The following is a 569,299-nucleotide window of genomic DNA, read 5'->3' on the forward strand; positions in this document are numbered from 1 at the left end:
ATTCAAGAAGAAAACGCTTTGAACCATCAGAATGCACGAAAGTCTATCGCGTGCCCTCTGTCCTCTCCGCCTGGCCAAGAAGTCAGGCCTTGATGACTCTGGGCACTGACCTTGCCTTCTCCAGCTCCAGGCTGTTCCAACCCTCCCTAGTCCCTCCCTTCACAGGGAGCACCTCCGTGTCCTGGCCTTCCTTGAAAATCCTTGAGCCCTGAGCTAATGAGGGGGGTGGGGTTGCTTTTCCCTGCCCCCACCCTGCTGGCTCCCCGGGCTGCCTGTGCCTTGGCAAGCTGGTCATTTAGCCTCTTTGTTCCCAGAGTCCTGCTAGGGAGTAGTGTTCACTGACTTCCAGCTCTGCAATTTGGAGAACCTAGACTTAGAGACCCTAAAGCTAAAAAGGATGCAGGGGCAGACAGAAAAGGAGTCATCTGTCTACTTCTGGGGTCACAGAAAGCAAACCTCTCTCTCTTTTTTCCACACTCGGGAACTCATTCTGGGATGCTTCAAGCCCCTAACATCAATTCCACTCTGCCCCCACTTCCCCAGCCATAACCTGAACCCCGAGGTCCCTGAACACTTCACCCTATGAAACCCATTCTGCCAGGCCTCGGTGACAGTGGACAGAAAAGGGACACATCGACCCTTGAAGTAACCCAAGTTACTTCAAGTTAAGTGAAGTAACCCAAACTTCACTGTCATGTGCCACCCATTAGTTCACCCAGTCCTCCCAGGCCCCTACAAAGAATCCCACTGCTTGAAAGTGTCTGAGGAGCTCATGAACAATCCCCGGCCCGCCGGAGGACAGGCACTCCCCACCATGCCGGCCATGTGGACGCCTCAATGTCCACGTGCGATAGAACACGCTCCACCACGCCCAATCCATTCCACCCAGTGTGCTCCCCCCATCACCCAGGCAGAGCTGCGGGACCCCCACAAGGCTCAGCCTTGTAGCTAAATGTCTACTTCAGTTCTTACTCCTAGGGTCAGCATAAGGTCAGTGCGGCTGGGAAAGGAGACAAACCAACAGGTAGATGCCTGGGCCCAGCCTCTCCCACTACCATGGTCATTCCCAGGAGACCCCGCGGTGCTCACAGCCCACTTCCCTGCCCCTCTGCCCATTAGAGACATGAGGGTGTGGGTTCCTGCACAGTTTTGTTTATCTAACATCAGAATCTCCTCGGTTTCCACACCGCTTCCACTAAAGCTGATCCTTCCTAAGCCAGGTCTCCTTCCTGCTTTACTGCCTTTTGCACCCAGAAGTCAGCCCTTCAAAGACTGTGCCTACGGGACCCAGACCTCTGCTCCTCCCCTCGCCTTCCCCATTGAACTGGGCTGGAAGTGGCACAAGGGACAGAGGAAGGAATGTCTGAACTCCAGCACTGCCCTATGTCGTCTTCCAGGGCTGCTTTCCTCCATTATAAATCCAGGATTCCTGACATCTATCTCACTGAGATTAAAGATGCAAGCCGATGTCACATGCACAGAACTACTGAGCCGTGTGCCTTCCTTAGCTCACCGCCTTCTTCCAGGGCCATTCAACACCACCTTCCTCCAGGCCCACCCCAGCCTGCTGGAAACCTCTGGAGGGCATGAAATCACCATGAGGATCAACACCCTACAAATCTGTGCATCAGACTTCATCACGTTAATTTCTCTTTCAAAACTTTGTATCATGTGACTTTTTAAAAATGTCATTTTAAAATTACACATTCTATAATTTACACATGAATACATGCTGGGAAAATAGTTTTAAAAAATCAAATGAAGCAGGAGTACATAAAGTGTGCAGAGGCAAAGGAAAGTCCCCCCCCTTCCTTCCCTCTTGCTAACAGTTTGGACCATATGCTTCCAGACCTGTTTCTATGTTAAATATATTACACACACACACACACACACACACACACACACACACGCAGAGCTGTTACGGTGTCACAAACAGAGCTGCAGTGGATAATATCCTTGAATATCTTTCTCTGTAGGATGGACTCCTAAAAGTTGAATTGCTTGGTCAAAAGGTATGTCCCGCCCTATGCCAGCTCCAGAAGGGATGAAAAGATAGAAAGAGGGCGCATGGGTGGCTCAGTTGGTTAAGGGTCTGCCTTCGGCTCAGGTCATGATCTTGGGGTCCTGGGATCGAGTCCTGCATTGGGCTCCCTGCTCAGCAGGGAGTCTGCTTCTCCCTCTTCCCCTCCCCCTCCCCTGCTCATGCTCAGTCTTGCATGCTCTCGCTCTCAAATAAATAAAATTCAAAAAAGAAAAGGAAAGAAAAACAGAATGAAAGAGCCGAGCCAGGGACAAAGATTGAGAAGAGGAACTCCCTGGATACCCCCTGTGCTTCTGAATAAGGGGGGCACCCAGCCAGCCCCAGATGCAAGGCCTCTCCTGGACATCTTCTCCGGACTCACAGGCCTCCTTATCTTTCTCTCTCCTGGTACTCCCACACCTTCAGTAAGGTATATTTTATTATTCCAGCCTTTCTCAGATAAGGGAGAAACTGAGTGACCACTCTTAGGCCAGAAGGGTAAGGAGCGCCCCCTAGAGGCTAGAATAGCGGGGGAATAAATCCCTAGGACACTGTTCTCTACCACCAGAATGCAGGTGTGCACCTGCATTTCTCTCCTCTATTTGGCTCCAGACCTTGGTACTTGTAGTTCACCTAGAGTCGGGGATTAATAACCCAATGTTGACTCCCTTCCTCAAAATGACCTGGAATCTCAGACTTCTTCATTTCCAACAAAGTGCTCTGTCCCCAGTACCCATATGCCCCCACCCTTTCCCCCCAGGCACAGGGGTCAGATCCTTTCCCGCCAATTGGATAAAGTCCAGAGTTCTTAGCACTGCCAAATTTGATTGTAAATATCAGAAACCCAACTCCACGTAGCTTAGCAAAAGTAGATAATTATTGGTTAATTTCCTCAAAAGACAGGAAGGGCAAGGGGAGCTCAGCATCAGAAACACAGATAAAACAGACCCAGACGCCCCTAGGACTGTCTCTTGATCCTGACACCTTGACCTTCCCGACCAGGTTTGCCGGGACGCTGAAGCCATGGCTTGGGAGCCCTGGCTTCCGTTTTCACGACCCCATGACTACCCCGTTGGTTTCCACCGCACCATGAAAGTTTCTTGTGCCAAGTTCCTAATATGGAGTGTCCCAGGGGTCGGTCCCTGCTCCCGGGGCTGGCTTCAGGGGCATGACATCTGTGGGTCACAGGGCCCCAAGCTTAGAAAGGCCCCCACTCTTGGTTTAATGCTAAGCTATCACCATCATAATACCTGTTGAACAAAGAGCTCCACATTTTCATTTTGCACTGGGCCCCACAAATTCTGTAGCTGGTCCTCTCTACCGCTTCTAAAAAGTGCACTTTTGGGCTGCCTGGGTGGCTCAGTCTGTTAGGCGTCCAGCTCTTGGTTTCCATCAGGCTGTGATCTCAGGGACTTGGGTTGGAGCCCCATGCACCCCGCTCAGCAGGGAGTCTGCTTCTCCCCCTCTCCCTCTGCCCCTCCCCCTGCACTGTCTCTCTCTCAAATAAATAAATCTCTTTTTTAAAACAGTGCACTTTTCCGGTGTGTGTAGGGGAGAGAAGCATGGGGGAGTGTGTGGAAGAATCTGGTGCCCCAGGAGAAATTCACCGGCTCTGCTCCTGCAGCTCACGTTGTCACGTTGGAGTGACCGTCCTCGCCTGCCACTGCTCTGGACCCAGGGCACACCGCCTTCCCCACCGCTCCCTTGGCTCAGGCCTGGGCCCTGTGGGTGGGACAGTCCTCAGAGACCATCTCCTCAGGAAGAGGGCATGCAGAGGGTCAGCTGACAGCAGAGGTCACTCAGCCGGATGGTGCACAGCTAGGATCCCCAAGGTCCTCCAGCCCCGGGTCTTTCCCTGGGTGGGGGGGGGGCAGGGGGTGCTCAGCCCAACCCATCCAGCCTCCCCACTGCCGCCCTGTGGGTCTCAGCCAAATTCTACCTAAAAAGCATTTGGCTTCTGGGGCTGAGATGGCTGTTGGTCACCCCTCCCTGAGGAGAGGAGTAGGGGAGGAGCAGGGCCACAGGCTCTCCTGGCCTAGTATCAAGACGTCCCTGAGATGGGACCTGTGACAGCGGTGACAACTGCCACCTGACTGTGTTAGGCTCTTGCTACGCACCTCATGTGAGCACCTCGTGAGCTCACTTGCTCCTCATAGCAACCCCGTAAAGTGGTTCCTGTTACCCCGCCGGCTCCTCCACGCTGCCCCATTTTTAAGATAAAGACACCACGGTTTTTTAGAACCAGGGCTGATGCAGGTCTTTAATAAAACCCAATACCTGTCCTTTATAAAGAGTCTTTTAAAAATGGAAAGATGCTTCTTTAATATAATAAAGTGCATGTATTTCCAGCCAAGAGCTTTCAGGATACTTAATAGTGAAGCACTAAAGAACTTCCCAGGGCTGGGACTTAGTGGGTCTGCTTCTAAAGAGTGTCCTAAGACCAAGAAGTCCTTGCCTTGAGCATAACTAATGGAATCGAAGGGCAGCAAGCATGGCTGCTGTTACCCAATGCCGACTAGATGTTCTCGAAGTGCAATGAGACATGACTTACAAATTAGAGAACAGACACTGGGCCTGGAGCTAACATTTATCATTAATAGCAGGTAATACAGCTTCTGTCCAAGATACTTAGAAATCAATTCAAAAGATACTAAGATAAAAGGTTTCTCCAAAGTAGCCAGATTCAAAGTAAAGCAGCAGTGCCCTAGACTATCAACGACCACTTCGACGACACAATGACAAAAATCGCACTAAGCGACAGGTACTGGGGTGGCCCTTATATGGAACCAAATCTCCCAGACCTCACCTGGATCACCACGGTAGTCAGAACCACATTTTGCTGGCTTTTCCCGCTCTACCAATGCAGGCCTTCGGCCTCCTACAAAGGTTCATCCAGTGACCTCTGGGAGTGTCTGCAGGCGGTCTGAGGTGAGGTCGTGAGGTCACCCCATCATTATCCCTGTCTCTGGGGCCCTGGCAGACCTCTGGTGCTGGGAAGCTGAGACCCAGAGTCCTCAGGGTGCTGAAGGGCTTTGGGCTCCAGGCAAGTGGGGGAAGGCACACTTCCAGGTTGACCACCATGTCTCAGTTCACCCAAGACCCTCCCAGTTTTAACACTGAAAGTCCTGCATCCTGGGAAACCCCCAGTCCCAGGCAAACCAGGCTGGTTGGTAACCCTGCATGTCCTTCACACATACACACACACACACACACACACACACACACACACACACACGATGTGTCACATTGTTTCCTAGGCCCTGAAGCCACACTGTCTGTGCCCTGCATCTCCCAGAGTTTATATCTGGGCCAGGAGCCCTTCCAACTTCAGTCCACAGACTTTCTCTTGGGTATTCAGACACATGCCCACCCTGGGCAGAAGGGACAGACACCAGAGCCCTGTGGCTTCCCCTCTTCTCCTCCCTCACACAGCACACGTGCTCCTTTCCTCTCCTTCCACCATTCTGCCACAGTTTAGGCTAAACCCGAGCTCACACTACATGGAGATATCCCCATCTAAATCTCCCCAAAGCCCTGCGAGGCTGGCATTATCATTGTTGCGTTATTGGAAAGGAAATGGAGGCTCAGAGAGGTTAAGTAACTTGTCCCAGGTCACACAGATAGCAGACGGCACAACCAGATTTCAAACTCTGCCCTGTCTGACACCAAAGGCCAACTTGTCCCTCCTGGACAAGAGTTTCCACGAAAATAAAGTCAGCTAATAACAAGTTACATACGGGAAACTGAGGAGCCAAACATCACTGACGCTTGAGAAGCAGAAAGTGAAATATGATATTCCCCAGAGCAACTGGGGGCTGCTCCATTCCCAGGATAAATGTGAGGCTAAATGCAAAGCGGCACACTGGTTACCGAAAGTATTTGGGGCTTTTTACATGTCAGCCGCAATGATCATGAATCAGTCTTCTTAAAGCTTTTAATCCGAAGTAACCCTCCTTGTCCCTGCCTCCTCTCCTGATTCATCAAGCTGCTTCTGCTGGCCTGAATCACCCTCCAGAGTTATGGGTCTAACCACCCCCACCCCACCCTCTTACCCCCCGCCCAAAGGGAAAATTGTCATTCTCTTCTCTAGAGAACTGCGTCCCATGTGTCCCCAAGCCTGCTTGCAGGGGAGAGAAGACGTTGGAGGGGGAAGATTCTGGCCTAAAAAGCTGTGCAGCTGGAAAAAGTCAAGGTAACAGGCGGGGCCTCATCATAGCCAGGGTTCCAGATTCATCCCTTCATGTGCAGACTCTACGGAGCATCCGTTCTGGGTAGGCACTGGGTTGGATACTGAGGATACAATGATGACAAAAGAGCCCCCGCCCCCACAGAGCTCATAATCTGGGGCGGGAGGCAAGCATCATTCAATTCCACAGGAGTATAATTACTAGCTCATAAGTGCTGTGACGTACAAGGAGCTCTGAGTGTATATCACGGTAGGAAATGACTTAATCTTGGACAGAGGACAGTAAGCACAAGGAAGTTTTCCCTGAGCTGAAACATGAGTGGAGAGCTGTTTTTCTTGCCTGGCACCCATTCACTCTCCTTATAACTGTACCGATTTTCCTCTGGGAAACCGGTCACCCCTGGTATCAGCTCAAATTATTTGGGTAGAACATTTAGCAGGTGCCACTTCCCTGACCACAGAAATTGATTTAGAGGTAGGCACATGAGCTAATCCAGAGTTAATGAGTATTGGTGTTATTGGTTGAGCCCTTGATCAAGCCATACCTGAAGTCAGGATTCTGCTGGGACTTTTCAGTTTTAATAGCCAATGACTTCTGCTTTTTGCTTAAGTCTCTTTGGGTCCGGTTTTTGGTCTCTTGCAACCAAGTGTCCTATCTGGACTAGGAGGGTGAGTCAGAAGTAATTCGATAAAAAATATAGGAAGGAACATTACAGGAAGAGGTAAGAGAAAGTACGGAGTACAAAGGCCCTGAAGTGAGAGGAAGAAGCAGGGTATGGTCAGGAACCAAGTCCCTTCTAGGCTTCTGGCCGCTAGGCTAGAGCGCTTTCATAATAATTTTCTTTGAAGCCTTCATACCAGTGCTCTGGGATGCATGTGTTATCACTCCTATTTTACAAACAAGTGAACTCAAGCCCACACAGGGAAGGTGACTTGCCTACTGTCACAGAAAAAGGCCATAAACCCAGGCCTCTCTGACTCTGAAATCCATGCTGTCGATCCACATGTGATGTTGGGACCTTGTTCCGTTCCCTCTGTCCCTCTCCAACCACTAGCAGCTGGTTTCTGGCTGGGTTCAGCCAGTGGGGGTGCTGAGGCGATCAGAAGGCAGGAGGAAGGGCAAAGCCGCTCTGGCCCCATGAGCAGCAGTGGCCACAGCTGGGCTGGTGGCAGCAGTGGTGGGGGTGGGGGCAGCAGCTCTAGCAGCTCAGCAATGAGTTGTGCGGGCTCCTGGGGCAGCTTCCTGGTCCCCGGGAAACACCCTTGTCAGGCTTGTGCTCCTCCAGGCCTTCCAACACCTTTGTAACAAATTCCCTCCTTTAAAACTGCTCTGCCTGAAATATCTCCAGCAGTTTCCACTTGCCCAGCTGGCCACTGATGGACAGGAGTCACCGACAGGACGGGCTGGCTGGACCTGCCACTGTCCTCCCCGAGGGTATGGCTGTCCGCTGCTGCCAGGGTGGTCCGCTGGGTCAAGGAAGAGCAGAGAAGGCAGCGGTGGGATCTGACCTTGGCTTCTGTCCGCCTTGAGAGCTCTGCACCCCTGCGCCGCAGCAGCTCCTCCTTAGAGTTCTGCCGGCGTGCAGGCCGACTCACTGCAAGGGCCCAGGTAAGCTCTCGAGAATTCCGTCCCAGACCCGCCATGGACGTAAGGTGTGGTAGAGGGAAAAGGCTGCCCAGGCAAGCAGAGGTCCGAAGCAACAGGTGGGATGAAATAGCGAGTCGGAGGGCCCGAACCACATTCGCCCCCTGACTGCCATCAATTTCTGTGGGGCTTGACCTGTGGGAACCTCTCTTCGCCGCAGCTCCACTTACAAAAGAAGCCGAGCCGTGGTGGACGTGGCTGGATCCCTACGCGCCGCCCTTCGGCCCTCACCTCTTCCCTCTCCCCTTACCTCTTCCCTCTCCCCTTCACAGGCGGCACCTGACCCTTCCCTGTCCGAGGGGGTGCACGGCTGCTTTCAGCCAATCCCGGGAACTCCCTTCCGACCCAGGTGTTTGGTTTCGTCCGGACACCTGCCACAACTGAGTCAATCAGCTACAGGGGTGGGTCGGGGGTCGGGGGCCAGTGTGGAGAGAGGGCTTCTGGGAAAGCTTCCCTCAGTTGGAAATAGACCCACGGAGAGGCGTCTCGCTGTCCTCCGCCTCTGGAGTGGCTGGGCGCGCCGAGCAGAAACGGCCACCTGGCCCGCATGCGGGCAAGCTGCCAGCACCTGGGGACAGCAGGTGGAAAGATGGAGAGAGCCTGTGTCCTTGCTGTCCCGAGTGTCCTCCCACAGCTGGACCCGCCCCGCAGCTGAACTCCTTGTTAGCCGGTGTAATGCACTTCTGTTGTTCAAGCTATTTATAGCTGGGCCTTCGGCGAACCGCCTTCCACCTCCCGCGCTCCGCCCCCAGATGAATTTCCCTGTCCTTCGTAGATCTAACATCTTGGGATTCAGTGTCCTCTCTTTTCAAAGAAGGAGACCACGGCTTGTCAGGAGGGGAGTTGTCCAGGGTCACACTGTGGGCGTGGGGCAGTCAGGACCCCCGAGTCTGCTGTGTTCTCTCCCCCTCCACCCCTTCGCCAAGCCATTGATTGGTACAGAGATGCAGATCAGCGCCAGACAGTCCTTGCTCCTAAGAAATGATTCCCTTTCCCGCTCGCCTACAGCGTCTCTGAGTTGTAGGGGAGTCGGGGATTGGAAGAAGATGAGCCTAGAGAATTGTCCACCCCGTAGCCGCCGGCTCTACAATCTCCCCGCGTGCCTGGGGACCCAGCAGAATACAGAGTGCGGCTGGGGGCAGGACGCTCTTCCCCAGCACATAATCAGCGGGCCTGGCAGTGAGGCTGTGCCAGCTTCTGCGGGCCACCCTTCTCCATGCCGCCAGCTGCAGCTGACCCAGAAGATCAGAAGGGGTGAGATCAAACAGGCCCCTCTTCCTTCTGAAGAGTGAAAGCTTGCCAGAGCCCACATGAAGGGGACAAGGAGCACAGGGAATCCTGATTGCTGACCTACCTTCGGTAGGAGACTGGACTTGTGTAAATTCAGTGTTGTCCTGGCCCACGGGGGTGACTTCAGAGAGTGTCCTGCTTGCTGGCCATGTGAGGGCCGGAGCCTAAGGACCTCTGCTGGAGTTAACCCAATGCCAAACTTGAGCAGGGGATCGCGGGAGAAAAGCAAGGAGAAGATTCTGTCCCTCCACAGAGACTCAGGCCCAAAGCTCACTGGAGGAGCAGGCAGCACCCGTCGAACCATTACCGCGAAGCATTTTTCTTTGCGTTTTTAATTAACCGTGACTCTTCAGGTGTATAAAAACCAGGCTTTCTCTCGCCTCACAGGGCTTGTTCTTGAACCTGGAGGACCCGTCGGATTTGTGAGGTCCGGAGCGAGAGTCACTGAGGGTACCTCCAGCCCGGGAGCCTGCCTTTCTCTCTCCCCCAAACCATACTGATGGTCTAGGCTTCCTCTCTGGTATCAGACAAGGGCTTTGGGTGCAAGTCACGGAGTCCAACTCTGGCTGCCCTAAGCAAAAAAAGAACTTCGGCAAAGAGATAGCGGACGCTTTGGGCTACAAGTAGTATACTACTGATAGGACTTCTTACCTCACCTCACAAGAAGTCAGGCTACAGGTGGTTCGAGGATTGGTTTAGCAGCCCGCTGAGATCCTTGTGGTACCAGCTTCCAAGGTGGCCCCAATGATCCCCACCTTCTGAAATTCACATCCTTGGTAGTCCCTCCAACATTAAATAGGGTCGGCCTAGGTAACCACTAGGATACTGCAGAAATGACAGCGGGGGACTCCAAGGCTAGGTCATGTAAGTCATTGTGGCTTTCACCTTGTCCTCACTCTCGATCACTCACTCTGGACGAAGTCAGCTGCCATGTGGGGAAGGTACTCAAAGAGCTCTAGGGAGAGGTCCGTGTAGAGAGCACTGAGGCCTCTTGCCAAAGCCTTGTGAATGAGCCATATTGGGCCTGGATCCGCCAGCCCCCAGCAGACCTTCAAAGGGGTGCGACCCTGACCCACAGCTTAACTGTAACCTCGAGAGAGGACCTGGCCGAACACCAGCTTAGCCACCCCAAAATCGATGTTGGACTGAGTCTTTGCTCCCTGCCTCACCATATCCATGAAGTAAGCTTCATGATTTCCCCAAACTGCACAAGGGGAAACTGAGGCACAGACAGGACATGGTCAAGATGAGACACGACAAAGCCCTCTCTTCAAGAATTAGGCTGGGAAAGCCCGCCCAGCTCTGCTAACCTGCATGTGCCTCCAAAACTCCCTGTTCTTCGCCACCTGCCTTGGGTGCCTGGGCCCCCATCAGTCCTCCAGTACTGGGTTCTGCTGGGAGCTTCCAGATCACCCGAGAGTGGGCCAGAAGGGGATCCTGACTCCCAGGCTCACTAAATCTGCATCTGCACATAACCCTGCTGGTTGGCTCATCCCTGGCCTGGCAGCCCACCCCCGAGTCTCATCCTCAGACCCAGGCAGTTCCAGGGCCATGCAGGTGCACCCGAAGGCTGTATTCCAGGAACAGGGATGCTTTGTTCGGAACAAAGTCCCTGGGGCATGACGCAACAGCCTGGGGCGTAGGTTCCCTTCCCAAGGTGGCCCCAGAGAAGTCCCCGTAGCAGCAAGTCCCATGCATGGCTGTTGCCAGCAACACCATCTGGGGCCAGGTTTCTCCTGGGGAGATTAGGCTTATGCAACTTTTTCTAGGATTTAATGTCCTTTCTCTTTGTGGTCTCTATGTTCCTTATTATTTCTGTGTCTGAACGGATTTTGCGCGGTTCACATGTGGGTGGACAAGAAGTGGCTAAATGACTGGGAGGAGGAGGAGGGGCGGAGCAGGACACAGGGCGGGCGGCCACCATTCCTTTAAGAACCCTTGGCTTTCAAATTGCTTTCTAGGAAGGGAATCATTTTATCAAGGGAAACAAGAGCAGGAACCACTGAAGCCTTCTGTGAGGGGGGAGGCAGAAACTCCCCCAGACTCCCGGGTGGTGGGGGGCAGGCCCGGAGGCACCTCAATGTTCAAGACATTGAACACTTTCAGGCCGAACCCCTCCTCGCCACCCGTGTGACTGGCAGCACCCCGGCAGGTGTCCAGCACCCCAGCGTCCAGCAAGCTCTCGTCCTACTTCTATGCCGTCCAGATTGGGTGTAGCTACCAGGGGCAGAAAAGCCCACATAACAGAAGTTTAAACAACACAGACGTTTATTTTTCTCTCGAGTAAACCAAGCTCAGAGGGAATAATCAGTGATTCAGACTCAGGACAATTTGAGTCACCCAGAGTCGAGGTGTCAACACTGTCCCCCCAGGCCTGTCCTGTGTGATCCTCAGCCCATGGCCGCACCCCGTGGGTCCAGGCTGGCTGCCCTCACACTCACACGCTGGCCAGGAGGAGGGAGGAAGGGAGGACGAATGTGGGGTGACCAGCTCTCCTGGCTGACCCAGGACTGAGGGACTTGCCAGGACGTGGGACTTTCAGGGCTAAAATCAGGAGTGTCTCAGGCAAACCAGGAGAAGTTGGTCACCCTAGAAGAAGGGCATGGACCCTCCCTTAAGGACACTTTTCAGAAGTCGTGCAACATGTCTCTTTCATCTCATTGGCCAAGATTTAGTCACGTGGCCATGTCTAGCTGCAAGGGAGGCCAGGAAATGTTGAGTTTATTCTGGGAGCTACATGTTTAGTCAACCGCTCATTACAACAAGAGGAGGAAGCAGTTACTGGGGTGAGCAGGCAGTCTCTGCTGGTTTCCCATCTCATCCGAACTGCTCCTGCCCCCGGGGCATTTCCTGCTCCTCCTGCAGCTTGCACACACAGGCTTTGCACTCAGCTGTGACCTTTCTTTTTCTGCTTGGCTGCTGTTGAAATTTCCCTCCAGCCATGCAACTTCCAGCTCTCCTGGGTATCTGCACCCCGGCCTGTCCCAAGTCCGGAACGGGAGACTTCCATGGATTGCTTCCAGGCAAAGAGCTTCCTTACCCACCCAACCGAACTGCCATCCGGGCGGGGCGCCAGGCTTCCTCACCGAGGAGCTTCAAAGGCAAGGAAGTCTCAAGGCTTGTGGGCAACGCAAAGAGGGTGACAACAACCTTCCTTATCCTCCCCACCACTCCCCTCCTCTCTCCTTCCCTCCCCTTTCCTTCCTCCCCCATCAGACAGCAGGTACTGAAGATACCATGATAAACAGAATGGATACAATTTTTGTGTCCAAGAGCTTACAGTCTAGCCTCGGGGCCAGTTAAGCAATCCCATACAACAGATATGGCAAGGACCAAGTTAGGAAATCAGGGTGCTATGCGAAGCCTGGAAGAGATTCCCAGTCCAGACTTGGGGATGCAGAGGGCTTCCTAGAGCTGGGTCCTGAGGGACGAGTAGGAGTTGGGTCCCGAGGGAGGCGAAGAGTGAACCAGGCGAGAGAAGGGCGTGTTCGAGCATCTGGAGCAGCGTGCAGAAGAGCCACAGGCAGGAGAGAAGGTGACTCCTTCAAGGGCCTGGAAGCATCTCAGTGGGGCTGGAGCTGCGACAGGGAATGTGATGTTCTGGGAAGTGCTAGAGATGAAATGAGGAGTGTCACGGGTCACGACCCTCATGAGCTGGGATGAGGAGCTGGCACTTTGCCTGAAAGCACCACGGGGTCATCTGCTTCTTAGCCACCCAGGTGCCCTTACCCAGCCCGGCTGGTATCCAGGGCGGTGTCGGGTGGGTCTCACCATCAACGGGCCTGGCAGGCAGCGGCTGAGAGAGATGAGGGGCCCCTGGGAAGGGTCCTGCCTGGTCACACCAGAGCTGAAGATGAGTCAGCCTGCTCACTGCTGCATGGTGGGTTGATGGGCCACTGTGTGAAAGGGTGCCCCAGCCCATGCCACATGCCCACCACTGGGTACACACCGCCTCCCCTGCTTGCAGAACTAGGTTCCTGCTTCCCCGCCTCCCTCTGATGGCCCATTCCGGCAGGACCTCAGGATGGAGGATAGGGGAGGCCTCGGCCAGGGGAACACAACTGGTGGGCACCCACTCCTGGACGGAGGGCACACGTAACCCCGGACTCTGGGTCACACGGAGCGTGCCGTGCTGGGAGCTGCCTGCTCGCTGGCGGGCATGGGAGGGAGCCGTGTGGTTAGGGGCTGCCTGAGGGATTGCAAAGCTGTAGTGGTTTGGCATATTTCTTTATTTTCTCTAATTCAATTGAAATCTGACTCCAGGCCACTATCCCACTGAGCTAGCAAGAAATTCAATCTCAGGAATATCACTGAGCTTCCCTCCCCCCAACCTCAGTATTTCGTCAAGGTCCCAGAGTCTTAGTACCAGAGCCTGGGGCTGGCCCCTCCGGTCACACCAGTGACTGCAGGACTATCCAGCCCTCGTGCCCCTCAGGCTCTAGGGCTCGGTGGATTTGGAGCAGCCCTTGGGGTGTAGGGATTGTGGGGGAGAGGTGCGAGCCTTGTGTCTCAGGTCCACCCTGCCGAGTGTACCCGGCAGCCACTGCCTTCCAAGGCCTTGTCAGCTCCTGGACACTGTCTAGAATGAGGCATGGAACCTGTCCCCACCCTCCCCTCTCGAATTACATACTGCCCCTTTCCCTTCTGCAGTGAAAACCTCTCCCTCTCCCTCCTTGCTCTTCTCAAAGGCCCACCCTTTCTTCCTTCTCCCAGAATATGCCACAGAGTCTCCATAAAGAGTCAAGTTTATTGCAAAAGGCAAAAAGAGCCACTGACTTCCAGAAGCTTCAATGCTCAGACCACTAAAATACTCAAGGCAAGGAAACATCAAAGGACTAGCTCCCTGCCTGAAGGAGCCAGAGGGGGGAAAAACAAAGCAAATGAGCACCATTGAATACCTCAATCATCTTGCCCCCCTGCTTGATGAAGAATACAGCCCCTGATGTGACGGGCACTGCTGTTGCCCATCTCCCTCACTTCCTGGCGCCCTCACCTGCTGACCATACCTGGCTTGAGCTCCCCTCACCAACAGCTCCCTGGGGATGATAAGCTGATGCTGTATCAGTCAGCTCTCATTATGTTGTGCTGCTACAAGAGACAGACTCAGAATCTTAGTGACTTACAACCACTGACATTCATCTCCCACTCACAGTGTAAGTCACCTTGGGGGTTGCTCCGTGCGCGCTGTGTGTCTTCCTCATTCTGGGTCCAGGCTGAAAGCAAAGCCCCTCTCTGACTCCTGCCGTTCTTGAGGGAGGCAGGCTGGTTCAGCGGTTCGGAGCATGGCCTCGCACTCACATAGGCCCAGGAGGAAATCCCGGCATCGTCAGAGTCAATGCTTGCAATGCCTCTGTGAGTTAAGAGGGGATAGTATTTTCATTTTACAAATGACAAATGAGAAGCTCAGAGAGGTTGATTATCTTGCCCCAGGTCACACAGGGACGTAAAGAAATGGAGCCGGAACTCGAGCGTGGCTCTGTCTGGCTCCAGAGCCCATACCCCCCCTTGCTCCGCCGTTCTCTCCCTACCGAGGAGACTCGGGGTCTGCCAGTTACGTGTGGTGGACTGAGCACAGGCATTCAGCACCGTTTTCTCTCAAAACCCCACTAAAAAGAGACTGGAGAAATAAAAGATGTATCAACCGAGAAGGACAAAGAGAAAGAGCAGCAACGATAGAGAGAAGAGATGTTAACAAAGGTTTGGAAGATGAGGAGCAGAAGGAGGGGGGCAGCCAACGCCAAGATAGTGCAACACCGAGGAACCGAAAACACCGGCTACTGCCAAAGATGGAGCGGAGGTGGGACTTGAGACAGGAGGCCTGGTGGAAAGCCCTGAGAGCCCCGGGCCCCTCCACCACCACTCCCCAGAGCCAGGTGGCTGCCCCTCCCCCACCCCAGGAACGTGCACTTTTATTCTGAGATTGAATCAGGGAAACAGGCAAGTGGAGGGGAAGAGGCACCGAATTTTTATATTTTTTTTGCATTTATTCTATGCAGAATTTACTCCTGGGCCATAAGTTTTCGTTTCTTCAGTTTCTCCTGGGATATCTTTTTCTTCTGCGTCACCTCCTTTATTGGTTTAGGAACAATCTGGTCTTCCTCAGTAAGGATGGCTCCACGTGGCAGGGAGAGCTCACGTGTGGGTTAATCAGACCCTGAGCCCTACGCCGCGTCTTGGAGGCTTTCTTCTCCTGGATGTGCTCCACGGCCAGGGAATCTACATCTAAACCTTTATGTTCAGCAAGACTCTCTGCATTTTTAAGTGTGTGCTGTAAAAATTCCGCACTTTTTTGGGGCCACCGACCCTGTGTGCAGCCCCGCTGTTTGGCCTGGGCGCGCCTCCCAGCTCCATCCTCAGAGGGACAGAATGGCACACGCTGCTTCTGCAAAGTGACATCCTTCAGATACTTGGTGGCTTTTCGGATCTGCGTACCCTTGATGGCCTGGGCAGTTTCACGTGTGTTCTTAAAAAGAACACAAAGATTTGAATAGCAAACCATTTTCAGAGGTCACCTCAGGGCGCTGAGGGGAAGAGCGAGGCACTGTATTTTAACAGAAGGATTAAGTGGGAGGTTTATACACTGAATGTCGAGAACTGCCTCTTCCTGCTTTGTGCTATTCTATTCGGAGGATTCTCCCCACCCTGTGTATACCCCTCAGGCAGGAAACTGGATGTTCCTCTCTAGAGAAACATAATACCTCCCCTGCCCCCCCCCCAAACCAGATCTCTCATTACTGCTATTTGGGTGTTCCCAAATGTATGATCCCGGCTCATTCACCCCACAGTCAGACCCACCCCAGCCTCATCCCTCGAAGCCCCCAGTGCTCAAGGAACTTTTCAGAACCTCTTTGTTATGAATGAAAGAAAAACAAAGGATCACCGGATATCTGAGGAAAGCACCCAATATGGAAGACAGAAGTAAAAACAAACAAAACATAGCAGGAAGGAGTGGAGAGTCCAGAGACAAGGCAGATGGGCAGAGAAAAAAGCCTGAGAACCTTTGATGTCCTTGCGGGCAGAGGTAACGAACGATATCACATCCCTGAAACAGAAAGATGTTAAAGACAAAGACAATCTAATCATAAAGAAAAAGCTTTTTAAATTTAAATTATGGTGGCAAGAAACAAGTTGATAGAACAATTGGAAGATAAGCTTAAGGGACAATTTCCAGAAAGCAAACAAAACCACAAAGAAGAAAGGTAAGAAAAGTAGAAGGTAAACCCAGAGGGTCCAACATTCGAATAATAGTTCCAGGAAGAGAGAAGAGGAAATGACCCAAGAAACGATCTAAAACTTCCCAGAGCTCCGTGACATGGAATTGCAAATTGAAAGTCCCACCTAATTCCCAGCACAATGAATGAAAAAAAAAAATCCATTATGGTATTAGAACACCAAGGTTGAAGAAATTATCTAAAAGCTTCCAGAAAGGAAAAAGCAGTCCATGAACGAGTGGTCAAGAATCAGAATGAATGGCATCAGATTTCTCAGCATCAACACTGAGAGCCAGAATGCAGATGGATAATCTTCAAAACTGTGAGAGAAAAGGATTGCCAAATGTAAATATTCCCTGATAAACTAGCAACCCAGGGTAATGATAGAAGAGAGACATTTTCAGATATGCAATGCTTTGGAAAATTTATCTCCGGTGTATGCTCTCTCCTCCAAAGGGAGTAAACCAAGAAAGAGAAAGACCGGGAATCCAAAAGTGTGGATCCACGTAGGAGAAAAGTGCAGGGAAGCCCCGGGGGGTGGGGGTGGAGTGGCTGTATAGTGGGCTGGAGTTGGAGAATTGGGGGTTGAGGGGGCTCCAGGAGGAATGTCTCCAGGAAAAACGTGAATCAGATATAGTGTCTGAGCCTTTGACACGACAGAAACTAGGTCTTGGGGTTGGGGATTTTGTAAAGAAAGAATAATATTCTTTAAAAATGTGGGGAGAATTAATGATAGTTACAAAGAAAACGAAGCCATAAAGAGAAGGCAAACATGGTATTACAGGAATTTGCGAATGCACGTCTTCTCCCCATTCTAACCTTTCTGGTGCTGAGGCGCACCCAGCATGTGACGGAGTGTCACCGCTCAGTCGGAGCATTCTTTCCCAGTGTTACGTAAATAACGGCGCATTCAAGCTTCCCTCTTAGTTTGGAAGAACTAGAGGAATTTCCAGAAGGACAAAAGACATGCAAGGAAGGAGTGTGATTATCGTGTGCCCTGTGGCTTGTGAGGGAGTGAGCAAGACAGACGGCAATGACGAGGTGGGCAAGCAGTCACAGAATAGGGCTCTTTCCCCAAACTGTGATATTGCCCCAGCTGGGAGGATGGAGGGAGAAGTAAGGCATGGGGTGGCATGGGAGAGCTAACACTTCCTCTTCCATGATGGGGAGTAAAAAGACAACAACTAAGAGCAATAATTTGGAAAAAAAATAGCAATATGAGTACATTATTGAGAAACATGTAGGGAAATAGAAGAAGCAACTGAGGGAGTTTGAAGGGGAGAATTCGGGATTGGGAGGGCGGGGCAGGGGATTCGTGCGATTGTCTTCTCTTACTGTTGTCATTGTTATAAACCTCGCGGTTCTGTTTGACTTTTAAAATCGTGTCTAGGTAGAACACTGATTGGAATGGAAGGAAAGAGAAGTGAGGGACTGAGGCACTGGATCGGGGGACCCCCGTGGATCCCAGCCTTGATCAGAAGGGCTGGAGGCGATGCCCCTCCCGGACGGCCGATGTGACGGGAAAGTGAGCAACACGGAAGGGGGTCCCATTATGGGGAGAGGACGTCCTCCTGCGGTGGCGTGTGGATCCAGCCAGGAAGATTTTGTTGGCAGGTCCCACCCTCCCTCGGAGGCACTGCCCTCCTCAAAAGAAGGAGGGTCCCAGCTGCAGCCACACCCACGTGGGGCTCCACTCTGCAGCCTTGGAGCCCAGGATCCGGGCTGGGCCGGGGTCCTCCACGGTCGCGCTGAGCCAGCGGACCCCGTCTCTCACCGCGCCTGGGGACCGGCCGAGAAGGAGCCGCCAACACATCCGCCCCACCTGGTGGAGGAAGGGAGATTGCAGCCCGAAGCTGTCAGGACTTTTGCCACAGCTTCCCTGTTGGGAAGAATCACTACTTTGCTACTTTATGAATACAAGACAGTCCTCAATTTTACCTTCCTCTTACTTCAAATGCTCCATGACCAGACACCTTCGATTCCTAGCCCAGAGCTGTCCCAGTTGTCCGTTGCTAAACCCAGGTGCATCAGACTGCCACCGTCTATTAGGCTGTAGGATTCAGGGTGCCGGGAATTTGGATGGGGTGCCGTAGGGCTGGCTTGTCTCTGTTCCATGATGTCTGAAGCCTCAGCTGGGAAGACTCATATGGCTGGGGGCTGGAACCAGCTGGAGGCTTCTTCGTGCATATCCAGCATTTTGGCTGGGATGACTTGAAGGCGGGGGACTGTTGACTCTGTGCCTCCATGCCCCCTTCCATGTGGCTTGTGCTTCCTCAGAATAGTGAGACCTCTTACGTGGTGGACCAGGGTGTCAAGAGTGAGTACCCCAGTGAACAAGGCCAAAGATGCCTAGCCTCTCATGAGCCCGTGAATGTCTGTGTCCTCCCAAAGCTTATGTGTTGAGATCTTAATCCCCAATGTGGTGGCATTCAGTAGTGGAGGCTTTGGGAGGTCATTAAGCTTAAGGATATTACTTATTTGTTTTGAGAGAGAGAGAGAGAGAGAGAGAATGAGTGGGGGGAGGAGCAGAGGGAGAGAGAGAATCCCAAGCAGACTCTGAGCTGAGCACAGAGCCCGACTCGGGGCTCAATCTCATGACACCGAGATCATGACCTGAGCCGAAATCAAGAGTCAGGTGCTCAACTGACTGAGCCACCCAGCCACATCTGGGAGGTGATTAGGTTTAGATGAGTTCGTGAAAGTGGGGCCCCCATGATGGTATGGAGGGGCCCCCATGTCTTATAAGAAGAGAGGCCAGAGCTTTCTGTCTCTGCCATGTGAGGACACAACCAGAAGGCAGCCATCCCCAAACCAGAAGAGGGCTCTCACCAGACACCAAATCTGCTTGCACTTGACCTTGGACTTCCAAGCTTCTTGACAGCTCCAGAACTGTGAGAAGTCAATTGTTTGTCATTTAAGCCACCCAGTCTGTGGTGTTTTGTGATGGCAGCCCGAGTTGACTGGGACACCCAGCCTCAGAAGGCCCATAGCGCCATTTCCACCAGACTCTATTGGTCTGAGTGGTCATGAGCTTGTCCGAGAAAGGAGACAAGGGACACGTGCTGGCCTCTGCATGGGAGCAGCGGTACAGAATTTGGAGCTATCTTTTAAAACTACCACAAACACCCAATACTATTTGTCAGAATCAGAGAGATTTACTTTAAAGTACTTCACACATGTATCTGTTCACTGGGTAGATGAATGAGGAAGCCAATGTATTATGATGGCTAAGAGTCTAAAATAAAGGGGCACCTGGGTGGCTCAGTTGTTTGGGGGTCTGACTCTTGATTTTGGCTCAGGTCCTGATCTCACGGTGTGAGATGGAGCCCCACATGGGGCTCTGCACTGGGCGTGGAGCCTGCTTAGGATTCTCTCCTCTCCTTCTGCCCCCATCCTCTCCCACTCACACATGCTCTCTCTCTAAAAAAACAAAAAGAAAAAGGAAAAAGAAAAGAAAAAGTAGTCTAAGATTAAAATCAAACAGAACCGAGTTCAAACCCTGGCTCAGCCACTGAACTGTGTATCTGGGAATAAGACACTTCACCTCTCTACATCTCAGTTTCCTCGCTGGCAAAATGAGAATAACAGTACCTACCTTAGAGGGTTTGGGTAAGGGATTTTGGTTTGTTTTTTCTTAAGGATGCATAGGACAGCAGATGAACTCGTGCCACAGTAGGCATTCAGAAAATGGTAGTCTCTTTTCCCTAAGTTATTTCGAAGCTAAATTTTCATTATTTCTATGATCTCAGACTTCCTAAGGTATGCTAACATGGCACTTCTTTACAGATATATGGAAAGAATAGCTGCCTGTCTTCAGGGGACAACACCCCCATTCTTTTGGGGAACTGCTCTTCCCTTCTGCTGCCAACCAACCAACGCGCCCAAATGAGAGCGGCCATCTTCTGCCTCCCAGCCGGTCACAATAATTGCTCAAGGATTTGACAAAAAAGCCGGACTGGAGTAATCGCATCCCGGCTTCCACCTTCATGACCGGTCTGGAGAAGGGCCCATGACCCCAGACGATCAGTTACACCCTTGGAGGCCTTGCCTCTCTATCGTCAGCGAGCTGTAAGGGATGCGAGCTGTCATGTGAATCCAGGATTTTCTAACAGCCATGACCCCAGCCTTATGCAGAAACCAGTTCAACAGAAGGAGGTCATCATGCAGGTCAGCACGCAGGAAGACACCATGGGAAGCAGGAGCAAGAGGTACACAGAGAGTCCTGGTGCCACGAGGTCCTGGGGCCTGGTGCCCACAGCTGTCCACCTGCCCCTTTCTGGCGACAGAGTCTGTCCCTTCCTGTGATTTGTTTTCTGTCATTTGCAACCCCAAGAATTCTGAGTCATCTACTGCTCTGATTTGTACATTGTTTTACTAGGAGGGTAAATTGTCCATAAACTCCAGTACTTTCACTGCTGCAAGGAAACAAGGTCATGACTCGGCCACACCTCGCAATCCATGCAAGTGTGCAGAGCTGCCTGCTGACCGGAGCTTCCTGAAAGCTCACGGCACCTTCGGTCCTTGAACATGACGCCCTGGGCAAGGAAACTCTTCGGAAGGCGGCCACCTCCTTTTCCATACCTGTCGTCAGGCTTTGTCACATCTAGGTTCTGTCCTAACACGATGACCCTGGGCCCACCCTGCAGCTCGGCCACTAGGCCCAGGGTTGCTGTCCCCCCACTCCAGGCTCAGACAAAGAGGATTTGAGGACGTTAGACACACGTGCCCTCAGGGCACTGCCCAAGGAAAGCTCCCTTGAAAGCCGTGGGCTCTGAGACAGTTCATTTCTTCTCTAATTGAGGCGTTGGCTTTGGGAAGAAAAAAATAGTTTGGTTAGAATATAAACAAACGATGTCTCTAAAAGTAGAAAAGAATCTTATTCAGAAGCTAAGTTTCAGGAGATAAAAGCAATCTTTAGTTTATAAAGTGAGTTTCCCATCCCGTCCCTAAATGACTTCTTTTTTCATGGAAAGAAAAACAGAAACGGTTTCCTTGGGGAAAATTGTGTCCTTGGTCAGTTGGAGGCAAACGACAGGCGCGGCCCCACTGGGGGGCCCCCACCTCCCCGAGCTCACTTCCGGGGCTTAGAGCAGACAGGCCGTGCCTGCCAGCTGTTTCCTGACACCCAGGGGAGTCTTCGACATTCCGTGTGCCTGTCCGGTGAGCAGCCGGGAGCTGGGGTCATTCCCTGTCTCACTTACAGATAAGAAACCGGTGCCATCTTGAAAAGATAGGAATGGTGTGCGGAGAGAAGGCAGAGAGAAGGCAACATAGACCTGTGGGAGGCTGTGAGGTCTGCTCCAGAGTCTTTATGAGATGACCTCTTACTTGTTCTTTTATGCTGTGAATATAATTTGCAATGTGTGGTGTGTGACGGGGGAGCTGGCTGGAGACTGGGGAGGAATGTCCTTCCTCCATCGTGCTCTTCTCCGAGAGGAGGGGACCAGGGGCCATCTGGCAGGGGCTGTGTCATGGGCTGGGCCACATGTACTAGTGGGCCAGGTCATTGTGCTCGAACACGCTTGCACGGCTGAGCAGCCTCTTTCCTGTTTCCTGCTTCTGTGGGCCTGAGGCGTGAGGTTCATATGACCCTACCCTGCCCCTTCTTTCCTTCTTTCTCGTGCTGGTGCTTTCCTGCCATGAAGCCGTGAGAGTCAAGAGAGGGGGACTTCAGTAGAACGGAGGCAGGAAGTGAGCAGGGGGAGCTCCCCTGCAAATCCCGCAGGAAGAGACGGACCTTGTTCACCTTACACGTGGCTACCACTTGGCTGCCCCAGCAGGAGGAAGCAAGGCTCTCCTCTTCCCCTCGCCACAGCCCAGTCAATGACGGACAGTCACAACTCAACGAGAAGCCTCTGGACGTCTAACTCCCAGTTGACAACAGCCTTTCCTCTACAAGAGGGCATACCTCTCCTTTCTTCTTGCTTGTCCTTGTTGCAATTCTCTGCTATTCTCAAATAAACCCATCTTTTGCTGGTAAAATAACTGGCAGTTTTATTTTTAAGGGGAGCAAAGCTAACTTGGAAAATTTTGCAGTTTGGTCACATGGCTCTCTCTCTCCACATTCCCTCTCACGTGTGTAAGGACTCTCTCTTCTTCTATATCTTGGTGGCAGGTGGGTGGGTGCCTTCCAGATTTGGACTTTGTCAGAGGGAGCAGTCTTATTTAGGGCTCCAGTGGCTCCAAATTGCCAGAGAATCAGGAATGCCAGGGATGATAGGCACCCGGTCAATGATATCTTGTTTCCCATTTGTTCATCAGGAACCCCTTGGGGAAGAGGCAAACTTGCTCTTTCTTACTGCCTGGGCTGTTCTTCTTGTCCGTTAGCAGGGCGTGTGTAATAAAAACACCGAATGATGCCATAAACGAGAGAAACAGTACTCCTGGGTCACGTGCAATCTGCACTGTCAAGGCAGCCCCGCTCTACAAACACACCAGAGGCCCAGGCTCCTCCTAACTTGTGGCTGCCCCATCCCTAAGGTGTGGAATTTGTCCCCATCTAAGTGGGTTCTTCTTCCCATCCGTATTCCAAATGGCTGGGAGCAAAATTGAAACATACTGGGGACACGCAGAATGCGCCCCTTCGTCTAAGACAGGGCTCAGCCAACTGCAGACTTTGGGCTGGCCGACTGTTTTTGTAAGCCTGGTTTGGTCAGAGCATAGCCACTCTCGTTTCTGAATTGCCAAATGGTGGCTTTCAAACTACAAGGACAGAGCTGAGTAGTTGCAAGAGAGATAGTATGGATCACAAAGCCTTAAATACGTACTCTCTGGCCCTTTAAGAAAACGTTGCTGACCCCTTCCCTAAGGGCATGATCCAGAGGCTACCTACTCCACTGCTCAGAAGTGCCAAGGACTAGACCCTGGTCCTGTGGCCACACCTAGCTGCAAGAAAAGCTGGCTGGCCATTTGCCCAGCTAGACCTTTAGTGATTACTAAAGGAAAAAGGGGAGAATAACTATGGGAGGACGACCAGCTCTCTTGCCTATGCTGGGTCATGTGTCCTTTGATTAGATCCTGGTGCCTGTTATTTTAAAATTCTGAGATGAACCAGATTCCTGCTACTCATTCATAATCATGCTGGTTTCTTTTGTTATCTCTGCCTTCCTCATTGGGATATTTCGGGCAGCAGAACCAGAGTTCCATTCAAGAGCTGACTTTGCTTCCAGAGTCTTCTCCCTGAGCGCCTTTATCTTCAAGTGTGGACTTAGTGTCCGGCCGTGCCAGCCTCCCCTTCACTTCCAGTCACAAAGTCTCTGCTGCCATGGCTCTTCCCACATCACTGGTCCATATCTTTGTCAGAACTTGGTCCAAAGCAGCAATTTCCGGGGCACCCGACTGGCTCAGTCAGCAGAGCATGTGACTCTCGATCTCAGGGTTATAAGTTTGAGCCCCATGTTGGGTGTAGAGATTACTTAAAAATAAAAATCTTTAAAAAAGAGAAAGCTGAAATGCTTTTTACCTCTGGGGATGGAAATCGTCCTCTGGGTAAGTTATGAACTTGTTGCACCCTTGATGGTAGGGAAGTAGGAGTCTTAGCAGATGTCCCAATAGGTAAGTTCCCACCCACCCCATTCCTATCCTATCTCTGGTCGCATTCGTGCTCTGGGACAGGACTTTCTCCTATTCTCTCCTCCCTCCATGACATTTCACCCTCAACATGCAAGCCCTCAGCTTGGAGTGTTTCTAAAGCAGGCATGTAGCTTCTTAACAGTCTTCGTATAGGTCTGCCTCTTTTAAATATCCTCCCGAGGCTATATCCAATCTCTGATCCCATCACATCATCTTGGTTACACCCATGAGATCATATTTATCACCCTGTGTTCTGGCTTCAATCTGGAACTTGCTCATGACTCATGCACTGTCTGCATATGACTGCAGGACAGCTAAGAATCAGGTCTGGGGCAAATTTTGAGACCATTATGTGCTATGTGAGAAACAAATGAAAGGACTATGGGTCCCAGCTCGAAAGGGAAGCCTGGATGCTCGCCATCTTCCAACCATTGAAGAGCTGCCATGTGGAAAAGGGATTAAAACATGTCTGTAAGGTTTCTGTAAGATCTGACTTTTTAAAGCCAATGAGCAAGTGGTCCTTTAGTAAATAAATCTAAAATTAAACAAACGAACAATAGATATATCCATGAGATGGGACTTGTTCTGAATGGCAAAACTGGGATCAAAGGGAAACACTTTCTGATGCAAAATCGAAAAGGACCTTGTAAGAAGTGGAGCTGTCCAATGTGAAATGGGTTACCTGGACAGGTAGTGAGAGTCTGGTTTTGATGGTATTCAAGCAGTAATAACCACTGGACTCCAAGCAGAATGAGTTTAACAAAGTGGCTGGCCCGGGTAGTATCATTTTGATGACAAAGCAAAAGGAACCTTCTCATATAGGCTCAGTTAGAGGGGATTTTTGTGAAGAATTCAGCTCTCATCAATGGTGAGGGAGAGCTGGGCAGCTAGGCTCCAGGAGGGATAGGAATGAGATCAGCTCAGAGCCAGCCCCACTGTGGTGACTCAGCTCCCACTCTGTTCCTAGAATTTTTTTTAGTTCAAATTCATTCTTGAGAATCTGAAGGGCCATTGGCCAGACAATGGGCTTGGCTTCCCCTGAGTCAGGTGTTCAGTCCCGGTTCAATCAGAGGTGGTCATGGGGGTGGAGTCTTATGATACGAACATAAAATCATGGTGACAGAGACCATCCCTGCAGGGTGTGTGAAAGTTCTCAGAAAAGTTGGCAGGACAGACACCCTCAAAGTGATCTTCAGGGTCCTGTCCAAACTCAGCACTCACTGATTCGGGGTCCAAGGTAATTCCAGGCAGATGATGTTCTTTATGGCTGTAAAAAGGGCGGGACTAATTCATCTTCAGCCGGAGCCATGAGCCAGAACTACAAGGAGGGGGTGGCAGAGGTGACAGCAGGGCCACGGGGAGAAGCAGTGGAAAAGGAAGAAACGCCCATGGTCACCTCGCGGCCTTGGGTGGGCTGCCTGCTGGGACATGCATTGTCTAGATCAGAGCCTCTCACAGGCTGAATTACAAGTCACCTTGCGCTCGTGTCAATGCCGTTTATAAAACAAACTTCTAACTTTTTTGAATAGTTTCAGATGTATACAGAGGCTGCACCAACAGCACGGAGCCCCCATACAGCCGGCCCCCAGCATCCCGTGTTGCTGACATTACTACAGCACGTTGTCACAACCAACAAGCTGAGGTTAATACGTATTTATCTAAACTCCGTACTTGGTTTGGGTTTCATTAGTTTTTCTCTAATGTCATTTTTCTGTTCCAGGATCCCATCCAAGACACCTGTATTCGTTTCCTGGGACAGTCACAACAAATCACCACATACCTGGTGACTTAAAACAGCGGCAACGTGTTCTCATGGTTCTGGAAGCCAGAAGTCCTAAATCTGTAGGACATGCTTACTGTGCAGCCTCCAAGGAAGAATCCTTGCTGCTGCTTCGAGCTTCTGGTGGTCCCAGCTGTTCCTCGGCTTGTCACCATGGTGGGGGCCATGTCTTCCAGGGATGACTCCAATCTCCGCCTACGTCCTCACATGGACTCCTTGGTGTATTCAAATTTCCCGCTCCTTTCATTTATAAAGACACTGGTCATTGGATTTAGGGCCCATCCTAAACTCAGGATAATCTCCTCTTGAGGTCTTTAACTTCATTACATCTGTAAGACCCTATTTCCACCTAAGGTCACAATCACAGGTACTGGGTGTTGGAACTTGGCCATATCTTTTGCGGGGGACACAAGTCACCCACTGTAATACCACGTTACACTGAGTCATCACGTCTCCATAGGCTGCTTGGGACTGTGACAGTTCACAGACTTTCCTTGCTTTTCACGAGCCTGACAGCTTTGAGGATTCCTGGTCAGGTGTTTTGTAGACTGTCTCTCAATTTGAGTTTGTCTGATGTTTTTCTGCTGGTTAGACCAGGGTTATGGGCTTTGGAGAGAAAGACCGCAGAGGTAAGTGTTGTTCTCAACGCAGCATATCAAGGGCATCTGTTATCACCTGGATTTGTGCTGATGATGTTAACCATGATCACCTGGCCAAGGAAGTGTTTGCCCGGTTTCTCTACAGCAAAGTCACTGTCTTATGCCCCCATTTCTATACCGTATTCTCCGGAAGAAGTCACTAAGCATGGCCCGCACTTAAGGGATAAGAGGCTCTGCTCCACCCCTTGAGGGGAGCATTTGCATAAATTATTTGGAATTCTTCTTTCGTACAATTTTTTTTAAAGATTTTATTTATTTATTTATTGGAGAGAGAGAGAGAGCACGAGCAGGGCGGGGGCAGGGAGAGAAGCGGGCTCTCCGCCGAGCAGGGAGCCCAACTCAGGGCTTGATCCCAGGACTCTGGGATCATGACCTGGGCTGAAGGGAAACACTTAACCGACTGAGCCCCCAGGTGCCGCGTCCGTGCGACTTTGCATGCATTCTCTCATATGAAAGACAGGTGTCCTGGATTCCAGAGTCCTGCTGCCTTTCCCCACATCTCCTTAGAGAAGTTGACATGCAGGACAAATCATCTGAGCAGACGATCCTCTGACAAATTTTCATGAACAGAAAATACTAGAGGACAATGCTCTTCAGAGTACGGCCCACATGTGTTTATAGGTCTGTAATCACATAACAGATACTGAAAGTGACATTCAGAAGCTCTATAGCCACTGGACAGAGGAACTGTGTGTTTGCTGAGCTGACAATAAAGAAAGGGGCTTGTATGTCACATGCCTTTATTCTTACGATTATTTTCCCAGTAGCTAATTTTTACTGCCTTTTATACGAGATGAGTCCAGGCCGGGTTGGGGAAACGATCTTCAGTCAGACTGTGGGCCGCACTGGTGCGCGCCTCATGCAGGCTCTGGTGCTCGGGGCTGCCCCCTCTCCTCACTCACACCCACCTGTGTTTGCTCCCCTCATGGGAGGCAGAGGCCGGGGCCTCACCCGGTGTTTCTTCTTGTAAGGGCACTAATCCCGTCATGGGAACACCACCCTCATGACCTCATGTGACCCTACTTACATTCCAGAGGCCCCATCTCCAAACACCATCGCCTTGGAGGTGAGGGCGTCAACATAAATTTGGGGGGGGGGATGCAGTTCAGTCTGGAACACCTACTATGTGCCAGGTTCTGAGCTAGACAGGGGAATAGCAGCGGGAGCTCCCACATGGGAGCAAGAGGCCGGGGCCTCACCCCACTGAGCTCATGGTGTGACCTCTCCCTCTGGAGCATACTGTTCCCTCCTGCCCCCCATCCCTAGGTTGGACAGCCCCTCTGTGCCCCCCCCCCCGGCAAGGAGAACATTCTCCCTGTCTGCTCTCAGCTCCGTGGACAATTTGGGAGAGGTCTGCTCTTGCCATGCTCTGGGCCTCAGGCCTTTCCATGACTGAAGCCCACTCGATTCCTTTTGCTGGTGGTCAGGCACATGCAAGGGGCAGCAGGAGAGGGATGGGAGCCTCACATCCACAAAGGGTTTTCAATATAGACTACTTTTCCTTTTTTTTTTTTCCCCTCCAATGTAGGCTTCTGACATCTCCAAATTAGGTCATTCATATCATCATGTTGGCTGAAACAAGTTCATCAGCGGACCACCCCACCAGGACTTAATTTAACATGATAAATATATCTTATATGTTGATTGCTATTATGCTAAATACAGAAGAGCATAGAATCTGTAGATTTCTAGAAACCTAATGTATAAAAACAGGCAATCACAGCGAAATTTTTGAGATTAATAAAAATGGTTTCTTAGATCCTTCAGTTGGGCTTTAGTTGAAAATAAATCCTGTCATTATCTTGGGGATAACCTATTATCACAGTGTGTTCTGTGTTAAAATATATGGCAACATAAATCATGATTTGTGTAACCCTATTCTGGCATTATTTTCACTTTCCAATATACTAAGAGCCTCGAAAAGTGCCATCGGCCAGGCCACCTGTGGACGCCTGAGAGCCCTGCTGAAGATCTTTTCCCCTCCCCTCCTCTCAAGGTCATCTTCCTGGGAGCCACGTCCTGTCTCTGGAGGGGCTTCCCTTCCCAGCCAACCCTCTTCTCGAAGGTAGATACCAGCTCTTTTGCTCATCAGAGTTTGGCTCATTGCTATTCCCCTGTCTAGCTCAGAACCTGGCACACAGGAGGTGTTCCAGACTGAATTGCATCCCCCCCAAATTTATGTTGACGCCCTCACCTCCAAGGCGATGGTGTTTGGAGATAGGGTCTCCGGGATGTAAGTAGGGTCACACGAGGTCATGAGGGTGGTGTTCCCATGATGGGATTGGTGCCCTTACAAGAAGAAACACCGGAGAGTTTGCTGTGTCTCTCTCTCTCTCTGTCTGCCATGCGAGGCCATCTGCAAGCTAGGAAGGGATACATCACTAGAAACTGTTAGTGCCGGAGCCCTGATCTTGGGCCTCCAGCCTCCAGAACTATGACAAAATTCATTGCTGTTGTTCAAGCCACCCGGTCTGTGGTATTTGGGGATGGCGGCCCGAGCTGACTAATAAAGCAGGTGCTCCATGGAGTTCCCTTGACTGAATCACCAAGCAAGGCATCATTCTGGAGCAGACAGATCACGGACACAGGCCTCATGCTTTGCAAGGACCCCTCTCTGCTTCAATACCCTTCACTTCTGGAGTCTTTTACATGAAACCCCAGCCCTTCCAGGCCAGGGACATAGAATCAATGGCAGTTTGGGTTCTTAGTGTCTATTTCTCGGCACAGGGGCAGCAGACAGTTCTCTCCCAACAAGGCACCTGAACCCCTTGGTGGGGGGCTTCTTCACCACCACGCTGACGGGGATTCTGAAGGCCCTCTGGATTCAGTGTGGGGGAGTGCTGTGATCGATTAGTAATGTCTGTCACAGCTGTGGACGGGGCAAGCGGAGGGGTCTGTGCCAGTCTGGACTTAGAGCTGCTGCCTGGAATGCAGTTAAGCATGGGCATCTGGCACGAGCACTGGTGCCTTCTCTGGGCAGGAGATGTTTGCGGTCCCACCCTCAAAGGGCTCCCAACCTCTGCAGGTGCCCAATGAGGAGTAAGGAGCACGGGGGTGCAGGGAAGGTCCGATGACTGAGGAGCCCTTACTTCTGTGCCTGCCCCTCAATCAGAGCAGTGCTGAGCTGAGAGCATGTATTTTCTCTGCCTTGGCTCAGGGCTGGCTGCAACGGGGAAGGTGAGTGACAGAGCAGTGGCCTGGTGACCACAGGGACAGATGCATTGCAGGTCACTCAGCCAAAGCTGTGGGGGAAGTGAGAAGTGAGGCAGGAACAGTGCAGGCAAAAGGGAGAGAGACAGGGCCCGCTGGGTGACAGGGATGCCAGGAACGAAGGCTCAGAGGCAGGTAAAACACATCGGAAGCCTGGGCCACTGGAGCAGCAGGCGTGGGCTGGGGAGAAACGGCGAGGGGAGGAGGTAAGGGCAAGTCACCCAACTGAGTTCCTTGAGCCAGCAGCCTAGCCGAGAGATGACACACTGCTTGTGAAGCTGGGCGGCCTGGGTTCAAATCTTGCCTCTTGCTCTTCCTACCTGTGTTGCTTTGGGCAAGTTACTTAACTTCTCTGGGCCTCTGATTCCTCAACCAGGGATAATAATAGTACCTAATTTCATAGGGTTGGTTGTCAAGGTTGAGTTAGAATGTACGAAGCACCCAGAACAGTGCCTGGCACACAGCACTATGTAAATTTAGTTGTGAGCGTTACAAGCATCTCAAGTAGTTGGAACATGAACCACCATTCCGTGAACTGTGTTCCATGGGGTCCTCAACGAGGAGATGCTCCCATCAAAAAGGTTCTTATGGCTGAAAACATTTGAAAAATGTCACCTATCATATCTGGATGAAGACTTGGCCAGTCCATAGTAAAACAAAAACAAACCCAAAAGCAAAACCTGTCTCACTTTATTTAGCCCAGTGTTTTCCAAGCCTGGTGGATCATGGAATCTTCTGAACACCTTGTGGGACAGTGTTCCACGGGACACCAGTTTGGGAAGTGCTATGACAAAGGCAGCAGGGGAGCCTCTGAACGTATTGGACGGGGTTCCCAGGAGAACCCATCGGGCCCGGGTGAGCCATGGCAAGATTCAAGTGCCAGAGGAGGAGGAGGGAGGCCGCTGCAAAGCCCAGGGTGAGGGATCCCCATAACTGAAGGCAAGGGTGCGTGTGAGAGACACAGTGGGAGACAGAGAAGACCAGAGTGCTGTTTGGATGTGGAGGGCGGAGGAAAGGCAGTGGAGGTGACCCCGAGATTCACATTTCAGGAGGGAGCAGGAAGGGGTCAAGGATTGGGGGTATCCCTTACTCTGCCTGCTCACTCCAACACTCCTTCCCAACCGTGTGACCAAGGTGAGTCTCAGCCTCATGGCTTCCCCCAGGAGGGGACTGGAGAGAGAAAGGTGGGGACAGCCCCATCATGGGGAAGAGCAGCCCCAGGAGGCCGAAGACCTGCTGTCCCTGCTACGCACAGATCGTGTGGTTGTAAAAACGACAGCAGACGTCCAGGGCCTCTCGGCTGACCTCTGGGCTGGTGCTGAAAAGAAGCCAAGGATGCGTTCTGGGCTCCAGGCCTGGCTCTGTGGGCCACAGAGGGCTGTGCAACCCTGGGAAGTTGCTCCGTGTCTCTGGTCCACCCTTCCTCCCCACATCAGCCATGACCATAACATTTCTACCCCTCGCTCCGGAGCCAGAGGCAGCCCTAAGGCACTCGGGCCTTCTGTGCCCCGTCACTGTCAGGGCCCCAGAGCCCCCCGGCCCGGGCCTCACCTCTGGAAGGCCTCACGGCAGCACTGGTACACCTCGAAGCTGCTGCTGCTGACCGTGGTGTTCAGGAGGGCCGTGCAGTCTGCCGCAGCCCGCGGGGGCACATAGAGGATCCCTGTGCAGAGAAGGCAGCTGGTGGGCAGGGTCTGCCCGCTCACTCCCCACCCTGCCGGGAACTCCCAGAGGGGCCAGAGCCCCGGTGTCCGGCCCTGGATGGGGCTCGAAACTCAGGACTCCGCCAGGTCGGCACTCACCTGCCACGCAGGCGTTCGCCAGCGACACACAGGTCCCCGTGCACAGCGCCCGGAGCACTATCCGGGAGAAGTCGCTCTTCCGCTGGGGGGCCATGGAGGCTGCAAGGAGACAAGGGTGCTGAGGTCCAGGAAGCCCTTCTGCCCATACTCCACACTTCTGGATACATCTACTGACTCTCCTTCCTCCTCTGGGCAGCCAGAGGGATAGAGGCTCTCTTCCTGACTGCTTACTGAGTTCGGGAGTCCTCCTTGGCCTGACTTGGGCCCCCAAGCAGTGCCCCACACCTGCCAGCATTGGAGGCAGATTTAGGAAAATAAGGTGAGTTTGCTGTCAGGCAGACCTGGGATTAAATACAGGCCCAGCCACCGACTAACTGAGTGACCGGGGCCATCACTTTCCTCCTCCATCAAATGGGATGGTTACACCACCAGGCAGGGGGACGGTGAGGAGTGGACAGGATGGCTGCTCAGAACTGCGCAGGGCCCGCCTCCCTAGGCCTCGCCGGGTCTGCCTGTCCACTGTGGGTATGGGAACCAACAGGCCAAATCCTCAGGGGACAGGCCAGCCCCGCGCCTTCCCTCCCTCCCCAGACTCCTGAGCCAGGTGCTAACCCCTGGGCTGCGCCCCGCAACAGAGAAGGACTGGAAGGGACCTCTGTGACCATCTTGCTCAGGCTCTGCCCTGGACATACGGGACGACTGAGGCCTAAGGATCCCCAAGAAGTTGTTTCAGAGCCTGGGCCCCAACTGCCCATGTTGCTGGGGAGGCCCCCCAGGACTCACTCAGGCCTCCCAGCATGATCCCAATGGAACTGAAGTTCGCAAATCCACAGAGGGCGAACGTCGTGAGGATTTCTGCTCTGACCTGAACATACAGAAGATGAGTGAGGGGGGGTTTCCCTTGCGTGGGGCGGGGCGGCCCCACATCACCCCGGCTCCCTGGCCCTAGTGTTGCATCCACTTCCAGTGTGTCTTTGACCTTTGAAGCCCTTGGTGCTTCCCCCAGCCCCCCTCACGCCCCCAGGCCTCAAACACCGGCCTCTAGTTTAGTTGGGGCCTCACCGCCTGAGAAATAGCCCCCTTCCCATCGCCTTGAGTCCCTTTATTGTAATTGCCAGCCTTTCCCGGGCTGATTCAGGCTTGCCATGCCCTCTGGCGTAGGCCCTACTAAGTAAGCTCTGTGCCCGAGGGGCACTTGGTGAATGGCCCTTCCCAACATGGTAGACTGGAGCTTGTTTTCCTGTGGGGGCTCTCAGGCTGTGAGAGGACAGAGCACTGCCTCCTGAAGTGAGGAGCTGAGAGCCCAGCCAGCTGGGCCCCATGCGTGTCCCCACCTATGACCAGATTGAGCAAGTCAATAGCCTCTTTCCGTTTTAGTGTCTCCATCTGCAATGTGGGAATAATAGCACCTGCCCGAAGGGCTGTGATAAGGGTCACACGCTGTGGGTATTTAAGCAAAGTAATTCTCCTTCCCCTCCCAATTAAACAGTTGTTTAATTTCCCAGAAAGAGGTGTAAAGAGCCCAATGGAACAATTTGGAATAAAAAAATTGGCTTAGATCATACCTCACACCATATTTAAAAAATCAATTCTAGAGCTTTGAAGTAGATAAATACTGATATTTTAAACAGCAAATAATAGAAAATATAGGAAAATAATAATTAGACTTACCAGGTAGCATTATTACTCTCATTTTGGAGAGGAGAAAACGGAGGCTCAGAGAAGTTAAGTAACTGAGGAAGTTCACACAGCCAGAAGGTGGCTGTGTCAGAATTGGAATTCAGTTCTGACTGCGAAACTCATGCTTTTAGATATTTTACCATATTGTCTCAGGAATTTAACACTTAACAGATTTCTGGAAGGGAGATAACTTTCTAAGTTAAGAAATAATAGAAGAAATCATAAAGGAAAAGATTTGGTATAAAATCTGTTAAAAGAAAAATCCCAAAATACAAGATGAAGGGGAAGAAGGACTAGGAAATATATATAAAATATAATAGAAGAAAGTTAATGTCCTTATAACATAAAGAGTTTACACAAATGGATGGAAAAATATTAAGGCTCCTGCCTCCTGCTTGCTCACCTACCATCACCCTCTATACAGCAGCTCGTGTCATCTTAAAATGTAAAATGTCAAATCTTCAGGAACTTTCTATCACTCCTCAGCCAGTCTCTTCTACAATTACCACCTGCTCTGTGTTTCTCTCCTTTAGTTCTCCAAACAAGTGCTTTTCAACCTCGGGGCCTTTGCACGTGTCTTTTCTTTGTCTGCAATGCTCTTCCCAGCTTCACCTGGCCCCTTCTCCTCCCTCCAACGCGTGGCCTAAATGCTATAGTTCAGGGGTCTTTTCTGACTATTCCAGCCAAGGAAGACCCCTGTTTCCTCTTCTTGTTTCCTTTGTAGAACTTCATTCAAATTGTGGTTTACTTTTTATTCCTTCGCTTCCTTGTGCTTCTCACCAAGCATAAGTTCCACGACACCAGGGACCGTGTCGGTCTACTTCCCCTTTCAATTTCTCGTGCCTAGCAGAGTGCCTGGCACCCTATGGGTCTCAAGCAATACTTGCTAAAGGAACGAAGTTCCTAAAAAAAGATCCTCAAGGAGTATCCCATCCATTATCTCTAGAGGAGAGACTGAGACAGGGGCTGAGGACGAAGACGGGGAATCTGTGCTTTTGATCTCACACAAATTGTTTTTAAACTGAAGGCTACATTCACTTACAACTTAAAACATAATTTGAAAGACAAGAAAAAAATATTTCCCCTTCAAAGTGCCTAGTAACCCAAGAGGTGCAAATTAAAACAATGAGCTATTATTTGCTTGTTAAAGTAAGCACAACTTTTTTTAAGAAGGCTGCTCACTGTTTGGTGTGTGGCCAGGTCAGCGCTACCAGCGTTTGCGAAAGTGACTGGGAGCGACCGCGCAAGGACTCATGCCATGTGATGCAGTCATCCCACAGCTGGGAAAGCTCCGGAGGAAATGATCCGAGAGGAGGGGAGAGTTCTGTGCTCAGAGCTCTTCATTTCTGCACGGTGTAAAATGGCCAAATGATGCAATTAACCCAGGGGGCCCACCAGCAAGGGACTGGTTAAGCATGTCAGGACGCATCCATCAAAAATGCCGTTTCTGTCCTGACAGTCGGTGCGGGGAGAGCCGGCTCGGCTGCAGGGTGGATGCTATCATGAGAACCATGTAACCTCTCCCTTAAACAAAGAATAGGAGAAAATGCACAAGACAACACTAGCTGTTCTCTTAGGATGGCGAGGTGACAGGTAATGGTTATATTCTCAGTGATGCTACAGAGAGCTTTATTTGTTTAGAAACATTCATTTTATAGAGCGTTTAGAGTTTTGTTTTTTTTTAAGAGAGAGAGAATGAGAGAGAGCTCATGCTCACGTGGGGGGTAGGAAGGGGCAGAGGAAGGGAGAGAGAATCCTAAGCAGATTTCCCGCTGAGCGCGGAGCCCAACATGGACCTTGATCCCACGACCCTGAGATTATCACCCAAGCAGAAATCAAGAGTCGGACGCTTAACCAACGGAGCCACCCAGGTGCCCCTAGAGTTTTCAGAAACAGGTTTTCACAGAAAAAGCCATCTCCTGAACTGAATCCAATATGCTGGCAGTGAACGTGGCGGGGCCTCCCTATCTCGCTCCTTCTGCTCACTGGACGCTCACATGTGTCCCTCTGGGCGCCCCGTGGCACAAATCACACCACTTTCCAGTAGGAGCAGTGAGGCGCCGTGGCTGTCCCGAAGCCACACAGGATGGTGGTCCGTCTACAGTGAGATCTCAGGTCTCCCCAGCGAGGCCCTTTCCTTGAGGCAGCGAAGCCCGAGGCCATCTTGTAGGATTGGGAGGCTGGGCGCCACCGCCATGTGTGCCCCGCCTGTGCAGGAGCCGGGACAGCAGCTGCCAGGGGACCCAGGAGCAGCGGCATCACACCCCTGCTGCAGGGAGGGGACCGGGACACTCACAGAGATCCACTGCTTCTTGCCGCCGACCCACTCCTCTGCTCCTGCGAGACGGCGCTGCTTGTACCGGGAGAGCTCCTGATAGGCCACGAACTCGTTCAGGAACAGCTTGATCCCCAGCAGCTCTGCCACCACCGGGCAGTCCTCCCAGGCCACCCCCATTAGGAAGGCCACAGGCCGCAGGGCGTAGGAGCAGATGAGCTGAGGCACAAGGCAAGGGCAGCTGCTGGGACCAGGACCAGGGCTGGTGTCCACCCACTGCCACCCACCCCCGGCCCCAGGCCGCCCCTCGCCGGCCAAGGGGGCAGCCCAACGGTACCTGGAAGCTGAGCTCCTGGGCACCCACCATGGCTCCCAGCCAGGAGAGGGCAGCGTTGACGAAGGCCAGCAGCGCCAGGAAGGCAATCAGGTTGGCTCCGATGTTCCCAACCAGCTGCACGGAGACAGCGGCCCCACTGCTGGCTGCTTCTAAGAGGTTCTGAGCGTCTCTGTTTTGGGGACCAAGAACCACCATGACTGGCCTGTCCCCACAAAGAGCGGGGCTCCTCTTCCTGTAGGCTCAGAGAGGAACCCTGGACAAAGTATTTCAGAGCTGAGGGTCCTTGTTTTCTTTCTGAGACCCAGGGGCAGAAAGGGGCTGGTCCGAGCACTAGGATAAGGCCCGGACTGCCAGTGCGGTGCCGTGTCCACATGGGGGAGCCACCAGCCACATGTGGCTTTGGAGCACTTGAAAGGAGGCTGGTCAGCACTGAGGTATGTTGTAAGCAAAAACAAGGACCAGATTTCAGAGGTTAAGTACAAAAAAAAAAGAACATGAAATAGCTAATTAATAATGTTTTATATTGATTACATGTTGAAATGACAATATTTTGGACATACTGTATTAAAAAAATATGTTATTAAAGTTACCTGTTTCTTTTGACTATTTAAAAACACAACTATTAGAAAAGTTAAAATTCTAGATGTGGCCCACGCTGCATTTCTAAAGGGCAGTGCTGCCTGAGACCCGCCCACCGTACCCCGAGCACGTTGGTCAAAGCGGTGCCTTTGCAACCTCTTTAACCAGGTCCATGTTACACGGCGGCTGTCGGGCTACGGTGAAGAGGTGTTTGCAGGTGAGTGACCTCGGGGATGGGGCTGCTTCAGTATGTGATGGACACCCTGGTGTGGGACCTCAAGGCACCGGGAACAGGTGGCCTGGGACTTTTCAGGGCCCTCCCCGGCACACACGCCACAGGCTACATCCCCGAACCAGGCTGCTCTCCCCTGCGGCCAGCCGGTTGTTTCCCGCTGGTCCGACCCTGGAAACTAAGATGCAGGACCGCAGTCCACGTGTTTTGTGAGCGAAGCCACAAGCTGGGCAGTGAATGAGCAGAGGGCCTGGGGTTGGGCAGAGAGAACCAGACGCTGCTGGCCCAGCCTCTGCTCCCCCAGCCTCTGCCCCCCCAGGCTCTGCTCCTGCCCTGCACCCTCCTGCTACCCCCCCACCGCCCTCCTCTCCCCTCCCCCATTTCCATCCCCTCCCCTGGGCCTCTGCTACCCACAGACTCCTCCTGCTCCCCCCAACCTCCCTCCCCACCTCCCTCCCCTCCCCTTCTGCTCCCCCAGACCCTCCTTGTGCTCCCCCCAACCTCCCTCCTCCCCCCACACCCCCCTTTCTCTTTGTCTCCCACGTGCCCCCAAGCCGCCCTCCCGCAGCGCTCACCCTCCGGTCAGTTTCACCCCTTCCGCGCTCTTAAACTTGGACTCCTCCACCTCCGGGTAGGCCAGCTTGGAGAGGGCCAAGGCGCAGGGGGCGGCCATCACGGAGGCGGCGATCAGGGAGGCGGCATCGATCTGTGGGAACAGGAGCGAGGCTCAGCGGGAGGAAACTTCGGGGCCAGGAGTGCAGCCCAGGGCAGCAGGGTCACGGGTGCTCTGCCCCACTGGGTGTCGTCGTCCTCAGTCCTGCTGCCATCGTTGGTGACGGTACTGAGACCTTTTCTGGGTAAAGGGTCACGGGCTGTATGCACAGAACGTCCTATTTCCCTCTAGTACTTCTGTAAGTGCGGCCGAGCCCCTACCAACAAGGAAACTGAGGCCCCCAAAGATGAAATGTGACCCGCCCAAAATGAAGACAGAGAAGGCATTAGAACCTTCAGGTCTTTCGGCTCCAAGTTCAGAGTTCTTCCTTCCCTTACGGGCGGTCTCCCTTCGGCCGCTCATCTGAGGGCCGGTCCACCATTGGCTGAAGTCCTTGTGATGGTTTCCGACAGAGCTCACAGGACAAGAGTTGGGAGGGATCCAAGACTTGACCTAATTTGACCTCATAATGTAGGAATGTCCTTCCTCTATAGGATTCCCACCTTGAATACTTTCTGCAACAGGGAGCTCACCATCTCAAGGCAGCCCGTCACGCCCACTGCTGTGGAAATGGCCACCAAAGCAGCTACCCTTTGGCCCTGGGTCTGTCTGCTGGAGCCACACTGTAGAATTCCCTCCCAGCAAGACAGCAGAGCAGCCTGAGCCCCCGGGGCTCGTCCTTCCTCAGTTATTACCCTCACTATGGCCTCAAACCCTTTGCTTCCCTGTTTTTTGGTTTGTTTTTTTTTTAAGATTTTATTTGTTTATTTGAGAGAGAGAGAGCATAAGTGGGGGTGGGGCATAGGGAGAAGGAGAAACAGACTCCCTGCTGAGGAGGGAGCCCACCCCGACGCGGGGCTCAGTCCCAGGACCCCAAGATCATGAGTTAACCCAAAGGCAGACGCTTAACCAGCTGAGCTACCCGGGCACCCCTGCTTCCCTATTTTTGGCCCCAGAGATGGATGGGATATTTTCCCAACACTATTATTTACCTTGTGGAAAAATTAGAACCAACCCAAACATCTAACAACAAGGGAATGGCTAAGCATTGTCAAGCTGGCATGGGGGGGCTCCATCTGAGGTCATGACCTGAGCCAACATCAAGAGTCAGACGCTTAACCGACTGAGCCACCCAGGCGCCCTTCCTTCTGTTCTTTTAAATCCCCTTCATATCTTTTCAGTGGGGAGTAGAAACCCCTTAACATGAGTATTGGCACCAACGCCCACCTTCTGCCCACCCTATCCTGGGCCCTGGGTGCGCAGAGCCTGCTCTTTGTGGGAAGAATCCAGCCTTGGGGCAGCTGTCCTCTCTGGATGTTCCAGGCTGGGCTTTGGGACATCACCAGCCTCCAAGGGGTGGCCCAGATCTCATGGGGAGTGTGCCAAACCTGGAATCTGGGGCTTTCCCCCCCATCGGCCAGGCCCCTCCCCTTCCTCCACTTTGGAGGTCACATCTGCTTTGCCACCTTGAGCAGGGTACCCATCCTGCACTTGTCACATTCCTGCATACTGTCTGAGTGGGCCAGGCATGGCCAAAGCCTCAAGTGCTCCCGCTGGCCATTTCAGCTTGGAAAGGGCTGAATTCCGCCCAGGCTGACCCAGTGGGGCACTGGGTCAATCCACACATGGCCTCCCCACTGCCAGCGACTCCAGGCTGTGACACCTCCAGCCCTGCCGGCACCCAGTCAGGAATGCCTTCTGCCCCAGCATCCCGGGGCTTATTTCTGCTCAAAATGTTCCTCTCTCTACCCAGAGGTGTCCTATGGGGACATAGGATGAGCCCTCCATCAAAAATAATTTTACTGGGAAGCCTGGGTGGCTCAGTCTGTTAAGCATCTGCCTTTGGTTCAGGTCATGATCCCGGGGTCCTGAGATCGAGCCTTGCTTGTGCTCTCTCTCTCAATCAAATAAATAAAAAAAAAAATCTTAAAAAAAAAAAACCACAAAACTTTACTGACAAAGGAAAAAAAAATCCATATAACTATAAAGATAAAATGGGCCAGTTTCAGAAGGATGGATTTCTGACCCTAATATGTCAGAGAAAGAACGACTACTTTTCAACACTGCTGTTTTCTATTATTGCATTTAACTCTTTTTTTTAAATAATTTTTTTTTTTAGATTTTATTTATTTATTCGACAGAGACAGCCAGCGAGAGAGGGAACACAAGCAGGGGGAGTGGGAGAGGAAGAAGCAGGCTCCTAGCGGAGGAGCCTGATGTGAGGCAAGATCCCATAACGCCGGGATCACGCCCTGAGCCAAAGGCAGACGCTTAACCGCTGTGCCACCCAGGCGCCCCTGCATTTAACTCTTAAACTGCTGTGAGGTGGGCAGTAATTCTGCCCATTTTATAGATGGGGAAACTAAGTGGTAGGCTCTCACTTGGCCCTGCTTAGAACGTCACAAACCCTATCCTGGGGCCCCCATTCCCGTACAGTTGATTAAGGACCATCAGTGGCTGATCCCCTCAACATGACCCTGCCCAGCCTGTGTTCACAGCTCCTCTCACAGGGGCCCCTGAGCCAAAGGGGTGGGGAGAGAGACCAGTTTCTGGCGTTAGTGGAGAGGGCTGGGGTCTGCTTTAGAGTTTGGGGGAATTATGGTGAAAAGGGAGATGTACAGGGACGCCTGGGTGGCTCACTCGGTTAAGCGTCTGCCTGCGGCTCAGGTCATGATCCTAGGGTCCTGGGATCAAGCCCGACTTCTGGCTCCTTGCTCTGCAGGGAGCCTGCTTCTCCCTCTGCCTGTAGCTCCCCCTACTTGTGCTCTCTCTCTCTCTGACAAATAAGTAAATAAAAACTCTTAAAAAAAAAAAAAAGAAAGTAATAAAAGGGAGATGTATGTGGAGATCACAATGAAAGAATTCAGTCAAGGGAGCTCTGGGACCTCAGAACAGGGGAGGAGGTCTAGACCAGTGTCGTCTAATACAAATATAATGAGAACCATGTCTGTGATTTTAAATTCTCTAAGAGCCAATTAAAAAAGTAAAGAGAAGCAGGTGAAATTATTTTTGGTAATGCGTTTTACTTAACCCAACATATTCAAAATATTATCTTTCCATTCATGTAATCAATATAAAACTTATTCATAAAATATATCCCTTTTTTTTCCTTACAAAGTCTCACAGAGCATCTCATTTCAGACCAGCCACATTTCACGGGCTCGATAGCCACGTGGGGCTGGTGGTCAGTGCATAGGACAGCACAGGTCTAGAAAGATCCAATAGGAGGAGCGCAGGGCAAAGGGAGCCAGTTGAGCAACAAAGAGAAAGGAGGAGTGCTCAAGAGGGATCTTTTTGGAATTCAGGTGCTGAGGGCAAGTCAAAGAAACAGTGAGGAGCTGCGGGGGGGTGGGGGGGAGTAGTTGGGGAGGGGAGAGGGTGAGCAGGCCCTGCCGTGGGAGGCGGCCCTGGGGCTGCTGCAGTGGCAGCCAAGAGCCAGGTGGGGGCAGAAGAGAGCTTCTCTGACACCTGATTAAAGGCCCAGCCAGAGCCGGTGGGAAGAAGGGAAGGAAGGTCTGGGGGGGGGGGGGGTGCTTTTCACCTGGGCCAGCTATGGGGACTGGGGCGTTGTACCAGAGCCTGTGCATGGAGATTTGGTGGCCTCTGCACCTTCTGTGGAGCTAAAGGGAAGTGGGCACCCAGGTCCCTTCAGTGGGAGGCCCCACTGCCTGCAGCTGGGCCTGGACTCTGGCCTGAGACAAGAAGGAAAGGAAGCTGAGTGGAGAGGCAGACTGGGGAATAGGGAGAGCTCTCCCAGTATTTTATTCTTAAGTAATGGCCGCAAGGCTCCCGTAGTGGGAAGAATACCATTCTTTTAACTGACTGTGGAACCCAGAGCAAGGTCAAGACATGTAAAGGCCCTAAGTCCCAACCGTGGCACCCCCACCACCAACATGCCACCGTGAAAAAGCCTCAGGAACAAAGTTGTGAATTTCCATTTTTGAACTATCAAATTCCTTCCAGAATCAGTTCGGGTGGTGGTCTCTCTCTAGGCCTTAGTGATGCAAGTGGGAACCAGGTGATCTCTAAAATTCTAGTCGGGAGAGTGCCAAACCCAGAAGACCAAAGCCCCGGAGCACAGGGGGCCTTTCGGGAAGGTCACACAGCACCTGCTCTGCCCGGGGAAGCCCCGTGGGCAGCTGAGCTCACCATTGCGGCCCGTGCGCCCTGAGGGAAGGAGGCGCTGAGGTTGGCTGGCCCCTTGCCCATTCCTGAGGACAGAGAGGAGGAAGACAGGTGGAATTTGGGACCAGAGGAGGGGACAGGGTGGGTTATCCTAGCACCACCCCCCCCCCCCCACACACACACGGCATCCCTCGGTTGACCCTGCGGACAGGGAGGGGCAGGCCTCACTCTCTGTCTGCACCAGGAGGCCCATCTCACTCTAGGGGCTGAGCGACAGCGCGTGACAGGGATGACATAGGTTGTCCCTCTTTCTTTCCTTTTTTTTTTTTTTTGTTATTACAAATAATGTTGGGATTTGGCATTTTTTGACCACTTATGAAATAGTTCCATATCATAATATTCCTAACTGGATCAAAGGGAAAGAATATTTTTTTAAAGATCTTATTTATTTGAAAGAGAGAGAGAGAGAGAGAGAGCGCGCGCGCACGCGCGCGCGCGCGCGCGCGCGCATGAGGGGGGGAGGGGCAAGGGAGAGGCATAGAGGGACAGGGAGAAGCAGGCTCCCCGCCAAGCAGGGAGCCAGATCTCAGGACCCTGTGCTCATGACCAGAGCCGAAGAAAGATGCTTAACTGACTGAGCCCCCCAGGTGCCCAGGAAAGAGTATTTAAACTGACAGATGTTCTCCCAAAAGGCGACAGCAAATGACACTCCTGTCAAGAGTGCCCCACAGCCTTGCCGTTTAAAGGCAGGTAAAGGGATACCTGGGTGCCTCAGTGGGTTAAGTGTCTGCTTTGAGCTCAGGTCCTGATCTCAAGAGCCGGGGATCAAGACCCGTGTCAGACTCCCTGCTCAGCGGGGCATCTGCTTCTCCCTCTCCCTCTGCCTGCTGCTCCCCCTGCTTGTGCTCTCTCTCTCTCCGGCAAATAAATAAAGTATTTTTTAAAAATAGAGGCATGTAAAATATTGTACATCTTCTAGAAGAAACAGAAGTTACTATTGTTTTAATTTCTTTGACTAGCAGTGAGCTGGAATATCTTTTTACGATCTATGAACTCTTTTCACCTGATCAATCATTCAAACTTTTTAAAAAATTGTGACTTTCGCCATACAGACGTTTTTCATTTTTATTAGTAGCTCTGTCAACCTTTTCCTTTATACTTCTGGATTTCATGTCATGCTCAGATTTTGCAAGAAAACGGCAAACTGCCGAAAAGCATGGGTAGAATTACATCATTTTTAGTAAAAAAAGAAAGAAAGAAAGAAAGAAAGAAAGAAAGAAAGAAAGAAAGAAAGAAAGGAAAGAAAGAAAGGGAAAGAAAAAGAAAGTGTATTCAGGTATATATACTTAAATGACTACACAGACAGATCTGGAATGATGAATTTTAAGTCAGTGGTTCTCAAATCGAGCACTAGAGTCATCTGGAAGGCTTGTTATAATACAGGATGCGGCCGCTCCCCAGTGTTTCTGATTCAGCGGGTTTGGGGTGGGGCGCAAGAATTTGCATTTCTAATAAGCTCCCTGTCAGAGAACGGCTGTTCTAATCTTCTAATCTAGTAAAAAGCAGTTCCCTTGAGAAGTGGGTTTGACGTTCTTTTTTTTACTTTCCTCCCTTCTGCAAACAGCAAGAATTTCTTTGATAGTTAAGAAAAACAGTAAGATCTTTAAAGATTTGCGTGCGAAAGCACAAACAAGCACAGAGTGTTTAAGGAAGGCAGAGTGCTGTTACTAGGCCCTTTGTAGGGGACACACGGGAAGATTCCAGTCTGCTTGCCACGCAGATTGGGATTGGTGTAAGGGCTCGAGTCACACCATTGGAATTTGACCTAGAAATGTATTGCGCTCAAAGCTGCACAAGCAGTAATTTAGGAGCAGAGGAAGGACTTGTGCCCAGCAAGGGTGCGGGGAGGAGGAGGGCAGGGGGAGTAGCGCAGATCTCCAGGGGCAGCCCAGGTGAGGGACTGTGTGCATGAGGCTTAGAGTCAGACAGATGTGGGCTCGAATCCTGGCTGGGGCATCTCACCTATTCTCGGAGCCTCAGCTTCCTCATCTGTAAAATGGGGATGTTGAGATACCTAGCACTGTGCCTGGCACATGAGCGGGGCTCAGCCGGGGGACCCCTGGGAACCCTTGCCCCCACTGGCCACAGTGAGAAGCTCGAGCGGTCCAGCCCACCGGGCCGGCCCTACTCAGGAGCCTCACAGCAGCCGGGGTTCCGGACACGGCCCGCAAGAAAAGACGCTCGGTTGCTCTGGCCACGGGCTGTGTGGGGCCCCCACAAAGGAGGGTGTCAGGTTCCTGAGGTTTTCAGCAAGCAGAGGGAGAGCTCCACATACCCCGAAGGAGATGTAGGCGCCCATCAGGCTGCCAGCAATGGTGGCATAGCCCCCGGTCATGACCGCGTGGATTTCAGAGAGTGTCATGTCTGCCAGGTAGGGCCGGATCAGCAGAGGAGCCTCGGTCTGCAAACAGGAAAGACATCAGACAGCCCGAGCTGGCCAGCCCAGTGCGGGCCCCAGGGTATCCCCTCTTCCCCCAGGGGTGGGCACGTCACAGTGGGTCCCGGGGATCCCAGGGGCAGAGACAGCAAGGTGGGGTTGGGACCACAGTCTGTCCTTGGCTGGGCCTCCCTGAACCGCGACATTGGCTCTAGGGAAGGACTCCCAGCCCTTCCTCCTCGCCTGATGAGGCTCCCCTGTGTCAAGTGCTCACTAGGTCCCAGCACCCCACTTTCATCACTCATGACCTTCTGAGAAAGAAGTGGTCATCCCCCGTTTCCAGGAGAGCGAACAGAGAATCAGAGAGGTTCAGAGAATTACCTCTGTTCATGCAAAGGGCCAGAAGCGGATGGAACTCCAGGCCTGAGCTTTTCACGAAGACATGGGGTTGCCAGAAAGAAAGGAGATGGGCATTGGGTGGTGTGTTTACTCCGGGGCGTCTGGGGAAGCCGGGAGCCATTCATTTATTCATTTAATGAACAGTTATTGAGCACCTCCTATATTCCAGACTGTTCTATAGAATAGGGACGGGGGTAAACAAGACAGAGCCCCTGACCCCACAGTTTTTATCCTGGGAGCCGTGGAGGAGGGTGGGTTATGGGAAGAAATGGATAACCAGCAAGGAACCAAGTAGATAAAGTGTGTCTTAGACGGTGCTAAAAGCTGTGGGGATACTGCGGGCGAACGCCTAGCGGTTGCGGGGTATTTAGATTGGAGTGACAGCAAAGGCTGTCCGGAGGAGGTGACGTTGGAGCTGAGACCACAGGCGCCCTCTGTTGGGTTCAGAAGCACAGCATTGCAGGCAGAGTGAACAGCAAGGGCCCTGGGGCAGATCTGAGCTTGGCAGTTTTGAGGACCCGTGAGCAGGCCAGTGTGCACGCAGCAGAGGGGGTGTGGGACGGGGCTGGAGCTGGAGGACAAGGGGCGGGGGCTAGCCAGGGTAGCGAGTGCCCTTGGCTGGGATGGAGGGGCATGATCTGGCTTGTGTTTTTAAACGGTCGTGCTAGCACGTGCGTGAAGGGCAGAGGGTGGCAGCGGAACGGAAGCAGGGAGAGTAGGAGGAGACTCAATGTCCAGTGGGGGAGACGAGGGTGGCTAGAGGTGAAGGAGAGGGGCAGTGGGACAGGGCTGGGCTGGGCTGTGGGGGCCAGCTGGCAGGACTTGCTGACGGGCCAGAGGCTGTCGGGAGCGAGGAAGCCGAGGAAGGAAGGAAGACTCCTTGAGTTTTGTCTGAACAACTTCAGTACCCTTTCCTGAGAAGGGGAAGACTTGGAAGCGTGCAGCTGTGTGAGAGGGAATTGGTTCGCCTGCTTGGACTTGGGGTGCTGAATTTGAGGTGCCTTTTAGGTACCCAAGTGGAAGGTCGAGGAGCAGCTGGGTGGGTCAGACTGGAGCTAGGGTCTGGGTGACACTTAAAGCGTTAAGCCTCAGGGCTGGTGTGACCCCCCCACCCCCCAGGGACAGAGTGTGGCCAGGGAAGAGGGCCAGGCCACCAACATCGGGGCTGAAATGATGCCGTTAATCCTCAGAGGCTTCCCATCCCCTCCTCTTGGGAGAAGTGAGGCAAAGACTCAGGGGTCAAGGTCAATGTGCCCACCAACTGGTCCAAAGTCAGTTCATTTGGGGAGCTCTTCACATCCCCCAAATCCCATTCACCTAAAATTTGTATTTAATCAGCAAAAACCATGGAGCACATTTGCCGCATTTCATTTAAAGAAATGCTTTTGTATTTCAGTATTTCTTTCTCTTTTGCTTCATTTTAAACATCTTAAGGGATTTGAGACAATTGATCTAAGAGCACATCTGTCTTCATTGGCTTAAAAAAACCCTTTGAAATCAACACACTGGTACTATGGCCAAAAAGATGCAAATATTCTCCAGTTTCCTAAACTCTCCAGCGAAATAGGGCATTCTGTGGCAAGTATGTCGTTTGGTGACCCCAATATTGGTCTGATGGGCTAGGTCCCTGGAACAGGCTCCGGAGTCTCACCCCCAGGAGGGCCAAGCCTTCTGAAAGGGGCTCAGGGCTGACAGGTGCCTTCAGAGTCACATTTACTTTGGAAAATATGTTTCAGAAAAGAGGAGGAAAAAAGAAGGCAAAATGATGTCATGTAAGGAACCCTGCCCAGGAAAGGGAACAGCTGGATTCTAAGTCCTGACTTATATTGTGGGGTCCTGGCAAGTTGTTCCCACCCTCAAGCTAGTTTCTACAGGAAGGGGGAAAGGTGGACGCCACCTGTAGGATCTGAGTCTCTAAGCTGGCGAAGACCTCCGCAGCCCAGAGCGGTGGGAGGTGCCAGACTGAGGCCGTCCCCCCGGCACAACCCAGGTGAAAGGTGAAGAGTACATCCCCGAATGGAGCAGCCCCGGGGCAGCGGCCTTTGGTGACCCTGGGAGAAGGTCCGAGTGTCTCTTCCCCTCCCCGGGGATGCTGCTGTCGAGCACGAGGGCAGGAGGCTGCGGTACCCACCTGGCTCACAAAGATGTTTCCAGCCACACTCAGCGTCTCCGTGGCCGTGGTGTCCATGGTGGCCCGCATCAGCCAGCTGATCTAGGAGGCAAAGCGTTCTTTGTGGGCGGGCATCAGCAAACCCCGAGTTGGAGAGCGTCAGGGGCGGGGTGGAAGTACCTGATAAGTCTTCCTTCCAACTTCCAGCCCAGCATAGGAAACCCTCACCTCCGTTTCTCCTTTCATACCTCCATTCACGGGGGCTCACCACTTCCGAAGGCCCCCACTCCACCTTAGGACAGCTCCAAAATGCATGCTGTCTCCATACAAAAGGGTTCCCAGGCCCAATATACTTGAGAACGGCTGTATACACACACACACACACACACACACACACACACACCTTGGAGGTTACCAAATACATATCAGCTTAGTAAAGGCTCTGAGAAGTCATGCACAAAAGCTTGTTCAAATGTGTCTAACCCCCCTTCACAAAAGTATTTGACCATGGGATCCCTTTACCTAGTCACATGTGTTAACCCTCCATGGAGCTGGAGTTTTGTGAAAAAAGCTTTGGAAACATTGTATTAGAAAGTTCTTCCTTTCAATCAAGATGAAGTCGGCTTCCCTGGAATTTCTCCCTACTGCAGCAAACTCCCTGGCTGCCCTTCCTCTAATCTTTCTTCTGTATGTATTTGGAGACAGCTCTCCTACCCTCACCTCCTCCACCCCAGCCTTCACTTTTCCAGGCTCAGCAGCCCTACTTCCTGCAACCATTCTGTGGAGGGCATGGTGTCGGCCGTCACACCTGCCCCGAGGCTTCAGCGGTCACGGCCCCTTGACCGAACACGTGCTCCAGATTTGGAGAGGCCCTCCTCCCTCCTGCCCCGCACTGGGCACTCTACCATAACACGGTGCATTTTTGCCTCTCTGGCAGCCGCCTGCTAGTCCTGGTTTATTCTGAGCTCAATCGGCTAAACCCTCAGACTCACCCTCACCGCCAGGTCCAACCGGCCCAGTGCCACCTCCTGCATCCCGGTTTGTGCGGCAGATTTTAGGAACGTAAGCACAGGATTTGACATTTGCACCAGCTAAGTCTGGCCAATGTGGCCCACTGCTCCGGTCCCTCAAGATCTTTTTGGTAGAAATGATGTCTCTCCCTGACATTTCTTCTCAAAGCAGCAAACTTCCCTCACGCAAAGACCGCATTGGGTTTGGTGCCATTTCCCCTTAGTATCATGACAGGAGACTCTGGGAAAGATGTTTGCCTAAGAGTAGACTTGGAGTGGGAGGGTGTGGACCCCGGGAGCAGGGTTCTGGGAGGGTGTGGACCCCGGGAGCAGGGTTCTGGGAAGGTCCAGCTCTCAGAGCTGGGGCGTGAGGGAGGGTTTGGGCTCTGGGTGCAAGGCCTTCTGGGAGAGCAGGAGCCCCGCGGGTAGGTGGCGCCGGGAGAGCCCAGGCCGCGGCTTGGGGAACTCACCTTCTGGATCACCCACTGCATGAGGCCCGCGTAGTACAGAACTGACATAACGCAGCTGAAGAAGACGACAATGGGCAGAACCTGCTGGGGGAAAGTGTGGGCCCCGGGGTGAGAGGCAGGGAGCCGGCAGGGAGCCCAAGGCCCAGCAGACCCCAGACAGCCCACTTGGCCCAAGACCTTGCCACGCGGAGACCTGGCAGGGTCGAGGAAGAAGCTCTCAATTTAGTGCCTGAGGTCACAAACGGGGCCTCTTTGGAGGCACATCTGCCCTCTCCGCCCACCCGCCCAGCCCTGTCTCCGTCCCCTGTCCCCTCCCGGCCGCAGAGGAGGCCTGTGCCAGGCAGAGAAGCAGGACTTGAGTCCCCCGCTTCTTAATCCCCCATCTGTAGAGTGGGGAGAATGTGGATTTCTCATGTCGCAGAGAGGAGTAAAGGAGCTGGCTCGGGGCCTGGCACCTTGCACAGCGTCCCTCCTCCTTCGTGAGCTCGGTCCTGGGCCCAGGCCTCTGGCCTTAACCTCCCTCCCGAGCTTTGGGCCCGAACGAGAGGCCTCTTGTCTCTCTGGTATTCCACCCTCACTCAGGACCAACGGGCTCAGAACTAGACTCACAGGGGACCAGCAGTGCTGTCACCCCGTTTCCTGTGACCAGGCTTGTCACCTCTCTGCATGCTCTGGGCCTCATCCATTCTTCCCTCAACACGTCCCTCATGTCCCTTCCCTCCTCGCCGGGGCCCTGATGCCACCCCAGCGCGTCTCCGCCGCAGTCTGACGGATAATAGCGAGGACCAACTACTTCAACATCTGTCAGCGCACAACCCGTTTCATAACCACGGTGACCAGGCAGCGGTGCTCGGAGGGTCTGGAAACCAGAATGAGGAGGCTCTGCACGGGCCGTCAGGGAATGAGCTCTAAGACAGCTTCTTAAATGGGAAAGGGAGAGGTGTCAACGGTGCGTCCACTGTGCTAGTCTACGCGCAAGGAAGGCTGGGGATGGCATTGTGTGGGCCGCTGTGTGGGCCACAGTACCGTTACAAGGATAGGCAAAGGAGGACAGTTGCCTTGTGAGGGAACCAGGGGACAGGAGTCGGTGTGAGAGGCAGACTTTCTTTCTACTATGTCCCTTTTGTACTGTGAGAACGTGTTATCTGTTCCAGTTTCATTTTTTTTAACTTTAATTTTTTTAAAGATTTTATTATTTATTTGAGAGAGAGAGCATAAGCAGGGGGAGTGGCAGAGGGAGAGGGAGAAGCAAGACTCCCCGCTGAGCAGGGAGACCAATGTGGGGCTCGATCCCAGGACCCTGGGATCATGACCTGAGCCGAAGGCAGATGCTTAACCGACTAAGCTATCCAGGCGCCCTCCAAACAATTTTAAAATAAGTTACCCAGGATTGGTAATAGCAAGCACATCCTTACATTAAAATGTTAGGTGAGGAAGCTAGATATTAAAAGCATAGAAAGGCTGGAAATCAGATATCCAGACAGCAAGCAGCTGCTCCGTGTGCTGGGACTATGGAAATTTGGGTTCTTGTTTCTGTATTTCCCATTTCTCATCTGCTCCTATAATTTTCTGCAGCAGGTGGACACCTCTCAAGGGAGGGGGCAGGAACACAGGGCAGGTCTGTGGAAGCTCATCAGCCGGCTTTTGGACGTGCTAAGTTTGAGATGCCTGTGAAACGGCCAAGAGGAGTGCTGAGCGGGCGGCTGGATAAAAGGGTCAGGGGCTCAGAGGGGAGGTCTGGGCCAGGCCTGGCTTGGACTTGTTTGCACAAGAGTATAGGTTGAGGCCATGGGACAGATGTAATTCCCTGGGGCAATCGTCCTGAGCGAGCAGAGCAGTGAGGAAGGACAGGCTGCCGGGGGCAGCATCACAGAAGGGGGAGAGGGAAGGAGGGGCACAGGGAGGGGACAGAGGAGAAATAGAGATGTTGGAGGACGGCCAGGCCAGGGGTGTGATGGAAACTGAGGACAGATTTTCGAGAAGGATGGTCGGTCAGCTGTGCCAGATACGTCAGAGCATTCCAGAAAGGTGAGGAGTGACACGGACCCTTGACAGCTAGCAATTCAGGGGTCCCTGGTGGAGACGGCAAGAACAGGCAGCTCTTTCGAGAAGCTTAGCTGTGCCAGAAGGAAGGCTCTCAGGAGAGGTGAGGGGTGAAGGGAGAGCTGTTTTTGTTTTTAATAAGAGGAGTCTTGGGTAATCACACTCCGGCTCTGGTTCAGAATGAACCGGGATTGCAGACCGGCCCCGAGGAAGACAGAGGCTCTCTCCCAGGCAGCTCCCCCAGAAACGAGAAACAGACCCTGGGAGGTGTTTCCCTGTCCCCTACCCAGATGGTTCCTGCGGTTTTCTCTGGACCGGCTCCATGCCACATCCCTGTCACCAGGCTCCCTGCAGCGGGGGATGTGGGCCGGCAGGGAACGCAGGCTGTGGGTGGAGAAGCCCTTCTCTTGCCCCGGGACTCGAGACTCGTGACTCGCTGGCTGCCTGGTGCCGGGCACGCCCCCCACGCTTGGGTGCTGACGTCATCTGCTCTCCCTCCCAGCGAGACCCAGAGACAATCACGTACTGTCTAGACGGCCTGTCCAATTTATCATGAGAGGGACAGCCCGGCGGCGACCTGGCAGGCTGCAGACACGGCCCATACTGGGGAGGAGAGAGCCCGGCCGGCAGGACCTGACTGCAGATTTGGGACTTTCTCCTGGCAGCGAGCGAGACACATTTTCTACCCGTGCGACGGGGGTTTTAGGTGGAAGGGAAGCTGTGTTTTGCATTAAATGGTGACTGTCTTGGGAGGGGAGATAAATGCAAGAGAAGAGAGGTGACCTCCAAATTTCTCATGTGGGACATTTCATACTAAATAAGGTCCCTGAGGCCCACATGATCTCCCAGGCTGGGGAACAACTTCTGGGCCTATCTAGTGTGTGAGGTGGCAGGAGACGGGATAGGCAGTAGAAGCCGGTGTCGCTGTAGTCAGGGAGAGGGAAGTACATGCAGCCCTACTGCGTGTCTATACGCAGCCTTCCCTATGCCAGTGTGTGGTGACTCCTCGATCCCCAGCCAACCGAGGTAGATGTAAACCCACTTCCCCAGTGGGCACGCTGAGCGTGTGAGATGTGGGTTACCTGCCCGAGGTCACACACCTGCAAAGAGACAGAGCCCTTCCTGGTCACTCTGCAGGCTGCCAAGGCCCCGCGGTGACCCTGAGGAGGTTTGCCCTGCTGCCAGTTCTTGGGCCTCATTTCTCTGTCTCTGGGGAAACATTCATCTCCTCCGAGAAAGAGAGCTTCTTGTAAGTCCTGACCACTGCCAGCTGGTCCTTCTAGTGCCAATGCTCACCCATCACTGAAGGGAGAGGGGACTTCTAGCTTGTCTAGGGCAGTGGTTCTCGAAGTACAGTCCCCGGACCAGTAGTATCACTCGAGAATTTGCTAGAAATGCTAATGTTGAGCCCCACACCCAGAGTTTCTGATTCAGTAGGTCTGGGGTGGGCCTGAGAATTGCGGCCTGAGCATTGCCAGATGCTGCTGGGGCTGCTGGTCTGGATGGCATGGTCTGAGAACCATTGCTCTAGAGTGTAGACCGTATGCTCCAAGCAAATGTCAACTTTTTACCAGGAAGCAGGCTCTGAAGGCAGGACTAAACCCACTGAGGACATGGCCCCGATGCTTCCTCTTCGTGGAGGAAGCTTTTGATGACTTCCTGATGATGAACCCCCCAAAGGCCTAAGCACTGCAGACAGGGCCCTGTCGCCAGCCCCACAAAACCCCACAAAAATCCCAAACCACAGAATCCGAAGTCAGTCAACAATACATTAAAAGGATCATATACCATCATCATTTGGGATTTATCCTAGGGAAGCAGGGATGGTTCAACATCTGTAAGTCAATCAACGTGATACATCACAGGAACAAAACAAAGGATAAAAATACATGATTCTCGCACAGATGCAGAAAAAGCATTTGACAAAATTCAACATCCATTCTTGATAAAAACTCTCAGCAACGTGGATGTAGAAGGAATGTACCTCAACATAAAAAAGGTCACATATGGCAAACCCATAGCTAACATCATACTCAGTGGTGAAAGGATGAGAGCTTTTCCTCTAAGATCAGGAACAAGATAAGGATGCCCACTCTCACCACTTGTATTCGACATAGAAGTCCTAGCCAGACCAATTAGTCAAGAAAAAAGAAATAAATATCCAAATTAGAAAGGAAGAAGTAAAACTGTCACTATTTGCAGATAACATGATACTGTATATATATATATATAAACAAACCCTAAAGACTCCACCAAACAATTATTAGAACTAATAAATGAATCAATAAGTTGCAGGATATAAAATGAACATACACAAATCGGTTGTGTTTCTATGCACTAAATCAGAAAGAGAAATCTCACTTACAATTGCATCAAAAAGAATAAAATATCTATGAATAAATTTAACCAAGGAGGTGAAAGACCTATACTCTGAAAATTATAAGACACCGGTGAAATGGAGCGCCTGGGTGGCTCAGTCAGTTAAGCATCTGCCTTTGGCTCAGGTCATGATCTCCGGGTCCTGGGATCAAGTCCCAAGTCAGGCTCCTTGTTCAGCAGGGAGTCTCCCTCTGCCTCTCCCCTGCCACTCGTGCTTACTCCCTCCATCTCTCTCTCAACTACATAAGTCTTAGAAAGAAAGAAAGAAAGAAAGAAAGAAAGAAAGAAAGAAAGAAAGAAAGAAAGAAAGAAAGAGAGAAAGAAAGGAGGAAAGAAGCTGGTGAAAGAAATTAAAGACAACACAAATAAGTGCAAAGATAGTCCACGCACATGGATTGGAAGAATATTGGTAAAATGTCTACTATCCAAAGTTATCTACAAATTCAATGCAACTCCATCAAAATACCAATGGCATTGTTCACAGAACCAGAACAAATAATCCTGTATTCCCTATGCAGAACCACAAAAGACCCTGAATAGCCAAAGCAGTCTTGAGAAAGAAGAACAAAGCTGGAGGTATCATGCTCCCTAAATTCAAACTATACTACAAGCCTATAGTAATCAGAACAGTACGGTACTGGCAGGAAAACAGACACATGGATCAATGGAATGGAATAGATAGCCTAGAAATAAACCCATGTTTATATGGTCAGTTAGCCTACAACAAGGAGGCAAATATATCCAATGGGAAAAAGACAGTCTCTTCAATAAATGGTGCTGGGATAGCTACATGCAGAAGAATGAAACTGGACCACTTTCTTACACCCTACGCAAAAACAAATTCAAATGGATGAAAGACTTGAATGTAAGAGCTGAAACCATAAACTCCTAGGAGAAAACATAGGCAGCGAGCTCTCCGACATGGTTCTTAGGGATGTTTTTTGGACCAGTCCCCCAGGAAAGGGCAACAAAAACTAAATTAAACAGATGTGATTACATCTAATTAAAAAGCTTCTGTGCAGCGAAGGAAACCAACAACAAAACAAAGAGGCAACCTACTGAATGGGAGAAGATATTTGCTAACCATATATCTGATAAGGTGTTAACATTAAAAATATATAAAGAACTTACATAATTAACTTAATGCCCCCCAAAAAAATTCGATTAAAAAACGGGCAGAGGACCGAATAGACATTTTCCCAAAGAAGACATCCAGATGGCCAACAGACACATGAAAATATGCTCGACATCACTCAGCATCAGGGAAACGCAAATCAAAACCACAATGAGACATCATCTCACACCGGTCAGATTGGCTATTATCAAAAAAACAAGAGGGGCGCCTGGGGGGCTCAGTTGGTTAAGTGTCCGACTCTTGATCTCAGTTCAGGTCAGATCTCAGGTCTGTGAGATGGAGCCATGAGTTGGGCTCCACACTGGACGTGGAGACTGCTTAAAATACATAAATAAAATTTTTAAAAACTTAAAAAAGTAAATAAGTCACAGGGACGCAATGTTCAGCATAGGGAATTCAGTTGATAATATTGTAATAACTTCGTACAGTGACAGGTGACTTACAACATGACTTACTATGGGGATCATTTCATAATGTCTAAAAATATCAAAGCACTGTGATACATACCTGAAATTAATAGGATATCATGTCAGTTATACTTCAATAAAAATAAAAGGAAAAAAAGGAAGAAACAAGAGAACACGCACCTGTGAAACCAACCACACACACGCAACGATGCAAAGCTGGACCATCCCTCGGTGGGGGGGTTGGCACAATGCCTACTCCACCACCACCCTTACAGGAAGGCAGAGGGCACTTACTCCACGGCCACATAAAGTGGACACGCCTCCTGATTTCCTGCTCCTACTGCTCCTTGCCTTGAATGACTCACCACTCTGCTCCCTCATGCCTTCATGTCAAAGTCTCCTTCAGAGACCTTTGTTGACGCCAGATACTCACAAGATCTCTCCCAGTCCAGTCGCCCCATCTCCGTCCTTCCAGCACCAGCCCAGTTTCCACCAACTTCCCACTCCCTCCCCTGAAAGTCGTGCTCACCGAGGTTACCAGGGACCCCTTATTACTAATCAACCACGGTGCGTTTTGGCCCTTTTCTTATTTGATTTTGTTCTTGGCCAAATGGGGCACCGTCAACCACTGGGGATGGCCAAGGCTGCATCAGGCAGACACCCCAAAACTCTTGGGAGATGCAAACACTTTCTTTCCGCTAGGTGTTCCTCAGGGAGAACATCTGAGCAGCACTGCTGAGCTCAGTACGTGGGTGCATGTTGCAGAGGCGGGAGCCACAGAAACGAACGAGTGAGCATGCGCGACCGGGGCAGCCAGACCCAGGAAGGATGCAGGAGCCCCGGGGGAAGCGCCCGTGTGGGTGGGAAATTACCAGAAGGGAGATGGAGCCAAGGTGGAATGACTAATCAAGATGATACAGCCAAGAGGCGGCTGCCACGTCCACGGTGCTGGACTCCAGGCCAGGGGAGGTGGAGGGACCCAGAAGCCCCAGGCAGAGGCTCAGCTTCCTGGAGAAATGAAGAGCTGGACCGCGGCCCAGCAGGAAGCAGCTTGGATTCTGAACATCTGAGTGAGCTCAGAGGAGACTTCCCCAGGCCGTCAGGAGCCAAGGGCTTGGACTGTGGCCACATGATCCATGGAAAGAAGGCAAAGAAAGCTCCCGAGTCTTCCATTCGACTCAGCACCAACAAAACCACTCCCACCTTGAGGGCCAGTCCCAAACTTAGCAAGTGCTTGTGCTTGTGTGTGTGTGTGTGCACGCACGCGTGTGAGTGTGCAGGGGTGGGTGGGTGAGTGAAATTTAATGATCAATGAATCTTATGAAGAAGGGAATTCCGTGGCCATGGAACGTTTAAGTCCTCCCTGATTTGGTCTGTCTCAGTGAAGGAGGCCACGGGCTAACCCACTAACCACAAGCGTGGCCAGAGGACAGGGCCTCCCAGGGGCCAAGAAACGGTTAGTGTTTGGGAAATGCTGAGTCTGGCTAATGATAAACCCACCTCCCTTGTTTTTTCTCTCTTGGCTGAACATTCAAACTCAAAGTCTTTAGCAACCATTTAATATGTTTTAAAGTTAACGTTGTCGATATTAAGGTTGCTTTTTGTATTTGGAAGGGAGACGTGATGTCACTGACTTCAACTTGTAGTATGAGAAGAAAACACCACTTGGCTGATAGTCCAATCACCCCGTTCTAGCCCTGGCTCTGCCCTAACCCACCGGGTGACCGTGCCCAGGTCACCGCTCCTCTCTGGGGTGTGGTTTAACTATCTGTAATATTAAGGGGGGACCGAAAGATCAATGAGCTAACATCCAGCCCAACAGTCCACGAAGCCACGGTTGTACAGGGTGATTTGGGGAGAGAGGCAAGTAGCAGGTGTGCACCTGTTCTTCGAGAAAGGGAGAAAAGATGGGAGGACACACAGCTAACGCTGGCAAGAGGATGGACACAGCAGTAAGCCAGGTGATCGTTTCAGTGCTAGACCGGGAGAGAAGCAGGGTAGGGGCATCAGTGGACAGCGGCTGCTTGGCCTGCCCTGGGCCCCTTCCCCTGCTGCTTTTAGTAACAAAGCTTTTATTTTCCATTGGGAAACCACCCTCTCCTCCACTCTTACCCAATGGACTCTAAGTTTGATCGATCTAAGCCATTTATCCTCCCTGGGTATAATTCGGAGACGGCATATACTCCAAGCCAGGCCAAGAAGGGTCCACTGCTGAGTTTCCTTCTAGAGCTAGTGGAAATCAGGCATGCTCTCTCTCTTTCTCTCCCTGCTAAGGAAGGTTGCTAAGTTGGTTGGATGTAAGCCTGGTATCTCTTTGCCTCCAGCTCAAGGGAGCCTACCCGAGACTAAGTCTAAAGCCAACACCAAGAACACAGAACCAGGACATAGGCCAGGTGGATCCCCGGTGATGGTCTGTACCTGGATCCAGTAGGATCCGAGGCCCCTGGATTTCTCATAGAAATTAATCTTGAGTTTTTGGTTCTGTTTTGTTTCGTTTTTTGGCTTAAGTCCATTTGAGTTGTGTTTCTCTCACTTACCACTAAGTCAGGAGCCAAGCACCCTGGTCAGGAAGTGCAGCCTAGACTCCCAAATGTGTCCCCATGTTATGACTGAGAGGGACCGTAGATCAAAGGGTCAGTACCATTGCTGTTCCTCCCAGGCAGGATGCTAGCTGTCACCTGGGCCCTGCTCCCGTACTAGACCACAAACGCTCCCTTGGAACACAAGGGCACCCTGAAAGTGTAGCTAATCACAGGTCCTATAGGGAGCTGCCTGCCTTGTTTCCTATCGTGGAGGGACAGTACCGCCGCTCCTGGGCAACGCTCCTTGCCGGGATGAGCTTCTCAGGGCGGCGTCCACTCAGTCAGAACACCTGACTCCCTGGCTTTGGGTGGGAGCACAAGACCCCAGTTGTTGCAACTGTAGTATTCCGTGCCCTGGACTTGGCGATTGGTCCAGGAATGGTCACATGACCCGAGGCAGAACAATCTGAAGACTGCCCCAGGATTTTCTACCTTGGGCTGGCAGAGAAGAGTTTCCCTCATTTGGGGGGACGTGCTGTGAGAATGAGCCCCTGATGGTGCTGGGGGCCAGGGGAAGATCTGGTATGCAAGCATGAAGCCGACGCCCTGGCGTAAGCACAAATGTGGGGCTGAGGGCCATGAACCTGACTGCCCCGGGTCCAGCCTGCTCCCGCTCTACCTCGCCTTCCCGTGCGTGAGGCAAGAGCAGCCCCCCCGTCCTCCTCCCTGTAAAGCTAGTTTTAAATGGGTTTCTGTCACTTGCAACCAAATAGTCCTCAAGAATACTCATTTCTTCCAAACAAGGGAAAAACAAACATCTAAGATCTGGGCCCTTTGTCACCACTGCCTACCAAGGGAAGTGCTTTGATATCAAGGCATAGAAGCTAATAAGCAAGAGCTTTGGACCTGGGTTCCAATGTTAATCCCAGCAGTCACTAGCTTTGTGACTTTGTGCAAGTAACAACCACTCTGAACCTCAGTATCCTCGTCTGTGAAAAAGAGGATAATGATAGCACACACACACACACACACACACACACACACACACACACACACACACCGTGGGTCGTTGGGAGGGCAAAGTGAGTGCCTGGCTCATGGTTCTGGCTCCACACCTAGGGGCTGCTATTATGATTTCCTTCTCCCTGTGTTTTTCTTCTCTGCTCCACCAAGGTCTTGGGTTTAGAGGGGGACAAAATGGTTTCTGGTGGCTGGGGAGCTGGCTGCAAAGACCATGTGTAGCTCCTGGCTCCAGAGGGTCGGGAAGCTCTGGGCTCTGCTGGGGAGGTTTGGAGAAAGAAGAGTTCAGCCCTGGTCTTGGGCCAAGGGGAAAGCTGCTCAGGACCGCACAGTCATGGGAACGGCGGCCCGGCCAGGGAGAGGAGCCCAACCCACAGCCGTGGCTCACAGAGCCAGACCTTCCCGGCAGGCACGGAGGACGTCCACGTGCACGCACAGGAGAACCACCATTTGCTCAGCAAAGAGCAGTGTCCAGGCACTGGGCAGGGCTTTGCAGGGCTCAGGGTCACTAAAGGGACACAAGGATGAGTAAGACCCAGGCTGTGCCCTCCAATAGCTAAATGCAAACACGTCTACGACACGTGGAGCTAAGTAACATGCTTCCTGCAGGGCCCCCTCAGCCTCTGTTCCCTGCGGTGACCTCTCTCCTGCACCGTGGCAGCCCGGTGGCCCCAGGTCACTGTGTGGGGATAAGGTAGCCTCCTCTAGTCCTCTACTCCAAGCATCCTGGCCACAACCCTTCCTACCCACTATTGACATGACAACCATCCCAAAGCTCCAAAAAAGTCCCTCCCTGCTCAAAAATCTTCAATAGCTCCCATTTCCTGGGGACAAAGCCCAGAGGCCTCTGCCTGGCCTTTAGGACCCTTCCAGGTACAGCCCCGCCACACGTCTGGGTTGTGCCCTGGCCCATGCTTTCCTACCAGTAGCCTCCGTGCCATCAGAGGGGCCTCCGCCCTGTACTTGACACACACCTGCACGTTCTCACCTCAGCGCTGACCGCATGAACTTCCCCTTCCTGCCTGTCTGCGCCTCCAGACCTTTCCTGTCCTGGCCATCCTGCAGCTCCGCGTCAAACACCACCTCCGGGGGCGTCATCCCCACTGGCCCCAGCTGAAGCAATCCCTTCCTAAATGGATCCCCGGCACTTTCCGTTGTGCCAACTGTGCTGGAACCTGCGTCCTGGGGAGGTCGAGCTGCAGAGTGTTGTTATGTTTGCGTTTTCAAGAGTGAGAGGATGCTGGCCGCTGTCTGTCTGTCTGGTGAACACAAGAAGTCAGCCAGCCTCCGCTGCCTCTCCCTGGAAACTTGGGAGGCCCCTACTTGGAAATGCAACTGTGAAGGGAGCAGGCCTCCCTTGCCCTGCAGGAATGGTGCTCGGGGACCTTTGGAGGGGGCTGACGGAGGCTGCCCCCTCCATCTCCCCTCTCTCGTCTCCCTCAGAACTGGTCTCCGGGAAACATGATGGACAAGCCTGTCCCGGGGCACGTAAGACTCCCAAGAGGACAGGATCCCGGTCCCCTCCCTCTTTCCTCCCAGCACTGATGTTATTAGAACGCCTTGGCTACAGTGGACATTTCACTGAGAGTTGCTGGCACACACGGACGCTGTGACGCCCAGACGACCTCCCCGCGCGTCAGTGGCAGGGGAGGCGGAGCTGGAGATGTCCAGACTCACCGCCTGGCTCCACATCAGCCCAGAAGTGCAGAGCTGAGCCCGTGCCCAACACCCCACGCGGGGTAGGAAGGCTCTAGAAACAATGGCCAGAGTCATAGAAAGCAGAAAGCTCTGAACCTACACGTGGGATCCCGCACAGCAGCCCCCGCCCCCGATGGCAGTGGTCTGGGGCGCACCCCTGTAGGCAGCACGGGATCCATCCATGGTGCCAAGGAACGGGGGCAGAAAGTCTCAGTCTCAGTCTCTCTCTCTCTACCTGGCATGGCAAGTGGAGCTTAAGCCTGGAGGGGGCTTCGGGGTGTTTCGACAGCTCGGGTGTGAGGCGGGCAGAGGGGAGCCATGCCAGAGGAAGCAGGCCCATGGGTGCTGGGGCAGCCAGTTGGAGAAAGAAAAAAGACAAGCACATTCCCAGGCAGACCAGGGGAGCGGCCGCAGCAGGAAACTCAGCACAGGCTGCCCCGTGTCGAGGCCGGCCCGGGGCTCCACCGCACACACCAAGGCCCTGGAGGCTTTCCATCACACATCGGTTTCCTCTGTAGTGTTTTGCACTGCAGCAGACACACAATAGTCTGCTGGCAGTGGGGGAAGGAGAGAGGGAGGGAGGGGCTGTGGGTCCAGGGGAGTCCAGAGTGGGGAGACCTAGCTTACAGCTGGATAATCAGGGCCGGCTTCCTGCAGAGGGGGCCCGGAACGGCCTTGAAGTAGAAGCAGCCCGAGAGTCATTTGGGACTCAGGTTTCCTGGAAAGAGTCCTTCCCAGGCCTCGGGTCCCTGCATCATAGTGGGAGCTGAGGCAAAAGCAGGGGCTGGCCCCATGCCCCTACCCTCCCTTCTCTTCCTCAGCTTCACGCAATTCCAGCATCTGGCAGTTCATTTTTAAGGAAAAGAATACAGACATATCTTACTGTGTAAATGTTACAAAATGCACGGAAAACATACCGGCGGGTGAACACACCGTGGGGGCCCCACTGGGCACCCCTGAAGCTTCCGCTTCCTGAGCATCTGGGACGCGGCTCCCCCCAAGAGCCTCCCCTCCACCTGGGCCTGGCCCACCCGGCTGGCCCAGACTCCCAGCTAGCTGGGGGCACCGGGCAGCGGCTGCGAAAGGCCTCATGGGCCTAGAGTTGAGCTGACCTGGAAGGCAAAGACACCCTTGACCATCGCCTCCCCAAACACGAAGCTGGAGCCCGCATCCGTGTAGCTCAGGAAGATCTGAAAGCAAAACACAAAACAAAGCAAATGCCTGGAGGGAGGCCGGGAAGCCAGGAGGGAGAAACGGGGCCTGGAGGCCGGGCTGGGGGAGCTGGAGGGACCTCACCGGCCTGTCCGGCAGCCCGGGCCGCCATCCGGCACTATACACTTGAAGGGAAAGGTCCTCCGAGATGGGACCTTGAGGACAGCCATAAAGAGGCAGAGCCGGGACACACGGGCTTCCTCGGCTCCGCCCGTGCTCTCCCTTCAGATGGCGCATGCAAACCTGAGACCGCAGGACCGGGGTGCGGAGAGGATTGGCCATGTACCCCCGATGATTTATACTTTAAAAAGGAACTCATGATGGCTGTACAACAATGTGAACGAGCTTCATGACACGTAAAGATGGCGAAAATGGTAAATTCCGTGGTGTGTGTATTTACTGCAATAAACAATGGAATGTAAAAATACGACCGCAATCAACTGAACGTTATTGGTAGCACACACATACCCTAAGTAAATCATTTGGGATTCTTTTTAGCACTTTTAACTATTGTAAGTTCGACATCACTCCTGACTGCCGAAGGCCACATGACTTGTGCCCCGGGTTCCCTAAGAAACTTCCTGTCCTGAGACTCCTGTCCACATCAGACAGGCTCTGAAAGGACGGCTCCGTCGGGGCAGGTGGTCCCAGGCCTGAGGGGTATAGCAGCCGCACTACCCAGCCCCCCTCTGCTCACGGGGTCTGGGACCCAGGGCCCACCCACCGTCCTGGTCCCAATTGCTCCCTATGGCCTCACCACCCACCTTCCCCCAACAGAGTGGCTTCTCCTCCATTTCCTGGCCACTCAAGACACCATGGGCCACTGGGCCCCATGTACGCACCTGGATCTGCTTGCCCATCCACTGGAATGTGATAAATCCCGGTTCCGTTCTGATGACGAAGAGTCCAAGCGCAAACTGTAGTCCGAGGCCCCAGGACACAGTCCTCCAGGACACCTGCCACCAGATAGAAAGGTCCTCGTGAGCTCAGCAACTTGGGGGGATCCGCAGGGGACAGCTTGGGGTGAGGCCAGAGAGCACGGTGCTACTGATGGGCTATGGGAGATCTGGTCTGTCTGCAGGATGGAGACCGGACTCAGCCAGAACTCTGGGCCTGTTGCCAATGGTCACCTCTATCCTGGAGTCAGAATAGGCCACATTCTTAGCAGCCACGGGCCTGGGGCAGTGTGCTGGGGTGGGGCACGGTCTAAGGACCCATGCAAGACCCGACAGCCTCCAACCTGCCATGGCACTCAGTCCTGGTCATCACCGGGTGGGCAGAGCCAGACTTGTGGCGTCTGCCCGGATCCTCCCCCATCCCTCCTCCACAGGCAGGGCTCCCAGCTGCCCTGACCCCACTCCCTCGATGCCCACATGCCCAGTGGAGGGTTGCCGCTGCCTCTCAGCATTTAATGACTCCTTAGCAGCGATCCCCAAACTCAGGTGTGCGTGAGAATCTCTGGGAGTCTTGGCTGGAGGCTGTGGGGGGACGTTGGCCACACTGTGAAACAGGGAGGGGTCCTGGCTTCAGGGGGTGGTTGACCACTAAGCACTCACTGAGCGGTGATGCTTTGAGCAGGCAAAGAGGAGGCTAACGAGCACGCAGATTCCTGCAAAGGACACCAGCTGCTCAGGTTGCCGGGAGGTGTCCAGAACCAACCATGAGACCAAGCCCAGGAAGGCAGAGAGAGCCAGAGCCCTGCAGGGGAGAGGCAGAAAGCCACCATTCTCAGCATCTCCCCACCCCCACACAATAGCACCCAGGGCCCCCAGGAAAGGGTGCTCGGGGCTGGTGGGAGGAGAGAGAGCCATGTGACCTCGCACAGACCACCCAGCCTCTCTGAGGCTTGTGCCCTCTTCGGGAAAATGAGAAAGACCCGCACGTCTCCAGGCTGCTGAGAGGGCTAAAGAGCAGAATGCGTGCACTGAGCCTTGCACGGCGCCGAGCGCACGGCTCCATCAAGGGGCAGGGGCTCCCTCAGCTGCACTGATGCTCAGCCCAGCCTCTGACCAGGCCAGGGTGAGGGGGGCCCGTGTGGCCCAGGACGCCGCAGTTGGCACCATGGGCTCTGCTCTCCAGAAGCAATAATGTCAGTCCGGGCAGGTGAACCAAGCGCCTGGGATCGAGGCCTGGAAGCAACCTTCAGAGCCGTGCTGCCCTCCCTGGGCTGGAGTTGGCTTGTCCAGGAGGGCTGGGCATCGCGTGTTCGAGGTCTGCCCCTGACCCGGTCATCAACTCACTCGGAACAACCGATAACAGCTGATGTTCACTGAGCACCTATCAAATATCAGGAACTACGCCAGATGCTGAGAGACGCATGGCCACCGCCCATTTTAGAGGTGAAGAAACTGAGGCACAGTGAGTTTAAATGACTTGCCCACAGCCACCCATTTGAATAGTAGCAGATGTGAGATTTTAACCCGGCACCCGGACAGCAAGTCTATCCTCTTAACTAGCTCCGTGCACGGCCACCAGCTGGTAAGAGGCGGACCCAGGGCCAGAGCTCACATAGGCCACGTCCAGAGCTCACTGCTTACCTCCGCCCGTGTTTCCAAGCCCCTAACACCCCCGGTCCACATGCACAGTTCCCGCCCTGTCTCTGTGCCGCTTGCCTCACTATTTCTTCCGATGTTAATTCACTTTATAAAAATTTAAGCACAGGGGCACCTGGCTGGCTCAGTCCGTAGAGCATGCAACTCTTAACCTCAGGGTCATGAGTTCAAGCCCCACATTAGGTGTGGAGACTACTTAAAATAAAATAAATAAGACAAAATAACAAGTGTATACTTTGGGCTGGGTTTTTGTTGTCATTTGTTTTTAATGGCTTTGTAGAGGTACGATTGGCGTATAATAAATCGAATACATTGAAGTGTACTCACTCTCTTTTAACTTGTTAGCTATAATCCCTGCCATGTTATTTTAGTGGTTGCTTTAGCATTTACAACATGCATCTTTAACTTATCACAGTCTACCTTTAAGTGATATGATACCACTTCCTGTCCGTATAAAAACCTTAGAGCAATATAATTTCATTTCTTCCCTCCCAACCCTTGCTCTTTACTTCTATATGTAATATAAATCCTCTAATACAGTTATTCTTGCTTTATAAGTTGATTACTTTTGAAAGGGATTTAAATAATAAAAATAGTTATTTTTTGTAGTTGTCATTTCAGTGCTCTCCACTCTTTTGTAGAGATCTAGATTGCCCTCTGTTACCTGTTTGAAGAATTTCCTTCAACATTTCTTGTAGCACAGGTCTACTTTTTATGTCTGAAAACTTCTTTCGGCTTTTGTATATCTAAAAAAGTCCTATTTCTTTTTTTTTTTTTTTAAGATTTTATTTATTTAGTTGACAGAGACAGCCAGCGAGAGAGGGAACACAAGCAGGGGGAGTGGGAGAGGAAGAAGCAGGCTCATAGCGGAGGAGCCTGATGTGGGGCTCGATCCCAGAACGCTGGGATCACGCCCTGAGCCGAAGGCAGACGCTTAACGACTGCACCACCCAGGCGCCCCTAAAAAAGTCCTATTTCTCCTTTTTGAAAGGATGGTTCTCTGATCAAGAACTCTAGATTGACACATTTCGTTTTTACTGTTCCATTGCTTTTTCATGTGTATTGTTTTTGAGAAGAAATCTGCCGTCATCCGTATCTTTGTTCCTCCGCACATGTTTTCTTCTCTGTTTTTAGAATTTTCTGTTTTATCACCAGTTTTAAGCAATTTGATTATGTTGTGCTTTGGTGTGGTTTTCGTCTTGTTTCTTGTGCTGGGGGTTCCTGGAATTTCTTTGGGTTTATAATCTTCATCAAATTTGGAATTTTTTGGACACAGTTTCTTCAAGTAACTTTTCTCTCCCCTCTTTCTCCTCTGGAGACTTCCGGTACGTGCACCCACTTAGAGCTGTGGCACGGTCAACTGATGTTCTGTTTGACTCGCTCAAGTTTTAAGACTTTTTGGAAAGAGCCTGAGCAGGGTTTATTCTATGGTTAATTTTCCCCTACTTATTGATCCAAGATCTTTAGTACTCTAAATGACGCCCTGTGGAATTATGAAGTTTCCACCCTGACTGTTGAGAATAAACACTATTTCCGGCCCTGTGTGACTTCCAGGCACTGTTCCCTCTAATACTTTCGGGTGGGTCTTTCCTAGGCCTTGGATGGTTTTCTCATATGCATTCACTGATCAGAACTCAGCTGCATCCTCAAAGAGGACTTTCTGTGGATTTCTGCAGTCTTCTCTCTGTGCCACTGTCTTCTCTCATACTCTGCATTGTGAACTCTCACCACCTTGGCTTCCCTGGCTTCCCAGCTCTGTATCCTCAACCCAGGAAATCTGCTGGCCCACCTCGGTTCCCTTTCCCTTCACTGTGGCCTGGAAACTCTCTCAATGCAGAAAGGGGGCGATCATAAGGCTCCTCTCCTTTATTTCCTTTTTCTCCAGGGTCACTGTCTTCTGCTGCCTGATGTCCAATATTTTAAGAGCTATGGTTTCATATATTTCTTCCAGTTCTTTAGTTGTTTCAAGTGGTCTCTGTTACTCCATCTTGACTGGAAGCCAACACCAAATACATATGCTTTTTAAATCAAGACAAAATTCACATACCATACAACTTGCCCATTTAAAGTATGGGGCGCCTGGGTGGCTGAGTCAGTTAAGCATCTGCCTTTGGCTCAGGTCATGATCCCAGGGTCCTGGGATCGAGCTCCAGTCAGGCTCCCTGCTCAGCGGGGAGTCTGCTTCTCCCTCACCCTCTGCCTGCCACTCCCCCTGCTTGTGCTTTGTCTCTCTCTCTAATAAATTTTAAAAACCTTTTCAAAAAAATAAAGTATACAGTGTAATCGTCCTCAGTATATTCAGAGTTGTGTGAACATCACTCAAATCAATTTTAGAATATTTTCATCAGCCCAAAGAATAACCTAGCACCTCTAGCCATTACCCCCAATCTTTCCATCCACTCCCCCAACCTTAGTCAATCACTAACCTACTGTCTGTGTCTATAGATTTGCCAATTTGGACATCTCATATAAATGGTTCTTCATGACCGGTTTCTTTCACTTAGCATAACGTTTTCAAGCTTCATCATTATTATAGCCTGTAGCTTTTCTTTTTGTGACCAATGATATTCCGTTATATGGATATACATACTGGACTTATTCACTTAGCAGTTGATGGACACGGGTTGTTTCCACCTTTTGGGTATTATAATGTTGCCATAAACATTTGTGTAAACGTTTTTGAACAGATGTTTTTGTTTCTCTTAGGTATATACCTAGGATTGGAAATGTTTTGTATGGTAATTCCATATAACTCCATGCATATTTTGAGGAACTGTTTTCTTTTTTTTTTTAATTTTATTTATTTATGAGAGAGAGAAAGTGGGGGGAGAGAGAGAGAAAGAGCACACATGAGCAGGGGGAGGGACAGGGGGAGAGGAAGAAGCAGACTCCCCACCGAGCAGGAAGCCTGACATGAGGCTCGATCCCAGGACCCTGGGATCATGACCCCAGCCGAAGGCAGCTGTTTTAACCAACTGAGCCACCCAGGCGCCCCTGGAACAAACTGTTTTCTAAAGCAGGTGTGCCATTTCACATCTCTACCAGCAGCGGGCGAGGGGTCCAAGTCCTCCACATCTGGGCCAACACTTGTTATCATCTGTCTTTTTTGTTATCACCCTAGTAAATGTGAGGTGGTATCTCATGTGGTTTTTTTTTTTTTTAAATATTTTATTTATTTATTCAACAGAGATAGAGACAGCCAGCGAGAGAGGGAACACAAGCAAGGGGAATGGGAGAAGAAGAAGCAGGCTCATAGCGGAGGAGCCTGATGTGGGGCTCGATCCCGTAACGCCAGGATCACGCCCTGAGCCGAAGGCAGACGCTTAACCGCTGTGCCACCCAGGTGCCCCATCATGTGGTTTTGATTTGCCTTTTTATGAGGGCTGATGAGATTAAGCATATTTTCATGTGATTACTGGCTATTTATATCTTTGGAGACATGTCTATTCAAATCCTTCTCTCATTCTTCAATTGGGTTGTCTTTTTATTGTTGAGTTGTAATTCTAGATACAAGTCCTTTATCAGATACATAATTTGCAAATATTTTCTCCCATTCTGTGGGTTGTCTTTTTACCTTCTTGATGGTATCCTTTGAATCAAAAAGTTTTTACCTTTCATAAAGTGTAATTAATCTGCATATATTTTTTAAAGGAAACCTTATATTGATACCTCACATGGAGAGCCAGTATCAATGATCTGTCACAAATAGATGATTGTAAAAATAAATCCTTTTACAAATCTATTAATTCTTTTATTACTATAAAAGCCACAGCCTTTTGTGTTTTTTTAGTTTTTTAGGCTGCTCCAGGGATTACAATGTGCATCTTTACATTATTGCAATGTATTTAGAGTTAATACTGTACTAGTTTAATAAAAGTCCAGTTGTAAAAAAAATCTATTTATAAATTTATTTTAATTCTTACAGATTATAAATTTTTAAAAATTTGCTCAAAGTTCATGTAATTTATTAATTTTAAATTTAAAATTATAAATTATCATTATGAATTATTTATTATACATTTATTTATACATAAGTTGAAAAATGTGCTCCTCCATAGGCCCGTCAAATCCCTTTGCTGTGGTGCCCCCAGCTTAGTCCCTGGCTATCCTTGAGCACCAGTTTCTTTATTAACAAAATGGAGTCCTCAAATAGATTGTGGGTCTTCAGATTTTTTTTAAGCTACAGAAATCTTTGTTTCCAGCTATTTATTTTTATTTTCATTTTTTGCAAACTTCAGTTTATAAAACCGATAAAATAGAGCTTCCTGGTTGAGATGGGGATTTGAGGAGGAAGGTCTGATGTCCCCCCCCCTCTAATCTCTCTCTCCCGCCCTATGTGGTACCTCCAAGGTTTCCAGACCTCTAAGGAACCCAGTTTGAAAACCAGGGGATCCCAAACTATTGTCCAGGAACACGGCTGGCTGAATGAGAATCCCCTGGGGGTTCACTAAATTCATGGATACCTGGACGCTAACGCAGCCTGCTGACTCTGACTCCAGGGGTGGTCTCTGCAGCTGTCTGTCTCTCACGCCCCAGGTGACCCGACAGGAGGCTCTGACACGGGCCCTCCCTGTTTGGATGGGCTGGAACCTTGAGCTTAGGAAACTGTTGAGTCCTGCTCTCAGATCACAGTCACCTATTGTCATTGGGGCCGAGGACCAGCCGGGAACCGGCAAACCACCACAGAGATGGCTGTGGCCACGGAAGCCACCCAGCCACACCTGCCCCGGGGTTCCCATGAGGCAAGCAGAGCAGAGGGTGCCCCATTGCCCGGGAACCCCCTGGTGGGGCAAGGATTGAGGCTCTCCTCACCCAGGCCTGGTGGTGACCCCGGAGCGGACTCAGAAGTCTCATCCAACGGCCCGCCCACCCCGCCTGGGGCTGTGAGCTCACTCACCTCTCAAACCAGAGGCCCAGGCGGTAATGCCCCAGAGGCTCGACGCACCTCAGCAGTCTGGGCCCCAGCAGCCTCTTCAGCAGGCTGTGGGCGAGGATGGTGAGGCCCACACAGGTGAGGACGAACAGTGCCAGGGCCCTCTGGAAATCCAGGAGGCTGGCCATCAGCAGGAAGGCCGCGAATGCTGGGAGTGGGTAAGAATGAAACAGAGAGGGGTCAATGACAATGACACGGGCCTGCCCCCTTGCCCCCCCAGCTGCACCTTGTCCCACCCAGGGCACGGAGGACCTCTGAGCCTCAGCTGCCTCATCTGGAATTGGGGACAATCATTCCTGCTGTGCTGCAGGGCTGGTCTGGAATAACCGAGGAAGGTGTGTGGAGGGGCTTTGCACACCGTGAACGCGCTGACCGGCTGTGAAGGATGAGGGTGTGAAAGGAGGGGGCCAGACGGAGTGAGGCTCCAAGCATCGGCGGAGGGCCTGCTCTGTTCCAGACCACACGAGGTTTCATGGCTGATGGAGACGGTCAGGTCAGTCACTCCGGGAAGGAGTTCACTCGCATGTGCCAGGATCCTACTCTGGAAATACGGACCATTTTCTTCCTAGAATTTCCTTCTCCCTGCTTGCTCCTCTCCTCTTCGAGCAGCTAAGCCAACCTGTGTTCTGCCTCAAGAAAGGAATAGGACAGTGGATAGCAAAGGGGGAATTGTCTCTCCTGCCTTATGAACTTCAGAAGCCAGGGCCGTTGAAGAATGGAAAGGACTTACAGCTCTTCCACTGGGTAAAAATGTGGGCTGCAAGGTTATGAGCAAGTGTAAGTCCTACCCTACCCGCTGTGCTGCCAGACCAGTTAGAGGACACCAGCTGGAAGACAGCCTACGTGAGGACACTGGTTAGAGGAAAAGCTAGTTGGAGGACAGACCAGCTGGAGGACAGACTAGTTAGAGGACCAGGTGGGTCCTGGGAAAAGGGCTCTGACCCTGGGAACCCAGGAGCCCTGCCCGACAGAGGCCGTGAGATTTCAGAGAGAGCAGCGCCCATGCAGCCTGGGCAGGCAGAGCCGTAGAAGGTTTCCGAAGTTCTGCACAGCAGAGCAGGCACCAAAGATCACCAAAGCTGATCTCTGTGAGCAGCTCAGAGGAGGAGAGGGGAAGGAGACCAGACCAGGCCCCCGACAGAGACGGGGCGTCGCCACGGCTGCCTGCAAGGGCAGAGGACCCAGCACCAGCCGTAGAAATGGGCAGGTCAGTACACAGCTGAGGGCTGGTAGGGATCCGCCCCCCGGGGACTCCTGGGGAAAGGGGTGAAGGCATATTCCACACTGACAGAAGTTAAGTTCCTCTCCCGCGGCTGGGATGACGAAATTGAAACCGAACAGGAGTCAAGCTCGAGGAAAGCGAGCTCCCTTCCTCTCACACTGAAGGTTGCGGCCGGGCCTCTGACCTGCACAGGTGTCACCGAGGGGCACGCAGGTGTGGTCCGCAGGGCGGGGCCAGGGACGCAGGTGCAGGGTCCCGGGGCTGGGGGAGGGGCGGCAGGGGGTGGTTACGGCTTGTAACCTCCCACAGCCGGCTCTGTGCGGATCCCCATTCAGAGCCGAGGCACCCGAGGCCAGTGGAGCCGGGTGACTCACTACGGCAGGGAATCGAGCTAAAAGTCCTACCAGGGTCTGTCTCAGGGCCAGTGACTCGGGGGACTGGCGGGCTGTGCGGGAGAGGACGCAGGGTGGACAAGTCCCCGGACGGGCATGGAGAGACGTGTGTTCCTGCTCCCGTGCTGAGCCCATGCGGTCCTCTGGGGTCCGGCCCACTTCAGCAGTGGGGGCCCCCGAGGGCCACGTGACCCAAAGACCTCCAGCGACCTGGCCAGAAATATGGGTCTTTTCTGAGACTGGGGACCCCAAGGCCCTCTGTGGGTCAGCGGCCAGGGCCATCTTTGCACCCACAGAGAAAGCCCACCTGAGGGGAGGACACCATGGCCACGGCTCAGGCACGCCACGAGCTTCATTTCTCTACCACACCTACTCCCAGAAAGTGCGGGAAGGGCCGCACCATAAAAGACACAATACAGTGCAGTTCTCAAACAGCCGGAGGAAAGCAAGGTCACACAGACATGGAGAAAATCGAGACTGGCCACTGTAAAGCATAATTTACTGACAGCCAAGACAAAGGCGAGATAGGATGAGATAGGGCGTTTTCATGATCTTCAATCATCTTTCTTTTTTTTAAAGATTTATTTATCAGGGCGGGGGAAGGGCAGAGAGAGAGGGAGAGAGAGAATCTCAAGCAGACTCCCTAGTGAGCACGGAGCCCCACGCGGGGCTCGATCTCACGACCTGGGATCATGGCCTGAGCCGAAATCAAGAGCTGGGTGCTCTGCTGACTGAGCCAGCCAGGTGCTGCTACTTCAGTCATTTCTTCAGGAGGAACCAATCTGAGTCTGAGTGAGGGTGGAAGCCAAGGGGACCGAGAAGGCCTGGGCTCAGATCCCGCCAGAGGAAGCCTTCCCTGTCTCAGACATCTCTAGGAGGAAGCTTTGAGGGGCCGTGAGCCAGCCCCTCTCAGCAGACAGCCCTGCTTTCACTTTCAACATGGAGACCCGGGCCACTGGCATCATGGCGCGGCGAGTCCTCTCCCTGTCCGGCCCCCTGAATTGGGGGTCTCTGCACCCACACCTTCTCCATCTCCTACCTGCAGGACGAGGTGACCTGCCCCTCCCCCTGGGCCCCTTGCCCTCCTTCCCTGGGCCTAGGGGCTGCCCTCCGCCTGCCATCTGTCTCCTCGTCCTTCCCCTTCTTTCTCTACCCCCAGCCCCCACCTCCGCTCACACACACGGTTCTAGAGTCTCCTGTCACCTACACACCCCTTGACACTGTTTACCCTCCTTGACAATATTAACCCTCCTTGTTAATATTCCTGCCTGTCCTCCTAAAAAATCCTTCCAAAGAGCTGTCTACACTTGCTGTCTACACTGCCTCACCTCCCATTCACTCCAATGCAGCCCCTCCCCCCGCCACACCTAGTGACCCGCTTGGCGCTAAATCCCCCAGCGGTGCTCTGCCCCTGTTCCGCTGCTCCCCTTCCCAGGGAGGAGCTCGTCTCCCGCTCCCTCTCCGCCCCCCCCCCCACACACACACACATGCCCTCGGCTCTGAGGCTTCCTCAGCCAACCAACGCCCTCTGTGGGGCTGGTCCCCAGACTGTGGTCACCCACTTTCCTATTCATTCTCCAGGCATCCCCGGGAAGCTCCCTCCCCTCCTCCATGGCCTGGCTGTAGGCTCTAGCACCCTGTCCCAAACAGCTGGCCGTCCCTCTCCCCGCCAAGGCCGCCTCCTCCCATGCTCCCTGGCCGTGGAGGCATCGTAATGCACTGAGCTGCCTGAGCAGAACCCTGAGGCACCCTGGATTCTGGGGTGTCCATCCTGCACACTCACTGGGCTCCCACGTTTGCTGGAGAAGTTTCCTGAGGGTCTCTCTGTCCCCATGCACTCTGCTGTCCTCACCATCTCCTCGTCATCCCTGCCTGCCTCTCCCAGGCTTCCACAGTGTGGATCAGCCCCCAAGCTTGCCTGTTAAATCCCTCAGGGGCTCTCTCTGGCTCTGGGGTAACACTCAAGCTCCTGAGCTGCCTGCCCGCACCGTGCCGGGTTTCATCTTCGCTCCTGGGGTCCTGCATGGAGCGCCTTCTCAGCCCTTATTGTCCTGCTGCTTCACCTGGCTGGCTCCTGTTCCACCTGGGAGGCCTGAATGTCACCTCCTCCTGGAAGTCCTCCCTGATCACTCCCATCCTTTCCTGGTGTTCCTAGATGGTTTGCTGCATCATGTGGAAATACTAGCTCCCGTCTCCCTTACTGATCAGAGACAACCTTGGGAATAAGACCTGATCTGGCTTCCTTCTGATGTCCCAGCTTCCAGCGCGGAACTGGCCCTGAGTCGCTTGTTGAATTGTTGGATAAGTGGATGCCCTGAGACATGGGAAGCTGGGGTGGAGGTGGCTGGGGGGCTGGGGAGGGAATGGCTGTCTCCCCGGTGGGGCTGGGCCCCGGGCTCACCCGTGCAGAGTAGGCCGGCGCAGACCCATCGAAACAGCCGTGTGTGCTCCTGGCAGAAGCGTCGGGCCCTCAGGGCTGGCCGCAGGTTCCTCCTGGGGAGAGGACCGGACAGTCCACGAGTGCCCCAGACTCCTGCTGTCAGCAACTCAGGTAAAAGCCATCGGGTACATCCCCAGTGAAGTGGGGACATGGGGCAAGCCAGGCGCCGGCCTTGACATCACAGGACTGGGGCAACCCCCATCCGGAGCAAACCGAGGCACGGCTCAGGCCCTCCACGCCTTGCCCTCAGATGCAGCTGCGCCGCCCTCCTGATCACGTGGCCCTCGGGCCTGGGAGGGCGGTAACCGCGATGACCACCTGCCAGAGTGCGCCCGCCGTCCCGTTTGCACCTGTGTCCGGAGCCAGGTGGAGAGGCTCCCTGCTCTGCCTTCTTCCCCGGGGACGCAGGCTCACCACCTGAGTCGGCAGGCCTCCCAGCAAGTGAACAGCCCGCCCCGTGTCCGCAGCCCCCACCAGCCCCCCCCTTCGTGGCCCAGTGCAAATGCGGGCTCTCGCCTGGTCATCCGGCCCCTGTCTATCCCGGGAGGAAGGGCGGGCACTGGGAGGGCCTCTGGGGCCCCACAGGCTGAGCATGGAGGAGGTGCTCACTTCAGCCACCAGCGGCTGTTTTAAGGACGCCTGTCCCCTCCCTGTCCCCACCTCCTGCCCCCTAAGGGAGGCCTTCTTCCCCAACTTCCCACCCGAGGCAGACAGATGGATTCCCTCCCCTCCACCGCCCTTCCTCTTCATGCTCTCCTCAGCTGTAGATCTGGCCAGCGGGGACACCAACAAGTTTGGGCATCGAGAGACCGAGTTCTAGGCTCGGACTTGCTGCCCGTGTGACCAGGGCCGGTCTCTTCCTCTCGGGGGCTTCAGCCTCCCCGTGGGAAGTGAGGGGACCGGCCCAGTCCAGGGGTTTTCAAACCAAGCCTCGAGGTTCCCTGAAGTGCCCCAGAGACTGAGTAGGGTAGAAGGCAGATGGGGAGGTTGAGGGGGGGTCAGGCTGGCTCGGGGCACCATCCAGCTGCAGTCAGAACAGCCCCACAGTATATACTGAGGTTCCTGCGGGGGGATCTCATTCTGGCTGCTTCGAGGCAGGTCGGGAGCCTCTGGCCTGCTCACCCCCAAGGCAGCAGCCACAGTGCTCACTTGTTGCCTAAAGCACATTCGTTCCTCGCTTTGACAAAGGTTCCAGGAGCCCCCTCTCTATCGTCAGGAGGCCAGGTTCCTGTCCCTGCTCCCCACGGTGACCTCCTCCCCAGGCCAAGCCACGTCCCTCCCGGAGACCACCTACCATCGTGAGAAGGGCTCCAGTCTGGACTCGGTCCAACTGTCCCTGGCCTCTGCAGGGCTTGAGACGTTGCCAGGGGTCCGGCCTTCCTCCTAAAGCCACCAGAGAGTGACCAGAGTGTGCCTCCTGCCCCAAGTGAGAGCGGAGAGAGACCCTGGCTGCCACCTGTGTGCCCATGGGCACTTCGGGAGTGGGCTGGGGTGGGGGCTGGGCTTTTGCACAGGAAGTCATTAGAGGACAACTTCATTAAATTCTGCAAAGCACACATTGAGTGCCTACTGTGTGCTGGACTCGGTGCTAGACACATCCTGCCTCAGGGAGCTCAGGGTCTGCCTGCAGAAGGGACCCTGGGGCCTTAGCGGTGGTTGGTTGGGGAAGCTGCAGGCGGGGCCACCTTGGGGTATGACCCCAGGACACCATTTGCCCTCCATTTGTCTATGGAGTTGTGTTTCGTGGGTAGGGAGGTTATTCTTGCAGATTACAGTGTGAAAAGCACACCCTGGGGTTGTGTGCTGACGGGGTGGGGGGAGGGGCTTCGTCAAGGGAGGTTGGGAAAAGGGTGTCATATTCGGCTCCAAAGTTCTGGGCGGTGGGCCTCTACTTGGCCATTCCAGAGCAAGGACAAGATGGCCAGCTCCTTAAAGGCTGAGGCCTCCTCAGAGATCCACCCCCACCCCACCTTCTTTCCTTGGTTTTTAGATCACAGCTCAAACGTCCCTTCAGGCCTTTCAGACTAGGGCAGGTGCTCCTGGCACTCATGAGCGAAACAAAGGGGCTGCTGTGGGTTGAGGAGGCCAATACAATACATTGATACATTTTGGGGGAGGTGGGGGGGGGCTAACTTTTCACACAAAGAGGTAGGAGGGTGAAGGAAGATGGTGAACAAAGGGCCCTCCCACCAGGGGGCCAAAATGGGGAGGGGGCCGGGGACAGACCAGGCTTTCCAAGAGCTCAGCCCCCATGTTCTCCAGACCATTGGCCACAGATGTGAGCGAGATAGACTGTCTTCGTTTTGGTGTGTTTTCCATGTGCGTGACCTTCCAGCTGAAAGACAAAGGCGGGGCCCAAAGCTGAAAGCAGAAGTCGATGCAGGACCCCGGGTGCAGGGCCCAGAGAAGGGAGGAGGCTGGGAGAGGGCTGGAAGCAGAGACCAGACACGGGGTGGGGGGGCAGCTTTGATCTTCCGGGAGATCCACCCTCCCTGTGCCTGGGGCCACAGAGGAAGGTGCCCCTTCCTGCACTCACTTCTGAACCCATGGGACACAAGTCCTTGCAAATCTGGGAGGCCAGCAGAAACAGCAAATTCTGCCCACCTCGCAGGGAAGGCAAAGAAGGAATTACGTAAAAGAGACTCTAGACTTCATCACTCCCACAGCAGGTTAAAGCCATTGCCACTAAGTGATATCTTCACTGTATTATACTGTCCCATCTCTGAAAGATGGAAAAATAATATCCCCAAAACTCTTCAGTCCCTGGATCCAACTAGACCTGAAACCAGTCCTACTGCTGGACTTTTCAATTCTGAGAGCCAGCTGCTGAAGTTCATGGGCTTAACTCATCTCGTAAGAGCCCGAGCTAAGACCCCATCTCTCCCCACTCCTGTTTCTTCCCCTCGAGATCACCCTACTCCATCCAAACACCGACCAGCCTGGTTAAGCTCACACGTTCAGAGGCACATACACACGGAGCACACGCGAGCTGGGAGCCGTGTGCAAGTACACATGCAGGCAGAGCCCAGGAATGCCTAGCTGCCTGTGACACACAGAGACACACAGCTGCACAGGGAGAGGCAGGACCCCCGTCCTACTCACATATTTGTGGTGAACAAGTCACTCTCGGGGATGGGCAGAAGCGCGTATTTCCACGGGGACAAAATGATTTTCACCTGTCTGCACTTTGGCCCGTCTTCTCTCTTCAGTGCGACTTCCGGGCGGAGTCCAGAGCCTGAGGAGGTGGGCCTTCCACCCAGCTCTGTCCAGCGCCCTCTCCAGAGCCCAGGGCCGCGGGGGGGGGGGGGGGGGGGGGCAGGGAACCCAGCCTCTCTCAGGGAAAAGGGAAACCAGAGCCAGCAGGTCCCACTCTGGGCCTGGCCCTCGGGCTCCTGCCTCCGAACTTCATCTGCCTGACTCCTCTGAGATGCCCTCCTCTCTACTCTCCCCTGCTCCCACATGGGCCCACGTCTTCCAGGAAGCCTGTCTTGACTATTCTCACTCTATGTTCGCCCCCCCCCCAGCCCATCCTCCCACCGTGCCCTCCTTCACTGGCCCTCGAGGTTACCCAGGCTCAAGGATCACGCACATTAGCTTTCCTCTTTTTTTAAAAAAAAGATTAAAATTTTTAATATGGCCAGATCTTCTTTATTATTATCTTAGTCACCATATAGTACATCCCTAGTTTTTGATGTAGTGTTCATGATTCATTGTTTGCATGTAGCACCCAGTGCTCCACGCAATACGTGCCCTCCTTAATACCCATCACCGGCCTCGCCCATCCCCCACCCCCTCCCCTCTGACGCCCTCAGTTTGTTTCCCCGGAGTCCAGAGTCTCTCACGGTTCGTCTCCCCTTCCGATTTCCCCCCCTTCCTTTTTCCCTTCCTTCTCCTAATGTCCTCCTGCTAATCCTTACGTCCCGCACAGCTTTCATCTGCATCTCACCACTCTCCCCTCCTCGCACATCGGTGATTACGGTGATTACGCAGCAACCTCTTTCCCCGCGCGCGCTCGAAAGGAAGGAAAGCAGGCTCGCTGTCACAAACAGCGTTCACATCTAAGCCTCCAGAAGATCAGGACAACGGAAGGAAATCACGCAGTTTGCCCTTTCTTTCTTTCCTTCTTTCTTTCTTACATATAAGTAATTTATTTCTTTTTTCTTTTTTTTTCAAATTTTTATTTAAATTCCGGTTAATTAACATACTGTGTAATCGTTTTTTCTTTTTTTTTTTTCTGGCCGACACCTAAGCAACGAAGTCAAGTGTGCGAAGTCAAGGGACAAACGCTTTCATGCTTCAGTCCTCCAACTAAACATTAAACTATCCTGACAGGGTGCACGACATCTCTTTAATAATTAATGACGCACACTCAGGACAAAACCCCATGTGATGCATGAACATTTCCCGTAACGCAGGCTGTGGGATTACATGCACACACTGGTTGTTCTAGATGTTTGGAGAGGATGATGGAGGGTGGGGGTGCCCCTTGTCTTTAAAAACCTTTTTCTGTCTCTCTCTCCGATTACCAACGCATTACACATGCTTCGTGAAACATGGTACACAGATACAGACATACAGAAGAGCAAGTTAAAAACCCCTCTACGCGGAGCCCCCTGGGGACGACTACCGAGTTTGTGGAACTGCTCTCCGGACTTTTCCTTTATGTTATTCCTTTTTTCAAAGGAGGTCAGACTACACTAGCTGCTTTGCAATCTGGGGCAGAGATCCGCACCCTGCCCCACTCACTCTTTTGGGGACGCCTGTGCTGCCTTGATTGGAACTCAGTGTCCAGGGTATCCCCTGGTTTATCCTAAAGGAGGCCCGTCTCCGTGGGCGGCTCCCCCATCCTAGCAGAGGGCTTTAGTCAAAACCAGTGAGGCCGCACCTGCTTCTCTGCTTCTGCCTGCTTCTAGCCTCCTCCGCCTCCCCTCCCTCCTGCCTCCTCCCTCCCCGCCTCTCCCCTCCCCGCCTCTCCCCTCCTTTCTTGGTTCCTCTCCGTGCCCTGAGGAAAGCCCGGGGGTACAGCACACCCAGCAGGGGCCAAACTTACTTCCAAACAGTTCCTATGTTACACCTTAAACCCTTGACATTTTTGTGTGCCCTGATCTAAAACACGGATTTCATAGGTGGTGTGTCATGGCTTGAACCCTGACCTGGAGTCTAAGGGTCTAGATTCAGCTCTGACTCCAAAAGTTAACTTGTTTCTTTCAAGTGAACAAGGGGGGTAATAGTACCCACCTTGTAAATAAATACTGACGGGGCTTCAAGGAGCTCACGCAGGTGAGGTGCGTAGCAGAGAGCCTGGCACGGTAAGGCTGGCAGGTGTCACCACTGTCACAGGGCCCATCTGGGGGATGCCTTGACGCTGCTGTCCTCCTTCAGGCTGGGAGAGCCTGGAGGAGTTTCTCCCCTGCCCCTCCCTTCAAGGAGTGACCCCAGATCCCCTCAAGTGATCCTGGACCCCAGAAGCCAAATGCTTTTTTTATTTTTATTTTTTAAAAGATTTTATTAATTTATTTGACACAGAGAGACAGGCAGCAAGAGAGGGAACACAGCAGGGGGAGTGGGAGAGGGAGAAACAGGCTCCCCACTGAGCAGGGAGGACTCAGTCCCAGGACCCTGAGATCAGGACCTGAGCCGAAGGTGGACGCTTAACGACTGAGCCACCCAGGCACCCAGGCACCCCCCCCAATGCTTTTTTAGGTGGAATTTGAGAGCCACAGGCTGGCAGTGGGGAGGCTGGACAGGTTGGGATGAGCACCCCCTGCCCCCACCCAGGGAAAGACCCGGAGCTGGAGGACCTCGAGGGTCCTGGCTGTGCACCATCCCACTCAGCCTCAGCTGTCACCTACCCCTCTGCCTGCCTGTTTCCAGAGGAGACGGTCTCTGAGGTCTGTCCCACCCATGGTGGGGGTGGTGAGAGGGAAGGCCAGGACCGAGCTGGGGATGGGGGCGCTGGGTCCAGGGCAGAGGCGAGGACCATATCTCTATATCCATGTCCCTACCTGCCTTCCCATGTCAGTACCCAGATCTGGACTTTCCCTTCCAATCAAAACAGAAGAGCACCTCGAAGGCTTTGTACTGAAGAGCTGCTCCCCCTCGCCCACCCCCGTCCCACTCGTCAGAGGCAGCCATGCACCTGTTTCGGTGTCCGTTCCCTGGGGCCACTTTCTGTCGGGGGAGTTCTTGGCCAGAGCGGAAGAGGACCCCTTCTCCTTGCCAGGCTCTGAGGGAAGAAAGAGAAAGTTTGTAGAGGCGGCGAGTGAGCCGTTCGGAACTGTCAGTGCAGATGTTATCAGGAGCGGTGTTCGACCGTCCCTTCGCTTTCTTCTCATGATTTTGCTCACACTGCTTCTCGGCTCTTGGCCGCTGAGGCCCTTCTGCCGCACGGTTTCCCGTGTCCAAGCCGTAGACAAGAGAGGCTCTCGCGTCAGATTCCGTAAATATGAGCGTGCCATCCTTCTCTCCTAAACCTGCTTCTGTCTCTTAATCCTCGGCCGGTTGACAGAAAGGGCATCCAGTGATCCCATACGATGTTTCCTTTCTTATTTGGGGCATTGAAAGATGGGCTTCCTATAGTCGTAGCAGAAATGTTCTAAACCTGAAAGCATATACAAATTCTGATGACATAGGGCAAAATACAAAAGCTGAAGAAATAGGCTAGTCGTAACTCATATAAATTTTATAAATTTTGGGAATGGACTCCCCCAAGACTTAGAGCACAGTGCTCTTCCTAGCAGCTGTTCAGCACATCCAGGTGTTCACAAGGGAAGGAAACGGCCCAATGCCCCGAAGACCGAAACCCTTCCCCCCACCATCCCGGCCCACCACCACCCTAGCTGGCTTGGCATGACTCTCCAAGGGCCTCCTGATATAGTCCTCCCCTCGCCCCTGGCTATTCACTGGAAACAGATGGGCACAAATGGCCACCACCCAACACAAAACGAAAGGATGACTCTGGGGCCCATCTCTCTCGGCAACAATACCGGCTGGTCAAGTAAGGACACCTGGTCCCACACCCAGCCAGGGGGAAGTTTCCCTAAACAGTTAAGGAATCACTTTCTCTAAATACTGAACTGGTTGCTACTTTGTGAAGTCTGTTTCCCTAGTTCTTGTCTGTTCTATCCCTCTTGCCCTTCCATCTCATATCAGCTTCTGACGTAATGAGAGACTGAGAGATTTCCTTTTCAGTTGGACCCCAGTTAAGATGTCCTACAAGCCAAGCTAGGTTGTAATTCATATCATCCTGTTGGGTTCAAGGGCGACGTCCCTGGCTTTGGTAGGTTTAATACCAAAGGCTGTATCCTCCCTCTGAGGTATACCATTTTCTACAAGCCCTTGACAGGGGTTGTGGGGGCTACTAATTAGGGTCTCGATTGCCTTGTTGGCCCAGAGCTGACTCTGAGTCACAGTTAGAGGCTGGTTAATTACACAGGCAAAAATAATCCCTTCACTGTTCCCTCCTCTCCCCCTGTCAGAGAAGTGGTCTGATGTGGCACCCCCTAAGCTTTAGAGCAAAGCCTGATATTTTTTTAAAGATTTTTCATTTATTTATTTGAGAGAGAGAGAGCAAAAGGAGGGCCGGTGTGTGGGGGGGGGACTAGCAGACTTCCCTCTGAGCGTGAAGCGTGACACAGACCTCCATCCCAGGACCCTGAGATCATGACCAAAGTCGGACGCTTAACCAGTTTGAGCCATCCAGGCCCAAGCCTGATATTTTTATAGAAGTTTCCACAAGGAGGCCTTTATGTCTCCTGGGAGCAGCCAATAAAATGAATCTACCACAGACCAGCAGCTTCCTCAGGAAAGGTACTGACAAGTAGGGCATCGCAATTACACACACTCGTTAGGAAGAACAAAAAGGAACACCTCTGAGTGTCCCATCTAGATGTTGAACTTTCCAGCCGTGTCTTGCCTCCCCTCCACCCAGGTGGCGTCCCGCCGATAACATCGCCGTAGAATGAAAGACACGGCTTCGTCCCTGACTCTCCTCTGACTAGTACCAACTGTTCTTCCTGTGCAGACCTGCCAGTTACACACCATGACTCATTGTGGAACATTTCCTTTCCATTTTGCTCTGCCTGTAGAAGCAAGTTTCACCGTTCCACAGGCTGCATCCAATTCCCTTCACTCCAAGGCCACGGGGGTCTGTGGAGAGCCTGACCCCATCCCAGGAGCTAAACATCAGCCAGCTTGTGGCTCAGGAGACGGTGCTGACTGTCTCCCACTGGATGAGTTGGCAAGATGGTTGCTGGGGGTAGGGGTAGAGATTTGTGTTAGCCACCCCACCTTGAGGGAAGGGAGAGACACCAAGGTCTCCCACCTTGGAGAAGAGCAGCATGTGAGTGGCCCTGGGATGGATTCTATAGTTGCAAGAGGTGATAACAACCATCGTACCAGCTGAGAGCTACGCGACCGAGAGCTTGGCATGTGCCAGGCTGTGCTACGAGCTCTAGCTTACCATAACCCAAGGAGGTATGTACTGGTCACCATCTCTCCCCACCTGTCCTCCAGGGAGGTGTGTGATGGGGGGACCAGCGCCATACAAGGAGCTCCCAAGGAGAAGTTGAAGAGCCCGAAGTAGAACCAGGAGCCACTGTGCTACGTGTTTGTATTTGGGAGCTCTGCGCTGGCACTCGGGTGCCCAGCCCATGTTTCCACCTTGCCAGCTGCTTGGCAGACGGGATGGATTCTGGGCCTACACGTAACCCCAATGGCCGTGAATTGTGTTCTCTGGTCAGACCCTGTGAAATCTGGGATACTGTGTCTCTGAGGAACTTCCTGAGTCAGACCCAGCTCCAGTTGTGCAGGGGCTGAGGTACTGGGCAACCACCCACGTGACCTGAGCAATTTCACTCCAACTGCTCCAAGAACATACGGTTTGCCCTGACAGAAAAAAAGAGCCCCAGTGAAATTTCTCTTCCAATGGCAGCGTCTACACAGCAGGACACCCGAGGGTCTTAGGTACATTCCTTAGCCTGAGATGGGGATTCTTGTTCAAGTGACATATGAGGGAGAGGGCTGCTCTTGGCAGAAGGGGAGGAGGGGATACAGAATACGACAGGGGGAGAAACAAGAGTGCGGTCTTGACTGGAGTCTGGCTTTAGCTGGATTCCACAGGGAAACTCTGGAACACAAACTTGCCCATATGTTAGTCACACCTGAGGCCAGGCCAGGCCAGTCAGTCACGGGCCAAGAACTGGGGAAGGGATTCGAAGGCGTTTTGCCTCCCAGGTGAGGTGGCTTCCATTTGACTCAGGGTAATTCTTCAGACAAGGGGCAGCTGTGAGCTAATTCCTCCTGGGAGATGCGTCCCCACGGTAAAGGGGGCCTGGGCAGGTCAGTAGAAGCTTGCACAGCAGGTGAGAAGCGATTGACTCTCTTGGCACCCCTCACTCCCAGGCTGCTGGAAGCAGGGTGCTGGCTGCCGTGGATTACCCCAGGCCTCGGGCCACGCCAAAACAGAGTCTTTCCTATGGGTCCTCTGCCTGCCTCAGGGGGGTCTCAGACAGGACCCTGGCTTTGTCTGCAGCCTTGTTCCAATGAGAATTCTCATGGGGGTTTGGTGGAACCAAAGAGATTTGGTGTGAAACCAGGGTGTTGAGTTTGGTTGGAAATGACAACAGCCAGTTGAATTCTCAGAGCCATATCCCATTCTGGACCTGGATGTACTATGCAAGTCATTAAAAAGCCAGAGGCCCAAGCAGTTGACAAGACCATTACATCAGGCCAGGAATCCATAGACTCATCTCCTGTCGTATCACTACCGTCTGGGTATGTATGGCAAGTACCAGGAGCGTCCCTTCGTCCACACGTGCACCATGTCCTCTGAGGCCAAGGGTACAGTAGCTGCTGTTCCTCATGACCTTTTGGAAATAATAGGAAAGAGCCATTTGTGAATCATATCGGTTCTGAGGCCAGAGGACAGAGCTTCATGGGTTCCAGGACCAGACCTCCTGCCCTGAGCCAGCTCCAGCCGTACAACCACAGCCTCCTGAAGACAGATATTCCTGAAGGCTGAGTTCCCTCAACCTCATCCTTGCCATTGTAATTCAAGAATGGAGCCCAAATTTGCCTGGTTGACTGGGATATGACCCAATTTCTGATAGGTGGTTCCTGAAGCAGAAGGAGTTAGGGTCCCTCAGTAGGCATTTCTGTTTCAAGTAAGAGCCACATAAATGCCCAGCAAAGGAAATTTAAAGGAAGCTCACCCCTGGACAGTCTCAGGGAGACCAGAACCAGGAAAAGCAGAGACCGGCCCCCCAACCCCCCCACCTACAGACAGACCGTTCTTGTTATTCACTTCTGACAGCAATCTCTAGAAATAAAATAGGTGAGTGACAGATAAATGGATGCATAGATGATCGATAGATAAAAATACCCAGGCACTACTTTTTATTGTCAACTTCAGGCGTTCTCTGCTGACTCTACTATGTACAACTATACACAAACCTGTTGTTTGACAGCTGTGTCACCATTTTAGGCCTATTCGTGACGCTGCACTTGGGGTCAGTTGCTCCTGCTTGGGTTGGCAGGACAGAGCAGAGACCCGGAGGAGCCTTGGCTTTGACAACACCCCAGAGCTGCCTTGCCAGCCCTATAGGTGGGCCATGTCCAGGTCTCCTAATGCCTACAGACTTCTTGAGGAAGAAATAACTCTGTCTTGCTTAAGACTACTGCCGTGGGAGGCCTTCTCTGTTATTTCCAGTAACAGCTGATCCTGATACACCACGGCCCTTGGGGTTCAGTGCAAATGTCCTTCCACCGTCTAGCCTCGCCTCCTCCTGAACCCCGTATTTCGATACCACAGTGCTCTTACTGACCGTGCGCTATCCACACAAGCTTTCATTCTGTCCCTCTGCTACAACCTGACACAGAACCTTCCGCTTTGTAGTGCATAACGCACGTATTCGCCATTATACATTTATTGGTGTGTGTGTTTAATGTGTGTCTCCCCCATTAGACTGTAAGCTCTCTGGGGGAGGAGTCTACGTCTGTTTTGTTCACTGTTACGTAGCCAGAACGTGTAATTGTCACATATGATGGGCAGTCTGTAAGTCCCAGTAAGAGGATTTAAACAGTGTTGAGGCAGCTTAGTTCGGGAAATTTCAGCGACAAGCTCCAGCTCTTCCGGCTAGGAAAGCTGGGTTTTGAACTGAAGTTTGTCTCCCTTGTTTGAAGCTTACCAAACAACTTTTCCTTTCAGACGAAGAAGGGAAGAATTTGCATTTCGGGTCCACTCAAGTGTCTAGTCTCCTGGATGTTTAACTATCTCATTAAAAGTTAGTGAGGTGGGTTTTTGGTGCACAAATCCCATTTTCTCATAAGTTTAATGAATGAGACAGTCTCCCTGAGTTTTATCAGCTCAGGGGTACTGGCAGCATTGAGTCATAAAACTGAGACCCAGACCCTGTCCCACACCACACTGTTGGTCCACCAATAACCAGAATCCACACTCAACCTAGCTCGGGGATGAGAGGCAGAATCAGATCAGGAAAAGAAGTTACACCTGGAAGAAACTGTATGAACTAGCTAATACACACTGTCAGAAACAATAGGCAAAATTTATAGAAACTTTTTAAAGGCTGTTTGACCAAGACAGGTGGAATGTAATTTTGTTTCAGGTGATGTTTATTGATATATTTGCTCACATTTAATGCAGAAGATGAAACAGCCACATGCAGTTTTTAATCGTCGTGGGGTGGGGGGTGGATAACGCAAACCTGGGCCAAATGTTGAGCCACATACTAAATTGTATTAAAGAGACCAAATATCCAAGAAAGCAGGAGCTCACAGATTTCAGGAGAAAAGAATGCTTTATTGGGTCCCTTGCATGCATCCAGCCCATCTGCCCTCTCCCTGCCCTCTGACAGGACCCAGAAGATGGTCCTGCCCCTTGCCACGAGGTGAGGCGCTGGCTTTCCTCTCTAGGCCTGGAATGCTGGTTGGAAGAGCTGCTATGAAAACAAGCAACCTGATCTCAGCAGCAGAGAAAGATGCAAGGAACAAAGTAGAGGAGTCGTCAAAATGGTCACGGGCATGGAAACCAGACCTCTAGCTGTGGCTGATCAACCATTGGGTCCCAGGCATGAAGACCAGACAGTCCCTAAGCTATTACCTAGTTATAACCATAACTAAAGACTTCTGGTGGGGCAAACAGGTCTATCTCAAGCTGCCAAGGTGGAGTCAAAATCTCCCACTAATTTCCAGACCTTCGATGGGGAAAAAGCCAAATATCTTTGAAGGGAAACCTTATTTTAACACTTAATACATATCGCGAACCTTCCTTGGCCTTCCCCAAAGGGATCTGTGTCCATTTATCTGGGAACTACAGAAGGAAAAGAGAAATACCCAAACTTGGGGAGAGCAGTGCTGTAGGATACTGGCTCCAAGCTAAGTCTAATTTCTGGGGACCATAGAAAATCACGCGGTCTGCCAACCAATGGGTTTGATTAATAGATTCAATTTGCACCACAGCAGACGCAGTAGCATCTCAAAGCCAACCTGGGATCATTTGGAGTGAATAGTCGAAATGGATATATTTTGAAAGAGGCATCCCTCCCACAATGGCGCTCTGATGCGTGGGGTAAGAAAGACCATAGCAAGAGAGGACAAGCGTGAGCTATTGGAATCCCCCTCCCTACCAAAATGGTAAATCAATGATAGAACTGAATCCCTAGGGGGATATAGAAATCAGTGTGACTATCAAAGACTTGAGAGTGAAGTCATAGTGATTCCTAGCACAGCTCAGCTTGGCCAGTGCAAAACCAGGAGGTCTTTGGATGCTGTAAGCTTTGAAAAGGGATGTCTCCACCTGCAGGTGCTCATGCAGAGACGGTCTTCTTGCTCAAGCAAATTCATCCAGCTCCTCACACTTGGTATGAATCCTCTGATCTAGTGAATTCATGTTTTTTCTTCTATTTTGATGAACAAAGAACTTCAGAAAGAGTTCCTCTTCAACTGGCCTGCAACAGCGCAGACTCTCTCAGCTGACCGGCTCTGTGCCACAGCCTGGCTCACAGGCACACGGCCCTTGCCACCACAGTGTTCCCTCACACTGATGGCATCACGCTGACAGAGCCTGGAGTCAGCAGTTTCCCTCGATGCCTTGATAAGACATATGTGAGTCAGAGGTGGGAGATAAATCATGGGAAAATGAAAAAAAAGAAAGAAAGAAAAGGTCTTGGTAAAGTTCCTGGGGTTGAGGGGTCTGATTAGGTCAGAATCTTTCCTCCATAATGCAGCACAAATGACCACATTTTGAAGCCCTTACCACGAAGACCCAGGCAAAAATGTCATCTTAGGGCATCTTGTTCCAGCTCATGTACCGACTGACCTAGAAGGCCACCCGCTTTGGGTTGGGCTGAGAGCGAGTCAAGATTCTCCAGCTGGGAGAACGGTTCTCCTACCAGGCCCCATGACTGACAGATCCAGTGGTGCTGGAGGTGGCTGGCTGGCTGTGGCACACTGGGGAACCATGTGGGGCCTGTGGCACAGAGGAGCGCTGAGGAAGCTTATGGCAAGTCCTAATAAGAAAAGTATGGCGGGGAAACCCAGGGCTCAGAACCAGGTGATTCTCTGGCCAACAAGTAACTATTATCCTTTAGAGAAATGGCGCTCTGGCTTGCCGCTGGGCTCTGAGGGAGCCTGAATGCTTGACTACAGCATAGCAGGAGCCACGCTGCCCCTCCTGAACCCGGTTCTCGGATCCACCCAGCCATAGTGAGCCATGGCCAGAAGCTCTCCATCTTCCAGGGTAGGGCTCTGAAGGCACAGGTAGGCCGTGTGTGTGAATTCCTCGCTCATTCTTCCATGCGGCCTCCCCTGCCCTGCCGCTGAGGCTCCCCTCAGTCTACACCTATCACTTCAAGAGGGCAGGAATCTGTCTCGACCACTAGGGAGGGGCCCTCATCTGGATCTGCTTTTCTTATCTGTCATGCCTCTCCCACCGCCAACACCCATGGAATCATCAAACGCTATACGCATCACTGCGGTAGCCGCACGTGGGGCAGCCAAGCCCAGAATGCACGCCACAGCACGAGTCGTGGGTTGATGCCTGTGGCATTCACTCATCTGGTCAGGGTCAGGATCCCCGCGGTCCAGGAGCAGCAGTCAGCTTGGTAATACGGTGAGACGGGTTGCTGAAAACTCAGTGAGGGCACTAGCTGAGAGGCTGGGTCCGACCCGCAGAGCGCAGCCCAAGTTCTGACCTGGCCGGCATCTCTTGGGGCTCATTCGCCCTCTCGGGCTGGGAAGCAGGTGGACAAGGGCGAGCCATGGCTCCATCTCACTGCCTTTCACACACCTGAGGCTTGGAACGAGGCTGGTGTAGAGGTTTTCGTCTCCAAGGAGACACATCCTCAAAATGCCAGAGTCATACGCGAATTGGAAGCCGAGGCACACCCGGCCTTTTCAGGCTCCTTACAGCTCTGAGCGACACACGGCAAGAGGTCATGGGAGTGGTAGGGTGACTAACCATATCAAGGGGAAATCTGATTGCTGCTGCTGCTGCTGCTGCTGCTGAGAAGGGGGTAGGAGTACAGATAGATGTGGGGGCGGCGGGGCGGTTCCAAGAGCGCTTCCCCTGCTGCCATGTCCCGTGGTAAAGAAACACCTGCCGCACGGGCAGGGCCACTGAGGAGCTGGACTTCAGGACGGAAGCTTGGGGTCACTCCAGCAGGCGAAAAATCCCTAGTCAGAAACACCAGTTCTCAGGACCTGTGCTGGAAATGGACGCTAGCCTTTACCCGTACTTCTGTTCTTGGTGGGTTCAAGAATTTTCGTTGACGATGGTTAATTTTAATCCCCAGGTTGCAGAATTTCAAAATGGGATTGTGATAGAAGAGGGAAGAGTGACACTGGACTTTGGAGAATGGTAGCCCCTGGACTTAGTCATTGGATGTGACCTTGAATGGTCTCCCCAAGCAGAGAGGAATTTGCTCCTGGTCGTATGTGGAAGAGTCGTAATACATCAGGTAGGAAGAACAGTGTGTGCTCGTGGGGGGGGGGGAATCTTTGCTGTTGCCACCAAGTGCTTTTCTACCCTCCCCGTCTCCACCATTCTGCTGGTAAGAATCCCGGTCCTTTGGAAAGCTGCCTCTGTCCCGCCTCCGCGGTGGCTTGAGCTCCAGGACAGGGGTTTGGATCCCGAGTGAAGGGAGTCCCAGTGGCTGGTTGGCGTCAGTCTGCCCACAGCAGCAGCTCCCAGAACACAGGCTCTGGGGCCCCGCTGGCTCCCACTGTCTCAAGCCCAATCGTTCGGCTATCCCTTTGGCTCTGGGAGCTGCCCCAACACCCTTCCTACGAACCTTTTCTCCTTGCTAAAGTGGGTCTGAGTCCATTTCTGTTGCTCAAAACCCAAGAAACCTAATGGAAAGTCTCTTTTGAGACCACCTCATACATCTTTGCCTCCAACAGCTGTCAACTCGGGGTCCGGCATACAGGAGGTACTCAGTATATGTCTGCTGAGTGGACGGATGAACGAATGGGTAATACCCCAACTCTCAGTTCACCAAGGCAATCTGGATCTGCAGCCTGGGAGTCGGGGGCACTCTGGGGCAAGAGGAAAAAGTGGGGAGAGTCACCTGAGCCCAAGAGGAGGTAGAGAAGTCAGAAATGTCAAAACAGAGGGGCATCCACGTCAGGCAAGGAAAGGCCCGGGTGGTGGCAAGGGGTTGTCGGGGACTAAGAAGCCTCTGCAGCGTGGGAAGCAGGAAAGGACCAGTGAGTAGCTGAGAGGCAGAGGCTGGCTGTCCCCGAGGCTGTGGAGACAGCCAGAGACACTGGACATTTCCCCAGAGCCTCCGGCTCTGCTCTTCCTTCCTGTGTTCCTTCCTTTGTGTTCTCTCCCAAACGAAGGAACGATTCCAAAGACCTAAGTTTTCAGCTGCCCTGTGCAGGGGCACAAGCCATCTGCCCTGCTGTACGAGCAGCGGAGACCGTGTAGCTGTGGCCACAGAGGCTGAGACCGAATGCCCATCCAGGAGCCAAAGCCTGGATTTGTGACTGCAGTGCACCCAGGGCTGTAGGGCGCCCTCAGAGAACCCGCCTGGGGCGAGGGGGCCCTGGTTCCACACACCTACAACCACACCAGATGAGGGCGAGCAGGGTACACAGTGGCTGCCTTTATTGCATTCCAAGGGGAGCAGGCTAGCACCAGGCCCATCCTGTCCCAGGCCTCCAGGAGGGGCTCTCAGGAAGGACTCGCGATGCTGGGCCGAGCACAGCAATTCCTTGGGAGCCCATGCATGAAGCCCCGGGGCTGCAGCCCGGGGATCGAGAGCTAATGGCTGGGGCAGTTGTCCGAATTCCAGGCACAGCGACGCCCCCAGCCCAGCACGAGGGTGGACTGCATCCTTCCTCGAGCTCCCCTGTGCGCTCCCTTTGGAGAACAGCCCTAGCCCTCCGTCCCCGGTCTAGAGGGCAGCGAACTTCCGTGTGACTGCACCTGCTTCCGGGATGGAGCGCAAGGTCCCTCAGAGTCAACACCTGCCCTCTGGCCTCGGCTGCTGACACAACCCTCATGCCACCTCTCCCTCCCGGGTAGAGGGCCTGGGAGAGGCAGGGGAGGGGTGGAAGGGTAGGGCTGGGGAAGTGCCTGGGCAAGGGGGCAAGCAGAGAGGCAGCGAAGGAAAGGGAGCAGGCTGCAAGGGACCTGAAAGCGGGGGACAGGAGATGGGGCTTAAGGGGGCACGGGAAGCAGGTGAACGAGCGCCTGAGTGCTGGGGGAAGGAAGGGCATGAACACACATCACCAAAGACCACTGCACAAGTATATGACAGGCTCTGGAAGGGCCCTGAGCCCCATCCGGGCTCAGTGACAGGTTAGTCGTGGGACACACAGAGGCACGAGGCCAAGTAGCTGGAAGGAGAAGGCTCCCTGAGAGTCACCAGGCCAGACACAGCACAGGAAGTCTGGAGCCCCGAGGACAAGGAGAGAGCAGGGCCAAGCAAAGGCAAAGGGTCACCGCTGGCCGGGGTGCCCCCAGAGTACAATATTCACAGCAGGGTCTGGTGGGGGGGGCTGGGGGTAGAGCTCATGCAGAGGACTCGGGGGGCCTCCAGCAGTGGCCAATGTAAACTTCAAGGAGGGACCAGGCCTCCAGGCACGTGGGAGTGGGGCCTGGGAGCCCCGGCTGAAGGTGGCCCCGGCAGAGGCCCCCGGGTGCCACCTCGCACAAGAGCCGTCTGATGAGAGTGGACTGAGGAGAGGCTGCTCAGGGAGGCCCCCGTGGCATCTCCTCAGCGCACCTGCTCTGGTCAGTTCCGTAGTTCTGGAAAGTCTCCATTGCCTCGAGCTGCTTCCTTGTTTGTCTGCTGCTGGGTGGAGGCCCCCAGCCTCCAGTGGGGGCTACCGCAGGCCCTGGGCCTTGGAGCCGCCCTCTCGGGTGGGAGGCTGTCCCAGGAACTGGGTGGCAAGTGCCTCTGAGGCCGGAGGGGTGGCTTTGGAGCTTGGAGTACTCTTCCGGGTGCCCTGGGGACTGGGGGGGCCTTTCTTCTGGGGCTGAGGACTCAGTTGGCCACCCTTCCTGCCAGTAGATGGACTCTTGGAGCCTTTGGCCTTGCCTTGAGGGTGGGCAGCCTCAGGGCCCTTGAGGGGTTTGAGCCCCAGCATCTCACAGAAGGGGTTGCACTGGTGGGAAGAGGCAAACTGGTCCAGCAGGGCAGGGAAGCAACTCTCCTTGAGGCCTTGGTATCTGCAGCCAAACAGTGAGAGCTGAGCGGGAGTCCCACCCAGAGAGCCCTCGGGGGCGCCTAAGGTGGGGTGGGTGTGGCCTGGGTGTCACGCCCCACCCTTTTGGGGGTGCTGGGGAGTGCAGCTGGGCTCTACCTCAGGTGGCAGCACCCCAAACCTCAATTCTAAGCCACGGCCTCATTCCAGGACTCCATCACGTCCACGCTCCCTGGCGTGAGAATGATCTGCCTCGTTAGTACAAATCAGAGCAGACTCCACACCCCACTTTGCTCCAGGGCCCTCACCCATCTGCATCACGATGAGCTTTAAATCAAGTGGGAAGGAAGAGGAGCCCAGGGACGCAGGTGATCCTATGTGGGGGGCGTCAATACTACTGCTCCAGACCTGGGGTTAGGGGCACGGTGGGTGGGGGTCAGCGGCCCCCAGGGACGTGGCTACACGGCCACCGGTGCAACTGGGACCCCATTGGCCACAGGCTCAGCACCTCAGGGATAGAGACCCAGAAGAACATGGACAATTTTTCATCCCAAGAAGATTCTCAGAGGGCCTTCTGGCCCAGGGAGCCACTCACCCTCGCAGTTTGGTAGCAATCTGCACATCGGTCATCTTCCAATCAACCCCTGGAAAGAGACAGTGTTGGAAGCCAAGGCAGCCTGGGCTGGTTCTGGGCCCCCACCTCTCCGAAATGGGTATAGTGCCAGACGGGACCGTGCCAGGGTCCAGGGCACATCGGCACTTCCAGCCGGGCTCACATGCAGTACGGACGTCTCAATATTTTTAGTAGTAATAATACTCCATTTTTGCAGGTGAAGAGAGGCTCGGAGGTTGGGGGCCGGAGCCAGGTCACATTCATTCATTCATTTGCTAATCGTCACTGACCATGTGCAGTGGCCACTGTGAGTCAAAGCACAAGTCCAGTTCTTACGTCTAGATCCCAACCCCTTCTGGCTGGGCAATCCTGCCCTACCAGATGACAGTAGGACACAGGCTGGGCTGGCCTCTGGCTTTGAACTGGCATCTGCTCCTTCCTCGTACCAGGATTAGCCTCTCTGGGCAAGGGAGAGCAGGTGGGAATGGGAACATAAACCAGGCTGGACCAGAGGGAAAGTAACAGTGGGTATGACCGGCTTCCCCCTACTCACACAGCAGCAAGCACACGGCCCCAGAAGCCAAGATGAAGGTGTTGGGAGAGAAGAGAGCCAGGCCAACCAGGCCCCGGAGAGTGTCCTCCCCACCCTGGCCACCCCGCCCTAGCATCCCAGCATCCATGCATGGAGTGGGAGCCTCTCCCCACTTTCACACTGTCCTGTCACATCCATCTGGGAGCCTGCCTTTCACTACCAGGACTCAGGGCCAGGAATGATGGACAAGAGTTGGGCACACGTGGGCTGATTTCAGGCCCAGCCCTTCCTGAGCTGCAGCAAGCTAGGAGCTGCCAGAATGACCTCTAGTCCTCAGCTCTCAGAGGGCGGTAATGCTGCCTCCGGCCACGCAGGGGGAGTGAGAGCATCACAGGTGTGCAGGGCTCTAGCTTGGTGTCTGAGGCACAGCGGTCATGGAGTACACGTTAGTCCCGTCATTTCTCTCTCGGGGTTGCCACCTTCCACTCTGCCCCGCAGTAACCAGAGCCCCTTACGTTTGCACAGAACTTCAGTTTGCAGAAGCGCTCACGGCCCCAGCCTCACTCAGTCCTCACAGCCAGTGTGGGAGGTAGGGAAGAGACTGCCACTCCGTGGGAGGGAAAGTGTGGCAAAGCTCAGAGACCTTGGGGAAATGGCCCTGCCTGAGCTCTGGCTTTCTCCTGGGTCCCCAGAGACCAGCTGGAAAGCCATGAGATGCAGACTAAAGCTGACTTTCTTTGAGTCCCAGGTCTTTCTACTGCATCATGTTATCCTCTCATTCTAGAAACTGGCCCACTTATGACACCTTCTTGAGGACAGTGAGCATTCCTGATTCACCTTTTTACCTTCCCAACAGTGGCTAAATGTTGGGTGGATGGAGTCAGCAAACAGAAGGAACGACAACGGCTCAAGGTGCTAGCAGCCCCCCCCCAATATACGGAGTTAAATATACTGTATTTGTTGTGTAGCTTGACCCCAATGAGAACCACATTTAAGCCAGTTTTCTATCTCTGGCCCTTGGCTTTCTCACTACTTCACATCGGGGACCAGATATGGCAATGTGTGATATTCCCAGCGTTCCTCTCCTCCTGCTGCAGAGCAAATCTTCTCCTTTCCTCTCCCCTGCCCAGTTCTGGCTAAAGAGTAGGCCTGGGAAGGACTATCAGAGAAAGAAGGAGGATTTGTGCTTGCTGGCCTTTGTTGGGGGGAAATCTGAGGAATGGGAGAGACAGAAATAAGAAGCCACAGAGACTAAGTTGGTTCACATAATAAAAAGCTAAGAAAAGTGGAGGACGAGAAGGAGGAGGATATAGAGGAAAAGAAGAAGAGGGAAGAGAGCAAAGAGAAGGAGGAAGAGGGGACGAAGGGAGAAAGAGGGGGAGGGGGAGACAGAGGGGGAGGAAGAGGAGGGAGAGGAGAGGAAGGAGGAGGAGGGGGAGGAGGGAGAGGAGGATAAAGAGAAGGAGGAGAGGAAGGAGGAGGGGAAGAAAGGAGAAGGAAGGGGAGGAAGAGGAAGGTGAGGGGAAAGGGGAAGAGGAAGGGAGGAGGGGAAGAGGAGGAGGGGGAGGAAGAAGGAGGGGGAGATGGCGAGGAAGGAGGAGGGAGAAGGGGCAGTAACGCCAGTGAGCTAGGATGGAAGGGAGAGTTTGGGAAGTATGAAGAGGGGGAAAGTCCAGAGCAGAGCTGCCGGGAAGGGAGGAAGGGAGCTTTTGAAAAGATTTTGGTTGTGGGTGTTTAATTAGCTCCCATGTTATGTTCTTTGAACTAAATTCTTTTTTAATTGTAACTGGAGTGGCAAGGAGCTCCCGTGGATGCCACAGCAGTTCTAGACGAGGCTGGTGAGGCCGGTGTGTATTACTGACACCTGCCGGGTCTCCCTGACCAGGTTGGGGGTGGGGAGCAAAGCAGAGGAAAAGCGAGAGCGAGGCCGCGGGGCGGACTGGTGACCAAGCTTCCCGCTCTGCCCCTCAGCGCTCAGGCACCCGCACCCCTCATACCTGCCAAATCAGTGACAAGGAAGCTGCCGTTCGTCCACAGGTAGAGCCAGTGCTGGAAGGTCTGGCATTTCTGCCTGATCTCGGAGCTGCCAGCCGCCTCCGGAGAGGCCGCGAAGCCCCACTCCCGCAGTAAGTAAGGCTGCAGGGGCTGGCCCAGGTCCTCCTCCAGGGTCGCGTAGGGGATGCTGTTGGCCGGCCGGTAGATGAGGTACAGTGGGAGGACCCTAAACACAGTTGCACGGCTGTGAGGGGGAAGCACGGCCCCAGAGCCCCGCCCTCCACCTCAGTCCTACATTCTTGGGTTGGAAAGGAAGGTCCTTCCAAGAACAGAGGGTTCTTGGAACCCTCAGCTCAGTGGGTTTAGTACTGAATGGTGCAGCGGCCCCCGGAGGACCCTGAGCTTGGGTGAGGGACCAAGACCAGTATGCGTCCAGCAGAAAGGAGCACCTCTCGAGAGGATGCAGCCGGACTGTGCTCCAAGCCCACCAGACCCCAGTGCTCAGGAGTCAGAGTCCAGCTCTCAACATGGAAACAACGACCACTTATAGCCGACTCCCCCTAAAACCTACACGGACCCTGTCTACCCACGGAGAAGAGTCCCGACCAGCTGGCCTAGAGGCGGAGCCCCCTGCGCCCATCACTCCAGAGAGTCCCAGCAGCCTGCCATCCGCAGACGCAGACGCGGAGCTAAGGGGTGGGGAACTGGGGTGAGTGGGAGGAGACCGAAGAGCTGGGCAGAGGCTTTTCTAAAGTGGGCAATTCATCTTGAGGTCTTTATTTCTAGATTTCGTGGGACCATTGAGCTGAGCACAGGGTTGGTGGCGGGCCATAACTCAGGATGCCCCTGATGGACCCTGAAATCGCTGTTCTGGGCAGAAGCTCTAGTCAGCAGGTCTGCACACTGCATGCCCCCCCCCCCATGTGTGCTTACTCAGGCACGTCCCCAAAGCCGGGGGCCGCCTGGGCTTCGGCCGCAAAGATCTTGCAGTACTCCCGACTCATGTTCTGGATCTTGCATCCCTGTGCAGTAAAGAGAACCAACGCTGGTCAGCAAGGGAGCTCCTGGGCTCCCCGTCATGTCCAGCTCTAAGTGGGAGGGCCATCTGCCAGGGAAGAATCCAGCCCTGGCAAAGGTTGGGTTCACTCCTTCCCTGCTCCCTACTCCCCTGAGTTTTCTCATTTGTAAAACAAGAGGCTGTGGGCTTGTTTTCAAAGTGGTTTCCAAATTGTGTTTCCTGGAGCCCAGGGGCAGTGCCCCAGAGGCCACACTGTGGGGAGCGAGGGAGACACCTCGACTGCCCACCCCACCCAGTCACTCTCCTTTTATCTCATGCAGAGGCTCCGTGCAAGGTACGTGTGAAGGCAACGAGAAAGGTTTCTGCTATGAAAATATGGTTTGGGAAAACTATGGCCCCAAAGACATAGCCAAGCTCTCCTCAAGACCTGTCCCAGGAGCCTTGTGAGGTTGGCACTGAGTGCCTCTGTCCACACTGGGCTTCCCAACAGACCCAAGCTGGGGAAGGGGAGGAGCTGACAGTGGAAGGAGGGATGGGGGATGGGACACGGTACCTGAATGGTGACGTCGTAGTTTCTGCCCAGGAGAGAGGTCTCGCTGCTAGGTCCAAACACGAGCAGGCTGGACACCTTGATGACGCACGTGCGGCCTGACTCAAAGATGGGCTCCAGCCCGTAGATGACCTTGGCCTGGGAGGCCTTCCGAAGGCCATACCCGTGTCCACCCCCTCGTAGCTCCTCGCTCACCAGGCGCCCAAAGAGCTTGTCCCCCCAGCAGCCAGAGTCAGCCAGACCCTTAGCAAACACCATGGGGGTCATCTCAATCTCCTCTCCAACTGCAAGGGAACACAGAAGATGTGGAAAACTAGAAGTTTCTGCCCCACCGAGGAGGGTCTGTCGGGCAGGGAGAGCCGGAACAATCTCCCACCCGCCACTCTGGCACACTCACTCCCGTCCACGACCGCTCTTTGGGGGTGCATACTCTGCGGGGCCCAAACCAGCCCGTGAGCTCCCGAGGGCGGATCTGTGTCTGACACACCCCACCGTTTAGCAGTGCTCGAGTGTGCCCGTCACACCGCAAGCACGCGGTCAGTGTCCGCGCAAGGCAGGGCTCTTCCGTGGACACGGCAATCCATCCTTGGATTTTGTTTGGGAATTCAGTGTTTTGATCAAATGAATACATGTCTCCATCTCAAGCAACGTGTTTGACTGAAGCAGTCTGCAGGACAATCCAGTAGCAGCGAGCTGCCCTCGTGCTCAGACTGGGATCCCTAAAAGCCATCTCCCTCTGAAAGGACCCAGAGCTCCCCTAAAGAAACGGCTGATTCCAGGTCTCGGTCAGGAAGTGGACTCGATGGACCTGGAACATCCTGTCTGACCAGAAAGCAAAGAAGCTACACAAACCCCCGGAGACTTGTCAGAAGGACGCCGGAGCCAACCTTCTAAAGGGGCTTCCCCGGGCCCAAATCAGACCATCTTACCAGCCAAAAAGAATGATTTCTAAAATGTGGTGAACATAGCAAATACATTTTAAAAATTACATTCATAATAGTAGCTGAAAAAAACTCACTCCTCCCTCCCCACAAAAAAAGAAAAAAAACACCGAAAACCCCAAACCTCATTGGTGACCTTTGAAGGGTTCTAGGGCACCAACTCAGGGCAACAAAATGACTGTTTTTTCTTTACAGAAGAAATTCAACTGATGAATGAAGAAATGACAGAATTAAAATACTCCGGTTGTAAACACTAATAAAGTCGTGGATTCAGGCGATAATTGGTAGCTGCTAAAACCCCCAGGGAGCAAGTATCAGATACAGATGTTAAACTTTTTCAAAGGATAGATGGGGCAGAAAACAACTGAATGAATGCAGGGACCAACCTTAACGTTACTAGAGTAGAACAGTCAGACATCACGTGCCTCAGACAGGACGCTAAAGGGCACACAGAGCACACCCGTGAGGTGTTCTTGCCCACCCCGCCGCCCCCAAAGAATTGCACCTGAATCTGACCAAGCCTCTTGATCGAATTACCAGTTTAGGGGAAGCACAAGAGGAGCATGTTAAATGGGGTTAAATCAATAAAATCTAGAGTGTAAGACATTCCACCTATCAAGCGACTTCAATGAATAAAAAGGGAAAACCATGAGCAAGAACAGTGAGGTATTAGAGAGACTTAAGACCGATCTGCCCAGAGCAGTGAGTGGTTCCTAATCCAGGTAAACCAACCCTCACGAGACAGCTGGGGAACTGCGACTGGACGTTCGCGCATGGTAAAGAGCAAGTTCTGTTTGATATCAATTACACTTGAGAACTGGTCAAGGGCACTAGTTGAATGACTGAGTGGTTAAGTGAATGAGTGAATGAGTGAATGAATGTATTAGTTGGCAATGGAGCTCTAAAATGTATCACCAGCTGCCTTCACCGTCCAATCCTCAGCGTGTTCCCTGCAGAAGCATCACGGACTCCTCCTCTAATGTCCGGGGAAATACTCTAAAACCGGGGGCTAGCACAATCACCAGAGAGCTCCTGAAGACGCAGTCTTTCTGGGTCCCCTTCCCCAGATGTTGTGATTAAGGATATCTACGGCAGGGCCCTAGAAACTGCATTTTTAGCGAGCTCGCTGTGTGGACTGGAGCCAGGAGCCCACAGAGCATGGTGAGAAACTCCGGGAAGGGAGCTGGCAGGGTAAGGTGGGCTCCAGCGGCCAGGCCTGCCCTTGCTCAAGGGCTTTAACATGGGCCGAGGGCACAAGACTGAATTAACTTCTTGTGGAAGGGCCTCTTGGCCACTTCTTCCCCCACAATTATCGGAAACGGCAGTCCTCCCCTTCCTCCATCCTTAGCCCTATCCTAAATGAGGCCAACGGTAGCTGCGTGTGGAGGTGAACACGGCACTGGGAATGGGTAAGTAGGTCCTCCCTGTGGATGGCAGGAGTAGGAATGGGGGCCCACCCGCTCCTCCCCTGGACGGGCATCATACCTTCGCCTTCTTCTCTCGAGATGAATCCCGACAACACTGTGCGGAGAAAAAGAAGAGGAAGCAGCTGCCCTCAGGCTGGCCTGCCTGGACAGAGCACCCTCCCTCAGAGCCAGGCTGGGGGGGAGACCGGGAGGGGGCACACTCACCCTCGGCACTGAGGCAGAAGTCGGTAGAGGCGGAGCCGTGCTCGTTGCGGATGGTGCACTGATACACGCCACAGTCCACGGGGGACGCCTGCACGATGGCCAAGGCCACCGGCCCCTCATCCCCTGCACTGCAGAGAAGGGAGACGCTCCCTGTGAGGGCCATCGCCATGCACGGCCCAGGGCCGGACCGCGGTCCCGCGGATCGTCATGCGCTGCCCTCAGAGGCTGCTGTGCGCCCCGGCCCTGAGAGCTCGGGCAGGGCCGAGAGGTACTGTGGTCAGGGGCCGGTCCTGGACCGCGCAGGTCTGGTTGGCCATCCTCATACTCCCTAGCTGTGTGACTCTGGCAAGGGACTGAATACCTCGGAGCCTCAACTTTCTCCTACTAAGGAAATACCAGACTCTCCCTCGTGGGGTTACTGTGAGCATTCCGTGATGGTGACAGACCACAGGGGAGGACCGCACATGATCGTTGCTGTAATTACGCAGCCAGGCAGGGGCTGTGGTATCCGGCTGGCTTACCTCCGGCCCACCTCGCCCACTGGGCGCTGATCCTTGGCCCACGTCAAGACTGAGTCGCTAAGAATGTTGAAAAACTGGCACCACACCTTCAGGCTGCCCGAGGCGTCAGGAAACTGCTCTACGCGAATCTTCCGGATCACCTGTGGGGCTGAGAGCAGAGGCCCAGTTCAGATGGGCAAGCCTCTTCCCTGCCGGCTTGCACCCTCCCTGGCCCCACCCCTGCTTCCCTGGGTGTCCTTGGTGGGACAGGACGAGAGAAAACAGGATTCAGGCCTCACACAAACACACGGCTTCCTGGCTCATAGCCGCGTCCCACCTGTACCTCTGAGGCGTTTGCTCTCCAAAGCACACAGCCTAGCTGGAAAGGCCCCACTCCTGTGCCCCCACCCCGGGCCTGGGACAGCCTCAGAGCCCAGGACACAGACGGCAGTGAGGAGAGGACAGATGGCAGCCGCACTTGCGGGGAGCAATACATGAATCACTGTGAAACTACAGTAAGGCTGCGTTCCATTATGTTACATTACATTAGACAGATACGTTATATTGTAGATACACATTATATCACATTATATGTTATGTTACAACCATACTCAAATAAAAAAATTCAAAAACTAAAAACAAAATCCATGAGAGATGAAACGCTTAAATGGGAAGAAGAAACAGCAACACAAATTACCAGGATCAGAAATTCCCGAGGTCATGTCAGAACCTTCAGGTATTAAATGGATCACAGAGGACGCTATGGCCAATACCACCCTCGATGTTTGTTTTTCAGATGAGAAGGGAGAATTCACTGGATGGTATTGGCTAGGAAAGCCCGCTCAAGAAGAAACAGATAACACGAATGGCCTTTCAGCTATTAAAGGAACCGAGTTCACTGAACACAGCAAAGAAAACAGCGAAACATAAAGCTTCTCTCCAAATAAAAAGCAAGGCTCTTGTGGCATGAGAGAGAGCGGTGGGGGGAGCTTCAGTTCGGGTTCTAGGCCCGAACGCAAGGAACCTGTGTCTGGATCCTGACCCTCCTGCTCTGTACTCGGGGGACAAGTCTGTGCAGAGGGGGTGGCAGGGACGAAGGCGCAGGACCTGGGACACTAGGGCAGCCAGGGCCACGCTCAGGACCTGATTTCTTCCACCCGCTTTACCCTCAGTGGTATACAGTCGGTACACGTGGCAATCCCGAGGGGCAGAGCAAGGACAACTGGCCCCCGTTTGACTGCACAGCCTGGGGGGGGGTCATTCCAGGAGGATGCTGTAGGAGGCGCACTGCGAACCCCTCGCTGGCGTGTGCCCCTGGTGGTGCGCAGCCCTCTCCGGTGAAGCCCGCCCCCGCCCACCCCACTGCTCACCTTTCAGCAGGTCTTTGGCTTTCTTGGATTTGGCCGAAGTGTCCTGCTTGCCTTCATCCGGGGCCTGCTCTGCGTCCACACTGCTGGCCTTGGGGCTGGAGCCCAGGTCTCCGGCTGCCGGCTCGTCCTCCGCCCGTGGCACCTCCAGCATGCCTGTCTTTCTACCCTGGGTCGGGGAGCGTTTCTCCCGCCCCGGCGTCCCCGGGGACCCAGGGGCAAGGCCTTTCCTGGCCCCCCGAGGGGAAACAGTGGGGCTCTCCCTTTCTTCAGCCTTGGCTGCCTCCCCATCTCCTCCTGCTCTGACCTTGGGGAGAAATCTCTTCCTCCGGGCCCCCAGAGCGAGCTCCTCGGGCGTAGCTGCGGGGAGCCCTGTCAGAGCCTCTCCGGGGGCCTCCTCCTCTTGGAAGGGTTCCTGGGCCCATCTGTCTGCTGCGAGTGGCCCCTGACCAGAGGCTGTCTGCCCACCCGCGTCCCCCAGGGACCCTCGCACGCTGCTCTCCTGGGAGGCCCCCGGGACCCCAGGCCCCTTGGGGGGAAGCTCGCCCTCGCCCTCACTGGATCCCTCTGAGGCCAGCCCAGGGCCCTCCTCCTCGCCCACCACGATGGCAGGGACAGTGAGGGTGCTGGGGCCAGGGCCCCGGGCTGTGGCCAGGGCCTGGCGGCCAGCCTGCACCTCGCGGTCCAGGAGGCCGGTGAGGCGGCGGGAGGTGCAGGGGCTCAGCGCCAGGCTCTGCGCGCTCTGCACAAGGCGGTCGTTCTCCACGCGCTCCAGGATGCGCCTTGACGTCCGGGGACTCAGGCCGGCCACTTCCACGTTGGGGACCAGAGTGGCGGAGGACACTGGAGCCCTGGGGGCGGCTCCGTCCTGGGCCTCTGCACCCCCGCCCCCTGTCTCTGTGCTGGAGAGCTTCAGCAGCAGAAGCAGGTAGTTCTTCAGGGAGTCTATGAGGCCAGGGTCACAGCTCTGGGCGCCTGGGGGCCTCCCCTCCACATCCAGCCCCTGGGCACAGGCCCCCTCGCTGTCGGCTGACGTGGCCGCTAGTGGGGGACTCTGGGTGGGGGTCCCGGGCCCCAGGTGCAGCGGGGGGGCCGACCTCAGCAAGGCCTGGTCCCCAGAGGGCAGGAAGGCGGCAGCACTCATGTGCTGAGAGGTCGGAGCGCTGGGCAGTGCCTCCTGCGAGCTCCTGGTCAGGCCGGGCCTGGGAGGAGAGGGTAGAGCAGGCGCCTCTGGGCTCCGGCCACCCAGATCCATGGACGGCACTTCCCACAGCTGCTCCTCCTTGGGGCATGGGATCAGGCCGTCCTCTGGCTTGTCCTTGACCAGACCCGACCATTCGGGCCCTCCCCGCTGCTCCGGACCACTCTGGGGAGGCCGCTGTACTGGGAGTGTGCGGCCGCCTGCGGGGGCACCCAGCAGAGCTGCCTCATAGCTCCTGGGGTCTGTGACTGCCGCCTCCTCAGATCTGAGCACGAAACCAGGCTCTTCTGGGACAGAGGGCCCTTCAGGGGTCTGCTCAAAACACTCAATAATCTGAGGAGACTGAGGACCCTCTGAAGGTGGGCATTTGGGGCCTCTGGACTGTGGGCTGAGGCTGGTCATGGAGCCCTTCTCTGACTGACCTTTTATGGCTGTGGGCGTGCTCCCCTCTGACCGTGTCCCTTTGTCTTCCTGGATCCTCCTGTCTTCCTGCATCCTCTTGCCTGTCTGTGTCCTTTCCACCTGCATTCCTGCCCTTCCCTGTGCCACCACATCCTCCTGGGGACGCCTGGCTGACACTGGCCTCTCACTTTCTTGGGGCACAATGTCCACCTGGGTCCTCCTATCTGCCTGTGTCCTCTGGGTTGTTTGTGTCCTGTCTCCCTGGGTCTTCCCATCCACCTGCATCTTCCCATCTGCCTCCGTATTCTTCCTGCCTCCAAGTTTCTGGTCAGCAGACGTCCTCTGATCTTCCTGGGTGTCTGTATCCATGGGCTCAATGACGCCCTGGCTTCTGGAGGAGCTGCGACCAGCAGACACCGCTTCAGCGCTGCTGCTCGCCAGCACGGTGGGAGCCGGATTTGCCTGGGATTCCGGGACCTGAGAACACACGGATAAAAGCGTGAACTTGGCTACACGAGCCTTAGGATCTCTTTCAACCTGGCATCCTAGGCTCCTCTGACCTCATCCAGAGGTGCCCTGACGGGAATCCTGCCACCTGGTTTTCCGGGCCTGCTAGGGGTTGGGAGGCAAAGGACATGCGACAAAGTCTCAAGCCCACCCATCCCAACCCCTGATCCCAGAGTCTAGACCAAGGAATACCCAGAATCCAGGTCTAGCTCGGACCCTTCCCACCTCACCCTGAAGAAACCCTTCCTTTCCTGGAAGATCCCTCACTCCTGCCATTTGAAGGAGAGTGTCCTCTCTCCAGGCTTCTGAGCAAATTGATCTATCCCTCTTTTTTGGCACTAACTGCCACCAGATAGAATTATGGGCAAAATGGGAGAGAGCCGAAGGGTTTCCTGAAAATGGCCTCCATGATAGCATCTGCCATTAGTGTTGAGCAAGTGGTAGTCATCTGATGCCATCCAAACAGAGACGGTTAAAGTAATTAGGAATGCCACCTGAGCCGGAAAAAATCAATGAAACATTATACTACTACCCTCTGAACACCCACTATTTGCAAAGCACTATGCTAGGCCCCTATTTATTATACATACACTACCTCACTTACTCCTTACGATAGGAAATAGGTGTGAGCGTGCTCTCCATTTTAGTGATAAGAACACTGGGGCGCTTGGCTGGCTCAGTCGGTAGAGCGTGCAACTCTTGATCTTGGGGTTGTGAGTTCAAGCCCCACATTTGGGTGTAGAGATTATATAAAAATAAAAATCTTTAAAAAAATTTTTTAAGTAAACCTTAGAGATAAGAACACACTGATGGTCAAAAGAGAAATGTGATTGGGGTGCCTGGGTGGCTCAGTTGTTAAGCGTCTGCCTTGGGCTCAGGTCATGATTTCAGGGTCCTGGGATCGAGCCCCGCATCAGGCTCCCTGCTTGGCGGGAAGCCTGCTTCTCCCTCTCCCACTCTCCCTGCTTGTGTTCCCTCTCTCGCTGTCTCTCTCTGTCAAATAAATAAAATCTTTAAAAAAAAAAAAAAGAGAGAGAGAGAGAAACGTGATTGTCCACCGTCAGCCAGTAAGGGGCAGAGGTTAGCTCAGAAGCCAGGTGTGTCTAACTTTGGATCCCAGGCTCCCCGCTGTTACCAGAGAATGCCACCCTGTCAAATATAATTAAAGGACTTCCGGTCTAAACATAGTGGCGCAAGACACAGGTTGCCTTTTTTCCTCCCAAATATAATCAAAACCAACAACATAAACAAGAAAAAAAAATAAACTTCATCATGAGTGAAACTGGAGGCATGTAAAACCTACAGTCTCAAAAAAAAAAAAAAAGGTAAAAGAAAAAAAAACTGAGCAGGGGCTGCCACAAGCAGATAGCTGAGCCACTGGGAGGCTGCTTGGGATCAAAAGCTGTGGGGAGAAGAGAGACCGTGAAACAGCTCGGCAGGTGAAGACTGAACAGTCCCACGGGTCTCTGAGTGTGGCCCCAAAACACAGTGACTGTAGATACAGGACTCATCCCAGTGTGAAGAACCCACAAAGTCCACATCCAACGAGAGCTGTGGGATCGTGGAGAGCTAGGTGGGAATCACACAGAAGACGCCCAAGGTTGACACCCACCAGACACAGGCGGAGGAGACCGGAACAGCCCAGCGGCAGCACATCTCGGAAAACACGAGCAAAAACATGCTACTGAAGAAAGTTCCTGAAAACCTCTAAGCTTAGGAAGATTGTTTTTGAACATACGAGGACTTAGGGAATATCGTTCCCATGAGCCCTGCTTGAGCAAACTACCAGAGAACATACTCCGGTCAACCAAAAGATGATTAGGGAAACCACAGCACAATTCATGCTGATTGTTAAATATATATTAATTATACAATGGTAGAGCAAAATGTCAGCGTTCCATGCCCTGAGCAGGCAGAAATGATACAACTCATACAACAGGGGAAGGAGGAAGAAGGTGACAAGTGGAGTTAAGTTCCTTGAGTCTATCACCTATACAAGCCAGGAACGAAAGATTTATTCAAAGCTAAAAAACCAGGTAATAGAAATACGGGATATCTAACTATACGGAAATAATCATCTAGAAATAAGATGTGGGGCGAATATGAGATGGAAAATGACAGGGGAAAAGGGTAGTGGAAACACTTGATCATAGCTCGTCATAAAAAATCAAGACCCTGAACAGAGGAAATACATAATGGTATCATATAAAATATAAAATATATATTACACATTACCACATACAAATATCTCTAGTTATCAGAAGAACCACACACAAAACCAAAGGAAACAGATCACATAAAGAAAGACTTTAAAATATATATAATTAAACATTTGAATTAAGTATAGAATTTAAAGTTACTGAATATGGAATTTTGGATGAATGATACCATTCATTCAAATATGGGAAAAATAAGAGTGTGGTGATGTGCAGAAGCCATCAAATAAAAGTCTGACTGGCTAAAGAATTTTAGTAAAAATGCTCCTCCAATTTCTCTGACAACCAGTAAGATATTAACAGACAAAAACCCCTTGGAGCCAACAAACAGCAATTAGTAATATATTAGAAACTTCTGTTAACTCCTGGCATTCTAGGATTAGGAAGCATTAACATGGGCATGAAATCTATAAATGTACCCCAAAAATGCTGACTTTGCACAAGACTCATGAGAACAGAGCTCTTTTGCTTTTTTTTTTAAGATTTTATTTTTAAGTCATCTCTATGCCCAAGATGGGGACCAAACTCACAACCCCAAGATCACGCTCTACTGACTGAGCCTCCAGGTGTCCCTAGAGCCTTTGATTAAAACTATCTTCTCTCCCCCGTCCCCAAGCCTGATCAATCCCTGAGTCCTATTGAACCTACTTCCTCGGTGTCTCAATATCCATTCCCTTCTCTGTCTCCACTGCCAACCGCCTAAACACGTTGCCAACAATTCTGTCTCGGCTGGGTACTTTAAAGCCTCCGGATCCACATTCACGACTCTAGTCTTTGCCTCTGTGCAACACTTACCCTCACTGCAGCCCAAGTGATCTGACCAAAATACAAATCTGACTGTGACACTCTCCTGCTTCAAAAACTCTCCAGGGCTTATCATCATTTACAGGATAAAGCCTAAAAGTCCGAGCCTAAAGGAGCAAAAAGTTTAAGAACACTGCTGGCCAGGATATGGGGAAACAGCCTGTCAGCACAGCCTTTGGATGGCCACTTGGCATCACTCAATAAAACTAAAAACACTTATGCTCTTTGACCCAACAGTTCCATTAGGAGGAATTTGTCCTATAGATATATTTCCATGTGTAAATGGACTTAATAGACAAGGATATTCACTGCAGCACAGTTTATAACAGCAAAAGACTAGAAATTACCTAAACTCCATCAACAGAACCGATCCAGTGAATCACGGTACATCCATATTCCAATTAAGTAAAATAAATATCCAAACAGGAAAACAAGGTGTGGATAGAAAGTACAATATGCAACCTTCGTGCGGCAAATATACAGACACACGCATGTTTTTAAATGCAGGGAAAACAGTTCTGGAAGTATGCCCAAGAAACAGTTTTGGCAACTGACTTCAGGAAGAGAAACTGGTTTTTGTGGGGGGATGCTGAGGAAGACAATACTCTCCATATACCTTTTCTACTTTTAAATTTTATACCATGTGCACATGACACATATCCAACAATTCTCAATTTAAAGTGAAAATAAACAGGGGCGCCTGGGTGGCTCAAGTTGGTTAAGCATCTGCTTTTGACTCAGGTCATGATCCCGGGGTCCTGCGACTGAGCCCTGCATTGGGCTCCTTGCTCAGCAAGGAGCCTGCTTCTCCCTCTGCCCCTCCCTCTGCTTGTGCTCTCTCTCTCTCTCTCTCTCTCTCTCTGGCAAATAAATAAATAAAATATTTAGAGTGAAAATGAATAAATCAAACCTCATGTGATCAAGGAAGCCCATCCTTCAGCAAGGGTCCCAGATCTCTCTTTCCAGGTTCACCTCTTGGGTCCCTCTGTCCAACACCACGAAGTTCCTGTAGTGACCACTGTGCTATTTTATTACCACTTGGTGTGTTTTCTCTCGGCTGGACAGTCTCAGCCTTCTCCTTGCTCACTTGAAAGACTCCTCCTCATCCTTGAAGACCTCACTCAAGTTTCTTCTCTTCTTGGAAGACTTCTAAGTCTTCTCCTCCACCCTCCTCGAAAACCTTAGTGGCTTCCTACCCTATGCACCCATAGCAAATGTACCTAATTGTATCGGGATACCCCATTCTGTGTGGTAGTTGTTTGTTTTATGCATGTGGCACCTGCTAACGTGTAAACTCTTCCCCTCCGAAGAGGTGGGCCCAGCACAGGCCCAGGGTTAGAGGTGGTGCTGGGTAACTGTATGGTGAATGATCAGTTGAGTACTTTCTGTACACTTCTGCAAAGGCTGACCTCTCTACACACTGTGGGGTGTGTGTGTGTGTACATCTGGAACTGTGTGGAGGTATGAGAAGGACTGCCATGTAGTTCTTTAAAATAACCATGCTGGGAGCAGGGGTGAACCCAGCTGGTTCTGTGTGAGCTTTTTCACTACAAAGAGCAGCAGTAGGTTTAATTTTCCATCCTGACTTACTGTCTTCCTCATAAATTCTCAGAGATTAAGGATGCAATCTGATTCACCTCTGTGGCCTGCACAGGCCCAAGCACATGGAGATTCCAGGAAGAAATTACTGACTGACAAGAACTACGGCTTCTCGCCCTCAAGGTGGGACATGGTCCTGGAGTGCTGGTTTGGGGAAGTGGGGGACAAAACCAGGAGATTAATGGGAATGGTGAGGGCAGTGCCTAGGTCCTGGAATCTCCTTCGTCTGAAACCCAGACCCAGGGCTGATCCTGAGGCTTTAACATCTTTAAATGTTTGGCAGAATTGACAGCAAAACTATCTGGCCCAAAAGATTTCCTTTTCGGATGATTTTTAGCTACAAATTTTATTTCTGTAACAATTATAGGATTATTCAAGTTAGCTCATCTCATTGTTTGCAAGAGTTTGGCAGTTTGTAGTTTTTAAAGAATTGGTCTATTTCATCTAAGTTGTTGAACTATGCGCACAGTTTTCCATAATGGTCCTTTATTACCCTTTTAGTACTTCTAGGGTCTCTAGTGATATCACCCTTTGTTCCTTTTTAAAAAATCTTTATTTTAAAAAATCTTTTTAAAAAAAGATTTATTTTAGATTGAAAGAGAGAAATAGAGAGAGAGCATGGGGGGGGGGCAGAGAGAGAGAATCTTCAAGCAGACTCCCCACTGAGTGTGGAGCCAGACACAGGGCTCAGTCCCACGACCCATGAGATCATGACCCCAGCCAAAACAAAGAGTCAGATGCCCAACTGACTGAGCCACCCAGGTGCCCCTAAAAATCTTTATTGAGGTATAATTGACAAAGACTGTATAATTTAAGGTTGTATAATCTATAAGGTTGTACAAAGAGTGTATAATTTAAACAACTTGATGTTTTGAGATACCTCCATACTGTGAAATGGTCACCATGATCAAGCCCTTCTTTATCCTTAATGCTGGTCATTTGTGCCTCATTTTTTTTCTTTGTGAGTTTTGCTAGAAGTTTATCAATACTACTGATTTTTTTTTCAAATAACCAGATTTAAGTTTAATTTGTTTTCGCCATAGTTGTTCTGTTTTCAATGTCATCGTTTTCTGCTGTTTTATTATTTCCTTCCTTCTCTTGTCTTGGGTTTATTTAGCTCCTCCTTTTCTAGGTTCTCAACATGGGAGCTTAGATTATTGACTTCAGACCTTTCTTCTTTTCTAATATAAATATTTTAATTCTGTAAGTTTTCCTCAAAATACTGATTTATCCAAACTTTTGATGTGTTGTATTTTCATTTTCATTCAGTTAAAAATATTTTCCTATTGCCCTTAAGACTTTCCTCTTTGACTTATGAGAGTGTGTCATAAATTTTTTGAAGCGTTTGGAGACTTTCCTATTATCTTTCTGACACTGATCTGTTGCTTAAGTCCATTTTGGTCAGAAAACACACTTTGTATGATTTCAATTATTTTATATTTGTTAAGATTTGTTTATGACCCAGGATATGATCCATGTTTCACACATGAACCTGTGTCCTAGGCCAAGAAAGAGACCCAAAAGAGGGGGAAAAAAGCAACAGGGATTCATCCTACCCTCTTGGGGGCCACAGCTTCTTTGAATGGAGGGAAAGATTCCCCTTCCTCAAAGGTTGATATCTGTGGCCTTCTTCTGCCATTACTGTCACTACCAGGAGATTCCTTTCCTATTCCTTAAGCCTGATGTAGAGTAGAGGGCTTCTCCTAAAGTAAAGCTGATGCTTACTGGTCTGATTGCATTAAGACCAGGCCAGAGAATACTAGATTTAAAAAACAAACAGGTCAACACTGATAGTTCTGGGGTACTTGGAAGTCTGGTCTTCTTCCCCAATCTGCCTACTATGCTCACCAAAGTCATCAAATAGCCGCACTGTGCATTTTCCCCAAGTTTTTAGCTGCATTCAATGGGAGATACAGCGTGAGTATGTTTGCCCCATCTCATCCAGAACTGGAAATGTTATAACCATAACAACTAGCTTCATTCTGGTTATTGTATTTTTCAGTTCTGGATTTCCAGTTGGTTGATTTTTAAGTCTATCCCACTTTTTATAGCTTCTAGTTCTCTGAAATTTTCAATTTTGTCTTTTTACCTTCTTAGAATATAGGAAATAGAGTTTTAGTTTTATAGTTCACGTCTGATAATTTCAAAAGTTGGAACCCCCTGTGGAGATATTTATATTGTCTGCTGTTTTTGTTACTTCTTTTTCACATTTTCCTCTCTTGGAGTGCTGCTAATCTTCACTCGGATGCCAAATATTATATTTGAAACATTTTTAAAAAATAATTTGAGGCTTAAAGTGATGCTATCATCCTCCAGATGATTTTTGCTTCTTCCAGGTGCTTGGAGCACCAGGTATCTTGAATCACCTTAACCTAACTTCAGGGATTGAGATATATCTTAGTCACCTGGGCAACTCAGAGATAAACCTCAATCCCCCGTATGGGTAATTTACTTCTGGCTCACTACCACTTCAGGGTCCCAACCAAAAGACCAGGGGGTTTACCAGGGCTACTACTCTTGAGACCATAGACTCCAATCTTTGTCTCCCTAGTCCCATGACGCGGTCTAAAACACTGTTGAGTCTCTCATTCTCCTCTTCTGGAGTAGTAAACAGCCACAGGATAAAAATCTGGGTTCACCATCCTGGATTTCCATCTCCTTCCATATCCTAGGCTGATAACTCTTCACTTTGTCCTTTACTAGTTGTCCTCAATAGGGATTTGGTCTAAACCATCTAACCTAGCACTATTCGAAGCTGATATTCAATACATGTTAGCTCTCTCTCCTTTCTGTCTCATTCCCAAGCCTGGATGATGTTACAGGTAAGGCTAAACAAACCAAAGCAGAGCACAAGACACAGAAGAGAAGAAAAAGTACTGAGAAGCTTTAAAAGCATCTGAGCATCAAGACTAGGACAGACAAGTTTGCATTTCTCGTCTAGCCCCCCACCTTACCTTTGCTTCGTGCTCCATGTCCTTCCCAGAATGTCTTCCTTCCTCTCTCCCACCTATCTAAGCTCTATCTCCCACCTGGGGATATTACGGGCATTCTTCTATATTAAAAACAACAACAACAATTTCTATTTGATAGTTTTCTACTATGGTATTTCCAGTAATGAATCCTGTACATGCTGCCAGCCAGTCTGGCCACTTCCCAGATGCCTTCCCTAGCAACTGTGGAGCACCCCACTCTCCTTCCCTGGAAACCTACTGCTATAACCATTCACTGCACCCTCTTCGTACTTATGGTTTGGTGTAAGTCTAATCCCCTAGATTCACTAGACAATTCCTTAAGGACCATGTCTCTCCTCAAGCCCCCCTCCCTTCAACAGCTCTCAGAAAATACTTGTATTCTTGTATTCTCTGACAACCAAAGATCCCATATTATGGGAGTGGGGTTTCCAAATCTTGGGATGACCATCCTCAAGACTCACAGGGTTTCCTGGACAATCCTCTCAGGTCCCCTCCTTCCTGGGGAGCTCTGTACTATCACTCAATAAACTTTGCTTTGCTGTCCACCAAAAAAAAAAAACAAAACCAAAAAAGGTGGGGGCATGTGCGTGGCTCAGCTGGTTAACTGTCTGCCTTCGGCTCAGGTCGTGATCCTGGGGTCCTGGGATCGAGTCCCACGTAGGGCTTCCTGCTCGGAGGGGAACTTACTTCTTTCTCTCCCTTTGCCGCTCCCCCTGCTTGTGTGCTCACTCGCTCTCTCTCACTCTCCCTCAAATAAATAAAGTCTTAAAAATTAAAAAAGAAAAGATTTGCAGGGTTTCCCAAGAAGAGACACTCTGAGGTCTCAAGGCTTTCAGCAGAGCTCTGCCACGTGTACACTGTCCTCTCCAAGGATCTGGGCAGATGGGGCAGTCCACCATGTCCCCACACTCCTGTATCTCAGCTCCAGAGATCTAATCCAGTCTCAGAGAAGCTCTCAGCCTAGGGCACTAAAAAGCAGCCTTTGAGGACACTGAAGGCCAGTTCCCATTCACTAAGTACCTTCAGGGAAGATTGCTTCTGCCCAAGGAAAGAGCTGCCTGTACAGCATTGCTGGGCTCAAGGCGGGGGGTGGGGGGAGGGTGTCTGGACATTCTTCACAACCCAAGAGGCCTCAGTCCCAACATCTGCTCCTCAACCATATCCAACATGGAAGCCTAACTGGAACTGCTGGAGATATCCCCTATTTCCAGGAAAGGAAATCAAGACAGAGTAGGGAAGGAGTGGGCTCCTATCGCAGAGGCAGAGATCCTTCCAGTACCTGACCCTCACAAGAGACGTGCTGGGCCCGTATGAAGAAAACAACAGAACTTAGGAAGAGATACGAAAGAAGGCTGGAATAATGGGAATGAATACCGTGCTGTCAGATGAGAAAGCTAAAGATATGGGTGTTTCCTAATTAATTCCTATACTTACTATAATCCTAATCGGAACACCAATGATACAGAGACAGAAAGCATATTAGTGGTTGCCTGGGTCTGGGGGTAGGAACAAGGATGAACTGCAAAAAAGGAACAGGGATCTTTTGAGGGTGATGGAAATGTTTGAAAACTAGATTTCGGTAATGCCTGCATAACTCTAAATTGTGTACATTAAATTGCACGCTTGAAATAAGTGCATGTTATGGTACATATATTGTACCTCAATAAAGCTGTTTCAAATACGTATCAAGTGCGTTTTACTAAATCATCATTCCAAATGCAAATCGGACTTCAGTTTTCCATGAAAAGATTTTACAGGCTTTTGATCTTGTTACAAATGGCTTACCACTTTCTTTTAATGTGATTTTTTTTAAAGCGGTAAATATACAGGTACTAGGTAAAACAAAAACAACAAGAAACCAAACCACAGCGGTGTCTGGAAGTTTGAAGAATTTCAAACAACGATTCTGAAGTTTCCCTAGAGGAATAAACAAGAAAGAATAGCTAAGAAAATTTTTAAAAGAAGTCTAAGAGAGTCGCTCTGCCAGAAATTAAAGCCACAATCTTTAAAACAAGATCATTGTGTTGTAAGGATCAATAAACAGATTAATGAACTATGATAGGTATATATAGGAACTAAAATAGGCTTTAGTGTATATAAAAATTAATATATAAAGAAAGAATCACAAACTAGTATCTGAGAGTTAAATATTCCACAAATGACATCGGGGGAGATTACCTATTTAATCAACCAAAAATTGAGCTGGAAACGAATGCTATTCTCTATACACAAATCAATTTCAGGTTAATTTAAAAGTCAAATGGGGAAATTCAAACAACAAAAATTATTTTTTAAATGTAGCTTAATACTTAACTAAGCTTTGAATAGGGGAGGAACAGATAAACTATGGAAGGAATGGTTAGAATATGTGTGGCGCCTTACACAACCACTAAACTTTCCAGATAATTTTTAGGAGCCGTGAGAAAATGCTCCTGGAATAATGAGAGGGGAAGAAAGCAGGATATAAGACTGGATCAGAAGAACGGCACACACTAAATTTTAAAACTAATAAAACTGCATGTACAGAAAGATTGGGAGATACCCCACGACTGCCTCGCGATGGTAGAATTGTAGCTGAGGTGTTACTTATCCCATTGAATTTTTAGGGATTCCCCCCATATTTTTCACCATGAGCATGGGTTTCTTTCATAAGCAGAAAAATAAAGATACCTTTTAAAGACTTGGTAGAATGAGACTATGAAAAAACAAATTCAGCCACTAAAAAGCCACCGTTTCAATGTATGCATAGATGTTAAATGCATTTTTCACATGTGTGATCTATTTCACAATTTTCTAAATATAGAAAAGTAAAAGCCACACGAGCGTCTTGCGGGGACAGTGGAGCCAGTGCAGGTGGCCTCTCCTGCGTCTGCCCCTCCTCTGAGAGGCAAGGAGGGCCCTGCCAGGAGGGTGCAGCCGTCTGGGTTGGCGTCTCCACCACTGTGGATGGGGAGGCCTCCTTCATCAGACTTGGCTGCTGGCCTGCTCACTTCCCGAATGAGCTCCCTAGGGGCCCCTGAGGGCCATGTCCACAGCCAGGCCCAGCCTGTGGGCTGTGTCGGGCACCCAGAGCCACCCCATCTGGGCTACTGGGAGCTCATCACAACTGCCAACATCTCCAGAGACCAAGCGTGACGGCTGAGTCACCAACAGCCTCGAGAGTCTGCTTTGAGGTTCACCCCACTCCCTCTGAACTCCTGTCCCCACAGACTAATTCAGCACCACCCTTGAAACTGGTCTCTCCCTCCTTCCCCGACGGAAATTCTCTCCATGGGAAGGGCAGCCCCCACCTGTCGTCTGTGAAGCACCCCTTCCCTTTGCCACCCACCCCCAAGAGGTCAGGAGGCAGGCAGCTTGTCCCTTCTGCCGTCTGCCCTCACTCTTGAAATACTTTTCCTTTCTGCCACTCATAGGAAATACTGCCTTTTCTCTGCCCACCATAAAAGTGTCTCCTGAACATTCCTGCGGAAGACCACCTGCCCTCGGGGCACCTGGGTGGCTCAGTTGGTTGAGGTCCAACTCTTTTTTTTTTTTTTAAAGATTTTATTTATTTATTTGACAGAGACAGAGACAGCCAGCGAGAGAGGGAACACAAGCAGGGGGAGTGGGAGAGGAAGAAGCAGGCTCATAGCAGAGGAGCCTGATGTGGGGCTCGATCCCATAACGCCGGGATCACGCCCTGAGCCGAAGGCAGACGCTTAACCGCTGTGCCACCCAGGCGCCCCGTGAGGTCCAACTCTTGATTTCTGATTTCAGCTCAGGTCAGGATCTCAGGGTCCTGGGATCCAGCCCCACTTCATTGAGCTTTGCATCATGGGGTTCCCTGCTCAGCGGGGAGTCTGCTTCTCCCTCTCCCTCTGCCTCTCCCCGCCCCCCGCTCCTGTGCACTGTCTCTCTCTCTCAAATAAATTTAAAGAAATAAAAATAAAATACTGTCTGCCCTCTGCCCCCTGAGACATGCAGCACCAACCAAAGGGGACAAACCATTTTCCTCTGTCACCCCTCTCAATTCCTTTCCTCCCTTCCCCGCTCCCCAAACTCCTCAATGCTGTCGCCCACCTCTTCTTTGAAACATAGATACCCGCATCCCTACCTCCACACAAAGCATCCCCTTCCCTCCGTTGGCCACCTGACCCCCAGGAAATGGTGGCCCTCCTGTTTCCAGGTAAAAGAGTTGGCCTCCACCCCCCGCCGTAGTAATCATCTAATTCCTCCCGCCATTTCGTTAGTTCTTAACACACACCAGGCCCTCCGGGGGCAGGGAGATTCTCCCAACAGCCTAGAAAGTAGGCAGAATTTTCATTCTGATTTTACGCCTTGCCCCAATCACCAGATGTTCAGCATAGTCAGATTTGCACATAGCTACAGCTAACTCCGAACCCTTAGATAAAAACCCAGATTAAACCAGAATTTCCTGGACAGTTGATATTTTTAAAAATCTTCTGCTAAGCATCGAGGTCGAGACCCACCACACACTACAGCTCACTCCTGCTCCTCAGTCTCCCCATGAAACACTGCTGCCTCAGTATACCCCAAGGAAACCCTCCGCTGGCTCTTCCCTCCCCAGAGAACATCGTCTCCCTCCACCTCCCTCTGGGGCATGGTCCCCTTGGCCGTGAGCTCCCAGGCTGTCAGAGGGTAGGGTCACAGTCAGGCTGTGCTGCCCTCATGCCTGGCATCTGAGATTGGCTGGGGCAAAGGCCAGGCCTGCGGTCCCCTGCTCCTGGCTGGCACTCCATCACCACCTCACCCCCTTCTATAAATAGCCCCCTGCTCACTGGCTGCCGAGCTGTTGGAGCAAGAGTTTCCATGAGGTCAGCTTCCCAGAGCAGCCTGCAGGCACCCAACACCCACACTTACCTCTCCTGAGGTCCTCTGGCCTGCTCGCCCCTGCAGGGGGCTGTCCCGGGTGCCGTGTCTCCGCCGGGCAGGGGGGGTGGGCACTTGGGCAGAGGCCTGAGGCGGGGCCTTCCCTGAGCTCTGGACCCCTGGTTCTGGAGCTTGGCTCAGGGAAGAATCGGGCTTGCTGTCGGAGGTGGGCTCCCCTTTGGGCTTCGGAGGGGCAAATCTCTTCCTGTTGAAAGGCCTAGTTGGCTGGGGGGCTGAGGACGTGGGCTGGCCAGGGGCAACGGGCCCCCTTTCACCCCCAGCCTCACTGGGTACCTTTCCTGAGGACATCTCTCCAGGTGCCCTGCCACTTGGGGTCTGGGACCCCTCGTCCCCCTTAGGCCTGCCCGCCCGGGTGCTTTCCAGATACATGTCCTTCAGGGAGAAATACACTTGCTGGTCTGGGCCGGGGCCGGGGCCTGGGGCCGGGGCCTTCTGGGCCTGCTCTTGAGTGCCCACAGCTGGAGCTGGCTTCCTGGCGCTCTCTGCTCCGGAGGACCCCGGGCCCCGTGCAGCCCTGCCTCTGGGCCGGGTCTGGACCTGCTCCATGTCTGTGGGCCCCTGTGTCCCAGGCCTGTCTGAACTAGGGGCACGGCTTTCCGAAGAATGTTGGCTTCGAGCTGCCTTCTCTAACTCTGGCTTCCGTAGACCTTGCTTAGGTTCCTCGTCTTTCTTTTTCTTCTTGGCCCCAAACTCCTTTTTGGGGGCTGGCTGAGGCCCCAGCTCCATGGCCTCACAGATGTACGTCAACAGGCCGTGCTCCCCATCCTCCCCGTTCTCAGGGGCAGCCTCGCCGTTGGTGGTCACCTCTCCAGGAGCAAAACTGTTGATGAGGCCCAAACCCGGGAGCTGGCCGGGCTCAGCCTCTTCCTCCTGCCACGCCGAGGGGTTCCCGTCCTTGGCCTCCCTCGCAGGGAGTGCAGGGACCGACGCCTCATCCCCGCTCAGCCGCCGTTTCCGCTGGAAGCGGTCCGGGCTGAGCTTGCGTAGGTCCGCGTCACCCACCACCTCCTTCCTAGGCTTCCAGCTCTGCTCAATCTCTCGCATCTTCGCCGCAGCCTTACGCTTCAGTTTGGCGAACCAGCGCTGGTGGATCTTGTACTCAGTCATAGTGCCGACCTCCAAGACCCCCGAGCAGGACACGATGCCCTTGGTGTTCTGGGCAGAGGCCTGGTAGATGGCCGCATCCTCCTCCTGACACCTAAATGCAGGAGCACAAGATGCGGACTCTCCTCTCCTGCGAGGGGGGAGGGGGGAGGGGGGAGTGGCCCCACCCCACCCGCGTGCTGCCCCGCCCCCCACGAGTCCCGCCCTGAGTGCCCCACCCCACCTCGACGCCACCACATCCAACACTCCCCATTACAGTGGGGGAAACTGAGGCTGGCGACAAGGAGGGAGCTGGCCCAGGTCATGCGTTCCAGGAGGGATTAGACTTGGGGCCCAGGAGAGCTCCCTTCAAAAGCAGGTGACCCACACAGCCCCTTGTGAAGTAAGGATGACACAGGAGCTTTTTTCAGTAGCTGACCTCATGGAAAATGTTTCTATGGGTTCGGGACCTCCTCTGGTTGCGCTTCACTCTCTGGGTGTCAGAAATCCTCCCACCCTGGCCTTAGGAGATCCCAGACCCTGGCAGGCAAACAGGCCACCAGCAGGTTCAACTCGAGAGCAGAGACCTGGCCTCCACCCCCAGGTCCCGCCGGGCCATCAGCGTCCAGCTGAGCCCATCTCTGACAGGGCCACAGGACGCTCAGGAGCGGAGAGAGCGGGGCGGCCACTTTCCCTCACCTGTAGAGATGTAGCGTGTGGCGGTTTCCCTGGTGAGTGATCTCATACTTCGGCAAACCACAGTAGCGGTCCAGCTCTATGTCATCCTTGTACCAGGTCACCTCTGGCTCTGGGTATCCTAAGAAGGAAGCGGGAGACTGGGTTGCAGGAAGACCAGTTCCAAAATAGTAGAAGGAAAGAACAGGATGCCACGGCTTCCCCAGACCACCTGCCCCACTCGCTGGAAGGAAAGGGCTATCATCTGGCTCTGCTTATTTTTAGAAGCGAGTCCATGTCAAGGCTGAAAACCGTTCCCCTTCAGCAGCTAGAAGGCAAATATGGAGGAGAAACTTCCTTGCAGGGAACCAAGAAGCTTCCAGAAAGCCTTGGCTGGGAGTAATAAGCCTCCTTCCTGCACACTCCTTCAGGACACTGAAGTGTCCTATCTACATTCTCAACTGTGGTAACAGCTCTATCCTCAGAGGTCTTCCCCCAATACCCCAATACCAAGAGCCCTCCTTCTTTTATCCCAGGTTGCTGAGATGCTGGCATTATTTGCTGACACAGCTAAAATATCCATCCACCCAAACATCTATCCATCTATCCAACCATCCATCCCTCCATCCCTCCATCCATCCATCCATCATCCCTCCATCTACAATTCCCTACCCACTCATTCACTGCTGTGGGATGGACTGAGGTGTCTCCCCAGCCCCTTCTCTCTGGGGACTTGCAGCCCTGCCCACAAGGAGAGCTTCCGACTGTTAAAGTCACATGTCCCTGCCTCCGTCCCCACATGGCTGATGGGTCCAGTAATGGACACCCAATCAGCTAATCGAGTCCAGTTATTTGACCTAGGTTTCAGGAATCAGGACCTAGAGACAATCTACCCTTGGGCCTGGAACTATAACTTCAAAGGGCTGCAGCCCTGTTCTCCACGTGGACTGGACTGCAGAGAGAAGCAAAAATGAAGTTGATATTCTGGGCAGAACAAGAGATAGGAGACGGACGCACAGTCCCAACATCCTTCCAAAGACTGGCTCCACTCCTTGCCTGGGCACAGAGGAACCCCTACTTGTCAGTCCCACAGGCCCACCAGCCTTACCAGTGAATTCTGCTTCATTCCTTAAGCCGACTCCAAATGATCAGCACTGTGGATCAGAATTCAGAGACCCCAGCTCACATTTCCTCCAACATACATATCAAGTATGTGCGGAGTGCCAGAGAGGATTCTGCAGCTATAGCAGCCTGACGGGCAGGGTCTCTGCTCTCAGGGAACCCACAGTAAAGTAGAAAAGGTAAGTCAGGGGACATCCGCTCCGCCTACCCCGCTGTCTACGGACCCACTGCCCACACGGCTCTCCGAAGCTGTCCTCACTGGACCCCATCTCCTCTTGCCTCACCAAGATGTCTCTCCGACAATCATTCCTGCTCTCTCCTGCATCAGCAAACCGTTCCCCTCTGTCATATCACCGCCATTGGCACACAAGCCTGCTGTAGGAGTGTCACAGGAAAGTTCTCTGCAGGTGCTGTCTGCGCTGTCTCCAACCCCTCCCCTCCCACCAGGCTTTTGTGTGCACGCAGCACCGAATGTGCCCGTGGAGGTCACTCACAACTCGCACGTCGCCAAATCTCCTGGCAATTCTTACGCCTCATCTTACTCAATCTGTCGGTGTTGACGCCCGCTTCCTGAGACCTTCTCCTCACTCCTTTGAGCACTCTTCCTGCGTCGCGGGCCACTCTTCCTAATGTCCTTCATTTGTCCCCCTCACCACAGGGGCCTGTGAGTGTGAGGTGCCCCAGGGCTCAGGCCCCGGAACTGCTTGCCACTCTCTATCCGTATAACCTCAGGACCTTATGCTGCCCTGTGGCCTTTAAAAATCTATATACTCATGACCCCCACATTTGTCTGTCCAGCCCAGACCTCCCCCCAGCTCCTGGTTCCGAGTTCTGACCGTGTGTCTGACACCTCCACTTGCAGATCTAACAGGTCTTGGACTTACCATGCCCTAGGCCAAGGTCCTCACGGCCCTCACCTCTCCAGGACGGTACCCACATAGCTCGGTACGTGACAACTTTATCCTTCTAAGTTGGTTCGGGCCCCAAATCTGGAGGTATTCTTTTATTCCTTTCTTTTTCTCATGTCCACTCCAGCAGACAATCCTATGGGCCCTCCCTTCAGAATACGTCCAGGACCTGATCACTTCTTGCCATTCCCCACCACCAACTAGTCCCCACCATCATCTCACGCCTCAATTTCTATAATAACCTCCCCGCTGACCTCACTACTCCCAATCTGGCTTCTGTGCAGCCCACTGTCCACACAGCAGCCAGAATGAGCCTTTTAAAGTCAAGTCAGGTCATGGCACTCCTCTGCTCCAAACACCGAGGAGCCCCTACTGAATGCAGGCCCTGCTGATGGGCCCTGCACCCCACTGCCTCATCTCCCACCACTCTTGGCCTTGCTCGCTGCCCCCTCCCCCAGCCACAGGGTCTGACTGGCTTGCTTCTAACGCACTGTGCGAGGGACACACCTTGATTCCCTCACTTTCTGTCCTCACGTTGCCTCCTCAGAGGGGCCTTCTCTCCCTCCCTGCATACAACAGAACCCTCCCGCCCGCGCCTCTGTCCCCTTCACCGTGTTTAGTGTATAGAACACACGGCCATCTGACATGTTATACACTGAGGAGTTTGTTACACGACATGCATCCTCTCCAACCCCCAGCGGAACATCGGTTCATGACTTATCTGTGTTATTCACTGCTGTGTCCCCAGTTCCTAGAATAGTGCCTGGTCTGGAACCAACACTCATTAAATATTTATAGATGAATACGCTAAGTGCTCAGGGTGCCGAGAAGGGAGCAACACTTCTGGCTAGGATACCAGGAAAGGCTTTATGGCGTGAGTGGCATTTGAACTGGCCAAGGGCGGGCAGAATTTCAGAAAAAGTAAAGTTCGGTGCCTGCACCCCCCCTTCACAGCACAAATTATGCTACTGTAGTGAACTGTGTCCTTGTCTGTCTCTCCTAGACCCACGTCCCACGTGGGCAGGAACCCTATCTTCTCTACTGCTATATCCCCAGCACCTAAGACAGTGCCTGGCACATAGTAGTTACTTAATGAAACCATGATGGATGAGTGAGTAAAGGAGTGAGTAGGGCGGTGAATGAACAAACAAGCAGGAGACAGATGGGGAGGGCACGCCTGACGTAGGAACCGTAACAGTAGAGCGTGGGGGTGGAAAGCAAAGGGCACGCTGGGGAACTGCGTACAGGAGCCGGGAGCAAGGGAAGCGAGGCTGCAGCTGAGTCAGCCAGAAACAAACTCTGGGCAGCCCTGACTGTAAAGCGAGCCCCATGTTTCCACTGTGAGCTAAAGCCCTGGGTTACATCACCGCGTGTGGCCAAGGCCAGCACAGGTGTCCTCACCATCCTGTGTGATGAGCTCATCTCTCCAAGGGCCCAGCTCAGAGCCTCCCGGCCCCATGACCTGCCCAGTAAGGCCTCAGTGTCCAGGGCATCGGAGTCCAGTCAAGCTGCGGCAAGGAAGGAGATGTTGAAGGGACCCCGCCACCCCAAGACTGAGGCCTCAACCCCCATGCCACTCTCTGATGCCTCTTGACAAAGTGGCGGGCAACCTGACCGCTCAGGGCTCTATGGCAACCGTGGGTTTTAGAAACACTTTTATTTGGACAGAAAACATCTCCTTGTGTCCTGGATAATATAAACTGTGTTCTAAGACACACAAAAGCAGGAAAGGTCCTTCCCTCGCAGCTGCACACACAGGCCTGCCCGTGCGTGTGTGCCCACAAGCAGGTGTGCACACTCGTTCAGCTCTGGCCAGGAGAGCCCACAGTGGTCCCGCAGCCTCTAGCTTTCCCCCCTTCCCCCTTCCCCCTTCCCCTTTCCCCCCAAGACCTCTGCTTCACAGCCAGCAGGCCTGAGTCTGGAACCCAGCTCGGAGACTTGCAGCCTTGTCCCAACCGTCCCCAGTTTGAGAAGCTCGGACGGAAGAGATCAATAATGATGAATATCAATGTAGAGTTTTTAAAGGGCTTTCAAATACACTTTTGTCTGGCCCTCCTCACGATCCTGTGAGGACAATTCTTAACACTTACTGAAGACTCACTATATGCCAGGTACTGAGCTGAATATTTTTCTTGTATTATGTAATCATCACAAAAATCCCACAAGGAATGTACTGTTATTAATCCCCAATTTAAAGAAGAGGAATTTGGGGCGCTTGGGTAGCTCAGTCGTTAAGTGTCTGCCTTCGGCTCAGGTCATGATCCCAGGGTCCTGGGACCGAGCCCCGTGTTGGGTTCCCTGCTCAGCTTGGAGCCTGCTTCTCCCTCTCCCTCTCCTGCTCCCCCTGCTTGTGCTCTCTCTATATATATCAAATAAATAAATAAAATCTTAAAAATAAAAAAAAAAGAAGAGGAATTCAAGGCCCATGAAATTAAGACTTCTGCCCCAAATCATCTAGCTAATGATATGCAGAAGACCCCAATTCAAATCCCTCTCTTCTATAAAACAGGCAGCCGGGGGTTTAATTTATGCTTCATACAAAAGGAAGATAAGGCTCTGGGAAGTGAAGTGAGTTAGCTAGAGTCACAAAGCACCTGGCTTCCTTTTTCCTTTTACCGATGCTTTTTCTGGTGAAGATTCTGGCACCAATAAGGAAGTTTCCATTCCCAACATTCATTATAGTAGACTTATTTCTCTAAGAAAGGTGTTTTTCAGGAACTTGGTTCTGTCTAAAGGCTCAGTCACTGTCCAGCGGCTTGCTGCTGCTTCCTCCTCCTGCCCCAACATCTATGTGCACATACACGCACACACCCCAACACGGAATCCACAAAGAGTTGAGGAGCGTGGGAATGCGGTCACCATGCTGGACAAAGATAGGCAAACTCAAGGAGGACAGTAGCATTCTGGCCAAAGGAGCCCCTGGGGGAGACAGCAGCCGGAAGGCTGAGTCAAGGCCTGCTATCCCCTGTTCACCCCGTCTAAGAGGCGAGAGCCTCAGGGTTGTGTATTCCTTTTCCAAAACCCCAAGGACTTCTCTCAGAGCTCAGCCAACAGGAGAACCGGCACAGACTCCTCTCCCTCATGTGGTCTAGGTTCTGACCCACCAGAAAGCATCACCTGCTCCTGGCAGGGCCCTGATGGGGCTGACTCATCACAGTCTAGCTTAAGGAATGTTACCAGCAGGGTGGGAGGAAGACAGACACATGTGGTCCTTTTATCTCCACAGACACAAGCTGGGATCACCACGCAAGTCTCACGTGGAGGCCAGTCTCAGCCATAGATCTATCTACCATCTACTTCTCCAGATAAGGAGACCCAGCTCCTGTTCCCTTTGTTCTCTGATTTTTCTGCATCCCCTACCCCTTTCTTCCCCATACAGTCTGCATTCTCTCCTTGCTAACTGGAAATGGCTTATTGACGGTATACTGTGGTGATTGCAGAGACCTCCTCCTTAATCTACTCCATGAAACTCAGGTGACCTGAGAGTTTTTGTGTGGGGGGGGTAAGAAGAGGGGAGGAGGAAGTTAGGTACAACAGGGACTGAAGTAGGGATGTTAGTGATACCTAGAGCCCTGGAAATCTTACAGCCCCACGTGGGAGTGCTGTAGACCCGAGCATGGCGGGTCCTCCTGAGCAGAAAGAAGCCCGTGGCCCTGGTTGGCCATCATGAGACATGGGTGTTATCTCAACTGAGGGATAAAGGTTTGCTCCTTTGGGTTGGGCTTAAAACAGGGAAAAGCTTCATAATGACATTGGAGGTATTGAATAAAATGCCCCAAGATTCAGTAAGTCAGACTCCTGTCTGGCTTTTCCAACACTGCTCTCAGAGTCCGTGGCTATGAAGGGTAGAAAGGAAGAGGGAGAGAAGGGAGACCTGTGCCTGATGCCTGTCCCCTCAGGCGGCCCACGGCCCCAGCAGCAGCTGCAGCTGAAAGAAATAGGCATTTGGCAAATCGGTACTGAGCGCCTTCTTTGTGCTCGCTCCAGAGAGGACCGTGTGCCAGGTTTGCGCTCTATCCTCGCAGATCTTACAGTCCTCCTGGAGGAACAGAGAGACCAGACGCAGCTATAGAGATTTCCGTGAAGTGCTGGAGATGATGTCCTAGAGGATAAGCATTTGGGCTGGGCTTTGAAAGATGAGAAGGAATTTTCCAGCAAAGGATAGCCTTCTAGGTAAAAAGACAGAATGAGCACATCACCTGTTACCACTCTCCACTATGATTACTCTAAAGAGATTTTTTTAAATTAAAAGATATAAAACCACAGGGAAGGGGAGAACAGATGAGGCAAGCAATAGGAGGAACAGTAGTTTGAAAGTCGGATGGACAGTGGAAACAGGCTCAGCAGACCCAGGACAGCTGAACCCTAAGGTGGCAGTGGGGGAACTGAGAGCTACCCTTTGAACACTGGAAAATCCTCCAAAGGCATAATTGCTAGCAAATACTCGGGGGAAAGGAAAAGGAGGAGAGGTTATGAGTTGAGTGAAAAACCGTCAGATCTCTGGATCCCCTCACCCCCTCCATACCACTAGGTAACTCTCTTTCCCACCACCACCCCCGCCCCCATGGCCAAAGGTGAGGATGATTATCTGGAAAGGTAAAAGTTTACCCCGAGGGTAAGCCAGAACAGCCGATGGCATAACTACTCTATGGGAAACAGAAAAATGTAGTAACCGTATGCATAAAATAAATGCTCTCTGATGAGAGCCCACACAGCCCTACCCTCTGCATAGCTCCCAGAAAATCTTCACCCTCCAGATAAGACCTGAGAAGAGTATTCACTAGGGACTCTAGCTAGCCCACGATGAAGGAATTAAAGAAACTTACTTTGTCAGTTCCAACAGTGCCTGCCAGATCACCGTACAAGGAAGCCCCAAGTTTTCAGGCCCTTCCTGCTTGCTCAGAACTGACAACCAGCTTTTTGGTCTCCACTTTTAACCATTATCTGACTGCCAAAGATAGTCAGATGGGTGTCTGAGGAAAGCCTAGACATAGAAGATTAAGGACCAAACAATTAAATAAATTTTAAAAAAGCAAATTGGAAGGAACTCAAGCTATGCAGGGAGAAGAAAACTTTTAGAAAACTATCATTATTAGTTTCAGAGAGCTAAGAGAAGATATTATATTTATGAAGAACAGCATGCCACAGGAAAAAAAAATTTTTTAAAGGAGCTCTTAGAAATTAAAAACCCAGTGGAAAAGTGGAAAGATAACACTGAGAAAATCTCCTAGAAAGCAGAGCAAAAACACAAATAGATAAAAGGGGAAGAAAAGAAAAGAAGATAAGAGAATGAGTCCAGGGGAGTGGTTATCCACATAACAAGAGTTCCAGAAAGAAGGAGCAGAGGAAACAGCAGGAACAAACCAACATCAAAATAATCTCAAATTTCCCAGACTTAGAGGCCATCAGTTACCAGACTGAAAGAGTCCAAGCACGCCCCAGGATGAAAAGACACCCATATCAAGATACATCATTATGAAATATCAGAACATTCTTACACGCTTCGGGGGAGGGGGGGAACCAAAACAGTCTCCTGCAAAGAATGAGGAGTCAAACCGTCTTTCTGCTCTGAACACTAACATTGGGAGCAAGAAGACAATGCAGCATTGTCTTCAAAATTCTCAAGGACAATTATTTTCAACTTAGAATTCTATTATTCTATACCCAGCCAAACTCTCCATCAAGAGTAAAATAAAAAACCACCACCACCACCAACAACAACAACAACAAAAACCACACACACACAAAACCCCCCAAAAACAAAAAACAACCAAGAAAAACCATTTTCAGACAGAAGTTGTCTAACATTTACTTCCCACATACTCTGCATAGGAAGCTATGAAAATAAGAATGTAAATCAAGAGAAAGAAAACCGTGGACTATAAAAACCAGGAAATCCATCACAGGAGAGAGGTAAAGGGAATGTGTAGGATGATGGTAAAGGGAGGTCCCAGGATGCCGACCATGCCTCAGATGCAGAAAGCAACTAAATCACGCTGGGGCTGAAAGGCTCGGAGGAGAGACAGGGGGAGAGCTTGTCATCACAATGTCCCCTGTGGTCATACCATCTCTGGCAGAATGTCTTTTTCACATGATGACACTACTGAAGGACGTAGTTCAATAAAGCCAGAGAATAAACCAAGAAAAAGGACCATATGAGATCCAAGAAACTGAATAAAACCCAGGGGAAAGGCAAAGAGAAAGCCCAGGATAACAGCTGTGTATCTGGCCTAAAAGGCTACCAGTTCAGAGAGAAGAACAGAGATCTCCAAGTGAGATGTCTCCAAGGAAAGCAGCTAACAGGAGGACTGATGGCAGTGACCTTGTAGGAAACTGTAGTAAGAGGCTATTGGATGGGATAAGAAAATTTAGCAATAGATAGCAAAAATAAATAAATAAATAAATAAATAAATAAATAAATAAATAAATATTAAATGAAATATGAAAAAATTAAAGAAAATACTGACGAGCAAAAACAGGAGAAAGAAATATAATCATAGTATACTACAATCGTCAGTTATGAATAATATTGCCTGGAAATAAGGTAAAGAGTAAATTTTGATTTAAGCAAAAATTGTGATATAACTATATTGAGAAGATAAGTGAGGAGAACAGAGAAAACGAAGCTAGAGAGAGCTCGTTCCCTATCCACTGTAACAGGAAGACCAGCGAGCATGAAAACCCGAAGGCTCAAAAGTTAGCAAGAGTCACGTTATTACTCAGCACTGTGGAAATGTATACATGAAATAGCTAAATGTATCCAATAACAGCTTAAAGATTGCTTCTGGGAAGACAGATTGGCGGGAAAGCTGAACTGCTGTACTTTGATACATGCCTGTTAGTATGCTTTGAAGACTTACATCACGTGCATGTATTACTTTGATCAAATAAAAAGTAATTTCCTTTAAAAAGATGGATTAAGGACGTTCTAAAAAGGGAAAATAGCTTACGTAAAAGCACAGATTTGTGAAAGAGCCAGTTCTTCCAGGAAACGGTTAGTGCCGCAGTCACAACGCAGGCATAAGCAAGCAGCCTCAGATGCTACAGAGAGCAGAAGTAGGGTCTCCTTCTCACCAGCTTTGTAGACTTTGGCAAGTCACCTAACCTATTTTGGGTTCCTTCTCCGTAAAATCTGACTAATAATAACCCTTACTTCACCAGGTTTGGTAAGAATCCAATGACAATGGAAACAGATGAATGTTGCAAAATGTGTTATGCCTCACAGAGGTAAGGTGTACGGGCAGATGTCTGCGTCCCCTGGAACAGACAGCGTTCTCAGCCTGGAGCTCAGAGGGTTCTGGGTAAGGGTGAGAACTGCCTGGGGGAACCCAGTCCCAGAGAAGCTGTTTAGATGGCTGGGCGGACAGGTCCCCCAGAATCAGGGCATGTCACAGCTGGAAAACCACCAATGCCCTTGGTTTACTGGGGGGGTGGGGAATGGGCTCTCGGAGGGAAGCCTGACCTGGGCCCCTTGGTCTGATGGCTGCACGGCTGGGAGGGGCAGTCCTGCAGGCCCACAAGCAGGTCAGGCTTGTGCGACAGGAGGTCTGGAGGAGAGGCCATGCTCAGGGCCGGCTTTCCAGTACTCCCACTACACCACCCTCCCCTCCCAAGGAGTATCACTCTCCTTCCTGTTGTGTCAAATCCCACCATGGAGCTCAGTGAAATGCAAATAATAGTCATCTTCATTTCTAACACTTACATGGTACTAACTATATGCCAGGCACTATTCCAAATGCTTGCATTCGGTCTCACAATAACCCTCTGAGGTTCATGCTATTATCATCCATCCCCACTTTACAGATGAGGCACTGTGAGGTCATGCAAGGTTATGCAACCTCTTCCATATCACATAACTGGAAAGGGGACGAATCAGCAATCCAGCCAAGCGGTCTGTCTCCTGGGTCTGCAGTCAGAATCACTATACATCACAGTCTCTCAGGCTTGGCACTCGCAAGCCTCGAACCGCTCAACTCTAAAATGGGGATATTTAAGGGAGATGGCCTCAAAAACCTTTTTCAATTTTCTTTCCTTGCAACTGAGATCCATTAGTTGTATATATTTGCCCGAGGGAAAAGAATCTTTACTGAAGACGGGTTTTGAAGAAGAGCAGGGTGTGTGTGTGGCTCCAGAATGGAGGAGAAGGGACCCCAGCCACACAGGGAGACTAAACTGGACGGAAAGCTAAGGAAACGAATGTGAACTTGCACCATTTTGCTCACACAGCCAACCCCTTCCATGCCTGTCCCCATGGCCCCCTGGGACCCTCCTTTGTGCAGTGATCCTGGTGTGGATCATACAGACGGCTTCGTTACCTGTGACGATGCAGGTGAACTTGACGTCACTGTCCTCAGACACAGCCCGGGACTTGAGTGTGGTCTCGAATAGCGGCTGGGTCTCCTCTGTGAGTTGAGCAATGATGGAGCAGAAGGTGCTCCTAGGAGAGGGCAAAGAACTTTTCAGAGTGGCCTTCCCCCACCCACCAAGATATCTGGTATTGCCCGGTTTGGACTGGTGTTGTCCAAAGCAACTTAAGTCTTACCATATCCATCCATCATCCTGTGGCCATGGCTCCAGTACCTGAGCAAGTCTTTCTTCAAGGGAGTCAGATCTCTTGGCCAGGTTGGGGGCAGGGATGGTACAGAGGGGCGGAATGGAATCCTGATCCAGACCCATTACAATAGGCAGGCTTCTGACCATGGGCCAGGCTCCTCAGCATGCCAAACCACCAGCCCTGGGGTCCCCTTCCCATCCTTATTGGAGGGCCTTGCTTTACCCTCTACCATTTATCTCCAGGAAAGCTCGTGCATGGGGGTGGCACACACACAGATAGGTCCAGCCTCAGAGATAGAGACCCTAGCACAGCAGAGCTTCCGTTCATGCCAAAGAGGGAAAAGCCAGTCAGTTCTCAAGGATACACAGTTCAGGGGCCACTCCTAATGTCTGGGCTCCGAAGAAAAGACCCCAAATTTATGAGCATAAGACCATGGTAGACAAAGAATAAGCCAGCCAATGCCAGGGGTCTAGATCCAAAGGAAGACTCTAATTCGCAGGGGTATCAGAAAAGAGAGTCTGCTCTTGGATCCCTGGATACCACATGCTCAAGTGAATACATGGCCACCAGGCCTAAGACCAACCAGCACGGCTGCCAAACCATACACAGATCCAGCCCTACAAAAGCCAGGACTCTGAGTTCATTGTGACAGTCTGCCGCCCAGAATTCAAGGGCATTTGCAGCCTCACTGAGTCCAGCACGGACTCGCCGACACTGCTTAGCATGTAGTCCTCTCCTTCCTGGGCACAGGAAGCAAACCACCATGCCAAACCTCTCGTGGGCCAGCAGAGACACAATGCGTCCCTAGGCGTGAAGCGTAACCACACAGCCAGGTTGTCTGGTGCACAAGCCGTGCCCAGCCCTTCCCCCCTCCCCACTCACACAGCCCACTGTGAGCAGCAGTGAGGACTGTGAGGAGAGAAGTGAACAGAAGCAGGAGGGTCTGCCTTTCTCTGTGCCTCGGAGGAGGGGCGGGCACCCAGGCAATGCGTGTCTGCTTGAGCCCTCTCCACCAGGGGTCCGGGGCGGATCTGTGGGAGCGCAGCAACAAGGGGCTACAACCCTATGCTTTGTGGCGAGAGCTTCCACATTCAGCTCATCGTTTCTGGGCATGTCATTCTGGACTTGAGTTTGAGGAGAAAGGTTCTATCCCAGGAAGAGCGTCTGGAATCAGGGAAGACTTCTGGACCAACAGGGCTCCAGCCGTGGTGTCTCCACAGGAATGCAGATGCCTGGGCCTTCGGGGAGTTGGCAGGAGCCCTCCCTGACAAAGACTGCCCAGAAAGGGGACCCTAAACTCTCACACACCTGAACGCTTGAACTGGGTCTGCAACCAGGCTTCTAGGCCACTCCCTGTGACACTGTCGTCTAGAACTCCTCTCTCATACACGGCTTGTCCTTTTCCTCTCACCGACTCAGGAATAGAGGGTTCTTCAACTCCCTGACGCTCAGGAAGAGAACATGAAAATGTTTCTTGCTGGTCTTGCACTAAGAGCAAATTTCTGACCTTGGGGCATACCAAGTCCCAGCCACCAGCTGCCAGAAGAAACTGCCGGGCCAAGAGGAATTGGACTTCCGTGATGTTGCATCTAATTCAAAACATCCCTCATTCGGTCCTCCCTCCATAACCTGAACCCTATCTTACTCCTGACCACGAGCCGGGAGCCAATATTCAGCTTAGGCTTGTAAGGATGAAGCTGCTTGGACGAGTCTGAGGAAATAAGCTACTGGAAATGGGCTGCCGCGAGAAGACGGGGAAATTCTTGTTCAAGGAAAATTCGCAGAGGCCGTGCTCATGCTAGATAATCCAGCCACAGCTAGTTACTGACTTTGAGCGGGAAAGAACACTCATCTTCTCCAACTTCCCACGCTAGGGTCCTAAGCTACATTACAGAAAATGCTTGCATGGGAAAATCATACATGACTGTTCGAAGGCATGACTAGCCGAAAGCCCTCTCGGAGGTGGGTCTGGGGTGCATTCGGGGAGACAGGGAGAGTCCTGCATACGCTATCTACTGCCTGTCACCCACTTTCTGTCCCCCTCCTCCAGACCACTCTGATGGACTGTGAATGAGCTGCTTCCAGGGTCTTGGAAAGCCAGAAGTCCACACATCTGGAAATGGTCTGGTCCCACCCTGACACCTCCAAGGCTTTCCAACTCTGTGACTTCATAAGGATATCACAGCCTCATCGTGTGTTTCTGAGGAACACCAGAATCGCTGGCTTTCGTGGTGTTCAAAGGAACTTAACTCTGCTCTCAGGTTTGGTTCTTTGCCTTGCTTTAAATAAACACCGGAGGTCCTTTCTCTTTTAGCACTTAGCACTCCACTTAGAATTGGTTGTGATGCCTTCTCTTCCACCCCTGCAGACCCTGAACCAACCCAGAACAAAGGTTCCTCAGTGCTCTCTTATATCAAAGGGAACGGATATGGTAGGTCCTAATCATGCCTGTAGACATTATTAGCTATGTGGGGGGCCAGTTGGCTACTCAGGAATCCTTCTCTGTGTAAAGAAACTATAGGCAACTCTCCCCAAATCTACCAGAGTCTGGATGAGGCCCAAGTGGTGGGAGAGAGCCAGGAAATGTTCCCACTTTGATTATAAAAGTCAGCTCAGCCAGCGGTAAAAAGCTGTCCCCAGCTTGGGAGGCAAGAGGACAGGCATTCCATGGGTGCACCCCGACCCACCGTGGGTCTGCTCAGGTCCTGCCCTGCCTCTGAAGCAGAGTCAGAGAACAGGAATGCAGGAATATGCTAACGAGGTGTTCCCTGCCCTCAAAGAGTGCACAGTCCTGCGGCCGGGAGTGGAGAGAGCTGAAGGAGAGGGGAATGAGAGAAAGAGGTGGTAAAAGAACTTAGGGGACTGAGGGGGAAGCCATTTAGGGCAGGCACCACAGTCAGAAGATCGACCATAAGGTGTCCAACCTAGACATGGGATTACAAACACCGTGGAGACTTCGGATTGGGAAGTGGGTCCCATGCCTGGTGGCTCCTGTCCGGGCCCCGTGGTGCCTCTCCCGGGGGCACAGAGACATGGCAGCAGGCACCTCAGGAAGCCTTGCCTGTTTCTGGGTCCCCGGAAGCCTTTCAGTGGTCCATGCAGAAATCAATTCTGGTCCCTGTGAGACCCGTGCTCACAAGAGTGCCCTCTCACACTCCCCGCCCGCCACCCTCCAGCCCTCCCCTCACCCCATGCAGCCCCGTTAGTGCACAAGCTGTCACCCCGAGACCCTTCAATGCCCAGACCCAAGAAAAAAAAGCAGTCAGAGAAATGTAATGTAATGTGCGTTTACCTTCCAGAGCTGGGGTGAGACAACCGGTTGCTTGATAAGCTAAGCGAAAACAGCAAATGGAATCATTAGGCCCAAAAAGCAAGGAAAGGAGGCGAAACCAACAACATTCTGCAGAGTATTAATTGGCCACCATCTGGGGCCCAAGGCCTTTCTATTAAAAGGGACCAGCTGTCTTAGTTGGCCTGCTCCGGTTAGCAAGTGGCCTCACCACCAGACACCAGTGCATCTGAAACTGAGAGCTCGTTAAGTGCGGCAGAGTCCAGGGGGATGGTTAGGCAGGAAGGAGGCCCCTTGGGGCTGCGCTTTGAGAAAAATGTGTCCCAGGCACTTGGGTCACTGGCCCCCAGAGAGGGGCTCATGGCTGCCTGGCACGGCCCCCACCCCACAGCACATCAGCCTGGGGGCAGCTCCTGCTTCAACCCTCAGCCTTTTGGGGGAGAAGAGCCCCCATTCCTAGAAATCCGCTACCACGCTGGGAAGGACACAGGTGGCTTGGAGAACACCCATTAATAGGTTAAAGTATGGTTAAAGGGGCCACACAAGGCAAACTGGCTGGAAGAGAGAAGAGGAGGAGAAAAACAAAGCAGTTAATTCAGCAGGAGCCAGGAGGCACCCAGCTCGGTCAGACCAGCACAAAGCCCACTACGCCTACAGGCCCCGATCACCCCTCCTGCCCGGGGCAGCTCAAAGTGGACACTAGCTGCGGGCTGCACTGGCCACTGGGGGCTGAGGACCCACACAGCGACACCACCCCACTTGCTTCTCCCTCCACCTTTCCTAACACGAACACCTCATGGGAGTCTAGGACCACTGTCCCACAGCCCTTTGGGAGACCTTGGGGCCACCCCCTCCATACTGACCCCCTTCAGCTGGCCCTACTGGGATAGCTCTCCCTCTGTGACCAGCAACTCAGCCTGCTCTGCGGCCCTCGTGTCTACTTCTCCAACCACAAGAAAGCCTGTCCCTTTATAACCAAAACCCCAAACTCCTCCTCTGCCCCAAAACACGGCTTCCAGTCCAGGGCTCCTGGGTCCATGGCCACCTCCAGCCTCCTCCCAAACTCCAAACTGTAAATCTACTTCGGACTCCTCCCTCTCCTCCAGCTCCCAAGTCCCGCCGGTCAACAATTCTTGGCCCTTCTTTCTCCCTTTCTCGCTACTCCTGCTGTTGTGCCCTGATCTAGACCCCCATGGCTCCATATCTGATGACCACCTCAGCCCCCTCCTCCTTCACCCCCCCCATATCACACCACTTCCCTGAAAAAGATGCGACAATCTCCCCGCTGAGTCTCAACTCCTTAATTGGGCACTTAAGGTCCTCCCCGATCAGCTCACACCCCCACTACAACCATGGTTCTCTACTTCCCAACACCCACATTCCACTGGAACCAGACGTGCTCCTAACTGCCATGGACATGTCCACTCCTGGCCTCTGAGCCCATACTTCCGTCCTCCTGCTCGGAAGGCCCTCCCTCCTTCCTTCTGCTCACCTAACCCCTGTCCGCCCCGCCTTCAGACCTAGCTCTTTTTGTAGCTTTCCTACTCCCAGCATAGTGCTCAGCAGACAGCGGGCATTCAACAGATGTTTTATGGAAGGGAGAGAGAGAGAGAGAAAGAAGGAAGAGAGAGGGTATGCAAGAGCATCTTTCAAACAGGAAGGGTGGCCCCCAGAGGGAGCCGCTGCTCCAGAGAAGATGGGAAGAGCAAGGAAGCAGTTGCCTTTGCTCAGAGCTTTAAAAATCCTCTGGAGGCCGGTGGGCAGAACCTCGCATGGTTCCCAGACACTGACCAACTCCATCCTTTCCTGACCATGAACTTCCTTTGCCTTTCTCCTCGTAATTGAGAGAGTTCTCCTCTGTTGGGTCTGGATTTCTTCCCTGGGAAGGAGAGGGAGAGAATCAGCTCTCTAATTCCAAGAGGAAAATGACAGGTGCCACCTGCAAGTAGATAAGACCCTGAGCCGGGATAGCGACCCCACCCTGGCTCTCTCTAGAGCTGCTTATGCCACTCTGTCCCCTGTCCTGCTTCCTCTAGGCCTCACCCTTCCCCCATTAGCGAGGTCAGGAGGAGTCCTGTGCCATGGAGGCACCTTGTCTTCAGTGGGTGGGAGCTCTGCCTATGCCCTGCTGACCGGGCCAAAGCTGGGCTTAGGATCTCACCCAGGCAGGAGCACCTCCCTTTACTGACGGTGAGGGGGTCAGAATCTGAGGGTATCAAACGTTGGTGCAGAAAGGCCTAAAAGAGTTCTTAATGCCACCTTCATTGTACAGAATGGGAATTCAGGGCCCAGGAAGGAAAGGTCTCTTGGTAAAGCAGGAAAGTGAGCCTGGAGGGAGCCAGGACTGGCTGTGGAAGCCAGGGTCTCCCATTTGCCCATTCTTCCCATTCTCCATATATTCTGGGACATAAAAGGCCCTTGGAAAGTCCGAACCTGATGACTCAGTTTCCCTGAAAGCCTGAGAGAGCCTACCTGACCCAAGCAGGTATCATAGGTTCTGCAGCTCCTCTGAGCCCACGTGGGCCAGGGTCTCCAAGAAATGAGAGGGCAGGGACTTCTGAAACTTCTGAGTGTCACTCCACCCAACTGTAGTTCCTTACCCTACTCTAGTCCCCATGCCCCACCTTCCTACAGGGACGAGGTCCCAGAGGGTGGATGTGCTAGGGGGCTGGACCTACAGTTTGCTGGGACTATCTGCACGCTGGACCTCTGACCCCAGTGGGCACTGGAAATATCCTCGAGCTGACTACAGTCTGGAAACCACCTCAGGGCCGTGCAGTTAGGCGAGGGGAGATAGGCACAGGGAGCCAGGTTCCAGACCTGGGCCAAGGCTTCTGGTGGCTCAGCCCCCAGCCCAGCTGTCCATCAGCTCCCAGAGGCAGCCCATCATCACTGGGCCCCTGAGAATGATGCCTCGTGAGCTCCATGCAGAGAGGTAGACCCAGAAAATGTTGGAGCCAAGACTGAGTGGGAAAGAACTTGCCTCTTTAACCAGTGGCCCCTTTAACCAGTCAGGACTCTGGGATAGTCAGGGTTCATCTGGGCTGGAGCCAAGGACAGCTGGCAAAGTCCTCAAGGGACCCTCTTTCTCCTTCATCTCTTGGGCCCTCGTCCCATCCCCACAGGCAGTCAGGCTGTTGTGAGGGACAGAAGACTGCATGGTTGCCTGCTCTAACACAAGAGTCAGGCCTTGCTAGGGAACTGGGAATCATTTCCCCCTCTTTGGCCAGAGGCTTTTCCAGATGTGAGATAAATCTCGCCCTCCTTGTCCCTGAGGACCTGTGGGGGTCTGCAGCCAGCCGGCAAGGGCAAAACAGAGCCCCCTCTCCCACTGCCCCAGCCTTGCCTCCTCCAAGCCCCTGATGAAATGAGTGTCCTTCTAAGAGTATTTGCACTTAGGTGCAAGGGGACTTGGACCGGCTGCTTCCCCCCCACCTGCAGTTCTCCAGCTGGGACACTGCTTTGTGCTCATCAGGCAGGCAATTAAAAATCATCTACCACACGACTGCTCAGCCAGCTAGCTGTCTGCTCGCCAGCTTGTTCTCTCCCAGTCCAGATCCAGTGCCTGCCCCATTCTGCCTGGTTTTCAAGCCACCCCTGCTTCCCTCCCTCCATCGCTGCTTCTCGTCTGTGTGTTCTGCTGGTATTGACAAAGGCCAGATGCAGGAGGCAAAGCCCAGGCGAGTCGCTGTGACAAGTGTGAGACAAGTGTGAGGCTCCTACAAGGCAGTCAGCTTCACCGCAGACGGGAACAAATGCCCAAGGTTCATTCCAGTTTTTCCATAGAGCCAAGGGTTCGGAGGAAGGGGCATTCTTTCCTGGCAGCCAGGGGCCATGTCCAGTCTGACTCAGTCACTAACACCAGCCCTCAGCCCTGCCCCAGACATGTGACACCATTTGACGAGTTTTATGCAGAAACCGGTTCCGGTTACATTTGAACTTTTCCAACTCCAAGGTCAACAGAACTCAGCCAATTCACGAGGAAGTGCCTGGGACTTTTCCTGAATGTCCTTGATGCCTGTTTTTGTGCTGTTTTAGGAACGGAGGACAAGAGGTCCCCAGACAGCATCTCAAATGAGTGGCTGTTTTCCACATAACCTACAACGAGCCAGGGCTCTGGGGCTGGGACGCAACCACTATCCCAACAGCCAACCATCACAGTTCCCTTTGGAAAACAGGCTCCAGAGCTGGAGGGAAACGGAGCTGCCCAGAGGGGGCAGGAAATGCCCGTCTCTGTGGCAGTGCACGTGTGCCTGGGTGTCTGGGTGCCTCCGAGCGCCTAGGCCTCTCTGTTGACTATCTGTGCGTCTTATATCTGTGGGTAGTCTAGCTCCTAAGACAAGCAACCACACCTCTAATTCTTGGCAGAGAAGTACAGGGCTCAGCAGTTGGACCCCTCCCTTGGCATCCCACTCCCCCAAACTGGGCAGGGCACTTGGCTCCCTCAGAACCGCAAACTCTGATTCCTCGGACAGGGCCAACCAGCACCTCATCCCACCCCTGCACTTCACCAGCCCCCACAAAGATCCTGGGGAAGACCACAGCCCTGGGCCTAGAGGGAGAACCTTATTTGCACAGAAATAAGAACCTTATTTCTTTCTGGTGAACCCCCCCACCTCCACCGCCCCCTGAGCTAAGTAGCCCCCACTCGGGGTGGTGCCCCCCCAACGCCCCCACTCCCACTATGCCCCTACCCCGCCAATGCTCTGCCCCTCCCTTCCAGCCGGGGAGGAATTTCAGCCACTCTGGCTTTCCTTATCGCTCTCTGTGGAATCCGAGGCCAGGGAGTAGCTGAGTATGGGGTGAGGGAGCCGATGGGACCCGGGGACGGGAGCGAGGTACGGGAGATAAGGAAGGCCTTCAGGCCCCTGTGGAATCACCCCCGGAGTGGGCCCTTCTCTCTCTCGAGCCTCGCGTTGCCAGAGGCCCGAGGCCCCGCAGGCCCTGAGCGGTCAGGAGGAGCCGCGACGGCCCGAGGGCCACTGCGCCCAGCCACGGCCCGGGCCTCGGGAGGAGGGCGCCAGGGTGCCCTCGAGGGCGTCGCCATGGCCTCCGCCCGCCGCCCGGCCGGCCCCGAGGCGCGCCACTCACCTGGTCTCGGGCCTCACGCTGAGCAGGTAGCTGCGGCTGGCCGGGCTGGGGATCCACACCGGCCCGTCGTCCTCGCCGTCGCCCCCCGCCCCGGACCGCCCGCCCGCGCCCCAGCCGCGCCCCGGGACCCTGCGCGACCCCATCCCGCCGCCGGCCCCGCGCGCTCGCCAGGCCCCTGCCCCGCCGGCCGCCGCTCCCGCCCGCGGCTGACGCGCGCCCCTATTTATAGCCCTGCGGCCCGGCCGTCGTCACCTGCTGCTGTCCCTCCCCCGGCCCCGGCCGGCGAGCGCGGCCTCCGAGGCGCCGGGGGGCGCCGGGCCTCGCCCGAGAGGCCGACTCTGCTGCGCTCGTCCATTCCCGGCCCGCGGCCCGCTGCGCCCGCAGCCGCCCCGGCGTGGGGCCCAGGGCCTCGGGAGGCCTCCCGCTGTGCCCCAAATTCCAGACCCCAGGACGCAGACTTCCTGCCAACCGTCCTTCCCCGCTCCCGGGGCCGTGTGGCAACTGTGGAAGCGGGGGGCCCCGCGGCCTTCGCGCCGCGGAAGGTGCAGAAGTACCCGGAGCTGGTGAAGCAGGCCAGGCGAAGGCCAGGGGGGCGTCAAGCCGCTTGGAGCCTGGGCTCCACTCGGTGGGCGCCCAGGCAGCCAGCGACGGCCCCCTTCTGCCTGGTGGCAGCCCCGCTGACCCGGCCTTGCCAGGGACTGTTGGTGCAGACCTAGGCAAGCCCGCACATCTCATGGAGCTCCTCTGGTTGTGTCTTGGGTTCCCTTCCATTACCTAGCACAGATGAAGGGCTCAAAAACACTTCCAGAATAATTGGATCTCCTACATTACCCAGCCTGGATTTCTCAGCACCTGAGGGGGGAAATGGCAGAGTCCTGATGCTCAGAAAACAACCATTCAACAATTTCTAAGAGTAAGATTGTAAGCGCTGCCTAAGCCTAGTTCTAAATATTGGGAATGACCAATATTTATCCATTGTTTTTTTCTCCTTTATCCTTGGAAACATCCAGAAAGTGCCTGCAGCCAGATGGCTATGACCATCATTAAGAAGTTAGAGCAAAGGAGTACCACCCGTCTGTCCCAGAAGTTGCACGCATGTGCATTCCCACTCCTGTTGGAAATGGCTCCTCCCCCACTCTCGCGGTGTGGTTGCAATGACAACTGCCTCATTCCTCCATGACCCCATCCCTGACCTCGGCTGGCTGGCAGCTGACTCAAGCCAGGCTCTTCGTGGTACCCATCTCCCTGACCACAGAGGTAAGCATCACAGCCAAGCTGTGCCAATGGGAGTTCTTCACCAAAATGTTTTCTTAACTGGAATTGGGGGAGAAAAGCAGCCTCTCTGTGCTGGAAAGCAGTGAGCTGTGAAGTCTCAGTTTTCAGCAGCCATGCTTCCTGCCTGGTGGAGGAAGCCAGTCTGCAGTGAGGAAGAAGGAAGCTCACAGAGGGAGAAGCAAAGCAAGGGGCTCAGAGTCCTGATGGCTTCCAGGTACATCACTGTAGGTGTTCCTGAAATCCACTTTTGTCCCTGACCTTGTAGGTTGGCAGTCCGACCAGCTCGTCGAATCTGTGGACCCCAAAATTTCCCCCATGCTGAAGCTGCTTCGAATTAGGCTTCTGTTGGTAGAATGTGAGTCTTGACTAAGGCAGTTTCTCCCAGTGAGCCCAGATCTGTCTCCTGACCACATGCCCCCATTTATCCTTGTTGTTGGCTCTCTGGAGGTGCATATATTGAAATCTCTTCAGTTATCTACAGGACAGTCCTCCAAACATTTGAAAGCATGCTTGACGTTTTGGTTCATTTGTTGAAGTCGTATGAACACCCATGGATCATGCTAGGGCAATGTGCTACAGGTAGGAGTCAAGGATCTGTGCTTTCAAGAAACTTTTGTCCAATAGGAGAAACAGGCATATAGACAAACTACAACGAAGAGGAAACGTCCAATTACAAAACTATGTATAGGGGAGCATGAAAGTATAGAGAAAAGAGTGGGTTGCCTGGGGTTTTGGTTAGAATGGTTTACGAGGCAGTGAACTTGAGAAGGATTTTGAAAATTGCATAGGTGCTCACCAAGTAGACTGTTGGCATGGGGGTGGGGGACAGGACAGACAGAATATTCCAGATGGAGGAAAGAGTGTGGGCAAAGATATGGAGATACAGAAGAGCCTGGTGGGCATGTTGTTCAAGTATAAAGATGGGGAAAGAGACATTTAAGGCCAGATCTGGAAGGTTTTGTCTGGTCCGCAAGGAAGCTAGACTTCCCTTTGAGGCCACCTCTCATATGACCATGGATATGGTACCACTAGTGACCCTAGTGACCCTGTAATTGATCAATTTCCTTTTGAAAAAGTGACCCACACAGAGGTCACCCCATTTAGCAGCCTACAACTGAATTAGCACCTCTCTGGGTTTGGGCCCCACTCACTAGCAACAGCGTTTTCACAGCCAAATTGTTTCATTGATCCTGAGCCTGTGAGTGTTCAGCATGAATTACTATTCACCTAAGTCTTTCCTACTCCTGCTTGTAAAGGCTTTTTTATCCTGAGTGCAAACTTGTACCTTTTTTTAGTTAAAGCTCATCTTAATTTCCCACTCCCTTTCTTTCTTGCCTAAACCTTCACGAGTCCTGCTCCTATCATCTAGTGTACGATCTATCCTTCCCGCTTCTTGTCATGTGCCAAGTTAAGAAGCAGACTTTCATGAGGACAGGGCAGAGCTGAGTGAGGAGTGCCAGGGCACTCGGGGAGGGAGAGGTCAAAAAGGCAATCTCTTTCCTCTCTAAGCTTACAGTCTAGCAGGAGAGAGAGGACATATTGAGAGGTGTCAAGTCCTAGGCTGGGAGTCCAGAGACTTGGGTTCTAATTCTCCTCTCCCACTGAGTGTGACCTTGGGCAAATGGCTCCCCACCCCTGAGTTTCAGCTTTCTCCTTTGCAAAGAGGAATGAGGCATTCCCTCTATGATCCTGTAGGTCATGGCTGTTCATTCAGCAAGTATTTATTAAGTAATTACTAACGACTCCATGCCAGGCATTATGCCAGGTGCTGAGGGTACAGAAATAAATGTGAGAGTCTGTACGCTGTAGAAACTCTCCAGCCTGAAAGAAAGATAGAACCTCGGATAGAGGTCCGCGCATGTTGCTGAAAGGGCATGGAGAGGCTCATGCTGTTCTGCATTTGGAAAAAAACATAATCCAAGGTTTGCTATTAGATACTCGTACTGATGAAGCATCGTAGGAGTTTGTTAGTGGTGCCAGGACCCCCTCTCCCGGATGTTTTGCACTTCCCAGGGCCCTGGAGTAACTAGGCACTTGTGGTAGGAAAGTCTTGGGCTGCTGTTCTTACCATACGTAGCTCAGCTGGGGAAGCTGGTCCCTGTCCCGGAATGGCTGGGGCTCCCGGGACACGCTGGCCCCACCACCTGAGCCCCTCTCTTCGAGGTCTAGAGGAGTGCGAACACACCTTGTATTCCAACTTAGTTCCGTCTTCCCCTTCTGCTTTCCTTTGAAGCCTACGTTACCCAAAGTTTACCTGCTGCCAGGACACCATTCCACGCGCCTCACCATCCTCCCCCTGAACTTAGTGAGCTCAGGCCACTGCAGTGAGCGCCACTGTGTACCCGGCTCTGGCCCCCTGCCATCTTCCCTGCCTTTCTAATAACTCAGCCAACACACTGGCAGCGGGTCCACTGACCTCACCCTCTCGAAGACCTTCACCCCCACTTCCCTTTAGCAACCTAATCAAATGCCCGTCACTTGAATCTCATCAGAGGAGTTTCTCCACCTCTAAAATGCCATTTTGTTATCCACCTACTAAGCCTGCCCTCCGCTTTAGGGCAACTCCAGACCCCTAACTTGCCCTCTCGAGTTTCTCCTTGGCTCCTTTATCCACCTCCCCTCCTCCCTGTATGGACACAGGCACAAGTGCGGGGAAGACAATGACTCCGATGACAACCATACTCTGCTCAGAGGTCTCGTCTCCCTTGGCCCCTGACTCCTACTACATTCGCCTTGCCAGGTCCTAACCTGGAATCTGGCTGTGGCTTCTTGCTCCAAGGCTGGCCAACTCTGGTTTCTAACCTGAGTCCGGTCTCGGGCAGCTGGGCAATCCTTTCCCAATCCCCCAAGCTGACCTTTTCCTTTCCCTATAGCAACAGCTCCAAACAAGATTCCAACCTGCCCTTTGCCCTCCTCACTTGCAGTGGTCAACTCTTCCTTCAAATACAGGGAAACGTGAGACCATCGGATAAGAACTTCAACTCTGAAGGAGGACAGACTAGCTAGCATCTCTGAGTCCTACTAACCTCTGCTTCAGGATGTACATCATTCTTTAGAAGGCCCTGGAACGCCTGCTCTCAGCTCTCCCTGTCCTCCCCCGCCCAGCCTCCTTCCTCACAACCTAGGAGGGTGATTGTTTGCTTTTCCCAGACATATTTACCCCTTCTTTCCCTTCCCTCACTACCTCTGCTGCTCAAAAGAGCTCAGAGGAAACCAGTCACATTATCAAGCAGTAATGAGTTACCAGAATTAGGTTATAAAGGGCAAACTTTGGCCTCCTGAACAAGACAGAAGCAGCCCAATGACCAGAGCCGAAGCAGAGGTCGGAGCCAGACCCACCCAGCAAGAGGGACCAGAGGCAGGTCCCTGAGTGGGGTCAGAGCTGGCTCCCTGGCCTGGAGCAGGGAGAGGTCTGAGTGGAAGAACATGTGGAAGGAAGGAAACGGGGTGGGGGGCTGCAGGAAGCAGACTTGGTCATCATGTGGTAACCCCCTCCTCCTCTCGTTGGGAATACTCCTCCTCCAGGCAGCCCACTTCATTTTCAGGAGGATTTTCCTTTTATTGAGTCTAATTCTTGTTGTGCCCTCTGAGGCCACACAGAGGAAGTCTAGAGTGGAGGTCTTTTGGATAGAATAGCCCTGGAAAGTCGTGAAAATACTGGTCAGGAGATACCTCTTTTCTTGACGAAAGTTCCCGCAGTAGGTCCTTGGGTGGAACGGCCCGGAGAGCCCTACCCCATGCTGGATGCTCCCCTGGGAACAAGTCCGCTTTGCCAGTGCCCACCGTAAGCTGCTGTGCCGCAAATGTCACATTGCACTTGTGAGCTCGTCCGGGCACAGTATGGCTATCACCAACGCCATTCTGGTCAATAGACTCAAGATCTTATTTTGCTTCTTGGCACCTGTGTTGACTCACACAGAGGTGGCCTATTCTACAAGCGATGGCATAGGAATTGAGGTTGGAGGTCAGTGAGACCTTCCTTACAAAGCAACATCACCTTCCACTCCAGTCTTCCAAGAAACCCAGGTCTGTGGCCCATCTCACACCAAGTCCTCAGTAGCAGGGTAAGTGAGTCAAACACATGTCCACCCCTCCCATTTCTTCTGTTTTTCCTTGTTTTGATTCCACTCATTTTAAAGGTCTCAGCCCTGAGCTCAATGAAGCCCTAGATTTCTGCCCCCCCACCCCCACCCCCATGAGGGCCTACTGCCTTCTGCTGCCAGCTGCCTTCCCTGCTAGTGAGTCTGCATTTCTCTGGAGTGCTCGCCTGACCTTCCTCCAAGGACCCCCACAGTTCCCGGCTCGCGCAGCTGAGCCCCTGACCCTGGAGGATGGAGACTCCAGGTCCTGCCACTCCGGGATGAGCTGGTCACTCTGGCGCTCCAGGGACTGGAGATGTGGCCACATCTTACTCCACATCTGGAGTAAGTGGACACCAGTGAAAGGATTACTGGCTACAAGGAGCCACTCCTGATTCTGGTTTGACTGGAAGGGGAACTGGGGGCTCAAGCATAGAGCTGCTCCAGCCAGGCGCCCTCTCCAGTGCGCCTACTGATTCCACATCAGACTGGAGGAGTCGGGAATTTCTACCACAGATGTAGGCCCTGTCCAGAGTAAAGCAATCATGAGATGAGAGGGTGACTCTGTGGTCAGGGGGCAGCAGCTGTCACTCAGACCCGGGACACAAGCTCCACATCCTCAGAGCTGGGAAAGGCCACTTCCAGCCCAGGCCTCTCCTGGTCTTCTTGCAGGGGGAACCTGTCCTTTTCCTCCTCTTCCAGTCTTTCTCTAAGGACCCTTCTGTATCGCAGCCAGCCCTCGGCAGCTACAGCTCAGTTTTTTGGGTTTTTTTCTTGTAAGTGTTACTACCTCTCAGCAACCGTGGCCACAACTGGCTGCAAGGACTGCTCACCCAAGGGGTGCCACGGACAGATGGTTTCCTGGATCATTTCCGAGCTTGCTGGCACCCACCACACTTCCCCCTAATGGACCACTTCTAGGGTGTAAGCCCATGGCCGCCACCAGCCTCGCCCACCCGAAAAGTCAAGGGCCATCTCCAGGCTCTAAACCCTCTACCTGTCCGAACTCTCCTGCCTGCCCTCCACAACTTTCTACCCTTTCCTTGCTGTCCCCTCCCCACTGCCCACCTTGTCTGGCACACCCTTTCCCTGTTTGGAAATCACATTCCAGAACCAGCCTAAGGTAGAAATGCGAAGCCCCCATCTCAGGCAAAGAGCTTCTTAGGAAGCAAAATCTACCCGCCTTCTCAGATACAAAAAATATTCAGCCCTGTCTATGCACAATATGTCCTAGGGAGAAATTCCAAGCAAACTGGTCTGAGGACCAGAAGACCCCAGAGAAAAATAGGAATTGTATACAGTGTGCCCTGGCTATCACTGAAAAAGGGAGGCGAGAAACAGTGGATTCTCCCAGTTTAATGAATGAACACCCCATCAGAACGGAGCTTAACCACTCTTTGAACATCAAAGGCACGATCAACTCTCCCCATCTTCACAGAAAGTAGAGGCCAAAGCTGTGGGACTAAGTTGTAGAAGCAAGATCTCGTAGATTTTCGACTGTCACTATGTATGTACAAAGACCACCATGCCCACCCATGAGGCAAGATGGCGCTCCTGGTCCTGTCACTTGAGCGCTCGCTAGGATGGGGGTTTCTCCCAGCTTAGAACTGACTTAAATGGCTTTATCATATCCTTCCGCCCCATTTTCCATACAATCAGTTACATATAAATCGACTTTCTTTTCTAGTATTTATTCACTAAAAACTCAACTTTAATTTGCAATAATAATTACTATTAAAAATGAAAGCATTTGAAAAGGCCAGTGCATGACACAATGAACTAGCTCAAGAATTCATCTGGACCCAGGTCCCTAATGAAAAGATGGATCTGAAGATGCTTTAAATTATCAAGTAAACAGATAGTTCAAACTTGGAAAGGCCTGGCAAAAGCCAAAAGAAATAGGTACTTATCAAAGAGCCAGAACTCCACCAGCAAAAGCCTACACCTGAGGCCGATTACAATATAAATCAATGCAAATGAAAGTGATGCTGCCTTGGGGGGCGTGGGCGAGGGGTCGGTTCTATCTCTATCTCTACGGCTAGACCAAAAGTCAATACATAAAACAAACGGGAGAAGAAATCCCATTAAGAGTTCTTGCTTTTAGGGAGGTCTCCTCTCTTTTGGCATAAACAGGAGGAACAAGGAGATAAAATCTAGCCGGGCTCAGGATCTCCAGAGATTTAAGCCAACACCCCCACCCTCCACTTGACAGATGGGAGTACGGAGGCCAAGAAAGATCAAACAACTAGTTACCAAGCTCGGACTGGAACCCAGGGCTTCTGTTTTCTAGTCACTGGCTTCCTTCATTCTATCACACTGCCAGGAAGTTTAGTCAAGAAAAATAGGAATAAGCCCCTGAGGAAATAATTCTGTGGAAGCAAGAAGCCGTATGCCCAGACTCTTCACGGCACTCATGAAGTGGGAAATTTAAACAGGAAATGAGTAAGTAAATGATGTTTATTTGAAAATGACTACAATGATTGAAAATGAGGATTTAGGGGCTTTGTAGAGACATGGAAAATGTCCAGATATAATGTTAAGTAGAAAAAAGCAGGGCACGGGGGCGCCTGGGTGGCTCAGTCGGTGAAGCGCCTGCCTTTGGCTCAGGTCATGATCCTGGGGTCCTGGGATCAAGTTCTGCATCAGGCTCCCAGCTCCTCCTTCTGCCTCTGCCTTTCTCTCTCTCTGTCTTTCATGAATAAATAAATAAAATCTTAAAAAAAAAAAAAGTACTGTACAAGATCAGAGGCAGGGTAGTGCTAGTCACGCCTGAATGAATCCCAGCTTTGCCCCTTAGGAGCTCTGTGGCCTTAGGGAAATTACTCAACCACTCTGAACCTCCAAAAGAATAGCAGTATCCGCCTCATAGGATTGTTTCACGCCGACATAAGAGAATGAATGTGAGAATCACACCTGTCATGGAGAAATGTTCAATTTCTGTTATTGTCATAATCATATCATAGTTAGCTGTGGACTGAACAAGAGTCCAGTTGGAAAGCAGTTGGAAAGGACTGGAAACTGATAGAAAAAAATAAAAACTACCGCAGAAGTAGGATGGGATTATAAATATGCACATTTTTTATTTTCTCTAATAACGTAATGTCATTTTCCAATGAGAGAAAGGCATTTTAAATGCCTTTAAATAAAAAAAAAAAATCCTATTCTTGGGATTCTATTCTCTCCTCCAGAGGGGCTCAAGGTTCCCAGCACCTCGTTTCCTAAGACTGCTGTGGCATCTGTTGGTGGAGAAGGTCAAGAACAGCCTGGATACCTTGGAAAAGACGGGGGTGGGGTGGAGGGGTGACGACCCAACACATTCTAGAATCTAGAACATTCTGCTTTGCTCAGAGCAGACCCTGAGAGAACTTTTTAGCTACCAGTTGAATCAGATTCTTCCATTCACGTGTGCATACGTGCATGCATTCACTCACTCATTCCAACACTCTTTGGACCACTACTGTATGCAAGGAACTGTGCTAGAAGTTTTTAAAGAATTAGACTGACCCACTGGATGAATTTGGAACAATCTCCATTACACAAGTGAAAAAAGCAAGCTTCAGAACACTGTGCATAGAATGCTACCATTTGTATTAAAAATAGATATATAAATATACATATTTATAAACTTGTAAATGCATAGAATTGCTCAGAAAGGGTACACAAGATCTAGGTTAACAGTGATTAATTCTGGAGGTGGGCTGGGGAGCTGAAGGCTGACCTCCAGTAGGAAGCTTACTTTGCACTGTATATTCTTTTGTTTGGACGTCTTACCGTAACGTCTATGTATTAATTAAAAAAAAAAAAAAAAACACAGCAACAAAAATCTTTTTAAACAAGTGAAAGAAAGTGCGCCCAGAGCTGAGTATACAGTGGTGACCAGGGCAGCCAGGGGGTTCCTTTGTCTCGGGGAAGGCAAAGTGTGTCGAACTTGCGAAGCCACACTGTGAAGTTTTCAAAACCAGACTGTTTACATAAGTTAAGGGAACAGTTCTTTCTACACCAATTATAGTCATTCAGCACATCATTTTACAGAGATAAAGCAGTTGGAAAATAAATACTAGTCATTTGTCAAGCCTGAGAGTGTATTAAGTTGTAGTTTTTACAAGGGTGGGAGCTTCTCTCTTTAACTTGATCAGCGGAGCATTCACTCCCGCCAACGGGTACACAGTACTTGCTACAAGCAAGCATTTGCTGATAACAAAAGATAGGAGAGCACGCCCATTAAAAACATCTTGAGAAAAGAGCAGAAGATATTGGACCCTGAGGGAACCATGTTTTCTGGGATGGCCCCCCAAAAATGATGGTCTTCCAAGGCAAGATCAACCCCAAGGTAAATGAAAGGTCATGGGAAGACCGCCTCTGCTTTAGAACGTCCCGCACAGATGTTTTGCATGGGGTCCTCCTCGGGGTGACGAGGCACAGCCGGACTCCAAGGAGAACCCGGCGCTCTGGGGGGCACCCCAGCCACTGGGGAGGTAGGAAAGCAGGTGTCTGGATGGCTGCAAAGTGCTGACCCGCTGGGAGCCGGCCAAAGTAGCCAGGCCACGAAGGCAGCACAGGGGTTGCTGTGGTGGACTTTAGAACCAGCCGGGTCTGACTTTGCCCCAGCACGTGCAGGCGGCCCGGCAGGTTCTCTGACCTCTCTGAGCCTCTGTGTTCTTCTCTGTGAGACGGAGGAGGGTTAACTGGGAGATCCCTGTGATTATGAAAATCACGGCCAAGTCTTTAGCAAGATGCGGGGCATGCAAGCAGGCCTGACGTGCTTCGAGCGTCACTGCTGCCGCAGTGTAGACGGGCTCCATAGACAGCCCGGTGGCACCCACGGCTGCCGGCAGGGGAGGTGCACTCCACCCCCCAAGCCCTAAAGGCAAGAATCCCTCACGTGTCGTGCACCTCACAAACTGAAAACAAGCTTCCACGCTCCCCGTCTCACAAAGCCCAGGAAGCGAGCTGGATGGGAATTACCAGGACTATGGGGGGGGGGGGGGCGTGAAGTGAGGGGGCTTGTTAAAAGCTGGTTAAGGGCAGAATCCAGGTTGTGCCCCAGGTCTCCTGGTGAGTGGCTCGGCATTCTCTCCACTCCGCGCCATTCCCAGGAAGGAGAGGCGGATCCGGGTCAGGCCAGGTGTCGAGCCTGCAAGTTCGCTACCCCCGCCCCCACTCCAGCTACCACCGCTTGTGAGCAGCAAGAGATCCAACAGTGCATTTCAAACCCTTCTCAGAGCTTCCCCAGTAATGTTCCTGTGAACAGACCATGGGGTGCAGGGTGGGCACCTGCAGTGGAATTAGGGAAGGGACGACAGCCAAGATGGGATGAGCTCAGGCCTTGCAGGCGGCCTCACTGCCTGCTTGGGAAAGAGGGACACTGTGGCCTTGCCAAGTGTAGCAATCCTTAAACAGCAGACTCTCTCTGACACTGAGGTAAGCACTAACCGTTCCCAGGGCCATGAGCATTTCCACTAAAAATCTGGCATTGGAGAGAAAAACAAAATGTACTTTTTTTTTCTGTTGTGAAAAGGTCAGACGTATTTATCTGACTTAAGGAGTTACAATTGACATTCAATGCCTTCCTTGAAGGAGCACCTCTAAGAACTTGGCCTGCACCCACTTGCCTTTGCTGCACTAGAGCCTGTAGGGCCCAGCTGCACCCCCCCCCCACCCCCATCCGGGCAGACCTGCCGCAGCAGCTTGGGTCAGAAGTCAGAGGACACCTCCACACGGCCTGCCCCTTGGGCTTGGTCAGGCCCGAACTCGGCCACCGGTGAAAAGGCAGCCCAGCCTCCCCTGCCTAAGCCCGATTCTGCCACAGCCGAGAGTTCCTGGGGCAGTGGCAACAGCAGGTCCTCTTGAACACTTCGAGATAATTCCTCCCCTCTATCCCTCCCCCCACCCTACCAGTAAAAGGGTCTCTTAGGAGGAAAATCCATTTGTAGGAAAGATGATGGGGGTGCCCAGAACATTTCAATAGGCCCTAAGGCCAATGCTGCTAGCCCCAGAAAGGCCTTGCAGGGGACCCTCGACCAGTATTAAGACCCTCCCCTCACACCCTTAGAAGTCTCTAGAGGACAAAGTACCGAGCTCCTGGTTTCCTAACCACAGCTCCAGAATCTAGAGCAGGCCTTCCTCAGACAGTAGGCACGCTGCTCTCCCTCAGAGATGGGACAGTGAGGGAAGTCTGGGAGAGACTGTGAAGTGGAGCAGGGTAGAGCCAGGCTCCCTTGAAGAGGAATACAAGAGCCTACCTGCATGGTAAGAAGATTTTTTATTTGCAATAGAGTCTGAGCAACATGAGTGTAGCCGAGAGGAGGAGGGGCTGGCCTGCCTGGGGCAGCAGCCTCTCTAATGGCACAGGAGCAAGAGTACAAATATTCCAATGTCTGTGTGCCCCCAACCCCACGTGTCAGGAAGGCAGAACAGCAGCAGAACAAGGACGCACAGCTCCTTCTGAAGGGGGTCTGCCTCTCACGGCCTGCCTGCCTTGCTGCGTTTCCTGCTCTCCCGGTTCCAAACAGAGGTGTGCTGCAGAACTTTCTCCCACCCACACAGACAGGAGGCGCCAGTGTGACAATTCATTCTCCAGGACTATTTTTGGAGGGAAAAGAATCAGAGAAGACAGGAAGGAAGGGCAAGGTGATCAAGGGCCCTCACCAAGCCAGCCTGGGCAGGGCTCTCCAAGAGGGGGTGCGCCAGCACCCTCATCCCCCTGCCCCGGCTCTGCTGGCCGGACAGAGGGCTCCGAGGAGAGCCCTGGCTGAAGGCAGCACGCGGGAACCTCCCAGAAGAGCACAGCGCTGAGGGGTTTCAAGCTGAGTTGACAGCGTTGGGGCTGGGCCACTTAAGCAGCCTGGGGTTGGAAGGACACAGACAAGAGCTGGGGTACCAAGAAGCAGCACAAAGCCATAAATAACAGAAGCAGATTCAGAGCTGTGAGGGTCCTGGGTGACCGCACATTTCCCGGGGCTGGGGGACACCCAGCACCCCGCAGCTCAGGGCAGACACCGCTCCAGGGCACAGCCGGCCACACTCACACTGGGGCAGAGCCTTTTCTCTCCCACTGTCCACACGGCAGACGGGGGAGGCCGCGGCACGGCCCCAACCGCATGCACTGCAGAGCCTCCAGTCACACCTGAGGGGACGGTGCGTGGCTGTCCTGGTCCCGAGAGGCCTGTGGTTGACTCTGAGCTTCCTGGGCACCGTCCTCCTCAGAAGCCGGACCTAGAGATCTCGCCTCTGGGTCGCCCAACAAAGGCTCTCCGGCACATTCTTCCAGTCCGTTCTCCCTGGTCTCCATGGACACCTCCTCCCCGGAGCCCTCCTCTGGCTCTGCCGCCTCCACAGCCGCCTCGGCCGCCTCCTCCTCCTCCTGGTCTCTCACCTTGTGGACGATGAAGAGGTGACGGCTGAGGGAGCCGGCCGAGGTGTAGCACAGGCCGCAGAGCAGACACTGAGCCGTAGAGCTGTCCGCCTGGTGCTGAGGTATGTGGCTCTGAAACTCGAGCCCCGAGTCCGTGGCAAAGCTACATTTCGCACACTGGAACAGGGACTTGTGCCTTTTGGTGGAAGAGACGGCTGAGCCATTGCTGGTGCCCGGAGCGTCCCCGGCTCCGCTGCCTGGTCTTTTCAGATGGCTCACCTGCAAGGGGAGACGCTGTGAGCAGAGTCTGGCCGAGCCCCACACCTGACCGGGGCCGCCCACGGATTCGCAGAACCACCCAGGCCAGGCTCGCCCCGGCCCAGAACCGCGGGTTAGATTTGGTTGCTTTCAGGGTTTTCGGTTTGCTTTTGTTTTGTCTAATGGAACGTACGCATGTGGTGCCACATTCCAAAGATATGGGAAGGGCAGAAGGAAGATGAAGTCCTTCCCACCCCCCTCCCCAGGTCTGCTCTCCAGAGAAGGCCATGCCACCTAGGTTCGCACGCACAAAGAGACAAGTGTTGTCTTCTACAAAACAAGAGCATTACATTCACACTTTTCTTCGCCCTGCTCTTTCTACTTAACGACAGGTGCTGGCCGTTGTCTCCGTGAGGGCACATACGAGGCTTCGTTCCCCTAACGCGGCACCGACGCATCAAGTGAACAGTCCCCTCTGGCCGACATTAGTTGTGTTCCCTCATTGTTTACTGCACAGAGCCCTGCAGTGCTGTGCACCGACCGCTTCAGGCCCGAGGCCAAAGATACAGGACAGATAAATCCTCGGGACAGAACTGCTAGATCAAAGGGCATGTGCATTTGGAGGGTGGGGGTGTGCATCTCAATCACAGATGTTGCCAAAATGTCAACAGACACCCCACCTGCTGTGTGAAAGGGCTTCTGCCGACCAACACCCTTTTCCGAGTAGCCAAGAACGAACGCCTTGGAACTCCCCGCTTGCACCCCTCCCCTCCCCCACCCAGGACTAGAGGGGCAGCAGCAGGATGGCATGCGTGGATCCACTCCAGTGTCCACACAGCAGGACACACACAGCGAAGGAAGGGATCACAGTGACAGGGAAGCCATGGGAACAAAAGGCTAATGGGCGGCCTCCCAGGTCTCTGCCCGTCCTTTACCTGTGTGCGGTCCCCAGGTGGGCTGTGCAGGCCTAGAGAACGAACACAGTGAGGGAAGCACCACCGCTGGTTGCTCTGTGGCCGCCGTTACAGACGGGCTCCCTGCAGCCCTCCCGCAGCCGCTCCAGGGCCTCACTGAGCGAGCCGCTCCAGGGGCAGGGGCCCCACACTCACCTGAGGGGAATGTCCACCCGGAGGTCTGACTTTGGACGTCTGGCTCAAATCAGGGTTTCTGATACCATGCATAAGGCTGATGTGGCTCTCCAGGAGGGAGGGCCGAGGGAAGCTCGGGCCGTCCTCTGTGCAGTACCTGCAGGAGTACAGCCCGAAGACGGGGTCTAAGACGACAGGCCCCAGGAAGCCCAGCGCGGCCGCACATGCCCGGCAGGGAGGGGAGGTGGATGCTGCTTCTGGCTCCGGGGGAGAGAGCCTGGAGCAGGCAGCGAGCTGGCTGGGTGCTCATCAGGCTGGCCGGTTAGTGCTGGGCACTCCCCAGAGAAACGGAGTTGGCAAGCCAGCCAAGGTGGCAGACAAGAGCAAGTCAGAATATCTGTCCTGGCCCTGAGCCATGATCTCACTCTCCACTCCCCGACATCACTGCCCAGAGGCCCAAGTGCTGGGCTAGTGGTCAGCAAGGAAGAGGCCAGCATACGTCTGAGCACAGACACCATGTCAAAGCCTCTTGGCCAGACAGGGCGCACGGTGCCATCACCATCCCTCCTCCTAAACCTCAGGGCCTGTCGCACTGACCGGCAGTACGGCTCAGGGCGAGGGAGGTAGGAAGAGGAGGCTCAGGAGCCACCAGGTGCTAGAAGCTGGTTCCCGACCGGCCCCGCCTTCTGACAGCCATGGCATCTTCCCACGAGAAACTCGCTTCTCTCTTGCTTCTGACCCCTGACCTCACAGGAGACAAAAGCCCCAGTGGTGCCAGCGACAGTCTTTTTTTGAATTTCAGGCCTCCTGGCTCCCAGCTCTGGGGACTCACCCACAGGTATAGACTTTCTTCACTGTGTCGTGGTTGTTGCGGATGTGTTTGCGCAGGCTGTTCGGGGTGTGGAAGGACTGCTCACACTGCCGACACGGGTACCGCTTCAACGTCTACGGGAGGCGACAGGACACAAAGCATCAGAACTATAAGACCGTCCCGGGTGGCTCTTTCTACTCGGGTGATGTAGGCAGAATGACCTCAAGATCGGTGGAACCCACCCTGCCCAAAGCACTGGGAACCCCAAGGGGTCAGCCACATAAGGGGCTCTGACCCCACAGGACAGAAGTCCAGAGACTCTGGCACTTCCCTGTGACCACGGGAGGACACTTACCCGACCGTGACTCTTTTTCATGTGGGACACATAGTTCTCCCGATCAGGAACCCACTCCTGGCACTCCTGGCAAGTCCAGCCAGTGTTCCTCAGCCGGGGCCTGGCCTCGGCCCTGCGATGGGCCTCAGGCCTGCCCCAGCGGCTAGAGGGCAGGGAGCTGCCCCGTGAAGCCACACTCGTGGCTGGGGGCTCAGTGGGAACTCGAGAGCCAGGGCGGCTTGAGGACGTGTCCGATGAAGACTGGAGGCTTGACAGCTCATCCACGTTTCGGGGAACACCGTGAGTGCTCTGGGGATGGGGAGAGCGATTACTGACTGGGCAAGGGGAAAGATGCACAGAGTCAGACCCCTGGCCTGAGGCGCGTGCCCTCCTCCCCAGCCTCCTTCCCCAGGGCACCCCACCTTGACATGCTGCATCAACTCCGGCTTCTGCAGGAACAAGAGTGGGCACTCGGGGCACTTGAAGACGCCCACCTGCGTCTTGCTGGCATTCTGGTAAAAATGCTGCTGAATGTGCCTCTTCTTGTTGAAGACCATTTCACAGGAGCACTTATAAATGAGCCTGACGAGACAAGGCCCAGGGAGTGAGGTGGCCAGGCCCTGAGCGCAGAACCCCCACCCCATCTCCGCTCTCTCTGAACCAGGGTCAGGTCTGGGAAAGCACTACTCTGAGCCGGCGTGGCGACTCCCCTGCCTCAGGATGCCTTCAGTGAACCCCAGGCACCTGCACCCCCCGCCCCAGCTCCCTGGTCCATCCCAACACCCTCCCCATAGCACCCAGGCCACTCCGCTCCACCCCACAGGCCTGCGGCCCTGGAGCTGCACTCACTGGGAGGGTCTGTGAGGCTGGGTGGGGTGCTGAGTGGCGCTGTGGTCCGCAGTGCTGCTGGCAGTCTTGAAGGCCATGGGGCAGAATGCACATTTGTGGAAAACCTGGCAGTGTCGCTCCTGGATGTGGCTTTTCAGCAAGGCCAAGGTCAGGTGGACGACCCCGCAGTGGATGCACCTGGAGGACAGGAGTGGTGGGGTGTGGGAGGTGTGTCAGACCCAGAAGTAGTGCTGGAAAAGGAGGGATGGAGGGCAGGAACAGAGCCATCTCGGGGGCCCTCTCTCCCCTTCCCTTGAGCTCTCCATCCTCCATCCTCCACACGCCCATCCTGAGAGCCTGTCTGCTGCCATCTGGCACAGTGCGGTCACCCAGGGCCCCCCAAGCCCAAGGCTATGCCTTGGAGAGAAGGGGGAAGAAACCCGCCCCCCCCCCCCACCAGCCAGAGAGAAGCTGGCGGGAATGGAGCAGGAGGGGACCAGTTCCAAGATGACATAAACAAAATCCTTTGAAGTGTGACACCACTGCAAGGGTCCAAGAGGAAATTTCAGGAGGAGGCCCGACAGCCCGTGCCTTCCCACAGGCTGGTACTGAGTGGGCAGGGACCGCCACTTCATACAAAGTGCGGTTGGGGAACACTGCGCTCGCCCGAGCCACAAGTACAGTAAAACACGCAGCCCTCAAAGCCCAAGTCCACGGGAACATGCGGTGACAGCGGGAATGTTCCACACTGTACTGGCCACGTGGCAAGCACTCAACAGCCAGACGTGGCCCGTACCGTCCTGGACCACGTAGCTCCTCAGTGTCGGAGCCTCTCCCTCGTGGCGCCGCGGATAACTTTTTACTTCTTTTTCTCCCAGGTGGTATTTCCGAGCTTTGTTTAGCAGATGTATCATTTGTATCATGTATGAACTCTCTTAAATCACTTTTTTCTGAAACCGAGGCATGTTGGACTCTTCTGTCAACTTCACGATCTCCCTCTATAAATCTGGCCTTCCCTTTCCTCGGTCGCATGAGCCCACGTGACCTCCACGCCATCCTCCATCCATTCCAGGACCTAGGCCCTCTCACGCACTCTTTCTTTCCTCCTGCCTACATGGCCCCCCGCCCCGTCTCCCCTCCCATGAGAAAACACCCTCCCTGAGCCCAGCCATTCCCCTCGAGGTAATTCTGAGCTCCCTTCTATTGCTGTATTGCCTGACCCCGTAACCCCGACATCCCAATAGGCATAAGAAGAGAGGCTGTGGCTTCACTGAAAGAAAGGACATGCCATCACTTAAAAATTCTTTGGCTCCCAAATACAGCCTTTCCACTCACTACATGAGCCCGTTTTCACAGTCCACGTACATCATCACAGCATCCTGCCTGGTCCCGTTTTTCCTCCTTCTCCTCCTTCTCTGTGTATTTGGGGGGTGGGGTGGGGGGCAGATGGAATCCTCTCTGCACATTTAATTAGCTATGACGAGCAGCCCGCAGAACCGGAAAGCTGTTTGCAATGACCTCTGATGTTCACTCGTTACCAAATTTGTACATGCTTTAAATTAGACTTTCTATGCAAGCTACTTATATTTTCTTTTCTCTCCCGCTAAACAAAATAGCGACCAACTTCTAGCTCACAGAAGTACTTCCATACCACAAGGTATTGTGAGGAGAAAATAAAATCCACGTATTTCCAAATTCATCCAAAGTGGCCAAGTACATCTGATATGTGTAAAGAACCTTAAGTGGCCTTACTTGTGCAGTTTGACCAAAACTCAGCGGGGTACTCCTCAAAAATGCAGCTAAAAATCCACTCTATGTACCGAAGAGACATTCTTCAAAGAAACCTCACGGAAGGAAGAACATAAAGGGGCAAAAGAACACACACACCGAGTCCGTGAAAGACCGAGTCAAGTATGGTTTACAAGTTGATGAAGAAGCACGCAGAGGAGAAATCTGACCCCGTGACACAACTCTTCACCAATGTTTTAAAGAGAAAATATATGATTATAGACTCGTATGCTGTGGAATGTGTAAAGTGTTAGAAAAGACAAAGAGTAGTGAAATACTTAATTGTCCTAATAATCACAAATAATAAAAAAATGACATATTAACAACAGTCTACACTTGCTCCTTTATGACATCATTGGCCACTCTCCAAATTTTCAACAAAGAGCAGAATAATTTAAACAATTCTAAAATTTATATATAATGTATATACACATTTTACATGAAATACATATACATAAAACATATATAAGATGTACTTTGACAAAGTCTTCAAAAAAAGCAAAAATAAAACGAGACTGTAAGCCTGCAGTAGAACTCCATGAGATGGAGCATAGGTACAATTTGAGAATTCACTAAAAAATATAATGCCCACAGAATGGGAGGAAATATTTGCACATCACCTATCTGACAAGGGACTTATATCCAGACTATATAAAGAACTCTTATAACTCAATAGTAAGACAATAAATAACCCAACTTAAAACTGGGCAAATAGACATTTCTCCAAAGAAGATACAGAAATACCCAACAGAAAAGATGCTCAACACCGTGAGCCGTTGGGAAAATGCAAATCAAAACCGGAACGAGACGCAGCTCCACACCCATAGGGACGGCCACCAGCAGAAGTCAGACAACAACCATGCCGGCAAGGATGGAGAGAAACCAAAAATCTCCTAGGTCTGCTGGTAGGAATGCAGAAATGCAGAAATACAACCACTTTTAAAACAGTCCGGCAGTTCCTCAAAAAGTTAAACAGAGTTACCAGTTGATCCAGCTCGTCTACTCCCAAGTGTCTACCCAAAAGAACGGAAAATACACGTCCACACAATTGACACCTGATGTTCATCAGGGGCATTATTCATAACGGCCAAAGGGTGGAACCCCAAGTGTCCGTCAACTGGTAAATGGGTGGACAAACTGCTGTCTACAGACAGTGGACTATCGTTCAGCCGTAAAAAAGGAGTGAAAGGCGACATATCACAGTACAGACGAATCCTGGCTAAGACTACAGATTCTATGATTCCATTTCTGTGAAATGTGCAAAAGCAGCAGATATACGAGGCAGAAACCAAATTCGTTACTGTATGGTGACTAACATAATGTAATAAAAAAACATTAAAATAAAAAAAATAAATTAAAAAAAAAGAAAGAAACCAAATTCGTGGTAGCTGACGGATGGGGGGAACGGAAGGGTTGTGAATACAGAGTGTCTTTTCGAATGATGAAAACATTCTATAATTGGTTGTGGTGACTGAACAACCCAGTAAATACACTAAAAACTGTTGAATTGTATACATTACGTGGGTGAACGTCTGCTGTGTGTCTAAATAAAGCTGATACAAAACCCACGTGAACAGCTGAAGATCTAAGTGCAGCCACTACTGTACTGGGGCGTAGGTCTTCTGAGTTCAACCCCCGCCACTGAAGATCCCGTGTCAAGATCTCCAGCAAGCCCTCGGCTGAATCACATCACACGTGCGACTGACATTCCTCACAGAAAGGCTTGACAGGGGCACCTGGGGGCTCAGTCAGCTACGTGTCTGACTTCAGCTCAGGTCATGATCTCAGGGTCCTGGGATCGAGCCCCGAATCTGGCTCCCCACTTAGGGGCAGTCTGCTTCTCTCCCTCTGCCCCTCCCCCTGCTCACTCACTCTCTCTCTCTCTCAAATAAATAAATCTTTAAAAAAAAAAAAAGGCTTGACAAACTGAATTGCTTTTGAGACACTATGTTTCTTTTTATTCTTGCAGATGAAAGTAAAATAAAATATTGAATTAAAAGAACCAAAAAATGCTATGAATCTACCTGTGTCATTGGAAATTCCTTGGATTCAAAATTCAAAGATAAAGATTTAAGTTCTGCTTGCATTTTTAGGGGATTGGACTCAATCTTGGAACAAGCAGCACACGCTTAAGTCACAGTTGGAAAGGTATTTTCAAATGTTGCACAATACTGTAGAAACATACGTTCAGGTGTTTGGTTTTAAAAATGTGGCCTGGGGGGGGGGGCCCAGATGGCTCAGTCGGAGGAGCATTCGACTCTTGATCTCGGGGTTGTGAGTTCAAGCCCCATGTTGGGGGCAGAGGTGACTGATATTAAAAAACAACAAACACAGTGGCCTGGGATGCTGCCAAGCACCGCTCCTCTGCAACATGGCGGCAAGGGCTTTGTGTAACCCACCTCTGGTTTGTTCCACTTCTCCCGCACTTTAGGGTCTCCATTTCCCGTCACACGCAGAAGCAGCCAGTCTACATTTGGAAATGCTTACACCGGGACAAGCCTGGGAGTCCCCACAGCCCCTCCCCACCCCTCCACCGTGTCTGCCAGCTACCATCAAGCTTTAATGCTTCTACTCCCTAAAGCTCTTCCAGGTCTACCTTCTCTCCATCCCCACAGCCCCCAGCCTCTCATGTGGACCACCACACCCGCCTCCCAACTAGTCTCTGGGCTCTCCCCTAACACACATCAGCTTCCCAGAGCGATCTTCCTGAAGCACTGGTCTAGCCAGACCACCCCCTGCTCCAGAACCATCTGAAGCCCCCCACTGTCCACTGGAGAAAGTCTAAGTGTCTGCCAAGGACTACAAGGTCTCGCCTGGTCCTGGCCCTACTCATGCCCTGGTCTCATGTCCCACCACGCCCCCATTCATCTTGCCCCCCACAAGATGTTCACCGTTCCTGTAACCTTTCGTGTGTACTGGCATCCCTGCGCATACCCTTGCCAGACATGCTGTCCCCCTTTCGCGTGCCAGAAAACCTACTAACTCCTCTGTGAGCTTCCCTGACCACTGCCTACTGTGGGCCTTACCGCTCTGCGTTACCATCACTTGTGCAGGTCTGCGACCTACCACACTGAGGCCCCTGACGGCAACTCTGTCTCAACCCCCTTGGTACCCTGAGTGTCTAGCACAGTGCTAACGACCACAATAAGTACTCGAAAAGAAAGTTATTCGATGAACTAAATATTTTTCTTAAATACCAAAGAGAAGGAAACCTTTCTAAATTTGGACAAAATTAATTTTCAGGTGTGCAAGTGATAACGTAAGAACATCAGAAGATGCAGAAAGTCCCGAAGATAGTACATCAGTAAAGGGGCCTCACCAAGAGGCTGTAAAAGCTAGAGATCAACATGTCTGGGAGGGCGTTTTCCTCCCCATTTTGATCTTTTTCCTGAAAATGACTTCTTGCCTACATTTATTTGACACGTGAAGGAGACTCAGTTTAAAACAGTTTTGGTTTTACTATGAGGCTGATCATTTTTCCATTTTCAGGTTGTGCTTGTTTCTCACAAATGGACAGAAGCTCATCAACGTAAACGTCCGAGAGCCCCTCACACCTTGCAGTTCTGGTTGTTGATGCAAATTGAGAACATGTGAAAGTACTGCAATTAGTAAATGTGTTATTGTAACGGTACTTTAATATGCTGAACACAGTAACTCCGTAAGCAAACTGACCTTATATACTTTTAAAAACCAAACTAATCTCCCCAAACCGTCCCTTCAAAGCTCCTTTTTCATGTTTAATTTTTTTTATCTCTTTATTCTTGCCCCCCTGCTTCTTCTTGTTCTCTAAAAATAAAAACACCTATCCAAATACCAGCTAACATTACTGACTTACGAGGGCTGGGGCCCAGGCTCATCCTGAAATGAGTTCCGGCCCAAGAAGAGGACCGGCCCCTGGGCCTCCCCAGGACAGCACGCCAGGCAGCACCCACCTGTAGCCCACCTTGCGGGCATAGTGCAAGCAATTTTCCTTCACGTGGGTCTGGAAGTAGGCAGAGCGACAGAGGGCCCCGCACTCCGGGCAGCAGTAGGGGGACTTGTGGGCGTGGATCCGCTGGTGGGCGCAAAAGCTACACTGGTTGGGCAGCAGCATCTGGCACACCTGGCAAGTCTAGGAACAAACACCAAGAAAACAGGTCATGCAGGTGCCACAGGTGCTTCCAGCTCTCGGCTCCACAACCACAGTGGTCTGGCTCTCCTAGAACAGGGGTCAGAACAGCCATCCCCCGCCCCCCCAAACCATGCTCTCTTCCAACCCTCCCAGGATCCCTGACACCCCCAGGCTGCGTTAAAAGTGTTGATACACCCAAGCAAGCTTTGCCTCTCACCTTATTCATCAGAGACAGAACCGACGCTATGTTTCCAAAGATCAGTCCTGCTTCTAGGACTGTGAGCATTCCTTCCCTCAGGCTTAGCAGACCAGCTTTTCCTTTCCAGAGGCCAAAGGCACTGCTTCAAGTCTCAGACCCCACTACCCTGTCAGACCCACCAGGGCCTCTGCCCTCACGTGGCAGAGACGGTTCCCGCTTGACACCTCTAGTCTGGTGGCTCAGGGACTTCCAGAGCAGAACTGACTGGCCCTCAGAAGACCCCAGGGCAGGCGGACAGCACAGTCTTCCCAGCGTCCGTGCCCTCAGCCCTGTCTGCCCACTCAGGGGTGTCCAGAGCCACAGCTGACCACACAAGCCCACGGAAAAGGGCCGAGTGAGCAAGAGCACCTTCACTCCCAGACTCAGGAGAGAACTGGGGCGGGGAGAAGTCCTGCAGCCCCACTGCTCTAGTGGGCACAGCGCAGACGGCCTGGGGGGAAGCAGCAGACTGCGTGGGCGCCTGCATCAGCAGAGGCCCTTCTGGGTCAAAAGGGGACCACTGTGCTCGCTCTGCACTGCGGGCCGCTGACCTGGGCCCAGAGGAGTTGCTCAGAGGGACGAGGTGTTAGGGAGGACAGGAAAAGCAAAGTCCAGAACATGGAGCCTCTACAGGACACAAAACCCAGTTTTTTCAACAGATTTCAAGGGAAAAACAGAGAGAAAAAGGAAACTTATACATTAAAAGAAGTTTAAGAGAAATTTTCACATTGCAATGTATAGCACTTATTTAGACCCTGATTCAAGCAAGCCAACTGCAAAGAGAAGTGAAACAATCAGAGATATTTGAACACTAACTTGATAATGATATTGGGACATCTGACAAATGGTATTAAGGTTTGATAATAATAAGAAATTATCATTATTACTAGTTTTGAAATGTGATATTATATCCATGTTTTTTTGAAAGGAAAACCTCATATTTTATAGATCACACTGAACTATTACAGATGCGGTGATGTCGGGATTTGTTTAGAAATAATCCATGAGTGGGGAAGGATGGGTGACAAAATACATAAAACGAGATGGGCCAGGAGTTGTAATTGTTAAGGGAAGGTTTGTTATATTCTTCTGTCCACTTTTACACATGTTTGAGACATTCTGTAATAAAAAGCCTTTTTTAAAAAAAATATTACTTTGGGTACACAACAGTAAATAAGAAAGGGGGGAGGATGACCCCCCCCCCATACACACAGGCACACCCATACATATTTGCAGAACAGGAGCCAGGCAGAGAGAAACCACAAGTGAACAGAAATGGTCACTTATGGGGCAGGAGCAAACAGAGTGAAAGCAACAGGGATTTCCAAGACTTCAGGGAGGACCCTGTCAATGTAGTTTTAAGCTTGGAATCACATAAACGTTTTACACAGGGGTTTTCGTTTTTGTTGTTTTTGCTTTTTAATTCCAACGCCTGTCACCGGGTCCTTTTTTTTTTTTTTAAGGTTTATTTATTTGAGAAGGAGGTGAAGGGGAAAGAAACGGGGAGGGGAAGAGAGAGAAGGAGAGGGAGAGAGGAAGCAGAAGCCACACTCAGCGTGCAGCCCGATGTGGGGTTCAATCCCATGACCCTGAGGATCTTGACCTGAGCCGAAAACCAAGAGTCAGAGGCTTAACAGACTGAGCCGCCCAGGCACACCCTGGGCCCCACAGTTTTAAAATCATATAAAATTAAGGGTGCTGGGTGGCACAGTCAGTTAAGTGCCCAACTCTTGGTTTCAGCTCAGGTCATGATCTCAGGGTTGTAAGATCAAGCCCCACATCGGGCTCAGAGCTCAGCACAGAGTCTGTTAAAGATTCTCTCTTTCCCTCTCCCTCTCTCCCTCCCCACCAGCACACACGCAGGCACGCACATGCATGCACACTCTTGCTCGCTCGTTCTCTTAAATAAATCTTTATATGTATATAAAAACTAGAAAAACAGCATTCCCTAAAAATTGAAAAACAGAAACTAGATAACTTAACAATGTATCAAGTTGGTGACATAACCATATAGAAAAAAGACTTGTTCTCAGTGACCTTAAAAATGCAGTATTTTGACTTACACATCCTTACTGTGATCTACTCCAAGAGCAGAACAAACTACAAATACACCCTTGATTTTATGTAGTTGTCCTAATGTTAAAAATAATATTGATATTGATATTTCAAAATTTGCATGTATATATGTACGTGTGGTAGGAAAATCTTAGGAACCAAGATTTTCAGTATAAAATCAGTACATAAAAACTCCATAATTTTACATTTGAATAACAGTATAAACTCATGATTTTTCTTCCCTTTTTTTTTTTAAAGTAGGCTCCATGCCTAATGTGGAGCTCAAACTCACAACCTCAAGATCAAGTGTCATGTGCTCCACCCCCAATTTCTCCTTCTTAAATACGTACACTTCTGGGGTGCCTGGGTGGCTCAGTTGGTTAAGTGTCTGCCTTTGGTTCAGGTCATGATCTCAGGGTCCTGGGATCGAGCCCTGTGTCGTCTCCCTGCTCAGCAAGGGAGTCTGCTTCTCCCTCTCCCCCCCCCCGGCTTGTGCTCTCTCTTGCTCACTCATTCTCTCTCTCAAATAAATAAAATCTTTAAAAAAAATACATATACTTCTTGGGGTGCCTTGGCTGGCTCAGTGAGAAAAGCATGCAACTCTTGATCTCAGGGTCACAAGTCTGAGCCCCACACTGAGTGTAGAGATTAAATAAATAAAACTTTTTCAATAAATAAATAAATACAATAAAAACATCTACTTCTCAGCTCTGGCCACTGCAAAGGCCTAGTAGCAGACACGCCCAGCAAGCATCTCTGGTACCCAGAATGCAACGTCTAAATGCCACTCCTCACTGCAAGAAACCTGGCTCTTGGGAGGATGGCCGATCCCAAGTTAAGCACAAGAAATGTACCCAGGATATCTTGTTGGGACTGAAAGTAAGGAAGCTTCTCAGGCTTCATGAGTTCATGTCCACAGGACGTAGGGGCCAGCCTGACGGGGCTCCACGACCAAAGATGAAACAGCCTGACCGTGGAAAAGCAACTGACCACAACACACCAAACACGTGAAAACCAATGAGTTCACTGTAAGGACAACAGAGGAGGCCACCTCACGCCCATTAGAGTGCCTATCATCGAAGGCAAGCAAACAAACAAACAGACAAAACAGAAAATGACAGGTGTTGGCAAGGATGTGGAGAAATTGGAACCCTCGTGCACTGTTGGCAGGAATGTGAAATGGTGCAGCCGCTGTGGAAAACAGCAAGGGGGGGGGGTTTCCTCAAAAGATTAAAAATAGATTTACCATATGATCTAGCCATTCCACTTCTGTGTACATGCCTGGAAGAATGGAAAGCAGATTCTCCAAAAGATATTCGTACACCATGTTCACAGCAGCACTATTCAAGCAATACCCAAGGGGTGGAAGCAACCCCAGTGTCCATCAATGGATGAGGGGATAAACAAAATGCGGTATAAACATGCAATGGAATACTATTCAGCCTTGAAAAGGAAGGAAATCCAGTCACATGCCACAATATAGGTGAGCCTGAGGACATTACGTCAAGGGCAATAAGCCAGTTCCAAAAAAACAAGCACTGTACGATTCCACTATGTGAGGTACATGGAATGAAATTCATAGACAGAAAGCAGAAGGCTGGTTGCCAGCGGCAGGAGGGAGGGGGGAATGGGGAGCTGTTTAATGGGTATAGAGTTTCAGTTTTGCAAGATGACAAGAGTTCTGAAAACTGATTGCACAACAGTGTGAATGTACTTAACGCTACCGAACTGTACACTTAAAAATGGTGAAAATGGTAAACTAATGCTATGTGAATTTTACCACAATTTTTTTTTTAAACAATAGAGGACAGACTCTTGATACACTACTTGAGACTATTAGGACATCAACTCACTACTGTAAAAACTGTTAACTAAGGGAAACAAATTAAGTATATATCCCCTTTTCCAACATAAACCATATTTCAAGGTAACCACATTGTCCTCATCAAAGAAGGAAAGATAGTTTGCACAGAATTCCAACTAATAACTGAGAAAGAAATAATAAAATTACAAAACACCCTTCTTCAACTCCTAATAAAATTACTGACTCAAGGAGCAATTATTAATGAGCACTAAAATAATTAGGTGAAAGATAGGGAACTTTACAATGAAGGAACCAGAACATCCCCACCCAAACTCACTGATCATGTTTAGTATCATTAAAACTGAGACAATCAAGGACTCTGTGCCTCCCTGAAGTCATGAAATATGAAGAACATGATACTCCCCTCTGCAAAACTGCCTATTTCTAGTCTTTATTGCGAATTTCTGATCGACAGATAAAATATATGGGGTATTGAAGAATGAATTAATTGTATAAGGAAGCATCAGTCAAACCTATAATCATCCTGAAAAATTCTCAGGACACATGAACCAGTTTCCTCAACCAATCAATGATATGAAAAACAAAGTGGGGGGGGTCTGGCAGGGTAGAGTGGGAAGTGGTATAGTTCTAGACTAAGAAATTTAAAAGACAAGAACAAATGCTAACATGTGGTCCCTGTTTGGATCCTGATTCAAAACAAGCCCAACTACCATATGCACCCCAATGTTCATAGCAGCTCTGTCCACAATAGCTAAATCGTGGAAGGAGCCGAGATGCCCTTCAACAGATGACTGGATTAAAAAGATGTGGTCCATATATACAATGGAATATTACTCAGCTATCAAAAAGAACGATTTCTCAACATTTGCTGCAACATGGACGGCACTGGAGGAGATAATGCTTAGTGAAATAAGTCAAGCAGAGAAAGACAATTATCATATGGTTTCTCTCATCTATGGAACATAAGAACTAGGAAGATCGGTAGGAGAAGAAAGGGATAAAGAAGGGGGAGTAATCAGACGGGGGAGAGAAGCATGAGAGACTATAGACTCTGAGAAACAAACTGAGGCCTTTGGAGCGGAGGGGGGTAGGGGAATGGGATAGGCTGGTGATGGGTAGTAAGGAGGACACGTATTGCATGGTGCACTGGGTGTTATACGCAACTAATGAATCATCGAACTTTACATCAAAAACCAGGGATGTACTGTATGGTGACTAACATAATAAAAAAATATTTAAAAAAACAAACAAGCCCAACTATAAAAAGATCATTTTGACATGAAAGGAAAACTTATATATGGACTTGTATTAGATAACATTAAGGAACTGTTCATTTTGTTGGTTGTGACAATGACATTATAGTTAAATAAAAGCTTAAGACCAAGAAGAAGCAGTCTGTCTATGCTGACATCCCAACAAGGTGGCTGGGAATGCAGGAAGCCCCCCCCCCGCCGCCCCTGCAGGGGGAGGCGTATCCAGTGCAGGGGAGAAGTCGGAAGGCCTGCGTGTGCTCCCCTACAGTCCCTACACCAACTAGAGTGAAGCCCAGACCCACTCCATCCATGTACCCCCTTCCCTGCATATGGCCTGAAGCCTGGGTACTGTCTCAGGAAACCACCAGCCAGCAAGGTTAGGTTTTGACCCCAGACCTCAAACCTTGCCCTTTCCCTGAGACTCTAAGACCACATTTACTGGCAGGAGATTTTGTGAGGGATCTGCGCTGGGCTGAGAGAAGCCTGACGGCCTTCGTGGGTCCCCTCTCCCTTTCTTGTCTGGGGCCCAGCTCCCACTAGAGGAGAAGATGCAGGATGGGAGGGGTGTCAGCCGGGGATCCTACAGCCCAACCTCTGAGGGCTCAGATTTTAGAAGACAGGTAAGGAACAGTGTGGACAAACACCAAGCATCAGACCTCTGCTGACAACGGTTCTGATCACATGACCTAGAAGAAGTGGTCAGCTATGCGGGGACAGCTATGTGGGCACAGCCATGCGGGGAACAGCAAGAAGACCGAAGCGCCAAAGCAAAGGGCCGGGGTCGCCACACTCCATCTGACTCCTCAGAAGCACAATGCAAACTGAGGAGAGAAGGTGAGATGGGAGGGGACAGAGAGCTTACAGCACCTCGCACAAGGGCCACAGGCCACCAAACTCCACCTCGTGTCTCCTCCCCAGCGCTCCCCAGGCTCCACAACTCTGCTCCTCAAGCACGCTCTGCTCTTTCCTGCACCTCTGTTCCCTAAACCTGGAACACCCTCCCCCCAACTCTTCTTGCAGGTCCAACTCAAATGTCCCGGCCACGCATCACCTGTCCTCTGCCCCGAGTCACCGTGAGCTAATCCGTCCACGGCACCCTGTGCAACCCTGTCTACAAGCCTTTTAGCCCCAGACTTCGTCTGCCTCACACTGCAGCAGGTGGGCGGTGAGCCCTGTCCCTGCTGAGCCATGCGAGCCCCTGGAGGATCAGTGCGACTCACTCCCACCAGCACCCCTGGGCCAGACAAGGGAGCCTCCCTCCACACCGTGCGTGCTCAGAACACCTGCGCAAAGCTCCTCGCCCACCAGACAGGTGCACAGGCCCCTGCTGAACCACAGTAAAACGAGCTGCTTTGCTTTCCTCCCAGGCCTCTGCAGCCCTGGCTTCGGGCAGTTCAGGGAGGGGCGGGCTTGGCTGGATTGTGAAGAGTCACCTGGAGGAGGAGAAGGAGGAAGAGAACCTTCTAGAGGCCTACATCCACAGGACCTGGTGAGTACAGACAGCCACCAACATAGACAGTGCCAAAGGGTGTTTGCAGCAGAGACTGTCCTCAAAAAAACAAAAACCAATCTCATCGGCGTAACCAAGAATTGGAACAAGCAGAGAAACGTGGCTGTCTTCCTAGAGTGCCGGGGACGCAGATGAAAGAGGCCCCATAAGCCTCTGCCACAGCCTGCATGCCCAGCTACTCTCCTTCCTCAGCCCCGCCTCGGCCCTACTGCAGTCTCCCCACAGGGAACAACTCCATAAACACCCGGTTCTGAGAGTACAGACTCAGGTGCCGGGTGGTGATGCACCTACCTCGGCCCCCCAAGTTCTCTGGGCACGTGCAAAGCCCGTGCTGACACCTCCCAGAGACCAGGGGGCCGTCCAGCAGAGCCCAGCCCAGGCAGGACCGTGGGCCCCGCCCACCCGCCCAGTAGCGGGAGCTGATCAGAATGTGCGGCGTGCCCACAGACACAGATGGTCAATCTTCCGAGTTTCCCCTGAGTTGGGGGCAGGACCCTTTCCCCAGTAAACACCAAGCACTATGCATTCCGGAGGGTCACTAACCATCAAGCCAGACGTCTTCTTCTAAGACTCCTAGTGCCCCTGCATCAGGGAGCTTTTCTCCATGCCCAATCATGGAGCTCGTGAAAACCAGGGGTCTGACAGCCATCGCAGGAAGGGTCTGCTTACCAGCCCCTCGGTTTCCTCCGTCGTCCTCTGGAAATGTGCAGCCATAGCCATGTAGTCGCGTATCTGCCTGTGACACTCGAGACACTTGATTCCGTGCCGGATGAGCCTCACGGGGTCCGGGTAGAGCGGCAGAGCTGGGAGGGTTGGGCTGGCAGTGCCCGAAGTGAGGCCGGGTTTGGGGGAGGCCGGGGGCGCCGGGGCTGCTGGTGCCGGGGAGTTGGCAGGGGCTGCCACAAACATCTGGTCCACGGAGATGGGCTTCACGAGCAGCTGCGAGCACTGCATGACCAGCCCCTTGCTCTTGTGGTCGCGGGCGTGCCGGAGCAGGCTGCACTTGTTGAAGAAGAGCAGCGTCTGGGAGCACAGAGTGCACAGCACCTCGATGTGGACGCTCCGCCGGCCGTAGTGCTGGCTCAGGCTCTTCTCTAAGGCAAACGCGTCCCCACACTCCAGGCAGCAGTAGCCACTGGCCGGCACGTGGATCCTGCTGTCCGCGGGTGGGCTGAGATTTGGTGCGTAGAGGGGCACGGGGTTGGAGCTGTGGAGGACCTTGTTGAAGACCTCCACAACCAGCGGGGCGGCCTTCTTCACCTGGTGGACCAGGGGCACCGACATCTGCGGGAGCTGAGGCTGGCTCCGCCGCTGCGCCGAGGACTTGGCCGTCACGGACGCGGCAACACTGTGGGGGACGAGGTTCAGGTTGGCCAGGTGCACGGCCTTGGGCAGGAGGTTGGCAGGGGCCAGGGCGGAGGCCTGCAGCGCCACGCTCTGCTGTGGCTTCTTGCCTGTCTGTGAGCCGGGGGCAGCCCCCTTTGGGACCCGGGACCCGGAGCTGCCACAGGGAGATGCAGATTCGCTGGCCTTGGGCATGCTCTCGTCCCCTTTCTTGTCACCCTGGGGGCTCCCGGAATTTGAGCCCACCTCAGGAGAGTGCGCCACTGCCGGCAAGGCAGTGATCTCGTCCTCTGGCGCCTCGCTCGGGGCCTCGGCAACGGCACTCCCTAGGGGTGATCCAACGGGGGACTTACTGGGATCGTCGGGGTCTGGCAGGATCCTCGTGACAGTCCGTTTGATTTCCCCCGATGACGTCTTAATGGTTTTGATTCTAACTTTGGGAATTGCTGGTGGGGAGCTGGCAGCCACTGAAGGGGAGCCTTTGCTGCTGCTGTCACTGCAGATGCTCCGAGGGCTGTCTGATGGCTTGATATTCTTTCTAGTGGCCTCCAGAGGGCTCCGGGGACTCTTTGGTGACTTAGGCATTTTGGGGCTACCTTTGGAGCCCTCTTTAGTGGGCCCTGAGGGATCCTTTGCGTGGCCGGCCTGATCCTCTTTGGTGACACTGGCCACTCTTTTGGCCTGCAGGGCCACCAAGGCTGCAACACAAGAGGAAAGCTTGGAGTGAGCTGGCTTCAGACGCTGCCTAGGGGGGACTGACGAGCAAGTACCAAGTTCCAGGGCAAGCCCCTTCGGCTCTCCAATACTGTTGCTGGGGTGGCTGTTGAATTCCAAAGCTTCCCCAAAGAATCGACTGGCATCCAGCTCCTTGTGAGGCTCCCCCACCTTCTGCCCACCTCGCTCCTGCTCCTGTTGACTCCCCAAGGGCAGAGGTTCCGGCTTGGGCTCCTTCTTACAGAAGTGATCAAACATATGGAGCTCTGGGACTGGAAACTTAGCCAGAGCCTCCAGGACTGGGCCCCCCACAGGCCCACACCCAGGAGGGGGTGGAAAATAACCGTCAGAGTGCTTGGGCTTCATTCCAAACCCATTATCTTTGATGGCATCCTCAGGTTCTGGGCTAGAGATTGGACTGAACTGGTTAAAGGTCGGTAACGGCTCTGACTTGGAAGGTTCTAGCTTGCCAGGGAAACTCCTGGCACTGTCTCCGTTCATGAAAGTGGAATCAAACTTCCCACAGTTGTGACCCAGGTTGTGAGGATCTGGAGGCAGGTCCGAGCCCCGGAATCCATTGTGTAGGAGGCTGGGAGCAATGTGGTCTTTCTCCGCGTCAAACGACTCCTGGCGGCTGGTGTTCTTGACAATGACACTCACGGCCGGCACATCTGAGGATGATCCTGAGTGAGACAAGGACACACTCTCATCCATGCACATGCCTGGAGGTTTGAGGGGACTCTCATTCTCCTCACTGGGTGTCTGGATGGCCTCCTTGGCATCAAGGCTAGTGGGGTCTGGGATGTCAAACGCAGCCAGAAGGTCATCAAAATCTGGAGTTTTCATGTCCCCCATGGCTGGATGCTGGCAAGGGCTACAATAGAAACAGAACAGAATCGGTGATTCCCCAGGATCCCCCTGGACTCCAGCCAGCATCATCTTCATCACACTAACACGCACACAGCCAGGACGCACATACAGGAACCCCCAGACTCTGGGAAGCCACACACCTGACTTTTACCCCAACAGGTTTCCAAAATGCTGGACATCGGGGGAGGGGTGGAAAGAGGTTTATATGCAGTGACAAGCCCGTCAGGCCAGCCCTAAACATCAATACCTGGAAATTCCTGGCTGACTGCACAGCCAAGAAAGAGAGAGCACTCATACCACACTCCCTCAATCCCTCAGAGACTATCGACACTCCCTAATCATGGGCACTAGCAAAAAACCAATCACTGAGACCTTAAAAAACAAAAAAACAAGCATGGCTTAGCACCTCTTTTCTTTGGAAAACTTCTGATTCATAGATGAGATGTAGCTATAACTTCTGCTAATTTAACTCCTAGTATTTAATCATTAATTTTGTAATTTTGGATTTTTGCTGAATGAATCCAATCAAATCCAAGATGATTTGCTATTACCAAGATTTATGCTAACTGTCTCATAAATAAACTCCAGCAATTTATATCATCTTGTAGGCCTTTTTTTTCTCTAGTCAGTGTCTGCTTGAATCCTTCATTTTCACCTAAAACTGTTATTGGCTGGCAAATGGATCATGAAATGTGAGGGGCAGAGGGACTCTCAAAGCCTCACGTGGTTATCAAATGGGCCAGGGAACAGTGTCAGGGAAGTCCCAAATTTTATTTTAACTTAATAGACAAAGAGAAGACAATCCAGCTGTTTCCGTCACGCTCTGGAGCAGAACCACAGCACTGATGTGACAGAGGAAAGCCAAGGCCTAGGAAAGAGGCCTCCCGTCAGGAAATCCCTGTAACGCTCAGCTAGCTGGCTCCAACCTGCTGGAAAGAGGAAGAAAAACCCCACCATCTCCCTTGTTCGGCCACAAATCCTCCATCTGTTTCAACACCTCAGAGCCTTGCTTGTGTATTTCTTGCCCCATGCTTATACTGAAAACCTGTCTGGATGCAGAACGACAAGACTCCTTCAGAAAGCACTACAGTGGCTGCACAGAACCAGACAGGTGGCAAATCCTGAGGTCCAGGAACCCTAAGGCCAATGTTCTTAGCCTAAGAACAAAAATCCCCAAAAACTATATACAAAAATATACAGCATTATTAAAACAACACAAAAGAGACAAACACACACACAGAATCTAAATGTCCAAGAACAGGGAATGATTAAATAATTGATAGACTATTATGCAGCCATTAAAAATCCTAATTATGACACTTGCACAGCAACATGGAAAATTACTTATAGTGCTAAGGCGCCTGGCTGGCTCTGTCAGTGGAGCGTGCAACTCTTGATCTCAGGGTTGTGGAGTTCTAGCCCCACGCTGGGGGTAGAGTTTACTTAAAAATAAAAAAATCTTTTTTTAATAATTTCTTTTAAGATTTTATTTACTTATTTGAGAGACAGAGAGAAAGCACGGCTCGGGGGAGTGGAAGGCAGAGGGAGAGGGAGAAGCAGACTCCCTGCTGAGCAGGGAGCTTGACATGGGGCTTGATCCCAGGACTCTGGGATCATGACCTGAGCCGAAGGCAGACGTTTAACCTACTGAGCCACCCATGTGTCCCCCAAAATTAAAAATCTTAAAAAAAAATCACTCATAGTGTTCAGCTTAAAAAAAAAAAAAAAAAACACGACTAATACCAAAACACTGTCAGACTAGAACATATGTAAAACTAACTATGCATTTGAGCCAAGATTAAAAGAAAGAGAAAACTAATTATGCAGGGGGGTGGGATTACTGGTGGGTTATTTTTTCAAAACTCTTTTTGTGCTGATAGATTGCTTTTATAATTTAAAAAGGGGTAAATAAAAGGGGAAAAAAACATTTAAAACCACAGGGGAGAGGCACCTGGGTGGCTCAGTCAGTTGAGCATCTGCCTCTTGATTTCGGCTCCGGTCATGATCTTGGGGTCCTGGGATCCAGCCCTGCATGAGGCTCTGCACTCAGCAGAAAGTGCTTGAGGATTCTCTCTCCCTCTCCCTCTGCCCCTCCCCCACTCACAGTTTTTTTTTTTTTCCTCTCTCTCTCTCTCAAATAAATAAATATTAAAAAAAAATTTTTTTAAAAAGAACCACAGGGGAGCAGATGGCATAGCAGAGGTATACCTGTTACCACCCCCTGGGATCAACAGGTTTGCAGGTTTGGTTTCTTGCCCCCCCAACCCCCAACAAAACACATCTGCCTGCTTCAGAGTTCTCACAGAAAATGAAAAATACCCACCTCTGGGAATATATCCAATTATGGTAGACAATAATAAAGTGAAATACCAATTATCTAAACTAAATATGATTGGCAAGATATCTCTTTGAAATGAGGTGTAAAGTTCCTTGACACAAATGACTGCCTCCTGGGAAGAGGAGCCCATAAGCAAGCAGAATATACTGGCTATCAGTGCGAGCACTAACATCCCCAAACCAAGTAAAACATTAGGCAGGTGGATCCTAACTGTACGGAAATGCCTCTGTGATATTTGCTGTGTAAGTTTATTTCTTTCCCTCTCCCCCCCCCTTTTTTTTTTACAGTCTAGGGGACAAAAAGATTGAGGGAGAAGGGCAGAGTGGATTGGTCTTTTTAAGGAGCTGAGAAAAGCTGGTGTGAAGTCACAGGAGCTTATAGCAGAGAGAGACGACATCAGAAGAAGTAAGGTTCTCCATACAGGGAAATCTCAGGGATTGGCTGAGAATGGTCAGAGAGAAGGCAAGGTATGTTTGGCTGGGAAAATCAGAGCAGGGAAATGGTCTGGCAGCTCAGCATCAGCAGCAGGAAAAACCTTTCTAACCTTTGGATCTTAAATACCAAAGCTGACATTTTAAAAAGCCAAAGATCAAGTCCTGTTTTCTATTTACTCACAGTAGGGAAAACCGAAAACAGCAGCAATCAATAGCAGTGAATAAGGGACTCATGGTGTACCTACTACCTATTTGTATTTCTTTAAACCTTGTCCTAAAGGAAGTGTCACATTGCTTATAAGTAGAGAAGAGAAATTAATCAAAATGTACCCTGTTATCAAAGCAAAGGAAGAAACTGTACAGAAAAAGACCACCAATAAAAAGTTCTAGTCATCAAAAATCTGCCAGCACTGGAGTATCTGTAACGTGACAGTAACTCCCATTCTTGTCTTTACTTACAGAGAAGGCCCTTACGAGGCAGTAAGTAAAAGATAAGCAGCCCACTAGGAAAATGAGCAAAAGTGGTGAGCACACAAGTAAAAAAAAGAAACACAAGTGGACAGTGAATACATAAAAAAAAAGCTGCTACCTCACAAGAAATTAGAGAAATACAGATTAAAATAATGAGAAGCCATTTGACCAATGTGGCTTACCAAATTGACCAAAGTTTTCAAAAAGTAATTCCTGGGGGCACTTGGGAGGCTCAGTCAGTTAAGCGCCTGCCTTTGGCTCAGGTCATGATCTCAGGGTCCTGGGATGATGCCCGGGTGTCGGGTTCCCTGCTCAGCGGGGAGTCTGTTTCTCCCTCTCCCTGCTGCTCCCTCTGCTTGTGTTCACGTGCTTGCTCGCTCTCTCTCTCTTTCTCTCTCTCTCTCGTGCCCTCTCTTAAATAAGTAAATAAAATTTTTAAAAAGTAATAATTCCTGGTATTGGCAGATATGGCAAAGTAAACATTCCATTTCTTTCTCTTTTTTTCTTTAAAGTAGGCTCCATGCCCAGCATGAAGCCCAAGGCAGGGCTCAAACTCACAACCGTGAGATCAAGACCTGAGCTGAGCTCAAGAGTCAGACACTTAACCACCTGAGCCCCCCAGGGACCCCTGCAATGTAAGCATTTTGAAGACAGTATAAACTGATAAACCCTGTCTTAAGGGCAATTTAGCAATGCATACATACGGCTCAATAATCCCACTTCCAGAAATTTATCCTAAGGAAATACAGGTGCATGTGACAAAGATAATCACTGCAGAGTTATTTATAACAAAATTACTTCATAACAAAAAATGAGACACAAAGTTCCAACGATAGAAAATTGGCTCAACACGAGAGACTATGGACTCTGGGAAACAAACTGAGGGTGTTAGAGGGAAGGGGTGGGGGATGGGCCAGGCCAGTGACAGGTATTAAGTATTGCATGGAGCACTGGGTGTTCTATGCAAATAATGAATCATGGAACACTACATCAAAAACTGATGTACTGTATGGTGACAAACATGCCATAATAATAAAAAAAAAGAAAATTTGTTCAATAAATTATAGTATATTAACACATTAAATACTAGACATCATTAGAGCACAGTAGTTTCAGCTATGAGAAATACTCCTGATACAAAGTAGGGGGAAAGGATACTGTAGTGTATAGACAGTACAATCTCTATTTAAAACAAAAGATTTTTATTATATACAGTGTTTATGAAAAGCGCTAGAGGAACACTAACATCTTAAAAGTATCTCAACAGATGATGAGATTATTTTCTTTCTTTTGTTTATCTGCTTTTTCAAATTATTTATTCCAACTATTTCAAGTTGTACTGCTTATGTAATTTTATTAAATTATATTTTTAATACACACAAAGAAGAAGAAATTAGGAAGGCCAAGACATTTGAGAAGCTTTTTACTGAGGACTCCAAACATCACTAATATAAAATCCTTAAAGCACATCTGGCATGACTCAGCAGGAGAGCACCGGCTAGAAAATCAGTGAACTAAGAACTTAACTGACATGAAAAGTGTAGTCCAAATGGAAAGCCTCAGCATGCCAGTGTCTGCAACCTGCTGCAGGCTGGGAAGCACAAATCTCATGCCGCACTGCCCAGTTTGCCAGGGACAGCATCTGGGACCAGAGCCTGGGTCTGGCCTCCACCTAGAAAGCCTGCTCACCCTGCGGAGCACTCAGCAGGGAGTACCCCCGAAGCATCCGAACAGAGGAGGTCCAGGCATGGTAAGCTCAGCAAGTGATCTAGAGGGGCCCAGCTGCCGGGCACGGCAGGCCCCCCCGTTCCTGTGGCCTGGGCTACCCTTGCTACCACGTATGCCGCCCCACGGGTGTGGAGAGCAGCACCAGGGCTGTCAGGAGGCACTGTGCCCTCTCCTGATGAGCTTCTCTGCAGGGAGATCTGGACACTGAAAATACACAGATAGACAGACAGACAGATCCCTATTGTTTATTACAGGATCTACTACTTGCCCAAGAAATGTTATCAAACACTTCCGTAAACATGTCAACAGATGAGGGAGAGGGAACACCTTAATTCTGGAAGGATCTCATCAGGCCTAATTAGTCTGTTACAAGTCTTTGAGGGGGTAGGAACAATAGGATTATGGCAGAACTAGTAGGCAGAATCTCCACAGACTCAAAATGTCAAAACGTCACCAAAAAACAATTTTAGAACAACTGAATTCCATACAACTTGGGTGAATGTATGTTGCATGCATGTGTGTGTGAGAGAGAGTGTGATTGTCACTTATGGGGAACCACAAACAGTGGAGTTTTAAACTCATGGACCAGTTCTGGACTCGAGCTTAATACTTTCATAAATTACCTGGAATGGTAGTTCCCCCTCCCATAGGTGGACCCAATTGTAGCTACATATGTGGTCCCAATGACCAGCCATTAAATACACCACTATTGGGACACCTGGATGGCTCAGTCAGCTGAGCGTCCCGTTCTTGATTTCAGCTAGGGTCATGACCTCAGGGTTGTGGGATCGAGCCCCACATCGAGCTCTGAGCTGCGGAAGGAGCCTGTTTGGGATTCTCTCTCTCTCTCTCCCTCTGATCCTCGCCCACCTTCTCAAAAAACAAAACAAAACAGAAATAAAACCCATCACTACTGGGGCGCCTGGGTGGCTCGGTGGGTTAATATATACATATATAATACATAATAAATGCACACATACATATGTATTACATACATACCTACCACTACCAAATGAGGGCCTGAGAAAAAATTAATTTAAAAAGGAGGTCTCATATCCAAAATGCTTTGGGAACCAATGATCTAGCAGAATATTAGGCTATAAGCTTCATGAGGGAAGAAGCTTGTCTGTCTCATTCGCCACTGCATTCTCCATTAGGTACTCAATAAATACACCGCCAAGCAATGAAGTGACACCTTCAAGATTGCAAATGGTCTTAAACTGTTGCAGAAATCAAAATGCAAAATTAAAAGACAATGAGTTCTCAGGAGGCTGCATGAAGGGGTGAAATTATGGTAAAGGAGAATCAGCGGAGGCCAATGTGAAGGAACATTTAGGGAAAAGCAATCCTAATGGCACTTTTAGAATAATGGGTTCTCAGCTATGCTGTTCAATAAAGAGGGCTGGCCATCAGCCAACATTGCATGTTTCATCACAAAAGGCCCAGAAAACACTGGGCATTATCAGAAAGAATACTGGAAACAAAATACAACTTGGGATCCGGCCCTTACTCAAAACCACCCAGTGTCCACAGCCGGATACGCTGTTCAGTTTTGGTTCCCTGCACCTTAAGAAAGACATAGCCACGTAGGAAGAGGTCCTAAGAGGTAAGACTGAAGTTATAAAGTAGATGGAAGAGCTTTCTAATAAGAGCTTAAAAATTAGAACTCTTTTATTCTGGAGAGATGAAGGTTTAGAGGAGAGGGAGAGGATGACTGACACGCACATTTATCATACCTCACACCTCAAAATACTAGAGAGGAAAGGGAAGCATCCTGAAGTTTGTAATAAAGATGTAGACAAATAACAAGATAACTTTACCCATTAGTCAGAAAATACAGTGAAGGGGCGCCTAGGTGGCTCAGTTGTTAAGCATCTGTCTTCGGCTCGGGTCATGATCTCAGGGTCCTGGGATGGCGTCCTGCATCAGGCTCCCTGCTCAGCGGGGAGTCCGCTTCTCCCTCTCACTCTGCCCCTCCCCCCCAGGTCATGCTCTCTCTCTCTCTCAAATAAATAAAATCTTGAAAAAAAAAAGAAAAAATACACTGAAGTTGTTACACGTAAAATATATAAATGTAGTAACAGCCACACTTATTTATATCCAGAAATTTAAAAAAAAAAAAAAAAGGCTCTGAGGAACTAAGAACAAGGAATTGTCACAAAACCTATGAGCTTCCTTTCCCTCAGCATCGAAGGCTTTGAATTTCAAATAACATTAAACATGGTCATCTGTTTCCCTTAACAATATTAAGTTCAGTAATGGTAGATTAATAGAAGTTCAGAAACAGGACATCAAGGGGACAGAGGCACTCCAAAAACATAAAGAAAAATCTAATCTCTATTCAGTATATTGTTTAATAAGACAAGGAAGCAAACAACATGTTACAGATTTATACAATGAGAGTTAAAGGCAGGAAGATTCAAGGAACAATGGACTGGGAAACCGAAAAAATCAGTTTCCTTGAATTTGCCATTGCTTATTGGATAAAGGCTAGCAGGATGGATGTGTGTGTATTTTATAACCTGTGGGTACTCTTTACCCTGCTCCCCCACATGACTGAATACGGCTTACGTGCTGAGATAATCTGTTCATTATAATCTATTCATTCAATAATACATGTTCAATTATCGTTGTAACAGTTAAGAGTTTACAAAGGGGTAAGTGGAAGTTACCCTCAGCTTTCTCTTTTAGAAGGAGCATTCCAGGGGAAAACAGAGCAAAGAATAAGCCAAGCTGTATGGTGCACAGACAAAGCAAGCAAGCGAACTCGCATGCTTACTTAGAAGCAGTTGAGAGTGTGAGAAAATGCCTGAGTGGGTGGCCAGATGGGGGAACTTCTGTCCCAGGAATGGAAGCTAGGCAAGGGGAAAGACAGAACAAGCGAGCAAGCGTGAGAGTAAGCTGCTGTGCCGTTACTTGCAGGAGCTTTAGCTGGACTCTGGCTGAACAATGATGACAGCAAGACATCGAGCCCATGGGTGGTAGAGAAGGGAGCTCCGTGAAACCAAATGACATGGGAAAACCAGAATGAAGCCCCAGGCCAGGACCAGTAGAGCAAGAAGAGTAAGGAACGGTAAAGCCCAAGAACAGTTTTCGCCCCAATGCTGTCCACAATTACCTACGAGAAGATCTTGGGCACACTTCATTTATCATGTACAATCAAACTAACATGAAGGATCTCTGAGTCCGTGAACAGGCCAGGCTACGATGGCCGGGCAAATTAACCTAAAACGATGGATTTCTACACAAAACTTCTGAAGTGGACAAGCAGACTCTTTCCCATAAACCTGGCCCTGCCCCCAAGTACACACCTGAGGCCTGCTTGTGGGTCTCAGGGGCCCCAGGGCACAGGTGTTGAGCTGGTCAGCAGCTGGGGCTTCATTTCCCGAAGCACCCGGTACTCTAATCGTCAGCAAAGGGCAGCCCAAAGAGATGCTCTACAGTACAAGAAAGCAGGTGCCCCAGTGGACAATGGACCCAGGCAAAACAGCAAAGCTTTTCGCTTGCCTTCTCCTCCATCTGGTCTTAGCCCCCTCCAGCACACACTCTGCCACAGAGATGTGCTCCTCAAGATACCTGCCCCTTCAGGAGATAGCTCCACGTCACCAGTCAGAGTGGAGAGCCTGTTCCCATCTGGTCTCTGCCCACCTCTCCAGCAACTTCCCAGGGTGCCTTTCATTCTCTGGTGGTTTTCACAGACTTCCTCTGTGTCAGGGCCTGGGCTGTTTCTCCTGACTACAGAATACCTGATACCCCACCCCACTGGCCCCCAACACAGATCTGCCCGAGAACTCCTCCTCCACCTTCTCCATAGGCCTTCTCTGAGTGCTGCGACACCAGTCCCCTGCCCTCCTCCTCCCCCCACTTCCACTATGGCAGCGATTCCCATGGTGGGATGGGATCCTGAGGCTTCTCATCAGCCTATAAGCCTCTCCAAAGTTGGGGTCGTGTCCTTTACCTCTATTTCGGAGACCTAATACATGTGGTTCCCAGGGGGCAGGTAAACTGTCACTACTCATAGGTCCCTCCCAATGGTCCCTTTCAGGACGGTTCTTCAATGCCTCCCCAAACCCCACCTAACACACCTGCCCCTATTTGTCCTGCCCAAGGTGCCCTTCACCCCCAGAGGCAGCTTCTCCTCTCCTCCTCCAGGCCCTTCCACCCCAACCAAAAATCCCACTTTCCAGGAAGAGAATTATATTGCAAACATTCTAACAGGACTCACAGGATGTTAGAGCTGAAGGGGACCTCAGAAATGATCTGGTCCAGTGGCTTCCAAACACACGTCTGCAGACTGCTCCTGGTCTGACTGCAAAAGAACAACATGGGGAGTGACTTTCAAACACAGAACCCCAGGCTCCTACTACGGAATCGAGAGTCCACCAGTCTGGGATGCATCACTGCACTTTTTTTTAAAGCCTCCCCATTGATTCCAGTGCACTGGCCCAGTCCAACCTCTTCATTTTACACATGGAGAACTTGGGCTCAGAAAGGAGAGGGTCAGGAGGACCTGGCTGGCTCAGCTGGTGGAGCATGTGATGCTTGATCTCAGTGTTGTGAGTTCGAGCCCACATTGGGTGTAGGGATTATTTAAAAATAAAACCTTAGGTGGGGTGCCTGGGTGGCACAGCGGTTAAGCGTCTGCCTTCGGCTCAGGGCGTGATCCCGGCGTTGTGGGATCGAGCCCCGCATCAGGCTCCTCTGCTATGAGCCTGCTTCTTCCTCTCCCACTCCCCCTGCTTGTGTTCCCTCTCTTGCTGGCTGATTCTCTCTCTGTCAAATAAATAAAATCTAAATAAATAAATAAATAAATAAGACCTTAGGAAAAAAAGATAGTGAAGGAAGGAAGAAAGAGAAGGAGGGAGAGAGAAAGGAAGACAGGTAGGCAGGTGGGTGGGTGGTTAGCTCAGCCATCAAACATTTACCAGATGCCAAGACATGCCTGGCACTGAGGACGTGAAGGGAAGGCCCAGCCCCTGCTCTCGAGTGCCCCACACACGACCCACTGCAAACACCCGGCAGCCACACATCTGGGTGCCACAGAAGGCTCCTCGAGGGCACTGGCTTCCTATAGGCAAGGAAGGGAAAGGGACTTTCTGTGACTGGGGACACGTTAGTGTACTCCTTTATGCTCACTTTTGATTCCCTTACTCCTCTCAGAACATAACTTTTACTTTTGCTGTAGTTATTTCAGTAAATATTCTCTCTTCTGCTATTTCATAAGCCCCACTATAGGTACTCCCTAAATTACTGAACTGGTATCCCATCAATTCTAGATTTGGGTTTCTACTTGCATAGGCACCTCAAACTTAGTATGTCCAGAGTCTCTAGATTTCCCCCCTATAGCAGGTGACCACTCTGTCCTTCCAGTCGCTTAGGCCAGACTCGGCATACTTGAGTGCTCTCTTGCCTTCATACCCTGATTCCAATCCAAAGCAAATCCTGTCAAGAGCTCCTTCAAAATATCTCCAGATGCAACGATTTCCCACTGCCTCCAACCATCATCATCTCTCCTGGGTCCCCACAAAAGCCTGTCACCCTTGTCTCTGCTGCTCATTCTCAACACAGCAGCCAGAGTGCTGCTCTTAAAACACCCATCAGATCACACCCTTCCTCTCCTCGAACACAGTTCCATCTCCCGCAGGGTGAACTCCAGCCTTCACGCAGGGCAGCCTCCATGGCCTCTGTCCCCCACACCTCTCTGTCACCCAGTTGCCTCCAGGTGGACACAGGCCTCCACGCTTCCCTCAAGCATGCCCCTGCTCAGAGCCTTTGAGTCTACTGTTCCCTCTGCTTGGAATGTCCTTCCTCTCAGATCTCCAGGGGCTCAATCATCACTGCCACCAGCTCTTTACTCAAATATCCCTTCGTCAGGAGCCTTCCAGACCAGTGTACATAACACGCCAATCCCCACCCTCATCATCAATCTCACTCCTTTGCTTGCTTTCTCTTCAAAGCCCTTGCCACCACCTGACATGTTATATAATTGCTCATTCTCCACTGTCTCTGTATAACCTCCAGTGTGTTTATTGAAAGGTAATCCACCATCAGAAAGGGGGAATGAGTTGACAGGCTCACCTGTCCAGAAATAAGATTGCTTAAGGATAGTCACAGATTCCTGAGCAGGTTTATTACTAGTTAAGCAGTTGGCAGGTTTGCAACATAATTTATGTTTCACTTTTTAAAACTTTTTGTAAGCAGAGAGACCCTGAGTGGTGATGGGGCCTTGCCAGTGGGAAGGGGTCTGCCCAAAGTAGCACTTGTCTGTGAGTCCTGGACTCCTGCAGGGCGAAGTTCTATACGGGACTGGTGGAAAGTGCCTACTGGCCAACGTCCCCACGTCAACCGCCTTGAGGGTGGGATCAGTGTGACACCAGCAAAGAGGGAGGGCTATCTCCGAGAACCACAGGGAAGAGCAATGCAAAGAGTAGTCTTCAGTCTTAAGAAAAGGGGCTATAGGGGCACCTGGGTGGCACAGCGGTTAAGCGTCTGCCTTCGGCTCAGGGCGTGATCCCGGCGTTACGGGATCGAGCCCCACATCAGACTCTTCCGCTATGAGCCTGCTTCTTCCTCTCCCACTCCCCCTGCTTGTGTTCCCTCTCTCGCTGGCTGTCTCTATCTCTGTCGAATAAATAAATAAAATCTTAAAAAAAAAAAAAAGAAAAAAAAAGAAAGAAAGAAAGAAAAGGGGCTATAACTCTGAATATACTAAAAACCACTGAAGTGTGTGCTTAAATAGGTGAATTGCATGCCATATGAATTTTATATCAATAAAGCTGTTATTTTTAAAGATAAAAAGAAGAGGGGATAAAAGGGGAGGGAGTTGGGATTAGGCAGCACTGGTCAGCTGACTGAGATGATACACAGGGAAACTAGGTATAGGCAACAAAGTTTAAACAGAGCTGAGAACTGAGACAAAAACTGATACTCTGTAACCAGCACCCCCTTTCCCTTTCCTTACTTGCAAACAGATCTTTGTACTCACTGGGCACTAGATTTTGTTAGAAAGCAACAGAACCCAGAGGCTAAGAAGAAAGAGGGACAGGACTCCTCTTTGTTCACACAGCATCCTCAAGGAGTCCCTCCCATGGAGTTTTGTAAAAGCATCATCTCCTGGTAGTAGGGACGCCCAAATTTAAGCAAGAAGCCGGTAGCCTCAGACTTGCTGGGAACCAAGCCTCTACTCCCTGAACAAAAGGGCCCCTGAAAAGAAAAAGTAGCCATTCCACAGGATTACTTTTTCCCTCATCTCTGGTACCCATGTGTTTGATGGCTCTGTGTGTGTCACCGGTCTCATCTACCACAGGCAAACTACAGGCCCAAAGATTCCAAAATAGAAAGGTTTTCGGGGGGGGGGGGGGGGTAGGGACATGCTGCTATTACTCTTGGGGTATCTCTGTGGTTCCCTTACATCTCTCTCTCTCTCTCTCTCTCACACACACACGCGCGCGCGCACGCGCGTTCTTCCTCATCCCTTCTTCCTCCCTCTTCTCTTTCCCCTCTCCACAGAGACTGGATGGGCTCTTTCACCTGGGCTCTCAGACCTAAAGGCAGTCAGCCTTCTTCAGGAGAGCAAGGCAACAGCCAAGGCAGCTTTTCACCAACCACAGGGTACAGCAACAGATCCCACACCTGGATGTGTCCACATGTGTGCCCAAGGGAATGACAGGAAACAAGGAATCTAAAGAAACACCCCTGGGGTGCCTGGGAGGCTCAGTAGGTTAAGCGTCGGCCTTCAGCTCAGGTCCTGATCCCAGGGTCCTGGGACTGAGTCCTACATAGGGTTCCCTGCTCAGCAGCCGCTTCTCTCTCTCCCTCTGCCTCTGTTGTTCCCCTGCTTGTGCTCGTGCTTGTGCTTGTCAAATAAATGAACAAAACCTTTAGAAAAAAAAAAAAAAAAGAACCACCCCTATGTGCCCTACTACCATCAGACAAAATGAAATATTAAAATTCCTTATCTTTTTAAGACACAAGGTGAAATATTTACAGATAAAATGATATCAGGGTGTCTGGGTGGCTCAGTCGGTTAAGTGTCCAACTCTTGGTTTCAGCTCTGGTCAGGATCCCAGGATCATGATATCGAGTCCAGTGTTGGGCTCCACGGTCAGCATGGAGTCTGCTTGAGATTCTCTCCCTCTCCCTCTGCCCCTCCCCTCACCTGCACTCACTCTCCCTTTCTCAAATAAAATCTTTAAAAATAAATAAATAATAAAAATGATGTGATGTCTGAGATTTGCCTCAAAATGACACAGAGCAGGAGGAAGAGATCAAGGAGGGTGTTCACAAATGAAGATTAGCCATGAATTAATAACTACTGGATGTGGGTAAGGAGCACACGGAGGCTTATCCCATTATTTTCTCTACATGTGTATACTTTAGCACTGTCAGGACCAGATCCGTGGTTGGTGGACTCTGTGAGTCCAACTAGATAATCACCAAGCTCACACCCATTAGGATAGCTATTAGAAAAATAAGTAACAGTAAAAAAACCCCAGAAAATAACAAGTGTTGGTGAAGATGTGGAGAAATCAGAATCCTGTGCACGGCTGGTGGGAACATAACAGGGTGCGGCCACTGTGGGAAACAGAGGGCAGTTCCTAATGAAAATTAACCCTACAACCACCACTAGCAGTGCCACCTCCGGGCACATACCCAAACGAACTGAAAGCAGGGTCTCAAAGAGTCCTTTTCATACACGTGTTCATAGTAGCATTATTCACAATACCCAAAAGGTGAAAGCAACCCAAGTGTCCATCAACAGATGAATGGATGAACAAAATGTGATATAAATAAACAATGGAATATTACTCGGCCTTAAAAAGGCACAAAGTTCCAATACGCGCTACGGCATGGATAAGCCTTGAGGACATTATGCTGAGTGAAATACGCCAGGTGTCAAAGGACAAACACTGTAGATTCCACCTAGGAATCCAGGCACCTGGAGCGGTCAAATGCATAGAGACAGAAAGCGTTAACAGTGGTTACCGGGGATTAAGGGGGAGAGAGGACAGGGAGTTAGTGTTTAATGGGTACAGAGTTTCAGTTTGGGGTGGTGAAAAGATTCTGGATGGTGGCGATGGCTGTACAACTGTGCATGTACTTAATGCCACTGAACAGTACACTTAAAAATGGTTAAAATGGTCAATTTGTTATGTATATTTTGCCACAATTAAAAAAAAGGCATCAAGGAACATAAAGACATCACTTGTGTCTCTCCAAGGCCAGCTCAGGTCAGCCTAGACATCATAGCTCAGAGAGGTTCTCAAAACAAGGGTGTGGTGCAGAGCTACGGAGAAAGGGATAACATCTACCTAGGCCACGGTCTAGTTTCCAAACACCACTGAAGGAAAGAAGAAAAATAAAATGTTTTTTAATAGACCTGAAGGTAAATGTCTAAGTAAGCTGAGGTAATAAGCACAATGATAAAAGTATATGTCAGACCCTGAGAAAAATCTCCAAACATAAATTCAAAGTCCCAGATTCAAGGCCCCAGAACGTCTCCCCCTCCCCGTCATGGTGTGGTGGTTCCAAGCACAGGCTCTACATGGGTTCAAATACCAGCTCTACTACTCGCTAGCCATTTGACCTTACGGAGGTTTCTTCACCTCTGTTTCCCCATATGTAAAATGGGACTGTTGTAGGGATTCAATGAGTTAGTATTTGTAAAGTCCTTACAACACTGACTTCAACATAGCAAACGCACATGTTAAGCATTAGGCCACCAAACTCGGTGGCCAGCGAGCTTTACCTCATAGCTCTCCAGCGTGCCCCAGCAGACTGCTGGATCCCTAATGTCAGGCTGGTGGGAAGCATGCACAGGGGACAGCTCGGGAGGCCTGCTGAAGCCAAGGAGGCAGAGGGGCAGGTAAGCTGGGGAAAGCCACAGGAGGGGAGATGCAGGAAAGGGACAAGCACTGAGCAGGGACAAGAATGGGAGAAGATACAGAAAAGCCGGCAGAACCCATTTTTTAAAACTAGGTGATCCTCACTGTAGCTGAGCACCAGCATCACCTCAGGAACTGTAGAAAACTACTCACTCTTGGTCACAGCGCCCCAAGATTCGGGTTTAATTGGCCAGCGTGGAGAAACTGGTTAATGGCCCATCAAGGTCTGTGTGCCCACAAATGACAGAATGAAAAGCTGCATTTCAAATTCTGCTCACGCTTAGTCTAATTCTGCATTTCCTCATTTGACTTCATTTTTGTCTTAACTTTGAGAGACCAGCATTTAGTTTGGATTCGAAATACAGATAGAGAATATGAATGGAAAAATTTTAAAGGGAAGGGAAGGAAACTCATTATCCCAATTCTACAGAAGAGAAACAGAAAAACTTTTTTCCCCTAACTTTTTCTTCTTACTGGACCATCACATTTCAAAACACAAAAGAAGCAGACACTATGCTGTCCCAATGAGGACAAAAATGAGAGACCCGGGTACCAGGCACGGGAGTGTTTTATATCTGATGTCCTAAGTGAGTTAGTTCTGAGGTGCTCCAGGACGTGCCTGGTTATTTATTCCAGGTTAACCTTAGTTTGTTCCTATAGCCACCGGATTCCTCAGGTTATTCAAACTGTCTCTTGTCCCCAATAACTCGGCTTGGCTGCAGAAAGGGGCTGGCAAACCTCAGTTCTGGGCTTCGATGACCCAAGCTGCCTGCCTCTCCCTGGCCACCCTACCATGCCTGGATTTATAGAAGCTTTACAGCTTATAAAACACGATTCCCGCTTCACAAGGAACTCACCCCAGTGAGGGGCAGAGCCAAGATGAATGCTCAGGCTCCCACCTGCCTCCAAGGACCAAGCTAGGAGTTCCATCAGGGACTCTGAACCGAGAGGTCCGATGGCACACATTTCAGTTTTCCAACACCCTCCTCTTCCCAGGGTGCTACTGGAGATGGCACACATCTTCCTTCAGTCTGCTATGGAGACATTCACTACAGCCCTTGCCATAATTATGATGCACTTAGGGCGTTCTAAGACCAACATCAGTAAACAGTGCCCTAGAACATTGTTCTGATTTAGAGGTTCTTCCAACATCAGAAAGATTAAGAACTGTCAGAGCCAAAGAGACTCTAGGAAACCATTAAATTTAAGCCACTGACTCCACAAGCAAGGAAACGGAGGCCCAGAGAAGTGAGGTAGTCAAATGAGATAAAGCACATAAACATTACTGTGAAAGATGCCTGTTATTCCAGGCAAGGTGACCGGCCCTGCCTTAGGCTTCCCAGAGGGGCTGAATGAAGTCCTTTACTCACAGTTACCCATTCAAACGTCCCCATCAAATACCAGGTACGAGGCTTATTTAATCCTTAGATGAGTGATTCTAGTCCTGGATGTACATTAGGAACAGTCCGGGAGCAATGCTAATGCCTAACCCCTCCGCAGGCCAATTAAATCAGAATCTTTAGGGGTGGGCCCAGGCATTTTTTTAAACCATCACAGGTGACATTTAATTTGGGGCTGAGAACCATGGTCTATAGACCAAAGTGTGGTCCAGGGACCACTGGCCTCAAAAATCACCCAAAAACTTGTTAACAATGCAGACTTCTGGGCCTTCCTGGAAAATGACTACTTAGCAGTGGGGTAAACCTGGGCATCCGAAGCTCTGACAGTTACCTGGTGGTTATGGAACAATGGCACTGGCACTGAATGAGTCCCAGAAATGCACCTGTGCTCCAGGTGGCCCCAGAGGCCTGGATGGCCCAAGCAGCTGGCCCAAAAGAAGCTCCCAGATGATTCAGGCTCCCATGCCCCCTCTGACCCAAGAGCCACTGCAGAAGCCCCTTGGCATGGCCAGCCGCCAAGGCAACCCTTCCAGGAAGGAGACGGAGCTACCAGGGGCTTCCCAACTCATTCGGGTCCCCACCAGGGCTTACAAGCCCCATGGGACCACTCAGGCCTCCTCTCCCATACTTCCCCTGTCTCACTCCGGCACTGGCCACACTGACCTCTTTGCTGTTCCCAAAACTCCTCAAGCTTTTTCTGGCTTCAAGGACTTTGGTGCTTTTCTCTCCACCCTGATGCCTCTTCCCTCAGATATCTGCATGGCCCCCTCTCTCCTGCAGATCTCTGCTTAAATGTCTTTTTATCAATGAGACTTCCCTGACTTCCATATTTAAAATAGAAAATCTGTCTCCCCACCAAACCTCCCTATCCTCCATCTCTGCTTTGTTTTTCTCCATCATACTTTATATTTTGGTTGTTATCTCTAAGCCTACACACACCAGAATATGAGTTCCATGAAGGTAAGATTTTTATTTGATTCCTGTTATTTGATTCCAGGAAACTTCCCAGTGCCTAAAATAGTGCCCGGCACACAGCAAGCACTCAAATACTTATTCTAGGAATGAATACATCAGAAACACCAATCTCAACACATAGCTTATACCAAAAGATCACAAGAAAGAAGCTGATTATACCCAAATCATTGCTCCACTGATCTCATCTTGGTAAAAGTCTTTTTAAAAACAGGCCAGAAGCCTAATGAAACAGAAACCATTTAGAAATAAGTATTTCCAGTCAATTAACCCAATCCAAATGGGTTTGTGAGTCAAAGACAATTTGTTCTGAGAAACAGATAAAACTATGGAGACAGAAAATGAAGTTGAGAGAAGGTGACTGAACAAATGGATTTCAGATACTGTCCTGGTATGTGCATAGGTTCAAAAGAAAACCCAAGAGCACTGACAGCTACTCTCAGACAGGAAACAGTTTTCAGCAGACCAGAAAGAAGAGAAAGGCTCCGATCCTGGGTTACAGTCTGTGAGCACAGGCCCAGTGCAGGATACGACCACATGCTTACCACCAGACCCACCAACCCAGTAAACCTAAGGAGGGCCCTTCCTTTCCCCCTTTCTCCTACTCACACCCCACCTGCCTCCAAAACTCATGGGAAGCCACAGACAATACTTGAGCTCTACAAAGTTGGGAATGCTAGAAGCCTCTGTCGAGGCAGCCACACGGAATCGGGGAGCATCCTGTCACGACCCGGTATCACCGATGTCATCCGTTCCACATCCTTACCCTTGTTGCCTCTCTCCTCCCCACCTCAGTCTCTCTGGGACCGTCATCCTGCGCGTCTCCTGGAGATCAGTCTTCCCCACACACCACTCCAATCAGGTCACTCACTTTTCTCAAAGCCCTAAGTGGTTTCCTATCACCTACCACAGCTCCTCCCACTCTCTGGCCAGGCTTTTGAGAACCTCTACCCTCTAGACCTAGACCAAGTCCACCGATTTTATATTTCCACAGGTGCTTCCTCACCTGCCTCAAAGGCCCAATCACTGCCTTCTTCAACTCGCCAGTAAGAGGTAAGATTGTAGCGACCGGGGGCGCCTGGGTGACACAGCGGTTAAGCGTCTGCCTTCGGCTCAGGGCGTGATACCGGCGCTGCGGGATCGAGCCCCACATCAGGCTCCTCCGCTATGAGCCTGCTTCTCCCTCTCCCACTGCCCCTGCTGTGTTCCTGTCTCTCTGGCTGTCTCTATCTCTGTTGAATAAATAAATAAAATCTTTAATTAAAAAAAAAAAAGACTGTAGCACCGAACACACTGGACCATGTCTCCAATCTCCATTCCTGCCAAGATCGTCCCTGCTCTCCACATCATCCACACCCGTTCTTTCCCCTCCAGCCTTTCCCGCTCCATTGCCACAATACACACACACTGCACTCACACATGCACGTGCGTTCATTCACTCAATGATGGTGAGTGAGCACCTACTATGTGCCAGGTCCCCACCCCCGCAGTGCTGACATTCCACAGGATGGAGAGACACAGTCACAAACAAGCAGATTCAGGACGAGTCACAGAGCTTTCCTCAACAGGAGCTCCTCAACCGAAATCAAAAATGGGAGTGACTATTTTTTTCAATTCTGATGCAAGTGAGAGCAAGCCATGTGAACATGGGGGAAAAGAGGTTTCAAGCAGAGGGAAGAGCAAGTGAAAAGTGCTCGGTGCACTCAAGGAACACAAACTGGAGTAGAGGCGGTCAGAGGAGATGGGGTAGGAAGCAGATAACAAAGGGGCACCTCAAGACTGACGTTTACTCTTTGACAGAAGGTTTCAGGAGGACTTGAGGAGAGGGCTGACACCCTCTGACTTACACTGTCCAAGAATCACTCCCCTCTGCCTATGCATTCCAGCCCTCTATCATGAAGTATAAAATTAAAAGGAAGTTTTCTTCTTGAATGTTCTAAAATTTTCCAAAGTAAGCATATATTAGCTTTTAAATGAAGGGGGGGAAAAAAGCAATCTTCCCAGCCCTTTAAGACTCAGCCCAAATTCCACCTCTGCCTCAAAGCCCGCTGGGCCAGTGCTAGGACCATGCCCGTGCTGCACCCTAGGCCCCAGCAGCCGGACCACCCGGGCGACCCCACAGTCAGCAGGACGTGCCTGCAACAACTAATGTGCATCAAAGTTTCTTCTGCTGCCCTCACGTCTCTCCTGCCCTGCAGGAGTGTGTCCCTTCGGATACTCTTGCCCCCAAGTGCCTGCCTGGGCCCCAGTCTTTCTCTCAGTTGACTTAATTAATTCCTGGTAATTAAAGCTACTATTTGGTGATGAACCGCTAAGAGTCTGACCTCTCCCAGGGGGGTGTAAATATTTTAAAAGGGGAGTCTAAGTGGAAACACAAAAGCCTTAGACTCAGAGAACCGGAGCTAGAATGGTGGAATGATAGGCACTGGGTTCCTATTTTGTGGGTCGCCGGCTACCTTCTCCTAATGGGTTCAGGGGCTTGGAGAAACAGTGGCGCAGGGAGACAAGTGAAGAAATGAAAGATGAGATTACATCATTGCCACAACCTCCTTCCTCCCAAAGGGCTATTCAATCCATTTTGGGTACCAGAGAATGTTCCCCAGAGGTAACCCCAGCCATCTCAGAGGGGTGATCCGTGTGGAAGTAACCACCACCTCAGCAAGAAAAGCCCCCTTAAGACATGTCTGGTCTGGAAGCAAATCGTTCTTTAATTGCTTTCAGTGGGGGGAACTCCTTGAGGGCAAAGTTCATCTCACATGATTCTTTTATGCTCCACAGAGCACCCAGCTCTGGGCTGGGCCCAGGCTAGGCCTTTCATGAGCAACTGTAGATTCCCGATCAATGATGGCCCAGTTGCAAAAAGGCTCCACGGGATTTTAAATACAAGTAAACATTCTAATTAAGAATAACAGTAGAGGGGCGCCTGGGTGGCACAGCAGTTAAGCATCTGCCTTCAGCTCAGGGCGTGATTCCAGCGTTATGGGATCGAGCCTCACATCAGGCTCCTCCGCTATGAGCCTGCTTCTTCCTCTCCCACTCTCCCTGCTTGTGTTCCCTCTCTCGCTGGCTGTCTCTCTCTCTGTCAAATAAATAAATAAAATCTTTAAAAAAAAGAGTAACGGTAGAATTAGTCACACATCTAATATTTTTAAGGGCCTGATGATTTATAGCCTTAGTGAAGTCTCAGCCAGTTCAGCTCGGGTCTGGAGAGTCTGTCCAACAAGGCAAGGCAGCGAGCAGCCCCTGCCCATACAGACCAGAGCCGCGGCAGAGCCAAGCCCCAGAAGACTCTGAACAGCTGCTTGCTGCCCACCCCTGGGCTCCCCGCTCTTCTGAAAATGCCAAACCTCTGCCTCAGATGTGTTTTCAGGCCCTAGAAGAGCCCTGAAAGGCCTGCAGTTACAATGGACACCTGTCTTCAAAACCTCTCTTTCTGGTCGCACTCTGCCCTTTCTTTGGCTGGCTAAGGAACAACTTCAACTTGAGAAGCTGACTCGGCAGATAGGAGTAGGGTGCTGTATACCGCAGCAGACCAGAGCCCACTCCGCTGGCTCCGGCTCGGCTCCAGCTCGCCAAGGGCAGTGTGGGTAAGCTGTTCCTTTGCCCCAAGACTGGATGAAAATGAGGAAGAAGTAGCCACCCCCCTCCCACCTCACACCCAGAATGAGCTGAACTCCCAGGAGGGAAATCCTAGGAATGCATGTGAGGCTTACACACAGGAACCCCTTTCTTTACAGTCTCATGACTCCCAGGTTGTAACACTAAGGCCTCCAGCATCCCCCATGTGGACGGGCAGATGAAGGCCCGGGGCCACGCCCAGAGGAGTGATTTCTTTAAAAGCACTCCTCAAGAAAACACCCACCAATGAAGCGAGAAGCCAAGTCACACCCTTATCGCCCCTCCCAGATGGCGCAGCCCCGGACCTCTGAATTCAGGGACTCGCCCCGTCAGAGGTCCTAGCCTAATTCACCTCGCATCTAACAAAGGCATCTTCCCCTGAGTAACTAAGGAGGGGTGGCCAGCTCCGACATCATGCCTCTTCCATAAGGCCATTTTTCTGGGCAGTTTGAGATTTTGCCTCAGGGCATTCAAATTTATCTCCAAAATGAAAATAGACTAACTGGTTATTTGTTTTTGTAAAGATGATACACAAACCTAGAGAAATTCAAGTGACAGGCAAACACGTAAACAAAAGTAAAAACCACCCAATCCCACCACTCAGAAGGAAGGAGATCTCACAGTAAACTCTGTTCTGCAGAAAGGAGGTGAGTCCATTCTGAATTAAACCTAGAGAGTAGTAGGTCATGATTCTCTGAATAAGCCTGGAGACCTCGTTTTGCAAAAGACCCTTAATGTCACCTCTGAACTAGCCAAAGCATTTTTCTAGGGGGCTCCAATAACTGTGGAACTTTCATCAAAGACACAACAAAGTTATACAGAACCCCTCATCCCCCTACACACACTCTGGTTGCAGGCCGGGAGTTAATTTGTTCAGTGGACACATTCTTTTTTTCACTCAACACTGTGGCAGTCTTTCCACAATCAATCACAAGGATAGATCTCATCAGCCTTTTCATCTCCTGGAGTATGTTAATGACAGAAAAGGGGCCACCATTAACTCTTGATCCAACACCTTCAGAATCTAAAATGGAGAAGGTAAAGGACTTACCCAAAGTCACACAGTGAACAGGACAGCCCAGAAGTGCTGAGAAGTTTGAGGAACAACTCTGTGGGTGACACCAACTTGAAAGGTGTTCATTAACTTTTCTTTGAGTCATAAAAAGGATCCATATGTCATTTCAACACACACATAACACACTTCCCACTTCAAATAAAAGTAAATGGTTGGCTGAAGTGGCACTCTGATCTCCTAAAACATTTCTCAAAATTAATTAGCTAATGGATATCACAATCCTACACTCCTAGAACACTGGACTGGATGCCCAGAAATGGAAACGAATGCAGCTTGTGAGTACATGCGAATTCTCTCCTATTCGGGATATTCCTATTTTTGTAGGAAAAGAAAAAGTTAAAACGAAGTTACATGTAAAGATAGAGCTAGAGATAAAGATCTAATACAAACACTAAATATTAAAATGTTGACAGTAGCTCTAGGTCAGAGGACTTATCGGTTACTTATATTTCCTTTGTATACCTATCTGTGCTCCCTACATTTTCTACATGAATATACTGCTGTAATTCTTTTTAGAGTTTTAAAGGAAAAATAATTAGTCCACGATCTAGGTTGGTCTATTTGGATTTTATTTTTCATTATAGAAAAACAGAGATTCAAAACTCTAGGAGATCCACCACTCTTCCCAGTTTTGCAGAAGCAGAAAGAAGTGTTAAGACAAAGCTCAAATGCCACGACGATTTCAATCCAGTAGGAAAGCTCACCGTGACCAGGCTGAGCAGAGGGCAGGAGTTACTACTTTCTTTTCTGTCTCCAATGTGTAGGGAAGATGAAAATTCTAAACCAATCTCTCCTTCCAGTGCAACCAAAAGCTCCCCGCCCCCTCCATGAGTTCACAGACCTCTGTTCCCTGAACAATTTCCAATACATCTGTCCACAACCACCCGTGAGCTACGAGACTACCCACACCACTTAGAATCTGGATACCAGTTCTGAGGAATCCCCTTTTCCAGTATTTTATTTCTAAAAAAAGGTACTCCTCCTCTTCCTTAAGATTCACAAACTTATGATCCAGCCCACACCATACAGAATCATGCATTTGATCAATTAATAATCGTGGTTGGCCACACTGTATAGAGCTTAAGTAAAGATTATGTTAACAAAAAAGATGAGTTTTCACGGGCCTGAGAAAAACAAACAGGAATTGAGGAGCAAGAGTTTGTTAATATGTCCTAGCCCTGGCCAGAAGGGGGGGGGGGGGATGGCCAGAGGACAGAACATCTGTCATTCTGCAGTTTCATTTCTCATGGCCAGTTAATACCGAGTTTATGCATCAGTCGATTCCAAGTTTGGTTAGTGAGTCAGTCTGCCTGGATCCAATAAGCTCCGAGTGCCCCACAAAACTGAATTTTAGGACTATGAGAACCAGATCCTGAAACATAGTGATCCCGCCAAAAGAAAGCCACCCCCAGGATGACATCTGTCTCCACTAACTCCAAAATCAACCATGGTATGTATCTGATACTCTGATGTATCCAATACTCATCTAATAATACTCTCTGTGGCTTGTAGAATAAAATCCAAACTGACCTGCCTTTTACAGCTCCAACTCCAGCTCAGTTTTCCAGCCTCCTGCCCATACCAACCAAGCCTCTCATGGCTCCATGCTTTCGTACATAGCTCTCTCTACCTAGACTGTCCTTTGCCCAGTCTTACTGGCCTGTAAAACTCCTATTCTTCCTCCAAAGCCCAGTTCAAAAGTCACTTCTGCCCTGAAGTCTTCCCTACTCCCCCCAGCCATTTAGTTCCTACTGCTCCCAAAAGCTCTCTAGCTACAGGTGCGTTAGAGAACTTGTCAAGTACATTGTAGCTCACCCGTTTACACAACTGACCTCCCGTGGACACCCTGCCGTTCTGAAGGGAAGGAACTCATTTTATATTCAAAAGTCCTAGCACAGCGTCAAGAATGAAATGGGTGATCAATGTTGAATGACTGATCACATGGAACACTGGCATTACGTTATTTAGAGAAAAAGGGAGGGCAAAAAGAGTCTCACAAAATCCAAGAATTAAATTATCTACATATTTAATCTCATCCCGTGTGACCATAACATAGCTAAAAGACAGCACGAAAGTTTTAAAAATTTAATGATAGCAACTAACATGTGAGGTAAGTGCTACAATGTCTACGTGGCTTGGTTAATCTGATATGCACAACAGCCCTGTGAGGTAGGTACTTTTATCTGCATTTACCAACCCTATGAGATAGGTACTTTGATCTTTATTTAAGCTGGGAAAAGCTTGAGGCCTTTCCAAATAGGAAACTGAGGCACATAAGAAATAAACTCAAAATCATTCTGTTAGCAAGTGGCAGAAGCAAGATGCAAACTCCAGTAGTCTCGTCCTAGAGCCAGTGGGCTCTGGGATCGTGGAGACCTGGGTCTGAGTCCAGATTATGTTACAAACGTGGTTTTGGATAAGCCATCTATCCCCTCTGGGCTTGTATCTGTAAAAGGGGCAGGACAACTTTCTCTTAAGTTGCAGAGAGGATGAAGTTAAATCTGATGTTTGCAGAAGTCTCTCAAATTGATTCTCCCACCTAGCAGGCACTCCATAAATGCTAATTCATCTTCCTTTCCCTTCCTAAAAGCTGCACAAAATAGACTTTGAGGAAAAGGATCTCTGGAAAAGAGGAAGACTGAGGAAAAGACTGCTCTGAGGCTTTTCGAAGCAGATCAAGTAGTTAGGCCACTCAACACAGAAAGCCTCGCCTTACCTGCTTATCTCAAAGTCCATTCCCCACACAGAGGCCGGAGACCTTTTAAAATGTAAATGTCATCATGTCAATTGCTTGAAGCCCCTCAAAGGTTCCTAATTTCACTGGGGATACAAACCAAAGTTGAGGGAGGGGTAGGAGAGGGAGGCATTCTGTCCCCAAGGTCCCCTGTGATCTAACTCACCTCTCTCTCTACAAACTTATCTCCCCTCTTCCTTTCCCCCTCCAGCCACACAGGCCTCTTTCACTTCCTCCAACTTGCCAAGCTCCGTGCTGCTCCACACATGGTTAACTCTTAACCCTCCTTCAGGTCTCAGCCCAGACGTCACTTCCTCAGGGAAGCCTTTCTGAAGCCCCCAGATCAAATCATGGCCCATCACTCTCAGCACTCTGCCCATCTTTCCAAGCTCGAACTCAGCACAGTTTGAAATGATTAGTTTACCACTTCCTTCAAAGTTTTTTTCAAAAGACACCTTCTTAGAAGGCCTTCCCAGGTCACTTGAATGTAAATTCAACCTCCGCCCAGTATCTCATATCCTCCTTCCCTATCTTCTTTTTCTCCCTAGCATTTAGCCCCTTTTAAGAGGCTACATTTTTCATTATATACTTTATTTTACTGTCTTCCGCCCGCCACACACACCAGATTGAAAGCTCAAGGGCAGTTATTTTTGCTTGCTTTCTTCACAGCATCTAAAACAATGCCTGGCACATATTTGTTGACAAATATTTGGTGTGGAACGAAATTTCCAGATTATTTATTATTGGGCTTTCCCACTATGCTATGAGCTCAAGCTAAAACACGTCTTTCTGGTTTACCACCATCCTCCCAACACCTAGTCCAGGGTCCAGGGCATAATAAGTGCTCAGTAAAAATTTACTGAGTGAATCAAAGCCATGACCATTGGAAAAATGGTCAAATTATGCGTGCTAGCACCATGCTTCCTCCTCTCTTTCAGTGTGCAAGGTACCTGTGAGTTTGAGGAAACAGACCCATGAAATCCCAGCAAGCACCCACCAGGCCAGGCATCTGTCTGTCCACATCCTGTATGCTCAGCCACACCGTACACACCAACAGATGCACCCTACAGGCCCTATATGAACAGAGACCTGAAGGCAGGGGGGCCAACCCTAGGCCTAATACCATCTTACCCCCAAGTCCCATTCTCCTACTGCCAGGCCTATTCTAGGCTAGTCCTGGGTGCCAGACATGCTTCCCTGGGGGGGCCTGTGGATTTATTCCAGTCCAGGACTTTTAATGCCCCCTCTGGCCTACTCAAAGAAACAGAAAGTTAAAAATCCCTGAACAGCTCCCACAATCCTGGGGTTCTCAGGAACAGGCATACCTAAGGTCGTATGGACCCCTCCCCCTCACACACGCTGATCCAAGGCCAGGAGGCCATCTGTCCAGCAGACGCTACCCTGTCCTCTCTCGGGTCACATTGAACCTTCCCCCCCCACACACACCCAGGTTGGCAGGAAGAGCCCCTGCAGAGAGATAATTTCCACCCTAATCAACAGGCCTGGTCACCCCCTGAAGACCCCCAACTCTGGAGCAGGAATACCTGTCTGCTCCCGAAGAAACCTACCCCAGGGTCAGAACTTGGGCGGAGGTGGGGAGAGGGACCGAGGGGCCCCCAAGAGGGTCGATCCCCGAAGTGTCCGCCCCGGGACGGCGCCAGCTCTCGGCGCGGCGGGGGACGGAAGGGCTGACAGGGCGCCCCGGCGGGGTGAAGTGGCACCGTTATCCGCGCCCGAGCAGGGGGCCGCGGGCTGTGGCCGAGGGCGGCCGCCTGTCCCGCGCGGGGAGGACGGCGGCGGCGGGTCGCGGCGGCAGCGGCAGGCGGCCCGTCGGCCGGGGGCGGGGTGGGGTGGCGGCCGGGGCCCGCCAGGCGGCGGTCGGGGGAAGTGGCTGCCGCCTCGCCTCGGGCGGCGCGCAGGGTCCGCCCGGCTGCAGGGCCGCGGCGCGGGCGCAGGCTCGGCCCCGGCTCGGCACGGCCGCGGCTCCGGCCCGCGGACTGGGGCGGCCTCGGCGGCGGCGGCGGCGGCCCCGGCCCGCAGGCTCCCCGCCCCGGCCCGGCCCGCGGGGGGGCGCTTACCTGGCGGCGGCGGCGGCGGCGGCTGCAGGCCCCGGGCTCGGCCGCGCGCGTCCCCAGCGCCGGCTGCGGGAGCCACAACATGGCGACGGCGGTGGCGGGCGGGGCTGCGGCTCCGGGGGCGGAGCGGGGGCGGGAGCCGGCCGGGCGGCGGGACCCGGCTGGGGCCGCGGGCGGGGGGGTGAGGGGGGGCGGGCGGAAGGCGACTCGGACCTGGGCGCCGGCCCAGGGCGGCGCGGCGGAGGGGCTACCCCGGCCTGGGCCCGGCCTCCGGCCTCCAGCTCCCGCCTCCGGCCTCCCGCCTCCCGCCCCGAGGCGGGCTGCGCGGCGCGGGCCCGACGGCGGCGGCGGCGGCGGCGGGGCGGGCGGGGCGGGCGGGGCGGGGGCGGCGCCGCGCAGGGCTGGACCCTCGACCCCGCGCGCCCCGGCCGGGCCCCCACCCCTGCCCCGCCCGCCCGCCGGGCCGGCCAAGTACCCCGGCGCCGCGGCTCCGGCCCGGCGGCCGCTCCCAAAGCCCTGGGCCCCTCGTCCTCCGCCGCGCCTCCCGGGCGGGGGCCTTGGGCAGGGACCGCCGTCTCCCGCTAGAGGGACCCGAGCTGCCCCCGCGGCCGTCTCGCCCCAGCGGACGGCGAGCGCCTCCGGAGCCGGGACGGCGTCCTCGTCACTAGATCTGGCACGTAGTGGGGCCTAGCAAGAGGCTGCCAGGTGGAAGGAAGCAGAGGTGGCGCGGGCCCGGCACTTAGTGGGTGCGCCCTCAGTGTGTGGTCATTGCCGGCCTGGGAGACTTGCTCGCAGGCTTGGAGGCGGGGGGCACTCTGACGTGTCGCCTCTGGGAGAACCGTGAGACCCGCGGTGAGCAAGTTGACGACCGGCACCCGGGGCCTCCCGGGGGTAGCCTGGGAGATCTCTTGAGTGGCGGGGGGAGCTCTGACTGCAAGGTGAGAACGCAGAGAGGCGGGCAGAAGGCCAGGAGGGTGACCCGCAGGACCTTCCAAGAGCCCAGCTCACCTGGAAGCAGGCGGCCTTAAGGTGCTAGGTCAGGGTGCGGGAGCGCAGAGGTGAGGCCCTGGTGTCTGACAGGGGGCACCCACCGCTGACCGTGGAGAAATTCCTTCTGAAGAACCAGGAAAGAGATGCCAATTTGCAAGAGGGGTGGAACTAGCTTTCAGCCAGGGCCCGCTGTGCGCCTGGCAGTGAGCTGAGTTGAGCACTGGGATAAGAAGTGTGTGAAGCAATTAAAGCAGAAAGGGTGATCTTTTCAGAAGTGTGGCAGTGAGCCGGAGAATAAGAGCAAAGGAGAGAGGCGATTTCTTTATCCCCGCCCCCCGCACCCCAATATGAGGTGAAGTTCTCAAATAAAGGAGCTAAGAGGAGAGAATAAGAGACGAGAGATGCGATAATTAATGGTGCAAGATCCCAGAAAAGGAAAATGAGATAGATACGGCTGGTGGAGGGGGAGGAAGAGATCAGAGAAGAGGGACACCTCTTCCTACAAGATTTAAAGGGTGCATAAAGATGGAAATATTTTGAGATGGGGAGGCATTGCTACTGAGTCCTTCATGTTTCCCTGGATCAGCTGCCTAGATGACCCCCAAAGTCATCCGTAAGCCTTCTGGGGTTACTGTCCTTTAAAACTTAAGTGCAGTTGGCTCAAACCCCTTTTCCTCTTGAAGTGGGAAAGCCAGCATACCCGCCAGAATTTCCAAAGATTCATAGGGAAACTTACATTTCTCCTAATTATCCTATTGGCCCCAATTTTCTATTATGCTATTTTAGGAAATTTGTTATCGTACCCTGGATTCCACCCCATTTATACTCCCCCAAAATATAGCACCATATGTGAAAACAAAGTACCCAATGTTATATGATTGTTAAATAAATTATAGTTTATTTGTAACCATTAAAAATCATGTTGAAGGGAAAGATTAATGACATGGGAAATATTTGTAATTGAAAAACACATCATAAGATGATATAATACTAGCTTGTAATATATAAATATACTATGCATATCACACATAGATATCATGCCTCGATAAATTGGATTTTTATTTTCTTCTGTGACTTCTTCATTTTCTTATTTTCACAGTACATTAATATTTCTCTTTAAATCAGGAAAAATGATATTTAAAAGTATCTTTAAGAAAGGTATTTTTTAAGAAATCTTTTTGGAGTCAAAAGAGATATTAGGAATTAAGAAAGGAGGGGGCGCCTGGATGGCTCAGTTGGTAGAGCATGGGACTCGCAATCTCAGGGTCTTGAGTTGAAGCCCCACGTTGGGTATGGAGCCTCCTTTAAACAAAAATTTTTTTTTCTTTAAGGAATCAAGAAGAAAGGAAATTGCAAATGGATCTTTGAAGGATGGAAGGGACTTAAGTCAGCAGAGATGAGCTGACTGGGGAGGCTGCCCTCCACAGGAGGAACACTGCAATCAAGGACACAAAATAAGAAATGGATGGGGTGTTCAAGGAACACCAGAAGTTGGTTTGGTTGAAGCATAGGATTCAAGGTGGAGAAAAGTAGGAGACAAAGTCCAGAAAAATAAGATGGGGCCATGGTCTCGAATGCCAAGCTAAACCTTTTGTAATTTGCGGTTGAGAAGAACCCCTGGAGCTTGAACTGTGCAGGTGATAAATTTTAAAGTAAATTTTCCCGTAACCTCTTACTTAATGAGGTTCTGGATCTCAGCCCTTCTAACTTAATGATATTTGGATATTTGATTGACTCAGCAGTGAGGTAGGGGCAACAGTTTTTGCATTCCAACTCTTTACAGAATGAGAACTGGCCCTTGCTTCTCTGCCTGTTAATTACTACAACCTTTATTCAAAAGGCACCAGAGTTTCAGAGAGAACAGATTAGCAAAGAATGAGGACGAGAGGAATAAGAAATGTGCACCTTAAACCAGTGCTTTTTTTTTTTTTTTTACAACTTTCTATGAGTTTGGCTTTTTTTAGATTCCACAAATGAGTGAGGTCATACGGTATTTGTCTTTCTCTGACTTATTTCACATAGCATAACACCCTCAAGATTCATCCATGTTGTCAAAAATGGCAGGATTTCCTTCTTTTTTTATTAGTGAATAATATTCTTGGCAAACATTTTTTTTTAAAGATTTTATTTATTTGACAGAGAGACAGCCAGCAAGAGAGGGAACACAAGCAGGGGGAGTGGGAGAGGAAGAAGCAGGCTCCCAGCCAAGGAGCCTGATGTGGGGCTCAATCCCAGACCGCTGGGATCACGCCCTGAGCCGAAGGCAGACGCTTAACAACTGAGCCACCCTACGCTTAACAACTGAGCCACCCAGGCACCCCCTTGGCAAACTTTTTTGATTGTGACCTTCTATACAAAATATATTGCTCATCTCAACCCAGAATATACACATGGATGTATATAAATTCACCTCTGAGCCGGAAGTTTCATGACATATTACTCATATGCACTGCTGGCTGATACTTTCAACTTGATTATTTTTATTTCTTTTCGAACAGTGGTCAGACCCTATTACATTGATTTTATGACCCACTATAGGGTTACAAAATGCCTCAAAGGACATTGAAAAGAGGCTAGAGTATCCCCTGCTATGTTTACAGTTCTCATTTAAATAGCCACATAGATTGTGACCTTCAGTTTGCTATGTTTACATGTCCCAGAAGTCAACAGGACAGTCAAGGCTCTCTCAGGATGTGGTGGGGGCGGGGATAGAAGGATTGGCACAAGCCCTGTTTGGGTTCCTCTTCCCTTCTTAGCAAATATTTCCTGATAGCAATATTTCTCAGAAGCCATAAATGTTCTCTTCTTTGTTTGGCCTGAGATGCAGATTGAACTTCAGACAACGCTGGGCTACCACCTGTAAACCAGAGACAACTTTCCATTTGAATGAACAGAATCACAGACTAAAATAAAAGGGGAATAATGTATCTTGATTGTGACAGTACATAGAAGCTGTTGTATCCACCACTGTTGGAATATGATAGGGAAAGTAAGTACCATCCCTTTCTTCTAAGTCCAGAACCAATGAGAAGATGAAAATACAACTCCATCACCAATAGAGCTGAACTCAAGTATGTGGCTTGACTGATGACTGTAGCCTTTTTAATATTCCCTGAATTAAAATGATCTCCCCCAAAACTCCAACCTCCCCCTTAAGGGGGCCTAACAACTTTCACTGTGTCTAATTAGAGAACATTGCACTCTCTCTGAGGGCAGGCAGATCCAAATTCACCAGTTAGGTAAGTCTGGGACGAATTCTCTCCCACCCGCCCTCTTATCAAAACAAAACAAAAAAGTTAGGGAATAAGGATCTATCTCTGCCCAAACAAATTGGGTCTGACCCAATAGTTAGGCAGCTGAACAGGAAAGTATATTAATGCAGTGAATTATAAAAAATGGCAAATCCATACCTTAACATCTCGTCACTTAAAACCTGTAAGGAACACCCATTTGCCAGTCTTCGGATGTGAGGCCAAAATTTTTCTTTGAGCAAGAGTGCCGATTAGAGTGTTCTTGAGATCTTTCTTACAGAAATCCTATCCACGGTATATTTTCTGTGCTTTCCAATTTGTTTCTTTAAAGTTGACTAAGGACTTAAAACTTCTTGCAAAGCAATGTAAGAGAAGCCTTCCTCTTTAAAAAAAAAAAAATCCTTTGTAATTGTCTCACCCTCATCTGGTTTGACAGTAATTTTCAAATGGTTGTTAGCTAATATTTCCAGAGCATTCAACTGACATTTCATAGAAACAACTGTTTCTTTTCATGCTTATGTTTCATCGGTTTGTGTAACTTAAATTAATTACACTCTGGCACACGGCTGTCACAGGGAGGGTTGGGACCAAACACAACAGACTCTTGTTAGGCATCTAACTCAATTGGTAGGAAGAAGTGTGTAGGAAATCCAGAGATGAAAGCATTCAGTAGTCATGGGTAGTAGTCAATATGTTTAACTGGAGGGACTAGAAAGTGTTGATTCCAGAGAGTCAACTGAAAGAGAGCCATTAATGCTCATAGACTAGTATGACCAACTCTGTGTATATCTTAACCTTCTTCTTCCATCATTTGTCCATTTTATAGTCCACTCAAAATCACTGTCCCTCCATTCCCATTTAGCTAAACATGGCTTTGAATGGCTTAGGATTGGTATGGCTATCAAAGAAATTCAAATGGTAACATCACACACTGCATTAGCAAAATATACATACCTTATTCACTTTCCAGTGCTAGTAAGATGATGTAATTGGTACATTCAGAGAAAGCTGTGGCCATGTGAACGGGCATCATCCCTTTAAGAAGCAACTGACCTTACTTCTGAAGAGCCTTAAAAGAAATGTGGCCCTTTTGACTCATCAATACCGCTCTTGGAAACTTTTCCTGGGGAAATAACCCTCCCCCAAAGAGAATGGCCACATGTACAATATTTACTATAGCCTTACTTGTGGTAGGGAAAATTGGAGTAACTTATGGTATGTAACATTGTGTAACTTACCACTGAGTAAGCAGAAAGGAGTAACTTGGAAAACATTTGATTACATATTATTCGGAGAAAGATACAGCTTGTTCCACTACACTAAAAACCTGAAACTGAATTGTATACTTTAAAAGGGTGAATTTTGTGAATCATAGCTCAACTTTTCAAAAAAGATACAATTCTGTATTTTTGCTTTTGTATCAGCCAAGATCAGCAGGAAACAGATGGCCTGCTCAAAATGTGTAACTGAAGAGAGTTAATGAAGGGACAGTGACAAAGAGGCAGGCAGGGTTGAGGGAAACCAACAAGGGATAGTGAAGCACCCCAGGGCTACATCTGCTGAGAAGCCATTATCAGCCACAGGCTAAGTGAGAACAAAAGCTTCAGGAAAGAGAGAGCCCATAGGAACTTACAGGAATACAGCACTACCTCTCTCTCTTGCCCTCAGGTCTCCTGTGGTACCCCCCCCCCCCCCGGTGGCTGAACCCGAGAGGAAGCCTAAGGACAAGTGAGCCCAGATGACAGTGTCCTTCAAGGCCAGCCTCTGGAAAAGGACGGAGGGTGGGTCCGGAAAGACAAAGGCAGAATATCTAGCAGGTATGTGATCATAGAACAATGCGAGAACTGTCTAAGCTGTGGCCAAGGATCTTCAGGGAATCCGAAAAACCAGGGTTTCCAGAGAGAAGAAGTGGAGGTAGCTGGAGAGCAGGTAGGGTAGGTGGAGGGAACGGGAAAGATCATTAACTCAGGCTGAGACAAGGGTGAGAGGCAGAAACAGGCACTTTTTATTTTTTGGTCAAATACTTAGCTGGAGACTGAGCTCTGGAAGAGATTAATAGGAGATACAGGAACTAAATTAGACTAGGGCATTGGAAATTCTTCCCCTATTGGCTATTACCCTATATTTCTCCTTCCTAGCTAAACTGCATGCGTTCAACAAATAATTGCTTAGTACCTATCATGTGCCAGGAACTGTTAGGCCCTGGGGATTGAGGAGGGAACAAAATTAACATCCTTGCTGTCCTGCAGTTTACATCCTGGTGGGGGGAGACAGACCATAGATAAGTAAATATGTCAAGGAATGATAAGCGTTCTAAAGAAAAAATGTGGGAGAGCAGGGAAATAAAATCCCGCCCATTCTATACCTTAAAAACCTCTTGATTTAGTCCACACAGCTCCCTCCTCCACACACACACACACACACACCCCAGACCTCCAGAGTAAATTAGGCCGTGTGTTTCTCTCACCTGGACAAATATCATATAATACCTTCCTCCCTCCAGCACCCTCCAGCCAGTCTGTGGGGAGGATCTCCCTGAGATGAATCACGTCAGTGCCCTGCTTAAAATCCTCCAAAGCTCGTCTGCAGTGTGGAATACTGTCTAACCTCCTTATCATAGACCTTTTCTTATCTTCTCTGTCCATCACGTGCCTCTACCTCCCCCACTCTCCTCTTCTGTCCACACTAATTGTCTGTAGTTTACTGGCCATGCCACACGGCATATATCCGTATGTTTGTTGATGCCGCTCTTTCCACTTGGAGGGCCCTCCCATGCCCTCCACCTTCGCCAGAATTTGCCAATCCCCTCTTTGTTCTTCTAAATCCCTCAGCTACCACCTCTTTGGTCAAGCTCCCCTGACCTTCCCAGGTGTGAAGGAGCATCTCCCAACTCCCCCTTTCGTGTCATCAGTGTATCTTATAGATACCTATGAATACATTTATCATACCATATAATCTTAGATCTTAAGATGTACAGAAGTGCGTTTGGGGCACCTGGGTGCTTAGTTGCTGGAGCGTCTGACTTCGGCTTGGGTCATAATCTTGGGGTCCTGGGATCGAGTCCCACATCCAACTCCGTGCTCAGTGGAGACTCGGCTTCTGTCTCTCCCTCTCCCTCCACCCCTCCCCCGTCATATAAATAAATAAAATCTTTAAATATAATCCATGGCTCAGAATCCTACGTTCATCGGTTCATGTGTGACCCTCTTTTGTTACTAATCATCCACCCTAAAAACTAGGATTGACAACTTCCACATATACCCCCCCCACCCAATGCTTAATCTTGTGTTTATCATTTTCTTGCTTCTAAAAATATTTTTATCTAGAAAATCTTCTTTTTATTATTTTTTTAAAGATTTTATGTATTCATTTGACAGAGAGAGACAGCTAGCGAGAGGGGGAACACAAGCAGGGGAAGTGGGAGGGGAAGAAGCAGGCTCCCAGCGGAGGAGCCTGACGTGGGGCTCGATCCCAGAATGTCAGGATCACGCCCTGAGCCAAAGGCAGACGCTTAACGACTGAGCCACCCAGGCGCCCCCTAGAAAATATTTTTTAAATCAATTTTTAAAGTCTCCCTAGCTTTGATTCCATGGATCTGTGGAATCTAGGGAAAAAAAAAAAAAAGAACAAACAAAAAGCAGAAACAGACCCGTAAATACAGAGAACTGATAGTTGCCAGGAGGGAGGGGGAGGAGGACAAAATGGGTGAAAGGGAGAGGGAGATACAGGCTTCCGTAATGGAATGAATAAGTCACGAGGATGAAAGGTACAGCATAGGGAAGAGTCAACAGTATGGTAGCAGCCTTATGTGGTGACAGATAGTAGCCACACTTGTGGTGAACCCCACAGAAGGAGTAGAGTTGTCGAATCTGTGCAGAGTTGTACACCTGAAACCGAACGTAACATTGTGTCAACTATACTTCAATTTAAAAAAATTACCCTAGGTTTATAAAAATTTAAAAAGTCTTGCTTTTTAAAAAAGTTGAGTTTGAATGTGCTTATATATCTTTACTAGCCATATATATATATATATATATATGTGTGTGTATATATATATATATATGATTTTATTTATTTATTTGTCAGAGAGAAGGACAGGCAGGCAGAGGGAGAAGCAGGCTCCCCACCAAGCAAGGAGCCCGATGTGGGGCTCAATCCCAGGACCCCGGGATCATGACCTGAGCTGAAGGCAAACACTCAACCCACTGAGCCACACAGGTGTCCCTACTACCTATAAATATTTCCTCTTGTGAAATAGCTGTTCATGTCTTTTGCCCATTTTCTATTAGCTTTTTATCCTTTTCTCATTAATTTTCAGGATTTCCTTACATGTTCTTTTAATATTCCCTTAGAGTTTTTTTTCCCTTGGAATTCAAGTACACAGAAAAAGTTTAATTTCTATAAATTTATGTACGTCTATGTATTTATACATACACATAAGTACATATTTGTGTATGTGAACCTACATACATAATCCCAACACATGTATTTCAGTTGCTTTCTTTATTCAAGAGTATCATCCCCTACGTAATATCCTGGGACTTCTTTTTCATCTTCCACGTTATAGTGCTAAGATTTATCTCGGGCTTGCTGTAAGTAGCTGAGTTTATTTACTGTGGCTGCTGTAGATTATTCTAGAGTGTGAATACACTAAATTACTTTGCCCCTTGCAGCAGAGGCTCTTGGTACCCTGTGTTCTTCCCCTTGACTCACCTCTGATTTTAGCCAAATACATCGTGGCCAGTTTCATGGGACCTCCCAAACACTGGCAATTCCTACTGTTCCTGTTAGGCCTTGGGTTTCTCTGATTTCTGCTTCAGGCCCTTCTCTGCCACAAGGGGAGTTAACCCTCAACTAATGGGGGACATGAGCCAAGGGATAAAAGCCCCAGGCTCCCATCCCTCAGATGGACAATTCTGGAAGGCATTCTGTATGCTTCTCAGAGGCGTCAGTCCACAGAATCACATGCCCCGAGTCTGCTTTTCTTCCTCCCCTGCCTCATCCTTCAGTCCTTCACTCCCGCTGCCTGAGATCACTTCCCAAATAAATAACCTGCAACCAAGTCCTTGACCCCGTCTCTGCTTTTGAGGAACTCAAACTCATACAGCCAACGTGCTGATAATGAGCATGCAAACTGTTGCAGGTTTTTGCTGTTGCAAGAGCGCTGCTAAGAAAATTCATGTAAAACCCACTGGTACACGAGTATAGGAATTTCTCTTGTGTATATATGTAGGAGTAGAAATGCTGGGTCAAAGGCTAAGTCAACTTTCAATGCTACAAGACAGTTCCGAACTGTTTACCAACGTGCTTTTTAACAGTTCGTAGTTTCAACGTCATATATGGGATCTTATTGTTCCACATCCTCTCCGATACTTGCTGTTGTCAGGTTTCTCAATTTTCACCACTCAAATGGATATCAAATGGAATCTCATTGTGGTCTCAATTTGTACTTCCTGATAATTTGTGAAATTGAACAGGGCTTCATATATTTATTGACCATAAATGTTTCATCTTCCGGGAAATGTCTATTCTTAGCTTTTGCCCATTTTTCTATTGGTTGAGTGTCCTTTCCTCATTAATTTCACTAATTCTTTATTTTTTAATTTTTATTTATGTATTTAAGTAATCTCTACCTCCAACATGGGGCTCAAACTCACAACCCCAAGATCAAGAGTCACATGCTTCATCAACTGAACCAGCCAGGCACCCCTAATTTTACTAATTCTTGGACAGTTATAGGGTTTTTTTCCCTTGGCACTCAGGTGCTCAGAATTGACTTAATCACAGTCTTTACCTGATAAAACCTTTTTTCTGGTTACAAAATTAAGGCACGCTTGTCGTAAAAGAAACATGTAAAGAATACAGACACATCTAACATAGAGAAAGTCTTCTTTATGTCAGTTCCACCCCACCTCTGAGCAGGAATGACTCTCACGAGTTTGTCATCCCCTATTTTTGGGATTTCGTTTTCACGTATGTCTCCCAAATCAGATCGTTTCTCAAAAGTAAGGACTGTGTTGTGGTCATCCTCGTATTCCCAGCCCCAGGCAAAGTCCTGGCTTAGATCAGGAATGTAACACATCACTGTTGAACTGACTCCTGAGAGGTGGGTCAGAAGAGAAGTTTTAAAGGTACAAGACTTCAGTTTGACTGGAACAGAAGACTCAGGAGAAAAATGGAGGATAGTACTGGTAAAATGTTCTGGGGCTTGATCACTTAAACCCTTAGCTGTTGGGCCAAAGTGTTTGATTTTTATCTTGGAGGCAGACTGCCAAGGAGGCACTCAAGGCCACTTCGGGTGCAGGCAGGTTATTTGTTCTTACGTTTTTATCAGCGACAGAATTAAAATAAAACATTGACAATCTAGTCATCTAATGGCAGTGTACGAGATGATAAGGGAGGAGGTTGGGGAAAAGAAAACCAAAGACAGAGAAATGAATGAATCAAGAAGTTACTAACTTTTGGGGGGGGACACAGACTCCTATGAAAAATTCATGAAAACTAGGCCCTCTTCCAGAAAAGCAGACATAAACCTCAGCCCCCGCACTTTAAGTTTTTTTTGGGGGGGGGGTTATTTATTTAAGTCATCTCTACACCCAACGTGGGGCTTGAACTCACAACCCCAAGATCGAGAGCCGCACGCTCCACCAACCGAGTCAGCCAGGCGCCCCAACCCCTGCCCTTTTTAAGAACCTTTGATCAGTGGGTTATTCTAAGAGCAAGAGATGAAGAACTTGAACCGTGATGGCAGAATGTGTTCATTCACTCAGACACGTTGATCCCTCTCCTACTAGATGCAAGGCACTGTGCCCAGTGCTGGACACACACACCACCCGGTTTAAAGCATGGAGTACAGTGTGACATGGTGGTCAGCAGCACAGACTCTGAGCCCAAGTGTCCTGTTGGTTTCAAACCCCTGCCAGGTGACCTTGGCTAATTTGCGAAATCCATCTGCACTCTGCAGGTGTTTCACAGAGACAGTACTATCATCACCCTCATCATTAAGGGAATCCTACATCCCAGTAAAGCACTTAGAATTCAAGGCATGGAGGGAGCCTTTGGCAGAGCCTTAAGGCAGAAACCAGAGTGGAGAGCAAAAGGAGGAAGCAGAGAACATGGGCTTGATTTCAAGAGCTTTGGCTAAAATGGAGGAGGGGAGAGAAGGCAGTAATTAGAGGGGGAAGTGAGGGCAAGGGAAAAAAAAAATTTTTTTTAAAGGTGGGTGAGATCCTAAATGCTGCGGGGAGGACATAGTGGAGTGGGTGAGGCTGAAGGCAAATCACTGATCAATGCTGTTTCCCCTAAAGGTGCCCAGAAGGCAGATGGGAGGGCTCTAGGGCAGAGGTGGAGGGTCTGGCTTTAGCTGGGAAGCCACTTCCGCTTGTGAGCTGGAGGGGAGGAGTCAACTGTGGTGTGGCTGCAGGTGCTGGCTCGGAAGTAACCACAGGCCATCGGGAAGGAATGTCGCCCGTGGGGGAGGGGTGGGGAGTAGGGGCTGGCAGGAGGTCTGAGAAGAGAGGGCTAGTGGCCGGCTGACGGAGCATTTTAAAGAGGGGATAGCCAGGGAGTAGAGGAGGTGAGGAGATTGCTGGGGATCCCTCAGGGCCCCCAGTTCATAAGGACAGGGATCCTTCTGGTTGGGGAACTTCTGATGGTCATCAGAGCTACGGGAGGAGAAAAGCATTAAAGAAGGGGCAGTGAGTGCTGAGTGAAGTCAGGAAGAATGGGGACCCACAGGGGACTGCTGGACTTGCCAACCAACTGGTCACCGCCGAAGTGGTGTCTGAGGATCCCTGTAATGTCAGAGCAGATGACAGATGGCTGGGAAGAAAAGAAGAAGAACGGGACAGCGGTAAACTACCCACAATCCAAGATCTGGCTGTGGAGTAAAGGGGAAAGTAAGACATTAACCAAAGAGAGAGTCAAGTGGGGCATATTTTTCTTTCTAAAAGTTAGGAGAGATGCCTATGTGAACACATATGTATATGTATAATTTTTTAAGGCAAAGGCAGCTGTTGTAGTTGCTGGCGGGAAAGGGAGGAGTGAGGCCCCAGGTCAGCAGGGTATGACGCAAGCATAAAATGGTAATAAATAGCTCCTCTTGGCCAGGTGTTTTCCAGAAGACTGTCATCCCCAATATACAGAGGAGAAAACTGAGGCTCAGAGAGGTTACTTGCCCCAAATCACACTGCTAGTATGTGACAGAGCCAGGATTTAAACCCAGGTCATAGCACTCCAAAGCGCCAGTACTTACGGACCCCTATCCCACAGACGGGCAGAAACGTTGACACTACTGAGGAGGAGGAATACTTCTCTTGGCACCCAGGAAAGGCAGAAAGATTTGGAAGACGTGTGTGCTCAAGATTTTGTGTTTATTTAGAGTTATTCTCCTTCCCACTCACATGTATAAGCATATGGACTTTTAAAGTTGGCATGATTGAGGAAGCCTAACTTGACACAGAAAAAAACTGAGCCAGAGGACTGAGCCAACCTTTCTGTAGTGAGAGAACTGATTGGACGTGGCTGAGAAAGTTGCCTCTGAAGACCCAAGACAGCTGTGTGGCCACCTGATTCACCCAACCCTCTACCCAAATGGTAGCTTCCTGGGAGAATCAATCTCCCCTTAATTCAAGAGAACAGAGGGCAAACAGTTTGCATGTGTTGACAAGTTGTTTATTACAATGATCAACTTGAGGCATTTTGTGATGTATTTTTCATCTATCAATATTTTCTTTCTTTTTAAGATTTTATTCATGTATTTGTCAGAGAGAGAGCGAGAGAGCACATGCAGGGGGAGCAGCAGAGGGAGGAGCAGACTCCCTGCTGAGTAGGGAGAGGAGGGGGGGGAGGAGGAAGAGGAGATGGGGGAGGAGGAGGGGGAGGAGGGGGAGGAGAAGAGGGAGGGGGAGGAGGAGGGGGAGGAGGAAGAGGAGATGGGGGAGGGGGAGGAAGAGGGGGAGGGGGAGACAGAGACGACGAAGTGGGGCTCTATCCCAGGACCCTGGGGATCATGACCCAAGCCGAAGGCAGACCCTTAACCGACTGAGCCCCCCAGGTGCCCCAACAATATTTTCTGATGGGTGATTTCAAAATAACTGCCTAAAGAACAGATCTCATTTCTTTTTGTCAAACTCCCACATTCAGGGAACACAGAGAAAAACCAAAACCAAACCATAGCCCAAAGGGAACTGTGTAGCTTTATGGTCAGGTCACAGGCCAGGGCCAGAGACAGAAACTGAGAGCTGTGGTAAGTAGCTGGGCAAACAGGACCCAAGGTCAGGACACAGGAAGCAGACCCTATTGCCACACCAAAATCCCAGTCCCAGAGGTCACACCAAAGGCAGTGGAGAAAATGCCAGGGTTCAAGGGCATCTAGCAGACCAGGAAAGGACTGAAAAAAGCAGCTCTGAGCAGAAAGGAGGTAGCCACCTGACCCTGCTTGCAGACTAACCTCTACATGCCCACAAAGGCCGTTTTAAGTCATCTAGCCTATTAAAAACAGTGAAAAGAAACCAGTGAAATCAAATTTAATATGCTTTATTTAACTGAATATATCAGAAGTACTAGTGGGGCGCCTGGCTGGCTCAGTCCGTGGAGCATGCGACTCTTGATCTCAGGGTCGTGAGTTCAAGCCCCATGTTGGGCACAGAGCCTACTTCATTAAAAAAAGAAGTACTATCATTTCACATTGTAATCAATATGACCAATAGTTTAAATTCCTTTTTTCATGCTAAGTCTTCAAGATCTAGAATGTGCACTTGCACTTGCAATATATTTTGATCCTAACTCACCTTCTCTCGAGTGGTCAGTGGCCTCTATGGCTAGTGGCCTTTGTGTCAGTCAACACAGGCTTAGAGAAAACCGTAGTTAACATTCTGGCATTAAAGCATTTTGTCTATATATTTTTTCTTTTGCTTTCTTTTAAAACATGTTGAATTGGGAGGGGGTGGACTTTGAAGGGAGTGGGAGAAAACTCTCAGATGCCGAGAGTTTCTATTGTGAAATTTTAAATGATTCGGGTATCCCTCTCCTAGTCAATTTCCTTCCTTTCATTGAGAGATGCTGCTGCTGCTGCTGCTGCTGCTTCTCTTTTTTAAGCCCCATGGTGCACAGATTCTCTTGGGAGATAAAAAGAGGGAATGTGACGCAGGCGGGTGCCTGCTACCAAGCATTCACTCCTTCTGTTCATTCATTCATTCATTCATTCATTCATGTTTGCTCTTAACAACCATTACTACACATCACCTACCGTTAGGGATTGTGCCTAAGGTTAGTCTTCCAAGCATAGTCCCTGGCTTGTGAAACCTACAATTTTGCAGAAAAGTCAGAGAAATAGTTACAATAAAACGTGGTAAGTGTTATGAAAGGGGAAGGCGGAGGAGCTGAGTGGCCACCTGGGAGAGTAATGGAATCCATCTCCGGAGATGAGGTAAGAGAAGGCTTTAGGGGTAGAGGAAGGAAGGAAGATTGAAGGAAGAAGAGCTAAGCAAAAGGGAGAAGGGAGAGCTGGAAAATGCTGGAGGCAGAAAGAACTGCTGTAAGGAAGGCCCAGAAGGCGTTTGTGGAACTGAAAGCGGTTCCCTGTGGCTGGGCCCCCCCGGGGTGAGAGGGAATGCTGGTATCAGGCATCATTCTCTGGGCAGCCCAGTCAGTGGTGCGAGCTGGGAGGCAGGATGTTGACAAATTGGGAATAGGCAGCCCAAGACAGGAAGAACTCCACCCTGAAAATATTCCTTCACCAGCTCACCAGTTACACGCTCAAACAGGTTAATGAGCTACTCTTTTTTCTTTTTTTACTCTTTTTAATTTTAATTCCAGTATAGTTCACATACAGTGTGATGTTAGCTTCTGGTGTATAACGTAGGGATTCAGCGCTTCCATACATCACCCAGTGCTCATCACGATACTGTGTGCTTGATCCCCATCCCCTATTTCTCCCATTCCTCCCACCCACCTCCCCTCCGGTAACCACTAGTTCTCTGTAGTAAAGGGTCTGTTTTTTGGTGAGCTGTTCTTTATAGAAGCAAGAATCTCTCCTATAAGGATTATTCTCTTTTCAGATTATGTCAGGCTCTGAAGCCTTCTTTTTGATTCAGAAAATTGAACGTGATTGAAGTTCCACATAATAAAGGTCATATAAAAGCACATATAAAATACAGGAGTGGGACTAAAGAAGGGGTGTTAACTCTGCCCAGGGGAGGTCTGCAGAGGCTTCCCACAGCAGATGACACTTCAACAGGGTCTGAAAGAAGGAGGATTGTCAGGCCTCCCAATGGAAGGACATGCTGATGATAATGATGATCATTATTTACTAAGTGTCAGGCACTATTCTCATGGGTTAGGATCTAAGCTCATTTTACCTCCGTAAGACGCCCTAGATCCCACAATCCCTGTTCATAGGTAAAGAAACTGAGGTGCAGAGAAGTAAATTAACTTTAAAGTAACTTGTTGGGACACCCGGGTGGCTCAATCGGTTAATTGTCTGCCTTCAGCTCAGGCCATGATCCCAGGGTCCTGGGATGGAGTCCTCCATTGGGCTCCTTGCTCAGCAGAGCGTCTGCTTCTCCCTCTGCCTGCCGCTCCCCCTGCTTGTGCTCTCTCTCCCTCTGACAAATAAAGAAAATCTTAAAAAATAAATAAAGTAACTTGTCTAGAATCACACAGTCTGGAAGGGGTAGAGCAGTTTGGCTCCAGAGCTCATTTCATTAACCCCTCTGTCATGTCTTGGGACTGCAAGTGTTTGCATGTGCCTGCATTGTAGGATGAGGGATTAGCAAGGAATGTCAGGTCAGACTGATGAAGGAGGGAGTGACCAAATCATGCAGACTTTCAGCACCAGCACCTTGAAGACAGGCTACATGGCAGCCTTTAGGTAAATGTTTTTTATTACTTGAGTGCATGTATAAATGATTGCTAATGATCATATTTCTGAATGTGGTTGCATTAGGAGAACATTATATTCAAATCCAGACTTACACAAACCACATTTCCAGTGGTGATTCACTGCCTCAACAGATTCCCAAAGGACCCTTTAAACCATCAAGTTGACGTAGGCAGGCCGGATCCGAGGACCCAGAGGGGGTCCCACAGGACCAGCCAAGAGGGTCTCTGGCTATGTGCAGGATAGAAATCAAACATAAGCCAGGAGGAAGTGAGAGCAGAGTTTACTGAATAGCATAAGTGATAGACTATAGCAGACGGAGTGTCTGGCAGAGTCAGGATGAGAGAGGGAGGCTCTTCCTTGCTTGGGTTCAGGAGATTATATTGGAAAGGGGTTCAGGGTACGTGTTCCTTCAGGAATCCAGGGTAGGGTTCGATCGAAGGCAAGTGTCAGGTGAACAATAGGTGTTATTTCATACAGCATGGAAGGTAGGGGGTGTTGATGCCAGCATCAGGTGAGGTTTGTTCGAGGCTAATGTCCTGGAACATGTTTGGGACCCAGTACTTTTTAGATGTGATCAGGTGTTTGGGGGCCTAGGACCAAACTCAGAAAATGATTAACTTTCTTGCTTCCCCCTTGGAGTGGGAACATAGGTTCTTTGGTTTATTTGGATGCAAGGTAAGATATAGAACATGAATAAATGGGGCCTCGCAGAAAAACAGCAGGGACAGAGCCTTTCTAAAAATTGAGTCCCTTCAGTGTCCCTATTATTAACTAGAAAATGCAAAAGTTCCAAAGACAATTCATCAGGGAGGGAGGAGGTATAAGCCCTAGTTAGAGAGAGGCTAAAGCTGTCCCCTGGCTTGGCCCTTCCCCCAAAGGACCTTCACAGTCACAACACCCTTTCTCCTCTCTAAGAATCTATAGAATAAACAGCAGGGTCCCTTTCTTCTTTTAGTCAAAGCAGAATGGCCAAACAGAAAATTGGTGTCTCCCTACCCCCACTGCATACACACACACACACACCAACTCAGAAGGCTGCCTCTGCAGCCTTTTAAGAGAGCTCCCCAAAAACCTCCCAGGAAGACTTGAGTGGCTCCAGTAACCTCTCTGCTCAGAAGGCACCTTTAATTTGGGGGAACGAGACTTCTTCCTGACACCCTATGTGACACAGAGCTGCTGCATCTTTTAAAAATCAGGCTCTCTGATGTCCATAGCCTTTGGGTTGGTAGGCGGAAAGTCTCACCTCTTTAGCCCCTGACCTGACCTAAGGGCAGCTGGGATGGATGTGTCCTCCCAGCAAACCCACATAGATCCTTTTGGGAGGTGGCACTAGGGAAGAACGAGGCTTTCAGGGTGGCCTGTGCGCTGGTGTGCCTTGATACTCCTGGACCACTTCCCTTCCTGGCAGGGTTATGCAGGAACCTTCTCCTTCCACCCACCACTTCTTTCATTGGAAAGGTCAAGGAGAAAATGGTAAGATCATGGTTATTTTGAATAGGTTTAAAAAAAAAATGGAGTCAACTTTGCTTCTGCTGGTAGATACGTTTGATTTGTACAAAAGCGATTAACCGGGGTTCAGCTATAAAGACTGAGCATTTGGGTATCAGTTTGAACCCACTTCTTGTTTTTAATAATTATTAACATCCATTGTCCACTTACCATTTGTCATGCAACAGCTCTATTAACAGGTACTATCTTGTTTAATATTCAAATGATGAAAATGATCTTCTATTCACACTTTATACCCAGAAAACTGAGGATAAAAAAGGAGTTAACTTATGGGGCGCCCGGGTGGCTCAGTCATTATGCGTCTGCCTTCGGCTCAGGGTGTGATCCCGGCGTTCTGGGATCGAGCCCCGCATCGGGCTCCTCTGCTGGGAGCCTGCTTCTTCCTCTCCCACTCCCCCTGCTTGTGTTCCCTCTTGCTGGCTGTCTCTCTCTCTCTCTCTCTCTCTGCCAAATAAATAAAAAATCTTAAAAAAAAAAAGTTAACTTAGGGGCGCCTGGGTGGCTCAGTCGGTTAAGTGTCTGACTCTTGATTTTGGCTCAGGTCATGATCTCGGGGTCATGAGATCAAGCCCCACATGGGGCTCCATGCTCAGCACAGAGTCTGCTTGAGATTCTCTCTCCTTCTGCTCTCCCCCCCTTGTTCTCTCTCTGTCTCAAATACATACATACATACATACATACATACATAAATCTTTTTAAAAATATGACAAACTTTTTTAAAAAGTTAACTTGGGGCAACTGGCTGGCTCAGTCAGAGAAGCATGATGCTCTTGAACTTGGGTTGTGAACTCAAGCCCCACATTGGGTATAGAGATTACTTAAATAAATTAAAATAAACTTAAAAAAAAAGAGTTAACTCATTGGTTCAAGATCATGCAGCTAGTGAGTAGTTGATCTGTAATTTAAAGCCAAGCGGGTCTGACTTAACCTCTATAAGAAGATGTTTCCTTCAGGCAGACCAGCAGGCTGTCTATGAAAGAAAATATCAGACATGCCATTGTGATGGATGGGGTCTAAAAGACTTCTATGTTGGGAAGATTGGCAGCCCAGTGAGCAGAGAAAATAGCATGTCAGAGTCCCACATTTGGAAAACTTAACGCCTTAGGCTTTATGTCTTTATCTAGTCTGGAATCACCTGTCCTAAATATCTGAATTATTTCATAGGACACACTGCTTCTACTTCAACATTGCAGGGAAACTTCATTCAGCCTTTCCAGATCCACCCCGTTTATACTGATCTCTCTAGGTCCTAGTCCTTCCTACCAGATTCTTTTCATCCCAATTATTTCTTGCTCAGTCTATTTGTTCCTCAAGACCGTAAGCTCCAGGGAAGGAAGTACGCCACACATAACCCCATTTCTAGTTTGTCCTGGACATTATGTTTCCTCTCTTACACTGCCACATGTGACCCAGAGTCCCTTAGAAGTCTCCTCTGATGGAGAGAAGAAAGTGTCCTTTAATGGTGCCTGGAAGATTCTGCCTCCTCTCTTGAGTTTCTGTGGAATGTATAGGCTGACAGTTATACCTTAACTTGTTGTTTCTTTTCATAAAAATAGCTTTTATCTTTATTTTTATTTTTTTAAGATTTTTTAAATTTATTTGAGAGAGAGAGAACAAGCAGGAGCAGAGGGAGAGGCAGAGGGAGAGGGAGAAGCAGACTCCCCACTGAGCAGGGGCTCGATCCCAGGACCCCAAGGTCCTGACCTGAGCCAAAGGCAAACGCTTAATTGACTGGCACCCCTGTCTTATTTTTTTCTGCTGCAAGTAATACTGAAAATACTTCAAGGACTAGGGCTATGTCTTCTGCTTTTTACTTTGATAAATCCTCCCTCAGCCTTGAGCACACATTGTGGGCCACCGTCCCCATTGATCTGAATGAAGATAATCTTAACCTTAAAGTTTGGTTTGGTCCACCTGTCTCTGGGTGGACTGAGCTTCCCAGGCCTTAACATCTCCATTCATTCACTTGACAATTTTTTTCAAGTGTTTATTTCTTGTAATATTCTGGGGGTAAAAGGATAAGTGAGAAGGCCCTCGCCCCAGGAAATTCAGTCTGGTGAGAGCAACAGGTCCATAATTAGATGGCGAGTATGCAGGAGAAGTGCAGTGGAGGCTTGCCAGAGGACATGATGCCTGAGCTGAATTTGAAAGGCAAGGAGGAATAAAAAGATGTGGGGGTGAGATGGAGAACTTTCCAGGCAGCGGAAGCCGCTTACACAAAAGCGAGAGCGTGCAGCATTCAGGGAACTACGTACTCTCAAACATGAGGAGAGTAAGACCAGCAGGAGAGGTAGGCAGGGGCCAGAACACAGCATTACTTTTGTAGCATGCTGAGGAATTCAGCCATATCCTGAAAGTCAGGAAGATCTACTGAAAGGCTTTATGTAAGGAAGTAGCATCATCACATTTATGGTTTGAATAAATCACTCTGGCTGTAGTGTGGAAAAGAGATTGGAGTGAGGCAAGAATTGGGAGCAAGACTACAGGCTGAAAGACTGGTTAGGAGTGCATTGCAACAATCAGGATAACTAGCGTGAACCAAGGTAGTGACAGTGGGGTTGGAGAAAGTAGATAATAAGAGGTACATTAAGAAAGTAGAATAACAAGATTGGTGACTAATTGGATTTGGCAAGTGAGTGAGAAGTAAGAGTCAAGGATGACAATTACTTTTGTAATTGGGTGGTGCCTTTTTTATTTTTTTGAGATTTAATTTATTTATAAGAGACAGAGTGAGCATGAGCAGGGAGGGGGGTGGAGAGGGAGAAGCAGACTCCCTCCCGAGCAGGGAGCCCAGTGCGGGGCTCAATCCCAGGACGCTGGGATCATGACCTGAGCCGAAGGCAGACGCTTACTGACTGAGCCACCCAGGTGCTCCGACGTGGTGCCTTTTATAGAGATTTGGAGCATAAGAGGAAGAACAGGTCTTCAGCGGGAGTAATAAGGCCGGGGAGATGTGACGTTTGGGACACACTGAGTTTGACGTGTCTGTTGGACATCCAAGTGGAGATGTCCAGAAGCAGTTGATATAAAAGTCAACATCCAGGAGGAGATCAGAGCTACAGATATTGGAGAGGTGAATGCATAGAGAAGGTAGTTGAAGTCATGAGAACAGAGAAAATCACCCAGAGGCATTGCAGAGTGAGAAGTGGTGCAGACTTCCTCCATTTAAGGAGTAAGCCAAAGAGTCCATGATGGAGACTGAGAACAACAAGCCAGAGAGGCAGGACACAAACTGAAAAGGGGACCCAATGGACCTAAAGGGATTTTAAGAGGCTATTTTATGGCTTTCCACCATGGGTTGGGGGCAGGTACCAGCTTTCAGCGAATTGAAGAAGGATATAGATGATGAATAGATATGTCCGTCTGTTGAAATTCATAGAGCTGTATACATACTATTTACACATTTTACTATATGTAAATTATCCATAAAACACTCAGCATAAAAATTTTGTAAGGTATATCTGAACATGATCATATGCCAGGAAAAGAGAAAGTTAATGGGAAGAAATTGAGGGAGTGAGAGAAAGGTTTTGAGTAGGTGGAAGAGGTTAGCTTTAGACAGGAGGAGGGATGCCTCTTTCACCAATGGAGGGAGAGAAGAGGAGGAAGGGATGTTTATGGGAGTAGGTAAGTTGGGTAGGGAGTAAGTTAAAAAGTTGAGTTTCTTGGTAATACTCTCTTTTCACCATGAAACTGGACTCCATATGTGATGATTTTTAAAATATACCTACAAATTCTCTGATACACCTTCCTTCAAAATGGAGAACTTAATTCCCCTTCCTTTGAGTCTATACTCATTTCTAATGAATAGAATGTGGAAGAAATGATGATATGTCACTTCAGAGATTAGGCTCAAAAAAACACTGCAACTTCTGTCTCGATGGGATAACCAACCATCCTGCTTTACCTGGGACTGAAGGATTTTCTGAAACGCAGAAATTTCAGTGCAAAAACGGGATGCATTGGCAGTCCTATTCTTGAGTTGGTTCTTTCTCTCTTGGACCATTTACTTGGATGGAAGCTAGCTGCCATGTCACAAGCTGCCCTAAAGAGAGGCCCACATGGCACGAAACTGAGGGAGACCTGGGAGTCAAGGGGCAGCTAGGAACTGAGGCTTCAGTCCAGTAGTCCAAGAATAATGGAGACCTACCAACAGCCACATGAGTGGGGCTTGGAAGCAGATCCTTCAGTTAAGCCTTCAGATGAGACTGTAGGCTGTCTGGACAGCTTGACTATAACTTCATGAAAAACTTTGAGCTCAAGCCACGCAGCTGTGATGGTCCCAGATTTCTGACCCATAGACATTGTGAGATAATGTTTGTTGTGTTAATTTGCTAAGTTTGGGGCAACTAATTCATCAGAGCAATGAAAATGAGGGCAAAGTGGTGAGATAGGTTGATTTGGACGACTTTCTCCAGCAGCCCCAGACAACTACAGACAATGTGCTCAACCACTTTCTATGCCATTGATATTATGCAATGTCCAACAGTATCGTTTGTTTTCCCCCAACAATATCTTTTGATAAAGGAATTTTGCCAAAAGCTTATTTACCTTTCTCACTGAGCATGTTTATCATTGATGTTATGACTGACTGCTAAAGCTTCTTGGCAAGAATATGACCTGTCACTGTTTTGGCTTTGAAAAGTGCAACTTTAAAGGATGTCGTTATAGTTTTGACCACTTCTCTTATCTTTAGGGGTAAATGTTATCAATGTTTTATTAGGAAGCAGTATCTCGTGGGCTTTTCTTCCTCTAGAAAAATTTGTTTCGATTATCAGATTGGCCACTGAGCTTTTCTTAAAAATGGCACTAAGGCTTAATTGGCTTTATGCCACTGTTTGGCCAAGTTTCATAACCTAATGTACTAGGGACCAGGGAAAAATAGATTACCAGTTTAATAAAACATATATCCTAGAGGCTCACTGTATTTCTTATTAGCCCTTTTCTTTTCAGCTGCTCATCATAATTCATCATGTTTGTGGATTGCCCGGCCCCAGCATAGAGTCACACTATATTGTTATTTGTACTGGATATCTGGTCAATGTTTCACTTACAACTTTTCTTCCCCCTGAGTTTAAAAGTATTCAGCATCCAGATTTAATTAACTTTCAACTAACTAATTTAATTACTGAGTTGAGTTACTGATCTATTTTTGTGAATTTAAAATAAAATGTAACACAATGAAATTTCACATTGAACACATAAACAGCACATATTGTGAAACAACCCATTAGTTTAGATTAACTACACCCTAATAATTAAACATTAGCTGAGACAAACTATGGAGCCAACACAACCCAAACCTTGAGAGCAAAGTGACTGGAGCGCCTGGGTGGCTTAGTCAGTTAAGCATCTGGTTTCAGCTTGGTTCATGATCCCGGGGTCCTGAGACTGAGTCCCCCGTTGGGCTTCCTGCTCAGCAGGGAGTCTGCTTCTCCTTTTTCTCCCTCTCTCCCTACCCCCCGCCCCCGCTAATGCTCTCTTTCTCTCTCTTTCTCTCTCTCACTCTCAAATAAGTAAATAAAATAAAATATTTTTTTAAAAAAGAACTTCATTTCTTTAAAGACAATAATATTCCATTGTGTTTATATCACATTTTATTCATTCATTCATTCATTCATTCATTCATTCATTCATGGACACTTGGGTTTCTTCCACCTTTTAGGTATTTAAGTAATGCTGCTACGAACATGGGTATGCAAATACCTCTTCAAGACCTGCTTTTTTTTTTTTTTAAGTATTTATTTAAGTAATCTCTACACCCAATGTGGGGCTCAAACTCATGACCCTGAGATCAAGAGTTGCATGCTCTTCCGACTGAGCCAGCCAGGCACCCCTAAGTCCCTGCTTTCAATTGTTTTAGGTATATGCCCATAAGGCGGATGGCTGGATTGCCTGTCTTGTCTTAATCGTTTATGATGAGAATGTACTCATGTATTATTTGTATAATTTAAAACATACAGAGAAATAAAAAAGAAGTAACTATCAGAAAGTGGGTTATGGGCACATAAGGTGTCAGATGTAGAGCAGTACCTGAATGTGGCCAGACGTAGGAACTGTGCGAATCCAACAAGTGACATCTCGGGCATGCTCAACTTTCCTCAGTGACAAAAGAGCACCTAGAGACCCAGCTAGCCCATTCCTTAAGCTATAGGCAAAGTTGGAAAATCAGACTGGATTTTCCAAATACATTTTCCAGTGTCCTGTCCCTATAGCTTGCTACGATTCCCTCCACTGGGTAGATCCTTTTCGCCTGCCAACTTGACCCACATAGCAAATCAATTTTACCCGTATATCAAATGTTCTTTCCCTTCTGAGGCCCCTTTGAACATCCCAACTACACTGACTCCTGCTACATCTGAAGCCCCCAGAACTTTGTGCCTCTCTTAGGGATCTTTTCTTTACAATATGAAGACTGACTGAGGCTCACACCCATTTAAATGGTTATAGAGCCTCATCTTTAGATTTGAATTCAACATTAACAAGCATAGGCGAAGCACTCTATTAGCCAGAATTCAGGTTAGCTCCATATTCAACATTTATTAACAAATACTTATTAAGTATTTGCTACGAGTTTGGCACTCTTACAAGAGCCAGGGATAGAGAGGTGGACAAGGTCCCTGCCCTCTTATGCGTATTTTCTTCCACAGGCCTTCCTAATTTGGAGAAATCAGGAATTCATTTTTCAATCTGGTAAGTATGGGTTGCCTATGGGCAGCAGTTGGAGATCACCATGTACAAAACCATAGACAAGTTTTAAATTAAACAAATATTTATTGGGTACCTAATATATGCCAGGTCGTGTATTGGCCCCTGGGAATTTAACAGTGAACAAGACATCAATGGTTTTTTTTTTCTTTTTTCTTTTTCATAACAGCTTTATTGTGATATAATTCATACACCAGGGGTGCCTGGGTGGCTCAGTTGGTTAAGTATCTGCCTTCGGCTCAAGTCAGGATCCCAGGGTCCTGGGATTGAGTCCCACATCGGGCTCTCCGCTCAGTGGGGAGTCTGCTTCTCCCTCTCAGTCTCCCTTTGCATTCTCCCTCTCTCTCTCAAATAAAATCTTTTTTTTTTTTTTTAAAGAAAGAAACCCCTGTAACCAGTAGCAGTCACTCCCCATTTTTCTCAACCTTCCCAGCCCTAGGCAACCACTTCATTCTATCTCTATCAAACAGACTTTTATATAAATGGAATCATACAGTATGTGACTTTTTTTTTTCACTAAGCCTAACGTTATCAAGGTCCAATTCGTGTTGCTGTATTTGTCTTTATTGACAATATTGCATTGTATAGCTCTACCACATTTTGCTTATCCATTCATCAGTTAATGCACATCTGGGTTATTTGAACATTTTGGTTTTTTAAGAGCAATGCTGCCATAAATATTCATGTACAAGTTTTTGTGTGGACATATGTTTTCAATTCTCTTTGATATATACCTAACAGTGGAACTGCTGGTTAATATAATAACTCTATATTTAACCTTTTGAGGAACTACCAGTCCATTTTCCAAAATGGCTGTCCCATTTCACATTCCCACCTGCAGCCTATGAGGCTTCCATCCTCCCCCAAATTTATTATCTATCTTTTTCATTACATCCATCCTCCAAAATATTTCACTTTTTATTTTGAGGTAATTTTCGATGTAAAGAATTGCAAAGACAGTGCAAAAAGTTCCGGTAGATCCTTCACCCTAATGTGAGATAACTAGTATTTTGAAAAACATAGAAATACTAGTAGTAAGAGACCAGCTTCGGTCCTTCCCGTCCTAGGTGCATATTATAACGCAGCCTGAGCAAGTGAAGAAGGCAAAGGCTGTTTGTTACAGAGTCGGCGGCAGCCAGAAGAGGGTCACATCCAGGTGCCCAAGGTAACAAAAGTAGGAGGCAGAGGTCAAGGAGAGGGCAGATCCTCCCAAGGTCACGTTCTTGTCAGCCAGGGACTTCCTGACACCCCGCACCCCTGGTGGTCGCATCACACCGTAGCATTCTTTGGTTGTTCTCTCTTCCACCAAAGCCTGTGAACTCCCGGGAGGCTCAGGCAGTGCTTCGAAAGGCTCTCCCATTCTCCACCGCTACCCGAAAGCACTTAACGCAACCACGTCTGCCGCCACTTCCCGTAACGCGGGAGAACAGCCCCAACAGCAAAGGCAAGGCCTGGCCACACGTCCAGGGCCACACCCAGACCCGACGCCCAACTGGAGCTGCCGGCCACTCAAGGGCCGCCGCGGCCCCCGGGACACCCAAGACCGGCTCCCGATTGGCCGGGAGTGCGCGAGAGCCCGCCTTCCGGAGGTTGCAGGGCGGCCTCCCGGAGAACCCGGGTCACCGCCTCCGCTAGGGGCCGGGGGCTAAGCGCGCAGACAGGGCTCCGGTAGGTTCTCAGCAGGCGAGGTCCGGCGTGGGAGCGCCCTCCTGCAGCGAGACGAGGCCGGGAGACAAGATTAGGAGAGTCGCGAGTCCCTTTGTCTGCTCTCCGCAGCGACGCGCGGGGCGGGGCAGGGAGGGGGGGAGAGGGAGAGCCGGTTCCCGCCCCGGAAGCGGAAGTGCGGGCGCCGCGGGGTCCTGTCCAGTGCGAGCCCGGCCGGTGCGCCAGCCGTTCCGCCTTCTGGTCACTTCGCGCCCTCTCCGCTGCTCGTGTGCCCCTCGCCGGCCGCGCCATGCTGTCTCTAGATTTTTTGGACGATGTGCGGCGAATGAACAAGCGGCAGGTGAGGTTGGCCGCCCACTGTCTCGCGGGGCTCCCCGTCTCCCTTTGACGCCGCCCCTGCGGAGCCCGGCAGACCTCTGGCACCATGTGCGAGGGGCTGAGTGGGTCTGACGCCTGGATCATTCCTTGCCTTTGTGGAGCGTGTGGCCGGAGGTCGCTTTGTCCGCCCCCTGTGTTTAGCCCCTAGCTGCGTCGGGGCCTGCCAGGGGCGGAGCGGGAGGCCGGCTTTTCACGTTCCATTCCCCCTAACGAGGCAGGAGAGCAAATGGAAACCGCAGGGTGCTTTCTAAGTGGGAGTTGGGGTTGCTTAGCATTTGAGATTTGGGAAGGCGGCAAACTCGTGTTTCCTGCAATCGCAGCGACTCCCGATCAATTCCGGCGACTAGGTTTAGCAGTTCAGCACTACACTGGCTTCTGGGATGCTCGGGAAGGCGGATGTAGGCCCCTCAAAAGCCGCTGTGCTGTTTTCAGCCCGTAGCAACCCTTCTAGTACCTCTGGGCCCCAGCGGGCTGCCGTGCCTTTTCCTGGAGCACCTCTGACTTCAGAGTTGGAACAGTAGTAATACTTGCCCTTGAGTCCGCTTAGCAGGAAGGTGGCAGCCCTCAGAATGCCCAATATTAGTAGTACAGGGATCTTGAAATTCAGATCTTCTGATTTTGCCCTTAAGCCTTCCTTACTCCATCTTGAACTTCTAGACCATATGCCAGGTGGTACTGGAACAGTGCTGTAATTATTCAGTCATTAGAAAAGGTTGCCTCTCTGCACGAAGTGTGTGTAGAGCCTAGTTTTGCTTGCCTTGGACCTTTTTATAGTATTTTACTGTTAAGAATTTAACATGTCACTATTGAAGATGTTTCTCTTGGACTTGTATTTTATGCTATTTATAATTACCGTTTAGGGAAGTGGATATGCACCCTTCCCTTAATCCCCCCTTCAGATTTCACCTAGCTCAGTGTCACCTCTTAGACAGGTTTCATAATTCCTTCAGTCATACGTGATCATTCTTATCAAATGGCACTAAACGTTTGTGTCTTTATGGTAACACTTCGATTCTCACTTGTGGTATGGTGTTTTCTTCATATCTGAATTTCTAGGTTCCACGGACATTTCTCTGAAAAAGTATGTACTTTGGGCCTTCTATTCATTGTAACTTACGCTAGGTACAATGAGAGAAATGCAAAGATAAATGAGACAAACTCTGCCTTCAAGGAGCATAAGTGTGTAGAAAATGACTAAGGCAGATAATAATTATTTTGAGCTCTTGCTATGTATGAAGTGTTTTATATACCAGTGAGGTAGGTAATATTACTCCCATAATACAGATGAAGATGTGCAACCTCCGGAACGTTGTTGGGGGGTGGCAGGGACTGGATAGCATGGCCGTGGGGTTGAGGGAAAGTTATGAAGGAGGTTGTACTTGTACATGATATCTGGGAAAAAGAATTGTCAGTGACTGTAGATACTGAGAGCTAATCAGATGGAAAGAGGGAAACTAGTTTGGTTCTACTCTTCTAAAACTGCTGTAATTTACATAACTTTTCCATTTATGCCTAAATAACATACCAAATGTCTGATTAAGTTGTTTGAGTTGTAATTCTTTTTCTTATCAGGTTCAAGGGGAATACTTGAGTACAATGAGCTTCATCCATTTAAAGTGTACAATTTGATAAGTTTCCACAGTTCTATGCACCCATCTCAGTCAAGATAACAGAACATTTCTATCACCCACAAGAGCCCTTGTGCTCATCTCTCCTCCAGCACCCGGCAACCACATACTTGCTTTTTGTCAGTATAGATGACCTTGCATTTTATATACATAGAATCACAGAGTTTGTATTCTTTGGAGTTTTGGGTTTTAATTGATTATTTTGTTTATTGTATGTAATGCAGTTTTTTTGGTTGGCCTCACAGTTTCCTGAAATAAAGTGTTTCACTACCTTTACTGAATCCTATACATCGTTGTCAGTTGCCAGATTAAAGCCCTTTCTCCTACCCTCAAACCTTCAGTAGCTCCTCCTTGCCTCGTAGGTAATCGCCCAAACCCTCAGATTGGCATTTGCCGTAAGTCCTAGTCATTTTACAGGCTGCTATTTCTCACTTGTTTCAGTTTACTTTTCCTTCCTATTTCATGTTACTGTCGTTATGAACATTGCTCTATTCAAACATCTCATACTCAACTGTCTTTAGAACTCCTCTTGTATTCTTTCTGAGTCTTTGTGGACTGCCCCAGGACATTAGGTGAGCTCTGCAGTCCTTTTAGCACTTACATACTATTTCATTTGTCTTCTCCGCTTTGGAGTGTAGCTCCTTTACTGGAGTATCAGGGCACTGTTTTCCTGAGGCTTTTCTTAATCCACGAAGCCCTGATTGATCAAGTTTGCCTATTTCCATGGTGCACATACACCCGAGATGGCTGATTACACACTACTAACATGACATCACTGAATGTGAAATTAGGAAGAGATGGGGTAGCATGCAACTATAATTTCCACCTAGAGAAAAAGTAGAAAAAATCACCTCAAGAACATAGATAATGAGAAAATGTAGTAAAATAGTCAGGGACTGATGGATTTAGATTATTTATTACCTTTGTTTTTATTTTTTACTTTTAAAGATTTTTTATTTATTTGACAGAGAGAGAGAGAGCCAGCGAGAGAGGGAACACAAGCAGGGGGAGTGGGAGAGGAAGAAGCAGGCTCCCAGGGGAGCAGGGAGCCGGATGTGGGGCTCTATCCCAGGGCCCTGAGCTGAAGGCAGACGCTTAACGACTGAGCCATCCAGGCACCCCTACCTTTGTTTTTAATGTCATTTAATCGTACTAATTTTTAATAACACTGTTTAACAATCAACTTGTAAAACTCCTGAAAATTTAGCAAATTGATTCCAAATTGACTGGTTATAGGTTAGTTTCTGTTTGTTTTTGTTTTTAAGATTTTATTTTTAAGTAATCTCTATACCCAGGGAGGGGGTCAAACTTAGAACCCCAAGATCAAGAGTCACATGCTCTACCGACTGAGCCAGCCAGGCACCCCAGGTTATAGATTAGTTTTTTGATGCCCATTGAAGTGGCCTTTGTGTCCAGAAAAGCCTGTTCATAGAGTTATCTTTCATTTTAAAATATAATGTTGTTTGTAAAAACTAAAATTTTAAAACTGAGTTCTTAAGCTTTTCAGAATCAGTTTACAAATCTTACCCTATTTAAAGGCCAGGAAATTAAAAAAAGAAAGTATAGGAAATTTTAACAATCAGTTTTAAGAGGCTTTGAATATTTGGGCTAATTTACAAACAAACATCTTAAAAATATTATAAATTCAAAAATTTCCTTTTTAAGAACATCCATTATTCAACAAGCCACTGAATACTTATATAATTCTTTATATGTCTGGGGCTACTTAAGTTCTCTGAAATGTTTCAACACTGTATAAATAGTAAACTTTCTGATCAAAATAATAACTTCACAACAATTGATTATGCATTTCAAACTGGAACTACAAACCTGACCTATTCCTTTGATAGGGGAAATTCTCTTAAAATTTTATAAATACTTAAAATACCAAATATGCACAGAGTTTTTAACATAAAAATATTAACACTATACATAATTTCCTTTAAGCATTTCTGTTCTTAGTTATAAATTTTCCTTGGGTTAAAAGATGTTTACCTGCTAAGAAAATGACTATGTCATGCCAGATAATTTTTAGGTTGCTTTCACGTGTAATTTTTGGGATTGTCTTCTCTGCTTGCTGAGAATTCTAAATGACCAGAGGATATTGGTCAGGATGTGGCTAGATTCATGTTTCAGCCCTGATGGGATTAATCCACCTTTCACAGAATTTGCTTATTAGCTCCTCCTTAGGCCGCTTATATTACTTGATTGAATTTTGTATTTCTTTGGATTTTAATTATCTGTATGTCTTCCTGCCTAAATCTAAAGACCTTAGGACTTAGCAGAATTCTTCATTTTTCTATCTTCTTATCCCTTAGGATCACTCAACTCCTAATGGCTATTGTAATGATATCTGATTGAATTCTAGATATCTTTGATAATTTTTTAAAAATAAATTGGCCCTCCAGTAAAGCACACAGAAACCTAGGAGACTTTTCTTAACCGTCAACCAAATATGAGTAAGTGTGCAGCAAATAGGTATATACAGCACAGAGGACAGATCTGTCCAGATTTTTGAAAACTAGTAGTCTTGTTTAGGATCTGGAAAGTGTTATTGACAGGGTGTCTGCATTCAGTAATTAATTGTCAAGTTTCAGTGTAGAAATACTACAGTCTCAAAAGACAAACAAGGAAAAATTACAAGTAGAATTATAAACTGCACTTAGCATCCATGAGCATATTCTCAGGCATCCAGAAATCATTCTTTATCCTATGTAACTTTGAGCAAAATCTAGAATACAGCACCATCGTAAGGATTGAGACATTTATTTGCAATGGTTCCTAGAGACTTCATATTTCTTAGTTTGGGGAGATCTTTTTCATAATATTCTTTCCAAGGACACAAAGACAAGCATGATAATTCATTCCCATGGCCAAAAGAGTTGTCTTTTCTGACTTCAGGGAACGAGGTGAGGTATAGTATCCAAACACAAGTCGTGCACAGAGACGGAAGGTTTACCTGAAAACATGGTTTATCGGTCAGAGTTTAGTCTGGGAGGCAGAACCACTATGACTATTATGGAATTAAGGATTTATTGAAGGAATTAGATATTACACAATTGTGGGAAAAGCTGGATAAGTCACAGTCTAAAACTGAGAGATGGAGAATCAGAGAAATGTCATTCACCAGCTCTTCTGGAGCACTGTTACGGGTGGACAAATGTCTGGTTGATGGAGTGGGGCCACACGGAAGGAGAGTAGATGAAGCCTGTGGACGGCTGTTGCCTCTACATTGAGGCTCCGTTAGCCAGAAGAGCCGGGCTTGGACAGGAGAAAGCAAGGACAAACCAGACTCAGCCAGGCCCTTCCCGTCTGTTGCTCACCACCTCCAACCACACTGACCTTCAGCGTAGTAGCAGCTGCTTCCCTTTCACCTTCCAGATCTTGGGCACATTTCCTTTTTTGGCCAACTTTAACCCAGAGCCCTACAGGGAGCTTAGTCAAGTTGGCAAAGAACAAAACTGCTGTAGTTTACCCTTTGTCAACTCAGCAACTATATACACCTCTTCTAATTGTATTTAATTTTTCAAATAAAGGTAAAGGCAAAATTATGCTTCTAATATGTAGCTATCCTTTGTTTCTGTAATTGGCCATGTGGTTGTAGCTGTAGTCTTTCTTCCATTAAGCATTCCATATTCCTTCTGCTCTCAGCAAGAGCTCAAGTAGGTCATAGTTTCTTGCCTGGTAGAGTGACCCAAACCTTCATTACTAAAGGGTTAATGTCAAGAGTAGTCCAGCCTATGGGGCGCCTGGGTGGCACAGCGGTTAAGCGTCTGCCTTCGGCTCAGGGCGTGATCCCGGCGTTATGGGATCGAGCCCCACATCAGACTCTTCCGCTATGAGCCTGCTTCTTCCTCTCCCACTCCCCCTGCTTGTGTTCCCTCTCTCGCTGGCTGTCTCTATCTCTGTTGAATAAATAAATAAAATCTTTAAAAAAAAAAAAAAAAAGGGTAGTCCAGCCTGAAATGGATTGTTGTAGTTTTCACCAACTTTTCTCACAGGACATGAGAGTACTAAGAGGCCTCAGAGGGTTCTGTAGTCCCGTTATACTCACTTCCCTCATTTAGAAACAACCTTATTTTTTTTCTGAAAGTCAGCATCAGTCACGCTTGCCAATAAATAACCTCCAGTCTTTGCATTTTGGTTCACTTGCATGAGGAGCCCAGAGTGGCCAGGTAGTAGTCTCAACTTCCAGTTTAACGGAACCATTGTGTTCCCTGATGGAAGGATATTTCTTTTGGAAATGAAAAGTTTTGGGCCATCATCATCCAAAGTTGTGAGAATAGAAAGCAGAATTTTCACTAGCAGATTTTTAAGGGTAATAGTGAGAGGGGTCACTCCCATTCTCACCCTTTAATTCCATTTTTAAAAAAGCTTTTATTTATTTGTCAGAGAGAGAGAACACAAGCAAGGGGAGTGGCAGGCAGAGGGAGAAGCAGGCTCCCCACTGAGCGAGGGGCTTAGCTAGTGTGGCATGCTGAGATCATGACCTGAGCTGAAGGCAGACACTTAACTGAGCCACCCAGGCATCCCAATCATCCTGTAACTCCAGATTAGTGAATTGTACCTATAGAAGAAATAATCCCATAGGTTTGTTGCTGATTTCAGGGCATATACCATATACTGGAAGGCGTTAGACTCTCCCAGCCCCACAGAGTGTTGCTGATGCCTAGCTGGTGCTATAACTATTCTCAAAAGGCCATCTGTATCACTCAGAAGATAGAAACCTTACCAGTAACTTAACAGGGAAAAGTTTAATATAAAAAACTGTTAACTAGTAAAACATGCTTAACTATTAAAAAGGGGTAAAAGAGCACTCATAAAAGGTTCAGAGATAGCATGGTGAGAAAACAGTTACTACCCTCTAGGATGAGGGAGTGGACAAGGAAAGAAATAAGAAAATACCTTTCTCCAGCCCCCCTCCCGAGCCTGAGATTCAGACCTCTTTGGAGAGGGTGTGGCTCCATAGGAACATTCGATCTGCTACGGCAGTGACATTTGCATGGCAGGGAGCTGGAGCTGGTCCATAGCAGTGGCCTGCTGGGAGGCCGAGAAACTTGCCAGAGATCGTGTGGGCAGGAGCCAGGCTATGATGGTCACTGAAGAGAGCACTATTGCACCTGCACACAGATCCACTCGCTGCTACCATGTGGAATAAAAACATGGGACAGACAGGAGAAGTCCCTCCATCACCTCGCAGTGGTCCACCCATGCTTTTATTAATAAAACTTAACATCAGGGCACCTGGGTGACTCAGATGGTTAGCATCTGCCTTCAGCTCAGGTCATGATCTCCAGGTCCTGGGATTGAGCCCCATGCTGGGCTCCCAGCTCAGTGGGAAGTCTGCTTCTCCCTCTCCCTCTGCTTCTCCCTTTGCTTGTGCTCTCTCTTTCTCTCTAAAATGAATAGTCTTTAAAAACAAACAAACAAAACTTAACATCATTGAGCCAGTTGGAAAAGAATTTGTTTAGGTAACACAAGGATGGATTGGAATTCAGAGACAATAACTTGATAACTAGCCTACTGTTCCACTTTTCTTTCAGGCCGGCCACTTCAAGGTGATGGGAGACATAGTAAGACCAGTGAATTCCATGACCCATGTGCCCACAGCTGTACTTTAATTATCCATAAAATGGGTTTCCTGGTCACAAGCAGTGTTGTGTGGAATACCATGATGAGGAAATAAAGCATTCCATAAGTTCACAGATGGGGTTTTGACAAATACCAAGGACAAAGAAGACAGATCCATATCCAGAATATATTCTAGTAAGGAAAATTGCTGCCCCTCCCATGATGAAAGTGAACCAGTATCAAGCATGGTGTCATTGTTGATTTTTTTTGCAGTTGGCGGACTAGGCACTCATCATTGGTTAGAACCAAATTGGTTTTGGTGAGTGAAAATCCATGTTGCTAACCTTCAACTTGGCTGCTACAGACAGCCACTTTGATCTTTGGACAAGACAGGAGTAGCTGGGCAGAGTGGAGGACTGACATCCAGAGAACAGGGAATTTTATCTAAGTATTAAGAGACTCCTCTGCTGAGGTCATTCTTTGGTGAACATTTATATGGGACACAGGTATCTTCACATTCTAAGTACCTATTTGGAGAGCTCATTCAACATACCTCTTCCCAACCTTGTTGTCTCTGGCTTTTCAGTTATGTCCCTTCCAAGCCCCTGGCCATCTAGCCAAACTGGTAGTCACTCTTGAAGCAGTATAAATCCACACCTGTGGCCATCTCTCATTCCAGGCAAAGTGAACAACTGTTACATCACTCAAAGTTATGCCCCTTGGAGGGATTTCCCTTAATTACAGTCCCTTGTGGTCAGCCCTGAATGGACATGTAATGCCACAGCCGTCTGTTTTCAGTTGGTGCTTGATGGTTCCTGTAGAACCATCTAAAAACCAGGCCCACAGTCTTCCTTAGTCAGCTCCCCATGCGGCGATGGGTATGAGCTGAGAGAGATGAAGCGGTATGACATGAGCAGGAGCGGTGAGTGTCTGAGTCTCTTGCTTGTACAGTTTGCTTATGTCTTCCGGACCTGCTCAAGCCCAGACTTATATAGACCACGCCCACGTGATGGCGGAGTGCTGTATGAGTGCCCAACTGCATGGCTGGGTGTATCTGGGAACATCTAGTTCAAGCTGCAGTGTTCAGGTCACATGGTAACTTGGTGACCCACGGTCAAGTGTTCGGTCTCTACTAGAACTTAGTAACAAGCCAGAGGCTGTTGCTCAAGAGAATAGTTCAGAGCATAGCATAGCTTTGCCCCTAATCCGAAGGTCTGTGCTGCCGTTCACCTATAGGGAATGGCCAGAGGCTCCCTGTCATAAATACTTCAGTCACCATGAGATCTTCTGGGTCATATGGCTCAAGTGTTAGAACGGCTTTCATGGCAGCGTGGACCTGTCGCGGAGCCCTACTCAAAACTGGCTCAAAATGGGTCTATTAGATAAGAGCTTGCAGTAGTTCACCCAAATGAGGTATATGTTGCCTCCCGAATCCAAAGAGGCCCACTGCGCTTTAAGTTTGTTCGTGGTAGCAGGAACCAGATGCAGCAACTTATCCCTTGTCTTAGAAGAGCTATCTTAGCAGGAACCGCTGGACCCCAAGAATTTTCATTGGGACGGGAATTTTTGTGGTATTTATTTCCCACACTCTGGCCACATACATATTTTACCAAGGAGTCTAGGTCACGAGGTTCAACTACCAAGTCCAGTCAGCATGATATCATCAATATAATAAACAAGTTTGGAATGGAGGGCCAATCAAGGGTCTCCTTTACCAGATTAGGATAGAAAGCTCTAGAGTTGATGTAGCCCTCAAGTAGGCCCTGTTACCAAAAGCATACCTAGTGGTCTTATTCCTCTTGCTGCAGGGGTCTTCAAAGGTAGGAAATTGTCACAAAAACATGGAATGAGCCTATTTTAAGTTGGCATTGTTAGAAGCTGATGATTGTCTTACCAAGACAGGGTACCTAACCTCTGATTCTCATCATTCAGACTTATTAAGAATATGTACTGGGGCCCGGGTGGCTCAATCAGTTGGACGTCCCAACTCTTGATTTCAGCTCAGGTCTTGATCTCAGGGTTGTGAATTTGGGCCCCATGTTGGGCTCCACGCTGGGCATAGAGCCTACTTAAAAAAAAAAAAAAAGGGCTCCTGGGTGGCTTAGTCATTAAGTGTCTGCCTTCGGCTCAGGTCATGATCCCAGAGTCCTGGGATCGAGCCCCTCATTGGGCTCCCTGCTCAGCGGGAAGTCTGCTTCTTCCTTTCCCACTCCCTCTGCTGGTGTTCCCTCTCTCGCTGTGTCTCTCTCTGTCAAATAAATAAAATCTTAAAAAAAAATGTACCTTGTAGTTCCGATTATTGCTACATGTAGTAGCATTGTTAAGGGACCGTGATAGACTGCATGATAAGCTAGATTATGTTTATGGTTATGAGCCTGGAATATCACTTAGAGCAGGAAATAAGGTTGGAGAGGACAGCAGGGGCCAAATCATGGAAGGCCTGTACACTGAGGAGTTCATACTTCATAAGTAGTGAGAAGGAATTTGGAGCAGACAGTACAATAATTTCATTTTCACCTTATAAAATTAATATATAGGCACATGAGTTATATGGATGCAAGTCTAGAGGTAGAACCGTCAGATTATTCTAATAGTCTTGGTGAGAGGAAACAAGACCTGATCAAGCAGGAGCCACAGGAGTAAAGCCCACGGACTGGATGTGAGAGATGTCGGGGAGGTGAAATCCAGAGGCCTTGGGCGGATGATGGTACCAGTCGCTACACTAGAGAGTGTAGAGGAGGAAGAGATTTGAGGAAAGGGATTGAGTTCAGCTTTGGATCTGCTGAATTTAAGGTGATTTTTAGTAAGTAACAATATATTTACCTAGGGGATATACGTGGTGTGATATGAAGATAGAGATTTGGGTGTCATCAGCGAATGTTGTAATCGAAGCCATGAAGAGAAAAGATTGCATGCAGAATGGGAAGAGAAGAGGACAAAGATTGGATCTTAGAACACGTGTATTTGGGGGACCGACGTAACAAACCAAGGGATGAGTGAGTTACAAGAAAGTTAATCCAGTGCCAAGTGCTTCAGAAAGAGAAGTAAGGTAGTTGAAGTAAGTTTGTGAGCTCACCCTTACCCCCCCTTGTAATGAATAGTTTAAATATTATATTTACGTTATTCAAAAATTTGAAAAGCGGAAGTGACTTTTTCCTGTAGCTTTGCAGCATTGCGTGCTTTCGAACTTCTAGGTTTCTCCTGTTCTAGTTGAAGAGCGGTACCTCAGGACAGTTCTACTTTGTATTTCCTTTATTCTGAGTTGGTTGAGCACATTTTCATATGATTTGGGAGTCATTTTTACTTCTTTTTCTATGAACTAGCAGTTCATAATCCTTTGCCTATTTTCCTTTTTGGGTGGTTATTTTCTTACTGATTTCTTAGAGCTGTTTATAGGAAGATTGGTCTTTTGTTTCTATATATGGTAAGTATTTTCTGAGTTTGTCATCTGTCTTTTGACTTATAGTGTAATTCGCCATGCATAGTTGTGGGGTTTTTTGGTTATTGTTTGGTTATTTTATTTTGTTTTGGTAATCACATTTTCCTCTATTCATAGCTTCTGGACTTCAGGTCAATTAAAAAGACCTCCTTTACTCTGAGGCCTTGCCCGCTCTGTTTGCTTCTATTTTGTGTGTGTGTGCTTTAAAAAAAGAAAAGGTTTATTGATACATAGTTTATAAAATTCACCTTTTTAAGTGTATAGTTCATGTTCTTCAGTAAATTTATCGAGTCGTGCAGCCATCACGACAGTCCAGTTTTAGAACATTTCCATCATCCCAGAAAGATCCTTTGTGCACTTCTGCAGTTGATGCCTGTTCCCATTCCCAGTCCTGGGCATCTGCGAATCTTTCTCTTAGGATTTGCCTTAACTGGATAGTTTGTATAAATAAAACCATTGCAGCTGACTACTTTCATTTAGCATAATTATTAAAACTTGTGGTGAAATACACATAAAATGTATTGTCTCAACCATTTTTTAAAGTGTAGGGTTCGGTAGTGTCGAGTACGTGAACATCGTTGTACAACCAATCTCCAAGACTCTCTTCATCTTGCAGAATTAAAGTTCTGTACCCATTAAAAACTCCCCATTCTCCCTTCACCCCAACCCTTTGGCAGCTACCTTTCTCCTTTCCATCTCTATGAATTTGACTTCTATTGATTTTTTCTCTGTTGTTTATATGTTTTCTACTTTGTGGATTTATGCTCTAAACTATATTTCCTTCCCTGATTGCTTTGTGTTTAGTTTGCTATTTTTTCTAGTTTCTTAAAGTGGAATCTTGGGTTATTGATTTAAGATCTTTTCTAACATATGTATTTAAAGCTATATATTTCCCTCCAAGCAGTGCTTTAGCTTCATTCCATAAATTTTGATATGTTGTGTTTTTGTTTATACTCAGTTCTCAAAATATTTTCTGATTTCCCTTGTGATCTCTTTTTTGACCCATGGATTATCTAGAAAAATGTTGTTTAATTTCTGAGTATCTGTGGACTTTCCAAATTTCTTTCCAGTGCTGATTTCTAATTTAATTCCATTGTGGTTGGAAAGCATAGTTTGTATGATTACAATCTTTTAAAATTTGAGGCTCTTTTTTATTTGCCAAGGGCCTGATCTCCAGAGAATGCATCACGTGTGTTTGAAAAGAATGTGTATTCTGCTGTGTTGGGTGGAGTGTTCTCTAGGTGTTTAGTTGGTTGATGGTATTCAAGTTTTCTGTATCCTTGCTGATTTTCTGTTTTTGTTGTTTTTTAAGATTTTATTTATTTGAGAGAGCATGAGAGAGAGGGAGCACACATACACAGTGGGGGAGAGGGGGCAAAAGGAACAAGGACATGGGGTTCTATCCCTGGGGCTCGATCCTGGGACTCCAGGATCATGACCTGAGCTGAAGGCAGATGCTTAACCAACTGAGCCACCCAGACACCCCTCTTATTTTTAGTATTCATTTTCAGTGAGTTACTTTGGGTTTCATTTGCTTTTTCTAGTGTTTTAAGGTAGAAGCTTAATTTAGGAAGTTTACAAATATTTGGAAATTAAACAATTTCTAAATAACCCATGGGTTAAAGGAGAATCACAAGAGAAGTTACAAAATATTTTGAACTGAGTATAAACCAAAATACAACATATAATGTGAGACTTTTCTTTTTTTCTTAATCTAGGCCTTTATTGCTATAAGATTCCTTCTGTGTAGCATTTCTAGGCGCATCCCACAGATTTTGATGTATTTTCATTTTATTCAAGTCAAAATACTTTCTAACGTTTTCTTTCTTTTCTTTCTTCCCTTCTTTCTTTCTTTCTTTCTTCCCTCCCTCCTTTCTTTCTTTCTTTCTTTCTTTCTTTCTTTCTTTCTTTCTTTCTTTCTTTCTTCTTTCTTTCTTTCTTTCAAGATTTTCTTTATTTACTCAAAAGAGACAGGGCTGGGAGAGGAGAAAGAGGCAGAGGGAGAAGCAGGCTCCCAGAAGAGCAGGGATCCCTGATGCAGGACTTGATCCCAGCACCCCGGGACCATGACCTGAGCCAAAGGCAGCTGCTTTAACCAACTGAGCCACCCAGGCCCCCCTCCCCCAAATTTTTTAAAAAGATTTTATTTGTTTGAGAGAGAATGAGCAAGAGAGCACAAGGAGGGGAATGGCAGAGGGAGAGGGAGAAGCAGCCTTCCCACTGAGCAGGGAGCCCGATTCTGGGCTGGATCCCAGGACCCTGAGATCGTGACCTGAGCCAAAGGCAGACGCTTAACCAACTGAGCCACCCAGGAGTCCCAAAAAATTTAACATTTTTAAAAATGAAACTTGTTTTACTATTTCTGATATTATGCCTGTTTAGGCTGTTCAGGATTTTTTCTTTTCTTATTTTCATTTAAGATCATCACTGGCTCTATCAGTGACTTTATTGGGCCATAATAACAGCACATATTCTGAATATGCTTCCATTTTTCCAACACCATCAGCTTTACTTCTAGCTGCTGTCAAGGTATCTGCCTCTAATACCTCAGCTTCTAATCACTTCCTCTTTTGTGAGTTAGGAAGCAGGGGAATTGTGGTTATGGATTGATGAGTCCCTTAGTTTGAGATCTTAAGAGAAGTTGAAAACTTAGGACAACTGCAGTTTTGTAGCTCTGAGACACATTTTTGCTTCCATGGTCACTTCTGTCTTTGCTTGATTGCTGGAAGTGTGACTTCTATGAAAATAACCTATGTGTTGAACCTCAAATATCTCTTGCAAGAATAGGAAATATAATGGTGGATTTGATAACTGTAGCAGATAACTGCACGGTACGTGACTTCCAGATTATGGCTGTTAAATTTGTCAGCTTTTATGTTGCTGAATTTTCGGTCCTACATTTTTTTTTTTAAACTCTTGTTACTTATTACTTACAGTGTATTTTAAATTGTCACAGAACTCGTAGGAGAGGATTCGGCTTCCTAAAACTGTAAAAGTAAAATATCACACACAAATCTACATACCATACCTACCAAAAGCTTTGATTTTTTTTTTTTAAGATTTTAGTTATTTGAGAGAGAGAGAGAGGGCATGAGCAGGGGGAGGGGCAGGGCGGAGGGAGAAGCAGGCTCCCCGCTGAGCAGGGAGCCTGATGCGGGGCTCGATGTGAGGACCCCAGGATCATGACCTGATCCAAAGGCAGACGCTCAACCAACTGAGAGATCATGATCTGAGCTGAAGAAATGCAGTTAACCAACTGAGCTGCCCGAGGGGCCCTGCTTTGATTGGTTTTAATAACATTTTTTTCTAGTTTCACCTTGAGCGTTGAAGAGCGTATTGTTCATCACTTCTTAGAAATGATAATAGGGCTATTCACTTCTGTGGTTGTCGTTCTACATATGTCACGGTGTCTTATTAATAGTTAGCATGATGTTGCCACATGATATGAGGTTAGGTAGCTGCCACCTTATTTCTGCTAATACCAGAAAAAGACAGCCCTTTTTCGTAAGTATTCAGATGTAGTGGTAAAGAAAGCAGGAGCTAGGGAGGCAGTGTGTTTGTCTTTTGAGTAAAGACTGTTGGTGGGAAAAAGGGGAGAAAAGAAAGGGAGAAGAATACGACATTTTTCAGACTTTTGCTCAGATAGAGTATTTGTTTCAGCAAATAGTGTGCTTCTGTCTAGGTTTTGGCTCACAGACTGACTTAGCACATTTTAAGGAACATACGGGTCATACACAGTGAGGGACTTTTAACCTCTTTCTCACTGATAAGAATGATGGTGATTTTAGTGATTAGATAAATTTCACAACAATGACTCTGTAGTGAAAGGTCGTATTACAAGTCTGAGGGAAAGGAGAAGGCTAATTATGGGTAGAACAGTGACCTCCTTGCAGGGACCTGGGGAGTTGTAATTTTTGTCTTTTCATTTTTCTTTTAAAGAATGGTTATTAGATATCTCACACCTGTTCTGCCAATGCTACATCGGTACCCTTCTGAAAATGGAAAGATTCTCATCAAGGAAACAGACCTGAACTGATTGACGTGTAGCTATTTTTAGATTTTACTTATTTCAGTGCGAATTTTTAAAGTTTTGCTGCAGAAATATTAACATGGTTGATTATGGGATATTGCCATAGACCCCGCTAGGGGTATTATGTAAATATGTGGTACATGCAAGGGTTACCTTTTCAAAATCTGGCCAGTTTTGAAATATGAAACTTATCTGACCCCCAGGTAAGGAATCATGGAGCTACATTTTATATTTGGTCATTTAGGTGGACTCTCACAGCCCTTCCCTCAGAGGTCAGGATTGGGGTGTGGATTCTGTTGTTCTCACCAGTACTGTAGGTGATTTTTCAGGAGCAAAAGCTTGGAAAGTAGGGCTTTAGCTGAATTCCTGACTGCTTATCCACTGGTTGACCAGAATTACTTCTTAGAAATTAGTTTTCCTACTTCTGACCTCTCCCACTCCACTTCCTCAGTTCTGTTTTCTGAGTAAGAGGACCATATTTTTGATCTTTTAAAAAGCTACCATCTTGAAGAGGTAGAATTTAGGAGACCTGAGTTCTAATAGTTACTGCTCTGGGGTGCCTGGGTGGCTCAGTCGTTAAGGGTCTGCCTTCGGCTCAGGGCGTGATCCCGGTGTTCTGGGATCAAGCCCCGCATCAGGCTCCTCCACTGGGAGCCTGCTTCTTCCTCTCCCACTCCCCCTGCTTGTGTTCCCTCTCTCGCTAGCTGTCTCTTGCTCTGTCAAATAAATAAATAAACTCTTTAAAAATAATAATAATAACAGTTACTGCTCTGCGTGCCAGTAGCTATGCCGCTATGAGCGTATCACTTAGCCTTTTGTGCCTCAGTTTCCTTGCCTGTAAATGGGAGGAAATGTCCCCAGATGGGAATGTCAAACTACGTATCAGATTATACCTGTATGCTCATATTACTCCGTTACTCAAAGAATAGGAAATATTTGTGTCTTTTAGAAAATGTTCATATTTTCGTCCTTTGAGGGCTACGTTAATTGCGTCAGTAGAGTATGTCGTACTTCATTGGAGCACCAGAAAAATAATGTTCTGGCCGTTAACATGGACTTAAGAAAATAAACCTAAACAACTTATTTTTAAATAGATGATGCTTGAACTTAGTAAAAACTTAAAAAACATGAAGCGTATATACTGGAAGTTATTTTCGTTTCACCTCAACAGCCGATTCGTCTTTCAGAGACAGCCACTGTCCCCAGTTTCTTGTGTATCCTTCCCGAGCTAAAATTCTTATCGTAATAGGTAGTTAATAGATGATCCAAATTTATAAAAATAGTAGTAACAGTTTTCAGAAGCATGAGGGTAAATAGCACAAGAAAGAGCTAAAAGACAAAATGATTGCTGGGCTGGCCTCCCATGACCAGGATAATTGCTGGTTTTTAAATTATATTTCGATAGAAATAAAAATTAATTGTAAAAGTAGAAAATAAAGGTAAATAAGATGACACAAAATTGGCTAGTATTGTAGCCCCAGATGTAACCACTCACATATTTATGTTCTTCCAGTTTTTTCTATACGTTTGTTTCAAGAAAAATCGAAAGACCTCCCTCCCTCCCCTGCCGGAAGGGGCGGTTACGTGAGGTGGTAGATGTGGTAACGAGCTCCGTGGGGGACCCTTTCACAGGGCATACGCATATCAGATCCTTTTTTTTTTTGAAGATCCACTTATTTATTTGAGACAGAGAGAGGGGGGCAGGGAGGGGCAAAGGGAGAGGAAGAGAGAGAATCCCAAGCAGGTGCTATGCCCGGCGCAGATCTTGGCATGGGGCTCAATCCCACGACCCTGAGATCATGACCTGAGCTGAAATCAAGAGTCAGACACTTAACGCACTGAGCCACCCAGGCTCCCCTCACGTTATACACTTTAAATATCTTACTCTTTGGGGGCACCTGGCTGGCTTAGTTGGTAGAACATGAAACTCTTGATCTCAGGGTTTTGAGTTCAAGCCCCATGTTGGGCATGGATCCTTCTTAAAAAAAAGTCTTGCATTTTTATTTGTCAATTATATCTCAAAGCTGAAAAAAATTGAAAGAACAGTACACAAACACCTGTAAGCTACCACATAGATTCAACAGTTGTTAACATTTTGCTGTATTTGCTCCATGTGTACTTATGTGTGCATATAATTTTTTTTTCTGAATCATTTGAAATGGGTTGCAGATATGACAGTTCATTCCTAACTACTGTTGGCTCACTACTACTAGCATGCAGTATCCTCCATAACCATAATACTGTTATCACACCTAAGAAAATTAACACTAATTTCCTACTATTATTTTATGTTTGAGTTTCCCCAACTGACCCCAAAACGTCTCCTTTTTTTTAAAGTAATTTCTATGGCATGTGTGGGACTCGAACTCGTGACCCTGAGATCAACAGTCACATGCTCTACCAACTAAGCCAGCCAGGCACCCCCCAAAATGTCTTTTATAGTTGGGATTTTTTTCTTATATGCATTTTGTTCTTTTGAACCAAGATCTAATCAAAGTTTATGCATTACATTTGGTTATGTCTCTGTAGTCCTTTTTGATCTAGAACAATGGCATTGAATTTTTGAAGACTAGAACAGTTGTCTTGCAGAATGTCCACATGCACGTACATTTTTTAAAATCACAAAAATGAGTCAATCATCCTCTTATCCAGCCTAGTCCAAACCAATTAGCCCACGTTGTTTCTCTCACTTGAAATGCCTTTCTCATATCATATCTGCTTATTGCAGTAGAATCTTACAATTTGTCAAGTAGTGGAAATTTAGTAAGACAGAAAAGGCTGGCCTTCAAGTCCTAATTATGTGACTGACAAGCTGTGTGACTTTGGCAAAGTCATTTTCTCTGTCTGAGACTAAGTTTCCTCCAATGTAAGAAGAGGAGTGGAGTTAAATGCCATTGAATAGCCCATTGTTGTCAAGGGATAAACGTTGTAGAAAACTAAGTCCTAGAGGAGTGTAGAAGCAGTGGTATGTACCACGGTTGTGCTTGAACTTAAGGTGAATTTTGGTGAAGCCTAAATGAAATAACATCTGTGAAAAGTTTTAAACGTAAGTTATTATGTAAGGGTCGTGTGTTGAGTGACCAAACAAGAGAAAGGTTACTGGGGGATAGGAGGCTGGGCTGGGATGCTGATGGTATAATTATTACAGTATTTTTAAGACTGTCTCAGAACTTCAGCTGCCCTAATAGTACTACCTGAAACATTTTTGGTTTTGTTTTTGTTTTGAAACTTTTAAATTGATATACTCTCAGTTGCTTTCTTGAGTGGGGATAATTATGGATCTCATTTCTTCTCTTTTGTTCTTACAGCTCTATTATCAAGTCCTAAATTTTGGAATGATTGTCTCCTCGGCACTGATGATCTGGAAGGGGCTAATGGTCATAACTGGAAGTGAAAGTCCAATTGTAGTGGTGCTCAGGTAACAATTTTTCTTTTCAAGGCGTAGGATTGCATGCCATTACTTGAGAGGAAAATTGAGAAATTGAGTAACGATTATATTATTCCTCTGGAAACTATGCTTTCCCAGAAGAGGGCCTGAAAGAAAATTAGTTACTATTTTTCAACTGTGAGAAATGCACAGCCTTGTTAGGCACTTAGAATTCAGACCCCAAAGGGCTCATGACTTTTCCGTAAAACGTTTACTATGTGAGTTTTATTTTGGGCACTTCTTTTTTTTTTTTTTTTTTAAAGATTTTATTTATTTATTCGACAGAGATAGAGACAGCCAGCGAGAGAGGGAACACAGCAGGGGATGGGAGAGGAAGAAGCAGGCTCATAGCGGAGGAGCCTGATGTGGGGCTCGATCCCATAACGCCGGGATCACGCCCTGAGCCGAAGGCAGACGCTTAACCGCTGTGCCACCCAGGCGCCCCTATTTTGGGCACTTCTTGTAAGAAAGTGTTTGAGTGTACTGTATTTTCCTGAAATAATTCTGTCTTCTTACATTCTTCCTTTTGATACAGCAGGGCTGCTGCATAGTTGTTAGTTTGTTGGATTAGGTATCATCTCCACGAATTAATTAAAAGAGTTTTTCTGCAGCATGTTCTCAGTGTCAGTACAGAAGCATCACTAATTATTTTCGTGTTTCCTGCTGACCTTTAAATACCACTTCCAGACAGACTTCAGGAATTTTGAAGATTTTAATGCTGCCTCTTAAAGTGACAGTACTGAATCTTTTCCCATTGTACTTCCTTCTCTACCCTTGAACTCATACTCTAGTGATTTAAAAACAAATTTAGTAACTAACTCCTTTTTGGAGAATTACCCTTGGTTTAATTGAATCATTATAATTCTGTCTTATTTGGGGCTTAATTATATAAGCTATTTCAAATCTTCTCTGGAGATAATGGTGTATAAATAGAAAATAAATCTTTAACATTATCTAGAGTATAGGTAATAGTACGTTACTCTTAACAATATCCGTTTGATTCCTTCATTGTCATATATGCACTTCAGCAATAAGTGGTTCCAACAGCAAGGCACCGGGTCTCCGGTGTCTTACCTTACTCCTGCTCTTACGCATACCTTTGTTCTATGTTTATTAATGAACACATCCAACTGTAAGTTTAGAGATCCGAAGGCATGTATATATTTTATTAGCTGGGAAAGCATGCACTACTCTGGGAGTACAGCGATGTGGCCCCAAGTTCCCAGACAGTTTTAAATTCAGTGGAGAGCTTCAGTTTCAGACGCTGACAGAAGGAGAAGCCACACTAATTGGCACTGTGGGAAAAAGATGTAGACAGAGAACCCAGGGAGGCTTCTTTTAGAGGTTCTTCTGGGATTATTTCAGATTGAGTTCCCTTCAGTGGAGATGCTTAAGGACACTCTAATGACTTGTAAACTGGGGATGTTGGAGTGAACAGGGGATTCGACTGAGGACCTCTTCACACAGTGGTCCTGAAAACAGTTCACTTCTGCTACGGCTGGAAAATTTATAATCTCAGTTGGGGCTTAAAAGTGGTGTTTGGACAAATTATTTTGCAGGTAGGTTTATTTATATACTAAGCTTTTCTGATTACTGATGTGGAATAAAGAAGGGAAATTAAAAGAGACCAGGTCCTTTTGGAAGAGAATGTGGTCAAGACTAGAAGGAGCGGTCATTAGAGAAAGGTAATGTACATGATTGGGTGGCCGAGTAAAACCAGGTGGCCCAGGTTTCATGTAACTTCGAGGAATATAATTATTACCTGAAACTAAATATGCCTCAGAGGATTCAGGTTAACTGAGAATCCACTTTTAGGACTTTTGTGAAGTCACTGGGGATAAAGACAAATAACTTCTTAGAAAAATATATTTTTTAAATTCCAATATTTGACCCATAGTGTTATATTCGCTTCAGATGCAGACAAATACTATATTATTTTTTTTTAACGGAGATTCAGCGAACATTCAAAACTTTTTTTTCCCCTTTATAGAGCTGAAGTCAGTTTAAAAATATTTAAGTGGTTTATATATAACTTATAAAATTTACAATTGATGTATTCTAAAAATTTAGTTTAGTCAGGCAATAGTAAAAAGTTTACTAATAACTTAATGTTTAAAAAGTGTCCCCCAGTTTATTTCTTTAACGGTCCTCTTACTGCACACTGTTTTGTTTTTAAGATTTATTTATTTGAGAGTGCGAGCGAGCATGCAGGGTGGGGGGAGGGGCAGAAGGAAAAGGAGAGAGAGACTCCCAAGCCGAAAGCTCCCCGCTGAGCTCAGAGCCCAGCACCAAGCTTGATCCCATGACCCTGAGATCATAACCTGGGCCCAAATCAAAAGTCAGAAGCCTAACTGACTAAGCCACCCAGGTGCCCCATTGCACACTATTTTTAATGCCATCTGTTTCTGAATTTTTAAATCTTTTTATTTCTCATCCAGCTTTCTTCCCTGAAATCTAGAGTTGTTTTCACCCCACAGTGGACATCTCCATCTGAATGTTGACGGGGCACTTGAAACTCCATGTAATAAAAGTAAAATTCATCTTCTTTTCTCACACACCTGTTCTTCCTCCTACTACTTCTTTTTTTTTTCCCCCTTAAAGATTTTATTATGTATTTGTCAGAGAGAGAGAGGGAGAATGAGCACAGAAGCAGGGGGAGCTGTAGGCAGAGGAAGAAGCAGGCTTCCTGCTGGGCAAGGAACCCGATGAAGGACTCGATCCTAGGACCCTGGGATCATGACCTGAGCTGGAGGCAGATGCTTAACCGACAGAGCCACTCAGGCACCCCTTCTTCCTCCTTTTTCTGTGACTGTCACTGCCATCTGCTCCATTGCCATTGTTAAAAATCCAGCAGTCATCTTTGATCACCCCTTTCTGTCCTGTCTGATTGGCCATCAAATTTGTTATTTTCCCTCTCTCTTCTTCTCTTATTTTATAGCTGTCTTCCCTGTTGTTGTTCTATTTCAGGCCCTCCTCATGTCCTGCCTGGGCTGTTGTAGTGACCTTTAAAAATATGCTTTTATGGGGCGCCTGGGTGGCACAGCGGTTGGGCGTCTGCCTTCGGCTCAGGGCGTGATCCCGGCATTATGGGATCGAGCCCCACATCAGGCTCCTCTGCTATGAGCCTGCTTCTTCCTCTCCCACTCCCCCTGCTTGTGTTCCCTCTCTCACTGGCTGTCTCTACCTCTGTCGAATAAATAAATAAAATCTTTAAAAAAATAAAAAATAAAAAAAATTAAAATATGCTTTTATAATCAGAAAAAGTTAATATATTTTCATTATATGGAATGTTGAAAACACAGAAAAAATCTAAATGGAATGAAGTCACCCATAGTTCTGGGATATAGTCACCATTAACATTTTAGTCTCTTTTTTCCTGTACATTACTTCTTACTTGCTTCTGTAAGTGCATCCTTTTCTTTGTGTGTCCCCTTATGATTCTCCTGTGTCCATATTTTTTTTTTTAAGATTTTTTTATTTATTTATTTGACAGAGATAGAGACAGCCAGCGAGAGAGGGAACACAAGCAGGGGGAGTGGGAGAGGAAGAAGCAGGCTCCTAGTGGAGGAGCCTGATGTGGGGCTCAATCGCAGAGCACTGGGATCACGCCCTGAGCCGAAGGCAGACGCTTAACGACTGTGCCACCCAGGCACCCCATGAAGTGATGTTTCTTAAATGTAAATGTGATTATGATACTCCTTGCTGAAAATTCTAGAGTGTCTTAGAGGCAGGTTAGCACTGGGAGAGTGGATTCTGTTGGGCTCCCTGTTCAAATCTCACCTTTAACATTTTTTTGATTTATAACTTTACAACTTTTTTTTTTTTTTTTTTTTTTATGTGGCAGAGAGACAGCCAGCGAGAGAGGGAACACTACAACTTTCTAAGCCTCAATCTCCTTGTTTATAAAATTGGGATGATAATATCTACATCATAGAGTTGTTCTGAAGACTGTTTAAAAAAAAAAACTTAGAATGGCACTTTGCACACAGTAAGTGCTCAGTAAAAATGAGCCATTAAACTGTAGCAGCTCAGCTTTTATCTGTTTTATTGATATAATTTTCAAGCAAAGTTTTATTTGAACAAAGGATGTCACTGATTTTAAAAATCAAAGTAAAAACTTGAAAACTACAGGTCGGTCTAGAATACTTTCTCTAATATTTTCACCAAGCACATGTCCTATCTTCTGCCTTAACATCTGAAAAAGGGAACTCATTGTCCCCTGAGGAATCTTAACAAAAGTTGTAAGAATAAACATGTACTGAAAATCCATGTCCCCAGTAGTTCACTATATGTTGCTGTATATTGGAGTCACCTGGGTTGTTGTTTGTTGTTGTTTTTTTTTTCCCCTATATATTGGAGTCACTTGGGTCTTTACAAAATACGATGTCTGCCTCCCATACCCAGACATTCTGATTTAAATGGCTGGAGTTACAACCTAGACATTGGGATTTTTTTCTTTTTTCTTTTTTTAAGTTCCCCAGGTGATTCTAATGTGCAGCAAAATTTGGGAACAACTACCATATTCCCTTATATTGAGGTACCAGAGTCTTATACGGACATGTTTGGACTTTGTCATTATTCCTATATTGGATTTTAACCCTTACCTGTCTACTTTTCTCTTACTAAGTCTATTATTGAAAACTGGAGCTTGAGTTTCAGAAAATAATACTGATGGGCTACCTCTTCGTAGCAAGAAAAAATTCATTAGGGGGCATCTGGGTGGCTCAGTCATTAAGCATCTGCCTTTGGTTCAGGCCACGATCCCAGCGTCCTGGGACCAAGCCCCGCATCGGGCTCCCTGCTTGGGGAGGAGCCTGCTTTTCCCTCTCTAACTCCCCCTGCTTGTGTTCCCTATCTCACTGTCTCTCGCTGTCAAATAAATAAATAAAATCTTCAAAAAAAAATAGAAAGAAAGAAAAGGTTCATTAATTAGTGCAAATATCATAGGACCTCTGAAGAACTTGGTATAGGGTAGAACAGGGGAGAGATGAGAAGACATTCTAGAAGTTTGTCCTCACTAATTACCATGGAATTGAAGGCTTTTCTCATTTCTGAAGTTCTTAAAAATCTCTGCTTTTGTTCTTGGTTTTCTTTCTTGTTTTTCTTTTTGACATAAGTTGATAACAGAAGCATTATCTGTGTAGCTGACTATTCTTTGACTTGATGAGCTGTTTTTCCTTCTTAGTGAATCAAAACCGTAAGGTCATCTTGGTCTATATCTTTATAAATGGCAGAAGGCGATCCAGTTCTCATTTGAATATTTGAATGTGTTTAGCATTTTCAGATGAGGTGAGAATAAGGGCAGTGATTATAAAGTTCATTCTTTTATATTCCATTTGTCACTTGAAATTTTAAAAGGTTAAGGAATTAGTTACATTGCCCTTTTCAAGATTTAAGCTCCTTTGAATAGTAATGCTTCAAACGCATCTAGTCAGTAAAGGCTAATAACTAAAGAAACTTTTGTGTAATTCATTAGTCTGTGGAAACCGTATTTTGAGAACAACACACATCAATGCTGATATATTTGTTAAAGTATTGAGTATACTCCAGGGGTGATACTTGCGACTGTTTTGTTGAATATCTGATTTAAAAGTAAATTTAATCTCACACTTTGTTTTCTTTTATATTCTTTTCTCTCTCCTAGTGGCAGCATGGAGCCAGCATTTCATAGAGGAGATCTTCTCTTTTTAACAAATCGAGTTGAAGATCCCATCCGAGTGGGAGAAATTGTTGTTTTTAGGATAGAAGGAAGAGAGATTCCTATAGTTCACCGAGTCTTGAAGATTCATGAAAAGTATGTGCAAACTATGTCTTCTCTGTTTAAAGAACTTTTCCTGTTTTAGTGTTTGCAGTATTTATTTTGATAACCTGAAGATTAAGAAGAGTGGGCAGTGCCTGCATCCTTCTTCCAATCCATTTTTATGAATGTCTGAAGGTTTCGTGAACATCTGGAAAGCTAAATAGTTAATTATTCATTTATTTCTCTGAAGCTTTTTCTGGAAGTTTTTCTTGGTTTCCTTTTACTTCCCAACCAGATCCATAGCCCTGTGTATCACCCCCCAAAAAAACATGACGTAAAGGTTGATCCCAAATAGAATCTTCTAATGTAATTGATGAGGTAGCCCTCCCTAATCTTTCCAAAAGAAAAAAAGATCTTTATGGCAATCTAGCAGTCATGTCCAATAAGAATAAATTTACCAACTTTTTCAAATTCCAAAGAAAAAAAAATTTTTTAAAGATTTTAGGTAATTTCTGCACCCAACGTGGTACTCAAATATACAACCCCAAGATCAAGAGTTGCACACTGCACTGACTGAGCCAGCCAGGCGCCCCTAAATTCCAAAGAAAATTTCCAAAATCTAAGTTACTCTTTTAAACATAGACTCTTGCGTTTTAGAGTTAGAAAGGACTTGTGTAAAACCTTTAGAGTCACCTAGAGGTGGAGTGGGACATAACAATGAGCAAAAAATTTCACCTCTCTGGGTCTGTTTCCTCATCTGTGATGTTAAGAGGTTTAGGAAGATGAATTACTGTGAGTTCTGAGCCTGTGCTTCCCTGTCCAGCTCCATATTCCTCACCCCTGCTTTCCAAATCTGTAGTAATTCTAGTTAAGGAAAACATTCAGGAGGGAGGGAAAGAAAGAAATGAAGGAAAAGGTAGGTGTCCTGGAGGACACACAGAGGGGAAGGAAATCAGTGAGACAGTGATTTGGGTTCTTGAGAATGAGGGAGCCCTAAATAAATATTATCTTATTCTTACCCTACTCTCTAATTTATTTTCTCCACTTAGAGAAGAGGGAACGGTCAACTGTTGCTCTTTCATCTTTTTTTTTTTTTAAGATTTTATTTATTTGTGAGAGAGAGTGAGCATGAGCAGGGGGGAGGGGCAGAGGGAGAGGGAGAAACAGACTCCCCATGGAGCAGGGAGCCCAACCTGGGACTCGACGGGGGACTCGATCCCGGGGCCCTGGGATCATGACCTGAGCCAAAGGCAGATGCTTAACCAACTGAGCCACCCAGGCGCCCTCAGCTGTTGCCTTTTGAAAATCCCTGTAAACACTCTAGTTTAAAAGAGTTCTTTCTTCATTGGTGAAATAAAGATGGGACTGCTCTTCCCCCCCCCCCCCCGCCAAACTTCAGTTATATATTTTGAAGGATTTTAATTTAATTTAATTTTATTTTTTTTAAGATTTTTATTTATTTATTTGACAGAGAGAGAGACAACCGAGAGAGGGAACACAGGCAGGGGGAGTGGGAGAGGAAGAAGCAGGCTCCCAGCAGAGGAGCCTGATGTGGAACTCGATCCCAGAATGCCGGAATCACGCCCTGAGCTGAAGGCAGACACTTAACGACTGAGCCACCCAGGCGCCCCTGAAGGATTATAATTTTAAAAAGGCATTCTACTATTGACTAGGAAGGAATAACTTAATTTTTTAGAAATTTAATTTGGAATTGTGTAGGTTTCTTCAGTACATGCAGTGTTTTCCGGATTCTCAAAGTGGATTTGTGGCATTTGTTCTTAGCCCTGCCTGTTGTGAGCAAAGCAGAGCCAACTTTGCCCTGAACTTATCAGAGCAAATCAAATGACACTCAGACCCTGTTTTGGGTAGAGCAGTTGTCCAGTTTTATATGCAATCCTTTGAAGTCGAGTGATTTTTTTATTATAAATAGTTGATCTTGTTTTAGGGCAAGTTCATTGACAGATACTATATCAATTAGACATTCTTTAAATTTTAAAAATAATTTTAACAGAATTCAGAATATAGTAAGGTGTATGGTAGTACTACTAGTGGGGTTTTTGGTGATTTCATTTTAGATTCTCGAGATGCCTTCAACTTGAAGGCCTATTTAGTTAACATATCCAGTTAGTATTCTGAAGATTCCGGTCTCCTTTTTTCTTTTGGGGGAGACTAAATTACCTGATTGTGATTATCATTTGATTTGGTAGAGTTAACAGCATTCTTAAATGTGAGACTGAATGAAAACCAGAATGGATGAAGTGTTCTGGAAATATGCCCTGAACGTTTTCAGGCTGATTTTTGCATTGTTATTCATTTCTTTCATCTGAACATTGTTTTAAGAAATAAAATCCTGAACTTTGAGAATAAGAAAGGTAGGAATCATTCAGCTGACCTCTCTCTTTGGTCTCATTCCTCCTATCCTTCTCCACCTTCTTAATGTACTGTGTCTTTGTAAATTTGTAAATATCATAAAAAGCTCTTTTTTTCATATGTTGACTCTCTGTCTTGTAACAGTCTTATTATACAGCATGTAATAAGATGCTATATAAAATTGGGAAATATAGCAAACAGAATCACATGCAACCTTAACACCCAGAGAGAATGTTAAATTTGGGGTAATTTTCTCTTTGTTTTATAAATATACACTTTCCCCCGCACAACACTGGGATCTACTCAATACAATTTTTGGTAACATGCTTATCTCATGAATGTGTGGTAGAATATACCTGGTATTACCACATATGCAAAGACTCCCTAAACTAAAAGATCAGCTTGCCAAGTACTGCTTAATATGTTGGTAATGGGCCCATGAATTTGAATCCGTTCTTTGTGCCCAGCGTGGTCATTACCTCGTCCTACCTGTTCTCCGGAGGACACACGGTGTGCGCTGAGCTGTCTGACCAGGCGGTGGGAAAGCGTGCGTAATCCAGGGCTTTGCTCTCGTGCACTGCTGAGCTCAGGCAAAATACTCTTGTAAGGGATTTTAAGAAATTTCCAGTATTTTTAATAGGAGGTAGTTTGGAGGAGTAAATAGTACATTGAGAAAAAGTAGTTGGTGGTGTTTTTTAAAAAGACTGACCCACGTCCTGCATTTATTGTAGTTACTGTGTTTTTAATTAACTAAAAAAGGGGGAGTTATTACTCCTGGCTCCTCCAGGAGGGCTGTGAGACACGCCTGCAGGCAAGGTCACACATGCTGTGGCAGATGGCAGAACATCTCTTCTTTGAGTCCTTCTCCCCTACCTACTCTCTTGTTTTCCATTTTCTTCCAACATAAATGAATCAGGAAAGAGCTAGCACATAGCAAGGTCTGTGTTTTCATTTAAGAGACAACATCATTTTGAAATATCATCAGTTGACTTAATTCTTTTGGCTAGTTCCTCCCGTTAGCCTGCTAGTCAAGTCCCTCTTAATGCTGATGCTTTTCCCACATATAAATTCGTACTTTATTTTACAGCTTCCTCTGACGCACACTTACTAAGTTCCGCCTGCTATAGAGGGTATTATCGTTGATGATGGCGGCTCCTGGCATGTGGTCAAGTATTCTGGAAGGAGAAAGATTGCGGTGGGGATGACTTAGTCCTCGGCTTTGCTCTTTCTGTGCAGAGAGAGATTGTATTGCACCCGTTTGGCTTTTTGGGTCTTACTTTTTCTTACCTAGAAGGTGATTAATTCTTCCCTCCTAACATCACAGCATTATGATGGTTGAATTGAACTGCAAGCACGTCGAGCTCCTTGGAGATAGATGATATTGAATATTTGGTCCCTGTGGTGACCAGGGGAAAGCCCTGTGTAAGTGCGTCATCGGTCAGTGTTGGGGGCCATGAGCGGTGAAGTGCTGGGCTGGTCTTGATGGCAGGTCGAACAGGGGCCGGTGCCGCCACTCCCGTTCCGCAGACGGAGACCTGTGCTTTTTCACACAGCTCTAGTGGTCTCTCCCGACACCACCCCAGAGCGGGGAACTCGGGTGTGTTTGTGTGGCTTGTTGGCAAATCAAGTCTTTGTGGAGAGCCCAGGTCTCGTCCCTTTCCTTTCCTGGGGAGCTTCTCCACTCCCCCATTTCGCTTTCCTCAAATTTGGTGTTTCAATTCTGCCTCCGTGGGCTTGCTGTTGTTTTCATGGTTGCGTACACTCTTCCTTCCTGTGCTCCTGTGGCCCCTCTTGGCACCTGTCCTCTTTCCCTCTCCAGAAGTTTTCAGACACTCTTTCCCTCACTGAGTTGTCAGCTAAGGATTGTTTTTTTCTGTATATATTTGCATTTTTTCTAACTGGAATCTCATTTTTAATGTGACTGTTTGCACTTAACTGTTTTTGCTGTTCGCAACACCTTCCAATTTAGTTTCATCTGCCACATTTTGTGTCTAGTGAGCCAGTGTCTGGCTTAGAATCTAAGTGGATGTTAGTCAGTAGGAGTCTGAGCTAATTTTCTTCTTTATATAGTACTTAACCCAAACTCACTTGAATTAGTTTTAAGATAGTCTTTATCAAACTGTAAAATGCTTTCGATTAAATTTTAAAATTACTAGAGACCTCCTGTTCTTTAGCAGAATTAAACTAATAATTTCTTGATAAGTAAAATGCTTTTCCTAAAAACCTTGGCATGTCAAAGCAATGTAGGTTTGTTGGAGGATAAAATTAGAAGCTAAAGAAAAAAATTAGAAGCTAAAGAAAGCCATAGATGGCCTCTGTTTATACCTTGGTTTGTCAGTTTAGATCTTTTTTACTATCTTATTTTTTCTTTCATTTTATTTTTTAAATACGGAGAATTTCTGGAGCGCCTGGCTGGCTTAGTCATTGGAGCCCACGACTCACAATCTCAGGGTCATGTCAAGCTCCGTGTTGCCCTACTTAAAAATAAAATATAAAATAAATATAAATATATATATATATTTAGAAATATGTTAGAATTTCTAACATGCACAACAGTACACAAAACTGCATACTCAACTCCCATGTGCTCTCAGCCAGTCCCAATAATTACAAATCTATGGCCAGTTCTGCCCCACTTACACTACCACCTCTTCCCACTCTCTTTCCTGTATTATTTGGATCAAATTCTAGATATCATGTCATGTCATATGTAAATATTTTAGTAAATAGCTATAAAGCATAAGCAATGAGCATTTAAAAAACATAACTACACTTAGCATGCTTACACCCCAAAAAAGAACAACCATACCTTTGTATTATTGTGTTTCTAATCTTTGTGCAAATTCCCAATTGTCATAAGCTTTTTTTTTTAACCGTTTGTTTGACTCTAGATTCACATAAGGTCATTGCTTGCAGTTGGTTGATAAGGCTTTCTAATCTCTTTCTTTAAGCTGTAAATTCTTTCTCCGACTTACCTTGTTCCTCACAACTTGTTGGTTGAAGAAACTAGGTTATTCTGTAGTTTCCCTAGTATTTGTTGTGGATTATATCCTGTGGGGTAGTTTAATGGGTTCCTTTGCTCTTTGTATTTACAGAAAACTGGTGGTTTGTGTTTGTCTAAATATAAAAATGAGATTATACTGTATATGCTATTCTGTAATCTTTTCTTCACTTAATAAATGTGTATCATCTTCCAAAGTCATTGACTATTCTTCTGTAACATTGTCCTCAATGTTTACATTATTTCAACTCATGAGTGTTAGACTTTCAGCTTGTTTCCAGTTTTTCCCCAGTATAAACACAGCTATGAACATCCTTTTAGCTAAATAGAGAATTATTTTGATATTAGGAATGATGATGAAACACTACAGTTCTGGTTAACAAAGCAGATTTTGTGCTTGCAAATGGCATGGAGGTGCTTGATAACTTGGCTTTCCCTCGCTCTTCTTTCCCCCTTTATTCTTTTAAGGCAAAATGGACATATCAAGTTTTTGACCAAAGGAGATAATAATGCTGTTGATGACCGAGGCCTCTATAAACAAGGACAACACTGGCTAGAGAAGAAAGATGTCGTGGGGAGAGCAAGGGGGTAAGTATAGAGGGGAGCATTTACTGAGCTTTCCCTGTCACGTGAAATGTGGCCCTCTGTCATATTGTCTGATCACACACAATTGAATATAATGTTTTGGTCCTGGTTCTACGAAATCACCTTGTGTCTGAAAAAGCATGCTTCTTAAAATGCATCTAAAACTTTGGGTATACTGCTCCAGAGGGGAGGAAATGGGGTGCAGCAAAAGAGTAGAATATTAGTGATGAGATGATGGATCGGAGAGATAATTTTAAAAACTCCTTTGTTTATTTAATTCATTCAAGAAATGTTATTGGGCACCTTCTTGTACTCTGAGTCTATACTGTGCTAGTCTGGGGGGTCCAGAGCAGTGTTGATCCTGCTTCTGGAAATGTCTTTCTTCAGCAGTTACTGAGTCAACAGCTTAAAGTATTCATCTAAGTTAATTTTATCATGTTTATTTCATACTGTTTTATTTCTAGTCTTACAATCACTGGGGTCAAATGAAATTTAAAAGTTATATTAAGCCTGTTTATTTCAGATTTTATCAGGAGAACAGATCAGTGGAGGACAGGAATTGTAAGTTACTGACATGAGGACGTAATAGAATTGTTACTACCTTCATGTTATTAATAGTATTAACAATAACTCACATTTATCAGGGCTTACTGTGTGCCAGAGACTCATTCTAAATGTTTTACAAGTATTACCTCATTTTAACCACAGAACAACCCTAATATTTCCATTCTACAGATGAGGAAACACAGACGAGTTAGGTTGTTTATCTAAGTCCACACTGATGATGCTAAGTGGCCGGCTGACTCCGGAGCCCACCCTCCTAACCGTCATGCCAGAATTACTGGCATTGCACTTCTGAAAGTGGAGAGCTGCTGGTTCTCACTATTCAGATGCAACATGGGGCTCTACCCCTGTCAGAACATCTGCTCCTTCTGTAGACACTGGATTCAGAGCGATTCTACTAGAGATCAGGCCACCACACTGAGGAGTTCTCTTCCCACGGAGAAGTCGGTGTGCGGTACTAAGTGAAAGCTGCTTCAGTTAGAGCGTGAGAGATGCTGCTTTGGGGCCAGACAGGTTGGATCAGAACAGGCACCGGTGTGTTTTGTCTCTTGCAGAGCTGTTTGTATGCATGCCTCCGGTTCAAGGGAACTTCATTTCCTATGTTGGAGCTAGACATGTTTTTTTTTTTAAAGATTTTTATTTATTTTTAAGTAATCGCTACACCCAACATGGGGCTCAAAACTTACTGAGGTCAAGAGATCTCCAAGATCATGCTGCACTGACTGAGCCAGCCGGGCGCCCCAGACATCCTTTTATACTACAAACTAGATCATCAGTGCTCCTGAGAAATAACACTCCCGTCTCCCACAGTTCCCAGGATGCTGCTAACGTGGTTATTCACACTCTCCAGTCTCATTGAGTCTTTCTGTTTTTCTTTTAACTGTAATGTTCAGATTTATGTAGAAATATAAGTAACAGTCATCAAAAAGTAAAGTCCCAGGGCGCCGGGCGGTGCAGTCGGTTAAGCGTCCAACTTGGTTTCAGCGTGGGTCGTGGGATGGAGTCCCGTGTTGGGCTCTGCGCTCAGTGGAGAGTAGGCTTGAGTTTCTCTCTCTCTCACTCAAATAAATAAATAAATCTTTAAAAAAAAAAGAAGAAGAAGAAAGTTATATCTCTCCTTCCCCTCCCCCTCCATAAGTGTTTTAACTTTTTGGTTTATGTTCTTTTAGTGTTTATGTAAAAGGTGCAGATAACATATGTGTGTAACATACATAAACACATTTTGTGTGTGAGGAGAGATAGTCACTCTGTTTATAACATTTTATTAACCCCAAAGTTGTCAGTCTTTTTACAAATCAAAAGATATATCTCCATATCATCGTTTTCATAGCTGTATGCTATTCCATGGAATGGCTAGACTGTATTTTTATTTAGCCAATCTCCTATTGGTAGATGCTTTGAGTGTTTCGTGTGTGTGTGTGTGTGAACAGTGTTAATAATGAGCATCTTACATACATCTCAGTGCCTCTGCCCAGTAATCATTTCTTCAGTAAATTCATAGAAGTGGAATTACTGGGTGAAACTTATGCATACTTTACGGCTTTTGTTAAATTCTGCCGTACTGTTTTATTTATGCTCTTACAGTGTAACAGAGTGTTCCTCTGTGTGGATCTTGAGTCTTAGGTATTTAATGCAGTTCTGTCTGCTCACTCTGGCTCCCTGTTTGGGTAGAAGATGCATCATCCAACAAAAGGGCTAAGGAGCCAGGCTTTCACTCAAGTAACTTGTCTTTCTGAAGGATTTTTTTTTTTTAACCTCAAACTATATTCAGTATCATTTCTAAAATCCCAACACTGGGGGGCACCTGGCTGGCTCAGTCTCAGCGTTGTGAGTTTGAGCCCCACATTGGATGTAGAGATTTCTTAAAAATAAAATAAAATCCCAACATTGAAAATACAGGTCTTTTGTAGCTTTTAGTAAAGAAAAAAAAGCAATAGCATGGTACTCTCTGGAGTAAGTAACTTCCCATGAAATACAAACGCCTGGGACATACGTAGCTGCATAGCAGGAGCACCGAACCTTAACTGTACAAGTTTAGTTTGCCTCGATTATACCGCCACTTACCTGGGCACATAGCACCTCCTTTTGTGGAGATTATAAAACACAGACCGATAGTTCACAGTCAGACTGTACCCAAACCCTGGGAATCGCTTTTCTGCAGACCAGTATGTGATGGTGGTGCAAGTGTCTTTACACAGTAAAAACATTTTTTTGCTAGATAGTTGCACACTAAAAAATTTTATGCTGGAACATAAGGCCCAAAACAAAAACAAGTTAAAACAGATTTATTGAGATATAATTCACATATATTAGGAGATAAAATTCACCATTTAAAAGTGTATAATTCAGTGGGTTTTATTATATCCACAGGGTTACCCAGCTGTCAGCACTAATTCCAGAACATGTCCACACCCCAAAAAGAAAACCCCGTACTCATTTGTAGTCACTCCCCATCCCCTTTTCCCCGCAGCCCTGGCAACCGCTCATCTACTTTCTGCTCTGTGGATTGCCCGTTCTGGACATTTCATATAGATGGAATCGCGCAATATGTGGTCTTAATTTACGTCGTAATTTACTTCTTTCACCTTGCACCATGCCTTCGAGGTTTGTTCATGAAACTCCTACTGAGCCAACTAAGTATTTAATAGGGGTGATTCTTTCTCAGTTGAGGTGGTTGAAAACACAGGAGGAGCAAGAGGAGAAGAGGGTGAGAGACAGGCCGGAGGCTGGGAACGGAGAACATTGACAATGAAGAGGGACGCAGAAGAGAAGGAAGAAGTAGAGTAATTGAGCTCTCTGTTGACTAAAACCAGTTTTAAGGATGAGGCTTTTAAAATGTACTTTTTACTTCAACTTGAAACCGATTATTCTGGGGTAGAAACAATGATCCCTTTTCAGTCAGCTGTCGAGGTCCGGGCTTCCCAGATAGAGGCCCCTTTGACGTCTGACAAATTATGTTCTCCAAATGTCAGCAGGTAGTCTTTCCATCTGAGGCTCCGTCCTCACCAGCACCTCCCAGGGGCACGTATTCTGCCCCACGCTACCTTCTAGATGTTAGCTTGGCACAGGCTGCTGTTGGGGCTGGCTTTGTGGGCAGCGTGTTTGACCTTCTTCTGCTTATTGTCAACTCTGCTGTAGCTGAGTATCTCCAGCAGTAGGAAGAAAAGTGCAGCTGATTTGAATCGAAGATGACTAATGGGAGAGGCGTTATGTCTCGATCAGCAACGCTTTGCTGTCTCTGTCTGTGGAGGAAAACAGATAATTAAATCTTTTCTTTGACTTCGGACTGCCTCTCATATTATTTGTTTTCATTACTCCTAAAGACCAAGTCGCTTCCATTTCTCTTGTGGTGGGGCAAGGAAAAACCAACCTTAGGGGACCATGTTGCCAGGGGTAACTCCTGAACAGCTGTGTGATCACTCGAGGATGGATACCGCGCGGAGGGAACAGCGCACGTCTTTCTGTGAGAACGGCTGCTGGTGGATCATCAGCCCAGAATCAGCAGCAGTAGAAATCACAGATACTTCTGTCGCTTTTAGCCTGCATATTACTGTGAGGCATCTGCCGTCACCTTCTTAAATGATTTACGTTCACTGAAAGCTACTGCTTGTATGAAGATCTTATAAGTGAGGCAAAAGAAATAACTTATCGTATTACAAAGAAAAAATACATATTTAAAAACACAGAAAACCCCTGTCTGCCCTCCTAGCGCTTAGCTCTGCCGTCCTGTAGGGACTGTTACTCTTCAGCTCTTAGAGGCTCCAGGGTCCTAGGAGGGGATAGTGTTTGCCACCACATGCCTCTTCCAGGCCTCTCTAGCTAGAACTGAGCTGCCGGTGCTGTGCTGCGCAGAAGCATTATTCCACAGATGCTCTGACTCGGTAACTGCGAGGGAGATACAGCAAGCTGCGTTTTTAACAGGCTATGCAGGTGATGCTGACGAAGGAGGCTTGGTTTTAGGAAACATCAGCTTGCAGAATGGAAGTTTGGGGATGGGGAGAGGTGGGGGGTGTGTGGTAATGCTGCCAGAAGGAAGAGGGACAGGACGGGGTGAGGACAGGAGACAGGAAGTAAGAGGAGTTCTTCAAAGGAAGGAAGTGCACCAAAGACAAAATTTCTGTTTTTCAAGCTTGCCTACGGCTTTGATGGTGGAGGCGTTATGTGGGAGGTGATTTCTGTTTGTGCACCTTTGGGATGATGGTGCACAGGTTGTGGATGCCCTGAATAGAAATATCTGGGCTATTTTAAAGTACACAAAGTTCAGTCTCCACCTCAGCCCAACCTCCCTTCTCCAGGACAAGCTCTAGGTCAGTATCACGGGGCCCATTCTAGAGTCCAGCTGTAAGAGAGGAGGAGAGAAAAGAAAGTTGTGTGTTTCCTCCCACAGTAATGGTACCCTGCTAACCTTTCCTTTCTCCCCTGAATTCTTACGAGGTTGAGGAGTGCTTTCTGTTGGGAGAAGTGAAGTCCGGAGTAAATAAGCTCTCCAAGGGAAAGGAAGAGAAGAGGCCTGGACATCCAGACATTCCATCAGGCAGTGTTTACTAGATGCCTACTGTGTACAGGGGTTACGTCCAGCCCTGAGGATACAGTAGGGAGCAAGATTGGCATCGTCTTTGCCCTTATGGAGCTCAGAGTCGAGTAGGAGAGACAGACACTATAGAGCTAGTTGTACGACCAATTATGTAATAAAAGGGGTAAAGACTCCAAAGGAAATATATCAGGTCTATGAGAGTATTTAACAGGTGGTTTTATCTGTATCTGGTTTAAGGGGATACACTTTAGGGGCAAGGAAGAAGAAAGAGCTAGTGAAAAAAACAAGGGATAGCAGCCAAGAGGTAGGTGGAGAAATAGATTTGTGGTGTGTTCGAGAAACCAAGGAGGGAAGGGATTTTGAGGGAAGTTTGTGGTCCTCAAAGTCAGATTCTGCAGAGATGAAAAGGAAGATGGGAGGTGAGACTGGTCTACTGCATACAGCGATTTAAACTGTTCTGGAAGAAATTTTGGGGTCAGGAGAGCCAGAGCCAGATTACAGGTGGTTAACAAATGAGTGGGTGATGAAATCTGGAGCGCTGTAATGGAGCTCTTACGCTCACGTTTTGGTTACTTAACGTGAAGTACCTTGTAGTGGTCTGGCTGTGTTTGCCTTGTCGCCCCAGCTAGATTGACCGCTCCCGGAAGGTCATGACAACAAACCCAGCCCCTAGCGCTGACTCCGCGTGTAGCGCGAGAGTCCCCATCTGGGAGCCTGAGACTTTAGGTCTGGTACTCGTTCTCCTGCACCGAAACCGCGTACCTCGGGCACGAGCATCTGTTTCCTCATCTGTAAAATGGTGGTACTCCTAACTTCCCTGTCACATGAGTCGTTGGAAGGTTCTAATAGGACGGTCTGTACAAATGGACTTTATGACCTGAAAATCAGTTTTCTGCGAAAGATACTGAGAATATTCGGTAAATGAGACTGGCTACCGAGGAAGTTCTGTGATGACCAGTTTTCTGTTTGCTCGTTTGTTTAGATTTGTTCCTTATATTGGGATTGTGACGATCCTCATGAATGACTACCCGAAATTTAAGGTAAGAGCCTATCCTACGTGTTTCATTACACATGCGCTCTTTTGCTTACTTTTGGGAACTATTACATGGGTTACAGACTTAACTGGTTAGTTTAGTCATTGGTCACGGTCACAAAGTCAGCCAGCGCAGGACTGAACTCTGAGGACTTGGACACTTTTAAGAGCTTCCCTGACTTGTGTTCTGCGTTTGTTTCCTAGTATGCAGTACTCTTCTTGCTGGGTCTGTTCGTGCTGGTGCATCGTGAGTAAGAAGTCCGCCCTGCTGTTCTGGAAGATGCCGTATTTTCGTTCTGAATGTTTGGAGTAGGTGTTGGTCTGTGATTGGTGGAGTGCCGCGCGCACTGTTGGCGCTTCTCCGGAGCAGCCGTTGCATTGGTTTCTGTTTCCACGCCGGGTGCGTGTGGGCGGGTGCTCGGGCACCATGGCGCGCACTCGAGGGGACTAGCAATCACAGGATTTCATATGTTATCATTGTCACACTTTCACATTTTTGTACATCAGTGAATTTTTTATATTAAAAGGTTGAGCCAAAGCCCCCAGTGTTTGTATTTTGAAGCCAAGCTTCACTTCTAAAGTGCCTACAGAGTTCTGTAAACGAAAATGCAGCTCTGCACGAGTTTGAAACCGTCATTCCTCCTTATTTATAAGATGGGAATGGCATATACTGAGGTGGTCGTAAGTCTTAACTTTTCAAATTTTAAATAAAAGACTTTGCATATGGAACCCCTTATCCCTGACTTGTGTTTGTCGGGAAAGCTTTGCCTCCCTCTGCTGGTTCTTCGTGCCTTCGGGGGGAATAGAGGTTCTGATGTGAGCAGTCCTTCAGCGAAGATTGTCCTCATCCTAACAACTGCCTTCTGTTTGTTTGTTTGTTTGTTTTTGTTTTTGTGGGGCGAAAGTGGCCGGTGGCGTTCATAGGAAATCTCTTAGCCATAAAATTGATTCTTCACTAGGGTGTGACTCAGATGTGTAGAAACGCAGTTAGTGTTGCTGAAAGGTTCAGAAAACCTCACTGTGCTGTAAAGGCTCCTCTCCTTTTCTGCACTTGAGACACTCTCAGCCCTTTCTACACCATGGCAGTGTGTTTCCGCATCTGGAGGAAGCAGGAGGAAGGTGCTGGAGGGCGAATGTGCTGCTTGCTATTTTAAAACTCTAATTTGCCTGAGCCTGTTCTCTTAAGTGCCTGGCTTCGCTTTTCTCCTGCAGACTTAGGGAAGACAAGGTTTAAAGTAGTGAATGCAAAGCCCAGTTGCGTCTTTCTTCCTCTCATATTGAGGCAGTTAGGGAAATGGCCAGTGTAGGGTAGGCCAGTGGGTTTTAAGGACAAAATACTCTTAGTTCTTTTTGTTCTTTTCTTGTATTAATGTGAAATCTGAAAGTAAGCAAATTTTCTGTATTGCACTAAATGAGCATTTTCTATTATTTGTTCACTGAAGTGGAAATCAGTCCGCACTTTAATGCTAATGGAATCAGCATTAAAAGATGGAGACAGTTTACAACTAAGAACAGTTAATCTTCTGGAAGCTCTCCCATATAGAGAATAGTGCCATCCGACATCCATTAACTAGGCTGTAGTCTTTACACTCTGGATGTGGGCTCTGAATGATCTCAACCGAGTAGGAAACTTGGCACAGCAGGGCTAGCAAGTGCTTCTTTGAACCTGCCTGTGAGGCTTGGATTGTACTTAACATTTTCTCAGAGCCGCCGAGTGTGGACTCGGAGAGCAGTCCCCCGTGCACAGAATGACAGAAAATTGCTATTCTCTCCCCGTTTTCCCTCCTGATCACCTGCAGAGGATGGGGTGAACCTCTTGGCCTACCCGCCCTCACTCCCGTTTTTGTAGCAACCTTTCTGGGACTGCTCTATGCTGCCCAGTGTTGGGATCCTGGGGTTCTCTGTGAGCCTAGCTTGCCTGAGTTGGACTTGTATCCTCAGCCATCCAGATTTCTCATCCGTATACACTTAAAACATGAAATATTTTCCTCATTTGCATATTTTCATACCCAGTTTTGATTTTCCTCCTTTGCTGGATGCTCTCATTGGAAGCAACAGCTAATTTTTTCTGAGAAGTAATCAGATCAGATGTATTTGAATTACCCTATTAGCCAAAAATAAAGATTATTTTGGGAGAGAGGTTTTATGTTGTCAGTTTTGTATTGTCTAGTGCGAAAGTCTAAGACTTAAGCTAGACAGTTTTTTATTAGTAAATGTAATGTGTTTTAAAAGCTCTCAGAGAACGTAAGACATGCCGGAGATGTTCAATTTGGTGTTGTAATGGAGGTATAAGCTCTCTGAGATTTGGCTGGGCCAGTGGGGAGTTGGGAGGGCTTGCCCACTGTGAGTGTCCGGGATCAAAGAAGATGAGGATTGATAAAACTCAAGTGAGAATTCATGGCATTGTCTCTGGGCTGTGACTCCTCCGCTGTCATCACTCCCAGCGGGTAAGTCTCTACGAGTTGCTTGCAAATGCGTGTCCTCACTTCTAGTCCCTGCCTCTGTGTTCCCTCTGAACACTTCTACTTTGTCGTCCTCTGTTTAAAATGAAGCTCAAGCAGTTGCTCCAGATTTCACCTTTTCTTTGAAGGAGGATTCACCTAGATTTTTTCATTTTCCCACCATATTTAGTCACTTTTACAAGCCCTACATTTACCCCTGTCGTTCCATTTCTCATGGCCATCACCTGACTCCAGAAACAAAGTCAGTGATTCCCTTTGCTGGGGTGACTGTACGTCTCTGTTTCCCTGCAGCAGGCCAGTCTGGGCCTATGAGATCAATTCCACTTGGTTGTTAGTTTTAGCTCCCTGTTTACTTTAAGAAGTGTCTCTTTTTGGACCATAAATGTTGTGTTGACCTTGTATTACCTACGTGGCAAGTTTGGACTTTGAATTCAGCCAGCATTAAGCACCCTTGTGGTAAACTGCTGTATCTTCACTTCCATTATCTTACACTCTCATTTCTGCTTGTCTGAGTCTCACTTTCTGCACAGAGTAACTGTCCTTCCTCCATCTGGAAGCCTTTGCAGCCTTACGCTATTTGTGTACGTTTGTGGCTATGGCCTCAAGTTTCCCCACCCAATGGCCAGCCCCTCCTGGGCAGGGGCCCTGTTTTATAGACACTGTGCTCTGCTGACCCAGCAGCATCTTGTAGCATGAACTGCATGTTCTGTATAATCATGCACTGGAACAGAGGCAGTGACTTAGGGTGGCATTTTTTTTTTTTTTTTAAAGATTGTATTTATTTGAGAGAGAGAAAAAGAGAGCATGAGTGGTGGGGAGGGGCAGAGGGAGAAGCAGACTCCCTCCCACCTTGAGCAGGGAGCCTGACACGGGGCTCGATCCCAGGACCTCATGACCTGAGCTGAAGTCAGACACATAACCGACTGAGCTACCCAGGCACCCCAGTCACTTAGGGTAGCGTTATTATTGAGCTGTTACTCTGGGGAGAGCATATGAAGCACTGAAGTGAACTTTCCTGTTATTTAGTAAGTACATGATCTTGGCCTTGCCAGATTTGAATCTGAAAACTTTCTCTCCCTGTGGTTCCATTTACACAGTGTGTTCCCTTTGTAGAATTTTTTGTGTTCCTGTTTTCTTCCTTTTTATGTGTGTCCTTGGACTCTTCCTGCCTTCTCTTTTGTCAATGGGAGAAGTATTGGTGTTTGTCCATTTCCTTGGGGAGTCCCAGGTTTCTCCAAGAACTTAGGCTTAAAATAAAGGCTCTGTGGGCTGCTGGGTGGCTCAGTTGGCTAAGCGTCTGATTCGTGATTTTGGCTCAGGTCGTGATCTCAGGGTGGTGGGATCAAGGAGCCCCGCATCAGGCTCAGTGGGAAGTCTGCTGGAGATTCTCTCTCCCCACCCCCCTCTGCCCCTCCCCCGACTCATTGTCTCTCACTTTGTCTCTCTCTCAAATAAATAAATAAATATTTTAAAAAATGAAAGCTCTGTGATCCTTAAGTGTATTTCTTTAGTGTGTTACCAAGTCCATCCAGCCCCTAAGAACAATGTGGGGGCTATCTCTATCTGAGGGCACCCTTACAACATTTATCACTCTGTTGAGCTTCTGGAATGATCCAGCTGATTCTGGCTGACCAAATACATTGTCTACCTTCCTCAAGATGCTCCTTCAGTCGGGACAGCCTATTGTTTTCAGGCGAGGTAGATCTTTGTTACTATTCTCCCTCACTAGAACTATAAGTAATACCAGATAGACTTTTAGAAATCAACCACAAATATGACCCTTTGCACACAAGTGTTGGTGAGTCTGGGTGTAGAAGGAATTCTGTGTAACGAAGAAATGTTACTTAAAGACTAGAGTATGCAGGAGTTACCAAAACAAATAGTGAGGACCTTGCCTTCTAAGTGTCATGTAGCATACTAGGCCCTCAGGACTTTTTCAGCCTGAGCTCTCCACAGAGCGCCCATTCTTGTCCCCTTGACATTGGCCTCGCTGTCCAGACGTCTAGTTTCTGCTCATGCTGGTCGCTCTGCCTGGAGCGCCTGCTCACTTCTGTACCTGCTGAAAGCTTTCTCATTCCGCAGACACTTACTGAGCATCTACTCGGTGCCAGATTTTGGACTGGCCCCTGCGGAACAAGGATGAGTAAGGCCCAGAACTGCTAGGAACTCAGTGCCTTAACCAGGGCAACATGCAAACAGTTTTTTTCCACACAGGGTGCTAGGTGGAGTGATAGGTGCACAGGGAGCTCGAGAGAGGAGTGGTTTTATTCCCAAAAAAGCTCTCGAGTGTGTAGTGCTTCCCACGCAGTGCTGTCAGGACTTTGCTCGTGACTCTTTAACGGCGCCCTCAGAGTGGTCTGTCTGCTGTGGGTCCCATAGCCCGACCAGCTCCTTGAGGGCGGTAAGACAAGGCCAACCTCTGGTTCATCCTTGTCTATCCTCTAGTCCCTATCACAGTGCTTTGCTCATTTTAGATTTATTAATAAATAGTTCCAGAAAGGATTTGGAGCAGTTCATAAAGATCCATCTAGTACTACGTGATAAGTTATAAAATAATTGAAGAATCTAGGGTTGAAATAAGTGTGGGAAGAAAAAGGGATGAAGTCAGAGGGGAGGTTAGTGCCCACAAGACACATCAAAAACTTCTGTCTGCCAGAGGAGATCCATAGTGTTGATTCTCAGCTCCTTAGGGGCTAATGTAAAGGGGAAACAATCACTTCTATGCATAGAATGGGCATAAATGGAATTAACAACAAGAACCTTTTGATGATACCCAAGGACGAAGAAATTTCTCTCCTGGGACCTCATTGTAAGGGCACTGTGTGATGTCCTGCAATAATCTCTCTATTAAGTAGCCTAGTGATTTCTGTAGAATTGTTTCAGAGAATGTTCCTTTAGTGTAGGTATAGTTTGGCAGAGGGCTACCTCACAAAAACCAGCTACCTATCTAATCAGTCAGGAACCTCCAAACACCTTTCCTGTAGAACAGTGGCCCTTTTTTTTTTTTTTTTTTTTTTTATTTATTCATCTGAGAGACGGAGCACAAGCAGTGGGGAGGGTCAGGGGAGAGGGAGAAGCAGACTCCCCGCTGAGCAGGGAGCCCGACACAGGGCTGTGTCCCAGGACCCTGAGATCATGACCCGAGCCGAAGGCAGATGCTTCACCGACTGAGCCACCCAGGCGCCCCCAGAACAGTGTTCCTTAGTCTTTCAAAACTCATTGCCTCCTTTAAGAAACCTGAAATCTCATACCTCTTCTCCATTCTCACAAACTCTCCCTCAGGTCTGTTGTCCCCAACTCCATCCTCAGCAGCCAAGATTGTTTTATCTTGCTTTTTCTCATTTGTATTATAAAAACAAGTTATTTCTTTCTCATATATAGTTATTACATTGAATATGACTTTCAAACTATAAATCCCTATTCTACCAATCTTGGGAGTTTCTGGAACAGTTCCTCCTCTTGGTTAGGAATCATTTCTCTAGAACCCTTACTTTAACTGGCCAGTTTATTTAGATTGGTAAGCTGGCTTCCAGCCTTACTTCAAGGAGTCTAGTTAAAAGAATTTGTACTCAGGCCTTATGCCAGGCAAGTAAGTAAATCACTAGCATGAGGCTTGATCAAAGCAGCCTGACAACTTACTTAAGCGGAAAAAGAGGGGCTGCTGTAGGATTTGTTTCTTGGAATTGGTCAAACGTTGAGGTAGATATACTGGCCTTTCAGTCTGTCAAACAACTCACAGTGTAATAGGCATTTTGTTGACTGTTGTGTCAACACCACAGCTTTAGCGACTGTCCAGGGAATCTTTTCTTTCCCTTGTAATGGGCTTCAGATTGAAAGCAGGCTTTGCGTTTCCTGGGACCCAGCTAATAATATTGAGTACTTAGAATGTGCCATGTGCTCCACTAAGTGCTTTTCAGTTTATGAGATTTTTATTTTCTCTCATTCAGTCTTCAAAATAAACTCCATTTTACAAAAGAGAAACCACAAGTTAAGAGATTTGCCCAGGATCTCCTGGCCCGTGAATGGCACGGCCACAACTCCCAGGTCTGTTGCTTTTCTCATGTCACAATGTTGGGCGTCATAACCCAGTCCTTGTACCTTTATAATATCTAATGAGACTCTTTGATTTGGCGTAAAGCCCACAACTGCAGGGCTCTTGGGAATTCTTCTGAGACTCTAGGTGGTTCTTCTGTGGACTTGCTCAGATTAGCAAATCCATTAGAAATACATTCTCAGGGGCGCCTGGGTGGCACAGCGGTTAAGCGTCTGCCTTCGGCTCAGGGCGTGATCCCGGCGTTATGGGATCGAGCCCCACATCAGGCTCCTCTGCTATGAGCTTGCTTCTTCCTCTCCCACTCCCCCTGCTTGTGTTCCCTCTCTCACTGGCTGTCTCTATCTCTGTCAAATAAATAAATAAAATCTTTAAAAAAAAAAAAAAAAGAAATACATTCTCAGGCAGATTTCCAAGCATTTAAACCTCTTTGGAGTTTCAAGAGTATTAATTCAAGTTACTGAATGTCCCCTGAAATACATGACTGTCCCACCCAAATAATTATGAATGCTGGGCCTGGGGCTCGTCCCTTTCCTGGTTTTTTATAAGTTCCCTTGAGCACCTGTGTCACTGAGCTGAGCAGCGGCTGCCTAGCTCCCTTAGCCCCTGCTGGGATTGTCATCACTTTCTTGTTAGATGTAGGTATTTTCTCTTTTTTTTTTTTTTTTGAAAATTGCCTTAAAAAATATTTTGTGTTTTGGCAGTTTCAGTTTCTGGTACATTTCCTGATTAATGGTGAATGTTCTGATTTTCTAGCTAATTCTTATGTGTTCCCTCTGACTTTGGGAAATTGTATCCTATATCCCTGACTCTCTTGAAGATTCTGCTGTTCTCCTGACTCTCCAGTCCTTTCCCATTCTGAAACGAAGGCGCAGGATCCGAGGTATCTCAGGATGTTTCTCTTCATCCTCCCGGCCCACACGGGTGGAGATCTGCGCTCAGAGGTTTGCGGGGGGAGTGATTTTGTCCGATCCTTTTCTGAGCAGCTCTGCCTTTGTTGTCATTCCTTTTCACCAGACTCATGTATGTCTAAATTTCTCCTTTTCGCTTCCTCTGTTGTCCTCTGCACCTTTCATGTCCGTGAAGTCCACTCTGGTTTTCTCCATTTGTGTAGTTTCTCTGCAGCTAACTTGCTTTGTACTTGAATCAATTATTCTATAAAATGGGCATAATACTAGTCGTTACTACATCAGAACAGTGTTGGTGATCAAAGGAGATGCATGTAAGTACTTTTGGAAAACAACAACAAAGATTCAGTTGTGAAAAGATGTTACTTAACAGTTGATTCCAATATGATGAAAATATAGTGAACAGTAATACACGTGTCCTTTATTTCAAGCAGTCTTTGACTAAAAACTGTGGTGCAGTTCAAATGTTTTGTTGCTGTTGGTTATAGCAAGAGTTGCTATGTCTCTTTCACCCCTTAGTCATTTCTAGAATTGTCTTGTGCCACTTGTGTAGGTTTCTTGTGGCTATCCTTGAAGGGCCCAGTGTGAGCACTGAAGAGCTTCCCTGTGGGCCTCCGCCGCACTCACCGCCAGTCTTCCCAGTGGGTTGGAGGCCCTTAGACTTCCCTTGCCATCACAGTACACTTGGGGAACGGGCAGTGGGCTGCTGAGGTCCTCGCTCTGGCCTCAGAGCCTGGCACATTCCCTGGGACATGGAGCTTGGAAGTGCTCTCTTGGGCCAGCCACCCTCTCTGCTGGGCCTACTGCTTCTCATTCCCGGGACGGTGTTTCATAGCAACTATGGAGCGGCTGCCCTGCTTCTTTTTCCAGGGTCCTCGGAGGCCCCTTGCTTGCTGTGCTAGCCTGACAGATGAAATGATGTCACTGGGAGCACCTCAGGTCAGTCTTGGAGCTGTGGTTGGAGCTGTGAACGCAGGCTGTGACAGGAGGCTTGGCTGGAGTATCAATGAACTGGTCAGAGCAGAACCCAGAGTCCCAGGGTCCCCTGCAGAAGTGAGGGCAAACTCTAAATTCAGTGCCTGCTCCCTTTCTCCCCTGAGAAATCTAAACCAACTTGACGTTTGCACTTGCGATGGTAAAACGGGAGTGGGTGTGGTTTAGGGAAATAGCATCTGCCCTGCATGAGTTTGGGGGCCTGATAAGAGTGGTTCAAACAGACCCGAAGTCTGATTTTAGTGTGACGTCTGGGTGAGTGACACAACCTCTGAGCCTGTTTCCAGTTATAAAATGAGAGATAAACCTACCAAATAAGGTTCCTTCAAGCATTGAAGTGAAGCAGCACTCAATACCAGCTCCCGTGTGTTCCCATTAATTTCTACGTCTGTGGGCCAGAGGAGAGGAAGGGGGTCACAAAGGGAGTGGTTATTATGGGAAGGTGATAAGAGCTATATTTGTACACCACGGCTTAGCAGTGACAAGAATGCAGAGAGGTGTAAATGCCAGGGTGGGGGATGAGAAGCAAGGAGACTGGGGAAAAAGTCAGGGCCAGAAATGGAGTGTCCCTGTCCTGTGCGTCATGCTCCTGGGAACTCAGCATGACATCCAGCCTCTGAACTATACTTCCCCTTTTAGATCGGTGATCCACAGAGCTAGCTGGCCTTGCTGAACTAGGTACGTGCAAGGGCAATACCAAGTACCATTATTGAGCCAGACTGGGGAGTAGGCTCTGTCATAGCCGCACTGTGCAGTGTTTCAGGGCAGAGCCCAGAATCCGGGCTTTGGTCTGCACCCCACTCCTCCATCATTCACTCCTTTGGCACTCTGTTTCTCCAGTGAAATGGTAAACTCCCTTGGCAGCAGGGAATGATCTTTTGTCTCCCCTCCTCCTGTGCCTAGCATGGTGCTCCTGAACATGGATGTTTAGTAAACATTTAAAGAAAAATAAATGTATTATTCTGGAGCACAGTGTTTTACTCATTAAGTGATGGCACTGACCCAAAAGTTCTTTCCAAGACAAGTATGGACTTGGGAGGGATGAGTGCTGGGTGTGAGAGGCCAGTCCTACAGGACTGCTCCTTCCTGCCACAAAGTAATTGTGCTAAAAAAAGAGTAAAGTCATTACAAATAGGGCAACATGGGTATTACTATTTTACAGTTGAAGAAAGTGAGGTTCAACAAGGTCACACAGTTTATATATGAATTCCTGGTCCGGTGCTCTTTCCACTTCCCTGACCCAGAGATCTGCCTCCTGCCCAAATGATAGGCCAGGCTCCCCCCAGTACAGCATCCATTCTTGGGGTGGGGGGTGCTCGCTGTCTTCACCATCATTCTGCATTGCCAGCCCAAGCACCTGCTGTGGTTTCTACACCACCTGGGGAGTGCTGGCGGTGAGAGGGCAGAGAGCAGGGTGAACACGGTCACATTCCCTAAGAGGGAGGGGCTGGCAAGCGTTTTATGGCTCGCCTCGTGCCTGGCGCTTTGCTGGGCACTATAGCGCCAGTGTCCTCGCCCCCACTTTTACTCTTATAAAGAGAGTTTCTGAGGCTAAGTAACCACTCGTGGGCTGAAAGCCAGTGGGAGCGGCGAGGCTTTGCCCCAAGTCAGGGTCCTCCCCTGGAGGGTGGTGCGCACGGACCGGAAGCGATGCCCAAGCCGGCGCAGGAGCGCAAGCCCTCCGCGATGAGGGTCCAGCGGGGCGGGGCGGGGCGTCCCGTGGGGGCGGGGCCGGGCGGTGGCGAGCGCGCCAGGGGCGGGCGCCTCAGGACAGGCTCCGCCCCCCAGGGGCGAGGGTTTAAAAGGATGGAAGGAGGCGGCTCCGGCTCCAGCGGCTGCGAAGCGCGCGGGGTTGGAGCACCGGCGAGGGTACAGCCATGACCCTGCGGGCGGGGGGCGGTCGGCTGCTCGGCGGACTCCTGCTCTTCGCTCTGCTCGCTGCCGGCGCCGCGCCGCTCAGCTGGGATCCCCCAGAGCCCCGCGGCCGGGCCATCAAGATCCGAGTGCACCCGCGGGGCAACCTCTGGGCCACCGGTAAGTCTTCGGGACGCGGGCAAGCGCCTCTCACCCTGCTCTGATCCCATTTTCCTTCTCAGGACATTCCTCAGCCACGGACACTCGTGTCCGCGCTGGTGAGGACCCTGGGACTCGCCTAATTTAACAGATGGGAAACTTGAGACCCAGGCAGTTCAGTGACTTGGCTAACATCACTCAGCCAGTTAAAGCAGAGCTGGGGCTGGATCCTAGTCTGCCTGCCAGCCGGTTCACCTTGCCTTAGGCAAGAGTCTACTGAATCTTCTAACCTATTTGCACCTCCACCTTCCAGACACCTCTTCATTCTCCACTTTCCTCCTTGCCCTTGCCTGTCCCTCCTGTAAGCAGGCAGCACAACTGGCAGAGTTTCTTCCTGGCCATGTGCCCTCTGCCTTCCTTCCAGCTGTGCCACCCTCTCCACCATCTCTACCTGTTCAGGAAAAGCCGAGGTACTGGCTTTGCCACACCCCAGGGGTATTTGTGTCTCCTTGGTGAGGAGGAGGAGGAGGAAGACTGACCGTGGATCTTCCTGTCATGAGAACTCAAAGTTGGGAGAGATGGGGAACTTTCCCACTGGGATAGGATCCTCGCTTCCCAAATTCTTTGTGCCTGGGCACCTCCTTTCTAGGTCACTTCATGGGCAAGAAGAGTCTGGAAACCCCCAGCCCATTCCTCCTGGGGACAGCTCCCCACATCTCCCTGAGGGACCAGAGACTGCAGCTGAGTCATGATCTGCCCAGGATCCTCCTGCTAAAGAAAGTTCTGGGCATGAGCCTTAGCGGCCCAGCACCTCCCCCCCAGGTGAGCCAAGCTCCTACCTCAGGCTCAGGAGAGGCCCAGCCAGGGCTGCCCCTAGTTCCAGCATTGGTAATCAGGTGTGATGCGCCCCTCCCCAGGTGTGATGGGCCCCAGAAAGCCAGGGATTCCAGGCTCTCCTTGTGATCCAGAGTCAAAGGGAGAAGACTTCAAAGAAAGGAAGCTGACCTTCCCAGCAAACCTCACAGAGCAAAAAGTAGGAAAGAAGTTTCCCCTCACCTAGTCCCTAGTCTGAAGTCACAGCCTAGAATTAATTAGCCAGCCTCTTGACGCAGGACCTCCCCCCTCCCCAGACTTGCCCCACCCCAGCTGTCCACCTTTGCTGTGCCTTGTTCATACTTGTGGCTACAGTTGGGGCCCTGAGGCCCAGAAAGGAGAAGAGTCAGCATCCAAGGGGGGTCCAGACCTTGTTCAACTTGACCAGTGCTCTTCCCAGTCGCTCATGTGCCTAAGTGACCCTCAGTGCAGGGTTTCTCAACCTCAGCACTCCTGACATTATGGGCTGGATAATTCTTTGTTGCAGGGGCTGCCCTGTGCGTTGGAGGAAGTTTAGTAGTATCCCTTGTCTCTACCCACTGGAGCATCCTCCCCCCGGCCTGTTTGTGACAACCACAAAAAAATGCCTCCAGACATTGCCAGAGCTCTTCTTGTGAGGGGAAAGGGGCGGGAGCCAAAATTATCCCTGGTTGTAAACCACGGACCTAGGACGTTCAAGACCCCAAAGCTAGAGCCAAGCCAGCTTTAGTCTCTAGCCTGGTAGAAGGGCAGCTCTTCCATTCCCTGCTCCTGGTGCTGTCCCCACCCCACTCCACCTTCCCTCGTTCTTTGTTATTGTGCCCAGAAGGCACAGTAGTGTGGTAGAATGTGGGTTTCCATGACAGCAACCTAGCTATTTAGTGTTGTGTGACCTTAAAGGCCTCATCTTCCTCATTTATATAATGGGGATGATAGCGGATAGTGCCCATCTTGTATTAAATGAGACCATTTGTGTCACGCGCTCAGCGTGATCCCTGGCACGTAGAAAGCACTTAGTACACAGGAGTTCTTACCAGTCTGTGAGCTCCCTGGGAGCACCTGTCACAGACTCACCTTCATATCCCCCACTGTGCCTAGCATATAGTGCATACATTTTGAAAGAAGGGAGGAGCATTCCCTAGAGTGGGTCCAACTCCAGCCCCAGTCAACTTCCCTGGCCTTCCTCATGCAGAGAACCACCACGCCCTGGGGACATCAGATGTAAGGGCCAGGAGCTTGGGCTGGCTGAGTCTGAAGGGAGATGATGTCACCTCTGGGGCTGTTGGTCTTGAAGGTCTAAGGCATGCAGACCAGCTAGCAAACCTCAGAGGAAGCAATACCTAGCACTGGGGGATGGGGCTTCAGAAGTGACGACTGGGGAAGACCTGGGAGCAGGGGAGTGAAAACATTGACGCTGGCCCAGGGCCAGGCACATCTGTGGACTTCACTTCCATGATCTCCTTGACTGTCATGACCACTGAGAAAACCACTGCCCGGACCCCTTCCAGGCCCTTCTTCAGGGAGAAAATTGCTAGGGGGGCCTGCCAAAGCTAAGAGGTGGGCCCTGCCTACCTCTGTGGATGCCCAGCACTTAGGAATGGCAGGACGCCCCTATCATGTGCCCCCGCTGCCCAGGTCAGTTCTGTGTGTTCCCCTTCAGCACAGGAGGCTGCTGGTGCAGATGCTGCAGAAGGGATGCCCCTAATGAGGAAGAGACGCCGACGTGACTTAGACTGCGCCCACCCAGGGAAGGTGCTGAGCGGGGCCCTGGCGGTGGTCCCATCTGGATGTGAAACCCGGGCTCAAATGTCTGTTACTCCGTTACTGTGATTTCTGGTTGTATCTCCAGGAATATTGCCCACATAGACACACATTATGTCCCTGCTGTATTTCTTGCTTCCGTGTTGAAGTTGTGAATAAAACCCTGCTCTTTATGTAGAATGTCTGGGCCTCTCCTTCCAGCCACATTTGAGGGCACGGGAGGGAAAGGGGGCTGGCGGGCGGCATGTTCAGTGAGATAGAGCTGGCTCCAAAGAGCCAAGAAAACTTAAGGACACCAGTCTACTCAGGACTCCTATTCAGTCGCTCATTCAGCAAGCAGGTACTCAGCGCCTGTTGTATATGCCAGGTCCTGTGCCAGGCACTGGGTTCTTACTCTCACCTCTGCCACCTACTGGCACAGCCAAGCCTCCAGTACCAGGTGGGGTTTTGCTTACCCCGTTCCATTTCATCCCCCTGCCAAGCTTTGAGGGGAGTGCCCAGGGCATACAAGAGAGTGAGCCGAGCTAGGATCCAGACCTCACTGCTTACTCTCTTCTCTGGCCTTGGGTAGGGGTGACAGATTCAGCAAATAAAAATACAGGACACTCAGTTAAATTCTCATTTCATATAAACAACGAATACTTTTTTCATATGAGATGTCCTAAGTATTGCATGGACATACTTACAGGAAAAAAATTATTCATTAGTTTATCCAAAATTCGAATGTAACCGAGCATCCTGTATTTTATCTGTCCTTGACCCTGTGATCTGCAAATATTCGGTAGTGAAACGGGCGGGTATTTGGTCTCTGAGGCCCCCCCGGAACTGACATCCTGGGAACCCCTGATTTTACGTCATTTTCCCCGGAGCTTTTACCCGGAGAATCCCGGACCCAGCCCGGCGAGGGTACCGCGCGTTGGTGACTTCTCGAGGCACTTCTCGGCCCCGCCCCCTGGCGTGGGACCACGCCCCCCAGCCGGAGCCGGCCGCGCCCACTCCTCGCGAGAGGGCTGCGCCTGCCGAGGAAAGTTCTCAGAGGCGGAAGTAGGGCGGCGGAAGTGGGGTTCCGGAAGCAGCGTTGCCATGGAGCCCGAGGAGGACTGGCTGGTGGAATCCTTGCGCTTGTAAATCCTGTGGGCCCTGGGTCCTGGGCCTGGAGCTGGCGGGGCGGGTGGACGGACGCGGGGTGGAGCGCGCAGGGAAGCCCGGTGCGGGCCCGGCACCGAGGACTCCGCCTGGAAGTGGGCTCCGGCATCTGGGAAGGGGCACCTACCTCCCCGTGTGCGCAGCTTGTGTGCGGTGCCAGGAAGAGGGGCGGTCGTGGAGGATAATAATCACTCAGGTGACCCGTTATTTTGCGCCAGCCTGAGTGAAACCCTGAGATTATCTCAGTGATTCCCCACATCAGCCTTGGGAAATGCGGGTGCTCTGGGAGTCCCATTTTACAGCTGAGGACCGAGGCTCAGGGATAGCTATGACCGACCTGCCCCAGTCATACGGGGCTGTAGTGTGCAACAAGAGCTGCTCCCAGGTCTGCTTTGCTCCAGAGCCTGGCCCCCGCCTACCGAACCATGCTGCCGTGCTGCCGTCTCAGAGTTTTAACAGCTGTAGAGAGCTGTGCACCGTGTGACATTGTGTCTTTATCATGCAGGTACCAAGATTTCCATGCATTCGATCTTTCAGGAGCCACTCGAGTCCTTGAATGGATTGGTGACAAAGGTGATCTGCCCTGCCTGGCCCTGAAGGAGATAGATTTTCAATCCTCAGGCTGGACCTCTTCATGCTAGCTCAGCCCGAAGGGACCCAACCCACGCTTCTGGGAGTCTGAGGCCCCCTCCTCTTGGTCTTGTAGCAATTTCCACCCTGTCAGCACTTAACATTCCTCTCAGTAAGATCTAGATCCCTTCCATTCCCCAACACAAGCCTGCATACCAATGGTGAAGGAATTTATCTTTGCTTTGGAGGTTTTGGTGAAATTTCTAGACCCAGCCTCTGTCCAGGATCTTTCTAGCAGTTTGTCACAGCTACTTCTGCTTCTTTTTCCAGGAGTCTTTGTTGCTGGCTATGAAAGCCTGAAAAAAAATGAGATTCTTCATCTGATATTACCTCTCAGACTTTCTGTAAAAGAAAACCAGGTAACTTGAAATATAAACGCTGAGTATTTGTGTCTACTTTTTATCCATTTATTAAACCTTTAGAGAGTGCCTGTGTCTACTAGGTATTGTCCCGGATACTAGACAGAGAGAGGGCCAAGCACTGGTCCTGCTCTGCGTGTCTCACGGGGAGGCAGGGATGCACAGAGATAAGTGCTACAAGATGTCTGAGGTTTACAGAGGGCTCCTAGAGGAAGTGGTCAATTTTACTTTATCAAAAATAGATTTTGGCTTAGGGAGCCATTAGGGCATAGAGGGTAGTTGAAGCCCTTAGAATGGTTAAGATCACCTAAGATGACAGTGTCGCGTATAAGGAATAGAAGCAGATGATGTCTAAAGACCAAACCTTAGGGAGTATATTTCAGGAGTGGTTAGAGGAAGATGGACCCACAACAAACGCTAAGAAGGAACAGTCTGTGAAGCAGGAGTCTCAGAAAAGGGCAGTGTCTCAGAAGCCAAGAAAAGAGAACATGTGAAGAAGAAAAGAGTGGGTAGCTACGTGATGTTGCTGTAAAATCACTCAGACTCGTCTGAAGACAGCCTGGCCTTTGTTGCCTTGGAGGGGATTTTCCTGCCTAGTGCTCTTGATCTCCCGGATCCCCACCACTCAGGCTTGAGCCAGGAGCTGACTCACCCAGACTGAGCCCTGAGAAGATACTTCATTTATCTCCTGCCTCACCTGGCCTTTCCTCTTTTTTCTTGTGGCTACCTTCTTTCCCTCTGGTTCCAGTTCCTCACATGGAAAGAGTGGAGTCTAGTGGCTCAGAGCGTGAACTTTGGTTAGACAGACTTGGGTTCAGATCCGCAGCATAATCCCTGTGTGACCTTGGAAAAGGTGCTTAAGTTCCCTGTGCCTTTGTTTTGTCACTCTAGAAGTCATTACAGTATATAGGTGACAGGGTGGTGTAAGAATTCAATGTGATAAAGTAGATAAAGCACTGAACACAGCGCCTGACACAGCGAACACTGGATAATTGGTGGTGGTTACATTTTTATTGCTAGAAGAACCCACCTGACTTCCAGTGGGAGGTGGGGGAGGAATGGGGGATGGGTTAGTTGACTGATAGGTTCCAGCTGTCTCCAATGAAGCTATGAAGCTTCTGTGACTCCTCTAAGAAAGCCTGGAGTGTAACACTTGTACTCTAGTGAAAGGACCCGGGGAAAGGTTCAGAGAAGGGTTTTGGATGTGCAGGAAGGAAGGGAAGGTGTCTGTGTAGGTAGCTGAGACCACTGTTTACAAGGGTTGCGCACTGAGGCCCAGCAGAGAGAAGCGTCTGTTGCAGCCAAGGGGCCTCCATGCTGGCGTCTGACCTAGAACTCGTCGGAAATGTTCCTTTGGAAAGCAGGCTCTCTGATGGGCCACCCCTTTGTATTTTAGGGCTTATGCCCAGAAAGAGATTTCAAGGTGTGCCATGGAGGGTTTTCAGACACGTCTGTCTTCGATCTGAAGCACGTGCCAGACACCAGGTATGGTCAGCTCTGTGACCCAGACCTTCCATTCTGGGTGGAGTAGCTGGAGCTGTCAGGGGTATCCTGCCTCTTTATCACCACCTCTGCCCCTACCCCCTCAACACGCAGGCACACACCCCCCCCCAGATTTGGAATAAAAAAACAAAAAAAAAAAAAACCCTCATTGTTTGGTAGTTTGATGGTCCCTCACAGACGACAGACCTTTGGGCTAGTGTAACCCCCAGATCGCTGGAGTTGTTCCAAGGAACATAGAGTAGAAGGATGCCCTTGGTTTCTCAAAGAACTGGCGGTGGGTAGTGGGGACCAGTAGCCCCGGTTGGCAGAGGCTGAGAGTGTCCGGGTGAGGGTTGTGTGTCCAGGCTTCACGCTGTGTCCTCTCTAGGATGCATCGTGCCCCGTGGAAGCCTGGGCTCAGTCCCATGAGCCTCCCTGAGCTCTGCGGGTCCCTCAGGTGGAGTGAGTCTGCTCCTCCTCCGTGAAATGAGCGTGACTGGTCTCGATGATCTCTCCCTGCAGGAAGCTTCCCAGTATGGGGAGTGGAGGGATCCCAAGCTGAGTGGGCTGGGAAGGGAAAAGGCCGGGGGGTATGTGGGTGAGCTCCCCGCTCTCTGGACTGATACTTCTGTCTGTTATGAATAGGTTGCTGGTCACCACTGGTCTTCCGAGTTCTTACCTGCATGTGTGGCAGGTCACAGAGGACAGTGGTGAGTGAATTTGACTTGGAGCGGGGTTGTGGGAAAGCCTGATACCCATACGCCCCTGCCCCCTCATCTAAGCCAGTTAAGGAGTAGTCACAGGGCCAGGTGGGAATTAGAACGCAGTATCTACTGTAACGTGGGCAGAGATGAGTTAGCAACCGCGGCCTGGCGTACAGCTCCCAGGTGGAGCTTCCTGCGCCTTCAGGAATTCCCTTCACCCACCCAGTTACAGGCGGAGCTCCTGCTGTACTCCGTGCCTCTCCCCCGGGTGGGGGCAGAGCTAGGGCAGAGCTAGGGCACCCAGGCGAGCTCACCTCGGGGAGGAGGCGGTGGCAAGGAGGTCACCTCGCTTTGCAGGCATGCTCGTCTCAGGGCTGGAAAATAATGAGGGAGCAAGAGGCTCAGCCTACCAGTCTCCCTCTTCATGAAGTCACTCTACTCCCTAAAGGGAACGGGAGAAGGACCAGGGGTTGTTAATCCTGTTCCCTTCAGGAGGGAAGGGACATTCGTTCGTGTGGAATAACCTTCCCTCCAGCAGTGGGTTTGCGGGTTCCCTTGCCAGGCAGGCACCAAGAGCGGGCAGCCCTGATCCAGCCCCTTCCATCCCTCCTTCAGTTAGGGCATTGTTGGCCAGAATGCAGGTGTGCCTCACAGGCACAGGCCACCGATCTGGGTACTGCCCCTCTGCTTGTGGGATCCTCCGCCCCTGGTCCCCGCACCGCCTCACTCGGATGCTTTCCAGAACCCGGCTGGCAGCTGCCGGCTTCTCCCCAGGCCTCACTGTCCAGAGAGACAGTTCTTGTGCTCGTTTGCTTTGCAAGATCACTGACTCAAAGGGCTTTCCTCTTGTTTCTTCTTCGTCAGTTGTCTAATGCTGCAGCGTCCAGTTTGTATCATTGACTTGTAGTTATGATTGTTGATTTTTTTATAATTTTATTGAAATTCACACATTTTAAGTGTACAGTTGAGTGATTTCTAGTACATTTAACAAGTTGTGCAGCCATCACTGTAAGCCAGTTTGAGAACATTTTCATAACCCCGGTAAGATCTATTGTGCCCTTTCCCGTTCCTCCCCATGCCCGCACCCTGCCCCACTAATCTCCTTTCTGTCTCTGTAATAGATTGCCTCTTGTGAACATTTCCTGTCATACAGTGTGTGGTCTCTTGTATGTGGCTTCTTTCACTCGGCATAACGCTTCGAGGTCTGCCCTGTCGTGCCATGAGAGGGCATCTGGTTCCCCAGGCACGGTCAGGGTGCATCACTAGTTCCTTCGTGTGGCTGAATAATATTCCACTGCGTGGACACGCTGCATTTGCCTTTCCTTTCACCAGGTGATGGGTCTGACTTCTGGCTCTTATCATGCACAAGTCTTAGTGGGGACATATGTTTTCATTTCCCTCGAATAGACACTTAGGAGTGAAATTGCTGGATCATATGGTAAATTTATGTTGGGTTTTTTTTTTTTTTAAGAAACTTCCAAACTCTTCCAGACTGGCTTCATTATTTACACTCCCACCAACAGTGTAGGAGAGTTTCTATTTTCCCACAGTCCTCGTCAGCATTTATTAAAGCATCCTAGTCAGCGTGCAATTGTTTCTCATTGTGCCTGTCATTTACATCTTCTTAATAACTAATGATATTGAGCATCTTTCCTGTGCTTATTAGCCATTCATAGATCTTCTGTGGTGAAATGCCTCCGCAGATCTTCGTGAGAGAGTTTGTTGTTTTTCCCACCCCTGCAGGCTGAGGCAGCGTGCCATCCCAGGCCCTTTGATGCTCTGCTTTCACTGTACATTTAGTAGGTACTTACTCAGAGTAATCGATAATCTGTACACGGTAACAGTAATCTTAACAAGCATATTGTACTCCAGGCACTGTACCAAGGACTTTCCATGCCTGATCTCATTAAATTCTCAGGAGTCTGAGAACAGACTGTCCCAGAGAGGCTAAGTTGTTGAAAGACACGAAGATAGTAGCACGACTTAGACGCGGGTCTGGTCCGACTTCAGGGTCCCCTCGGAACACGTCTGGTGGTAGCTGTAGTTAGATGATGAGAAGTGATCTCAGTGCAGGTGAAGGCTCTTTACTGAGCAGCAGCGTGGTCTGCGCCTCCATTTTGCTTAGAGCTCGTTCCTGGAGGCAGATGATAGGGAACATTTATGGGCTGGCTCAGTTGGCAGAGCATGGGACTCCTGATGCTGGCGTTGTGAGTCTGAGCCCCACGTTGGGTGTGGAGCCTACTTTAAAAGAAAAGGGAACATTTACGATTATTATCAGTACTGTGATTTGTAGCAGCGGCCACTATCTCACTCAGTCGCAAATACTCACCGTGCGCTTCTGAGGTGTCAGTGAGCAAGGTTCAGGGATTACGGCAGCCGGCGGAACACAGACGCTCCTTTTTTCTTGGTGCTTATATTTGATCACATATTTTGCCCGTTTTTTTGATTGACTTTTTCATCTTTAAGAGTCCTCTATACATTCTAGATTTGTCCTATATGTGTTTATTTTATCTTATTTAAATTCAACTAATTGACATACAGTATATTATTAGTTTCAGAGGTAGAGTTCAGGGATTCATCAATTGCGTATAATACACAGTGCTAATTACATATGTGCCCTCCTCAATGCCCATCCCCCAGGTGCCCCATCTCCCAACCCCCCTCCCCTCCAGCAACCCTCAGTTTGTTTCCTAGAATTAAAAGTCTCTTATGGTTTGTTTCCCTCTGGATTTCGTCTTGTTTTATTTTGCCTTCCCTTCCTCTATGATCTTCTGTTTTGTTTCTTAAATTCCACATATGAGTGAAATCATCTGATAATTATCTTTCTCTGATTGACTTATTTCACTTAGCATAATACCCTCTAGTTCCATCCATGTCATTAGAAATGGTAAGATTACATTTTTTTGGTGGCTGAGTAATATTCCATTTATATATATACCACATCTTCTTTATCCATTTATGTGTCGATGGACATCTGGGCTCTTCCCATAGTTTGGCTGTTGTCGCCATTGCTTCTATGAACATTGGGGTGCAGGTGTCCCTTCAGATCACTATGTCTGTATCCTTTGGGTAAATACCCAGTAGTGCAGTTGCTGGGTCATAGAGTAGCTCTATTTTTAATCCTATATGTGTTTTGCTAATATTTTTACAGTCTGTTACTGTCTTTTCATTTTCTTAATAGTGTTTTTTGAAGCATAAAAGTTCTACATTTTGGTGAGGTCCAGTTTGTCAGTGTTTTCTCATAAGAACTATACTCTTGGTGTCATATTTAAGAAATCTTTATCTAACCCACAGATTTTTCCCCTATGCTTTGTTTTCTTTTTTCCCCCAAAGTTTTATTGTTTTCGTGCCAGCATTTAAGCCTGTGATATCTTTAGAGTTACCCTTTGTGTGCAGTGTGAAGTCCCTTTTTTGCATGTAAATATCCAGTTGTCTCAGCACCATTTGTCAGAGAGCCTAACCTTTCTCCATTGATGTGCCTTGGTACCTTTGTTGAAAGATGGTTGCTAGGAGCAAGAAAATACAAAATGGAAATCTGCATCGCCCATTAAGTAGTTTGTACAGCAAACCACTTGTTCCGAGCTGTGCTCTAAATGGCTGCCACTAAGAGAAGCCTCCCGTGTAGAACACAGAGGTGAGAACCAAGCAGGCTGAGCACACGCACCGAAACTGGATCCGTCTTGAGGTCAGGCGTGTCTTTCCTCCATTCGGTGCAACAGCGATGTGGACCCTGCTGCCCGGTTTCCATTTGGAGACTTTGGCGTCGTGACCTTTTCCTGCTAGGCGTCCACAGATGGCTTGAGGTCCTGGAACATGTGTTTGAAGAAATACTATTAGTCCGTGAACTCTGTACCTGTTATTTTCACTTAAGGTGTAAGTGACATCCTCAGGGCGTTCTTTGCTGTTTTCTATCTTTATTTGTTCTTTGCAAAACTATAAAAAGCCAGAACTGCTTTTGGGGTTTTGAGATGCCTGCTGTGATTCATCATCTCCCATTTGCAAAACTGTAAGACAGATTGTAAAGGAATTCACGTGCTTCTGACAGTTTCAGAGATGTGAACATAATCCAGAGTGTTTATGTCTCACGTCCTCTCTGCCAGCCGTCAGCCCCCTTTCTTCCTTGACCTAAATGTATGAGGGAAGACTACTGGCTGGCCTTCACCTCATGATGTTTCAGGCCTTCATCAGCATCCCGGATTTCAGCCTCTTGTGCTTTCCTCCAGATGTCATTCAGGCTGTCAGCAGCATTGCTGTGCAGCAGAAGGAGGGCGGTCTCTGGCCCAGGGTGGCCATCTTCTCTTCTACGGCACCCAGAGTCCTCCACGGGGCGAGGCTCAGCAGTCTGAACATCGTGGATCTGGAAACACAGAAGACCACGTACACCTCAGGTACTGCAGCCGGTCAGCCCTTGCAGCCGTGCGACCGGCCAGGCTCCTGTGACTCCAGCAGCTTTTCTGTGTCACCCTCTGTGTTGCAGGGGTCAGCGACAGTGAGGAGCTGAGTAGCCTACAGGTCCTGGACGCAGACACTTTTGCCTTCTGCTGTGCCTCCGGCCGGCTGGGGCTCGTTGACATCCGCCAGAAGTGGGCGCCGTCAGAGAATCTCAGCCCCGGCCCTGGAGCTGCTGGCGGGAGGTGGTATGCTGACGTTGGGGGCCGGGGCCCTGGGCCCAGCATTGCCAGCCTTGGCTCCAATGGGCAGCTCTGCCTTCTCGATCCCCGGGACCTCGGCCATCCTGTGAGCTCCGTCCAGTGCTCAGTGTCTGCATTCAGCCCTGACCCAGAGCTGCTGCGAGTGACTTGGGCTCCAGGCCTGGACGGCTGCTTGGCCATTTCAGGTACTGCTGAGCAGCATTTTGGGTCTGTTACTTGATCTCTTTCCCAGGGGACTATACGGTGCTCAGGAAGGAGCCTGCAGCCCCATAATAAATCTGGCCCCAGAAGTGAAAGTCGCTCTCGGAGAAGCTCCAGATCAAATCCCTCCGGGTTCTTCCATGGCAGGCCCTTCCCCGTTCTAGCTACTAAATTTTGACCTTGGTAGCAGGCCTTTCCTACCTGAGCAGGAATGCGGTGCTGAGGTTGGTCGAGAGGCCTGCAGCCAGTGGGGCTCTAGGACGGTCACCGAGCAGTACCAGGAAGAGGTGAGAGGATCACAAAAATGCTTCTTGGTCTGCTTGCTTTTCGAATTCTAGCAGGCTGCTAGGTCAGCAGACTCCCGGGTCTGGCACGGCAGTTTCTAGCTGAAGGAGGGTATCTAATAATGAGGGCATCCAGAAGTCAATGGGAAGGACCCATGGAAGGGGAGAGGTTGAAAGAATAGTCGAGAGAATAAGAAAAGATCATTGAAAATGGCAGGATCCAAAAAGAGCGGGAGAAAAGAACCAAGCTTGGTGGAGGAACTGTCTCTTTGGTAGCAAGAAGACAACAGGACAGAGTGTGGGTGTAGCCAGGTCGTGGGGGGACATGCGGGTGCCCCTCTGTAAGGGCTTCTGTTAACCCCATCAAGCAGGGGGCAAGACCATCTGCTGAGAGGGATCCAGATGCGGAGGGATTAGAATTTGAGGCAAGTGGAAAAGGTTTGAAAGAGTCTCTTAAGCGTCAGTTTCCCAAGCAAAATAATAGTACCTATTTCATGCGTGTGTTTGGATTAAAAGAATGCCTGTCCAGGATTGGCCTTAGGCCTGGCGTGTAACAGATGAACAGCGGAAGTACACCGGCACCTGCTCAGTGGAGTCGTCAGCTGCCGACGTCGAGGGCAGAGCTTACGTGCCCTTCAGCTGGCTTTAAGCATCTTTTTTCTTTTTTAGGTAATTGCCACCCAATATGGGGCTCAGCTCTGTGACCCCAAGATCAAGAGTCAGATGCTGTACAGGCTGAGCCAGCCAGGCGCCCCGGGCCTTAAGCATCTTGTTATTATTTGATTTCTCATTCTATAGCCTGTTTTGGTACCAGAGAGCAAACTATAAAAATTACTTCAGGGACACCTGGCTGACTCAGTTGGAGTGTGGACTCTTGATCTCAGGGTCGTGAGTTCAAGCCCCTTGTTGGGCATAGAGATAAAAAACAAACAAACAATAAAAATTACTTTAGAGATTCAATGTCAATCCTCTCTTTTCTCGTTCTTCCTTAGGTTTTGATGGGACAGTCCAGGTCTACGATGCCACATCTTGGGATGGAGTGGGGAGCCAAGTAGACCCTCTCTTCACTCACAGAGGTCACATCTTCCTGGAGGGCAGTCAGATAGACACTGCTCCACTGGTCACTACCCACACTTGGCACCCCCACAAACCACGGACTTTGTTATCGGCAGCAAGTGACGCCTCACTGCACGTGTGGGACTGGGTGGACCTCCGCGCGGCCTCCTGACCCCAGCGTCTTTCTGCCCTGGCCTCAAAGAAGAGGAGGAGCTACTGTAGAGCCAAGGTACCGCCTTTGGTCCCTGTTACCAGCCAAGTGGCCTTGGGCAAGTCCGCCAGCTTCTCCTACCCCCGGGTTCTTTATTTGTAAGGTGAGAATAGTAAGAGCTAACCTCTCAGGGTTGTTGGGAAAGTGAGGTGATGTATTAAAAAACAGGATGCATAGCTCCTGTTAGATCCGAGAGCCCCATTTCCCCCACGTGTAGAGTGACAGTGCTTTATACCTGTCTGTATTCACAACATCAGTGAAAATCAAAAAAACCAACAAAAGAAAACACGTTTTGTGAACTTCTTTATAGAACTCAAAATGTGCAAGGGCCAATAAGCATGAAAAAAGAAGTCAACCCCAGTAGCAATGAAGGAAATAACATAAAACAAGGTTATTGCCCTTTTTTACCTATCAAGTTGCCAAATTGTAAAACATTGCTTGGACAGCTGATGAAGGTGACATGATGACCCAGTCCAGGAGGCACAAGGCAACAGCGTGGTTCCTGCTCCCGGTGGTGCGTGGGACTGGTGTGCAGTCGACCATAATTTGTACATCCAGTCCCCTGTTAAATGGCAGTTGATCTTTCGCTGTTACAAATAGTGTGAACAACGTTTGTACCCGGGAGCAAAAGCCTGTAGGATAAATTTCTAAAATTAAAATCGCTAAGGCAGAGGATACGTGCATTTTTAGGTTCTCTAAATACTGCCAGTGTGTCTTCCCCGGAGATGTGCCATTTGTGACGGCAGCAGTGATGGGTCTGTTTCTCTTCCCTCACCAGCCAAGGGTCCCTAGTGGCTTTTTGACCTTTGCCAGTCTGATAAGTGAAAAATCATTACTTGTCGTTTTTGTCTTTACTTCCTGGATTTGTGAAATCGAGACTCTTCATGTATTTAAACATTTGGGGCCAACTTTTCTAAAGATGAGACTAGCCGGGGTGGGGAGATAGGCATTCTCACCAGTACTCCTGCAGCAGAGCCTGGACCGCTCCCTTCTTGGGTGGTTCACACTGGGACACAGCCGGGGCCAGGGTGGTGCCTTCCCACACCTGCCCCTGCCCTCCCAGGGGAGGAGACCCAAGGGACAGTTCTTTTTGGTGGCCCATAGCAAATAGTAAAGTGTACCTGCATTCCTGTTACACAGACTTTCTCACTGTCACATTTGTTAAGGAATTTTCAGCAAGTTTGCTTTTGAAATTATTTGATTACTCGTCAGTTTGGGCTCTGAGTCTTAAAAAATAATTTTATTGAGCTATAATTCACACACCTTACATATAATTCACACACCACACAATTCACCCACTGAAAGTATATGATTTGGTGGTTTGGGTATATTAATTTTTTTAAAGATTGTGGTTAAAATATATGTAACACTTTGCCTGTCTTTTCATTTTTAAGTGTACAATTCCGTAGAATTAAATGCATTCACAGTGTTGCACAACCATCAGCACTTCTAATTCCAAAATGTTTTCATCACCCAGACAAGCTCTGTGACCATGATGGGCTCTGGTTTGCTGGCCGTCAGTGGGCATACTTGTATTCATCAGCTCGGGCCGCCCCAATAGAACACCACAGACTGGGGGCTCACACGACAGAACTCACTTTCTCACAGTCCTGGAGGCTGGAAATCCAAGATCCGGGTGCCAGCAAGTTTCCTTCTGAGGCCTCTTCTCCTGGCTTGTGGGAGCCATCATCTGTGTGCTCACGGGGCCTCTTTGTGTCCTTGCGGAGAGAGCTCTGGTCTCTGTTTCTCTTACAAGGACACCAGTCCTTTCGGTTTGGAGCCCCACCCTCATGACCTCATTTAACCTTATTTACCTCTTAAAGGCTGTGTCTCCAAATACTGTTACTTTGGGGGTTAGGGTTTCAACATAAGAATTTGGGGCAGGGCACAAGTCTATTCATAGCAGCTAGGAATTATTTTGAAGTGAGAAATTTTCAAATGAAATGATTTTCTTATTTAACAATGAAGTTGAGGGAGTGTTACATATTGGAGAAGTTTAATTTCAAATATTCAGTTTGAAGATGTGATTGTTTTTACCATTTTCTGAAGTCTTCCTTCTGTCCTCCTGTTAGTGACGTCACACTGACAGTTGAAATTGGCTGTGATGGAAATACTTACCCACAGAAATTGGCAAATACTACAGGATACCACTGGCTAAGCTATATTATTTCACCAAATAGAAGCAGAAATGAGTCATTTAGAAAATAGTAGAATTGATGCATGAATTCAAAAGCTGCTTTGCTGAAAAATAGTGATAAAATGCGTGTCAGTCAGTCAAGGTCCAGCCAGAAGGACTGAACCCACAGCCAGTATTTCAGCTGCAGGAATTCAGTTAGGAGGCATCTGAAAGGGGTGCAGGGCAAGGTGGGGCCCATGAGAGAAGAGCAACAGCGGGAAAGTTACCCAGAGGGACAGAGGGGTGGGGTGTGGGTGTGATTAGAGCTGAAGAGTGGGGCCTCCCAGTGGGAAGGGGAGCACAGCAGTCCTGCTGGCTGGGGCTGGGACTGTGGAGCAGTAGCTGGGACTGCAGAGGACATAGCTGAAGACAGCAGGAAGTACAGAGACCGGAGAAGTCCCCCAGCTCCTTTCCTTCCACCCTCCAGTACTGGCCTGCACCAAGGACCAGATGTGACGGGAGCTCGCCAGCCGGGGAGCCTGGGAGGTGCGGGGGGCGGGGGGTGTCTGCACCTGCAGTACAGCAGAGGGTTGGAACCGGCGTGGAACTGAGGACAAACAGATGACTGGCACCACATCTAAACCTCAACGAATTAAGCAAGAAAAAGGAAAAAAAAAAAAAAAGAACAACGAAGATTATAAGAAAACAATGTGTAAAATTATATGTTAATTTGAAAAGCTCAAGATAGTTAATTTTCTTAAAAACTGACATTGTAAACTACTTTTTAGTAGAAAATCCGAATTCTCCAATACTCAAGAAAGAAAAACTTGAAGGAGTAAGTAAACCAGAAAGGACGTTGGGGGTGGGGCAATTTTGTAGGTACACTGTCTTTCAAACTTTTAAAGAACAGCAAATTCCCATGGTAGAGACATTCTTTTCTTTTCTTTTCTTTTTTAAGATTTCATTTATTTGAGAGAGAAAGAGCACAAGCAGGGGGAGGGACGAAGAGAGAGGGAGAAGCAGGTTCCCCCACAGAGCACAGAGCCCGATGCAGGGCTCCATCCCAGGACCCTGAGATCATGACCTGAGCCAAAGTCAGAAGCTTAACTGATTAAGCCACTCAGGTGCCCCAATTAGAAACACTCATTTAAATTCTGGGGAACTAGCCAATTCCTATAATCATGATACCAAAACGTGGCCCAGAAACTGTGCTCATAGACACACACACACAGACACACTCGCTGCAGCTCAGTTATTAATACAAGACAGTGCCCCTCAGCACTGTCAGCCCCAACATGCCTTCTGTGAACCCCCCTTTACTATGCTGAAATAAAATTTCACAGGGAAAATTGATTACTTACAATTTCAAAACCAGTATAAATACAAAAGAACGTGTATTTACATACATAAATGTTCACACTTCTGCATGGGGTGTAATCCGATGCTTGCGCTGTTTGTAAAATCCTCGAGAACAGGACGGCTGCAACTACAGACCGATACAGGTGTGCTGTATTTGTGCCACACACCAAAGAGTCCGTGACGTGATTTTTCTGAACTGCTAAGGGGCACCTGGCTGCCTGGGTTGGTGGAGCTTGCGACTCTTGAATTTGGGGTCATGAGTTTGAGCCCCATGTTGAGGATAGAGTTTACTGAAATAAATTTAAAAAACACTTTGGAAAGTTCTGAACAAAAGAATTCACTCTTTTCCCTGGTTTTATATAGTAGTCGCATTTCTGGGAAATTCAGGTACACTAAAACTGTCCTTATGTCGTTGTAAAAAGGTAGGGTCTAGGCCCACATAACTATAAAAAGTTTCCGTCCATCAGTGGTTCTCAAAATTGCACGTGTCCGGAGCACCTAGAGGACTGGTTAGACCCGACTGCTGAGCTCCACCCCTGGGGTTTCCGATCCGTAGGAGTATTAGCCAGGCTCCAATGAGAGGAACAGGCCAGCAGGGGATCCTTCCCACACGCGCACACAGACTTGACCTTGTGCATCGGGGGAGCTGGCGAGCAGTCTCAGTCGGCTGCTGGAGCCGGGCCCGCAGCCCGGAAGGGACGGTGGGCGGAAGAGGGGAGAGCCGGGGCAGTTCTAGCTGTCTGCAGTCCTGATGCTTGGGTCTCCGGCAGGAGCAGCCGGCGCCCTTCACCGCGGAGCCGAACACACCTGTGGCCGAGCGGCGACGCGGTCACGGAAGGTAGAGCAGCTGCGCAGAGAAGCGCCGGTGCGAGCTACACCTGCCTCAGGGCCCAAGCGCTCAGAAAAAATGGCTGCCACCTCACTTCCTCCAAATCTCACCCGAAAGCGACTCTTGTGGCTCACTCTACCTGGAAACATACGGGGAGATGAACTCCGGGGATTGTGGTTCCACCTGGCCACGTCACCACATTGGAAAGCCGCCTCACGTTTGAGGTGCAGCTCGAGAATTTGCACTTCGAGTAAGTTGTGCGAGTGTGTGAGGCACCCCGAGAGTCCCTGCCCTCCACGCACGCCCAGCAGCATTGGTTGTGCAGCACTGTCTCAACAGTCGTATTGTGTCTGTGCGGCCCCTGCCCGCATATGCCAGCTGTGCTTCCGATTTGTAGGACAGCTACAAAGCCTCACCTCCGGTTTCCAGAATGCTCCTTTGGGAACCTGCACAGTCCCCGGCGAGGAACGCCTGGGGTTCTCTCAGCTGCTCTAGGAAGAAGCCCCAGAGAACCCCTAGGGGGACCCGAAGACCATCAGCAATTCACACTGACATCAGCACAGGATCCGCTCCAGTTTGGCTCCGGGCAAAGGCGATGGAGACTCAGCACGAAGGGGAGAGAACGTTCAGGAACTTGTTTTGGCATCTCAGAGATTCAAAACACAAGAGAAAGATTTGGAGAGATTGAAAAGGAAGCAGCGAGAAACACAGCAAATGGCAAAGTAGCAAAGGTGAGTAATGCATTTGGGGGCACCGTTGCGCACGTGTGTGCTCGGAAGGATGTGTTCCAGAACAGAATGTGCCGTGGTCAAGGAGGAGATGACCAGGCCGGAGGAGGACGCATGGCCAGGGGAGTAAGGGATGCTCTCAAAGGCCGTGTCTGTGGGGGCTCGGCCGCAGTCCCTTCGCAGGCCCTGCCTCCCGCCCCGTCCTTCTCTGGAAGGGTGAGGTAGCCAGCCCCACCTGGCCACAGCCGGGTGGCCCAAATCCATTCCCTGGGACGAGCCGATCTGCACTTCTCTCCTGAGAGTGCGAGCTGCATAACACAGAACTGTGGTCCGGCGGGGAGAGCGGAGTCCGTGCCAAGGTCAGCCCCACATGTGTGAGGCTGGGCTTCTGGGGGGCAGGAGCAAGAGTCTGGAAGGAGCCCTAGCACGGAGCACGTGTGGAGAGGGCAGCACGGGCGGTCAGCAAGGGCACGGTCAGTTTGCGTGAATGAAGGATGTGCAGGGATGTGTGATTGCCGTGACTGGTTTTGTCAGCGGGCCCCGTCCCTGGGCTTCGGGAGCGAAGCGGGTGTCCCGCAGCTGCGGGACGAGGAGGTGATGCTCGGGGTCCCGGTTCTCTCAGCCAGCACCCACCGAGCAGTGCTGTGTGCCGAGCGCCGTGCTGGCCGCTGGGATATGAGGTCAGAGGTGTACAGCCGCCCCCCTGGTGGGGGAACGGAAGGAACACGTGGAGAGGGAAGGGGCTCGTGCGATGTGGGAGCACAGGGGGCTGAGTAGCTAACCTGCCTGGTTAGAGACCAGGTGTGCTCCGCAAAGGCCATATTTGAGTTGCGTCCTTCCCTCAGGCGAGGGAGAGGGTGGGTGTTCCCGGCAGGGGGAACCGCCTGGGAGAAAACAGAACTGAGAGAAGGCGCAGCGCCAGCGCGGGGAGAAAGCAAGTTGGACACACGACTGAGAAAATGGGCTGCGCCGGTCCGTAAGGCCTGCGTGCTGTGCAGGAGAGCGGAGGGGGGCGTCCCTGCGGGCTTCAGAGTGAGAGCAGAGAAGGGGGGCGGCCACGGTGCGTGTGGGGACGAGGACATGCGGGCCTCCTCCAGGCAGGAAGAGCGCGGCCCTCTGTCTGTCTGTGCGCGTTCATTTCCTCGAGGAAGTATAACCAGTCAGTGAGGTGGTTCAGATTGCTCTGCCCGCAGCGCTACCCCCGGACTTGGGCAGAATGGGAGCCAGGCCGTAAGCCAGACGCAAAGGACAGATCTATGATGCCGCTTACGCGAAGGGACCCAAAACAGGCCGGTTGGCTGAGACAGGAAGTGGAACAGTGGTTGCGGGGGGCTGGGGGAGGGCACGCGGAGATCGTGTGGAACACGTACGCTTTCAGTTTGGGACGATGAAAAGGTTTTGGTGTTGGATGGTGGCGATAACTGCACAGAAATGCAAATGGACTTACTGCCGGTGAATTGTACACTTAAACATTACGGTAAAATGGCAAAATTTACGTTCCGTATGTTTTACCACACTTTTTAAAAAGTGGATGCCAGGGCCCAGTGCTGTAGGGGGCCCAGCCCCACCCAGCCCTCCTCTAGCCGTGCCCTTCTCCAGGGGTGAGAAGGCCACGGCTGTGTGCCCACAGAGCCTACATCCCTCCGCCAGGCCAACTTCCAGGCACCTGGGACCCAGAACGTCCTGTCCAAATGGCCAGAGCCTGCTTCCGGGGCCTGCACACCCTCCTCCATTCTGTCCTCTCGGGGGCAGGCTGTGCACCTGGCATGTGCACGCTGGGCCTCAGAGGTGGCCAGAGTGGCCGCTGGCGGGGAGCGTGGCTGGAGCCCGCGGGCACACACCAGGGCACCTGCACACTTGCGGAGCGGGTGGGGCAGGGGCCCCTCCTCCCGAGCCGCCACCTGCCACCCTGCACCTTGCACGAGTCCGCGGTATAGTCAGAACCCGGCTTCATCACTTCACGCCCTCCAGGATGGCTAGAACCAAAAAGACTAGGGGCGCCTGGCATGCAGCTCTTGATCTTGGCGCTGTGAGTTCGAGCCCCATGTTGGGGGTAGAGATTACCTAAAAAGAAAAAAAAAAAAAAAGACTACCCAGTTTGTGGGGAGGATGTGGAGAAATCTGAACTCTCGTACACCGAGGCTGGGAATGTAAAATGGCGCAGCCTCTTTGGAAAAGAAGGCTGGCACTTCCTCAAAAGGCCAAACCTCGAGTTACTGTGTGGCCCAGCAGTTGCACTCCTCAGTTATTTATCCAACAGAACTGAAAACACGTGTCCACACAAAACGTGTCAAAACACGTACACGAACAATTCACACTAAGCACTGGTGGAACAAGCCCGCTGTCCACCAGCTGACCAAGGGCTAACACGCTGCGGCGCGTCTGTGTCCTGGAACATTATTGGCCAGAGGGAGGATGGCGGCTCGGCCACCCGGCACAATGTGGAGGGGCCTGCAGACAGCATGCTGAGGGGAAGTCACAAAAGGCCACTCGCTGTAGGACTCCATTTCTGGAAATGTTTGGAACAGGCCAATCCAGAGAGACAGAAAGGAGAGGTGTGGTGGCCAGAGGATGGGATGAGGGGCATGGGGACTGGGGAGTGACTGCTGATGAGTTTGGGGTTTTCTGGGGTGAAGAAAATGGTCTAAAATTAGATAATGGTGACAGTTGCACAATCTTCTAAATATCCTAAAAACAAGAATTTTAAACTTTAAAAAAACGCCCACAACTCTGGCATTCCACATCATTCTGAAGGATACTGTGAAGGGGAGAGGCTAAGAATTTAAGTTCGCTAGCTTGACTTAGAACCCTTAGTGTGTAGACGAGTGCTACAGCGCGCTCCAGCCAGGGGCTCGCGGTGACGGGTTGAGAGTGGTGGTGAGGTGTTTGGGGAATCAGACCTTGGAACCAGGAGTGAGGGTTGCACCCCCTCCCTGTTTTGCAGATGAGCACGGGGGCGCAGAGAGGTGACGTGGCCTGGCCGGGGCGGCGGCCCCTCGGCCCATGGACGAGAGGGCCCAGCTGTCCAGAGCGGCAGTGGGAGGCGGGCTCCTGCTGCTGCCTGCAGGGTTCGTGCCCCTGGGCCTTCAGCTCGGGAGCATCTCACAGGCCTGCGAGAGACGCTGCCTTTGCCTCCTGGGCTGTGGAGGGGACTCGCGAGAGTCATTTTGAGCAGATACAATCATTCCCTTGTGGGCTGACTTTACAGGCCAACCCCCACAGCCACTGTGGTTCCCAGCAGTGCACGGCTGGGGGCCGATACAGGGCCATGAGGACCCCCCCACCATGTGCAGTCAGATCAGGGCCCAAGCAAGGCCCAGCTCTGCTCGGTGGCCCACACCTGCCGTGGCTGTGGTGGTTCCCAGACCCCCTGCAGCAAAGTGCTCAGTGCAGGGCCTGCCTCCGTGAATCTGCAGCAGGTGGAGCTGGCTTTGTTCCGGCCTCTGGACTGGAGGACTCAGAGCTGTGAGGATACCAGAAGCTGGAGTCCTGGAGAGAAGTAAAGGGGGAGGGTCAGTTCTCTGCAGGTAAAGCAGAGCTATCAAAGCCAGTGAGGGGGGCCCCATTCTGGGTTGAGTCGGGGGAGTGGGGGAAGGCCGAGGTCACCTGTACGGTGCCCCATGTGGCTCGTTCAGCCCTGGGGGACCTCAGCCTCACAAAGCCTCTGCCTTGGGGCTGCGTCTATGACCACTTGGTGAAAACGGCTCACTCTTTGACCCTTCCACTCATAGGATGCACTTGGAATTCATTTATTTAATGGGTGAACATACTTGCATCCGCTTCAGCTAGCGGGATTAGCTTCTAAAACCCACCTCCTGTTTTAGCTATCTGTAAATAAGAATATGGGCCAGTATTTTTGCTATGAGCTTTTTCAGTTAAAATTTTGCAATGCATATTTCGATTGACTGTCCTCTACTGCAACTGTTATAATAGAAGTGAATTTTGGGGCATGTGGGTGGCTCAGTCAGTTAAGCGTCCGCCTTTGGCTCATGTCATGATCCCAGGGTCCTGAGATCGAGTCCCGCATCGGGCTCCTTGGTCAGTGGGGAGCCTGCTCCCCCTCTGCCTGTCGCTCCCCGATTGTGCGCGCACACTCTCTCTCTGACAAATAAATCTTAAAAAAAAAAAAAGTGAATTTCATGCATTCCCACTTAGAACTTTCATTATTCTTTTCATCTTGAGGGATTTCCAAGCAAACAGCTTCCAAAAGCCGCCCTGCTGGCCTGAAACTTCGAAAGCCGTGATAGTGAGTCTGAGTTGAGCTAAAAATAAAAGCCCCCTGCTTTGCTCCTGCCGAGTACCGTGGCGGACAAAAAGGTACATCCCAACACTCTTGAGCAAGGTAACAGATGGCTAATTTCAAGTCAAACTCCAGACCTTGTACGGAGTACCTATTGCCCTTGGTTCCCGGGGAAGCCGCTCCATGTGAGTCAGCTCATGTTCACTCCCTGCTCGAGTCTTCCCTGGAGAACTAACTGTGGACACCACCGAGAGCCGTGGCCTCGCAGGTCCTATCGCTCAGGGAGTGTAAAATCCCGAGGAAAGATCTACAGTCTCCCGCTCAGCCTTTCCGTTACTTTGCTGAGGGGCAAATACATGTGAGATGAAATTGTATGGATATTCTGTTTCAATCTTCTTGTTCCATTCCAAAGGATAATGGCAAAAGTTTTCCAGAAGGGACTCTGGTTATTTCCAAAGTTTTTTTAAAAATACATAGCCACACTGGTTTTAGTATGTTGAATTTCCACCCAAGGAAGGCCTTTCTCATTCCGAAGAGTGAAATGATTTAAAATAATACATATCAGATTGATTTCGTGGCCTTACAAAAAAATCCTGAACCCAAATTTCTGGGATAGGTTTTTGAAAACTATGTCCAAAAACAGGCTCTCTGAAGTCTGCTCAGTGGCAGCAAACTGACATCTTTTGAAGGGAATCTGTCTTCAGAGAGCAGATACTGGGCAGAGCCAAGTCTCATGGATAAGAGAGGTGATTGATGGGGCTAGATAACAAGCTCGTTCTGTCAGTGTTGGTGAAGCCTTTCTTACGTGCAGGACACTCTGTGCTGGAAATACACTGATGGGGGGCTTCTAAGGTGGTGCAAAGACAATTCTTACTGGAAAACTCAGTGTCTTCCTTAATGGCAACAACATAAAAAGCCCACAGCCCATCAGAATGACTGCTTTTGACAGATAAGACTTTATTTAAATAAGTTCTTTGATGTTCATTTAAAAAACTCATTAATCATATTTTATAAATCTAATTATATGAAATTGTCATGTGTTGACAGTGCTTTGTTTTATAATTGGTGGGTTTCTAGAAATTTGTGGGGAAATATTTTCAAGTGAAATGCACAAAGGAAACTTTTTTTTTTTTAAGTGGGCTCCATGCTGGGCCCATTGTGGGGCTTGAACTCACAAGCGTGAGATTGAGACCTGAGCTGAGATCAAGAGTCAGACACTTAACCACCAGAGCCACCCAGGTGCCCCAAAGGAAACTATTTTAAGAGGGAGAAACTGTATTTCACTTATTTCCAAGCACCATTTGCTGTGTGTGTCAGAGTCCCCGCAGGAACTGTGCTCTGCTCTCACAGAGACACCCCAAATCTCCAGGAACCCGTGAACCTGCAACTGGGAGTCTTCTTGATCAATGCTGTGGTTCGTAGTTATTGCTCTGGACAGATTTGTAAATAGAAGAGGCTTTCCCACTACCTTATCCTGTCTGTGATCTCCTAGACCCGGTGTGATATTTTAGGACGCGGTGGGAGCTGTCAGGCTCTACGGCAGCCCTGTAAATTTGGAGTAATTCTATCCTGCAAAAAGTCTGTCAGTTGAATCATGAAATTGCTGGTTTTGGAGATCAAAATGGCAATCTCATATGATTCAGCTTAATATGCTGAGAGGAAGAGTAGGTTGTGGTTCAGAAAGCCAACTCCAGCATTGATCTTTTCTCCTTTTCCCTCCTCCAAATGACATGATTGAGCGCTTTTCTCTCAACTCCATGGACATCCTAAGAAAAGGAATGTGGAGAAATGTAGGCAGTTCCCGGGCCCAATCCTCCCATAGGGAGGACCACGGAAGACTTCTAAAACCGTATCTAGTTCATAAATCCCTGTGTAGCTGCCCCGCGCTGAGAAGACAGCTCAGCAGCTGCTGGCACTGTGGCTGAGCCAGCTGTCCACAGGGCCAGCAGCGGGGTGGGGCGAAGCTTCTGTCCCTGGAGGAGGGTCTCAGGGACGGGACTCTCCCCCTCAGCGTACCAAGCTGTGGAAATTAAGGTATAGGATCATAGTGGAGATGTACTGTGATGGTGAGCCAGTCAAATTCAGAACTGGTCTCTGAATTCTCTCCAAATGAGCTTCCATTTCAATAGCGTGGAGAAGAAAGCCCTGAGTAGTATTTCATAAGCCCAGTGACTTTTTAGAAAGAGAAATAAAATAACATCTGTTGGACTGGGGTCTAAATTCTTTCTCTCCATCTTGTGTGGGTGTCATGGTATAGAATCAAAGACCGTACCAACCGTTTTTGGAACATTCTGCAGTGTTCTTAGACTGCATACTTTAAAGACGTTCCTACCACATTTCGAGTCTACCACTTGGGTCCTCCGGTGCTCACTAAAATGTGAGCTATTGCTGAATCGCCGCCCACATTCAGCACACTCGTAGGGTTTCTCTCCGGTGTGGATTCTCTGGTGGATGATGAGACTGCAGCTCTGGTTGAAGCTTTTCCCACACTCCCCACATGTATAGGGTCTCTCTCCAGTGTGAATTCGCCAGTGGGTAATGAGGTTTGAGTGGTCGCTGAAACTTTTCCCGCACTCGAGACATTCGTAGGGTTTCTCTCCTGTGTGGATCCTCTGATGGCTGGTGAGCGTGGAACTCTTGCTGAATCTTTTCCCACACTCAGGGCACTGGTGGGGCTTTTTGCCAGTGTGTGTTCACCAGTGTGCACTGAAGTGCGAGCTATTGGTGAAACTTTTCCCACACTCGCTGCACTTACGGGGCTTCTCCCCTGTGTGGACTCACTGGTGCATAGTAAGGCTGGAGCTCTGGTCAAAGCTTTTCCAGCACTCTCCACATTATAGGGCTTCTCTCCAGTGTGGACTCTCTGGTGTGCTGTGAGGTTAGAAGGATCACTGAAGCCTTTCCCACATTCAGGGCCTTTGTAGGGCTTCTCCCCAGTGTGGATTTTCTGGTGGCAAACCAGATGTGAGCTTCAACCAAAGCTTTTCACACAATGGCCACAACTTAGAAGATTTCTTTTCTTTTCTTTTTCTCCAGTGTGGGCTGCTCGGTGGACAGCAAAGCGTGAGCCCTGGCTGTGCTATGTTTTCCACATGCACAGCAGAGATGGGCCTTTCCTCCTATGTAGGTTCCCTGAGGAATCCCCAGAAAGGTTTTCGTCTCTTCATACCCCCAGTGCACACCTGCAGGAAAGGGACAGAGTGAGCTAAGACGCTGCTGCTGGTTGTCATGAGGCCTGAGCAGAAGACCCCCTACCGCTGACCACAGCATCTTGGCGACTTCCTGAGAAGCGATGGGACGTGATCTGACAATATGCACGTTTATTTTTACGCTTAGAAACATTACTCTTCCATAATGGTTCTTCCTTTTCCTTGATGGCACACAGGAACAAAGGGCTGTCCCACTTGTGTGTAAACACAGGCTTCCCTTGCCCCTTCCAGATGCCCGCAGCATGCCCTGAACCCCACGTCACCTCTGAACTAACTGGTTGCAGTGAGGTTCTCTCCAAACCCTGCCGACGGCTAGGGCCCTCCCGCCTTGCTTGTGACCAGGGCTTACGAGTATGACTCCGCAACAGGGCTGGGATCCCAGAGCTTCTACACACTTCTTCAACACCCAGTTCTTCCCCCTCAGAATCCTCTGTGATGGTTCCTGAATGCCCGTCCTGTAAAGCTGCTGCTGTGTGGCCTGGGTTGTGCCTGGGCTTCTCTGACCTGCCTTCCAACACAGCCTCAGCCAGCACTCGAGTGCTGGTGGATGAAACTGTGGAGCCTGATCTGTAAAGTTACTGGGCCTCCCTGCTGGCTAAAATTGCCTTGGCATTGCTTTTTTTTTTTTTTTTTTTTTAAGATTTTATTTATTTATTTGACAGAGAGACAGCCAGCCAGTGAGAGAGGGAACACAAGCAGGGGGAGTGGGAGAGGAAGAAGCAGGCTCCCAGCGGAGGAGCCTGATGCGGGGCTCGATCCCATAATGCCGGGATCACGCCCTGAGCCGAAGGCAGACGCTTAACGACTGTGCCACCCAGGCGCCCCTGCCTCGGCATTTCTGATAAGCAAGAGAGTTGGTCGCAAAAGGCCCCCACTCGAGTAGTAAAAGGTGTCCCGGGTAAGAGAAAAATCTGGCTCACCTGGGAGGGGCTCATCATCCCCTGGTCATCACCACTCTCCTCCACAGAAAGAGCCAGAGCCCGAGGATCAGGCAGGGCTGTGGAGAAGAGAAAGGAGCTGTTAGAAGACGATGTTTCTTGACTCCCCCTGGAGACCAGCCCAAAGAGTCTTCCCCCTTCTCTTTGTGTCTGCTTTGTCCCACCAAAGAAGGTTGGTGAAAAACCAAAATGACACATTTCTAAGAGGAGAGTCCCAGGTTGTTCCCTTCCATGTCCATCCAGGTTACCTACTGTCCCGGTTTTATGATTTTCTTCTTCAGTTTTGATAACACACTTGAGTCATCAGAATTGGTCTGGGGACATGTGTACCTGGTCTGAGAATTACTGCACTTTGGTTTGCTTTTCCCACCAGTCATGCCTAAAATCTGTGCACACACCTAACCTACTGGGACCAGTAACCTCTCACTCACATAAGGAAAGGTGCCCCAGGCTCCCCTAAGTGATTTTGCAAAACATGCCAACCAAGGCCCTTCATCCCTTTGGACGTGCCTTATTGAGGACCCCCCAGATTCATGTGGTCAGCCACATTTCACACGCCCCCTCCTCCGAGTGGAAAGGAATCCTACTTTCTGCACTTGGAGGGGACTTCCGCATCCTCTCCACAGAAGCGTCCCTTCTTCCTCCCCAAACTGCGGCTGCTTACCGCTCTTGTGGATGGGTCGGAATTCTACTTCGGGGCTGTGATTCAACTCTTCTGGTTCTGGCTGTGAGTTCTTCACCGTCGCCTGTCACAGACACATGGATCCTGTCTGTGCTTGCTTCAGACGGATGTTTAGGGAACACAGTCCTGATCCTGAGGGTTCCTTCTCCTCGAAGCGTCCCTCCTGCCCCTGTTCAAGCACTAGAAGTGGTCAGAGTTCTGTAGGTACTAAAACATAACCATCCCAAGATGCAGAGGAGGAAATCAGCCTTATGCAGATCACTGCAGGGCAGTAAGGAGCGTGGGTGTGTGGAAGACAAACAGGAAAGGTCTGGAACCCAGGCTTACTGCAGTCTGCCCACCAGCTCTCCTGGGGCTGCTCCTGTCAGTCCCTGGGCAAAACTCAGCCAACCAAAACTACAGCCAATTTTCAGTAGGACCCAAAGGTTCAATATTGTTAGTAAAGACTAGTAAAGCCCCTTGCTTCCAGCTGGCTGCTGATGAATGAGAGCTACTCTCCAAAACACCACCACCACCACAAATAGCTTCTGTGTTCTCCTGGGTGCGCCTCCTGGCCCAGAGTGGTGTTCGAGCCAGTTTAAGCAATTCTCTTAATGGAAGGAACCAACACTCAGAACAACCAATGCTATGCATTTCCTGAAGCATCAGTCTGAGCTCGGAAGGGAAGTTGTGGCTACTGGGCCCAGGGAAGAAGCAAATGCCACTTAACACAAAGAGCAAAGTACTACACGTCACCTATCTGGCTGGCAAACCAAGGGCACTCTGCTCTCCCATTCCCCTCTGTGAACTACTCAGAACAAGGCTCCTGGTTCTCACCTGGAGCCCCCATCTTCCAGGTTCTTTCTGCAAGTCTTCCACCAGAGACACGGCCTCCTCCCCAGTCTCTGGATGCTTCTGTCTAACCCAGATCTGGATCTCCTGAGGAAGGACAGTCAGGAACTGTTCCAGCACAAGCAACTCCAGGATCTGCTCTTTCGTACACTTTTCTGGTCTCAGCCACTGATGGCAGAGCTTCCGGAGTTGGACGAGGGTCTCCCGGCTGAGAAAAATGTCAGTTATCCATACTGACGAATGAGGATGGGCTGGAGGAGATAATGGGGACAATAAACCGCCCACCCTCCCAAGCCACTTGTCTTGGGAAGTGAATGAGCAGGACAAGGACGAGAAGGCCTACAAGGTAGCAGCACCTTGGAGAGCAGCACCCGGGTGGAGCTCGCTCTAAGCTTCAGCGACTCATAGGGTCCAAACTCTCAACTGCCCACATCTCTGGCTGGGCTCTCGGCACTGGGCACCCCAAGTCTCAGCCCTGGAATAACTCTCTCCCAAGTAGGGAGACTTACCCTGGCTAAGGTTATACGCTTTAGGAGCAGGGATAATAAACACACTCATATAGGATGTTAAAACTGGCAGGAAAGTTGGATACTTCGGCGGGACAATCACGGCTCAGAGCCCCCCCCCCCCCCCAGGGATTTGCCCAGGTCACATAGCTGGTATAGGGCAGGAAACAAGCAGGGGCTCCGCCCCTTGACCCTGTACTTAGGGGACTGGCCCGCAGAGCGTGACTTACACTGGAGGACTACTCCGCTCCGCGGGCGACTTTCTCTGGAAGCCTTATTGGGTAAACGCGGGCACTGGGTACGGGGTCGCCTCGGCGCCTACAGGGCCAGGGTCGTCCCCGCCGGGTCCGGTGGGCGGCGCGAAGGAGGGGCGGTGCCAGCACGAGGGGCGCATCCTGCTTGGGGGCCGCTCCCGGGGCCAGGGCCCGAGGCGGCGGGACCCAGGGTTTCGGTCCGGCCACGCCCCCCACCCCTCGGCGAGGGCGGTCAGCACCCTAACTGAGAGTGGCGTGGGCCCGCCGAGGCCCTGTGAGTACGGGTAGCCGGGGCCCCTGGCACCTTCTCCGCGGCCACTCAACGTCCCCACACGACCCCCGAACCCCGAGCCCAGGCCCGTAGTCCGGGCATTCGGACAGCCACTAAACACCGGAAGCGGAAACGCGGACCCCAGAAGGACTCGGTTTTGCCGGACTCCATTTCCCATAGGCCTCCGCCTGTGCCCTCAGATTGACAGCAGCGTTAGCCAATAAGCTATGGCAATGGCGTAGGTGTCTACGTGTTTCAGACGAATCATTAACGATGGGTGGGACCTCACTGCACGCTGGATTTGGGGGTTCAGAGCCACAACCAGAACGCACCCAGCTGGAGGACGTGTGGTCGTACTCTTTTCTCTCACTGTCGGGAGCACTGAGAGGGAGAAGGGTCCTTGGGGACAGGAGGTATACGAGTATGAAGCCAAGACTCCAATTCACATTTTTTGCCACTTAAGAAAGTACTTTTCCCGCATGGTTGTCCACTATGGTAATGCTTTACGCGCGCGCGCGCGCACACACACACACACACACACACACACACACACACCACCCTCAGGTCCTGCCTGCACAGTCCTGCGAAATTCACGGTGAATGCTATTGACAAGATGAATACTACTGACGCTTATTCATTCAAGTATCAGTCATCAACTTTAGCCCAAGCTAAACCTTCCCTCCTCCTCTAAGAGATGCATTCCAGCAGAGGATGCATTTTTATTTTACTTATTTATTTTTAGTAATCTCTACGCCCAACTTTGAACTGGAACTCACGACCGGGAGATCCAGTCGCATGCTCCACCGACTGAGCCGGCCAGGCGCCCCTAGAGGATGGTTTTTAAAATGCGGTGCTGAACAACCCACAAATCTCCAATGCGGTGTGGTAAGTGCTAGAAGGTGCCTTCTAAGTGAATGGCTGGAAAGATACTGGAGAGCAACTGGGAGAGCCCAAGAGGTAAGAAGGTGCAGCCACAGGGGGAGGGGGCAGGAAATTGTACTTGACAGAGCACCTGCGTTGCGTATTTTATCTAGTTTGGATCTGACAAGAGATCCTGCATAGTAGGTCTCACTCCCTATTTAACAGAAGAAAGATCCAAAATTCAACTGGAGATGGACGAAGCTGTGATTCTTCCCACAGAAGGGGCAGCCTGAGGAGGGCAGAGCTGGGCAAGGGAAGGACAGGATGACAAGAGGGGCTTTCCAGAAAGTCCTAAGTCCAGTTGTGGGTCTGAGCCAGGAGAAAGCTTTGGGTTCCCACCAAGTCGCCAGAGCAGCTGCTTTGCTTTTATGCATTTTCCACTGTTGAAAAAAAAGAAAATGGAAAATTACTGATCCAAGCCCAATGCCCTATTATCTTAACTCAGGGAGCTTCTGAGCAAATGGAACTGTCACTGGAAGCAAAATCAAGCACGGAGAGGGTAGCCCCAAACACAGGTCATATCATCTTCACCATCAACACCACACCCAGTACTTCAAGGGAGAAGACAGGCATACATGTCCTCAAGCTGCGAGCCACGCTCCTCAAAGAAGGGGACTAAAGGACCCCACAAGTCTACTGAGATGAGATACTTTCCCACTTGGGGCCTCCTGGGCCCTCGGAGGACAATTGTCCTCGGCAACCTAGACAGGCCCGTTTTTTGGTGAAAGCAGGCTCCATGTAGGTCAGAGTTATCAATATTACCACAGAGAATGGGATTACCCTTTCTTACCTCTTCCCAGCAGCCTTCTGGAATGGGAACAGCAAGTATTGCCATCAGTTTTGCAGATGTGGAAAATGAGGCCCTCCGAAAGTGATTTGCCCTCTTCAGACGGCTAGTCAGTGGTGCAAGTGTGTCTAGAGCCAGGTCGGCCAGGTCTCTCTGGCTCCCAACACTGCATCTACGACACCACAGATGTCAGGACAGGAGCGGGAGGGAGACACACAGGAGCTACTAGCTCTGAAGGGCAGCGCTGTCCGAGCAGCTGCGAGAGGCAGGCAAAGGTTAGTAGGTCAGTTTCAGCAAGTTTGGTTTCTAGATTATTGGGATGTATGTAGAAAAACATTGCACAAGAGGTGTTTATAAGCAGTGCCTGAGGAGACGAGGATTTCCAGATGAAAGAGATATGCTTATCCTCTAGGAATTCAGGGGATTACAGCCACAGAGAATGAGTGGAGACTAATGTTCCCTAGGCCCACTGGATCATGCATTTAACTCCCAAGTTAACTGGTGGTACTAACTTATCTACACAAGGGGACGTGGTCAGCAGGAAAACCTGGAAGAAGGAGTTAACAAGGGAATCTTGGGCACTGAGCAGACGGCCCTGGGGGGCCAGAAGATAAGCAGGATTTGAAGCACAGCGTCTGTCCCCTAGGGGGTTCGTGGCTGGTGTCTGCCTGTCCCTCACATGACCTCTTCCTTTCGTCCTGTGCTGCTCAAGCATTAGCTGATCCCAAAGCCACTCTTTTCAGTCACTCGAGACCAGGACCAAGGGGTGCTCTGAAGCTGGCTTGCGATGGGAGATCCCCTCCTATAAATTAATAACTGGGGTTCTAGATTCTATTGGTCTCCTCGAAATCTAGTTAACAGGAGCCTCCCACCCAGGATTCGGTCATCTCTGGGTGTACTGAGGAAATCCAGGCTCTGCACCAGAAAGGCTGGGGACCAGAACTCTGGGGTAAATTTGCCAAAATGTACCACCCCTGAGGCCTCCTGGCAGGCGCCCCTCCCCTCAAACACCAACAGCGTAGACAGCGGAGACGCTGTGCCTGCCAGGGCCTGGGAGGTGTGAGGGGCTTGAGCAGTGTTTTCTTGGATTCCCCTCCCCACACACACACACATTGGTTGTACTGCTGCCTTGGGCCTGGGAAGGGATGGATGGAAGGTTCTCTGAGTTGGGACGCTGGGAAGAGCCAGCAGGATCGGGAAGCGGGGGGCCAATAGGCCCTAGAGCCACAGCCTCTGCCGATGCCAGAAGCATGAGCTCAGTTGCACCGGCGACTGGGTGGAAAGCCAAAGGGGACTCCCACCCGCCCTTACTCTCCACCAGGCTCGGAAATCCTCTGTCTCAAAATCTGACCGTTTTCCATGCACTTCTTCCTCTGTGGTCTGGGGCTACTTTATCAAGTTAAGAGGATGGAAAAAGGAAGGACCAACTATTCTGTCCAGAAATTTGGAATAGCCTAACAGGGCCCAGCAGCAGGGAGGTTTGACAAACTCCGGGGCTGTCTGTGGGGGTGAGCCCAGGACACTGGGCCCCCACGGAGTGCCCTCACATAAGACAGGACCCCAACGTTGGGGATAAAGGGCTGGGAAGAGCCGGTCACATGGCCACGTGCAAGGAAGGGCCAGTGACATTTGTGGGTCTTCTCGATGCCAGCTCGGGAGAAGACTGACGCAAAGCCAGTAGACCGTTTGTATTTCAGGGGTTTGCTGTTTTCCCCATTCTTCCCATAGGTATTTCTCAGGGCTCTGGTAGCCCAACAGCTACTGGGCAAGGTACTTACTGAACCTCTCTTCCCAGCCTCCACTTCCTCAGCCCGAAAGTGGGGATATGGACCTACCTCACTTCCCTCCCTGCTTCGTTGTCAGGGTTAAGTAGGGAGGGCTGTGTGTCGAGCTTAGCACAGACCACCTGTGCGTGGTCACTGCTCGGTAAATTGTCACTATAAGCTATTATAGCTTATCATAAACTATAAACACAACCCAAAAGGAAGTAAAATTCCATGGAAAAAAGAAGTCTTGTTATTACCTGCCTCAAATTGTAAAATCTCTTATAAAAGTGAGGGTGTGGTTAGTGGCCTAAGTGTCTAGAACCGGGTCTGTCCAGCTCCCAACACTCCCTCCACTACGCCCAACTTGAGAACAGGGGAAGGAGGACAAAGCACAGCCTGGGAGGGGACCCGAGGAGGACTTCTGGGATGTGGCTAAGTTGTTTCTTGATCTGGGTGCTGGTTACACGGGCGTGTTGAGTTTGTAAAAGTACAATGAGCTTACACTTCCATATGCTTATCTGTGTGTTGTATTTCTAAAAAAAAAAAAAAAAAAGATTGAAACAAGGGGAGCTGTCTCAGGAGATAGTCACATGAATGTGCTGGGACCAAGGGGTGAGAGTAAGATACAGTCTCCAAGTTCCATCGCTTGCCCAGAAAGAAGAGGAACAGATTGTGTGCTAGACTCGGTTACAGTAAAGAAGATGCCTAGTTTTCCACTGCCTTTTGATGTCTGTGAAATTTCAAAAATATGAGTTGTTTCATTAGGGTACTGGTTAGTTGGTTTTTTTTTTTTTTTTTTTTTTTTTAAGATTTTACTTTCTTAAGTAATCCTTATACCCAACATGGGGCTTGAACTTACAACGTCGAGATCAAGAATTGCGTGCTCTAGCGACGGAGCCAGCCGCACGCTCTGGTTAGTTGGTTTTTATAAAGGTCTTCAGCTGGGACTTCATCCACCAATACCAATAAATCATAACTTAGGTGAGAGGCACTGAGGTTAAAACTAACTTACATTTAACATCTTACCAAAGGGAAGTGTGGGAGACTGAGTCCATTTTCCAGCTTAGAGTTTTGGGCTCTACCTGCCTCTTGCATTTCTGTGTATCCCCATGAAGAGAACTCAGCTGGCAAAAACTGAGTTCCTGTCACACACCAGGCCCTGCACCGGGTGCTGGAGACAGAGTTTGGGTGTGAACATAACAAATAGAAGGCAGAGGGGCAGAATCTTGTCCCAGGCTCTGAAGTTGGACAGTGCACGGGGGGAGGTCAGGTCTGCCAGAAAAGTGCAGGGAAGGCTTCTCGGAGGGGGGGATACCCAGGCTGAGTTTTCAGAGATGTGCAAGTATGCCCCAGATGGACCAGGCATTCCAGGAAGGGGGAACAGCGTGAGGACAAGGCAAGGCCCGGTGGAGCACATTCAAGGGGGAGCGGCCAGGGAACAAGGATGGTCAGGGTATTGGGGTGCAGTAAAGAGGTTTCACAGAGGCCCCATTGGGAAGGCTTCATCTGCATTCTAAGGACCATGGCCTCTCTGTAGGGATGAGGAGCCCCAGGGCGTATAAGCTGGGTTGTGACAGGTTCAGTTCTGTGTTGAGCACTCATGCCGACTACAATCTGGAGGATAAAGTGGAGGGAGGCAGGGCTTGAGGGAATTTGGAGGCTACTGTGGTTGCAAGGGTCTGAACTATGCCCGGGGTGGTGGTGATGGTGAGGTGAGAGCTGGGAGATGTTAATAGGGAGGCAGGATTTGTAGGGCTGGATTCCTGAATGGCTCTGAGGGAGGCGAGGGAGGAAGGAGTCTTGGATGACTCCCAGGTCTGGGGTTGGGTGAGGCTGGGGAGGCCGTGCTGCTCACAGAGGAGACACAAGGGAGGCAGGGAGGTGGCTTCTGGACATACTGAGTCCGAGGCTCCAGGAATGACTGACTGCAGCACGTAAGCTGTGGGACGAAGCCAGTAGAGGAGACTGGAAACCGGGGGAGGAAACGGCTGAGGGGGCAAGGCCCTGCCCCTGGAGGGAGTGGAGGCTAACACAGGCAGAGATGCCACCCCCCCACACCTCCGGAACACACATCTCCAGGCAGAGCCTGGAGGAAGGAAGCGAGGGGCTTGCTACAGAGGTGTGTTGCTCTGAGGCTGGGACGCTGAGGGAAGTTCCTGACACCTGACAGGTTCGAGGTTCTCTGGGAAGGGGGAGCCAGGCCTGGGAGTTGGCTGAGTCTGAGGAGAAGGGCTGAAGGGTACAAGGTGGCCACTGTAGGGCTCAGGAGAGGGAAGTGGGCAAGTCTCGGAGAAGACCTGCCGAGATGGGCATGGGGGCCTCGCTGACGGTAAACCAGTTGCTCTGTTTTCTTTTTACCATTTACTATACATTTTTAAAAAGATTTATGATTTACTTTAGAGAGAGAGTGTGCGAGGAGGGGGGTGGCAAAGGGAGAGGGAGAGGGGAAGCAGACTCCCCGCTGAGCACGGAGCAGATCATGACCTGAGCCAAAACCAAGAATCGGACGCTTAACCGACTGAGCCACGCAAGCGCTCCTTATTATAAATTTCAACTGTCCCAAGGCTGTTCCCATGAACTTCGAACAAACGGAGGACAAAACCTCAGTCCCTAAACGCATGTACATTTAGGGGAGATGTCCTTTGTTACAGAGACACAGGTGTAACTGAATTGAGAGCAAAGACGTGGTGGAAATGGATCTGCCAAGGGGACCGGGGTCTTCTGGGGAGGAAGGCCATGCCTTCCCACACCGAGCTGCGTGAAGGCCCATGTAGGCCGAGCCCGCGCTGCCTCCGCAGATCCGCCTCGGGCAAGCAGCTCAGGAAGTGAAGGACTCTCAACCTTTCTAGGACCATGGTCTGTCATTTCCCATCCTGAGTCCAGCCTGATCTTGTGTCCCTTTTTCCCAAGATATTTTGTGTGCCTACCAGGTAGAGAGGAGTAAAAAAAAAAAAAAAGAAAGAAAGAAAGAAAGAAAAGAAAAGAAAGAAAAAAAAGAAAGCTTTGCAAAACTTAGTGTCAGTTCTTTTCTTAAATTGAGACTTGGGGGAAGAAAGAGCTGGTATCTTCTACAACCCAAATCCCAGATCTTACTATCAGCTAGGAAACCACCCTATTCATTCTCCCTTGGATGGCTCTTGTAGCTTCCCAGACAGATGGGGTTATTCCTCCTGTGAAAACTTGATAAAGACGGGTAACGGGATTTCTCATTCATCACCTTTCCCTAGTACCTAGCACAGTGATGGTACTTAAGTCCTTGACGTTTGCTAAATAAGTGAAGGAAAGAGATTAATGATGGGTATTTCACAGCCTACATGGTTTGGTTTAACAACAATCACTGCTGAGCTTAGAAATGTCCTCCTTATGTCTAATCTAGTTGATTCTGGATAGAGATGATTCCCAACGGCCTCCTTAGGAGGCCACCTGGCTCCTTAGCCAAAGCTGCCACTCCAAGTCTTAGCTGACAGACTGAATGCACAGTTGGCAAAGGACAGTGGACAGGTGTGTACATTGGTTAAGCACACAGATCTCGGTTCACCCAAAGGTGCGTTCTTTGAAACCACTGATTTTTACTCCCTGAAGGTCTTGGACCACTTTCGGCCTAAGGCAGGAGGTGAGTGGGTGGGAAGTGAGGTGTGGGTTTGCTAATAGTCAAGTTCACATTGAAAGGCAGATGCAGAAAAAGAATGGGACTCTATTTTATTAGGAAATCTTGAGTATCCATTCTATAAGAACCAAGGCCCATTGTGAGCATGGGCTCCATGCACTGGAGGAGGTGGTTTCATATCTCCCAGAAACACCTTCTCCGTTCTCCTCTTCCCTATAACAAACCCCTTGACCTGTTAGCATCCCCTGGTCTTTATGGTTTCAAGTCTCAAGGACCCAAGAACAAAGCCCTGGTAGCATCTGGAGATCAAGGGTGACACCTGTAGGACAACTCCTGACTCAGGCCCACATCTGTCCAGAGGACAGAGGAAGTGTCCTCAAAATCAACACTTCCTTAAAAATATGAAAGTATACAAAAGCTACCAGACAGAATTTTAGCCCTGCACATATAAAATAAAAACGAGAAGAATGGGAGAATGACAAGTGCATAGAGAGATGATTTTGGGGCTGGTATTTGTGGGGGTAAAGACACAAGCCCACCCTGAAGGGTGCAGGACTCTTTCGCCCTTGAAGAGACAGAACCCACCACCCACCAGGGGTAGGTGGCTGGGGGTCCCCGATTTCCCACTCAAAAAACAAAACCCCACAAAAACTAGTGCATTCCCCTGGCAGCCGACTTAGCACAGGACAGTAAGCAGAGACACAAGCAGATGTGTACATCGCCTCATCTTCTACCATCCCTGGTGGGCCCTCTTTAGCTCTTATCAGTGGAAAGGCTACTGGGACACTGGTTCCAGGGCGTACTTGCTCACGTCTCGGTGTCCCTGACACTTTCTACAGAGAGAAGGGCTTTACCTTCCTGTGGATGACTCAGAGTTAGAAAAGCCCACCCACCTTGACCTGAAATCAAAGCCCAAGACACAAGGCCAGGAAGAGCCACTTCTGACCTGACCCCCTGGCATGCCAGCAGCTTGGGGCGAAGGCACCTTAACCCGACCAAGTGGCAGCAGAACCACCAGACCACACCTATCGCTTTCCAGTATTTCTGAGGCCTCGGCCTGGGCTGTGGGCCACACTGTCTTCTGTACCCCCCAAGAAACACTCCCCCTGTGCTACAAAGAGGAAACCGAGGCATGGAGGACCAGGAGAGAGGAAGCCAACTGAGTGTCATGCAGGGAAACAGAGACCCCACTCTGCGACCTTCCGTCCCTGTCCTCTGTTCTGGGCGTTTGACTCTGCCCACCGAGATGGCAGTGGGTGTTAGGAACGAGGGCAAGCGAGGGTGAGATGCTGGCCCAAGTCCCCGGAGGCCCCCGGGGAAGAACGGCTCTCCTGCACGGACGTCGCTGTTCCAGGGCCCCGTGGCTGGGCCCCGCCGGCTCAGTACATTTTCTCTTTGGCGTGCGTTCTCTGGTGGGTGATGAAGTTGGAGCTGTTGCTGAAGCCCTTGCCGCACTCGGGGCACTTGTAGGGCTTCTCCCCGGTGTGGATGCGCTGGTGGATGATGAGGACAGAGTTCCAGCTGAAGCCCTTGCCGCACTCGGGGCAGCGGTACGGCTTGTCGCCCAGGTGTGCGCGCTGGTGCATGACCAGGATGGAGCCCCGGCTGAAGCTCTTGCCGCACATGAGGCACTTGTAGGGCTTCTCGCCCGTGTGCGTCCGCTGGTGCACCACGAGCTGCGAGCGCTGGCTGAAGCCCTTGCCGCACTCGGCGCACTTGTGCGGCTTCTCGCCCGTGTGCACGCGCTGGTGCTTGAGGAGGTTGGAGCTCCAGCTGAAGCTCTCCCCGCACGTCAGGCACTCGTAGGGCTTCTCGCCCGTGTGCGTGCCCTGGTGGGCGATGAGGCTGGAGCTCTGGCTGAAGCTCTTGCCGCACTCGCCGCACTTGTAGGGCTTCTCGAGCAGGTGCGTCCGGCGGTGCGTGGCCAGGTTGGAGCTGCGGCTGAAGCTCTTGCCGCACTCGCCGCACTGGTAGGGCTTCTCGCCCGTGTGCGTTCTCCGGTGCGTGATGAGCGCCGAGCTCTGGCTGAACCTCTGGCCGCAGTCGGGGCACTTGTAGGGCTTCTCGCCCGTGTGGATCCTCTGGTGGCGGATCAGGTTGGAGTTGTAGCTGAAGCTCTCGCCGCACTCCTTGCACTCGTACGGCTTCTCGCCCGTGTGGATGCCCTGGTGCGTGTTAAGGCTGGACCGGTTGCCGAAGCTCTTCCCACACTCGGGGCACGAGTAGGGCTTCTCGCCCGTGTGCGTTCGCTGGTGGGCGATGAGATTGGGGCTCCTGCTGAAGCTCTTGCCGCACTCGGCGCACTGGAAGGGCTTTTCGCCTGTGTGGATCCGCTGGTGGGTGATGAGGTTTGCGCTCCGGCTAAAGCTTTTCCCACAGTCTCTGCATTTGTAAGGTTTCTCCCCCGTGTGGGTGGTTTGGTGTCTGCTGAAGTTAGAACCATCGCTAAAGCTTTTCCCGCATTCGTTGCATTTGTAGTATTTCTCTCCTGTGTGGGTCCGCTCGTGGGTGATCAGGTGGGATTTCCGGCTGAAGGTTTTCCCACACTGGGGACACTCGTAGGGCTTCTCACCCAGGTAGGTGCCCTGAAGGCCGATGAGCTGCCCCACTTCCCTGCCCTGGACCGGCGCCTCCCTGCGATCCTCTCGCCGGACGTTCCCCAGGGGCCCCCTGGAGCCACAGTCTCTCTCAGAGTCACTTTCCCAGTCGGACTGCTGAATGCCTTCTCCTTCGGGCATTTCTGAGAACATCTCATGTGATTCCACATCCTCAAACAGATCCTGATTAGAGTTCTCCCCATTGTCACTCTGGATCTCGAAATCTGAAAGTGAAGAAACACATACGATTTATACTCAGTTTCCTGTAATGATGAGAGAAGGAAAGGAAACCCACGTGAAATATTTTAAAAATTAAACTTCTACTAAAAATAAGCTGAAGAACCCTCAAAACTTTTAAAAACCAGGTTGATTTCCTTCTACATGATTATCTAGTTGTCGGAGCTCACAGCCACGCAGCGATCACCCAGAATTTCTAAGTCTTCAAGATCTGGGTTCTAGATCTGCACCTGTTTCTCCACTGGGGAACGGAAGTCAGGTGGGAATCTGAAAATCCGGATCAGCGGAAAGCAAAAGGGTACACAGTGACCCCCAGTACTCACCAAGGTGCCTCATGTGTAACAGGTGCTCAATTAAATTTGGAGAATGAATGAATGGGTTTTTCACTGGTACCAAAGAAATTTCCCTAAAGCCCAGTCTCCTTTCAAAGAGAGCTTATGAGAGCTTATATAATAATCTCTGCATTACAGTATGTCCTGTGTTTATAATCTTACTAAATTATAATATGTAAGTAAGACACAGACAAGATGACAGGGCCCCTACAACAAGGACTCTAGGTGTCTATACAGATGACTGCAAACAAGTGGGCACTTAGAAGAGCCCTAAAATGTATCCGCAGTAGGAGCTTACAGATGGACCTCCCATTGGTAATACAAACTATCTACCATCCAAAAACTTGCCAAACTCTACTGCCCAACACTTATCAAACATCCGGGTGAAAGAAATTAGGAGGGGGCGCCTGGGTGGCTCAGTAGGTTAAGCGTCTGCCTTCAGCTCAGATCATGATCTCAGGGTCCTGGGATGGAGCCCCACATGGGGCTCCCTGCTCAGCAGGGAGCCTGCTTCTCCCTCTCCCTCTGTCTCTCCCCCTGCTTGTGCTTTCTTGTGAGCTCTCTCTCAAATAAATAAATAGAATCTTAAAAAAAGAAGAACAACAACAAAGAAATCAGGAGGGCAGATTGCTAACAACATATGCTTCCCCTTCCTTCGTTGAGAGACTCTGAAGGCTATCCCAGGTTGGAGCAGCGGAGAGCCGTGAGCCTGGACCTCACTGTTCTGATCTCCGTAGAACTGAGCTGCGTGTTGATTTAATGGCTCTGGCTGACAGTCACGAACAGTCTAAGAAGTGTCATCGGAAATTAATGGCCGTCAGGAACATTAACACTGCCAGGAAGTTGTTGGTGACACTGTTTATGCCACACAATGTCCTCTTGATGAACGAGAAGGAAATTTTCCTCTAACCAAAATTCCCAAGAGCACTGCTATTCTGAGCAACAGATTTGTGTTTGCCTCATGCCCCTGGTTGTGGCTCTCTCTCTGCCTTGCCTGCTTGGAAGCTTGGAGCCAAGCACTCAGAGAGAGAATACTGGATATTTGTACAGCCCGCAACCTGTGTTCTTTCAGTTTGTCCTCCCATTATTTCCTTCTTTGCTATAATTTCCTTGTGCTCCCTTCCTTCCTTCCCTCCCTTCCTGCCTCCCTCCTTCTTTGGCTAATCTTCTCTGTATTGTTCCAGTTTGAGTGTATGTGGTGCCGAAGCAAGCACCCTTGTGCTCTGTTTCTGTAAGCTGTCTTCAATTCTCTTTTGGAATTCTGTAGGCTGTACAGAAATAAATCAATGATTTGTCGATCAGGGTGATAGCCTAATTATCCCTAACACCTAACATCAGACCTCCAGAGAAAGCAGATCCATCCAGAACTGGGAAGACAATTAGTAAAATAATTCACAAGGTCTGAGTGACATTCCCATTACTGAAGCTAAGAAATAGTTTATTTAACATTAGATGGTCGATTCAGTCATTATTAGTTTCTGTAGGTTAAGGTAAATTTCCATAGGTGCACAGGATAAAATCTGACATGCCCTCAAGCAGAATCTGGGTTCTAGTTATGCTGTCAGTCCACAGAAGATTGTATTTACACTTACAAGTAGGCCTATGATTCCATTTCATGCTTATAGCACATACGCTGCTGGTAATCTGTGGCCCCAGGCATCCAGGGGACAGATGCAGGCATGGGGGGCACAGTGCATGCTCCCACATGGCCAGGACTGGGAGTTCTGCACCTCCTCGACTTACTGCAACAGTGTTTTGCAAGTTTCTAGCACAGAGGCCTGCTATCACCACTCTTCTAGGCAGAGGCCCTGATTTATTTTCTGCAAGCTAATACTACCAAAAACATTTTTAAAAAAGATTTTATTTATTTGACAGAGAGAGAGATAGAGAGAGAGGGAACACAAGCAAAGGGAGAGGGAGAAGCAGGCTTCCCGCTGAGCAGGGAGCCCAACGCAGGGCTTGATCCGAGGACCCTGGGATCATGACCTGAGCCGAAGGCAGACACTTAACGACTGAGCCACCCAGGCTCCCCTACCGAAAACATTTTTAAAAATGACTTTAGTAGGGGCACCTGGGTGGCTCAGTCGGTTGAGCATCTGACTCTTGGTTTCAGCTCAGGTCTGATCTCAGAGTCCTGAGATCAAGCTCCACATTGTCGCGCTCAGCGGGGAGTCTGCTTAAGTTTCTCTCTTTCTCTCCCTCTGCTCCTACCCCCCACGTGCTTCTCTCTCTAATAAATAAATTGTTTTTAAAAAGTGACTTTAGTAATTGTTCTCTTCTGAACAGGGACATTAGCTGATGTCCCACTGCCTTAAAATCAGAAGAACTGGTTGGTATGTTCTGGAATGAGCTCAGAAGCAACAGGGAAAACAAAAAAAAACAAACCTCAAACTGCATAAGCAGTGAGATTAGGAGAAAGATTAATCTGCAGACACTAAAATACATATAAGGGCTTCCAAAAACAGCAGAGACAGGGCAGAGGCCAATGAGGCACGAAGTGAAGAGAACAAGCATGGAAAGCAGTGGGGGGGGGGGGCAGGGGACAGAACTGAGGGGCAGCTGATCTCAAAAAGCTCAGACAGAGGGGCACTGGGTGGCTCAGTCGGTTAAGCATCTGACTTGATCTCAGCTCAGGTCTTGATCTCAGGATCATAAGTTCAAGCCCCGCGTTGGGCTCCACACTGGGCATGTGGAGCTTACTTAATTAAAAAAAAAAAAAAGGATATAAAAAAAGCTCAGGCAGAAAATCACTTCCTGAAGGTAAGGGACTGCCCCTCAAGAGCAACAGTGCATTTGGGAACTGGGGCAAGCAGGGCTGGCTGCTTTGGCTCAGAGAAGCGCAGGAGGGGACACTCCAACCAGAATCACCCAGATGGCCTCTCTATGCAGGAAGCTTCTGTTTCTGTAAAGCAGAGAAGGAGGGAGCCTTTGACCCTCATACAGTAATCATGGCAATTATGACTGAGAAAGTGACATTTTTCATGCATTAAAAAAAATAATAAATGAGGGCCTCCTGCGTGGCTCAGTCAGTTGAGCTTCCGACTCTTGGTTGCGCCTCAGGGCATGATCTCAGGGTCATGAGATCGAGCCCGCCTCGGGCTCCCCGCTCAGCCGGGAGTCTGCTTGAGACCCACCCCCCCCCCACATGCACTCTCTTTCTCTTAAAAAAAGCAGAAAAAAAGGGAAAAAAAAACTTGAAGCAACCACCTCCAGGAAGGAAGACCACACAGTAAAAGTTGGAAGACAGGAGACAGCAGGAAGAGACAGAGTGGGAGCCGGCAGGACGTGGGAAAGCAGAGGAAATCCAGAGACCCGAGCACAGGGGGAGGATTACGAAGGACAACAGGCACACTGGCAAGCGGGAAGGGCAGAGGAGGGCCGAAAGGAGAAGAGCAGTGAAAGGAAGGGGACAGGGAGGATGAAGGGATTGACGAGAAAGACAGAGAAGCTAGATGAAAGGAGAGTCCACGCACACATAACCGAGTCCTCAAACAGGGGAACTAGACCCAAGGAGCAGAGCACACGCTGCAGCGAGGAAGCTAAAGGACCCTGGGAAGGCGCACTGTGTTCGGAAAGCGAAGCCAGAGTGGTTAGCGATGAGAGCGGACCGCAAGGCAAAGGGCTCGAATCACGTACGTGGGGGAAGAGAACCACTTGGGTTCAGACTTCCCCACAGTGACGACACTGCAGACATGAGGCAGACAAGGAAAGAAAGGGGAGGCCCAGGATTTTGTGTTCAACAAAACTGTCCTTCAAGTATCACGCTTTGAATACGCACAAATTCTCGGAATATGGTTCCGATGAGCCCTTCTTGAAGAAACTACTAGGAGGTGAGCTTCAGTCAACCGAGAGATGAAGGGAACTCCGAGCAAACGGGCTGGGGACGAGCGCCTGATCCGGCAGACTTGAGAACGAAGTCTCAAACGACTGTGGCCATTATAATGAGAAGAGAACGAAGAGGCTACCCAGCAACGCAGAAATGACACTCTAGCCAAACTGGGGTTGAGAGAAGGTGGGACAGAGGATATGTTCATTGATCGCCTCATCTGCATTGCCTCCCTCACCTGGGAGTTCAGAGCGTACCCTTTAAAACTGGCAAATCAGGCACCTGAAGGGCACGCACGGGTCTTTACCAGTTGGCGGCTCCGTTGGTGGAGCGCGCAGCTCTTGACCTCGGGGTCATGAGTTTGAGCCCCTCGTTGGGGGTAGAGACAACTAAAAAAAAAAAAACCACCTTAAAACGTTAAGACAGGATTACTGACTGAGACCGGGGATGGGGAGGAGAGGGACTATCTTTGTCCGATGTTCAAGCACACTACAAGATCTCAAGAATGAAAACATTAATAGACAGATCAGGGAAACACCACAAACACTAGAAACAGACTCAGCAGACGTGTGAATTCAGAACTGAACACGGGTGGTACATGAATAGACAGACGAGTGAACAGAAACACGACTCTAACGACAATGGGACTTGAATGTCTGACAAGGGCAGCCTCTCAAATCCACGGAGAAAAGGCTCAACAGTCAACTGACATTCTAGAAATGATGCTGGACTGACTAGCGAGGCCGAATGGAAGAAATCTGAGGTTGGATCCCATACTGGGAAAAATCCCAAACTGATCAAAGATTTAAATGTAAACAAAAACAGTATCCAAGTATTAGACAGAATTATGAGACTTCTCTCATAATCAGAAAGCCTTTAAATGGAATACTTAATCTGTGTGATTATCTTCTACCATCTCACTGCAGAGGAGAATCCAGACCCCCTGCCCTGTCAGCAGCTTAAGGACCAGCTGTCCCCTCCTTTACTAGACAAAGAGGCAACACTGCGTGCATTGGGCTCCATGCTCAGCTGCTCAACATGGAGTCTCTCCCTTCGTCCCCCCTGCTCATGCTCTCTCTCTAAAATAAATAAATCTTAAAAAAAAAAATGTATCCCTGAGAAAGACTTAAAAGAACATATGATTCTTTGGGCGCCAGGGTGGCTCAGTCGGTTGGGCGTCTGACTTTTGGTTTTGGCTCAGGTCATGATCTCAGGGTCTTGGGATCAAGCCCTGCTCAGGCTCCACTTAGCGTGGAGTCTGCTTGAGATTCTGTCTCTCCCTCTCCCTCTGACCCTCCCCACTCTCACAAGTGCTCTCTCTCTAAAAATGAATAAATCTTTAAAAGATACATATGATTCTCCCCATGTGCACTGCTGGTGGGAATGTAAAATAGTGCAGCCACGGTGGAAAACAGTATGGTGGCTCCTCAAAAAATTAAACCTAGAATTACCATATGATCTAATAATTCCACATCTGGGTCTACATCCAAAAGAACTGAAAGTAGGGACTCAAACAGGTATTTGTACATCCCTGTTCCTGCATTACTCATAATAACCCCATGTTGAAAACCCAAAGGTCTATCAACAAATGAATGAATGGAATATTATTCAGCCTTAACAAGGAATGAAATTCGGACCCATGCTTCCACATGGACGAATCTTGAGGACATTATGCTAAGTGAAAGAATAAGCCAGCCACAAAAGGATAAATATCGTATGATTCCTCTATATAAGGTACTGAGAACAAAGTTATCATAGTGATAGGAATTAGAAAGGTGGGTGCAAGGGGCTATGGGGGAGGGAGGGAGGAACGGGGAGTTGTTTACTGAGCACAGTTTCAGTTTGAGAAGAGGAGACAGTGCTGAAGATGGATGGTGGTGATGGTTGTACAACAATATGAATATATTTAATGTCCGTGAACTGTACACATAAAAATGATTAAAATGAAAAAAAAGGTTAAAATGGCAAATTTTATGTTATGTGAATTTTATCACACTCAAAAGAGAATATATGGCTCATAATTTTATGTGCTCTATCAAATTTAAAATAGGTGACATTACCTACTAATTCTGAAATTAGTTTTAGAAGAGTAAATAAATGCTTAGAAAGGCAGAGAATTCTCAGAAACACTCTTAAATTTCTGATGGTCCAGTAGGCAAAAGAATTAATGAGTACTTCCCTGATCAATCGTTAAGATGGAACATATGGTTTCATAAAGTTATAATTTACTTTTCTTCATTTCTAAATTGCCCATTCTTGGTGCACCTGGGTGGCTCAGCCAGTTGGGCGTCTGCCTTTGGCTCAAGTCAAGATCCGCAAGGTCCTGGGATCAAACCCTACATCGGGCTCCCTGCTCAGTGAGGAGCCTGCTTCTCCCTCTCCTCCCTGCTTGTGCTCTCTCTCTCAAATAAATAAAATCTTTAAAAATAAATAGCCCCTTTATATCTTTTTTCCCCCGTTCATATCTTTTACCTTACACTGCACTGCACTGACTTTTCTTAGGGATTACAGAAGCCCTTACAGATCTAGGGTTTTTTTGTTGTTGTTTTTTAAGATTTACTTATTTACTTATTTATTTCAGAGAGAGAAAGAGAGTACACGGGGGGGGGGGGGGGATGCAGAGGGAGAGGAGGGGGAGGGGAAGCAGACTCCCCGCTGAGCAGGGAGCCTGACACGGGGCTCCATACCAGGACTCTGAAATAATGACCTGAGCCAAAACCAAGAACCAGGCGCCCCCAGATCAAGGGTTTTTGACTCTTATCTGCTGTACCGCAGAGTTTGTTGCAAATATTCCCTTCCAGTTGGTATATTGTCTTTTAACTTTGTTCATGGTACTTTTTTATACAAAGGGCTTTTCTGTTTTCCTGAGTCCAATCCAGCTTTGAAGATTGCTGTCTTGCTTAAGAAGTCCTTCACCACAAGGTTATAAAAATATTCCCTACCTGTTATTCCAGGTCTTTTACAGTTGAGATCTGTAATCCATCTGAAATTTATGTTTGTGTCACTTATAAGCCAGAGATCTGTTTCCATGTTAAGTTATGAAGTAAGGATCCAATGTTAGGTTTTTCAAAATGGTGAGACCACCGTCCCACATGCCATTCACGGAATGGTTGTTGAATTGCCATAGGCCCCCCTTCTTCCCTTCTCGGTTGTAAACAATAGCCACGTTCGAGGCTCGGGCTAAAGCAGTGGCTGTTGGATTACCCCCGGACACAGGCTCTGGAGTCCCATGCACAGCACATCCCCACTGCTGTTCACGGGGCCGTGCATGTCCCCTGCCCAGCCTGACACCTCCTCTTCCTCTCCCACACTGGAAAGCATATCACGGTGAGTGTGAGGAAAACTGATATCAATAGGGAGATCAACCTGAATTTACTGTAATTTATTTAGAAAAGTGAACTAGTCACAGACTTTGGCGATTTAGTATGGGTTAGGCTCCAAACTCTGCGGAAGCCCCCTCACCTGATCGTGACACACCACTGTGTCTCAATGCCATGGTCAGAGCCATTGGTCTAAAATGCAGGCGTGACTGTCACACAGCTTCCTCCTGAGCCGGGCTCTCCCCGTCGGAGCGCGGTCCTGGCAAGCCTGGCAGGAGCCCACTGGCCCCAGATGACTGGGACCATTGTTCCCGCACTCCGGCTGCCTGAGACATGAACCACGGATAACAACGGCAATGAGCTCCGTTATCAGTTTAAATGAATGATTGCCAGACATTTTACAGTCAGAACATTACGTCTCTCTCAGAGCTCTGTATGGTATACGCTGCAACTATTTCAGTGACTTAAAGGTGAGTTTTGTTTGGAAACTAAGCATCGTAGCTTTAAAAAGACTAACACCTTTACAACCCTCCAACACTCTCCGTTCCCTGTCTTGTCATGAAAAATGAATGCATTTGCTCGTTGCTGGCATGAAGGGAGCATTTCTGGGGCAGCAAACTCAGACGAGGTAACCTGTTGCTGCCTGTGTGCACCCAAAGCCAGGTGACGCTACCGACGTCTGGAGAGGCCAGCTGTGACTCTGGGGCTCAAGTGTTGGGCGGGAGGAGGTTTGAAGCTGACAGCCTCCACTCCTCTCTGGCTGGAGCAGTGCTTCTCCCACTTCAGAGTGCAGATGAATCCCCTGGAGATTCTGTTGAATGCAGATGCTGCTTCACTTGGGGTGAGACAGAGCGTGCCTTTCCTACAAGCTCCAGGTGACACCAGTACTGTTGGTCCGCGGACCACACTGAGTAACAAGACTCTAAGCAGTGGTTTTGACACTTTGCTGCAGCTTAGGGCCACCTGGGAGCTTCCAAAACTTTCTTGCCTGGGCCACACCCAATGCCAATGAAATCAGAAAGTCAGACTCCCTGGGAGTGGGGCCCCAGGTGATTCCGATGTGGGGCCAAGTCTGAGAACCAGAGGTCTAGCACAGTGGCTTGCTCATCGGGAGCACTAGGAGGGCTTGTTAAACCACAGCGTACTGGGCCCCACCCCCAAAGTTTCTGGTGCAGTAGGTCTGGGGTGGGGCCCAGGAAGTTCATTTCTAACACATTTGCAGACGATGCTGACGCTGCGGGGCGCAGGGACCACACGCTGCGCCGATGGTCAGAGGATTTACATATCAGGAGTCATCCATTTTGAGCCCGGTAATTTCCCCTTTGCTCCCCTCTGACGTCAGCAGTTTCTTTTTTGGGCGGTGGAGCTTCTGTGAGATAAAAATCTATGTGTCAGGAGAGGAGCATTTCCCCGCTACCCTGATGTTGCACCAACACTGATATGGGGGGCCTGGGGAAGGCCACCGTGCCATGAGTCCCCGGTCTGCAGGCTCTAGCACTGTCTCTCCGCTCACGTCTTACAGAAAGGTGCTTGAACCCTGGGTAGAGCAATCAGACGACAGTGTGGGCTCAAGCTGTCTCAGCTCTGCAGGGCTACAGTTTCTGAACCAAAAACTGGGCCATACAATTTGAGAAATGATTTCCAGCCCCAGGCCACTTACAGATAGGAGTCTGAGAGGTAGGGCTTGGCCACCCACACTATTGAACTCCGAGACATTCTGATGATTTGCAAGGACAAGTATTTTGTATTCAGGATTACCCTGGACAATCTGGGTTGTCATTCACCAAATCACCAGAAAAAAAGAAGAAAAGGAAGCGTTCTGATTTTTACGTTGGGACTTTCTAACAAGAACTTGAAATAACCCATGCTATTCATAAATGGTCTTGCAGTGAGTCTGTGAAACACAAGCTGAAAACACAGCCACCAGGCGAAAACTTCCAATCTCTCTTCAACTGAAAATCCTCACCACTGGGGAGATGAGCCCCACGGGACCAGTGACGCCCTCCTGAGGTTTGCAATTCCTGCCCTTCACCGGTTCATTTTCTCCATCCTGTAATTCATTGATGTGCACAAAAACTTTCAGGCAAATGTCCTCCCTGGGGTGTGGATTCACCAAACCAGAGGTTTCCAGAGTCAAAGCTTGTCCCACGCAAGTAATTGCTATAGGTCTCCCACACGATTCCTGCACTTTGGCTGGATAACATCAGGTCAAAAAGGCCACCTTCTAGTTTATACTCAGGCCAGGCCGGGAGGATGTCCTGGAGCCTTTGGAATTTGAGAAATGGGAACAGCACAAACCTCCATGCTCAGAAACATGTTTGCTCTGTGTAAAAATATCTTTGGGGCGCCTGGCTGGCTCAGTCGGAAGAGCATGTGACTGACTCTCGATCTCAGGGTTGTGAGTTCGAGCCCCGTGTTGTGGGAAGAGATTACTAAAAAAATAAAATCAACTTAGCAATATCTTTATTAATAGCATAAACATGATAGCATTCACCAGGTTTGCTGAACAAAGGATTCATATGGCGCTTCCAAGATCGAAAATGCCAGAGGCTGAGAGTGAGTGCTCTTTCACTGGCCTGAGCTGCCCGGGCTGCCCACCGGCCTGAGCACCCCCAGCTCTGCAGCCTCACCTCTCCCCACTTTCCAGACTTGGCCGTGTTCCAGCTCTGTTCTGCCAAACATGGCCTTGACCCGATTTTGTTTTAAAAGCTTAGCATGGCTTTCTCAAGGAAAGGCAGAGAAGCCTGGAATGAAGAAGCCGTCTGTCCACCCCCTTCATGGACCGTGCTAGCAAGGGAGCTTCTCCACACCTGCCGGCGGGCAGGAAGGATGCATGTATTCACGCCAGCAATACTTACTGAGCTCCCACTGTGTGGGGGGCACTGTGCACAGTGCTGGGAGAGAAGAAAGGAAAAAAAGAAAAAAAGAGAAGAAAACAGGTTCCATGCCTTCTGGGGTTCTAAAGGTTCCTAGGAGAAATAAGACAACTATTCATATAAACAGAAAACAAGATGGAACATAATCAAAAGCTAAAGGACGAGGAGAACCCCAAGGCTCTGGGGCAGACGGCTTCTGGAAGAGGGGGTCAGAGTGCTCCCGGGTGGCTGGAGCTGGGGACAGGCAAGGGGGACCTGAAGTAAGGACGGATTTCTGGAGCGGGTCTCCAAGGGTGTACCCTCAAAGGGCACCCAGGATTTTATCACACAGGGATGGGACAAAGCCATTCCAACTCAAACTTCAAGAGCACAGACGCATGCCAGAAAGTACAGGCTTCGTTCAAGAAATGGCAAGATCTGGTCTGAATGGACCAGGGCAATGGTGGGAGGACCAGGGGCCGCTGCAGGGCAGCTCTGGGCTGTCATACAAGGCCCCAGTTCCAAGCAGAATAAGGAGCTCGTGCTTGATTTGGACACACTGGGGAACTTCCGAAGATTTCGAAGCAGGAGAGCGCCCGGCCACGTAGGTAGGAGTGGAGCAGGGGGCCCTGGAGGAGGAAAGGGCTGGGCCGCTGTAAGAGTTCTGGGCAGAAGCAGCACAAGCCTGAAAGAGGACTGCGCATGGGGATGAAAACGTCCTTGGGACACAGTCGCAAGGAGAGATGAGCTTTACCGCTTAAACCAGTAGCACAGGTCCCACCTTCATGGCAGTTATAAGAACTTTTAATGTGAGCACCCAGAGGTACCTGTTAGTCAGATATTAAATAACCACCGTCGAAACAGGGATTGAAATGTCCGGTGCTGGGTCAGTGTGTCCAAAGGTCCCGAGCTGGACGAACAGAACAGAGGTCAAGTGGTTTAGGCTGAACAAATGTTTCAGGGGATGAAGGTAAAGTGCAGGGGTTCCTCTGAGTAATCACGGGAAGGTCAGGGGACTTTGTTAAACGGGTGGAGACCAACAAAGCCGATCTCAAGGGTAGAAGTCAGAGGACTGACGAACCCATCTTAGACGTTCTGGGAGTGATAAAAGGCACAAAGCCCCCGCAGCCAGCCGGGTGGGGAGGGCTGCCACAGTGGGTGCCTATCCCTGCCTTAGAAGCACCTGCTCCGACCTGACCCTCCGCTTCTCCACTTCCCCCAATGACACAATCACCCCAGGGGCGCCTGGGTGGCTCAGTCGGTGAAGGGTCTGACTCTTGGTTTCAGCTTGGGTCATTTCATGGGTCATGGGATCGAGCCCCGGGCCTCGTGCTCAGCAGGGAGTCGGCTTGAGATGCTCTCTCTGACCCTCCCCTGACTCATGCTTGCTTTCTCTCTCAAATAAATAAATCTCAAAAAAATAAAAATAAGCAACTACCTCAGAGGTTACTCCTCAGCCCTCAACCCCTCCAGCCTCTCCACAGTATCTGACTAAAGATCCTAAAGTTCGTTACAAACTTGTCACTTTCATCAGGAGGCAAGTCAATTAAGTTTTTAGGACAGGATGAGAGATTTTGGGTTTTTTTCTAATAGGAAGAGTAAAGTTAAAAGTTATTTTTCAGGGCCAAAGAAAACCAGGTACTTTGCTTCAGATAAAACACACCGAACACATGTGGAAGCACAAAGACCAGAGTCTGAATCCCGGCTCCACCACTTACCATCTAGTGCGTGACCTTGAGTAAGGGCCTGACCTTGCTGAATTTCCATTTCCTCATCTGTAAAATGACAGTCCCACCCACCTCCCAGGATTGCTAGTGAGGCAGACACAGGAGGAGCCCAGGGGGCTGGGCTCACAGGAGGCCCTCAATGTCAGTCCCTTCCTCCGAAAGCCAGCTTTACTCCTCTACCTCCCAAGTCCCTGGGCTTGGTCGCAGCCTCCGCTCCCAAACCACCTCCTTTCTTCTCTTCTCTTCCCGGTCTTCTGAATCCTCCACACTGGACGCCTCTGGGCTGGCCATCTTTGTCTTAGTCCTTGCCTGCAACACCCCACTGGGAACTATCGCTTTGTACCACAGATGTGATAAACTGCTTAAGAACACGGGCCAAGGGGCGCCTGGGTGGCTCAGTGGGCTAAGTGACTGCCTTCGGCTCAGGTCATGGTCCTGGAGCCTCAGGATCAATTCCCACATCCGGCTCCCTGCTCAGCGGGAAATCTGCTTCTCCCTCTGACCCTCCTCTGTCTCGTGCTCTCTCTTTTTCTCTCTCAAATAAATAAATAAAATCTAAAAAAAAAAGAACATGGGCCATGTCCTCAGACCCATGGGTTCAAATCCTGGTTCGGCCTCATACTAGCTGCGTGATCTTCAGGAAGTCACTTAACTTCTCTGGTGATAATAACGTCACTTATCTCCCAAGACGGTGAAGTGTCCGTCAGTTTTGCATAGTGGATACTACGCATGAGGCCTGGACCAGAAAGGGATCTGTAAATGCTAACTAGTGTTACTATGGGTTCTTCTTACCTGCGTCCAATGTCCTCCCCTTCTCCTCCGTCCCTGCCTCAGCCCGACCCCTATGCCGGCACGCCTGATGTCTAGGCGGCTTCCTGGCTGCTCTCCTGCCGCTGGCCTCTCCCTACTCAAATCAAACCTACATCCTGTTGCCAAATTCCACTTCCTCCCATGCCCCTTGGGCTTAGTTCAAGAACCTGCTGAGGCCAACGACATTCAGTCCAAGCCCCCACCCACCCTTCCCCCAAACTCCACATCCTACCACTTCCTAAAAACACACTTTCTACTCCAACTGGCCAGCCTTTCTTACTGTCACCTGAACCAGTGAGCTTCATGCCACCCGCCACTTTCTTCTCAGCAGCCAAACCCTCCCTGCTGCCCTGCACCATTGCAAACTCCACTCCAGCCTACAACCTCCTTCTGGAGCTCTCTGACCTCTCTGGTCCTCTCCCTTCCATTCTCTGAACTTCTACGGCTCTCATCAGTGCCAAGGCAGCCATCATCCATGGGTCCTGAAGCAGCCCCAGGGACACAGGCAGATGTGAAGGAAACATCTGTAATCAAGGGAGTCCAGTCTACAGTTGAAGACCAGAATGGAGACAGAGTAGTTAAATGGCATGCCTGGACCCCAGAATGTATCAGTAACATGGGAGACAAGAACGGTAACCGTGGCAAAGAGCTCAAGTTTGAAATGACTCTTCCAAGAGCTTAGGATGACTTTATACCATAGCAAGTTTCTAGTTACTAGCTGGTGTCATAAGAATAATCACTTTTAAAAAATAGGATTATCCGGTTCTTCTAATTGCTGGAACTTCAAATATTTGGATGTTTATTGCACAACCAAGGGAAGGTAACAAGGGGCGGTTTATACGGTCTTCAGTCCCCCTCCCTATAACCTCCATCAGCTTCCCAACCACTCTAAATGAACACAGAAGTAAACACTGTGCTTATTATGCAAATATAGCTCCAAGAATAGTCCTGTAAGCCTCTCCTATACTGAAATTCTGGAACTGCCATTGCACATAAGGGCGTTAAAAAAGGTGAGCCTGTCCTGGTTGCCTACAGCAGCAGCAGGAGGACAGGGTGTCCCCACCTCCATCCTCGATACCACCTTCTCCTCTTCCATAAACACCACACTCCTCCACAGTGGGGGGATGCTCCCACCCTCTCCCCATGAGGCCCAGCATCTTACCGCCATCCCGAAGGGTCTGGGTCAAGTCCTCCACCAAGGCTACGGCCTCCTCGCTGCTTTCGGGACGATGTTCTTGCAGCCAGGCCTGAATTTCCCTTGGTAACATGGTCAGCATCTGTTCCTTGGTGTGCACTTCCGGCCTCAGCCAGCGCCGACAGAGCTCTCGGAGGCGGCCAAGTGCACCCTGCGGCCCTCCAACGGCCTCCCCGTGGGGGCTCCTCTTGCCAGCACTCTGGGGAAAAGGCTCAGACTCCGGGCCATCCTCCTGCAATACTGCTTCCTGCACCCATGAATCATCCTCCAGGATCATGGTGGTGACCTCCTCCCGTTCCTCTTCCGCTTGAGGCACCTGGACCAAGGGGCTCAGGGGGGTGGTTACTCTCGGCACCTCTGCAGCCATCATCCACCTTCCCGGGGCAATCTCCCAGGCTTCTAGCCTTGAACCTCAGTCTTCTAGAGCCAGACTCACGGAGAAGACACCTCCCTCCTCAAATTTCAACAAGTAGTCTGGCTGGGAAATGAGAAAGAGAACCACAATCAATAAGTAGACTGTCCTACAATGATCTAACTCACAGCAGCCCAGGTCAGTCCACCAAGTGATTCTTACATCCGCAAATCAACACAAGTTTCCTGTCCCTCTTAAAGGAAAAATGGCTTACTCCTGAAAACCTCTCTCTGTGGCGAAATAAGTTAAGAAAAATCACAAAAAAATACAGAACTTTTCTTTCCAAAAGAATGAGTATCAAAAATTCAGAGTCCTCCTAAGAACCCAGGACTGAGTTATTCTGCCCTAAATCAGTTCAGATTTGCTGCAGAGTGAGTGACCTTGACCTAACATACAACTCAGTCCCTTAACCTCAGTGCCCATCTAATAGGTAGAGATAGTAACACCCAACCTTCTTATCTTATGGGGACATCTTCAGGATTAGCAATGGATCAGATGTCAAGACACTTTGAGCCTCACTGAGAGGAAGGCAGTATCTTAACTGCATTCTTACCATATGAGTATGAGTTTTAAAATACTCACACTCTTCAGTGCAGCCTTGGCCCCCTCAGGAATTTATCTTTAAAAATAACCATCTTTGTGAAGAAGAACTTATTTGCAAGGAAACAAAGCCATAGCCTTGTTTCTAATTGAAAGAAAAAAAAAAGACATTTTAAAAATCCAGCAGCACAGGAATGGTTAATGAATTATGGCACATCCATACAGTAAAATGTATTTAAAACTATGCTGATTTAATAATGGCTACCTTTGGGGCATGGGGTACTGACTGAGAAGGGGCTCAAAGAAGTCTTTGGGGTGCTGGAAATGTTCTATATCTTGATTTGATGACGGTTGCACAAAGCATACATATGAAATTTAAGATCTGTTCATTCTGCTGCATGTAGTTTTAAATATTTTAAAAATCAGGCTGATAAAGATTATTAACCATTAATAATATGAGATAATCTTCGTAAACATGAAAATTACCGATAAAAAAACAAACCTAGCCAAACAGAAAAACGAGGCACAGTATGATCCCAAATCTGTTTAAAAATGAACACATACACAAGGAAAAACAAAACTTGGACGTTAATTCTACAAAATGTTGTGAGCAGTGAAATTACTATTTAAAATAAAGCCTATAAAAGCAATGAAAAATTATGTTTTAAAAATCACTACCACATCACAAAGACTCAGGTAACTCCCCTTTAAAAAAAAAAAAAGATGGGGGGGCGGGGAAGGAGAAAAAAAAAAAAGAAGAAGAAAGCAAAGCTAGTGGGAACACCGAGGCTCTCAATGTGTATTTACCAAAGGGCTGCAAGAGGCACAGGTATAACAGAAGTCCTGCTTGGGAGCCCGGGAAAACTGCTCCGGGTCAGCTCATTCGCTGCCTGACCAGGGGCAAGACACGCCCCCTCGGAAGCTCAGTTTCCCCATCTGTAAAACGAGGAGCTGCGCGGGATGCCGTCCAGCGTGACTTCCAGTCCCAACCCCGCGCCCCTGGCTGGATGTGCAGAGAGCTCGCCGCCCCGGAGCAGGGTCCGGGTGCCCATTCGCCCAGTAGACCGGGCGCGTCAACCTGGGGGCCCCGGCCCGCGGGCGCGGACAGCGCCCCCGACGCCCCTCCCCCAGCAGGGCTGCCCGCACTGGCTCCAGGCCCGTTATTCCCTCGCCGCGGGCTACTCCCCCGGCCCGCGCCGCTCCAGGCCCGTCTCTCCGGGCTCACCTCTCGAGAGACCAGGTCGGGCTCCGGCAGCCACTCCGCGCGCAAAAGCGCCCCCGGGCACGGCCCGGCCCCTCCGGACTCACCGCGGCTCAAGCCCGAGGGGCACCGAGAACAATGGACGGGAGAGGCCCGCCCCCCGCCGCGCTCATTGGCCGCCGAGAACGCTCCCTGGAAACCCTGCTCTCCTACTGGCGAAGCCGGCCCCCAGCCTGGCGGTGGGGTGGGGAGGCCGGGCCGAGGGCATTGTGGGAGATGTAGTCCACCACGGCGGCCGGGCTGGCAGGAGGGGAGCGGAGCTGGGGATTGAGAGCCCCGGCGGTGCCGCCGTCAGGGCGGCAGGCAAATCCTCGGACTGGCCCCCAAGACCCCATGGTTGGCCAGAGTTGGGACCTGGTACCGGTCATTTCACTTCCCTGAGGCCTCCGTGTATTTGCCTCTGAAAAATGGAAAGTTGTGTGGAGGGGCTTGAAGGTCCTTTTCAGCGGGGGACTGTGTGGCAAGGCATGTTGTTAGGCCCCTCGACGGCTGTCCCCGACCTGGCAGGAGTCCGCCCAGGAAAAGTCCCCCCGCTGCCCAAGCCCGGCGCCACCTCCCCCAACCTGCAGGTCCACGCTCGCACCTGGCCTTAGCACACCCCTTTGTTTTCGCACGTGGTGTTCCTGCGGCAGGAGGCAGTCCTGCTGCTGGAGGCAAGCCCGGTCCCGCCTCTTCTGCCGCGGAAGAACTCCCATTCTTTCGTCCACCTGGTCTTCTTGGAACCTGCCCCACGCGGACGCCGCTCCCAGCACACCTGTTCCACGTGTCCACGTCAGTCCCTGGTCCCAGCGTTGCTCACCGTGGGTCTCAGCACTGGGAGGTGAGAGTGGGAGATCGGCCTCTATCCTTCCCAAGTCGGTGCCCTCGAAGTAGTAGCTGCCCCAACACTGCATGACAACAGGTGAGAAACCGTCTGGAAACCCAAGGCGGGGGGGGGGGGGGGGGATAGGAGGCTGGAGGGAGACACGCGCTCAGTGGTCTGTGATAGAACGACTGTGAATGCTTATGCAGAGAGTCATCCGAGGCTCACAAGCAAATGATTACATTTCTGATTTTAATTTTTTATTTCTATCACATTTCATATTCATGAAAATTCTGTGAGTATTTGAGAAATGTTTTATGTTTATTTGGGTGATTCTAATCTCCTTTTCTGTGAACTGGTGGTTCTTATCTTCCCATGTTTGTTTGTTTTCCTTTGATCCAGTATAGTTTACATACAGTGTTATGTTTCAGGTGTACAATAATGAAGCGATTCCATCCATCACCCGGTGCTCATCCCCATCTCCTGTTTCACCCACCCCCTACCCACCTCCCCTCTGGTCGCCAGCAGCTGGTTCTCTCTAGTTAAGAGTCTGTTTTTTGATTTGTCTCTCTTTTTTTCTTTGTCCGTTTGTTTTGTTTCTTAAATTCCACCTCTGAGTGAGATCATACAGTATTTGTCTTTCTCTGGCTGATGTATTTCAGTTAGCATTATACTCGCTAGCTCCATCCATGTCGTGGCAAATGGCAAGATTTTATTCTTCTACTTCTTCCCATGTTTTAGTCAAATTTATTTGCAAGAATTTTGAGTATATTAAGAAAATGATTTCTTTGTCACGGAAGTCACTATTTCTCAGTTTGCTGCCCTTTTTTCGCTGTTTTTTTTAGCATAGAAATGTTTATGCTGTTCGTCTTTTTGTAGCTTCTGAGTTTGGTGTCATTCTTAGAAAGATCTCTGCACCACTCCAAAGATTATTTCAGTTTCACCTGTTTTTCACTAATGAACTCCTTTAATCATTCCAAATGTAAAGATGCAAGGTGAGGTTCAGCCTCCCTGGCAGCATCTTAATGTATTAGCCTAAATTGACCACGTGCAAATAGCACCACCTCCAGGCCAGCTTGAGAAGTTTTCACTCTGTGCCTGGATGCCGAGCTCCCAGTGGCCACCCCCTGGTCAGCATTCCTAGAGAACAAGATATGCAAAATAGATGAGGATGATAATTCTTGGGGATGCTCTCATATTACAAAGATTTGCTTTTCCACATTTCCATCCTCATTAGGAATGGGAATGTACACAAATGGGAAAAGATGTGTTTGGGTGTGGGGGCCTGGGGGGTTCACTGCTGAAAATTCCTAGCAGCCTAAGAGTGCATTTACCTCTGCTCCTATCCCAAGCCAACCCTTGACAACAAGAAACTGGCACTGTCTTGTCACAGGAGAATCCTGGAGCCAGCCATCTCTTCCCTGTGCCTGATTTTCAGGGAAGTTGGTCCTGGCCAATGTCGAGTGTCCCAGGTTTAGATAGAAAGCAACTCACATTCAGGGCACCTGGGCGAGTGGGTTAAGCATCTCTTGGCTTTGGCTCAGGTGGTAATCTCAGGGTCGGGAGACTGAACCCCATGGAGTCTATTTAGCATTCTCCCCGCCGCCCCCCCACCCACCCCCCCCCCCCGCCGCAAGTGCTTGCGCACTCTCTCACACTCTCAAATAAGTAAATAAATTTATTTTTTAAAAAGATTTATTTATATATTTGAGGTCATGCAGCGGGGAGGGGCAGAGGCAGAGGGAGAAGCAGACTCCTCGCTGAGCAGGGAGCCCGATGAAGGACTCCATCCCAGGACCCCAAGATCATGACCTGAGCTGAAGGCAGACACTTAACTGACTGAGCCACCTAGGTGCCCAGTAAATAAATCTTTATTTATTTATTTTTTAAAGATTTTATTTATTTATTTGACAGAGACAGCCAGCGAGAGAGGGAACACAGCAGGGGGAGTGGGAGAGGAAGAAGCAGGCTCCCAGCAGAGGAGCCCGATGTGGGACTCGATCCCAGATCCCAGGATCATGCCCTGAGCCGAAGGCAGACGCTTTAACAACTGCGCTACCCAGGCGCCCCACAGTAAATAAATCTTTAAAACAAAAAACAAAAGAAGAAAAGAAAAGAAAGCAACTCACATTTAAGACCAGTTTCTGGCATAATGGGCCTGGTGCCCAAGCCAGCCTGGGACAGTGAGCAAGCCTAGAAACACAGTCCAGTTCAGTGAGTAGGATTGTTCCCCCAAGTGAATCTTTTCTCCATCAGCCAAACTACAGGGGTGACAGAGGCTCCATGCTACCAATGGGGATTTCCAGTTAGAATCTTCAGAGAACTACTCTGGCTAAAAGGGACTTATTGAAAGAATATTAGGGAATTCACAGAGTAAATGGGGAAGACTCAGGCTTAATTAAGAACAGTTGGGAGCCAAGAAACAGAGGATAAGTAAGGGCCCAAGAACCACAACAACAGTCTCTTAGCAGAAACAGGCTAGCTTGCCCTCCCCATGAGCCCGCGCGATCCTCCAGCTGTCTCTGTTAGCCTGCCTTCCTCTCAGGGCTCCAAGACCAGGGAAAGCGCATTTGGTTGGCTGAGTCTGTCCCATGCCCACCCCCTGAACACACCAGGGTGAGAGGGGATTGGATCTGGCTCCTCGTTTTCCTTACCAGTACCCCAGACAAAGGCAGGTTCTCCACTCCAGAGATGGAAGGCCTACTAGGAGAAACTGAACAGGCAGAAAGTACACGAGTCACGACTTATTTTTAGATGCTGAGCAAGAAGAGACCTTGCCCTAGGAGTGCCCAGCCTGAGGCTTTCAGGGAGCTCCCAGGTCAGCTAGAATTGAGGAGCTGGTAAGAGTAGGGATGGGCAGGACCTGCTTTCATAACCCTTGGTCAGGATCAGGGCCCGTGAGCTCTGAGCAGGCTCAGGCATTGAGGCAGAGGAACCTTGCCTTCGGCCTGAGGATGCAGAAGTGTCTCCCCTGCCGAAGACCCCCCCCCCCATGCTCAATCTACTCTGTGTCCTCGCTGGGAAGAGAATCTCTTTGTATGAAGCATGTGTGTCTCATTTTTGCTAGTTATGCCACAGAAGCAGGACCACTAAACAGGATTGGGAAAAGATTATTACATGAACAGGGGCACCTGGGTGGCTCAGTTGGTTAAGTGACTGCCTTCGGCTCAGGTCGTGATCCCAGGGTCCTGGGACCAAGCATCGAATCAGGCTCCCCTCAGCAGGGAGCCTTCTTCTCCCTCTTCTGCTCCTCTAGGTTGTGCTCTCGCTCTCTCTATCAAATAAATAAAATCTTAAAAAAAAAATTATTACATGAACAGTGTTGTAGGATGCTGGAAGACTGGCCTAAAAGGAAGAAAAAATCTCAAGGGGGGTGGGCTCCTAGTAGGAATGCCAAGAGAGAAAGGGAAGCTAGAGAATGAGATCAGGGAAGCATTTATTTTAAAGAGGGAGCAGTGAAATTCAGTCCAAGAAGTGTCACTGAACAATTGTGAAGTATCACATGACCCATGTCTGTGTAGAAAGAAGAGCTAGAGCAGGATTTGTTTGTTTGTTTTGTTTTGTTTAGAATGGAATTTTTCACCCCTCCCAACAAGGCCTGTATTTTTCCCTGTTTTTTTGTTTTTTGTTTTTCTTAATGAATGCTTTGTAGTTAGTGTAGGCGGGGGGGGGGGGGTGTCTTTGGTCCTTGTCTTTCTCATCCTGGGAATGCTGGTTTTTCTCTTTCTCATTTGTCCTCTGCTGGCCTGGGCTTCTCTAGCCCCTTTGTGCCAAGAAGGAAGAGAATGGCTTTACAATCTCGGCTGGTTCCCATGCCCTACTCTGAACTGCTCTAGTCAGAGATATTTCTCAGAAGACACAAGGGCGCTCTGGGCTGGACAGAATGAGTCAGGAGGCAGCCCAGTGTGGACTGGTGCTTGCCAAACACAGAGGCACCAGCTGTACCGGGAATGGCTTGAGGCAGAGCGTGTTTTAAAGGGGATTTAGCTCTAGAATCATCAGTGACCCCGCAAGTTATTACACGTGAAGACTAAGTAGAAAGATAGGCAAAAAATGTAAATACATGCACACACACATGTACACGCACACTGTATACACACAGACTGTATGTATACAGTTGACATTTAAACAACTGGGGGGCTAAAAGCACCAACATTGCCCCCCACCTCCACCCCAGCAGTTGAAAATCTACTCAGAACTTCTGACTCCCCAAAAACTTAGAGCCTACTGTTGACCGAAAGTCTTACTAATAACAGAAACAATTAACATTTGATATATAATACGTGTTATATACTGTATTCTTACAATAAAGTAAGGTAGATAAAAGAAAACATTATTTAAAAAACCGGAAGAGAAAAATATCAGAAGAGAAAATACATCTACAGTACTGTATGGTATTTATTAAAAAAAAAAAAAAGAATCCCCATATAGGGGCACCTGGCTGGCTCAGTTGTAGAGCATGCGACTTGATCTCTGGGTCATGAGTTCAAGCCCCACATGGAGCATAGAGCTTACTTAAAAAAAAATTCCACATACAAGTGGACCTGCACGGTTCAAACCCATATTGTTCAAGGGTCATCTGTATATATAATCCTTAGACTGCTTAGTTCATAGGAAGAAAAATTATCACTAGAATAGTTAGTTGGGAAGAGAAGGAAAAAAGTCTTTTGACCTGCAGAAGCTTGCAAGGCATGTGGCATGCACAAAGGCTTCGGGACAAATTCCCTGACTGGCTTGTCAAACCAGACGGCCGCTTGCTTGGAAGCTACTCCCTCACAAATACTGAAGCCACCGCCTGAGACCGAATGGGTCACGTGGCCTGGGAGCCAGAAACATCCTCAGGGAAAGGTTCGGTCATAGGCTTTCTCCTAATGGCCATTTACCATTGTGTGTTTGAGTTGCTTCTCTGTCCCTCTGTGTGTGTGTGTGTGTGTGTGTGTGTGTGTGTGTGTGTTTGAGACACACACACACACACACAAATTGAATGTTTTTTAAATTATAAAACAAATACACTCAGACCCAGGAAGAAAAAGAAAGAAATTTGAACACACAAAATTAAAAATGTCTGTAGAGCATAAAAGGCTAAAACTGAAGTCACAGGACAAAGTAGGGGAAATATTTGTAACACATGAGACAAAGGTCTAATTTCTAATTTACTATGGGTTTATACAGCTGAGTGAGAAAGACCCACAACTCAATAGAAGAATGGGCAAAGGGTAAGAATAAGCAGGTCACAGAGCAAAAAACTCGGCCTCACTAATAATTTTTTAAACGCAAATCAAAACAAAATATACCGTTTTTTGGGGATCCCTGGGTGGCTCAGTCGGTTAAGTGTCTGCCTTCGGCTCAGGTCATGATCCCGGGGTCCTGGGATCAAGTCTCACGTGGGCTCCCTGCTCAGTGGGGAGTCTGCTTCTCCCTCTACCCCTCCCTGCTGCTCGTGCTCTCTCTCTCTCACACTGTCTTTCCCTCTTTCTCTTTAAAAAAACTAACAAATATACTGTTTTTCTCCTGTGGTATTGGCAAAAATATTAAAGCATGATAATACACAGTAGTGTTGACAGTGAGCAAAATAATTCACTCTCCTGTTGGTGGTAATAGGAATTGGGGCAGTCATTTTGGAAGGTAAACTAGCAATTCTATTGCTAAGAATACTATAGATAGAATTATACAAATATGCCAAGATATGTACAAGAATATTTATTATAGCAATAGTTGTAACCAAAAAATATATAATTAAAATGTTTATAAACAGAGGCCTAGATAAATAATGTTTGGAATATCTGTACATTGGAATCTATTTGGCCTTTTAAAGAATGAACATCTCTGTCACCATTTTTGGTGAGTTTCCTTTCGTTCTTTTTTCCGTGCATATGAACAGGGCCAATATGAACTGTACCATAGCAGTCAGGATGCCCGTAAAAAGTTTTCCAAAATCAGTGAAACTAAAACCTAGCTCTAGACTCCGGCTGTTAAATTAGCCAGTTACCTCCTTCTCAGAGCTCCCCCTTCTGGACTGCCCAGGACCCTAGAGTTTATGTAATACACAAAGTCCTAGGCCGGTCACACCTATTGGAGAATAGCCCACGTGTCCTAAGCTCTGGACCGTGGCTGTTTCTGCAATTGCCCTTTGCTACCACAAGGTGTCACTCTCCGATGCCCCTGCTTGTTGCCACCAAGGGGACTGCAGGCCAGGCTGACAGATCTGTTAGGTCCTGGCGGGGAGGAATGCCACTCTCTTAGCGTCCGCTCATCCAGAGTCCTTTACCAGTTCCCAAGGCCTCATTCTTGGTGTCCAGCCCTTCCCGGCATCCAGCCCCAGCACTGTCCCAGGACCCGCTCTGATGAATACCTGTGGGATTCTACCATCCCCTTCCTCTTTTTGGCGTTTGTGTTCAGTCCTTAAAACAGATCGTCTTGTTCCACTTCCCTCCTAGACCATAGAGCTGCAAATTCCACCCTACCCCCAAGACTGACTTTCAGTAGGTTTGCTCCTGTGTGTGCCTTTTCGCACAAAAGGTTGGTTCCCGGTCCCCACCTTCCCTGACAATGGGGTCTGATTGCCTCTGGGGGACCAGCCCTTCAAAACAGCCAAATTCTAGTCTCTTCCATTGAAGGAAGGGGACCTCATGGTGGAGCGTCTCCTTCCCAGGAGAACAGATTCTGGCATTCTTTTCATAAAGCAGCGAATAAACAATCCACGAGTTACATCTCCAGTGTAGCATCCACTGCATGTGGGTATATGTGCATATATTTTTATATGGTTATAAACATGACATATATAGGTCCGTATCCCGATTTTTCATGTAATATATCTTGAACATCACCCCATGTCTTACACATTCTTCATAAACATTATTATTTTTTAAAGATTATTTCTTTGAGAGAGAGTGGGGTGGGGGAGGGGAGGGGCAGAAGGAGAGGGAGAGAGACACCCAAGCAGACCACGTGTAGAGCATGGAGTGCAATGCGGGGCTCGATCTCATGACCCCAAGACCATGACCTGAGCGATAATCGAGAGTCAGATGCTTAACCAACTGTGCCACCCAGGGGCCCCAACATTATTATTTTTTTTAAAGATTTTATTTTTGAATAATCTCCACACCCAAGTGGGGCTTGAACACACAACCCCAAGATCAAGAGTCCTATGCTCTACTGACTGAGCCAGCCAGCCACCCCATGAGCATTTTTAATGGTTGAATGATCTTTTTATCATATAGTTCTATTGTAATTTTTGCAGTGATTAACCTATTACTAGACACTGGTTATTTCCAATTTCTCGCTATTTTGACTATTTTTGTACATGCACCTCGGTATGTATTTCTAATTATTTCCTTGTAAGAGACCTAGTGTTGGAATTACTGAGTCAAAAACATTTGTAAGTCTTTTTATTCGTGCTGTTAAAAAGACTCCCCAGAAAATATGCGTCAGTGTGTCGTACCAGCAGCAAGCAGGATGTAGAACGCTTAGCTTACTGCCCCCTTATCAAAAGTAAAATAATTTTTACTAACCATGGGATAAGTGAAAAAGAATTTATTTAAATTTGCAATTAATTACTAGTATGAATGGTTTTAAATGTGTGTCTCTGCTTGGGGTTTTAATTTAATTGATTCACGTGACCCCGTTATTTATTGAAGATAGCAATCTGTTGTCTGTTATATGTGTTACAAATGTTTTCTCATTGTAATGCTTAATTGAAAAATGTATTAATAACTTTTAACATCCACAAGGTTTTTCTGTTATTTTTTAAGAAACTATTTTTATTTTATTTATTTATTTATTTATTTATTTATTTAAGTAATCTCTACACCCAGCATGGGGCTCGAACTCATGACTTAGAGATCAAGCGTCACATTCTCTTCCAACTGAGCCAGGCAGGCACCCCTGAAACAATTATTTTAATTGACGTAAAATTTATATGCATTGAAATGCACAGATCTTAGGTGTACATGCTAAAGAGTTTTAACAACTATATGTACTCTGGGATGTACATGTTTTTAATTTTTATATATTCATGTTTCTTGGTCTTCTCCGCCAGTGGTCACTATTAGGAAAAAGCAAAAGACCAAAATGGATCCAAAAAAAGGTTTTGGGTGTCTTATCCGGAGAACCTGTCCATGTTATCTTTTCTTGTCTTTGGTCTATTTTACACCTCTGTAAGTTGTAGAAAACCAATATTAATGCAAATTATTCCTGTCCATAGAAATGCAAATTAGTCATGTCTGGTGGAATGGAATTGATTATTGCCCTGGGGATAGATACATTTGCATGGATTTATAAATTCCTTTTAGCATTTCTTATCTGCCTACGTGTGCGCGTGCGTGTTTCTTTGAATTCTTTTGTGAACATCTTACTGGGTCCTTGATTAGTTCATGAGTTCAATAAGCTCTTTGACATGTGTTCATTTTATACCTGCACAAGAATCGTGATCATGTCTTCTTTTAAAACGTTACCTTTAAACATCGCTAATATTTAAGGCAGGGGTTAATAGTTCATGGCCTGGATTCGTTCTGGAAACAGTTTATTTTCAAGACCAAACTGAGTTTATTTAAAAGGGTTTAACTGGGGGCGCCTGGGTGGCTCAGTCGAGTAAGCGTCGGCCTTCGGCTCAGGTCATGATCTCAGGGTGGTGGGATCGAGCCCCATGTTAGGCTCCCTGCTGCTCCCCCTGCTTTTGCACTCTCTCTCTTTCAAATAAATAAATAAAATCTTTAAAATAAATAAATAAAAGGGTTTAACTGTAGGTTAAGCCAACAGTTTAATTATGAATCATCAAGAAAAGCTAGAATTACTTCTTGCACTTAGAAAATATAAATATATTCATATGTTTCCAAATTTCCTGTAAAAGAAGGTGGAGTCCATACACTGTTGTCTTTCTGGGCCTTTGTTTTCGGTTTTGTTTTTTCTTCATTAGCTACCTCAGCTTCTTCTCAAAGGCTTAAAACTCGGGGAGCCCATGAGCTGCTAGGGAGTTTCTGGAGGGCTAGCACTATTTTCATTGATTTCTAGTACTAAAGTTCCCAGTTGACTCAAAGCATTTGTGAAATTAAGTCGTTTCCCTGGTGATATGAAAGTTTTTATGCATACACGGGAAATTGGGCTAGCCTCCAGGAGGGACAGAAGAGAGAATCTCTCCCAGGCTGGGCGACCCAGGGCACCGAGGCCCCATCTTTTGGTCCCTCCTTTGTCTAACCCAGCTCCTTCCCACTCCCCAGGCTAGTCAGAAGGCAGAACCCCAGACAGCTCCAGGAGAGAGAGTGGCAGGTGGGACTGGGGTGGGGACTGGGGGTCATGCTGCCCCGACCGGCCCCTCTGGCCAGGCGGGGTTGGGGCCATTTCCACCAGCCCGGAGGCTGCAGAAGTAGACAGCAGGGGAAACCCCTGCTCCGGGAATGACGCAGCAGGTAGACTGGGAAGTTGAAGAACAGGAACTCTAGGGCAATGGCAAGAGCACTGAGGAAGAGCTGACTGTTGTCCAGACGGAGTGGACAGTAAGAGGAACAATGAACAAGGAAGCCAAAGAGGCAGCGGTGAAGATGAAGGGCGGGCCCGTTATTGTAGGAAGAGAAGAGGGAATGAGGAGAACAGAGCTGAGGTCCTGATGCAGAAGCGGGTTCCTGATACGGCCATGCCTTGGAGGCCGAGTAGGTGGAGGTCTACGTCCCTGGAGTAGAAGAGGTGAAGGGACCGTGAGCACAGGCGGAGGAAATGTAAACCCCATGTATGCAGAAGTCACTGAGGATGAGGGCAGGACCCTGGTCCCAAAGCCGTATCATGATTGCAGACTGGCCTGGAGGAGAGGTTCGCAGCCAAGGTGTGACACCAAAGGGGTGGCTGTGGTCCTTTGTGAGGGATGTTGGGGCAGTATAGCCAGCACCTGGAACTGTGCCTTAGCTCAAATGTGCCCCAGTCAGGCGGCAGCAGTCACCCCAAATCTAGATGGGAGTGCCATCCATGGAGCAAAGACTGGCGGGTAATGACGGGGGAGAGGGGAGGGATCAGTTAATTTATGTGTATGGTGTAAGAAAGGGTCCAGTTTCGTTCTTTTGCATGAGGCTGTCCAATTTCCCAATGCCACATGTTGATGAAACTGTCCTTTCTCCATTGCATACTCTTGCCTCCTTTGTCGTAAGTTAATTGACTCTGTATGTGTGTGTTTATTTCTGGGTTCTCTATTTTGTTTCATTGATCTATGTGTCTGTTTTTGTGCCAATACTATACTGTTGTCATTACTGTTGCTTCATAATAGAGTTTGAAATCAGGCAATGTGATACCTCCAGATTTGTTCTTCTCAAAATTGTTTTGGACAATTCAGGGGCTTTCATGGTTCCATTCAAATTTTAGGATTGTTTGTTCTATTTCTGTGAAAAATACCATTGGAATTTTGGTAGGGGTGGCATTGAATCTTTAGATTGCTTTGTGTAATACAGACATTTTAACAATTTTAATTTGTCAGCACATGAGCAGGGAATATCTTTCCATTTGTTTGTGTTTCTTTCAGTTTCTTTTATCAATGTCTTATAATTTTCAGAATACAGGTCTTTCACCCTCTTGGTCAAATTTATTCCTAAGTAGTTTATTCTTTTTGATGCAATTGTAAATAGAATTATTTTCTTAATTTCTCTGCTAGTTCATTGTTAAAGAAACACAGCAGCCGCACCTGAATGGCTCAGTCAGTTAAGCATCTGCCTTCGGCTGAGGTCATGATCCCAGGGTCCTGGGATCGGGCCCCACATTGGGCTCCCTGCTCAGCGGGGAGCCTGCTTCTCCCTTTCCCTCTGCCCCTCCCCACTGCTCATTCTCTCTCTCTCTCTCTCTTTCAAATAAATAAATAAAACCTTTAAAAAAAGAAACACAACAGATATTTGTATATCAATTTTGTATCCTGCAACTTTACTCAATTTATTAGTTCTAACAGTTTTTTGATAGAGTCTTTAGGGCTTTCTACATATAATATCGTGTCATCTTCACACAGTGACAGTTTTACTTCTTCCTTTCCAATTTGGATGCCTTTTCTTTTCTTGTCTAATTGCTGTGGCTAGGACTTCCAGTACTATGTTGAGTAAGAGTGATGAGAGTGGAAATCCTTGTCTTATTCCAGATCTTAAAGGAAAGCCTCTCAGTTTTTCACCATTGACTATGATGTTGGCTGTGGGTTTGTCATATGTGGCCTTTATTACACTCAGGTACATTTCCTCTATATCCACTTTGTTGAGGATTTATCATAAATGGATGTTGAATTTTGTCAAATGCGTTTCTGCATCTATTGAGATGATCATATGATTTTTACCCTTCATTTTGTTAATGTGGTATATCCTATTGACTGATTTGTGGGTGTTGAAACATCTTTGGATCCCTGGAATAAATTCCAGTTATCATGGTGTATGATCCTTTTAATGGATGGTTAAATTTAATTTGCTAATATTTTGCTGAGGATTTTTGCATCTATGTTCATCAAGGATATCAGCCTGTCATTTCCTTTTCTGTATCATCCTTGTCTGATTTTGCTGTCAGGGTAATGCTGGCCTTGTAAAATATGTTTGGAAGCATTTCTCCCTCTTCTATTTCTTGGGAGAGTTTGAGAAGGATTGGTATTAATCGTTCTTTGAATGTTTGGTGGAATTCACCTGTGAAGTTGTCTGGTCCTGGACTTTTATTTGTTGGAGGGTTTTTGATTACTGATTCAGCCTCCTTGCCAGTAATCGGTGTGTTCAGGTCTTCTATGTCATCATGCAGGTTTATAAAAATATCTACAATAGCAGGAAATTATGTGAGAATCTGGCTATTATATTTTTTAATGAAAACCTTATGAACTGGTCACTAAACACATGAAAAGATATATAATTTCACTAATAATACAAAAATACATATTAAAACAATATAACATTACATGATGATCATATTGACAAAAATAAACATTAATACCCAGTTTGATGAAGAAGCAGAAAAACAAGCACTATTATAAACTGTCGGTAGAAGCGTAAATTGAAGGAGCCTTCTGGAATGTGATTTAGAGAAATTTACCAATATTATTTTATTTTATTTTTTTAAAGATTTATTTATTTGAGAGAGAGAGAGAGAGCATGTGCCTGGTGGGGGGAGGGGCAGAGGGAGAGAATCTTGGGCAGACTCCGTGCTGAGAGTGGAGCCCACCACGGGACTTGATCTCACAACCCATGAGATCATGACCTGAGCTGAAACCAAGAGTCGAATGCTTAACTGACTGAGTGACCCAGATGCCCCTTTTTCTTTCTTTTTTTAAAATTTTATTTATTTATTAGAGTGCGTGAACATGAGTGGGGGGGAGGGGCAGAGGAAGAGGGAGAAGCAGACTCCCCGCTGAGCAGGGAGCCCAATGCAGGGCTCAATCCCAGGACCCTGAGATCATGACCTGAGCCGAAGGCAGTCGCTTAACCGACTGAGCCCCCCCAGGCGCCCCCCAGGTGCCCCTTTAAATTTTTTATTTTAAGTATGCTTCATGCCCAACGTGGGGCTTGAGCTCATGACCCTGAGACCAAGAGCTGCTTTCTCTACCAACTGAGCCAGCCAGGTGTGGAAGAATTTATCAATATTTTAAATGGGCATACCCTTTTTTTTTTTTTTAAGATTTGTTTATTTATTTATTGGAGAGAGAGAGAGAGAGAGACCGCACTAGCGAGGTGAGAGGAGGAGAGAGAATCCTCAAGTAGACTCCCCACTAAGCACAGAACCCAACATAGGACTTGACTCAGGGCTCGATCCCAGGACCCTGAGATCATGAACTGAGCTGAAATCAAGAGTCAAGACGATTAACTGACTGAGCCACCTAGGTGCCCCAATGGGCATACCCTTTGAATCAGCTTTGCACTTCCGGATATCAATCCTAGAGAAAATTCATGCATATGCATATAGAGACATGCACCCACTAGATAAAATATTGAAAAATGGAATCAACCTAAATATTGATAAATAGTGGAGTGGTTATGGCTTTGCCATGATCTAGGTACAGTTGATTCTCATTACTTACAGTAGTCACGTTCTATAAAGTATTACGAACACTGAATTAGCAAATATAGAACCATTGCTCTTAGAAGAAATGCAGGTTAGGTTCCTGGGAGCCTCTGCCTACATTTTCTTTCTTTTTTAAGCTTTTTTTCCTTTTAGATGTTTTTTTTAAAGATTTTATTTTTAAATAATCTCTACACCCCACGTGGGGCTCCAGCTCACAACCTTGAGATCAAGAGTCGCAGGCTCTGCCGACTGAGCCAGCCGGGTGCCCCATATGTGTTTCTGTTTAAAGACACTTCACTGGGGAGGTTAGGGGATGGCGTAACCGGGTGATGGGCGTTAAGGAGGATATGTGATGTAATGAGTACTGGGTGTTTTGTGCAATTGATAAATCACTGAACTCTACCTCTGAAGCTAATAATACACTATATGTTAATTAATTGAATTTAAATAAAACAAAATTTAAAAAAGTAAAAACATTTAATATGTTATTTCTTACAAATAATTAATTGCATGGTCTTTCAATGATTTAAAGTCAGGGGCTTTGGAGGTTATTTGCCTTAAATAGGTTCCTTTGCCAGCAACCTAGTAAATCAAGCCAGTCTAACCAGTGCCATAAACCTGCTTTTCATATAACCCTTTTCGTGTCTGACACTTAGCAGGTATTTTAAAAATTCTTCTGCCGCTTACCCATGTGCAAAACATGCCTTGCCTCCAAATTTAACATTTTTTATGCTGTGTCACCTTTTGAAATGTTTGAGCCAGTCAGTTCTAGTGGAAGAGATTTCACATTTTCCTCCAAGCCTCACAACAATGTGGCCAACTATACTGTTACATTGGCCGTCATCTCATGAATCCAGGAATGTAGCCACTTTTCTACATTTGCCAGAAGTTTACCCTGCACTGCAAATAGTTACTTGAGCACTTTCTGGAGCAGCTGCACGTGCAGATTGGCTCCTCTCCTCCTCCTTTTGCTAGGTGTGTGTGTTGTTGATTCCTTAACATAGAATTCACAGCCAACCCACACTGACTCATGTCTGAATAAAGCTCATCTAACACATGTATTTTTTTCCATAAGGTGCATCAAAGTCTTCTTTGTTTTTTCCCAGTCTTATTGAGAAACAGTTGACATATATCACCATATAAGGTACACAGTAGAGTGGATTGATTTACATATTGTGAAATGGTTACTGCAACAGGTTCAGCTCACATGCAGCCTCCTGGAACCAGGGAACACTAGATAGCACTGCGACACTGCCCTTTTCATTTAAAAAGTGAAATCAACAACAACACGCACAAAAATGCAAAACACATGGCATTAAATAGACTGCCCAAAGGGCACTTGTTTGTGGTGTGAAAGCTGAAACAAGAGAGCAGAGCCTCGATTGTTCAGCCTTGGCCGGGGACGTGCCCATCAAGCCACTGAAAGTGTTTACTGCTCTGCACGTGTCTCTCAGTGACCCCAGAAGCGCTGGGAGTATTCACGTGGGGATTACAAATACATTTTGGAGAGTAGGCAAATTTGCAAATAGGGAATCCGCAGATAATGAGTATGGACTGTATCTGTTAAATAAGGTAAATCAGTAGGTACTTGCAGAAGGAGGCCCACGGTGTGTGTTTAAGTGGGAAAAGAGAGCCACAGAGCACTATGTACAAAGATCGAAAAAGCAAATTCTTATGAGGGCCAGAGAGGCAACAGAAAATGGTGAGGTGGGTCAGTGGAAGATTTCTGGGAATAGCGGGGGCTGGAGAAGAGGAGGGCTCTTCCCACCTGCAGGGGGCAGCCCATTGCTTGGTGCTACTCCCTTGTTATAGGCAGAAGTGCGGGGCCAGTGTTGCTTTATCTTGCAAGTTTTCAATATTTTCATGAAATATTCCAATTTGAAATGTTGGCAACTAATTCAAAGTTTAAAAAAATGCTATATAGGTCAAGCGAAATCCATTATAAGCCCACAGGCTGCCAGATTGTGGCCCCAGGGTGTAGTGGTGTTTGTGAGAAAAGCAGATGTGTGAATGGAAATGTACAGGAAAAGGTCTGGGAGGTTACACCACCAGACCTTTAATGGTGATTTCCTTGGGATAGAGGAAAAGAATATGGCTGTTGAAGACAGAGGTAGGTCTTCATCTTTTCTGTATTATTTGAGACCTTGACCATGAATATATAATTATGTATTATTTACCTGCTTTAAAAGGAAGAAGAAAAGGGGGCACCTGGGTGGCTCAGTGGGTTGGGCATTCTGCTCTCAGTTTTGGCTTAGGTCTCCCTCGCTGTCCGCCCCTCCCCCTGCTCATGTTCTCTCTCTCTCTAAAATAAATGAATAAAATCTTTAAAAAAAAAAAAAAAAAGAGGGACGCCTGGGTGGCTCAGTCAGTTAAGCATCTGCCTTCAGCTCAGGTCATGCATGATCTCAGGGTCCTGGGATTGAGTCCCACGTTGGCTCCTTGCTCATCAGGGAGTCTACTTCTCCCTCTGCCTGACACTCCCCCTGCTTGTGCACTCTCTCTCTCTGACAAATAAATAAATTTCTTTTAAAAAGTGGGGGAGGGGGAGAGAAAAGAGCCCTATGAATCGAAAGACCAAAGAATATTTGTCCTATGGCTCCCTACATTGGGCAATATCAGTGCTCTCTGCCTTGGATCACCAGCCCTCAGGAAGCAAAGACTGTATATATATATATATATATATATATATATATATATATATATATATATATATATATATATATATATATAGGGTTTTTTAAAAGATTTTATTTTTAGGGGTACCTCGGTGGCTCAGTTGGTTGGGCATCTGCCTTTGGTTCAGTTCGTGATTCCAGGGTCTTGCTATCTCTCTCTCAATAAATAAAATAATATCTTTAAAAATTTTTTTTTAAGATTTTATTTTTAAGTATTCTCTATACCCATCGTGAGTCTTAAACCTACAACCCCAAGACCAAGAGTTGCATGCTCTACTGATTAAGCCAACCAGGTGCCCCAGTAAAGATTGCATTTTTAAAAAAAAAGATTGATTGATTGATCTGAGAGAGAGAGAGAGCAGGAGCAAAGGCACAGAGGGAGAGAGAATCTCAAGCAGACTCCCTGCTGAGCTTGGAGCCTGACACGGGTCTTGATCTCAGGACCCTGAGGTCAGGACCTGAGCCAAAACTAAGAGCTTAACCTACTGCGCCACCCAGGTGCCCCCCGTAAAGATTGTATTTTTAATTAGCATGGTTTTAGTTGTTCCGGGAATGTTTGTTTTCAGGGAATGGAAACCCACTTAGAATAGCTCCAGACCGAAAGAGAGATTTGGTGGGAAGGGATAGGGCCACCTGGTAGCATGGGGCAGGGGCAGCAATAAAACCAAGCCCACAGGGCACTACAACCAAAATCGAGAAGCCATGTGGCCTGGCCCAAGATCCAGCCCCCTTGTCCTCCTGTATCTGCTGCTGACACTGGATTCATTCTTCTGGTTGGTAAATCTGCTTCCTCAGCTCAGGCTTCTCTGGTCGTGCAGTCTCAAGTAGGGGGTCTCCAGAGTGTCACGTCCGTATTTCTGGGAGAGACAATCTGACTGTAACCACTGAGTTTGAGACCTAGATCAAAAGTCCTCTCCCAGTCCAACCATCTGTCCAGGGAAAAGTGGAGTTCCTGCAATGCATACTGGCTCTGGGGACCCACCCCAGTAGGAAGGGCATTTCTCACAGATGAAGGATGTGGCCTGGGGAGGGACCTCAAAAGGTGTCCACAGGTGTAACCACAGGTTCCTTGTTTATAGGCACTTGTAAACACTGGATCTGATAAAACATGTTAGTTCGTCAGGAAGGTAGCAGAACAAAGTGGCCAAGATTTGGGATTTTGTTAGGATGACCAAGAATCCTGATTTGTCCAGGTCTGAAGGAGTTTCCAGGATGCAGGATTTCAGTGAAAATCAGGACCGTTTTTAAGCATTTCCCAGGATAAGGGACATTTACTGCTAAAACCAAGAAAAGTCCCAGGTAAATCAGGATGAGTTGGTCCCCCTGGATTTTGGAGTTAGATCTGGTTTTGAATCCTGGCTCAGCTGCCACAGCTGTGTGTCACCCTGGGCAAGTCACTTGACCTCCTATACCTTAGTTTCCTCCTTGTGAAATGAGGACAGTAATAGTCCTCACCTTACAGAATGAGATAAACCCCTGGCAAGTGCTCAAAAAAATTTTAGGCAATTGAATAATACACACAGTAAAAATAGGAGTAAAATGAACAGGTCTCACTTCCACCTCTTTCTGTCAGCCCACAGGTCCTTACTTGCCCTCCTTAGAAGTAAGCAGTCTTGGGGCCTGGGTGGCTCAGTTGGTGAAGTGTCTGCCTTCAGCTTAGGTCATGATCCCAGGGTCATGGGATCAAGTCCCGCATCAGGCTCCCTGCTCAGTGGGGAGCCTGCTTCTCTCTCTCCCTCTGCCCCTCTTCCTGTTTGTGCTCTCTCTTTCTTCTCTCTCTCTTTTTCAAACAAATAAGTAAAATCTTTTTTTTTAAAGAAGTAACCAGTCTTAGCGGTTTCTCATGTATCTTTACAGAGAAAGTCTATGAATTATAGAAATATGTATATACAGATTTTTTTTAAGATTTTATTTATTTGTCAGAGAAAGAGAGCACAAGTAGGGGGAGCAGCAGGCAGGTGGAGGAGCAGACTTCCTGCTGAGCAAGGAGCCCTATGTGGGACTCCATCCCAGGACCCTGAGATCATGACCTGAGCCGAAGGCAGACGCTTAACCTACTGAGCCACCCAGGCGCCCTATACAGATCTTTTAAATTCAGATGTTGGTAGGCTACACTCCCTGCTCTGCTGTTGGCTTTCTTCCTCATATAATACTATATCTTGGAAGGCATTCCACATCAGAACTTTTAGATTTTCCTCATTATTTTTAATGGCTGCATAATATTTCACGGGAATATCCTCATTCACATAGCCTGTTGACTGACATTTGGGACGCCTGTTGACTGACATTTGGGACGCCTCCAGTCATTTGTTACTCTAGGCATTATGACGAACGATGTGATATTATCTTGTCTATACGTCTTTGTGCACTTTGTGCGTTAGGTGCACACACAGAAGTGTGTCTGTAGGACAAACTGAAGTGGAAGTGCTGGGTCAAAGGTGCTCTTGTTACCATTAGTTATCGTTATTTATATTATCAGTGTCTAAGAAGTCCGATGTTGGGTCCACTCTTCCCTTCTGCAGGCAGAGAGCAGCTATGCCTCTGATCATAGAGACCCACATCTAGTGCCTTTTGTGAGTAAGAAGTCATTTAAGTCCCAGTGCCCAAAACGTGGAAGATTCTAGAACACCTCTACTACTTCTCCTCTCCTTCCACACCCCTTCTTCTTTCCCTGTCCACATCAGCACGTGACTTCATTCCCAAGAAATGGATCAGTTGAGATGGTGTCTTAGCCCGGGTTCCTTAGGAAACAGAACCCGAGGCACAGTTTATATACTAGCACTAGATGGAAGCAGATATTCCCAGGGGAGCAGGAATGCTGGGAAGAGGGGAGTGAACCAAGGAAAGAGGAAGAATAGATGTGAGAGCAGGCATTATGGTGCTGGCCACAGCTTTTGCAAGCATAGTCACTTCCTGTGTCTCACGGGACATCTGAGAAGCCCGATGAAGCTTCTGCATCTCTGAGCTTCTGTGGGGGGGGGTCTGGCGTGGAGGAAGGGAGGGAGGGGGGACAGTGTCTACAGGCCGCTGAAGTCTCTCTTTAGTCAACGTTTGCCCCTCAGGATATCAACTCCCTCTCTTATGAGTTGAGCAGCCCGATTCCTCCAGCCCTTACCACGAACACTAGGACCCGGGACAGCCTCTGTGGCTGCCGTGAATCTGCAGGGGGCCTGTTGCGTGCATCCATGGACTTGGAGGGGCGCCACAGGCCACAGAGACCCTGCACGGCAGGGGGCAGAAGCATGGATGCCTGGATGCCGGTATGAGGCCAGGTGTTGTTTTGTGCCCTCACGTGACCCGAGGGACCTGGAGCAGCCCCAGAGCAAGTCACTGCTAGTGTGCTGGCCAGAAAGCAAGGCAAAGACAGGATTTGAATGGCGCGTAAAGTGAGTTTGGTACAGATGGGGACATTGCCATAGGGCACTGATCCCGAGATGCAGATTTTATCCCCATTTAGTGGCATCAATGAGGTCAGGATGCATCTTACAACTGACAACATATTAGAGCCTAACTGGCAGTTTTGCTCCCTTCCTTAGTGGTACGTGGTGGCATTTTAGATGAAATACGGTAATGTATTTAGGCTGATGTGTGTCAGCTTGTCTCTTGATATCCCGGGCCCAGAAATATTCTCACAAAAGAGGCACGCCCATCTCCTATGGGAAAGACCCATAAAAGGAAGAGCAATTAACAAATTCATAAATCAGGGACCTCATATTTCTGTTGTTGATAATAAACAGTCACTACAATTAATATGGCCATTTGTTGCTTGCAGATATCAGTGCTTGAAAATGTTTGTCAAGGTCAAGTCCAGGCTGTGAAACAGAAGTTCTTTTGTGTGTTCAGAGTGAGGAATGGCTTAATGAAGATAGAATTCCTTGCTGAAGATTAATGACTCCTTCCCTTTGACGAAAATGCAACGGCAGGATTCCACTCTTTTTCTTTTTTTTAAGATTTTTATTTATTTATTTGAGAGGGAGTGAGAGCGAGAGAGATCACAGAGGAAGAGGGAGAAGCAGACTCGCCGCCCGAGTAGGGAGCCTGATATGGGGCTCGATCCCAGGACCCTGGAATCATGACCAGAGCTGAAGGCAGATGCTTAACCGACTGAGCCACCCAGGCGCCCCCCATTCATTTGAAATGTCCAAGATAGGCAGACCCGTAGAGACAAAAATTAGATGAGTGTTTGCCTAGGAAATGGGAGAAAGGAGGCATCCGGAAAATGGGTGATGGGTTTCTCTTGGGGGGTGATGGAAATGTTCTGTAATTAGATAGTGGTGATGGTTGTCCAACTCTGTGAATATACTAAACACCACTGACTTGTACGCTTAAATTTTTTTAATTTTATGCTATATGAATTTTATCTCAAAAACATTTTTTAAAATGAAGCCAACATAGCACATTGCCTGCAACTTTAATCAAATATTCTTTTTGTTTCTACGGTATAGGAAAAGAAAATGCCGCTTACATCATTGTAGTAGAAAGAAATGCCTTCTGATCTTCGTTGTTCCCCAAGTAGTACAGTGAAAATCTCATGGCTTTATTTTAGTGTAATGTAAAGTATAAGGTTCCCAGTAAATACAGTGCTGTGTTAATGTCATTGAAAGTTAAAAATGATCAAAATTTTAAAAGACATTTAAAAGTTAAAAAAAAAAAAAAAGCAACCCCCTTTTACCCCCCCCCCCGCCCCCACCCAGGGTGATTCATGAAGCTATTAAGGTTTAAGAAGCACTATTCTAAAGTTCATCTCCTTGACTACAAGACCTCCATGTCCTTCCTCACCCTCACTTGGAAAATTCTTCCCTTTTCTTACAGGCATCCCCAGATGTGTCACTCCCTCCCTTGTTAAGCTTGGCCCTGCCACGTCCTCCAGGCAATGCCACCCCCACGGGTTAGCAGTTCTGGGTTGCAAGGCGTCCCTGAGCCCCACAGAGCATAGCGGGTGCCCAAAGCAGCTTCTGTTGGGCACGGTTCTCTGCATTTCTTCGTCTGCTTTCCTAAGTAGCTGAAAAAACACTCCAGCCACCAAACTGTTCCCCAGATTGCCTTCATCTCTTCTTCTCCCCAGGCACCCCCAAAATCTCCTCTCTCCTTCTTTAAACAAAAAAGAGTAAGACACCAGATGTCAGTACACATAAGAACATCCAATGGAGTAGGGAAAGAAAGAAATCTCCCTTCTCCCCGGAAATATCTGAACTGTAGTTTCTGCTCAGCCAGAATTTTTTAGTACACACACACACACACACACACACACACACACACACACACACAGAGGGAAGATACGTAGCAAAATATTAAGTGTTTTTTTAGTGGGTGGTAGGATTTCTCTATTTCTCTATATTTCTAATTTTTTTAAAAATAAAGGCTTATTACTTATATAATCATAAAAATAAAAGGTTTTTGTTAGAGGAAATAAGAAACTCCCCATGGTGATGGAATATGTGATTTCAACATGCATTTTTAAATAGAGAATGTCTGTCTTGCAAAAATTAGCCTGTGAGGGTCACAAAGGCTTCCTCATACGATTCACAGTACACAGAAAAGTCTTTTATGAGCGATGTTGGCTTACCAGAGACAGGAAACAAAGTTGGTTCCCAGATCTTAGAAGGAGGTTGTAGGGAAGCCTTCTGGAAATCTGGGGCCCTCCTCCAAATGAGAACATATCTTTACAGAAGATAAACTGTATCTTCTGTAAAGGGGGAGTTCTTAAGAGAACTACCTCATTATCATATCAGTTGGTGATAATCCCTGCCCGATCCTTTTTATCACATTAGGCATTAGGTGCTTTGTTACGAATCTCTACCAAGAAGGAATTGAATTGGTTAATTATCCTGGAAGTGGTTCAGCTTCAAAGGGTTTCTAATAATTTTGCTGTTTGTTATTATGAGCAAGGATGAAATCTGCTCATTTTGTTTCTAATTTTATTCTCTTTTAGGTGAATTATCTGAACCCTTCACAAAGAGTACATTTGAATGGGTAATTCTAAAACACGGCATTAAAAAATTAACGGGTTCATTGAGAAAGATGTAAAATACAGACGAGCCAAGTTATTCCCATGTTTATGGTGTATACGTGTGTGTGCACACACATGCATGGATTTTTTTTTTTTCAACAGAAATGGTGCACAAGTGGGGAATTTTTCAGTTTCAAGTGCCTGAACTTTACCACTCAAACTAGCTTAGGCAAGAGAGGAATATTTATTGACTCATAAAACAAGCTTAAGGAAAAGTCAGAGTTATTTCTGGCCTCAGTGACCAAAGACTTAAAGTCTCTCAGGACTGCTTCCCTGCTTCTGGCTCTGTGTGTGTGACCCCGCTCATTCTCTCAGGCTGCAGTTCACGTGGCAGGAAACATGGCTGCCCATCCCCACAGCCTCACATCTTCCTATCTTCACCTGTAGGCAGGAAAAGGGCTTTTTTCTTTGGTTCCAGATTCAGAAGTGCCAGGGCAGGTCCCTGACAGGCTCAGCTTGAGTTACCTGCACACTCTCTGACAGACCGTCATGGCAAGGTGGCACGGTACTGTGACCAGCGCAGTCTGGGTCCAGTACCCACTTCCAGACCACACCCTGTGACAGAGGGAGGGTATATAAGAAGACGCCAGCTCGCATCTGAACCATGGGTGCTGTTTTCTCTAGAAAGATCAGGTGCCATTTCTTGTAGAAGGATAATGTGCAGGTGGACAATGACAGATATCCACCACATACCAATGGAATCATATTTCACCTGTCTTGCCACATGGGTTTTTTTTTACATTTTTCATTTTTCCATGTTCTACATTATTTCAGTAGTGATAGCATTTAATGGCAGAGCGATATTCTATCCCGGAACCCAGACACGATGACTAGAAGTGACCAAGACAAGAGCCACCCACTAAGGTTGGCAGAGCAGGGAGACAGAGGATGCCCGAGTCCTTGATGGCACCCCAGAGCTGCTGTCCCAGCCCTACTTCTGCACTTCTTGATACATGAGAAAAACAGCTCCTAATTTGGTGACACCACAGGGGTCAGGCTTCTCTTACATATAGCTACGTGTAGTTCCTTATAGAGATGCTTCCAGGCAGCCTTCCGCCATTAAAAGTAGGCCAGGAAATTTATCGCCAATGGGAGAAGAGGGAAAGTGATAAGAACCCCAGAGAGGTTGAAAGGGAAACTGACATAAAAGAAATTGCTTTTTTGAACTATTAAAGGAAGCTGACCCAGAGAGCATCCCCAAGTCAACATGTGGTAGTTGCAGTAGGGTAGAAATGGCAGCCATAGATGAATTGGGCAGAAAGAGGGTCAGAGGTAGTACCCAAGACTTATGCTGTGGAGCATGGAGGGTTCCAGAAGTCTCCAAGTGTTTCCAGTGAAGGTAATAGAAGTAGCTGAAGTTAAGAGCCAAGAAGCCTCCCAAAGGGTCACCATATGGTTGAGGACCTGTGGCCAAGGTTTCAGGGCAGCAGCCTAAGCAGGTATCAGAGAGAACAGGCCACCAGGTGTGAACGGGACATTGGAGGTATGAAATGAGTCCAGAGGGTGACATGGAGATCTGGTGAGGTGAACACAAGTGGAGGGGCAGGAGCCAGTGGAGACAGTCAGCTGAGAACTGGGGTCACTTTCCCCAGTGTTTCCCCTTGCACCCCGATAATATCTTGGGGAAGGGTGAGTGGAGGAGAGACCCTTGGGGGAGAGAGACAGCTCTCATAGGGAGTTTAAACTTTACATTGACTAATGTTTACCCAAATTTCACTATTTTAAACCCAAAATGTTATTTTTAACTGGTAAGCTAAAGAACTGCCCAGTAGTGAGAATCTCCTCAGGAATCTTAGTTTAATTATATTTTTAAAAAACCTTTTTTTTTTTTTTTTTTTACATCTGGGTCATACTGTGTACATTGTGACTGCCCACCCCCCCTTCCCCATACGTGTCTCTACTAGAAGTTTCCTGAGGGAGGTGTCACAGGAGTTTGACGGAGTATGTCACAAGGAAAATCCCCTTTAGTCCTGTGGCAGCCAATCTCCAAGGTGGCCCAATGATCCATGCCTCCTAGTATTCATGTCCTTGTCCCACACTGTACCAGGGTTGGTCTGCATGACCAAGAGCACATGGCAGAAGAGATGGTATATCACTTCCAAGATTAGGGAAGCTTCTGCTTCTTTCTCTCAGCTCACTCTAGGGAAACCAGCTGCCATGTTGTGAGGAGAGGCCTATGTGTGAGGAGACAGTCACATGAATGAGATTGGGAGCAGATCCTCTGGCCCCAGTCAGGCGTTCGGATAACTGCAGCCCCAGTCAACACCTGGAACGCAACCTCATGGGAGACCCTCGGTTAGAGAAACCCAGCTAATGTTCAGATTTCTGACCCATAGAAACCATAATAAATGTTTGTCATTTCATACAACAAAGTTTGAGGGGTAATTTGTTATGCAGCAATAGATAATAGACTCCCTTAGAAATGCCGGTTACGTGGGGTGTCTGGGTGGCTCAGTCAGTTAAGACTGACTGAAATCAAGAGCTGACTCTTGATTTCAGCTCAGGTCATGATCTCAGGGTCATGAGATCGAGCCCCATGTCTGCACTGAGCATGGACCCTGCTTAAGATTCTTTCTCTCTAGGGCACCTGGGTGGCACAGTTGGTTAACTGTCCAACTCTTGGTTTCAGCTCAGGTCGTGATCTCAGGGTAACGGAATGGAGCCCCACATGGGGCTCCATGCTCAGCATGGAGTCTGCTTGAGATTCTCTCTCCCTCCCCCTCGGCCCCTCCTACTCGTTCTCTCTCAAATCTTAAAAAAAAAAAAAAAAAAGATTCTCTCTCTCCCTCTCCCCTTGGCCCCTGCTCACTCTTGCTCTCAAATAAATAAATAAAAAAATAAAAATAAAATTTTAAAAAAATTTAAAAAATCCAGTCACAGGACCTACTAAAAATCTTTCTTTTCATCCTCTCCTCCTGCATTGTCTTCTCTCTGGCATACCTGTGAGCACCCAACTCCTAACAGGTCATGGGCCTTCCCTAAGTGGCCACCTGGGGTACATGGCCTCATGTCCTCTACTGGCTGTTTTTATTATGAGACCAAGCTTCTCTCCCCTTCTTCTTCCCACACATCTGCTAATGATGAATACAACACTTGAGAGAACAAGGCTGGGGCAGAAGGAATGGAGGCCAGAGAGAGAGGCAAGGGATAGTCACGCCAGGTTCAGTGACTCTTCATTTCTCTCCCCTCCACACTCCTTGCTGATTGATTGAAGAGCCATGGAATTTTCCTGATGGCAGAATTCCAGAAAGACCCCTGAGGGGCCTGGAGATGCCCTTGATTCTCCAGGTCCTGAACTATGTTCCAGTTATATGAGGCCTGTCACTCCCTGGGTTTGCAGGGTGTTCCTTGCTGTTTCTGGGTTCCCATGAGATCTGTTTTCCCTATTTCTGCCTAACTAAAATACATCTGCTAAGCAAAATCAGACATTTGTTTATAGTGGACAGAATTCTCCCAAATACTATTGTGGTTATCTTGCAGATGACTACAGTTATGTAGCAAAAATAATTGAGATGCACTGGCTATATGGGGAAAAAAAGAAAAGACAAAATATTATTTGGTATTTTCGTATCTTCTATGGTTTGTTTCCCCTGTTGGCCATTGAGCTTCATGAAAACAATGGTCATATGTGATTACTGTGGGTAGCACAGTGCCCAGAACAATCTGGAATGTAGAACGTTCCCTGTGACTATTTGTTGGAAGATGCACCATACACGTTTGTTGAAGGAATGGTTCAATTAGCATTGACGGAGTCTTCACATTAGCCATGAGCTGGTAGTTCTAAAAGAACAAAATCATCTTTCTTCTTCTTCTTCTCCTTCTTCTTCTCCTTCTTCCTCTTCTTCTTCTTCTTCTTCTTCTTCTTCTTCTTCTTCCTCCCCCTCCTCCTCCCCCCTCCCCCCTCCTCCCCCTCCCCCCTCTTCCCCCTCCTCCCTCTGAATCAACAAATAGGGTAGACAGGTGCGTTTTCTTCATTGTAAAGAAAGGCTTCTATAATTTTTTAGGTAGGGCCCGGCCCAAAGTGAACACTGGTTCTCACGTTAGACCCAGTAGCCTCCACAGTCTGGAACCCAGTACACATTTCCTAGACTATTTGACATCCTCGCCAGCCTCTTCTGGCTATTAACAGGCGTGCTAACCAGGGGAATTGTGATGCTAACGGAAGGGAGCAGAACGTCTGTTTTCCGCTAACGGCTTCTGCCTGGGGTTTCTTAATGCATAGTCTGAGTTGCCCTGGAACCGGCTGGCGGCAGGCACCATGCAGGCTCTGGCCCTCCGGGATGGGGGACCTGGCAGAGGAGGATCCACAAGCCCGCGGCGGTGAGCTGCCCAGCGCTTGGCAGGGGGCGAGGTGCCAGACCGCGGGAGACGCCGCCGTTGGTACATGGCTGCTCCGCGGCAGTCGGGTGAGGCTAGGAGGTTCGCGTCTGCAGATCCCTCTCTCAGCTCGAGGGAAGCAGTTCCCGCGGGAGGAAGAATTGGGTTTAGTTCTTGCCACCGCTCGGACCTGGGTATCCCAGGACTCCGAGTCCTTTGAGGTCTTGTTCGAGACTACATTTCCCAGAGGGCCGCGCGGTGATTGAAAGTTCTACCAGCCTATGGAAGAACGAGGCTTCTGTCGCAGAAAATGAGGACCCAATGGTAAGGGGATAGGGGCGGTGTTTTCCGGCTGCGGGCTGTCGAGCCTAGAGTCCCACCTGTGTCCCCACAGCCCTGTCACGAATCCCGTTCGGGTTCAGGGAGGGACCGCCTCAGCGTTGTGGGCCGGGTGCGGCTCGGCGGTGAACGACTCTCACTTCCTGCTCCATCCCCGGTTGGCCCCGGGGCGGTGAGTGATGCGGGGAAGGAAACCGCAGCGATAGCCTGGGAGCTGCTGAGGGGCGTGGAGGGGACTCGCCCGCCGCTGCGATGTGGTCCCTGCCAGGTTCCCGTGCTCCCCTTTCGGAGCCCGCGGGGTTTGCTGAAGAGTGGGGAGAGGTGGCTGCGGCTTTCTGTGCCGTCGTCCGGACAGCCCATCCTCTCGACCAATGTTCTTGCTCCTCGGTGGTGGTCGCCGGGCTTCAGCTTAGTGCTGTGACCCTGTGACCGCGGCGCCCTGATTAGGGCCTCCAGCACTGCCAGGGGAGGGCGGGGGGACGGGTGTCGGCCCACCCGTGCCGTCATGTCCCTATTAATAACCCCAGCGAACAAACTGGTGCTGCTCACAATGGCACTTAGTCACAGCACCTCTGCGCTCTGGGGCCTGCGGGGTCACCTGTCGGGGTGGGGGTGGGGGTGGGGGGCAGGAGCCGGGGTGAGGAACAAGGTTTCTGTGACTGTGGCTCTGAACCCCCTCAGTCCCCTGTCTCCTGCAAGTGGGCCCTGCAGTTGTGTTTCCTAATGGATGTAGAAATAAAATTTATGCTCAGAACTTACCTCCTAATGACATTATTTTAATCCAGAGAAATGAAATATATAAATATATCTCTGCGGTGTTTAGGTCCTTCAAAATTCAGTACTTTATGAATGATCAATGGCAATGTGTGGAAATGCACAAATATTTCCATGAAAAGTGTGTCTTCTAGTAGTACCCAGGTGCTTTGATTGGCGAGACAAGAAACGGGCAAAGAGTTAAGCTTCCTCACTCCAGTCTGGTCCATTGTCCACTGAAATGCAGAATTTTTTGTAGCAGGTTCAGCTGGCTGACTTGTGTTTGTTTCTATTGGAAACGCTTTAAGCCACTCCCATCCCCCCAAAACCATAAAAGACCCCAAAACAAAACAAAAAAACCCATTATATTTCTTTGTGACTCCTAATGCCTTACAACATATGACTGAATAAATTACTGATCCATCCAGTAATCTCACCATCACCTTCCAAATAATTTTTTCTTGATACTGCTGCTGTCAGTTTTATCAATGTATTAATGATTGTTTTCAGGCCCCATGGGTTTTGTTTTGTGCTTATCTTCATTAAATTTTACTTCATTTTACAGCTTATCCGTGTCTTTTTAAATCTCATTTCTGATTCCATTAAACCTTGAAATAGAATGGTACCCAGGGATCTGCGTAGTCTGAGGTTGACACCGAATCTACGAGCCAGGAAAAGTCAGCTGTTCTCATAACTAATACGAGTATAATGAAGTCTACAATTTCCTAGCTTGCTGAGGAAAATGTAGCTGGAGAGCTTTTCACAAATCAAGTCATCCCGGCACATTCTCTTCTTTGTTTATCTTGTCCATCATGGACAATTTAGTCCTCAAAAAGTTAATGTTTCCAAAGACTGAGGGTTCTGTAGGTGTGTTTGGGAGCTCCAGGCCTCACTTCGTGATGTGAGTGTTGGCCAAGGGAAGAATGACGTAAAAACAACAAGAAAAGCAACCCTTCGGTGGTTGACAGAATTTACCTCACTGCTATTCTAGGCGGGGGGGGGGGGGGGTTCTTTGGGTATACTGGTGGCCGCTGGGGCTGTCTTTTGGTTTTGAGACAATGGTTAGAATGTCCAGAGAGCTTTTGACGCATACTGGGGTCTCTTGCTTTAGGAACTGATGACTCTTAATGATGTGGCTGGGGACTTCAGGGAAGAGTGGGTTACCTGGACACCGCCTAGAGAATCCTCTTCAGGGATACCACCCAACACAGTTAGAAGAATGGGCTCTCAAAGGGTAAGGCTGCTACTCTCCTTTAGATTTCAGACTTAGATATTGTGAGAGGGTCCAGGTCTGAGCAGTCTCAAGGGACGTTGGTCTCTTAGACCTCCAGCTCTTTGTGAGAGTATTTGTTGCCTCCCTGGCAGAAAAAGAATAACTTCCACTTTTTTTTTTTAAATGGCTTTCATTTTTATGGCACTTTATGGCTCACAGATATCTTTGATATTTATTGTCTTGTTAATATCTCACCATAACCCTTTGATGTGGGTATTATCACCCCCCTCTTTCAGGTTAGGACCCTGAGACTCAAAGTTAAATGGCAGAGGTGAGAGTCCAACCCAGGTCTTTGTGGCAAAGGGGGAGCTGCGTTTTTTCCTGTCACTTCAAAAACAGACAAAACAAACCTCTAGTGCTCTTTCTGAAATGCAATGGCTTCCCCTTCTCCTTGCTTTACTTCATAGGTAATATACGCCCCTTGAAGCAAAAGAGAGACAAAATGAAAACCGAAGACTGAAGAGTTACTGTCCTTCTAGCCATTGTTTTGAGCATATATGTAATTAACAAAAACAAAAGAAAAAAATTGGGATCCTACTTGTATGTTTGATTGTGCATCTTACTTTTTTACACATTGTATTGTGACTATATTTTGACAATAGTTTTCTATACATTGCTTAAAATAACCACTTAGAAATTTATTGAATGGAATATAACAATTTACATTTGATTGAACCATATATGTGACGATTTTTAAATCACTTTTTAACTTATACAATGGCAATTTCATATGGCTTGATCAAATATGATTATTCCTTTGTCATGGGACATTTAGGTCATTTCCAGATCTTCACCAGTATTGTGATGACCATCTCTTAGCTAACTGTCTTTCTTTTTTAGGTCTTGTTTATTAAAGTATAATTAGTTAGTAATTTGCTATCTTTTGCACAACTTTTTTTTAAGTTTTATTTATTTATTTTTGTCCTCTCCACCCCCAACATGGAGCTCAAACTCACAACCCTCAGATCAAGAGTCACATACTCTTTTGACTGAGCCAACCAGGCATCCCACAACTTTTTTTTTTTAACTTTTTTTCATTTCCTTAGAATTCCCGGAATTAGAATTTCTGGATCAAAGAATAGATACATTTCTAAGGTATTTGATATTTTTGCCAAATGCCTTCCAAAAAGATTGAATTATTTACTCCTGCAAGCACTATATGAAAGTGTCCTTCTCTTTACATTTTACCTATCATGGTAGGTATTATAATTTAAGAGTCTGGGTTAAATAATAGTGACAGCTAACATTTATTGAGGACTTACCACTTAATCCTTACAACAACACTATTTGGTAGGTCTCATCATTATCCCTGGTCTACAGATGAAGACCCTGAGACACAGAGTTTAAGTCACTTTCCTGAGGTCACAGCTAGTAAGAGGAAGGGTTAAGATTGAAACTTAGGTGGTTTGTGCTCTTTGCCTCCATACTATATTGCCTAACTGTGTCAGTGTTTTTATTTGATTTCTTTGGTTAATGGTAAGCTTAAAGGTTTTCCGCATATTTATAGGCTGCGTGTGTGCGTGTGTGTGCGTGTGTGTGTGTGTGTGTGTGTGTGTGAATTGCCTATTTATATCCTTTGCCTGTTTTTGTTTTGTTTTTTTTCTTACAAGTGTTTGCCTTTTTCTCATGGCTGTATCTACTGTTGCCCTTCTGGGAAGAGTTTAAAGCTCACCATTATAGTCAACTTCCCCGATTCTTTCTAAGGGTGAGGTCATGGCGGCATTGTTTCTGATAAAATTATCTCTACACGGGTTTAGCCTTGTGCCTTCAGAGATGAATTATTGTGCTCACTCTAGAGTTTCTATCACCCAAGTCTGGTTGTTTTGTTGTTGTTGTTGTTTTAATGGGAGGAAAGGGGATATTTTCTCAGCCTCTTGGGGGAGATCGCCCTGCTTTATCACTCCATCACGGCGGCCCTTTCAATGAGACCAAACACACATTAGCTTAGCATCTTCCTGGGCTTTCTCCTCTACTTACGGAAGGAGGAGGGCTTGCCTTTTTGGTCAGGCATTGTATGGTTGGTTCAGATTAATATCCTATATTCACCTTCCTGTATAGGATTTCCAGACCAAGTATAATCTCCCAGCTGGAGCAGAAAGAAGAGCCATGGGTGCTACCACTCCAAAATTTTGAGGCAAGGAAGATCCTAAGGGAAAGTCACACAGGTGAGATGTGGATATTATCCAGTGGGAGGAAATCTAGCATTTCAGCCTTGGTTTTCTTTTTTTTTTTTTTTTAAGATTTTGTTTTTATTTATTTGAAAGAGAGAGAGAGCATGAGAGATGGGGAGGGACAGCGGGAGAGGGGGAAGCAGACTCCCCAATGAGCAGGGACCCCCCCCCTTGTAGAGCTCGATCCCAGGACCCTGGGATCATGACCTGAGCCGAAGGCATATGCTTAACCGACTGAGCCACCCAGGCGCCATCAGTCCTTGTTTAGATGAAGAATTTGGAATGCTGCCATAGACTTTTGTTCTATTAGAAGTTTAAATTTGACTTCTTGGGCAACCAGTAATAGACCAAATAAAGTCTTCATTTTCTTTTATTTAAGTAAACTTTATATGCCCAACATGGGGCTCGAACTGATAACCCCAAGATCAAGAGTCACATGCTCTACTGACTGAGCCAGCCAGGTGCCCTTAAAGTCTTCATTCATTTATTTTTGTTTGTTTGTTTGTTTGTTTGTTTTTAAAGATTTATTTTAGAGAGAGAGAAAGTGTGTGGGAGTGGAGGGAGGGGCAGGGGGGAGGGAGAGAGAGAATCCTCATGTAGACTCCTCGCTAAGTGTGGAGCCCCAAATGTGGCTTGATCCCATCTTTAAAAAAGGGGGGGGGTTAGGAATGTATGTTTTCTATAAGCTTAAGGAACTTCAATACACTTTTCACAGAGTGAGGCACCTGGCTGACTCAATTGGTGGAGCATGTGACTCTTGATCTCTGGGTTGTGAGTTTGAGCCCCACACTGGGTGTAGAGATTACTTAAAATCTTTTTTAAAAATTAAAAAAAAAAAAACTTTTCACGAAGTGAAAACTTTACACAAAGTCAAATTAAGTGTAGTCTGTTGCCAAAGTGCTAATCTCAATCTTTCTTACTGCCTTCTGATGTTTTTTCCTGATAAGTGGTTAACTTTGTTCCCTGTTACTTTTGTTAATTTTTCAGACTTTGAGAATCAGGTGACAAAACTCAATCAGGACATTTCAGAAGCAGCAGAACAATGTGGAACATCCTCAGAAAGGGCCAATAAAGATATTTCTCATACTCCTAGATGGGGAGAAAACTGGGAGAGGGACCTTGAATTAGAAGGGCAACATGGAACCCTACCAGGAGAGGGCCAGCTGGAGCCCCTTCCACAGGAGAAAGATTTAAACAAGCTGCTGGATGGATATGTAGGAAAGAAGCCTGTGTGTGCAGAATGCGGAAAAAGCTTTAACCAGAGCTCCTATCTCATAAGACACCTAAGAACCCATACTGGCGAGAGGCCTTATAAATGCATCGAGTGTGGGAAAGGCTTCAAACAGAGTTCAGACCTTGTCACCCATCGCAGAACACACACAGGAGAGAAACCCTACCAGTGCAGCGGGTGTGAGAAAAAATTCAGCGACAGCTCTACGCTCATCAAACATCAGAGAACCCACACAGGTGAGAGACCCTATGAGTGCCCAGAGTGTGGGAAAACCTTTGGGCGGAAGCCACACCTCATAATGCACCAAAGAACCCACACAGGAGAGAAGCCCTACACGTGTCTCGAGTGCCATAAAAGCTTTAGTCGAAGCTCAAACTTCATCACCCATCAGAGGACCCACACAGGAGTGAAGCCTTATAGGTGTAGTGACTGTGGGGAAAGTTTTAGCCAGAGCTCAGACTTGGTTAAACACCAACGAACCCACACAGGAGAACGGCCCTTTAAGTGTCCAGAGTGTGGGAAGGGCTTTAGAGATAGTTCTCACTTTGTAGCACACATGAGTACTCACTCAGGAGAAAGGCCTTTCAGCTGTCCTTACTGCCACAAAAGTTTCAGTCAGAGCTCACACCTGGTCACGCACCAGAGGACACACACAGGTGAGAGGCCATTTAAGTGTGACAACTGTGGGAAGGGATTTGCCGACAGCTCTGCCCTCATAAAACACCAACGGATCCACACGGGGGAAAGACCCTACAAATGTGGCGAGTGTGGGAAGAGCTTCAACCAGAGCTCCCATTTCATTACCCATCAACGAATCCACTTAGGAGACAGACCCTATCACTGTCCTGAGTGTGGCAAAACTTTCAATCAGCGTTCTCATTTTCTCACACACCAGAGAACACATACAGGAGAAAAACCTTTCCACTGCAGTAGATGTGATAAGAGCTTCCGTCAGAAAGCACATCTCTTATGCCATCAAAATACTCATTTGATCTAGGAAGTGGTTTGTAGTGGATCTTCTGCCCCTTTCCAGATTTTCATTTCTGTTGTCTCCAGGTGCTCCATTATAGAGAACATGGGCATCAGTGGCTCAAGTTGGGCCCTGGTCTGTCCTCTGTCTTTTCCTATGCTTTAATGGTGAGGATAAACCTATAGGCCACAAATAATGTTTTGAACACAAAAGGCATTCCTTCAGTGTTTTTAACTGACCTTAGGGAAATGTGAGTTTGATGGTTGATGCTTGGTTGCTAAAAGAGGGTGAGATACATGTGCCTACATTATCACTATTAATGATTAATATTTGAGATCTTATAAGCCCTCAGTACGTATAACACCTGGCCCTTAAAAGACCCTCAATACACTTATTAGCCTTAAGACTCAATAAGGAATTCATTAGTGCAGCCCCACAAGCCCAGAACTTGCAAGAAATTAGATTGCAACTAGAGGAGTTGGGGTGTGAACACACAGATTTCATAACACAGAAAACACTCTCCCTAGCCAGTGCTATGCAGACATTAGTCACCAGATGTCTCATTGCCATGACAAGGCAGAATTCTCCTAGAGGATGTTTGTGGTCTTGTGACTTCAAGGCTGAAAGAATTTCAGAAGCTCTTTGTACAGCAGCAAATGAGGTACTCCCACTGGAGGTTTGCTGCCATGCGAGGCATAGAAAATATCCCCCGATGAGCAAGCCAGAGGGAGCTGGAAGAGGACTGTAAAACTATGGAAGCAAAATTGCTGAGACGTTAAATGTTACAGGGATCCTTCTTGGCATTTAGCTGAAGGAAACAACTCCTGTTTTCTAATTGCCTGGGTCACAGGCCCTTTAGTTTTAAGTTAATGCAACCCTGATTTTTTTAGAGTCATTCATTTTATGCACTAGTACATTCCTATATGTAACGGAAATAAATTGAGGGAAGGCAGTGTGTTGGAAAGAACACTGACTTCATTGAGAAGGTGAGGTGTTTGACCACTGGCCCTGACATTTAATTTGGCCAGACTTTACCTTCTCTCAGCCTCTACCTTACCTACCTCACAAGGTTGTTGTGAGGATCTAATGCACGTGCGCAGACACACACACACACACACACACACACAAGCACTTTGTTGTTAAATTATAAAGTAATAATGTCTCTAAAGTTCAGTGTTCTAGTATTGTTGGAAATGTCTTTCCTCCAAGGAACTCTGGCTAATATTTCTCCAGGTATCACCTTTTCTCTCATAATAACAGATTTCTTTCTTTACCTGTTGAAAACCTAAGGCCCGAAATCGCTGAACAACGCAGTTTGGGTCACACGGGGGACAGAAGAGCCTAAATTTGGCTGTCAGTCTTCTCTACAACAGCACAGAACGGATCAGCTCTGAGATTTGCTAGAGTGTCTCTGAGACACTACATGTAGGACTGGACGCCCCATGTTATAGACATCAACCCATTTTGAATTTGGAAATGATGCAGGGATGTAGCCTAAGTTCCAGGGAGCTTACAGGATCCTGTGCTGGGGAGTGGAAGGGGAAAGGGCAGACAAAAGTGATTAAAGAGGGAGCTGGGTGTGTCACACTGGAAGAGAAAAGTGATCTGAAGGTATTCTTTCAAGCCTTCCTATGGCGATTCAGACTAAATGATTACCTGAGCCTTGGAACAAGAGTTCATTCTCTTTCATTAATATGGAATGCTGTTCGAGTGCAACCCAGGGGGATAGAACTCAGCTGATAACCTAAACTCTGTCTTTGAAAGAGTAATTAGATTTTAAAAATCTGGTTAATCCAGTGCAGAGGTTCTCAAAATGTGAGCCCAGACCAGTAGCATTAGTGTCACCTGGGAACTTGCTTGAAGTGCACATTCTAAGTTCCCACCCCAGAGCTGCTGAATCAGAAACAAGGCATGGGGCTCAGCAATATCGGTTTTAATAAGCCCTCCAGGCGACGGTGATGCATGCTCTGAGTTTGAGAACCACTGCTTTAAAAGGTGTCTCTTCTATTAAACATAGCCACAATACTATTATTACTCCTGAAAGAAATGAGCAGGGATTCACAGTGTCATCAAATAGTTCAGTCAATGTTCACATGTCCCCAGTTATGTTTTTTGCTTTTGTTGTTGTTTTTTAGTTTGTTTGACTCAAAATCCAAATAAGGTCTCTGTATCAGCTGGTTGGTATGTTCCTTACAAGTCTTGATCTGAAGTTCTCCCCCTTCTTCCTCTCTCTGTTCTTTCCTTGTAACTTATTTGTTGAAGAAACCTGGTTGTCCTGTAATGTTCCCCCAGCTCTGTGTTTGGCCAATTCCATCTTCTGGGGTCCTTTAACATTCTCCTCTCTCCTCTGCTTCCTTTTTTTTTTTTTTTTTAAGGTTTTATTTCTTTAAAATAATCTTTATGCCGAAAATGGGGCTTGAACTCACAATCCCAAGATCAAGAGCCACATGCTCCACTGACTGAGCCAGCCAGGCGCCCCTACTCTGCTTTCCTAATATTGGTGTTTGGATCTATAAATATGACAGATTCAGATTTTGAGGGATAAGAATACTCCATAGTGATCTTGTGTCCTTCTGCCAGGAGATACATAGTGTTATTTTGTCTCATGATGTTAGCAGCCATTGATAAGCCCTTATTTCATTTGGATTTGCCAGATGGTGATGTTTTATTTCCATAATTTATTCCTTCTTCATTTATTAGCTGGAATATTTCTACAAAGAGAACTCCCTCTTCCCAACTCTTTGGTTTCCCCAAGGTACGATTTGTATAGGAACACTAGCTAATTTTTGTTTTTGTTTTTTTTAAGATTATTTATTTGAGAGAGAGAGACAGAGAGTGAGCAGAGGGAGAGGGATACAAGGAGACTCCCCACTGAGTGGGGAGCCCGACATGGGGCTCAATCCCAGGACCCCAAGATCATGGCCTGAGCCAATATCAAGAGTCAGACACTTAGGGGCACCTGGGTGGCTCAGTCAGTGAAGCGTCTGCCTTTGGCTCAGGTCACGATCTTGGGGTCCTAGGATTAAGCCCTGTGTTTGAGGGGGGTCCCTGCTTAGTGGGGAGCCTGTTTCTCCCTCTTCCTCTGCCCCTCCCCCTGCTCATGCTCTCTCTCTCTCTCTCTCTCAAATAAATAAAATCTTAAAAAAAGAAAGTTGGACACTTAACCAATGGAGCCACACAGGTACCCCCACACTAGCTGGTTTATTAGAATTCCTTCAGCTTTTAAATATCACTGCCTGAATTTCAGCCTTCATGCCCTAGATTTCTGAGCTCCTTCCCATGAGGGACTGTTTCTGGACATTTGTAACTGCATAAATCTCACAACTTTCATAATGTAGTCCTTTGTTTTTCTCCTGCCTTACTCCCCTCCAGTTTGTCCAGTTCCCCCATGAAACAATGTGCTAAAAAGTTCAGTAAATACTTGAATGATTCCTTAGTCAGAGATGGACTCCAACTTGCCAGTTCATACTCGCCAATACTATCCTGGCCTGAAGCAGAAGAGGCCACGTCCCTATTAGCAGGGAATGACTCCGCCTCCCTTTTATGATAATATGAGAGTATACCGTCTTCACTTCTTTTATCTACCTAAGTAGTGTTCTAAATCAAATATGATCTGTATGTTAAACAGCAGCAATAATTTGTAAAAATCAGATGAGAAGGTAAGGGAAAAGCCTGGCTGGCAGAGGTAAGGGGTAATTTATGTGAAATCCAGGGCTACCATCTCCCCAGGGTAAAGTGTTTTTGTCCAGGGGTAGGATGTAGAATGAGAAAGTACAGAGTTGAGTATGATATCCCGCAGAAGAGACATTCTGAGAATTTTACACTGGGTTAAATGGAAGATGTCTTGAAAGGATATCCCATAAGAAGGAGCCAATTAGGGGCACCTGGGTGGCTCAGTCTGTTAAGCCTCTGACTCTTATTTCAGCTCAGGTCTTGATCTCAGGGTTGTGGGATTGAGCCCCACGTGGGCCTCCACACTCAGTGAGGAGTCTGCTTGAATTCTCTCCCTCTCCCTCTGCCTCTCCCCCTACTCACTCTTGTTCTCTCTAAAATAAATGGATACATCTAAAAAAAAAAAAAAAGGAGCCAATTAGGGACTTGGAGGGACACAAAGCTGCGTTATTAAAGACAAGCAGCATAACCCTGAACGCAGCAGGGAGTGTGGTGTGCGCTCATTGTCTGTAAGGAACCCTGCGTTTAGGGGACAGGATGTGGAAGCAGCACAGAATCAGGGGTCAGGGGACCCAGTTTCTGGTTTCGATGCAGTTATTTACTAGCCAACTCTCCTTGGACAAGTCAGTTGATCACCCTAGGCTTCAGGCTATCAGTTAAATCAGAAAAAGATCCTCCCGGCTGTAACACTTTACACATTTGGGGCTCTCGCAGTCCCCAGTGCCGTCTGATGTGGTCGCGGGCTCTTCTGCATGTGCACCTTGATGCTCTGGGGAGGACAAAAGCAAGCAGCGCATGGCCTGGGTCCCTCTCCATCTCCCACTCAGCCCTCTCTAGGTCTTGGAAGAGAGTCAAAACCTCATTGCCAGGGATGCCTGGCTGGTTTGGTCAGTAGATCATGTGACTCTTGATCTCAGGGTCGTGAGTTCCAGCCCCACATTGGGCGAAGAGCATACAGAGAAAAACAAAAAACAAACAATCCCCTCCCCCGATACACACCTCATTGCTGCCAGTAATTAGCACATTACCTGCAAACTAAAGACCTCTCCAGGCTCCAGCCTCTCCTATCCCTACTTCCTAACAATGTAACAGACACACATCACTGGTTTGTCATATACTGAGTCTTTTTCTATTACCTTGTTTTTGATGTTGTGTGTCTACAAATATGTCTGTCCTGTAAGATGTGAGCTCTTCAGGGGCAGTGTGTGACTTGCTTTGTGGCTCTGTCACTCACACACACACACACACACACACACACACAGCCACAAGCAAGAATGTTTAAATGCTATTGGTGAGAGTTGAGGTACCTGACTTTCCATATTTTCCCGTTGTTTCTACCCTATGATTGGGCCATTGGCTTCTTGCACATGGTCCACACTTCCTCTCTCCATCACTTCAAAATTCATGTCCTCAAAGCCCTACCAATTTTACCTCTCCGATTCCTCTCAAACGTATGTCAGACCCCCATCCACTGCCACTCCCCAGCTCCAAACCACCACCATCCTCTTTTCTGAACTCCTGCCCTCGTCTCTTAATTGATCTCCCTGATATTGTTTTTGCTCTAATTCCTTCTCATAAAAACCAAAATAATCATTTAAAATCCTAAACCTAATCACATCACCTATCTGCTTAAAAGCCTGCAGCTTCCCATTGCTTTTAGGATAAAAACCCAAATCTTTAACCAGACCTACAAGACCCCCTTGGTCTAACATCCTCCCACCCTGAGCCACCTCTGATATCACCTTCCTTCTCACGTTCCCTCCATTCCTTGATCACACCAAGGTTGTGCACACCTTAGAGCCTTGGTCCTAACAGATACCTCTGCCCAGAATGTTCCTTGCCTACATCTTTGGTTCGGTTCCTATTTGTCAACCAGCTTTCAGCCTGAAACTCACTTCCTTGCAGAGACTTTCCCTGACTGTCCCATCTAAGTTAGTCCTCTTGTCCCCGCACTCACTATGCCATTACCCGTATTGTCATTGTCATCCATACACCTGACTGATAGCCTCTCATTTATTGCTTGTTTGGGTAAGCTCCATGATAGGAGGGAGCCACTTCTCTTGTTTACCATTCTCTTCCCAACACCTAAAATAGTGTCTGACATGTAGTAGGGGTCAATAAATGCTCACTAGATGGATTAATGGATACATACTCACAGGCAAGGAACTTGTTGTGTTGAAAAAGTAACAGTGTAAAAAGTAACAAAGCTGGACAGGTGAGTGAGGGTCACACCAAGAAAGCTCTTAGTTGCCAAACTGAGGATTTCAGATATTATTCTCTGGGAGAGGGGGTGTCACAGATGGTCCAGTAGAGGCCAGTCATGATCGGCGGCTGAGGAAATTTGATTTGGCAGCTGTATGTAAGTTATGTTACAGAGAGAGAAACTGAAGACATTGAGACGATCTACGATATAGTGTTTATAGCATCATGTCCGGCCCACAATAAGTCTCCAACAAGCGACTGGCATCATTGAGGACCATGGCAGACACTGGGAAACACCAGAACAAGAAGGCAAGATCATTAAATCTTATTTCTACCTTAAAAGAATTCTTCCTAGACCTATTATTATATTCCTTCCCTTCCTTTGTGTGTGTGTGTGTGTGTGTGTGTGTGTGTGTGTGTGTGTCAAACTTCCACCCATATGTAGCTATTCTCAGGGCTGTCATGTCTAGTCTCTTTTGATAGGGCTTCCCACCCCCAGGATGCCTTTGGCTTAGATTTCTCTTTCTCCCTTGTTTGCAAGTCACAAAGCCGCTGCCTCTGCCCTGCTTTCCCTCTTTTAAAACTGTAAAAGCACCACGTGCTTTCTTTAAAAATTTCCATAAATACAGAACTGCCCAAAGTAAAAAAATAAATAAATAAAAAATGGAGGGGTCCCTGGCTGGCTCAGTCAGGAGAGTGTGCAACTCTTGATCTTGAGGTTATGGGTTTGAGCCCCATGTTGGGTATAGAGATTACTAAAAAAACCAGATAAACCTATAAAAATTAAATAAAAGAAAAGTACTGGCCCCTGAGTGTTTTTTTTTTTTTAAGATTTTATTTATTTATTTATTTATTTGAGAGAGAGGGAGAGTGATCACAAGCAGAGAGGAGGGGCAGAGGGAGAAAGAGAAGCAGACTCCCCACCGAGCAGGGAGCCCCTTGCGGGATTCGATCCCAGGACCTGGGATCATGGCCTGAGCCAAAGGCAGACGCTTAACTGACTGAGCCACCCAGGAACCCCTGGCTCCTGAGTGTTTAAAAAAATATATAGAAATGCCTTGTCTCTTCCTCATTCCCAACTCCAATTTCACGACCCAGATTTTAACTCTGTAATAGCCCTGCAAGCCAAGTCTTGTTTCTGGCTCCCCTTCTCCGCCCCTGCTGCCATCATCTGAACTAAAGGGATGGTTTTCCATCTGGCCACCTTGACTCTTCCCTTCAGTTCAGTGCAACAAACATTTACTGAGCGCTTACTACACACCAAGTCCTACACTAGACCCTGGAGGTACAAAGACAAGACAGTGAAGAGGTCCACACGTAAGAGCCCTTGAACTCTGAGCAAGTTACCAACTCTTTCTGACCCTTATTTCCTTACCTGCAAAATGAGAATAATCCCAGTACCTTCTTTGTGGGGTTGAGTGGGGATCGATGAGATGACACACAGAAAACTCTCTGTGTAGTACCTGCTTTTATCTGTTCCATAAATGTCAATGACAACAATGATAATGATGATAATCTTCACCTTGGAGGAGTTTATAGTTTAATGGGGAGACTTGAAGAATAAGAATTATCTAGGGGCGCCTGGCTGGCTCAGTAGGTGGAGCATGTGATTCTTGACCTTGGGGCTGTAGATTCCAGCCCCATGTTGAGTGTAGAGATTGCTTTTTTTTTTTTTTTAATTTTATTTTATTTTTTCTAAAAGATTTTATTTATTAATTTGACAGAGAGAGAGACAGCCAGCAAGAGAGGGAACACAAGCAGGGGGAGTGGGAGAGGAAGAAGCAGGCTTTCAGCAGAGGAGCCTGATGCAGGGCTCGATCCCAGAACACCGGGATCCTGCCCTGGGCCGAAGGCAGACGCTTAACAACTGAGCCACCCAGGCGCCCCTGCTTTGGTTTTTTAAAGATTTATTCATTTATTTCACAGAGAGAGAGTGAACATGGGGGGAGGGGCAGAGGGAAAGGGAGAGAAAACCTCCAGCAGACTCCCCGCTGAGCACTGAGCTTGACTCAGGGTTCTATCCCAGGACCCTGAGATCATGACCTGAGCTGAAATCAAAAGTCCGACACCCCACCGACTCTGTCACCCAGGTGCCCTAAGTGTAGAGATTAAACAAAAAACAAAAAAAAAAAAATTTTTTTTTTTAAAAAGAAGATTATCTAGGTGAAGAAAGATGGGAAAATATTTTTGGAAAAGAGGGGAAGAGCAGTTTAACTGAAATTAAAAGGTAGAGGGGTGCCTGGCTGGCTCAATCGGTAGAGTGTGTGACTCTTGGGGTCATGATTTCAAGCCCCACATTGGATGTAAAGATTACTTAAAAACAAAAAGAAGAAGAAGAAATTAAAAGATAGAGGTAGAGTGTTAGGGGACTGAAGAGTAGGAGCTTGGACTTATCCTCTAAGAATATGTTTCAAAGCATGAGCCAAGGCCCACCTGCATTAGTCTTACCAGGGATGCTTGTTCAAAACGTAGACTTAGTGGCCCCCACCTCTGACCAGCTTGGTAAATTCACGCTGTGGAATATTACACATCCAGGAAAATGAACAAACTACAGTTACATGCATCAATACCATAAGCCTCAGAAACTCAACACTGGATGAAAAAATTAGACAAAAATACACACAGAAGGGTCAAAATACAATAAAGATAAAAACAGGCCAAACTAAACAGTATGTTGCTTCAGCAGCAGGGATAAACATACATTGTAATGAAAAGCAAAGGATTTATAAATACAAAATTCAAGGGAGAGGTTAACTGGGATGGGGAAAAAGAATGCTAAGTTTCTATTTCTTAAGCACACAGGTTTGCTCTGTATCATACTTCTTCAAGTTAAATGCGTTCCTTACATACTTTTTATTTGCAAGATATTTCACGAGGAAGAAGAAGAAGAAGAAGAAGAAGAAGAAGAAGAAGAAGAAGAAGAAGAAGAAGAAGAAGAAGAAGGAGAAGAAGAAGAAGAAACAAATAGGAAACCGGAACACTCCTCCAGAGACTGAGCTTTTCCACTTAAATCTCATAAAGTAAGGGTATACTATGGAAAAAGAACAAAAAAGGGAAAAAAGACAACCCAACAACCAAGGCCTAACCAGACACCAGGCCAATCCGCACCATTCTTTCTCAATCACGACCTCATACTTTTGCATTTTTTCTTTCAGGTAAAAAACAAATCCTTATGTGTATAAACCAGTGCAAAAAAATGTCCAGAAGCTTATAGGCCCACCTTTCTATAAACAGCCAAATGTGGACCCTCTGTCTAAATGAGGTTGCCCTGCTACACTGATAATGCTCTTATGAACACTTTTTCTTCCCCGGGAAAAAAAGTGTTTCCATATTTTACATTATTTCCATAGGGTGTGAATATTTTTACAGCTCTGGTTACTTGCTGCCAAATAATTTTTAGAGCAAATTATACCAATTTACAATGCGATCAGTAATTAATGACTACCAGTTTTACCACACCCTTATCCCTGAGAAACAGTTTTGCTAATATAATAGACATGATTCTCACATCTTGTTTTAATTTGCATTTCTTTGCTAGTGAAGTTAGGCCTCTTTTTCACATGTTAGCTTCCTTCTTGTATTTCTTCAGTTGTTTGTCATTTGTGTACTTAGGACTTGGGATCAGGATCAAAAACTTAACTATTTGAGGGGTGCCTGGTTGGCTGGCTCAGTCAATAGAGTGCGACAGTCTTGATCTTGGGGTTGTGAGTTTGAGCCCCAGGTTGAAGGTAGGGTTTACTTAAAAAGAAAAGAAAAAAAAAAAAACTTGACTATTTGACTTGGAGAAAATCACTTACATTTTTCCTGTTCCCTTCCCTTCCTCTCCCTACTATATTATTTTTTTTCACTTCATAAGTTACACATGTTCATCTTAGAAATATCAGAAAATAAAAAAGAAAACCAAAGCTGGTGGCATCACAGTTCTGGACTTCAGGCTATATTACAAAGCTGTGATCACAAAGACAGCATGGTACTGGCACAAAAACAGACACATAGATCAATGGAACAGAATAGAGACCCAGAAATGGACCCTCAACTCTACGGTCAACTCATCGACAAAGCAGGAAAGAACATCCAATGGAAAAAAGACAGTCTCTTCAACAAGTGGTTGGAAAAATTGGACAGCCACACTTAGAAGAATGAAACTGAACTGTTTTCTTACACCCTACACAAAAATAGACTCAAAATGGATGAAAAATCTAAATGTGAACAGGAATCCATCAAAATCCTAGAGGAGAATACAGGCAGGCACCTCTTTGACCTCAGCCGCAGCAACTTCGTACTAGACACATCTCTAAAGGCAAGGGGAAAAAGGCAAAAATGAACCACTGGGACTTCATCAAGATAAAAGCTTTTGCACAGCAAGGGAAACAGTAGACAAAAACCAAAAGACAACCGACAGAATGGGAGAAGATATTTGCAAATGTCTTATCAGATAAAGGGTTAGCATCCAAGATCTATAAAGAACTTACCAAACTCAACACCCAAAACACAAACAATCCAGTCAAGAAATGGGCAGAAGACACGTACAGACATTTCTCCAAAGAAAACATACAAATGCCGACAGACACATGAGCAAATGCTCAACATCACTCAGCATCAGGGAAATACAAGTCAAAACCCCAATGGGATACCACCTCACACCAGTCAGAGTGGCTAAAATTAACAAGTCAGGAAACAATAAATGTCGGCGAGGATGAGGAGAAAGGGGAACCCTCTTACACTGCTGCTGGGAATGCAAGCTGGTACAGCCACTCTGGAAAACGGTGTAGAGGTTCCTCCAAAAGTTAAATGTAGAGCTACCCCACGACCCAGCAATTGCACTACTAGGGATTTACCCCAAAGATACAAATGTAGCGATCTGAAGGGATACCTGTACCCCAATGTTTATAGCAGCAATGTCCACAATAGCCAAACTATGGAAAGAGCCCAGATGTCCATCGACAGATAAATAGATAAAGAAGATGTGGTTCATATACACAACGGAATATTACTCAGCCATCGAAAAACTGAAATCTTACCATTTGCAATGATATGGATGGAATTAGAGGGTACTATCCCAAGCAAAATAAGTCAATCAGAGAGAGACAATTATCATATGATTTCACTCATATGTGGAATTTAAGAAACAAAACAGAGTATCATGGGGAAGGGAGGGAAAAATAAAATAAGTTAAAATCAGAGAGGGAGATAAACCATAAGAGATTCCTAACGCTAGGAAACAAACTGAGGGTTGCTGGAGGTGTGGTGGGTGGGAGGATGGGATGCCTGGGGGATGGGCATTGAGGAAGGCATGTGATGTGATGAGCACTGGGGGTTATACCCAACTGATGAATCACTGACCTCTACCTCTGAAACTAATAATACACGATATGTTAATTAATTGAATTTAAATAAAATTTTAAAAAAGAAATATCAGAAAATACAGTTAAGCAAACAGACAAAAATGGGTAAAATTACCTGTTGTTCCTCTTAGAGACGACGACCATTTATTGCATAACCTTTTAAGCTTTTCTCTAACAAAAATAGTCACAAATGTATCACCTAATCTTTCTGAGCCTGTTTCCTCATCCATAAAATAGGACTACTTGTCTTTCAAGTTGATGATTAAATGAGCTGGCGTATGTGAAAGTGATTTATAAAGTTCAGGATGTTATATAAATGGAAGTTGCTGCGATTATGACATCAAATACTCTATTCTGCTAAGCAGAAGGACATTTCGTTCCCTGACCCAGCCTGCTCTCTCCAGTGCGGCCTCCTCTCTCTAGAGAGAATGACTTCCTGCTGCAAGTCTTCCTACGGAACAAGTACCCACTCTATTTTTCAAAAAATTCAATATGTAAGATATAGAGAAGATATAAAGGGTAGTGCAAAGAAGAACCATGTACCTGCCAGACAGCTTAAGAAATAAAATTTCAGGGGCACCTGGCTGGCTCAGTCGGTGGAGCATGCAACTTTTCATCCCAGGGTCGTGAGTTCAAGCCCCATGTTGGGTGTAGAGATTATAAATAAATAAACTTGGAAAAAAAAAAAAAAGGAAATAGAATGTTACCAATATACACAAAGGTTCCTGTGAATACTTCCTCAATTACAGTCCCTTTCCCAATCCATATTCCACTCTCCTGAATTTGAAATTTCTCATTCTGTGATATTGTGATTTATAATAAGAAATAGTTATTTCGGGGCGCCTGGGTGGCTCAGTCGGTTAAGTTTCTCTTGGTTTAGGCTCAGGTCACGATCTCGGGGTTGTGAGATGGAGCCCCGAGACAGGCGCCATAATCAGCAAGAAGGCTACTCGAGATTCTCTGCCTCTGCCCCTCCGCCCCTCCCCCTGCTTGCACGTGCTCTCTCTCTCTCTAAAATAAAGTCTTAAAAATATATATATATTTTAGTCTTACCGCCATTTCAGGCATAGAGCTCCCCAACCCTTGGAATTTCCTAAGGGTAGAGAGTGATAAGTGTATCTTTTCTTATGTTAATGAAGTGAATTTTGGAAAGCAAGTAAGGCTGGGGGCTGATAGCCAGTGGAGCCAACCACCTGGTTAGAGAGTTGGAATTTTCAGTCCTACCCCCTTACGCCTGGGGCGGGATGGTGCTGGAGTTGAAGCAATCCTGCAGGACCAGTGATTTAATCAATCAGGCCTGATGAGGGAGCAGAAGGCCCGCTGAAGACAGAGCATACGCTGATACCCTGCAACCTCCCCCCCACCTTGGGTGGGGCCTGTCTGACATTCTTCCCGGAATCTCCCCGCCGTCTTAATGTTAATACCTTGCTAGAAGGAAAAACAACCTTAACTTGACAATGGCAAGACCACTGGTATCTTGTAGGCTGGTTCTCTTCCGGACGTGAAAGTTCTTTTGAAACCTCCCTTTTCCTTGCTTCCCCCAGCCCAGCTCCCGAGTATATAATCAGCCACACCTCCAGACCCCGGTGCAGCCCCTCTTTCTGCCCATGCATCCTGTCCCCGTGTTTTAATAAACCACCATTTTGCACCAAAGACGTCCCAAGGATTCTTTCTTGGTCGTCGGCTCCGGACCTCACCCCACCAAACCTCCAAAACCACATCAATGCCTACGTAAAAACCCAGGAGGGCAGGATTTGGAGACCTTCCAGGTGGGTGAGTGCAGGGAAATTAGGGAGAGCAGTGCTGCTGGAGAGGTCTCGGAAGCTCCGCCACCCTTTCCCACACCTTTCCTTGTGCACCTCTTCCATCTGGCTGTTCCTAAGTTACATCTTTTTATAATAAACCGTTAATCGACTAAGTAAAATGTTTCTCTGAATTCTGTGAGCCACTCCAGCAAATTAACTGAAGCTGAGGAAGAAGGAGGTCCTAGAAATGTCTGAGCTACTTGGTTTATAGCTAGTTGGTCAGAGGAGCACAGGTAAACAGCCTAGGCTTACCACGGGTCTGAAGTGGGGATGAGGTGGGGGCCGCCTTGTAGATCTGTGGACTCTGATGCTATCAGCTGCAGGTCATGTGGATAATGTAGATGTCGACAACGTCAGATGGAGTTGGTTGAATTCGCAGATACCCTGCTGGAGATCAGAGGACTGTTGCTGTGGGAATCCCATTTTGGAATTTGGGTCTCAAAATGTACTCCTATGCGTTTACATTTATTTATGCTTTCTCTCTCGAGATTTTTTAATATATATATTTTTATTATGTAAGCTCTACTCCCAAAGTGGGACTCAAACTCACGATCCTGAGATCAAGAGTCCCATGCTCTCCCAACCGAGCCAGCCAGGCGCCTCTCCATAGAGGTACTGAGATAGGTCCCTAAGCAATGTATAATATTGGTTTGCATGAACTTGTTTGAATTGTATATGAATGGGTATCTAAGTAAGTATTCTGTACTTTCCCCTCTTCAATATCATGCTTGTGAGATTCATCCGTGTTGGCTCATGTCATTGTACTTCATTCATTTCCCAGCTTTCATATTCAGTGTATAATCACACTGCAGGACGTCTGGGTGGCTCAGTTGGTTTAGTGTCTGCCTTCGGCTCAGGTCATGATTTCAGGGTTGTGGGATCAAGTCCTCCATCAGGCTCCTTGCTCTGCAGGGAGCCTGCTTCTCCCTCTACCTGCTGCTTGCCCCCCCCCCGCCCCGACTGTGCTCTCTCTCTCTGGCAAATAAATAAATAAAATCTTTAAAAATATATATAATCACACTGTGATTTATTTGTTTCCCCAATGATAGCCATTTAGGTCATTTCTGGGTTTTGCTGTCACAGAAATGTTCATTTCTCCAATGTGCATTTTGGTATGTCTCCTTGTGTTTATGTGTAGGAATTCCAGAGAAATACATATATACCAGAAGAGGAATTCTGAGATCATAGGGTAAGTGCATCTTTAACCAGATATTGCCAAATTACTGTATTCTCCAAAGTGGTTGTACTAATTTCCATTCTCACCAATAACGTTATAAAAATTTCCTTCACTGTTCTTTTTTTTTTTTCCACAAAGATTTTATTTATTTATTTAACAGAGACAGCCAGTGAGAGAGGGAACACAAGCAGGGGGAGTGGGAGAGGAAGAAGCAGGCTCCCAGTGGAGGAGCCTGATGTGGGGCTCGATCCCAGAACGCTGGGATCACACCCTGAGCCAAAGGCAGCCGCTCAACGACTGAGCCACCCAGGCGCCCCTCCTTCACTGTTCTTGTCAGACTTTAAAATGTTTCTAATCTGTTGGGTGTGAAATGACATCTCATTATGGTTTTAATATGCATCTCCCTGATTAGTAGGGAAGTTGGGCACCTTTTACAAGTTTATTGATTATTGGGGGGCTTGGCTGGCTCAGTCAATAAAGCATGTGACTCTTGATCTTGGGGTTGAGTTCAAGCCCCACATTGGGCATACAGTTTACTTAAAAATTGAAAAGAAGGGGCGCCTGGGTGATTCAGTTGGTTAAGCACCTGCCTTTGGCTCAGGTTATGATCCCGGGATCCTGGGACCAAGCCCCCCCCCCGCCCTTGGGCTCCCTGCTCAGCGGGGAGTCTGCTTTTCCTCCCTCTGCAGCTCCCCCTGGTTGTGCTCTCTCTTTCTCAAATAAATAAAGTCTTAAAAAAAAAACAACAACCATAAAACAAGTTTATTGATTGCTCATGACCTGAGCCGAAGGCAGATGCTTCAGTGAATTCTATGTTCATAAAATACCCATTTTTTAGGGCCCCTTTGAAGTACTCCTTTTCCATGATGTATTTCCAGATATCCTCCATCAGGCAGACAGGGTCTCCTCTGGATCTTCTACATCTTGGGTTTCACTTACCTTTTATTCCATCTTGTGTACTTGTCTAAAGGGCAGAGACTATGTTTAACTCCACTTTATACCCTTGTTTGTACCCAGCGCAAAGTAAACATCTCATAAACTTTTGTTGAACTGAATCATACTCTTTCCCTGCTTGTAAAATCTTAAATAGTTTCCTATTGTCTACAGGAGAGAGTTGGATCTCCTTACTGTAGAACATAAGACGCTTACATGAGCTCTGGCTGTGACCCTCCATTCTGGTCTCTTCTGGTATGACTGTGCCTTTCACCCCAGATACAAGAGTCTTCATCTACAGTGAGGCCCCAGGCTTCTCTCCCTGCAGCCAGGATGGCATATCCGTCCCACCTGTCTTAGCTGCCCATCAGATTCTCTAAAACACAATCTGGGGGTCCTGAAGCTGGAAGCTTGCTTTTGGAGCAAGAGCAGGGCTTTTGCTCTGAATCTATCATTTGTGGGCAGGGTACATAACATTTCTTTCTCTGGGGGCCTTGGACCCAAAGCACTTTCAGATCTTAGCCTTGAGTCTAGGCCCCAGCACGGTTTGTCCTAGCTCTTCAGAGTCACAGATGTATCACAAACAGGATATATGAACACACGCCCAACCCCACATTGTATCTCCCCACCTTACTCAATTTAATTCAGTAAACACTCATCACACACCTATTACATCCAGACCCAGCCCAAGGTGCTGTGGATACAGCTATAAACATGACAATTCTTGCAAGAAGCACATGGAAGGGCGCCTGGCTGACTCTGTCAGTAGAGCATGCCACTCTTGATCCCGGGGTCATGGGTTTGAACCCCACATTGGGTGTAAATTTTACTTAAAATAAATAAATTAATAAATAAATTAATTAAAAATCTTTTTTACAAAGTTAAAGAAAAAAAGCACATAGAATAGTTTGGGGAAACAGACCTACACACACAGAGTTTCAATACAAAAAAGAATACGAGAGGGGCGCCCAGGTGGCTCAGGCCATTAGGCGTCGCACTTGATCTTGGCTCAGGTCTTGCTCTTAGGGCCCTGAGATCCAGCCCCACATGAGGCTCAGCGCTCAATGGGGAGTCTGCTGGAGATTCTCTCTCCTTCCCCTCTCTGCCCCTCCCCCCTACTCCTCGCTTGCTCGCTTTCTCAAATAAATAAATCTTAAGAAGAAAAGAAAAGAATATGACAACCAGAGAAGGGCTATCCCGAGCATCAGGGAAGGCTCTCCGAAGGACGGTGTTCCTTAGGGCAGCTTGTATATAAATGAGTAGATGAATATAAGGCACAATCTTGAAATTAAGCTTTGTTCAAGCTTCACACGTGAATTCTGCTACATCGGATGCTCTGATACATGAGGGTGTTGCCAACGATTCCACTGACCTGAGCAACGTGATTGGTCCTTATGACTCAGAGAGCCCGGCTCTGTACTGAGAGGAACAGGCTAGACCTTGGCCATTATCTCACTGGACTGGATGTGGGTCAGTTAACTAGTGCCTTAGGGAGGAATATGGCTGGCATATGTGCGTGGGTCATTTTTTTCTGTGATAGTCATTAGGTATGCTTGAAATCTCACAGTACTTGACGTTACCCTATCCTAACAATGTAAGTGGGGGTAGAAATGTTCCCCATCTGCCTGTGATCTCGTGAGAGGCTGAGTGAGATTTTCTCTATCTGTTTATGGAGGAGCCCATAGTGGAGTGGCATCCCACCAAGCATTTGAGCATTCCACCACCTGCATACAACCTTAAAGGGAATGAGGAGTGACGCAGGGAGAGGTTATTTATGACCCCTCTCACCCAAAGTATCCACCCATTACCCAACCAACGACCCATGATAACTGAGGAAAGAGGAGGTCACACCCCCCGCAAGGATTGGGCATCTTTCTAAAGAGGTTCCTTTTGGACTTCTTCAAGCGTCACGTGGCCTCTGCTCTTGGAGACGAGTGAGGGAGCTAGGAGGTAAGCTGGACACATACACACATGCACGTGCCCACACACGATATGTTTTTACAATTCCCGGGCTTTGTTTACACTGTTTCCCCAACTTGTGCTTTCTCACACTTTCCACTGGTCATTCCTTGGAGAACTGGCTTCTAGGAAACCTTCCATCATCTAGTAAAAACCAACTGTTCTTGGGCACCTGGCTGGCTCTGTTGGTAGAGCATGTGACTTTTGATCTCAGGGTCCTGAGTTCAAGCCCCACATTGGACGTAGAGTTTACTTTAAAAAAAAAAAAAAGCAACTGTTCTCTGCTCAGCTCTCCTCAAACGATTTCTTGATGTCCAAAAGCTCCACGAGGGTATTTTTGTCATGTCTGTGCTCATCACGGTCATTGGTGGATGTGGCCTCACCAGTCTTCCGACTCAGTTCTCCAGGTAGCCGCTACTGCAGACAGGGGGTGCCATATCAGCGGACAAGTGTTCACACACGTGGGCTTTCGGTCAAGTGCAGTTTGAATCCAGGGTATGTCACTAATTACCTGTGTAATCTTTGGAAAATTAGTTAACCTTTCTGAGTCTGTTTCCTTATCCTTAAATTGGGAGAATTATAGTAGTTCCTGCTTCATAGGCCTGTTATGACAGTCAAATAAGATGACTCATAGCAAGCATTTAGAACTGGACCTGAAGGCACTCATTACAAGTTAGCTGTTGTAACTGGTAACCCACTGTCATCCTGTAGATGTTTGAAAGTCATGCCATCAGAGAACCCTGCCGGTGCAGGCTTGTCTCAGGATCCAGGCCTGCGAAGGAGGTCGCTCCTTGCTTCAGCTACCTCTTTTCTCCATACTTTGACCTGGCTACCATCTGAGCTCATGGTTCCTCACTATGTCTCTTGATGGGTCCTTACATTTGTCCTTTGTCTTTAGCCCTAAGACTGCAGAAGTGCCTTGCGGCCTATTCTAACCCCAGCCCGGAAACCAGTGCCCCAACTCCATTCTGGGCTGACTTCCTGGCTTCCTCCCACAGCTTCCGGGTCTCTGTTGTCAGTTGTCCCTAGGCCAGGATACAGATGTTCATAATGTTTCTTGAAGGGCTTCCAGGGGGAATGAGGCGTGTGCAAAAAGTGAATAATAAGTTCGCACTGATACGCTGTCTGTAAACTGGGAGGTGGTAGTAAATAGCAATTGGCCAGAGATTTTAGAATCAGGAAGACCTAAGCTTGTTTCCTAACTCTGAATCTTATCACCTTGAGCAAAATACCTAACCTATGTGTACCTGTTTTCTCATTTATAATATGAGGATAACTATATCTTTCTCATAGGGTTATTGTGAAGATTACATAAGACTGTATATATACATATATTACATATATATATATGTATATATAAAACACCTAGCACATTCTAGAACATGGTAAGCAGTTGGTAAATGGCTGCAGTTGTAGTTAAAACATTTTGCTCCTTTCTGAAAAACTGTGAGGTTGAAGTGTTTAAAGTCAGACTACTTGTCAGGGGCTGTACTCAGACATAAGATCCAGAATATCCGAATCCCTGAAGTACAAGGCAAAATAGGTTTTTTTCAAATGAAGAGGTAAAGGAGAGTTTAACAATGATAGATAACACTGAAAGTTTTTTTCTTTTTTCTTTTTTTTTTTTTAGATTTTTATTTATTTATTCGACAGAGATAGAGACAGCCAGCGAGAGAGGGAACACAAGCAGGGGGAGTGGGAAAGGAAGAAGCAGGCTCATAGCGGAGGAGCCTGATGTGGGGCTCGATCCCACAACGCCGGGATCACGCCCTGAGCCGAAGGCAGACGCTTACCCGCTGTGCCACCCAGGCGCCCCAACACTGAGAGTTTAATAAAGTTGAAAACTGGCTTTTTAACAGAGACTCACCACTTGATGGTATTCTGTAATTTGCTATATGTAGTTCCCTTCATTGTATCTCTAGCCTCAGTTTACCCAAGGTGTTCAGGCTAGAGGAAGACAGAGAAATCAGGTCAGAGATCAAATGGAATACCCATTTATTACTGAATATATCTGCTCAGAAGACTCATTGAATATATGGAGTCAGTCCTGTCGGAGAGGGGTAGGGTGCCCAGCTAGCTCACAGTCCATTTTGTGCAAAAAAATTTTAAAAATATTAATGTATTTATTTGTCAGAGAGAGAGAGTGCACAAGCAGGGGAGTGGCAGGCAGAGGGAGAAGCGGGCTCCCCACTGAGCAAGGACCCTGGGATCATGATCTGAGCTGAAGGCAGGTGCTTAACCGACTGAGTCACCCAGGTGTCCCCACTTTAAGCAAGATTTTATCATTAGCATATTTGTTAAGACTACCTTTGAACCACCTCATTACCCTCCACATTCACCCAAATGTCCTTGGGAATATGTATTAGTTTTCTAATGAAATCTGGGCAAGTTTGACTGAATTCTTTGTTCAGGGTTTTATGCGGCAAAAGTAAAAATGTTCACTGGGCCGGACTCTTGAAGATTTGGGGAAGAATCACTTCTGGACTCACGTAGGTCATTGCAGAGACAAGTTCCTTGTAAACGTAGATCTGAGGTGCCTGTTCTCTAGCTGGCTGTTAGCCAGGGGTCACTCTCAGCTCCTCGAGGTTGCTCTCAGGTCCTTTCCATGTGGCCCCCTCCGTCCTTAAAGCTAGCAATGGCCCACCTGTGCTTTGAGTCTGTTTGACTTCTGCTACCAGCTGGAGAAACATTCCGCTATGAAAAGGCTCAAGTGATTACCTGGATAATCCCCCTATTTTATGATCAACTGATTAGGGGTGTCTTGGAGTACAACCAGTTAAGTGTCCGACTCTCGGATTCAGCCAAGGTTGTGATCTCAGGGTTGTGAGATCGAGCCCCAGTAGGGCACCAACCTCAGTGCAGCGTGTGCTTGAGACTCTCTCTCCCTCTGCCCCTCCTGCTCATGCTCTCTCTCTCAAATAAACACATGAATCTTTAAAAAAACCCAACTGATTAGTAACCTTAATTACATCGCAAGGTCTCTTCAAAACAGTACGTAGATTAGTGTTTGACTGAATGACTAAGGACTGGAGATCTTGGGCAGCCATCCTAGATTTTGCCTGCCACAGCACAGTTAAAATCCCCTGAAAATCCCCCTCAGTCCCTTGAGTTCTTTGACATGTGACCGTTAGGAGTGTTGAAAAGCTATAGTGTCAGATTTCCCAGGCTCATTCACAAGATGCTGGTATCTAAAACCCTATAAGTTCTCATACAAGGGACCAAATCAGTCAAAAGTGTTACTGTCTGTCCTAGGGAATCCATCATTCTAGAAAATTTCTGTATAAACCATATAAAAAGCAAATCTTAAAATTCCAATAGTAAGGATGCCACATTTATTAACTATTCACCCTGAGTTTATCTACCCAAATGTCTGTCTTTGAGGAGTTAATGATCTGTTTGGGAAGGTGGATAAATGACTAATTATAATTCAATGAGCCAAGTGCTATAATAGATTCATATAAGGCTATAGACTTCCTGGAATCAAAGACAACTTTTTTTTTTTAAAGATTTTATTTATTTATTTGAGAGAGAGAGTGACGGAGAGAGTGAGAGCAAAAGTGGGGGTGGTGGGTGGGGGGAAGGGGCAGAGGGAGAAGCAGACTCCCCACTGAGTAGGGAGCCCAATGCAGGGCTCAGTTCCAGGACCCTGGGATCATGACCTGAGCCGAAGGCAGACGCTTAACTGACTGAGCCACACAGATGCCCCTCAAAGACAGCTTTGATTATGGGTTGCATCATCAAGTTCCAACAGCCTTTTGGGACATTAAGAATATCCTAGGGGCACCTGTTGGCTCAGTGGGTGGACCATGTGACTTTTGATTTTGGGGTCGTGAGTTTGAGCCCTGCATTGGGGGTAGAGTTTACTTAATAATAATAATAATTTAAAAAAAGGCTATCCTATCAAATGTATATGTTCTAAAGATTTTGCTTATTTATTTATTAGAGGGCCAGTGGGGGGGAGGGGCAGAGGGCGAGGGAGAGAGAGAATCCCAGGCAGACTCCCCTGAGTGGGGGAGCCCAACGTGGGGCTCGATCCCACGACCCTGAGATCATGATCTGAGCCAAAATCAAGAGTCGGTTGCTCAACCCACTGAACCACCCACGTGCCCCTCAATGTTTTTAAAAAAACTCAATCTACAATAGCATATGTTTATCACTGGAACTACTAGTTTCTTCTCTAAACCAAACTTTAAGAGAAGAGTCTAACTTTTTTGGATCCACTTAACTATTCCTAAAGAGTGAATCTGTCATCAGTTCTAGCTCTGAAAGTTCTTTGACCTTTCCTGAGAAATTAGTTAAGATCACACATCTGCAAGCATGACAGTCACGTTACTTTACCACCTACTTCTCTATCTGGTAGTTGACTAGTTTTTTGGAATACTGATCGTAACACCTAGCCTGATTTCGGAAGTATTAAAATGTGAAAAACTTGGGACTTATTTTTGAAGACATGGTTTCTAAAGTGCTTCTGAAAAATGAATGAGGAAGTGATTAATTTTGCCTGTGGGAGGAGTGACATTTGAGTGAGGTCTGGGAAGTTGAATAGGAGTTTCCCAGGCAGATAAGGGGATTAAAGGTATTCCAGGCCAAGAGAAACTTCTATTATGGTGCTTATCTGAAGCTATCCTGTTAATATTACTCCACTCCCATGAGTCTGTAAATTCCTTGAGGTCATGGACCAATTCTATCTCCCAAAATGACCATTGGGCTAATTATTTTGTGATTTAATTTTAATTAGTTTATTTCATAGTTACTAACTTGATTCACATTTATACTTACTGATGAAAGAGTACTTTGAGTACCTCATCATAGAAAACGTGGTAAATACAAAAAAGCAAATAAACAAATTCCACACAAATCCATTGGAATTCCACCACCTGGAGAAACCAATGTTACTATATTGTTGTATATGTTTCAAGGCTTTCTATTTCTATACTTTTAAAGCAAAAATGGTATCATAATATATTTATCAGTTCATAATTTGCTGTTTGCCTAGCTCATAGTTTTCTATCCTTAATTGGTTCTGTCTCCTGACCACAGCTAATTGAACTCAAGGATTAGCATCCGATTGAAGGGCAGCCCACCTGTGGGCGGTCAGAGACATACTCATGCGGTGAAAGATGAGCTGGGCCAATCATGCTCCTGGGTCATAGAATTGGGCAACTGAGACCATCCTCAAAGGAGCTGATGGTGTAAGGATGCCATGACCTTGAATTAAGGCCCTGGCGAACCAAATAAATGGAAGTCAGAGTTGTGAAGGAGCAGAAAAAATTAGAATGGAGGAAGCTGGTGGTCAAAAAGAGGAGGGTAAGAGCAGAGCTACAGAGAAGCAGAGATGCCTTCAACCTTCCATTAGTCCTTTTTTTTAAAAAAAGATTTATGTATTTATTTGAGAGGGAGGGAGAGAGAGAGTGAGCAGGGGGAGGGGGGGAAGGAGAAGGAGAGAAAATCCTCAGGCAGCCTCCCCACTGAGAGTGGAGCCTGACACGGGGCTTGATCCCAGGACCCCGAGATCATGACCTGAGCTGAGACCAAGAGTCAGTTGCTTAACTGACTGAGCCACCCAGGCACCCCAGTCCTGTTTTTCTTGCTCCAGTTGCAGTCCATATATATCTTTATTATAAATGCCTCTCTTCTAGTCTTTTTTCTCTAGAGCTAAAACAAGTGATCTCTATTCCTTGTAGCCAGGCAAGCCTGACCAGAACCACAAATCATCACAGTTATGGCTGTATAGCATTTTAGTGTGTGGAAGTGCCGTTGCTGATTTAAAAGCCTAGTGATGGGCGTTTAGGACATTTCCAATATGCATATTTATTGCTGATTTTTGCATATTAAAAATAATTCAGGGCGCTGGGTGGCTTAGTCAGTTGGGCATCTGACAGAGTCCTGGGATCGAGTCCCACATAGGGCTCCCTGCTTGTCAGGGAGTCTGCTTCTCCTCTGCCCATCATCCTGCTCGTGCTCTCTCTCTCTCTCTCTCAAATAAATAAATAATATCTTCAAAAAAATAATTTCATTATGGGGCGCCTGGCTGGCTCAGTCAGGAGTGTGAAACTCTTGATCTCACCTCAGGGTTTGAGTTCGAGCCCTCTGTTCGGGGTAGAATTTACCTTGGGGAAAAAGAAAAAAAAGAGGGGCACCTTACTGGCTCAGTCGGTTAAGCGTCTGCCTTTGGCTCAGGTCATGATCCCAGGGTGATGGAATCAAGCCCCATGTTGGGCTCCTTGCTCAATGGGGAGACTGCTTCCCCCTTTTCCTGTGCCTGTCCTCCCGCCAGTGCTCTCTCTCCCTCTTGTGATCACTCTCCCTCTCTCTCTCAAATAAATAAATAAAATCTTTAAAAAAAAATTCCATTATGATACATTCCAAGGGAGGGATTCCTTGGTTGAAGGATACCTGCATAATGCCAGACTGGACTTCAGAACGATTGTATCAGTTTAGCCCAACCAGCTGTGCAGGACGGTGGTCGCTTTTTCACCCCTTTGCCAACAGTATCAATTAAAACCAGCAAAACACTGCTACTCTGATAGGCAAGAACTACTAAAGGGCCAGTTAAGATCTTAATGTGCTTTCCCCTGAATCTTGTGTTTATTGACCAGGGATGTGGGATTTGTCATTAGACCTGGCGTTTGAGTTCCAGCTCTGCCTCTTGCTAGGTGGCTTTGGTTGAATTACTAGTTCTCCATTTCTCATCTGTAAATTGGAGATAATGGTAGTTCTCTTTTTCTTTTCTTTTCTTTTCTTTTCTTTTCTTTTCTTTTCTTTCTTTCTTTCTTTTTTTTTTTTTTTTTTTTTTTAACGGGGGCAGGAGCAGAGGGAGAGGGAGGATCTTAAGCAGGCTCCATGCTCAGTGCAGAGCCCAAGGCCAGGCTCGATCTTAGCACCCTGAGATCATTACTTGAGCAGAAATCAAGAGTCAGACTAAACCAACCGAGCCACCCAGGTGCCCCAATCCTTTTTTTTTTTTTTTTAAAGTAAGTTCTACTCTACTGACTGAGCCAGCCAGGCACTCCTGGAAATTCTTACTTTGTAGGGTTATTATGAGACTCAGATGAGAAAATAAATACAAAATACTTAGTCCTGTAAAGCCTCAGTACCTTTCAGTTATTATAATTATGAAGAATGACTTAATTTGTGACCATCAGATAAAACTATGTGAGATACCTGAAATTCAATGGGATATTGATTTAAATACCAGTTAGAATTGCATGGTCCCAGGAATAAGAAAGAATGCACGAGGGGTGCCTGTCTGGCTCACTGGGTAGAGCACCCAACTCTTGACCTTGGGGTCACGAGTTTAAGCTGCCCTTGGACCTAGAGTTTACTTAAAAAAAAAAAAAAGTGCACGAGCCCACTACATTCATAACCTTTATCATTAGAAAAAACATTTATGTATTTGGATTCCATCCATTACTAAGGTCTTTAGAACTACAATAAAAACACATGTATGTATTTTAAAAGCCAAGATATATAATATAAAATCAAAAGATAAACTGGGTAGGACTTGAAGATTTCTAAGAGTGGTCAGAAGAATAGATAACAAGTTTTGCAATCTATGACATAATATGAAAAGAAGCTCAACGTGACAGTTGGCACAGTGAGAAGAATGGCTCTGAAAGTTTGCAGGTCCAGGAGTTATGTCTGGTGGAAACCTCTGATCAAAAGTAATCTTAATTAGGTTGGAAACTTTCTCAGCAGCTCTGTACCTTTTAACTCAGAGAGCTTAATGGGGTTAAAACTATGGGTTTAATAGGTTGGGTTTAAGAAGAAATATGTGCATATTTCACATTTTATGCTCTTGCAATTTTTTTTTAAGATTTTTAATTTTTTAATGTAATCTCCACCCCCAACATGGGGCTTCAACTCACGATCCCGAGATCAAGAATCACATGCTGTGGGGCGCCTGGGTGGCTCAGTCAGTTAAGTGTCTGCTTTCGGCTCATGTCATGATCCCAGGATCCTGGGATCGAGCCCCAAGTCAGGCTCCCTGCTCAGTGGGGGAGCTGCTTCTTCCTCTCCTCTGCTGCTCCCCCTGCTTGTGCTCTCTCTGTCAAATAAATAAATAAAATCTTAAAAAAAAAAAAAAGAATCATATGCTCTACCAACTGAGCCAGCCATGTGCCCCTGCACTTGGAATATTTAAGAAAATTTGGCTCATTAGAGTGACAGCTTCATATGTATAATTGAGTTAGCTTTGGCCTTAAGATTTAGGGTTGAAATCTTACTAATTTTGCGCACAGAACTGGGCCATCTAAGAGAAATTTAGATTCATTTATTTGTAAGTTTGATTTATAAGGATTGCTAAGCCTTGAAAAGTTTCTAGGTTAGACAGTTGAAGAAATTGAATAGGAAACCTAATAAAGTTTATAGACATAATTTTAAATGTTGAATTAACTATGTTTGTGAATGGGATCAAAAATTGCTCAAAGTTTCTGAAAAGTGATTGGTAAAATATGCTAGGTGTAGAATAATAAAATTTCTAAGCTGAACTTGACAGTTTAAGAACTTTGGAATTTGTAAAAAATTAACCCTTTGCCTGTTTTATTAGTTTTTGAGAGAGAGAGAGAGAGAGAATGAGAGTGAGCACCAGCAGGGGGTTGAGGGTGGAGGGGGAGAGAGAGAATACCAAGCAGGCCCACCCCAGTGTGGGGTGGGGGTAGGAGGCTGGGTCTGACGACCTTAAGATCATAACCTGAGCCAAAATCACGAGTCAGAGCTTAACCCACTGAACCACCCACACACCCCAAAACTTTGACTGTTTTTTAATGAAAGGTGTTTTGTTCTAGGTTTTCAAGTTTCTAACTTTAATATTTTGAAGAATAGATTGCAAACGGCTAGAGCAAAAAGTCTCCAGTCAGAGGGTGCTTGGCTGGCTCAGTCTGGAGAGCATGGGATTCTTGATCTCAGGGTCCTAAATTCAAACCCCACGTTGGGGGCACAGTCTACTTAAAAAAAAAGAAAGAAGAAGCCTGGAGTCGGGCTGTGAAGGGGCTTATTTGGCATGCTAAGGAACTTGGGCCATATTCTGAAGGGAATAATAGGGAAACGATGTAAAAAGGAGGAACGCAGGGCATTTGCACTTTAGGAAGAACATGCTGGTGACAGCCGGCTGGCAGAAGAGAGAATAGAGATGGTGACAGTCTAAGCAATATAGTGACGGAGGGGATAGAGACAAAAGCAAGGGACTTCAGAATACCGACTGGATGTAGGGTGTGAGGCAGGGAGCCTGGAGTGTCCTGACGGCCAAGGAGCACTTCTATTAACAGAGAAGATAGCAGGAACAGTCAGTGTTCAACATGTTATATTTGAAGTGTCTGAGGATTTACAGGTGAAAATGTCCACTACACAGCTGAAAATACTTAGTCAAGTCTTCTAAAGTCTGGTCTGGAGATGTACATTTACAGCTCTTGAGCAGTTTAAGGTGAGCGGGAATAAAAATACCGAGAAAGAGCTGGCAAAGGAAAAAAAGGAAGAGGTTAAGGGCAGAATTCCGTTGAATACCAGTATTTTAAGGGCAGGCCACAAGCCATAAGGAGAAGGGGCATCCCTAAAAAGGGCAAAGAATCCCCTAAAAAAAGAAGAACTTGCAAAGAACAGAGGCAGGGAAACCAAGGGAAGGAAGCTGGGACGGTTCTGCTTTAGCGTCCACTTCTCAAACAGGAGGGGGGCTGAGCAGCTGGAATCCGGCGTCTGCGGCCGAACCTGGGAGGGGACGAGGCGAGACTGCCAGACGTGCATCCCCCGTGGCGGTATGGATCCTGCTTATGTCCCACAAGAACACTTTGGGCCACCGCAACGGACGCCTTCCTCAAACCCTTTGGTGCAAAGGAGTTTAGTTCGGTAGGCAGGAGAAAAGAGGGGGCCGGGGCTTTCTATTTCAAGACTTTTTACAAACATTTATGTGCATTTATTTAATGCTGAATTTAATCCCGGCCCATAAACTTTTGTTTCTTGTGGAATACCTTTTTCTTCCGTGCAACCTCCTCTCTGGTTTAGGAACATTCCGCTTTTCTTCAGTAAGGCGGCCTTTTCTGTCCCCGACGTGCCCACGGGGCGGCGGCCCGCGGGGCGGGGCTCCAGGGCGGAGGCTGCCTTCCCGGTTGAGCAGAGAGGAGCAGGAGCACCAGGAGCTGGAGGGCTCCGCCTCCTTCCTTCCACCTCCCGGGGGCGTTGCTGCGCGGGGCGGGGCTAGGGGCGGGACGGGCCGGCTCTGGTCCCGCCTCCTCCACGCCCGCTCCCGACGGCGCGGCAGGGCGGGGCCCGCGGGGTGGGGCCCTGGGGGCGGGGCCGGAGGGGCGGGGCCTCAGGGAGCAGGGCAGCCCGCGCACTCTGCAGGAGCTGCAGCTGCCGCCGTCCGCGCCTTCAAGGTCTCACCGCTTCCTCAGTAGAGACCCGGGCTCGGCCGCCATGTCCGCCGCGGACGAGGTTGATGGACTGGGCGTGGCCCGGCCGCATTATGGCTGTGAGTGCGGGGGCTCTGCGGCACTGGGGCTTCGGGGCCGGGCTCGCTGCCTCCGGGGCGCGGGTTTCCCGGGGGCTCGGGCGGGCGGGAGGGTGCGGCAGGGCGGCTGCGGGCCGCGCGGACCCGGAAGAGCCGGCCTAGCCGGGCGGCGGGAGGGAGGGGTGGCGGGCGGCGAGGCGCCCAGCGCGGTGTCCGAGGCGGTGGCGAGGACGCAGGCGGCCTCCTCGCCTGGGCGGGGGCGCCACGACCCGAGGGCCCCACCCAGCGCCTCCCGCTTCCCGGCGCGGCCGAGATTTGAAGGGGGGACGGCCTCGGGTGAGGTGGCAGGAGGCCGGGGCAGGGCGTGTCCCGGAGACCGGGGCTCTGCTCGCGCTTGGCGGGGAGGCGCTGCCCCGACTGCCGCCTGTGAGCTGGACCCCGGGTGCGGACCTGCCCGACCCCAGGCCAGCAGAGAGAGGCGGCTCCGGGCGGGCCACTTCAGCTTTCTCGGGTTTAGTTCCCTCGTCAGAATTTCAAAAATTAAAACAAGAAAGAAAAAAAAAAACCCCAACCCTATGACTTCCTCATTTTCTGAACCTCATTTTCTGTAGCTGTCCATGGGACGTCATTGAACCGTAGGAACGAGAGCTATACCACTGGCCGAAGGAGAATCCTTTGGAATCCTGAGATTTTGTTTTTAGTTTATATTCTCGGAATAATGGTCCGTTTTTAGGATAATTTCACTCAACAGTTATGTGTACGGTACTGTGTCACTTTGTGAAATTAAAGATGAGTAAGACCAGGCCCTGCCTTCCAAGAACCTTTTAATCAGAGAGGGACAGGTGTACAACCTAACGATGGTAAGGTGTAATAAAGATAAAAGGCGCTGAGCCAGCCAGGCAAAAGCAGTAGGGTGGGTGAGGAGGAGGGGCTTGGGGGAAGGCGGTGTGAACACAGGTAGCCACATTTCAACGGAGCGTTGAAGGATGTAGAGTTCGACAGGGCAGGGTGGGGTCAGAGAGGAAACTTCAGGAAAAAGCGTGAATTAAGGTCTTGAAGGGTAGAAGGGCACAGTGGTGGGAGGAGGAGGGGCAGGGAGAGGGAGAAGAGTTTCCAAAAGTAAGGGCCAAATTGGGAAAGGCCTGAGTGCCATCCCAAGGAATTTGGAGTTTGGAGGCATACCCTGGGTGCCCATGAAGAAGTCAGATTGAGACAGACTGCCTGGGATTGAATCCAGTCCAAGTACTTCTTAGCGGTGGAGCTAAGATCACCCAGCCTGTTTCTTCATCTGGAAAACGGGAGCGATAATCACAGGATTATTGTGGGGCTTCAGTGAGAGGATGCATGTAAAATGCTTAGCACAATCACTGCCACTTAGTTCTCAGTGACTGTTGGCTTTGGTTATTAATAAAAAAGGGAAAACAACATGATCAGCTCTGTATTTAGAGTCTGGCAGATAGACCAGAACAAATTTGGGCCAAAATCTCAACTCAGTATTTTTCAAGAAACAATAAAATTTATTGTTTATATTGTAAATAATGTTTATGTTATCACACTTTTAAAAAGGGTAAGACGAAGGTAGTTGAAACCCCATAGTTCCTGTTTCAGGAAAGTCACTGCAGTATACCTGGCTGTCCACACGTCCACAGGTTACCCTGCCTCTCTAGGTGGCTAACAGGAATTTGATGCTGTGGCATTCTTTTATCTTTATCACTCAGAAAGGTTACAGATTCTTGTGTTTACATTCTTTCTTTCATGTTTTAGCTGTGCTGGATAATGAGAGACTCACTGCCGAGGAGATGGATGAGAGGAGACGTCAGAATGTGGCTTATGAGTACCTTTGTCATTTGGAAGAAGCAAAGAGGTAAAGACTGGCCGGCTGGAGAGGAGGGAGCTGTTATGGTGTGAACGCAGATAAAAATCTCTTTGAATGTGTTGTAGGTGTGACTGTAGGAGGCTGGTGGTTTGAAGGAGTAAGTATAGGTAGAATTCATGGGAGCAAGTAGCCTTGATGGCAGTTTCTTGTGAAACTCTCTGATGGGCACTTACCTATTCTGAAAAATTTCCAGATTTGTGTTGTTTGGTTTTGTGCTTATGATGCATGTTTTGGGCACTGCCAGCTATAGGGGAGAAATAGCAGTTTTGGTTTTTTTCGAAACTTTTTTTTTTTTTTAAAGTAGGCTCCACACCCAACATGGGGCTTGAACTCAGCACCCTGAGATCAAGAGTCACATGCTTTATGACTGAGCCAGTTAGGCGCCCCAGAAATAGCATTTTTGAAGTTTGAAGTTCTTGGCCTTAATGTTTCACTGGTTCTTCACTAGTTTTGATTTATATATGAATTGGATTCATTTTCCTCTTGGTAGTGCTCTGGGAATAAGCCCATCCATGTGGCAATATTCAAAGTTTACCAGAGTCGGCATCCTCTGCATTCTTTGTGAAATGAACGTATAAGGGCAGTTTTCCTTTTTTCAGATGCTCCAAGACCTTGTGGTCTTATTCTTAGAGTGTCAGTTTGCTATCAGTGGTTCATTTCTTTCGTTTTGTTGCTTGTGTTCCTTTGCAAGGCCCCAGGGCAGATAGATGTAATTACAGATCATGTTTCCTATATGTGAGCTTCGGTGGAAAAGGCCAGCATGGGATAGCAAGAGGTATTTGTGATGAGTCTAATGAAAATCAGGGATGTTTCAGATGGTGCTAATAAACAAGAGTATTTTTGTTTGGTTTGGTTAATTCTGAAAATTTTAAAACACTATAGGCAAGTCCAGAGAACAATACAACAAACATCCTCGTATTCCTGAAGTTACAAGTGTTAGCCCTTTTCCTTTTTCTCTCAAAAGACACAGTTGGAGTCCCTTTTGTGTCCCTCCCTGGTCCCATTTTCCTTTTTTCTGTTCCTGGTGTTGCCTCTAACATGCTTTAGGTGTCTGGAATCCAGGCTACTTTTCTGAGCTTTAAAGCTTTTCCTTTAGACTGGGAGGAGGGGATTAGTGGTGATATAGGTGGGGAGAATGATAATAACACTTGTTTTTCTGAATAGAAGGTTAGACAGCAGGAAGTGAATGTGTAATTAGAAAATGGGATGTTTCTCATACAAAGTTTGTAAGGGCCCCGTGGGGAGGGGGTGGATATTAGGTCCTCTGTTACTTAAACCGTGGACTAGATCTAGTTTTGGAAGGTCAAAGAATCTGAAAGCTGCAGCTGGTATCTGAGAGACCATCTTGTGCTCTGTGAAGCCTTTGGTATCTCTGTTGAGATGACCTAGGAATGAGAGGGAAGAACCCCAGTTCCCTTCCTTCCCCCATCTGAAGCAGTTCTGCTTTTGTTTTAATCTTGGGTTTCCACAGTAAAATTCCCTTTTAACAGAGGGTGTCTTGGCTGCCACTCCCTTGCTACCACTAATGTAGTTCAGCTACTCCTCTGCTTTAACACTTTCATTTCAGCGAGGACAGCAAAGCCTGAGTTTGCATGGTCTACTTGTAGTTTTCTTGACTGAGCAATAGTTTTTTGTTTTAAATCAATTCAGGGACCCCTGGTGGCTCAGTCAGTTAAGCATCTGCTTTAGGCTTAGGTCATGGACCCTGGGATCTAGCTCCCCATAGGGCTCCTTGCTCAGTGGGAGCCTGCTTCTCCCTCTCCCTCTGCCCCTCCCCACTGCTCGTGCTATCTCTCTCTCTCCAAAAAAAAAAAAAAAAAAAATTTCAATTCATACAGTGGCTCTTACCCAGTGTGTATGTTAGATCACCTGAACTTAAAAATGCAGGTATTTGGGCCTTACCACAGAGATTCGGGTTCAGTAATCTGGGCTGGAGGGTCTAGACTAACCTGTATGTTTTAAGTGCTTCCAGTGGTTCCGATGGGCCCTGTTACTTGAGAAGCAAGATTTAAAAGGCTTTTAGAACTCAGCCTTGGCCTGGGTTATGACAGCCTGACCAGAATGGTGCTTTCTGTCAGTCACATTTCCTTCTCCGAGTGCTGTAGTAGCAAGGCACATTTCCACCTACTCTGGGGTGCTTTCTTTTCTGTCACGGGTTTTTCCCAGAATAGAAAAGTAGCCTATTTCCTTTAACATCCATCATAACCTGGAGGGTTTTTTATTTGGACGCTTTTGCAAACTTGGGAAACGACCAAGGCAGTGAGACATTTGTGATACTCTTTATTTTTTATGCTTTGGGTTATAAGGAACGGTATAATAGTGGCATATTGCCCTCTTGGCCTGGCATCGTGGAAATGTGCCTGGTTTATTTTATGGAGGCAATCACAGGATGCGGTGGTGGTGGCTGTTGTTGTTTAAAGCTTCGATTAGAAAATCAACTTTGGAAGCGTGTATTTAGATTTCAGTACCAGAGAGGGCTAGGAAGAAGCCTGGGGATGTCCTGCAGAGAAAAGAAGACTGACATCCCTACTGGCCATCTGAAGTGGCTGCTGCCACCCCTAAAAAGTGTTTGAGGTAAACCACAGACAAATCACATGCCCTTCCGTATTAGCTGGGGCTTCAGCTCCCGTTGTGTTTCCTGCCCTGGTGAGCTGGGCTCTACTTCATGTGCTGCTAGGGCCCCACTTTCCCCTCTAGCGAGAGTCCAGTTTGCCTTTTCAGATTGGCCCCCATCCTGTTTCCTTCACAACCTCCGCGCCTCCCAAGTTGGAGGAGCCCCAGGGTCTGGAATTTACACCCCTTCCAAGTCCAGGAAGAAAGATCAGAGAGATCCAAGGGAGAAAAGGTTCCCCTCTTTAGTTCTATTTATAATACCGGTACTCCTCCCACTAAAAGCTCTCCCTTCTAGTACAGTGGCTCCATTGTGTATCCTAGGGCACTCCATTTTCTCCCGTACCTGTAATAGAGCTCTTTCGTGAGAAGAGAGGAGATTGTGTAGAGAGCGTGAATTTGAGTGCGTGGAGACAGTGAGTGTAAGGGTGTTTGTAGAGAGATGACAGTGTGTTGTGGGTGTGGGTTTGTGTTTTCCTCAAAGGTTAAGTGGGAAAATTTAGGAGTGGTTCCGTAAAAGTGTGCATTGGGAGTGGTTGGAAAAAAGAGAATATAGAGATTCTGCTTTTTCCTATTTTTTGGAGAGTAGCTTTAAAAGGGAAGGTAATAAAATATCATCTGAGGATTTAGGGCTTTTTGCTAACGACTGCAGGGCAGACCAAGGACTTTTAATGTGGGTTTAATTTTATCTTTTTGCTGGTTCTGATTGTGCTTTACAGTTGCTTTGGCTAAGGAGCAGTTGTATGGTAGAGGTAACACTTTCACTTGGTCGAGGGAGGTAAAATTTAAGTACATGAGGTATGATTGGTGCTTGACTCTTGGTCAGGAGGAAGTAATAGGGGGAAAGGTCGGAATGTCCACGTGAGCAGCCACAGGAAGAGAACACATCGGGCCCGGCAGAACAGGCAGTCTGCAGGTGAGGAGAATATCTATTCAGTTAGGTTAAAGGTCACAGTAAAAAGAGTAATCCCAGCAGTCTTCCAGTTTGACGATGAAGCATTCCTTCTTTTGGAGGCTTGCTCTCATGGGCCACCTTCCTCTTGCTGTGACCATACCCCAGCTGAAGGGGCAGGACATCCCTGCTCCCTTGTAGAAGGGGAGGTAGGGGCTCTGGCTGGTTGGAGACTGTCAGAGACGACACGGGATTAACAAGAGCTTAGCACTAGATAGAGACCCTCTTCTTTCTGTAATTTAGTGGAATTGAAAAAGTATCCTGAAAAGAAATCCGTTCTTAAGAACAAATTCTCTTTTGTGCATGTCTTTGTTGTTGGCATTGAACAGGATGGGCTCTTCAGATCTCTTCTCTTTATCGGATCAGAATTCCAGTAACATCTGGATATATCCAGGCTGGCACATGGTGATCTTGAAAACATGTTAAAGACATTTAAGATTAGGCAAGAAAATAAAAAATGGGTAGGTGAGGTGGCTCAGAGGAACAGCTTGCCCCCCCAGGTTCTAGAATTCTCAAATGGAGGAATATCACTTCATTTTTAAGAGGTTGACCCATGTTCTCCTATTATAGATGAGAAAGCTAATTTAATTGCCTCCTGAGGCCCTGTGTGAGTAAGGGGGCCACATAAATGTAGCTACTTAATGGAACTTTTGACTTCAAGCTGGGTACGTTCGTATATTCATAATTATTAAAGTGAAGTATGGGGTGGGCTTTAGTCTTAACTCTTTTTTTTTTTTTAAGATTTTATTTATTTATTTGACAGAGAGCATGAGCAGGGAAGTGGCAGGCTGAGGGAGAGGGAGAAACAGGCTCCCCCCATATACTTAATTGACTGAGCCACCCATGCATCCCTAGTCTTAACTCTTAAAATGATGACACAGACAAGAAAACATCTATTCTCTTTTCTGAAACTTACCTTGGTGCACCTGCCTTGGATAGACTCAGTGGTAAGAAGTTGGTTGCATTTAAAAGTATATTTGTTGGGGGTGCCTGGGTGGCTCAGTCGTTAAGCGTCTGCCTTCAGCTCAGGGCGTGATCCCAGCGTTCTGGGATCGAACCCCACATCGGGCTCCTCCACTGGGAGCCTGCTTCTTCCTCTCCCACTCCCCCTGCTTGTGTTCCCTCTATCGCTGGCTGTCTCTCTCTCTCTCTCTCTCTCTCTCTCTCTCTCTGTTAAATAAATAAATAAATAAATAAATAAATAAATAAATAAATAAAGTGTATTTGTTAAAAGTTATTCAAACTAAGAGTGCTTTTGCACATGGTAATAATGTTACAAATGGGAGGATTAGCTCCTAGTGTGGCTGAAAAAATCTTTTACTGCTTTTTACCGTGGTGTAGCTGAGACACTTAGCAAAAGTTACAATTAAAAAAAGTAGAAAGTAGGAATGCCTGGGTGGCTCAGTCAGTTAAGCCTCTGCCTTCGGCTCACGTCATGATCCCAGGGTCCTTGCTCCGGCTCCTTGCTTAGTGGGGAGCCTACTTCTCCCTCTGCCTGCTGTTCGCCCTGCTTGTGAGTGTGCTCTTTCTCTCTCTCACTCTGACAAATAAATAAAATCTTTTAAAAAAAAAAACGTGGAGAGTAATCTGGTATATATTAGGTAGTCAGCTATCGTTGGTACTAAGCACTAAGTACTAAGAAAAGTCATATGACTATAGTCTCATAATACTTAAACTTAAATGAAATAGACATTTTAAAAGTCTGAACAAAACGTTTTTAAAATCTTGACTGTTGAGATACGTGAAGTGCAAAGAATGAGGACTTTCAGTTTTGGCAGGTGTGAGTTCTGATTCTGGTTTTGTAAGTTGTTTAACCTGAGGGAGTGAACCTAAGCTTGAACTTCGCAGAACGGAGATGCCCTTGTAGCTTACGGAGGTGCTGTGAGGGTTACGTGCCCGGCACAGTGTCTGAGATACGGTAGGCACTCAGTAGATGTATTGTTTATCCTGGTCCCTGGGGCAAAAGCAGATTTAATACAAAGATGATGAGGTATTAATAAACATTTCTGGAGAATGATCTGGGCACTTTCAAAGTCCTAAAGGTTGGTAGCCCTAGTTTTTCACTTCAGACTTAAGCTTTTGTTTGGAAGGAAACGCCAGAAATAGAGGATACCTCTAGGGAGTGGAGTGGGGGTGGAGGGTGTGAGAAGACTGTTCCTTTTTATTTTAGTACCTTTTGGTATATTTAAAACGCTTTTTACAACGATCATGAATTTTATAATAAAAAAGGAAGGGCTTAAGTAGAAGGAAAAACTCTACATCATTTTTAGATAGTTGCATTTACAAATTTAGGTTTTTAAATTGCTGTATTGTCTTAATTACTATTTTCAGTGGTTACATAACATCCATAATTTATTTAGGCTATTCCAGTTTAAGATCATATTGCTTTGATTGATGGATAGTTTAAACATTTTCCCCACGTACCTGTTTATCAGTTTTATTTTATTATGCAAATTGTTGATGACGTTTGTCTAGTGGGGTCAGGATGTTGTTAACTTTCATGAGCTGTCTTATATGGACATCAACCCTATGTTGTATTTACTACCAACATTTTCTCTTAATTTTCCGTTTTATTTGTTTTTTTCACTGTACAGAAATTTTATTTTATTTTAATTTTGGGGGGAAGATTTTATTTTATTTTTTATTTATATTTTTATTTTTGAAGATTTTATTTACTTATTTGGCAGAGAGAGAGAGACGGCCAGCAAGAGAGGGAACACAAGCAGGGGGAGTGGGAGAGGAAGAAGCAGGCTCCCAGTGGAGGAGCCCGATGTGGGGCTTGATCCCAGAACACGGGGATCATGCCTTGAGCCGAAGGCAGACGCTTAAAGACTGAGCCACCCAGGCGCCCCTGGAAGATTTTATTTTTAAGTGATCTCCACACCCATTGTGGGGCTCCAACCTACAATCCCAAAATCTAGAGTTCCATGCTCCACTGACAGCCAGCCAGGTGCCCCTGTACAGAAGTTTTAAATTTTATGCAGTTTAGGTGTTAAATCTTTCTCTTTGTAATTTCTTCTATCAATTCAAAGCCTAGATAGTTTAATTTCTCTAAAACCTGCTAAAATGTAAAGTTTATATTGTTGGCTTTTCTTTGATTTAATGGTTTTTTGTTTTTTAAGAAATCTAGGTCTTTAAATCTCATGGTGTTTCTAAATTATTCTGTCATTTAAAAGCAATCTTGGGGCGTCTGGGTGGCTTAAGCTTTTGCCTCTGGCTCAGGTCATGATCTCCTGGGATTGAGCCCCCCCCCCCCCCCCCCGCCCCCTCAGCAAGGAGTCTGCTTCTCCCTTTCCCTCTGCCTCCACTCCCACCTCAAGCTCTCTCTGTGTCAAATAAAAACAAAAAACAACAGAAAAAATAACCCACAATCTTTTTTTCTAGCTATTAGCAATTGATATCTACTTTGTCAAATATTAAATTTTGTATAGTTCTGTTTTTAGACTCTATTCTTTCATGGCGAAGTATATTTCATTTTCCTTCTTTTTTTTTTTTTTTAAAGATTTTATTTATTTATTTTGTGGGTGGAGGAGCAGAGGGAGAGAGAGAGAGAGACTCCCAAGCAGACTTCCCGCTGAGCATGGAGCCTGCCCCGGGGCGCAGTCCCACTATCAGAGTGGAAACCAAAAGTCTGACACTCAACCTACTGAGCCACCCGGGTGCCCCTATATTTCATTTTTCTTGAGAAAATGTGTAGGGCTTCATTTTCTTGTACTTACTGAGGAACTTCTAAATGAAGCTAACTTGATTGTAGCTCCATGACAAGTAACTTTTTTTTTCTTTTTTTTACAATTTTTCATGATTTGAAACTTGAGAAATTGTTGTTTCTCTAAGTTTCCTTGAGTTACGCGTTAGAGTTGATGTTGGCTTAGTAATTTTGACTGTAATGTGGAGACTCTTGATTTATGTTATCTTTTTTGTTTTAGCTCTAGGAAGTTGTTAAACCTTTAATAATTGGTTCTAATTTATTAGTTCTGTCTTGGGGTACCTGTTGGTAGGTTAAATCTATATAGTTTGTTTTATGGCTGTTCTTCATTTTGTCTATTTATGTTAAATCAACATTCTGGATAGGCATCTCACGTCTACCTTCTGATTTTACTAACTTGATTTTCTAAGGTCTTGATTTTTTTCCTGGTTCTGTTAATGGTAGTTGCTTTGTCCTGTGCAAGCAGTTTTCATTTTGGACTGTTAACTCCTTTTCCCTTTCTGTTCTCGTTAATAGATGAAATGGTCTCTAATTAGTTCATGAAGAATAGTGTGACACATATAGCATTCTTTTCAGGCAGAAAAAAAGGAGGTTGCAGCCAAAAGTTGGGTTAAATACTTTACCAGTTCCTCTTATTTTCAGTAGGTCTTGGAGTGGGTGTGACCACAGGAAACCAGTGTTAACTGACCAGCTAAGTGTATGGATTGTCTACCAGTCAAGGTTGGGAAAGTCTAACTGGGCTAAGTGGGCCATTCGTTTGATCGAATTTGGCATATATTTCTTCTGGTCTTTGAGGTCAGAGTAACAATTGTGTTTATATATTTTAATGTTCCCGGGGCGCCTGGGTGGCGCAGTCGTTAAGCGTCTGCCTTGGCTCAGGGCATGATCCCGGTGCTCTGGGATCGAGCCCCACATCAGGCTCCTCCACTAGGAGCCTGCTTCTTCCTCTCCCACTCCCCCTGCTTGTGTTCCCTCTCTCGCTGGCTGTCTCTCTCTCAAATAAATAAATAAAATCTTTAAAAAAAATAATAATGTTCCCAATGAAAAAATAGTAAAAATATATTTGAGGGCCTAGGTTGGCATATTCTAGGAATTTAATTTTCTGGCTTTGCATGGTGACCTGTCTCTGATTTCTGCACAATTTCTACTGCTTCAAAGTTAAGCGATTTGGCGATAGCTGTTGGTGGCAGGACCTGTTTTGAACATTTTTAAGCCATGTGGTATTTGACGGACTCCTAGCTGTTCCCAGTGGAGCTGCTAAATAAACCCCTTCACAGGAAGTATTTGTGTAAGAAAGTGCTGGTACGCAAAGTGAGACCATCCGGAAGTGATTCATCTGACTGGGGCTGTTTGTTTAAAATTTGGGACTTGGTTGCCTAGAGACCGTATCTTTGAGCAAACTGAGTGAAGTGCCACTTGAATGCAGAGGTTCTGTTGCCTACCTGATGGATTCAGGACTCTGCCACTTGATTTTTCTTCTAGAGGAGCTCCTGGAACTCTGATTGATCCCTGTGCCTTCATTGATGCCCTCACACACTGTGCCTTGACAGTGTGTGAATCAAACATCTTAAACATACAACAAGTGGAAGATCTGGTTAATGTTTTACTTTGAAGAAAAAGTTTACTTGCTTAAGCTTGAATGTTGTTTTAAATTTTTTTTTCTTCTAATTCTGTGTCGGGAAGAATTACTTTGTTATTTTTTAATAAGGCATTTTATTACAGAAACCTCAATACTTAAGATACTTTTACAACAGCTAAAAGGAAACTAAAACCCCAAAACCCCAAAACCCAACCCTGCAATTTGCAAGGACGTCATGCTAGAAGATATTTTCTCTCTGCCCCAAGATCATTGTCCTCCTCTGCTGCTTCGTTGTCATCCTCTGGACCGTTTATTGAGCACTTATTATACTCGAAGCACCGTGCTAAGCACTTTATATGTGTTGTCTGACCAGCTCTTCTTGCAGCCCTATGAGGTGCGTATTCTTATCTACGTTTAACAGAAAGGAAAGCAAAGCTCTAGAGGCTGACTTGCCCATCTAGTAAGTGGTAGATCCGGATTTCAGGTTTGCCAAGTACCTTACCAGGTCAGTCTGCCACTGCAGTCCTGCTGCTTCTAAAAATACTGACAGCGACAGTCACTGCCGATAATGAAGCAGAATGATGGTGTACTTGATACACAGCACGACTGTGAGCTAGGCATTATTTTTATTTTAAAGAGGGAAGAAAATGAATTAGTATTCTTTGTCTGACGGTCTTGTAACTGTGCGGTTCCGAGCCCAGCTCTGTGCGACACCAGTACTGGTTCTGGCAGCCTCTATTGGCTCAGAAGGGACAACATTTAAGTCCACCATTTAAGTCAGCTGGTTCCCAGAGATATTAATTACCAGGCTGTGTGACAGGCGAGGTAGTGTCAGCACCTGCCTGCCACTAACTGCAGTCTCTGGCCTGTTGCTCTGACTGTACAAGGACAGTTCTCCCATTTGTCTCATGTCTCGTTTTGTTTTGCTTTGTCTCGTATCTTTGTGTCTAACTAGAGTGTTGTACTCTGTCTTATACTCTCTTTATTCAGTGCAGAGCTAAAGATAGTGATGCACGTATGTAAGTAGCTGTTAAATGTTGATTGGTAAAAGATTAATTCATGCTTTGAGAGATGTAGTAAACCTAGGGCCGCCCAGCTGGCTCAGTCAGTGGAGCGTGCAACTCTTGATCTTAGGGTCGTGGGTTTGAGCCCCATGTTGGGTGTAGAGATGACTTAAAAAGTAAAATCTAAAAAAAATATATGATAAACATAAAATCTAAGTGAAGTGATTTTTATAGGTGTCTAGAAATACAATACTGGTCTTTGATAAATGTATATGTTTAACTTTTTTGACCTAACTCTTGCTCACTAAGACTATTTCCCTGAAGTGGAAATGGATCCAGTAGAGATGATACAGTAAAATATGGGGACTCTGGGGAGGCCAGAGAGTTCCCAGTTGGTTTTCTTGTTCATAACCTTGTATCTGCTTTTGATTCAGCTTAGAAAGGCATTTCTTCTTCCCAGTTGCTTGTTTTTTAGATAATGACCTCATGCAGACAGGAGTGGCAAATTGGATTGGAAATTGCCTAGGATCGTTTGGCAAGAGCTGTATTTTTTGGTGTTGTGGGTGGAGGAAAGTCCTGTCTAAAGGCCTCTATTTCTTCTTTACTCAGAATACCTTCCTGTTGACTCATTGGAAATCATAACGAAAAGCAGAAGGAGCATTGGAGAGGCAGCTGCCAGCCAGGGCTTGGCTTCTGTTGGGGTAGATGTTTGGGGACTGAGGATGCTGGCTTTAGGCTAAATTGTGAGACTTTTGTAGCGGAAGGAAAATACTATTATTGTGATGGGTATTTATCCAGAAGGTAGAAAGTATCCACCTGTTTCTAGGGATCATTAATTGGCCACATGAAAATAAAAATATTTTCTTGAACTGGATTAATTAGTATTCCTAAAAACGGAAGCAGAAGGAACTGAAGTATAAAAGGAGGGAATGGGGCAAAATTAGAAAAGGAAAAATTGAAAAGAAGGAGGAAAAACCTATGATTATTATAGAAGAATGATATAAAAATAATTTAAATAGAAAAAGCTTTACAGTGTAGCCAGTCATTTCATTACAAATAACATAAGCGGGGTGCCTGGGTGGCTCAGTCGTTTAAGCGTCTGCCTTCAGCTCAGGTTGTGATCCCGGGGTCCTGGGATGGAGTCCTGCATTGGATCCTGGCTCAGCAAGGAGCCTCCTTCTCCCTCTGCCTCCGCTGCCTGCTCCCCCTGCTTGTGCTCTCTCTGTTACATAAAAACAAACAAACAAACAACCCCCCCCCAATAACATATGCAGATCAGATGACCTTTAGAACAGCTAAAAGGAAACAAAATTTACTTACTACTTACAGGATTCTTGTAACAAAATGTTTTTCTGCCCCTAAAGCATACTGTTCTGTCATTAGTTTGGACAGTGTTTCTTAATCATTGAATTGGTAGTGCTAAGCAGTGGTTTGACTTTGAGGGTTTTCTTTTAAAAACTTGAGAATTCCCACACAAAAATATTTTTTAGGCAGATTTTAGTTTTTTGATTAAAACTTTTTTCTTGGGGCGCCTGGGTGGCTCAGTCGTTAAGCGTCTGCCTTTGGCTCAGGGCGTGATCCCAGCGTTCTGGGATCGAGCTGCACATCAGGCTCCTTCGCTGAAAGCCTGCTTTTTCCTCTCCCACTCCCCTGCTTGTGTTCCCTCTCTCGCTGGCTGTCTCTCTCTGTCAAATAAATAAATAAAATATTAAAAAAAAATAAAAAATAAAACTTAATCATTAAAAAATATATAATACATGAACCCGTTACTTAGAGGCTCTGCTAGGGTGGGTATACAGGGGGGAAAAAAGTCTGTGTCTCAGCCCCCCAGTTTTTCCCCAGATGGAACCACTGTTAGGCATATGTGTGCTTCAATATTCAGTGCACACAGATAGAAGTCACTTATTTCCTTGTTCAGAAACTATAGTGCGCTATGCACTCTGCTTTGCATCTTGGGACTTAACTCCTTGTGGGGACGTGAGAGTGCCCGTGTTTGTCTTCACAGTTGCCCAGTAGTTGTTCAGGGTATAGATTTAATCTGCCAGTGCACATTTCCCCCCAGCTTTGCTGTTACAGTGTTGTCGTTAGCAACTTCGTATGTTTGCCGTCTTGCACTTGTGAGCATTCTTGTAGGATACATTTCTAAGAGTGGAATTTTGGAATCAAAGGGAATGTGTGCATTTAGTTTTGATAAGTATTGTCAACTTTCTCTGTGTTTCGGTTGTACCATCCTCAGTATATGAGAGGGCTGCTTTACCCATAATTTTACCAACCTGGAGTATTGATAGTTTTTTGAATATTTGCGAATTTTGTGGGTGAAAATGGTATTTCGTTGTAGTTTCATTTTCAGATTATCTAATTTTGAGTGAAGCTGAGCATCTTTTTTTAAAAATTCTTATTAAATTTTTATTTATTTATTTGTTTATTTATTTAAAGGTAGGCTCCACACACAATGTAGGGCTTGGACTTAAAACCATGAGATAATGAGTCACATGCTCTATGGACAGAGCCTGCCAGGCATCCCTAAGCATCTTTACATGTGTTTAAAAGCCATTTGTATTTCCTTTTCTGTCAACTGTTACAGTAGAATCCTTTGCTCATTTCTCTGTTGAGTCATTGGCTTTTCTTTTCAGATTTTATTTATTTATTTGAGGGGGAGAGTGCAAAAGAGCAAGCACAAGTGAGTTGAGGGGCAGGAGGAGAAGCAGACTCCCCGCTGAGCCGGGAGGCCGATGTGGGGTTATCCTGGGATCATGACCTTAGCTGAAGGCAGACACTTAACCGATGAACCACCCAGGTGCCCCATGTTACTGGCTTTTCTTACTGATTTGTAGGAGCTCTTTATATATTGTGGGAATTGACTCTTTGGATGCTATATGTGGAGTAAATAATCCAGCTTTCCCTTTAACTTTTGACTTTAAGGTCTTAAAAATAATTTAGAATTTTATTTTATTATTTTTAAAAATAATTTAGAATTTTAAAACATGTTTGATTTTATAATTTTTAAAAATTTTTGGCTTTTAGGCTTTATATCATTTTAGAGAGCCCTTATTTATACTGATAATATATAGTAACATTCCCCTGTGCTTGCTTCTAGTATTTATACGATGTAAAGATTTTTTAACATGTAACCCTTTGATCCATTTTGAATTATTTTTGATGTGAGGAGTGAGGTAGAGATCCTGCTTTATTTATTTATTTTCTCTAGATGATGTTTGGATAATAAATATTGAGCGTCAGTATGGCTCTCTCATGAAATGTGCTCTCGAGTTTGCCATGCTCTCTAGTCTGTGAATTGAGATCTTAATTTTTTTTTTTTTCAGAGCAAGACAGGTTCAGCTGTTGAGATTTCTGAAACATAAAAAGATCATTTAAGACAAATTGGCTGGAATTTTCCAGAGTACTTTCAAGCAAGTTGTATTGTGCCATAAAAAAAGATAAACAGTGTGTAATGAAGCTGGCATTGAGAAAACAGGTTTTAGATTAACAGCTTTGGCATATATACTGTGAAGAGATGAATCAACTTGCCAAACTAACAATTTATTCTTTGTGTTAAAGGAGAGTACAATTCAGGAGTTGAAAACTCTGTGGCTGACTTTCTAGATCACTCTTGAGGTGTATTCTATTAATGAGTGCTGTGACACTAAGAAAGAAAGGGTTTAGTGGTCAAATTTCAGAAATTATGGATTAAGCCAAATTAAACAGATTATTTAACTTGTGGATTATATAGACTCTTTATCATGGGCTGTAAATTCTGACTCTTCAAGGGAGAAGATAGTGTAGGCAATATTTCTCAAACCTAGTTTATTATCATACTCTTCTCACAGACCATATTTCTTAGGACTGGTGTTCTAGAGTTGTTTTTTTTTTTTAAGATTTCATTTACTTATTTTAGAAAGAGGGAGGGAGTGAGAGCGTAAGTGGGGCAAGGGGCAGAGGGAGACTGAGAACCTCAAGCAGACTCCCTACTGAGCACAGAGCCAGTTGCAGGGCTGGATCTCAGGACCCAGAATGAAGACCTGAGCCGAAACCAAGAGTCCAGTTCTTAACTGACTTAGCCACCTGGTTCCAGAACAGGCACCCCTGTTCCAGAATATATTGGTTTGGGAAATGCTGTTTTTTGCCAGAATAATGGATTTGAGGGACTATTTCAAGTAAGAATTTGGGGCGTGTTCATAGTCAGTTCTCAACATTTATATGTTTTATCTGTAGTTTCTTTCTATTCTCGAGTTCTCATGTTCTTGACTTAGCTTAAATTAAAGCCATTATTGTAGGTATAATTGCTCAGCTGTCATCAGTGATCTTTAAGGCATTAGGCAGAACAGAAGGGTGGTTTGTTTGCTTTTTGTTTTTTTGTTTTGTTTTGTTTTGTTTTTAGGAATGTGGTTTTTAAAAGTGAAGGAGGGCAAATATACTGATTATTTAAAAGGAAAAGAAGGTATCACAAATTCTAGTCTAGCGAATTAGTCTCGGGCTGAATTCCTAGCATAGCATCAAATAGATGGCTTCTGAGCACTTAGTGAGGAAAGAAGTGATGCTTAGGAGTCAACCAGGACTCCCTGAGACAAGCCCTTTCACATTAACATCATTTCCTCTTGGACAGGGTCACCAGAGTGGTGAATCAGAGAAACACAGTAATGTCTAGGTTTTAGCAAGGCATTTGCAAGTATGTCTCATGAAACTTTAGTGACAAGTTGGATAAATGTGGATTAGGTTGTAAGGTAGTTAAGATTTATAGCCAGTTGAATAAACCATATTAAAAAAAGAGCTGCTAGATTAGGACTGACTGCTTAATGGGTGTGGGTTTTCTGGTGGTGAAAATTTTCTGGAATTAAGTAGTCATGGTGGTTGCACAACATTGTGAATATACTAAAAAAAACATTGAATTGCACACTTTAAATTGATTAAACATGGTGAATTTATGTTGTATGAATTTTATCTCAGTGAAGAAGGAGCTGTTAGGTTTTAAATTCAAAGAAAGCTCTCTGGGGCATGTAACAAGTAAAACATTTTTATTGGAACTTACCAGTGATGTGTATTGATTGAATTTGAGTTTGATTTTTTTGCTGGAGGGGTGGCTAATATACTGCATGAAAGTTCTGATTTCAGAACACCTTGGATCTAATGATGAGATTTAATAGTGATAACACGTGACATCCTACACTGGGGTTCCAAAATGGAGTGTCTAGGTACAGGATAGAGAGAGTAGTTGCATTTATGTGAGTAGCATTAGTGGGAAAATTGAACAAAATGGAACGAATCTGTGTTGTTTATCAACTCATTAATAGAAATGTGGTATATGCAAAAGAAAGAGGTGGTTCTGTTGTCCTCTGCATTGGTCATAGGCTACCTGAAGTTGGTCTTCAGGTCTGGAGGCCATAATTTAAGAGGGACCTTGATGATAGTCTAGAGCAGGAATGATAGATAGTGGTGGGATTCTTTCACACCCACAGCAGGCACTGCTGGTAGATCAGAGTCCTTTTCAACATAGAGCCTGAGGAACCACCCCCAATCAGTGGGTGTTGATCCGCTGGTTGAGACTTGGTTATTGCTCAAGGCCTAGTGCATGTTGAATGAACCTGACCAGGATGATAAAAGGTCTATAAATTACGATGTATGAAGAATCATCGAAAGGACTGCGATTATTTAATATGGAGACAAGATTTAGGGGGACTATAGAAACGTAGAGTCTCAGAAGTGCAATCTGTCATCCAGTATAGGAATTCATTCAACTGTTAACATTTTGCCTACATTATTTTTTTTTAAGATTTATTTATTTGAGAGAGTTATTGCGAGAGTGCAAGCACGTGCCCAGAGGGGAGGCGGAGAAGGAGAGGGAGAGGGAGAGGGAGAAAGTGTCTTAAGCAGATTGCACTGAGTGCAGAGCCTGAAGCAGAGCTGGATCTCATGACCCTGAGATCACAACCTGAGCCGAAACCAAGTCGGACACTTAACTGACTGTGCCACCCAGGCATCACAACATTTTACATACGTTGTTAGAAAAAAATCCCTGAAAAATGGAAGAGAGGTTCAGTTTATCATGTGTGGTACCAGAAGAACAGAACCAGGCAGTGGAAATCCGCTTAATATGAGGAACTTTTTCTTTTCTTTTTTTTTAAGATTTTATTTATTTGAGAGAGAGAGAGAACAAGCAGGGGGAGCGGCAGGCAGAGGGAGAAGGAGAACCAGACTCCCGGCTGAGCAGGGAGCCTGATGCAGGACTTGGTCCCAGGACCCTGGAATCAACCTGAGCCGAAGGCAGACACTTAACTGACTGAGCCACCCAGGCTCCAAATACTCCAAATATGAGGAACTTTATAACAATAAGAAATTTCCGAAAAAAAAAAAAATCCCAAAAAATCTGCTTTGGAAAAATCCATGTTGCAGGAGATTTTCAAGCATAGACCGTATAACAGTTGATGGAAGATTTTGTTCTAATCTAAGTACTTTCTTGAGTTACTTAAAACAGTTTTTATTTTCATTTCCTGTGTTAAGAGGTATTTTTATTTTAAATGCCTTGATAACATTTTTTTTAAAGATTTTATTGATTTATTTGAGAGAGAGAGCCCACACAAGAGGGGGGAGGGGTAGAAGGAGAAGCAGACTCCCTGCTGAGCAGGGAGCCAGATGTGGGACTTGATCCAAAGACCTGAGCTGAAGGCAGGGATCATGCCCTGAGCTGAAGGCAGATGCTTAACCGACTGAGCCACCCAGGTGGCCCCAAATGACTTAATAACATTCTATTGCTCTTTTTTTTTTTTCCTGACATGGCTAAAAGAGTGGGGAAAAGCAGTTCATCTAAAATACAACAGGTAGAAAGCATTTCTGGGCTCCCCCTTGTTCAGGACCCTCTAATAAAACTGCAGAAGATGGCGAGAGTTTAACCCAGGCCTGTCCTTAGGGGTTTACAGATTAATTGGACAGATAGGGCATCACCATTTCAGAAGTTACTCAGTATCAAAGGCTGAAAGGACTTACTAATGTCACAAGACAATCTACGGCTGCCAATGAAATGATGCAGTTAAATGTGTGAGAGTTTAGATGAGGGAAAGATTATTTTATGGTTGAGTTTTGCAAGATAAGCTGAAATTAGAAGGGAGAGAAGGCAAAGCATGAATATACATATTTTTGTGTTTCTTTAGAGTTGAGACTGTCTTTTTTGGCTTCTTGGTATCCAGGAGCACCCCTTCCACAGTGCTCTTCCACAAAGTAGGTGCTCAGGAATGTGCATGTAAATGGGTGCAAAGCTGTGTAGAGTGTGGGGTTTGGGGTGGTTAAGAGAGTTTCAGTATTGTGGGGATAAGAGCTTAGGATTATTTTTAAAGTTATTATTTGGCTGTGATTGAGACCTCCGTGCTATAATCCTGAAGCAAGAGGAAAGGAACAGTTAGTGTTGTTCAGCAGCTATTTACTGAGCACCATCCTTCAGACATAGAACAGGATCCCACCCGTATATACTTAAATAATTAAGAGGTAAAGAGATAAAGAGATATATTAAGAGGTAAAGTTTAGAGGAAGTTTGGAGGAAGGAGAGCTTATTTCCAAGGGTAGATCATGGAAGAGTGCATGGAGGAGGTGACTTTTAAAAGTAACATTTGAATTGTCAGATGGGTGAGGCCAATTGAAAATTTTACCAGATCTTTATCCTTAGTAGTCATCTCCAACCCTAGCTTCTCATAATCTGGCTTGATGACCTTTACTCTCTCCACAAACTCTCAATTTCTCTGACCCTAACAAATTTATCCCATCTCATTTAGCATGCCAGCTTGACCTTCCGTGTAGTAATGGGAGAAGTATCTTTCTTCCTAAGACTCAATCTTTTTTTTTTTTTTTTTTTTTTAAGATTTTACTTAAGAGAGAGAGGGCGTGAGATCGAGAGAGTACAAGCAGGAGGAGGGGCAGAAGGAGAAGCAGATTCCCCGCCTGGCAGGGAGCTGTACGTGGGACTTGATCCTGGGATCATGACCAGAGTTGAAGGCAGATACTTAACTGACTGAGTCACCCAGGCACCCCAAGACTCACTCTATCTTCTGTGTGTGGTTTGGATCGTATCCCTTCTTGTCTTCTAGGGTCCTCATTCCAGTATTGTTTCCTTAACTATAGCTTACATTTTTTTCTGCTGATTTTTTTCTCTGTAGCACATAAACGTCCTCATCCATTCAAGATCTACTCCCTTAATACTAGGCCCTACTCTGATATTGTCCCTTCTTTTTTCCTTCAGGAAAAACTCATCTTTACTCCCCCAGTCCACTTCTTTAACTTAACTCCTGTGGGTGTGCTTTTGCACCCTCCTTCCCCCCTCTGAAATTTCTCTTGCTCGAATCACTGATGACCTAATTGTTATGTCCGTTGGAAAATTTTCAGTACTTTTTTTTAATACGAGAGATAGAGAGAGAAGGAGAGAGCGTGCACACACACACATGGAATGGGGAGGGGCAGAGGGAGAGGGCCTTAAAGAATCTTAAGCAGGCTGCATGCCCAGTGAGAGGCCAGTGTGGGGCTCGATCTCCCCACCCTGAGATCATGGACCTGAGCTGAAATCAGGAGTCAGATGCTTAACTGACTGAGCCACCCAGGCGCCCCAGGATGTATCTTTCTTAATCTCAGTGGCATATGACACTCTAGTATGTTCACTTGATGAAATTTTCTTCCTTTTAACTGGGTAGCTTATACTTTCTGAATTTTGACCTTCGTATATATATTGCCTATTTAAGAAAGTAAATTCAGGTAGCACCTCCTCCAGGGAGCACCTGCCCTTACTCCAGGTCTGAGTTAGATGCTCCTCTCTTGTGTTTCCACCCCTCCTCACCACCGTATCTTTTTTTATAGCTTTTCACAGTATATTGTAAATGCCTGATACTTTTCCCTGGTATACTGTGAGCTTCAGAGGGCAAGAGGTATGTCCTTAATGAGTATGACAGTTAACCCGTCCTCCTGATCTGTTCTCACCAAGTACTAGATCTGAAAATTAAATTTTTGACCTATGACTTGCTCTGCAGGCTCTCCTTGTTCCCCTGGGGCCCTAGCAGCTGCAGCAGTAGGCCGTGGTGGCTGAGACTTGCTTTTGCAAAGAAATACGTACCTGTCTTCTGCCTTGTAGAGGACTCGCACCTGTTTCTTTCTTACACGCTGCTCACAGCAGTACCTGGGCTGCAGCTGCTGAGATTTAATATCATCTGAGTTTAACTCAGTTTGAAGATTTTGTTTTTTTCATTTAAGGTTAAAAGGTCTTTCACGCTTTGTAATAAATGGTAAAGTAGAGACGGAGGGCTTGATAGATTAAACGTGGTGATGTTTCCCTGGGCTCTGCATCTGAAGACTCTGGGAGTGAGCAGTTAATCCCAGGGACTTTAAAAAAAAAAGTCGTTGAAGTAATAATTTACATGCCATAAAATTCTCCTATTTTTTAATGTACAACTTAATGATTTTTAGTAAATTTACCAAATAATGCAATTGTCACTGTAGTGTAGTGTCCATCACCCCAGTAAGAACAGGGACTCTTGAAATACAATAACCCTTAGACATTTAATTTCGGCATGTAGACTTGACACAACTTACCCAGTTCAGCAAAGAGTAAAAATTACTTGCTCAGAAATGGGTCTGTGTTAGGTATCAAGAAACACAGAGGTAAAAATAAATTACTTAAGAAAAAAGTTTCCCTTCTGTTTCTCACTCAGATTGGCTTAATTTATACTCAAGTTTCTTTTAAAGCAGACACTATCAAGGTTTCTCATGTGCTTGCATGGGTTGGAAAACAAGCTTTTATCATTTCTTACCTGGATGACTGCTGGTACTTCCCTAGGTCTTCCTCACCCTTCAGCGATCCCTCCTCCTCATCCATGCTGCTTGGAGTGATCTCTCAAGTTATATCCCATCACTTCATTCCTCCCTGAGTTCAAGACCTGAGCTGAGCTCAAGAGTTGGATGCTCAACTGACAGCCACTCAGGAGCCCCTGATCATTTCATTCCCGTTTCAAATCCTTCAGAGGGTCTGCACATTGTCTTCCCTTGGTCTGACATGTTCGTCCCCCCGAACACCACCACCACCACCACCACCCTACCGCACACACAGTCCTTTAAGACCTAAATGCCGTTTTCGCTGAGAAACTAGCCCTAATTCCCTTCCTTCTTCAGGTGGTGGTTAGTTCTTTATTGAATACTCTGCATTTATTTTTCTTAAGACTCGTTTCTGCCACAGTGGATTGAAATTACTAGGCTGTTTTCAGTGCCTGGATGGTGCTTAGATATGTTATTGTCTTAGTAGAACTCTAATTGCCAGGAAAGCCTGCCCAGCTTGGGAGGTTTTCAACGAGTAACCCTGGCATGTGGGGGCCTTTGCTGTGCAAGCTGGGTGTGGTAACCGGAGGAGTGGCTCCTGGAGGAACTGAATCTTGATGGTTTGGAGTAGTCAGTTCCGGCATTGGTTCCTTCCCCTCTGTATTGCACTGAGCTGGGAAACCACTGAAGTCACATGCTCAGCAGAACTCGTTCAACTTGTTTCCTCCTCACAGACCCCTAATTCACATTCCCACCCTGATTCTTTTCTGCCAGTGCGTGCTCGAGGTCTGGGCTTGTTTCAAGGCTTACCGCACCAAGAGTTTTCTGAATACTGATTTCTTTGTCTTGCTGAGTGGTGGAATGGGTAGGGCCAAATATAGTCCCTTCGACAAATGTTATCGGAAGGACAAGGTAGGCAGGTATTAGGCAGGTTACTGGGTGTCACACTCTAGGAGGTTTATTTCTGGGATCTAGCTCTTTCACGCACGTACTCCTGTGTATGTAACACCGGTACACAGTTCCCATTACTTAGAGCCTGTTGCTGTGTGTTTGCATACAGTATCTCAGTTAATCTTCACAACAGTCCTAGGGTGTTTTTAGGGACAGGAAACTGAAGCTTAAGTTAGTTAGATAAGTTGCCATTCTTACTTCCTTCCCTCATTCATTACTCAGGGAAGAAGTGGGTCTGCTCCTTTCCATAGCTTGCTGCCCCCTGTGTTCTTCAGAACGTTGCCTTCTTCCTTGGCCCTTTATTTCTTGTGTCTTCAGTCCCCTCAGCACTGGTTCCTTTCTTGCAGCCTGAAATTAAGTGCCTCTTCCTGAGTCATAAAAAGGGAGAGGTGCCTTCCCAGGACATGCCACCATCTCAGACCAACACTTTCTCCATTCCTCCAATTTCTCTTCCCTTCTTAAACTTCCTGAAAAGGAAGTCTACCTTGGCTGTTTCTAGTTCCCTGCTTCTACTTGCTTTTCTAGTTGTAATCTCCCTCTCCCTGCTCACCACTCCTACTAAGATCCCCCTTATTCGGATCACAGAAAGCCGCCTTCCGTGTTTGCTGCGTCCTTTCCCCTTTGCCATCCACCTCTCTGTAGCATCGAAGTTGGTGACCTCTCCCAGGTTCCTGAAAAGTTTTCCTTCCTTGCTTGCCATCATGTGATTCTCTCATGGTTCTCATTTTACCACAGCGGTCACTATTCTTTGTAATACTCACCACTTAAGTGTTGGTGTTCTCTGAGGCACAGTCTTGACCATTTTTTAAAAAAAATTATTTAAGTCACCTCTGCACCCAGTGTGGGGCTCGAACTCACAACCCTGAGATCAAGAGTCACACGCTCCTCCGACTGAGCCAGCCAGGTGTCCACGGTCATATTTTATTTTGCTCTACAGTCTGTTTCTCGGGTGAGCTCATCCATCCCCATGGTGCCACTCTTCACGGCTGGGTCTCCAGCCGGCCTCTCTCCTGAGTTTTCCAGACTTGTGTTTCCACTGTTTGCAGGATGTCACCACCTGATGTCCCGTTCATGTTTCAAGCTGAACACGGTTTCCGGCATGAATTTATCATTCTGGCCTGCTTCTGCTGGTGGCCCCCGCCTCGTTGCCTGGCATCCTCTTTCATTTAGTCATCCGTGCCACAAGTCACCACATCATCTTTTAAAATAAAACAACCTTTTGCCTTTTATAGAAGTTTCTGAAAGTTTACTAAACATGGTACATGTTGCCAGATTTTCTTCTGGAACAGTGTGAGAATGTGGGGTTTCCCCACATATTGGACAATAATAAGTTGCTATTGTTCCTTTTTATCTTTTCCAGTCGGATAGCCAAATAATGGTGTTATTGTTACTTTAATTTGCATGTCTTTGCTTAATAGTGAGATTAAGAATTTTTCGTATAATTATGGCCATTTACTTTGTGAGTTGCCTGTTTGTTTCTAGTCCATTTTTCTAGGGAAGTACTTGTCATTTTATTTATTTCAAGCATTTAAAATGTGTATATATATATAAAGATTATAGGAGATTAATTTCTTGTTATGTGTTGCAAATTTTCCCTCCAGTTTTTTTCTTTCAAAACTATTTTAATTGCCTTATAGAAGTTTAACTGCTTTTTATGTAGCCAATTTCTTTCCTTTCCTTTCCTTTCCTTTCCTTTCCTTTCCTTTCCTTTCCTTTCCTTTCCTTTCCTTTCCTTTTTTTTTTTCTGTGAAACCCAACACAGGGCTTAAACCCAGGACCGTGAGCTTAAGACCTGAGCTGAGATCCAGAGACGGTCCCTTAACTGACTGAGCCACTCAGGTGCCCTTCCCTCTTTCTTTATATCTGCTGCCATAATTTTGTTTGAAATGGCTTTTCCCATTTCAGGATTGTAGAACCATTCATCTGGGTTTTTTTCCCCCTCCTTTTATCTTATTCTTTAAAATCTCTAATCCATTTTTTTTTAAGATTTTTTATTTATTTATTCGACAGAGATAGAGACAGCCAGCGAGAGAGGGAACACAAGCAGGGGGAGTGGGAGAGGAAGAAGCAGGCTCCTAGTGGAGGAGCCTGATGTGGGGCTCGATCCCATAATGCCGGGATCACGCCCTGAGCCGAAGGCAGACGCCCAGCCGCTGTGCCACCCAGGCGCCCCTCTAATCCATTTTTTAAATTTAAATTTAAAATTTTTAAAGTAAACTCTGCCCCCAGCATTGGGCTCGAACACATAACTCTGAGATCAAGAGTTGCACGCTCCACTCACTGAGCCGGCCAGGCACCCCTCTAATCCATTTGATGTTCAATGTCAGTAGCAAGATGTAAAGTCAGAAGCTAACTTTGCTTTTTTTTTTTCCTTTTTCTTTTCCAGTTATCTGTAAAGCCCTTGTCTCCCCCTTCTAGCTCTTACTTCCAGCTGCTTAACCAACTGTCAAGTGGAGTCAGTTTTTCCTTTGTAATTACTCATCAGTTTTCTTTCTCTTCCCACCATTGCCCTCTTCAAAGACCTTACTTGGATTCCTCTGACCAACCCACTCTTCTATTCAAAAACTTCGGTGGTTCCCACTGCCTGTGAATTAAAATGCTAATGCTCCAGATACATGTCTGCCTACTCTCTGCTTCAGTGATTCATCATTCCCCAAATACACCATTTGTTGTCAGGTCCCCCCCCCCTTTTAAGTGATTTCAGCACCCAACAGGGGGCTTGAACTTTCAACCCCCAGATCAAGAGTCATACGCTCTACCAACTAAGCCAGCCAGGCACTCCTGTTTTTGTGCCTTTTTGCCCTTCATTTATGCTTTGTCTTAAATTATCATCCCCTGTCGTAGCTAGTTGTATAAGCATCTCTGTTCCAGGGGATGATCTCCTTGAAGGTGGGAACGGGCATTTAGCACATTTCATGCTGCTGATAGCTGTTGCATGGTGTAGTCCATTAGAAACGTATCCTGGGGCGTCTGGGTGGGTCAGTCCGTTGAGCAGCCGACTTTTGATCTGGGCTCAGGTCATGATCCCAGAGTCCTAGGATCGAGCCCCATGTTGGGCTCTCTGCTCAGTGGAGAGCCTGCTTCTCTCCCTCTGCCTGCCACTCCCTGTGCTTATGCTTGCACTCCCTCTCAAATCAATAAAATCTTAAAATAAATAAATAAAATCTTTAAAAAAAAAAAAGGGTGTCCTGAATGGATGTGTAGCTGTCGGAGTGGATAGGTATTTTTTTGCAAGTTGATTTAAGGGGCGCCTGGGTGGCTCAGTTGGTTAAGCCTCTGCCTTCTGCTCAGGTCATGATCCCGGGGTCCTGGGATGGAGCCCTGAGCTGGGCATCCCAGCTCAACAGGGAGCCTGCTTCTCCCTCTCCTCCCCGCTTATGCTCTCTTACTATCTCTGTCTCTGTCTCTCAAATAAATAAAATCTTTTTTTTTTAAAGTTGATTTAAAATATGTGTAAAACAAAGGTCCATAAAAATAGGCTAAATGTGAGAGGTAGATAAGAATTACTTATAAGAATTGTGATGTATTTATATTAAAAACAAACTTTTATCTAAGCACTCATTTTTCACCCTGTGTCCATGTCACCAGTGTTTAGTGTTCAACGTGCTTCTCTCTTGGTGCTTGATAAAGGGAAGTTTGTTGATGAGGTTGTGGACTGTGGTGCGGGCGGTTTCAGGAAGCCCGGCTTCGGAACTTGAGGTCTTGTTAGTGAGTGTTTGGAGGTGGTAGCTATTATAGTTCTTGAAGGAGGCAATATATTGTAACAATAGAGTTTGGGTCTTAGAATCACACCAACTTGGTGTGTGCCAGTCACCTGCTGGGTAATCTTGGATGGGTCACTTTTAGGAGCCCATAGTTTCCTTGTCCCTAAAATAAAAACAGTAATACCACTTAATGAGGTTTTTGCAAGGATCAGGTGAGATAATGCATGCAAAGTATTTAGCTTTATATCAGCCATGTGACGTTAGAGAGTCTTTTTTCATGTTACTTATTTTGAAAATGAGCCTTTTATTTTTATTTTTTTAAGCGGGGGCGGGGGGAGGGCCAGAGGGAGAGGGAAAGAGAGAGAGAATCTTAAGCTGGGCGTGGAGCCTAATGCGGGGCTTGATCTCACAACCCTAAGATCATGACCTGAGTCGAAATCAAGGGTTCGATGCTTAACTGAGCCACCCAGGAGCCCTGAAAACGAACCATTTAGATACTGCTGTATTCATGTTTAGTAGTTATGTTTAAGATCTGAAGCCACTTTTTAAATTTTTTAGATAATTTTCATGTGACTTAGACTTCTAAAGCAGTTCTAGTGTTAACTTGAGGAGGAGAAAATGTTGAAAGTTTATATCCCTTGTTGTGAGAGGAGGGACTAGGAATGCTACTCTCCATTTTCTTCAAACTCTGTGTGAGAGAGAAGAAATGTAAGGGTTTTGTCACTGAGTTCTGTTTGTGGCCACAGCTGAAGAGTCCTGATCACAGGTAATGTGTGCTGATGTTACCACGTGGTATGATATTCTCAGAACTTTTTAAAAAAAATGACTTATCTGGTAAAACATTTGTACTTGTAGAAATACTTGTACTTGAAGAAAAATTTAACCCCCCCCCCCCAGTGTTGCCAAAGTGATTTTCGGAAACAGATCTCATCAGGTTATTCCCCTCTTAAAATCCTTCAGTGTGCCCCACGACTAGGATGGTTATTTCTTCCTCATGGAGGCCTTCCCTGCCCTGGCCAGTTGGTAAACCCCTCTTCATTCTTTTCAAGCCCATTAATATTTGTGGATGTGTGGAGCTGGGAGAGTTAAGATTTTGGGTAGCAGAGTTAGGATTCCCGAAGATGCTGACATTAGGGACAATGGGCTGAACGGAACATGAGGAAATATGGAGATGAGCGCGGGTAGTGGTTCTAATACGGAATTGTAGAGATAGGAGTCAGCAGCAGCGGATTTGCAAAAAACTGTTGATTGGAAAAATGTAATAAAAATGATTTACTCTGAGGCTTTGTTTGTGGTTATGGCGTGCTTCAGAATGAAGAGGGCGATCGTCCCGTTCCATTCCAGGCTAGATACCTGGAACACGGTGTTCATCTGTGAGTGAGGGTGATGTGGGGGGCCCAGGGGCCCTGCCTGCCGTCTGAGCGCTCGCTCCGTTGCAGGCACTGTTCTTAACGCTTTATTTGTATCATGTCTTGTAATCCTCACACCCGTCCTTCCAGGTCGGTGCTATTATTATTCCCTTCTTGTGAAGAGTGCTTGAAGAACTGTCACCATTTCACGGACAGAGGAGCTGGCATGTGCCTCATCATCTGAGGGCAGCGGAGGAAAAGCACAGATTTGTTCCGTACTGAGCCACCACACACATGGCAGCACCATGCTTTATATGCAGTCTTTTTTTTTTTTTTAAGATTTTATTTTTAAGTAATCTTTACACCCAGTGTGGGGCTCAAACTCACAACCCCAAGATGAAGCGTCACATGCTCTGCCAACGGGGCCAGCCAGTCACCACCCCTCTCCTTTTCTTTCGTTTTATTTATTTATTCGAGAGAGAGAGAGAAGGCAGAGCAGAGGGAGAGGGACAAGCAGACTCTGTGGCAAGCGTGGAACTGATATGGGGCTCCATCCCATGACCCTGAGGTCATGACCTGAGCTGAAATCAAGGGTCAGACGCTTAACCAACTTAGCCGCCCAGTCTTATTTAATCTTCAGTGAGGGACCTACCTGGAAAGTATTGTTATTCTCTTTTAACAAATGAAGAAACTAGTTAAGTGACTATCTTGATAAGGGACAGGTTATAAATCCAGGTGTCTCTCTCTCTCTCTTTTTAAGTTTTATTTATTTATTTTAGAGAGCGCAAGCAGGGGAAGGGGCAGAGAGAGGGAGACAAGTAGACTCCCCACTGAGCGGGAGCCTGATGCGAGGCTTAATCCCAGGACCCTGAGATCATGACTGAGTCAGAACCAAGGGTTGGATGCCCAACTGACTAAGCCACCCAGGGGCCCCTAAATCCAGGTTTCTTAAAGTCCTTGGCCAGCACAGGCCACTATAGATAGATAGATAGATAGATAGATAGATAGATAGATAGATAGATAGATATAGAGATATATTTTTTTAATTCAGTATAGTACATCATTAGTTTCAGATGTGGAGTTCAGTTACTCATCAGTTGCCTATAACACCAGTGCTCATCATGGCCACGTTATATTTGTAATTCCGTATGCTGTCGTGTTTCACAAGGCAGCTTAGGGTGCCAGAGGTAAACTGGTGCTGGCTTAATAAAATTTCTGGCTGCTAGAATCAAGAAATGAAATGAGTTAACTTGAATGTTTGGTTCCATGTCCTCAGCAGCAGTCACGCTCAGCCAGTGGCATGATTTGGCTGAGAGGCTTTGAAAGCATTCAGGCATGAAAGTGGGGAAGTGGGTGGGAGGTGGAGGGAGTGGAGGAGTCGGGGTAGAGGAGCAGATCTTTAATAGAGTTTTCTGCCCGAGGGTTTCTGTGATTATCGTGAGAGTGATAAACATAAGACTTGGCAAAAAGTTGTGTTGGCCGTTGATTTTTCTTTCATACGTAGGTTTATTTACTTTTTTTTAAAAGGTTTTATTTCTTTATTTGAGAGACAGAGTGAGCGATCGAGAGAGAGAGAGAGAGAGAGAGAGAGAGCGAGCAAGCGTGCGTCCTCAAGCTGGGGGAGGGGCAGAGGAGGGGAGGGAGACGCAGACTCCCCGCTGAGCAGGGAGCCCAAAACCGTGGACTCCTCCATCCCAGGACCCCAGGATCATGACCTAAGTCTAAGGCAGGTGCTCAACTGACTGGACCACCCAGGCGCCCCAGGTTTATTTACTTTTTAATTTTAGCTTTATTGTGGTATAATTAACGTATAAAAGTGTAAGCTATTTTTTAGTGTACCAAAAAAATAAAGTATACACTGTGGTGATTTGTTATACATATACATTATGAAAGGTTTAGGTTTTGTTTTGTTTTTGTGAGAACATTCAAGTTCTACTCTCTTGGCGAATTAAACTTCTGCAAACATTGTGATCAACAGTAGTCACTGTGTGTTACATTACAGCCTCAGACCTTACTCTCTTACAGCTGAAAGTTTGTACCCTTTTGCCAACCTCTCCCTATTTCCTTTACCCCTTAGCCCATGGCAGCTACTTTTCGACTGTGTTTCTGAGTTTTGTTTTGTTTTTTTAGATTTCATATATAAGCAATACCATGAAGTATAATGGCCACAGGTTCATCTGTGTTGTCACAAATGGCAGGATTTCCTTCTTTCTCATGGCTGAATAATAGGCCAGTGTGTGTGCGCACGCACGTGTGTCGCATCTTCTGTATCCATTCATCTATTGATGGGCACTTACCTTGTTTCCTTGTCTTGACTATTGTGAATAATGCTGCAGTGAACATGGGAGTGCAGACGTCTCTTTGACAGCCTGCTTTCATTTCCTTTGTGTACCCAGAATTGGGGATTGCTGGATCATATGCAGTCCTATTTTTAATTTTTTAAGGAGCCTCCACATTTCTCCTTAGTGGCTGCACCAGTTTGCAATCCACCAGTAGTGCACACAGGGTCTCTTCTCCTTTTGATGATGGCTGTTCTAGTAAGTGTGAGGTGATGTCTCATCGAGGTTTTGATTTGCATTTCCCTCACGATTAGCACCTTTTGTATGTCTTCTTTGGAAAAATGTCTATTCAGTTCCTCTGCCCATTTGTAAATTGGATTGTTTGTTTTTTTGCTGTTGAGTTATATGAATTCTTTATGTATTTTGGATATTAACCTTTTATCGGATACATGATTTGCAGATACTTTCTTCCATTTCTTAGGTTACCTTTTCCTTTTGTTGATGGTTTCCTTTCCCTGTGCAGAAGCTTTTAAGTTTGGCGTAGTTCCACTTCTGTTTATTTTTGCTTTTGATGCCTTTGTTTCTGGTGTCAAATCCAAAAATACCATTGCCAAGACTGATGTTAAGGAGCTTACCTCCAATATTTTCTTCTAGGAGTGTATAGTTTCAGGTCTTACGTTCAAGTCTGTAATCCATTTTAAGTTGATTTTTGTGTATGGTGTAAGGTAGGGATCTATTCATAGATTTATTTAAAAATGTATTTAAAAAGCAAGGGGCACCTGGCTGGCTCATTTGATAGAGTATGTGACTTGATCTCAGGGTTGATCTCAGGTTGAGCCCCACGTTGGGATTACTTAGAAATAAAATCTTAAAAAAGAGATTACTTAGAAATAAAATCTTAAAAAAATAAAATGTATTTATAAAGCTAAATTAAATGCTTACGTTTTATACGAAAGCTTTGTGTCTGAGTTGAAAATCAGTGTGGACTTAAAGTTAAATATTTAAAACCCTATTTAGTGGACAGAATGTGGAGAGATATTAAGACTTCTTCCTGTATGGGGTATCTGACACTTTGCCCTGTTTATTCCGCCTGTGGGGCTCAGCCCTGTTAGGTTTTTGGAGTGACGTGGTAAGAGCAACTGTGGTCTAGTGAGGAGGATTCTTTTTTTTTTTTTTTTTAAGATTTTATTTATTTATTTGACAGAGAGAGAGACAGCCAGCGAGAGAGGGAACACAGGCAGAGGGAGTGGGAGGGGAAGAAGCAGGCTCCCAGCAGAGGAGCCTGATATGGGGCTTGATCCCAGGACTCTGGGATCACATCCTGAGCTGAAGGCAGACGCTTAACGAGTGAGCCACCCAGGCGCCCCGTGAGGAGGATTCTTAACTAGGAATCAGGGTCCTGTTCTTCAGCCTTTGCCACTCGCTAGGGGTTGACCTTGGACAGATAGACCTTATACTTGTGAAATGAGGGAGTTGTACGAGTAGGTATAGCCTTTGGGTAGCTTTTGAACAATAAAAAAAGTTTCTTTAATGTTTATAATTTTTTTATTTTGGAGTTACCCATCTAAGGTCCTTTCCTTAGGAATTAATTCTAAATACAGCAGAACATTGTGCACAAAGGTGTTCCTTGCAGTATTATTTAATAGTCGAAACTATTTGGAAGTGACATAAGGGTCAACATAGGTGGCCAATTAAGCACTTGGTAGAATTTTTGTGTAACTTAGTCTTCAGAAATTATATAGTAACATAGAAAATATTCATAAAACATTGAGAAATGTCTAATAATTTTCTCTAATGAATATGAATTATTATATTTTAAAAAAGGCATTTGCTCTAGAAGTTTTTTAAGTTCCTGCCTATTATCTTGTGATTCATGGTTTAGGGGCAGAGGGGGAAATCTCAGATGCGCTGTAGAGGACAGAAAGGAGGGTTTGTTGTATCTTCTTGGGATTATAGTAGAATCTAGACTTCTGCAAATATTAAAAATTAGAGTAACATAGAACCCTACTTAGTGCTCTTAATTTTTCAAAGTAATTTGGTCCTGATTTAATGTATTTTATTTTATTTTTTTAACTTATTCTTATAAACGAGCCAGGTGATACTCTGTTGTGAGACAGAGGTCACCACGCCATGTGTGGTAATTTGGAGGTCAGCTTTGGGTTTGGGGCAGCTGAGAGACACTTCTGTATTTTGCCTGTTTATTCTAGCTCTCCCTTACCCCTTTTCATCAGATCACAATTGGCTCTTCTTCTGGCCTGACATTTCGGTGATGTGCAAAGTATTCTGTTCCATTATACAAAACTTCTAAGTCTAGCTATTAATCGGACTGTTTTATAGCAGTTTGCCTAGGGAAGGCGAGGATAAAGGCTTGTGGGAGATGTCGCCGTGGTCCCTCCTTTTACTTTGATTTTGACGTAGTGACTCAGAGGAGAATGAAACGCCCTTGGTAGCTAGCTGGGATTCAAGGCAAGAGCATGCACTGTGCTGTTTATCCATAGTCTTCCCTATGTGTTTACCTTGTTTCGAGGAGAAGAGAAGTACGTTTTTCCTCATTACATGGCAAAGGGCTGTTTTTGGCTTAGACTGCAGTTGTTCTATGTTTGTTTCTGTTAATGAGAACACAAGTTAGACTGTCCCCTGAGAGCTGGGGTTGCCAGGAGCTGTTTGCCATATCCTTTTTAGCAATAAAATATTGGAGGGCTGATTATAGGACATGTATCCTTGGACTACAACTGTTTTTTTCCATACCAGCGGCCCACATTCTTTTCCAAATTGCCCTCTCGTCTTTGGGCTCTTGGATTTTGTAGCTCTTACCAATTGGTATCTAATTTAACTACTATGGCAACTCTTCTGGAAAACTTATTTGTCATCCCCCGCACCCCCCCCCCCCCCCCCCGCTGCCTTAACATTTAAGTTCTGCGACCTGAAGGAAAAGCCAGAGGTGAAAACTTTTTATCATTGGGTATAGGGAATGATGAGAAAATTCTCTGGCCCATGCGTGCACCCAGCCAGTATTTACTTAGTACATACTACGACTATTTATAGAACCTGAGAAACAGGGGAATTGTTCCTTTTCCTTACGATTTTGTAAAAATTCTGAGTAGTAACCTCAGTTTGGAAAGTTAGAATTAATACAGGAAAGTCAATTCTGAATTATAAAAGTAACAATTTATAGAAGTATCATAAATTTAAGGTCTGTTGTATGTCCTTCAAGCAATTTTATTAATAAAAGGATTACATAAAAATGCATATGGGGATACCTGGGTGGCTCATTCGGTGAAGCGTCTGCCTTTGGCTCAGCTCATGATCTCAGGGTCCTGAGATGAGCCCCGCATCAGCCTCCCTGCTCAGTGGGGAATCTGCTTCTCCCTCTCCCTCTGCCTCTCTGCACCCGCCGCCCCACTCTTGTTCTCTCTCTTTCTCAGATAAATAAATATAATCTTTAAAAAAAACAAACCATTGCCTTAAATGATTTTTAGTTACCTACATTTCTGTTGGTAGAAAATATATGCAGATGTGCGTTGTTTTATCTTGAGCCTCCCTGAAATCTCTTGAGAGATGTTCTAGGGGGGAAATACAGTTTCCTTCCCCACCTGAAAAACACGCATTTATTCTTACTGCTTCCATTAGCAATTTCCTTCCGTATTTTAGCTGAGACAATTGACTATTCATGTAACCCCCAAATAGCCTTAAAATCTGAACCTAGAAATTCTCTGTGGATTCTGAAACTGGAAGAGAACATCAATACATTTAAATTTTCGAACAGTTGAAGTGCTGGCTTCAGTTACAAATGGCTTTTCTTAGGGGTTCTGCAGGAGTAACTTAGGGTTAGGGCCCCAGGTTTCTGGGCAGTTGGAGCCTGGGAGCAAACTGGCCCTGCTGCCGCAAAAGAAACCAGGGTAGAGAAGAAGGTGGCCTTGATGCTTGGGAGTTTTCCTAAGTTCCTTGCCTCTGAGATCTGACTGGATCAGGACAAGGATGTGTGTGAAAACGGATGTTAAAAGAGCATCGTTTATGTGGAACTTAAACTCTTCCAAGGAGAATGGAAATGAGGCTCCTTAGGAGGGGATCAGACCTTCCTTCTCTTCTCATATCCTCTCCCCTTTCGTGCAGGTGGATGGAAGCGTGCCTCGGAGAAGACCTGCCTCCCACCACAGAACTGGAGGAGGGGCTGAGGAATGGGGTCTACCTTGCCAAACTAGGAAACTTCTTCTCTCCCAAAGTGGTGTCCTTGAAGAAAATTTACGATCGAGAGCAGACCAGATACAAGGTGAGTCCTTCCTTGCTTGGGGCTTAAATTTCCATAAACTTAGAAGATTAGTGGACTTTATCCTGTGTAAGAGTTTATTGAGAAATATGTGTGAGTGTGTTTGTTCTATCAAAATAAAACACCTGGCAGAGTGGAGAAGATAGTGCAAAGTCAGGTATAGTAGTAAAAGGGGGCTATCTGTATTTTTGATACAGTTCCTGTGATGGTGTATGTCTAGAAATCTTCATGGTCCTTAATGAATTTTTTATTTCTTAGAGGGAGAGGAGGTAACTAGGGGGAGTTACAACTTTAAGTATTGAATGTGTTGGCAAACTGAAAGCAATAGCAATGCAACTTTAGGGGAATAAAAGGCCCCCCTGTGATGTTAAATAAAATTCGAGGTAAATTGGGAGAGCAGTCCAATTTCAGGAAATCAAGGTAAGTGAGAGACTTTGATTCTTGTGGCCCAGGGCCCTGAAAAAGAAAAATCAAGTTGGGATGTTGACAAGGACCAAAATTTGTTCTGGGGGAGCTTTCCTATGAGCAGCTGTTTGGAAAAGGACAAGCGTAAAAGGTAGTGGAAGCTTGCAAAACCAAGAGCAGATGTAAGCAGGGCGACTGTAGGAGTTGGGCCAGAGCTCAGAATGAGCTAAGGATGAAGACAGAATCAAAAGAAGTTTTTATGTTTTGTGTTTTATGTTTATATTCAAAGGACAACAAGGAGGATGTAGGTCCTGAACCAAAATTAACATCCCAAAGAGAAACTTTCCTTTTCTGAAGACAGTTTTGGAGCTGCTCCGTGGAGCACTATGCAGTGTGGGACAGAGCAGCAAGACATTCGTTCATTCATTTAATAAGATTTATTTATTTTTAAGAGAGAGAGCTAGCATGAGCAGGGGGAGGGACAGAGGGAGAGAATCTCAAGCAGACTCCCAATGGACCCCAATGTGGGGCTGCATCCCATGACCCTGGGTCATGACCTGAGCCAAAATCTAGAGTCAGACGGTCAGCTGACTGAGCCACCCAGGCGCCCTGAGCAACAAGACATTTGAGACAGGAGTGGAGACTACGTGGCAGTAGAAACAGTAGTCCTGCCCAGAGAGTAAATCTTTTCTGTAAAATAACAGACCTAGAGGTTTAGAGGGGGATATTTTTGTGTGTAGTATGAAAACCCTGATTAATATAGTTAATGATATCTGTCAGTTTGTGAGTATTTTCTACCTGACAGATACCACCCTGAGTGCTTTATGTGCATTTTCCCATTTCATTGCAACAAACATGTAAAGTAGGTGTTACAGATGACAAAGCTCAAAGAGGGGAAGCCACTTGCTCAGTGTCACCAATAGACAGCCAAGCCAGGGATTGAATCCAGGATAATTGAATTCCAAAGACCGTGTTCTGTAGAGCGCATCATACAGGAAGATTCTCCAGGCGGTTCTCAATGGAAGGGAGCTGAGATGTGGATTTGGCTTTTTAGGATTGGAATGTGAACATAATGCTATAGACCTTCAATTTAAGGGGAACTTGCAAAGTTTCATAAAGAAACTTTCGCAAAGGGAGTCTCTATTTAGTATTTGCTTCAATACTGCCAACAGTGCCTAATTGTCTCTTATTTGTTCTAGGCAACTGGCCTGCACTTTAGACATACTGATAATGTGATTCAGTGGTTGAATGCCATGGATGAGATTGGATTGCCTAAGGTAACTTACGTGATTCAGAGTTCTGGCTTAGATAGGCTGTTTTGGCACATAGTTCTCATTCTGCCTGTAAAATTATTCTCAATTGAATCTTTGATGATTTTCTTTCTTTCTTTTTAAGTACTAAAGATCTCTTTCTTTCTTCTGTTTGTTTTAGAGAATAGTTTTGTTCTTTCTCTTTTATATTCCTCATCCCTGCTTCATCTCACCCTAGAGAAATTCCCTATGATATTGACTTTTACTACATCAAACTGTAGACTTACATTAAAATCCACATGCCATGAAATCCACCTTTTTAAAGTACACAATTCAGTGTTTTTATTTATTCACAAAGTTGTTACGTTAAAATTTGACTTTAGGAAATATAAGGAAATATTTTAGAAGTGTCATTTTCCAGCTGCAGAGTATTCCTCTATCTGTAAGAGAGCGTAATGGGCTATTATTTTATGTTTCAAATTGTAGAGGCAATATGATGGCAATTACTTTTCATATCTTGTTTTGGTGATGGCTGTAGTCCTTCTTGAGGGTGCAGTGGGTGTGCAGGACCTGCAGGCGTACAGTTGAATGGGCTTGGAGTGCGTGTGCGTCCTCCAATGTTCTGCTCAGGAGTTTATTTAGTACCACTCTTGGCAAAATTGCCATCTCTGGCCTCCGCACTGCCCTCCTGCCATCCTGTCTTGAACCCAGAAGGCCATGCTTTATTGTCAACTCTAAGAGGCGTGGACATCTTGTTTGTTTTCCATATCCTTTGACCTAAGAATTCTGCTTATAGGAATTTATCCCTCCCCTCACATCAGACAAGCCCGAAAAGATGGGCACATAAGGGTTTTCAAGCATTGCTTAGAACAGAAGAAATTGATAGCAACCACATGTTCCTTCAGTGGGGACATTAACTGTGCTGCAGCCCGTCGAACACTAGCACAGCCATTAGAAAGGATGATATTAATCTGTACAGACAAAGGAAGTTGTCTGTGAGGTGTTATGTGGGGGGAAAAACCCTAAATGGGCTAGGGTTATGAGAGTTTGTGCTCTGGCTAAGGTGAGGTCACTATTTTTGGGTAAAAGTGAGTATTCTTGGGAACAGTCTGTAAGGAGGTGACAGTTTTCATTGCTGTGTGATGGCATTAAGGGGCAGTTCTTATTTTCTTTATAACTTCCTGTAGAGTCTAAATTTTTGTAACCAAAGAAAGATTGAAAAAAGTGAGATGGGGAGGATCAGAAAGTGGCTAAGACCACTGGGAGATGAAATTTGGGATTTAGCATAGCGTGGAGCTCAGTTTTGCATATCTGTGTTATGAATTGAGTTAAATCCAGAGCCAAGTCTTTGCAGAAGACTAGCCTTTGTCCTCTTTTTTTCAGAGCAAAGTGCTGAAGCTCTCTTCCTCTCGCTGGTAGGTTTGAGAATTAGGGCCGCAAATATCAGGAAACACAGTGTGTGAAGTTCTTAACACCTGCTTGGTCTGTATCTTGTACCTGTTTCTTAAGCAGTATGCCTGATGGGCAGTGATGATTTAACCTCTTTTAAATGGTACTAAGAGCTTTGTTAATATGTGCTATTACTAGTAGTATTGTTACTACAAAATGCTTTTTTAATGATTTAATTTTACTACTTTTCTTGTTTACTGATGGTAGCATATTGTCCTGGACCACAACTGCAACAAGCATAGAATTCCCCAAAGGCTTTCAGGGACAACAGGGCTGTCATGGCTGTCAGCCTTGGAATGTCCATCCTACATGATTTAGGTCCAGAAGACTTGAGTAATGTGGACTAATGATACTTTTCCTAAAAATTGTTGCCCATGATATAATGTATGATATATAATTGATAATACATATATCGTGTTTACAGGGATGTCTTCCCTAATCTCTTACTATGGTACATATAGGCTAATTATAGAAACTTAATTTGGTAAGTTTTTGGTTCTTATCCCTTTTGTCTTTTTATTTATAATTGGTCCTGTTGGCCACCTCTTCTAGGAACTATTTTGTGATTTTGACACTTTGATTTTTTTTTAATTTTATTTTTAAGTAATCTCTACACCCAGCGTGGGGCTCGAATTCACAACTCCAAGATCAAGAGTCACATGCTCTCCCGATTGAGCCAGCCACGCACCCCTTGACTTTGATTTTTAAGTTGTTTTGAACCTGCTCAGCTTCTTCTCCGTCTTATGTGTTCTACCTCCCATATCCTAGTGGTGGGGTTCCTTAAGATGCAGTCCTTACTTTAGCTACATTCTTGTTCTCATGGTTTCAGTTATTTTGAAGACTTTTCTATAAGAGAAACACATTGTCTTCACATGGCTGCCAGACAGTTCTTGTTTTCTATTAGCTAGACTTCCATCTATCTGAAAGTAAACCTTCCTTTTCCCCCAAGTGAACCTCCCCTCCTCTATACTAAATGGTAGCCTGTCCTCATTTCCCCAGTCATCCCGTCTCAGAATCTTGAGGTTACCTTGAACTCCTAAATGCAGTTATGCCCCAAGCCTTCCTCATGTATTTGAAATGTTTCTTTTATCTGTTGAGAGGGGTTATCAGCCTGCCTCCTTAGCTTCAATTTCTCTGCAGTTCAATGTAGCCTGTGTCCTGTCTCCAGTCAGATCTTCCTGAGGCCCTGTTTTTATCCTTGGCTCCAGAGCTAGGACTTCTCTGGGGTCTGCATATCAAGTTCAAACTTGTCTGACTTTCAAGGTCCTCATAATCTGATTGCATCCTACCCTACCCAGCCGTATTTTTCTGTTACTTTCTTTTTTTTTTTTTTAAAGATTTTATTTATTTATTTGACAGAGATAGAGACAGCCAGCGAGAGAGGGAACACAAGCAGGGGGAGTGGGAGAGGAAGAAGCAGGCTCACAGCAGAGGAGCCTGATGTGGGGCTCGATCCCACAATGTCGGGATCACGCCCTGAGCCGAAGGCAGATGCTTAACCGCTGTGCCACACAGGCGCCCCTCTGTTACTTTCTAAACTGTATTCTGCACTGTTTTCGGGAAGGGTGGCTCAATGTGACCGTGATCTTCACGTTTCAGGAGACGATGACGTCTCCATCTTGGAAATGAGCATGCAGAGTTTGAAAAATTATCAAAAAGATGATTCTGTACATCCCATCTCTCGGGGGGATGTTCTTGAGGCAGTTCTTTCTAGTCGAGAGCCGTAGGCATTGCAGAAAAAGCGTGAAAACAAGCAAGATGTGTCTAGGGCTCTAACAGGCACACGGTGCTGCAGGACTCTTCCTACTGCCTTTTACTGCTCATCCAGATTCTTCTGATGGACTCAAAATTCAGTCTTTCACTTCTCCAGACCACTATCACCTCCTTTAGAATGAATTGCGTGATGCCACATCACCATGAAGATAGATCTTGGAATTCAAGGTTATACTCAATCTAAACCTGCTGTGTTCCTATTCAACCTCATTCATTAATTCATTGCATGTAGAACCCCTTCCTTGACCTTGGCTCTAGGCTTGGCATTGAAGATATGGCAGCGAAGTGCGTAGACCTGGTCCCTGCCTTCATGTAGCGTGTAGTCAAGCAGATAATAACACAAGTAATTGATTATTTGTGGCAAGTGCTACCCAGGAGAACCACCGGTCTTCCACATTCCCATACATACCCTCTATTTCATCTGCTTGATCTGTGTATCTTTTCTCTTTTCCCAAGCATGTAACACATTTTTTAAAAAAGGATTTTATTTTTAAGTAATCTCTGTACTAGTGTGGGGCTTGGTCCACAACCTGGAGATCGAGTCGCACACTCCGCCAGCTGATACAGCCAGGCATCCCTGCATATAACACATTTTAATATTTTGTAGGGTTTTTTTTTTTTCGGTGTCTAAATGTAGTAGTTCACACAACTGAAAGCACCTGAGTCAGTGTTCGTTGTTGAGTTATTTTTGAGTCGAGGCGTGATAGACAGTAACCAAGCAGATTGCCGTCCTTCAGCGCTTCCTGCATTTGCCAGTGGTTTAAACTGCACGAGAGCTGGGGGTCATCCGCCCATGTCTGAGTCTGCAGTGAGCACATCACTTTCACATACCTGGTGAAATTTGGTGGGTTAACCTAATAAGGCTTTTCCAACTAGTGCTTTTTATTCTGTTTTATAGCATTTTGTTCCTTGCGTTACTTAGGATGAATTGTCTCTTCCCCCTAATGAAGTTACTTGCTGAATGCCAATAATGTTTTCTAATTGTTTTATTTGTATAATTGGTGATTGGTGAATGATCCAGTAGATTGTTACCTTAATCCGCTTCTTTTATTCTTCCTCAGATTTTTTACCCAGAAACTACAGATATCTATGATCGAAAAAACATGCCAAGATGTATCTACTGTATCCATGCACTCAGGTAATCATATTTTCTTGGTAAAATAAACAGTGTACATAGACACAGAGAACAGATTGCTAAGTTGCCAGAGGTGAGGATTTGGGGGCCAGCAAAATGGGTAAAGGGGGTCAAAAATTATAGACTTCTAGCTATAAAATAACTAAGTCCTGGGGATATAACATACTGCATGGGGATTTTAGTTAATAATGGTGTAGTGTATGCTTGAAAGTTGCTAAGAGAGTAGATCTTAAAAGTTCTCAGCATGTGGCGCCTGGGTGGCTCAGTCAGTTCAGCATCTAGTTCTTGGTTTCAGCTCAGGTCGTGATCTTGAGGGTCCTGGGATCGAGCCCTGCATCAGGTTCCCCACTCGGGGGGTGGGGGGCATCTGCTTCTCTTCTCTCTCTCCCTCTGTCCCTCCCCCCACCCCGCTCAAGCACACACACTCTCTCTCTCTCTCTCTCTCTCAATTAAATAAATATATCTTTAAAAAAATTTCTCAGCATAGGGAAAGAATCTGTAACTCTGTGGTGGTGGATGTTAGTGAGACTTAGGTGACCATTTTGCAATATATACATATATTGAATTATGTTGTCCCCCTGAAACTAGTGTAATGTTATATGTCAGTTCTATCTCAATTTAAAAAAGCAGTTTAGGAATAATACCTGAATTGAATGTATAGCTTTTTGTCCATGATTTAATGAAAAAGTTTTTGTATTAGCTTCAGGATTTCCAAATAGAATAGGATACTGTTGTCTTAACAAAATGGTGAGAACCAGCTGTGTTTTTCTAGGGAGTAGGGAGAAGGGATTTATTTATCCCCATAATAGCAGATAATTTGGCTCTGAAAACATAGTATAGTCTTTCATTGTTGATCTAGTGTTTCTGTGAACTGTGCATTTCAGCCAGGATGCAGTTCCTTTCTTTTTAATTAAAATCTCATTAAAAATTACAAAAAGTATTTACATTTCAAAATTTTCCCTGTTTACTGTTTTGTCACAAGCCAGTAGCTGAATTACAAATACATTTACCATGTCGTAATACTTTAGTAGTATAATTAAACTTTATCAACATTTTCAAATAATGTCAGCAACTATCAAATAGTTGATTTTTAATTTATTTACTTTTCTAGGTCCTCACCAAGCCATTTATTTGTTAAGTAATGGTTATGCCAAACAAATATGACAAATAGGAACTGAAACAAAGTATAATTTTTTCATAATTTCATAGTAAATTTTGAAGATGGCTAAATTTCAGGCCCTTGGCTCTTAGAATCAGCAAAGTACTGTATTGGGAGGAAGAGGCGATGTGTGTGGAGGGAGGGTGGAGTTTGGGAGATGTGATAGCGCCATACCAGAATGGTGCAAATCCATAGGGCTAAACGAGAAGGTGGCAGAAGTGAACGGGATATCCGGGTGGGGTTTCTTTGCTCGGGCTGCCCATTTTATAAGGCATCCTGTATGTGTGCTTAATAAATGTTCATCATGTATACGAATATATGTATCATACTGACCCGTGAGAACCCTGTTGTCTGCAGTTTGATTGAACATGTGCCAGACCCTTCGGATCCCTGGAACCCGTGTGAAACCCACAAAAGAAAGCATGTAGCCGAGGACTAGTGCACAGCCACACTCCCGTGCCTTTGGTTATTCTGTTTTTGCTGCCTGAATGCCCTTTTACCCCCTAGTTCAATGCGTGTTCTCCAGCTGCTACTGTGGAATGCCAGGTTCATGGATGCCTTCTTTTACTTTTTCTCCCTCAGACAGAATTAGCTCCTTCCTGTCTTTGTGCTGTTCGAGTATTGGCACATACCTCTTACTTCAAGTGTAAGGTTTTTACATCCTACTCTGGTGATTAGTTCTTGCTGCTTGCTTTCTGTGGACGCCTTGGGGGCAAGACCGATTTCTGTTTATCTTTGTGTCTCTAGTACTTAGATGCCCAAGCACATAGTAGGTGGTCAATAAATGTTTGTGTCAGAATCATACTTTGTAACCAATCTTTCTTCCCATTCTCTAGCTCAAGGGGATATTTTCTGCCCTGTAAATGAAAAAAGGAAATGGTACCTTCTTTTATCAAATGACTTTTCATGTTTGTCTCAGTGTATCCAGTCAGGTTTTAATTCAGTTCCCACCTTCTTGGTGGAGTTCTGTGATTTCCATTGACTCCAGCTCATTCCTTTGTCTAAACTCTTTGTTTCTTAGTTCTATTGTTTCTTTTATAAGTTTACTGTCTTTCTCTCTATTACATTATTAGCATCTTAGGGACAGAGGTCATGCCTTACATTTCTTTTTTTTCCCTCCAAAGTACATGGCATAACACTGGACAAACAAGAGCAACATCAGAATTTTTAAAAAATATTTAGGAGTGGGTGGTATCTCTGGGAATGTTCAGATTGTAGCAATTTCAAATATATGTGTCTGAGCCAAAATCAGATTAATTCTGAGTATTATGATTGGCTCACTGTTACAGTGAGGCCTGTCTGTGTTGATAACCTTGTGAAGGTTGTATCTACAATGGATATCTGAACTTGGCAGGCAAGAGGCCGAGCTGGCAGAACTCCTCTCTGTGCGTTCTGCAGCCATGGCTCTCTGCAATGTAACCTGGGTCCCAGGCCCCCAGTTCTCACTCAGAGATGAAGAATTAACTGTGCCTTTCTCAGAATCGGAAAGGGAGGAAGTCTGCTATTGTTACTCATTTCTCTTCAATATGCAACCCGTGCTTAGAAATTATATACAGAGCCGTGTGTTCTGGTTGGTGATTTATGATTTCTTTCCTCCCTGGAGTGTTTTTCCTGAAGGGTTGGCTGCCCTTGATACGTAGGCCGTTTATACTTGCTTGGAGCCTCTTCTTTACCGTGTAGTACAACAGTGTTCGAGGCAGGCTCCTCACTTCACGGTGTGGGGTGAGGTACCTTCTCCCTTTTGGATTTGCAGTAGCAGAAAAGCATTATCTTCCTGTTTTCTCCGTTCCTGGCTTTTTTTCTTTCTTTTTTTTCTTTTTCCTTCTTTTTCTTTTTCTTAAAGTCTTGACTGGCATTACTCCAGAGATAGTCACCATGTTTAGTCCTGCTAAATTACTTTCTGGATTACACTCCACCCTCAGATAAGACCCCAAATCTTTTTTTTTTTTTTAACTAATTATTTTATTAGAGAGAGGGAGAGCATACCAGGGGTGCTGCAGAGGGAGAGGGAGAAGCGGACTCCCACTGAGTAGGGAGCCCGACGTGGGCCTCGATCCCAGAACCCTGGGATCATGACCTGAGCTGAAGGCAGACGCTTAACTGACTGAGCCACCTGGGTGCCCAAAGACCCCAATTCTTTATTATTTCATATATATTTGTATACTTTATTTCCATTTCCTCTGATGTTTTATCTTTATAAGAACTGATTTGGGGGTTAAATTGGCCCATAATCCTATATCCTAAATTCAGAAGAAATGTAAAAGCTGAAAATTATATTTAAGTTTGGTTCCAACTCATTTGTTGGCAAAGTCTGATCAGAATTAATTGAAGTTATTTAGGATATTTGTCTACTTACTGTGATTATGTGTATGTTTCTCTGCAGAAAAATAATGTATTCGTTTAGAGGTGCTGTCTCAAGTCTTGCTGGCATGTTTTATAATACTGTATATACTTAAGTAAACAGACATTATATAATACTGTATATACTGTAAAACCTTTCTAATATCTGAGAAATCCTAAATTCATATCTGGCCCAAAGAATTTAGATCAGGGATTGTGGGCTGTACTAGATTCTAGATTCTGTTTCCTAAGCAGCTGCTGCATTTGTGTTTAGAGCCTTTATTAAACAGTCTTTGAGATCAGCGGAGTGATTTCTTCGAGGTTACCCTGCAGGCAGCAAAGATAATAGGAATCCACAGCCTCCTTTTCCCCATTGCTATAAAGTACAGCTTCAGTAGGAAAAAAGAAAAGAAAAATGTAGCTAAGCTCAATCGGAGGCTGACTGTTGTAGGCACCTAACAGTTACTTGTAAAAGTCGTTGAGGGAGAACAGGAGCAAAGATTGGAAAGGGGTGTTTACTGGTAGGATTGAAAGCTTAAGCTTTGAGGTGGAGTACTCTCGGTTCTGGGTGGCCATTATGGTTATATTCGTAACTCCAGCATGTCCTTAAAATATTCTCGATAATTAAATGAGATAAAAGAAAGACGGTGCCAAGTCTTAGATTCTCCTCTCTTTTATTCATAGCAGCTAGTGGTACCGTCACAACTTAAATTTACTATTGAAAGACCTTAAAAGCGAACTCACTCTTCTTGGGCTTGTAAAGGTGACATTCTTGAAATTTCCTAAAGTGTGGCAGCCACTTTTTCTAAGTAGAAATAAGAGAGGAAGAAATTCCTGAAGAAAAGTATTTGTACTACTTTGGAATGCAGGTGGGACATATGTGGGAGAAGTAATGTATGCAATGGGGACAAATTACAGATACAGAATGTTACTGGCTATTTTGCTTTGGAAAATTTGTTGAATAGATTTAAAATCTTTTGTGAGAGGAACTTTATATAGTTCCATTTTGAGCATTTTACTCTAAAAAAACAATCATATACATATGATTCATACTTATGCTTATCTAAGAAAATAATTAGCTACTCTGAATGTATAAATTCGAAAGTATTTTCAGAATACTTGACTTTTTTTAGATTATACATTTGTGTTTATTATATACAGTTTAAATTCTGATCATTCTGTGAATGTAATATACATGATCCATATTTGTGTTTAGATAAAACTGAGGTTTATAGATTATTTGCAAAAACTGTAGGTCACTCTGTTGAGTTTCTGTGATCTGTTTCTGAGGCATGTTTTATTTTTTCCCTATTGCTAGGCTGTCATTGTCTTGCTCATGTCCATCCCTGTCAAGTACACTTCTAATTTGTTGATTCGGATCTGCTAGGTCCTTAGAATCCAGTTAAGCTAATTCAGGCTTATAGACATTTACTTATCCATCTATCCATCTGTGAAATGTTAATATTTATTAATATATGCCAGGTTCTGGGTAGACATTGGTGAACAAGACTTTTGTTATTCCTGCCTTCATGGGATTCAAAGTTGAATAGATTTCCGTTTTTATTAAAACAGTAAAGATAATATAATGTTTATTTAAAACTCATAAATTACCTGAAACTTTTCCATCAGTAATATGAATTCAGTTTAAATAAGACTTTTTATTTTGGTCATTTTCATGACGCTTTTATAAATAGCCAGTGCTTTTTGCATTGCATTATGTGACTTATTGTAAAACTAAGAAAAGGTTGTGAGATAATGTACGGTAACCGCAAAGGGGAATATGGTAGCATGCAGGGGTATGTTCAGGGTGTTTGTTCTTCATGCTGACTCTCCCCTTTAATCTGAGAACCCCAGCTGGGTGCAGCTGGGAGGCCTAACTCTTTTGCATATCGTATCTTCTAGTTTGTACCTGTTCAAACTGGGCCTGGCTCCTCAGATTCAAGACCTATATGGAAAGGTTGACTTCACAGGTAAGGAGTTACAAACTTGGCAGGAAATGCTTGATTTATGTGGAAATAGCCTGGAGAGTCAACAATACCAATCTTAAAGACATAGGGCTTTAAAAACACTCTGGCAACAGAGATCAAAGAAGTGTAAGTAACTTGCTTCTCCTGGTGTGTTGAGAAGCCCGCTACACTTGGAATTTCAAACTCTGTTCTCTCATTTTAGCAAGTATCTACAGTGTGCAAAGCAAGAGGTGGCAATTTCGTAATTAAAAAATTTAGCTTGTTTACCTTATTCTATGTGTATTTGCTGTTGTCAGATGCTTGAAGAGATGGAGGCTTGGGGAGAAAAAGAACAGCGGTAATACTGGTTAGGGGTAATATAGATTCAAATCTTTTGAACTGGTCATTATTTTGTAGACTTGGGAATTTTAAATTTAATAAAACTTTTATCTATGACATTTTTCCTTCTGGGGAAGTTGTTCCCCAGACCTGGGGCAAAGGGCCAAACCTTACATGTTGTTTTCTTTTATCATTTGGCTTCCTGCCTTGGAAGTAGAATGGTTTAGTAGTGGCTAGTGACTTGGCGTATAAAGACATCTGGCTGGCTTATGGGTTACTTGTTGCTGAGCTCCCTTCAAAGCTACTCCATTCATAAGTTCACTGTAGGAAATGCCACAAGTAGTAGTTTTGAGAAACTCTTTTCTGTAGGGCTGTTTCTCATGTTATACTTACTTTTGATGCTCTTGATTATAGTAATAATGGTTAATGTCTACTGAGCGTATGCTTTGTGCCAGGTACTATGTTCAGTGCTTTCCATATATCATCTCATTAAATCCTCATAACAATCCTAGGAGGTAGCCACCACTTTATCCCATTTGTAGTTGGGGAATATGTTTCCTTCTCTGAATTCTGGAAAGGTGCTTAACTTGCTCGCCTGGGTCTTCACCTTTTCCTGTAGAAGAGGAAATCAACAACATGAAGATTGAACTGGAGAAGTACGGGATCCAGATGCCTGCCTTCAGCAAGATCGGGGGCATCCTCGCTAACGAACTCTCAGTGGATGAAGCCGCACGTAAGCAGAGAAATTTTGTGGGTTCAGATGGGGTTGTTGCTACCACCTTCAATCATGCGTACTATGATGGTCTTGGACATTAGGAATTTTGCTAGCAAGCTTAGGTCAGTCGAGGTAGTTTAACACTGCTACGGTCTTCTGTGTTATTGTTATTAGGAAGTAAGTGATTGATTTTCATGAAAATGAAAGCATTTAGAAAGTGAGTTCTGCATTTCAGTGCCTCTTTGGGTTTTTGGTTTTTTTCTTTTTTTTAATAGTATTTACATGATGATCAAGGGTGAACATTTCTGTAATATCTGCTCCTTGCAAGGCTCTTCTATGAATTTTTTGAGACCCCTGTGAGATTCCAAACTCAGCATCCCAGACATGGGATCACAGGGAAAGCTGTGGCTTTTTGCATCCAGGAAGAGACTAGGCTTACAGGATTCAGGGAGCCATTCCTCCAACCCCAAGTCATCATTTCTCTGTCAACATGAGCCTCTTCCTGCAATAGAGGGTTACGACGTTGCTTTGGATGTGTCACGTACATCCCTTACTCTGTATAACCCAGTGTTCTATGTTTTGAATTTCTTTTTTTTTAGTGCATGCTGCCGTTATTGCCATTAACGAGGCTGTTGACCGTAGAATTCCAGCGGACACATTTGCGGCTCTGAGAAACCCAAACGCCATGCTTGTAAATCTCGAAGAGCCCTTGGCTTCCACTTACCAGGATGTGCTTTATCAGGCCAAGCAGGAGAAAATGACCAACGCTAAAAACAGGGTAAAGATGGAACATCTGTTTTTTTCTAATTGATATATATCCTTTCATTGTTTGATATGACTCCATTTTAAAAATCAATTTTCTTGAAGTATAATATACACACAGTAAAATTTACTCATTTTGCATGTATGGTTTGATGAGTTTTGACAAACGTGGTGGTTACAAAACCATCATCCCCAAGGTCCCCAGGTCTGTCTTCACAGTCAGCCTCTACTGCCCCCCAGCTCCCGCCCCTGACCCCAGGCAACCTCCAGTCTGAACAGATCATTATATTTACCTTTTTAAGAATTAACATATAAATGAAATGGATTTACACAGTATGCAGTCTTTTGGTATTAGATTCCATTTTGACTTTTATTCTATCCTTGAATTTTGTGCAAACCAATGAGAAATTCTGAGATCTGGTCTGTGGGTCTGCCCATTCTGCTCGGGGCTGAGGCAAGGATGCCGGCTCCTGAGCGAGGAGGGCAGGGTTCACCAGTGCTTCCTGCTCATGCCAGCTCTGGAAGCACCCTCGAGCTTGTCGGTAACATGTGGATCGCTTTTTATTTTTTTAGTTCCGAGTTGTGTAGCATTCCACTGTGTGCTCCACTAAGGATTTTAAGTGTATCCTTACTCTTTGTTCTCTCATGGTTGGGGGAGGAGTGTAAATGTTTCTGAGGTCTTCTTAGAGACCTGAACTGATTTATTACACTTTCTACTCATCTTCAGACCGAAAACTCTGAGAGAGAAAGAGACGTTTATGAGGAGCTGCTCACTCAAGCTGAAATTCAAGGCAATATAAACAAAGTCAATAGTAAGTATGTCCCTGAGTTGGGTACCTGTGGGATGTTACAGAATAATGTGAGTGTTGATGTGTTCTTGGACTGATGACATGGTTCTTTTATCTTATTTTAATTTTTTTAAGACTTTACTCATTTGTCAGATTTGAGAGAGTGAGAGAGCACAAGCGGGGAGGCAGCAAGCAGGGGCAGAAGCACACTCCTCGCTGAGCAAGGAGCCCAGTGCAGGACTCGATCCCAGGACCCCGGGATCATGACCTGAGCTGAAGGCAGACGCTTAACCGACTGAGCCACCAGGCGTCCCTAAGTTTATTTAGTTTAGACGTTAGTGGATTTGTTTAGGAACTGTTGCTTACTACTGTTTTTTGTGTTCATATGTCTTCTGTTTCAGCTGCCATTGTCCTCAGGCAGGCCCTCCCGCTATCTGCTTATCTGCTTTAGCTTCCGGACTCATCTTGTTGGCTAATTTCACTCTCTTACCCCATGTTAATACACTTAAAAAAAATCTAAATAGGGATTTTATTTTTCCTTATTTATTTTTTTGTAGGCTCCATGCCAAGCGTGGAGCCCAACACGGGGCTTGAACTTATGACCCTGAGATCAAGACCTAAGCTTAGATCAAGAGTCGGACATTTAACCAACTAAGCCACCCAGGTGCCCTTATTTTTCCTATTTTTATTTTTATTTTTAAAAAGGATTTTATTTATTTATTTATTTATTTATTTATTTAGAGCGGCGGGGGGAGGGGGACAGAGAGGGAGAGAGAGATCTCAAGCAGGCTCCATGCTGAGTGTGGAGCCCAGTGTGGGGTTCAATCTCACAGTAGGACCTGAGCCAAAACCAAGAGTCAGAGGCCTAATGAACTGTGCCAGCCAGGCACCCCTATTTTTCCTATTTTTAGAGTAATATTACAATTTCATTTTTCTTTCAAGGAGTAATACAGGTTATCCAGATGTAAACAAAAAAATTAGACCCCCATTCCCTAGAAATAACAAGTATTGATTTTTTTTTTTTAAATTTATTTGAGAGAGAGAGAGTGCACAGAAGTGGGGAGGGGCAGAGGGAGAGGGAGAAGCAGGCTCCCCACTGAGCAGGGACCCTAAGATCAGGACCTGAGCCGAAGGCAGATGCTTAACCGACTGAGCCACCTGGGTGCCTCACTACTATTGATATTTTTATGCATATTTTTAAAAACGTATTTAAACAAAAATGAGATTATACCATTCATACTGATTTTTGTGTATATGTGTTATATACTTTTGAGGAATTAATGTCTCAAAAGCGTCACTTTCATTTTGTCACTCTTCTGCTAAAGAACCTGCATTGGTTCCTCTCATTATTTGCCAGACAAAACGCAGACCCCTAGCCTAGTGGAGTTTTTTATGCGGTATTTTATGCAGGCAACTCTCTATACAAACTTATTTGCCTAATTGTCTCCCATATTCACTCTGTTCCTTTCATGACTCGTGAAAGAGTCCTGCTCTGGGGTGGCTCTGACCTGGGGCTTGGTCTCTTGGCCTCACACTAATAGCTGTGTCATGGGACCCCTGTGGCACAGACTTGTTCTGCAGATGGTGAGATAATGCATGTAAATTTTCTGGTATCTAGTGAGTACTCAGTAAACATTAGCATTATCATAGCTTTTGCTGATCGCGTATTCTCACTATAATGCCCTCATGCCTTATCTCTTACCTAACCCAAATTATACCTGTCACTCATGGTCCAGCTCAATTCTTACCTGCACCCATTCCAGCTCTCCCGTGGCTTCTATAGACCAACTACATAATTTTCTACGCAATTATATATTGTCTTATATTGCTTGCCTTTGTTTCTGACATCTCTATAAACTCCTTGAAGTACAGATTGCTTAGGAGTTGTACTTCTTTTGAAATCTCTGTAATTCCTAGTATAATGGTTAGACTCACCAAAAGAACTAAAAAGCTTATTTGATTTCAACCAGCCTCGACCTTGTTTTGCTCAAGATAATAACAATAGTGATAGTAATCCTTGTCCTCTCTGTTCATTGGGAGGCCCTAATTTCTCCCTTGAACCAATACTCTGAATAACTAGAGAGACTTTATAAGATTTTACCAACTTTGTATGATCAGGAGCTCTAAATCCTGACCAAGAGTCTTTGTATTCGGTTCCATTCCTGTGCCTTTAAGATAATGGTTTTCTTTCTTTTTTTTTTTTTAAAGATTTTATTTATTTATTTAACAGAGAGAGACAGCCAGCGAGAGAGGGAACACAAGCAGGGGGAGTGGGAGAGGAAGAAGCAGGCTCCTAGAGGAAGAGCCTGATGTGGGGCTCGATCCCAGAATGCTGGGATCACGCCCTGAGCCGAAGGCAGACGCTTAACGACTGCGCCACCCAGGCGCCCCAAGATAATGGTTTTCTGAACGGAGTAATAGTTCCATTCACAAATGGGTGGTGTGGTGTGCTCTATCCGTATGAATACTTAAGCCAGAAAATACAAAGAGTGTCCTTTTATACTTAGTTGTCTGTGTGAGAAGAAAGTCCAGCATGTTTCCTGCTGTGCACACTGCATAAAACATTCTTTGTTTTAAGAATGGTGTTTTTTTCCTACTATGTTGTTTAGGAGTTTATAACTGTTGTAGTTTTACCTGGCTAAGTCTGGGAGAGTCAGTTATAAAGCTGTGGGGGAAGAGCCGTAGCCTTATGTTTTTAAAGTGTTCCATTCAGGGGCGCCTGGGTGGCTCAGTGGGTTAAATGTCTGACTTGGTTTCAGCTCAGGTCATGATCTCAGGGCTGTGAGATAGAGCCCTGTGTTGTGCTTGAGATTCTTTTCTCTCTCTCTCTCTCTGCCCTTCCCCCTCCTCTCTATCTCTCTCTCTCAAATAAATAAATACATCTTTTTAAAAAATTCCCTTAAGTAGCTTTCAACGTAACAGGAAAGATAGACATGCAAATGAGTAATTTCAGGGCAACTTGCTTAGAACAAGGTATCACAGGTGTATGAGGTGCGGTCATAGAAAAAGAAAGGAATAACTTCTCCTTGGAGGTTTGTGTAAGAACCTTCACTGGATAGGTCAGGCCCTCGAGGATAAGGCAGGATTCCCAGAGAAGGACAATCTTTTCCTAATCGTAGAGCAAGTCTGAAGCAAGAGAAAGTTGTGTGCTAGGAAGATGCGGGAACTTTAGGTCCCAGGAATTATTTTAACATAATTATAGATAAGATTCTTTCCCTGAGGGTATGAGAACCAGCATTGAAGCCACTGCCCCAGGAGAAAGCTGCAGGCTAAGTAGTTAAAAATGAGAATAAGTGTTTATTTACTTTTTTTGTAGAACAAGGAAAATTAATTAAAGCTTAGCAGAAGAAAGTGCTTAAATAATGTTCTAAACTTTATCATTCTTATACTGTGAATGTTAATAAATGTTTACTTAAATATTTACCTATTTCTGTAGTAAGCATGCTTCTAGTAAAAGCATAATTGACGAGATGCTTTTGTAGATAGATAATCTGGGATTCTACATCGCATACCTAGAGAAAGCCTTGTTTACTAGTATTGATTTTGTTTATTTTCTGTCCGCACTCCTGTAAAAGCTCCACCAAGACAGAGATCATTTGTTTTGTTCACAGCTGTATTTGCAGCACAAAGCAGGTGCTCAGTAAATGCCATTGAGGGAATGGATGGTTAGTTGGCTAATGGTCACGTGGGCCTGCTGCCGTGACTCAGGAGCCATCACCTCGGTGTGGTGATGACTTAACAGAACTGCAGGTGTAATCATTGGGAAGACGTGAATAGTCTCTTAGGAGTCTACTGAGATTTAAAAATTTTTAAATTAAAAAAAAATTTCCTTTTAACACCTTATATTTCCTTTTTGTTTTTTGGTTTTTCTAACTAACATTAAAACATTTAAAATTTTTAATTGCTGCTATGCCCCAAATATTTTGATTTTTAGTATGTTATTGTTGACTTTGGTGATTAAATCAGATCCCTGGGTGGAGCATCTTGGGAGAAGTCTGTTTTCTCATCTGAAAATAGGGACACTGAAAATAATACAGTAATGATCACTTCCCAGTGGCTCTTATTTTTGAAGTCAGAAAATACCTTATTCTAACTGCCGACTTAATACCTTATTTGTTTTACATATACAGAGTGCTTTCACGTATGTGATTTCGTTTAATCTTAACAACACCACTGTGGGAGATGAAGGAACATCCAGGTTTTCATTGCCAGACGTTAAAGACCTTGTATGAGCTCAGGTTCTGTGACTAGAAGTAGAGACTGTTGAGAGGGCTGCAGACAGCCCCTGCCGTTCCCTGTGGTCAGACGCCCTTGCTATCTGGGCGCTCCCTGTCCTGTTCAGGAGGAGGCGCGGTACTGAGGGGATCCAGTGTGTTCAGGAGGAGGCGGGGTAATGAGGGGATCCAGACTGATGCTGTTGAGAAGGAAAGGGCTCTTTAGTCTGGGGTAGACTGTCAGAGGGAAAGAGGGACTGGATGTATTCAAGCGTCAACGCTACGGTGAAAGCTTTCACAGTTGTTGTTGTTGATTTTAAAGCAAAATTGCCCAAAGATGCAGTAAACTGCTCTGGGAGAAACCTTCTCCTGTTTAGTAGTTTCATCTAGACGACAACTTGGCTTTTAGAGGGCATTTAGACATGCATTGGTTTGGATTGGTGCCTCTTTCATTGCTACCCCATATGGGTGCCAAGGTGTCTACATCTGGAAGCTTTTTAGTAGGACTGAGGTGTGGTCCAGGACTCTGTTAACTGACGAACAGCCCGGCTGGGGACCCCTGGACTTGATGACTTTAAGGTTCTCTTCCAATCCCAAGATCTTGTACTTCTGTGATGTTCCAAAACAGAGGCCATCTGAACTGTATTTCCCTCATCTGAAATTGAGGTTGGTTTTGGGGAAGGAAAAGGATTCTGGTCTGTGGTGCTCACAAGGTGTTTTCATAAGCTGTGGCCTTTTCCCTCCTCAGCGTCTTCTGCGTTAGCAAATGTGGACCTGGCTTTGGAGCAGGGCGTGGCACCCGCCTTGTTCAAGGCCCTGCAGGCTCCAGCTCTGGGCCTTCGAGGGCTGCAGCCGCAGAACGGGGACTGGTACCTCAAGCAGCTCCTGAGCGACAGACAGCAGAAGAGACAGGTAAAAGTACGGGGCGAACACGCGGGCACTCACGTACGTCCATCTGAATCTTGTGCTGTCCTTCAGAGATTTTTACGGGGCCCTTTTTTCCCTGTAGTTAGAGTATAACCTATAGTTTTTAGTATGACTTTTTTTCCTGCATATAAATGTAGGTTTTTGAAGTATCCTCAGATAAAATACACATTGTCTTTAGCTCTCTTTTGCTTTTCCAGTTGTAAACCCTCTTAAACAAGTAGTCTCTGCCCTCCGAACCTAACCACCCCTTCACTTGAAGCATCCTTCTTAATCCCCCAACAAAAGCCATGGGGGAAAACCTGAATCTTTTTTACATTCTTACTTCAGGAATTTCTGCTTAAAAGAAAACACACGTCACTAGTTTCCTCTGGCCAGCACTGGGAAAGTATTTAACATGCAGTAAGAGTAGACTGTGGAATTGTACTTAGTGGGGTTTGTAGGACAAGTATGAGTGGCTTTCTTTTTTTGTCTGAATGAGGACAAACAAGTATACATTTTGCAGATTCCCAGCATATGTTGGCCAAAGTAAGCAGCATTAATGTGCTAATGAGTCTGTAAACGTCTTATGTCAATATTTTGATGCTTCTCACAAACTATTTTTTTTAAATGTGCTGGGTTCTGGAAAGTCACTCTACCCCAGATTTGGCAAGGGCTTTGGCTCTCACTAGGACTGCTGCTTTCTCTGCACGTAGCCCGACACTGTCACTTAGGCCCATAGTTCTTCATCCCTGTGACTACTGTTGCGATACCACTGTAAGGCCTGGAGGCATAGGCATGAGAATCTTTACAGAAATGTTCTGTGCGTTTCTCAGGGTGGTCAGGCTGATCCCCTGCAGAAGGAGGAGCTCCAGTCTGGCGTGGATGCTGCAAACGGTGCTGCCCAACAGTATCAAAGAAGTAAGAGTCCTCTCCCTGAGATCCTGAGTAGCTCTTAGGTCACTGGGGTGTCTGAGGTCAGATCCCGTCACTCTCACCCCCACCCCAAGCCTGCTAGCCATAATCGAGTACCAGGTGCCTTTGGCAGTAGGGCTCCTCCAGTTTCAGAGTAGAACTGGAGTACGTGTGGGCTTACTTTGGCTAGGAGGCACTTGATCGTTGGAGGAGGCGAGACTTAGGGGCTGGATTGGTAAGATCTGGATGGTGGAAGAGAGAGAAGGATGTTCCTAATGTGGGCAGAGAGGAGAAGGAAGTGTGGGCAGAGATACAGATGGTGAAGATGTATTGAAGCCACAGTGGTTAGCATAAAATTTCTGTAGATATTTGGGGCCGAGCTGTGTAAGATAAAGGCTTAGAAAGGTTGTGGAAACCTTTGAATGGCAGCTTAAGAAGCTGGTACCTGATTTGCCGGGCTGCACGGGACGGAAGAGATGTTTTAGCAAGAGTCACAGGATGAATTGGAGTGGAAAACAGCTTTATTGGGATATAGTTGGCATAGCCTACAGTTCACCTTCATACAAAGGGGGAGGCTGTTTTTTAAAGATGAAAGTTCCACTTCCGACGTCATGGCCAATAGTTTATCTGCAGGATATAACTTTCTTTTGTGAAAACTGATTCTCCTTCCCCTCGGGGCTTCCCAAGCCAGCTGCTTTTCTGGCCTGTTTTCTGCACAGGATTGGCAGCCGTGGCAGCAATCAACGCTGCCATCCAGAAGGGTGTTGCTGAGAAGACCGTTCTGGAGCTCATGAATCCTGAGGCCCAGCTGCCCCAGGTGTATCCCTTTGCTGCTGATCTTTATCAGAAAGAGCTGGCCACCCTGCAGCAGCAGAGTCCTGAAGTAAGTCAGCCCAGCCTGTCCTGCTGGGGAGCAAGGTGGAGTGGAAGTGAACTTCATACCCACTTCTCAGTGTGGTTGGCAGAGCTTTTTTTTTTTTTAGTCCAGAAACTCAGACTTCTTATGGCTTAATTGAACTTTTGACCTCTCTTGGTATCCAAGAATGTTTGTCCTCACCTTTCCCCCTCCCCCTCTCCGTGCAGCATAACCTCACCCATCCTGAGCTCTCTGTCGCAGTGGAGATGTTGTCATCGGTGGCCCTAATCAACAGGGCGCTGGAGTCAGGGGACATGAACACAGTGTGGAAACAGCTGAGCAGTTCCGTGACAGGCCTTACCAATATTGAAGAAGAAAACTGTCAGAGGTGGGTGCCCAGAGCGGTAAATGGGATCCATCAGACAGCTGTTACTTTGTCTGTGGGGTGTCAGCTCTCCTGTTGTCAGGCATTGTGACTTCAGTGTGATCCTTTTCTTCTTTTTTCTATTTTGATTCATTTTATTCTTTGTTATGCTGGATAATTTATCGTCAATTACATATATCATGACATTCCACTCCTAAAGATGTAAGTATGCTTATCTGAAACAATGAGGATGTTTATCATATAGCCAAAATAGTACTGTCTTATACCCTGAGGAAATCAATAATTTTTCTTTAATATCTGCTAAACCTAGTCCATTTTCATACTTCTTCACTTGTTCCAAAACTGTCCTTTTCACCTGGTTTCTTCAAACCAGGATCCAGGGCAGGACTGTGTTTTCCCTCTGACTGTTGTATCCCTTAGTATCTTTCAATCTAGTATTGTTCCTTTATTCATGACACTGACTTGTTAAAGAGATGGGACCAGTTGTCCCATAAAACGTTCCACCTTCTGGTCTGGTTGCTTCCTGATATTTGGCTTATTCCTGTAAATCGGAAATTAGGTCTAAAGGCTTGTCAAGATCAAGTCAGCGTTTTTGGTTTGTGTATTTCATATTTTCTCATAACCAGAGGCATATAAAATCTACTTGTGTCATCATTAGAGATACTAAGACTGATCCTTGACTCGGGGAGACAGCTTATCCCTCTTACGTATGTTTATGTATTTCCCTTCGTATAATCTCTTTTTGCATCATCAAAATGTCCAGTTCCCCATTAACCATCACGTAATATTTTTAACCCCAGTTGATAATCCTTGTCTAAATCAATACTTTATCAGAAAGAGTTACTTAATGATGATATCTTTTTTTTTTTTTTTTTTAAGTGCCAACATGCAGCTTGAACTAACAACCCCGAGATCAAGAGTCACATGCTCTGCTAACTGAGCCAGCCCGGCGCCCCTAAGGATGCTATCTTGATTTATCATTCCTTCTGCCTTTGTTAGCTGGTGTATTGCCTTGTTTTCTTGCCTTTAGAGGAATTGCTTAAGATACTGCCTCGGATGCTTAGCTGATGATACCTGGAATTTAGAACATGTAACAGGCTGTTACAAATAAGTGATATTCTGGGGTACCTGGCTGGCTCAGTCAGTGGAGTGTGTGACTCTTGAGTTTGGGGTTGTGAGTTTGAGCCCCACATTGTGTAGAGATTACTTAAAAAAAAAAAAAAAAAACCTTAAAAGATTACTTAAAAAAAAAAAAAACCTTAAAAAGAGTAAGTGATATCTTTACATTTTCACATTTTGTTGAGGGTAGCTCTTCATCTCAGAGCTGTTCTCCAGAGTGTGTGAAGCTGTTGGAGTACCTTAGCTGTCTTTGTCCCTTGGATACTTTGTCTCCAGTCTTCTCATTCCTGTCATCCTGACAATCCTGAAGGTCCCTTTTCGTATATTGCACTTCATCGTCTTTTTTGTTGGGGCAACGGGGCAGGTATCTTGATGAGCTGATGAAACTGAAGACTCAGGCACATGCAGAAAATAGTGCATTTATTACGTGGAATGACATCCAAGCTTGTGTGGACCAAGTGAATCTGGTGGTGCAGGAGGAACATGAGAGTGAGTAATCTACGTAACCATCCCCTCAAATAATGAAACCATTGAAGGTGGTGTGATTCCACAAACTGGTTCTAAACACTACTCCCAGAAAGATTTTTGGAAATTGTGTGTGTGTGTGTGTGTGTGTGTGTATCACAAAAAACTAAGGTTGGATATTGTTTTCAAAACATCAGACAACTGCTACAATTGGGTATGTATGTAATAAGAACTGAAATTTTCAGGAGGTGACTTGAACTATTACTTTTAAATGTTTTATAACAAGTAGTTCTGACACTAACCACCTGGAGTTAGGTCATCTTGCATGGGCGTAGGGCTCAGTCTTCCATAAGACTCCTCTCCTTTCAGACACCATTCACAAGCTCTAAGGAGTTCCCAGGTCACTACACTTCTGAACAACTGGCTGTAAACTCAGAGCTCCCCTCAACACCCCCCTCAGATTCAATAATTTGCTACAGTGACTTACAGAACTCAAGGAAGTGCTATATTTATGATTATAGTTTTATTAGAAAGGATACAAGTCAGGACTGGCCAAAAGAGGAGACCTATAGGGTGATCCCAAATGCCAAGCTTGTGTGTCTTCGGGAATTGTCCCCAGGATGTGTGTCAGAACCAGGGAAGTTCTCCTGAACTTTGGGTAGCTGGAGTTTTTCAAGGATGATTGTTTGGGAAGGATTGATTATTGGCCATGTAATTAAACTCTGTTCCCAGTTCACCTCCCCTTCCTGGAGATAGGTAGGCTGTACTGATATCACAGTATCTCGGGGCTCAAAGCCCTAGTATTTTGATCACAGGCTTGGTCTTTCCAGCATGACCTTTCTAGCATGACCAGCCCCCATCCTGAGACTTTCCAGGGGCCCACCTAGTTAGCATAAACTCAGATGTGGTCCTAGAAGCTGGTCTGAATAACACAGATAATCCAATCATTTAGGGAATTCTAACGGAGGTTAGTGGCTCCTTCCCAGGAACTGGGGTGAAAGGTCAGCCAGGTTTTTATTATACCACAGAATCGTTACAAAAGAAGCACAGCTGCCTGAGATACCTGAGGAGTGAACGTTTCTAGTTTTAATTTGTATTTCCTGTGAGAAATATTCCATTGATTTGGTGAGAAGAGCCTCGCCTTAGGGTGGGGAGCCCTGGGGTTCGATCTGCCATCCACTTGTTCACGGTGGGATTTCGAGGAAGAAATCTCTGAGCCTAGTCTTTTCTTAAAGATGTCGAATCAGGTGACTTTTTACGATCCCTTGAACTCTAACATTTTGTGAGTCGGAAATGGTTTTAATCACACATTGGAATGTACTTGAAAGCTATACTGTTAAAGCCAGTTTCATCAAAATTCTCTTTCACGTTAGAGCAATTAAAAATAAAGACTTGTTTCAGGGGTGCCTGGGTGGCACAGCGGTTAAGCGTCTGCCTTTGGCTCAGGACGTTATGGGATCCCGGCGTAATGGGATCAAGCCCCACATCAGGCTCTTCCTCTAGGAGCCTGCTTCTTCCTCTCCCACTCCCCTTGCTTGTGTTCCCTCTCTCGGTGGCTGTCTCTATCTCTGTCAAATAAATAAAATCTTTAAAAAAAAAATAAAGACTTGTTTCAATGGAAATATGGATACCAGGGAGTTTATTTTAAATGAAACAAACCTAAAATTTTTAAAAATTTAAATGCTACTTAATATTATAGGTGGCAAATTGTAATTTGAATCTTGATAACGCTTGGGTGGATTTATGATTACTTAGCATGTTTAAAAGTTGATTTGTTTATATAATTTCTTAATTAAAAAAACAACCTTTGTCCTGTCATATTTAGGGATTTTAGCCATTGGTTTAATTAATGAAGCCCTGGATGAAGGTGATGCCCAAAAGACTCTGCAGGCCCTGCAGATTCCTGCAGCCAAGCTTGAGGGAGTCCTTGCAGAGGTGGCCCAGCATTACCAAGACACACTGATCAGAGCAAAGAGAGAGAAAGCCCAGGTGAGTGGCAGTGAAATTGTTCCTTTCTGTTCAGAGAACTTCATCCCTTCTGGAGGTAGGGATGTTTCCTGGACACCGTTAGATTCACAGCACTAGAGGGACATGGGATGTGACAGTATACATTTGGATTTTGTGTGTGTGATTCTCTGTTGATGTTGTAGACACATCTCCTCTCTCTCTCACTCTCTCTCTTTTTTTTTTTTTTAAGAGAGGGAAGGGGTGGAGAGGGACAGAGGGAGAGAGAATCTTACGCAGGCTCCATGCCCAGCAAGGAGCCCAACACGGGGCTCGATCTCACGACCCTGAGATCATGACCTGATCCGAAATCAAGAGTCAGACGCTCAACCAGCTGAGCCACCCAGGCGCCCCCCTTTTGTGTCTCTTTAAGTAAATTCTGTGTTGAAGTATAAGATCCAAAAAATGTGTAAGTTATGTAAGTATACAGTTGTATGAGTTTTCAAGAATGAGCGTACCTGTGTAATTGGTACTCAGATTATGAAAAGCTTCACAGAACTGTCTGCTGAATCCCATTCTGCCCTCCTCCATCCCCCGCTACCCCACCTGCTGGTAACCACCGTCCTGATTTTTAACACCACGGTTGATTTTTGGTCTGTTTTTGAATTGTATTTGAACGGTATATAAGTACATATGTTATGTACTCTTGTATCTGGCTTCTTCTACCCAATATAATGTTAGTGAAATTCATTTGTGTCTTTGCAAGAAGCAGTAGTTCATCCATTTTTACTGTCGTGTACTATTCCACTCTGGTTATAGATTCTGTCATTGGAAATTTTGGATTGTTTCCCACTTTCTAGCTATTGCAAATAGTGCTTCTTTGAATATTTTAGTACACGTCTCTTGATTTTTATTAGGTGTACATTTAGAAGTAGAATTTATGGGCCATAGGGAATGCACATGTGTTAAGCTTTAGTAGATAATGCCATGTTTTTATAAGAACTTTATTGAGCTGTAATTCACATGGCATAGATCTCACCATTTCAAAGTGTACAATTCAGTGGTGTTTAGTCTTGACAGAATTGTGTGACAATCACTGCAGTCAATTTTAGAACATTTTTATCACCCCAAAAGGAAACTGGCTCTCAGTAGTTAGTCACTTCTCATTTTCCCTCAATCTCTCCAGCTCAGGGCAACCAGCAGTCTGCTTCTGTCTGTGGATTTGCCTATTCTGGACATTTCACGTACATGGAATCATGCAACACGTGGCCTCCTTGTGACTGGCTTCTTTCATGGATCTCAGTTTATCCAAGTTGTAGCGTGTGTTCGTAGTACATCATTTCTTTTTACTGTCAGATTCCGTTCCATTGTGTGGCTGTAGCACATTTTATCCATTCATCAGTTGATGGACCTTGGTTGTTTCTGTCCATGGCTGTTAGGAGCAATGCTGCTATGAACATGGAGATTTTTGTAGGTGATTGTAACACAGACATATCTTTTAAGAAGTTTGTCTTACCACTCAGCTAGTTTGTTGAGGAAACGGACAACATTTATACCTCTTTTTCTCACGTTGCTGAGTAGGAAGTTGCCTTGTATGTCGTAGGCCCTCAGATAGTAGTTGCATGATTAAGGCATAATTACTTCTGTTCTTCTAATTGTGATCGATCTCCTTTTAGGTTCTTCCTGACTAATAACAATTTGTGGTTGGAAGGACAACACCTTTCTTTTCTGACTTAAGAGGATCCCTCCAATGAGGTTCTGGTAGCAAGCAGAAGAAATAAAAGAAATTCTTTTTTTTTTTTTTTTAATTTTATTTTATTTTTAAGTAATCTCTACACCCAATGTGGGGCTTGAACTCACAGCCCTGAGATCAAGAGTTGCTCTACTGACAGGGCCAGCCAGGTGCCCCTCTAAAAGAAATTCTTAATTTAGAGAGTCACCTTCTGTCTGGGAAGCCAAAGTTAGAAAACAGACCAGGGCTTTGTGTTATTGGAGCTTTTGTACTCACACCTGTGCAGGCTCTGTAAGTTCGGGTTGGGATAGAGGAGTTATGGGTAATACTAAATGTTGATAGGTCCCCTTTGATTCCATTGTCAAGAGAGTAGTTGGCATTACCATGTCCTAATCATACAAATACAGCAACTACTAGGTTTCATTTAAGAGGCACATGATTGTGCCGAATGTCAGTGATCTGAAACACAAGTCCTGTTGTGTAGTCAGGAAACTGAGGAAAAGGGATCAGCTGATTTCGTTTACTTGGTGAGAAGCAGTCGGCTGGAGGGAAGTTGTAAATGAGGCTCTGTCTTTGATGTTAATTTTGGGTCATTTGGATCAGAGCCTCCCAAACTTGGCTGATTGTTAAAACACTTGAAAAGTCGTTTTAAAAATACAGATTCCTAAGCTTTAACTCTGTTCTTGCTGATTCAGAATCTCTAACTTGGGGCCTGGCTGCAGTGGTTTTGGGAAGGCCAGTGGTGGTGGCGTTTATTTTTGCTACCATGTAAGTCCAGAAGGAGCCTTGTATCTGACTAACAGAGGAGTGGGCTTTGGGAGAATAAGCTAGGTCTAGTTCCCTAAAAAAGAAAAGTCGTTGGAGGATATAACTTGCACCTGCTCTCACGCATGCTGTAAGCCTGACTGCTCCTTTTGTTTGGGTCATGGCAGTTAAAGTTTTAGAGGATGTGACTAGAGTTTGAAGCATTTCCTTTTGCGGGGGAATAACTTTCAGAGTTCATCAAAGTAGGAGAAAGGGGGAGGGCGGGTTAGAGGAAAATTTGCTTAATACTGCCAGGCCCGGCTCTGCGTAGACTGCATATTTGGTAGAATTGGCTTTTTTTAGGCTTCAGCTTAGCAGTTCCTCTGAGCCATTTTGGGAGTGGTTTTAAAAATAATCATCTGAGTTCTAAATTTAGCAAGCAAAAGATCTTAATTTAAATTTAGTCTGTAGTTTTCTTATGATATCTTTGTGTCTGGTTTTGGTATCAGGGTAATACTGGCCTCATAGAATGAACTGGGAAGCATTACTTCCTCTTCTAGGTTTTAGAAGAGTTTCTAAAGGACTGGTGTTGATTCTTCTTTAAACATTTGGTAGAATTCACCAGCTAAGTCATACGGTCTTGTGTTTTGGGGTTTTGTTTTGTTTTCGTAGAATGTGTTTTGATTACTAAGTTCATGTCTGTATTTGTTATAGGTCTATTCAGATTTTCTTCAAGTGTTCTTTATCCTTCCTTCCCTTTCTCATTGCCTTCTGGGATTTCCAGTATGCATATATTGGTATTATTAATGGTCTCCACATTAAGGCTCGGTTCGTTTTTCCTCATTCTTTTTTCTTACTGTTCCTCAGACTGTCTAATTTAAATCGACCTATCTTCAAGTTTGCTGATTCTTTCTTTTGCAGGCTGAAATCTGCTGAGTCCCTCTAGTGAATTTTTCATTTCAGTTATTGTACTTTTCAACTCCAGAATTTCATTTGGTTCTTTTTTAAAAAATAATTTGTCTCTTTATTGATATTCTCTGGTGAGACATTGTTCTTATACTTTCCTTTAAGTTCTTTAGACATGGTTTTCTTTAATTCTTTGAACATATTTAAAACAGCTGACTTAAGTCTTTGTTTCCTTTTTTTCCTATTTGAATCATGCTTTCCTATTTTGTTTTGTTTTTCTACTTTGGTAGTTGTTTCATAGAATTTTTTTTCTTTTTAAAATTTTAATTCCAGTATAATTAACATACAGTGTTACATTAGTTTCAGGTATACAAGATGGTGATTCAGTAATTATGTACATTACTCAGTTCTTATCATGATAAATGATATTTAATCCCCATCACCTATTTCTCCCACTCACCTCCCTTCTGGTAACCATCAGTTTGTTCTCTATAATTAAGAGTCCAGTTTTTTGGTTTATTTCTCTTTTTCCTTTTGCTCCTTTGCTTTGTTTCTTAAGTTCCATATGTGAGGGAAATCATATGATATTTGTCTCTGACTGGCTTATTTTACTTAGCATTATACTTTCTAGCTCCATCCATGTTGTCGCAAATGGCAAGATTTCATTCTTTTTTATGGCTGAGTAGTATTCCAGTTGTGTGTGTGTGTGTGTGTGTCTGTGTGTGTGTGACACACATACACCATATCTTCGTTATCCATTCATCTGTTGATGGGCACTTGGGCTGCTTCCATAATTTGGCTATTGTAAATAATGCTGCAATAAACATAAGGTTGCATGTGTCTTTTCAAATTAGTGTTTTTATACTCTTCGGGTAAATACCCAGTAGTGGAATTACTGGATCATATGTTAGTTCCGGTTGGTATTCATTCATTCATTCATTCATTCATTCATTCATTCATTCATTCATTTTATGAGAGACAGAGAGCACAAGCAGGGGAAGAGGCAGAGGGAGAAGCAGCCTCCCTGCTGAGCAGGGAGCCCGACCTGGGGCTCGATCCCAGGACCCTGGGATGCTGACCTGAGCCCTAAGGCAGATGCTCAACCGACTGAGCCACCCAGGTGCCTGTGGTAGTTCTATTTTTAATTCTTTTTTCTCAAATGAAAGGTCTCACATATTTATTACTGAACCAACCGATTATTGCTGAAGCATAGTAACAGAAGAATCTTTTCCCCAACAAAACATGTCTATTGTTCAGGTAGTAGTGATATTCACAGGGTGATAGGATACAAGCATGTGACCTTCAAAATAAATATGTGTGCCATCTCTTGTGTGACCCTTATAAACCCAGTTTGGTTCTTCAGTGCCTCCTTGGAGTTGTACCTGATTTTATTACCAGTTTTCATCCTTATCCATTGGGAAATAGAATGGTTCTGCTTTTGTTTCTTGGCCGGGAGTTGCTTGATCCTGAAAGTCTTATGAGAAGACATGGTGAGGAACAGTCAGCTGCACATACCATGATGGTGGAGAAAAGGAGAGAGCTGTTTTTAGTTTTTTTGAGGAACCTCCATACTGTTCTCCACAGTGGCTGTACCAGTTTGCGTTTCCAGCAGTGCATGAGGGTTCCTTTTTCTCCACATCCTTGCCAATGCTGCTGTTTCTTGTGTTTTTGATTTTAACCATTCTGACAGGTGTGAGTTGATATCTCATTGTGGTTTTGATTTGCATTTTGCTGATGATTAGTGACACTGACATTCATGTGTCTGTTAGCCATGTGTATGTCTTTGAAGAAATGTCTCTTCTTATCTTCTGCCCATCTTTAATTAGATTATTTGTTTTTTGGGTGTTGAGCTGTACAAGTTCTTTATGTATTTTGGATACTAACCCCTTATTGGAAATGTCATAGGCAAGTATTTTCTCCCATTCAGTAGGATGTCTTTTAGTGTTGATTGTTCCCTTTGCTGTGCAGAAGCTTTTATTTTGATGTAGTCCCAATAGTTTATTTTTACGTTTGTTTCCCTTGCCTCAGGAGACATCTAGAAAAATGTTGCTACGGACAGTTTATGGTTTCAGGTCTCACAATTAGGTCCTTAATGCATTTTGAGTTTATTTTTGTGCATGGTGTAAGTTAAGTGGTCTAGTTTCATCCTTCTGTGTGTAGCTGACCAATTTTCCCAAAATCATTTGTTGAAGAGACTTTTTCCCATTGCATATTCTTGCCTTCTTTGTTGAAGATTAATTGACCATGTAATTGTGGGCTTATTTCTGGGCTGTATATTCTGTTCCATTGATCTATGTGTCTGTTTTTGTGCCACTGCCATGCTGTTTTGATTACAACAGCTTTGTAATAGAACTTGAAATCTGGGATTGTGATACCTTCAATTTTGTTTTTCTTTTTCAAGATTGCTTTGGCCACTTGGGGTCTTTTGTGGTTCCATAAAGATTTTAGGATTGTATTAGTTCTGTGAAAATTCTTTCAGTATTTTGTTGGGGATTTCATTAAATCTGTAGGTTACTTTGGGTCGTATGGATATTTTAACAGTATTTCTCCTAATCCATGAGCATGGACTGTCTTTCGATTTGTTTGTGTCATCTTCAGTTTCTTTCATTACTGTTTTTTTAGTTTTCAGAGTGCAGGTCTTTCACCTCCTTGGTTAAGTTTATTCCCAAGTATTTTATTATTTTTGGTGCAATTGTAAATGTGATTATTTTCTTAGTTTCTCTTTCTGCTGCTTCATTATTAACATATAGAAATGCAATGAATTTCTGTATGTTGATCTTGTATCCTACAATGTAACTGAATTCATTTATCAGTTCTAATAGTGTTTTGGTGGAGTCTTTAAGGTTTTCTGTATATAATATCATGTCATCTACAAATGGTGAAAGTTTCACTTCTTCCTTACCAATTTGGATACTTTTTATTGTCCGATTGCTGTGGTTAGGGCTTCCAGTACCATGTTGAATAACCATGGTGAGAATGGACATCCTTTATCTTGTTCCTGACCTTAGGGGAAATTTCTCAGTTTTTCACCATTGAGCATGACTAGCTGTGGGTTCTTTATGTAGGGCCTTTATTATGTTGAGGTATGTTCCCTCTAAATCTGCTTTGTTGAGGGTTTTTATCATGAGTGGATGTTGTACTTGGTCAAATCATGCTTTCTTGTTTCTTTGAATGTCTTGTAATTTTTTGTTGAAAACTGGACATTTTAATAATGGGGCAACTTGGAAATCAGAGTCTGCCCCTTCCTCAGGGTTTACTGTTATCTTTGTTACTGTTGTTTGTTCAGTGACTTTCAATTCTCTTAAGTCATGTGTGGCCACTGAAGTCTCTGGTTGATTAGCTAGAGGTCAGCTCATAATGATCAAGCAGAGTATTAAGATTTTATTTATTTATTTATTTGGGAGAGAGAGAGTGAGCCGGGGGCAGAGAGAGGGACAAGTAGACTCTAGGCTGAGTGTGGAGCCCAACACGGGGCTCCATCCCGTGACCTCCCAAGATCATGACCTGAGCAGAAACCAGGAGTCAGACCTTTGACTGAGCCACCCAGGTACCCCTAGGCAGAGTATTTTTAAATGCCTGGAACCAATAAAGCGCCCAGCCTTTGCTGAGGGCCAGTGTGCATGTTGGGGCACACCTTCAACACTCAGCCAGGCAGTTTGCAGTTCTGCCTTAGCCCTTGCTTCATGCTTGCACAGAACCTCAGGGTCAGCCAGAGGTGAGCTCTTACAGCCTTACCTACGCACATGCATTATGGCCTTCTGGATTCCCATCTCAGGAACATGTCAGAGACTTTCAACGTTCTCTGGATGTCTCATTCTCAAACTTTTCTTTTTAAGCTTTTTGGTTGCCTACTGTTTGCCTAAATTTTTATCCACTGCTCTAGACATCTGTGATACTAAATAAGTGCCTCCTACTGTTTTTAATAAATGCCCCTGGAGAAAAGGCTGTTTGTGCTGGGCAAGCTCTAGGTCAGTTCAAATGAAGATAGCCTTGTTGTTCCTTTCTAGGGACCTAACAGGTTGACTCATGACAGTTCTCTGGGAATTCAGATGGGGCTCTGAAGGAGGGTGTGTGTGTGGGGGGGGGGACGGGGGAACAGACGGGAGTGAAGACATTTTAAAGTGCCACAAAGCTCACAGTTGTTGAATTGTACCAGTTCAGCGTTTTTTCTTGAATAAACTCTCTCTGATTGCTGCAAGCCTTGGTCAATTTTTGTAGTTTTGAAGAAGTTGATGTTTTTTGACAGGGTTTTGTTTCTTTTACGTAGGAGAGGATTTTCAGATGTCCTTACTCTACTATTTTCACTGGTGGTCACTTCTCTCTTCATTTAAATTTAGTGTTTTTGGAATATTTGCTAAAAGTGTGGATTACTAGTCATTGGGTAGTAATATCCAAATGCCAAGACATGGGTATCAGGGATTCTCAAGGAACCCATTTTATAATTACAGATATGAATGACTTGTAAATCTCTGTTCTGCTCCCCCCACCCTATAGTATGTGTGTGCACAGACGTACATACATGCATGTAGCTAAAGCTCAGCTGGTATGCACCAGTGCAGCTGTCCCTGTCGTTGGGATGTGTGAGTGTGTGTAAAGCACACGTGTGCGCGTATACGATAGCCATTCTCTTCCCCTTGTCCCTTTCCTATTTCTGTATTTTGTGGCTTTTGTCCTCTTTTACCTACAGTCGTTGCCCACGTTTTTGATTCTTATTTCTGGTTTCTATCTCTTTACCTCTTCTGAAATGGAGCCAGTGTGCTAAACGTTAGCGTTGTTAGGGGGCAGTATTTCAGCGTATTTTATGTAGCATTTTCACATTAAATCTTTTTTATCTCTATAATCTGCACAACATCTAGCCCAGAGTTTTAACTCTGTGCTCAGTGATCTGTATTAATCTTGGGTGATCTCTTTAGAGCGTGCAGGAGAGTCTGGGGCTCTTATCATCTTATATGATCTGATTGGAGCTGAGAGAACCTGTTCTTTCCTTAGACTGGGATGAGGTGATGTATGTTGTCTCTCCTTCCTCACATTGCTGTCATTTTCCCCTGACACACCTGAGACACCCATCTGTTCTCTTTGTCTTGCCTTCCATAGTGTAGCTCTCTTACCCGTTTCTTAGGTGAGCATGCATGGATATGCATTAATTTTCTGCTTTAGTCTGCCTGGGGCAGAGAAGGCACAACTCCGAATGGTCAGAATTCTTGATAAGCTGTGCCTTCCTCTGAATGGAGGGAATGTTGGGCCAAACCTCCCAGCTCTGCGTGCAGCACATTCTGCTCAGGGGCGTCTGATGTGTGATTAACTTAAAAGCAACCATAAGAGCCTGGTTCTGTGGAAATACTTCTGTTTTTACGTGAGAGGATTTTCAGGCTACCCCTGTTGGAGACTGCACCTCCAGCCCTCAAGCATAGGACTTCTCCGTTTACATTGTCACAAACCTGAAGCGAACTCATCCTCTTGTGTCACATTGAAACTATTGCTTAGCGTTTCTAGTATGTATTGGTGTGATTTTAGGGGGATTGTGTGGAGCCATTTTCTGTTTTCAGTAATGGAAAGTGACTAGTGGACGGAATGTACAAACTTCTGTAATTTGTTCTTGCATTCTGTTTGTCTGTGTACTCCTTTCCTTTCCTGACTGCCAGTTTCTTAAAATTGGGAGAGTGCCTCTTAGGATTCTAAGCCTAGCACTTACCATAATTTGCTTAAATGATCTTTCTTTGTAAAACTCTGCATTTGAAAGAAGTAAATCACTGTTTTCAGTGTCACTGGCCTGCCTTTGCCCTTATCCTGTCACCAATGTGCTTTATAAATTGCAGGAATGGGGGACCTCTTGGCTCTGCTGAGTGAAACACACTGTGTCTCCCTCCACAGTAATGTGGGAGGAAAGTGAAGCCTTCTTTGAGCTTTGGCGACTTTGGCTGTTGGGCCTCCTGAGGGCAGGAGGAGGGCAGTGAACAGGGCACTTTGCCTCGAAGCCCAGACCCTGCTTCATCTGGCATCACAGTTGCAATTCCTGCCCCCAGTTGTCCGCTTGGCGCCCTGGCAGATGATGGATTTTTGATCTGCCCTTTACCCCAGGTACTGTTAGCTCAGGCCTGAGAGACAGTTAATTTTGTTGGATGTGCCAGGATCGTCTCAGACATGACTCTCTCAGCCTGGCCACTTCAGAACCCGAGGTGCCTCACCTCTTGTGGAGAAGACTGCCATCCTAGTCTCCTGAGCTGGTGCTTCCTATACAGACTTTCAGAAAGATGAGCAAACAGAGGACCCTGTTGGAGACAGTTGAAACTTCTATAACCTCAGTACGTGACCCCTGAAATCTAAGTTGGTATCAGAGGTTTCCATTTGTGACCCTCCTGCTGAGACTAGGTAGGTGGCAGAGTATCGACTGTGCTGCCTGCACCCTCACAGCAATGAGTCCCCGGAGCTACTCGCGAAGCCACTTGCCCAAATCAGAGAGTGGTAGCCAGATTCTTGGAAATTGGAACATACTACAGAAGGATATTTCTGTCAAGCCAGTTCTATTTAAAATGCCTTTCAGAGCAAACGATTGCCAATAAGCGACTTGAAAAAAAAAATGGGGGGCACCTTAGTGGTTCAGTCAGTTAAGCATCTGATTTCAGCTCAGGTTGTGATCTTAGGGTCGTGGTACCAACCCCCATGTTGAGCCCAGCACTAAGTGGGGAGGCTGCTTAAGATTCTGTCTCTTCCTCCTTCTTCCCCTGCCCCTTCCCCCCTGGCTCGTGTGCTCTCTCTCTAAAAAAAAAAAAAAAAAAAAAAAAAAGTCCAAGATGTGCTTAGAAAGAAGGAAATAAGCTAACACTACTATTTCATTTGTGTCCCTAATATTCAGCTCAGACTGCACTATGGACCTGTGAGGCTTTTGTTGGCCATGCTGAGGAAACTAATGACCGTTTTTTATGTTTCTGTGTGAAAGTGTGTTTTTAAGTTTCCAACAACTGATGCAACATTCAGGTTTTAGACTATAAACTGGGGATATGTTTAGATCGCCTGTAATGGCTCCTGGCTTTACCTGTGATAAAGTCTGATGCTCTTAAAAACAGTAGTCATAGAGAATCTCAGTTTTGTTGGCAAAGGGGCTTTCTAAAAAGTATAGCATGTTCATATTCATGGCGTAACAAATTCCCTAGGCCCCTTCCCAGTTTGGTCCTTCTGCCACTTCTAGCTGCTCTTGACCTCTTGAACCACTCGCCTGCATCTTCGTGTACCCGTCACCTGCATCTGAGGCATGTCTCTTGTACTCTTTTACCAGGCTTTTGATGCCCGGCTGCTTCCACTTGACTATTTGATGTGTCTTGTGTGTTTGAAACTTCCTCATCTGCATCTGATTGAGTCTCAGAAGCCCCCTTGATCTCTTGTACCCTAATTCCATAACTCTGACATTGTTTTGCTTTTTCGTGGTGCATAGGAAACCCAGGACGAGTCAGCTGTGTTATGGTTGGATGAGATTCAAGGTGGAGTCTGGCAGTCCAACAAAGACACCCAGGAAGCACAGCGGTGTATGTATCGGAGGCTCACTTCTGTTTCTATGGCAGGCGGGGGCGGCACCGGGCTCCCTACTTCAGTATTCAGCTCGGTGGAGAGATGGGGTGTGGGCAGGGGGCAGTTGCCAGCAGGCGAACAGTTGGTGAGGTAGTGTGTGGCTTTAGACACTTTCTGAACTGTTCTGGTGACAATTCTCTTCCGGGATAGTTGCCCTAGGAATCTATGCCATTAATGAGGCAGTGGAGAGTGGTGATGTTGGCAAGACACTGAGTGCCCTTCGTTCCCCCGATGTTGGCTTGTATGGAGTCATCCCCGAATGTGGTGAGACTTACCAGAGTGACCTTGCTGAGGCCAAGAAGAAGAAACTGGCAGCAGGTGAGTTACAGGGACATAAATATGTGCCCTGAAAGGAAAAGCGTGAATCTATGAGGGGTCAGCTATAGGGAAGCATACTTTAGTGTAGAAGCACAGTATGTAGGCTTATTTTAAAGCCCCTAAGGAGATAATTCCCCTACTAATATATATATATATATTCTCACACCCCCCCTCCTGGCAGCTGTGTTAAAAAGGTCAATTTTCTGAAAAGGCAGGAAGGATCCAAATATTTGACGATTTATCTTTCTTAGGGCGTCATAAGTTCTGATTGCCTAAGTTTACAGATAGTTAAAAGTAGTTTATCTGCAGAAAGAGGGGAATAAAGATAAGAATTTTCATCCCATTGCATGGCCTTTTTTTTTTATTAACTGGAGAGGCTGAATGGTTGCAAATCTTTTATCAGAATAGTTTCCTGACACACAAGATCTTAGATGCTGGCTTTGGAAGGAACAAAGTTAATCAAGGTCAGTTCCACAATTGGACTTCATATTTACTTTTATAACGTAAAATGAGTGAGCTAAATGAGACACGACAAAGCCATGATTTTAGAGGGACTTAGGATGCCCCCTGCTCTTACGGATGCAAGGAACAGGTTTTTGTAATGGTTCTATTTAGACCCTGGCCAGAATAGTCCTGCAGTGTTAGATAGATGAGTATGGGAAGTGTGGCTCTGGGTTTCTTTTATCTTTCCTTCATTTTCTGTCAGGAGATAATAACAGCAAGTGGGTGAAGCACTGGGTGAAAGGTGGATACTATTACTACCACAACCTGGAGACCCAGGAAGGAGGATGGGAGGAACCCTCGGACTTTGTGCAGAATTCAATGCAGCTCTCTCGGGAGGAGATCCAGGTGGGTCACATTTCCTCACAAAGCCAAGAAGCCAAGAGAACGTGTTCTAGAGCGAATATTAGTGAGGAGGACAGGACCCGTGGTTAGAAGCCCGAGACTAAAGTTAAGGCTATAGAACAAACTATGTGGACTAGTTTTTTCCGTAGTGGTTGGGGGAATGACTGAGGGCCTAAATTAATAAAGCATCTGAACTGTAGAATGAAGTCAGGTCAGTTGTGTGCTCATTAAAGAAAACTTGGATGATCAGGAAAAAAGAAAAATGAAAAGTTGCTGTAACTCCTTGTTAAATGCAGTGACTGTTAATCTCTCTGATTTGCCTTTCCAGTCTTTTCTTACTGTTCCACAAACTACAGACCATGCTGTTTTGGAATATAACCTGCATTTTCAAATATGCTTAGCATTTTTTTATAGCTGCTTTTAAAGTGCTTTTCCCCCATCCTCTGTGTGTTTGCTTATGCTGTTCGTTCTTACTGGAGTTCATGCATTCATTCAGTAGCTACTCACACCTCCTTGAGTGTAGCAGGCTCTCGTCTAAGCAATGGGGGTGCGGTCGTGGACAACACAAGTCCCCGCTGTCACAAGGTGTCCCTTCCCTGCGATCTACATCTGTCAAACTTCTACCCATCTCAGGTATCACCGCCTCGATGATTTTTTTTTTAAGTTTATTTAAGTAATCTCTACACCCCATGTGGGGCTGGAACTCACGACCTCGAGATCGAGAGGCTCTTCCCACTGAACCAGCCAGGCTCCCTACCTCAATGAATCTTCTTAAAATACCCTTTCCTTTCCCCCTCCAACTTCATTTGAAGTCCCCCCCACAAGAACTTCATAGTAATTCAGAATTTAACCAACTTGGATTTGAATTTCAGTTACATCTATACTTGTCTCATGCCCACTTCTGGTTTTTAAAGTCAGCTGCTGAGTTCACAGGGCTTGTGCGTAGTAGCCGCGTATCTTGTCCTGGATGGGCTCTTGAGCCCTTTTAACATTACTTGGTGCTGAGCTCACGCTCATTAAACTGGAGTTGTCTAATGAACGTTAAAAGAGAGGAAAAGGTATCAAGGGGAGATGTTCAGTGAGCTCCTATAGGTCGTAGTTAGAAATGTTATTTTTATTTTCATTTATTTTTTTAAGTAATCTCTACCTCCACTGTGGGGCTCAAACTCACGACCTCAAGATCAAGAGCCAGGTGCTCTGCGGACTAAGAGGCACAGAGGTTCCTAGAGAGAGGGGACAGTACAGCATTTCCCAGCTCCTGGGAAGAACCGCAGTGCCCGTGTGTGTGAAAAGTGAGATGGTCTCTTTATTCAGAACACCTGGCAGAGGGATGAGTTTCTGTCTTGGGCTTAAAGTTCTCCTCTTACTTTCCCGGTGTTTCATCTTCTCCGCTAATGATTTCACCATGAGGAAATTTAACGAAAGCCCTTGAACTCTGTGAGTGTTGAGTGGGGTGTAAAGATGTGTGAGAGTCTCTGCCTTCCCGTTGTTCCCACTGTGGTGGTGAAAGCAGCACGGGGATGAGTCCTGCAGTGTGAGGCAGACAGAAACAGATGCCCGAAAAACAGTGACGTGGAAGGAATGTTGAGGAAGCAGCTAATTTTGTTCTGGAGAAAGACGGCACATACAGTATTTCAGCAGGCACGGAAAAGAGGAAGGGACTGTGTGGGGAAAGGCCCAGAGGACTGGGGGAACATGGGCCAGTTACAGGGAGACGAGTGGTCCTGGGCCTGTTAACTGGCAATGAGGAGAGGCTCAGGTGAGTTTCCAGGGCCTAACATGCCTCATTAAGGAAGCCAGGCCACCTCTTCTAGCAGAGTGATTTTTAACTTTGAGTCAGACACCCCTTTGATTAGCTCATTAACTTCCACAGAGACACTCCTACGTAGTATTTTTTTTTTAAGATTTTATGTATTTATTCGACAGAGATAGAGAAAGCCAGCGAGAGAGGGAACACAAGCAGGGGGAGTGGGAGAGGAAGAAGCAGGCTCATAGCGGAGGAGCCTGACGTGGGGCTCGATCCCATAACGCCGGGATCACGCCCTGAGCCGAAGGCAGACGCTTAACCGCTGTGCCACCCAGGCGCCCCCTACGTAGTATTTTGCATATGGACCGAACTAGAATTTTAAACGGGAGGGATGTTTCTTCACTTTGGTGCAGGAACTAACCTCCCTTAAAAAAAAAAAATGGCCATCAAATTGGATTCTCCCACTTTCCACTTCCTGTACTTCAGTGAAGTTGGATCTTCACTGAATCCTTAATCATTTTCTTCTCCAAACCTTATCATTCGTCTTGTCTCTGATTTCATTCTCCCTGTTCCTCACCCACCTTGTACTCCTTCTCCTCTCATAGTTCCAGTTATTCTCATATGTAACCTGGATCTGTGCTTTTTTGAATTGTGTGTGGGCACGTGCATGCGTGTGTGTGCGTGTATGCATAAGTGTGTGGAAGTCCCCCGGGGATCTTGGTAAAGTGGAGACAGATTCCGTGGGTGTGAGAGGCCTGAGAATCTGCATTTCTGACAGGCTCCCCTGTGATGCTGTGCCGTTGGCCCATGGGTATACTTCTCAGTAGTGGGCTGCATACATAGTCATGTTGCCTTCATTGTAGGAAAAAAAAGACAAATATTTTTAAAGCCTGTGGAGTGTTCCTGATTTGGCCTTGCCTACAAATTTGTCATCTGTTTCTTCTTGCTGAATGCCTTAAAAGTTAGTCTGGCCCCTCACTAATTCATTCCCTATTACCACTCACCTCTTAGCTCACAGCAGTATGGTTTCCTGTCCAGCTTTCACTTCAGTAAAACTCTTGCTTTAGAACTTACCAATAGCCTTTTAATTGCCAGGGTCACTTAGGAGATCTCCTCATATTTGACCTCTCACTGTGTTCTCTTCCTTAAACTTGCGACTCTTGGCATCTTTAGTGCGATTCTATTCTGGTTTTCCCACTTCCATCTCCCTCGCTGCAGGCCTTCTCTCCCTCTGCCTGAATCCCATCAGGATGCTGCTGGCCTCCTTCTCTTCTGCTGCTTCTTCCTCTGCGGCCTCCTTCAGGTCTGTGGCCCTAGCTCTCTCCTTTGTGCTTATGAACCCCAGATCTTCTCCCTCCAGACTTCAGGCCTTCTCCTAACCACCAGCTCTGCCTTTCCATGTGCAGTCTAGAAGTCCAGCAGACACCTCAAACACGGTCTCATAGAAAAACAGCCTGTGACAGTAAATAAAGGTGTATTTTTTTCTCACATAAAATAATTCTGGAGTCAGGCAGTCCACCAAAGGTGTGGTGGCTCCACAATGCCATCTGTTCCCAGGATCCGTCTGTCTTTCTGCTCTGCCATTCTTAGCACGTGGTTTCCACTCTCAAGGTCACCTTGTCGTCCAGAATGCCCGCTTGGAGCAGCAGCCATCCAGTTACCAGTTCAGGCAGGAAGTAGGAGGAAGGAAGGGAGAGCAGAGAAAGTGTGCCAGCTATCCGTCTCACTTAAGAAGCTTTCCCAAAGGTCTTCCCAAATGACTTCTGCGGACACCGCACAAGCTGCTTCTATCCCCAGCCCGTGTAGTCTTTTAACTGCACATGTTGTTGGCCAGAAAACAATATCAAGGCTCTGATACCAAGGAAAAGGGAAACGTGGATGTTAGGGGAGTAACCAGATGTTTGCACTGTTCTCGCTGCTGCTGTGCCCACTCAGGCCCAGGTCACCCCTCACTTGGATTACAGTGACAACATTCCTATTCACCCACTCACGCCAACCTGCCAGCTACTCTGATAACAGTCTTGCTTCTCCAAAAATAAGTCTCCTGGCTCTGTTCCTCTGTTGGAAAGTGTGCTGCTTTCTCTGGGGCCTATAGCCCCAGTCCACGTACTCTGGGCTACTTTTCAAGGCCCTTTGCAGCCCGGCCATTCCCCTGCAGTGTCCTTCCTCCACTGTGGCATTCTAGGGGCTTCTGGGACTCGGTACCCAGCCCTGTGTTGTACCTGCCATTCTGTCCTCTTGTCAGCAAGCACCATTCCTGGCACTCAGTGTTGGGTAGGTGAGTGTGTAAAGGACATCGTGTGTGGATTTGTAACTTTTTTTTTCTTTTTTTTTTTTTTGATGTGAGAACAACTTGGTCCTAAGAAATAGACCTGAAGTCTTCATTCCCTCTGCTTCGTTAGAGATGTGGGGCAGACTTAGGAAGCCATGAGGGTTGGTGTGTGCGCTGTGGATGAGAGAGGTTCAAGTGTCCCTTCCCCCTGTGTATGTCCTCCAATGTGGCCGAATGCTTTTGCAGAGCTCCATCTCTGGGGTGACGGCTGCGTACAACCGAGAACAGCTTTGGCTAGCCAACGAAGGCTTGATCACCAAGCTGCAGGCTTGCTGCCGCGGATACTTGGTTCGACAGGAGTTCCGATCCAGGATGAACTTCCTGAAGAAACAAATCCCTGCCATCACCTGCATTCAGGTATCTCAGACAGCAGGGGGGCCTCCGGAGCAGGGGCAATAAGCAGACAGCTCGTATGATCAAATGAGAGTGGTGTTTGCCCTCTGGCTTCTTGGTCTCTCCCTTTTTTGACAAGTGCTTCCTTCTTATTACTGTTGTAATCAGAATAACCAGAGTGTGCTGGATAGTTTTCGTGGTGAGTTGTCAGACAGAGGCAGTTCTTCTTGGGTACCGCGTTGTCTTCTAACACTGTTCTTTTGTGTCAGATTTGAATCTTGAGGGAAACAACTGTGGTTTGACTACGGTGACAGATAGCATGGTGTCACAGGAAGGATTCCGATTTAGGAATCGAGGCCCTACCTCTACCAGGTGGTGGTGAGCCCCTCTAAGTTTGCTTCCTCATTTGTAAATGGGGATACTAATACTTACCTTCCATACCTGATTTGTTGTAAGGAGCCAATAAGAGAACCTGTGGGGGTGCCCTTGAAAGGCGTGAAGTGCTGTGCTGACATTGGGGAAGTGGGAGGTAGCCCTGTGCTTTCCTGGTGGAGGGACAGCCCTCATCCTCATTCCCCTGTCACCGCTGGGCGTGGTCCTTTGGAAAGCTTCATCGTGAATTGCTCTTCAGTAATGGGTGAAGATGAGATTTTTTTATTTAACTTCCTCTGATCCTTGGGAAATAATATGTCAACTGTAACGTTTGATGGTTTCAGTCCCAATGGAGGGGATACAAGCAGAAGAAGGCGTATCAAGATCGCTTAGCTTACCTGCGCGCCCACAAAGATGAAGTTGTAAAGGTATGGTAGTCCGACAGCGTTTCTCAGCACGGGACTTGAGTGTGCTCTGTGTTGAGAAGAAGGACTGTTCTAATTTCCAGGATCCCTTCTCCACAGATTCAGTCTCTGGCAAGGATGCACCAGGCTAGAAAGCGCTATAGAGATCGCCTGCAGTATTTCCGAGACCACGTAAGTACCCTTGGCTATAAGGACCAGTAGAATTAGTTTTGCTTTATTTTTGGTGAACAAATGAACAAAGGAATTTCTTCTTCTTTGTTCCTTAGATAAATGACATTATCAAAATCCAGGCTTTTATTCGGGCAAACAAAGCTCGTGATGACTACAAGACTCTCAGTGAGTAACTGTGCTCGGCAGACAAGAGTTGAGGCAGTGGTTGAGAGCCACCAGGTTCTGGGTACTCTCCACGGATCTCTTTTCTGGTCCTGAAGGCAAGGCTTGGGGGCTAGGGTGCTGCGTGTGATGTAAGTCCCTTTTCTAACCCGTGGCTCAATGTCTTGTTGCTTGCCATCTTAACCTGTGTCATAACATAGCAGTAACACGACTGAGAAGGCTGCACTTGCTGGTTGTCTTTGCACATCTCGAAAATAAACAAATACTTTATGTGTGTATAGAGTTATTTTTTCAAGACAATGCCAACATTTCCCCAAGACTTAGAACTTCTTCTGGTAATTCCATTACATGCCTGACACATGCTTTCTTTCTGTCAGTCAACGCTGAGGATCCTCCGATGATTGTGGTCAGAAAATTTGTCCACCTGCTTGACCAAAGTGACCAAGATTTTCAGGAGGAGCTTGATCTTATGAAGATGCGGGAAGAGGTCATTACCCTCATCCGTTCTAACCAACAGCTAGAGAATGACCTCAATCTCATGGATATCAAAATTGGACTGCTCGTGAAAAATAAAATCACATTGCAGGTATGGTCCAGCACCAGCAGAAACCTTGGGGCCCTTTGTCCTGCCTGGTACCCCCTGCCTCACCCGTTCTGACTTGCGGGTAGGGTGGAGGCTGGCTTTCTTCTCAGCTAGTGCCATGCATTCTTTAAAAATTACATAAGGTGCTAGAAAGGTTCTGGCTGGGCCGAGGATGTCAGATCTCCCCGTCCTCCTCCCCTTCGACCTTTCCCTGAAGCCCCTCAATTAAATGGTTTGATCCTTTAAAAAAAAAATTTTTTTTTTACATAAGAAACGAAATAATTCAGTACCAAATTTTAAGTAGAGAAAAAGATAAAAAATCATCTTGTAATTCTACCCCCCACGGTCATTTTGTGTCCTCCATTTTCACTTAATATTGGAGGATAAGATACTTCACACATGGTCCCTTGTCATAAATACTATTTTTAATGGTAGTACCTATCTGACATTGAGGTTGTTTTTCAAGTTTTTATTACAAATAACATTGCAGTTAATGTCTTAGTGAATACGTAGCTCTTATGGTATTTAAGACTTAGTTTTTAATATAGATTCCCAGAAGTTGGTTTCCTGAGTCTGTGGACGTTTTTATAGTGCAGGTTCTTTTTTTTTTTTTTTTTTTTTAAGATTTTATTTATTCATTTAAGAGAGAGAGAGACAGAGCACAAGCAGGGGAAAGGCAGAGGGAGAAGCAGATTCCTTGCTGAGCTGGGAGCCCAGTTCGGGGCTCAGTCCCAGGACCTGGACATCATAACCCGAGCCGAAGGCAGACACTTAACCATCTGAGCCACCCAGGCGCCCCAGTGCAGGTTCTTAATAGGGAGGTGGAAGTAGGAGATTGGACTGGTGTGCTGAAAATAGGGTACGGTGTAGCGATTCTAAAATAGTTAATGGGATCGGCCAGTGCAGCAGACTTTCATGCAAGTTTTTTTGGTGTTCCAAGACCTTTCCTGCAGTGCCCAGTTTCATCTTTCAAAGCTGTTTGATTTATGTGTATGTTTTCATTTCCAGGATGTGGTTTCCCACAGTAAAAAACTTACCAAAAAAAATAAGGAGCAGTTGTCTGATATGATGATGCTAAATAAGCAGAAGGGAGGCCTCAAGGCTTTGAGCAAGGAGAAGAGGGAGAAGCTGGAGGCTTACCAACACCTGTTCTACTTACTGCAGGTGAGCGGCTCCTGGGGCTGGTCTTGTAAGGCTTAGCTTCTTTACTTTCCCACAAGAAAACTGTAGCCACACATCTCTGTTGACAGTATTTCTGGCACCCACTGAGGGGTGAGCAAAGGGCTGTCTTATTTTTCTTGATTACTTCTGCACGTTCTAATCCTTCAAGTTTAAAAGAATGTGAATATTTATGCCAGCCTTTGCATTATCTAGAAATTACATATCCCTTGGTCTTATTTCAGACAAACCCCACCTATCTGGCGAAGCTGATTTTTCAGATGCCCCAGAACAAGTCCACCAAGTTCATGGACTCTGTAATCTTCACCCTGTACAACTACGCATCCAACCAGCGCGAGGAGTACCTGCTTCTACGGCTCTTTAAGACCGCACTCCAGGAGGAGATCAAGTATGAGCAGAGTGCTGTAGGCGCGGGACCCCATCCCCCTGTCATACACACTCACAGTTCGAAATGCAGGCCTGCCTGTACTTCTGCTTGACTTCAGTTACCACTGTGATCCATGTGAAACACTTACTCGAGAGAAGCTTCTAGTTTTTAAATCACAGACATAAAATGTTGCTGCTTCGAGGAGGTAGTAGAAGAGATTTGCTAAAGTGATTTTAGGAAGATTCTATATTAAGATAAGATTTTTAAAAAGCTGATCCAAACATGAAGATTGCACATTTTTTTTTTTAAAGATTTTATTTATTTATTCGACAGAGATAGAGACAGCCAGAGAGAGAGGGAACACAAGCAGGGGGGGTGGGAGAGGAAGAAGCAGGCTCATAGCGGAGGAGCCTGATGTGGGGCTCGATCCCATAACGCCGGGATCACGCCCTGAGCTGAAGGCAGACGCTTAACAACTGCGCCACCCAGGCGCCCCAAGATTGCACATTTTTATCGAATAAAGGATCCGTTCACGTTCCTGTGATCGGTTTTGCAAACAGCAGGAGGGTCCTGGGTTCAGGTCAGTTTCAGGGAATGTTTCTAGAGAAAGAGCACATACCTCTTTCCTTCCAACTGTTCTCTTCCCAGGGGATAGGGTCTTTCTTTAAGTAGATGTTCTCTCTTTACATTGATAGATTCTGTGATTCGTTTCAGTTGAATTTGTATATGATGTTTTATAGGTCAAAAGTAGATCAGATTCAAGAGATCGTGACAGGAAATCCCACAGTCATTAAGATGGTTGTGAGTTTCAACCGAGGTGCCCGGGGCCAGAACGCCCTGAGACAGATCCTGGCCCCTGTCGTGAAGGAGATTATGGACGACAAGTCTCTCAACATCAAAACTGACCCTGTGGATATATACAAATCTTGGGTGAATCAGATGGAGTCTCAGACAGGAGAGGCAAGGTATGGCAGCCACAACACCTTTTCCTTTGGTATTTTCATTATTTTCTTTTTTAAGCTGTTAACCTTTGATTTATAAAGTAATAACTGTTCAGATAGTTTTTCCTTAGAAACCTCTTCTTTACATTGTTGACCTGGTAATTTATCCACACACTTAGCACATATTTATTGAGCACTTACTATGTGCCGGACACTGTTAGGTATACATACAGTAATACAGTAATGAACGAACCAGACAAGCTCTCTGCCCTCTGTTCGTAGTTTCTTGCATGGAAGAGGCAGGTACCTAAAAATGAAATGACAAATTGAGAGTTTTATGAAGTCTTCCCTAGGGAACTATAATGGGGAGTTCAAGAGGGAGCTAACTTAGGTAGAGTGGTTAGGGAAAGCCTCTGTGAGAAGGTGAAATTTCACGTAGCTGAGGCCTAAAGGGTAAGGTGGGGCCAGTCTTGCTGAGAGCCGGGTGCAGCGTATTCGTGTCTGAACGCTCTGAGGTGGAAGGAGTTTGAGAGTCCGGGACCTGACGGGACATTGGCATCACTGGAGATGCACCTGGCCGGGAAGACTTGGTGCGTGAGATCACTGGGTTTCGTTGAAGAGGAGGAGATGGTGTGGGGCGGCCCTGGCATCCTGGGGGCGGGTTGGACTAATGTAACTCAGGATTTCTGGGCCAGGGCAGCAGTTTAAGCACCAGCATGAACACATCTAAAGAAAGGTGTGTCAGTAGAATGTGCGTAATGCTGGGAAGTTACGGTTCAGAGAGCCAGCATGTGTCTGCTGTTCTCCAGCCTGAGTGAGGACGGAGAGGGTGAGCAGCTTGGTTCAGGGTGGTTTTTCCTGGTGGTTGTGGAGCAGCGTGAGGTCGTGCGTCAGTTCTCTGGAGCTGAGGAAGAGTGGCTCTCCGTACCATCGCTACTCAGAGTATGCTCCGTAGACCGGTAACTGAAAACCCCGTCTCAACACACTGTGGAGTTCAGCCGGTGTTTTTCATAGCCGCAGTTTCAGGGAAGGGAACAGTATGTTGACTATATCCTGGCTCAGGCCTCTTCCCGTCCTGGACTGATGTGTAGACTGGTACCAGCTCACACGTTGAACAGTGTTGCCCAGTCGTGTTCTCCAGGTGCCTGGCCCCCAGGCAGAGGGGAGGGTGCACTCTGGATAGAGAACAGCCGCTCTGCTGACTCTGAGAAAGGCCTTATCCCCTGTGGGGATCATTGGGCACCTGATCTGTTTCTCAATAATGTGTAAGTCTGTCACCAGGAGGCAGGTCGTTGCTGGGCGTGGTGAAAAGTCCATTTTTGTTTTGCCCTGTACACCTGAGGCTCAAATCTTGGAATGTGGTTGACAAATGCTGTTCTGGACTGGGGAGTTTTGCCTGCAACCCAGGGCATCCCTACATGACGGGCACTGGCTCAAGGGTACTGAGATATCCCTTCTCATGGTCCATGAGTCAGTCCTTTTTAGATCGAAGTTCCGGGAGGCATTCTGGGTTTTTTTTTTTTTTTTTTTTTTTGCCTGTGAGTGCCTATCACAAACTAGTGTCTTTCTTTGTTTTTCATAAAATGGAAATTGATTTCAACACATTTTTGCCAGTGATAGCTGGGAGGTGTAACGGTGCAGTGGGAGCCGATCGTGCCTGCGGGCCTCACGGATAATTGAGCTTCAGCCACCAGACACACAGACTGGGACCTGGTCCCCTCTTGGGAACGTTCGCCTCTAAAATCTGAGAAATGTAACATTCTGTTCTCCGACTTCACTCACTGTGTCGAGCACTTTCACTCCCTTTGCTCATTGCTACTTTTTATCACATGTCGTTTGCCCATAAAGTTACACATTTTATTGATAGGAAAGAGGTATAGAACACATAACTTACAAATAATAAAATATATGATACTCTTCTAAATTCCATGTAGCCAGTTTCACACAGAACGCTTTTACTGATTTTTGCTGAATTCTTGTGTTGGTAGTCTGCTTAGTTGTAATTCAGACACACCGCGACAAATGGATATGTAGCCCTGTCTGCTTGTATCTGTTTTTTATTGCTCCTGTGACAAATTACCACAAACTTGGTGGCTTAAACCAACAGAAATTTACTGTTTCCTAGTTGTGGACCCAGAAATCCAAAATCAGTATCAGTGGGCTGAAAGCAGGGTGTCGGCAGGGCCGTGCTCCCCGTGGAGGCTCTAGTAGGAAATCCATTCCTTGCCTCTTCAGTTTCCGGTGGCTGTTGGCATCCTTGACTTGTGGCCGCGTCACTGTAGTCTGTCTGTGTGGTCACATCGCCTCCTTTTCTGTGTGTGCTTAGTCCCCCCCTGCCTCTGTCTCTTTAGAACACTTAGGATTAGATTTAGACCACCCAGAGAATCCGGATAATCATTATTACTTTTTGACCTCATTGGCAGTACTGGAACCTTGACCCCTGCATTTCATTTTTGTCTTTCAGCCCCTCCTGTCCTTCCCAATTAAGCCTAGCACGTCTACTGTTTTCCTCCCAGTTTCTTCAGACTCTCCCTGAGTGATCTTATCAGTTCCTCAGGCTTCAGTTCCTGTGTATAACGTTGCTTCCTTCACCAGTACCCAGAGTCACCACATTCCACTGATTGTGTCCCCTTAGCATCTCAGATCTGTCCCCTTGGTCCCCACTGCTGCATCCTTGTTCGTGCCCTCATCAGTCCTTGATCAGGCTGTGGCACTAACCCATCTCTTTTCATCTGTGACTGTCCATCTGTAATGCATTCTTCATGGGGGGGCCAGAAAAATCTTCCTCAAGTTCTGGTCTCCTGTCTTTTAGTGGCTCTCCCTGGCTTCCAGGAAAGTCCAGACCTCTCAGTGTTACGTGCAGGGCCAGGTTCTTTACTGACCACCTCATTTCTCTTTCTCTTCCATTGCTCTGCGTTTAATCTTCTGTCCTGGACGACAGTGTTGCTCCCTTTTTCCTGAGTTCAGGTGTCCCTTATGGGAGTTTTTCTCCATTCCTCCTGTCTGGGTGGCAGCCCCTTCTCTTTGGCTCTGTGACACTCGGTCAGCTGCTTATTTTTATAGCACAGTATGTTCACCAGTATCTGTGTGTCTCTCCCACCTGACTGTGAGACACTCAGGAAGCTGTCGTGTCTTACATACCTTTTATCCCAAGGGCCTGTCACAGTGCCTGGCACATAGTTCTAGGCACCCAGCTTACAGCTGAAACCCCAAGCTTAGATTCTGGCCCCACCGTTGACTGGCTCTATGAGCATGAGCAACTTACGTGATCTCTCTGGGTCTTTCTGTTCCTGAAAGACACAGTCCTGCGTTGAGCTGTTCCTGGCTGTTACCTAACACAGTTGGGGATGATTTTTGCTTTCCTAGCAAACTGCCCTATGATGTGACCCCTGAGCAGGCTCTAGCTCATGAAGAGGTCAAGACACGGCTAGACAACTCCATCAGGAACATGCGGGCCGTGACAGACAAGTTCCTCTCAGCCATCATCAGCTCTGTGGACAAAATCCCGTGAGTGCCATGAGTCGTGACCCCGGATAGAGCCCAGTATGACTGCCCTTCTGGCCCCCCCCCACCCCACCCCGGCTGCTCTCATTGAGTTTTGTCCATCCCACAGTTACGGGATGCGCTTCATTGCTAAAGTGCTGAAGGACTCGTTACACGAGAAGTTCCCTGATGCCGGTGAGGATGAGCTGCTGAAGGTAAGAATCTGGACACTGGCACATCCTTGTCCTCCAGTAGCCCTTTGAGGAAAACGTTAGAAGACAAGGCCCGACCTGAGACCTGCAGCAAGTGCGCAAGCATAGATTCCGGCAGTAGCTCCCCGTTGGTTGTGAGCTCTTGAAAGTGACTGTCAACAGCAAATGATACCACTCTTAGTCCCTACATAGTTCCTTTATTGTTTGGCACACAGACGCCCAACAAGTAGAGGTGGATTTTCCTGTCTTAAGATAAATTTCTCGAGTCCTGTCTTTTCGCTGAAGAATTGCTCCCTCTGCCGGTGGCCGGGTGAATGCAGCAAGCACCATTGTTTCTGCTAAGGCTGTTGCTGATAACTCTTTTTCTTACTTGGCTGTGCTCTTTCCCTTTTTTTTTTCCCCCCTTAATCTGAACGCTTTTTTCTTCTCTCTCCTAGTTCTGTGCTTTTCTACAATGAGGCCTCGATTCTAGACTTTCTATTCAGGTGAATTAATTTTTTTTTTTTTTTTTTGAATGAAACTCCAGGGGAAATGCTGTGACTGTCCTTGAAATCTTCTGTGGAGGAGATGTGTGTTGAGTGACTTTAATTTCAGAGGCATGAACTTGTCCACCGTTGAAGTCTGCAGCATGAGGATGGTGGGGGTTGGACAAATTACACTGTGCTGATTAGGTCACATGGGCGACAGCAGCCTTAGCTGCCATGATATGTGAACAGAGGCTGCCCTGAAATGCTCAGTGACAGACTTTAAGTCTATCGTTGTTACCTTCTGAACCAGCTCTTTCACTGTAGTGATACTCAGTTCTGTTCTCATTTCCTTTTTCTCTGTATCCAACCGAGGGATGTTCGGTTGTTTTAGTTTCAGACCTTGAGAGAGAGTGTGTGCATGTGTGCATGCATGCATGCGTGTGTGCGTGCATAGTGTTTATTTTTCCTCACAGGACTGCATTTTCGGGTTTTCTTTGCTAGCAAAGTTGTTTGTGGCTTACTTGGTGGAGTGGTTTTTAACACCCGTCTTTCTTTTCCATCTGTTCCCAGATTATCGGTAACTTGCTTTACTATCGATACATGAATCCAGCCATTGTTGCTCCTGATGCCTTTGACATCATTGACCTGTCGGCAGGAGGCCAGCTCACCACGGACCAACGCCGAAATCTTGGCTCCATTGCGAAGATGCTGCAGCATGCAGCTTCCAATAAGATGTTTCTGGGAGATAATGCTCACCTGGGCATCATTAATGAGTATCTCTCCCAGTCCTACCAGAAATTCAGGTAGGGGGAAAGGAGCAAGGTACTTGTGGGCGTGTTTCTATCTCTGAGTCCCAGGACAAGATAAATACCATACTTAGCTTTCTCTGGACCCTGCCATGCTGTAGGATACCTGTTTGATGTACTCATAGCCCCTGGGGGGTGACAGAGGATTTTGAGCTGTTAAAATGTATTCCAATGAAATAGACCGCACTTTACATAAAAGCAGTGGACCTGCATTAGGCACGTGTTAATTTGTAATCAGAGAAGAATTGGAGAGTGCTTTCAACATTTGTAAATTAAACATCCAGTTGTGAGTTCAGGGCATTGTCTTAGAGATAAAGGTGGTTTGCCTAATGACTCCGGTGTTCACAAATGCTCCGGTTGAGCAGTTCTTGTGGGTGGAATTAAAACTGGGTGGAGGGAGAAGTTATTAGAACTACCACCCCAAGGCCATGAAGCGGCAAACATGTGCAGCTTCTCTAGAATCACCGGGCTTGACAGTCTTCTCTTTGAATCATTGCTTCAGTGGTTTGTGGGATGTCCTCTCGCCAACTCCGCACATATGTGTCACCCGGGGATCTGGCTCTCTTGTTTATTTGCAGACGGTTTTTCCAAACTGCTTGTGATGTCCCAGAGCTTCAGGATAAATTTAATGTGGATGAATATTCTGATTTAGTGACCCTTACCAAACCAGTGATCTACATTTCCATTGGTGAAATCATCAACACCCACACTGTAAGTATTTTTTCTTTAATTACTTAGTTTCGTTGCTCTAGCCTTAATTGCCTTCCCTGGGTGCTGCCTAACATCTCTGGAAAGCCAGATACCTCGCCTTCCTTTAATCTTGCTGACATCACATCTGCCTTGTTGTTTCCCTTTCTTTGCGTATTAACGAGATCTGCTAAGTGTTTCAAAGTCATCCCAGGCCCTCTGCATCACAGTCACCTGGGCACCACAGGCCTGCTGAAACAGAGTCGCCACGGGTGGGCTCCAGAATCTGCGCTGTGAGCGCCGATCTAGGGACTTGTTAAAATACTGTTTTTGTTGTTCCTTCTGTTTATCTTGGCCTGGTGTTATTTTTCTAATATCTAAAATACCCACTTTTTCCTCTGTGTCCCTTAGAGTGATTTTTCCCTTGGGTGCCTCTTTTTTCCCCAGCATTTTTATAATTCATTCCTTTCTCCTTCGGGGCTATATAGAACAGGTAATGAGGAAATACATAAAATTTAAAGGAGGGGTACCTGGGTGGCTCAGTCAGTTAAACGTCTGCCTTTGGCTCAGGTCGTGATCCCAGGGTCCTGGGATCGAGCCCCACGTCAGGCTCCCTGCTCAGCAGGGAACCTGCTTCTCCCTCTCCCTCTGCCTGCCGCTCCCCCTGCCTGTGCACTCATGCTCTCTCTCTGACAAATAAATAAATTAATTTTTTAAAGAAAGGTAAAGTAAATTTCAGGTATTACCCTCTCTGAGGGTGTCCCTTGGGGTAATAGTGTCTTAAAGGCTCTGCTTCAGTGCCCCTAAGATGAGGACAACATGGGTCCGGTGCACTTGTCTCTGAACTAAGAGATACTGTAAACAGCACGCATTAAGTGCAGGTATGCATGTGAGTTACTTGAACTTGTTGTAGGGCACATTGTGACTTTGGATGTTGAATTCTGTGGGATTTGTTGTTCTTTTCCGTGTAGGGTCCACTTAAATCCCTTCTGTCTGCCAGGTTGAGAGAATACCGGTATTTCCTCCGTGCATTATCCCATAAGTTATTCAACAGAGGCCAGCGTGATGCTCTATGTGTTATATTGTTTACTGGGGCTAGTTCGCTGGGGATTGGTCTGTCAGTTCTTTGGATGCAGGAGCTTTGTTATCTGACACCTTCTGTGCTGTTCAGCCTGGTTGGTGGGGCTGAGGGCTGATGGGCTGTGTCACGTTCATGGACTTGACTCCTGGGTGTCCAATGCAGCTCCTGTTGGATCATCAGGACGCCATTGCTCCGGAACACAACGATCCCATCCACGAGCTGCTGGACGACTTGGGCGAGGTGCCTACCATCGAGTCCCTGATAGGTAAAGTTCTGACTTAACTCCCCAGAAGATGACAGGGAAGGTGCTGGGGGAAGGCTGTAACTGCCACCTCGTCCGTCCCTGTGCCGCTCCAGCTCTGAGTGTGCATGAGGGAAGAAAACAGATGTGGTCCCCCCTGTCTGTGAGGAACTGAGGTCCAGTGGAAGAGAGACTTTTAAGTGTGGATGTTATACACATAATCCTATAATTAAATTAGAAGTCCTATAAAGGAAATGAACAGAATATCTTAGGAGAGATTTGTCATTTACAATTATTAAAGTGACTTGTTAACATTTATGAAATTATTTTAGTATGGATCCTTTGCTTTTATCATTTGGCACCTAGTTTCTTTATTTCTCAGCAAGAGGGTGTCCTTGCCACAGCGTACATGTTGGCTTATTCAAGTATCTTCTTAGGCCCGCATTTTCTTACCCTCGTGTTAACGTCTCCTCTCCAGTATCTCCTCTCTTTGTTACACTGATCCTCTCTACTCTCCCCAAACCGTAGGGGAGAGCGCTGGCAATTTAAATGACCCCAATAAGGAGGCGCTGGCTAAGACAGAAGTGTCTCTCACGCTGACCAACAAGTTTGATGTGCCTGGGGATGAGAATGCAGAAATGGACGCCCGGACGATCCTGCTGAAGTGAGTACCCGCTGTGGGAAGAACGAGGTAAACACAGCGTGGCGAGGCCTTGGCCTTGGCAGCCACGCCCACTTGTTCATACCTGAAACCATCACCTTGGCCTTTTAAGCCTGTCATGATTCTGGTCACCTTATCTGTTATACTCGGCACAGGACTTACCTGCTGCATTTGCTAATACGAGGCTGAAGTGAAATTGACACAAGAGATCCTCAGCCTGGTGCCCATGCTCTTGTTGTCGCATAAATAAGTCTGGGGCCTCGAGTGCCTTGTGCTCGCAGCTGCGGGGCGGGACCTCTGTGAGGTGAAGTGCGTACTGCTGCTGCTTAGCTCCATTCAGGGGAAGGCGGAGCACCTGGTGACCTTGACACTCTTCCCCCACCTCCTTTCAGCACGAAACGTTTAATTGTGGATGTCATCCGGTTCCAGCCAGGCGAGACCTTGACTGAAATCCTAGAAACCCCAGCCACCAGTGAACAGGTAAAACTTAGGGGTTTAACCTTCCATAACAAGGGGCACAGATGCTCCCATGATGGGTGTGTGCCAGGGCTGGGGGGGAGGGTGGGACACAGATGCTAGGAGATGCTTCCCTGTGGGTGGACCAGAACACAGTTATCGGACCCATGAACCATTGGATGACCTGGGCAAGGTGGTGGCTAGGGCCTGCTGAGAAAGTTGTTGGCTCCTACATTGAGAGGCAGACGCTCTTAGGGCGGAAGGCTCACGGCACATCATGTGTTCTGTGTGTGTGTGTGTGTGTGTGTGTGTGTGTGTGTGTGTGTGTGTGTTAATTTAATTAACTGAGGCAGAATCAGCCAGTCTGTCTAGTAATTGAATATTATTATATCATTAGAATTTTCTTAAGTGTCTTGGTACAGAGGAGTACAGAATGTGGCTTCTAAACTCAACTCATGATCTAGTTGGAGAAATGTGGTATATAGACCTGAAATCATTAGAAAACCATTAAAAATTGACTTTGATGTTGGCTATAAAAATGCCAGAAGTTCAGGAAAGAGGCCAGCAAGGAGCAAAGCATCAGGAAGAAGCAGGACTTGACCCATGCTTAGGAGGCGTGGATGGGATCTGGGTGTGCGCTAAGACAAGAGGCGTCTTGGGCAGGAGAGTCCACGCAAACAGAGGCATGAAGGAGGGAAGGGCATGATGTGATCAGACTGACATTTCTAGAATGAAGACGTGGGTGACGGTGAGTAGTGAGGAGTAAGACAAGAAATAAGTAGCACCGGACAGATACAGAGTAAAGAGCTTTTGTAACCTTGGGACCATTTAATACTGATCAGTTAGGCAGGGCTGTCAGAGCAGACAGTAGTCGAGCAATCTAGGTGTGTGGTGAAGTCCCGGGCCCAGGTGGTTGGGGCATGGCTTGGCAGTGGGAAGGGATGGATGAGGCACTTCCTGTTTAAGACCACTTTTTGCAAAATGCAAAAAGTAGGTCGAGTCATTTTTTTAAATGTAGAGCATAGGAATCCTTTTTGTTAGATGAGAGTTTACTTGGAAGCGCAAATATAAAGCACGAAAAATGGAAACTACTCTGGTAGCGCCAAGAATGGAGTCCTCACAGCCCCGCCCTCTGGGACTCCGGGTACCTGTGGGAATCCCTTATAGCTGCATGGAGGACTCTTTGAAAACCACTGTTTTTAATGAATTCTCAGCTTTTAGATGCTATGATTGATTACTGACTAGATGTGTGGGAGGGACAAGAATAGAATCATCACCGACAGCTGCAGCTTGTTCAGCCCGGGAGGGAGTTTGAAGCAGGGAAGGCGGAACCAGTCTTTAATGAGAGCCTGCTGTTAGTTTGGTGCTTCCCCCTGTGTTCTTTCATTTCCTCCTCCCACTATCCCTGTGAGATGAGTCTTTCCATCCTCACGTTGCAGTTGAGGAGTCTGAGACCCTTAGAGGTCACATAACTGGCCCAAGATCGTCCGCGTGTGGAGGCAGAACCAGTCTTGGATCAAGTTCTGTCTGACTTATGCTCTTCACCTTGTGTGATGCAGAGTGCCATTGGCATTAGGAGGGAAGGGCAATCGGCGAGAGGGAATCGCTCTGGTCTGGGAGGAATTACAAACCATTGCAAATGTGAGGATCTCCGTACAAACGGTTCAGAATGCGGTACCAGAGCCTTAGCCACAGAGATGTGGGATCTGTCAGCGTAGAGGTGACCACTGAAGTGTTGAGAGTGAACAGTGAGAGAGAAACTGTCACAGGTCCCTTGGAGGTACCAAAGCCATGCCTAGGGCAAAGAGAAAATGCAGAGGGTACGAGCGAGGTGACAACTAAGAAAAAGCACTGGGTTCGGGGCGGGGAGTGGTAATTGGCCATGAGAGCGGAGAAGCAGAAGCCAGGTTGCAAGGAGCTAAAGAAGGAAGAAAGCCCCAAAAGACAGACCAGCGGTGTGGGTCACGTCAGGCAGGGACATAACGGGCAAACGTTGGATGTTGACCGGGAAAGAAGGAGCAAGGGAAGAACTTTTCATTCTCTAGATAATGGCATTTGCAGCATGTTTGAAAGCAGAGGGAGGCCTTCAGCATGATCCAGCCCGACCAAGGTGGCAAAAAGCATTAGCAAGAATCAGCTGAGCACTGATGTTGCCGTGGTGTGGTTATAATATTCAGACGAAGCTGTGTTTCAAGGAAAATTAAATGGCTCTCATGTCTCCAGATGTGATAGGAAAAAAACAAGGGATTTTACAGCCACTGGAGCCCAGTGTGAGAATCCAGGAAAGAGGTCCTGCGAGGCCTTATGACTTCATCGGTGTGATCTCTTCAAGATGGAAAGAGACCTGCGTGTGCTCCATGCAGTTTCTCTGTCAGTTGTCAGAGGGCGGGTTTGTTCTCTCTGTTTCCAGAACGGAGTTTCAGAGCTGTATAAATTCAGGTGTGGATATGCTCTGTAGACGCAGGTTTTAGATTAGTGTGGTGAACTTGCCAGCACCTTCTTTCTCTTCTCTGTATCTGTAGGAAGCAGAACATCAGAGGGCCATGCAGAGACGTGCTATTCGTGATGCCAAAACTCCTGACAAGATGAAAAAGTCAAAATTCGTAAAGGAAGACAGCAACCTCACTCTGCAGGAGAAGAAGGATAAGATCCAGTCGGGCTTGAAGAAGCTCACGGAGCTTGGGACGGTGGACCCAAAGAACAGATACCAGGAGCTGATCAACGACATTGCCAAGGTACTGCATGGGGGGACAGGGATGGCCTGGACATGGGTAAACCTGTCTCAGAGGCTCGTGAAGTGACGGTGCTGTTCAGATGACAGCACGCCTTCAGTGCGCAGAGAGGTTAGGGTCCTCTCCTCTGAGGACTTGGTTTTGACTTCTGCAACACGTGGGCCTTGCCTGCCCTTTAATGGCCTGAATCAAGAGGGAGAAGACCCGAATTAGAGCTTCCTGTGTCTCGGTATCTCTTCGGCTTTAAAGAATTCCTCTAGATGTTTTTATTGACTACTATGACGCAGAAATTCACATCCAGTTGGTCATGAAATCCTTGATTTGTGTGAATCTTCACAAGTAAGGGACTCTGGTGCGGGCCCAGAGTGTAGGTGTTCACTGCTGGCCCAGTAAGGTGATACCATGCACATCAGGGAGCTTGGTAATTGATGTGGCAAAATGACCTTTCCTTCCCTCTCCTGACAACATATTTAAGAGGTTAAACCAGCTTTGCAAGTAAATTTTAAGAACGTGGAAGTCTGTAAAAGTAACACATTTCCCCACCTCTAGAAAATACAGATGGGGAAAAATGGAAGAGATCTGAATTTCTTTGCTAATTTTTGAACATAAATTGCTGTGTGTTCTGAGGCACCTGGGTGGCTCAGTTGGTTAAGCACATTCCTTCAGCTCAGCTCGTGATCTCGGGGGTCCTGGGATTGAGCCTGCATCGGGCTCCCGGCTTAGCAGGGAGTTTGCTTCTCCCTCTGCCTCTGCCCCTCCCTGCTCTTGTACTCTCTCTCTCTCCCTCTTTCTCTCTCTCTCTCTCTCATAAATAAATGAAATCTTAAAAAAAAAAAAATTGCTGCCTGCTAAGAAAGTACGGTCATGCAAGCAGTTAAGCACTGCTGGGCTCTAGTATGGATGATTCAAGAAGCACGTGATACCTACCATCATTTTCCTAATTTTAGTAATTGTGTCTTAGGACATTCGGAATCAGCGGAGATACCGACAGAGGAGGAAGGCCGAGCTGGTGAAATTGCAGCAAACATACGCTGCTCTGAACTCGAAGGCCACTTTCTACGGAGAGCAAGTGGATTACTACAAAAGCTATATCAAAACCTGCTTGGATAACTTGGCCAGCAAGGGCAAGTGAGTTTTTCTTTGTTTGTTTGTTTGTTTGTTTAAGAATCAATGTCAGGGGAAAAAGAAGTAGAGACAACTGAAGTGACCTTGGAAGTTTTTTACTTAAAACATGCTGGGTCTATTGATTGCTTTAACTCTTTATTTTGCTTCTAATTGTTTTGATTTCCTAGGTCCATTTGTTGTTGTATGATGTGAATAAATAATGTAGGGGGGGTTTCAAGGATGCTTATTTCTAAGCACCCCTTGTTCTAAAGTAACTTCTTGGTCCTAGAAATGAAAGAATCACGGAAGGAGGTTAGTTAGTGCTCCCCAAACCTGGATGTACCTCAAAATCACGTAAGGAATATGATAGACGCTTCGATCCCCTGGCCCCTCTCTACACTTCCTGGGGACAGGATCCCAGACCCCAGCTTTTTCCCAGCTGGTGCCAACGACAACCAGCAACACGCCCATTTTATAGGGAGGGAAACTGAGGATCCAGAGGGATGGGGTGGTAGGTGCAAGTTCTACTTGCACTACTACCTAGGGTTAGTTTATTTTGTACTTTCGGTTTTTAATTTAAGAATGTTCCAGCTTGAGAAAGGTTGAGAGAATAGAACAATAAACACCTGTACACCTTTCACCTAGATTCACCTGTTTTTGACATTTTGCCACATGAGCTCCCCTTCTCTGGCTTCCTTACTCTTCCACCCGCAGTCGAGCGCGCTCTCTCTCTCTCTCTCTCTCTCTCTCTCTCTCTCTCCTCCTCTCTGGAAGACTGAGGTGAGGCAGGGCTGATGTGTGGGGATAAAAGTCAGGCCCACCCAACCCAGCTTGCAGAGCTGGCTCCTGTGACCTTTTGACCTTTCTGCCTCGTTCTTGGAGCACTTCCGGACTTCACAGGTGTTCCTGGTTCAACTTGTACTTTCCCCTCCCCGGGCTTGGAATTAGCTATTTCTCCAAGCATTCTCCTGGCACCTTCTAATGAAGAAGGGTGTTTAGAGACCAGGATCCAGGCACTAGATGTGCTCATTGCCACAGGGCGTCATTGCTTCTAGACGTTCTAAGCAGACAGAGCTAGGTCCTCCTTTCTTATTTAATGGCTGTGTGGTATCCCACTGCATACACATATACAACAGTTGATATAATCAGGTCTCTAATGATGGACATTTGTGTTGTTTCCAGTTATTTACTTTAAAAATTCTCACCAAATAACCTCTTATACGTAGGTTATTTTGCAAATGTGGGCATATTTTTGAAGATAAATTCCTAGATGTGGAATCACAGGATCAAAGATTTTCTACAGTTGTAGTTTCTATAGACCCTGCGGTTGCCTTCCGTAGTGGTTACTCCCTTTGACTCCTTCACCAGCATTCCTGCCCCTTGAGACCCTTCTGTGGGAGACCCTTCTGTGGGAGCTCAAATCCCTGGTTCTCAGAGACTCTAGTTTTCCCTTGTTTACTTTTGAAAATCACTTCTTAACTTGATTATCCCAATAGTCTGCTAAGGTCTGTTTCTTTTTCCTTGTTCCCGTTCCTCTGTTTTTGCTACACTGGTTTTTTTTGTTGTTGTTGTTTTAAAGATTTTATTATTTATTTGACAGAGATAGAGACAGCCAGCGAGAGAGGGAACACAGGCAGGGGGAGTGGGAAAGGAAGAAGCAGGCTCACAGTGGAGGAGCCTGATATGGGGCTCGATCCCATAATGCCGGGATCACGCCCTGAGCCTAAGGCAGACGCTTAACCGCTGTGCCACCCAGGCGCCCCTGTATTTGCTACACTGGTTTAAAGTCTTCTAAACATTAGTTAATCTGAGATACATTTATTTTTGCCCTGCCAAGCCAAGGGGCTTACAGGGATTCCCTTGGGGTTCAGCACAGTTCCTTCAGGCTGGTGTTAGAAGCCTTCACACCTAACTTGTAGGTGCTGGGTGTTGAGAGGGACCTAGGCAGATGACACAGACTGTCAGATACAATTTGCAAATATAATTAAAGACAAAAGCAATTTAGTAATGCTTCCCCTACTATGCAGAGAGATTGCTCAGGCTAATCCTAACACTTATTTGCCATTTTAGAAATGGTATGTTACCGAGGCTTGTGTCTGGGAAGTCCGTTTTCTGACCTCATATCCTTGAACTACCAACAGACTCATAGTACTCAGTTACAGATAGAAAGTGATACGGTGTGATTTTTTTTAAAGGGTCTCCAAGAAGCCTAGGGAAATGAAAGGAAAGAAAAGCAAAAAGATTTCTCTGAAATACACGGCAGCAAGACTACATGAAAAAGGAGTCCTTCTGGAAATTGAGGACCTACAAGTGAACCAGTGAGTATTTGCTTTTTTATTTTGTCTTATGTATTCACTTGATCTTTGTATTTATCATCTCTTTATCTCACTGCCTTTATTTCTGCTATGTGGATGGTCGTTTTCATGTTTTCTATCTACTTATATATCTATTTATTTAGGTGCAGCAGGCCTAATGGTCAGAATTAATTTGTTTGTCATGGAAGGGAAAATATTTCTTAGTTGTGGAATGTTTGCCCCAGGCCGTGTTTGCACCTGTTGTATGGGCCCCGTCTTGATCTTTCCTCTTTAAAGGAGGACGCCATCTCTTAGAATAAATAAGTATAACAAGAAGAGGAGTTTAGTTTATTCCCCTCGAGGCTGGGTATCAGGGCCTTATCCTCATTCTCTTTCCTGGGAAGTGCCAGCTTGCTCTCTCTGTGGTTCCTGGATCGGGCCTGGCTATCTTTAGCGGGGCAATAAGTACCTACTCCGTCGGCCCTGTGACCTTATGCAGCTGAGCTTGCCAGTTTTGTGTCTGTTAAAACAAGTTTGTTTGAAAAGAAACTTTAATTTTTATTTTTTTAAAGATTTTATTTATTTATTTGTCAGAGAGCACAAGCAGGGGGGAAGGGCAAAGGGAGAAGGAGAGGGAGAAGCAGGCTCCCCGCTGAGCAGAGAGCCTGACAGGGGGCTCGATCCCAGGACCCCGGGGTCACTACCTAAGCCGAAGGCAGACACTTAACTGACTGAGCCCCCCAGGCTCCCTGTTAACTGGTTGCGGAGCTGTCGCTTACGATGAGAAGGCTCCAGATTATCTGTCGCACAACAAAACATGAATATACTTAACACTACTAAACTACACACTTAAGAGTAGTTAGGATGGTAAATTTTATGTCTTGTGTTTTTTAGGATGAAAAAAATTTTAATACTCTGACCAGAAACTCCATTTTTAGGCATCTATCATAAAAAAATAATCAGAAGTAAAACCAAAGATTAACATATAAACATGTACCACAAGTGTAATCATATAAAAGGTAAAATCAACTGAAGTGTTGTACAGTAGGTGAATGGTTAAATTTTAGCTACAGCATGGAATATTGCGTGCCCGTTAAAAGGGATGCTTTCAAAGAATGTGAACAATTCTCAAAATGTTACTAGAAAGAAGTTGGGATAAAGGACTATATTTATAATTTATGCTAAAAAGAACAGATAAGTGAGTGGTTAGATAATCTTTGTGTAAACAGAGGCACAGAAGAATATGCGCCATTTCAGTGGTTCTCTTTGGCTTGTGAAATTATAGGTGCCTTTTATTTTTCTTCATGCTTTACCAATTTCCAGAGTTCAATAATGAATAGATTTTATTTTAAGATCAAGAAAAATTAAAGCAAGGGGAGCCTGCTTCTCCCTCTGCCTGATGCTCCCCCTGCTTGTGCTCTCCTCCGCCCCCCAACAAGTAAATAAATAAAATCTTGAAAGAAAGAAAGAAACCAGATAACAAAGCAAACTGGTGAAAATAAAATTATTACAGGAAGTACCTTTAAGGAATGGCCTGTGAGGACCCCCTGTTGAGTAAGACGTACATGTTGTAGCGCGTGGATTTTGTGACCTCTCTCTTAGCTTCTCTGTGGCCTCTTTTGCATCATTTGTGGTTCTCAGCTCTGGTCCTAATAGATAAGTTTGCTCCACAGTTGAGTTCTAGTAATCTGGGCTGATGTACTTTGATCACCCGGGGAATAGCACCTTCTGTTGCCACCAGTTTCCAGGCTTGTAACATGTTGAGAATGAGCAATACCTTCAGTGTGTGTGGTAAATAGCGGTGTATCTTTGGTGGTACTTGGTACTCAGTGCCTTTATATCTATGGCAGCTCCTCTCATGGCTCTTCTTGTTCTTACCCCTTTTTGTTTCCTTACGCACTTGTTGCAGTCCTCCACCACGCGTGCATTCACACACACGCCTTTCCTCCCTCTCCTTCCAGTTTAATTTCCTCTTGGTTATGCTTTCATCGTTAGATTTCAGCAGTGGCCCCGGGGAAGCCCAAGAGAATTCCTGTGATGGCATCCCTTCAGAGGCCATCATGGCCTTCCTCCCTGGTCCTGCTTCCCGCTTCCGCAAGGGCTGCAGGGAGAGCCTGCCGGCATCTCCCCAAGTCTCCACAGTACAAGCATGTGGTACTTAGAGTGGCAGCCCCACGTTGCTCCACCTGTGGAAGTACTTGGGACCTTTGTTTTGTATCCCTTTTCACTCTTGTAGATTTAAAAAAAAATTTTTTTTATCAGATAGCATGAACAGGGGGAGGGGCAGAGGGAGAAGCAGACTCCCCACTGAGCAGGGAGCCTGATGCGGGACTTGATCCCACGACCCTGGGATCATGACCTGAGCTGAAGGCAGACATTTAACCAACTGAGCTGCCCAGGCGCCCCTTGAAGGTTGTTAATCTCCTTTCTACATTTCATAAAATATTTTTATATGAGAACATAAAAATCACACCCTTAACGATGTTATGTTTCAACAGGTTTAAGAATGTTATCTTTGAAATCAGTCCAACAGAAGAAGTCGGAGACTTTGAAGTGAAAGCCAAGTTCATGGGCGTTCAGATGGAGACGTTTATGTTGCATTATCAGGTGGGTAAGCACCACGCAGAACCGAAAGTTCTGTATGTGAGGTGGTGGTTCTCGTCGAGGCAGGAGAGTCGGTAAGGAGACCCGTCTGCAGACGGCTGTCCACACCCAGCAGTGAGCCGGGCCCCACACAGGCGGGAAAGGCGCAAGGGCTCCCGTGCATCTGACTTGGTCTGCTCTCCCTAGAGACGTCTGGCGGCTCAGTAGTTCTTCTCTTTTATCTGAAGCTGCTACTTCGTGTTGCCACTAAATTGAACTGGCACCTTGACCTTGAACAAAATGATTAAGTATTGATAGTAGAAATTTGTAAGCCTATTCAGTAGCTTGAAATCATTTCTCTCATTTTGATTTGATGTAGGGGCTTAAAGGTGTATTTTTGACAAGGCGTGTGTAAATTGCTTCTTTGTAAACTGAATCCTGTTTTAAATTTGGGAAGAACTCTGCAGTGAATCGTTTTATAACATAATTTTAGCTCATTTTTATTCTGAAATCTCTCTAGTTTTTACACATTAGAAAGGCACCAGGGTACCGCAAGGTACCTGGGCTTTGTCCAGGCTCCCGCGGCTTCGTGTGTGTCCTCATCAGTTCCGTCCCGTTCCTCACATTGCTGCTCACTGCTGTGCTCTGTCAGCCTGGGTGCGGGCCATCTCTGCACGTGCCGACACACACCCGCCCCCTCCTTTATTCCTCTCCTTTATTCATCTACACGTGTTACCACTCTGACTAGTGCCCCCCAGACTGTGAGCTCCTTAAGGACCGTGGTGTGTCTTCATTTCCTTCTCCGTGGTGAGTAGAGCCGCAGACTTGTTAGCTGAACAGAAGTGAAATGATTCGGTGATGCCCATGCCCAGGTGTCCCGCAGAAGAAGATCCTGTTAGGCCTTCAGGCTCTTCAGAGTTGTACAGGCCGAGCGGCTGGCCTCGGGTCATGTGTTCGTCCGTGCTCAGGTGCATTAAGTATGGAGTGAGGATCAGGAGCGAGGTGTTACGTCAGGCACAGGTGACACACCAGGGTCTTCGTTCTCATGGAGCCACTAGGATCTTTCCAGAAGATGAACTGGGTGAACTTTGAGGTTCTTTAAGCGCTTTAACTCTTGCTTTCTTATCACCTCTCTTCTGAAGTTCACGGGTGAGACCACTCACTTCCTAAGTGTGCTCTGGCCAGTGGGGGGCAGTGGGAGAAGCAGGGCCTTTACACTCGGATCCAGATCCACTCCATCCCACTCAGTGCTATTGGGCAAGTCACTGAACATCTCCGAGCTTCGTCTTTAAACTTGGGATAATCACACCTCTAGGACTTTTATCAGGACCTAAAAAGATGCTATCTGATGTGCTTACCCAATATTGAGCACATAGTAGGCACCTAATAAACATTTTGTCCTTTTTCTTTTCCTCTGGCCTTCAGAATATAAAAGCTGTCTCCCGTGAAATAGAAAGTAAGACTCTAGTGGATACTATTGCGACGACATTAGTGGCCGTGTCCTGTTTTTAGTGATTAGTGTATTTATCATAGATTGAAATGCTTCACCTTCTCCAGGTGGCCCCCATCACTTAGATGAACTGGAGACACGTTACTGTCACTTCTGAGACAGGAAGTATGTGTGATGAATGAACATGCAGCTTTTCTTTCCATGTTTTGTGTATTTCGGTATGAACCACATGACTTCTTAACTCCAAATGGTTGTGCAGGGGACGACGCTCCTTTCTCACTCCACTTCACGGCTGTCATTCCTCATCCCTTCTGGGTCCCTCCCCACCTCGTGTCTTATCGCACAGACTTGTGTGACTGTCCAAATGTTTTCTTGAACAGGACCTGCTGCAGCTACAGTACGAAGGCGTTGCGGTCATGAAATTATTTAATAGAGCTAAAGTAAATGTCAACCTTCTGATCTTCCTCCTCAACAAAAAGTTCTACGGGAAGTAATTGATCCGTTGCCGCCAGCCCAGAAGGATGAAGGAAGGAAGCTCCTCACGGTTCCCTTTCTCGGGTCCTTCTTTCCTCATGGGAAGCAAGACCCCGCCCACAACAAAGCCTCAACTTGATACACTCCCGACGCCACACTTTTAACCCCGCCCGTCTGATGGGACTTCTGTTACCCTTTCTTCCTACTGAAATTGTATTTCGGGTGCAGTCTGACCCTCTTGTTCCTTCATTTTCTTCCACGTAGGAAGGAGTGGCAGCTCCACGAAAATCGCTCCACTGTTACGGTCTTAGAGGCTGCATTATGCTATTGTAAACTTTGGTGTTTGTGTGAATTAGCAGCAGGGATGGTGGGACTTGAACTCTTGTTATTTGGACGCGGGCGCTATCAGCACTACTGACAGACACACATGGGAGCACACAACTCACATGTCGGGTCATCTCCAGTTACTAGGTTGTCATTTAAAGGTGAAGTTCCTTTATATTTCCATCCCATCGGTCAAAGGGAAGGATCCATGGGCTCTTTGGTTCTCTTCCACTCTGTTTTCCTTATGCACAGGAACTAACAGAAGTCACTGTTCTGTGTTCAGAGGAAACATTTCTAGCATAGGGGAGACACGGCTTTTAAATGTCACCATTAAGTGTGAACAGTGCTGTTGGTGTAGGTCTCTGCTCAGCGGGCAGGAGAGCCCCACTGATAACCCCCGGCTGTCTAGGTGTGTTCGCCTGCGGTGCCTGCTTGTTCGTGCTCATGTACAGAGGAGGGCTCCGTTCCGGGAGGAGTCCAGTCCACTCTGTCCTGTGGCAGAGGGACGGGCCAGCCCTAGCGTAGAGTGTAATTGTCTTCAAAACTGTTTTATATCTCAAGAGTGCCTTATTAAAGTGTAGATTTACTTCTTGAAATGTGGGTGATAGGAATTTTGAAGATTTATATAATGCTTTAAAAGCCTTTAGAATACTGTAAGAAAAGGGTTTTTAAAAATTGGCTTATCTGTATATCTGAACTCTTAGAACTTTCTTACATAGCTGAAACACTAGGGTTTATCTACGGGGTTACAGGGAGATAATCCTGCCTTAAATAGACTGAAACAAAACAAACAAAACCAACCAACCAACGTTAACTTGGTATTAAGAGCTCTTTTCCCCACTTCTCTCTCTTCTCTTGCTGCCCACGCTGTGCCTTTATTTTATGAGCTCCCATTTTCTGGGTTTAGTCAGAAACAATTCAGTTCTAAACATTGAATTTAGGAAGCTTTTGTTACTACATAAAAAGTCATATACTTAAAAAAAAAAAACAAACTCTTTATCCAGGAAAATATGTTGGAAATCATGCTACTGAGCCTCCATTTTCTCTGATGTTTGGGTTCAGTATTCTTTTATCATAGAACATAAAGTTTAACAGAATAAACTTACATTTAAAGATTTACTGATGTATATTGAAAGCCAATAAACTGTTTCGTTAATAACAAATCCTGTGATGTGTCCCTGTTACAAATGTGAGCACTGGAGAGGTGTTCTTCACGAGAGACCATTTACTCAGCGCCACCGCCATGCAAACGTGAGTTGTCTGAGCTCACACGCTGCAAACGGGAAGAGGTGAGGTGTGGCGCACCGCCAGCCTGACCTGGTGTTTTAGTGAATATTTTCCTCAGATCAAAAACAGATGCTATTCCAAGTAGCAGCACCCCAAGAACTGGGACCAACCAAAGTGTCAACCCCTCTACCTTAACAGGGGACCGATCCCCGCTGCTGTCAGACCCCCAAGACCACATCCACGACAGACCATGAGCAAAGTTTACGACTCCTTTAATAAAATACGGTGTTTCCGTTGTTTGTGAGGGTTGTAGTCTCCTTGATACAAGTCCTAATGCAAAATAGCACGAAATGCACTTCAAGAGTTTGGTGGTAACTGCAGAATTATGGTTAAAATAGCATGGAGAATGCCCAGACGGGCGCACGTCACGGCGTTGAAACCACATAGCTCTTCCTCCTCCGATTTATTAGCCGTAGCGTTCCCGGCCTCATGCCTCTGCCTCTGACCTTCTCTTCCACCGGCTATCGTGACATTTATCCTGAAGTTACTTCCAACCGTTTGGACTGCCCATCAGATTGCTGCACACAATTGCCTTTGTATCTCTGTATGAAATAAAAGGTCATTTGTTCATGTTTGTGTTTATTTTTCTCAGTTTCATTGTTAGCAGTTCCTGTTCAACAGCGTTGACTAGAGCGAGATTGAATGATTGAAAACCACAACAGAAAACAACCCCCTTTCGAGTCTTTCCGAAGAGGCAAACCCAAGTCAGCCAGCAATTCACCGAATTATCGCAAAGGGATGTTTGAACACGGGAGTGAGTTTAGCCTTTTTTAAGTGTCATCTGCTTCAAGTAGCCTCACCGGAAAAAGAAATAGGGGGTGGGGAGAGCACATGTACTACCACCGCCTCTGGTTGGCTGATGGCGGGAAGTTCAAAACCGCTGCAGCAAGGGATTCTGTTCTAGAAGCAGCAGCACACAAGGTGCGGAGCCCGCGGTCTTGGGAGGTCCCTCGGGTGGGGCTTCTCTGCGCCACACAAGTCACCAGAAGGGACTAGGGGAGTTTGCATATGGAAAAAGTAAACAGCAAAAGGGGGGGGAAAGTGGCTTCCTTTTAAGTAAGGCCCCAGGGGACAGCCTCACTCAGAAATACAAACATGTATATAAGCATCCTGTTGTGTTTATAAACTGTGGCCAGACTCTATTGGAAAATTAGGGACTAGGAAATAAGAGGAAAAACAGAATACCTCTAAAGTAAACAGCAGTGGAAAAGGAGATGGCGGTCTGTGTGAGTGGAAGAGCGGTGGGTGCTGTGGTGGGAGCAGAGCCCCTGGGCAGCAGGCCCAGCACCGTGTCCCCCAAGCCCTGCTTTTCTCCTGAAGTGCGGGAGCTGCTCTCCACGGCTCTGTCACTGAGACAACTTGGGCTCTATGTTGTCCTGCAAAGAAACCGAGGGAGGTAGAGAGGTGCTTATCAGGATCAGGGGAAATGGGAGGAAAGGACGCAGGACTCCCCAGTGATGTGGGCAGACAGTGGGTGCCCCTGACGCCCCACAGCTGCGCCCCTTCTGCCTTTATGCCTGTGCAAATGTATGGGGAATTTGGGGCAACTGTACCCCTCCACGGATTTTAAATTTGACATCTAAATTTTAAGCTTTAAATAATGAATTGTGCAACTGCCCACATACTGCGAAGTTCAAGACAAAAATCCCTTCACTTTCAAAGGTATGCGGCAGAACCCCCTGTCCATTTTTCTGTACGCTCAGTGCTCACCATATAGGCGCAGTCTCTCTCACCAAGCGTTATGACGGTCTTACTAGTGCCTGTGCTGTGTTTTCCTTTTTTTTTTTTTTTTTTAAGATTTTATTTTTAAGTGCTCTTCACGCCCAACGTGGGGCTCGAACTGACAACCCCGAGATCAAGAGTTGCGGCTCCTCTGACGGAGCTGGCCAGGCGCCCCTGTATGTGGTACTTTCCACCTCCATGACTTACTGGAAGTTTGTACGTCTTAATCCCCTTTATTTCACTCACCCACCCACAACCGTCAATTTGTTCCCTGTAGGAGTTTGATTTTTTTTCTTCATTTATTTTGGGTTTTTTGTTTCTGTTTTTGTTTTTAGGTCCCACGTGAGTGAAATCATATGGTATATGTCTTTCTCTGACTTCTCTTAGCATAATACTCTGTAGGTCCATCCGTGTTGTCTCAAATGGCAAGATCTCTTTTTCGTGGCTGAGTAATACTCCATTGTGTATTTATACCACATCTGTTTCCATCCATCGGTGGACATTCGGGCTGCTTCCGTATCTTGGCTGTTGTAAATAATGCTGCTCTAAACACAGGTGTGTCTGTCTTTTCAAATTAGCGTTTTCGTTTTGTTTGGGTCAATACCCGGTAGTGGAATTGCTGGATCGTAGGGGAGCTCTATTTTTAATTTTTTAAGGAAGCTCCATACTGTTTTCCACAATGGCTGCACCAACTCACATTCCCACCACCAGTGTGCGAGGGTTCCTCTTTCTCCACATCTTCGCCAATACTTGCTATTTCCTGTCTTTTGATTCTAGCCATTCTGACGGATGTAAGGTGGTATCTCACTGTTTTGATTTGCATTTCCCTGATGATAGTGATGATGAGCATCTTTTCAAGTGTCTTTTAGCCATTTGTATGTCTTCTTTGGAAAACTATGCAGGTCCTCAGCTCATTTTTTATTTTTTAAGATTTTATTTATTTGAGAGAGAGAGCGGAGGGACAGAGGCAGAGCAGGGAGCCCAACATGGGGCTTAATCCTAGGACTCTGAGATCATGACCTGATGCTTAACCGACCGAGCCACGCAGGTGCTCCTCTCAGCTCATTTTTTAATCAGATAATTTTTTGCTGTTGAGTTGTGTAAGTTCTCAGTGTGTTTTGGATATTAACTCCTTATCAGGTATATCATTTGCAAATATCTTCTCTCATTCAGGAGGTTGCCTTGTCATTTTCTTGATGGTTTACTTCCCTCTACAAAAGCTTTTATTTTGGTACAGTCTCAATGGTTGGTTTTTGTTTTCCCAAGAAGATAGATCCAGAAAAATGTTGCTAAGGCCAGTGTCAAAGAGAAGACTGCCTATGTTTTCTTTTATGAGTTTTATGGTTTTGTGTCTCACATTCAGGTCTTTAACCCGTTTTGAGTTTATTTTTGTATATGGTGTAAGAAAGTGGTCCAGTTTCACTCTTTTGCGTGTGGCTGTCCAGTTTTCCCAAGACCATTTATTGAAGAGGCTGTCTTTTCTCCATTGTATATTCTTTTCTCCTTTATTGTAGGTTAATTGACCATATAAGTGTGGGTTTATTTCTGGGTTTTCTATTCTGTTCCATTAATCTGTGTCTATTTTTGTCCCCTATCCATTTTTTTAAGGGACACGAACAGCTCTTTATCAGTTCAAACCCTTACATCTTTTTCCTCTTTACACCCATGTTTCCATTCCACTTCCCTCAGAATTTTATCCTAATGTAGTATTGAAAGTATCAGTTTTACTTTTTATTCTGTCATGATTATCTAACAAAAATAAGAATGTGTTTTATTTCCTTTGACCATAAGGCTGTTGATGCAATCCAGAAAAATACTTTGTGTCAGTAGAGTTCTTGGTAGTACATATTTGATCAAAGTCTTGTATTATGTGGACAGTTGTATAAGTAAGATCTTTGAAATGCGTTTCTTAATGAGATGAATGAAGATTTTTTAAATGAAGGTTTAAGAAACTTACGGGTAAATGTTACTACTTGTTAGAATGAGATAGGGCTCATGGCCAGTTCTCTTCTAATGTTCATTTCTATAAACATAAGCTCTGCAAACCTTTGCTGTCAGATAAGCATATGGTGAGGGAAGGTGTTTGGTTATAATGATGTCATCCATTTTGGGGGACTCCTTAGTTTATCCAAAGAATCTCAATGATTTATAATAATTAGAACATGATTAGGTCTTCCAATTTTGTTAAAAGCCAAAAAAAAAAAAAAAACCAACCAAACAAACCATGAAATTATTATTCAGTCATGACATCATCCACTTTCTCCAGACTTGGGAAGTGGACAAGGGGCTTCACTAAGACTTAGCAAATAACTGAATTAAACTCAAAATCTTTTGACTTAGAGACAACTTATTTAACCCAATATGCTAAAGATGGTTGGGAAAAATGGAAATATTTTAATACTCCTCAGCACTATAATTTTTAAACTTTTTTATTAGGGAAAATGAACATAAAAATAGAAGGAATAGTGTAATGAACTCCCATGTGGCCTCAATGATTATCCACACATAGTCTAACTGTTCTTCTCCCTAATCCCACCCCAAGCCCCCCTAGGTTATTTTGACAAATCCCAGATGTAGTATCATTTCAACCATAAATACTTCAGTAATTGTCTCTAGCATAGTGATTCTAATTAGGGAGCAATTGTGTTCCCAGGAGACATTTGGCAATATTTGGAGATATTTTCTGTTCTCCCAACTAAGGGAGGGCTGCTGGTATTTAGTGGGTAGATGCCAGGGATCCTGATTAACGTCTTAAAATGCACAGTCCGAAATGTCAATGGTACCGGGGTGGGAAATCCCACTCTTCACATACAAGGACTTATGAAAAAAATCCCCAAACCATTATCATACCTAAACAACAATTTAAAAATACCAGATATGCAGTCGATGTTTGCGTTTTTCCAGTCTCTTGTAATTGCTCCAATCGTTCATAGGTTTGAATCAGGTGCCAAACAAGGTACACATATCACATTTGGTTGACAGCTCTTTTAAATCTTCATCTATAAATTCTCTCTCTCTTTTAAAAAGATTTATTTATTTATGTATTTGACAGAGCACGAGCAGGGGAGAGAGCACAGAGGGAGAGGGAGAAGCAGACTCCCCGCTGAGCAGGGAGCCCGACACGGGACTCGATCTCAGGACCCCAGGATCATGACCTGAGCCAAAGGCAGGCACGTAACCGACTGAGCCACCCAGGCACCCTTCCTTGCTACTTTTAGTGGGAGCCAATATTAGGGACTGCGGTCTGGGTGCGAGGAGTGCTTATCACTCTTAGGTTGTCATGCTTTCTAAGCTTTTTCAATGAAGTGATTACTATTTTTTTGGTTTGTGTTTGTTTCTTGTTTTTTTGAGTGATCTCTCTGCCCAATGTGGGGCTTGAACTCACGACTCTGAGAGCAAGAGCTGCACGGTCTACCGACTGCGCCAACCAGGTGCTCCAATGAAGTAGTTACTTTTAAGAGAACATATCTTGAGTTCATAACAAAAGTTTTTTTTTTAATAAAATGCTTTTATCTTAATATATACAGTTTTCCAAAAGGGGAAAAAAATAATGCCCTGATTAGTAGCATTTGCCAATTCTGTTGGGTCAATACTTCCCTTTTGCTGATTTCAAGCTTGATGCCACTTGTCCCTGAAGCTAGACTTTAGACTTTGAGAGAGATGCTGACCATCAGTTCTAATGAGCTAGTACTAAACCTCTGATCTTATTCCAGGAATAATTGGGAGTAATTGATGGATTTTAAGAAAAAGATCAAGAAATATTCAGATTCGGGCTGTAGACACGTAGAGGAAGAATGGGGATGAGGAGGGAAGACTCGGACAGCATGTGCTAAGGTTCTTCTGTGTGGTCGTCCAGACCCACTCTCCACCCTCACTTTCCTCCGTGCCCGGGGCAACTGGCCATATGGACTATCTCCCTCCAGTTTCTGGTTGCGTTTGGCCGATGGCAGGCATCACAGGGAGACTGGAGGTCTGGGAGAAGGCAGGGTTAAGATTTCTTCTTCCAGGTTGCTGCACCCCCTGCCTCTCCATACCAAAGGCCGGAGCTCGGGCAGGTGGCTATCGCCCAACACCCACCCTCTCCCTGCACCAGGAAGCAGTCCCTCCCCACGGCCCTGGGGCACACAGTGCTAATGGCTCCTACTGTAACTAGTGCCAGGGGAGCATCGTCCCTAAACCCTGCCCTCTTTATTACCTTTTCTTCAAATTACCAGATTGAGTGTGCCATCTGTGTCCTGCTGGGACCCTGATACACAAGTGGCCCAATTAAGATCTCACTGAGCGAGAGAGACTTGCCAGCCTGAAGTGGGTACAGATCATTAGGATGGACAGAAATGGGTGCATTCTGGGGATATTTAGGGAGTCGATGTACCGGCTGTTGGGAACAGTGGAACCGTGTGGAACACGGCTGGGAAGTGCTCTGCAGGAGGTATTCTACCGTCAAGAAAGTCCGGGAAGCGCCATGTTCCATCTTTCCACACGCGAGTCATAAGAGACATCAGCAAATCAAAAAGCTTTGAGAAGTCCCACAGGAATCCTGCCTGACTTCGGATTACCGCGCTTTTCCCCCAAATGTATTGGACAGTGCGATCCCACCCCCTTACTTTGCAGCCACCTGTGAGACTCTGTTCCATGAAACACTCTGAAATGCTGGAGAAAGAGGAAGCTACAATAAACCCCATCTTAAGCTTTTAATAACTTAGGAATTTAATTACTTAGGAAACAAAAAAGCAAAGATGTGCGTTTGTACCTCACATTTGCTAAAGAATTTTGGATTCTATTCTACGTTTCAGGTTGGGTGAAATTATTCGTTAAATGCGTTTGGCCTTAAGCTGCAGATGTGTATTCTCTATTTTGCCCCAAATTGTCTAGGAAATAATTTTGATATGAAAATGTAGGCATGTGTACTTGATAAAGATTGTACTTGGTCATAGCCCGTGGCCTTTGTCTCTGGAGAAACACATTCCCAATTCCTGTTGGTACAGAGACATCGAGGTCTGGAGTGCAAAGGAAAAATCGGCAGATAGGGGTTGAACAGACACATAATAGAAAGGAGGGTGTGATAGGAATTAAAGGATAACTCCTCTTCCAAAAAGCCAACTGAGAAAAAAGTAGCTTGCAAAAATAAAGAAAACCAGTCCTCCAATACCCCTTTCCATGAAAAGAAACCAGGTTATTTGGAGAAATGGCTGATTCTGGGGCTGAGCCGAGAAATATGAGATGAGCCTCGATCACCTTGTTGTGTCCAGAAGAAATAAAACAGACAGAAAGAAAAAAAAATCAGAAGAAAAGAAAATCAAAAGAAAGAAAGAAAAATCAGATGGGGACACGTTAAAAGAACATGGAAGCCAGCTTGAAAGTCAAGTCTCAGATCATTTAAGTACAAAAATAATAGCAGTAATGGATCCAATCCTATTGGATAAAATAAGACTTGGTGAGCCCATTCTGATAGAGGCAATAGGGGAAGAGCAAGAATCATCCCTGGAGCTAAAGCCAGCGGATGCACGCTTGTTGAATAACAAGATATTTCTATAGTCTTGGGGTCTCTCCCTTCAAGGGTCTCACTGATTACAGAGGGAAAAACGAAACCTCACAGTGGACAAAGCGGACAGACTTCCCCTTAACCAAATGATCCGAACTTAACGTCTGTCATGGGACAATGAGACATCATCTGCCTCCTGAGTGATATATTGAGAAGAATACATTGTTCCTGTGTTATCCCTGCCCAAAATGTATCACCTGAAACAAACCATGGGAACATACAAGGCGAACCCTAGCTCACGGACATTCGACAAAATAACTGGCTTGTCACTTCAAAAATGTACAAAGTCATGAAAGACATACACAACTTGAGTGGCGCCTGGGTGGCTCAGTCGCTTAAGTGACCGGCTCTTGATCTCTGCTCAGGTCTTGATCTCAGGGCCATGAGTTCAAGCCCCATGTTGGGCTTGAAGCCTACTTAAAAAAAAAAAAATTGAACAAGTTTTTCCAGATTGAAGGATGCTAAGAAACGTGGCACCTAAATATAGTGAGTGATCTCAGGTTTTCTTTTGCCATAAAGAATATTGCTGGGACAGTTGGTAAAGATTTTTAATAACATCTGTAAATTAGGTAACAGTACTCTATCAGTGTCAATTTCCCGATTTTGTTATTACACTGTGATCATATAAGAGAATATCCTTGTTTTTATGAAATAAACAGTGAAGTATCTAGGGGTAGAGGGGCATTATATCAACTTACTTTCAAATGGTTTAGAAGAATATATATATATAGGCGGCTGGGTGGCTCAGTCAGTTTAAGCATCTGATTCTTGATTTCGTCTTAGGTCATCATCTCAGGTCATGATCTCAGGGTTGTGAGACCAGGTTCCTCATTGGGCTCCATGCTCAGTGGGGAGTCTGCTTGAGTTTCTCTCTCTCCCTCTGCTCCCCCTCCACTCTCTCTCTAAAATAAATAAATCTTAACAAAAAATAGAGAGAGATAAAGAAATGGTAAAGCAAGCAAAGTAAAATATTTGAGGAATCTGGGTAAAGAGTATATGAGAATTCTTTTTTTTAATTAAAAAAAATTTGGGGGGAGGTGTAGAGAGAGGGTAGGGGAGGGGCAGAGGGAGAGAGAGAATCTTAAGCAGGCTCCATGCCCAGTGTGGAGACCAACGCAGGGCTTGATATCACCACCCTGAGATCATGACCTGAACTGAAATCAAGAGTCGGTTGCTTAATCGACTCAGCCACCCAGGAGCCCCCCCCTTTTTTTAAAGATTTTATTTTTAATTAATCTCTACACCCAACATGGGGCTCGAACTCACCACCCTGGGTTCAAGAGTCACACGCTCCACTCACCTAGACAGCAAGGCACCCCAAGAATCCTTTAAACTCTTTAAATTATTGCAGCTTTTCTAGAAGTCTGAAATGTTTTATTTTATTTTATTTTTTTTTAAGATTTTATTTATTCATTCGACAGAGAGACAGCCAGCGAGAGAGGGAACACAAGCAGGGGGAGTGGGAGAGGAAGAAGCAGGCTCATAGCGGAGGAGCCTGATGTGGGGCTCGATCCCAGAACGCCGGGATCACGCCCTGAGCCGAAGGCAGACGCCCAACCGCTGCGCCACCCAGGCGCCCCTAGAAGTCTGAAATGTTTTAAAGAAACGAGGATCCTTACGTGCATCAGGAATGATTTTGGCTGCAAGAAATGGAAACTGACTTCAGTGATTTAAACAAATTTATGTCACATAAATCTAGAGGAAAACTATTGGTTTAGCCATTCAACCGTGGCAATGTTGTTGTCGTCTATCTTTCTGAATACTGAATTTGTTTTTATGCTTTCTCTTTCCGTGGTGGCAAGATGGCTTCTGAGGTCCAGGCATCACCTCTGTGTTCACAGTGTCCAGAAGGAAGGGGCCAGCCGCAGTGAAAGGTGTCCCTTGTCTCTGAAGACCTTAAGTTTTCCTGTAAGCTTTCCATAAAGCTTGCCCTTATGTCTCAATAACCAAGCTGGCCATGTTGCCAACCTCATGGAAGAGGGAGGCCAGGAAGTGCCATCTGCCTCTCTGGTCTCTGCAACAGAAGATTGGAGGGAGTATTTGCCAAGCTAAGAGACCGAATACTTTTAATTTGAAAACTATGAACTGGGGAAGCCTGGGTGACTCAGTCTGTTAGGTGTTTGCCTTCGACTCAGGTCATGACCCAAGTGTCCCGGGATTGAGCCCTGCATCCAGCCCTGCATTGGGCTCCCTGCTCAGAGGGGAGCCTGCATCTCCCTCTCCCTCTGCCTGCAGCTCCCCCTGCTTGTGCTCTCTCACTCTCCCTCTCTGACAAATAAATAAATAAAATCTAAAAGAAAAGAAAAGAAAAGAAAACTACAGACTGTATTAATTCTTTGACGCACCATGTGTTTCCATTATTTTTTTAAAGATTTTATTTATTTGAGAGAGATTGGGCAAGAGAGAGAGCATATGAGCAGGGGGAGAGGGAGAGGGAGAAGCAGACTCCCTGCTGAGCAGGGAGCCCAATGTGGGGCTTGATCCCGGACCTGGGATCATAACCTGAGCCAAAGGCAAACACTTAACTGACAGAGCCACCCAGGCGCCCCCAGAATCATTTGTTATAAAGGCAGAATCCTGGGCTACAATATAGTCTGCAAAAATCATAATCTCTGGGGATGGGATCCAGGAATATAAATTTTAAACAAACACCTGGATTCCAACAAAGTTGTCGACAAAGGTAATGGAAAACAGTAAAACACCTAGAAATACTGGATAAGACACAACAAAAACTGTAATGCATACTTGAACTCACAAGAAAAGAAAATCCTCAAGTGACTGAAAATCAAATAGTAAGCATGTGGTTATCTTTCCGATAATCTAGGAGTTTCAAGTTTTGGGTTCTTTTTAATTAACTAAACTCCATACTTTATTCAGATTTCCTCGGTTTTTACCTATTATCTTTTTTCTGCTCAGGATTCCACATGACATGTAGCCATCATGTCACTTTAGTCTCCTTTTGGCTGTGATGGTTGGAGTTTCAGTTTTTAAGGACAGAGAGTTAGACCTGGACCCCAAGCCAGGACCTCAGGTATGTTGGGAGAAGCAATTCTCTATGGGATCTGAGCATTCTTGGACATCCTGGTTGGTTATGCTGCAAGTGCAAATCTTACTGGGCCATTTCTCAGGGTTCGTTTGCAGCAAGCAGCCTTGAGAGATGAGGTAATGTCTTCTTCTGGAACAAAAAACAGGCTCATTCTTCTCCTGTAACAGAACCCACTGCATGTGTAGGCCTCCCTGAGGGCCCTTCTGCATCACCCCAGTGGGACTCGGCAGGTAAAGGGAATTGACACAAAAACAATGCTCCTGCTGCTTGCGGGGTGGTGTCTCTGACCCAGGAATCTCTTGCCTCCTGCCAGGATCCATGAAACAGTAACAGATTAATGCATTAGCTCGTAAGGTAAAATTTCAGCCTCAAATAGTGAAATCTACCCACTGGCAAAGTTAACAAAGAAGCTTGGCTAACTCTGGCTGGGCTCTGGGGGGAATAAAAACCCTTGAGAAACCAAAAATGTGGCCCTACATGGGTTTAGGGTCTGCATTTACAATATCCATGTAATAAAAGTCCCCATGTCTAGTAATTGATTTTCCTGTAGCTCATGGAACAAAGCATAACTACATTTAAGTCATATTCCCACTACCCAGGATTCCCACAGGACCAAAAAAAAAAAAAAAAAAAAAGTCAAGCCCCCTTAAAGATGAAAGCATAGTTAAAAACTTTAGGAAACAATCCACCATGAGCGAGAGCCAGCAGATGTAACAAATAGCATCAGAGCTCACCACACTTGGGCTAATAGAACTACATGCTGAAAGAGAATATAAAATTGTATAACCTAAGGCATAAAAGAAGGGGGAAAAAGTAAGAAAAGAACGGGACTCTGAATAAATATCAGGCTATATTTGAAAATATTATTTAGAAAAACATAGTCTTTTCTAAAGATTGTATTTATTTATTTGAGAGAGAATGAGCAAGAGAGAAAGCAGAAGCAGAGGGAGAGGGAGAAGCAGGTTCCCTGCTCAGCAGGGAGCCTGACATGGGGCTCCATCCCAGGACCCTGGGATCATGACCTGAGCCAAAGGCAGCCACTCAGCTGACTGAGCCACCCAGGTGCCCCTGGGGAAACATAGTTCTTAAAGAAGATAAAACTCAATGGGCGGGTTAAACGGCCAATTAGACAGAGCTGAAGAGAGAAGCTAATAAAGTGGAAGATGGATCTGAGGAAATCATTCAGAATGTAGCACAAAAATAGAGTGGAAAACTCTGAAAGGGAGATAAAAAGAAATGAAAAATAGAATGAGGACGTTTGATATGCATCTTAATGAACTTTGAGAGGGAAAGAATAGAGAATATGGAAAAGAAGCAATATTTGAAGAGATTTTAGAAAAATTTCTAGAACATTTGAAAGGTGTGTAGCAGAGTCTTCCAGTTGTCTCCCCTCATCTAATGCAATGGTCCTCAGAGTGAGGTCCCAGAGCAGGCAGCATTGGCATCACCTGGCAACTTGTCAGACACACAAATCATTAGCCCCATTCAAGACCTCACGAATCATATACTCTGAAGTAGGGCTCAGGAATCTGGGTCTTAATATGCTTTCCAGTGATTCTGATCAATGCTAACGTTTGAAAACCACTGTTCCATCATAATAGAATCCTGATTTTTAAAATTTATTTACTTATTTATTTATTTAAGAGAGAGAGAGGGAGAGCACAAGAGAGTGTGAGTGGGTGGGGGAAGGGGAGTGGGAGAGCAAGAATCTTAAGCAGGCTGAACACTCAGCAGCATGTAGCCCAACCCGGGGCTTGATCTCATGACCCTGAGATCATGACCTGAGCCCAAATGAAGAGTCGGAGGTCTAACTGCTCCTTGTACACACTTTTCCACCAATATTTGTATTTTCAGCCCCACCCATCCCTTCCTCTGCTGCCTCTGGTCCACTTTCTGAAGTTCTTTGATGTAAATTATACTGCTTCTTATTAGCTTGTCCATTTCCCCAGGTTCTCAGGCATTTTCTTTTCGGCTTTCTTTGTTCTCCTTTGGCACTTACCTTGGGTCCATGTGTGGTGGGCCATAGCTAGGCCTTCCAGCAGAAAGCCCCAACCTGGACAAAAGTGAAAAGTGAAGGCACAGGCAAGGAGAGGTTGCAAAAGCTGGACACACCAAGACTTTCCAGACCCTGAATCTGAACCCAGAATCGGGACCCAGATGACCCAGGCTGTTTCCAGGTGCTGATATGGGCTGCTGCAGCCAAGGCAGAATGACAGACCTGGGAGCCTTATTTGGAAGCTTCTCAGGCCTGTTGACCTCGGCCGCCGCCACCCCGAGCATCTCTGTATGAAGAACAGAAGGAAAACACTAGGAATTCACACTCACTAAGCTGTCTCCTTTGTCGGAGTCGGGCGTTGGTAAACTTCTTTTTGTAAAGGGCCAGAGAGTAAATATTTTGAGTTTTGCAGGCCACAGGGTCCTATCTCCTTGTAGCTCCTCACCTTTGCCATTGTAGCAGGAAAACAGCCATAAATAACACATAAGTCAATGGATATGGCAGCTTTCCAAAAAAACTTCATTTACAAAAACAGTGGGACAGATTTGGCCCATTGACTGTAGACAGCTGACCCTTGGTCTAAGTTATTCTCAGAACTTTTCATGTTTGATAAAGATTGTAAGAGAATTTCTCAGTGTTTGTGGGAATTAGTTATTTGAGAATGCAGAATTCTGAAGACTTTAAAAAGAAAATCTTCTGGCTTCTTTGGTTGCTGGTGCTGTTTGCTTAATTACTGTTCCTTCATAGATAATCTTTCCCTTCTCCTTGGTTACTTTACAGTTTTGTTATACTATGTTGAGTTGTGGATTTTGTTTTATTTATCTTGTTTAGAGCTCAACACATTTCTATCTGAAGATGCGTGTTGGTTAGGGTTAGATTTAGCTATCACAGAAAACTTCCCGAAAAGTGATCTTAAAGAGGATGAAAGTTTATTTCTCTCTCATGTAAAAGTTAAGGTATTATTGGGGCACCTGGCTGGTTCAGTCTGCAGAGCATGTGACTCCTGACCTCAAGGTAGCGAGTTCAAGCCCCACATTGGGCGTAGAGCTCACTTAAAATAAAAAAGTCAAGGTATTGATCTTGTTGCTCTACCATTCACAACCTCAACTTCATGGTGCAAGATAGTGGCATCTACATTCTAAGCAGCAACATAGAGGAGGGTGAGACTAGGGAAAAGGGCATATGCACTGTGTCTCTTAAGGAAGGTTCTCCGAGGCTGCTGCATTAACTTCTTTTTATATCCATCCCATTGAACAGAACTTACATGGCCACACCTGAATATAAGAAAGTCACATGCCCAACTAAAAATCAGGATTCCATGGGACCCCAAGGTGGCTCAGTCGGTTAAGTGTCCAACTCTTGATCGCAGCTCAGGCTTTGATCTCAGGGTCCTGAGTTCAAGCCCCGTGTTGGGCTCCATGCTGGGTGTGAAGCCTACTTAAAAAAATGAAAAAGCCACACACATACACACAAAGCTTGCTGTCAGTTGTTTTAAATGGTATTTGTTCTTTCTTATTTTTTCCTGATGTTAATAGTAATACGTACTTGTTTTTTTTAAACACATATCATTTAGAAATGTGTAAAGCAGAAGACAAAAGTTTCCCAGCAGTCCCTACATCCCCAAAGGCAACTATTGTTAACATATCTGGAGAGGGTTACACAAATTTTTCTATTTAAGTATAAGAGGTCCTGGTTTGATTCCTGTAACAAAGGCCAAAATAACAGGGCTTTAAACAAAATCGATGCTTATCTCTCAGTCATGCAATGATCTAGAAGCGGTCCAGAGCTAATACTGTGGTTCCACAGTGCTGAGATCCTAGGTCCCTTTGCAACCATTGTCCTGTCATTCTCAACATGTAGTTTTTATCTAATGGTCTAAGATAGCTGCTCCAGATCTAGTTATACGTCCATGTTCCAGCCAGCCAGAGGGAGAGAAGAGGAAACAGGCCACTCCCCTTTTTCATGCAACTGCCTGAGAAAGTTGCCTATACTACTTCCGCTCACACACTATGAATGGAACTTAATCACATGACCATACCTATTTGCAAAGGACACCCTATTGGGTGGAACATAATCACATGACTGTACCTTTTTGCAAGGGAGAGTGGGAAATGTAGTCTTTAGCTGGCTTTAGTTGGGCAGTGTTGTGCCCAACTAAAGCTCCAGGTTTCTTTTAATGAAGGAGGAGAGAATGAGTATGGGGAGACAACTAGCAATCTCTACTACAGAATACTTTAATATATATGTTTAAAAACTTTTATTTCAAGGGGCGCCTGGGTGGCACAGCGGTTAAGCGTCTGCCTTTGGCTCAGGGCGTGATCCCGGCGTTCCGGGATCGAGCCCCACATCAGGCTCCTCCGCTATGAGCCTGCTTCTTCCTCTCCCACTCCCCCTGCTTGTGTTCCCTCTCTCGCTGGCTGTCTCTATCTCTGTCGAATAAATATATAAAATCTTTAAAAAAAAACAAATAAACTTTTATTTCAAGAAAAAAGGAATCTATACATATATATCATCTCTGCCTTAATTATGATTTTAGAGTCCAGGATCATTAGAGATTTGGGGAAAGCTTCTAGATGGAGGTCAAAATAAAGCAAAAAACAAAACAAACAAACAAACAAAAAAAAAAACCCAACTCAGACAAAACAGAGGCAGACAATGTAAGGAGTAGAAGAAAATATAAAAACAGAAATAACTGTAATTAATAGCTCATCCATGCAATGAGTACAAGATGCTATTAGAAAAGAAATATTCATGGTGACTAACTGAACATAATTTTTAAATTGTTGAAAAAAAAAAAGAAATATTCAGGGGCACCTGGGTGTTTCAGTCGGTTAAGTCTGCCTTTGGCTCAGGTCATGATCTCAGGGCCCTGGGATGGAGCCCAAGGTCAGGCTCCTTGCTCAGCACGGTGTCTGCTTCTCCTTCCCCCTCTGCCCCCCCTCGTTTGCTTTCTCTCTCTCAAATAAATAAATAAAACTTTTTTAAAAATAAGAGGATTTTCCAGAACTGAAGGATACAAGTGTCCAGTTTCTACACACATATCAGTGCCCAGCACAATGGACGACAACAGAAGCCCCACACCAAGGCATATCATCGTAAAACATCAGAACATTACGCCTTTAGAGAATGGGGTTGACAAAACAAAAATAAACAATAAGGGCCCTCAAAAACCAGGTCATCCACAAAGGAAACAGAATGTGAATGGCCTTCTCAATAGCAACGTGAGAAATAGAAGTGAGAAAACAGTGAAGCAATGTGCTCACAGATCTAAGTGAACAGGATTTCCAATGAAGACTATTCTTAGCCAAACTATCAATCAAATATGAGGGTAAAATAAACACACACGCGCATGCGCGCGCGCGCGCACACACACACACACACACACACACACACACACACACACAGTTGCAAGGATTTTATGTTTTATGTACTCTTTTTTTTCCTCAGGAAATGAGTGGAGAATGTTCTCTACTACAGTGAAGGAGTGTGTGAACCGCAAGCACAGCCGGGGATGCAGGAAGCAGGTTAGAGGACAGGGGATGAAGGGACCCCTTAGGACAATGGTGGGGACAGCAGTCGGCCCACAGAGCGACCTGTCCAGGTGGAACAAGAAGTCAAAGGGCTCTAGGAGAGAAGGTCCCCCCAGACTGACCCTTCACAGATGCAGTCATGTCTTCTATTGGAGAGTTGGGGAAAGGATTTGTAATGGGTTGAGAGAAATCTAAGCAAATAAAAATCAGAAGCAGTAATTAACTCCCTCCCGCCACACCTGCAACTGTACAAAAATGGAACTCTAGTAGGCTATGTAAGCACTTACTACTGGCTTACCAAAAGCTATCATATAATGACACTGAAAGAATGGGAGCAGGGAAGATCGTACTTTTTTTTTTTTTTTAAGATTTTATTTATTTATTCGACAGAGATAGAGACAGCCAGTGAGAGAGGGAACACAAGTAGGGGGAGTGGGAGAGGAAGAAGCAGGTTCACAGCAGAGGAGCCTGATGTGGGGCTCGATCCCATAACGCCGGGATCACGCCCTGAGCCGAAGGCAGACGCTTAACCGCTGTGCCACCCAGGCGCCCCAAGATCGTACTTTTGTTGAGAATACAGAATAGCCAGCGCGTCCTTTTCCCTCATAGAAAATGAATAGTCCATATCTAAAACTGAAAAAAAATCAGAAAACAGCAGGACAAGCTCACTTATAGAGGGAAATGGGAATTACTTCTTTTAAAATGATAGGCTTTGGGGGCGCCTGGGTGGCTCAGCCGTTGGGCGTCTGCCTTCGGCTCAGGGTGTGATCCCGGGGCCCTGGGATCGAGCCCCACATCAGGCTCCTCTGCTGGGAGCCTTCTTCCTCTCCTACTCCCCCTGCTTGTGTTCCCTCTCTCGCTGGCTGTCTCTCTCTCTGTCAAATAAATGAATAAAATCTTTAAATAAAATAAAATAAAATAAAATAAAATAAAATAAAATAAAATAAAATGATAGGCTTTGGGGCGCCTGGGTGGCTCAGTCTTTGAGCATCTGCCTTCGGCTCAGGTTATGATCCACAGTCCTGGGATGGAGCCCAGTATCAGGCTCTCTGCTCGGTGGGGAGCCTGCTTCTCCCTCTCCCACTCCCACTGCTTGTGTTCCCTCTCTGTCTCTCTGTCAAATAAATAAATAAATAAATAAATAAAGAAATAAATAAAATCTTTAAAAAAATAAAATTATACGCCTTGTAAAACTATTGTTAAATACCTCACGTGTATTTATTTGATTAAAAAATTGAAAATGATCATGCTAGGGGTGCCTGGGTGGCTCAGTCGTTAAGCGTCTGCCTTTGGCTCAGGGCGTGATCCCGGCGTTCTGGGATCGAGCCCCACGTCAGGCTCCTCTGCTGGGAGCCCGCTTCTTCCTCTCCCACTCCCCCTGCTTGTGTTCCTTCTCTCGCTGGCTGTCTCTCTCTGTCTGTCAAATGAATAAGTAAAATCTTTAAAAAAAAAAAAAAAAGAAAATGATCAGGCTAACCAAAACAAGAGTAGAAATGGAATGAATATCTTCCAAATCAGATCTGGGAAATGTGGAAATAAAAACCAGTCATTCAACACAATCAAAGGCAGGCATGGTAGATAAACGCATTGGTGAGTTGCTGGATGAATATGGTGGAGTTAGCTCATTCCCCATTCCTGGGTCCTCCTGGGCCTTCCTGTATTTCAGGAGGTAGGAGTCTGGACGCAATTTTGGCTCTTCCAATCATATTTTCTCTTACTTGATTTGTAAGGTGGAAATGAAGCAGAGGCTGGGTGTGTGCTATTTCTGTGGGTGAGGACTGCTGTGGAGGTGTCTGATTTCTCTGTGGTGGCTTCTTATCATGACACTAGCCATATGGTTCAGGAGCTGGCAAGTGTAGTGACAGCTTTCCAATTCAGTAAGTGGCTTCCAGATTTCAGAAGGGGCAGTGGCTTTTTTTGGTGGCCTGGTTCTGCAGCATGCCTCTCACAGTCACTCCTGAAGGTCCAACCTAGAATCGGCTTCTTCCACCCTCCAGAGAAGCTCTTTAGCCATTTTATACCCTATAATAAATCCTTTTGTACTTAAACTATCTAGAATGAATTCTGTTCTCTGAAACTGAACCCAGATGATAGAACAGGAATGCAGAAAATAAAATATAAAGTATGGTAAATACCACAAAATAAAACAGAAAAATGCAATTATAATGAGAATCAATCCAATTATAATTAATAAAACAAGCTAAACTCCAGCTAGTAGAGATATATTCTCATATTAAAATTTCTAAAAAATCCAGCTATATGCTATGAGACACGGGAAAAACAATGAAATACTACACAGCAGTTAATCATAAACACAAATGAATCTCCAAAACATAATAGGAAATGAGAAAAGTTGCAAAAGATTATTCAGCATGATGTCATTTTTGTAAAATTGAAAAACAAAAATTGGTATCCTATACAGTTGGCAGATCCATACATCATATATAATAACACCATAAAAACATGAGTACGAATGATATACATCAACTTGAGCCCAGTGACGAGGGAGGAAGGAGAAAGAATTAGGGTGAGGCTTTAGTTAGATCTAATGCTATATTTCGTTAATAAATACCAAGTAAATGAAGCAAAATGTTTTATGTTTAGTCTTGAGTGGGGGGCGTGGGGGGCGTCACTGTAATTTTCTGGACTCGTCCGCCTGGCTCCGGCGTTGCCTAGTGGACAAAACACAGCCCCACTCTCGGCGAGGTCCAGGCGCCGTCGTGGGAGAGCAGCTTCTGGGCTGCAGAAGTGGGGGCACAGCGGGGAGACTGGCCCCCGGCCGTAGCCGGGCCCTCCCGGGGGGACTCGGAAAAAACCTGGAAGAGGGGCCGGGGCTGAGGAGCGAAGAGCCCGCAGCAGGGCGGGGATGGCGGCTCCAGGGTGTGCACATCACGAGGTGGTTTTAAAAACCCAGCTGTAGATTTGATAGCTCCGGCTGCGCGCGGCCGGGCGGACCGCGAGCGGAGCCCACCGAGGGCGGCGCGGGCCGGCAGCGGGCCCGGCGGCGGGAGGGAAGGCGCAGGTTTCGGGCGCCTAGTCGTCTCCCCCGGGGGCAAAGTGGCGGCCCGGGAAAGGAGAGGCACGAGGCGGCGGCCAGAAGCCGGTTCGAAAGTCGTAACGCGAGCCGCGCGGCCAGGATGCCCCCCGGCGCTGAAGCCCGTCAGTCACACAGCTGCTCCCGCCCGTCGGAACCGGCGTGCTCGGCTGACGCGGCTCGCGGCGAGTGTCCGCGCCCCGCGCGCCCGGGCCCGGCCCGCAGCGCCGGCGGCAGCTCTCGGGCCTCCAGCGCGGGGCCGGGCGGCGGGGCCAGGGCCGGGCGGCGAGCGGCGGGCGGGCCGCGCCGAGGGCGGGGCCGGCCGCGCGGGGGCGGACCTCGGCGCGCTCCCGGCCGCTCGCTGGCTGTGGGGCCGCGGCGGCTCCTCTGCCGGGTCGCGCCGGAGGACGGGCCTTCGGGCGGCGGCTCGAGCGGCCTGCGGACGGACGCGCGGGCCGACGCGCAGGCCCCGCGCCCGCCGTGTCCCCCTCCCGCCGGGCCGGGCCCGCGCCATGGCCGCCTCGCCGGGCTCGGGCAGCGCCAACCCGCGGAAGTTCAGTGAGAAGATCGCGCTGCACACGCAGCGGCAGGCCGAGGAGACGCGGGCCTTCGAGCAGCTCATGACCGACCTCACCCTGTCGCGGGTGAGCGGCCGGGGCCGGGGCGCGCGCGGGCGGGGGTGGCCCCAGCGGCGGGCGAGAGCCGGCGGGGCCGAGGCGGTGGCGGCGGCAGCGGCTGGGCCGGGCCGGGCGGGGGCCGCGCGGGGGAGCGGGCGCCGGGACCGGGCCGGCGCGGCCGCGGCCTCGGCGCTTCCCCGCCCGTCAGCCCCCGGCGCAGCCCGCGGAGGCGGGAGGGTCGCGGGGCCGGGAGCGCGGGGAGAGGGAAGGGGCCGGGCCGGGCGCGGCGGGCGGCGGCGCGAGGGCGGCCTGAGGGGGAGGGCGAACGGAGCCCCGGGAGGAAATCACAAACAGCTCGGAGGCGGGCGGTGCGGCTTCTCGTGGCTCCGCACATCCTCCGCCAGCCGGCCCTTCTGGACCGCGGGGCGAGGAGGGCCGCGGGGCCTGGGGGGAGCCCTGTGCACCGTGAGTCCGGGGCCGGCGCGGGCCGAGGGGGGCTCGGGGGCACCGGGAAGTCATTGCTTGCCGAGTGGGGCTTTCCTCTCTCCGCGGAGGTGCCTTCTCGGCCCGCTTTACTGTGCTCAGCCCGGAGATTTAACGAGAACTGGCAAGGTGCACGGCGTCGCTGGTGACGGAGGAGGGTCCAGGAGCAATGAGTAAGGCGCGGGCCGGGACAAACACCCGGAGGTTGGGAAACTGTTGAGTGAGGCAGTGGAGGATGGAGAGCCAAGAGGAGTGTCCGCGCAGGGCTGCAGGGAGGAGGGTCAGCGCGAGCGGGCCAGGCCTTGAGGCTCCCGACTGCTGACCTTGAAGGACCATCGCGAACCCGGGGGGGAGGATATGCAGATGCTGGGCAGGGGGCAGGCTTGAAGAGCGGAGAGCAGTGTTGCACTCTGAGGGTCCCCGCTCACTCAGCTGCAGACACGGTATGTTTTTTTTTTTTTTTTTTTTTTTGGCCAAGTACAATGTTTGGGAAACTTTTCGAATCTGTTGCCAGAAGTTTTTAATTGGGAGATTTTCATATAAAACCTTTCTTCTTTCTCTCTCTCTCTCTTCTTTCCTTCCTTCCTTTCCAACCGCCCTTCTTCCCTCCCCCGTCTCTCCCCTCCTTTTCTTCGTTTGCTATCTGTGTGTGTATATATATATTTAAAATTGGGAGACCCGGTAGCAGTCATCCTGAATTCCCATACGACAGCTTTTGGCTGGAGCTGGGTGGTGGTTGCCCCCTCAGCTGGAGTGTGGATTCTCTTGTTGGCCACGTTTCACACCACACCCTGTCATGAGCTCCCACACCGAAGCTAGGTGTCATTTGCCATTTATCATATTTTTGATGTTTTCTTTTAATGAAGTAAACGGGACATGAAATATTTCATATATACTTTATTTTTATGCTAAGAAAAAAAGCATAGATAAAGAAGGCTGAGGATTTCTTTCTCTCTCTTTTTTAAAGATTTTATTTATTTACTTGAGAGAGAAAGAGGGAGAGCACAGAGGGAGAAGCAGACTCCCCGCTCAGTAGAGAGCCTGATGTGGGGCTCCATCCCAGGACCCGGAGATCATGACCTGAGGCGAAGGCACATGTTTAACTGACTGAGCCACCCAGGCGCCCCAAGGCTGAGGATTTCAATAAATTTTTTCCCTCATGCCCTGAATAGCTTCACTCATTTATTTAACTGCCTGGTGTCCACGGACATACACGTGTGTGACCTTGGTTAGATTCAGGGATGAGCGTGATGAGCTCAGAGCACATTGAGAATGGTTGTGTGAAAGCTGAGGGTTAATGCTGGGACATGTGTTGTTACGTGTTGTTTAGATAAAGTGTGTGTACAAATATAGACACTCTGTCTATATACCTAGAGTTGATCCAGTCTCTCACCCAATTCATAAACCCTCTTTAAGGCATCCCTGATAGATAAAGCCATGAGTAATGTATAGACTCTTTTAAGGCAAAATATTTTCACAGATCCTTCGTGTTTATTTAAATGAGTTTGGTTATGTTACTTAAATATGCTCAAACATCCACTTATACATAAAGTCCTTTGATTATAGCTGTGGTACAACCATAACTAAAAGACATGCACAAAATAAATTCACTCATTAAAAAATGCCATAAATTTAAATTCACATCATTAATTTGATATGACATATGCTATTTTGCTGAACTCAGTTGAAACTCTCAGTGTGGATGTGATGCTAACCCCTGTAGTTCAGGTTTTCTTGAGTTCAGCAGGGCTGATCAGGTATGCCCCATGGGGTAACTCAATTCAGCCACCACTTTCCTCTGTTCTAATTACCACAAAATTATGATGTCACTTTGCCCTTCACCTGGTACAGGACCTCATTTACATGTTAATTCGTCCTGTATTCTTTCTTTGCTACCAATTGCAGGTAAATAATACTACTTTGGTCCAATGTGTTTATATTTTTTAGTGTATTGTTAATTTTTTAAAAAGTAATCTCTATGTCCACACCTGGGTCTCGAACTCACGACCCCGAGACCAAGAATCACATGCTCCTCTGACTGAGCCAGCCAGGCACCCCAAGTCCAGTGTATCTATAAACACAAAGGCAAATGAGAACACTGCATTTGCTGAGTTGTATTTGCTTATTTAAAATTTTTAAGGATTATTTTCATAATGAAATTTACAAAACAACTCTTCTCCAAGGGAACTCTTAGATTCCCAGGCATATGTTTGTAAACCTTCAAGGGTCCAAAGATCCCCGATGCAGAAGAATCCGTCCAGCTCATTTTTTAAATTTATTTATTTATTTATTTATTTATTTATTTATTTATTTATTTATTATTAATTTATTTATGAGAGCAGGGGGAGAGGGAAAGAAAGAATCCTAAGCAGGCTCCATGCCCAGTGTGGAGTCAGTCTCACAACCTTGAAATCATGACCTGAGCCGAAATCAAGAGTTGGAGCTTAACCACTGAGCCACCCAGGCGCCCCCAACTAGTTCATTATTGGTCACTGGGTGGCAGGTATACTGACTTTCCGTTTTCAGCCCATGACAGACATGGATAATGTAGATACTCCTTCCTCTCTGAGCCTGTGCTGAGCTCCAAGACGTTCTCTACATAATCAGAGCCAATCCTTCAGAGTTCGAGTTAAATCCTATTTGCCTAGTAGGTGGGATAGACTAGGTTATGGGGAATTTTTCACTCTAGCTTTAGGGGTTCAGCTTTATTAGGAAGCAGTGGGAATATTTTGAGAAGAGAATGCTAGGGGGATTATTTTAATGGTGGTACCTGGGGTGGTAAGAACGGTTAAAAAATGGAGGCAGGCATGCCTGGAAAGAGGCTGTTCCTTTGTTCATTCATTCATTTGTCAGTACTGGAGTACCCACTGTGGTTAATGGGGTCTGTGTTGGGGGGAGGTGAAGACATGGTGTCTTACTTTAAAGATCTTACTAATTTGTTCATCAAAGACTTACCGAGTCTCTAGTGTGTGCCAGAAGTTAGGATGCACATTGGGGATTATAATAGTGAGCAAGCAAAACACGGTCTCCTCATAGATTTTAGGGTTTAGTGGAGAAGATATTCCTTTGACAAGTAAGGACACATTTTCATGAGTATTACAAAAGGGGAAGCTAGAAAAGATGTAGCTCTGGAAATGGATGGTAGGGAGTCCTCACCTTTTCTAGTGGCCTAAAGGATTAGTGGGGGTGGGGAAGCCATTTGAGGGTATGAGGTTCAACAAGGGGACAAAGAGGGTGATTTGAGTTGAGGCGTTCCCAGGGATCAGATTGTAGAGGCAGGATTTGGGACTTGGTCCTGAGGACAATGGGGAGTCATGAAGGGGTTGAAGGAGGGGAGATTTTCATTTTAAAAGGATGCCTCTAGCTCCAGAGTGGTGGCTAGAACTGAGGGGAAGGTGGCACAGAAACGGGTGTGTGTGTGTGTGTGTGTGTGTGTGTGTGTGAGATAGTAGTCCAGGAGATGTGATGCTGGCCTTGACACTGGGGTGGTAGGCAGGGGGAGGCAGAGAGGTGAACAGATCAATACTTAGGAGCTAGAAATGACCAAACTTGGTGAATACATGATCCCCAGCTTTCAGACTGGAGCCATTTCAAGGTATCCTTCCTAAAGAGGGGGAGCATTGGCGGGAACAGATGCCTCAGTGTGAGAGGATGGCGAGTTTGAGGTGCTAGTGAAGCAAGTAGAGATGGTCCAACAGGCAGTTGTTTATATGGCCCTGAAGCCATATAAGGATCTCCAAATAAGGAGGGAAGTCTAGGCTAGTGCTATAGATGTGGGGGCCTTTGGTGCGTAGTTGTGGTAGTAGATTCAGCTGCCTAAGAAGAATTTCTAGAACACATCTTGCAGATTGGTGACCTAAATTCTAATTTGGTCCTTGGGGTGTGTGTGTGTGTGTGTGTGTGTGTGTGTGTGTGTGTGTGTGTTTAATTAGGACCAACAGTGAATATTGGGATTTTATATTAAAGTTTGGATTCTGGCTTCTTTTGAAAAATGAAATCATCTAACAACACTCTCTACGTTTCTGTATGATAGCAGTTGCCTGGAGCTCCCGTAGTGGCTTCCCCCATTGGAAAGCGCATGCATGTGTTCAGTTTGCCACAGTCCCCACCGCTCCCTGTGGTGTTCCTCACAGTGATTCCAGCTGCTTCACTTACTTCTCTTCCACACTTGGCACCTGCAGACATTTGAGTTTATGAGCCCTGCTGTAGAGTGAGATGTGGAGAAGGCCAAGAGAAGCCCAGGGAACTCTACCATGTAAAGGGGAGGTAGAGGAAGGGAACCAGCAAAAAGCACTGAAAAGCAGCCAGAGAGGGAAAGGAGAGCCCAATGCTGCTGACTCGGTCTGACATGATAAGGACGTGTCCTTTGGTCTAGTCCAGTGGAGGCCAGTGGTAATCTGGGTGAGAACCACTGTGTTCATGGTGAGCTGCTTGGAATGGAGGTTGTGAGGCATCCAGGACCAAATGGAAGGAAAGAGAGACAGGATTGGGAACTTGCTCCGGAAGTCCGACTTTGAAGGACAACTTGTAGTTTTGAGAAACCACAGGTTAAACATGGCATATCAGCTAGAGTGTTAATTTAGCTTGAATATTTGGGGAGAATCATTTTTATATTAAAACAAACAAATATTAGATGTGTTCTGTAGCAGTGAGGCCTCTAAGAGAGGAGAAAAAAGGGACATCTGGGTGGCTCGGTTGGTTGAGCGTCTGCCTTTGGCTCAGGTCATGATTCTGGGGTCCTGGGATCGAGTCCCACATCAGGCTGCTTGTTCAGTAGGGAGCCTGCTTCTCCCTCTGCCTGCCCCTCCCCCCTGCTTGTGCTGTCTCTCTTTCTGACACACAGATCAATAAAATCTTTTAAAAAGAGAGAGGAGAAAAGACTAGACGTACTGGATTTGGGCTGACTATTGAGTGCTATCTTTTTGCCAGATGCTGTGCTGACTCCTTTGCGTTCATTATCTCCTGCGCTTTTCACAATGACCCTAGGGAATGTGTATCTAGATTACTCTTCATTTTGCAGATGAGCAGACTGAGGCTGGAGAGGTACAGTTGCGTGGCTGATTAGTGGCAGAACTGGGGTTTGAATATGGCTGTGCCACTGCATGTCTGTGTACCCAACTGCTTTTATCCACCCCGCCCCCCCCAAGGACGTCTACTTACAGCAGCGGCATCTGTTGAAAACACTTTCCCCGTTGAATTGTATGATACTTTTGTCAAAAATCAATTGGCCAGATCTTATGTGGTCTATTTTTGGACTCTCTCTTCTATTCTATTGATCCCTGCATCTCTCTGACAGTAGCATGCTGCCTGTAGCTTTATAGTAAGTCTGGAAACAAGGTAACAGCCTTCCAACTTTGCTCTTTTTAAAAATTGCTTTGACTACTATAGGTTGGCCGTTCGCAGATCCGTAAATATTCAGGTTTATCTCGTCAGTTTCTATAGAAAGGCCTGCTGGGATTTTTGTTTGGGATTGGCTGCTGTGACACTTTTTAAAAAGGGAATTAGTGAGGCTTGGCTCTCATTTCATATGGACACTGAAGGACGTTCTGCTAAAGTGTGTGGCTACAGGCTAGAGGTTGCTCACTTAAGTTCCAAGGTGAGGCATGTAGGGAAAAGGAGTGGAGGAGCCAGGAATGAGGAAGTGATCTTAGGCCATGGTGGAGGAGTAATAGGGCACAGGGAGGTCTTGGGCAAGTGATAACTCAAGCCCTGTGCAAGGGGGCAGCTGCTTCTCAGCTCCACGCGTTGTTGCCCTGCAAGAACGTACATTCAGTGTTGCTTGAGCTTTCAGTCAAGAGAAGTTGGAAATCCAGATTTTTATACAGTCTTCCAATTCAAAATGGAAGTTTAAAGCATTGAGTGGGTCAGTATCATGTAGGTCAAACAGAACTCTCTAAACATGGCCCCTGGCCTGCCAATTTGTGACCTCCCCTTAGGCTACTCATTCTTCGGTGCCCATTTTCATCATGAGGAAGCACGATGGTGTTGAAGACAGTCTCTAAGGTTCTTTCCAGTTCATCGATTCTAGATTTCAAAAGAGGAAAATATCAAAGTTACTGAAGGGTTTAGGAGGTAGCTGAGAATACCAACAATGATGATGATACTTCGAGAAGTTGTGCAAAGCTTTCCATTTTACACCCTACTGTCACGTCTGTTCTCTTTTAATCCTTACGTTGTCTGTGAAGTAGGCGGCAGAATAATTTCCCCGGCCTCGTGGCAGGTTCGGGGCGCACAGTCAGGTGTTCCGGTTCCGAATCCAGTACTCTTTCCCATAGCGCAGCAGTGTCTGAAGACTCTAGAATAGGCACTTTGGGAGGGAGAGCAGGTATGGGAGATGGTGGGAGGGCCTTAGACTCAGGTAAAGGCAGGTGTCTAGCTAGATTTAGAACTTAGCTTGGTTGAAGTATCAAGGTTTTTGGGTAAATGTTGAAGCCTTTGTGAGAACTTGCTAAAGGCAGGAACCTTGGCATGTATTCATCTCAGCAAGACAGTGCCTGGCACGGTACCTAACAGACACAGTTAGAAGTTTTGCATAAGTGAATAAATGGATGGATTGATGGAAGAAGGAATCAAAGGCTTGAGATCAAGGGGGCCAGGAATTTTGTCTAGAGAATTTCAAGGACAGAGATTCAAATGCTTCTGGTTAGTGCTTTGAGAATGTTAAGATCAAAAGCTGAGACTGTTATAATTCATCTGGTAGATGGGAAAGTCTCATTATATCCTCCTTCTCATATTTGACTCTTGGATCTGGGTTCTGATGAATAGATTATAGCTGCCTCCCAGTGTAGTGTGTTTGGGAAATCAAATATTGTGGGTACAAGGAAGTTAAGGCCGCCAAGGGGTTTTGAATGCCTTTAAAACTTCCAGCCAGATATAGGCTCTTATCTTTTGGAGATTCATATTGAAACATGGAATGATACAATGTCTGGATTTCTTTTAGGGGAGTGCGTGGGTGGTCAGGGGGTAAACATGAGTCAGAACTGGACATAAGATCATTGTGGAAGCTGGAAGATGTTAAATGGGGTTTCATTGTATTCATCTCTATTTTGTATATATTTGAAATTTTTCATAATCAATATAAAAACTGAACAAAATCAGAGAACTTCATAGGCCCAGCAATGCTTTTGATCAACCAAATTTCATTTTTCTCTGAGCTTGTAAATAGTATGATCATTGAGAGAGAAATGGGGGGGGCGCCTGGGTGGCTCAGTCAGTGAAGCGTCTGCCTTCTGCTCAGGTCATGATCCCAGAGTCCTGGGATTGAGCCCCATGTCAGGCTTCCTGCTCAGTGGGGGGTTCTGCTTCTCCCTCTCCCTCTGCCCTTCCTCCCTGCTTGTGTTCTCTCTCTCTCTCTCCCTGTCTCAAATAAATAAATAAATCTTAAGAAAGAGAGAGAGAGGGAAACAGAGCAAAGAAAAGGACCACGCAGATATAAAAATATGTGTGTGTGTGTGTGTGTGTGTGTGTGTGTGTGTGTGTGTAAGAGAGGGGGGCGGGGAGAGGGAGAGGGATTGAGAAAATCTTAAGCAGGCTCTGTGCCCAGCGTGGAGACGATCTCACAACCCTGAGATTATGACCTGAGCCAAAATCAGGAGTCGGCCACTTAACCAGCTGAGGCACCCAGGCGCCCAAGAGTGTGGGTTTTGAGGTAGCCATAGCTTGGCCTCCTCGAGCTGTGTGACGTTGGGCAAATGTTGAGCTTCCTTAAGTCTGGGTCTCTAGGTCTGTGAAAGCAGGATGATATGGTCTCTCTCGTGGTTGTGGGGAGAGTTAGGGATGAAATGGGCGAAGCATCTGAAGACAGCGTCTGGAACGTCTTAGCGGCTTCTATCTGCTAGCTTTTATTGTTTTAGACAAAGGGTCTAATAATGAAAGGCTTCAGCGTTCCCATTGCTCTTTCTTCCCCCACGTGACTTATAAGTGCCAAGTGTTATATAACCACAGAGGTAATTTATTATTTTAGAAACAGAACTCTTAAAGACCAAATTGGACCACTTTGGGGTTTACAAGAACTGTAACCAGTTTACTGCCTTTTGAAAAATGAAGCAAGGAAGAAGTTGAGAAGAAAGGCATATGAAAGCAGTGGGATGCCATTTGATACCTGTTGGTTTGGCCTTCTCCTCTGCCCCAATTAAGGATGATATTCAGTGTTAGTGAGTTTTCTTGTGAAACTGTTTTCTCATATGTACTTCTTGTACCTGCTGGGAAAGCATTTTGGCATTATGTTTTGAGAGCTATCTAAAGCCCTGGGTCCAGAGACTCAGTGACCACTCTTTGGAATGTGTTCTTAGGAAATAATTCAAAAGAAGAAATGTTATATAGCCATTAAAGAGGATTAATATCATAGGAAAGAGTTAAGATGTAAGCACGCGAGATCGTACCTAAGTTATGATTACTGCCATGCAGCTGTTACACACATGTGTGAGCAGAGACTGGACAGGAGCACGTGGAAGGGAGAACAATGAACGTGTTAGAGTCATAGAGAGTGGCTTGATTTTCCTTTAAGAGACTCTTGTTGCTGTTAGAGGTTGTGCCCGCCCGCCTACACACACACACTCAAAGACCTTGCAAAGACCTTACTATCACGGTGCATGGGACATTTGGAACATGGGTAAATTCTTTCCAAAAATAGACTAGTCAAAAATCAGAAGGCACCGGAAACCTGAAGGTTTTAGGTAGAAAAGAAACTGAAACCAAGACTTTCACTCTTGAACCGTTCTGCTACAAAATACCCATACTTCGATGCTTCCCTCAGATCTTTGCTGTCATCTCTCAACCGTCTTGAATTCTCTTTGTTTCCAGGTCCAGTTTCAGAAGCTTCAGCAGCTGCGCCTCACGCAGTACCATGGCGGGTCCTTACCGAACGTGAGCCAGCTGCGGAGCAGCGCAGCCGAATTCCAGGTACCTCCAGACACTTCCGTCCTCCTGTCTGAGTCGAGTGTAAAAACATAGGTGGCCAGTGGCCTTAGAAAGATTGGATCTTGAAGGATAAAGTGGGCCTAGCTACAGTTCAGTGTTCTTCCGGGAAGCCCATCATTCTTTCTCCTAGTTTCTACAGCCTGACATAGTATTATCTCACAGGCCGGCTAAGGCAGCACTGTCCAGGAGAAATATACTGTGAGCCACATATGTAATCCAGACTTCTCTAGTAGCCACGTTAAAGACAAAGAAACAGGTGCAACTAATTTTAATATTATTTAACCTAAATTATTATTTAACCCAGTAGATCCAAAATATTATCATTTCAGCATATAATCAGTCTAACAACCACAAATGAGATATTTCACATTCTGTTTTTAAATTTATGCTAAGCCTGGAATCTGGTGCGTATTGTGCACTCACAGCCATATCTTACTGCCTTCACGTGGTTGGTGCCTGCCATATTGGACAGTGCAGATCTAAGGCCCAGACAAGTGGTCTCTTGCATTTAGATTAGTGCAGTGTCTAGGGTGCCTCAGTCATTCATGTCATTGAAGAACTTTGTTCAGAATAACATGGAATCGATATTTCAGACAATGGTATAGGACACTGTTGTTAAGATCCGAAGTAGACATCCTAGTCTCTGAAAAATTAGGAGCATGTCATAGTTCTGATTAAACAATTTAAGATTTGGTGTTGAAGTGGGGAACTTTAAGACAGGGTGTAAGTTGATTTATTTGGATGCCTGTCCATTTTAAAAGCACTATCTTCTTTCTTTGCTGTAAAAGCTGGGTTCACTTGTTTGATGATGGTCCCATAGACTAAAGTATTATTTAAAATAGAGACTTCCGTTTGAGACTGCTAACAGGGGCTCTTAAATATAAGAAAATTATTAGAAAAAGCACAATGTGAACATACTTGTACCCTGTTACACTTGATACTGTCTTTCCTATGTTGACGTTGGAATCTCATTATGCCGCTGCCTATGTTGGGGGCCTACCTTGGTAGACCAGATAATCTTTTGCATTGGCCTATTGGGTCATTCAGTATCCAGATAAAGTAGGTCTCTGCTTTATGCCTGATTTCATGCTTCTGAAAACAGAACACTGCCAAGGTGTGCTGTGTTTGAGATTCTGATTTTATGGTACTTGATAGTGAACTTTAGAGGAATATAGATAGAACTTACTATCCTGCTCCTGTCCTGTTGCAGTGGGGGATGGGATGAACTAACAGCCCTTGGCCTTCCCAGGATTCTTTCTTTGAATACTTTTTTTTATATTCTTTTTTTTTTTTTTTAAGATTTTATTTATTTATTTGAGAGAGAGAGGGAGCACCAACGGGAGGAGAGGCAGAGGGAGAGGGAGAGGGAGAAGCAGACTCCCCACTGAGCAGGGAGCTGGATACAGGACTCCATCCCAGGACCCTGAGATCATGACATGAGCCGAAGGCTTACACTTAACTGACTGAGCCACTCAGGCGCCCCTGAGTACTTTTTTTTTTTTTTTTTTTTTTGCTTTGAAACAATTACAAACTTACAGAAAAATTGAAAGTTCAGTACAAATAACTTTTTCTTTCCCCTTGAGAAAATAAGTTGCTAACCTGATGTTCTTTCAACCCCAGATATTTCAGGTGTATTTTCCTACAAGCAAGGATGTTGTCCCTCATAATCCAAACAGAGCCACATTGACCCTTTCACGTGTGGTTTCGTGTGTCCCGTTACTGTCCCTGCAGCAGAGGGATCCGGTTCAGAATCACATGTATTTATTGTCCTTCATCTCCTTCAGTCTAGAACAGTTTTTCAGTCTTTTATTTTTGACATGAAAGAAATTATTTTTGACTTTTATGACCTTAGCCACTTTTGAAGAGCACAGTCAGGTATTTTGTAGAATATCCCTCAGTTGGGGTTTGTCTGATGCTTCTTCGTGATTCAGTTCAGATTTTCGTCTTTGGCAGGAATAGCACAGAAATGATGCTGTTATTGTGTCCCCTTAAGTGGATGATTTTCTTTTGTCCCATCACTGATGGTGTTCACTTTTATCAATTAAGGTGGTGTTTGTCAGGCCTCTTCATGTTAAAGTTGCTCTTCCCCTTTGTAGTTAACAAATATTTTGTGAGGGGATACTTCTTCCTGATCCGCATCAAACTTTCATACATCCTTTTATTTATTTCTGTATATCTGGTTTCGTGGCTTCTTATTTTATTCAGTGCATTGTAATCTAGAACTATTGTGATTTTGATGCTCACATTATCTCTGATTAGGCCAGTGGGAGCCCTCTTTTTGGGATTCTTGACAAACTGAGAAAAAAAGGGAATCCCAGGAACACAGATTTTTTTCTTTAAGTAAACTTTTTTGAGGTGTAATTTACCTACAATACAGTTGACCTTTCTTTTTAAAGATTTACTTATTTGTTGAGAGAGAAGGGGGGAGAGAATGCGCATGTGTGAACAGCTGGCGGGGCAGAGGGAGACAAGAGAGAATCTCCAGCAGAGACTCCCTGCTGAGCGTGGAGCCAGCGCAGGGCTCAATCCCAGGACCCCAAGATCATGACCTGAGCCGAAATCAAGAGTCAGATGCTTAACTGACTGAGCCACCCGGTGCCCCTCAACTGACCTTTCTTAGGCATCTTAGTTCTATGTTGTATAATTTCTGCCATAGTCAAGATATAGAACAGTTCTCTCATCCCCCAGCTAGAAGTTCCTTTATGTCCCTTTGTAATCTGCCTCCACCCCCCAACTCCAGCCTCTGGAAACCACTGATCTGCAGTTTTGTCTGTTCCAGTGTGTCCTATAAAGGGTGTAATCTTTGGAGTTCTTCTTTCACCTAGTATATTGCATCTGAGATGCACATGTGTTGTCGCACGTGTTAGTTTTCTAGAGCTGCCCTAACAAAGTACCATCAGCTGGGTGGCCGAAAGCAGCAGACATTCATCCTCTCGCAGTTCTGAGATCAAGGTGTCAGTGGGACCGTGCTGTCTGAAGGCTCTAGGGAAGAATCCTTCCTTGTCTCTTCCTAGCTTCTGTTGCTTGTTGCCAGTCCTTGGTGCCCCGGTCTCGTAGCTCCCTCCCTCCAGCCTCTGCCTCCAGCCCGCAGGACCTTCTTCCCTGTGTCTCTGTGTCCAAACCTCCCCCTTACCTTGTCTTTTAAAGCCACCACTCATTGGATCAAGGGCCCACTGTAATCCAGTGCGACCTCGTCTCAAGTTGATTACCTCTGTCATGATTCTGTTTCCAAATAAGATCACATTCACAGGTACTGGGGGTTAGGACTCGAGCATATCTTTTCAGGGAAACATGATTCAACTCTATTGCGGTTAGCTGTAGTTTATTTTTTATTGCTGAGTAGTATTCCGTTGAATGGGGTGCTGTAATTTCTTTATCCATCCATCAGGTGATGGGCATTTGGACCATTTCCACACTTCGGCAGTTGTGAATCAAGCTACTTGCATGTAGTTTTTATGTAAATACATAGTAGGGAAATGGCTGGATCACATGGCAAGTATATCTTTAACCTTATGAGAAACTGCCAAGGTGTTTTAGGATGTGTCTGTACTGTTTCACATCCCACCAGCAGTATAGACTTCCAGTGAGTCTGTGCTGCTCTCCAGCTCTTCATACTCCAGATTTCAGGGTTGTGGGTTTTTTTTTTAATTGTGGCAAAAGACGCAACATAGTATTTACCATCTTAACCATTTTAAGCATACAGTTCAGTGGTGGTAAGAATATTCACACTGTTGTGCAACTTTATCATCTTACAAAACTGAAACTCTGTACCGTTTAGACAACAACTCCTGATTCCCTCTTCCCCCGTGTCCCTGTGACCACAGTTGTACTTTCTCCCTCTGTGAATTTGACGCTGTAGGCCCTTCATGTAAGTGGAATCGTACACTGTTTGTCTTCTTCTGACTGGCTTATTTTACATAGCATGATGTCCTCAAAGCTCACCCATATTACGGAATGTAGCAAGATTTCCTTTTTATTTAAGGCAAATAGTGTTCCACTCTATGTATAGACCACATTTTGTTTGTCCTTTCACCCCTCATGGACACCTGGTTGCTTCCACCTCCTGACTCTTGTGAATAATGCTGCTATGAACGGGGTGTGAAAATACCTCCTAGAGATCCAGCTTTCAGTTCTTCTGGGTGTATACTCAGAAGTGGCATTGCTGGATCATACAGTAATTCTATTTTAAATATTCTGAGTAACGGCCATACTGTTTTCCGTTGCGTCTGCGCTGATTTCCGTTCGTACCAGCGGTGCACGAGGCCTCCGGCTTGCCGACATCCTCGCCAACACCTGTCATTCTCTGTGTGTGTCTGTTGGTTTGAGAGCAGTCGTCCAAACGAGTGTCGGGGTGATATCTCAGTTTGAAAGATTTTTGTTGTTCTAGTGCATGTGTCGTGCTATTTTATTATGTTTTTAATTGGCATTTTCCTAATGACTAATGATGTCAAACATCTTCTTGTGTGATTACTTGCCACCCCGATATCTTCATTGGTGAGATGTCTGTGCAGAGCTTTTGCCCAGTTTTCAAATGAGTTGTTCATTTTCCTGTCATATTGTGAGAGTTCTTCATATTTTTGGGATGCCATTTCTTTTCTTTTTTTTTTTTTCTTTTTTCTTAGAGAGTGCATACGCATGTGCGTGAGCGGCGCCGTGGTTGTGGGGGAGGGGCAGAGGGAGAGGGAGAGGGAATCTTCTGCAGGCTCCAGCTCGGAGCCCGAGGCAGGGCTCGGTCTCGTGACCCTGAGATCATGAAATCTGAGCTGAAATCAAGAGTTGGGCGCCCAATGGACTCAGCCACCCAGGTGCCCCAGATGCCATTTCTTTATCAGATATGTATTTTGCAAGATATTTTCTCCCTGTCTGTGGCTTATCTTCTCATTTTCTCAACAAAGTCTTGAAGAGCAGAAGTTTTTCATTTCAGTGAACCCCAGTTGATCAATATTGTTGTTTTATGGTTTGTGTCTTTCATGTCTTATTTAAGAATTATTTGCTTAACTCAGGTTCACAAAGATGTTTTTCCTGTGTGTTCGTTGGGAAGTGTTATAGTTTTAGGTTGTACACTTAGATAATTTCAAGTTAATTTTTTTTTTAATGTAGTGCAAAGTATGGGTTGAGCACCACTTCCTTTGCGTATGGGGTTGAATTGTGCCAGTACCACATGTGAGGAGACCTTTCTTTCCTATTGAATTGCCTTCTCACCTTTGTTCAAAGTCAATTGACTGTATGTGTGGGTCTGTTTCTGGACTCCATCTTCTGTTCCACAGATCTCCACGTCTCTCATTTTGCTAATACCACACTTTTTATCTGTCTATCCGTCTATTTATTTATTCTTTAAAGATTTTATTTTATTTTTTTAATGATTTTTTATTATATTATGTTAGTCACCATACAGTACATCCCCGTAAAGATTTTATTTTTGAACAATCTCTGCACTCAGCGTGGGGCTTGAACCCACAATCCCGAGATCAAGAGTTGCGTGCTGTCCTGACTGAGCCAGCCAGGTGTCCCTAATACCACACGTTTTTAAGAAGTTGATGTATAATTGACATATAACATTATATTCATTATATTAGTTTCAGGCGTAGAATATAATGATTCGATATTTGTGTGTATTGCAAAATGATCACCACAGTAAGACTAGTTAACTTTTATCACTAAACAGTTATAAGAATTTTTTTACTTATAATGAGAAATTTTTAAGATTTATTCTTAGCAACTTTCAAATAGGCAATACAGTTTATTAAGTATAGTCAGCATGCTGTACATTACATCCTCATGACTTATTTATTTTATAACTAGAAATGTGTGCCCCTTAACCCCCTTTACCCATTTCATCTATCCCCCCTCAAGATTCCGCATGTAAGTGAGATCCTGCTAATACCAAACTGTCTTGATTGCTGCACCTTTATGCGGAGGCTTGGAATCAGGTAGTGAGAATCCTCCAGCTTTGTTCTTTTTACAAGTTGTGTGGCTTATTATCCATACAGTTGTAGAATCAGCTTGTTGATGTCTATGAAGAAAGCCTGCTGGGATTTTAGGCGGGGTTGTATGGAATCCGTAGATCTGGTTGGGGAGAATTGACATCTCAATAATACTGAGTCTCCTAATCCATAAACGTGGTACCGAAGCACAGACTGTGATTCAAGTGAAGTTGCTCATATTATTTATTTAAACACAGTCGTCTTCCTCTTATGTTTATAGATCACTTCGGAGTTTACCAAAAGCTTTCACATCTATTATTTTCCTTGATCTTTGCTACAACATTAGTTTGGTAACCACAGTACTATTTTAATATTGGTTAAAGATCAATTTTCTATCCTAATGGAGGATCTCAAAGCACATTCTTCTCCTCTCACCCATTGGGCACTTGTACAGAGAACAGAGACTTATCAGATGAGTAAGCTGAAGCAAGCTTTTCAGGCTGCCTTCTGATAATCCTCAGCGAGGGGTGGGTCATCAGTCAGGGGTGGCTAGGGTTACAGCCCTCCTATCTCTAGGCAGGGCCCAGCATGTGTGCACTGAAGGCAGAGAGGAGGAAGTGGCATTATCTTCTCGGAAAGCTAGGGCTGTGTCTTCGGGGGACACAGGGGAGAGCCGACTGTTCCGCAGCGTGTCCCAGCCTGCCTGAGAGCCGAGGCACCTGTTTGCTGTATGGCAGCTACAGAGAGAGGGACAAATGGCTTCTCTCGGTGTAGGGCTATTTGGGTGTAGTTATAACCCTTCAGAGCCTCCATGCAACCTACCTTGTCCTTTTGAATTCTGTCCCTAAATCTAATCGCACTTTTGGTATTTCTGATTACTACATTTTAACAAAATTGCGTCATCTTGTTTATAACTGAGGGTTTATAAGTTCTAACTGATTTAGGGAACAGTCTGGTAGCCAAAGGGAGAAAGCTGTGTTGCCCAGCAGAAGAGGCGGGGAGGGCCAGGTCCAGGCCAGTGATTTTCCCGAGGCCTGCTGCCAATGTGAGAGTGTATAATGAGGCCCAGAGTTTGCACATTAAGTATGTGAGGAACCCAGAACTTAAAAACCAAATCTGGCTCCTCGTTCAATTTTTATGGCTTTCCCTTCAAATTTTTATAAGATTCTTAAAAAAAAAAAAAAAAGATTGGCAAAAGATATAGGAGTCAAAGTCCAGTAAATGGAAAACAGTAGTAGTAATATTAATCTGAAAGTACTATGGGTAATAGCTAGCATTAATTGAGCAGGTGCTGTTTGCCAGACACTTCATTACACTCTCTGTGTAGATGATTTAATTTTCACAAAAACCCTTTGGGGCTCTTACTGTCAGGGGCCAGTCTCCTTATTTTTCTAGGACATTTTGCGTTTCACAATTTGTTTCTGTGTCTGGCGAATCATGCCAGACAGTTGGCAAATCCACAGAAAACAGGTAACATCCCTGTTCACATTTTGGTTCTTTTCTTTCTCTCCCCCCCCCTCTGATTTTATCCATTTATTTGAGAGAGAGAGAGAGAGAGCGAGAGCACAAGCCGGGGAGTGACAGGCAGAGGGAGAGGGAGAAGGAAACTCCCTGCAGAGCAGGGAACCCGAGCTGAAGGCAGATGCTTAACGACTGAGCCACCCAGGCGCCCCGGGACCATAAATATTTTTTTTTTAAGATTTTATTTATTTATTTGACAGAGATAGAGACAGCCAGCGAGAGAGGGAACACAAGCAGGGGGAGTGGGAGAAGAAGAAGCAGGCTCATAGTGGAGGAGCCTGATGTGGGGCTCGATCCCGCAACGCCGGGGTCACGCCCTGAGCCGAAGGCAGACACTTAACCGCTGTGCCACCCAGGCGCCCCGGGACCATAAATATTTTTAACAAAATCAGCATCATATTTACTGCATGTATAATTTCATATCTTATTTTTTCACATCATAGACATTTTCTCATATGTTTAAATCATCTTAAAAAGCATACTTTCTAGTGGCTTAACAATTTTCTATCACACGGATGTCCCACAGTTTAACTGCCCCCTTATCGTTGGACATTTGGGTTGTTTTCACTGTTTATTCATAGGATATGTGTGTGTGTGTTTGTGTGTGTGTATAAATTGATTGTGCACTAGGCCAAAGAAATTCTCAGTAAATTAAAAAAAGAGAAATTGAATTCAAACATAATTGACAAAATTGTAATCAAGAATTTTTAAAAATCCAACCACTTGATCAAACATTTAAATCTTTTAAAAAATTATTAGATACGTTGTCAATGGCAAGCTAGAATACATAAAGGAAAAAAAGATCACATTTGTAATAGCTTAACAATATGTATATGTGTATAAAACATTTATTTTACTTAAGAAACTTACAAGAACTGTATGAAAAAAAAATCTATAAAACCAGAGAGAATATAAAGAGCTAAAAGTTTGCCTTCACTTTGAAAATCTGACGAAAGCTGTGAATCCCGCCTGAGAAAAATATATACACATGTACACATGCTCTCATTCACTTTCTTTTTTTAAAGATTTTATTTATTTTGTTTTTATTTATTTATCTTTAAAGATTTATTTATTTATGTTTAGAGACAGAGAGTACAAGTGGGGAGAAGGGCAGAGGGAGAGGGAAAGAGAATCTCAAGCATAGTCCCCACTGAGCACAGAGCTCTTCTCAGGGCTCGATCCCATGAACCTGAGATCGTTACCTGAGCTGAAATCAAGAGTCGGCTGCTTAACCGACTGAGCCACCCAGGCACCCCTCATTCATTTTCTTAAAGTTTTTATTAGGGAAAATTTCAAACATATTACACTCATATTTGCATGTATTTTGATCCCACGTGAAGAATTGTTTGCCTAAGATGATTTACATTTATTTATAAGTTTGTATTAAATATAAAAAAAATCACTTTCCTTTTCTTTCTATGCCTGGTTTTGTGAGTCTGTAGAATGCATCCAAAGAAAATTGTGAACAGTGTTTCATTAACTTGGTACAAGGTTGGACAGGCAGAAAGGGAGTTGCTTGAAATCTTTGACTTTGCTCTTAATCCTCAAGGAGCCTTTTAGCAGCTTTTGAGACCTCCTCTGTCCTCAAGCAGAAAATCCAGTCCTGTACACATATATATTTTTTAAATTTATTTGAGAAAGAAAGAGTGTGCGGGGTCAGGAGATCCTGACCTGAGCTGAAAACAAGTTGGATGCTTAACCGACTGAGCCACCCAGGCGCTCCCCTAGTCCTATACGTGTATTTGAATGCCAGCTCTCGAGAGCTGCTTCTTTGAATTTCAGAGTAATACTCTTTAAGTAGCGTATAGGTATCAGCATGCGTAATCTGAAACACTTTCACTCCCTGCCGCCAAAACTCCCCTCGCAGAGCTCTGCCGGCTCCTCCCACGCTGTAGGCTGTGAGGGCGTGAGCGGGGGCGGGGCAGGGGAGCAGTGGAGTGCGCAGATCTGCCGCCCACCCCATGGCACACCGAGCGCTCCCAACCTCGGGAGCTGAATTCCAAGCAGGTGAGAAGCTGTGCAGTGAAACGAGAGGATGACTCTTACTGAATATCCCCGCAGATTGCGTGGGGCGGAGCGACAAGATGAGCAGCACGCATGCGCGTCCAGTAGTCCATTTTCCCCGAAAGCGAGAGCTGAGGAGGCTCCGCGATGCTAGCTGGGCGGCCCTGGGGCAGCGGCAGACCACCCTCCCACCGAGTTCCTTACGCAGATCACAGAATTCTCTGAACCGTAGGAGGATAACGAGAGTGACTCGATAGGGTTGTTTTAAGGATTTAATGAATACAGAATAAAAGCAGAAGGGCTTTGGAAACTGTGATGGCCGAAGCACCCATCAGTTATTAATACAAATAATGCTTAGAAACACTTTTGAAGTAGGAAGTTTGTGTTTACCACTTTCTACTCATTTTTGTCTGCACTTTTTTTTTTTTAAAGATTTTATTTGTCAGAGACAGAGAGAGAGTAAGCTCACAAGCAGGGGGAGCAGCAGCAGGCAGAGGGAGAAGCAGACTCCCCTCTGAGCAGGGAGCCGGACATGGGGCTCCATCCTAGGACCCTGGGATCATGACCTGTGCCGAAGGCAGATGCCCAACCCAGTGAGCCGCCCAGGTGTCCCATCTGTGCTCTTTTTTATTTCCTCTCCCTGCGCCTCCAAGACCTACAGTCTCCACGTGGGGTAGTCACTAGCCACATGTGACTGTTCACATTTAAATTCAGATGAAATACAATTCAGAATTCAGTTTCTCTGCCACACAAGCCCCAATTCAAGTGCTCAGTAGCCACCTATGGCTGGCGGCTACCATCCTGGGCAGCGCCTCTCCAGCCTGGAAGCATTCTTGTGCTGACTCTGGTCCTGTGTGAGCCCCTGTTGGCCCAGGCTTCCCCTTCCTGTCCTGGCTGGTGCTTGAAGACCATCTTCCCCTCTCTCCTTTCCTTCATCAGCCAGTCAGATTCCTATGTCCTGGCTAAAGTGCTTATTTGGACGAGCATTTTGATTACATTTCATAAAAAAATTTTTTGCAGGGCCCTGGGTGGCTCAGTCGGTGAAGCATCTGCCTTCGGCTCAGGTCATGATCTCAGGGTCCTGGGATGGAGCCCCATGTCTGGCTCCCTGCTCAGAGGGGAGTCTGCTTCTCCCTCTGCCTCTGCCCCTCCCCCCTGCTCGTGCTCTCTTTCTCTTTCTCTGTCTCTCAAATAAATACATAAAATCTTTAAAAAAAATTTTTGCCCGCTCTGTGGTACATGTGTTTCAAAAAAGGATGCTTGCAAAATCAAATCTTAGTGGGCAGAATTCCTCACAGTGAAAGGTGGCAGTTAACCTGAAAGCCTGTATGGAAGAGCTCATCCTTAAACTGTACTGCGTGCGTGCGCGCGCACGCACACCCACCCACACACACATGCACATGCAGGTGTGCATCGAAATGAACAGACTGACCCGGAGAGGGCTTTGTGTTCTGCTCCCTCCTCTAAGAGAGGAGTTCATTACTCTTCTTTTTTACTTCGCATTAACTGACCGGTAGATAAATCATAAATAAATTCAGCGCGGATTGCTTAAGCACCTGCTGTGGGGGCAGAAATCGAACACTTCTGCACGAGGTGTGGGAAGCAGAAGTGATTCCGCCAGCCACTCCACGGAAGACGGCGGCCCAGTTCGTCCTCGTGAAACACCGCCAGCTTCGTGTCATGAGGTTCGGTGGCCTGCATCCAGCCACTGCCCCTCACCGAAGGAGGGCTGCCCTGCCTCAGGCCGTGAATGATCAAGGATTCTCGGAGACTGTCCCCAAATGGTTATGTCTTGAGTCACAGATGAGAGAGTGTCCACAGAGGTCTCAAAGCTGCCTTTGTGCCGTCCGATGTTCTCCAGACGTTCTGTCTCTACCTTCAGCCCCCACCTCTTCATATTCCTGACTGTCTCTTATCAGTTCTTTTGTCCCCTGGACTTTTGGCTGCACTGGCCGCAAACCTCTGCTTCCGCTGGGTGCTTCCTGAGAGGAGGCTCTGGTGTAAGGTGGGGTCTGGTGGGTGTCCAGTAGCCCCCAGCATGAGCCCTGGCTGCACTACTGTTTCGCTCTGGGAGCCTGGGCACCCCTTCAACCTCCCTCAGCCTGTTTGTTCATATGTAAAATAAGGACAGTAATAATTACCGCTAGGATAAGCGGAGGTCATGGGAGGCATGGAGGCACTGACCAAGACATTCGGAAGCCCGAGCAAGTTAAGGGAGCGAGGATGTAAAGATAACTGATTCCTTCCCCAGCCACTAACGAACCTCTGTTTATGTGTGCTCATTCGTCACAGCTCGTGGCTTCTGTGGCGTAGTCATCTGCTCGAAAGTTAAAAGTGAGAGGGAATTTTGTTCCCAAGGTCATAAACCTTAGCCAGCCCTGCTCTTGGGTACAGCATGCTCTCTGCCAGCCATGAGACAATACCCTTTTATCCAAATACTAGTAGATATGATGAGATAGGGCAGTGACCTTCTGCGTGCGATTTAGAAGACATTCACACGTTATGTTAGCATGTTTTATGGAAAGATTTTCACTGATTACTAATAGCTATTTTATGTTATGTCTTAGTTTCTTTTTCAGAGAATGACATTTTTGTGACCTCGTCCCTAAATTCTGTTTAGGAGTCCATACCTCCTAATCCACATGCACTTTGCAACTGTGATTTTTTTTCTTTCTTTTTTTATTTTGTTTCTATCTCTGTGTTTGACTTGCTCACTAGTTTATCTTTGACTTTTGACTTCCAGCATCATGTTCGCTTCTTCTGCTTGAGGAAATAGTGAGATGCACAGAAAGGGGCTTATTTAATAGCTTTGGAATGCCCATCTGTCCAAAATAGGAACTGTGACCAAGAATATGGTAGTTGCATTTTTTTTTAAGTAGGCTCCAAGCCCAGTGTGGAGCCCAACGCAGGGCCTGAACTTACAACCCTGAGATCGAGACCTGACCTAAGATCAAGAGTCCAGTGCTCAACTGACTGAGCCACCCAGGCGCCCCAGTAGTTGTATTTTTAATACAGATTTGGGTAGTACTTTCCCCCTCCCTTTTTATCTAACATGTTGAATAGAAGACTTAGGAAATGAAATGAAAGAAAAGTAGACAATTCATGAATCTCTAGCAGTCGGGAATAAAGGTCTTTGAAATCGTACAGGGGGTAGGAAAACATCGGCCCCGTACACCAAATTAGGAACATCTGCACCCAGGGGAACTCGAGCATGGGGACTGGAATATTGCCACGTTCATTCCGCCTTTCACATGCTCCCAAGTGTTCATGCACTGGAGGGTCAGGGATAGCAGGGCTACTCCAAATAGTGCTTTTGGAGCTGACTTGTATTTGATTAATTTAAAGTTGCAACGCCAGGAAAGTTGCAAGAGATGGGAACTTCTGCAAAGTCCATCTTTCGGGTGAAACCAATGAAAAGAGCACCCAAGGACTAAAGCACCAACATAAGTTTTGTTTTCAAACTTCAGCTTTAGGGCAGTACAGAGGCTGCGAGGTTCACTGGCCTGAAGGTCAGACTCTGAATTCAGATCGGGCGTCTGCCACATCCTGTCTGTGACCTCTGGCCAATCACCTAACGTCTCCCATTGCCTCAGTTTTCAGCTGTGCGGGGGGCATCGTAGTCATGCTAATATCAGAGTTTTGTTGCGAGGAGCAAATGAGTTATGTATCTAACACTCTGAGAGCAGAGGCCGGCCCAGGGGGAGCAGGCTGGGGGAGTCTCCTCTCTCTCTCAGCATTGTCGCCACCTCCCCACCCCCACTGTCGTCCCCTCTGCAGCCGCTCCTGCACCGTGGGCTTGCGATCTGGCCCTGCCGCTCACCAGCTGGGTGTCCTACTCAAGTGTGCAAGTGTCTGTGTAGGGGTGTGAATAAGGTAAAACAGGTAACACGTGGGAGGCGCCGAGTCCCGCCTGAAGCGGCAGCTGCCGCGTCCCTGCTGTGATTGCGGTGGCTCTCGGCGGGGGCGGGGCCCTCCACCGCAGGTTGTGTCATAGGTTAATTTGTTCTTACTAATAGCTAAAACTTACAAGTTTAATTTTAACAGGTAAAATGTATTTTTAAAAAGTCATGAGAGGGGCTCCAGGGTGGCAGAGTCAGCTAAGCGTGGCACTCTTGGTTTGGGCCCAGTGGTGATCTCAGGGACGTGGGATCCAGCTGCCAGGTGGGTTCGTGCTCAGCGAGGAGTCTGCTTGGGGTTCTCTCTCTCCCTCCTCTCCTCCCGTGTACACATAGGTGCACGCTCTGTCTCAAATCAGTAAATAAGTCTTTAAAAAGTCAGAGCTAGGACAAGGTTATAGGCACTATAACATTATTGCTGTTCAGTCCTACTTTGGGAAGTGGAAAGCACCTGTAGAAAGCAGGCCTGCGCCCCCAGGGTTGGGCACACCGCGGGGACACCAGCTGAAGCACAGTCCAACATCAGAACGTTGGGTGTCCCGTGTGGGGGCAGAACCGCTGGTGGTGGGGTGCTGTGCTTTCTGCCACACAGGGCACAACTCACTCCCATGTCCCCGCTCCACCACGTGGCAAACCTCTGCTCCCCCACTGCTTGCCGGATGGCGGCCCCCAAAGCCGAGCCATTCTTTCCCGTCCAGATAGACGTCCACAGAAGGAAGATGTGTGTTTGACTGCTGAGGTCACTTTTCACTATAGTAAACAGCTACTGTCACTTGGGGGACTTCTTTTTAGTAATTCATATTGATTGAGTGCCTATTATGAATGAGATATTATTGGGTTTATGAGGATTATTGAGAAACTGTCCATTTAAGGAGCTTATAACTAAGCTCGGTGGACGACAGGGCATAGACACAAGAACTGCAGCTGAAAACCCTTCTTTAGCTTCCGTTTTTAGACTTTTACATTCAGGAAAAGTTTTTGCTTATTCCAAAATTCTTTGTTGTTCATTATAGAAGTCATACATGCTCATTGTATGCAATTTGGAAAATATGTAAAAATTTAAAAGGAACAGAAAAAATTCTATTTCATCCACAAAAATTTCCACTTTAATGTGTTTTTTAAACTTTCATGCAACTTGTATACAGGCAATATCGTTCTCCATATTTATGTCTTATCGGGCTTTCTTTTTCATTTCAGCCATTATATAATCATTATTTCCCTATGTTATTAAAATATAAGTAGAATTTTGTTTTATTTTTTTAAAGTAAGTTTATTTATTTTATTTTTTTCCGAGAGAGAGAAAAGGGGGAAGGGGGAGAGGGAGAGAGAGAATCTCAAACAGACTGCACACTGAGCACGGAGGCTTGATCTCACGTGGGGCTTGATCTCACGACCCTGAGATCATGACCTGAGCCGAGATCAAGAGACAGATGCTTAACAAACGGAGCCACCCAGGTGCCCCTATAAGTATAATTTTAATAACAAAATTTTCATATATGATTTATAACCACTCCCCCTATATGTTGGATGTTTTGGTTGATCGCAGCTTTTCTTGATTAAGAGCAATAAAATAATAAACACCTTGGTGTATGAGTCATCTTTATTTCTGATCATGCATTTCCGTAGGTAGTTATCCAGCCAAAGAGTAGAAATATTTGTGTGTGTTTTGTTTAAGAGTAGAAATATTTGTAAGGTTATTAATACATGTGGCTTTGTTGCTTTTTGGCACAGATATTTAACCTAACAGAATTGTTTTGTTTGCTCTGCATATTTATTACCTTAACTATGAGAGATCCAGAACCTTTGCACATGTAGCATTCCAAGCGTTGACTATTCAAGAATGACTCCAAAGTTCATGACATAAAGTCATTTGCATATTTACTGAAGCACAGAATTATTCACACGGGCCTTGTGGCTGGTGTGTGTATGGTTCAGTCCCTTGGCTGTGAGTGACTAAGGCTGCCTGGCACCTGTCTCCTGGGGCTTCGTGGTTCTCTGCAATAGCTCTCAGACATCGCTTTAGAAACTTACTTATTTGTTTAATATGGAGAACTTCTGTGAAGACCAAATGGCTGTTCACTTACGGTGTACAAACATGTAGAGAATATCTAAGTCAGAGAAATGTGACCCAAGTACAAACCAGGAGTTTGTACAGAGATTTACATATTAACAAGAGTGAAGATTGGCAAAGGTCTGCTAGTTTCTAATTCCTTGGTAGTCTGTGGGAACCTGTCATTTCTGGAAAATAAGTGCAATTTCATTTTTAGTGCCGACTGAAGAAATTATTCTTTTTATAATAAATCACGGGATGGTTAATATGTATCTTTATAAGAAAATAGGAAAGTAAATACACAGGTGATATCATCAGACAACGAGCTGCTATAGATACTGTCCCCTTACTTGCTTTGATTTTAAAGCAAGTTCTCTGTGTTTTGGTGGGAATGTCTTGTCCTCCAGCTAGGAAAGGGAGTGTGGGGAAAACAATTTCATCAATGTCTAGGAGTCTGGGAACAGGCATAGCAGAAGAGACCTCGCTTGGGCCAATCACACGTTAATCTCTACTTAACCTTGCACTTCTGAGCGGACCAGCCATCCCGCCGGCCACAGTCTAAGAGCCGTTCCCCCCTCACCCGTTTGTCTGAGCTGTTGCTCCTTGGGGTTGCTTTCCCTCCTTTCGGTGACAGGGAGGTGGTGGTAGCTTAGATCTCTCCCGTCTGGCCCCCAGAACACTTCTTGCTTTCATTTTGCAGTCGGCTGGAAAACTAGCACCTCGGACTCTTCCCCCGCCTCCCCCCCGGGACCTGCCTTTCCCCCCGCTCCCCATGAGGGTCTCGGACACATGCAACATGTGGGCTTTTGCACGCCTGGACCTCTCGCAGAGTGACTGGCCTCGTGGCCTGTCCATGTTAAAGGCCGAGAATCAGTCTGTAATATGCTGACGTCACCCGGTGATGTGGCGGTGGGCGCAGATGGAGTCAGGTCTGTCTGGTTTCTAGCTTCTGTGGTAGCCTTCTTTCCCAGCCTCTGGGGCCACTTGACCCCTGACTAGCCAGCCGGCCGCCTGTCTCTAGGACCCAGCCCCATCTGAGGCCGAGGGACTGAGGCCGCCTCACACTCTGTAATTTGGCTTCGAGTCACCATGTTGGCCTTGTGCCTCAGCTCTGATAACTGGACTCTTGTCTGGTTCCTGGGTGCCAGAATCCCATGGTAACCTGTTCATATCCCAGTGCCTAGTTTTTTATCAGCTTCCCTCCCAGGGACTGAAGTCCTGCCCTGAAACATGGTGACCGATGCACTTTCCTGATTTTGCCCCTCTGACGGGATTCTGGAGCGCTCCAGGTCTCTCGTTGTACCTCGGTGCCTGCAGGCAGGAAGCCTCTGTTCTGGCCGCTTATCTCAGCAGATGGCAACGCCATTCTTCAGTTACTCAGGCCACATCCGAGGCTTCAGCAAATTCTTAGTTCTACATTAAATATCTATCCAGACCCTGACTACCCCCATCCGAGCCCCCGTTGTCTCTACTCTGGATTCTTGCAGAGAGCCTCCTGACCGCCCTCCTGGCTTCTGTCCTTGTCCCCTTCCAGTTATCCTCAACACTGCCATCTGAGTGACCCGTTTAAAATAGGAGCCAGACCGTATCACTTGTCTTTTCAGAATCCTCTGAAGGCTTCTCCTCTCACTCGGTGTAGAGCCAGAGGTCCAAGTGCAGTGATGCCCGGGAGGGGCTCGATTCCCTCTCTGCTCTTTCCCACTCCACATCTGTCTGGCTCCTGCCTCGCTCGCTGCTCTCCAGCCGCACTCCCTGTTTTCTCTGCTCCTTGAGCTCTTCAGGAGGGTAGGATCTCTCTGCCAGGCACAGCCTTCTCCGGCCGTTCTATATGTTTCTGTTCCTTTATCTTGTTTATATTCTGTGTCCTTGTTACACTGCATTAGAACGCGAGCTTCCTGCGGGCAAGGGCACTTCAGTTCGCTGCCTTGTTTCTAAAGCCTGGAACGGCGCCCGGCCAGGATCCGAGTTCACTGAGTATGTGTGGGGTGTGTGCATCAGGTGGTCGCAGATCTGCCACATGGCAGCCCTGTCCCACGCATTGTACGTGCGTTATCTCATCCAACCCCCGCAGTACCTTTGGGTGATGGTCCTTTTGTGATTCCCATTTTGCCAGTGAGGAAACCAAGTCTTAGGTTAAGTGACTTGACTGATAGGATCTGAGCTGTGACACAAATATTCGGATAGGGCAGCATGTTGAAATAAACATAGACTTTGTTATTAGAGTTATTAGACTCTGCCAGCTATGTTTGAGTTAAAATCTCTTCAGGCTTAAGTTCAGTTATGACATATGGACAGTAATTCTGTCTCTTGGGTAGAAGGGCTGTAAGATCGTGGCTATGTGATTCTCATATGTATTTTCTCGATTGTGGTTCTGAGGTTGGTGTTTTGTTCGTGTGTTTATTGGCCGTTCACTTTCTTCTGGCAATTTCCTGTCCATACCCTTTGCCCACTTCTCTCTCTCTCTTTCTTTTCAAGTTGCAGGAGTTCTTTGAATGTTGGAGAAAGATGTTGTCCTGTGTGTTACAAAGAGTTTCTCCCACCCTAGCATTTGTCTTTTGATAATGTTTTTGGAATTTTCCTTTTTTCATACAGTTAGAAGTCCAGTGTTAGTGATTGGTCAAGTCAGTGAGACTACAGATTATTCATTCAACAAATATTTACTGAGTGCTAGAACTTTGTGGGATATTCTTTCAGTTGGGACAGCTCTAAATCCTGGCTTTCGGTCTGCGTCACCGACGGTGGCTCTCTGCTTCGATTTTAGCAGATTCTTGAGAGAGAATGTGTTTTCTTAGAGTCAAGTAGACCCAAACATTTCCCAGACTTTGGCCACATAATCAGAAATTTCAAAAGAGTTCTGGAATTTATGGGCTTGGCTCCAAATGGTCAGGCATACGTTGTCTTCTCTGTGGGCAGTTGGCTTTCAGCTCACCCCACCCTCCCAGCAGCTACGCGGCGTGAACAGGGCAGCTGCTGAATACCTCCGACGTCCCCTGTGGGGTGAACTGCACAGGCAGCCCCAGAAACCAGGTGCGCGACTCCTATGGTCACCACCCGAGAGGCTCTTCCACAGCCGTGTGACGTGATATCGGGCACGGCCCTGCGGATCCCCACGGGGCTGGGGGTGGCAACCGTGGGGAACGGGCGCAGCACCCATGGGCTGCCTGCCCGCCACGCAGGTCCGGTTTGAGTCTGAATCATGGAAGCACCTTGACAGTCACCTGTGCTCCAGTTTCAGCGTTCGTTTGTGGGAGGTCTGCGCCAGCAACCGTCCTGTCAGCCACCAGGGAGCTCACCCAAATGGGTCCCTCACAAAACTTTGACACCGTACCAGTCGTGCTCTCAAAAAGAAACTTCAGGAAATCTCTTCCATAAGTCTCTACAACCTGCCCCTCAGTGTGTCAGAATAAACCCAGTTTTCATGCTGTGCTCCAGCGTCTCAGCGTGGTGGTCACGAGTCGCACCAGGGACCTGGTTACCGGTCTCACCACTAACCAGCGTTGTGACCTTCAACACAGCCCTTAACCTCATGCCTCAGCCCACTCACTTGAGATGTGGCTGCTCCATAGGACCTACTAGAAAGTTGGTGTGAGGATTAAATTGGTTAATGCTTGTGTCTCCTTAGAACCACACCCAACACATAGTTCTTGCTCAATAAATGCCATAGAGCTCCTGCTACAGACTCTCCTTCCAGTGAGCAAAGTACTGGCAGCTGGGCCTACCAGCCTTCTGATTTCACTTCAACAGATGGTTGACACCACTGCCCTCTCCTCCCTCCCTCCCTCCTTCCCTCCCTCCCTCCCTCCTTCCCTCCCTCCCTCTTCCTTCCTTCCTTCCTTCCTTCCTTCCTTTCTCTTTCTTTCTTTCTTTCTTTCTTTCTTTCTTTCTTTCTTTCTTTCTTTCTTTCTTTCTTTCTTTCTTTCTTTCTTTCTTTCTTTCTCTTTCTCAAGGATTTATTTATTTGAGAGAGAGAGCATGCAGGGGGAGGGACAGATGGAGAGGGAGAGAGAATCCCAAGCAGATTCCTTGCTGAGCGTGGAGCCTGATGCGGGGGCTCGACCCCAGAACCCCGAGATCACAACCCAAGTGGAATCCGAGAGTCGGCTGCCCAACCGACTTCACCACCCAGGCTCCCCATCCTCTCTTTCATTGCAGGTACCCTCTCTAGGGCTACAGACGGAAGCTTTAGCTATTTATATAAAGCTTCTCATATTCCAGACAGGCTGGTTACATCCTACTCATACTTCGCTGACTAGATGAAAACACTTTTACTGAGAGCCTTCCTGGACTTGCCCTGGGTCAGCGGGGCTGCGTGTTGATGGCCTGACCGGTGCCCTGATCCCATACAGCTTCTGGGAGAGGCAGAGGGAATGCCGAGAGGGAGGACAGGCCTGAGGGTCAGCAGAGCACCAGGACCCAGCCCAGGACCCAGCCCAGGTCCCTGGGTTCCCTCGCCCTCTGACTCCCCGTGAGGTTCGAGTCATATTAATGTGAAGCAGCCGTCCTCCCTCTCCTCCCGAGCCATCCTCGGACTGCCAAGTCATAAAGAGACGGAGAAGCACTGCATGTAGAGCTGTGGCGTCTCTAACTGAACTTTCAAGTTCTCGCATTTTTTTGGCCGTGGAACCCGCCAAAGTTTTGTCCCCGTTCCCTGCAGTTTCACAATAGTTGGGAGTCAGAATCAGTCCCTCTGTTATGAAACAGCCAGTTTTCATACTTTAAACTTTAAAATGAAGCTTTTACTTGTTTATGATTACTTTGGACATTTTCCAGGAGTCACGATAACATCTGTGGAAGATTCTACACAGAACTTGATGCCAGATACCAAAGTGGTTTCCCTGTTCAAAGGCAACAGTCTGTGCCTCAAGGAACTCCCTGGGTATGAAAATTGGCTGCCTGGACAACACTAGCTAACGAACGCCTAAGCCCTTTTCCACCTGTACCCCCCCAACCTCTCGGGGATGTAACTGCAGAAAGCGCCCTGCTCCCCAGGCAGCCGGTTTCTCCTGCAGCCTCTCCAGGGGGCCGTCGCCACAGTAACCACTTGCTTTTGCGCTGGTTTGCTGGGGTGCAGGGGAAAACCCCTCCCCACAGACTGTAATTAGTGCCACAGCAGAAGGGAGAAGAGTACACAAAGTCACCGAGTCCCGGCCTCCCCTCATCCTCCCATCAGCCCTCTGACACAAGTAGTAGTGTACCCGTTTCACTGCTGCTTTAACGGTCATGTGCCCAAGGTCACGCAAAAGTTCAGTGACAGAGTCAGGATTCAAACCCAGATCTCTCGTTCCCAGGCTTTTGCTCTTATTTTGCACATTAAACAAATAGAGACGCGCAAAATCAATTCGTTCTCAGTTAGGAAAAGCATCGTCTTCTTCCTTTTTCTCAGCCTGGATAGATGCCTTTTCCTGGTCTCCAGGGGCCCTCAGATGCACAGTTCATTGTGACCTCAGCCACCTGACATGTCTTTGTGCTACTTTAATCCTACTTTCAGTCCTCACCTGACTACCGAGGAAATCTCTCCTTAGGTTAGTCTTACTCCCTCCGAACTAGGATTTTCACCCTGGAACTTGGTCGGGAAAGGCCAGGCCTGGGACGTTAAAGCCAGGGTGGAGTGAGGGGGATCAGTTAGCAGAGGAAGGAGCAGGCCAGTGGGGGTCCAAAAGATTAGTCAGTGGGGGGGCATCCACAAGAGCAGACATGGCCACACAGGTTGTGACTCGTCCTCCACTGAGTCTGCCCGGATGCCTGTGGCCTCAAGAGCTCGGGGACCTGATGTTGAATTAGAGATTATGTTATGTCTTCTCTATCTCTCATCAGCCATCTTGTCATTCATGAAATTGCCCAAGAGATGCTTTCAACTAGTCGGTGCCTGTTCCATCTCTAAGAAGTTTTGGGCGTTAATTTAGAATTAAGTTAGGGCTATCATTTAAAAGGTTTGAAGCAGCTTGTAAGTTCAAATGTAACTCAAAACAAAGCAGAGAGAATATTAAAGGGGAAACATTTATGGGAAGCAAAACAGCCTCGCCTGGGCTTCTGCCAATAATGGACGGCTCTAATTTGGAACAGAGATCTTTCCAGGACTACTTGCCCTGGCAGATGAATCAGAATTCTTAGAACCAGAATAGACCCTGTAGCTCTTTTGATGTAATACTCTTACTTTATAGGTCAGAAAATTGAAAGCAAGGAAAATTGGGTAATTAGTTTAATGTTACTCAGCTGGTATAGTAAGTGGCTGGTACTAGCATCGAAATCTGTTTACTTAGTATAGAGATTTTCAGCCACTTCCTACCATTTGACCAGCACATTTGCCCTTTGTTTCTGAATGCAATGGAAAAGGGAATTTGCTCCTTTCCTCCTCCCTTCCTTCCTTCCTTCCTTCCTTCCTTCCTTCCTTCCTTCCTTCCTTCCTTCCTTCCTCCCTCCCTCCCTCCCTCCCTCCCTCCCTCCCAACAAGGTTACTGCTGTTAGTATAAGTGCCGCTGCTACTTCTTCCACTCCCACTGTTGGTGAAAATGTACTAATCGGCACCAGGCATCAGACAGTATGGCTCAGTGCTTTGTACACATTATGTAATTTTCCTGGTACTCCCAGAGGTAGGTAGTTACTGTCTCCATTTATGGGGGATACAATGGAGGCTAAGAAGGATTAAGCAACTTCCTTAGATCACACAGCCGGACTAGAGCCAGATTTCAAGTCCGGGCTCTCTAATTCTAGAGTCCACGCTTGTAACCACTAGCTCTCCTTCTGGGAGGTTTTTGGTTGTTTTGGTTGTTGTTCCTTTGTTGAATTACTAAAACAGAACTGTTTTCTCTGAATGCAGAAGTTGAAACCTGTTGAGGAAATTCAACCAGCATATTTCTTGAAGAAAAAAGAAATCATTTCCTGATTTCTTCATTTGTTAGCCCCATGACGTCATTAGGGCTGGTCCTAGCTGCTCTCTCTGCTTCACATACAAGAACAAAGTGGGAATGGTTCTGTAGAAGCTTCTGAAGCTGTTCGGAGGATCAGGCGCTCGACCATCCTCTTTGGTTCTGTCTGCTCTGCGTCTGGCCTTTAAGCCTGTGCTGCTCACCATCGCAGCCACTGAGTACAGACAGGCTGCAAAGGCCCAAGACTTGTCTCTGCCATTACTGTGGATGTTCTTTTCTTGGTTCTGATCTGCTTTTACTATAAACCCTGCCTTGCCCATTGTCAAAACTGTGGCTCTGAAATGACGGCAGCCCTCAAGCTATCTCTGAGCCTTTGGACTTGTTAGTATTTGCCAGGAGTAGAAGAGTCAGAAACTAGGAAATTCACCCAGCAAAGAAATCTTTGGGAGTATGTTTGTTGTCGCTGTAAGCCGTGACACATGGATTAAGACCCCAGAGGCAGGAGTAGTTAGCGTACGGTCACAGGGTTTAGACAGCTTGGGTTCAAAGCCTCCTCTGCCCTTTATGAGCTTTGCGTTCGGGAACACAGGATGAGTATAATAATAGTACCATTTCACAGGGCCATTGTGGTTCCTGGTACTGTACCTGGAACATTGTAGATGCCAGTAAAGGTTAATTATTACTCAAGTGACAATTTAGCCTTTTGCTTATTAGGGAAAAAATTTTGAGTTAATACTCAGTTTTGGTGAAAGGGGGACAAAATTTGCTCTTGTACGCGTTCTCACACTTACCGTCAGTTGGTGCACATTTTTCTGAAAGCAGTTTAGGAATGAAGAGTGAAGATGTTTAGTGTGAAGAGTATTGAGGAGATAGGTTTTTTTCCCCAAAGATTTATTTATTTATTTATTTATTTATTTATTTATTTATTTATTTATTTATTTTAGAGACAGCGTGCATGAGTGGGGGGAGGAGCAGAGGGAGAGAGAGAATCCCCAGCAGGCTCCACGCCTAGCACAGAGCCCGACGTGGGGCTCGATCTTGTGACCCTGAGATCATGACCTGACCTGAGATCGAGAGTTGGGCATTCAACCAACTGCACCACCCAGGCCCCCTAAGGTGTTCTTACTCTTCGATGAATTCTGTTTATGGTACTTTATCCTGAGAAACTATTCCTGAGTATAAAAAGAAAACTTTAGGCCTGATAATGTTGTGGGATTATTTTTCATTGTGAATCATTGATTTGAGTAAAATATCATATATCTCAGTACTGTGTAAAATTTTGAATGTAAAGCCTCTGCAGCTACCTGAGGAAGTGTTGAGCAAAAAACTTAAAAGGAGGTACAAATTGTATGCCCCGGTGATGACAGGAGCACATGAAGTTTCTACACAGCTGCTAGGACGTAGCTCGTTTGTCTCCGGGGCCTTTCTGACAGGTGCCACTCTGAGATGACTTTTTCTTTTCATGGAGCTTAAAAAAAAAAAAGAAAAAAACTAACAATGCGCAAAACATAGAACCTAATCCCACGCCTGGGTCTCATCCCCTGTGCCAACCTCTAATCTTGGGCTGGGGGCAAGGGCTGGGGGTGGTGAGGGATGAGGCAGAGCTCCGAGGATTCACTTCTATCTTAGGTGGCTTTCGCTTCCAATGCGACCTTCTGTGGGTAGACCCTCGGGTAGGGAGATGCAGGCATCAGTGCGATCTCTTACTCTCTTACCTCACCATTGGTAGGGATGTCCTCAATGAAATTCTTACCAGTTTCTTCAGTAATACATACGTTACATTAATGTTCTAATACTTCTTTATAATGAGAACTTGGGGGGTATAACAATAAGTTTTAAAAACAACCCACTAGGCTGTAAACTAATTAGTAAGTACAAAGCGGAAGTCCCCCAGGATGAGAGGTAGGTGAGTGGTGAGAAAGGGTCTGGGATGCCTGTTGTCTGTTGTGCACATTACTTGATTATAAAAACAGTAATCTTTACTTTGGCTTATAAAAGCCTCATGTTTTGACAGGGTGCAGCAAAATGTTGTCCAACCAAAATGACTGTGTCCCGAGGGTCTTGTCAGAATGTCTAGCTTGGGAATACAGCTATGAGAAAACATGCCCAGGGAACGTAACTCTTGGAGGAGCACTGTAGTTATGTTTGGATGGTAGGGTCCTAATTCCACCTTCCCCCTTCTGTGCTCCTCAACTGTCTACGATGTGATTTTATTTCCTTTGTTGTGAAAGTCCAATCTGACGAGTAATTACTGAATCACGTCTGTGTGTCAGACACCGTGCTTGCTGCTGGAGAGAGGACAGTGACCCATTCAGGCATGGTCACTGCGTGGCTGAACTTCCGTGGGAGAGGCAGATATTTTCACAAGTCGTTGTGAGACCACGTGAAAAATGCAGGGTAGGGATTGGGTCGAATGCATCTGAGTGCTGCCTAACTGAGCCTGGGGGTGGCGGGGGGGGCACACCAGGAAGGGCTTCCTGGAGGAAGAGATGTCTGAGCTGGGACCTGAGCAAAAGCAGTAGCATTTGGCAAAGTTGAGAGGCAAGAGGAAGTTTGTCCTGTTTGAGAAGCTGGAAGTTGTTGAGCCTGGAACATAGAGGAGTGTGAGGTGTGGGTAGTGAGGGGTGGGGCTGGGAGGTTGATGTAGGAACCATATCACAAAGGACCTTACTTTCTCTTTAAGGAATTTAGATTTTGTCTTAGGGACAATGTAAAGCTATTGGCGGAAACGTATTTATTTGCTTGCCCATTGCTCGCTTATTCTTGTAAATCAATTTTTTAAAAGATTTTTTAAGTAATCTCTACAGCCAATGTGGGGCTCGAACCCACAACCCCAAGATCAACATTCGCACACTCTTCTGACTGAGCCAGCCAGGCGCCCCACCAAATTAATTTTTGTATGGAAGTAATACACATTTGTTGCAAAAACTCAAATAACACAGAAACATATAAAATGAAAAGTACAAGTTTCCCTTTCTCTCCTTCTCATCCTCCCCCAATCCTAATCCCCAGAGGTACCTACTGTTTCCTTCGCACCTTTCCAGAAGCTTCCTGTGTAAATGCAAGCGTATATCGTATACGCATACTTGTTCTTCACACAAGTGCAAGCACACTAAACTAAGTAACTTCCACCTTGAAGATGAAACTTGAACATCTTGGACATTTTTTGCGATCAGCACATAAAGATACGTATTCTTTTCAATGGCCGTATCGTATACCTTCATATCGCTCTCCCGCTATTTACCTGACCAGTTTCTTACCCAGGGACATTTAGACTGTGTCTGCCTCCGCGCTGTTAGGAGGCAACACTGCAGTGAGCGTTCCTGTTATATGTGTCTTAGAGTATTTCTGTGAGGGTATCTGTAGGGTATGTTCCTAGAAGTAAAACAACTGGGTGGGATTGTTTGCATATTTAAAATTAAGGTAGATATTGTAAAGTTATTCATTATAGAGATAACATTTTTGGCTCCCACCAGTATCATGGAAGTGTCTGTTCTTCACCCTAGAATATACCCATTTTGAGACTTGCAAGAAACTTATCAAATTTATCATCTTTACCATTTTTCACAGTACAGCTCAGGAATGTTACGTATATTCACAGTGTCGTGCAGCCAATCTCCACACATTTTTGTCTTGTGAAACAGAAACTCCATACCCATTAAACAACAGCTCCCACTTACCCCCCACCCCGCAACCACCAGTCTATTTTTTGTCTTTGAATTTGACTCCTCTACGTAACTTATATGTGAGTGGAATCATACGGTACTTGTCTTCTTGTGGCTGGCTCATCTCATGAAGCGTGATGTCCTCAGGACTCTTCCATGTTGCAGCGTGTGACAGGATGTCCGTCCTTTTTAAAGCTGAAGAGTATTCCATTGTACGTATTATGTCACATTTTGTGTATCTGTCCTTCCATCAATGACCGTTTGAGCTGCTTTCATGTCTTGGTTTTTATGAATAATGCTACTGTCATCACGGGCATGCAGATATTTCTTTGAAATCCTGCTTTCAGCTCGTTGGGGTGTGTACCCAGAAGCAGGATTGCTGGATCATATGATAGTTCTATTTTCCGTTTTTTGAGGAGTGACCGTACTGTTTTCCATAGTAGCCGCGCCACTTCATGTTCCTACCAGCCGTGCAGAAGGGTTTTAATTTCTCCGTAGCCGCACCGATGCTCATTATTGGGGGGGGGGTAGCCATCCTAGTGTGTAAGGCGACACCTCGTAGCGGCTGGCTTGCGGCCCCTCAGTGCCCAGTGATACTGCGTATCTCGCCGTGGGCTTGCCGGCCGTCGTGTATCGTTTTCAGAGCAATGTCTGTTGTCTCTTCAGGTTGTATCCGTCTTTTTCATCTTTGCCCACCTAATGGGTAAAAAATGGTATGTCATTTTATTTGGCATTTCTTTAATTATGAGTGGAATGTGTTCATTTATTCCACAAATAATATCGCGCGGCCCCTGTGTGTCTGGTCTACCCACAAGCACAAAACCCAGGTGGGGCATCTCTGGACCCTCTTCGGCTGCGTGTCCTTCCTGTTCTGGAGACTGTGCTCTTATGCCTTTTGCCTCTTTTTTTAAAATCATAGTGCTTTTTATTTTTTTAAGATTTTTATTTATTTGAGAGAGAGCGCACGCATGAGAGAGAGAGAGAGCGCACTCACGTGAGAGAGAGAGAGAGAGCGAGAGCGGATACACACAGAGGGAGAGGGAGAAGCAGGCTCCACTGAGCAGGGAGCCTGATGCAGGACTCGATCCCAGGACCCCGAGATCCTGACCTGAGCTGAAGGCAGACACTTCACTGACTGAGCCCCCCACATGCCCCTTTCTGCCTCTTTTTCTGTTGAGTACTTTATCTTCTTATTGCCCTATAAGAAGTCTTTATTATATATTAGGGACATTGTCTCTTTGTGTATTGGTTTTCTATTGCTATGGAACAAATGACCACAAATAAAAAAGAATTACCTTTTATTATCTGACAGTTTCTGTAGGTCGAAAGTCTGGCTACAGCTTATTTGGGCTATCTACTTGAGGGTCTCCCCAGGCCACAGTCCACATACTGAATGGGGCTGTGGTCTCCTCAGAGGCTGAGCTGGGAATATTCTTCCGAGCTCCTTCAGGTGGTTGGCAGAATTCATGTCCCTGTGGTTTGCAGGACAAAAGCATCACTTTCTTGCCACAGACCCCCCTTAGCCCCTGTGGGCCCCCCACACTTCCTTGCCACGTAGGCTTCTCCAACTTAGCCTCTGACTTTATGGCAGCTGATTTCTTCCAGACCAGTGAAGAAGAGTCTCTCTAGCACCCCTGCTAACAAGACAGGGTCTTATATATATCATAACATAGTCATGGAGCAATATTCTGTGATATCCTGTTGGTGAGAAGCAGGTTACAGGTCCTGCCCTCACTCACGCGCAGGGAATTACCAGAACGTGAACACCACGAGAGGTGGGCATCATCGGGTGACGCCGTGGAGTCTGCCCCTCGCAGTCTGCCTTAAATATTCCAGATATTTTCTCCATTTAGTCATTTTTATTTGGGAGTTTTCTGCTCCAATTTTTATGAGACAAATGTATTGGTCTTTTTTGTGCCTTCTATGTTATGAGTTGTAAGATGTTTAAAATGACCATCACTCTAAGATTTCTTAAACATTCACCAATTTTTTTCAACTCATATTTTGTTCTGTTACTATTATTACTTTGGAAATTATGATTTTTTAAAAAAGATTTTATTTTTAAGTAATCCCTACACCCAACATGGGGCTCAAACTCCTAATCCTGAGATCAAGAGTCTACCGACTGAGCCAGCCAGGCTCCGCATTTTGGAATTTATTTCGATGTGAGATTTGAAACAGATATCTCACTTCCTTTCCTCTATGACCAGTCTACTGTCTTAATTCTTGAATAATTTAATTTTTATATGGTTCTTTCTGTTTGCTTGCTTCGTTCCATTGATATGGCCATTTATTCTTCTGTCCTTTTGACATCAGTATAGTTACTGTGGCTTTATGATATGTTTTGATTTTAATATCATTTGTTTTTTGACTATTATTATTTGAATGTATACATCCAAAAAACAAATGATATTAAAAATATATTTTACATATATATATATAAAAGTAGACATTTATCTATGATATCTGTTTTTTGGTTTTCTTTATGATGGATTCTTTTTCCACATATCTATGTTCATGCAGTTCAAGATTAGAGACAATCAAAAGAGTGTGCAGTGATAAATATTCCTTCCATCTCTATTCTAGACACTCAGTTCACTCCCCAAAGGCAATCAGTATTGTTATGTAGATTTCAGCAAATGTGAATGTGTAATCCACTTTACCCTTTTACCTAGAAGGTAGCTAACCATACACATTTCTGTACCTGTTTTTTTCACCTTAATAGGTCTTGGAGACCCTTCCATATCAGCTCACAAGTAACACCCTTATTCTTGGGTTTTTGTTTGTTTTTTTTTTCTTTTGAATACTCAGTAGTATTCTGTTTATGGATCTACCATCATTTATTCAACTAGTTCCCTAATTATGAACATTTAAGTTATTTACATACTTTCAAAAAATTATACACTGTGTTGCAGTGAACAGCCTTATATACATACAATTTTATATGCATGCAGATAAAGCTGCAAGAAGAAATTTCTAGAAGTGGAATCTCTGGGGCATTTATAGTTTTGGTAGATATACGTGTCAGTTCTCCCTCCATAGAAGTTGTACCAATTTACATCCCTATCTACCATGTAGGAGAGTGCTGTTTGCCCACATCCTCCCCAGCTCAGGGCTTTATCAAACTGTTTGATCTTTGTCAGTCTCATAGATGAAAATTCATGCTTCTGTGTAGTTTTAAATTGCATTTCTCTTATTATGAGTGAGGTGCGTTTTTTCCATGCTTATGAATCATTTGTATTATCTCTACTGTGAGCAATCTGTATCTTTTGACCTTAATTTTTTTGGGTGGTTGATCTTTTTCCTCTTGGTGTTTTCAGGAGCTCTCTGTGTATTAGTTAAAGTAGACGTTTACTTGTCTTCTGGCTTCCTTTATGATGGATTCTTTTTCCATGCAGACATCTACATTTCTTTATGCAGCAAAATTTAATGTTTTTAAATGGCTTCTAGGTTTTTTGTCATGCTGTGTTCTCTTCGTTTCTTGTAATACTTTGTGCCTTCATTTTTAGATTGAAAATCTCTGATCCAGCAGGAGCTTATGCTAACGGAAGGCGTGCAGTGCGAATCTGACTTAATTTTTTTCCCGTTCGCTTGCCAGTTGTCCTGACACTGTTTATGAATAATCATCTTTCTCCACTAATTTAAAATGCCACTTTTATCATATACTAAATTCCCACGTTTTGATTATATTTTGAGACTTCCTATTCTCGTTATTGATTTATGCGTCTATTCATACATCAGAATCTCACTGTTTTACCTGATTTTTGTAGCTTTATGTTACATATTAAAACTCTGGTAGGGTTAATTCACTTCCATGCTTTTTTTCAATGATTTTTCCAGGCTATTCTTGCATGTTTATTTTTCCGGGTGAACTTTAAAATCGGCTTGCTAGGATCTTTTTTTAAAAATCCTGTCATTAATGGGTTTTATGCAGCTGAATAATGTGATCAGATTTGTATTTTAGGAAGATTACTCTGACTGCAGTGTGGAAACTGGGTTGGAGGAAATAAGATTAGAGACAAAAAAGATCAATTACAAGGTTGTCACAGTAATCCCGACAAGAGTAGATGGACAGGGAATGAGGGATAGTAGTGGGTTTGAGAGGTGTTTAGAAGGTCAGAGTGGCCAGACTTGGAGATGCCAGGGATGGCGAGGTTTGGGGAGGTAGCACTCAAAGATGATCCCAAGCATCCTGGATTAGGCAGCTGGGTGGTGCCGTTCCCAGAGATTCAAAACAGATGAAATTGGGCTGGTTTTGGAGGAAGATGAAGGAAGATGACAAATTCACTTCCAAACACGTTGAGCTTGAAATGCCTGCGGGCAGTCCTAGAAGAGTTGTCCACTGGGCTGTGGACTACACAGTTCTGAAGCGTTGCAGAGAGATCTGGGCTGGAGACCCAGGGTTGTAGGACAGCTTTGAAGAGCCTCAGCGTTCAGAGGATGGTCAGGAAGTCTAGGAGTCTGCAGAGAAGACTGGAAAGAAACACCCAGAGACGCAGGAGGAATCACAGGAAACCCAAAGAAAGTTTTTAAAAAAGAGTGAATTGTCACTCATTTCAGATGCTACTGAGAGGTCAAGTAACTTAAGAGCTGAAAAGTAACCATTGGATTTAGTAACAAGGAAAGTCCACAGTTATCTTGGGAAGAGACTTTTCAGCGGAGTAGAGGGGTAGGGGGCCGTGGGATGAGTGGGGGGTAAAGAACTCCTGGCGGTAACCCCTTCATCTTGAAACTTGGTGCAAAGAAGAGAGGGGCACATGGACGGATGAGCCAGTAGAGGGGTGGAGGGCTGGGATCCTCTTCGAGGACGAGGCATCACTGAGATGGTTGTAAGGACTTAGAGATCTCTAATTGACCAACGTGAATGGTCTAAAAGAGAGTGATACCATTATGATGTTGACATATGGTCTCTGACAGTTCTGACTTTTAATTTTGTTGAGTTTTGTAATATATTTGTTTGGCTCTTGTTAACATTTTTTGAATTCAGACAAAGAACTAAGAAATTGGAATCAGGTTTAGAAACTTAATTGGTGGTTAAGTTTAAGAACGAAGTACAGAGAAGTGTATTAGTATACCACCATTTATATGAAAAAAGGAGGAGCAGAAGTAAAAGATATTCTTATTTGCTGTGCATGCATAATCCGTATTTGGAAGGACTTTCAAGAAACTAGTAATCAAGTTACCCATTGGGCGGTGGGAACTGGGTAGAAGGAAAACAACAGCGGGGCATCGGTTGCCTCTTCACTGTCATCTTCCTATCTTTTTATTTGAGAATGTAAACATACTACTTATTCAAATCATTTGACCTAAGCTGTTTGGTTATCTCTAAAGGCAATAGTTCTGGCAGAGCCTGAATTTTTAGTTAGTGATAGCTCTACTTGTCTGTGATTTGTCTGTTCCTCTGCATACAAGAAGCACGAAGAAGCAGACTCTTGCTTTATGCTTTGAAGTGTGGAGCTTTGCCTTTTCTCTTCCCCACGGGAGACTGGAACCTTTGGGGAAGTGGACCGTCCTGGATCTTGGGTGAGGGAAGAGGACCATGGCCTGGCACTGCCTGGCCTGTCGGCCACAGCTTGACTGCGTGTGTGGTTAAGGGTTGTGTACCCATTGCCACCGTGGGCACCAGGGAGCAGTTCTCCTACGGTTCCATCAGTTCTGACACTGTCTACCTGGAGACAGGATCCAATCCTACAGACTAAGGGCTCCATCCCACCTGACTGCCCTCCTCCCCCTCACATGCACACACTTCCGGTCCCCACCTTACCTACAGCTTCTGTCCAACTTGGACTACAAGTCAGAGGTTCTTATGATCTCCTCCCTCTTTGGATTCAGTTAATTTGCTAGAGTGACTTACAGAACTCAGGGAAACAGTACTTCCGTTGACCAGTTTATTATAAAAGGTTATGATAAAGGATGCAGATGAACATCCCGGTGGAAGAGAGGCATAGGGCAAGCTACATGGGAAGGGGCACAGAGCTTCTGCTTTCTCTACTCTCCCCAAATCTCCATGTGTTGAACCCCATCCCTTTGGGTTTGTACAGAGGCTTCATTACTAGGTATGAGTGATTAAATCATTGGCCACTGGTGACTGGGTCAACCTCCAGTCCCTCTCCCCTCCAGAGAGATGTGGGGGGCACCAAAAGTTCCAGTCCACTAACCATGTGGTTGATTCTTCTGACAACCAGCCCTCACCCTTAGGTGTGTTCCAAAAGTCACCTAATTAATATAAGAAAAGACATCTTTGTTGCTCTCATCACTTAGGAAATTCCAAGGCTTTTAGGAGGTCTGTGCCAGAAACAGGGATGAAGACCAAATATTTGTTATAAATCACAGTATCAGTTATAAAGCTGGTTTATGGGGAAGAGAAAGAAGAAGGGGATCAGTCGTTACCCTGACACAGGCAGAAGCCTCACACTGGCTCTCCCTGTCCCAGCTGTGGCTCATCCCAGTGACAGTCCTGTGACTTTCCGTCTCTCTGTGATTGTTACAAATTATTCACAGGAAAATGAAAACAGGACTTTAACAAGATATCTGCACTCCCATGTTAATCGCTGCCTTATCCACAATAGCCAAGATATGGAAGCAACCCAAATGCCCGTGAACAGATGGATGGATAAAAAAGACGTGGAATATTATTCAGGCACGAGGAGGATATCCTGCCATTTGCAACACCATAGATGGTCCTTGAGCACATTATGCTAAGTGAGATAAGTCAGAGAAAGACAAGCACTGTACAATATCACTTATATGTGGGGTCTTAAAACGTTACACTTGTGAAAGAGTAAAATGGCAGTGACCAGGGTTTGGGGGTGGGGGGAGAAGAGTGATGGTGCTTAGGGGCACAAGCTTGGCACAAGTAGTAGATAAGCCATAGAGATGTAATGTACAGCATGATGAATGTAGACAGTATCACACTGCAATTATTAGTGTGATAAATAGCGCTATATTGGCAATCATATTACAATATATAAAATGTACTAAAGTAACATGCTGTACACTTTAAACTTATACAATTTAGGTATCAAATTTATTCAATAAAAAATAAGTGTAGAAATGGAAAAAATTATTGCCTGGAACTCAAAAAGTTTTCAAAACATCTCAAAAATTTTCCCAAGAATAAACAAGTAAAATACACAGAAAATGAAAGAAAAAACCTTTCGCATTGCTCAATAGGTTTCACTGTGGTTTTAGAGCAAATATCTAAATTATTGCACTGGTTAAACATATTTTACTTTTAATCTCTAGTTTTATAGTCCATGCTGATTGCACACCCCACTGTGGAACATCAGATGAAATAAAAAAAAATTACCACAAAATGTCGAAATCACACAGGCGTAACCAAGTTCACTAGTGCTAGTTTTCCTTATCCACTTTTTAGGGTACCAGATACCGGGGCTAGATGATGTTAGGGCTGTGTTAGTGCCTGATCTGAGTCAGCTGACCTCTCACTCTTCTGGTGACCAAGGAAGCTGGTTAATGACCATTTTCTTTCTGGGGCTGCCCTGTGGGGACCCAACGCAGGATCAGATCATTAGCTTTGTGAGCCGAATTCCTGGCCACTCAGTAGCTCCCCAGACTCCGTGGGGCTGGGCCCTGGGATCAAAGTGGGACACCTGCCCTCCCCCCTTCCCTCCTCCCTCTTCCCAGATGTGAGGCGGTCTGAGCCTGCATAGGCAGGGCCAACCTGGCTCATCCCTCCGGTCACAGGCTAGAGCTGGAGAAAGGCCCACCTTCCTTGGAAGGGACAGACCCCGCCGGACCTTTGGGAACGGAGACACTGTCAGTGCTGCCCCAGGCATGGAGCTCCGTAGCCCATCCAAAGGAGGGAGAGCAGCTCACATCAGTTTTTCCCCTCCCCTGTCTATAGGCAGAGGTGGCCACTTGCAGATAAGAAAAAAAGGCTTCCTTTTATGGGTTCTGCCAATTTTTCTATTTGGTTGACAAAAGGAATGCCCAGCCAAGTGAACTGACTGTCCAGACAAGCAACCGGACTTGCAGTTTTCACTCGAATTCAATGAAGAGCTTGGTCCCACCGACACATTCCTCCACTGATGTAGCTGGCTTCCTTCTGGAGAAGAACCCTCTTATGATGATGAATTTTTAGAAACCTCTCCTCTGGGCAGATTCCCTCCAGAGATTCCCCCAGGGACGTGGCCCAGCTCAGTGTAAGGGAAGGCATACCAGAAGCACGGCTGCATGAGGGAGGACTGGCCGGCCTGGGAAAGTAGTAAAGCAGTTGTCGGGCTCGGGCTCGGCTGCCGGAGCAGGGGTGCTGCACGGCCCCTGGGCGCGGGTGCCACGGTGCTGGTGGCCCACCTGCACGGGCCTTCCGAACTCTCGCCACTGTGTGTGCGACCGGCCAGGACGCGGCTGTGCCTCTCCGGGAGCAAGGACCCACACGAGGAAAAGTACCCCCGGCTCTCTGAAATCGAAAACAGGATGTATTTTTTTTAAACTCGATATGCTTTATTTAGAATTGCCATGTGCTGTTATAGCGAACTAAATATACCAGATTATTTTATTCCCCCTAAAAGCATTTTCTCATGATACTTTTCTAGTTCCTTTGTGAAATTATGCACGGATTTTGTCTTTTAAAGTCATGTAAAAAAAAAAAAGTATTTTCGTCATAATTTTTGCCGGCTGTGTGGTAGAAAACCTCACCTTTTGCATGTCTTTGAAAGTTATTGGGGTAAAGCTTAAAAAGGTACCCTTAATTTATGACAGTGTCACCGTTTTAATTTTTAAAAAGTAAACTTTTGGGGGGGTGCTTGGGTGGCTCAGTCGGTTAAGCGTCCAACTCGATTTTGGCTCAACTCATGATCTAGGGGTTGTGAGATGGAGCCCCGCGTCCGGCTCTGCACTCAGCGGGGAGCCTGCTAGAGACTCTCCCTCTGCCCCTCCCCTTCCCAGCCACGCACCACACTCTCTCTCCCCCTCTCTCTCAAATAAATAAATCTTTTTTAAAAATTAAACTTTTTATTTGGAAATGTAAAATGTACCCAAAAGTAAGGAATAGAATAATGAATGCCCCCCCTTATACTCACCTGTTTCAGTATTTTTTCCAGTTTTATTGAGATACAGTTGATATATAAATTATTTTAGTTCAAGGTGTACAACATAACGATTTGCTGTGTGTATATGTTGGGAAATGGTCACCGCAATAAGTTTAGTTAACATCCATCACTTCACAGTTAACATTTTTTTCTTGTGATAAGAACTTTTATATCCACTCTTCAGCAACTTTACAATGTATACAGTATTGTTAACTACCACCACCATGCTGTCCTTGACACTCCCAGAACTTAGTTACCCTAACCTGGAACTTTGTACCTTTGGACCACCGTCACCCACCTCCCCCACCTTTCATCTCCCAACAGTGTTCAAGATTTTGTCAGTTTTGTGTTATTTATCCCCCCCTTGCTTTTTTTTTTAATTCCAAATTACAGATTTCTTTTGGCCTCAGCGACACGTCTTACCACGTTTCGTCACAGTGGTGTAGGCAGTGTGATTGGGAGGGCCGCGAGAGGGAAGGGAGGGGGAAGAAGGGCGTTTCTCACCTCCCATCCCTACAGGAAGAGGCCTGTGCTGGGAGGCAGCCGGCTCCGGCACTCAGACCCCGTTTCCTGCCTGATCTGAAGTACCCACCTGACCCTTCTGGCCTCCGAGGACACCTGTGGCCTTACTCTGCCGGCCAGCTGCTCTCCTGTATGACCTGCCTCCAGGCCAGCCTCCTGTGCCCTGTCACTGCTCAAGTTGTAGCTTACAAAAACCAATTCTTTGCTTCCACAATTCTTTCACCTCACTGTCGTCATCGTAAGAGGCAGATCAGCTTCTTCTGGAGGAAATAATTGGGCAGACCCAGTTTACCGAGAGCTAATCTCTTGGGTCACGATCATAGCAGCAGAGTTTAAGGTCAGATTGCACTCAAAAGAAGGCCTCCCTCTCCACCAAACACACCGGGCAGGAGGATGCGGTGGGAACGGGCAGCTTCAGACTTTTCCCTTTGTGGGTACCCACATGGCATTTCCTGGAAAGAGAGGAAGATGGCTTTAGAGGCTGGGGGTCTCCATTAGCCCTTGCCATGCCCACACTCATCCCGGAGGGGCTGAAGGGGAAATTCTTCAGTTTAGTACAGAAAATTTTAGCCATCCACGAAAGCAGAAAGAAGAGAATAACAAACTCCCATATAGCAGTCACCAGTTTCAATAATTACCACCGTTTTGTCACTTAAACTTTCTGATGATGCACCCTAGCAGTAAAAAAGAGTTTTATATCCCCAATCTGGGTATCTCTGTTTATAAATTATAGACGCATACACTCTACTGTTATATCATGTACACAACAAGTAGAAAACTGAGTGGAAACAGGGCATCTAGTGTCTTCTCTACACCCCGTACACGTCCTGTACACCCCTGAGAGGCGCACAGTCGGCTGTGGAGCCCAGTTATGTGAAAACGTAATGACAGAGCGAATGTGTATGGGAACCACTGTGCCAAGAGGGAAGACGGGGGGGGGCAGGGTGACGGTCCTCACTGCTTTAGCCACTGCATCAGTGGGGTGCCACCCCCCCGTCCAGATAAGAAGCGTGTGCAGCCCGGCCCAAGACATGGACCTGTCTGCCTCTTCCTGAACAGGTGCCCCCAGGTGACCCCTGGGCCCCACACTCGGCACGTTTTATGCTTTGTTCTTCTCTTTTCTTTTTTTTTTCTTTTCTTTTCTTTTCTTTTTCTTTTTCTTTTCTTTTCTTTTCTTTTCTTTTCTTTCTTTCTTTCTTTCTTTCTTTCTTTCTTTCTTTCTTTCTTTCTTTCTAAGATTTTATTTATGTATTTGACAGAGAGGGAGAGAGACAATGAGCAGCAGGGAGACGCAGGGGGAGAAGCAGTCTCCCCACTGAGCAGGGAGCCCGACATGGGGCTCCATCCCAGGACCCTGGGATCATGACCTGAGCAGAAGGCAGATGCTTAACCAACTGAGCCACCCAGGCGCCCCGCTTTGCTGTTATTTCTTATTTGACAGATTATGTCTCCTGGCTCTCTGAGGTCATTTTGATTGTCGTGTGTGTGTGTGTGTGTGTGTGTGTGTGTGTGTGTGTGTGTGTGTGTTTGGACCTTTGCTGCCATAAAAAACAAACTTATCTCTGTCATTTTTTAGAGTAACCTTTTATCTTAGTTTATCTCATTAACTTTATTTCCCTTTTACTTTTTGTTTAAAATAAGGAGGAGGAAGGGGTAGCATAAGGGCCCCAGATGTGGTGACAGGGCAAGTTTCCAGCTGGAAGGTCTGGAAGCAGGTCTCCAGCTCACCGCCCCGCCCCCCGGGCCTGCTCTGCTCTTTGTAACTTCTTTGCACCTTCACAGTAGGGCTCGTTCGGTCCTTTGGAGATTGCATCCCCAATTCATTCGGCCAAAAAAGGCATACTCTTCAGGTTAAAAAACACAAACAAACACCAAAACATCCCTATGGTGATTCAGGGGCTCTGAGGGCCAAATGACCCTGCCAGGCTGGGGTAAGACTGGCCCGCAGACAGTGCCCACTGGCACGCTGCTGAGAGAGGAGCCTCACCTTGTTCCCAGAAGTTAGGAGCCTTACAGTCTGGCAGACCCAAGACCTCGCCCTCTGGCACGTGTGCAAGCGCCAGCCCAGCCCAGTACTCACACCGCAGACGGCAAAGGAAGAGCGTGGGGCTGCCGCGAGGGCGGGGGAACAGCCGAGGGCAGGTCTGACCCCGGAGATCTGTAAAGGAGTTGGGTTGTTTTTTGGTTTTTGTGTTTGATGGTGGTATAATAGAACCTCTAATCCAGCTGTGAAATCCTTTTTCTTCTGCACAGTTTATAAGGTAGTATTAAAATGGTCCGTTTAACCCCAAGGCATGAATTAATAGCCTCTTCTCTGTTGTGGGCAGGTCCTCACGACTCCCTCTCCTCATCAGGAGAACCAAAGGAGATACAGGCTGTGGCTGGGATGATCCCCAGCTGCGTTCTCAAGAGAGGCACAGTTGTCCCTTTGTTAGACTTGCCCTTTGACAAAGAGGGGGCCTGTAGCAGCTTCCATTAACTAGAGCCTGCATTAGAAAGCCCCGCAAGTTCAGGGAACCTGCCCTATTTCCCACACGCGTTAAGTCTTCACTGTTCCCCACGAGAAGTTCATTCAGTCCTAGCGGCCAGTCTTTCATAACTTCCCAAGAACTGAAGCAGTGAACTAAAGAGGAACACCATCACGGGCAGGCCAGACGTCCTGCAGGGCACAGGAGGGAGTGCAAGTGTGACCTTGAGGCCACGTGTGAGCTCGCCCTCTCCAGTCCGAGTCCCACCCAGCCCCGCTGGGGAGGAGGGACACAGATGTGAGCTCCAGCATACAGAGGAATTTAGAATGATTGAGGAAGCTTCTTAATTCTTCAGGAGGAAGCATGGGATGGTCAATAAATAGCCTTGGGACTTTCAGCTAACCTTTTATAAAATGCTGGGTTCCACACCTAGCGCAGATGGCACTGCTGGGTCCAACAGCGAGTTGTAGGTGTGCTATTTATGCCCCAGGACAGTCAGAGATCCCAGCAGGGCTGGTGTCCTTCTATCAGATCTCAGTTCTTGGTAGCTTTATAAGAATGTAATTTTATCTGAAACATTTCTCACTTTTTTATACTTTTTCTGTGGTATGCCAGCAAAAATCCACTCACAATCTCAAAAACAACTGATTTTTATGTAGGCTCCTTAGCCAAGGAGGCAAAACAGCGAGGTGGGGCCAACACTGTATGAGGCTCAGGGTCCTGAGTTCAAGTTTCCAGTTGCCACTAGCCGTGTCACCCTGAGAAAAGTTCCTCCTCATTCTGGATTCTGGTTTCTCATCTGGAGAAGGAAAGCATGGAGCTGGGGGGGGGGGTGTGGTCCGCAGTCCCTCTGCTGTCATCTGTGAAGCATCCTGATGAGCCAGACGCCCCCATTCCCTCCTCTTGCTCACCCTCACCTTGTTTTCGCCTGCAGCAGGCTGGAGGACAGGGTGGCCCAGTTTGTCAGGCTCAGGTAAGACGGGATGCAAGACCTGAGGGACCCCCTTCTGAGTGTTCCCCTTGGGGGTTCTTAACTGATTCTGTTGCTTAGAGACTTCCTTTGCTTCCTGGTTTACTGCTGAGATGGGTGAGGTTGCCACCCAAGTCACCCCTAGTTTAAGCAAGCCCACTGTCCTCACACCATAAGGTAACAGGGACATCACACCCAGCACATCCTCTGTATTGTCGGAGCTGCCTGCCAGGACGTATTTCTAGTGTTGACAGTGGTATTCCAGAAGAACATATGCTGTTCTTACAGAGTTTTATCTTTTTTCTTCTTGATCTGTAGTCATCATGCGTGCCAGTGGGGCTATTGAAAGTTGCCTTAGAATTCTAAAACACAGAATTGTTTCTGTTTGAATACCCATTATGCACCCCTTTGTAAAGATGCTGCGGTTAGGGTATTCTAAATCCAGGCTTTTTGAAGGAACCATTTACATGCTTCATCCTGGTATTCTGCATGTTTTATTTTTCTTTATTTTTTTATTTTTTTATTTTTTGAGAGAGAGTGCTTGCATGCATGTGAGCTGGGGTGGGGAGGGGCAGAGAGAGGAGAGAGAGAGAATCTTAAGCAGATTCCACACTCAGTGCAGAGCCTGATGTGGGGCCCGATCTCACAACCCTGAAATCATGACCTGAGCCAAAATCAAGAGTTGGATGCTTAACAGACTGAGCCACCCAAGCGCCCCATGTGCATGTTTTAAGTACATTTTTATTTATTTTTTTAAATGCATTTTTAAAAACTCATTAAAACTTCTTACAATGTAAGAATGGACTTGGTCATCCTATTGGCATTTAGATATTCGTATTTCACTTGAGAAAATTTGCAAATTACAGTTCTCCCTCTTTTAATAACATTGTATAGAAATATCATCATAAGCTAGAATTGATCTTTGTAGCAAGAAAAAAGTGCTACTTAGTCTTTCACAGGTAACGAATATACCGTAGCCAAGCGCCGGTGGCCCCGTCGGTGAAGCATCTGCCTTCAGCTCAGGTCTTGATCCCGGTGTCCCAGGACCAAGCCCCACGTCGGGCTCCCTGCTGACCAGGGAGTCTGCTTCTCCCTCTGCCACTTACCCCACTTGTGCTCTCTCTCAAATAAGTAAATAAAATCTTAAAAACAACATATACTGTAGCATATACAGAACAAGTGTACGTAGAATATACTGTAGGGTACTTTTAAGAATGATAATCTCCCGGAGTTGACAATAAACAGCCCTCCTCTTCTCAGACTTGAGCTCATTTTGTAACAAGGGTTTAGTAGGAATCTGCTTGTGGCTTGTTAGTCACGTGGAAAGATCTGGGGTTTCTAATTAACTACAAACTTAATGGTATGCCAACAGTGTGGTACATGTGCTCGAAGAGTTAATGCGAATATAGGTGACGTCGGTAGAACGGCAGTGCCTAATCAGAGGAAAGACTTTCCCCCTGGGAAGGGTAAGGAAAGTCAGCTGCAACTTTTCAGTCATTCATGCCAGGCTGCCGCTCTCCGAGGTGATGTGAGGCGGGCAGCAGATGGGTGCCCACACGCACAAAGATGCCTAAATGAGATCTCGGTCCCCTGGGGGCATGCTTGGAGCCCATGGTACTCTCTGCCATTGGCTCTGGACTAATGCCCGGAAACGCACAACTCTGCTTCTTTGGAAGATTCCTACGTCCTGTGTCATCTCAGAAAGAGTTTTCCATCAGTACTGGCCCTGTCACCCCCGCCCCTGCCAGCACCATCCTAATAGCTGCACACCTGAACCAGTTTGCCATCCACACGGAGATACTTTGAGCAACAGTCAGGAGCCTGAGACCAGGGCTGTCTGCACGTGGACATCCAGTTCTCAGCAGCGCCTTGAACTGCTCGAGATATGCCTCCTTCCCCCCACAGCCCAACCACAGAGTAGGTAAGAATTGGCTGTAGCTGACTACTTGCCAACTCAGGAGTCACTCTGACCCCCTGCCCCCCACGTTGCCCTTCACTGTTGAGGTCTGTGGACCCTTGGTGTTTGGGCTGCGCTCCAACCTAAGCCTGCCTTCTCTCAGATTGGGTGACTTAAGTGCAGAATCCACCTCTCCCCTGCCTCAGGCGCCCATGCCGTCCTTTCTTCCCACACTCAGCCCCTGGCAATTAGGTCACAACGTGAAGCAGAACTGGACAGCTCACCCCTTCACTGCTAAGGTTCCTGGGTGAGCCTGCTGGTGCTAAACCTCATTGTCAGGCCGTTGACGCGGGCACCTCTGCCTTTTCTCGGGCTGCCGCTGAGAACGTTGCCCTCCCCGCTGTGCCGTTCCCGTCTGCTTTCTAGTGCCCAGGGGGCCGTGTGAAGACTTGTGCCGGCCCAGGCCCTGCAGAGATTATTGGACCTCCCATCTGTGTATGTCTTTCAGAGTAAAAACCATTAAGCCATCCCAAGACAGACAAAAAGGTAAGGAGATCCAGCTCAATTCTGATTTTTCCCACCATGCTCCTTTGAGTGTTATTGGGCATCCTCTCAGATAGGTCCTTCCTCTTCTGCCCTTGCCTTGCTGAGCCCTAAGCATGTGCTTGGTCTGCCTGTGGGTGGTTCAGCACTGGCACCCCGACATCAGTGGGGAGGAGCTTTTGTACATGGAGGCGCAGAAGCCTCCTCTTCTTAATTTGGTGTCTGGGGCCCATGTTCCAAAATAGGGTGGCGTCTGGCAGAGTCCGAGCCTGAGGACATCCTCAAAACACGTAGGAACCAATTTGCAAGCTCTTTGGACTTGGCCGTCCTCTTGGTGCTCTTCAAGAAAAATAGGACTCTCCGCGTCACTGCAGCCTGTCTCTGCTGTCACTACCATATTAGTCAGCTTTGCTCTGGGAACAACCATTCCCCAAACTCTGGGACTTTGAGCAAAAAAAAATTTTTTTTTTTACTCTGTTTGCTGCTGGTGGCTGCACCTGCTGTGGCTGTCCTCCATGTCTCTTCTTCTACAGAACTGAGGCTGAGGGAGCATCCCTGTCTGGGTCGTGGAATTCTCATGACAGAAGGAAGAGAATATGAGAATTTCTGTTTGGACACATGTATGTCACGTCTGCTCATGAGGCATTGGCCAAAGCCAGTCACAGGGCCCTGTCAACATTCTTTTCAGCCATTCGTCCCCGGGTGGCAGCTTTCAGAGGTGACCTGGCATGGGCAGCAGATGAGTGCCTAACGAAAATCTAGGTTCCTTGGGGATACTTTGGGAGGCTCAGAATACTGGGTGAGCCCCTGACACTGGTGCTGCTCTTGTGGCCCATAAAAGGACTCTGCAGGGTGGCCTCACCTTCAGCAAGATGTTTCCCAGCGTCCTGCCACCGGACATGCATCCTCCTTCTCATGCCCGGTGGTCGTAATCGGCTTACGCTGTCATGTCAGAATCCCACAGACTGGGGGGCTAAACGACAGACATTTTTTCACAGTTCTGGAGACTGGAAGTCCAAAATCAAGGTGTCAACAGAGTTGGTTTCTGGCGAGGCCTCTCTTCCTGTCCTCACATGGCCTTTTCTCTGTATGTACGTGTTCCTGTTGTCTCTTCCTCTTATAACGACCCCAGTGCTATTAGATGAGAGCCTCATTACCATTTCACCTTCATTACCTTCCTGAAGGGTCTGGGTCCGTGACAGTCACACTGGGGTTAGGGCTTCAACCTGTGAATTGGGGTGGGGGGCACCTCAGCTGGTAACGCCCGGTACCCCTGGGATAAGGCAGCTTTCACATGCATGATCTAATTTCGTTTTCTGCACAGGCCTGTGAGGAAGTTATCAGCAGCATCATGTTCATTTTACAGATAAGGTGAAGTGACTTGCTAGTAAGTCAAGGATTCTGGACTGGAATCGCTTGACTCCAAATCACATGTTCTTTGAACTGCACCATGGAGGGTGGGCCTTACAAACGTTAGAAGTGAAGTACTGTGCACCTGCTGAATTAGTAACTCTAAGGGTTACGGAGTATACGGAAAATTGTTCACTAAATACTGTTAAGTACAGAATATAGACCACACAAATAGATGTGCTCTGTGGGTAGAAGCCTTGTGAAAGCTGAATGAAACTTGAAAAGGAATGGAAAGCGTGACATACTTGGCCTTCAGGGTGCCGGGGTTCTATTTCTTTTTGTATTAAAGTTGACCTAAGAAATACATTTTTTTTAAAGATTGTATTTTATTTTAGAGAAAGAAAAAGAACGAGCACAAGCAGGGGGAGAGGGAGAGTCCCAAGTAGACTCCCCACTGAGTGCGGAGCCCAACACAGGGCTCAGTCCCACAACCCTGAGATCATGACCTGGGCCGAAACCGAGAGTCGGAGGCTTAACTGACTGAACCACCCAGGCGCCCCAGAAATACATTTTTAAAGAACAGAATCTTAGGGGCGCCTGGGTGGCTCAATCGTTAAGCGTCTGCCTTCGGCTCAGGGCATGATCCCAGAGTCCTGGCATCGAGCCCCACATCAGGCTCCTCCGCTGGGAGCCTGCTTCTTCCTCTCCCACTCCCCCTGCCTGTGTTTCCTTTCTCGCGGGCTGTCTCTGTCTCCATCAAATAAATAAATAAAATCTTTTAAAAAAATTAAAATAAAGAACAGAATCTTAGCTCTCAGCAAGTGTATAGTGTTTCATGGGCTTCGTCACTCCAAGTCCACTTCGGGCCCCAGCTTCCCTGACTGAACACCTACTTGAGCTCATTTCATGAACAAGGCAGGTCCCTGTGAGTCAAAAAGGCTAAATAGCCCAATATCATTTGGAGGAAGATCAGCTACCACAGGCGTAGAGAGTTGCAGTAGTGCCGTGGTGAGGAAGACAAGAAAATTAAGATGTTAGCAGAGAGCATCCCTCCACCCCCCCAACTGAGTCCAAGTAGCAGTACAGGATTTGGGCCCATGGGGATGAATGCCAAAGAGGCAAGTGTAAATAGCACGTGTGCGTGTCATAGGAAGTCTGTAAGACGTTCCAAGAACTTTCTGCTTTTTCAGAACCCCTTCTGAAGACCCTCAGCCCCACCTCTGTGGGCTGGCCTCTGAGAGCCCAGTCTGGCAGTACTTGTACTCTGAGACTCCTCAGTGAAAATGTTGTGTCTTCAAGTGCATTTCACATCACCATGGTGAACATTGGTTGCGTTACCAGAGAATCCTCCCTTTTGTCCTGGAACAAAGTCATCTGTCCCCTCTGTCTGCTGTGTAAACAGGTTCTGAACAAGCGTGCTGTTGGGTATGCATCCTCTTGATTAACAAAGGCGTTTCAGCTTGTCCCTCCCTGGGAGAACGTGCTGTATTGTCTGAGATCAACACCCCGCTTACCCGTCACAATGGCTCTTTCTCTTCCAGGCCCTCAGAAGTTGGTCCTCACCAAGATCTCTTTATTTTAGGAGGTCACAGATTTAGGTTGTAAAAATAGGTTAGAACCGTTAGACTAGGGGCGCCTGGGTGGCTCAGGTGTTAAGCATCTGCCTTCAGCTCAGGTCATGATCCCAGGGTCGTGGAATCAAGCCCCGCATCAGGCTCCCTGCTCAGCGGGAAGCCTGCTTCTCCCTCTCCCATTCCCCTTGCTTGTGTTCCCTCTCTTGCTGTCTCTCTCTGTAATAAATAAATAAAATCTTAAAAAAAATTAGACTCAATTAGCCCAGACATTTTATCAGCCCACTTCAGAAAAACAGGAGTCATCCCCAAATCCAGCGTGAGAAAATCCATATGTTTAAAGAAGAAAAATTAATGACCAATTCTTAGCTAAAAGCAGCTCCCCTATAAAAACGTATTCCATTATGTGATTCCTTTTAGAGTAAACTATTTACATATGATTCCACTTACATAAAAGAAAATCTGTTTTCCTATGTTTCACAAACACGGTCCTTGCCAAATAGTGTGTACACATTACTCGCACATCGTATGTGTGATCTAATGGTCCAGCCTGGCGTTCGGTCTTCAGCAACCAAAAAGTTTGCCTTTTATGATGCCGGTCTCAAAAATGTTACAAATGCACCCAAGCCTCCCTTAACAAAGGACTTTGGATTTATTGAGCACGGATTTACCCTGAATCTGTTTATATTTTCACTTGTGCCATTTTGGGGAATAATGAGTTACATATTTTCAACTTGTATTGAGGTAGTATTCTTCTCTCTCTGCTTAATTCAGGGGCTACAAACTCAAATGTCTAACACAGTAAGTCAATCCAGTGATCTGGTGTAAGCATTAAAAGCATGAGAATGGGGATCCCGCCTACAGAGAGCAGACACTCTCGATTTCTGACCCTTCTGCTACGTGGGAATGTGGGACTGGCGTGGGCAAGGGGTTTGGGTTTTTCACTGAAAGCCTCAAACCTGTATTTTTAAAAATTGTCCATTGAATCAAAAATTTAAAAAGACTCTGTGCAGAGCAAGTAGTCCACGGTTTGTAGGTATCCGTTCTAGTTCTGGTATCCAGCTTATCACTATCTTAGATACACTTCTTTTGCGTTTCAAGTGTACTTCTGAGTGTCTGGGGTGAGATGTATGAACCGTAGTCCCGCCTCCGAATTATGACAGCTTTCAATATTATCATTCTTTCAGCGTTCATCTTAACACACCAAAGACTGTTTTAAATTGCTCTGTAACCCTATGGAAACAGCCCCACGTGCTACGTGACTTGATTTGCCTTGACTTGAGGCCCCTTCGTGAACACTTGTAGAAACCTGAAATCAGTCTTTCCATCTGCTGTTGTTAGCTGTCGTTGTTCTTGAGGGTGAGGGGCAATTTCATGGTCACGAGCCAACTCCTGTCCCTTCTCTCTGCAGCCATCCCTTCACCAGGCTGATAGCGTGCGGGGGACCCGCCACCACGGGCTGGTGGAGAGGCCAGCCAGGACCCGCTTCCACCCTCTCCACCGAAGGTCTGGGGACAAGCCGGGACGACAAATATCCTTTCTCGTTGTCGGGGGGGACAGAGGGAGTATGAGTTTTGAAATGTTTGAAAGGTTTTCAGGACTTATCTTCCCCCACAGTTCCCCTTTGGCCTCAAAGCCTTCATTTTATCTGATGAATGGAGGCAATAAAAATAAATGAGTTGTAAACTAGAAACATCTCTGCAGCCAAAAGTTGGAAAGATCATCGTGGATATTTACTTGATGAAAACATTGATAGAGTTGAGTTGAGTGAAGGAACAGAACATAAACAACCCGTAACTCAGCCCTGTTGCGAGGCCTCCTCAGCAGTCTCTTCAGAAAGCAGATAAGTCAGAGCTAAACCTGACTTTGAACCAGGTTAGAGCGAGTTAGCCTATCGAGCTAAAACAGATATTTTTATTTCTGTTGACCCGGTGACCTGCCGTTAGAACTTCCAGAAGAAATGTCATAGGATCTTCTATTTATGCAGTTCTAAACTCAGCAGATGACACCTAAGATAGAAAGCCGGTAGTTAGGAAATTTCTTATGCAGCACATAGGCCAAATCCTATGCTGTTCAGTAGGAATAAGGAGAAGGAGATTTCGAATTTATCAGGGGCCGGGGCCCGGGGGATGGGGGGCAGTCACCGCTGGGCCACCAGCTGTGTGCTCAGGGCTTCAGGACACAGAACTGAGCTGGGTTCTGTGGGAGAGCACGGAGAAGCAGTGTGCCAGGAGGGCCGGCACTCTCCCTGCACGCTCCTCACGGGTGGAGGAAGGCACAGGAAGGCGGGGTGAGTGTTACTGCAGAGCTGAATTCCTGGCAGTGATGGTAGGGCTGGCTTCTCGAGAAACCAGGAAGTGGGGGGAGGGCACGCATGTTTGCTGAGCACCTACCCATGCCAGGCACTGTGCAGGGCAATTGATGTGTCATGTAGTCCTCAAACTCACTGAGTAGTTCATTTTTTTTAACCCCCCTTTTCCAAGGAGAAAACTGAGTGGCAAAGTCACTTGTCCAAGATTCCACTGCTGAGGTTGGAAGGGTGCAGATTCAGCCCAGGGCAAGCTGAGCCCCAACCTGGGCCTCTCCCCTCCCGGCTCCACTCGGTGGGTGGGCCCCAGGACCCCCGTCAAGAGAGGCCCTGTGGGAGGAGTTGTAGGACACACAGAGGGAACCACGACCTCTCCTGCCCCCCCCACCCCGTTTCTTGCCGTTTCTGTTTGGAGGCGGGGATAGTGACCCCAGGGAGTGTTCGTTTCTCCCGTCTCTTCTGCCCCCAGGGACACACCGCGTTTAGTCCACAAGAGACCCTGACTTGTGGTCTTGTGTATTTTGTGACCACTGTCAGGGAGGGTGGAGATGACAACTGAGTCTGCAGGTTTCCTTCTGGAATGTGTCCTAACTTCCATAGAAAGTGCGAGGGAGAGGAGAATCCAGCCAATTCTTCTGCTAGTGCGCACGTGTGGCTGGAGTAAGTACATCAGACCGTTGTCTAGATGGCTGGGAGTTTTCAAGCAAAAGACTCTGAGTGTTTCTTTGCTTGATCTAACAGTATGTCTTTCTCTAATTTCTCAATTCTCTTTTTCTCCTGTAGGTGTTCTCCCTAAATATTATAATACATATGTGGCATATTTATAGCCATATTTATAAATATCTATTTGTAGCTATCTCAGATCTTTTTGCAGCAAGGGTGGTCTAAGTATATACATATGCTCACCGCTTTTTAACTAAAGAAATAACTTAGAAGAGGAGGGGATCAAAGGAAAGTGACAGAGGACAATGTTCATTCACTTAAAAACAATCTGAGTATTCACTAGTGTCAGGCCCCGCTTAGACGCTGTAGGTGTAACGGCGAGTGTGATGTGCTCCCTGCCCTCAAGGTGCTCACAGAGGTCACAACGCAGTGTGGCGAGCTGAATCTCAGACCGCTCGGGTTGCGTGAGCTCGCAGGAGGGGCAGCCTGGACCGGCGTTGGGGGCCGGAGAAGGCATCCTGGAGGTATATCTGAGGCTTGAAGGAGAAGCAACAAGTAAGGGGATAATGCATTCATGTATTCAGCAGGTATCTACAGTGTCTCTTCTCTGTACAAGAACTGTTTTTTGGGTTTTTTTTAAAGATTTTATTTATTTGAGAGAGAGAGAGCACAAGCGGGGAGCGGCAGAGGGAGAAGCAGACTCCCCCGCTGAGCGGGGAGCCCGACACGGGGCTCGATCCCAGGACCCCGAGATCATGACTTGAGCCTAAGGCAGACACTCGGTCAACTGCCCGAGCCACCCAGGTGCCCCTGTACCAGTACTGTTCTAAGCACAGAGACTCCGTGGTGAATAAGACATGTCCCTGCCTTCATGAATTTACAGTCTGGGGGAGGCGACAGACGGCAGACAGGTAAAAAAATGATTAAGGCAAATGACCGTACATAGTGGTAAGTGGTACAGAGAGAGGAAGATAGCTGGAGAGGGAATGTTCCAGGCAGAGTCTCAGAAGGAGTGACTACACCATGTGTTCAGGGGACTCTGTCTCCTTCCAGGTGATTTATCATAGGGTGTAACTTGACCCATGTACGGGTCACCTTGTGAGAGCAACAGCGAAAAGCAGGTTGCTGGGGCCCAGGGACTGGTTCAAAAAAGCCTCTTGAGCTTAAGCCTGTCCATTAATGGACAGCGTGTCTCTTCTGCAGAATCAAGGGACCATGAGCTCCCGGTGAAATATAGGAGAGGGATGATTTTATGTTGAAGATGCTAATAGATTCAGGAGAACTTGGAGAAAGATTCCATCTTTCCTTTCATGGCCGTTTGATTTAGAAATAATTGGCTTAAATTGCTTTCACACATATGTCTATTACCTCCTAACGCCTGTTACCCACTTCTGTCTTTTGCAAGTGTTAACACTGGTTTGAACGCTTGTTAGAACAAAAAGAAAAAATGTATTCTAAATTCTCTTCTTACAGCTGTTTCTTGGCTTGGAAGTTATTTTAGAAGGGGCAGACCAGCCTAGACAAGGGTTTAGCCCTATTATACAGTCTCACATAAAATGAACATTGTTTAATAAATATTCCGGCTTCCTCGCAGAGTGGGCAGCCATGGCAAGCAGAGCGCCGGCAAGGGGAGATTCCTCCTGCAGTGGGCGGCCACGGCCTCAGAGGACGCGAGTGCCGTGGGCTTTGCTGCCGGCCTGCATGGCCACCACAGGCAAAGACCACGACAGCTGGGCTCTGGCCTGGAGCCACCCTCAGGGCACAGGAGAGTCACTGCCTGGTCCCTGGCTGGGGCCTGGGCTTAAGAACTCAGAATGCAGGCTCTTCTACCCTTTCCCACGCGCTCATGCCTTCAGTGGCCCTCCTCACTCCTCAAGGGCAGCAGACACGGGTCCCAAACCCCATCTTGTGGGATTTCTGAACAATTAACGTAAGTGTTATCCCTGTGGATAATACATTGAGAAAGAAGGGGACACACTGAAGCATCATAGAAAATGCCTTCCTCTAAATGTGTTTTTAGAAAGAGAGAAAAATAATAAATGTCTGGAAAATTTCTGATTTATTTTCCCAGCAAGCTTCGAGAGTATATTGCATCTGGGAAGCCAGCGGGAAGGGTCGTGAAGACAGGCATTAAGACCGGCCCAAGTTAGGAATGGCTTTCCTCTTTGGAACAGGCTTTGCTTTGATTCTTTTCATACGATGAGATGAAAATTTTAGGGCACTGCTTTATAGAACACTGTTTCTTTGACATGCGTGGCCTGTTAGGTTTGAGGAAACACTACTCTCTGTCCCCCTACCCCCACCCCGAGCTTCACAGATGAAGTTAGGGCTCCCAGAAGCCCTGCGGTTTAGAAACGTTCTCTTTACTCAGGACTAACAAAATTTATTTGATCACAGCACCCAATTTTCCCCTAATACCCATCAGTGATTTCCATGGTGAAGGACAAGGAAACGGCTGGGGTGTAGAGTTTTGGGGGGAACATCGTCAGATGTCCAAATTCCCCATGCCACCTAGCTGCCACTAGTGTGCTGAGGGAAGCAGGAGGACGTTCTCACACATGCGAGCACTCCAGAGGAGCCCACTCATACACTTTCCCTAACATTTGACTAAGATGTATTCTATCAGGACATAGAGGCAGAAAGGACAAGAGGAAGTAGCGTGATGGCGAAGACATGGTTGAGAAATTAGGAAGGAACCAAACTGTGAGCAGCTTTGTGTCTTAAATCTGACCCTGGAACTGCGGGTTCTATTAAGCCGACTCGGAGTTCCCTCGCCCCGCCAGCTGCATGGGCGGTCACAGGCCTGCCCCACAAACGCTGGCCCCGGAGAACCCAGAGTCCCCAGAGTCCCCGAGGCTAGGAGAGAACATGGCCAGCGGCCAGGCTGCCTGGAGCAGGCCGGGCCTGAGCCCTGCCCCAGGTGCACTTACCACATGGGAACAGGAAGCCAAAAGCAGAAGCTTGGCTACGATCTCCAGCCACGAGCCAGGCGGCACAGAGAAGAGGCAGGGTGGAACTCTGTGGCGCTTCTGTGGCTCAGTGACCCCACCCACGGTACGTGGGCCCAACAGATGTCCTGTCTTATCAGCAGAAGAGCTACTCCCCTTCCTTTGGGGAAGAGTGAGTAAGAAGCTTCCCTCTGCTGCTGCCCGCATGGAGGAGTAAGGGCGCCCCTTTGTCCGTGGTCCGAGGCAGGAACACGAGGAGGCGTTTCCTTTACAAGCTGTAGGCACTTGGGGAGCATCTCGGTCGGTGAAGTACGGGCGAACTGACTAGAAGAGGGGCAGAGGCGCCAGAGAGGAGGAGGAGGAGGTGGTTTTCAGGTGGGGTCTGAAGTTACTTTTGGTGTGCAGCTGAAGGGGCAGCAGGAAAGTCGGACTTGGAGGCCACGCACTGTTGGCCGCCGGGGGTCTGGGTTTGTGAGTTATTGCGCCCCCAGGGCCGCCTGAAGCCAGAGGCCGGGGCGGGGCTGACCCAGGTGAGCTTGGGGGGCCTGGCTCTGTGTCCTTGGGCGCGCCTCCCCAAGTGTCTCCAGCCTCCTGGGCTGCCCCGCAGTGTGGCACCCGGCGAATCTGTGGCCCTTCTCTCCCACAGGTCCCTTTGCCAGCAACGTGGGCTGAGAGGCTGCGAGGCCGCAGAGCTCAGGGAGCGGCAGGATTGGAGGCAGAGGAGGAGCAAAGGATCTGGAAAGGAGTGCACTGGGTGGGGGCGGGGAGCGGTGCAGGTGGAAACGTCTTTAACCTATGCTGACTGAGGAGGGGATGGCCCTGGAGCTGGTCTGGCTCTTTAAAAACCCTGCTGCCAGCTGCTTTTCCGTTTGGTTGCTGGCAGCTGGTAAGCATTCCAAAAATGTTTGTTGACTCAATGGTAAATTCAGGTTTACAAATAAGGCTGTTTCCCATCTTTAGGCTCTATAGGACCTACCAGTGTTGTGGAGTAGTCAAAGCCACCTAAATGAACTTTCCTGAAGTCTTCAGAGGAAGAAATAAACCTTTTCTAGGTTTCGCTTTGGTTGACTTTTTTTTTAAAAATATTTTATTTATTTACTTGATAGAGCACAAGTAGGGGGAGCAGCAGGCAGAGAGAGAGGGAGAAGCAGACTTCTCGCTGAGCAGGGAGCCTAATTGGGGGACTCCATCCCTGGACCCTGGGATCATGACCTGAGCCAAAGGCAGAGGCTTAACCTATTGAGCCATTTAGGGGCCCCAGCCTTTGGTTGATTTTTAACTGTAAACCAATAACATTAGTGGTTCTCTTAATGCCAACGGTTCTTGGGTTTTTTAGTATTCAGTAAGTGAGACGTGACAGTGAGAATTAAGAATGCTCAGAGGTCACATCTTTTCACGTTTGATGCCTCAGCCTGGTCGTATTAAAAATCCCAGCCAGGTGTGGTAGCACGCCTGGGGGTACAGCTCGAGCTCGGGAGTTCTGGGGTTTAGTGCGCCACGCGGTCGGGTGTCCAGGCTAAGTTCTGCACCAGCACGGTGACCTGCAGCTGTGAGGGACCCCCCGGTTACCCAAGGAGGGGTGAACCTGCCTGGGGAGGAGCAGAGCAGGTGGGCAGGGGAATCGCTCCTGCCAATAGCTGCTGTACTCCAGCCTGGGCAACATGGCCAGACCCCCGTAAAAAAGAAATTTCAGGAAATCACTACATGTTCATGTTGTTAATATACATCAGAAAGCCTAAAACGCTAATTGGAACCTCAGCATTGAAGTAATCGGTGTTTGATCATGATGTTACTGTTACTGTTCTATCCCTGCGCGCCGAGTTGTGTTAGCGGGACTACTGATGGGGACTTAGGATGGCCATGTACCGAGAGAAGCAGTAACTTTCCGCTTCGTGAGATTACTCTCCTCTGGACGGAGATTCATCAGACTCTGCAGGAAAGGGAAAGATAGATGATCACAGGTGGTGAGAGTCAGTGCCTCCTCGCTAATGGCTCTGTTGGCGAAGATGCTGGAGTGCTCCGTCTCGGGGGGAGGGTGGCTGCTTATTTCATGACCGCCTTCGCCTCTTTTGTCTCCTCCTGTGGCATATTCTAGTCTGCACTTCATCTACGTGAAGCCTAACAGTCAATGTCGAAGAAATGGTTCTCTTTTGAAAATCATCTCATCTACTGTATTGACTCCAATTCAGATGAAGGACTAAGCTAACTGGATAGGACAAAACAAATACACAGAAAGTGAAACGGGATCATAACGCTTCTCCTCGCAAAGGAGGCCGTTCACACAGATCATTGGGAACCCGTGAGTCCCACCTTGTACGAGTGCCAGATTCTGGGATGCCCAGCCCAGGCCTGCCTGATAGGCCCCTCCCCTCCCTCCTGAGCCCAAGCAGGTGACGGCTTCTATATAGAATCATTAAAGATTTTTTACTTTTTACTTTTTTTATTTTTTTTTAAGATTTTATTCATTTATTTGGGAGAGAGCACGAGCAGGGGGGAGAGGTAGAGGGAGAAGCAGGCTCCCTGCTGAGCAAGGAGCCCAGTGGGGGACTCGGTCCCAGGACACTGAGATCGTGACCTGAGCCAAAGGCAGATGCTTAACCAACTGGCTCAACTGGCTAACCCAGGCACCTCGTCATTAAAGATTTTTTAGCAGGAGAGTACTGTGATTAAAAGAACTTTAAGATTTGTTTATTTTTAGAGAGAGAGAGAGAGAAGGAACCGGGGTTGGGGCAGAGGGTGAGGGAGAGAGAAACCCACGCAGACTCCACACTGAGCTCGAGCCCGACACAGGGCTCCGTCTCAAGACCCTGAGATCATGACCTGAGCCAAAACCCAAGACTCAGTCACTTAACTGACTGTGCCCCCCAGGCGCCCCATGATATCAAATGTTTTAAGAAGACTATTCTGTGGGTGTAATGAACTAAATTAACCAAACGGCCCTACTGCCCTCAGCATGGATAGCATAGCCTCACATCTGTTTCTCTGTGCCTCTGGGTATGTTCCAAGGCATGCTGGACCCTGTGAAGAATACAGAATTTATAAAACGGAGCCCCTGACAACCTAAGGAGCTTCACATTTCTCCACAAATCTAATGCAGCTCTCTTTCGGTTATAAGTAATGGGAATCCTCAGCTTGAGAAAAGGAAGCTCACTGGCTTATGTCACTGGAAGCCCAAGGGCTAGATCCAGGGGTTCGTACGCTAGTATTGAGACTGTATCGGTGCCACGTCTGTGCTGACTTCCTACACGGACAGACTTTCTCTTTCAGGGCGTTACACGACTCTCAGGCTCACCACCCCGACTGAGGGCACTTCCTTTTCTCCTCCGAGGCACTCTTTGGGCTTGTTTGAGTCATGAGCCCATCCCTGAGCCAATCCCTGTTTCCACGAGCATAAGGTACCTTGACTGGAAGTACTCAGCCTGGTACATCCCACGGGACAGAGGGGCCCACGCAGAAACCTTACCAGGTTTGGGATGAAGGGCAGGGGCAGTTCTTGAAAACAAAAGATGCTATGCAGGCAGAAGAAAAAAAAAAAAGACCCCACATGAATCACACAAAGAGGGCACTGGTGGGAGGAATAGACTTCCCAAAGGAAGTTTATCAGAGAAACCGTGGAGAAAGAGCTGTCGGTGTAGAGAGAGATAAGAACCAGAAACTTGGGTGTTTAACTTTCCACAATTCTGGCTTCTTCGTTCTGCTTTGACTTTCCATTAATTTTATTTTTCCTTTATTAAAAAATTTCACTTTGATGGTAGTACTTTCGGAGCCAATTACTCCTCACAGCCCCTGGATGAGAGTTGGCCAAGGTAAGCAAGCTGTGTTTTAAAAGATATGGTGGGCATGTGTTATTTGTTGATGATTTCACTCTATCTACTTTGAATATGGTTTTAGAAATTTCTGATATAAATCATAGGATGTTGTTTTCTCTTAGAAAACTTAGGTCTTTCAGGTAGAATCATAGGCTGATATGAAAGTCTAAGGTGAAAAATCATTTTAAAAAATCTAGATCTTCGTATTTAAAATCAAATGAAACACACTTGGACTACATCTACCAGTGGGATACCCTGATTCGGTATTCTTATATGTATTTGAGACATGGAAAAATAACCACTTTGCTCAGGGTGTCTTAGTAAGCCATAAGAAGGAGTGAAAGATTTAATAAGCGTCTCAAACTGTAATTTGCCCGGTGGATTTTATTTAGGGTCTCTGAGTATTTTTGTATACAGAGGACATATACAAAAAAAAAAAAAAAAGACTATTTTTGAGTCTAGAGGGTGACAGAACCTAAAACTACCTGGCAAGACTGATGTACCCATTGGTCGTGTGGCATCATTCTTAGATCACCAAGTCAGACTTAGGAGACATCGGAAGCGTACATATCAAAAAAGAGACACTCAGAGGGCTCTCTACGTTGAGGTTGACTGTCCCTCCATTCTCTGGGCAAATCCTGACTGAGCACTTCCTGGGAATAATATAGTCGGGACCTGGGAAGCCCGTATGAAGATGAGGAACAGCGGGCTTCTGCCTCCTGGTGCTTTTCAACTGCCCTCAAGAATCCCGGTACCCCAGGTCGTGAGATAAATACAATATTGTATTTTCCGTCATAAAAAGACATCTCCAAACTGATATTTTGAAATTTTGTGTCTGAGGACAAAAATGTCTGCAGCTTCCCAGAGCCCTGGGAGCATTAGAGTAACATTTCTGTGAACTGGACGCCTGTGCCGGCCGTGTTCCTGTTCATGGCTGTCCCCGTGGGAAGACAGGTTTCACCGCCAGGATTGTCAGGGCGCCCCCTGCACACACTCTCGGGGTGTGTGCTGAGCGGTGACTTCTTGCACATCTGGACTGAGACCTCCTATCCCCTAGAAAGGAGTCGGTTATAGATGTTGAACTATTTCAAAGGTGCTTGTCTGCCCTTTTTAAGATCAAACCAAACCAAACCTCCGTATATGCCCAGCTAGCTAATGCTGCCCTCATGGGTTGTGGTGGTTTTTAATCACGGAAATCAGGAATCATAGGAATCGGAGAGCTCGCTCAGTCTGACCTCATTTTAACGATGTTGAGCAAAATGAACGAGGCACGGAGCGTTTGAGGTGACTTTCCCCAGGTGAGTAGAAGAGCCAGTTTTCAAACTCAGGCCCGAGGCTCCCCTTTGCTCCTGTGAATCGAATGTCTTTACTTTTTCTGTCATTCTGGTTTTTAAAGGCAGCAGCACCCTTGGAAAGAAGAAAAGCACCCTGGGTTCAGGCTGACATCTGCTCTTAACAGGTACCTGGGTTGATTGCTAGTAGAAAGAAATGTGAAGAAGACCAATCGATTTGATTGTCCTGATGTTCTTTATATATTATCCAGTTGCCAGAGCATATTCATGTCACGTGTGTTTATGTGAAGTATTTTTAAAAAGCCTAAATCTCCCACCATTTATTGAAAGTCTGCATAGACAGTACCGAATACATAGTCCCCAGGGGGACTACAGGGTTGACTCTTACTGTGTGACTTTGAGTACATTATATAACTTCTCTGTGCCCCAGTTTACTCATCTGGAGAAGGTAGATAACCATACCTCTCTCAAGGGGTGATTGTGAGGAGCAAATAAGATCTGTAAGAAACAGGGGAAGCATTAGCACTCCGCCGACGTTAGCTCGTGTCGTGATCACTCTGGGCCGGACTCCAGCGGTGAGCGTTCTGTGCAGGTCAATGTTCTCAATCCTGACAGCATCCTTCAAGAATGAATATTATTTTCTGTTTTAAAAGATTAAATGACTTGTCCAAAGCAGCGTAGCTAACATGTGATGGGACTGGGATTTTTTTTTTTTAAAAACCGTTTATAGTGCAAAATGTAAAACATACACAAAAGAGAAAAGCATTACCAGATGTCCCCGTGCGCACCCTTCAGCTTTGGTCCTCATCCGCGCCCTGCCATCTACCCCCATCCCCTACTCCCATCCCACCCCCGCTAGGTAGACTATTGCACCTGTAAATGTCTCTAACAGGACAGGTTAAGAACCTCTCTTGAAGAAAACACAACTGCAATGCCATTGTTACACTGAACAAAATTAACAGTGATTCCTTAATACTAGCCGACACCCAGGCTGTGTTCAGATTTTCCCAGCTGTCTCTGCATTTGACTGATATTCTCTTGCATCTGTAAAGGAGCTGGAGTCCAAACCCAGGGTTTCTGATCCCAGGGTCCGTGCTCTTCCTGCGGCCTCACGCAGCTTCCGAACCCCCATCCCCTTGTCTGAACACGGCACTGCCACGGCACCCCGTCAGGCCACACGGCTCAATGACCGCCTGAGGCTATCACCTGAAGCAGACCACAGAGAAGCATTTTGAGATAATTTGAAGTCCCTCACGAGTTCTTTTTATGGCAGATAGTTTGACCCTTGGATGAGAAAAAGTAAACAGTCATCCTTTAGAGCTGAGGCCATCTGGGAGAATTCCCGCAATTTGCTGTAGATCAAGGGTTCCCAAACTTTTTGCCTTAGGACTCCTCTACGGTCTGGAAAACCACTGAGGCCCTCAACGAGTGTTTGCATATATGGTTGTGTCCGTTGATGTTTATCTATTGATCCTGGAAATGAAATTGAGAGATTTATGAAAGATACTTACTAATTTAAAAACAAAAGAACAGCAATAATAAACTCATCACATGTCAACATAAAAGATACCTTCCTTTAGGAAGTAGTTATATTTTCTAAAACAAGAATTTACTGAGAAGAGTGGCATTGTTGTGCCTTGTACGAATCTCTTGAAGATAGCTGCATTCCCTGTTTATGCATTCCATCTGCGGTGACTTCACAGCGTCACTGCTGGAAACTCTGCTGTGCTCATAAGAGAATGAGCGCGAAGGGCAAAGAACATTTAGTATTATTTTCAAAGTCGTCTCGACCTTGCGTGCTCCCTGAGCCACTACTGTAGGTGACCCTTCATGCAGGAGGACTTATTCTCAGATGGAGAGAATCTGGGGCAGAGAATGCGCTGGTCCCAGCTGTCATCTGAGTTGCAAGGGAGAACAGGAAGGTCCTTAGGGGACACGGTGAATCCAAGCTCTGCGTTGTTGAAATAGATCATTGTGCCATTAGCTTCAAAGTGTAAGACTATACAGGTGCAGATTAAAATCTTTTTGGGTGTGGGCAATCCTCAGCGGTGTTATTGAGGTGCGGGACTTCAGGTAGGTTCAGACTCCATCTTATGGGTGTTTGACTTCTCTCCTGTTGGTAATTTTCAGCAAAGAATATTGCATTCTTCTAAGGAAAAATGGATTCTCAGTCAGACTCTCTCCTCCTCCCCTTAGGACCAATTCTGATTCTGCTCTTCACACGAGTGCTCTGAGCGCCAAGCCCCAGGACCCCTATGGAGGAGGGGGCCAGTCGGCCTGGCCTGCCCCGTACTTGGGTAAGACACACAGGCCCACCGCTAACAGCGTCTGTGCTTTCCCATTCTGCTTGGAATGACTCGAGCTCCAGGATTTGGCCCTCATCACCTCTGTCGGCCACGTGAACCACTCTTGATGTGTCTTCCTGTCCCTGTCTCTTCCTCTCTGATCTTCCCCAGCCTACCTGACCAACACCCTTGGCTTTGTTGTTATTTCCATGGAGCCATCCTTGACCTTTCTCCCTTTGCCAGCCCAGAACTACCCCCGTGTCCTTGTAACATCCCAGGGTTCCTCTGGGCTCACACCTATCTTGGCACCTGTGCCACTTGACTGCCTTCTGCCTTCTCTCCCTCTGCTCAGTGTAGATTTCTTGAAGTCAACATCTTAATGGTCTTACCTCCAGCACGGTGCCCAGCACCTCAGTGATGGGGAAATCACACACTGGCTTGCGGGCACAGAGCTCTTGCTAGAATACACTCTGGGTGCTGACATCTCACCTGCCAGGAACCGAACCTGGTTCACAAAGACGTACTCCAAGCCTGCCTTCCTTCTGGGGGTGATAACCTAGTAGGAACAGTGGTCTTGAATTACCTGTTTCATATGCAGATTGACTCTTGTCCACAAACACTTAGAGCAGGTGTTTGGTCTTAAAACAGGGGAATAAATAAGTCTTGGTCAGGATAATCCCAGCCTTTCTGGTTTTCTTTATTTGTCAGACCATTTGAACGTTAAATAGCCTCTGTTCGGAGAATGTTCAAGGTCTTATTTCCTTGCACATAGTAGGGGTGGGATTTAGTAATAACTGTTGCTGTATTTGTTCCCTTGGTGTGATTCATAGATGACTGACTTTGCCTAAACATTCCCTTACATTTCAAGTATGAGATCTTAGAGTCGGGCTGGGCCATCTAGCCATGTTGTCACCCATGAGAATGGGAGCATCAGGCTGGCAGGAATGTGGGAACTGGACAGGAGCCCGCCGCTCACTGCTTAGAGAAGCGGGGTCTGTGGGGAGATGCGCTCGTTTAGCTCCAGGAGAGGCAGAGATGGGAGCATGTAAGCAAAGGCCAGAAAGGCCAAGACTGTGATCCGGGGGGTAGCGGTAAGTACAGCGACACCTGGTCTCCCTGGACTGGGAGGGAACCAGGTGGATGGGTTTTGACCCTGGAGCCCCGGATAAGAGCTGCCTTTCTGCCTCTGCCATTCCTTCATTTCTCTCATCTTCCCTGCAAAGTTTATGCTTCTGCACAAAGG

General features: G+C 47.2%; 10 protein-coding genes, 4 long non-coding RNA genes and 1 pseudogene across 43 annotated transcripts in view; 9 read left to right on the forward strand and 6 right to left on the reverse strand.

Annotated features, from left to right (window-relative positions):
• Positions 1-12,372: 12,372 nt before the first annotated feature.
• On the reverse strand, positions 12,373-74,992 carry SLC28A1 (solute carrier family 28 member 1). 11 transcript variants are annotated; one of them, XM_087856607.1, is made up of 19 exons: positions 74,799-74,991; positions 73,923-74,031; positions 72,991-73,079; positions 71,658-71,749; positions 67,607-67,790; positions 61,714-61,855; positions 61,000-61,113; positions 60,058-60,135; positions 47,742-47,822; positions 46,283-46,363; positions 43,651-43,776; positions 37,054-37,184; positions 35,668-35,836; positions 35,352-35,549; positions 32,159-32,240; positions 31,376-31,474; positions 31,125-31,236; positions 14,304-14,491; positions 12,373-12,751 (listed from the first exon to the last, which is right to left on the reverse strand). In XM_087856607.1, the coding sequence occupies exons 2-19, from the start codon at positions 74,013-74,015 to the stop codon at positions 12,705-12,707; spliced, it is 2,106 nt and encodes a 701-aa protein (XP_087712733.1). In that variant the 5' UTR covers positions 74,016-74,031; positions 74,799-74,991; the 3' UTR covers positions 12,373-12,704. The 11 variants fall into 11 exon arrangements, with proteins under 11 accessions (XP_087712733.1, XP_087712734.1, XP_045669180.2 ...); XM_045813222.2 differs by lacking the exon at positions 12,373-12,751 and having other exon boundaries at positions 13,924-14,491; XM_087856613.1 differs by lacking the exon at positions 12,373-12,751 and having other exon boundaries at positions 14,473-14,491; positions 35,352-35,571; positions 74,799-74,988.
• A 2,216-nt stretch (positions 74,993-77,208) lies between these two features.
• On the reverse strand, positions 77,209-134,015 carry ALPK3 (alpha kinase 3). Of its 7 annotated transcripts, none has more exons than XR_015722081.1 (15): positions 133,827-134,011; positions 128,739-128,777; positions 125,208-125,329; positions 114,887-115,004; positions 113,075-114,302; positions 98,517-100,593; positions 97,168-97,315; positions 96,647-96,774; positions 96,501-96,536; positions 94,078-94,358; positions 93,440-93,528; positions 92,509-92,732; positions 89,962-90,010; positions 78,044-78,297; positions 77,209-77,922 (listed from the first exon to the last, which is right to left on the reverse strand). XR_015722081.1 is itself a non-coding variant. In XM_045812987.2 (15 exons), the coding sequence occupies exons 2-15, from the start codon at positions 130,547-130,549 to the stop codon at positions 89,046-89,048; spliced, it is 4,908 nt and encodes a 1,635-aa protein (XP_045668943.2). In that variant the 5' UTR covers positions 130,550-130,614; positions 133,827-133,943; the 3' UTR covers positions 83,494-89,045. The 7 variants fall into 7 exon arrangements, 6 of the variants coding, with proteins under 6 accessions (XP_087712743.1, XP_045668943.2, XP_045668942.2 ...); XM_045812987.2 differs by lacking the exons at positions 77,209-77,922; positions 78,044-78,297 and adding exons at positions 83,494-89,391; positions 130,527-130,614 and having other exon boundaries at positions 133,827-133,943; XM_087856617.1 differs by having other exon boundaries at positions 77,209-78,297.
• Positions 134,016-134,394: 379 nt separating this feature from the next.
• LOC148107544 (uncharacterized) lies at positions 134,395-153,056 on the forward strand. 2 transcript variants are annotated; one of them, XR_015722086.1, is made up of 3 exons: positions 134,395-134,739; positions 134,837-135,083; positions 151,470-153,056. It is a non-coding gene; the product is annotated as an uncharacterized LOC148107544 (long non-coding RNA). The 2 variants fall into 2 exon arrangements; XR_015722087.1 differs by lacking the exon at positions 151,470-153,056 and adding an exon at positions 147,185-147,903.
• On the reverse strand, positions 142,752-192,453 carry ZNF592 (zinc finger protein 592). 3 transcript variants are annotated; one of them, XM_087856620.1, is made up of 11 exons: positions 192,294-192,453; positions 190,198-190,239; positions 174,758-174,841; positions 163,303-165,565; positions 155,574-155,752; positions 149,875-150,051; positions 149,448-149,607; positions 149,047-149,334; positions 148,713-148,825; positions 147,902-148,037; positions 142,752-146,813 (listed from the first exon to the last, which is right to left on the reverse strand). In XM_087856620.1, the coding sequence occupies exons 2-11, from the start codon at positions 190,215-190,217 to the stop codon at positions 146,301-146,303; spliced, it is 3,933 nt and encodes a 1,310-aa protein (XP_087712746.1). In that variant the 5' UTR covers positions 190,218-190,239; positions 192,294-192,453; the 3' UTR covers positions 142,752-146,300. The 3 variants fall into 3 exon arrangements, with proteins under 3 accessions (XP_087712746.1, XP_045668970.2, XP_087712745.1); XM_045813014.2 differs by lacking the exon at positions 190,198-190,239; XM_087856619.1 differs by lacking the exons at positions 174,758-174,841; positions 190,198-190,239 and having other exon boundaries at positions 192,294-192,410.
• Positions 192,454-192,697: 244 nt separating this feature from the next.
• Positions 192,698-216,699, forward strand: LOC123802408 (uncharacterized). Of its 4 annotated transcripts, none has more exons than XR_015722085.1 (4): positions 192,698-193,142; positions 194,612-196,269; positions 198,200-198,348; positions 216,575-216,699. It is a non-coding gene; the product is annotated as an uncharacterized LOC123802408 (long non-coding RNA). The 4 variants fall into 4 exon arrangements; XR_015722083.1 differs by lacking the exon at positions 216,575-216,699 and adding an exon at positions 204,803-205,334; XR_015722084.1 differs by lacking the exon at positions 216,575-216,699 and adding an exon at positions 199,035-204,793.
• A 1,572-nt stretch (positions 216,700-218,271) lies between these two features.
• Positions 218,272-255,020, forward strand: SEC11A (SEC11 homolog A, signal peptidase complex subunit). 2 transcript variants are annotated; one of them, XM_087856621.1, is made up of 7 exons: positions 218,272-218,637; positions 236,652-236,761; positions 242,415-242,564; positions 248,350-248,469; positions 248,990-249,027; positions 254,547-254,604; positions 254,802-255,020. In XM_087856621.1, the coding sequence occupies exons 1-6, from the start codon at positions 218,587-218,589 to the stop codon at positions 254,570-254,572; spliced, it is 495 nt and encodes a 164-aa protein (XP_087712747.1). In that variant the 5' UTR covers positions 218,272-218,586; the 3' UTR covers positions 254,573-254,604; positions 254,802-255,020. The 2 variants fall into 2 exon arrangements, with proteins under 2 accessions (XP_087712747.1, XP_045668996.1); XM_045813040.2 differs by lacking the exon at positions 248,990-249,027 and having other exon boundaries at positions 218,278-218,637.
• A 9,796-nt stretch (positions 255,021-264,816) lies between these two features.
• Positions 264,817-267,810, forward strand: NMB (neuromedin B). 2 transcript variants are annotated; one of them, XM_045813060.2, is made up of 3 exons: positions 264,817-265,045; positions 265,674-265,846; positions 267,542-267,810. In XM_045813060.2, the coding sequence occupies exons 1-3, from the start codon at positions 264,889-264,891 to the stop codon at positions 267,704-267,706; spliced, it is 495 nt and encodes a 164-aa protein (XP_045669016.2). In that variant the 5' UTR covers positions 264,817-264,888; the 3' UTR covers positions 267,707-267,810. The 2 variants fall into 2 exon arrangements, with proteins under 2 accessions (XP_045669016.2, XP_045669017.2); XM_045813061.2 differs by having other exon boundaries at positions 264,822-265,045; positions 267,537-267,810.
• Positions 267,811-268,667: 857 nt separating this feature from the next.
• WDR73 (WD repeat domain 73) lies at positions 268,668-290,790 on the forward strand. 4 transcript variants are annotated; one of them, XR_006782522.2, is made up of 10 exons: positions 268,668-268,761; positions 269,289-269,356; positions 269,684-269,772; positions 271,169-271,257; positions 271,900-271,964; positions 276,182-276,346; positions 276,436-276,795; positions 278,088-278,380; positions 282,608-283,397; positions 290,671-290,790. XR_006782522.2 is itself a non-coding variant. In XM_045813056.2 (8 exons), exons 1-8 carry the CDS (start codon positions 268,721-268,723, stop codon positions 278,321-278,323), a joined length of 1,113 nt encoding a protein of 370 aa, XP_045669012.2. In that variant the 5' UTR covers positions 268,668-268,720; the 3' UTR covers positions 278,324-279,742. The 4 variants fall into 4 exon arrangements, 1 of the variants encoding a protein (XP_045669012.2); XR_015722088.1 differs by lacking the exon at positions 290,671-290,790 and having other exon boundaries at positions 282,608-288,769; XR_006782523.2 differs by lacking the exons at positions 282,608-283,397; positions 290,671-290,790 and adding an exon at positions 279,840-281,167.
• LOC123802401 (uncharacterized) lies at positions 290,684-294,438 on the reverse strand. Of its 2 annotated transcripts, none has more exons than XR_006782526.2 (5): positions 294,031-294,438; positions 293,280-293,502; positions 292,446-292,632; positions 291,764-291,840; positions 290,684-290,816 (listed from the first exon to the last, which is right to left on the reverse strand). It is a non-coding gene; the product is annotated as an uncharacterized LOC123802401 (long non-coding RNA). The 2 variants fall into 2 exon arrangements; XR_006782525.2 differs by having other exon boundaries at positions 293,280-293,545.
• A 6,352-nt stretch (positions 294,439-300,790) lies between these two features.
• On the reverse strand, positions 300,791-320,612 carry ZSCAN2 (zinc finger and SCAN domain containing 2). The gene is made up of 3 exons (XM_045813071.2): positions 320,483-320,612; positions 318,273-318,783; positions 300,791-304,227 (listed from the first exon to the last, which is right to left on the reverse strand). The coding sequence occupies exons 2-3, from the start codon at positions 318,673-318,675 to the stop codon at positions 302,786-302,788; spliced, it is 1,845 nt and encodes a 614-aa protein (XP_045669027.2). The 5' UTR covers positions 318,676-318,783; positions 320,483-320,612; the 3' UTR covers positions 300,791-302,785.
• Positions 320,613-347,657: 27,045 nt separating this feature from the next.
• On the forward strand, positions 347,658-358,131 carry ZNF774 (zinc finger protein 774). Its single transcript, XM_045813142.2, has 4 exons — positions 347,658-347,823; positions 349,516-349,638; positions 351,736-351,842; positions 352,836-358,131. Exons 2-4 carry the CDS (start codon positions 349,532-349,534, stop codon positions 354,074-354,076), a joined length of 1,455 nt encoding a protein of 484 aa, XP_045669098.1. The 5' UTR covers positions 347,658-347,823; positions 349,516-349,531; the 3' UTR covers positions 354,077-358,131.
• A 23,313-nt stretch (positions 358,132-381,444) lies between these two features.
• IQGAP1 (IQ motif containing GTPase activating protein 1) lies at positions 381,445-481,267 on the forward strand. Its single transcript, XM_045813176.2, has 38 exons — positions 381,445-381,604; positions 383,348-383,447; positions 415,484-415,640; positions 417,242-417,319; positions 421,576-421,652; positions 427,051-427,118; positions 428,053-428,166; positions 428,748-428,926; positions 429,638-429,722; positions 434,661-434,824; positions 435,652-435,736; positions 436,450-436,613; positions 436,814-436,974; positions 438,455-438,579; positions 440,381-440,544; positions 451,311-451,401; positions 451,595-451,762; positions 452,469-452,611; positions 456,874-457,044; positions 457,737-457,820; positions 457,917-457,988; positions 458,084-458,153; positions 458,528-458,736; positions 459,742-459,897; positions 460,137-460,300; positions 461,020-461,244; positions 464,587-464,727; positions 464,834-464,918; positions 465,953-466,185; positions 466,767-466,899; positions 468,119-468,221; positions 468,726-468,861; positions 469,251-469,338; positions 471,837-472,049; positions 473,008-473,174; positions 475,346-475,468; positions 477,943-478,051; positions 479,858-481,267. Exons 1-38 carry the CDS (start codon positions 381,550-381,552, stop codon positions 479,969-479,971), a joined length of 4,974 nt encoding a protein of 1,657 aa, XP_045669132.1. The 5' UTR covers positions 381,445-381,549; the 3' UTR covers positions 479,972-481,267.
• Positions 445,220-445,370, reverse strand: LOC148107545 (putative ribosomal protein eL39-like 5 pseudogene; annotated as a pseudogene).
• A 19,055-nt stretch (positions 481,268-500,322) lies between the features above and the next one.
• The window catches only part of CRTC3 (CREB regulated transcription coactivator 3), a 95,270-nt gene continuing 26,293 nt past the window's right edge, over positions 500,323-569,299 (forward strand). The window contains exons 1-6 of one of the 2 annotated variants that reach the window (XM_045813163.2): positions 500,323-501,076; positions 510,335-510,433; positions 556,163-556,282; positions 564,415-564,476; positions 565,876-565,938; positions 567,968-568,068. In XM_045813163.2, coding sequence (XP_045669119.1) covers positions 500,945-501,076; positions 510,335-510,433; positions 556,163-556,282; positions 564,415-564,476; positions 565,876-565,938; positions 567,968-568,068 — 577 coding nt within the window. In that variant the 5' untranslated portion in view covers positions 500,323-500,944. The remainder of the gene's footprint in view (positions 501,077-510,334; positions 510,434-556,162; positions 556,283-564,414; positions 564,477-565,875; positions 565,939-567,967; positions 568,069-569,299) is intronic. The other variant, XM_045813162.2, reaches the window with a different exon arrangement.
• Positions 556,304-564,213, forward strand: LOC148107546 (uncharacterized). Its single transcript, XR_015722089.1, has 2 exons — positions 556,304-560,842; positions 561,317-564,213. It is a non-coding gene; the product is annotated as an uncharacterized LOC148107546 (long non-coding RNA).

The sequence above is a fragment of the Ursus americanus genome, chromosome 28 (assembly GCF_024610735.1).
Source record: "Ursus americanus isolate L20-20 chromosome 28, mUrsAme1.1.p, whole genome shotgun sequence".
Lineage (NCBI taxonomy): Eukaryota > Metazoa > Chordata > Mammalia > Carnivora > Ursidae > Ursus > Ursus americanus.

Excerpts from the sequence above, each read along its gene's own strand:
- SLC28A1 (XM_045813222.2), bottom strand. The coding sequence starts at position 74,015 with ATGGAAAACACACCAAAACGAAGACAGTCTATCTCGCTCACATCTGTG. Across the intron at positions 47,823-60,057 it reads AGGGTGTCTTTGCCTTCCAG|GTTCTGCCCATTGTCGTCTT; the intron begins GTCAGCTCAACT and ends TTCCCCCAGCAG. Across the intron at positions 14,492-31,124 it reads TGCCGTGAGGCCTTCCAGAG|AGGCATTGCAAGCATTGACT; the intron begins GTGAGGCCCGGG and ends CTTAACTCACAG.
- ALPK3 (XM_045812986.2), bottom strand. The coding sequence starts at position 133,969 with ATGGGGTCGCGCAGGGTCCCGGGGCGCGGCTGGGGCGCGGGCGGGCGG. Across the intron at positions 115,005-125,207 it reads GTTCACCTGCATCGTCACAG|GATACCCAGAGCCAGAGGTG; the intron begins GTAACGAAGCCG and ends CTTCCTTCTTAG. Across the intron at positions 96,775-97,167 it reads GTGGGCGAGGTGGGCCGGAG|TGCAGGGGATGAGGGGCCGG; the intron begins GTAAGCCAGCCG and ends CCTTCTCTGCAG.
- ZNF592 (XM_087856620.1), bottom strand. The coding sequence starts at position 190,217 with ATGGACTTTGAGATAAGCAG. Across the intron at positions 174,842-190,197 it reads ATGGACTTTGAGATAAGCAG|TCAGACCAGGAGCAGTCTGC; the intron begins GTAAGGCGAGGC and ends GTTCTTTTGCAG. Across the intron at positions 150,052-155,573 it reads GCCCGCAAGGTGGGCTACAG|GTGCATCCACTGCGGGGTCG; the intron begins GTGGGTGCTGCC and ends CCTGTCCTCCAG.
- SEC11A (XM_045813040.2), top strand. The coding sequence starts at position 218,587 with ATGCTGTCTCTAGATTTTTTGGACGATGTGCGGCGAATGAACAAGCGG. Across the intron at positions 236,762-242,414 it reads CCAATTGTAGTGGTGCTCAG|TGGCAGCATGGAGCCAGCAT; the intron begins GTAACAATTTTT and ends TCTCTCTCCTAG. Across the intron at positions 248,470-254,546 it reads GTCGTGGGGAGAGCAAGGGG|ATTTGTTCCTTATATTGGGA; the intron begins GTAAGTATAGAG and ends TCGTTTGTTTAG.
- NMB (XM_045813060.2), top strand. The coding sequence starts at position 264,889 with ATGACCCTGCGGGCGGGGGGCGGTCGGCTGCTCGGCGGACTCCTGCTC. Across the intron at positions 265,046-265,673 it reads GGGCAACCTCTGGGCCACCG|GTCACTTCATGGGCAAGAAG; the intron begins GTAAGTCTTCGG and ends CCTCCTTTCTAG. Across the intron at positions 265,847-267,541 it reads GCCCAGCACCTCCCCCCCAG|GAGGCTGCTGGTGCAGATGC; the intron begins GTGAGCCAAGCT and ends CCTTCAGCACAG.
- WDR73 (XM_045813056.2), top strand. The coding sequence starts at position 268,721 with ATGGAGCCCGAGGAGGACTGGCTGGTGGAATCCTTGCGCTT. Across the intron at positions 271,258-271,899 it reads AAGCACGTGCCAGACACCAG|GTTGCTGGTCACCACTGGTC; the intron begins GTATGGTCAGCT and ends TGTTATGAATAG. Across the intron at positions 271,965-276,181 it reads GCAGGTCACAGAGGACAGTG|ATGTCATTCAGGCTGTCAGC; the intron begins GTGAGTGAATTT and ends GCTTTCCTCCAG.
- ZSCAN2 (XM_045813071.2), bottom strand. The coding sequence starts at position 318,675 with ATGATGGCTGCAGAGGTGCCGAGAGTAACCACCCCCCTGAGCCCCTTG. Across the intron at positions 304,228-318,272 it reads CCAGACCCTTCGGGATGGCG|ATTTCGAGATCCAGAGTGAC; the intron begins GTAAGATGCTGG and ends CTTCACTTTCAG.
- ZNF774 (XM_045813142.2), top strand. The coding sequence starts at position 349,532 with ATGATGTGGCTGGGGACTTCAGGGAAGAGTGGGTTACCTGGACACCGC. Across the intron at positions 349,639-351,735 it reads GAAGAATGGGCTCTCAAAGG|GATTTCCAGACCAAGTATAA; the intron begins GTAAGGCTGCTA and ends CTTCCTGTATAG. Across the intron at positions 351,843-352,835 it reads CCTAAGGGAAAGTCACACAG|ACTTTGAGAATCAGGTGACA; the intron begins GTGAGATGTGGA and ends TTAATTTTTCAG.
- IQGAP1 (XM_045813176.2), top strand. The coding sequence starts at position 381,550 with ATGTCCGCCGCGGACGAGGTTGATGGACTGGGCGTGGCCCGGCCGCAT. Across the intron at positions 436,975-438,454 it reads GAAGAAGAAAACTGTCAGAG|GTATCTTGATGAGCTGATGA; the intron begins GTGGGTGCCCAG and ends GCAACGGGGCAG. Across the intron at positions 461,245-464,586 it reads TCTCAGACAGGAGAGGCAAG|CAAACTGCCCTATGATGTGA; the intron begins GTATGGCAGCCA and ends TTGCTTTCCTAG.